We start from the raw sequence: 576,716 nt of genomic DNA, 5'->3' as shown, positions 1-576,716 counted from the left end.
GCATTAAAATTCAAAGAATGTGTAGTCATGTGTACCTTCAAACTTGAAATTGATCTAGCCTTGCAAGTTATTGCACTAGAAAAATAAAAATGTTTAGGATAGAGCAGTGTTGGCTACACAACGCATCACAACCTGTCAGGTTGCACAGGTGTCGCCAGCCTGTTGAGGGTTCCCTGTGGGCACAGCAATGTAGATCGGCATTCCTGTGCCAGGAGGATCAGTGCCAGAGTAGTGTCACAGCATGCATTTCCTTGACATAATGCTGAATGCGGCAGAAGAAGGCTATGATGCCCCTTTCTCCGATTGCATAAAGCCATTTTGACCATGATGGAACTATGACATTGACACAACACTACAACCCTAAAAATGTATAGTAGTAACATTTTACAGTGTCATTGCAACTGATGGGTAGCTGAACTGAACAGACAGCCCACTTCCCAAGCAGAGGCTAGTGCTGCCATTGTTATAGCAGAAGCCGTTCAGTTTGCCATTACAGATACAGATATTGAATGGACTTTGAGCTTCTTCAGATTGCCACATTTATGCTGGTAACAAAGGAAGCATCTTCAGCTACAGCTGAAGGTAAGAGGGCAGGAAGAATTTCACTGTTCTTGAGGATCAGGGTGCTGTAAGGTTACAATGAAGTTAAAGGTTGTTGTTTTTTTATCTTGAAGCATGTGCATTTGGAGAGAGCAGTGCAAAGTGGAGATGCTAGCATATTGCATGTAGCCCAAATGGTACCTGTGACTGATCCCTGTCATATGTATACAGATCTGTGAGATAACTGTTGGAATCCCCTAGTCATATTGATGTTGACAAGTGGTGGTGTTGGTGAAATTGGAGAAGAAGATGAATGTGAAGCCATGGTGGTTAAGCAAGCAGACGAGCCTGGTGGACAGCTAAGTCAGACTCCAGTGTTGTGAATACATGTATGTTTGCTTTAGACTACTTGTATTGCATGTAGGTAACTGTCATAACGGCCAAAACAGCAGCAATGTGTGTCCTCCGCCCCCACTCAGAAAAAACAAATTGTTTTGTGCTAGCCTAGGCCAGGGGATACATGGGGCAGCCAGCCTGGAACATCAGGCTGCTTGTATTCAGGGTTTTGTTTTGCCCTCTCAATTTATCCCTTATTTTCAGTGTTTTCCTCAGGATTTAAGCTTGATTGCCTTTGCAGTGAATTCCCTGAGGTTTGACTCTGGCTATTCCTGTAATTCTATCACTGTTTGAAGGAGTAATTTATTTTTCTGCTTATCCAAATCTTCTTTAGGCCAGTGCAAGGACTTAATTAATTTCCTTCCTCCAGTCTAAAAATGCACAGTACTCTGTTTCCTTTCCTTTTGTTCACATAGTCCATTGAGTTCTGCTTGCTGTTCTGTGTTCCACTAAATATCAGCTTTGGCCAGCTTGAAATTGACAAGGACAGCTTCTTCAAGGGAATATCTGCTTCCTTTCCTGTCTCCAAAAGCAGATAATGGAAGTTTTGTGAGCAACTGCAGCAATGTCTAGATATAACCTTCAGTTTTTGTTAAACATATATTATGCCTTTATCAGTTCAGTTGTGCACATCTTATATGTATAATTCAGCACATCTTAGAAATAGCCACCACTTGTCCAATAAGGCTGGATTTGAAAATTGCAATTGTTTTGCTTGGTTACACCTGTTTCTGCAAGCAAATCATCAAATTAAGGCTGAAATCTATACACACTTAACCAAGATTAAGTTCCACTGAACTCAGTAGTGCTTACTTTTGAGTATATGTACAAGCTTATACTTGCCTAATCACATTATCAAAATTTGCATCAGATAAAGCGTGTTCTCCCTAACAGAGAGCACGTGTTGAGGTTGGGGGAACAAGCCACCTTGCCATGACTAGGCAGATTTGGAGAAACCCAAGCCTCTTAAAGGGTTAAGATTGGGTTGCTGGGGAGTTTTGATTGTAGCCAATTTGGAGGAGGGGTCAGAGTATATAAATACAGAGGCCAGACGTTGGCCTTCCTCTTGGCCGTTTTGCATCGGATCACCCGCCCTCCCTCCCTTTAATAGGGTGGTTTTCTTGATCACTTGACCTTGCTATGCCTGTCATGGGGTCGTCTGCCTTGGTGCAGGGGCCTGGTAGGAATTTTGCCATTTGGCTGATTGGCTGGTGCCATTTGGTTTTTGCCTACTGCGTAGCAAATCGTCACAACTTGTAAGGTTGGCGGTTAGGCATTGGTTAAAGTGGTGCTTGGAGGGGTAAGTGCCTACCCCTCCAAATGATGCGGAGGGAATTCCGTTAAAGGAATCCAGGGGCTTGCCATTCTTTTCGTCCTTGTTCATGGCGTTGGACTTGGGCCGTGCAAGCCCCACAGGAACATGAGGGTGAGAAGTGTTAGACTGTTGCCCAGCTTCATTTTCTCACCCAATACTTGTTTCCCCACACTGGCTTCCGTTGGTGTCCGGTATGCCAGCTCTGTCCCTGAGGGCATGGACAGATAGTCATAACCAATGCCTAAGCAACCACTCACATTTTTGTACTTGAATAAAGTTGTGGCCAAAATTATGCCAAAAACCCAAACAAAAATTGATGTGTGAAGTGTGAATTTTTTGGGGGGTGGCAATTGTGGGACTCAACACGCAAATTCAGTGACTGCAAATCTGGCTGAATAATTCAGATTTTTCCAAAAACTGGGAGTATGATCCTCCAAATGTACTTTAAAAAACACATTTTTTTAAAAAAAGAGAGAGGAGAAATTGTCATCAACATATGTGAAGAGGGAGGAACTGAAACTTCTGAATATTTTATGTATATTTCTTCTTTGTATTTTAGTTATTTCATTGCTTTATTATTGTAGCCTGCCCATAATACCAAGGATAAGACAAAATAGGTGAACATTGTTATGGGCTGAGCATTCCTTCATTTAGCGAATTGAAATTTAATTTTCCAGGTAGATCAGCTGATGTTTCATTAACAGGAGCTAATGTGGCTGATAGTCAGTTGGAGTGGGTATCTCTCTTGGAGGAGGTGATATCCCTCCAGATGAGAAGAGTGGTGTAGGAGATGGGGAGAGACAGCGAGAGTGCAGTTCACAGTTTGGGGAGTCAGGTCCATTATAGCCTAGGGCCCATTTTATGACTGCAGGAGCTATACACTTCCACAATCTGCTATAAGCAGAATCAAACTGATTCCACATTCTACATGATTCTAAGTATGTTTGACCAAGTTGCTGAAAATACATACACTAATTGGATGGAGTTTTGTTTCACTTGGTAGCTCAGGTAGATCTCTCAACCAAAGCAACAACTCTTCTTCATAATATATAACAGTCTTTCTGGTCAAGCCAGCCTGTTGTGACAAGTGGTGGTTTTACGCTGATTTCAGTCCCAGTAGTAATGCTGGAGTAGCTAGACCCATGTGACTTCTACAATGTCAGGGTGTGCAGAAAGGTAAAGACCACACCAAGCTAGTCCCGGTCTACTTAACTCTGCTCTGGATCCATTTATTTTGTGACACAGTGTTTGGAGAGTGGGGAAGGTTGCTTTATAGACAGAGGGCTTGTCCACATTTGAGCATTATTTAGCTGTTCCCCTCTTTTGAATTAGACTTGAGTAGTTCACACCCACATGTATTTAGACTTGTATATGAGGAGCAACATTGGTCTTTTGTGTTCCTACAAGCAGGTGCTCCTTTTTGTATTTGTCCTTGCCTTCTAAATTGTTGATTCTATTATGTCAACTAAGTACCAATAGGGCATGTGCAAAAATAGTTGTGCGCACCTTCTTTTGTTTGTTTGCTTGTTCTTAAATTCCCCACCCAAAACGTGTGCAAAAACACACAGTCATACCATTCTAAATTTGCTTGTTAAATTTTCTCTGTTTTGTGCAAATCTGAGCAATAACCTGAAGTGCCCTTTTCTGGAAAAGAAATTAAAGCCATTGTAAATTCTCAACAAACACTTTTTAGATTACTGCCCAATATATCCAGTGCAGAAATTTTTTATGTGGCCCGCTTGTGTAGTTTTCTGGTTTAGTGCAAAGCTGCATTATCAAAAGAAATAAATATCCTCCATTATGGAGTGCACTAGAAATTATTACAAGGACTGCTGGGAATTAAATAAAAGCTCTGAAGGAGTAGTGGGCATGGAAAGGGGAGTAGAAGAAAATGACAATTGATCCACCTACCAAGAAACACCAAAACAAATTGTCTGCAACCCTATATGGAGCCCAATTTTCCCCATTTTTTTGGATTATATCAAACCAAGAAAACCCATATTTGTAGGAGGAAATCATTGAGGTTGATATTGGTTGAGGGTAATGCCATGCGGCCTATGCAAATTAAATGAGAATGCAAACAGATGACAAAACGCAGTAAATTCCAACGGACAAGCCCAGATATATGATACATCTTAATTGAGTGTAATAAAATTCTGTAACCTGTGTGATATATTTGCCAAAAAAGAAATTAGTTCATAGTGGAGTAAGCAAAAGTATTGCAGATTTTCCTGATTTATATAATTCTAAGTGACTATTATGATGCATTTTGAAAGCATTGTTCATATCACTTTTTAATATTTTACAGAAACTGTATAATTCTAGGTAATAATTCACTGGTGATACATTGTAAATGACTACTTACATGAAAAGGAAGATCTAGCATTATATTATTTTCACTGTAATTGCAACACATTTCATTGTCAAAGTCTTGTGGCACTGTCAATTCAGTATATGTTGACATATTTTAGTAATACCTATCCATAAAATAAATACCAATGGGATTCCAGTACATTATTCACTAAAATATTATGCGGCGGCTTTTAAGTTTTGATTGTGAGTAGCTCAAAACCAGAAGGTTAAGATGATACAGGGACAGGATATTAATGATGTGAAATACTCCAAGTTACATAGCAACCAGACCTTGATCAGGAGTAGTGTGAAGAAATCGGCAAAAGGTCTCCAACTGCAAATATGGAAATTGCAGCATTGAAGCTGAACTATGTGAGAAGACTAAAATGCCAAAAGAAATAGTTCTTCATTTCATCCTTAAAAGAGACCATTCTTCTAATTCAGTTTAATGTATTAAGCAGTATTAAACTCCAGGCAGGCTGCAGCTGTGTTGTCAAGAGATCTGCTAATTCACCTTTAGTGTGTGAAGTGTTATGATAGTCTTGTAATGACTATCAACAACATTTGCTGTTAATGTTTTACAAAGACCAGCTGTATACAAGTGAATATTATTGGTAAAAAGATGGATTTAGGTGAAGGTCCTCTGCACATGACCTCCCTCATGTTGAGATTTTTTGTGTATGTGAAGGAAGGACCAGAAGGTTTGATAACCATCTCTAAAAGTTATTTGCTTGGATGGGTGCCATAGAACTTAGGAGAAATACTTTCCTGTGTCATTTGAGGCAGCTAAGATAAGGATATCTTTGTGCTGGTCAACAGACAGAGTGCGGAAAGTGTGCAAAGCACTTACAGCTTATTACCTTTTGATCCTGACATTGCTACTGTTAACTTTGTATTCCCGCCAGTGTGGTACAGTGTTGGACTAAACTCTCACTTCAGTCCAAATCTCAGACAAATTCTGTTAGCCTGAGTTATCTCACTTGATAGTTTCATGTATAAAAGGAAGGAGAAGAAAAGAATCTTGTATTGCTTGAGCTGCTTGGAAGATGGGAACATAATGGTGTTTTAATATGTGTATTAAGGCAGCTTCAAATGAACTTTCTACATCTAAGTGCAGAGAAGCTGATGAAACTTGTACTTTCTTGGCTGATATGCAATTTTTTGTGGGGAGGGTGTTACAGTGCTTGCAGGGGCACCAACTTGAGCCCCAGGTTATGGGGGCCTAGTGGCACCCGTGAGGTAACTTGACTCATGACATCATGACGTCATGTTATATCAACCTGCCTGGCAACGCTTCTGAGGTCTGGCAGGGCCTCCAACGTGTTCTCTGAGGCCTTGTGGGGCCTTGGAGATCATGCCCAATGCCTCACTAGACCTCCAGTGCGATTTACAGTTTGTGCCAGAAGTTGCGTCGGAGGCCTGGCAGAAACTCCAGCGTTGCTTTGGAAGTCGTGTTGGGCCTCCAACGTGACTTTCAGTACAAACAGGAAGTTGCATCGGAGCCCGCACAGTGGGTGCCAACCACCCACAAAATTTTTTTGTGGGTGCCTGAGCCCCCAGGGCCCCCTATAGTTGGTGCTTGTTTAAAATATCAGGAACCCTGAATTCTTCATCTCAAGCCAAATAAGAAACCATGTCTAAGCCTGCTTGCAACTTTCTAGCCTCAAATCATGTATAATTATTATACTATTGCTCCCTCCATCCCTTAAAAAATAAAATAAAAAAGAGCCTATTGTGGCATGACTGGTGTAGGGGACACAATTTTCTCTTGCTGCCTGAGCCAAGGGATTATGTGATCTTTTGCACTGATGCCAGGAGGCCTGATCTTGTATTCTGCTGACAGTGAGCAGGATGGAAACCCACAAAAAGGATGCAAAGCTGCTTTGTCTTGTGATTCTTTTCCTCAGCATTGCTTTACCGTTTTCTTCAAGTAGGTGCATTGACATGGAACAAATATGCAATGAGGACCAAATATGAATCTTCCTCACAACTCAATGCTCTTAGAAATCTACTGATTTTTCAATGCAGCCTTTTGGCTACAGGAAGGCCTGGGTAAGATATTAGTTCGGCAACATGACCTGAAGGTCAATAAATGCAGGCTCTAGTGGATTAACTGAGAAAGTACATTCTATCCTTCAGTAAAAATGCCTTGCTTCGACCTGCTTCTGATTAAAACTGTAAGGCTGTGACTTCTAGCACTTCGGTTGATCCTCTTTGGTATTATGAGAAGACAAACTCCCTCTCTCACACATTCATTCAGGTATTAGTGATGTGCAAACACCTTGGCTCACCTCAATTTTACAGCTCACTTTTTGCAGTCTTTCTGTGGAAGTGCTGAAAAAAGCACCTAGAGTCCTTTTGGGTACTCACAAAAAGATTACATAAAACAAGTGGACAAATCTTTTCCCCACAGCCTTACTTCCTGTTGTTTATATGGTAATTAACTGTCATAGGCTGCTTCTGTTGAAAGATTATCTGCCACAGATTTGTGGTTCGGCCTTGGACACATTACCTCCCAATATGTGACAGAAGCATGTGTTGGAGGACCTACAGTGGAAACTGGTCCAGTAAGGCAAATGATCTCACTCTGCTCTCCACCAGCCACCACCTGCATGCTTACATACAACCAGTCCAGGGAAAGCACTCGTTAGATTTCTCCACCTTGGTCTCAGTATTGTGCTCTGAGCCTTTGCCTGCCTACCCACTCATTTGCTCCCAGGCCACTGCTCTGCTCCTCTGGGCAAGTCAGAGGACCCATGGTCCACTCTAGATAAACAAACACAGAACCTTAGAGCAGGGATGAGAAACCTGTGTCCTTCCAGCTATTGCTGGACTACAGCTCCCATGATCTTTTGACCACCTTTGGAAGCTGTACTACCCAGGACAGGATGGGGTTGTGCAGAGTTGTTAAGGCAGCAGAGAGCATTGTTGGCTGCCCACTCTCCACCTTAGAGCAGATTTATGCCATAAGGTGCCATAGGAAGGCACTGAACATAGTAAAAGATCCATCGCATCCTGGTCACTGTCTCTTCGAGCTCCTGCCGTCGGAACGGAGATACAGGACGATGAAGACAATAACGAGCCGTCTTAAGAACAGCTTCTTCTCCAGAGCGATCTCGGCCCTGAATGGGAAGCCTGGACTTTGAAAGTCATCTAATCTTCCTTGCTGTACTATACTGTATTGTTTTAATTAGTGTTTTTATAGTTGTTTTGATTTTGTGTGGAGTGCCCTACCTGGGTGGATGGAGCAGCCAAGTAATTTCATTGTCCCCGAGAGGGGGCAATGACAATAAAGATATTATTATTATTATTATTATTATTATTATTATTATTAGCCATGCTGGCTGGGGCTGATAGGAACTGGAGTCAAGCAACATGCAGAGGGTGACAGGTTGTATTCCAACTTCAAATAATGCGCTCTACGTGGGGCTACCTTTGAAGGTGACCCGGAAACTGCAATTAATCCAGAATGCGGCAGCTAGACTGGTGACTGGGAGTGGCTGCCGGGACCACATAACACCGGTTCTGAGAGATCTGCATTGGCTCCCAGTACGTTTCCGAGCACAATTCAAAGTGTTGGTGCTGACCTTTAAAGCCCTAAACGGCCTCGGTCCTGTATACCTGAAGGAGCATCTCCACCCCCATTGTTCAGCCCGGACACAGAGATCCAGCGCCTAGGGCCTTCTAGCGGTTCCCTCATTGCGAGAAGTAAGGTTACAGGGAACCAGGCAGAGGGCCTTCTTGGTAGTGGCGCCTGCCCTGTGGAACGCCCTCCCAGCAGATGTCAAAGCAATAAACAACTATTTTACTTTTAAAAGACAACTGAAGGCAGCCCTCTTTAGGGAAGTTTTTAATGTCTGATGCTGTAGTGTTTTTAATATTCAGTTGTAAGCCGCCCAGAGTGGCTGGGGAAACCCAGCCAGATGGGCGGGATAGAAATAATAAATTATCATATATTATTATTACCATTTTTCTGCCCATTAAGCAGGGTTGGGAGTGCCTATCTATTGTTGGATCGAGCCAATAACTTTAGTTTATAAATAAATTATTATTATTATTATTATTATTATTATTATTATTATTATTATTATTATTAAATAAAAATGGTAAGCAGGACACCAACTTTCTAACACACACACACACACAGACATTAAGCATATGGTTTGTGAAACCAAAAACAATACTTTTAAGAGTGAACTATTCGAGTGTGAAATAATAGAAAATCAACCCTAATTACTCCTGATACAAACAAGATTAATAATATATTAGATTTTTTAAAAAGAAAACAAAACATGCCAACATCATCTATGGCTACAGTTCCATGCAACTACTTCCTAAGGCCGCAATTCCATGTGCATTTGCTGGGCGTATCTCCTGTTAATAAAATCAATGGGGCTTAGTGCTGCATAAGCATGCATAGGCTAATGTAACAAAAGTCTTAAAGAGGCCCCATATATTTCAATGGTACATATTTGGGATTATTTGTTTTTTTTTTAATAAAATTTTTATTAGGGTTTTTTACAGAATAGAGTACAAAGACAATAAAGAACCTTACTTTTATCTCAACAGAGTTTCATAACTTCTTTGGACTTCCTCACATCTCCCACTGCCATTTTCATCATCATAAATTTTTTCCATGCAATTTATCATCTAGTTTGCATATTTTATAACCGCTTATTTAAATATAGTCCTCTAAAAATTTGTTTCTCTTAGTCTCGCTTTACATCCCATTCCAATCCGATTTTGTGGTGGCCAATTATTTATGATCAAACATCCTACTTAACTTTCCACCAAATCACAATATTTTTGTAAATAAGTCTTAAATTTCCTCCAATCTTCTTCAACCCTCTCTTCTCCCAGGTCTCGAATTCTGCCAGTCATCTCTGCCAGTTGCATATAGTCCATCAGCTGCATCTGCCATTCTTCCAGCGTGGGTAGATCTTGAGTTTTCCACTTCTTAGCGATAAGTATCCTTGCTGCTGCTGTTGCGTACAAAAAGAATGTTCGATCCTTCTTTGGCACCATCTGGCCGACAATGCCCAAGAGGAAGGCCTCTGGTTTCTTAAGGAAGGTATACTTAAATACCTTTTTCAGCTCATTATATATCATTTCCCAGAAGGCCTTCACCCTGGGACAAGTCCACCAGAGGTGAAAGAATGTTCCTTCATTTTCCTTACATTTCCAACATTTATTGTCTGGCACATGGCATATTTTGGCAAGTTTAACCAGGGTCATGTACCACCTATATATCATTTTCATTACATTTTCCTTCAGAGCATTACATGCCGTGAAGTTCATCCCCGTGGTCCACAACCTTTCCCAATCCTCAAACATAATATTATGCCCAATATCCTGTGCCCACTTTATCATGGCCGACTTAACCATTTCATCTTGTGTATTCCATTTCAACAGCAAGTTATACATTCTTGAGAGTACTTTAGTCTTAGGTTCTAACAGTTCTGTTTCCAACTTCGATTTCTCCACCTGGAATCCTAACTTTTTATCATTTTTAAAAATTTCTTGGATCTGAGCGTAGTGTAACCAGTCTCGCACTTTGTCTTTCATTTTTTCCAAACTCTGCAATTTCCAATTATTGCCCTCTTTCTCTATTATTTCCCAATATTTCGGCCATTTGGCCTCCATATTGGGTCTTTTTCGGGCCTTGGCCTCCAGAGGTGATAGCCATCTTGGAGTTTTATTTTCCAATAGGTCTTTGTATTTTGTCCAGACATTAAACACTGCTTTCCTGACGATATGATTCTTAAAGGCCTTATTGATCTTAACTTTATCATACCATAAGTATGCATGCCAACCAAATGCATTGTTAAAACCTTCCAGATCTAAGACATCAGTGTCCTCTAGAAGTAGCCAGTCTTTTAGCCAGCAGAAAGCTGCGGCTTCATAGTACAGCCTTAAGTCTGGCAGGGCAAAGCCCCCTCTTTCTTTCGCATCAGTTAGTATCTTGAACTTAATTCTGGGCTTTTTGCCCTGCCAGACAAATTTAGAGATATCTCTCTGCCACTTCCGGAAACACTCCGTTTTGTCTACAATCTGCAACGTTTGAAACAAAAACAACATCTTTGGCAATACATTCATCTTGATAGCAGCAATTCGGCCTAACAAAGAGAGCTTCAAATTTGTCCAGCTGTCCAAGTCTCTCTTAATTTCAGACCAGCATTTATCATAGTTATCCTTAAAGAGACATAAATTTTTTGCTGTTATATTTACCCCTAGGTACTTCACCCTTTTTACCAAATTTAATTCTGTTTCTCTCTGAAACCGTTCCAACTCTGTATCTGTCAAGTTTTTTCCCAACACCTTAGTTTTCTGTTTATTTAGTTTGAAACCCGCTACCCGACCAAAGTCCTGAATCAATTGTAACACTCTTTTTGTGCTAGATTCTGGCTCTTGCAATGTCAAAACAAGGTCATCTGCAAAAGCTTTAAGTTTATATTGTTTCGCTCCGATCTGAATCCCTTGCACCAACCGGTCCCCTCTAATCAAGTTCAAGAGCACCTCCAGGACAGAAATAAACAGCAAGGGGGAAATCGGGCAGCCTTGTCGTGTCCCTTTTTCAATCTTAAACTCTTCTGTAACCACATTGTTAACTATCAGTTTTGCCTTTTGTTCTGAGTAAATCGCATCAATCCCATTTTCAAAACCCCGCCCCACTCCCATTTCTTTTAAATTCCCCTTCATAAATTTCCAAGAGATGTTATCGAAGGCCTTCTCCGCGTCTATAAAAATTAAAACTGCTTTAGTGTTAATATTTGTTTGCAGAAGTTCCAAAATGTCAATAATGTTCCTTGTATTAGCAAACAAGTGTCTTCCTGGGAGAAAGCCTGCCTGGTCTTTATGAATTATCTCATTTAAAACTCTTTTGAGTCTTCCTGCCAAAACATCAGCAAATATTTTATAATCCACATTTAAAAGGGAAATGGGACGGTAGTTCTTAAGTTGTGTCTTTTCAGTTTCTGATTTTGGTATCAATGTGATGAAAGCTTCCTTCCACGATTCAGGCGCCTTCTTTCCCTCCATAATTTCATTGCTGACCTCCATCAGTGGTTGAATCAAATAGTCACTTAATGTCTTATAGTACTTGGAGGTCAAGCCATCTGGCCCTGGAGACTTGCCCAGCTTCATATTCTGAATGGCATGTTCTATCTCTAATCGTGTTATTTTACTATTCAGGAGTGATCTATTTTCTTGTGATAGTTTTTTAAGTCCATTTTTCTCCAAAAATTTTGCAATCTCTTCCTCATTTTGTGGCCCTTGAGTGTATAATTTCTTAAAATATTTCTGGAAACATTTTCTAATTTCCACCGGGTTCTGAATATATCTTCCTTCTATTTCCAAATTTGTTACTATGTTCAACTTTTGTCTCTTCTTCAACTGCCAAGCCAGCAGTTTCCCACATTTGTTAGCCGATTCAAATGTTTTTTGTTTCATTGATTTAATCTTCCATTCTATTTCCTGATTTATCAGTTTGGAATATTGTGCCTGATGAAGTTTAATTTCTCTCAAGATCGGCTGTGACTTCGGGTTTACTCTTAGTTTCTTCTCTAACTCTTTAATTTTCCCCAAAATCTTATCCTTTTTCTCATTTTGTAGTCTTTTCTTTATGGCGTTCTGTTGTATCAAGAACCCTCTCATCACAGCTTTGCTTGCGTCCCAGATTGTTCTTTTTTCCACTGCAGTGTTCAAATTTATCTCAAAATAGTCCTTTATTGTTTTTTTGGCCTTCTTAATAATCTCCTGATCTCTAAACAAGTTGTCATTCATCTTCCATCTAAAGGAGCCGGTTGGTAATAGTGTCATGTCCATTTTCAACGCGTTATGATCGGAGCAGGTCTTTGGGCAGATTTCTACTTTCCTAACCTTAGGAGCCAGACCTCTAGAAATCCATATTTGGTCAATTCTTGTCCAAGTCAGTTGGGCTTCAGAGAAAAATGTTCCTTCTTTCCCCAAGGGGTTCTTTGTCCTCCATATGTCAATCCAGTCCATGTTGTCTGTCATTTCGAAAAAGGTCTTTGGTAGTCTGCCATCTTTAGTAACCTTTTGGCTTTGTGACCTATCCATGTTCGTTGAGACGATCCCATTCATATCTCCCATCATGATGATGTTATCGTAGTCCAGATAGTCCAGCATAATCTCATGCAACTTCTTGTAGAATTCTGATTTCCCTTCATTTGGAGCGTAGATTCCTAATATCAAAATTTTCTCTCCTTGGTGCTGTATTTCAATTGCCAAAATTCTTCCATGTTCATCTTTAAATAGAAATTTTGGTGAGAGGCTCTCCTTTGCATATATCACCACTCCTCTCTTCTTAACTGAATCCGAAGATATAAATTCTTGGCCTAACCTTTTATTTACCAATATTTTTCTGTGGAGCCTAGTCACATGTGTTTCTTGTAGACAAGTAATGTCTAGTTGCTCCTTTTTTAATATGTGAAAGATTTTCTTCCTTTTTTCCGGGCTGTTACAGCCATTTATATTCCAGCTTAAAAGTTGCAGAGACATCCTGGATGAATCTGTTTAATTTCCTTGGGATGGTGTTTTGTTCTGTGAGTCTTCAGGGTTCTGTGGTGCAGGTACCTGTGGTGGTTCAGGCCCTGAGGGTAGTTCAAGTCCTTTATGAAGGTCCTCTCCGTAGGCAGTCAAAAACTTATCCCTATCTTCCAAAGTTCTGATTTTAATCTTCTTCCCTCTAAAGGTAAAGGATAATCCTTGGGGGAAGTCCCACCTAAAGATGATTGAGTTGCTTCTCAGCAGTTTTACTAAGTCCAGATATTCAGATCTGAGGTCCAACAGCTGTTTAGGAATGTCCTTAAAAATCTCAATTCTTTTGTCCGAAATGTTCAGGGATCTTCCGTAGTGCAGGCCCAAAATCTTGTCCCTTTCCTCCTTTGATCTCAACGTAATCAAACAGTCTCTGGGCTTCTCTCTCTTTATGAGTCTTCCAAGTCTGAAGGCTGACACAATTTTAAAGTCTTCCTCCTCTAGACCCCAGAACTTGGAGAATTCTTTGGTCAAAAACTCAGCTAGATTGCCTTCTTCCGCTTCTGGTATCGATCTTATCCTTAAGTTAGTCTCCCTGTTCCGAAGTTCCAACATAGAGAGGTAGGTCTGGTGTTCCCCAACCTGCTTGCTGAGCGGCCTTACTTCTTTTTCCAACTCTCCCACTCTTTGGCTGGTCTCTTCGGCCAGTTTCTGATTTTCACCTGCAGCCTCCTTCAGTTGTCCGATTGCTTGTGCATTTTGTGCAACTTGCCCAGATAATTTGTTTAAAGTTTCTGTATTAAGGTCAATTTTCGCAGTTTGTTGGTCAACTTTCCTGTCCAAAGACTCCAATTTCTCAAGAATTCTCTCTAATACAGAACCAGATCCTCCTGAGGCCATCTCTTCTAGTTGTAATTCCTCAGTTTCTCCCTCCCCTGCCTGTGACAGGGAGGTAGCTTTTTCCTCCGAGGGCAGAGTAGGCACAGATGATCTGCGTGTTTGTGAGGCTGCAGTTAAGGTTGTCAGAGTTGTTTGTCTAGTTCTTAATCCCTTTCTTTTTGCGCCACTCATTCCAGAGTTATCTAGCAGTCAAGGTCAAGCTGAGTTGTTCCCATGAGAAAGCAACGGCCCAGGTGGTAGCAGTCAAACAGAGGGCCGGGAAATAGAAAGTAAAACAATGTTTTTGTTATAAATCCTCAATCCTCTAGGGGGAGCATAAAATGTCCTAAGAAGAAGAGTCCATTCCAATCATACAAAATCTGAACCAATACTTAAGGATCTTCACAAAAGTAGTTTTAGCAGAGTTGGTTTTAAGTTTGCCACAATATTTCAAGTTGTGCTTACTGGAGTTCCGTAGTGCAAGAACGTAACCATTCTGAACTCCCTCAGATTGTCTCAAAGTTTAAATGCAATGTATCCAAATTTGCAGTCTGACAGTTCTACTGCTCAGGCAGTTCTGACACCTGGGCTTCTTAAGTAAAGTTGTAATCCACAAAGAAGAGAATATATAAGTCCTGATAAAAGTCCAAAAATCGGTTACTTACAGTCTTTAAGGGGATTGAAAGTAATTTCTGCGGGTGCTCAATCTGAGCTGTCAAAAGTTCTCTCTGTGCCTCCACTCCTCCTGCTCTTTGCTTTAAAAGTCAATGGCTGCGGAAGACGGACTTCCTTTTCCTCGTCACTCCGCTTTCAGCTTATTTTCAGTATTTTTAGTCCCAAAATTTAGTAAAATCCTCAGTTACTCACGGGTTGTTGCGTTTCAGAATCTTGTGTTGCAGGAAGAAAGGTCGGCGCTCACCGGCAACAGCAACGCGGCTTCGTTCCGCTGAATGCGCATAGACCCACAGCGCCGCTGCCCCCTCTGCGATCCGGAGCCCCTTACGGGGTTCCCTCAACGTTTCGGGGGTTGCTCCTGGCGCCCGCCGGGTCCCGAGACCGCAGGCTTCCGCTGCCTGCGGTTTTCCAAAATGGGTCTCCGCTTCGCCGTAGCGGACGACCCTTTTCCAGCGGAGCTTCCCTCTCCCGGTTAGGAAAGGGCAGCCATTACCGTTCGCGCCGCCTCCGGAAGTCATATTTGGGATTATTTGAATGTAAATTATTTTAGGTGTGTTGCTGAACTAAACTGCATCAGAGCACAGTGACTAATTTCAGAAAACCTGGTGTGATTCACCCAGTCTTTGCTGTGAAAATAATCTCTCTTAGTCGTGGCTGACAGAGGGAATTCCATCCTCTTCTGTGTCTTTCTTTTACTTTTAAAGCACGTTGGAAGTACATTCCCACTCAAAGAATTATGGGTACTGTAGTTTGTTAAGGGTTGCTGGGCATTTTAACTCTGTGAGAGGTAAACTACAGTGCCCAGAATTCCTTGAGGGGAAAAATGTCTTTTGAATGTGCTTTAAAGGGTTGGTGTGCATGCAGCTCTCTCTCTCTCTCTCTCTCTCTCTCTCTCTCTCTCTCTCACACACACACACACACACACCTATTCTCCATGATCTTTTCTGACTATGAAATGCCTTTCCAAGATGATAATCCTTTTTGATAATAATATATAGCCATCTGAATGGCTAGAGGAGTACTTATCTTTCCAACTAATACAAATCAGTAAAAGTCTTTTCTTTGTGCAGGGTCGTGGGGGTGGGGGATAAATTTCAAAATTGCCAAGTATGAATATTGACAAACACAGCATCTGACATTTAATATCTTATAACTATTTGTACTAGAACTCTAGAATAGAAAGTTGACATTTCTCCAGTGTGTTTGCCTTGACCCCCCACCACCACCATGGAAAGCTATTATTAACAACAGATTTGCTTTATCTGTGCAATATTTCCAGGATAGTGATCTACATCTAGCTTAAAGTACAGTTCAAATTAGTATTATTTGTGAGACACAAGTATTTCAGCAGTAAGAATTATTGAGAGCACAAGGGAGAAAATATTCCCAATCCTCCACCCTACCTGAGTACAATGGCTTGGATCCTAAATTGCTCTTCTGGGGCTGCAGAAAGCTACAATGGGAACAGAGCAGTAGGAAACCCTTGTTCCCAGTAATCCCATGAATTCTGATCTTTGAAGTAAAACTAAGATCCAAACATACATTTATATGTTTATTATTTGTTTGCCAATTAAAAAACCCCCACAAAATTCATTATACACAAACAATGCATATTGTAATTGTTAGATATATATACATTGCACCTTCATTTATCTTTTAAAAAATAATATTTTAATTAAAAGGCAACTTCATTTATATAACCATGCACCTAGGAATAGGTGCAAATGGGCCCCCTGTAATGGGCATCGTAAAACTGTCACCTTTAGCTAATTAAATAATATATGGCCTTTTAAACTGTGGGAGGGTGGGGTTATTGTTTTCGTTTGTTACAAAGTTATGTATTTTTGTGTTTTGATGCTGTAAACTGCCCTGTGGTCCTCTGATAAAGGGCAGTATGGAAATTTAATTAATAAATAAAACCATGATAATAACACTAAACTTTATCGTAATAAAAGAAGAATAGAGAGTTCATGCTTTCTTCTTTTTCTTCTCCTTTTTTGTTTTTTGAAGTCACCACTTGGAACAGGTCCATGCAGTTATTAAAGCAAGGACAGCAGCAGAATGCAAACACTCATGAATATGAACCTTAGCCACCTTTTAAAGATTCTGAGAATATTCTAGTGAGGTAATAATTTGCAAGGTGGTTGGCATCTGAAGCTATTTTAAGAAAGGAGAGGTTTATGTGTTTGCATTATAAGCTGGAACTTCAAAGTGCTCATTTGAAACCATCAAAATGATCTCTCTCTTTGCTGATATTTTGATAAAGAGTTTTAGACATGTTTTATACACTTTGAGAAAGCTGTAATATCACTCATTATAAAAGTATCATTGTGGGCAATATAAAAGTTACGATTAGAATTATGAAACAATCATCTTAAATTGTTCACTTTATTTGCTTTAAAAAGAAAAGTACAGTATCATTTGTGATCCTTTACAGTTATTGCAAAATGACATTTTGGATGTTCCCCTTTACTTCCTAAACTTCCCTAAACTAATTTTGTTGCAGATAGTTTTTGGTTTTGTAATGATTTGATTCTCCTGCGATTTGACATTTGAATTACTTTTTATTTCTTTGGGGTGTGTAATTTTTGTGCCCCTAGTTCCATTGGAACTGCTTGAGAGTAAATAGTTTGACACAGCTGGCATTGAAAGCTGTTGTGGCACTCACCCAACCTCCCAACAGCAGAGTCAGTGTTGCTTACTGGAAGGAAAAGGCAATGGGCAGAGGAATCAATGTGGGGCAAATACAATACTGGAGACAATCTGGTGCGCCGCCTCCTGTGCTTTCACCATGCCAATTCCCTTGCCACCTTGCCCCTCTCCTTCTTGGTAAGCAGCAGCATTTCAGTTTTCAGATGAGCACTGCTATCCCCACTGTTAAGTTGTAGGTGAACATATCAGACGACACAGCGATTCTTGAAACAGCTCTTGTTTATTCACAGGCCAGAACAGAACTGAACTGAAGGGTTCAGCCAGCCTGCTTATACAGAGCTCCACTACAACGCAACAGTAACCATTTTCTGTAACTATCCAATCACTGAATGTCACTTTCAATCCCTTATTTGCATATGTGGACCTGAGTGAAAACTATCTACAGTATCCCCCTGCTGGCCCAGGGTGAGAACTTCAGTACATAACACACACCATGCTGTCCACCACTGGAAACAAAATAATACACTGATTCCTATTTCCAGGTCAAGGTCAGATCATACACCAAACGAGTCAAGTGGAGAAGCTTTTCCTGTGTAGCTTTCGGTGGTGGTGTATAACTTGAATGCTTCATTAAAAAACCCTAATAAAAACCCTCTCTGCATATAGAAAACTACTACGTCAGGAAGAAGGCTTAGCATAGCCTTTTCTTCTACCACAAGGAGTTTCCCACACCTAGGTGGGAGCATTCAAAGGTTTCGTTCTTCATCACAGCCCAAAGAGATTCAATCTGGGGGGGGGGGGAGCTGATTCTGCTGATTATATAAACTGGCCCTTATTCTGCTTTGATTGTAATCAGGAAAAGGCCACTGTGCTAAGTACCATACTTGGTAAAAAGTCCTTCTGAAGTCAGAGTGGCATATATATCCAGCATATATCCTTCCTTCTAATTGTTTTCTGATAATGCTCCCAATGACAGAATTTAGAAGGATAGAGATTAAGGCAATTTTCTGTTGTATCACTGGAGGGACGCGGGTGGCGCTGTGAGTTAAACCACAGAGTCTAGGGCTTGCCGATCAGAAGGTCGGCAGTTCGAATCCCCATGCCAGGGTGAGCTCCCGTTGCTCAGTCCCAGCTCCTGCCAACCTAGCAGTTTGAAAGCACGTCAAAGTGCAAGTAGGTAAATAGATACTGCTCTGGCAGGAAGGTAAACAGCATTTCCGTTTGCTGCTCTGGTTCGCCAGAAGCGGCTTAGTCATGCTGGCCACATGACCCGGAAGCTGTACGCTGGCTCCCTCAGCCAATAAAGCGAGATGAGCGCCGCAACCCCAGAGTTGGTCACGACTGGACCTAATGGTCAGAGGTCCCTTTTCCTTACTTTATGTTGTATCACTAGTCTAGAGATAATTTTACAAGCCAGAACCTAGGCACACTTAAATTGTCTGGATTATGGAGGAATCTGGATCACTGATACCAGTGGGGCACTCATCAAAACCTATATATTGATGGCAGAGACCAAGCCTAATCATTATTAATCACATCCTGCTGGAAGAGAGTTTATGGGACAATGAAGGGAAAGCCGCAATATATGTTAAACATGTAGACACTCTTCTATACAGTATTTTCCTCTGCTATAGTAAAGTACCGGTAGTTGTTTAGAAACTGTGATGCTTTCTGTTACACTAAATAAATACCTTACCATCCTTCACGGCCAAAGATGTTGGACAGATACCCATGCCCCAAAACACTTTTCAGAGAAGACCCGGTGAAAAAGGTAGTCAAGTCGAGGTGACAAGAAATGAAGTTACAGAACTAATTGATGAATTAAAAATTAACAAGTCACTGGCTTTGGACAGCATGCACCAGAGAGTATTTAAGGAACTCAAGTGTGAAATTGGCAGTAGATTTAGGGGACAGGCAAAAGAAAGTACTTCTTCACAAAGCCTGTAATTAATCTATGGAAGTTTCTGCCACAAGTTGTAATGATGGCCACTTATTCAGATGGCTTTAAATTCATGGAGGACACATCTATCAGTGGTGATTAACCAGGACAGTTAAATTGACTGCTTCCAAATGCCAACCGGGGGTGGAGGGGGGACAATGGGGAAGGGATGTTGCCACCATTCTCTGGTTGTGGGCATTCTAGAAATACCTAGTTGGTTACTGTTGGAACCAGTATAGAATCATAGCATTATAGAGTTGGAAGACACCATGAAGATCATCTAGTCCAACCCACTGCAATGCAGGAATATTTCACTCAACGTGGGGTTCAAACCCACAAGCATGAAATTAAAAGTCTTGTGCTCTTGCTGACTGAGTTATCTCCAATTTCTGTTTGTTGGATAACATAGGCCCTTGAACTGATCCAGGAGGATTCTACTTAGATTTTCATATTCAAGGAAGAAGGTGGATATCTGAAAGTAGGGCTTAGCCAAAATATCTCAAAAAGGAGCTTTCTGACAAGTGGGGGGCGGGGATATTCAGTGAAATAGTCTTCCTGGTTTTGCCATCCATCAATTTTGGAAGTAACTCTCGATCCAGTTTTTAAACTACGCAATGTTATTTCAGTGTTGTTGAAGAAAACAAAGGGCTTGCCCCTTACTCCTTCCTGTTTCCAATTTTTTTGGTTCACTAGGACTTTCTTTCTGCCCGAAGTGAAATGCAAATTGGCACCAGCCCCTCATTCCATGAAGGAAAACTCAAACTGACCAGGCTGGTGGTTGAATCTTACTTCCTAGTGGCAATGGCACACCATTCTCCACTGCACCTAAAGGAAGCAGGCTAGATTAGGGGGGCAGGCTGTGTGCCACATGTAACTTTAACACTCTGTCACTCCTCCTCACCAGAGGCAGCTGCCTCTCTCTGCCTAATGATTGGGCCAGCCTTGTGGCTTACTGCTTCTTTCGTCCACCAGATGAATGAGCAACTGAATTTCATCCAACATCAAGAGAGCCAGTCTTTCTCACAAAATAATTTTCTGATGAATACATAATTTTTAAAAAAGGTTTTTCTGAACTTTTGGAGAATGGTAGTATTTTGCCCTGAAGAATATTTTAGCAATATTCACTCATGAACAGCATTTTGAGACACTTTTTTTTTTTTTTTTTTTTGGTCACCCCTATTTGAAAGTGTCCTTTATTTCCAACTATTTTCAGACTGGCTCTCCAGCTTGAGGCTTCAGCCTAGACTGAAATGCATGGGTTGCAGTCAACTAACCTGAAAGCCAATGCAAGACCTCCTGCTAGTGCAATGGGGCCTCCCACATTTATACTTCCAGCACCCTTGCAGCTTCTCAAAATTGCCCCTTCAGAGCAGTGCATGGGGGAGATCTTTCCACTGAGCAAGCAGAATTGCTTGTGGGTTTCCCACAGATATTTGGCTGGCCACTGTGAGAACAGGATGCTGGACTAGAAGAGTTATGATCCAGAATACCGTACTCTTCTTGTGTTCTTAATGATCCTATTAGCTCAATATAGAATTCCACTGTGTTTTCTTTGCTAAGTGCTTTAAAAATATTTAAGATTTGTTATGCCAACACCTGAAGGATTTTTTTTAATGCAGCCAATAAATAGTTTTCCTAACAGAATGTAGCAGCCGAAGTGCAAATCAATCTGTGTATATTTCTTTAAAGGTGGTGAGTATCCTGTATTATATAATAAAGCTGCTATTTAAGGCAAGCTTCTTCCGAAGTACAGCTGTAAAGTGTGTGTTCAATGAAGTTTTCCATGAAAACATCTAATCAAGACAGTTTAATTGGCTGCAATTATGTATATTCTAATGCGTTTGGTTATCTTCAAGATAAAATATGACATTAATGTTATTTCAGGAAAGTAGATCTAATTGCATTATTGTTTGTTTTGTTTACTGCCATCACCAGATGAAAAACAGCCATTTTGCCAAGTAATGTGGGCACTATCACATTAATTAAGTATATAAGGCTGTGATGTATGTGTTGAAGTTGAAAAACATAAAAATAGTGTTGCTTGAATTAAATTGATGAATCTTTACACTTGACTGTATACATTTCCTGCTGTTTCCATTCTCATTCTTGAGCAGAAATGAGAGGCGGGCCTTCATTTCAGATTTGCTTTGCTGACTTTGTAGTTTTTCACATCATTCACAGTTAAGCTAGCTGGGCCTATTGGAGCACATTGTGTGTTGTAGTGCCCATGGTGAAGATGTCCCAAACTTCAGTGTGGTGCTCCATGTAGGGACTGTAATATTGACATGTGTGGGGTAGTGGTTAGAGTGTTGGACTAGACCAAGGAACATGGGATCCTAGTCTCCATTCAGCTATGAAGCTCATTGGGTGACCTTGGGCCAGTCACTGTCTCTCAGCCAAACCTACCTTACAGGGTTGTTGTAAGGATAAAAGGGGGAGAGGGAGAACCACATATTTCACCTTGAGCTTCTTGCAGGAAAGATGGAATATAAATGTATTAAATAAATAAAAATGAAAAATATGGAATATCCTTACACTGGCAACATGAGTGGCTACTAGGCACATGTGACACTGGAGAAGCTTACAAACACAATCCCACATGTGCAATGCCCCTACATGGAAGCAGTTTTTGTTACCATCCATGGGGGTCAGGGCATAAAGCATGAAGAGGTTGTTTACTGCTTTAGACAGGGATATAATTTTTAATAATATTTGTTTACATATATAGCACTTTATTCTAATATTCAAAAGTGTTTCACATTATAGTGTCTTGGTAGACCTTAACGCGGGTGGTGCTGTAGTCTAAACTACTGAGCCTCTTGGACTTGCCGATTGGAAGGTCAGCAGTTCGAATCATGTGCTGGCCACATGAACCGGAAAGCTGCCTGTGGACAAACGCCAGCTCGCTCGGCCTGAAAGTGAGATGAGTGCTGTACTCCATAGTCGCCTTTGACTGGACTTAACCATCCAGGGGTCCTTTACCTTTACCTTTTACCTTTTAGACCTTAACAGCAATCCTGTAAGATATGTCAGTATTTATCCCCATGCTGCAGATAGAAAGGCTGGGGCTGAAAAATACTTTCTTAAGACTTCCTAATGAGGCTAAGGCAGCACTTTACATCTCATGTCACACCCTCTTCGCCAATGCGCTGTACCCAGGCATAGTATCAGCAATGTCTGCTAAGCATCACACTCCAACATCACTGAACTCTCAGAACCACACATAAGCTTCCTGGAAGCTTAGATTGGTCTAGCTTGCACCGCTTATATAGCACCATCTTGAGAGATTGATTCAACCTGACAATAGCTTGATAATTAGGAATGCTCTCAGGGCCAATTCACACAACCTTTGGGGCATGTAGCCAGCCACTTTCCCCCCCTCCGGGCTGACATTTTCATCAGCCAGGATTCCAGCAGGCTCTTGTTAAAGCGGTCATCCAAACACTGTCATAAGCACAAATTCTTATTCAACATCATTCTGAAAACAAAAACAATAAAATCTGTTTAGCAGCAGCATGCTGTATCGGGGGGATTGAGAGATCAGATGACTGCATCACCAGGGGCATACAAGAATTCAAGGTGACAGAAAAGGCAACAGCTAGAAAGTAGGTGGTCAACAATGCACTGAAAGGACATGTAAATCAATGCTCTCCAGCACAGTACAATGTTCTCATGCTCTCCACATAATAAGCACTAGAGTGGCATTGGAGGCCACCACATGGTATAGTGCTCAGGTGATGGCTGCTTGAAAACTTCCTCTGCGTTGCTGCTGCACAACATGGTAAAGTGCTGAATGCATAACTTGCCACATGGCTTGGGTGCTGGGTCTCTATGACATGCCCAGAAAGCCAACCAGTTCACATGAAAGGATGAAGAAGCCACCGTACAGATTCACTTTCAATTAGTTTCCACGCAACTGAATGGGGTCTTATATTCAGTAGATTGCATACAAGTGACTTTGCCACACAGTGGCTACTAACAGAGGTGCCGTGAGGCTGGTATGTGTCATGTGGTCATGCGTCAATAAAGTGAATTTTAACATGACACCACAACTGATCGGAATTGTGGACACTTACCGGGATATGTAAATAAATTGGCCTCACGAACCATCTTACAAGCTTGCTGTTGTAGCTCTAAAATGGCTTTAAATTGGGGGATCAGATGGTCATCATTAAATATTCCCAATTGTATCTGCTCCGAGCATCATGATGTTAGTATATTTGTTATTAATTAATTTTTTATGCCACTTCCATTTGACATTGCAAGCTGCTGCCGTTTTTTGTGTGTAAAACAAAACACTAAACTTTCAATACAAAATAAAATAAAATACTGGTATGAGCTTTCGTGTGCATGCACACTTCTTCAGACACACTGAAACAGAAGTCACCAGACCCTTATATACAAAATAAAACACTAATTGATAGGCTGGGGCTATATGCATCCTACCTTAAATTAATGCTGGATTGTAGTTTTTATTATTATACAGTCATTTTTTTGTTTTCTATTGACCCTTGGCTGTCATCTGTATTTCTTCCTTTCATCTTGATTGGCCTCCAACATACAGATTACTTTTCAGAAAGAGCTGCTGCATTTTTAATTTCACATCAGCCAAGACTCATGCCAAGAAGCTCCACCACCCACCTTTGGTCAATAAATATCATTACTGCAAACAAGCATGAATTGGAAGAGCAGAACAAATCAAGAAGTGCTTTTGACAGGCTTCCCTGGCAGTGTAGGAGGATATTCTACAATTCTAAAAATAGCTTCAGCAGATTTCATAGACAATTTGCGATATTTCCTTAAGTCCTCCCTACAAAAGATGGTCCCAGAGCCCACATCCTGAATCTGACACATGACTTATAATAATAACCTTCTTGAGCAATACATTATCTTCATTTTGTTTTCAGCTGAGGAACAAAACAGTAATCAAGAACCGTGATCAACATAGTTTTTCTTCCTTTCCTCAGCAGATGATCCTTAGACTTGCATAAGTGCCTTGGAGCTCCACAGCCAACTGAGTCACTGCAACTTCCCCAAATGAGTCCTCTTCACAATGCCAGTGTGTCTGCCCTTTTCTCCAATCCCCCAGTCCTGATTAGCAAATCTGCTTGAACTTCATTGTCAACATTACAATTTCACCTCCGTTTTGGATCCCTGCACAATCATTTTAGTTTAAACATTTCCATTGACACCTTGTCTAGAAATGGAAAATTGGATGGCCTGGGATCAGTTAAATGTGCAAAAGTGGGCCCTGGCATGTCCATATTAGATTTGTTTGCCACCAATGGCCACCAGCTGCCTCTGGTGATGTTTTAGGGCTGCACAGCCTCCAGACTTAGTGAGCATATTCGAAACTTCAATATGTTAGCTCTTGCTGGATATATTTAGTACCAATTAACAATTTTGTAATACTATGGCTAAGAACACATATTCCACAGAATCTTTACTGGTTTATCACACCTCTATTATTATGGAGCCTGACTGACCACTCATGGTGACCTAAGAAAATTTGCTTCTGGCCTTCAGCTAAGTCTTCTTCTCCTTTGACAATCACTCATAGCCAAATAAGCTAGTACATGGGTTGGCAAACTAAGGTTCGCGGGCTGGATCAGGCCCAATTGCCTTCTGGATCTAGCCCATGGATGGTCCAGGAATCGCCACGTGGATCGCTAGTGTGTGTGTTCTTTCCCTCTCCCTCACGTGGTGGCGATGGTGGTGCCTCCTCCCTCCCTCCTCTCCCCGCCCTGCCTAGAGGAGGAAGGGGGCTGGGCTTTGTTGGTGCCAGTAGCAGCAGCACTCAAGTGGCCACTATTTTAAGCAGCCCCTCTCCAGAGCCCTTTCGCGCACTGCTCATCGTCTCTCCACCGCCAGCCCCTGCCGCTCGCAAGACACAGGTAAGCAGCCACCGGGGCTTGTCCAGTGCTATGGAGAAAAGAGGGGAGAGACAGTGGGGGTGGCTTATAGTCCCCCACCCCCAAGGTCTGAGGGACAGTGGACTGGCCCCCTGCTCAAAAAGTTTGCTGACCCCTGATAGATTATCCCTAACAATATGAAAACTGGCCACACCTGTTATGTGGAAAGAACCATCCTAATTCAGCTAACATGATTCATGCATTTTGAAATTATGAACACAAATTAGCTGCACATCCAAAATGAGGATGCAGACTGCACTGCATTACTTTGACTGAGATGCACATTCTAGTCTGTATCCCCATTCCTATCCACATGCAGCTACTCATACAGTAGCACCATGCATTGGGACCAGTGCTTTTGGGGACTGGGGCCACTGAGTGGTGGGCCATTGAGTGCTTCTGGCCTAACTGGCACTTAAATTTAATTGTACTGACAGAATGTGTGAAACATATGAGGCCCCCAACTTTAGTAATGCAGCATTATGAGATTCTTCTTCTTTGTTGCAGATTATTATATTTGGTGACATTTTCAATGCCATTTGAAAAGGACTTTAAAAAACCCATTCTGTATTGTTACATGCTAATAGCTTAGTAAATAAAACTAGCAGTCTGTCCCCCCCCCCCCAGTATAATACATTTTACTGCCGCAAAAGCAGAGAAGCTACAGAACATCCATGTTTCTTTTAAAGCAGGCTTCTTCAAATGGTGATAGGAACGTCAACAGAAGGCGATGCAAAATGTATTACAGCTATTCATCATATTCGGCTGATGTCCCCACTCTGCCAATAATTTAATTAATCAGTTTGGATAGAAACAGCTTATTCATTCATGCACAGTGTTACCACGCCTGTGCCAGACTGTTGGTATTCTATTGTTTAGACTAAATTAGCTGTAGGAGTACCAATCACAGATATTCCATCAGCACCTCTGGGAAACAGCTTGACAGCATAATGGATGTCAGAGGCAATATAAATGTTCTATCAAGTCAGCAGTGCCATGTATGAAGACTAGGCTGTTCTGACCCACCTGCAATTGGACACCCATGAAGAAAGGCAGGCCAGTGATGCCAGCACCATGGAAAGCTCCCAGTGAGCAACTTACTCCAGCGAAGGCTGGAGGTGGACTGAGCTTTACAGCCATTTTATTTTTATGAGAATTTCCTCACCTATCTAATGAGTACACGTCAGTCAAGGTGGCTTGCAACAAATCAGATTATTTGCCCTTCTCCCAAGAAGCAGGCGTCTTTTAATTTCATGGCTGCTGTCACCATCTGCAGTGATCATGGAGCCTAAGAAAGTAAAATCTCTCACTGCCTCCATTTCTTCCCCTTATATTTGCCAGGAGGTGATGGGCCCAGTGGCCATGATCTTCGTTTTTTTGATGTTGAGCTTCAGACCATATTTTGTGCTCTCCTCTTTCACCCTCATTAAATGGTTCTTTAATTCCTCCTCACTTTCTGCCATCAAGGTTGTGTCATCTGCATATCTTAGGTTGTTGATATTTCTTCCAGCAATCTTAATTCCGGCTAGGGATTCATCCAGCCCAGCCTTTCGCATGATGAGTTCTGCATATAAGCTAAATAAGCAGGGCGACAAAATACAGCCTTGTCGTACTCCTTTCCCAATTTTGAACCAATCAATTGTTCCATATCAAGTTCTAACTGTAGCTTCTTGTCCCACATAGAGATTTCTCAGGAGACAGATGAGGTGATCAGGCATTCCCATTTCTTTAAGAACTTGCCATAGTTTGCCGTGGTTGACACAGTCAAAGGCTTTTGCATAGTCAATGAAGCAGAAGTAGATGTCTTTCTGGAACTCTCTAGCTTTCTCCATAATCCAGCGCATGTTTGCAATTTGGTCTCTGGTTCCTCTGCCTCTTCTAAATCCAGCTTGCACTTCTGGGAGTTCTAGGTCCACATACTGCTTGAGCCTTCCTTGTAGAATTTTAAGCATAACCTTGCTAGCGTGTGAAATGAGTGCAATTGTGCGGTAGTTGGAGCATTCTTTGGCACTGCCCTTCTTTGGGATTGGGATGTAGACTGATCTTCTCCAATCTTCTGGCCACTGCTGAGTTTTCCAAACTTGCTGGCATATTGAGTGTAGCACCTTAACAGCATCATCTTTTAAAATTTTAAATAGTTCAGCTGGAATACCATCACTTCCACTGGCCTTGTTATTTGCAGTGCTTTCAAAGCCCCTTTTGACTTCACTCTCCAGAATGTCTGGCTCAAGGTCAGCAACCACACTACCTGGGGTATACGAGACATCTATATCTTTCTGGTATAATTCCTCTGTGTATTCTTGCCACCTCTTCTTGATGTCTTCTGCTTCTGTTAGGTCCTTTCCACTTTTGTCCTTTATTATGGTAATCTTTGTACGAAATGTTCCTTTCATATCTCCAATTTTCTTGAACAGATCTCTGGTTCTTCCCATTCTATTGCTTTCCTCTATTTCTTTGCATTGCTCGTTTAAGAAGGCCTTCTTGTCTCTCCTTGCTATTTTTTGGAAATCTGCATTCAATTTCCTGTATCTTTCACTATCTCCCTCGCATTTTGCTTGCCTTCTCTCCCCTGCTATTTGTAAGGCCTCATTGGACAGCCACTTTGCTTTCTTGCATTTCCTTTTCATTGGGATGGTTTTCGTTGCTGCCTCCTGTATAATGTTGCGAGCCTCCATCCATAGTTCTTCAGGCACTCTGTCCACCATATCTAAATCCTTAAACCTGTTCTTCACTTCCACTGTGTATTCATAAGGGATTTGATTTAGATTGTATCTTACCGGCCCAGTGGTTTTTCCTACTTTCTTCAGTTTAAGCTTGAATTTTGCTATAAGAAGCTGATGATCTGAGCCACAGTCAGATCCAGCTCTTGTTTTTGCTGACTGTATAGAGCTTCTCCATCTTTGGCTGCAGAGAATATAATCAATCTGATTTCGATGCTGCCCATCTGGTGATGTCCATGTGTAGAGTCGTCTCTTGTGTTGTTGGAAAAGCGTGTTTGTGATGACCAGCTTGTTCTCTTGACAGAACTCTATTAGCCTTTGCCCTGCTTCATTTTGATCTCCAAGGCCAAACTTGCCAGTTGTTCCTTTTATCTCTTGACTCCCTACTTTAGCATTCCAATCCCCTATAATGAGAAAAACATCCTTCTTTGGTGTCACTTCTATAAGGTGTTGTAGGTCTTCATAGAATTGGTCAATTTCAGTTTCTTCAGCACCAGTAGTTGGTGCATAAACTTGGATTACTGTGATGTTAAAAGGTCTGCCTTGGATTCGTATCGAGATCATTCTATCATTTTTGAGATTGCATCCCAGTACAGCTTTCGCCACTCTTTTGTTGACTATGAGGGCCACTCCTTTTCTTTTACGGGTTTCTTGCCTACAGTAGTAGATATGATGGTCATCCGAACTGAATTCACTCATTCCCGTCCATTTTAGTTCACTGATGCCCAGGATGTCAATATTTATTCTTGCCATCTCATTTTTGACCACCTTCAACTTACCCAGGTTCATGGTTCTTACATTCCAGGTTCCTATGCAATATTTTTCTTTACAGCATTGGACTTTGCTTTCGCTTCTGTTATAAGCCTGCTCTAATGGAGAGCACTGAAGCTAAAGGCCTTTATTTCCACCAATTAGCCAAAATTACCCAAAATTCATTATCAGTAATGAATAGCACAAAGTAATTCTCCTTTCTTTGAGCTTTAATGACCAATAAGTGATTATAGAACCTTTGTTAAACATCACTCTTCTTTCAGTTTTCATTTATCCAAGCTATGAGTTCAGGACTTAGCTTTTTTGCAGTCTAAGTCTAAGAATGTTTATATAAGTCCAATTTGTTAAACATGTGTTTAGGGCTTCAGCTTTAATTGGTCATGGGAGAGTTGACTGCATAACATTTAACGTCATGGTACATTACTTGGGAGTGACAAAATTCCTCTGAGTCATTCCAACCCAGAAATGAGACTATCGGCCATTCTTTGGCTTACTTACCACAAATCTAGTTACAGATAGGTAGCCGTGTTGGTCTGCCATAGTCAAAACAAAAAAAATTCCTTCCTGTAGCACCTTAAAGACCAACTAAGTCAGTTCTTGGTATGAGCTTTCGTGTGCATGCACACTTCTTCAAGAACACACTGAAGAAGTGTGCATGCACACGAAAGCTCATACCAAGAACTGACTTAGTTGGTCTTTAAGGTGCTACTGGAAGGAATTTTTTTTGTTTTTACCACAAATCTGTGAAATTACCCACTTTGGGCAGCACATTCCAGAGGAGGCAACCATTCTGCCACTTCCATTTCCATTGTTATATGTTCTGTAGGATGGTGTTACATGTACACAGCCTACAGTCCACAGTAGGGTGGTGTTGGCAACTTTTACTTCATGTGCAAAAATATAGAAGCTGCAGAGTTACAGAAAGTGTAACCTACAATTTACTAAAACGAATTGTTTTTAAAGTAGTATGTGCTAACTACCTTGCATCAGACCTAAATCAGTTACACAAGCCCCATCTACCACCCCCATTTAGGGCTGCAATCTTATGAACACTTACCCAAGAACAACTCCAGCTAAACTCAGTGGGTCTTGCTTCCATGTGAACATGCTACACAGGATAGAACAACATGTCAGAATGCTACTGCCAATAAAACATCACTCCTGCTAACTCTAATATTGTGCCGAAGATCCTTGGAACTCTTTGGAACACTCACTTTATGAAGAAGAAGAAGAGTTTGGATTTGATATCCTTCTTTATCACTACCCTAAGGAGTCTCAAAGCGGCTAACATTCTCCTTTCCCTTCTTCCCCCAGAACAAACACTCTGTGAGGTGAGTGAGGCTGAGAGACTTCAGAGAAGTGTGACTAGCCCAAGGTCACCCAGCAGCTGCATGTGGAGGAGCGGGGAAGCAAACCCAGTTTGCCAGAAGTGACTCATTGGCACCATAGCTGTCAACTTTTCTTGCGAGGAATCCTATTCGGAATAAGGGAATTTCCCTTTAAAAAAGGGAAATGTTGACAGCTATGATGGGCACAAAGATTACAAACAGGGCAGGTGCTTGGTTTGCTCAGCTTACGTACCATGTCTGATAAATGCAAATAATATTGTAAATAATTTGCTTCTCTATTACAGAGAATCAAAGTAGACTACCCTCTTTTTCTGTTTGGGCTTATATGTGCATATGTGTAACAGAGATGGGGGCGGGTACAAAATCTTATCAAATTCATGACCGGAAAAAGATGTAGCAAACTAACAAAACAAGATCGATTCTTCTTTCATTGTATACGTTTGTTCCCATAGGGCTGACAGAGGGTTAAGTGCCTGTTTCTCCTGCAGGCTTCCTGTATGGTAAGTCATCAAACATGCTTGACAACAGCCAGAGAAATTGCTGCTCAGAGTTTGAGGCAGCTGCCAGTTATAAATACTAGGTTCCAACAGCTCCATCCCTTGTAAATGACCAGATTGGAAAAGTCACATGCAGCGTAGTAATTGTATGGATGTATTGTATACAAACTGACATTTTATTTCACAATTGGAATTAGGATTGGACATGTGACTTTGACTTTCAGATCTGGTTTGGTGCCTCATAAATGAATGCCACCACTGAGAGGATAGAAGCATTAAGAAATATGGTATACCATAATTCTTATCAGAATTAATATAAATGGTGATAGGATTTGATGTTGCTTTGGCTCTATCCAGGTTGTGCCCCCAGTGACAGCCTGGCCTACGAGAAGCAAATAGATGCTTTTCCTGAGGCAAGGAATAGTTCAGAAGAAACATCTCGCCCTCTGAAATAAATCCAAACAATTATGTTGTGCATAAGATGAAGAATCAGGAAGGAACGACTCAACCCAGGACCCTGCAGGCCACAGTTGCTTCCCTGCGTCACTCTGTTTATTGGGTTTTCTTTTAATCACACAAGCTTGGAGATGTTATACAATTGTGATTGGGGTTTGAAGGCTTGTGGAATTGGAAAATATTGTTCAGTTTATAAATAGAAGCCATACCTTTGTTTCAGCGACAGTGCCTTTTTCAAAGTAACCAGAACTGTCTGAAATTAACAGGCTTTTCATAACTCATTTTGGAGGCTGTCTCTTATCTGGCTCTTTGCCCCAATTTTAGGAACACTGCCTCCAATCACCAGGCCATGGAGCTGACAAGTACTGTGGCGACATGTGTTATTTCCCTCACTACTTCCTGATATGGAGCCATGGTCCTCATTTAGTGTCAAGCTGCACGTCCCCCCCCCCCCTCCTATGAGGCCTCAAACTAATTGGAGTATATACAGTTCAATCTGTGGAGCAGTCAGGCCCAAATACAATTAGATTGCTCAAAACAAAGCTGCAGATCTGAAGAGCACAGAGAGAGGAAGAGAGAGCATAGATTAATTCAAGCTTATTTCCAAATAAGGTTGGGTAAGGTTTTTCTGTGGCTGATTTCACAAGAGGCAGGGTGGTCATGTGTCCCGCTTCACAGAGGACAGTCCTTTATCTGAAAGGCTGTCAGAGGCAGAGGACAATCTTCTGTTTGAAGCAGTCCTCTATTTGAAGGCCTGCCCAGGTCCAATCTGGTTTTAAGATAAAGAACCAAAAGAAGGGGAAACAGCAGAGTTGCCAATTAATAGCCGGTACCTGGACAGCAGATGCTAACACCTTCATATACTTATAGCTACCATGGCTAAATTTCAATCCATATTCATTTTTATGCAAATCTGCCCCCCTTTGAGCTTTTTTTTGACCATGCACTTCTACCTTTATAGTGATGCGTAAGTGGTTATGGTATAAGGAAGTGGGTTTGGTCCAGGAAACATCCCTTACATCTGCCCATATTGTCAAACATTACTAAATAGAACTCAGCAGAAACAAGCTTCATAGAGGCATGAGAAACTGCCTAATGCTAAGTCAGATCACTGGTACAGCTAGCTCAGGATTGCCCACATTGACTGGCAGCTGTCCAGGGTTTTAGGTAGGAGCTTTTTCCAGCCCCAGCAGGAGACACCAGGGATTGAACCTGTGACCTTCTGCATGCAAAGCATTTGCTTTACCAACTGAGCTATGGCCCTTCCCTATAGCCCAACAGCGAAAGACGTAAGGCAAAGGGGCTTTTGAAAAGGGTTCCACTTAGAGGAGTACTAGGTGCAGAAAAATGTGGTTTTTTGGTTCTGAATGGATTTATACTGTCCACTTTCCCATAGTAGTAAAGTCCAAGGGACGCTTCTTGTACACAGGGCATTTCCACGTAACAAGAAAATACCAGAGGGGGTATGCCGGAGAAGGACTAGAGGAAGACATAAATCAAAAGAATAATTGATAGTTTCCCTATCCTCTGACCTCCCCAACCCCCCAAAAAAAACACCATGGAAAAAATTATGCCAGCCTAGGAGCTGAGTAATTCAATCCTGTTTATTTTGAAACTTTTTTTTTCTTTAAAGGATGGACGAGCACAAGAGTTGTGCTCTGCTCTAATTTCTGCCGTGCCAGTGGGAGCCCTGCAGAGTGTTGAATAAGGTAGAAGAACCACATTCTGTTCCACTACCTCACTCAAGCCTTAGGATTGCAGAACTGATGCCTTTAAAACATTGCACACTGTGTGCATCTCTCAGTTGTGATGAGCCTGTAATGCTGACAGTGCAGGGATCTCCATCTATAACAGCTACTGATATCACTTAGTCCATTTATTTAGTCCCCACAGTCTTCTTCCAACATAACTGAATTTGCTCCATAATTTTAAAATGAAAGGGCACAGTTTAACACTAAATCTTAAGGCCATTCTTATGGACTAGTTGGAAAGGCAGGGGGGCAAGGAAAGAGACTGCTGGTGTTCCTCTTTTTCCGCCAGTAAGGAAAGGGACAGCAGGACGCAAAACTGCAATTTTATTTCTGTTTTGACTTTTTGCCATCTCACATTTCAGTGCCCATTTATATTACATTTTAATTTTTGATAGAAGACTGTGCTGGAGGGCTGTTACAGATCAGTTTGTTCAGGTAGAAAGTATTTATATTAGCTACTTCAAAAGATATTGGCAAAGAAGTGACACCCCATTCCTCTGAACAGGAACTTGCATCAGCTAAGAACCACTTCACATGCTGCCTATTATTAGCAGGAGCTGCCACAAGTCCTGCTAGTGCAGCAGTGTTTTATCCCCCATGTGCCCCTGCACACACACACAAACTGACACGGGGTGGTGGTGGTTCAGGAGAACTCTCAGAACAGTGCGTGGGAGGCAGGGAGAGGGAAGATTGTTCCGTCTGGCAAGCAGAAATGCCTGCACTCACATAATAACAATAACAGTAACAACAACAACAATAGATAGGTAGCCGTGTTGGTCTGCCATAGTCAAAACAAAAAAATTCATTCCAGTAGCACCCTAAAGACCAACTAAGTTAGTTCTTGGTATGAGCTTTCGTGTGCATGCACACTTCTTCAGATATCTGAAGGTATCTGAAGAAGTGTGCATGCACACGAAAGCTCATACCAAGAACTAACTTAGTTGGTCTTTAAGGTGCTACTGAAACAACAACAATAATAATTAATAATTTCCCCAGCCACTCTGGGCGGCTTCCAACAAAATATTAAAATACAATAGTCTTTTAAATATTAAAAGCTTCCCTAAACAGGGTTGCCTTCAGATGTCTTCTAAAAGTCTGGTAGTTGTTTTTCTCTTTGACATCTGATGGGAGGGCGTTCCACAGGTCAGGTGCCACTACCGAGAAGGCCCTCTGTCTGGTTCCCTGTAACTTGGCTTCTTGCAGCGAGGGAACCGGCAGAAGGCCCTCAGCACTGGACCTCAGTGTCTGGGCAGAATGATGGGGGTGGAGATGCTCCTTCAGGTATACTGGACCGAGGCTGTTTAGAGCTTTAAAGGTCAGCACCAATACTTTGAATTGTGCTCAGAAACGTACTGGGAGCCAGTGTAGGTCTTTCAAGACCAGTGAACAATGAATTCCTCCCTATATATATATGAATCAACTTCCCTCAAGAATAAAACAACCTAAAACACAGAAGTAATACATAGAGATCCAACTGTACTAAAAGATAAGCATCCAAAATTAAGATCCAAAGAACATTTTTGCCAGGCATCTAAAACCAGATAGCAATGGTGCTAGGTGTGCCTCCCTGGGGAGAGCATTCCATAAAAGAGGAACCACCACTGAGAAGGCCTGTTCTTGTGTTATCTCCCTCTGCACCTCCCTCGGAGGGAGCACATGGAGACAGGCTTCAGATGAAGTCCAATTTCTCGCACCAGACTATTTCCCCCAAATCACAACCACCTACCTATCAGTTGGCATCACTCATGACATCAGCTGATGGGGCAGAATTAATAATAATGCAAGGCTGTCTGTGTTGACAGTTCTGTGAATCTTGTGTGTAATGTTCTGTAGGCAAAAGCTGCAATCTCAAACATATTCACCAAGCAGTAGCTCCAATTCAATGAGACAGGACTTACTTCTGATTAATAGTGGGCCTGGTCTGTTCAGAACTCAGATATGATTTCAGACTTTGGCTGTCTTTAGTGCACATGACACGATTTTCCACTGCACAACATATTTGTACAACATACAGTTCAGCTTTATGGCCTAGTCGTGGCAGCAGGTTCCAGTTTTCACAAGTATCCTTGAAAAAATATTACAGCAGCTGAAACCCATAGACCTGGTCAGTGCATGCATTGCACAACCCTTCGACAGTTCTGCAGAAACTGTTGTGGTGGGGGCACAGAGAAGTCATTGGAGATTGACACTGAGTGGTTTGGTGAAGGGAAGCAGGGACTGCATTCCATTAAGAAATCCATGGTTGTTAAGAAAACTCTGATATTCAAATACCCTTCTCAGATTTCTAACCTCAGTGTTAAAGGGCCAGATGAGCAGTAATTGGTTCCATTTAGGCACTTATTATTTTTAGATAATATATTGTTAGATGAGCATGGATGCATGTGTAATATCTGTTTCCAAGTCAAGTGTTTTGTTTGCACAGTCATATCCTTGAATTAGGAGTTCTCTGTTAGTTTAAACCAGGGGTCTTCTATGAAGACTTACAACACCTTCTAGAAATGACACCAAAGGATGTTCTTCTCATTATAGGGGATTGGAATGCTAAAGTAGGGAGTCAAGAGATAAAAGGAACAACTGGCAAGTTTGGCCTTGGAGTTCAAGACAAAGCAGGGCAAAGGCTAATAGAGTTCTGTCAAGAGAACAAGCTGGTCATCACAAACACTCTTTTCCAACAACACAAGAGATTACTCTACACATGGATATCACCAGATGGGCAGCATCGAAATCAGATTGATTATATTCTCTGCAGCCAAAGATGGAGAAGCTCTATACAGTCAGCAAAAACAAGACCTGGAGCTGACTGTGGCTCAGATCATCAGCTTCTTATAGCAAAATTCAAGCTTAAACTGAAGAAAGTAGGAAAAACCACTGGGCCAGTAAGATACAATCTAAAATCCTTTATGAATACACAGTGGAAGTGAGGAACAGGTTTAAGGATTTAGATTTGGTGGACAGAGTGCTTGAAGAACTATGGATGGAGGCTTGTAACATTATACAGGAGGCAGCAACGAAAATCATCCCACTGAAAAGGAAATGCAAGAAAGCAAAGTGGCTGTCCAACGAGGCCTTACAAATAGCGGGGGAGAGAAGGCAAGCAAAATGCGAGGGAGATAGTGAAAGATACATGAGTTTGACCAAGCTGCAGGAGGCAGTGGAAGGCAGGAGTGCCTGGCATGCTCTGGTCCATGGGGTTACAATGAGTCGGACACGACTAAACAACAGTCAGCCTTTTTATACCTACCGCCCACTAATGCATCTTTCTTTAGGGTAAAATTTCCTTACTGTCCACCAGTGTTCAATGGAAGGAGGATTCTGCGCCATAGAACCCCCTACCGCCCACCTAGAATCCTGAAATGCCCACTAGTGGGTGGTAGGAACCAGGTTGACAACCCCTGGTTTAGACTCTCCTCGTAATTTAAAATAGGCCAAGCCCTATTCATCAAATATAACGATTGCTTTAGATCCTGAGCTGAGAAATACACAGAGACACGGATTTTGAATTAATAACATGGCATCATGATATTAGCCAGATTTAATGAAATAGATTAGCAATGCTGTGGTTAGGTTTATTGAGACATTAAAACCTTTTATTAAAATCAAAGAAAATGGCAGAGCTGACTGTGGTTTGTACATTTAAATATTACTGAATTTTTCAACAGTGGACCCTTGATAAAAGATGGCTTGGTTTTCTTTTTTTTTTTTAAATTAAACAATTGTATGAATAAGAATCTACACCATACATTTTAAGCATACTCAGCACACATTTAAAGCATGTGACTTGATCCAAAGAATCCAGGGAGCTGTAGTTTGTCAAAGAAAGAGAAAGAGCAGGTGAACCATCCTAACACTTTAGAGATTGGGCAAGAAACAGCAGAAGAAGCAAGAAAGTTGTGTCACTTTACTTTATAATAACAAGATCATGTGATAGCTGTGGTATGTGAAAATGACTTCCTTTCTTGCAACACAGTGCTTAAAAGCTCTTCCTCTCCTTACCCATTCAATTCTGCTCCCTCCAACTCCTAGCTCTCTGTGTGTAGAAATAAAGGCAGTTTTTGGGCCAGCGGGCTGGTGACACAAATAAATTTTCCTTTAAAAAGGCAGGCAGAGGAGTTGTAAGTTAAAAAACAACAACTACAGAAGCAGGGGTGCTGATCTGGAGATATGTGGGAGCAGTTGCTTATAGGGATGGTAGGCGGTTAAGTTCCACCTATGTTCAGTCTCTCTCTCTCTCTGTGTGTGTGAATAAACTCAAACATTGCAGACACATCCCAGTGCCTCTCTCTTTCCAAAGGAAAGCAGTCTGAGGTACATACTACCCCTCTTGGAGATGTGCGGCACACATTGCAATGATATTGATTAGACTCCTGGTTTCTTGAAGGCTGAAGTCTGGAGAAAGTGGATTAATCCTTTTGGTATGGATAGGGCACTGATGTATGGATTGACCTGGACTTGCATAAAGGGTTAGGTTAGAGATGGTTAATTAGAAGCCTTGGGGCTGGTTCACACATCATTCACTACACAACCTCTTTGTTGAATTGTGCCCCTCATCTTTTACAGCATTTCACCCTTGGTTTGAGGTATTGGACACATATCAAACTTGCCCTTAAGACTGACACTATTAGGAAGATTGACACTATTATACTTCATGTTCTGTAGTTACTGATTCAAACTGGTAGCATTCTTTCCTGTTTGATACCCTAAAAGTAAAACTTCGGGGTTAAGATGTCAATGTTAATTGAGAAAAACCTGTGCCATGACTTCGGATACATTAAGATACCTCTGTCCTGCCTGATCTCTAGTCAGAAGGTGCAGAGGATGCCCAGCTAACTGTCACTGGTGATGAATCCACATAGTAAGAAACTTTCTATGTGGTCTTCTTTTTAAAGGGGAGAAAACTATAGCCCAAATGAAAAGTGAGTGTTTGTAAGAATCCTCCACTTGTGATCAAGCATGTAGATGATTGACTTTGGTTGATAATGGGCAAGAGAGTCACATGCTTGGGCAAGAGAGGTTTTCTTCCTTTGCCAACCACTGACCCACCCACAACTGGGACCTAGTTAACACAGCCCTGTCTCCTACAGGCTTTCGGTTGCTAACACTATCCATTTCAAAACTAGCTATTATTCATCTCCTGCCTAGTGAGTCTTTTGTTTCACTTCACTCTTGTGTGTTGCTTCTGGCTCCTCCAAGACTGTTAGCTGTTGTATTTTCACTGCCAGTGCCATTATAACTACCTCTTTGGCTTCACCACTTCTGTTTATTTCCAGTGCTACTAGATTTGTGGCACAGGTGAATGAATTCCTTCACCTGAAAGGAAAACAACCAAGGAAGAATGAATGGGTCCTTGTGTGGAGCTTAAAAAGCAAAGTGTCCATTTCATTCCGCATGTTGTCTAGTTTTCACTGACACCGCTACTTGATGTCCTTTAGCTGAAGATTTGCAAGTAACACGGATTCAAAAGTAATGTCAGAATTCCACACATCATTTCCGATAAAACTGATTGAGTTTCTGGGTAAAATCAGATGTTATACTAAACAAATGTCATGGTTACTTCCAAAAGTAGCAGCAGTGAATCAAGCTCCACCTTGCCCTTTCTAATGTCCAGTAGAACATGCCCATCTTTTGGTATCAAGGCCGCAGTCTCACCATATCTAACTTGTTTGGGAGTCAGCGCCTATGACATTGGTGGGACTTCTGAGTAAATACAGATAGGCACAGGCCATAGGTCAGATATCTATTGTATAGAAATATCATTGTTGTTAGCCACTTTGATATTTTCTATAATATAGTCATTTATAAATATTTTTATAATCTAATAAATGAGCTAACAATGTCTGGACAACCAATCAGTTCAATTGTTGTGTAACAGCAGAATAAAAACAACAGACATCTTTTAAAAAACAAATCTGGTTAAGTGTCAGGGAAAACACATGCATCTGGGAGAAAAATGGTTTAGGTTCCTTGTTTGTATTAGTATTCATGATTTTTAAAATTCCGATGAAGAGTATATACTTTTACAATTAAGAGCAACAAATAAAAGCACTCTATGCTGAATAGCTGTACCAAAGGCACTGAACACAAAATATAAAACAGCAATATATTTTATTTTGAAAATAATGTACCGACTGCCATCTGTTTTAGTTGGTGTTTCATTAATATTTTCCAATACTGAACATTTGTAAGCAATAAACCTGATTTTCTTTTTTTGTAAAGAAAAATCCAAATCCAAATATGTTATTCAATAGATATAGTGAGTTATTTTACTGGCTGCAGTCCAGCACATGTCCTCTCATTGAGCATTCCAGCCTGTGTTTCAAACACTGATAAATGTGCAGTGAACTGTGTCCATTACCATTTTCTGGGCCTATATAACATATGGCCTGCAAGTGAAATGCAACAGCCCTTGTCAATTTCTGGAGCCTGCCAGCAATTCATTGCCTCCATTATGCAGACCACCAGCTATGAGATGGCCAAGGGCAGCAGAATACTGAAGGTTGTGTTTTGTTGTGGAGAGGGGGTTGGAAGGAGTGCAAGATAGAAGGGAATGCTCAAGAAATGAGTCAGCCAAGAGACCCAAATCCCCATTGACTAGAGTTTCACCTAAAGTGAAGTTCTGAATTGTGAGGGAAACAGAAAATTTCCAAATAAGACTAATGACATTTCTCAGGGGGTTCTGATCATCCCTCTCAGTGACATTATTGGGCGTGCTACACATCCATTTGTTCTCATGCATTTCTAGGTGTGGTGAGAAGAGTGCCCTGCAGTCACAATTGATATGGGCTGAACTTGCGTACAACTTCAGCACTGCACTGCATCTTCCTTGCATTTTCATAGTTTTTTCCATTTATCCTCCACCTTTCTTCCATGGCAGAAGTCAAGGCAGCATTTATCAGATACCCAGCAGATTTTCATTCTGGACACTGATCAGACCAAATCCTGCTTAACATAAGCAATATTGATGCATCGTGTACTTTCAGAGACAATGACCTTTCCCAGTTTATGCCCAAATGCGGCCCTTAGGACTGCTAAGACGGGGCATCCAATGAACTCTTAAAGACAATCAGATAGGGGTTGGGGATTGAGCTGTACCCGCCATTGCTTCTCTCTAGTACATTGTTTTGTTTTGTTTTGATTTGATTTCTTATACGTGTATGTCACTTTACAACATATGCCTAATGGTATAAGACATAATAAAACTTACCAAACAATGCACAATATCAGTACAGTAACCAGTGATGCCTGGTGTTCATTGGGACTGGCAGGGCAGAAGGCAAGGAGACCAAAAGGAGCCAATGACAAGTAGAGCCAACTAGTTCTAGTTTTGCTCCCATCTTCCTCCCTGCTGAGTTCTACAAAAGCAACTCAGAGATTAGGGGGCAGGAAGCTGACAGGCAGTGCCACCCCCAGACTGGTTGTAAGTAGGAAGGCAAGCAGGTGGGGTGGTTGTGTGGCTGAGAGCAAGCTTAGGTTGATGGGGGCAGCAGCCCATTCACCCTAATGGATCAGCCTCCAATGACCGTAACAATTGTAAAAAATACACACTAAACTACAATGGAGTAAATGATGAAGAATGTTAACAAGCAGAGTCATCTGTACTGATGCTGTCCTGAAGTAAGAACAAAAACAAATATGATTGCAAGAGCAGTTCATCTTTTGAGTATTCTCAGTTTGTCTTGCATAAGCAGTAGGAAAGATGTGTATTGTCCAGTGGTTTTCCCAACGATGGTTTGGTCCAAGGGAGTTCACAATACAAACAAAATGAGACAATCATCTCATGCTATATAGCTATTGCTAATTTATATTTGGGGGCAACATTTGCACAATTGACAAGGCTCCACCTAGAAAGTAATGCATACTTTATCATATTTTGAAACTTGAATTGCTTTCCGAATTGTTTTGAGGCAACCAGATTTGAGAAAGCATTTCAAAATATTGAAATTTGTGTGATATGAAGATCTGAATGTCACTTGGACTATTGTTCATTCTAGGCTAGTGTTGCCTGCTGTGGCCAGCACTAATTCTCCAAAGAAGTCTTTCCCAGCCCTGCTGTGTGGTGATATCATTTCAACTGGAGGTGCTGGCCCAACCTCAGCCCTTTTAGATGCAAAACATGTGTGCTGCCACTGAGCTATGAGCTCTTTCCTATGTCCTATTCTACTGCACTTACTATTCTCTATATTTACTTGACTATTCCAGTACATCAATATTTTCAGCACCATCATTGTGCTTATCTTCCGAGACTGCCTGAACCTTGATAGCAGCTGGTAGAGGTGGCCATTATACAAAATTCATAGAGCACCTTAGTAAATTGGTTAGCGGTGCTGATGTAATAGATGGGCTAGAATAAAAATGCAGCTGCCTGCGAAGTGGAATGAACAAAATAATTCTCCTGAAGAGAGTATCAAACTGGGATGAGAACAGTAGCAAAGTGTCCCTAGGCCACCCTGAGCACAAAGCAATGGCATTACATATGTGTTGAACACCACTTGCAAATCACTTAATATTTTGTGATCTCTTTTTTGCTTTTAATGGGTGTGGTTGTTCTATACTTTTTCATCTATATTTTGCCTTCTGCAGGCAGCCTACTCAGAAAATGGTAAGTGAGGTTTAAGTGGCCAAAAACGAGCAACTTTCCCTTTTTTCTGGATATAGCTGACAGGCGTAAATTGTTCCTTCCAAACTGCACCACTTTGAAGAGGAGCAGATGGTCCCTTTAAAATGTAACAAGCTACAAAAATATGTAGATATGATCAGCTGAGCTGACCTCTTACCAGGCCATCATGAGGTGAATACTGATGAGCATGAATACATGCAAACTCTTGGTAAGCTAACTGCCTATATTGTTTTGCCAAGAGGTGAGGATAATTTTGCTACTTCCCTGTCTCCTCAGGTGTCTGATCAGATGTGGTGTGGCAAAATTCTCTTCTGTATTTATTTATTATTTAACATATGTTTAACCCACCCTTGGTTGCAAATTAAATTCAGGGTAGATTACAAGGTGCAAAGGTACTGGAGTCAATTCTACAACAGTAACCCTATTTTTAAGAATCTTTTATCAACCAACCCTGCATTGCAACCTTTATGCTGCTGGTCTGGGCCTTAAAACATCACTTAAGGCCCAGAATCCAACTTCTGATTCTCAATTGGTGTTAGATAATTCAGTGCATATCAGCACCCTCAGGTTCATCCTTTAGTATACCTTGTTAAGAATGTAACCAGTGAGCATTACTGGAATCTCTCTTCCCTGAATTCCCTTTTCCTATTAACCCCAAGCTCTTCCTCCTCTGAAAAGGAAGCCTGAAAGAACTTGTTTTTTTTTAGTCCTTTAGTTCTGATGTTTCTGATGATGACAACTACACAACCACCCTCCTCCTGAATCTCATTTCTTTCCAATGTGAACATCATTTTGTTGCTGTTTGTGAGAAGTTGAACTATTCACACAGCACTGTAGACAGTGATGGATTTATCAGTGTGCACAGAGTTAAGACCCCATTAAGCTGACACCCCACACCCAAGTTATAACTATTATTAACTGAGAGTATACGTTTGAAACTTTACTATAATGAATTCTCATAGCTGAATTTTATTTTTTATTTTGTAGCCATTTTACCCCTCTTTATTCTACTCTCTGACTAAAATCAGTGGAGGCAGGCCCATCAAGGCAACCAGGGCTTAGGCCTACCAAGTGAAACATCAATTTGCTTTTAAAAAACAAAGTTTTCATCAAGATCTCAAAGGTATACCCTTTCCTTTCCCACACATCCTTCAATAATCGGTTTGAACGTAGAAGGCTTGGGCAACCATTTCTGTCAATCTCCTGTTTACTACTTGATCTGTATGTGTAATGTGAGAGTGGTTTGCTTTGCGCAACCATCACAGGCTGATATAGAAGACCAGCCATTATTTTTATCTGATGGTGCACCATCTTCAGCTGTAGTCTTTTGCGCTCAATAGCAGCTGAAGATTAGATGATATGTTTATGGGCTATGCATGCTTCTTGTGTCCCATTTTTCCTTTTAAAAATAATAGCCAGGGTGGTGGGGGAGGTGCCAGATTATGTATGGCATATAGAAAGGGAAGATTTAGACCTTGCTGCAGTCCTTGTGAAAATCCACGCTGACTGGCTGCTATTACCTTGGAGACTCCCAAATCCAGAGAAGAATTTGGAATGGGAGATACCCATATTTACTCTGGACTCAGATTACCAATTGCCTTTGCTTTCCCAAGTCCTGCGTCTCTGTTGGAGCTTTCTCCAGCTCTTTTGCCTGGAACCTATGATTTACCTACTACTCCTGAGCAACTCTAGTTGCTCATCCTAGGTTTGGCTTATGACTTGACAAGTCCATAATAGTCTGGCCGGAACAGGGCAACAGCTGTAAATGATTTCCTTGGCACACTTGTTTTGGGATCGCTTGATGAATTTGCACAGATAATTTATGCTAACGTTGTAGCTTAGTGACAACTTAGTTAATATCTGGAGCATCTTGTACTCAATTGTTTGACAGCGTTGCTTCATCAGTCTTCTGAGCCATCAGACACAGTGAACCACTACTTGGAGTGCACACGCATGAATGGCTCAGTTGATTCATGTATGTGAATGCTTGGATGATAAAACATGGAAATATAGCTAGAGACACAGATAACCAAACCCAATTATGCCACATTGTTTCCACGTTCTTGGCTTCAGCATTTTTAATTGTTTTTCAGTCACAAATTATACAAGATAAAGGTCAACATGGACATGCATTATACGATGTCATGCTGCTCTTGCTTGCTCAGAAACTGGTTTGTCAGCATTTCTTATGAACAGCTGTATGGAGGTACTAAACGGAGGAAGCATTTTCTTCCCCTTCAAAAAAATGTGGAATAAAAAAAATAGTCTGTGCAGGATTTTGAAACAGATAGCTCTGAGCTAATAGTGAGTCTATTTCTTTAAACACTGGAATCACGCCAGTCTTATTTTAGCAACAGTAATATTTACATTAATCTTTTCTATGGTCAAAAGAAAAAGTAGATTATATAAAGTGAAATGAGGTCCCTTGGCACAAAGAAAATGTAGTGATTATGGATGGCTACTATGCTTGGGGCTTCTTAGATAAGTAATGGAATGAAAGAATTCACACACTAAGAATGCAATCCCATTGCATGTTTCCTTAGCCAAAGGTCCCAATCATATTCATATTTGGGAGAAAGTTCATTGAACTCAGTAAGCATTTGTAGGATTGTGTTGTAAGTTGTTTGTACTGTAAATTGATTATGATAACCAGAACATGACATTGCTTGAATAAGCTTTGCAGGATTAGACAATACAGACTACCTTTTGCAATAACAGAATGGATGGATGGCGGCTAATGGATTGAAGCTGAATCCTGACAAGACAGAAGTACTGTTTTAGGGGGACAGGGGGCGGGCTGGTGTGGAGGACTCCCTGGTCCTGAATAGGGTAACTGTGCCCCTGAAGGACCAGGTGCGTAGCCTGGGAGTCATTTTGGACTCACAGCTGTCCATGGAGGCGCAGGTCAATTCTGTATCCAGGGCAGCTGTCTACCAACTACACCTGGTACTCAGGCTGAGACCCTACCTGCCCGCGGACTGTCTCGCCAGAGTGGTGCAGGCTCTAGTTATCTCCCGCTTGGACTACTGCAATGCGCTCTATGTGGGGCTACCTTTGAAGGTGACTCGGAAACTACAGCTAATCCAGAATGCGGCAGCTAGACTGGTGACTGGGGGCGGCCGCCGAGACCACATAACACCGATCTTGAAAGACCTACATTGGGTCCCAGTACGTTTCCGAGCACAATTCAAAGTGTTGGTGTTGACCTTTAAAGCCCTGAACGGCCTCGGCCCAGTATACCTGAAGGAGCGTCTCCACCCCCATCGTTCTGCCCGGACGCTGAGGTCCAGCGCCGAGGGCCTTCTGGCAGTTCCCTCATTGCGAGAAGCAAAGCTACAGGGAACCAGGCAGAGGGCCTTTTCGGTAGTGGCGCCCGCCCTGTGGAACGCCCTCCCATCAGATGTCAAAATGATAAACAACTACCTGACATTCAGAAGACATCTTAAGGCAGCCCTGTTCAGGGAAGTTTTTAATGTATGATATTTTAGTGTTTTTTGGTTTCTATGGAAGCCGCCCAGAGTGGCTGGGGAAACCCAGCCAGATGGGCGGGGTACAAATAATAAATTATTATTATTATTATTATTATTATTATTATTATTATTATTGAGTGTTATAGGCCAGAATAACCAGTTGATCTTTCCTTAATGGCTCAAGACACTGCCATTGAAATTAATAGTTGAGGTATAAAGAGAAAGTCTAGAACGTGAAAGCCATTTTTGGACAAAGTGGCTCATTCCTTCTGCTGTCTTCCTTAACAAAAGATGGTGTGAAAAGAAAAATATAGACCTTGGGCCAGTGGCGGAGGATGACACATGGGGCAGCCCGCACCCCCCTTCCCACGCCCTTGCCTTGGGCAGAGAAAGCTGAACTGAAAACCTCAGGAGAAAAGGTACCTTTGAGAGTGCCTGGCTGCCTTTCTGGAGACCCAATGTGGGACAGTGAATCAGCTGCTTGACAGAATGCTATGCTCTCCATCTCCACATGCGCTAAACTTGAATATTTTTAAATAAACCCAGAAATTACAAAATACCAGAAGTCTCCTGTGAACTCGCCTTCTAAAGGAAGCTGAACCCTTGTATGTACTACCTTGGAAGTTCTCATTGTACAGGGAAGTGGGGAGCATGAAACAATCCGAAATAATTTTTCTTCCTAATGTCACACTAAAGTCTCAACAAATGAAACTGACTGTAGAAAATGTAACTTGAAAAAAGAGACATTGCACATACTTTTGTAAACTAAGAAATATTTAATTTTTTTAAATCCTCAAAAAAAAAAAAAAGGTAAGAAAATTGCTCCTAGCAGGTAGAGGGCCTTCTCGGTAGTGGCGCCTGCCCTGTGGAGTGCCCTCCCATCAGATGTGAAGCAAATAAACAACTATCAGACTTTTAGAAGACATCAGAAGGCAGCCCTGTTTAGGGAAGTTTTTAATGTTTGAAGTTTTATTCTGTTTTTAAGGTTCTGTTGAAAGCCGCCCAGAGTGGCTGGAGAAACCCAGCCAGATGGGCGGGATAGAAATAATAAATTATCATATATTATTATTACCATTTTTCTGCCCATTAAGCAGGGTTGGGAGTGCCTATCTATTGTTGGATCGAGCCAAGAACTTTAGTTTCTCAGCAAGTAAACTTCCCTTATATTTAGTAAAGTTTTTTGCTCCTTTCTCCCCGGACTTTATGTTTATATTCCAAAGATTGCCATCTGGTAAGGAATAAAGCTAAATATAAAGCCTAACCTAGTTTTTCTTCCCAAATCAACACTGCAGGTTTTTTTGGGTGTTTTTTAAAGGCTGATGCAGTCTTTAGGCTCTTGCTTTATTTTCCTTCTGAATAATAATGGGAAATATTTAGGGTTCCCTCCCCCAGGCTGATAAGGTTTTCAATAAGTCAGACACTGAAATTCGGAATGCAGATATAATGGTCATTGTAATACAAATTTATTAAGCTTCAAATTAAATAGGATTTCCACCCTCTTTGGACATTTTTGTGCCTGTCTCCTTGTCCATGACACCTGAACGATGCACAGCAATGCAACTGGAGCATAATCTATTCCTGACACTGTGCAAATCTAGCTTTCTCACCCTTTGTATTCTGTCCAGCTGATTTATAGATGTTGGCACTACAAATCGTAGAAGCATGACAATCGCCTCAAAGAACCTGGGTTCTCCCTGCACCTTACTATGTTATTTAAATTGCAAGCAATGATGGAATCTATGTTTTTTTTACCAGATTTGAATATAACTACAGTCTGTACTCTCAGATATCTACAGTCATACCATTGTGTTGATTCATAGGAAAAAACTCACCTGTTCACTCGTTCATTTATTTTCTATGCCTTGCTATGCAAAAATAAAACACATAAAGCTGTTCTCATATCAGGAAAGTTATACTGTACCAGTATCAGACTACAAGATTAGTAAATAAGGTGATCAGCTGTAAAGAAAGATAGGCTCCTTTAACTTCAATGTTCAAAGCCAAGTGGGAGTTCTCTGACAGATCTTCTTACTGCTGCATGTTGAGCTGCACTTGAAAAGATTGCTTCTTCCATAAAACTGGCGAAAGTACAGTAGCCCTATCATTGCGCATGCATATCTCGCTATCTAGCTAAAAATGTTTATATCCTGCCTTCCAGAATGAATTAAAAACACCATACAATAAGAATATAAAACCAACGAAATAAGAACAGAGTGTTCAGAGATGTAAATGACAAAAGCTGCTTGCATTGTGCAACGTGGAAAAAGGACAATCAATCATGCAATGGGCGACAGAATGCTGAAAGACTGAATGGTCATGGGAAAAGTAACAACAGGTAACTCTGGCAAGAAACCTTCTGAAACCAACCAATTTCTAAGGCAGTGGATTAAAAGAGTGACTGTTGCTCCTGTTCTTACTATCATCCTACTTCCATCTTTGGTAAACAAGCTCAGCAAGTTGTGGTTTTTCAGAAAAAGAAAAGAAAAAAAGTGATAAATGCCTCTGAGTGTCTGGCAGACTCTTTGGACCAGTGGGCACATTTTGAAAAGGTGCCAGTCCCAAAATGGGGACACTGCATAACACGGAATTAGAGAGTGTACAGCCATTGTCTCTTTTTCCCCCATCTCAGACAATAGGAAGTCACCTATATCCTGCTGGTTCTGATTGTGAAGATCACACAGTGTTGATCACATACCTAAATACACAATGCTGCTGCTGCTGTCTAATAATGACAGGGAACATTCCCCCAATACCAGGAAAGATAGCCAAGGCAGCCACATGCTCTATTGCACATACAGCACATACACCCACACTCAGAGCATGCAAATGAACCACAGGCACATATGCATCTCTTTCACACTCATACACTCCATGAATACACCCCCACCTCTCCCTCTCCGCCCAAGTGCATCTCTCTCACACCCACCACCCCTCTCTCAGACTGTACAGAAATACATACCTCAGCTCCTCTCTCTCAGGCACCTCTCTCTGCCCAACTGCATTTCTCTCAATCACACACACACAGCATATCGGAGCACACCTGCACCTACACATTTAGAAAAGCATCTCTATGGTCGAAGGAAGGGGCTGCTATTTTTTATTTATTTTTTAACCCAAAATAGATGAAAGCCACCCATCTGCCAGGTTGGTGATTCCTGCATATACACTTAAACTAAGTCCTATTGAATTATGACAATGCAGGCAATACTGAATTCACTAGGGTTACTTAGTTTAGAGCAGACATTCAGTGGATGATGCTGTGAGAGAGCGCAGGGAGCAGGGGATTTTATGTGTATTGTATTTAGTTCATTGCTGGTATATCTTGTTCTCAAAATTAATAAAAAACAAAAACAAAAAAGCAAGCTATTTCGAGTCTGGCAGCAAATGTTGTATTAGTTCTTTTAAGAGACTAATTTGTGTTTTCTGCTGATGTACAGCTTACCAGAGGGCAAAAGAAAATCTCAAAATGCATTGGCTGTAAACTTATGATAGTGCAAGTAATTTTAATATCCAAAGGTGGGGGTGCAGGATGGCTTGAAATTTGTCAGACTCACTGGGTTGGGGGCTGCAGGCAAAGCGAGAGGGGAAAGGAAGGGTCTATAATGGCTGCCAATAAGAGCTGAGAAAGTCTCGTTTAGCAGGGCTGCTCCTACCATTAGGCAGAGTGAGACAGCTGCCTCAAGTAGCTGATTGTCTGTATCACAAAGGGGCAACAAATGTTCATTATTCTGTTTATCACTGTTACATTTCTATTGCCAGGGAGGGGAGAAGAGCTTGTTTGGTCTGCTTCCTCAGATGGGCATTGGGTACTCTGCCCCTTGACTGAGGTACATAGGGAGGGCACTATTTGTCAGCAAAATGCCTCCGGTCAGCTTCTGCTCCCACCTCTTGCCTGGATTCCCAAAGGCACCCCCAGCTTTCCTTCAGCACATCTCCTTTAATTTTTCTCATTCAGGCCAGCAGTTAAAATGAGACACTGGGTAGTCAGTTAATAGGAGAGGCAAGAAGCGGCTGTGTTTCCTTGACAGAATAACTGCAGCAGTAGGCGAGGCAAATTCCGTGCATCTCCCCGTTCTGAACGCGCAGGAGAGACGCTGCCCTGCCCTTCACAACCTCCTCTCCACCCAGCCAGTGTTTGTGCTGACTGGCAAGCAGACAAGTGAAGTGATCAAACACCTCCCATTATGTGCTAAACAGTAGGCACAGCTGCATGCTTGTTGCTGCACGGCTTCCTTTGCAGAGGGGTGGGGGTGGAGGGGTGTGTGGAAATCAAATGTCATTTGTTTGACTCTGGCTGCGCTGATATTTCACTTCTTGGTTGTGACTCTTTTTTCCATTGTCAATCTATTGAGTGCATTTCCATCCGCAATAACAAGAGAGCCTGCTGAGGAACAGCAAGAGAGGGAACAGGGTGATACAAGTTTCATCATAATGGCAGCATAATGGGGTCCCCAGGGGCCTAGACCTGAGTGCATTGGGACTCGCTCACAAGGTAGACTTTCCTGTGGAAGTAGCAGCACAGCCTCTCGTGTGTAAACAGATGTAGGAAAAATCTCTGCTGTTGACATCAGGTTGCTAGTTAGAAATCTGCATAGTGCTCACCAAATCCCAGCATTAGCTAAGTAAATAGCAGCATCCACCCCATTGTCTTTAGAGGATTTGAGTCCATTTGCCAGTTATAAGGCACATATCCATAATGCATCATCACTTCCCTACAAGTTAATTTTTTTATTTGTAGCCTTTCAGAGCTGAATATCTTTCTATGTCCCTCTGTCTGTCTCTGTGTGTGTGCCTGTCCACATATGTGTACAGTATATGAACATCTAAAATGTGCACAACCATTTAGACAGTAGGGGGGTTTATTTTTCATTCACTGTTGAGATGGTTCACTTCAGACAACAGTACCCGATTCCTCCTGATTAGGTGGCAATGAGCCAGTGCAAATTCATTTCTGCAGTGGCTTTAAAGAGAGAGGGAGAGAGAAGAGAGAGAGAGTAGTAAATCCTGCTAAAAACAGCAGCATTGGTATTGTAGCATTTGGAAGCAGGATAACCTGCGGAGAAATCAGCACTGCCCTCTGGATGACATTCAATACTCAGGATGGAAATATGTCATGTTCAGGAGATAATTTACCGTTAAGGACTGGAGAAAGAGAGCAAAATGGCATTACAGTGCCAAGGTGGAGGTAAACTTTTGTTACTGTTTTTAGTGCATATTTTTGGAAAATAAATATGGCCTTTTAAACTTGGGTCCTATGAAATTAATGCCACTTGCAACCATTTTTCCGGGCTTTAAAATGAGGATGCCAATGAAATTCACATCATGGGAATAATTGTGAAAACCATAATTGTGAAAGCCTGGAGAAGAGTCACTGAGAGCTCAGCAAAGGAGGACATACATTGCAAGTAGGAGTAAGTCAATGGCACCTCCAGTTAAAAAAGGTAAGAAGATAGCTGGGAAGACTGTGGCTTTTAAATATTTGCTTAGGGTGAATGGACAAGACTCAGAATACCTGAACATGCAAAGAGGAATCAAACAAGGATGCTCCTTATCACCTCTATTATGTGCGCTATCAAGGGAACAATGCAATTCAAAACAACCTGAAAATAAAAGGAATAAGAAGATATAGGCAGATTACCATCGAACCTTTTTGCTGATCATATTTCCCTGACGATCTCCGACCCAGAGACATCCCTGCCAGAGGCCATCAGAGAAACTGAAGGTTTTTTTAAAAAAATAGCGAGATTGTCCATCAATAAAACAAAATTGGAACTATTAAGTCTGAATGTCCCGTCAAAGATGCAAGCAAACATAGAAACTAAAACAAATTCAATAGTCAACTCTCAAGCAATTAGGCCATTGGCATCATTTGAAAAACTAATTCTGAACATGACTGAACTTAAAAAAAAAATCTATCAATTGTATACAAAATACTCATTGATCTGGCCATTGGACAATGCTCAGCTATTGAACAAAACTGGGAAAAGGACTTGGACACAGAATTTGAAGAAGCAGATATTATCTATGGACAACAACACTACCCCTAAAATCAACATCAACATCAACCCACAAGGCAGTCAACCCACATCACAGAAAACTCTTTTAAGGTAATACACAGATGGCATCTAACACCTGCAAGACTCAGCTACATAGACAAAACATCCTCTTCAGCATGCTAGAGAGGGTGCAATGTAACTGGTATGACTTTCCATATGTGGTGGACATGTGCAACCACTTTAGGAAAGGGTATTTACAGAAAAAAAAAAGCAAAATTGCGAACCAGGACATACAATGCAATCCAGGTTTATTAACAATTTTCAAAGATACTCAACTTGTACTATTACACCAGGAACTTATCACCTTTCTCCTGGTAACAGCACAATTACTTATAGCAAAGAACTGTGAAGTGCTGTATTACCAGAGTAGGCACCGGCCTATGGGGGCCCTGCGACAATGGATCAAAAGAATATTGATTTGACCTTGAATGAAAATTACCACCTTATTTCAATATTATCCTGCTAAAGCGTGTGCACAAGGTGCCCCCCCATGAGATTTAGACTGCCTTGTGGCCTCCACAGGATTTAATGTGGCACTGGACTTGATCCCTTCCCCTTCACACAATGGAAACAGAACATACTGTATGAACGTTTGCTTTACCTGACAAACTAACTGAATACACACCCAGAATGACATACTGTATCTGATAGGGATGATTTGTTGAAATATAGTACCTCTTTATAAAATATTCAAATGAACACCCTGATGATTGGTATCCGCTTACTACACACATAAACCTATGGGAAAATTTGATGCATTACTCTTCTGTTCTGGGGGGAGGGGTGGAAAGAGGAAAAACCAATTATGCTCACGTTTATATATTTTTGCTCTTGAAAATAAATAAAAATATTTGGAACATGAAGATTTGTTTCCACTGAGGGCCAAGCTACTCAGGCGACTCATGTGATGTATGACTTTTATTTGCTGGGCGGGGGGGAGAGCTGCTCATTTATTACAGAAGTGTTGCTGAGGGAATGGGTCAGAGGTGCGGTTTCCCTCTGTGAAACTGGCTTCCAAAGCTGCTGTTAGCTTGCTGAGGAAAACAGATAGGTGCAGTACAGGTACCTGTCATTTTGCCTTGTGGTGATCAAAGGAAGCTGCCTTATACGGAGTCCTGTTGCTAGTCCATCTAGCTCAGTTAGTTTAACTGTCCTTTTGGAGACCTAACTAACAGCTGTGATGAAGGGTGGTGTTAGAATTCAGAGTATACAAAAAGCATGTATGCGTTTTGATTGGTTGGTGCAGGTTTAGAATTTTCAGTTAAGTAGTGTGATTGGCTGGGGCTGGACTAGAGGGGCTAAGAAGTGTATATATGGCTGGGCACTGGAGAGTTGAATTAGTAGGAGTTGTTGATGTTTGTGGGGAGAAGAAGAAGAAGAAGAAGGAGGAGGAGGAGGAGGTGGCGGCTTAGGTTGAAGAGCCAAGGGGAGAACCTACCTGCAGTGCTGACGGGAGAAGTGAGAAGCATCTTGGTATGTTCATCTCTTTTGATTGGTAGGAGTATCAGAGTGAATATTTCCATGACGGGACAGCAAAACAAACCTTTGCTTCAAAAGACCAGTAAAAAGTAGGGGAAAAAGAGACTTCCAGCAAAGTTCTCAGAGTGTCAGTGTGGCTTAACAAGGGTGGAGAAAATAAAAGGGCAATTTAGCTAAAGGGTTTTCATAGGGTAACTAACTGCTTCCTTAAAGCTGTCTGAATGCAATATTAATAGTTAAAGATTGGCATTAAAAGTGACAGCTAACAGGTTAACAAAGCACATACTCACTTAAAGACAGATTAAAGTAACTTGAAAAACTTGTGTACTTAATATTCTTGCAAGAAGTAAATGCAAATACCTTTATTAAATATAATATCTGTATCTGACTGTCTTTGTACCATGCCTGTACTAGGGCTGCCATATTTAAAAAAGTGAAAATCCGGACACAGATTTTTGCAAAACCTCAAAAAATATATATGAAATTTTAGAGCTATTTTTAAGGAAATTCACCAAAATCTACACTACCAACATGGGTTGCTATACGCCCGGATTTTCCAGGACATTTCAGCGATTTCTGCCTGGACTCTGTTTCTGACTGCTGAATCCAGGCTATGATCTGGACATATGGCAACCCATGGCTACCAAGTTACTGGTAAATTAAGCGTCCAGAGGGACTAAGTAAGACTGAATGGTGGTAGTGGCACAGATTTAGGAGTACTAGTACTATAGAAGTTGGGTTTTGTTATTATAGAGTAAGAAAATATTCCCCTTCTGTCTACAGCTATACAGGATTAAAGGGACCAAAGAGCCCCAGGAAAAATGGCACAGAAGGAGGACATTTAGAGAGGGTCACAGTGTACAGGCGCTCTCATAATGCTGGATCAGGCAATGAAGCTGAATGTTGGGAGATAAAGGACAGACAAAAGGCAATGTTTCACAGTGCACTGTTGATTTCTGGAATTTGTTATGACAAGATGCAGTAAGGCCTATCAACTTAGACAGCTTTAAAGGAGGATTAGACAAATTCATGAAGGATATAAAAAAAAATCAGAGGCTACTGCTAATGATAGCTGTGCACTACTTTCAACATATGAGACAGCATGCCTCTGAACACCAGTTGCTGGGTTTCACAAGTGGGGAAGGGTTGTTGCACTGGCAGGCTTACCATAGGTATCTGGCTGGCCATTGTAAGAACATGAATGCTGGGCTAGATAAACATTTGGTCTTAACCAAAGGTTTGTTGTTATGTTTATATGCTGAAGTCTGAATCCTCAAAACCTAGAAGGGGTAAAATTGGACACTTGGGCAAAAAAATGAGAGGCACAAATACAAGATGGGTGACACCTGGCTTGAGAGCAGTACATGTGAAAAGGATCTAGGAGTCTTGGTTGACCACAAACTTGACATGAGCCAACAGTGTGACGCGGCAGCTAAAAAAGCCAATGCAATTCTGGGCTGCATCAATAGGAGTATAGCATCTAGATCAAGGGAAGTAATAGTGCCACTGTATTCTGCTCTGGTCAGACCTCACCTGGAGTACTGTGTCCAGTTCTGGGCACCACAGTTCAAGAAGGACACTGACAAACTGGAACGTGTCCAGAGGAGGGCAACCAAAATGGTCAAAGGCCTGGAAGCGATGCCTTATGAGGAACGGCTAAGGGAGCTGGGCATGTTTAGCCTGGAGAAGAGGAGGTTAAGGGGTGATATGATAGCCATGTTCAAATATATAAAAGGATGTCACATAGAGGAGGGAGGAAGGTTGTTTTCTGCTGCTCCAGAGAAGCGGACACGGAGCAATGGATCCAAACTACAAGAAAGAAGATTCCACCTAAACATTAGGAAGAACTTCCTGACAGTAAGAGCTGTTCGACAGTGGAATTTGCTGCCAAGGAGTGTGGCGGACTCTCCTTCTTTGGAGGTCTTTAAGCAGAGGCTTGACAACCATATGTCAGGAGTGCTCTGATGGTGTTTCCTGCTTGGCAGGGGGTTGGACTCAATGGCCCTTGTGGTCTCTTCCAACTCTATGACTCTATGATTCTATGATTCTATGGACAGCAAGGGGGGAGGAAGGGGAGCATAGACTGCATACACATCATACATTTAAAAAACATGTTAAAGCACATACCCTCCCTCAAAGAATCATGGGGACAATCATTTACACCCTCACAGTGCTATAATTCCCAGAACCCTTAATAAACTACATTTCCCAATATTGTTTGGGGGAAGACATATGCTTTAAATGTGCATTGAATATGTTTTAAATATGTGGTGAGTATTCTTCATTGTGCCATTGTTTAATTTTAGAAACAAAAGAAAACTAAGCCATCTTTTATCAAGGATATGCTGATGGAAAAGTTAATATTTAAATGTACACAACACAGCTTGAGTTTTGCCACTTTATTTGATTTTTAATAAAATTCAAGGTTATAATGTCTCAATAATCCTGACCACAACACCGCTAATATATTTTCTTAGATCTGAGGTAGGCTAGTATCAAGGTGCCACATTATTTACTTAAAATCCATTATGTCTCTCTGTCTGTTTCTCATTTCAGCATCTAAGAAGATGGACAAGTTATGTGCTCAAAATATATGGAGTATACAAAGCCCTAAACTTTATGAGAACCTACTACAACAGTGATAGCCAATGGAATATGGTTATCTTTGGAATGAAAGTCTGTAAATAGCCAATATGGTGAGCTGATGGTGTTGCAATTGGATTGAGATACCTATTTCTACTTGACCAGGAAACTTATTGGGGGACTCTTGGCCAGTCACTACCCTCCAGTCTAACATCTCTCACAGCATTGTTGCAAGGGTAACGGGAAGGTGGCGTCATATTTGCCACCCTCAGTTCCTTGGAGAAAGGGTAGGATAAATTGTAATGCTTTTTTAAAAATCAAACAAACAAGTAAGGATAAGGATGGCTGGGTTCAGGGTGATGTAGCTCCAAGGAGAGTCCTAGAAAACCTTAAAAAAGAAATTGCTGTTGGTGAAAATACCAGGCCTCAAAAGTAACTTATTTTTATGCATATACTATTGCCCCCCGGCAAATATTCTGATGCGCTCTTGCAATGGAGAAAGAAATCAAGGGGCAGTCAAAATAGGATATTTCAGCAACTTCAGATACCCTTGCAGTGACAGATTAAATAAATGTAATCATGAGAAAGGTACAAATATTAATCATATTTCTAAATGTCTGCAGTTATTAGTGGAACTAAACAGACAGCAGCCATTCCTGAGGGGTCGCCAGGATCTATTTTTACAAACAAGTCAGAGGTCTCTAAAACTACAAATAGCATGGAGAAAGCAGACTAAGGATTTTTTTTTCTTCCTCTCATAATATTAGACCTTGAGGTTGTGAAGTGAAATTGATTAGCAGTAGATTCAGGAAAACAAAATAATTGTTTTTCATACAATATATAATTAACATTGAATTTACCTCCACAAGTTGATGGCCACTGGCTTACATTTCTTTAATAACAACAACAACAACAACAACAACAACAACAATAATAATAATTTTTATTAAATGCTTCCTCCTCTCTCCCAGCATAGGATATTGAGGAAAAGTCTCTTATGTATGTAGCTTTTGGAATTTTAGCCACTGCAATTATTATTAATTAATGGAGTGTCAACATTACTGTTCATTGTTATTCTTGATTAGGGTTTTCTGAAACCAGATAAATTCTTGAATTAGTGAATGAATTTCTAGCTTCCATTCTTTTGAACTAATCAGTTCTTATGTGCATAAATGTGACCACTGTGTATGTAACACACTGAATATAATTTATGTTGCAACATCTGATGGTAAGTGCATCAATACATTCCTAATGACTATTATTATTGCTGCTTTGCAGATCTCAATAAACATTTCAGCATTGGCTCAGAAGAGTCATTAACACAGAGCCTTTTGTGTCAGGTTCTGCAGCTGAATCTGTGAACTGACTACAATGAAGAGGGTTGTATATGGAGTTTGATCTGGAATGGCTCATTCACATAAACAAGGTACCCCTGCAAACTGCAGTCATTAAGAGATTAATGTGTAATGGATATTAGATAAAAATAGATTGATTTTTCTCCCATAAGCCTTTGCACTCTTGCTTAAGTATTCTTATTGTGGTGTCTGGCAGGGCTGTGGCGATCGGTGTGTGTGTGTGCAAAATCGGCTAAAATATGTCCATAAATATAAATATTGATTATTGCCTCACAAGAAATGGTTTTAAATAGAGGGTGAATTGAATGGGTGGAAGGTGGGGGTTGGAGGAGAGAGCAAATTTGTCCATGGCTAGGGGGCGCAATCTGGACGGTTCTGCCAGGGGCGCAAGATCACCTTGCTATGGCTCTGGTGTCTGGTGATTTCCTGGACCTTGTAAGACTCTTGCTATGTAAACAGTCTGTCTAATCTTAACACAGAAATCTAGCACAGCTCTTTTGTCCTGCTCCGTAGAAAGGGTAGTTGGGAAAGCTCAGTCGGTAGAGCATGAGACTCTTAATCTTAGGCTTTGGATACGAGCCCAACATTGGGCAAAAGATTCCTGCATTGAAAGGGGTTGGACTAGATGACCCCCATAGTCCCTTCCAACTCAACAATACTGTGATTCTATTGCAAATGCAACAGAATGAAAAGGAAAGGCCCATTTCAGTAGTGGCACTTTGGGTATGGAACAGCCTTCTCCAGGGAGCCTCTCCCGGTGCCTGATCAATTGTCTTTTGGGCACCATGTAAAAACCCTTCAAAAATCTGTTCCTTATGAATCTGTTGGGAGACCCTTATGAATGGTGTGGAATTTGCAATGGGGGTTGCAGGGGAGGCAAGGAGACTCTCAAGATCACCTTGATCCCTATTCTGCTGTCAGAAGGCAGCAGTGGAGTTCCTGTCCACTGGCTTCTGAGTAGGGGGTTAGGGGAAGGAGCTCTACTGTGGCAGTGGTCACAACTTCATCCTGCCAGGCAGAAAGCAACCATTAGCAGATCTCTTAGGATTCCTGGTTTTCACCCAGGCGGCCCGGGTTCGACTCCTGGTATGGGAAGGTGCCCTTGAGGGACGCGGGTGGCGCTGTGGGTTAAACCACAGAGCCCAAGGCTTGCCGATCAGAAGGTCGGCGGTTCGAATCTCCACGATGGGGTGAGCTCCCGTTGCTGGGTCCCTGCTCCTGCCAACCTAGCAGTTCGAAAGCACATCAAAGTGCAAGTAGATAAATAGGTACCGCTCTGGCGGGAAGGTAAACGGCGTTTCCATGTGCTGCTCTGGTTAGCCAGAAGTGGCTTAGTCATGCTGGCCACATAACCCGGAAGCTGTACGCCGGCTCCCTCGGCCAATAAAGCGAGATGAGCGCCGCGACCCCAGAGTCAGTCATGACTGGACCTAATGGTCAGGGGTCCCTTTACCTTAAGTATGACAGGAAAGGGTGGGAGAAAGACCGCCGGAATGACCTGCTCTGCTCATTAGGACTGACACTCAACCAAGTCTGTGAAGATCATGTTTTTGCAAATAAAGAATTAACTTCATCTTTGAACTGTGTGATTATTGATGTACACATCTGTGACAGATGATGTTTCTTCCTAAGTAAAATGAGAATGTAAATTTTCTCATATATATATATATATATATATATATATTTGCTTTCGTAGATTTTCACGGGTACAGGAATGCAGGTTTTGGTGTCCTCGGGTGTCTTCCCGTGTAAAAGTTGGGGTGTCTAGGCGACGTTTCGACGAGGTCTCACTCGTCATCTTCAGGCTGGTGCTTTCGGCTTCTTGTTACTGGAACAGAGCGGGATCTCAATGTTTGAGTTCCTATAAATACTGTAGAGGGGGTGTGGTGTCTAGCCTCCAATGTTCTGGGCAGAGAGGAAGTTCCCAGGCTAGTGTGCCTTTTCTTCTTTTGTTCCTTAATTACTTGAGAGATACCTTGAGTGATTTCTTGAGTGATATCCTGAGTACCACTTAGGTGGGTCATTAGGTGTGGATTAGTTGCTAAAGTCTTTGTGTCTTGACCTCTTGAACTTTGTGAAGAGTTTTCCTGAGAAGATGGCTGTATTGCACTTAGTTGTGCTTTGGCTTGGCTTCGTGTATAGGGGCGAGCTGTGGTTTTGTGGCTTGTGTCAGCCAGATCTGTGTAGGGATTGCAGGGGGGTGCAGCATCCGGAGGTGCCACCATGGATTGGCTACTGGATGGTGTCAGTAATTCATCTGTGGAGAGGGTCTGGGTTTGGGTCTGGTGTGGTTGATTGGTGTTGGCGTTCTGTGTGCCTCTGGATCTGGTGTCAGTTTTTGTGGGGAGGGCTAATTTCCAGATGTCTGGCAAGCGGGATGTGTCGTCACGCTTGTTCATGTTGTGAGGGTGTTTCTCTATCTCGATGGCTTCCATGATTATTCTCTTGTGGTGATGTTCCGTGTTAAAGAGCAATTTGGAATCTGCAAAATTAATTTCGTGTCCTGTTTCTTTCATGTGTTGGAAAAGAGAGGAAGTTTTTTCTTCTTTTTTGACGGCATTCTTGTGTTCTGCGATACGTGCATTTATTCGTCTGTTTGTTTGTCCAATGTACGTGGCTGGGCAGACTTTGCAGGGTATTTCATAGATCCCTTGGTTTTCCAACTGGATTTTATCCTTGGGGTTTCTGAGGATATTGGCTATTTTTTGGTTGGTGCAAAAGGCTGTTTTGATATTGTGTTTATGGAGGATTTTGCTAATTTTATCTGTAGTGCCCTTGATATAAGGAAGGAGGGCCATGCCATTGTTTTCTTCTGTGTCTTGGTTTTTGGGGGGTGTTTCCTTTTGGATTAGCTTCGTAATCCTGTTTTGCTGGTATCCATTGGCAATTAACCAGTAGCCAATCCATGGTGGCACCTCCGGATGCTGCACCCCCCTGCAATCCCTACACAGATCTGGCTGACACAAGCCACAAAACCACAGCTCGCCCCTATACACGAAGCCAAGCCAAAGCACAACTAAGTGCAATACAGCCATCTTCTCAGGAAAACTCTTCACAAAGTTCAAGAGGTCAAGACACAAAGACTTTAGCAACTAATCCACACCTAATGACCCACCTAAGTGGTACTCAGGATATCACTCAAGAAATCACTCAAGGTATCTCTCAAGTAATTAAGGAACAAAAGAAGAAAAGGCACACTAGCCTGGGAACTTCCTCTCTGCCCAGAACATTGGAGGCTAGACACCACACCCCCTCTACAGTATTTATAGGAACTCAAACATTGAGATCCCGCTCTGTTCCAGTAACAAGAAGCCGAAAGCACCAGCCTGAAGATGACGAGTGAGACCTCGTCGAAACGTCGCCTAGACACCCCAACTTTTACACGGGAAGACACCCGAGGACACCAAAACCTGCATATATATATATATATATATATATAATCAGTATATACTGCAGATATATACATATGTAGCAGAAAAAGCTAGCCAAAACTTATTGTTTCATAAAAGACTCCAAAACATTGAAAAACAGCCCAAGGCAGAGCATGCAACTAAGCAAACACCTAGAAGACCTTATAGATCTTTAAGCAACAAAGGCCACAGCATGCTACTGTACCTTTTCACAAGTTCCTTTTGTCATTGCTTCAATTTGTCTTTCTTGCCTTACTTTGTTTCTGCTCAGCCATCACGGTCCATGTGGTTGTGGGCTGCAGCTTAGTGACACATGCTCCGCATGTAAAAGGTCCTAAGTTCCCCAGGTAGGGCTGGGAAACTGACCTGCCCAAAACCCCAGAGAGCTACCAGTCAATATTGACAATACTGAGCTAGATGGATTGGCTGACTTGGGAAAGGCACATAGGAAGCTGCCTTATGTGTATAAAACTGTCTTATTTGTATAAAAAAGGAATGGATTGTATACCTGGCCGGCAATGACTCCACAAGATGACACCACCTACCAAGGTCTAAAAATAATTTTTAAAAAGTATTTCTAGCCATGTTTCAAGAAAATCAGTCATTGAATTCAAATGAATATTGACCCGAAAATCAGAAGGCAAATACTGCACCCCACTGCTTCTTTAGCTGCAAGTACTTGGGCTGAAAAACTGCTGAAGAAGGTTGTCAAGTGGTGAAAGAACCGTACCCCCCCCCCCATTCTGTTTAAATTCTGTGTTGATAACTATTTATTTGCCTTTACTGCAGAACTTCCCATGCTATGAACCAAGAGACTGATCAGTGTCAGATTTCTTTCTTTGGATACTTCTTTCATAAACCAGATCTCCTTTGTGGTCAAAGGACACAATCCACAGAAATGCAAGGCATGCTGAATTTAATGGGATTTAAGAGCTTAACTGCACTTTCCACTCTTTTGTTAACAGCAGCGGTACTTAGATACGCATACTTTTCTATGGATTGAGCTCAAAGAGTCCAGGAAATTATATATTATTATTATTATCACCAATGCTTCACTTTTTACTTGTATGTTGCAAAATGTTGCTTTAAGCCTTTATTGGAAGGTTGATTCGGGGTACTACATCATATTGGTGACAGTTTGTTTAAGTGACATCTCATTCAGTTGGATCTAGTAACACTCACTCTCATCTGTCATTTGTATTGACATGGACCAGTATTACCCCTGTGGCCTGGAGTTAGAAACCATGAAGCCCAAACTTTGCAATGAATGACTAACGGCATTGGGAACAGTACAGCAAAGGCCAAATATCCTACTATAGGACTTGCACCAGCAAGATTTTGATGTGAAGAGATGTAGTAGGAACAAAATGGCATTGTTGAGGGATTTAATGATGACATGACTGTAACAAGATGACACAGGACCTCCACTGACAACTTTGTTCTGATGTTTGTTCACGATGCCTGACTATTTACCATGCTGGCAGGGCTGATGAGAGCTTCGCTTCAATAAAATCTGGAGGGCAGCACATTGGCTACCGGAGTTCTGGAGGTTTGCAGTATCACATTTATAAATCTGTGTGATAAAGACAAATCTGCATAAGCAAAAACTATTCTCTGTCGAAAACATACTTCTAGTAAAACTGTTTCCCTGCCACAGTAATCTTTAGAATACAGTGTCTTTTTGCATACCACAGATCACAAGCGTAACTCTACAACCACTTTCGCAAGAGATCATGAAACCAGAGAATGGAGTCTTGCCAGCCTTACTACTTCTGTGCAATGCTATAGCATATTTTCAGGTAAGAGAATACTTCACAGCAGAGGTCGTTCTGTTAAAGTGAAATATCCCATTCCAAATGCGACTGTTTTAAAATGGGTGGCTGTGAAGTACCTATATGCACACATATTTAGATATTAAGGGTGTACTCCTATGCACACTTACCTGGAAGTAAGTCCCAGTGAATTTAGTGGGACTTACCTATGAGCAGACAGACATGTACTGCTGTAGTAGTACGATTGTAGTAGTAGCATTGACATTTGTATGGTGCCTCATAACATACAATTATTTGGTGGCTTTAAATACAAAAGATGGCATAAACACAGTTGTGCGGGGGACGGGACTTCTCCCCAACCCCAATGTTAAAACACAGGTTTAAAACAGAGGCCCATACTACATGGTTTATACTAAAAAGGCTAGTTGAACAGAACTGTATTTGCCTATCCCCAAAAGTTCCAAGTGAACCTTTCTGAGATGGCTGTTTCATAACTAGGTTGTCTGTCAAAAAAAGTCCTTAGTGGTTACCAACTCACTTCATTTATTTGGGACACACAGAACCAGGCATCCAAAGTAGATCTTAAGGTTGTGGTAGATACATATTGGGAAAGGCAATCTTTCAAATAACCTGGCCCCATATATTTGTAATATTCATAATTTGTCATATGATCAAATGAGACTCAGGCAGAGCATAGATAATTTTGGCCAAGATGGCTCCATTCAGGTGAGGTTACAGCTGATAAAAAGCACTTCAAGGCTGTGCAACCTCAAATGATAATGCTGAGTCAAAAAGCACCACCAGACTATGAACCTGGTCTTTTAGAGGGTGTGTGACCCCCATCTAGAAGAGGCTGAACACCACCCACCCAGATAGATAAGTCACCACCAACAGTACCTCTGCCGTGACTAGATTGAATCTGTTTGTTTGGCCTGATCCAGTCTATTACTGCACCCAAGCATTGGTTCCAGATAGCAGTCTCACCTGCATTTGATGGGGGGGGGGGGAAGCTGGGTATCATCCACATGTGATTGGACCTCTCAGTGGTTTTATGTATCTGTTCAACAGCACTGGAGAAAGAATGATGTCTGTAGAATCCCATAGTATGACTGTCTAGATGTCAAGCAGTAATCTCCTAGTACTGTCTTCTGGAAATGGCCATCTGTGTGGAACTGGACCTCTGACACTTAGCCAACCTGTCTAAAAGAATACTAGGAATAACCCATTCATCCCCAGATTAACTGTGACCCAGGCAAATAACTAAAAGAGGTGTAAACAGAACAGCACCTTCACAGTTCCCAAAGGGGTGTGCCTGTCAGCACTGTGCCTGCCATCCAAGGCAGCTTTCCTTTGAAGTCCCTGTCCCAGGAAGCTGATGCAGCCTGATGAAAATTGGCAGAAGGCTAATGCAAACTGCTGAGTCAGGCCTGGTTCCCTCTTGTATGCCAAATTCTGTAGGCATAAAGAGTCTCTGGAGAAGAACCTGTGACAGGCAGGCAGGCAGGCAGCAGATGGTAAGGCACACTGACTTTCTACCTGATTCGATGGTCTGTTCTTCTTCCTCTCCTGCTGCTTAGGGGTGTACATGTTGGCAGTCCTGTTTCTAAATACCAAAATTGCTGCTTAGGGTACTCCCAGATTGTCACTATTTTCAGATGGCATTCAATTACAATTTCAGATTGTGCAATTACCATTAATTTGGAGATCCCCCAAAGTTTTTTTTTTTTTAATTGCAATAAGGAAAGTGATAGGGAAATGTGCTGGAAGTGTGGGATGACACTTGCTTGATGCAGCACTGTCTAACCATCCCACAGACAAATTAGAATGAATCACCAATAGTCAAATCCTCTGGAAGCAATCTTAAATTCTTATTAGTTCAAAAGCATGAGTTGGGAACTCTTCAAAGGAAAATTTGTGGACAAATCAGTAGCAATTTCCATTTTAACTGCTCATACTAAATATCAGCCAAATACCAAATATTGGTGGTGTTTAGAACATCTACAGAGAGGACATTTCAGAAGAAACAAGGCATCCACATGTATCCTTTAGTGACCCTCCAGATGCTGTTGCACTCCAACTCTCAGCACCCCCAGTTTTAAAACTGCTACAAGTTCAGATGTACAGAAAACGAGATATTGTTATAAAACAACACAGCTGAAAAGCAAACAAGACACAATGAGAAATTCTGAGCATCCACTGGTTTAAGAGACAGTCCTATACAGCTCGTACCTCACAGCTTGTGAGTTATTCCACACAAAGTCTTTTCTATTTCCTCCTGTCTTGTCAAGGAAGTCTTTCCAAAAACTAACTTGAATATGCTGAGAAATGATCTAGAACAGTTGAGATACCTGAAAGAGAGAACCCTACTTCTGCCTTCTTTCCCCGCACAATGTGCTGAAATACGTTGAACTCCAAAGGCTAAAGCAGGGTGATAAACCTCAGGCTCAGAGGCTGGATTAAGCCTTCTGGCCCCCACAAAGGCCACTCTCTAAGCCACATCTTTCATCAGTCCTGCTCCATGCTCTGCTTGAGTACTTTGTCCTCACTGAAATTTGTGGGACTGTGAGGGACTGTGATGCTTCTTGCTTGTCTGGATGAAGAGGGGAGAGATATGAGCTTGTATGCAGAAACCTCTTGCTTTTGTGGCTGAAATGTAGCTTACTGTACAAAGTCAAGAGACACATCTTTTGCTCCATCCACTATTGCTTCTAGCCATACCCTTTGTTGCCTCTGACCCTGTGCACCATTTCCTACCCCTGCTCTAAACTAAGAGTTGGGCAAATACAGTTGTTGCTATGTGGCCTTCATGCCTGCTTGAGAGTCTAATGCCACAAATCTAGAAGAACACAGCAATGCTGGAATCATTTGGGAATAATGATTAAGGCACAAGGTACTTCCTGGTGGATCAATAACCCACTGGGAGGAGTTAATGGTCCAATCTATGCTCTGCTTTACTAAACCCTGCCATCCGTTAATCCCCAGGTAATGTTCTGTGCTGAGGCTGTGTCTGTTGGTTTAAATTGACAATAGTTTTCATTCTCTAATTCTGATTACGGTTGTGTTCTGTTAATAATGATGTTAGATATGAGTATGTTAGGATGTAATGTCCAGACAGAGAAGCTCTGTGGAGTTGTAACTTTGGAGACAATGAAGCTATTATTTACTCCAGCTGCAAGGATCAGGAAGACTGAAATAACACATGTAAAATGATTTGAGCATTCTAAAACGTTACATAAATGCTAAAAACCCAATCTAGCTGACCTTCTACATGCACTGTTTGGCGGGTTCAGCTCTCTTGACATAGGAGGTGGGAGAGGAGGGCATGGTGCCATTGGCAAGGGAAAGGGGTGTTGGTGGTAGAGCATTCTTGCTTCTGCAGGTTCCATCATTTGAGCAGGGATTCTAGGGCTTTGGTGTTAAATTTTACACCAGTACCTTAAAAAAAACCCACTTGTTTATCATGTATTTCAGTTATTTTCGGTTATTGTGACCAGAGAAAGAGCTGGGAAATATTTTTTTTACTTTCTTTTAAAGCCTAGCCAGGGATGGGGAACTGGTGGCCCTTCAGCAGATTTTGGTCTCTCATCCGCCTCAGCCAATATGGCCAATAGTCAGGGACATTGAAAGCTGGATCCATCTTCAGTATATTCATTTTATTGGCTATGTTGTTCATTTTGCAACTTTGTACATTATTTGCATGCATAATCTACCTGTTGTATATGATGACAGAACTGCATGCATGGATCGAATCACAATTGCTAGCAGTTGCTCACACATACTCTATTGGCTGAGTGCGCACTGCTATTGTAAAGTTTCTCATGACTAATAAAATAAAATACAGTGGTACCTCGGGTTAAGAACTTAATTCGTTCTGGAGGTCTGTTCTCAACCTGAAACTGTTCTTAACCTGAAGCACCACTTTAGCTAATGGGGCCTCCCACTGCCACTGCATGATTTCTGTTCTCATCCTGAAGCAAAGTTCTTAACCCGAGGTAATATTTCTGGGTTAGTGGAGTCTGTAACCTGAAGCGTATGTAACCCGAGGTACCACTGTACAAAACTTATGGACAATGTTGGTCATGTAGGTCAGTGTTGCAAGACTTCCAACTGAAGATTAGGTATGTGGAGTAGACAGTCCGTGACAGATACCATCTGAATTTGGTGAGTCTTCTCCTACATTGCAAGCCCTGCACCCCAGTTCATTGCCTGCCACTAAACGCGTTCATGAGTTCACAAAACTATTTTCAATTTTATTTGGATACCGGCTCTGATATTTGGTTATGTAAATATACTAAGGGTGAAACTCACTCTATAGTTATGTACTTGGATTAGTTTATACCTTATCACACCCTTCCTCCAAGGAAGTCAGAACGACATTTTTAGTATGTTTATGTTGACAGAAAGTAATTTGCCCAAGCCTATCCAGAGAGAATCATTGTTCAGTGAGGAACTAAACTTTTCTCCTCATATCCAACACTCTTTTAACCACTACATCACACAGTCAGCATGTTCTATTGGATATGCAATATACCGGTACTTTCGTCAGGTCTTAAGTGTGCATAGGGTTAAGTTCATATTGCAAGTCCAATTTCTTGCACAACTGCCACTTCTGTGAACAGAATGCTTACAGCTTACCCCTGTGATGAATATCTTGTAAGCAGCCTAGAGAACTTCTGTTATAAAGTGGACTATAAATGTGTATAAAATAGACAATTTCACTCCAAAAGAAGTCAGTACTCACTGGGATCATACACACGGTAAATAAATATGTGTGCTTTTATTATTCATGATGATATATCGGTACATGCAAAGTACCCAAAATAATTTACACAGAAGTGATATTTGTCATCTGTAAAGTTCCTTATCTGGGCAGTGGATCACAGACTATTGATATCCAACTTGTATAATGGCAATATTCCAGTTTATTTCAGAAATTTTAAACTATGCCTCCAAAAGTTATATACTCATGGTAAAGCATTTCAATTTTACGGAATACAATATTACAACTCCAAGGCTTACTGCTTGGAAGGTAGTCAGAACAAGTTCTGCACACCCTTTATTGTTGTTCCTGTGATGTTGTGTGAAGTCTCAAGAGCAGAGTTCCATTTGGAGAGACTTCTCTAAACATTCTAGAGCACCAGCTACAGCCAGTGACCTTTCATTACTTGGTTTTCACAGGCTATATATAGATGATTGCCTTGTAGACAAGGTATTTAATTGCTGCTACATTGATTCACGAAAATAAAAAGGGTAAACAGATTAAAGTCTAACATCTAAATATAATACTTGACAGGCGAAACAGAAGCATGACACTGAAATTTACCAATAGAAACCTTGTAAGGCAGAGTTCTTGAGATAGCCAGAAATGTGAAATTAATATGCCTTTTCTTTTCTTTTTCTGCAGAATTACATCCAGAATGACACTCCTCCTCACACTGCATACTACTGATACCAATGCAAAGTTTCTTTGTTTTCAGAAAAGCTCAGGAAAAACAAGACTCAGCAAGGGAAAGAAACTGGAATCACAAAAATACAATGTCAAATTATAAGGTAACTTTGATAAATGGATAACAGCCATGGTTCTTTCTGAGCTCTTGGATTCAAGTGGGAGGCACTTGAGGATGAGGGCTTGGAAGAGGAGGAGGGAATGAGACTATGCAGCAAAGTCCACTGGCGGAACCTACCCCCCTCCAAATGACCCCAGATGCACCAGTACCTCATGAGACCCAGATGTTGCCACTACCCAGTCTGTGGACAACGATGGAGGCTGAGAAGAGCAGCCTGCTGTGACAGAGCAGGAAAATTCAGATGAAAATGCATGTCCAGCAACGTCTCCCAGGTAAAAGTGGTTCCTCAAGGTAAGAGAGGGGATTTATCTTCCTTGGAGAAATGCTCACCTTCAGGCCAGGAATTCTCACAGAGATTCTTGTGAGTAGTTGAGCCTTTTGTCTCTGCTTACAAGCTTGGTGGGTAGGTGTGGAAATTTGTTGGAACTCTGTTGCAGCTGCTGTGCAGTCTCTTGGAGCTCTGGCTACTCATCTTGGCCTCTTCAGCCTTGGCCTTTGCTCTTGACTTGGATTTATTGTTATCATGCCTCAGCCTTGCAAGAGCACCTAGATAAGATTCTATTTCCTAGCTGTTGAGTTTGTACTCTTAGACTGCTGTAATAAAAGTTTGCTTCTTTACTTACAAATAAATGCTTTATTTCTGAAAAGTGCAGATAGTAGGTACCAGTCATAACTCAGCAAGAATGTTATTCCGCCAAAGAGGAACAGCCATGTTAAAAGCCCTGTTCTGTGTGGAGAAGGCTTCTGAGGTCTTTGGAACTTGCAGGATAAACTGTCCCACAGATTGCAGTGATCGACTGGGTACTTAAGGAATCAGATGGGTAGTTAAGGAATCAGATCTTATCCTGAGTTGTATAGGGCCTTATATATTAAAACCAACACCCTGAACTTGGTTTGATCACAGATTAGCAGCCCATGCAAATCCCACAAGCAAGGTGTTATCTTGGCACCAGGCAAAAATGTTTCTCTATAACCAGGCCTTGTATTTGTGGGAGGGAGGTTATTTGTTTGTTTTTGTTTTTATTATGCATTCTGAGTTCTCATTTTATATTTTTATGCTGTGACCTGCCTTTGATTTTTGGATTAAAGGCAATATACAAATTTAATAAATACATAATAAATAAATATCAGCACCATGTACTCATATAGAAGAATGTTCAGCGCACCCTGAACCCACCCAGTCATGCTCCTTTGGCTAGCTTTAATCAGCCATTACAGAGGCACCAGACTCAACTGGTGCAGCAGCACAGGCTGCCACACTGTAGAGGGCGCCACAACAATGTTGTAGAGCACAGCACAAGAGGCAGGGGTTTGTGCGTCGGATTTTAGCATTCTCCTCAAAGTGATCAGCAAGCAACTCACAGAAGGTCTCTGAGGAGTCCCAGCCCCATCCACCAATATAGATGCCAGCAGCCTATCAACCACTTTGAGGATGTGATGGAAGCAGTGAAGCAGCCACTGCTTTCACTGCCACACTGTAGGCATGATTATGTGTTCTAGCATGTGTTTAGACCTCCCCGGACGCTTGACTGTCTATTGATCCCTGTGCCACCACTGTGCTCACTTCCCTGCTGCCACCAACCCGTTACTCTTGGGTACACACTGAGTCCAGACAGTTGTTAAAATTAAATCAAATAGTAAGTTTATTTTGTAAGCATTAACAAGTATGGTTTCTCAGTTAACTTTTTTGTCGGTTTCTTATCCTTAGTTTCTTTACCGGCCTATACCTTCCTAATACCTTCTGACTGATTATCTCAACTTAACAGTTTCTCTCACTCTCTCACATCAGATTAGCCCAACCCACAGACTTATCCTCCCTCTCTCTTCTCTAACTCCAGATTGACTTCTTAATAACTCTAACTCTAACTCTAACTCCTCCCCTTGGGTTCCTATAGGTTAGTCATTTTACAATTAGTTAACCCTTTCCTTATGAACCTAGTATGATGTCACACACCTAGGAGGGCAACCGCCACAGGGGCCCTAATATGCTCTGTCATGTCAGAGAGGGCACTCAGAAACAATTATCTCTCTGGCCCCATCTACACAATGGGAGGGACTTCCAAATGGTAGGTTCTCAAGGATAGGGTCAGGTTGTAACTCTATCTAATGCACTGCTCTTCAGATATTGACATCGGCATTAGCCAACAGAGTAATCTGAAATACATTAGACATTTAAAAAGCAAAAGCTCCCCCCACCCAAATTTGATACTAGGAATACACAGGCAAAGCTGAGCATCTGTACAATGAAGCCCAAAAAACCTCTACTCATTCTAATGCTCATTGTTAAGGAGAAGGAACAGAGGCAGCTAGGAGCATTCATACAAGAAAGATATTGGATTATTTCTCAGAAAGTCACTGGAGAGGAAACATGTGCTCCCTTTCTATGATATATAGGCATGTCAATAACACCTCATGATCAGCATTACAAAAGGCAGCTGCTACATCTAATAATGTCAGCAGGGACACCCGATTTATCACTGCAAACTGTGCAGACTTTGTGCTGTATGCAAGATAGCACAGCCATGGAAATCAGAGATATGTACATGCTGCAGAAGTGACAGGGGCACTCGTAACAATAAATTGCAGGCTACCTCCGTGGTCACCACTGGTCAGATTTCACAAACAGCAGTGCATATATATATATATATATATATATATATAAAATTAAGGGACATAAAAATGGTTGTGCTGGAGTTAAGGGGCATCTGGGAATTTAATACACCCACGAATAAGAGTACCGGCCTAATCACAATTCCTTTAATTTGCATATTGTCTCTCTGTATGTGCTCATGCCCCCAATCACTTTCACAGTGGGGGCAGCTTCATGAAAGCAAGAATTGACTGCCTGGAGCAGACTAAAGTCCATTTAACCCAGCATACCAGTTCCAACAGGAGCCAGTTAGATCCACTTGGAGACAAACCACCAGGACGTGCAGGTCACAGCTATCCCTATTGCTTCTCCCTTCTATACTTCCCCTGAACATGCTGCTACCACAGCTATTTCAGTTGCTATAAATATCCTTCCCCTCTACTTCTTATGAATGATGGAGCTCTTCTGCTCACAGGAAATGACTGAACCAGGGTTGTTAGTCTGGTTTGGCTCTACAACTGTTGCAACCTGTCCCCAGAGAAGGGGATTAAGGATTGTGTCCAAATCAGTCAATCAAACCAAGGAATCCTTAAAGAGAGATGGCACTGAAAACCGCTTTTTACAGGTAGATGAGAAAAACTGCACAATATGTGCTCATACAAAAAGACCTTATCTTTGTTGGAAATGGGAAGTTAGACAACACACAGCAGTAGCCCAGACTTGCCGGACTCTAGCTATCATCATGATCCCTGACTGACCATTGTCCATATTGATGGTCTGATGCATGGGTAGGCAAACTAAGGCCCAGGGGTTGGATCCGGCGCAATCACCTTCTAAATCCGGCCCGCAGACAGTCCGGGAATCATTTGGAGGACTGCATGTGCCCCATGCCTGATCTATGCACTCCCCCCCCCCCATAGTGTATCTAGAAGGAGATTGCTTCTCCCTACTGTGTGGTAGGGCTGTCTGTTATTTCTTCCCATTACTAGTATCAGACACATCTATTCATTCATTAAGGATTTGGAATGCCTTATTTCAGTAACTCCTATTCATCACAAATTTAATTCACTGGCCAGTTCTGTGCTTCTTCTTGTCACTGCATTCTTGCTACCTTACCACTATTCTTCAGTGAGCACAATAACTTCTAAAATTCCTACCAACTTCATAGGTAACCCAGAAGACAAAATCCTAGACTAAAGCAAAATTTATACCAAAAAAAGTTGTCACACTGTCAATTTGCTGTTTTCTCTCTGCGCCCAAGGCCCTGTTGGCACAAGATTTCATACTGTCCAGATGGTCTCATTTCCACTTCCTATGCATGCAACCTTTTATTTTTGCCCAGTCGGTGAATGCCAAGTTTCTGGTAAAAACTTTAATTCATTTATCTAAAAGGCTTGTGAGATCTTTCTTTTAATTCCCCTCATCATGCTGTACTGATGACTGCTAGAAAAGCATTTTCCCCCTACAATATTCAACAATAGAATCACAGAAAAGCAGGAAACATAAACAAAGGGCCATTCTCCAACCAGAGATAATAAGTGTTTGGAAATTAGGAGAGTTAAGCAAATATTCTTCTAAGTATTCTTTTAGAAGTGTGGCTGAGGCTGCACACATTTCCTGGATGGGCGCTGGGGTGTGTGTTTTGCTGGAGAGCAGGCATTGCAGTGGCAATCTCTGCTTCCTACTTTGCATGCCTTCTCATCCGTGTATGCAGTGTTCCTATACACATGCCAATGGGTATACATAGGCATCTTTCTTGTGGTTGGGAACCCTACAAAGTCAAGCCCCTAGTAATGGGGAAGAAGTGAATATTCATGTAGGCACACTGTAGATGTTCACTGGACTACACCAAGAGCCTACGGCCACAACACCCTAACACCTTAGGTGAATTTATTGAGCACATGGAGGCCCAGCTGCGTGTTACTTTCAGTGTAATCACTGGGTAAAGGGGCCTTACTCCCAGTGTAATTGGTGCTTAATTTGGCAGGATCATGCCCCCACTATGTTGCTACATATAATTTTATGTACTTACTTGTTGGGGTGGGGTGAGGAAATACTCTTAACAGATTCGTTCCCTGGTCCTCTCCTTTCTAGTATACTACATCTAACTGTGTGTACCTATGAAACCACCAGTTCTATATATGAGAAACAATGATGCACCTTGTAAGATATAGTTATGTGTCAGTATTTTTAAAAATAAACCAAGGGATCATCTGTTCTGGATTACTTGCTATTTCTGAAGTACACTATTTCCTCCCATGTTGTAGGGAATTTGAAAGACTTCCTGCCTCTGTGCTGGACACAATAGCCTAGAAAGATATGTGTTCACATGAGCAAGAACCATACAGATGTTACAGAAGACCAGAGACATTTCCATTGTAGCTGATGGGAAATCAGCTTGCCTCTATTGCAGTAGAAACTTCAGAAGAAACCTCTGGAGTGTCAGCAGTTTCACACTAGGGTCCACTTACAGTTGAATGTCTTTTTCCTCTGGAGTATTAACTCCTTCAGCAGCATCCTTGCACAGAAGTTCATTCATTTCTCCAGAATCTGCCCTGTCCATTCATGCTTCCTACCTCTGCCTTGAGCATAAGTTCATTCAGTGCACTCAAGCTATACATGGTATATGGTGCTCATTCTGTGCCCACCCTGATCTCCCACCTTAACCCTTTGCAGTGCACAAAGGACTGAGGAGCATAGCACAGGTAGTGGAGTCTAAAGAGAGGAAAGGGCAGCATTGATAAGCTAAACTCTTGGGGTAAACACCGGGCTTCCTGGTGAGTGCAAATACCCTTTATGAAAATTTTCATTCAGATATGCCAGAAAACAGGGATGGCTAAACTTCTAAAACTGTGTGTGTGTTTATGTGTGTGTTGCATTTATATATTGCATAATATTATTATTTAAGAGCAGTATACCTTTTTTTAAAAAAAGATAACACACAGTGTTGGCTAACCCTCAGATGGCCATAAGCCTATGGCAAACACAGACATAACATATATGCATGCCACATCCATAGACACATACCCACACTAACCTCCATCATAATGCTGAGCCGAAAGGAGAGACTTAAAAGTCTCCTCTCAACCACGTCTCCAGTGGAGATTCAAAGCACCCTCAGCACTGGGCTGAAAAGAGATGTTTAACCCTCTCCTTCCAGTTCAGCACTGAGACAGCATCATTTATCCATTGCAATGCTGAGCTGACAGGATTGTTAAACCTCTCAGGTCAGTATCATAATGGTGTGATTTTTTCATCACAGAGCTAGGCTGCGTAGAGAGGTTTAAACCTCTCTAACCAAGTACAGAGCTGCAATGGGAAGAAAGCCCTATCGTCTTGCAGAAATGCTTCTCCTCCCTCTTGTGCAGTGCCATTGCTTAGGGTTTTTGAGTCTCCTGCAAGTCTCATTCATGCCTAAACACTTAACATAGCAATGTTAAGATAGACTCTGTTGGTGACTGACTTATTAGTAATGTAAAATTTCCAGACTGACTAGACCAGGCTTGTACAACTTATGACTTATCAAGCTAATGTAAACCACCAGCCATGTATTGTACCCTGCTTAGGTCTTGGCAACCTGCCTGTTTTTGCAGTCTCATATAGGCAGCAGAAAAGTGTAAAGTTGCACAAATCCTTAGTGGGCTGCATTAAATTGATGGGTCATAAGTTGTCAAGGCCTGAATTTTAGTTAGCACTTGAATGTAAATTTTAGTCATTTTAAGTCCCATTGATTTTAATGAAATATTTAACGATGTTTTTAACTTTCTCACTGAAATCAATAGGAATTAGATTCTGAACTGTATGATATACAGGTCCTGTCCCTTGGCTATTCTATTAAGGCAATTATTGTTGAAATAAATGGAAATTGCACTGGAAGCAGTCTTCATAGCCTTTGGGGCCTTAATCTTTTAATTCCTCACAGCTACGTTAATTAGTACATTATCTTGAAAAATCAAAATAATATTTTGATGCAATCTTGTGTGCCATATAATTATGTTTTCTTCAGCTGCCATGCAAACACTTTCTAGGTCACAAATAACCTTCACACGGGGAAAAAAGTGTTCAATATCCATAGTTTATATATATTGAGATACCTTTTAAAGTGCTAAACAAGAATAAGTTTTTTTTTAACTGTCGTAAGTGCTGTTGTTGCAAGAAATTTTGGACCAGCAACCCGTTATAAGGGAAAAGATCCATGAACAAAGAGAGAGACAATCAAATGAACCAGACAATCAAATGATATCTTCACATTGCAATATAATTTTAGTACAGTCCAGTTGAACGTCATTTGAATGTTAAGTAAGGGCACAACCCACTGGGAAGTTTTCTTGCAAACAATCCCCATTAAATTAAAAAAGAACAGTGGAAAAACACTCTTGTTCTGTGCCTGTTCAGCTGGGCTGGGATCATAAAACATCCCAGTGGATTTCCTAGACAATCACACATCACTATCTCCCCCATGCCTCAGCCACCATGTTAGTCCTTCCCTGTGACTTAGCCTCCTCTTAATCAACTTCTAGATGTGAGCAATTACTGTCTTGTAATTGCTCAGGCCTTTATAGCTGCAGGGATAAGGCACTTGTAATGTTGTATAGCTTCCCCAATAAAGTGATGCTGATGTGGTAGCATCTGATGGTGCAAAATGATGCAACTGGGAACCCTGAACTCCAAAATACCTTGTTCCTTCTGTGGCTGCAGTCATTCAGTAAGTCAGTCTGCATTGTGTACGACATGTTGCCCTCTTAGTCTCCCTTCAAGGCAGTGCTTCTGCTAAGTGGTGACAACAGACTAGGGAGACAATTGCCGGCCATCTTATAAAATGTTTTTGTAAATTCTAGTATCTTTTCAGGGTTGGGGTTTTGTGGAGGGAGGACACTTGGACCTAAAGTGTATTTGCTAGGCTGTACTTAATTCCTCCCCCTTTAAAATCTGTTTCCTTTTTATGTATTTAGAAAAAGATTTCCATATACTACTTTTCACGTAAGAACCAAAACAGTGCACAATAATAAAAACAACTGTCATTAAAATAGCATAAATGCACAATAAAACAATGAACATAAGATAACCGGGAAGAAAATTGGTACCCAGTAATTCCCTGGGTAAAGAAGAACATTTTTTCACTGCCTGTAGAGACCTTCCTCTAAAGGCACTCACTGTATCTCAGGGAAGGAGAGGTGAGAGAGACACTGTATGAAAATACAGGTGCCATTATAGATCAAGTGGTGCAGGTTGTGGTGCCATTAAAGGGGCTTCCTTGAAGATATTAGTGAACAGAGTGATTCATATGGGAAAAGATACTCTGTTGGATAGCCTGGTTCTGAGTCATTCAGGGCCTATTAAATCCAAAGTAAAACCTTAAACTGGGCTTGGTAGCTAAAAATGCAGCTCCATTTTTGTCACATAAATGCAGGTAGTAGGCATGGCAGTTAGCAGCCCAGCTTCAGCTTTCTACGCTTGTTGTGGCTTCCAAACCAAGCCTAAGGGTAGCTCCACATATTGTGTATGTCCCATCAAGTTGACCAAGGCCATTTCAGTCTCACAACGAGACCTGAACTCATATTGTAAAATATCTAGAGTGCCTGCAGCTGACCTGCCACCACTCTCTCAAGCACCTTATCTCAACAGGGTGCGGGTTAACGTCCAGGTGGGCATTGTTAACAACCTCTAGTTCCAGAGTGGCTTTCTTTCCAGGAGTGGAGATGCCACTAGCTCTTTAATTGTGGCAGGCACCACACCTTCAAGTAGCAAGGCATTAACCACATTCTGGACCTATCCTTTCAATCCCCCTCAGGAAACATAGCCAGGAAACATAGTCAGGTGGGCAGCTACAAGCACCTTGGTCACAAAACCGCAAAAGGCTGCAAAAGCTTAAACTCATAAAACCAGATCAGACAGTACACCTTATATGGACCTGTCATGACCATGGCATGCAAATCATTGTGATCAGGACAATGCAATTCTACTCTCAATGTGCCTGGCAAATCCGTCACCGCAGAAGGGTTCCAACATGCCATGTACTGGAACAGATGCTAACAACCTCTCACCACTCAGAAAAGCTCTTTTGGGTGGCTACTTGAAAATGCTGTAGCAGCAACACAGTAAAGCCCCCCAGGATAACCATTGTGGGGTTCTCAAACACCATGCTCAAGAGTAGGAATGTCAGAGAATTCCAATGGAAATGGGAGAGAAAATGACCAATGTTCACTTATTTGTCCCATATCTGGAATGGAAATCTATCCAGTGAATAAATTCCATAATGGTTGTGGTGGTTGCTTTCGGTCCATAAACAATATGTAAGCGATTACATTTATCCTCCTCATGTGCATCGTGTTTCCTTTGCACTGAAATGAGTGGTGTAGAAAAACATAATGGTTGCCATTAATCTGATTGGAATTAATTTTATAATGAAATGATTTTAGAATGTTTTATCATTTTACTGTTGTTAGCTGCTCTGAGCCCAGCTTCGGCTGGGGAGGGCGGGATATAAATAAAATTTATTATTATTATTATTATTATTATTATTATTATTATTATTATTAATTATATTGTAATGAATTGTGTGAATTATGCGAGTTACCGGTAAATAATTCCACTACAGCAGAAAGCAATACGAATAATATAATTTTTGGCAGAAGACGAAATGTATGGGGATGGAAACAGTGTTGCATGAGATGGATGCACGGTAGAATGAAAAACAATGGCTTCTAACATCCCTAATCAAGACCAGCTCAGTCTTGAAGCTGGCCCAAAACAAACTGCAGGTCCCCACAGCCTGCCCCAAGGCAAGGAGATCTCCTGGGGAGAAAGAAGAAATTTTCTTTGGATATTAATTTGGAGATGTATGAAGTTTTTCATACTGTGAGCTTTTATGTGTGTCTTTAAAAAAAAAAAGAACACACAGGGACATGGGCAAGCTAGAAAGATTTTTTTAAAATCTCACCAATTATAACAAGAGATGCAGTGATGCAGCTATGGTGCCTCTTTGTCCAACACACCAGTTAGGAAGACACTCTCGATTTGCTGGGAACTCTTCCTGTCTCCACAGTTGGCCTCTGTCTCTACTTTGAGAAACTGAATCACTGCAATGCAGTCAATGTGAAACAAACAAATGAGGTTGAAGAAAACACCATAACCTTCCTGAGCAGACATATTTTTCCTATCAAAATGCTCTCAGCCAGATATCAGGCAAAGCCTTTCCATCAAATGAGCTGGAAAAGTTAAGTATCAGGCAGGCTGGGGTGAAAAACCCATGGCAACTGATATAAGAGGCCATTATGCAACAGAATGCCTCTGCTTACAGGAAACACAGTGTCAAACAGATCATTTAACCAGCTGCAGCTAATTTCAGGTCATACATCTCTTCATTAATATCAAGCTCTCACCACACAATCTGTGCTCAGTGGGCAGCTTTCTTTTTGATCTACAGTACTTATTATCTGGGTGAAAAACAAACAATCTTGGCAGTCACTCTAGGAATGAGATCACGCAGGTGGTCATGCAGGTGTCAAAAGCACCCCTTGCATTTTTATGTAGCGACATTCTTTATACGTAGGGAAATAGACTCAGGTGGCTGGAAAGATGTATGCCTGTATCATTCTGAACTATGTGTTGCATTTTTACCCAAAAAAAGAGAGAGAAAGTCATAAGTATGTGAAAAGAGGCTGGGTGGAAATATGCAATGACATTTGCAGATTACTTAGATACAAGCCTCCTGGAGATTTCAGGTCTACTTCTTGCACGTGTTTCAGAAAATGACATAAGAAGTGGCTCTCCTTGGTTCTGGCTTCCTTACTTCAGATTTGGCCCTTGGCAAATCAGTCTCTCAAAATGTGCCTCCATATTATTTATTGTGGTATGACCAGTACAGATAACTATATGGCAAGCAGGAGTGCTGTGTCATTGTTTTCATTCCATGTTTTAACTTATTAAAGAAGTCAAAATTTGTGATTGCTTAGACAAAAAGGTCATGACCATCATCTTCCTGGTCATTGTCCTGTCCTTTATGCATCATGGTAAGATAACTTTAAGAGAAAACCTATTCATTCCATTTGCCATTTTCTTTTCAGAAGAAGAGCTCAACTGGATCAGTTAAGCATCCAATTTCCAATACTGGCAAGCCATATGCTATTTAATTTACCAAGTTGTTATGTACTGAAGTTCTCACCCTGGGCCAGGAGGGGGATACTGTAGATAGTTTTCACTCAGGTCCACATATGCAAATAAGGAATTGAAAGTGACGTTCAGTGATTGGATAGTTGCAGAAAGTTGTTACTGTTGCACTGTAGTGGAGCTCTATATAAGCAGGCTGGCTGAACCCTTCAGTTGAGTTCTGTTCTGGCCTGTGAATAAACAAGAGCTGTTTGAAGAATCACTGAGTCGTCTGAGATGCTCACCCACAACTTAACACAAGTGATTCTTAAATGATCAAAAGCCCCCTATCATATCACAAGGTGGAAAACTACTTACTGTAAAATCTTACTCAAAACCAAAATAAGATACAATGGAAAAATAATCTTTACAGTGAGAAACCATCAATAAAATTAGAAACTGAGAAGACTAGCCAAATTACAGAATGCAGATCACAAGCTGTCTCAATTACAATGCAGTGCAACAAAAATTAGTATTTAGGATTGTCACGGCAAACTAATGAGCAAATCAAGCTGCATTTACATGCTTCTTATATGAAACTGAAGTCCTGTCATAACTTTAAGAATACAAATAGGCTAGTCAAGTGTCACATTAATATCTTAACAAAATAAAATAAAAAATTTCCCCTTCCAGTAGCACTGTAGAGACCGAGCTTTCGTGTCCATGCACACTTCTTCAGATTAATATCTTATTCTAAGATAGTGGTCACCAACTACCACATATTAAAACACAAGTAGGATAGTGTAATTGGAAACACAAACAGTAGGGATATTTTAGAACTATATACTTAAATATAATATTTCTTTATTGTGAGATTACTCAGCAAAGCATTTTAGAAAGACTAACTTTGGATATGCAAACTTGTCGTGCTAAACTTTTCACAAAAAGCCTTCAAACACACAAGTTCATACATAAAACACTATTTTTTACAGTAACCTTTGGTAACTGTAATTGATTATTGAAAATAGCTATGGCTTAGTGAATATATGACCGAAGTTGTCCTAACGGATTGATCCATGTTTACACTGAAGAGCAGTTGATTCCAGTGGGACCTTTTAAAATTAAATGTCCACAATCCAATACAGAGTTTAGCACACTTAAATTAACTGAAATCAATGGTCTTAACTGTGCTCAGCCTTGTATTGGATTATGGATAGTACACTTATGGAATTTGTGTGGTAGCCAATATAGGCAATGAAGCTTGTATGTAAAATAATAATATTTATTTGATTTTTGTTTTTTTATTGTTTTTTTATAAAGATATTTATTAGGGTTTTTTATAAAAAATACAAAAATAATAAACAACGTTCCTTTTGTCTTAACAAATTTTCAAACCTTTTTGGACTTCCTCATGTTTCCCGTTCACACTTACATTGTCAATACATTTTTCCAAGCAAATTATCATATAATTTATAGTCGCTCTTTTAAATGATAAATAACAATTCTTCAGTAATTTTTGTTTTCTAAAATCTCACTTATCTTCCAATTCAAATCCAGATTAGTGATGGCCAATTTTTTGTAATCAAGCACCCTTCTTAACATTCCACCAAATTACAATATTTTTGTAAATAAATCTTAAATTTCCTCCAATCTTCTTCAATCCTTTCTTCTCCCAATATTTATTTCATTTTTGGACAGAATTCAATAATGCAGTGACTTTCCTCTTCCATATTTGGTAGTTTCAGGCAAAAATGTGCAGGCAACCCCCACCCCACCCAATGTCCTTGCATGCATCATGCTCCCCTGTGTCTCCAACCATGCATCTCTGTATTGGGTGTGGAAGGTCAAAATGCCTCATGTGATTGGGTACTCTGCTTCATCATAGTCCTCAGTCACACAGGTGGTCCTATTTGCATTCAAGTGCAACCCCCCTGCAGACCCCCCCCCCCCCGCTCAACATGGGGATGGTTGGTTGGTGTAAGGTGCCCCAGGAAAACTGGGGCTTGTATGCACATCCTGTACCCCCATTAATGGATACAGAGTACACATGTTCAGGCCTGAACATACAATTTGTCTTCTAACAAGCCTGATGGGTGATGGTTAAAAACCTTTTAACCACTGTTAGAAGATATTTCTCTCCACAAAATTTAGTCTGAATCAACACCAGCATATTTTTTAATCATAAAGTGATTGAACTCACGATTTTGGAATTAAGTTGGGACATGAATAATTCAGCACTTTTCTCTTCCTACACAGCATGGAAAATACTTGTAATTTTGATTCACGGTTTCAGCTAAATAAAAAGCTGACAATGCTATTTTCTGACCAGCCACCTGGCATGTTCTTTCAGAAGAGGTGCTTTTGACCATAACTCCCTTTAAAGTAACAAATAGAAAGAGAATGACCAGTAGGAAGAGAAGTTTCCTTTATGGGAGCTATTCCCTATCCAGACATGCAAAGAAGGACCTACATATACAAAATGCCAGAGGCACACTCTGCAATCAGGAAGGCAATGCAGCTCTTGCTAGCATCAAAATAATAATTTTACCCAAAAATAAAAAAAAATGTCTTGATGATTTAACAATTCCGTTTTCCACTGTGCTATATAATCACTTGAAAAATGGTGAAAGATTCACCCAGTGATCCTGCTGTTTAATTATTTTATTATGTACATTTCCAGAACATTCTTTAAAAGTTGGAAAGATTTGTTTTGTAAAATATTTTTTTCTGCCCAGCCCATGCTCCACAACTATCCTATGAGGCTTTCTTTAAATGGAATCTGTGCTGAAGATGCTCTGATACATGCCGAATGGATTGATTTTTCTTCAATAGAAGATATAACCACCATTAACTCTTGCTTGTCTGGTCACGAAATTTTATTTAAAAGGGATAGGGGTAATGAGGCCACTGAAATACTGAAGTTCAAGCTCTAGAGCAACCTTTCCTAACCTGATATATAATGCTTGGAAACCATTTAAAAAATCATTCTGTGTAAAACGTGTCAGAGTCCACAATAACTTTAGGTAGCTACACTTCCTTCATGGGAGATCTTATACCATTGAGTTAAGCTGGTAACCTAGTGACAGTTAAATACCAGGGATATGAAACTTTCAAAAGGGGTGAACACATAATAAACTGTCCTTCATCAAATTAATCCAGGGAGGTGTACAGAGGTGTGAATAAATTGAATCTATCATTTAACATATAAATACAATTTAAAACCAACAAATGAATATCATAGAACACAGGACAAAAATAAATTGAAACCTGAACATCTAAAGAGTAAACTAAAACAAACGACAGCAGAAAACACTAAAATGCCCATCCTCTTCCTAGCCTTGACTAAAATGTCTTTTTCTAGTGCTGGAAAGCATGTAAATGTCAGGGCTAGGATTGTCTCCTTGGGGATGGAATTCCAAAGCTGAGCGCCCTAACAAAAACATAATGACTCTTCACTAAAAGAGGATATACGGACTGTTATGGGGCAAGATAAGAAGAAATCATTCAGGTATTTGGGTCTGAAGCAATTTAAGGATTTAGGGGCAAGCACCTGCACCTTAAATTAGGATTGGGAGCCAATGTAAGACCTTCAAGTTATGTATAATATGAACAAGTCTGGCTGTACCTAACAGAGGCCTTACTGAGGCTTCTGGGTCACTTTTAAGGGCATTATGCACAACATACAACACATTATAGTAACAGGACTGAGAAGCTACCAGAGCATGAAGCTGGTAAAAGGCTCTCTGAGCCCCTGAGGCCACCTTGGTCTCAGTTGTTCATGCTGGATCCAAGAGTGTATCCACACTGTGAACCTGTTCTTCCAAAGCAAATGAAATCATGCATCGAACAGGATATTCACTGGTTTCCCATACCTGAGAATCACCCACCCACAGTGCCTCCATTGTGTCAGGATTCACCTTCAATTCATCAGACATTAGCTCTTGGAAGTTTCTTCTGCTAACCTAATTTACTTGGCAGTTAACAGCTATGCATGATTCTTTCTTCTATTATTAATTATGTCCTCCTTTTCTTTCTCTTTCTTTCTTTCTTTCTCTCTCTCTTTCTCTCTCTCTCTCTCTCTCTCTCTCTCTCTCTCTCTCTCTCTCTCTGGAATTCTGTACTGTAATAGGGAAGTTTCTTCAAAACAATTATTTTTATAGCATTAGTGTTTCCCAACAAGCCACCTCCCACAAGTGGCAGTGGAAGGGAACAAGTAGAACGGAATTCCACTCCCACTTCTAATTCTCCTACATCCACCCTTATATAAATGGGTACCAGAATGAACCTGGGTGTGCCCAACGGTAGGAATAGTTTTCCCATGTGCATCATAGGACTGTTGGTTCAAGTTAATAACCAAGAAGACTGGAATGAACTTTTATTCTTTAAACATTCTCTAAACTCTCTCCTAACTAAATTCCTCAAATGTTTGATGTTCAGTAATCATTTTTTTTTTCAAAACAAAAAAATTCCTTCCAGTAGCACCTTAAAGACCAACTAAGTCAGTTCTTGGTATGAGCTTTCGTGTGCATGCACACTTCTTCAGATACACATTTTTTTTTTTGTCATTCTAAACCACAAAATTAGATGCAAATTTCTGTAGATTTCCTCTTCCTTCCATAGATTTTAATCTGAACATTAATGTAGCCTTGAGGCCAGCTAACTTTCAAGTTCAAAAAGTTCTCAAATTTTGTACAGGAATAGCCTCACGTTGAGATTATGGTGAAACGTCTCTTTTTTGCTAGAGTGTGTCACCTTCCGACACTTTAGGAATTCATTATTTGATCAAATGCAAGCTGAGGCCAAGCAAGTCAAGCTGACACGTATTCCCAAAAGATTAACTGTATATCATTTACAGTATCAGAGCAAGACATTACTCTTAAAATTAAACACTAGTCAAAGCGGAAACCTGAATCCAGTTTGTTGGCATTTGAGCTGATATTACAGAGCACATAAATTCACAAAACAGGTAAGTCCATTAGGTTCTCTATCACAGTGGCAATATGCATAGTGGTACCTCAGGTTACATAGGCTTTAGGTTACATATGCTTCAGGTTACAGACTCCGCTAACCCAGAAATAGTGCTTCAGGTTAAGAACTTTGCTTCAGGATGAGAACAGAAATCGTGCTCTGGCGGCGCGGCGGCAGCAGGAGGCCCCATTAGCTAAAGTGGTGCTTCAGGTTAAGAACAGTTTCAGGTTAAGTACGGGCCTCCGGAACGAATTAAGTACTTAACCTGAGGTACCACTGTATTCCAAATGGGAGCAGTTATTCCTATCATGTGGAGGAATAAATATGGAGGCAGTATTATGTTTGCTATACTATATGTACAATACACAGATACATCCATAAGTCAGACTGTTGTAGTGCAATTTTGTAGTGTTTTTTAAATGTGGTTTTAACTGTGTTATACTACAGTACTGTGAAAATTTAAAATCTGGATATTCAAATACAGACAGGTAGCAGAAGCGTCAACTAGATACTGTAATGCCAGGGATTACATTGGAGGCCAGAAGAATCAATGCTTGGCTTCAGTATGAGATGAAAATAGCCAATAGCATTGTTTATGTACACTTGTGAATTGACACCTTACTAGCTTTTCATTTTAAACAATCGTAGTTTGGATTAAACACTCGTGTTTGCAAGTCCACAATTTCTCCTGCCTTAAAAAAAAGCTGAAAAATTAACTGCCGTGAATTTAGGTAGTGAAATGATTTTGAAAAATTAATTTGGGAAAAATGATGAATGAATGAATGAATGTTATCTCTGATGTATTTAATTATACTAAGGAATAGGGAAGCAGAATAACAGAAGGACAAGTTATGGAGATAGGCTTTTATGGTTGGTTACATATTAGTAAATATGTGGTATCACTCCCTTTAGTAGCTAACATATTAAAAATGTGAACAAGCTGGGACCTAACCCCTGTCAAATCATCTAGGGTTCATAATGTTAACACTGAATGTTGGAAATGGACAGGGCTGACTTTTTTCATTGCTGGTGGCCATGTTCTGTGGCAAGGGATTATTGGCAAGAAATCCAAAGGAAGCAGGAGCACGTCTGGATTCAAAACTTTTTAATTAGCCGATTTGAAAGATTCTGTCCCAAAAAAGAATAAGAAATTGTTGTTTTATATGATTATTTTCTATATGTCTGTGGGTGGGCAGAGGGCATTTCTTATATTTTCCTTTTTGTTTCTTATGCATATCTGGTTTTACTGAGATACCTTGGGAGCTCACTGTTGCAACACAGCAGAAGATGATTTTACAGATTACAGCATAAGAAGCCTGAAGCGATCAAACCTTTTTAAAAAAGCAACAAACATTTGCAACCACGTCATATGTGATCAGCAATGATGGGAAATTCATCAGGAAATGTGATCCTGTTTCTTTGGGGTTGGAAAATCTGTATAAAATCTACTACAGCAAAGCCTCTCTCTTTAGCCTTGCACTGCACATATTGTTTAGCACTCCTGTAAATCAGTCTATAGCCACTTCTACCAAATGCCCTCACCACTTCTGTAAAACTTAACAAACCTTTATAGGGAGAAATTTATAATCATATTAGTACACCCCTTGTTGCATTGTGTTCAGTTGAACGTGTCCTTGAAAACTATAAAGATGTGAGCCCCATCACATCACTGTCGACTGCCAGGTTGTTGTTGTTGTTATTGTTATTATTATTTTTTTAAAAAAACCCCACTCCTTTTCAACATTCATTGCAACTTTCTGCAATGGAAAGTGGTGAGGGTGGGGGTAGGGAGAAGAATCTCGCTGTCCAGGCTGATCAGGCAGGCAGGCAGGCAGGCAGAGCGTCCTCTCATATCTGCTGACAAAAAGGTCACTTTGCTAGCTTTTATTATTCAGCTTCCACTCCAGATCTTGATTTTTAACTTGACACAAATAAGTCACTTCATGCTCGCCAGATCCCCAAGGTTGCCAAGCTGTTTTTGGATTATTTGGGATAATTTATTTTGAAAGCAGCCTGCTGAGTCTCTTTCCATGTACTGAGAATGTTTTAATGCTGTTTTGACTGTCACCCGCAGGAATGAGGCTCTATACCTTCACTCTCTAATGTTTGATTGGAGAAATGTAGGAAGAGAAGGGATTAACTTCCCACACCCTCTGCCTATTACACTTTGAGCTTTGACAGGTACTAACCTATTATTTACCACACTCTTTGGGTACTTCCAGATGACCTGCTTATTGAGCATTTGTTTTGATTTGTTTGTGGGGAGGTTAGATGATGATGTGCCAAAGCAAGCATTATCCAACCCTTTCCATTCATCATTTTCCTTATCTCAAAAACTCATAAATGTATTGGGGAAGCAGGTCTGTTATGCAAGACCTCCCAATCTACTAAAATTCTGTAACCTGTATTTGCCACTACAGTGGTACCTCGGGTTACAGACGCTTCAGGTTACATACGCTTCAGGTTACAGACTCCGCTAACCCAGAAATAGTACCTCAGGTTAAGAACTTTGCTTCAGGATGAGAACAGAAATCGTGCTCCGACCGCACAGCGGCAGCAGGAGGCCCCATTAGCTAAAGTGGTGCTTCAGGTTAAGAACAGTTTCAGGTTAAGAACGGACCTCTGGAACGAATTAAGTACTTAATCCGAGGTACCACTGTATGTGATTTTGTTTTGTTTCATAATTGTATTCATCTTTTTCTCCATTTGCTCAAGGGGCTGCACATGGTTCTCTCCCTTCTCATTGAATCCCCACAACAACAATCCATACTGTGAAGTAGGTTAAGCTGAGAGGCAGTGGCTGGCCCAAGGTCCCATAGTGAGCTTCCTGGATGAATGAGGATTTGAACCCTGGTCTTCTGGATTCTAGACCAGCACCTTAACCAGAACCACACCACACTGGTTCTTGCATCCCATCCAAAAATAGTGCCCAAAGTCTCTTCCAGTTACTAAAATGATATGTTTGCTAACCAGTCTCATGAACCACTCAGACCAGTAGACTTAGCAAATGTACACAGAAGTAGCATACTATTATTATAGCTGTAGGTAAGAACATTTCCTACTAGAAGACAATATTCTTGGAGGAGGAAAGATGATTTCTGAAATGTTCAAAATACTTAGGTAAAGGCATCCTGTTTTCTAGAGATCCCTTTCTGCACTTTATGTATTCATATGCAAATTCAACCCAGTGCAGAGTCTTGGGCTGATGACTACTTGTTCTGTAAATCTCAGACAACATGGTCAAAAGGGGAAAATACAAAGTCGCAAAAGACTGAGTGCAATCTAAACCTTCCCAGCATCTAAAGTCTCCTCTCTTTGCTGAAAAATGACAGGCCTTATAAAAGTCCACATGCCCATGTGTGCTCATACTTTCCCCAAATTTACATGCTGTCAAAATTGCCTTTGCTGGGTTTCTGCATGCTTGGTGCAGGTATATTATACCATCCCAATTACTTCAGATAGGACATGCATTATTCAACCCCCTCCCAGGCACAATAAAATAGTCTTTTTGTGAAAGAATTTGCTTAGAATTTTGGAAGAAATGCCCACACATATATATGCCCACAAGATTACCTCATTTTTAAAAGTTTGAAAGATTTGTTTGCTTGTTTCAGGAGAAAGCATGATTTCAGTTTCTCCAAGTAATGATGTTAGCCTTTAGAGCAATGTGATTTTCTGAGATTATGAAATGTTATTGATTGGAGAAAAGGGGTAGCAAATGCATGTCACACACACAGCTGAACGATTTCAAAACAACACAAGCTATTTATGGTCCACAGACAGGAGGCAGTCAAAGAAAAACAATTATTCAGAAAATATACAGCTGCATAGGTGTCTAGGAAGTCTCCTCATTTTTGTAGGTAATGGCACCTGTACTATAGAGACTTGCTTTCTATCTGTAAGCATTGCATATTGCCAAGCAACCGCTGCTGTTCCATAAGGGACCACTTTCTCATTTATCAGAAGGTTGGGGAACCTGTGGCCTTCCAAATGCTCTTGGACTGCAACTCTCATCAATCCTGACCACTAACTATGCTGGCCAAGGCTGATGGAAGTTGAGAGCCCTCTCTTAGGGAATTAAGAGGGAAATTGAGTTGGGCTCCCCAGCCACTCCAAAGTGCACCAGGTCTCGATGCAGTCAAAAAAATAAAAAATAATGTTGAACAGGGGTAGCTGATGCAGTGCCCTCTAGATGTTGTTGGCCCCCCAACTCCCATTAGCCACAGCCAGTATGGCCAGTGATGAGGAATGATGGGAAATGTAGTTCATTAGCATCTGGAGAGCACCACGCTGGCCACTTCTGACACAGAAGCCTGGCAATACACATTGTTGGGAGCGCTTTCAGAGATAGCAGCAAAACTGGAACTGCACTGCAGCTCTGATGCTTTTCATGGGGAAAGCTACCCAGCGAGCTGGTTCCTGTTGCTGCCATGAACAGCTGAGAGCTGGAAACTGAGAGAACAGCCCTCTCACTCTTCCTCCCCTTGAGGAAGGAGGAGGAGGTTCACCTCCTGTCAGACCTCATAATGACTCAGATGATTACAGCTTTTCTACACACACACACACACACACACACACACACACACACACACACTTGGCAAAGTTGATAGACACATGAAAGGGGCTTGTGAGCCTACTATGGCTGACAGCCGTCTGAGCCGAATGTTCATTTTATGCTGAATACGTAGCACGTAGCCACATCTTCATGTTTTCTTTAAGTACAGTAATGACATGTTGGGAAAAGGGTTATTATTGGGAGAAAGGAGGCTTCTTTCCCTGCTTTCCAGCAGCAATTAAAATGACACACACACTCTGTCCACAGTTTTTCTTTCTTTCTTGGTCACCACAAACATTTGTTCATCTTCTGCATGGAGGAAACCTCTTTGTTGCACTTATATCCCACCTTTTCTCCGAGGGGCTCCTTGTTCTTTCCTTTGCTTCAGACATGGACAAACACGTCCTCCCTCCACCCCTTTGTTGTTTTCAACACTTCTCCGTCAAGCTCTGATATGGGAAGGTGGTCTGTGTTCTTCTCCTTCTTCCCAAGTAGCATCATGTGGAGCTAGCCAGGCCTTTCAGTGGTAGCCCTGGAGCTCTTCCCAGGCAATCTATATCCTCTGCTCCCGTATCTCTGGGGGGCTGAGCTCTGTTCAGGAGCCCAGGCAGCTGGTTGGGTGACCCAGATAGCTGGGGCAGGACACTACAAATCCTATGGCTCTTCTGAGTCACTGGCAGCAGGCAGATATGCTGGGGGGTTGGTGGTTCCTGCTCCCCCTATGAGATTTCAGGTTTCAGTTCTGGTCAGGCCTGAGTCCTGACTTGTCTTATCAGAAACCTAGCTTCTGCTTTGCATGCATTTACCTCATCCAAACCTGAAGCTTGCCTTGTTTGATGCTGTCTTAACACACATGCACTCCCCAACTCTGACTAGAACCCAGTCCAGCTGAATCTACTGCCCAGGAAAGAACGAGGAAGATGTCAGAAAAGGAAAAGGAAAAGGGGTGGGGGGTGGGAAGAAAAAGAAGCAACTGTCTGCTGGATGAAATAAAATAATTGTATGAAATGGCCACTAGTCTCCCACATACTTGTTTCCTCTGCGGCATTCAGTCGTCAGCATGACTTCTAATCTTGGCCTTTCAGACTAGTTTGCCTTTCCTGTGTTTGACCAGAGTGTCAAATATAAATACGTTTCACTGGCACTTCCTGGACACATTCTGAACACTTGTAGGTCTTGGATTGCTTCTCCCCTCCTCCCACCGAACTGTGGGAAGAAGTCAAAAAATGATTGATGGTATCAAAGGAATTGTCAACACCCTGTAAGTCCTAGGGCAACAATCCTTCTTCCCCTCCCCGCCCTCCTGCCCCTGCTTGGCACTCCTCTGGTTGTTTGCCCACTTCTGGCAATGGCCCATTAGTTAGACCAAAGAGTTTTGGATGAGTAGATTAAGACAATAAAGCTGAAACACACAGCATACCAGATAATCAAATATATGTATTCAACACTGCTTAATAACTGTTGCCAAATAAGACGGCAAATTCTTATTTGTCGTTTCAGTTGCAAGTCAGCTTCCCACGTCTCATATCTCAATTCTCAAATGTCTGGTTTTGAGCACAGCATGACATTTGCAAAGGAAGAAATGAGATGCAATCATACATCATAAAACCAGGGAATGATGTCCACTTAAAGAGAGCAGGCCTGCTGAGCTGGGGCGACCATTTCTAGACAGCGCTTTTCTGCATCTGCTGCTGATAAGGCCAACATAATATGCTGCAACTAATGAGGAGTCCTTATTTGTATCAATCACAACTGAAGTCAGTGGGTAACATTGATCCTAGCATCTGCCAAGGAGGAGATGAGGCATATTAATACAAATTCAGACAGAAAACCAGGCTCCCTGTGTTGATGACAATGAATCTTTCCTGAAATCTACTTGGTATTTAGAAAATAAAGTCAATTCTCAGGCCCACAGCCAGTAGGTAAGCCTTGTGGGTGGGTACAGTATTATCCTGTACAGTATTAATTTCATACTTCCTACACAGATATAAGACACATACTTTCTGTCAATTTCTGCCACTGAATTCTTCTCACTAGAAAATTCGTTCATTTGCATACGTATCTCAGTAAAAACAGATATGCTAAGTATGTTACATTGCATTTTTAAAGCGCTTCACCTACATTATCTCGCAACACACACACCACCTTGCCCCCATGATTGAAGGGGGCTGGTGCTCTGTGATGTCACTGCAGCATGTACGCATGAGTCAGTGTTCTCCATGGCTTGATGTTGCATGTGTGAGCCACGGGGGTGCTGACGTGTGCATGGATGCCCCATGGCATGCACCGCAGATAACAATGGCTCTCAAAGTGAACCATTCACAGTGGGATCAGGTGTTAAACAGGGTTGTGTTATTCCCCAACTCTGTTCAATATTTTCATTGCCATGATCCTACACTTTGTTGAAAGGAAACTCCCCACCGGAGTAGAAATCATATATCAAACAGATGGAAAGCTCTTCAATCTGAGCAGGCTGAAAGCAAAGAGTAAGGATGCCGTAACTTCCATCATAGAGCTTCAGTATGCTGATGACAACGTAGTGTGCGCACGCTAAGAGGATGACCTCCTAAATATCTTTGCAGGAGCTTACGAAAAGCTTGGCCTATCACTCAACATCCAAAAAACCAAGTGCTATACCAACAAGTACAAAATAGCCCCTCTGCAGTGCGACAAATCCAACTCAGTTGTCTAACGTTGGAAAGTGTTGATCACTTCTCCTACCTGGGCAGTTATCTTTCCACAAGGGCCAACATTGATGTCAAAATCCAGCATTGCCTGAGCTCTGCGAGTGCGGCTTTGTCCGAATTGAAGTGCAGAGTGTTTGAGGACCGGACATTCACAGGGAAACCAAAATGCTTGTTTACAAAACTATTGTACTACCAACCTTACTACAGTATATGCTTGTGAAACATGGACAACATAAACGCCATCTCCAACTCCTTGAAAGATTCCACCAACGGTCTCTCTGAAAATTTGTACACATCACTTGGGAAGACAGGCGAACTAATATCGTGTACTGGAAGAAGCAAAGATCACCAGTGTCGAAATAATGATTCTTCAACATCAACTTCGTTGGACTGGTCATGTTGTGCAGATGCCTGATGATCATCTTCCAAAGCAACTACTCTATTCCAAACTTAAAAATGGAAAGCGTAATGCTGTCTCAAGGCAAATCTTAAAAAATGTAGTATAAACACTGACAACTGGGAAACACTGGCCTGTGAGCGCTCCAGTTGGAGAACAGCCTTTACCAAAGGTGTCATGGGCTTTGAAGACACTTGAACTTAGGACGCAAGGGAGAAACGTGCTAAGAGGAAGGCACGCTTGGCAAATCCACACCATGACCAACTCCCACCCGGAAATCAATGCCCCCACTGTGGGAAGGATGTGTGGATCCAGAATTAGCCTCCACAGTCACTTACGGACTCATTGTTAAAACCGTGTTTATGGAAGACAATCTTACTCGGCTACGAGTGATCGCAAAATAATGAGGAGGAGGAGGAGGATGCCCCATGGCATGCTTTTGTGGCTGGCATAGAAATTGGGGGTGGCCGGCTCTTTTATTTGGAATTTTGTGGGGCCTTGGCAGCCTTGGTCTCACAACAGAATTAGGCTGCTGTGTTCATTAGGTTCATTGGGTTCATTAGGATTGTTTTTTTAAAATAAAATATACAATCCAGAATAGTAAAAAAAGTTGTCAAAATATTAGCCAGCTCTTGAGTTCTCCAGAACACCTAATCAGGCTGGATGCTAAAGAAACTGAAGGTGAAGTAATAAAAGCTGAACATGATGTCGCTTCATCCATGTCTGCCATTTTTAACAGTCTTAAAATGAAGCACAGGAAGGGTTATGCAGGTATAACTGGATTAGCCTCACAAGGTGCTAAACAGTTTGTAGAATGAACCCTGGAGCTAATGGGACAAAGGAGCAAAAAATCTCATAGCTACTGGTGTCTGCTCCAGCACTATCGGAGTAATCCTTTACAGTAATCCTGTAAAAAGTATATTAAGTATTACTCCCACGTTGCAGATCACTGGCTTGCCTTAGAAAAGCACAGTTAGATGCTTATAAGTTCTGCTAAAGCACTCCTGTCTTAAAGGTAAATAGAAATAAGGTTCTATCTAGAAGAGAACACACCATTTTAATATGCTCTTGGAATCCAGCGCAGCGTTTAGGGTTTCGCAATTAGGCTTCATAGATCTAGCAGATGGAAGCACTGTGCCGTTTCTACAAAGACCCTGCCGTCAAACAGTTTTGTAGCCCTATTATTTACTTGTATTAAAGCAGCTGGCATCCTATATCTATGAAAGTACTTAACAGCAGCTAAGGAACAGCAATATGCAGCAGACAGAATTTAAAATCGAAAGTAATATGGGAAAGCAAAGAGCAGGATCTTTTGTATCTTGTTGACACACGCTTCCAAAAAAGGAACATGCTGGAAGAGATTTTTTTTTTCAAGGAATTGGAAGGTCTCTGCTAATTGCTAAGGAAGGTTTCCACACAATCCCAAATTTATTTTAAAGTTATATACTGTGATTTCAAAAGTTTGGAGATTATATATATATATATATATATATATATATATATGCTTTCGTAGATTTTCACGGGTACAGGAATGCAGGTTTTGGTGTCCTCGGGTGTCTTCCCGTGTAAAAGTTGGGGTGTCTAGGCGACGTTTCGACGAGGTCTCACTCGTCATCTTCAGGCTGGTGCTTTCGGCTTCTTGTTACTGGAACAGAGCGGGATCTCAATGTTTGAGTTCCTATAAATACTGTAGAGGGGGTGTGGTGTCTAGCCTCCAATGTTCTGGGCAGAGAGGAAGTTCCCAGGCTAGTGTGCCTTTTCTTCTTTTGTTCCTTAATTACTTGAGAGATACCTTGAGTGATTTCTTGAGTGATATCCTGAGTACCACTTAGGTGGGTCATTAGGTGTGGATTAGTTGCTAAAGTCTTTGTGTCTTGACCTCTTGAACTTTGTGAAGAGTTTTCCTGAGAAGATGGCTGTATTGCACTTAGTTGTGCTTTGGCTTGGCTTCGTGTATAGGGGCGAGCTGTGGTTTTGTGGCTTGTGTCAGCCAGATCTGTGTAGGGATTGCAGGGGGGTGCAGCATCCGGAGGTGCCACCATGGATTGGCTACTGGATGGTGTCAGTAATTCATCTGTGGAGAGGGTCTGGGTTTGGGTCTGGTGTGGTTGATTGGTGTTGGCGTTCTGTGTGCCTCTGGATCTGGTGTCAGTTTTTGTGGGGAGGGCTAATTTCCAGATGTCTGGCAAGCGGGATGTGTCGTCACGCTTGTTCATGTTGTGAGGGTGTTTCTCTATCTCGATGGCTTCCATGATTATTCTCTTGTGGTGATGTTCCGTGTTAAAGAGCAATTTGGAATCTGCAAAATCCTCTCTTTTCCAACACATGAAAGAAACAGGACACGAAATTAATTTTGCAGATTCCAAATTGCTCTTTAACACGGAACATCACCACAAGAGAATAATCATGGAAGCCATCGAGATAGAGAAACACCCTCACAACATGAACAAGCGTGACGACACATCCCGCTTGCCAGACATCTGGAAATTAGCCCTCCCCACAAAAACTGACACCAGATCCAGAGGCACACAGAACGCCAACACCAATCAACCACACCAGACCCAAACCCAGACCCTCTCCACAGATGAATTACTGACACCATCCAGTAGCCAATCCATGGTGGCACCTCCGGATGCTGCACCCCCCTGCAATCCCTACACAGATCTGGCTGACACAAGCCACAAAACCACAGCTCGCCCCTATACACGAAGCCAAGCCAAAGCACAACTAAGTGCAATACAGCCATCTTCTCAGGAAAACTCTTCACAAAGTTCAAGAGGTCAAGACACAAAGACTTTAGCAACTAATCCACACCTAATGACCCACCTAAGTGGTACTCAGGATATCACTCAAGAAATCACTCAAGGTATCTCTCAAGTAATTAAGGAACAAAAGAAGAAAAGGCACACTAGCCTGGGAACTTCCTCTCTGCCCAGAACATTGGAGGCTAGACACCACACCCCCTCTACAGTATTTATAGGAACTCAAACATTGAGATCCCGCTCTGTTCCAGTAACAAGAAGCCGAAAGCACCAGCCTGAAGATGACGAGTGAGACCTCGTCGAAACGTCGCCTAGACACCCCAACTTTTACACGGGAAGACACCCGAGGACACCAAAACCTGCATATATATATATATATATATATATATATATATATATATATACACACACACACAAAAAGCATCTTGTCCAGATTTCTTTATTTATAGTAACTAATATACAGGGTTAAGCACAAAAACCTTTAACTGTTTTAAAAATATAATTTACAACTAACTCAGAATGCTCTTTTTAAGAATAACAAGTAGTGTTTTAAGAGCAAGTTAACCTGAAGGAAACAATGTCATTAGTGATTATATTAGCGATTATCATTATTCCTGTTGGATTTTTACATCTTTGTGTGTGCGTCCTTGCCCACCCACCTTTTTGCTGAACTTCTTCTTGGTGCCTAGCAACTGCTGCTTTTCAAGTGGCTAATGGTGACCATCTTCTGAATCCAATAGGAGTGTGTGTGTGTGTGTGTGAGAGAGAGAGAGAGAGAGAGAGAGTGTGTATTTGCGTGTAGTTTAGGCTATTCATAGGGAAACAGTAGAGTAAATTAATGCAGAAAAAGATCCAAACCTGCTAGCTTCATTCTGATGTAAGAAATAAGAACTAGTTTCAGAAGCTGTGGTTTTTCATCACACAGCAGAAACTAGGTGGCTTTGCAGTCAGCCCGCTCAAGTTGCTCATATTTAATCACAGACCTGAGTATGCACAATGCTTAAGTTCTTGAAGAAGGACCGCAGTTTACTGGTAGAGCATGGGGCTAAGGGTGGGGGGCATGAGGGCCATTTGGCATGGGGCCTCAGGTTCAAAGGGGGTCTCACATGTGGCCCCTTGTTAATTACTTAGCATAGAATAAGTTTCACAACTTGCTTTTTTGCGCAGCAGACTGGTAAGTTGTGGGTGAACATATTAGACGACACAGCGATTCTTCAGACAGCTCTTGTTTATTCACAGGCCAGAACAGAACTGAACTGAAGGGTTCAGCCAGCCTGCTTATATAGAGCTCAATTACAAAGCAACAGTAACAACTTTCTGTAACTATCCAATCACTGAACATTACTTTCAATTCCTTATTTGCATATGCGGACCTGAGTGAAAACTATCTACAGTATCCCCCTGCTGGCCCAGGGTGAGAACTTCAGTACATAACACCGACCAAACTGTGATGCACTCGAGCAACTTAAAGCTACAAATGGAAACAAGTAAGAGATATGATTTGGTACATGACATAATTTTTGTTAAATGATAATAGAGTTTGTCATAGGCTTAAAATCAACTGTGACATTGTGTGAAAGCAAGACTATCCCTCAATAAACAGTGCATTTGCGCAGAAAGAAGTCTAGAAAAGTATTTGTTATATTTTATTTTTTGTTCAATTTATATAAAGCCCGTCATCCAAGCATCCCAGGGTGGTTTACAGCATAAAAACACAAAATACAATGCATAATAACCAACAAAACAATGCTACCACCGCCACTCCCAGTTTAAAAGGCCATAGATTGTTTAATTAGCCAAAGCCTTGGGAGAAGAGAAACATTTTTTTCCTGGTGCCCAAAGATATGTAGCAAAGGTGCCAGGCGAGCCTCCTTGGGGAGAGAATTCCACAGATGAAGAACGACCACAGAAAAGGCCCATTCTCATGTTGCTACCCTCTGGACTTTTCATGGAGGAAGCACATGAAGTAGGGCCTCTGATGATTATCACAGGGTCTAGGCTGGTTCATATGGAGAGCGGTACTGCGGGTACTGAGCCATTTAAGTCTTTATAGGTCAAAACCAGCACTTCGAATTGGGCCAGAAGCTAATTGGCCCTCAGTGCAGTAGAGCCAGGATCAGTGTAATATGCTCAGTCAGTCTTGCCTCAGTGAGCAACATGGCCACTGAGTTCTGCAACAGCTGAAATGTCTGAACTCTCTTCAGAGACAGCCCCACATATAATGCATTGCAGTAATCTAACCCCCATTATGTTTCACTCTTTCTTTCTTTCTCTTTCTCTGTATTTTGCTGCTTCTTTTTTTATTCCTTTTTTTGCTTTCATGTGTTGTGATTTTATTTTTATTATGGCTGGAGACCTTAGCTTGTTCATTAGTGCAATTAGGGCTTAGCCCTACCAAGTAAAATGTCAAGCAATTTTTTTAAGGGGTGAAAAATCTTCATAAAACTTCAAGCCTTCTTTTCTCAGTGAGGAATAAAATGAAAGGATATTAAGTGGAATAGGACCTAGGAGATCACGATAAAAACCACACTCAATGCAACTCACTGTGGGACCTTAGGCCACACTATCCATCAGCCTATTTTCCCTCACAGGGTTGTTGTGAGGATAACATGGGGAAGAAGAGACTCATGAATGCCACCTTCAGTTCCTTGGAGGAAAAATGGAATGGCAATTAACATAATACTGAAAAAGAAAGGGGGAAAAAATCTCTTTCCAGTCTTCTTCTACCCAATTTAGAACTGGGGAATGCAGACAAAATCTTGTCAGCTGAATGTATTTTGAAATTATTGGTGCCTAGTACAGGCTTCCTCTACCTTGGCCCTCCAGATGTTTTGAGACTACAATTCCCATCATCCCTGACCACTGGTCCTGCCAGCTAGGGATCATGGGAGTTGTAGGCCAAAAAGATCTGGAGGGCCGAGGTTGAGGAAGCCTGGCCTAGTATATTGAAGATGCTGTCTCTTCTTGTGCTCATTTCTAATGCAAAACGTCTAAAACAAGCAATTCATGCTGCCACACCACATGTAGGCTTTGCATGCAGAGTTCTCTTCTGAGCCAACTCTGGTGCCATCCTACTTTTTTAAGCATTTTAAATTTGCCAGAGTGTTTTATATTCTTTTTATTCTCACAACAGCCCTGCACAATTTGAGCAAATCAACAACAAAGAACGGTTCTGGGACCATAAATACCAATATGTTTATTACAGCCTGAACTTTGGGGGGCTAAAGTCCATTTCAGCAGATGAATCATTCTTGGTAATCCATGAAAATTTATGGAATAATACATATGCTAGCCTCTAAAGTGCTACTTTACTGCTATTTCATTTTTGCTGAAAGCCAGGGCTGGTTGGCTACTCCTGTGATTGAAAGGACACCAGAGTAATGCATCCTACTTCACAGAATGAATCAGTGACAAAGAAGAGGATTTTTAAAGTTAAGTCTTCAAATTCTCTGGTATACTTGTTTTTTCAAAAATGTATAAAGGTATAAAGACGGGGAGGCTTTTGCCAATTGGCTTACCAGGAAAGAAAATGTGCAGGCAGTATTCTATCCAATTAAAGTATGATGCAGCCCAAGGGTTATAACTATTAGCACCACCAGAGTCTCCTCGCAAACCACAGCCTCCTCTAACAAACTTGAGCAGGGGAGACCTGATTAGGAACTATGAACCTCAGAAATAATTGGCATGATAATGCAGTGTACAGTACCTGCCTCAGCAATGAGAACCTCTGTTTGTATTTAAAAAGGTTCTGCAACTGATTATCTTTTCTATAAACAGTGCAATGCAGAACTGGCACAGTAGAAGGAGCCTGCTGGATCGGGCCAAAGGCCCATCTATTGCAGCATTCTGTTCTCACAACACCCAACTAAACACACAGCATTTTTTAAACCTAAAGAAAAACAGGAATGTATACTCTCTTTGTCCTTTTGTTTTTCATTTCCTGAGGTTGGAGTGGCAGTCCTTATTGATGTCTGGACACTGGACATCCTTCTGAATCCAGACGGCCGACTGAAACATCACCTCACTTACTTCAAGGTGCAAAGACTTGTAGCTCAGTGCCAAAGCACATGCTTTGCATGCAGAAGGTTCCAGGTTCGATCCTGGAATCTCAAAGTATGACTAGAGAAGACAGCTGTTTGAAATGAGCTGCTGCCAATCAGTATAGACCAGTAAGAGCCAATGTGGCGCCCTCCAGTGTTGCTGAACTGCAAATCCCATCAGGCTCAGTGAACACAAGCAATAATCAGGGATGCTGGGAGTTGTAGTCTGACATCTGGAGAGCGACACATTGGCTGCCCCTGGTTAGACAACGCGGCCCTAGATTGACTAGTGGTCTAAGACAGGCTTCCTGTGTTCCAGGTCCACATTGATCATTGTCCCAGTGTGTCTCTGTATCAGATGTTTGATTGCTATGATTCTTTGTATATATGAAACTGTGCTATTGGTTTTTTTATTGCTTTTACAGTGAAATCACTTTTAGATATTTTTATGGGAAGCAATTCAGAAGTTAAATACATACATACATACATACATACATACATACATACATATGGTTCTTTTTTCTAAAAAAAATGTTTAGGGGTACTCTCGTTTTCCTTCTCATATTGAAATACTGCCCCTCAATGAGGCCAATCGTAGATTCACAAAGTGTTTAGGGGTATGCATACCCCTGCATCCCCCCAGAAAAAAAAGCACTGCATACATACATACACACATGCATGTTTTCTAGTCAGATTTGTTTTCAAGAGGGCTCCTCTTCCTAATATATTATAGCTTTTATCTCTGCCTTTGAAAGAAAGTATTCTTCATCCATCTCTAAGGCAGAAAAAGCAAGTTCCCCTTTCATCCCCTCCTAAAGCCATTGAACTCTTAATAAGTTCCAGTGTTTTCATAATGCTGTGTGAGGGCACAAGTGCACTTTACAGAGGATGTTCCTATCTTCACCTATGTTTACATAACATAACAACATTCAGAAAGCAAATAAAAGAGAAGGAACATGAATATCCATTACGAACAGGCATCCACACAGAAATGCATGAGTGGGAAGAACTGCTTTTGGAGCTGGAATGTTTTTGAAGCTGTTTGTTTTACCAGCTCAACAGACAAGGTGCTTTTAAAAATAAACTACTTTCCTCTGTGGCAATGGTAGCTAATCCCAACTGCACAACGCTGCAAGACAAATTCCAAAATAAGTCCCATCTGCACAGGTAGCTCTTATCTACCAGTACTTTTATTTGCTGCTTTGGATTGTGTCCAGCATTGTTAACTACTGGGAATGTCAACCCCACCTAGGAAGCCTCAACCTTTGCAATAATACCCTAAAACTAGTATCCCAAGAACCAATGCATGCACTCTGCACTGGAGCAAACTCAAGGAAGGTCTGATCTGAGGAAGACATTTCAGCAAAGAATCCTTTGGAATGGGTTTAGATGGGATGAAGGGATAAGCTTTTTATTTGCATTCAACTTTCATTAGAGCTATATAATCCAGTAAAAGTGGGGAGGGAGTATTTCGGAGTTTGGTGAATATATTGCAGCAGAATGCAGAACTAAATAGCCTGGTAAGACTGCTGGTTGAAAGAATAACGCAAAATAAGTTTATTACTCTTGGCAAACAATGCCATTCTGACCGAGTACAGGCTTTGTATTTGGCCAAAATGAAGTCAAGTAGTTAACACCATCCTATGCCTACTCATGCTGTAACTAACTTGGAGAAGAAGCAAGAAGGAAGTAAAACCTGAGAACGCAATCTACCTGAAAACAAGACGTTACTAAAAGAGACAGAATACATCAGGATAGAGAACAGCTTGCCTTTTCAGGGAACTTATTTCAAGCGCTGCCGCTTTACTCTCAACAATTTATTTATTTTAAAATTATTGATCACCTTTTCTGTGTTATACTAAAGTGGTGTAGAGCATAATTAAAGGCATATTACATTAAAACAACTGAAAATATACCAAAAAGGATTCACATAGTAAACAAGGAAAAGGTAAATGAGCCAGTGACCAGCAATATACAAATGAATTGCTTCTTACATTAAAAAGCTACACTCCCCATAAATCGTCTTGCAAAACCTTATTTTGTGCTCCAACATTGGGAGTGCCTAAGAAATGTTCAGGTAGATTTAATGTTTGCAGATGCAGAACCTTTTAATATACTGCAAACACTCTGTGTTTCGGCTTTCCATTTGCAAACTATACTAATATAGAATTATTAAGGCATTATAACCCTACATGTAAATGACCTAGCAAACACTGAGTGTCTTCAAATACTGAATCTATGAAGCTCTAAATAAGCACCGATTAACATATATCTGGACAAATTAAATTGTTATTATGCTAACCATCCAACCCCATGAACTTGGCAATGCTTCCCATCAAATTCCCTAGGATCAGGTTTAAAATATACATTTTGAAAAGCTAATTATTCACATCCTGATCTGGTTTTACAGTAGGAAATTTTCCTTGACTTCCCATAATAAATACATTAGGCTCTATGTGCAACAAGACATTTGCTGGTTTTGCTGCAACAGACTAACACGGCTATTTTGCTGCAACAGACTAACAGGAATGTTTTTGAAAATGTTCATGTTCAAGTATGATTAGCTATTGTTATTCCCCAGCATCTAAGCACCTGATTATGGTAGAAAGGAAGATTGGTACAATGTTAGTACTGGATAAGTTTTCAAGTTACAGTATTTTCAGCCTTTGTTTTCTTGTGGGGAGGGCAGTTCAGAAAAGTGCAGTCTGTGGGCCATTTCTATTCAAGAGGTTGAGGTTCACACATAGCCCCTCAAATCTCCCCTGGAGGATTGGCAGGGGATCCAGACAGATTCCAGGAGGGCAGGGGAGGAGGGGATGTGCTATTCCAAAAGCAGAAGTCTCTGGAGCGAATTCCAAGGGGCCATGGGTGCTTTGACACTCACAATAATACATTTGTGGGGCTGGGCCCTCACAAAGTCAATAGGCAAAGTTGAAGCCCTTTGCTGCGCCCCCCCCCAATCTTTGGCATGAGATGGCATCTATGACAGAAGTCCTTGTGTGAACAGGACAACTTCCTTGAATACAACTTGTAGCATCTGTGTGACACATTACAAGTGACACAGAAAGGAAGGATTTAGGCCGATTCATTTCAGCCAGTCTACATTGCTGGCTGATCTTGAGTTCAACAGGCTGGTGGCAAACCACAGAGGTAAGGCAGGAATGACTACATTATCTCACAATGTATTGCTTGAGTGGTGCTGCCTAATACCTGGACTTGAACTTGCCCATGTGCCAGTAATTTTGCTCTTTAAGTGTCATAAATATTGATGGCACTATCTAAACAGTGATACACTGAAGTGTCCTATTATTCTTTGGGTTGACTCTTCCCTGTCTTCTGCTCCACCTTTGTTCCAATTTGACACAGATAATTTGCAAAACTAATTTTGAAACCGGCACGTGTGCAGTCTCCCCCCTTCTGTTGCTTCTATTCATTCATATCTGCTTTTTCTTTCACATTCAGGTGACTGACCTGCATAAGTGCCTATGCGCACTAACGGTGCAGGGAAGAATCTTAATGAGGCTGAGTGCTCCATCAATCACATCGAGAATCCTTTTTGTGCTGTTTTTCTGCCAGTGTCACACATGCTTGTGAGCATTCACAATCAACATTCTGGCAGAGGGGGAGGATATGAATTAATAGAAGGAATTGAGAGCTATAGCAATCTACCCATATGCTGCAGTCTGTATAAACTCCAGAAACGAAACCCGGAAGAATAGCAGATTGTCGACATATCCGTGCTACTCTCCAAAGAAGAACAGATAATTGGGTTCTGTGACAGGAGAAATTCAGGAAATAAATAATTCAAGACCCACCCCATTTGGAGCACGAAGATTTCATAAGCATCCTAATAACTACTAGCTTTTTCAAAAGCATTCACCACTGGAGTCAACATAGGTCTATGATGAACGCCCTAGAATATATCTCTTCTCCCACCACATTTCACTGTTGCAGGTTATATTAGATCTCATCATTTACTTAAATGCATTGTTCATTCATGTAGCAAGAGTGATGAACCTGAACTCAAAAGCAAGTCCAGATGTGGGATAATTTCTCTCAAAGCATGAAAGCAGTCATTGTGTTTGCAGATGATGATGATAATTTATCACTTATAAAGTGTCTAAAATTTCCCAAGCACTGTACAGAGATTAAAAGATAAGGACAGGCTCAGAAAATAATTATTACAGTGAAATCAGGTTTGTTGGATGCATTTGACTTGGCTTTCTTTCTTTCTTTCTTTTTGCTAGTATCTATAACAACCGCTATGTGAGAACAAGTCATAAAAGATTTCATCTACAAGATAAATTATTGCATTCACGAGCCCTTATACAGCTCAAGTTACCAGACTTTGCAAGCATATTTGACAAGCTCAAGTGAAAATGAATAGCAGAGAAAGCAATAAAGGACATGTGAAAGATTTATAGACAAAGCTATGGAACCTGAATCTACATAATACAATAGCAGATTATATAGTGGAACTGCAATAATCCTATGGAAGAGGATATACATTTTCCTTACTGTGAATATCAACAGCCATCTTCAGTGTAAGTAAGAATGTGTAAGTATTAAAAGTGTGTATAGAGACCATTGTGTGCACACATACACCAGCCTCACCCACAGTGTCCCCAGCACACAAGCTCCTCTTAGAAGCCTCTACGAGTTGAGGTGTCCTGTCTTTTCAGGATTCCCAATAACATGGAAGGTTCTAAGCACATTCATTCCAATGCTTGGAGAAGCCTCCTTGAGATATTTGCAGTCAATGTTGAAAGAGGAGCCCATAAACCAGGGGCCATTGGGCCAAAGCTTACAGGCACACACTCCACTCCTCTACATACTTTTAACCTCCATGTGTTCAATTGAAAGCCTAGAGAGGCCTAGAATTCCTGAATGCCATGCATCTATGTAATTCGAATACCTTTGTGACAAGAAAACTCCCCATGTTTACCTGACATTGACACAAAGCTGTTGCAACTATTTAGACAGTGAGACTGTTCCCTTCCACCACATTTTCCAATTCCTGGGATCTGATTAATTCAGCATCCATGTGATTAAACCTTGCATGCAGTTGTTGAATGTATAAATAGCTTAAGTACAAAATGTATCCAAAATGGGGTGGCTTCATCATACCACTCTTTTAAAAACCTTACAAGTTGTGATGATTTGCTACGCAGCAGGCGAAACCCAAATGGCACCAGCCAATCAGCCAAGTGGGGAAATTCCTGCTGTGCCCCTGTCCCAATGACAGACGACACACGACGGCATAGCAAGGTCAAGCGCAAAACCCTAAAAGTAGGGAGAGGTGGGCGGGTGTTCCAAATGCACATGCTGAAAGAGGAAGCTCTGGGTCACGTGCATGGTTATAAATAGGTCCCTCAAACCATTTGGACTGCGTCCCATTGGTCAGATTGCACCCAGCTACGAGGGACCTACCAATCGGGTGTTGGGGCTGACCAATTGTACCCACCCACAACACAGGGTGTCTGTTTCCAGGTCTCACCACAATATGTGCCCTCTTTAAGGGAGGACCAGATTAGGCATTACATACAGAGCAAAATGGATAGAACAACTCTGCATATGTTTCTAAAACAAAACAGCATCTGGCAATTCAACAGCCCCCATGTGATTTGATTAAGGCATGAGTACAAAAACTTGGAAAACATTTCAGTATTTCCTGGTCTCTGCTGAATATATCATGGTGATTATCAGTCCTGGAAAACAATGCTTCCCTCTTCAGTTTTTTCAGGATTCAGCTTTCCTTTCTTTTCATCCACCAGAGATCTTAAAAGCACACAGTGGGCTTCTCTAGACTTGCAGTCTATTGACAAGAGCCAATAATCCCTAACTAGCATTCATTTTGGTGGGGGTTTTTTTAGTTACACTTTGAGAAATGAGATGAGGAAAGGGAAAGTCAGATAGGTTTTGTTTTTTACTTAAAAGTTAGTTTGAAAATCTTAACAAAGGTGAAGATCATATTAATACAACAAAAATACAGCATTAAATGTAAAGAAGGAAGACACAGAGGAAAAGAAAGGCAATTTGAACTTAACACCAAAAACTCTACAGAGGATATTTGTCAGACTTATCAGTGTTAACCCAGAAGATAACTTTAAGCCAAGATTTTAATAAAGGGAGGTTTGGGGTCTTTTTAACAAATACTGATACCACTCCACCTCTAATAGGCCAGAACCTATTTAAGGGTTTATAGCAGTCAGTTGCAGTTTCTGCTCCCTATGAAAACTCAAGGAACAAAGCATCTTTTAATTTTTTACAGCGAACAAAATGCAAACACAGAGCATGGGGCGGGGATATTACCATTTGTGTGGCATGCGAAAGCTATAATTAAAACCAGAATTCTGCCAGGCAATTTTACAATTCCCCGTCTTTGTTACTAGCTGCCCAGGCAACCAATGGTGTAGTAGTCTCTTCTGTTCCTGCAGAAGAGATTGTTAGATCTTTGCCCTAAAAATCAATGACATTATTGTCTTGATTAGCCAGATGACATTAATAGAAGATGGCATGGCCTTTCAGAGGACACCTCCTTTCTTCTCAATAATTTTAAATAAAGTACTCAGAGAAGGAAGTGGCTAAATTCCAAAGGGAGAGTTCAGAAGCATGTTAAGTTGTGCCCTATCCTTTTAGTATTCTTGATTGAATGATTTCCATTGTTGCTGAACTATTTTAAATGTAGGCACCCAGAAGTTAAAGAGCCCAAGGGATAGATTAAGCAACCGAACCATCGTATTAGACCCACGGTATTTGTTTGTAATATTGATGGGAGAGTGGAAATTAACATAGAGGAACTATGTAATATATTTTCTAAGGCAGGACACATTTGTGACTGATTCAATAACACAATAACCTAAAATAAATAAATCCTATTTATAGAATTCCTTCTGTTTGTCCTAACTGGCTGCAAGCTAACCTAGTTATAAGCACTTTGCTGTGATCCAGATGAAAGCATGCATCCTTCAGATTTCCACAGGGCACAGAGTCTCTGCATTGTGTGTGATGTGGACTAGTTTTCAAAAAATAAAGAAACAAATATAGAGTTTTTCTTAAAACAAAGATGAAATCACTGAACTAATTTCATTACTAATATCAGGCGCTTATACTCAACTTGGAACAGTTTCCTTTGATTTAGTTGGAAAGGAGAAATAAAGTTGGGTATCATCATTATATTGGTGACACTGAACTCCCAACGACCTCCCTAGAATTTCCATGTAGATGTTAAATAGCTTGGGGGACAAGATGGAAGATGGACATCACAGACCAATGGCTAAGATGTCAAACAGGAATTCCCAACATCACCTTCCCAGAAGGACTAGAGCCACTAAGAAATGATGCTTCAAAGTACCAGCCATGAGGTCCATTGATTGCACAATTAAAGCCACAAAACCAACAGGGAACTCCTCCTACCTATCAAGTTCCTGGTATACATGCATGCATACATACATACATAACCTCTGGGGGAAGATGCTTGCTGGAGGAAGCCCATTGTCATTTTTAATTACTCTCTGAATGAAGGTGTAGAAATGTTTACTAGGTAAGGTAAAAGGTAAAGGACCCCTGGATGGTTAGGTCCAGTCAAAGGCAACTATGGGGTTGCGGTGCTCATCTCGCTTTCAGGCCAAGGGAGCCGGCATTTGTCCACAGACAGCTTTCTGGGTCATGACTAAACCGCTTCCGGTGCAACGGAACACTGTGACGGAAACCAGAGCGCAAGGAAACACCATTTATCTTCCCACCACAGTGGTATCTATTTATCTACTTGCATTGGCATGCTTTTGAACTGCTAGGTTGGCAGGAGCTGGGGCAGAGCAACGGGAGCTCACCCCATTGTGCACATTCGAACCGCCGACCTTCTGATCAGCAAGCCCAAGAGGCTCAGTAGTTTAAACTGCAGCGCCACCCACGTCCCTCTTGAAATATTTACTTATTAGGCATGCACTATTGGCCCCTGTGGAGAAATCCCTCTGCACAGCATCTACTACGAGGAGAATCTTTGGTAGGACCATTTCATACTTAGCTTGGGCTATACCACAGCATCCTCTGATTCCCTTGCACGAGTGCCACACACATTGCTCAAAGGAAAGCTAAAATGTACATATAATTTCAGGGCATGTTCTTCCACTCAGTGGCATAGTGTGGGGGGACGGACATGTTGCTCACTCTGCCCTCCTCAAGCCAATGATGGTGTCGCTTCGGTGCTGAGGACTGGCCAGGTGCAGTGGGCTCCTTTGCCTTCCATGCCCCACGTATCTGACCCGGGTGCAGTGTGAGCACGCCCCACTGCTGCTTCCACTCTGTAGCTACAGGGAAACACCCAATGCCACCATGACAGTTGTTTTGTTGCACAGATAACATTAGATGAATTTTTATTTTATGTACGTTTCCATTTTAAAAAATCTACTGTGCTTAAGTCCTTTGCAACAAAATCGGGGTGTTCATTCCAATAGTAGTGATCTATAGTGGCCCAATTTCTACTTGTCACTTGAGACGTTGGGGGATTTTAGGGAATTTTTTGGCATAAATCATGTCTTCACATACCACAAACTTTGCTTTGGAACGTTGCATCTGTAGCACTCTTCCACACAGCTTGTTCCTATGGTAGAAAGGCGGGGCCAGTTCTTAAAATGAAGAAGAAGGGTTTGTTTATGTGTAAAACCGAGTAAGTAATAAGGGGGGGGGGGCCCAGTTTTTTTTTCTGCAGAAATTCCAAATGTCATCACAAACAAGCTGTAGACAGTTCATTACATTAATTTGCATAGTCCTGAGGTTTCCTGTAATGTGCCCTCAGTTTTCATGTCAACACCCCCCCCCCCCCATTGCAAATTCCTTGAATGTACATGTCCCACTTGAGGGGGGGGGGGACTCATCTTATTCTATTTTGACATTCTATCAGTCTGTGCTGGTCTTGAACCAGCAACCTTAGGAATGAAAAGTTCATATCAGCACATGGGGAAGGAAGCAAAAAAAAAGACAAATAATATCTGCCAATATGCTGTAAGAGTACAGCATTCCCCCCCCCCCACACCCCACCAGCAATCCAGCAATGCTTTTTTGGCAACCACTATATGAACTGCTTATGCAACGTAGAAGGATTAAGCAAACTGGCATAAGGTTGCTTTAATTCCTGTGAGTGCGTTTAATCCCAGAGTGCTTATTTATAAGAACTGAACACAGTTTAATCATAAATGGGGGAGGGTCTCTTATAGGGATAGAAAATAAGAACTTTATAGGGTAATACATCAGTAGCTGGAACCATTTGAACTTGTAGTTTTTGTCAAACTCTGAAAGTACTCAAATTAACAACCTAGACCTCTTGTGTATTAATTTATTCACATATTTGAAACTTGTATTTTGGTTCAAAAATATCTAAAAGGTGGCTTATTAAAATTTTGAAATGCATAATACAAAAGAAAATAATCAAAACCCATAATTTTTCCTTTGAAAGCCCACAATAAAAAATAAAATAAAAAAGGAAACTGAAAACTACTTGAAATTAGCAGCAGGAGCTGATAGAAAACTCCGACAATCCCAAATGATTGCAGGGGGCAGGGACTGTCCATGCTCAGCACCTAATCATCTGTAGAGATGGGGTAGACTGTGGATCTTCCTCAGTGAAACCAACAACATTGGTGCCACTGCTGAGTGGGCTCTGTCTTATGTAGCCCTCCACCATAACACCAATGACAGTGGGACCTAGAGCATTGCCATGAAGAAAGATCTTAAAATGCAGGCAGATTCATGAGAGAGATTGAAGTCTTTATTGTATTCTTGATTCCAACCATTCAGGGCCTTATAGATCAAAGCCAGTACTTTGAACTGAGCCCAGGAACTAACTGGAAGCTGACAAAGTTACTTTTGACACAGGCAGTTTCATGTAGAGCATTCTGCAATAATCTAGTCTTGATGTCACTAACATATGAATTCATCACTTAGGAGTCCACCTCACAGCCAAGGCAGCAAACTTGATCAAAATACAGACCAAAAAGGGCCAAGATAATCAGCATCATTCAAATATCCCTGAAGCTAGGTCAACGCAACCTGCCAATGGTTGAAACTTGCTTTAATGGTCTCCTTGTTAAATAAAACCAAAATGTTCTTCCTGAACTTATGACAGCCATGGATTTGGGCGGCGGGGGAATAACACAATTTCCAGAGGATAATGCAAATGTTTGAAATAGTTGTACATCAACTATGAAAGTTGCAGCTGGATACAGGATAGGGGTGGTAAATATTTGACACTTTGTAAACGTCCAATTCAACAAATAAATTGCCACCAATTAACAGAGTGGTGTTCAAGTCAACACACAATAAAGGCTTTAAACATGTCACACACAATGTTGTTGTCTGCACCTTAAATCTGGTTGCCACATATAGAGCTTTGGAACAAAGTTTAATCAGGTCTATCTATCCCTTTACTTTTTGAAGAGTCTGCCCTAAATTGTTATAATAATAATAATAATTTATTATTATTTCCCCAGCCACTCTGGGCGGCTCCCAATCAGTGTTAAAAACAGTACAGCATTACATATTAAAAACTTCCCTGAACAGGGCTGCCTTAAGATGTCTTCTGAATGTCAGGTAATTCTTTATCTCTTTGACATCTGATGAGAGGGCGTTCCACAGGGCGGGCGCCACTACCGAGAAGGCCCTCTGTCTGGTTCCCTGTAGCCTCACTTCTCGCAATGAGGGAACCGCCAGAAGGCCCTCGGCGCTGGATCTCAGTGTCCGGGCTGAACGATGGGGGTGGAGACACTCCTTCAGGTATACAGGACCGAGGCCGTTTAGGGCTTTAAAGGTCAGCACCAACACTTTGAATCGTGCTCGGAAACGTACTGGGAGCCAATGCAGATCTCTCAAAACCGGTGTTATGTGGTCCCGGCTGCCACTCCCAGTCACCAGTCTAGCTGCCGCATTCTGGATTAATTGCAGTTTCCGGGTCACCTTCAAAGGTAGCCTCACGTAGAGCGCGTTGCAGTAGTCCAAGCGTGAGATAACTAGAGCATGCACCACTCTGGCGAGACAGTCCGCGGGGAGGTAGGGTCTTAGCCTGCGTACCAGGTGGAGCTGGTAGACAGCTGCCCTGCGCCTCCATGGACAGCTGTGAGTCCAAAATGACTCCCAGGCTGCGCACCTGGTCCTTCAGGGGCACAGTTACCCCCTTCAGGACCAGGGAATCCTCCACACCTGCCCGCCTCCTGTCCCCCAAAAACAGTACTTCCATCTTGTCAGGATTCAACCTCAATCTGTTAGCCACCATCCAACCTCCAACCACCTCCAGGCACTCACACAGGACCTTCACCGCCTTCACTGGTTCTGATTTAAAGGAGAGGTAGAGCTGGGTGTCATCTGCATACTGATGAACACCCAGTCCAAACCCCCTGATGATCTCTCCCAGCGGCTTCATATAGATATTAAAAAGCATGGGGGAGAGGACAGAACCCTGAGGCATCCCACAAGTGAGAGCCCAGGGGTCTGAACACTCACCCCCCCACCACTTTCTGGACACGGCCCAGGAGGAAGGAGCGGAACCACTGTATGACAGTGCCCCCAGCTCCCAGCCCCTCTAGACGGTCCAGAAGGATGTTATGGTCGATGGTGTCAAAGGCCGCTGAGAGATCCAGCAGAACTAGGAAACAGCTCTCACCTTTGTCCCTAGTCCGCCGGAGATCATCAACCAGCGCAACCAAGGCAGTTTCAGTCCCATGGTGAGGCCTGAATCCCGATTGGAAGGGATCCAAATGGTCCGTTTCCTCCAGGCGTGCTTGGAGTTGTTCAGCAACCACGCGCTCAATCACCTTGCCCAAGAATGGCAGATTTGAGACTGGGCGATAGTTGGCCAAATTGGCCGGGTCTAAAGATTTTTTTTTAAGAAGCAGTTTAATGACCGCCTCTTTCAGCGGGTCTGGGAAGGCTCCCTCACAGAGGGAAGCATTCACCACCCCGCAGAGCCCATCGCCCAGCCCTTCCCGGCTCGCTTTTATCAGCCAGGATGGGCAAGGATCAAGGAGACAGGTGGTCGGTTTCACTCGTCCAAGCAGCCTGTCCACATCCTCGGAGGTAACAGATTGGAATTGATCCCATGTAATAGGACCAGACAGAACTCTAGCACTCTCCCGCCCTGGCCCTGCTCCCACGGTGGAGTCTACCTCCTTCTGAATCTGAGCGATTTTATCTGCAAAAAACTTTGCAAAAGCATTGCAGGAGATCTTGGGGTCCCTACCAGGCCCCAGTGGTACAGGTGGTTCCGATAGATTGCGAACCCCCTGAAAAAGTCTCCAAAAATTGATTGCGAACCACCTGAAAAAGTCTCCAAAAATTGTTGTCTTGGGGTTTTTTGTTTTGCCATACCCTTACAATGAATTGAGTTGAAAGCTTGTTTTAGCAACAAGCACAAAGCTTACTAAGTAACAACGGCCTTATAAACTGCCACACCAGTCTCTGAAAAGGATGAGGACCACATATAGTTTGCACAGCATGGCTATTGCCTGAAAACAGAAGAAACAGTGCAGCTCTCTTATCTGTTTACATACTCAGATAAGGGGTTCACGAAGTAGAAAGGTTAGGCCACACCCAGCCACCACTGGCAGATAACTAATCTCTCAGCAAACAGCTTCGAAATCCTTTGAGTCTGAGGCAAGGGCACACTGCACTCTAGTTTTACCCAAGCCAAGTATAGGATGCTAATCCCACAAGCAGGCCCAAACTCAGCCCTTCTGCTACAAACTGCAATAATAAAAGTAGTGTGAGGTAAAATTACATAATAATGTATTCCGTTGAAAAGCAGAAGTAACAAATACCAAGGAATACTAATAATAATAACGATCAATAGCGTTTGTTACCCACATTAAATCAAACCACTTTGAAAGATCCCTTCAAAGTCATATCTGCCTTTCTGAAGGAAGATAAGAAGCATGCTGCCTTTTAGAAAAAATATTTAATTTTACTTCTTCAGCAAAACCCTAAAATAAATCCAACCCACAGGCTTGGCAATGTTTGTGAAACCCAAACTCCAGTCAGCTCCAGGCAGTTCACTGTGACGCACAAAGTCTATCGATGCTCACAGCATCGCTCAATGTGACCATGTGTCACATAGGCTGCGCAGAGTGCGTGCGGAAGTGGCCATTTTCATTGTGAGGGTCTCCCCCTTCCCAGTAGTTTCACTGCTCTTCCCCCACATAGTCCAGGCATGAAAAATCCCCCGGCAAGAAATAAAATTACAGCTGTGGTCCAGGCCACAGGTTCATTCATGGCAAAGACCCACACCTACTTGCACAGAATGCTTTAGCAGATCATATTCCAACTATGACTAAACACAGCTTGCATTTCCATGAGCTGTTTTCCCCGAGGAAACACAGTGTGCAAAGTGTGTGTGATTCATCTCAGCAAGAGACAGATAGAGGGTGACAGTGAGAGGCTCTGACTTCCCCAGCGCAGCCACAACACAAGAGGGAAGAAACCCAAATAGCTTTACTTGCCTGATCCCACCCTCATTCCTCAGAGCAATATGGGCTACTCATGGCTCGCCAAAGATTCCCTTGCCTTTCCAAGCCTCACTCTGGGCTATAATTAGGAAAGCTGATGTAGCATATTGGCCTAAGAGACAGAGGCTATGTGCACATTAGCGGCCTAATACCCAGCAAGGTCATTCTCCCTCCTACTGCATCTCAAGTCACATTTGCACATTGCTGTACACACCAGAGAGGGTGTGGGGATAACTTTGCCCAATGCACAATACTTGTGTGGCTTTCCTGTGCCCGAACCCCTCCCCCAATCCTATTCATGAAACTGTAATCTGCACCTGTGCAATAGCTGTCTCAAATGTACATACCTCAGCTAAACTGAGAAATAAATGTGACTTTTCAAATTGGATGGAAGCTGGTTTGAGGGGAGAAGTATCCTACAGCAATATTTCTCAAGAAACTACAGGATGGGTATGAATTGTGGTTAATGACATGTGAACATGGTTTCAGCAGGAGTGCACTGGAGCCACAGTAAGTGGTAATGTATACACAGTCTGCGCTATAAATCGGGAAGTCCCTGCTTTGAATCTTACCTTGGCCACTAGGTGGACTTAGCCAAGCCATTCTCACTTAGTCTCAGTCATTTCAGCTGCAAAATGAGGGATCACGCTATAGACTTACCTCACAGCAGGACTGGGGAACCTGATGTTGTTGGACTCCAGCTCGTATTCACTCCATTCAGCATGGCCAGTGCTCAGGCATGGTAGTAGTGACTGTTGCAGAGGAGTCATGAAGCCACCTTCCTGACACCAGTGTTGCTGTAGCTTACCTGGACAGTTGTGAGGTGGGGCAGGCTGGAAAGGAGGTGGGGGGGGGGGGTTGCATGGATACACTGCTGGAAGCGTGTATCCTCTGCTGCTCAGAGATAATGGAAGTTGTAATCCTACCAGACTTGGAAGGCCACAGGTTCCCCAGCCCTACATTACAGATTTGTTATAAGGATTGCAAATAGATAATGTGTAGGAAGTGCTCAATGTGTATTTTAATTACCAGATAAAATTTTTGCTCCAAAGGGGAGAACTGATAAAGGTTCAGCTGCTTCCTACTGAGCCAGACCATTGGGTTCATCTGCCCAGGTACGGCCTACTCCAAAGCCTTTCTCAGCCCTACTTCTTGGCAAGTATTTCAACTGAGCACTTTCAGCTCCCGTTGCCTGTGGCTCTTACTGTCTGAAGGCAAAGCGGGTTTGCCTAGAGATGCAAAATGTCTGCCAGTGTTTGATATAAGCAGTAAGGCAAAGCATGCTGGAGAGACCAGTGACTGAACCTATCCTGGAAAGACCTTATGTAACAAAAGCTTTTGCTTGGCCTCTGAGATATGGGCTTTCCTTGGCAGCTGGATATTATGAGGCAGCATAGAAGCCAAAAACAAGAAAGGCTGTCTCTGTTCTATGAGGCAGTCATGTTCTGCATTCTGCCCGCATAATCAATCACAAGACACAGTGCACAGTGGCAATGCCCATAAGCTTGGGAGTGGCTCCATCAAATATTTTATGGGGAGGCACAAAGGGACCTCAGCCCTTAGGAGCTGACTCCTATGGGTGGCTGACTCCTATACATTATATGGCACAGGTTTGGCAATTTTTGCAGGTGCCAGCTTCTGAAGAACTATTAAAGGAAGTGACAAGAAGTGGCAGTTCAGGTTTGGAGTGGGGAGGCAATATTCATAGCAAGGCTTGATTTGATCTGCCCATCTCCTTCCATGCCCATGTGTCCCCAGTCCACAAGAGGCCATTTCCTTACATCACCAAGAGGGATTCCCTGAAACCGAGAGCAGGACTGTGCCTGACGCTCATCCCTCTCAGCCAGTGAAGCAGGCAGACACTTGTGAAAGAAAAGGGAACTGGGCTTTAATAATTAATTTTTATAATAATAATGATAAATCAATAATAATAATAATAATAATAATAATAATAATAATAATAATAATATTGCCCCCGCCCATTCTGGGTGGGTTAAGACTGGTGTGCATTTTCAGAGCCCAAGCGGTCCTTTCAGCAAGGAAATTGTATTTGTTTATTTATTTAAAGAACTTTTTAGCCAGCTTTTCACACACTCAAGGCAGCATATGGAAAGTAGAAAAAAGACTGCAAAATAAGAACAAGGGAATAAACAGCACCAAACAAGCAAACTAGCCAGCTGAGCTAAAGGCTAAAGCTCCTCAGTGGAAAGAGAGGATGTGTTTTGAAAATTCACCAGAGGAAAGGGAACAGAGAAGGGGAGTTGTTTTCCTTGGGGTGAGTCTATTCAGCAGCCTCAGGGAATTTTGTGTAAAGGCTGTGTTTCTTGCTGCAGCATAGTATTGAGAAGCATATTGAAGTGAGGAAAAATGTAAGGAGAAGTGTGAGGCAGCCCTTCCTTGAAAGGAAAGGGGAGATTTTACTGTCCTGTGAATTTTTACAGATCTCCATAGTTGAAGACTATGTGAAAGGATGCTTAAAGCATCTCCAGCCTTTCCATGTTGGGTGTGAAATGTCTCCTATCTGAACCCCTGGAGAGACTCTGCCAATCACAATAGACGATACTGAACTAAATGGACCAATGGTCTGACTCAGTATTAGGCATGGATATAAATCAGGAAGTTTCCTAGAAATCACCAATAAACCGTAATTCCCAGACCTAGTTTCCTTTAAAAAATTTGAAAGTTTGTAGCATTTGTAGAACCTGAGACAGGAGACAAAATGTACATATGCTATTCTTCTTAACTTCTTGGCAGAAATCAGCCTGCTCCTCCTTTCAGTGTTTTAATTTACACACAGAGAGAGAAAATTGCTGCAGAAGCCCATGGTATCAGGCAGCTTCTTGTGTTTCTAGGTGTTCCTCAGGAAGAGCCACTGAACTTCCCTTCTTGTGCCCCATAAATCAGCCTTTGTCTATTGTTCTCATCAGCCCCAGCCAGCTGTGCTGCCCTAAATGGTGCTCCTGAGCTGCTGAATTGTGCTGGCACCAAAGTCCTGCCCTGCTATGGAGCAGGGAGCTGAAGGCCTTTGCTGTCTTTGGATATGACAGTACTACCTCAGATCAACTACAAGAAGAAATGTTTTCTTCCACAAGTAGCTTTTATTAGTTCTTTCTTTTGTAAAGAAATGAAGCAACCTGACCGATACTATAAAATGTACAGAGTGCCCCGAGTCATCACATCACATCAGAGGGAATTAATCTGACCTTTGTAATTTCGGGAGCACAGAACTATTATTTTCCAGGCAGTACATATGTGCCATTTAGATGGCGGGAGCTGCCTTTCTCACAGCATTTGTACTGGCATGAATTAACCAACACTGTAAACAGCAGAAGAAAGGCAAATATTTGACCTCCTTTATTTATTGTTATACTAAAACACCCTGTTGAAGCAAGGATGTTACAGCGGCTCAAGCCAAGAGAAGGGAAAGAAAGCTTCTCTGGGTAGCATGGATGTAACCAGTGCAAGTGATCGCAGTTTTGAACAGGGAGGGGTGATGGTTCTAATTATCTGTGCCTCAATGCCACAAGTGCAAAGTGGGAGCGATAATGCCAGGGTCTGGTGGGGCAAAATTCAGACAGCAAGTGAAAACCATCATCTGTAGGTTGGGATGGGTGAAACTGCCAATTGCGGCTTCTCTTGGTTTTCCATTTTCCAGTCTAAGGTTTGGTTCTCCACACTTGTACATCAATTTGCAAGGAAAAGCACCAACATCTTCATGAAAATGTATCAGTATTTTAGTGTGGATTTGTCCCAATATACACATTTTATATGCAATTTGGCCTAATATACACACATATGCAAGGGACGCGGGTGGCGCTGTGGGTTAAACCACAGAGCCTAGGACTTTCCAATCAGAAGTTCGGTGGTTCGAATCCCCGCCACGGGGTGAGCTCCCATTGCTCGGTCCCTGCTCCTGCCCACCTAGCAGTTCGAAAGCACACCAGTGCAAGTAGATAAATAGGTACCGCTCTGGTGGGAAGGTAAACGGCGTTTCTGTGCGCTGCTCTGGTTCGCCAGAAGCGGCTTAGTCATGCTGGCCACATGACCCGGAAGCTGTCTGCGGACAAACGCTGGCTCCCTTGGCCAATAAAGCGAGATGAGCGCCGCAACCCCAGAGTCGGTCTCGACTGGACCTAATGGTCAGGGGTCCCTTTACCTTTACCTTTTACACACATATGCAGCACAACCTGCCTAGTGCCCTAACGTAATATGTTTGTATGTTTTTCCCCACTCATATATGCAGTGGTGTGCACACTTCACCCTAGTATGTTGTTGTTGTTGTTTTCTCATTACTTGGCTAGAGAAACCAAATGCAAAATTCAGAAAAGGATGAATTTTGAAGGGTGGCTGTGTTTCAGTTTGTGCATTGTTTCAGAAAGTGTGAATTAGTGAGGTTTGCCTTTAAATGTGAAATGAATCCAATCCCCCCCATCCCTACAACTGGAGGTAAGCATGGTGGGGGGCAGACACTGAGGAAAGCGTTTGAGTGTACCTCTTTAAGAGCCTGGTTTTAGTTTAACTGGACTCAATTGAAATCCTGCTGAAGACTATTGAGTTGTGCAGAACCAATTCAAAATATACCATTTGGGGAGTTCAGGAGAGAGTAGACATTGTTTTGTTTTCCCCAAGCTCAGACTACCCATCATTTCTCAGGACTTCTCTGTTTCTGGGCAACTGGTCACACACAGATTAATATAAACAATGGACATTGCTATGCACACTGATAGGCATGCACAATAAAGGTATAAACCTATTTACTTGGGGGGGGGGGGTTAAGGGGGAGGGGGTAGCTGATATATATTGACTGATCATATTAAACCTCATGAAAACATTGCTATAGTTCTCCTAGCATTTGTTATCCTACGTTTTTCATGCTTCAAATATATGCTTAAAAATTAATTGTGAAAATATTAAAGGGCACGTCTTGAACCTTGATGAGAATGTTATCCCACCTATGAACTCTCAAACAGTGACCTTGTCCAGTACAAATTCAGGAGACATATTCAGAAATTCTGTCTCTCTGCAGTTATTGCATTATTAGTGTGCCAGTTTAATACCTCAACTATGGTGTGTTTAGCCTGGTCCAATCTGGGCAGGTGAGCCAAGGGGATAAGGAGGAACATTTGTGTTTTTTAGGAGGCCCATAAAATTAAATTGTGATTTACAGAACTGTGTTTCAAGGCCTTTTGTGTGTTTAATTTGAGTTTATACTGCAAACAACAGACTTTCTTTGACTGATAACACTTTTTTATTGTGTTTTGTTAGGGACTTTTCTTTTTTTAGACTGTGCTATTGCAGAATTCGGTATTGCTTCTCCTCTTATCTGTCCTGATCCCTTTGCCTTCATTAACTGTTAACCTTTCCTACGATAACAAGAGGAGACTCTTTAATTTTCTTCTGCCCGATGAGAGAGATTTGAGAGGCATACCAAGGCCATGCATTTCACTTCCATTGGAATCTTTTCCTTTTTCAGCTGCTAGTTTCTGGCACAGTTTATGCCTGTGACATTTTCAAGAAAAGATAAGGCCACTCAAAATGGTGACACATTTGAGCTCGGTTCACTCATAAGTTGTTCTGCTCTGAGCTAGAAGTGAATCAACTGAATCTGAATAAATGCCATCTCACTTATTTCTGTCCTGAGCAGAATTTCAAGGATGCTGCTATCCTGAGCATGTTTACTTGGAAGTAATTATTGTTTGTATGGATTAGGGTGCTAGAATTCTGAAGTATACCTGGACAGAACTAGAATCAGTCAAAACTGAAGATGTTTTCAGACGCGGGTGGCGCTGTGGCTTAAACCACAGAGCCTAGGGCTTGCCGATCAGAAGGTTGGCAGTTCGAATCCCCATGACGAGGTGAGCTCCTGTTGCTCGGTCCCTGCTCCTGCCAACCTAGCAGTTCGAAAGCACATCAAAGTAGATAAATAGGTACCGCTCCGGCGGGAAGGTAAATGGTGTTTCCGTGCACTGCTCTGGTTTGCCAGAAGCGACTTAGTCATGCTGGCCACATGACCCGGAAGCTGTATGCTGGCTACCTCGGCCAGTAAAGTGAGATGAGCGCCGCAACACCAGAGTTGTCCGTGAGTGGACCTATAGGTCAGGGGCCCCTTTACCTTTAATGTTGGATATTTTGAATGACCAGTTTTGAATGACACACATTTTTAATGAACTTACTATTGTAGAAGTCATTCAGAAAATGCCTGTCACTGCAGAAGGTCATTCATGGGACTCCACCCCCCTTAAGGTTCCTGGCTCTGTAGGGGACAATCTCCATTCCAATCATGGTGGGAAAGTGAAGAGGTAACCTCCCTTCCCATATGCTTCCTTCCCAACTAGAATCATAATCCCTTGGATCTTGTTTCTAAGGGAGAACAAAGTTTGTAACTGCATACAACATAGTAAGAGAATCTACCGTGGCCTTCAGTGACACTTCTGGTCGGAACAACAAAGAGTCTTGTAGCACTATATTAGGACCCTGAGACCTGCGGACAGAGAACAGTATGCAAATTTAATAAACAATAGTAAGGTGCAACTAGGCTCTGTGGTTTTTTGCTACAACAAACTAATATAGCCCCCTAACTAGAAATGGTAAGGCTCGCCATGACCATCGCCTTGTAATCTCATTCCTAACAAAGATCCGCTATCCTGGCTTTTACAGTTATTCTGTGCTGAAGGGAAAAATTCTGCCTCCTCAGGGCTGGTTCATCTATTTTCTGAGCTTTGGCATACCAAGCGTGAGCCCAAATTAAGTTCTGTTTTTGGCTCAATCTTGCGTAGTGAGTTTGGAGGAGAGGCCTCATGAGATGAGCACAAAAGTCACCTTGCAATGAAAAACAGCTAATGAGACTCCACCATTCCCATATGGTGGCTGGAAAAATCCAGCTGAGCCAAGAGAAGAAGAACCCACTCACAAAGGGCTTGTTATCATCTTATGGTGTGATTACCTATCTAAAAAATGTTTGCTGATTCAGCATTCACCATGAGCCTAGTAACCCATGTTCTGACATGCTAAGGGAGTTATAAACATTCCCAGATCTCTAGATAACACCACTAGATCCCATATTGGATGGGTTCCTTGCTCAGGAAAGGATGCTGGAGTGGAGGAAGAATGGATTGTGAGCAACATGTAGTATACAATGGATAGACGGACCTCACTAAAAGAAGGCAACAGCTGATTTGGTAGAAACACTTAACAGCACAGTCCTGTACATGCCCATTTGGAAATAGATCCTATCAAGTTCAGTGGAATCAACACCATCGGGCTCACTTCTAGAGAGGCATGTATAGGAATGTGCTGTGAGTCAATATTAAGCCCAGTGCTGAGTGAAGAGGGCCTAGTAATATTGAGTTTTAATAAAAATAGTCAAAGGTCCCAGAAAAAAATATATGCATGCATAATAATTCATATAAATTTTACACAGGTTTTCTTGTGGGCAAACAGAGATTCACTGGTTGAGGTTCATGAAGGATGCTTTCTGTCTTCCAGCTTCTAAGTCTTTATTCTGTTCTAAGTTCTGTGCCCCCCCCCTTGCCAGGGCACACAGACAAGTGGCAGGAACATGACTATTCCCCCCCCCCCCCATTGTTCAATAGCAGGCTTAAATTAAATAGTGCCAGGTGCCATATTGTCACCCACACATCTGTTTGTTTCATTCTATAAGAGCCTTCAAAAACAGATGGTATCTTGGATACCCCTTTCCTCCCAATGAATCAGCTGGCCTTGAGACACTAAGATCTTCCTCAGATTTCCATCATTAAGAGAAATGTCACTGTGGCATTACCTGTCTGTAGTGCTCATGCCTAATCACTAATTAAGGCTAATTCCAAGCACTAATGTTGTACCTTCATTAACTATCTCATTTTTCTCTACGGCAAATATTAGAGCAAAAAGCTTCTGTGGATCCAATATAACCGTTCAGTGTTTTTAACTACACTGGATTTTGACTTATTTAGCTTGGGAACAATCCTAATTATGCTGGCAGGAAGACTGACGTAATTAGTAACATGTTTTGGCATTGTTTGTATATCATTATCTGCAGTATATTATCTGTCTGCTTAATGAATCCAGATTTTTGATAAAAATGTATTATTTTAATCAGATCAGGTAGAATCAGATTAAGGGGGAAATATGTCCGATTGTTTCTTGTAGCAAAGAGTTGCCATCTACTGAACTGTACTTGCAGACCCTCCAAGTGTCCCTGTTTTCCAGGGAGACCCCTGATTTAGAGAATGTCCCGCTTTTCCTTAGGGTGTCCCTATTTTCATTGGAGAAATTTTGGAGGGTATGGAGATATGTGACCTCTGAGCAGTCTGTAGGCAGTCCTGTATAGGGAAGTTTTTAAAAAATGTTTAATGTTTTATTGTGTTTTTATGTATGTTGGAAGCTGCTCAGAGTGGCTGGGGCCACCTAGTAAGATGTGTGGGATATAAATAGTAAAATCATCATTATGGGATGGGATGTCCCTATTTCCATCAGAGAAATGTTGGAGGGTGTGTGCTTGGCCCTCTCTCTAGCTGGGGCGATTAGGAGTGTTGAAATTTGAGCAGAGGTACTCAAAGGCTCCTATTAAAATTCTTGCAAGCAGAATTGAAGCAGGCATGCCCTGCTACGAGCAGACTGTGCTAGCCTCAATTCTGCTTGCCCTCCTTGCCTTCCACCACCTGCTCCTCTATCCCTTGAATAACAAACATTTAGCAGAGCACATGATTTGCATGCAAAAGGTTTCAGGTCCAATCCCCACCATCTCCAGGAACGGCTTGGAACACCTTGGAAAGAGACACTGACTATCAGTCTGTCACAGCGCTTAGCTAGATGACTCTGGATAAGGAAATTGTCTATCTTCCTTCCTCCAACTCTTTGGAAAGTGAAGATGCTGTGGGCACAATGAAAACCCTTGAGGGTCTTTTCCAGCATTTGCCTGAAAGGCTCAAAGAGCCCAATGCATTTTGGGATGGCCACAAAGCTTCTCACTCATTTCTAATGGCAATGAGAGTGTTGATGCAGACTTCCACATACACCCCTGCTGGACAAACATACGCCATATAAGTGGTTACCACTCTCCTGCTCCCACCCTAAGAATTCTGGGAACTGTAGTATACCCCTCACCGAACTATAATTCCCAGCACCCTTAACAAGGGACAGTTACCAGGATTCTTTGGGGAAGGCCATGTGCTTTAATTGTATGGTGTGAATATGCTGTCAGCATAGTCCAATTTAGGCAGGTGAGATCGCTGGATCACTTGTTTGAAAGTAGGGGGAACTGAGCTTAGCTCATTTACTCTCCCCGCTAGGTGACTTGTGCTTCTTTTATGTACATGCCACACTTCATGATATTAGATTTCAGTGCCGCAAACAAGAAAAAAGTACAATATAATAAAACACAAAAGCTAAGACTGCAGAGTTAACAGTACTGAACTTTTTCAACAGCAGGGATGCTTATGAAGGCGTACATAGCTAGGTTGCAGTAAATACCTTTAATTTGGCTGGGTGCATTCCTTGATGCAAAACAAACGTATTAGCCTCTCTCTAGAAATAAATGATCAATTAAGCCCTGTTGGTTCAATGGCACTTAAGCATGACTAATGCGTTCTGGATTAGGACCATAAGCTTCTTGCTTATTGGTTAATTTTCATTCATCAGTCAAGGGTACAATCTTTTATTACAGAAATAAAAAGCTGTAGTTTGGGTCTATTAACAGGTCCCGCCCCCCCACTTCCTCATTCAGAAAGGGTAAAAAATAATGTATTTCTGAAATATAGTAGCTCAAAGTCAAAGAAGGTGAAGAAAACAAGAGAAATTCTAATAATTCATTTGCAGTATGTCTTACAGCAGTTCTACGAGGAAAAGGTGACAACACTCCACCCTTTTCTTTTTTGGAGGCTATGACTCAGTAACCCACTTACCTCAATAAATATATGATTGTCTGAAATAAGTTGGTATTTCTCATGGACTCTCCTAGGTGAAAAAATAATAGTTTCTTCCTACATCTTAAATGAGCTCATCATTCTACAAATCCTCCTGTGGATCTTAGATAATGATGCTTTACAAAGTTGGGCACAGAGAGAAGGTCGATACTCTGAAGGAACATACAGCTGCACTGCCTCATTGACGTCAATGGCATTACACTAGAGAAAGTGGTTTGAATACAGTATTGTAGTTTCTTGATGGTGGCTGAGGGGGACTTCTAAACTGGAGGTAAGCATCATACAGACAAAACACTGAGTCATTTGAAGAGCTCTCTCATCAGCCACACTGAGGAATAATGATGGGCTTTCCAGTAAAGAGATTCATTGTTTTCCTTAAGTAGGTTATTCCTGCAGCAGCCATTGTCAAAGACTCTATAGCAGGCGTGGGGAACCTCTGGCCCCTGGAACCTTCTGGAAGCCACATCCCAACCTATCACTTACTCTGCTTTGTCCCCTCAGAGCTTTTGCTTAGGTGAACCCTGAGAATGCCTGGATGGAGTTTAGAGGTAAAGGTAAAGGGGCCCCTGACTCGTGGCCGACTCTGGGGTTGCGGCACTCATCACGCTTTATTGGCTGAGGGAGCCAGCGTACAGCTTCTGGGTCATGTGGCCAGCATGACTAAGCCGCTTCTGGCGAACCAGAACAACGCACGGAAACACCGTTTACCTTCCCGCCGGAGTGGCACCTATTTATCTACTTGCACTGTTTGGCGTGCTTTCGAATTGCTAGGTTGGCAGGAGCAGGGACTGAGCAACGGGAGCTCACCCCGTAGCTGGGATTCGAACCACCAACCTTCTGATCGGCAAGTCCTAGGCTCTGTGGTTTAACCCATGTGTAAAAACTAGGCTGCCCTACAAAGGTGAAATGTTCATGAGGATTTTTCAAAATTGCAAATTGAAGCAGAAATATAGAGAGCTGAATTTCAGGCTGGACAAATGAAAAATGGACAGACAACAAAGCTGAGGTATTTGCCCATCCCTACTGTCTGTGTGTGTGATTTCTTTGCACACCAGCGCACTAGTCTCTGCCCTCTGCAGTGCTGTGTCTGCTTTAACTTTTACCTTGCCAAAACTGGTGGAGTCATAGGGAACCAGAAAAATATATGTTTTTTTTGGGGGGGTGCAGGTTAGCCATACTTGCTATGCAGCCAATGCTGGCTCAATGTTTTTGGCCCACCCTTGTTGAAGTACCATAGCACAGATCTGGGCCTGGGACATCTCTTAATGAATGGAAAGCACTCTAAAAAGCTCGGCTACCTGTGTCCTTCTCTCACTGGTGTGGGGGACTAGCCTTTGTGCCATTGTTGGAAATGTGAATTTGAAATGAGCCTTCAACTGGAGCTGCCACCTCTGCTAGGATGACTGTGCCAGCCTTGGTGACACAGTCCATCATTGCATAGAAGTGAGAAGATAATACTGGGTTCTGGTTCACTGTAGAATATGTTTCTCTTTAAAGCCTCTTCCCAACCACAGGACTGAGGTAAGCTCTGAAGCCCTGCCCCAAACATACGTGCTGATGAAGTATGTCAGCACTACAGATCAAGCAGCTGTGTGGTGCAATCCATGGTACAGGTAGCTGTCATGATAAATATTCATATAAATAGGAAAATAATCTGAGTAGTAGTGGCTGGATAATTTATGAGGTAGCAGGCAGGTTTATGTTTATGATTCTCCCCAGAGTGGATGAAATGCTTTCTGCAAAAATGAACAGTCCTTAAGACAATCTTTAGCTTGTCTGAGTCAGTCCTCCCCCCCCCCCTTTTCCAGGCTTATTAGCAACAAGAAATCAAAAACAAAACACAACCACCACCTCACTCTCTGTGCATAATAAAACAACAAAGGTTGATTTTTCTGCAGGAACATGGCATTAGTTTTTCATGAAGCCTTGGATCATCAGGCAGAAATGATCTGCAGAACAGCTGCCTGGGTGCTGTGCAAACAGTCTGAGGGCAATATTTGTCCAAGTATTCAACCTTTACAGCTCTTCCAGCACTTCTATATTTCACACTTTGCCCTGAGGAACAAAACCCATGTTGAAGTGGGAGCCCAAAGGGATGCTGATAACCCCAAATAACCTAGAACAAACTGATTTTGAGTGTTGCTTATTAGTTAATTTAAAACTTATCTATCCTGCCTGATCTTTTTAAATTTTAAATAACAACAATGCTCTAAAGTAAGTAGCTTGCCAAAAATTCAATGTGAGACAGCGAGCAAAGAGAATCATTTTTAAACAGAATATACAGTACACCGAAAGCTCTGAGAGTACTGAATTTCACTGTGTAATGCTCGTAATTTTTGTGCCGATCTTTCCTTTCCCAAAAGAGGTTTGTGGCTGTGACTATTACGTAGGGAAATGCGGAAGTGCAACCATTATGTGCAGGAAATGGTCCAAGGAGCTGGGCCGGAGGAATAGGGAGAGCAAACGTGGACCTTTTGCCGTAGGAGAAGTGAGAGAGGTGGGAGGATAAAAGGCTTTCTCAACATAGCTCCTCATATAACCATGTGGCCTTCACAGGAAGGGATTTTTATATCCTTCTAAATGACAGATAAGAACACATAGGCAATGCTAGCATAATCAGTCACTACCCATGTCTGTCTAGTCTTCTTAGCATAAGCAGCACCCACCAACTCTCCTCCCACCATCAATCTGCCACACACAGAAAAGGTGACCAGATCCCAGTCTATGGTTCAAGTCAAGTCAAGTACTTTATTACGGTCATAGACCAGCATAAGCAAAACATATACATAAATAGCATAACAGTATGAATCCAGGTGAATAATTATTAAATAAATAGGAGCTAGAACCAAACGTAGATTTAAACATATACATAGAATACTTAATTAAGGAGAGATAATGGGTGAATAAAAATTTATAAGAAAAATTAAAAGATCAGTTAACACAGCTATATGGGGTGGGCTTCAGAAGTGCGGATCTAATAATATGGGCCTTCAGTTTAGGATTGAATTGTAGCATAGATCATTCTATGTCAAATATCTATCATGGCAGCGCAATATCAGTCTATGGTTCCTACCTAAGCCTTTGAGGCTGAGTCCCTATGCATACTTAGTGGGAAATACTTCCAAGCAAACTGGCCTAGGTACTGTCTGCAAACATTTCAAGAGAGTGGGAAGAGAGTCTCACCTCACTTTTTGCCCATGGGTCCCTTTACCCATGCAGGACTACAGTGCCCATCATGTCCCACACAGACTGGGCCTGATGGGAATTGGAGTCCAACAACATCTGGAGGCTCCCCACCCCTGCTCTTTAGTAGAGAGGACTATAATGGATTCCACAGATGAGATAGACAAAGAAGTATGGTAGGAAACATAGCTGTGGTTTCCTTTCCCATTCCCTCTAAAGGTATAGGCAGGATGTCTGAGGCATTGCCTGTCCAGCAGTGTCAAGAGACCTCCTACAGCAATGCTTCTTGCTTCAGCGGAGTCTACAGGATATCCCAGGGCAATGATGGTGTGCATTGCTTCCTCTTATTCCATCCAGTATTTTTACAGTATGAAGCCCTGGATGAGAAAGAGCTGCTGATTTGAAAAAGAGGAAAATCAAGACTCTTTGGGTTCTGGTGTTCAGAGCTGCTGAGGTTTATAGACCAGAAAGCTGGGGCCTATAAACCCTGGTTTTATAATTTTGGCAAAATCCAGCAACTGTAATTCACCAGTGATTTCCCTTGCATCACTCTCAGTGGAAAGCAACTAAAGAAACTAGCATCAAGAAGAGCCAACTTTTCTATCTGTCAGCTTGCCTTTCATTCTCTCTTTTTAGAAGAGGGGAAAAAATTGACCCAGGGGCTTCTGCAGGGAGCTTGAGTCTGCCAGTCCTCCTGCATCAGCATTAATGAAAGGAACTCAGCTGCTGATCATCCCTGCTGATATAATCTCGGGAGAAATTAGAAAGGCAGAGGCCTGCTTGTGAGGGGAGAGAAGGGGCTGAAGGAAAGCAATCACAGGAGCAGCGAAGAGGGAAAATTGAGCGTGTAAAGAGGCAGAACAGGAAACTGACAGGCTCCAAAAGCATATTGTTTGGCGAGCTGAATGCAGTACCTACACAGCCAGTCCAAATATATGTGTACTCAAGGGAAAAGGCTTCGTACTGGTTTTGAATTCACCTTGTAATGACGAAAGAAAGGGGTTGCCACTTCTCAGGACACCAGCGTTTGAAAAACAACAACAACTCCACCATTGGGCACAGTCCAGGCATGTGGAAGAAGAAAGCTGGAGAGGAATGTGCAGGAAATCCCATCCTCCTTTCTCTCTGATGTTACAGCAGGGGCAGCCCAGGGCGTTTTGTTGCTTCCCCATCAGGGTGTCTATTACATCCAAGGGCAACCAAATTATTTTGCCACCTGATGCAAAATATCCCATGAACACCTACCTTCCCACTCTTGGAAAAGGATGTTCTAGCTAACCTGTTTCCCTGCCCCCACCCTCAATCAATGCTCTCTCCAGAAATAGTTGCATTTATGCCTGAATGATTTCCAGCTCAGGGGCTTGCAGTTTATTGTGAGATAGGCTTCATACAACGTATGAAGGACCCCTGAACACCATACTTTGCCGGGAGCAAGTTACCTCCATTCTATAATAAAGAAAAGGTGTAATTGGCTTAGCTTGTGTGCATATTAAGTTGGAGCAGAACAAAAGGTTGGAAAAGCAACACCATAATGGCCTAGCAGCGCACAGGAGTCCCTGCACCCCCTCCCCCTCCCCTAGCTTTGCAGCAGTCACACTGAAATAATTTTTTTAAAGTGCAATGGAAAAATATTTTTTTATCAAGTTGTACACAACCCAACATCTCTGCACCAAAAAGGAACTAAATAGGAACTTAAGGGCATTCGTTACATTTCTCTATTACCGTAATTTTCAAAGCAAGCATTAACGAGTTAAGGAAAGTGTCTTTTTTTCTCCAGCCACTAGATGTCAGACTAGTCATTAGAAATAATCCTCACATTGAAGGAAAACCTGTATTTTATGAGGCCTGCTAATGAGGCCTTCACATCTAAGGTGTGATGGGCATAAGCCATTCCTAGCCAAATTGGGATTATATAATGAAATTTTTTTATGAGAGGTGCACAGTCACAAATTGTTTTCACAAATTGTATCTGTTTCTGAACCAGTATTAAATAAGACCGTATTGGAAACAAACAATTTCACAACAATCAGCCCCTTCCCATGGCGGAACATTTGAGGGTACAGTTTCCAGGCAGGCTGAAAGCCCAACATTGATCTTTTAAGAAAGATTCACTACTGCAACACCTAGAGGCCAGGCACCTTCAATTAATGCATTAAGGCACGAGATTTCTGTTTTCATTGCGTTTGTATTCTGCCCTTCCTCCAATCTGCTCTGCATAAACAGGGTTTCACAAACACACACACACCCTAAACCTGTGAAGTAGGTTTGACTAAGATTTGGCTCAGGGTCAAGTAAGATTTATGGATAAGTGGGGATTTGAACCTTCGTATTTACAGTACTAGGCTGCTACTCTAACCATTATACATCACTCTATCTGCTAAGGATGTGGTGGGAGGGGGGTGCTTCAATTTGCATTTTAAAGCAAACCAGTCTAATTTGCAAGTCCCTGATTTACATGTGGATTGGAATGCAGTTATTTATTGGATTATGTACTTCTCCACATTTTTCAATGCAGTTTAGATTTTATTTTTTTTAGTAGTCAGAAACACCTATATTTTTACAAAAAAAGAAAGAAAAAGAAAAAAAGATACCAAATATATACTTTGGGGGAAATGCAATGATAAGGTTACAAAAGTGTATTTGGAGGGCAAGAATGCATACAGAATGCATGCAATTAAACTGTGATTTTTTTCCACAAAAAATGGGGCAGCATAGATCTATGATGGAGTGCCTATGAAATTGACATGGAATGGAAACAGAATGATATGCAGGCAAGTTATCATCAATTAAAAAGTGGTATGATAAAACATGGGACTATGTTTTCATGGATGAATTAATCCTCTATCAAACTCAGAAAATAAAATCAAAGACAGGATAAGGACAAATGGGACAAAACGTATTGTGGGATGTACGAGTGGTTACTCAGCACATGTTATGGCTTCTCAGTGTTTTTATAAAAGGAAGTTTATGTCACTCCAAAGTCATTTCTTGTACTACTGCATAATTTCCTTGAGACAATATGCACAATGTCTAAACTTGAGTAATTGTAAGATACTTTTTGTTATCTATTCATTTCAAGATACATCCATTGCAACATAAAGTGAATTCAAATAAGCAAGCAAAGAAACAAATAAGCAGATGCAATTGAATATGCTGTCTACCCCTACCTGTGGCTGCTCCCACCTTTCCTCTCCTCAGGCTTTCATTTTGCCCGCTTCTCTTGCTGGCAACAGAAGGGCAAGTCTCCATGCTCTCCCTGTTGCTGGCAGGTGGGAAGACTAAGAATATGGCCTGAGCAGCCACAGCTGTTTCATATCCTCTTTACTGGTGCATTTAAAGGAACGTGTTTCATTTTCTGGAATGCAGCTTGGTAATCCTAGTTAGAGTGATAGATAGATAGATAGATATAGATAGCAATTTACTTCTGTCAGGGTTGCTGAAAGTTTTCCTGACAAAGGTGTCTGTTTCTTTAAAAGTAACATGGCTGCAAATAAGTCAACAGCTAACTTTTTTTTTTCTCCAGTCACAGGTTTAAGCAACTGATCAAACACTCTCAGCTGAACTTCTTGTAACTGTGCAGGAACTTCTTTCAAAACAGGTGGCAGACCTGTTGTCGGTGCCTGGAGGAACCTGCTACAAACTTACCACAATGTAGAAATCCTGCATCATATTAATTCAAGGCTATAATCCTTATGTCTACACAGAAGCAAGTCCTTTTGAGTTATGTGGGGTTTACTCCCAGATATCTGGGGTTGGGATGGCATCCTTGGCTGGAAGATCAGCTCTTGACATTATGAAGTTTTGTCATAAGAACAAAAAAGAAATAAAACACCTGACGCATCTACCAAAAACTGGTATTTTACACTGCATCAACAGAAGTATAGTGTCCAGATCAAAGGAAGTCATAATTCCACTCTGTTCAAGGTGAGTACTTTGTTCAACGTGGAGTACCGTGTCCAGTTTCGGGCACCACAATTTAAGATGGACATTGGCAAGCTGGAACGTGTGCAGAGGAGGGTGACCAAGATGATCAAGGGTCTGGAAACCAAGCCTTACGATGAACTGTTGAGGGAGTTGGGGATGTGTAGCCTGGAAAAGATGAGACTGAGAGGAGATACGGTAGCCAGTTTCAAATATCTGAAGGGCTGTCACATGGAAGACAGAGGAAGATTGTTTATGCTGCTCTAGAGGGTTTGACCCAAGCCAATGGATTCAAGTTACAAGAAATAAGATTCTGATGAAACAGAATTTTCTGGCGGTAAGAGCAGTGTGACTGTGGATTCCCTCAGAAGGTGGTGGACTCTCCTTCATTTGAGGCTTTTAATAGAGGATGGATGGCCGTCAGGCATTCTTTAGCTGAGATTGCAGGGGGTTCTACTAGATGACCCTTGGGGTCAACTCTACAAATATATGCTTCTATGAACACCAATTAATATAAGGGTGCTCCTTTTGACCCTACAAGCCATCTTCCCATAGCGACTTACAAGAAAATAATATGCCAATCAAAATACAAATAAAACCAAATAGGATCACTAAAAATACAATCAACCAACAGAAGGAGAAAATAAACATTGTCCAAATCAAGAGATAGACATATTTCACAAAGTCTTCACAGTTTTTGGAGTCTGTACCTTTAGGCCTTCTTGGTAGTGGTACCCACCCTGTGGAACACCCTCCCATCAGATGTCAAGGAAATAAACAACTACAGTGGTACCTCGGGTTAAGTACTTAATTCGTTCCGGAGGTCCGTACTTAACCTGAAACTGTTCTTAACCTGAAGCACCACTTTATCAAATGGGGCCTCCTGCTGCCGCTGCGCCACCGGAGCACAATTTCTGTTCTCATCCTGAAGCAAAGTTCTTAACCTGAAGCACTATTTCTGGGTTAGCAGAGTCTGTAACTTAAAGCATATGTAACCTGTAGCATATGTAACCCGAGGTACCACTGTATGTGACTTTTAGAAGACTTTTAGAAGGCAGCCCTGTTTAGGGAAGTTTTTAATGTTTTATGTTTTATTGTGCTTTTAATTCTGTTGGGAGCTGTCCAGAATGGGTGGGGTATGTATAAATAAATAAATAATCATCATATCAGGAACATGACACCACAGTGCACTCAGGACTGAAAGATGCCAATCAAATAGCAAGGCTCAACAGGAATTAAAGACTGAAACCAAATAGATTCATAAAGAAAACTGAAAAGCTGAGCTTAAGTTAGATAAATAAGATTGCTGGTGAAGTTGAACAGAATCTGGCCAAAGTAAATGTTAAGCATCTTCAAAGCAATCACTCTTCCTTACATAGGAATAATCCACTTGGAATGCAAACTCAGAGCTCATTTACATGGTGCCTGAGGCTGCTGAAACAGTGTTTGATTCTGAATCAACCATTTTTCTTTATACAAGCAGGGAACCTGAGGGTGCTTTAGCCACACGCCCTTGCACATCACTGCATATTGAAGTGTGGTCGCAACTCTTCAGGGTTGCTGTTGATGATGTGCTTTAAGCTGCGTGACAGAGAGACATTCAGTAAATGGGTCTTTTCTCTCTCTCCCCCAGCATGGAAATGCTCCAAGCAGAAAACATTTCCTATCAAATTTATGGCTGTCATGCAGATATTTAAGGCAAAGAGTCTCTGTCAGAAAGCATCAAACCTGAGGGCAGTGCAAAAATGACTAATGTCCACATACCAAAGCCCCTATCAGTGATGACGACATGCCCCTTTTTATGCTGGTTGACCCTTAATTCTCCAGGTGTTTCCCCTTCTCCTCCACAGCTTCTGAATTATCAAAGAGAGTATTCTGGTGCTCTGGCGGCCAAAACAGATCAATAAAGAAAAGCTTTGGGCTGCTTCACATGATGTAACAGTTGATTGTTTTCTTCATTTGTAGAAGCAGTGAAAAGCATAGGGAGCTGTTTTATACCAAATCAAGTTACAAGAAAGGAGATTCTGACTAAGCATCAGGAAGAGCTTTCTGGTGGTTAAGAACTGTTAGAAGATGGAAAGCACTCCCTCAGAAAGTGGTGATCTCTCTTCTCGTGGAAGGTGTTTAAGCAGAAGTTGGATGGCTATCTGTTATGCATGCTTTAGTTCAAATTCCTGCATTGCAAGGGGTTGAACCAGATGATCCAACTCTACAATTCTGATTCTATGAAAGTGTCTATTTATTAAAATGGTCCTGCTGCCCTGCCAACAATCTTTAGACATTCACACTAATTTTAAAAACAAATTTGAAACCCTTTGTCCTAATAGAAGTGATAGAAAAACCTTCAGCATTGCTGTTTAAAACAGGAGCAGGAGCTCTTCCTGTCAGCAGCTGGACCCAGTTTTCTAACTTCTGGTTGTGTTGTGTCCTGAGGCCACATCAATAAAATCATATCACATTTGCGGCAGGCCAGTGTTCCGACAGACGCTGAGAAGAAGTAACAATTGATCTGCTCCCCACAAAAACTTGCATTTTCCAAGTTTACTGTTCTTGCACAAGGTAATTGGCTATCGATATTCCAGCATGAATCTTTACTGCAGTGTGATCAATACCATGTATCATTGCCTAACGGGTCAGGAGCAGGGAGGTCATCTAAGGCTTTACACTGCCTGAGGACAAAACAAAAAATAGCTTCTAATTACCTTCAGATCTCAAAAGTCCACAGCAATTAGATTTGAGGGCCATAATATTTCATACCAGGAAAGTTAATTACATTCTATATTTGATATAATAGATCTTGGCTATTGCATGTAGAAGAATAATTACACGCATGTTAGAGCGACTCTGCATGTTATATGGCAATCACATCGGCTGCAGGTTTCGCCTCGGCAAATACACAAAAAGTGTTGACTGCAGGATTCCAAGCCTTGGTTCCAAAGGAAAGAAAGGCATTCACTTCCTTATCCATTCTTCTATCAAGAAGAACTGCACAAGGTGAAAGGAAAAGAGCACAGTCATAGTACAGAGAAACTTGAGTGCTGATGCTTTCTGTCTAGGAGGTCAAGATTTTCTATTGGCCAAGATAAGAGTGCAGCTTTTTGTGGCTTGAATAGCATCAAGACTTTTTGCTGTTTTGCCAGCCAATGCTTTTCAGTGATGCTTTTGATTTGGGCTGTTTATTTATAGCAGCTACTCAGCACCGAGTACAGCTCTTGCTGTAGGGAAGAGATTCCAGCAGTATTTAGGATATCCGATATATTAAAAAAACAAACCAACTGTGCCTATCAACATTAACAATCACATCTGTGCTATTTCATCAATAGTTCAATAAAATGGAACTGTAGGGTGATTTGCTAGCTGACATAAAGGAGGGCTTGAACATTTTGTTGATTGGATTGGCAATAATCAGATAAATCAGATCAAGTGAGGGGAGGTTTGGGAGATATATAATTTATGCTATACAAATATTTTCAGGTTAGAGACTTTTAAAATTATTGGCTGCCAATATACAGAGGAGGAGTAAGGCAGCCAGATAATTTTGTCAAAACCCAGAAAAATGGTTGCCTCACATATGTCAATCTGTTATTCATATGGGAGACAGTACACAAGTTGACCATGTCACAAAAAATGGGAGGAAATGACTGGGACATCAATAAATATCTGGAAATATATATGGGAAAATATTGCCAAATATACCGATTGTTAGCATTGATAGATAATTCTATTAAACTTTGGATAATGTGGTATCTAACACCATCTGGGATATCTAGAAGATACAAGACAGGAAATGATAGATGTTGGAAACGTACAGCGGATAGAGCAGATTTTATCCACTGCTGGTGGAACTATCCTGAGGCTAAGAAATATTGGCATGAAACTGTGTCTAATATAAACAATACAAGCACTCAGTACACTTAGACCCCAAAGCGTACTTAATAACTTTCTTTAAGGATGCAGTCCCCCTAGGTCAGAGAGAGATTCTTATATCATATGGTTCTAGCAGCAAGGATTTTGTATGCAAAATATTGGGAGGGGAGAACACCCTTATTTAAGGGGATGGTTTAGGGGTACTCTCATTTTCATACTCATATGGAAATACTGTCCCTCAATGAGGCCAAACTTAGATTCACAAAATGTTTAGGGGAATGTGTCCCCCTGCGTCCCGCCACAAAAAAGCACTGATAACAATAGTAGTAAGAAAATAAAAATTTAAAACCCCTAACAAGCCTTTCTGTCAGCGATACATCAGCAATAACCCTATATTTGATACAAAATGATTATTGTTTTATTATTTGCTTATTTTTGTTAAGCAGGCTTGAGGAAAAGTGCACTTTCCACTCCCTCCCTCCCTCCCTCCCTCCCTCCCTCTCTCTCTCTCTCTGTAAACCTTGTTTTGAGCATTATCAACATTCAAGCCTAACAAAGTCAAAACCTCATTGTTACAAGTAGCTCCCTATGCAGGAGCTGTTCAGCTGCAAACAAACCCGTATTTGATGCAGTAAAAATGCCTTGAAAACAAAAATATTTGCAATATATTAGGCAGATATAGAAATACCGGTACCTCCCTCTAGTGACTAAAGACCAGTAGTGATGTATGGAAGTGAGAGCTGGACCATAAAGAAGGCTGATTGCCGAAGAATTGATGCTTTTGAATTAGGGTGTTGGAGGAGACTCTTGAGAGTCCCATGGACTGCAAGAAGATCAAACCTATCCATTCTTAAGGAAATCAGCCCTGGGTGCTCACTGGAAGGACAGATCGTGAAGCTGAGGCTCCAATACTTTGGCCACCTCATGAGAAGAGAAGACTCCCTGGAAAAGACCCTGATGTTGGGAAAGATTGAGGGCACAAGAAGAAGGGGAAGACAGAGGACGAGATGGTTGGACAGTATTCTGGAAGCTACCAGCATGAGTTTGAGGAAACTGCGGGAGGCAGTGGAAGACAGGAGTGCCTGGCATGCTCTGGTCCATGGGGTCACGAAGAGTTGGACACGACTAAACGACTAAACAACAGTGACTAAAGATGGTAATTTGTGACCTCTTTTGATAGGCAACCTTAAGCCTTTGCTGTAGATTTTACCTTCCAGGTGAAGAAAATTATGCATGAATGCTTAAATTTAAGCTACTGTATTAGGCCGCCTGTGAGAATAAAGAATTTTAGGCTGAAATACTTCAGCTTAACATGGTTAACTAAACTTGGTGCAAAACTTCACAAGAGCCCTCATGCCTCCTTCCCAAAGCTCAGCACCTTGTTTACCCAGCTCTGGGAAGGCAGCACGAGGGCTGGGGAGGCATCAAAAGTTGCCTTGGACTTTGTGTTGGACTACCCTGAGCTGGCAGTATTTTTGTCACCATATTGCAGATGGGCTGAGACCTCCAAGGGGTGCTATTTTTCTAGAAAAAGAGGTGCTGGAGCTCACCATGAACCCTTGTTCTCTTAGAATGGCAATGGCGCCCACCTGAGAGGTGCCAGAACTGAGTTCCAGCATGTTCTGACTGGAAAAAAAAGCCCTGCCCCAGAGGAGAGTGGTTTGTCAAACGCTTACTGGTGAGTTCATGGTTGAGGTGAGGTGTGGATTTCCCAGCTCCCTGCCTTTGCAATCATATTATATGAAATTTGGATCTTACCAGCATAGCATGAGGGTACACGAAAATGATGTCAGTCCTGCACACTGCAGTTGGGCCCAGTACCGGGTTCAGGAGCTGTGAAGTGGTGCCATCAACTTGTCTCTCCTCTGATAGCACTTGTGAGAGCCTTGTAGTACACTTAGGTGGATGATCAGTTTATTACTGAATTTCTGCTAGAAAGGATGCAAGACCTGAAGCAATTCTCAACTAGCATATTCTCTTCTACACAGCATCTTTCTCAGATGTAACAGGGATAAATTATACCTTTAGAGAGCATCAATTATAGCCAATTACTCACATCTAGAAGATAATGAAGATTACTGTATTTTAATCAAGATGTGATTTATTTTTTTTAAGTGACAAAGCCTTTATAATTCAGGAAGTGAAACTGTTACGTAATGTATGCTAGAGAGGTATACTGATAATGTACTCATTTCAGCCTACTAATTTGGATGCTTTATTATCATAGGTACACATATTTTGGGGGAGAAGGAGTTGCTGAGCAGCTGCTGTGGCATTTTCTGCATGAAACATGTTTATTACTATCATGGTGGATGAAGACTGAAAGCTAGTAAGGGGGAAAAAGTGAGGCTTATATACATTTACTTTGCAACTTTCGTGCCAGGTGGCATACCCATTTGGCTCCACTGAACTACCTTGTGAGGGTTGGGGCTGGGTTGGGGGGGTCTACAGTGGGGTCTCCAGAGCCCTAGTTTGACCGTCTTAATAAGCAGCCCATTCAGGTCTTAATAAGCAGCCCATTCAGGTTTTCAGAGTGGTGTTCACTACTCTGGGCTTCTTGAAAATGAGCAAAGAATGGGAATGATTTCAACTTTTTGCTTCCAGATTTGGTGTTCGTTAAGGAATATATAACTTGTTATTTTACACACACACACACACACACACACACACACACACACACACACACACCATGCTCTCTCCTATTTGTAGAAATGTGCTTTTCCCAAGGCCTTTTTTCAGACATACATAGTTCTCTTCCCTCCTCCTCCAAGCTCACAAAAAGCCTGTATTGTTGGGAGACTGCCTGGTCCAAAATCACACACTAAGTTTTCTCGCCAAGCAGGGATTTGATCCCAGGTATCTGTAGGTATAACCCAACACAATAACCACTGCAGCACCCTGGCTGTGATTTACATCTCTGGTTGCAGCAAAACTAAGCCACCAAAAATAGGGATTTGGAATTGGTGAGTTTTGTTGCAAAGCTGGAAGGCTGCCTGGATGGTATGTTGCACTTGTACAGAATCATGTTCCATGGGGGCACAATATCATTCATCACATCTTGTCAATACAAGATGCCTCAGCAAATATATGGTCTACATCTTCAGTGAAACCTACCCCACACAAATATTGACGCCTCTTGCATCTGTGGGCTGTAGCCCACAGTATCAGAGCTGACAAAGCCAATTAAGTAACTGGTGGAACAGGACATCCAGAATCCAGAATGGATTCTGGCATGAGTGGCAGAACATCAGAAGACTTCCAGATAGAAAAGTTGTGTCTGGCAAATCTTTTTCAAGCAGCACCAGGTGGGCCCTCCCTTCTGCAGCGGCATTGCCAGGGAAAAGTGCCATTTGACTGGGGGGAAATGAAATCCATTTGTAGAACCACCAAGAAGACATTGCCATTTTGGGTACCAAATCTTTAAATATTTGTAACAATGCTTTTGGAAAGGCTCAAGCTGTATACAGTGACTAACCTTGACAAATGTCAACATAGTATGATCAGTTCTCCAGCTTAAAAAATAAATAAATACAGAGACAGCCTCAGACATACAGATGAATGATATTATCTAAAATGTATTGAACTTTAAAAGGGTGGTAAATGAGCAAACATTGCTCTATGCTACCTCTCAATTATTGTATCATTCCGGTTTAACATTGCACTAGAGCATTTTAAATGTGGCATTAAAGTGAAAGGTAAAGACAAGTACAGTGGTACCTCGAGTTACAAACGCCTCAGGCTACAAACGCTTCATGTTACAAACTCTGCTAACCTGGAAGAGTTGCCTCGAGTTGAGAACTTTGCCCCAGGATGAGAACGGAAATCGTGTGCCGGCGGCACAACAGCAGCAAGAGACCCCATTAGTGAAAGCACGCCTCTAGTTAAGAACAGACCTCTGGAACGAAATAAGTTCGTAACTAAAGGTACCACATATTAATAGGCTAAGAGATTGTGAGTTCCTCTATTTCTCAAATCCTGCAAGAGAGAGCTGAACACGTCGGTCACGCAGATGGTCAGTCCAGATGGAGATGTGAACTGCTTTCCATTGAGTCTAATGGATGCTTCTGATATGGAGGGATGCAAGCACACACCCGGCCCATTAGTCACACAAAGCTTGACTATAGCTGGGTCTATGCCATAGCAGAGGCCTTCTGAAGTCAGTAGGTGCAGTGGTCTGTACATGCTTCAACTGTGGGTTTTGCTCTTCTTTTTCTTAGCTCAGCAGGGATAGTGGTCTGGTCTTCCTTAGTTTGATATTTTCTTTTTAGCTTCTTTTTTCTCTGAAAGGCACCTTTACCCTCCCTTGTTGATCTGTATTTCCTATTTTTCTTAAAAAGAATAAGCACATTTATTTAAATTGAGCCGGACACAATCTGGATTAATGTTGCATGGTACCTTGCTTATACTTACAGAGGGAATACACACAATCCCTTTCCACAATATGAGGGGACATGAGAATTGCATCATCCAGCCATGGCCCTTTGCATCGGCCAGATACGCCCTCCCTGCAGTGCATGGTCGTAAGCTCAGCCTTAGTGGGCATTATAAACTCAACATTCCTCCATGGACTCCTGGAAGTCCCGGGCCAATCAAGATTTCCCATCATTTGGAGGAGGCATACGTCTGTACATCCTTACACATGCAGGGCCCATTACCACTGAGCCTGAACTTGCAACCATCAGAGAGGCATGGCCCAGCCAGCACAACCCCACTTTCTCCTCAACAAGCAAGGGGTGTTTTTATGAACACCCTGTTGCCAACCTGTAACTACCGACTGTTCTGTTGTGTAATGATAGTGAAACTGGGTCTCTGTGAAGTTGTGCTTCTACAGCTTTGTACTTAAAAGTATGGTAAGATAGGAGCCAACTTCTAGGGGCCGAGGGGGTCTATGCCCCCTCCAATAAAATATTTGTGGGGGCCAGGGGCTCCCAAAGTTGATGGTGTGTGTGCACCATATCATGTGATTGCTTATGTGGGGTGAGGCTTACCTAGACACCTCAATATTTTATTCAAGTTGGCACACCTGTAAGACACTGAGCTTTGTGCATCTGTGAAGGGAAGCATTTTCCTGTGACCACAACTCTGACCATGTCAGCCTATAGTGACCACCCCTACTCCTCAGGTTTTTGTAAGACTCATATCTGTCATGAGTAATAAGAAAAAGCATTTTCTACATTTATTAAAAATAACTTTATTTCTCATGATCTTATTACTAGGGCTCCATTCAATAAAAAATGTAGTTGATTAATCCTGTAAGATTTAGTCAATACTTTTGTGCATAAATTTGCATATGATAATACAATTGTGCTTGTAAAAGTCTTGCTTTTAGGCAGCAGCAAAAAAGTTGCCGCATGGTAGAAAAGGAGTGTCTCCTTTCTAAACTGGCACACTGTGGTTTTTATAACTGTGTGCATTAAAAATACTTTTTTTATATAAAGAAACAACCTGTGGCCTGATTAATTAGAGGCACCTTTAGTCAAGCGAAATGTTCTAAATTGATTAATTTATTAGGCTAATTCAATGAATGTTGCAGCCTTTACATATCATACATTTAACACAAATAGATAACAAGGGAAGGAAGCAACAAAAAATAAGTAAACAAAATATACAAAGGTGAATGAAACATAATTACATAGCATACAACTGAAAGCAATTCAAAATACAAATAAAAACTAAGAAAAATGATCAATGGAGGCCCTGCAAGGCTTCGCCTTAGTTGGAAATGGTGAATGGAGCACCACCTCCTCCCAGACATTATGGAACATATAACTACAAAAGCTGCAAGCTCTACACAGGTGCTATTTCCCATTAAACAAGAGGCCTTGCAGCATCTCTCCAATATGAAAGTGAGACCTCTCTGATTCCCATTACTCCCCCCACCCCCACCATGCAAATGTTCAGGAATAATTGGATGGTGGTGGGCACAGGGTTCAAATCAGGGCCAGGTCAAAAGGAACTACACCTGATACAAATAAGGACAGACTTTCAAGTGTGTGCCTGTCAAAGAGAATCACATTTTTAGTTCTTCTCTTCCCATTCAGAGTCTCACAGCATCATTACTCAATGTGCCTGAAGTTGAATTACAGAGTTGGAAGGGACCACAAGGATCATTTAGTCTGGGGCTGTCATATCTCGAAGAGCAAAAAAGAGCACAGCCCGAGCCACTGCCAGCCCAAGCCAGGCAGATGTGTGGGTATGTGGGGCTGCCATGCATTTCTCTTCCCGTCTCGGGCTGGCAGTGGCTGCAGTGTGCAGAGCACCCATGCCCATCTTTCCCTGGATTGGACTGGCAGCAGCCACGGCATGCAAAGCAGCCTGAGCCACCCACACCTGAGCTGCCTGCACCCCCCAAAACTGAACCCCCAAACCCCAGACACTTGCTATAAATGTAAACATTCCCCCCCAGGTGGGTGTGTAGGCCCCCCAAAAGAGGACATGTCTGGGATTTCCTGGACATAAGGCAACCCTAATCTATTCCAACCCCTGCAGTACAGGACTCTTTCACCCAATGTGGCACTTGAAGGCATGACCCTGAGATTAAGAGTCTCATCCTCTTACTGACTGAGCTATCCCTATACAACCCTATACCTTGGTTGTCAAACTTTATCTGTTCCGGGAGTTCATTTGACTCCTTTAACCGTTCGAAAACCAAGGCGCGGCTTCCAGTTGACGGCAGGAGCTTCCTGCACTCAATTGGAAGCTGCAGAAGCCGCGTTGCATGTTCAGCTTCCAAAAAACGTTTGCAAACCGGAACACTTACTTCCGGGATTGCAGCATTCGGGACCCGATTTGTTCAGGAGCCAAGCCGTTCAAGAACCAAGATAGCACTGTAATGCTGCAGGAAGCAAGGCTTTCACAACACTCTTGCTACTGCTACTAGTTAATATTTATTAAGTACCAAGATTCCATAGTGTTGGTTCAGAATGCAAACGTGATGTCTTAGGAGGGGAGTGAGGGAGAAGCCATGTCAATCACCCCGACCTCCTTTGAAACACCACAAGCAAGCAAGCAATCAAAAGGAGAAAATGATAAGTACTATGGGGGGCCCAGCCTCCATCAGTACAACTTGAGTAAAAAACAGGGGCTTGGTGTAGTTACAGGACTGCTTCACACAACTATCAAAGACCAGGAGAGTACTAGAATTCTCAATTCACAGGCAGCTGCTTAAAATCAGATTATCTGTGCTGATAATGTTGTTGAACCTTAGAGCTGGGCCTTGGCCCTTAGGTTAAAACACAACAGTTTTTACTGCTGATTAGAGAAGAGAGATTACAAGAAAGCAATGCACCAGCCTCAATATTGTTGCCACAGGACTTCTCTAAAGTCTTGAAAAAGATGCTTGACAAATATGCAGTGATTGTGCAAATGGTATTGCTATTGTGTGCATGGGGGAAGACTTCCTTGGCTTTCGCATGCGGCCATTCACAGAGGACGGATGGAGAAAATAGGGATGGCAAATAAGGTACTAACTTTGAGAAATACACTGGTGACAGAGAGGATGTAGCAGAGGAGCTATAAGGTGAATTTCAGTAAAGACTTTTCAGGAAAGTGACTGCTGAGTAGTGATGGGCGATTTCCCATCAGCCAACATCAGACTGACTTGGAAAATAAGTCAAACTACTTTACAAAATTGAAATACCTTAGCTACTTTCCTGAGCCAACCCAATTTCAGAAGTTATTTACCACCCCAGCCTGCAAAACACTCACCACCTATGATTGCCAATCCCCCAGTATTTATTTCTAAGCAACAAATTTTCTTACTTGGAGTAATAGAATGGAGTGTTTTCTGGGACAAAAAGTATTTTGTTGCTTCCTTTTCTTTCTATTCATCATCCAGCTAGAGTGCTTATGGGAGAAACATCTTCCAGCTGGACAAAACAAAGGCCAGTGAAGATGCAATGCCACAGAATGAGATTAGTCAGAGCTCGCCTACGTGGGCTAGGACACACTGCCAATAAGCAATGCCTGGTAGTGTGAGAAAGGTTCTGGGATCTAATACCTGTGTCATTAAAAGAAATTGGATTCACGGATTATTCTGTTGCATTTCTACAAAGCAAAATTATTTATCTTGCCATCCTTCTAATTTAAATGACAGGATTTTGCAGAGCATTTGTTCAAGCTAATCTCAGAACATAGTAAAGGTAAAGGTACCCCTGCCCGTAAGGGCCAGTCTTGACAGACTCTGGGGTTGTGCGCCCATCTCACTTAAGAGGCCAGGGGCCAGCGCTGTCCGGAGACACTTCCGGGTCACGTGGCCAGCGTGACATCGCTGCTCTGGCGAGCCAGAGCCGCACACGGAAACGCCGTTTACCTTCCCGCTGGTAAGCGGTCCCTATTTATCTACTTGCACCCGGAGGTGCTTTCGAACTGCTAGGTTGGCAGGCGCTGGGACCGAGCAGCAGGAGCGCACCCCGCCGCAGGGATTCGAACCGCCGACCTTTCGATCAGCAAGTCCTAGGCGCTGAGGCTTTAACCCACAGCGCCACCTGTGTCCCTAATCTCAGAACATACCATACTCCTTTAAAGTACTAACTGTTGCAAAGGGAAACAATAATCTCAGTTGGTAGAGAACTAAACAACAATGAAAAAATGATAGGTCATGTATAGGATTTGGATGAAACTAGCTCCTTGAGAATTGAAAGTAAGCTGATAAAAATATATCATTGAACAATGTTCTGAGCATAATTTGTAAACATTCCTTTAGTTATCACACATGAGAACGAGGCATCCTTATCTTTTGTCAATTTTTTTGTAACGCTAGGCATAACCTTTCACAAACTCTCTCTCTTCACTAGAAAAGGTGAAGAACAAAGACAGCCCAAAATACCAATACTGAGATTCCTAAGAATATTTTAGTGTTCCTCTGCTGTGCATTGTACTTTGTAGGCTGTGTGTCTAGATTCATATAGCCTTCCCCCCTCCCCCAAAAGTTACTTCTACAACAAGGGATTCTAGAGCTGTTATAGCACTTCATAAAATCCATAAATATATAGCAAAATGACAACCAGAAGCAGGCACGTGGTCACGTTTTGCTCAGATTTTTCTTTTTCAGGATTTTTTTTACTTGTATCACCACCTCTTGGTCCAGCAGAAAGGTTGAGGGTGGTACCAAGGTAGCTCTCCTTTCCATTCCACTAGACTTCTTTGATTTAGATGTTCATTTATTCTAAAAACTGTCTGACAATACTGAAAGGCATATTGGTAATTTTGTTGCAAACATTTATTGCAATTAAAGCATAAAAATATAATGCCAAAGTAATGGCATACAATTACAATTTTAAAATCGATTTAAAAATCAACATCATTTAAAGATTATAAATGGATTTCAAAAATAACACTTGGAAAAAAGACAGAATTGCATTCCAAAATACTGCAAAAACTGGTGCTCTTTTCTAACCAGTAAGGAGCTTTACCCAGCTTCTATTTCAAGCAAATTTACTTTTTCTTCCCTCCTTTTCCTCCTTTTCCTCCTCCCTTTTTTTTCTTCTGCACATCTGGGGTTTTCTTTTCTTGCTCTGCTCGAAGAGCGGCTTCTTCAGCTGCTAGTGCTTCTAATCTTAAGCGCTCAGCTTCTAATAGCTTAGCTCTGTATGCTTCCCGGACGCTGAGCACCCTGCCTCGTGCTTCATCTAAGGATGCCTATCCAAAGACAAACACATCCACTCTATTCAAAATTAAACCTTTAGGTATATGATAAATCTAGTGCCTCTCTAGTAATATTTTAAGAACTTCATTTAGTCCATAAATATGTGGGTCCTTTCCTTTTCCCAATTACTTGGCTTAATTGTCAGTTTTGTTTAATTATATCAAATGGGAGAAACTATCATTTACCTTTTCAAGTGTATACTTATATATCTTGGGTGTATACCTAAAACAACAACCAAATATTTTGAGCAGATTTCAGTGTTCTAAAATTCTGTAACGCTTACTTCACAACCAAGAAAACTGCACAATGAATTCCTTACTTATTATCTGACACCAGGCCTTTTCTACCTATGGAAAAATTCTGCATCTTGATACAAGAATGTTTAGAACAAATGTTCTAAAGTATAAGACACACCAAATGTGTATGCAATTTGTTTGATTTCCAAATTATTACAATATGTTATTTCCCAGAAGTCTGTAGTAGCATAGAAGGTACTGTAATAAAAAATCCTAAGTATTATCTCTTCAATACTGTGGGTTGCATAACTTTTATAAAAGCATGAATATTTTAGTTACCTAGAGCTCATGTATATTTTTCACAAAGTTTTTCTTTTTCTAATGACCACACAGATGTATTATACTGAAGGTTTTTTAAAGATGTGTGTCTAGGGGCTGCTTGTTCATACATAACTCTAAGTAGCAATACTAAAAAAACTGCCCAGGGAGCAAGCCCCATTGAACCCAGCAGGACTTCTCTGAGTAAACAAGCACAGGATCATGTTGTTGCTATTTATGGTCACTATAACTGCATGTTGTACTTCCTCTCTGTCCTCAGCATGTCAAATTTGGATTGATGATAAAAAAAAGGAAGAAAAGGAAGTGAAAGGAAATCAGGAAAAATATGAACCGAGCAAAAACATAACAGGTAAGCATAAATAAATAAATAAGACATTTATTCAAATGATTAGCAGAATTATGCATACTTACCTGAAGATTGTCATACATATCAAGTACATTTTGCTTCAACCGATTCCTAGTTGTGTGTTCTTGCCCTCTGTGTTCTCCAACCATCTCTCGAAATTGTCTAAAATGATTTATTTCTTCTGCCTTACGCATCTCTTGCTCTTGAATAATAGCTTCATTTTTCAAGACAGGTTCAGGTAGTGTTTTTCTGTGGGTAAAGCAGAGATTAAATAGTTCCCTTTGATGTGCTGATAAGTTAGAATTGATTTCAGAGCGCTCAGATCCAGATCCACTCCATCTCCATAGCTTTGGGAGCAGGACATGCTTAGACAATGGGACTAGGCACAAATGAGACAACACGGTGTACTGCTAAATATAAAGGCATATAAAGGTCTGTATCCAAGGAAGCCATCCTTTTCGCAAAAGGACTTTTGATTGAGCGGAATGAACTTCTCAAGTGCATGTTGTGTTCTCAACCCTCTAGAGGGGAAGTGCCGTCACACAAGTGGGAGTTCTTGTGCTAATGGGATAACTTCATGGGATACAACTAACCATAGGAGCTAGATGAGTACTTTAAAATATTTCTTAGGGTTGCCATATGTCTGGAATTTCCTGGCCATATAGGGAATACTGCATTTGGCAACAGTGTCCAGGTGTCAATCAGTAAAACCTTCAAGATGTAATGACAACCCATGTTGGCGATGTCAATTTTGCCAAACTTCCATCAAGGTCATTTTTTTGCAAAACAAAACCAAAAAGCTCAACAACTTTTCCATCCCCGTTTGAAATATGGCAACCCTACATTTCTTAACTTTTACACATTAAAAAATATATATGTTGTAACCAAACTTTAAACACTTGCTGCAATTTACCTAATATAGGGAGAGAGGTCTAAAGGTTCCTTCCGCTGCGCTTCAGCAACTACTCCAGCAGGGGACACCACTAGCTCAGAAACAGGAGAAGCAGTCCCTGGCCAGAAAAGAGAAACGGGTCAAAACTTTAGTACCATATTATCCCAGACATGATTGTTATATGTTGACCTGATCCAAAGATATAAATATGCACCAGCATGTATATTTGCAAAGTGACATGATGATCAGATGGCCAGTGAAGTCACCTTTACCCAAACCAAACTGCTGCCTGGTAGAAGAGCTTGGGCTCTATCCCAGTCTATAGAAACAGATTGTCAGAACTGTCAAAGCTAACAATTTTTTACCCATCTGAATGAAACTGCACCTCCAGACCATGTCTATCTATGTATGAGATCTCTGGTTGCACAGCAAGGTGTAAGCCTTTCTCCTTGTGCCATATTTCCTATATCCTTCCAATCACTAGGCTACAGGCTTAATTAGCTGGCTTCCACTCCATTTCTGGGCATAGCTGTCAACTTATCCCTTTTCCTGCAAGGAATCCTATTCGGAATAAGGGAATTTCCCTTAAAAAAGGAAAACGTTGACAGCTATGTTTCTGGGACCAATACAAATTGCTGGGTTTAACCTCTAAAGCCCTAAAATGACTTAGGGCTGGGTTACCTGACAGTTCACCATCCCTCATACCTATCTGTCCAGACCCTGCAACTTCCTTGGAAGCCCTCCTCCAGGTTTCCTACCTAATTAAGTGAGAAAAAACAGCTACAAGGGAAAGGTGGTGGTATCTCCCCATTTATGGGATGTCTCCCCCGCCCCCCAAAAGCTTGCCTGGCACTTCACTATGGTCTTTATGACACCAGAAGAAGACGTCCTTGTTTTTCCAGGCCTTTTATAATTACAACCCATTGAATGTTTCAGCTTTTGTGCAAGGGATTTTAAGCTAGTGTTAACTATTTTAAATTCTAGGTTTCTGCTTGCTTTAGTTGCTTTTTTGCTCAGCTTTTTTTTTAGCTTATCTTATTTCAGTGTAAGTGTTTCAACTGTGAATTATATTTTGTAATTTATGTAAACTGCCCAGAGAACTTAGTTGTATGAGTAATATACAAATGATACAAATGCAATTGACAGAAAGACAGATACCTTAAGTGCATGATGTGTGTATATACAAGAGCCATTAGGCCTTCTGACTGGGAGTCACACAGTAGATGTTAATCCTTCCTTCCATGCTGTTCTCCCAACAAAAATGGCCAGTGAAACTCCCAGGGGGGGAGTTGACATGGACACAAAGAGCAGCCTCCCTCCTGGGCCAAATGTCAGACTGCCAGGAGGATTTTCACTAGGAAAACATAGTGAAGGAAACATCCTTCCTCCAAGCTGCTGCCCCTGACTTGGATCGGGAGCCTGTGCAGCAGGCTTGTTTATGTTGTGAACCACCCTGAGATCTACAGGTATAGGGAGGTATACAAATTTAATAAATAATAATAAAATAATAATAGTTTGGACTGCAGTATTTTTGCTAAAATGCATTCCAAAAGCAAGGTATATTCAGAAGTGATTTGACAAGCAGCATATGATAGAAGTAAAGAATATTTTGCCTATTACCAACACAGCCTGGTTGGTAATGACACACATTTTATTTCATCCCACAAATCCTACACCTGAAAACTGTTTCTTCAAGGTTTTCATAGGTAAGAAAGCTTGTATTATTTTAGAGTTGCCATGTGTCCTCTTTTTCCAGGACACCTTTCAGCGGTAAAATTTGAGATAAATTGCATTTATTTGCTTTGAGTGGCCGTTACAGCAGTCATAGCATCCTCTTTTTTGCTCTTCAAAATATGGCAACCCTATTTATGTAGGCATACACATACCTGTTTCTCCTGAACTCACTCTAGTGCTGACACTGTCGGCCTCAGATGCAACCAAACCTTTCCGCACACATTTGTTAATAAACTGCATGCGCTCCTGAACAGCCTGCAAAGAGAGTTTTATTGCAAATATTTGAAGTACTGCATGATATATTAATTACCAAGCCATTTTTATATAGGAACATTTTTATCACTGGCAAAAGATATATTCAATAATTCATGAATTTTATAGATGCAAAAGCCAGAATTTTAGGCTAAAAGCTTAATATGATCATAAAAATTCTATGCATCCATGCACTGGTAAGCACTGGCTATCAACATGGATTTAAAGCCTCTTGGTTTTATCAATACCAACATGTATCTAGCATGGATATCCAAAAGCAATTATAATAGTTTTCCCTCCCTCAAGTCTGTTTAGAAGATGCTTCCAAAGCCAACATCTTGTTTATGATTCCCAGTTCACATGTAAACAAACAAGATTGGCTTGGCCTGTTGGTTGTTGGGTTGGCATTGCAAACAGACTTGGGACATCGGGAAATAGGGTTCTTCTATACAGCGACAACTGGTAAAGCAATTTTTAAATCCTCCCTTCCTTTCCCACATAATATTGATGTTTATTGCAATAATGTGAGTCCAAATTAACACACTGTAGCCTTGGAATGCCTGTTTGCTCCAAATCAAATCCTGCCAACAGGAGGTCCTTTCATGGCTTTCAGTCTTCAGGAAAAGGTTGCCAGGCAGGAATGCTCTCCTATATTTTATAATTTTGAAATGAGTGACAAAACAGTCCTTGAGGCAGATCTACAAAAAGCCAGGCAATACATAGCAAGGTCTTCCACAACCTTGTTGTCTGTGATGGAGAATGAGTAGGTGGTCACTCCCTTTCTTCCACTCATGCCATTTTTCTTAAAGTAATCTGGAAAGCTATTATTCCCTTCCCCCTTCAAATAAGTTGAACTCGGGGAAAGGAGATTACCTTTTTCGGAGGCACAAATTTTCAACAACAAAGAATGTGTCACAATTAGGGAAATGATCTCAATGATTGTCATCCAGATGGGATGGGGGAGGATCCGGCTTCTCAGACAGGAGAGCAGTGGACCAGAATCCAAAACCAGAGGCAAGCTGGCGGGGAGTAGCTAAATACACAGTTCGAAATTAGGGGAGGCAGGTCCAATGAGTGGCCACGCAGGGTAGAAATAAATTATTATTATTATTATTATTATTATTATTATTATTATTATTATTATTGGTGGGTGCTTGTCTTCTTTCAACTCCAAAAGGCAGCTATTGTGTCTGACTTTGTATGGAGAAAGAAACTAAAAGGCATGCTACAGAAAGCCAGGATTTGACACTTCACTGTTTATGTTAGGAGACACATCTACTCAGGGCAGTCTTTAGCATATGTGCTACCCAGTGCCCCAAAAATTGGTTTAGCTGCCCCCAAATTAACTTTTATTGAGCTTTTTTTGGGAAGGGCAAAGTTATTGAGCTTTTTTTGGTAGGGGAAATCACTCACCTTAACAACAACACAGTGGAAAAAGCTGCTTTTGTTTCCTAACTCATCAAGAATGTTTGACGCTACGGGGTAGCAGAGCAACAGAGGAGGGGGGCGGGGACTTTCACTCCATTGCTTTTCACTGCCACCAATCGAGAGGGACTAGTATACAGCAGTAGGTATACATTTGGCACCCCCCAGAATTCGGCACCCGAGTGCACCACACCCTGAGTAATGACAGCCCTGCATCTACTACCACATCTACTTCATGTGAGGTACTTATATGAATACATTTCTAAGAAAGACAGGAAAGTCTAAATCATTGCATGCCTTCTACATGCCCACTTCTCCCCTGTCTGACCACTAGTTTGTGTTTGAGCTGAATACTATCTTAGAGAACAAAAACAAAGAAATAAGTTTGCATTTTCTCACCCAATCCTTTGCCCATTGCCCCATAATAGAGCCACTGCTGGTAAGATGGCCACAATATACCAGGCACAGTCAATGTTAGGGCAAGCAACAGATAGTCAAAACGCCTGACATGGCATAAGACAGCCTCCTGTATTGCCTATGATGTTACTATAGCAACATAGGCACATGCATGTAATTGCAGTGGCATACGAAACAACAATCTCTTCAGATTTGGTCTGGCTGTACAACAGTAGCATGTTATCATTGCACAGCAAGAGAACGTATCATTTAAATTTTGAGCCGAGCGGCTTAATTGTTTTAATAAGTGATGGAGGTCTGGCTGACAACTGAATGATGAGTCACTGAATTAAAGCACACACATGGGTAAATGACTCATGTCACAACATTCAGCTGCAGTGCTTGGAGTGACAGGAACAGAAATAAAATATCAATATTTTCTCCTTAAATTATGCAATTTTGAGCTGTTTGACTACTAGCTGTTAAATAACAAAAACAACTGGGTACATGGAAAATGCACTGAATAAAGCACAATATTTTTAAAAGCAACTGAAAAGGGGAGATTATTAATGCTTATAAAAGAAAAACACCTTGTTTTGTTTTGGCAGTCATGTTGATGCTCAGTTATTTACATAAAATATGCCCTGCTGGAATGGATCAAAGGCCCAATCTAATCCAGCATTCTGAGTCCAGCAGTGACTGGTATTGTCTTTTAAACATATTAGGCTGGATTAAACTAAGTTGTTGTGCTAGCAGAATCCAGTGCAATGAGTAATGAGTCCCACTGTAGGACTCCCTTGCTCCCCCCTCTTCCCAAATCAGCTTGGGAGGATCAGGAGAACCCCTAGAAAAGTCAGAGGGGTGGGAAATCCCTCTGTCTGGCAAGCACAGGGGTGCCATCTCCTAGGGGCTGAACACCACCCCCCCCAGTCCAAAGCATGGAGCCGAGCACAGTGTGGCCTCAATAGCCACGGCTCCTTCTCTTCCTCCTCCTGCTGTGGAGGGGAAAGAGGCTGGAAACAGACCCAGGCCAGTGGTGGCAGCAGCAGGAGAAGCCACAGCCATTTAAGCTTTGCTGCCACTGTGCTGAGCTCTGCCCCAGCTCCTCCAACATCCTGACATCGCATGCATTGTGCACCCCCCCCACCAAAAAAAAAAAAAGAAATCTTATTCAGAAGCTGGCATGTGTGGGCAAGCAGAAATGCTTCTGCTGAGAGGGCAATTGCTTTGGCACAAAATTTAATTGCACCCATTGTAAGCCACCTCATGTTGGCTACTGTGATGAAAACAGCAATGTTAAAAATTGCAGCCATAACCAAGTCAGAATGTTACCAGCCAGCACTGTAAAGCATAGATGAAAATTCAGGGCTTTCACTGCCTAGCTGCCTACCGTGATTTATTCAAATCAATCTCTCAGTTCAGCCTCAGCACTCACTCTTCAAACAGGAGTTTGATACTGAAAAATCTCTGCAGGGATTTGACTTTTTGGTTGGCATTTCCACACTACCCTGCTGAATCTCGGAACTCATTTTAAATGCATGTGTAAAATGATAAGCCCTGGTTACCTTAACAGCTCTCCCTGGCTCCGCAGCCTCCCATGCTTGCTTCATAGCTTTGATCTCATCTGCTCTCTCAGTGTCTTTCCTCAAATCCAGTGCTTCTATTTCATTTTGTTCAATGACTAGACGTAAGATCCAGGAGGGTTTGTTAGGATCAGATTGCTAGAAATGAAATGCACAAAGCAAAATCAGAAGAGCACATATTGCTTTGAAACTCTCAAATGAATGAAAGAGCCAATTCATTATCGAGAAGCACTGTCTGTGATAGACTGTTATTGTCAAAGAATGCCAAATGTCACCCTCTGGTTTCATTTGACATATGTGTGCTCAACTTTGCAAGGGAACCTGCAAGAGTTACCATCCCCAAAACTATTCTGTTTCCCCCAAACATGCAGCAAAGGCTGCTTTCAGTCAATATCTTCTTTAGCAGAGCAGTAATGGGTCAATGGAGGGTTGGATTTGAAGTGAACCCCAATGTGAGTTGTTTTAAAACCTGGTTTCTAAACTGCGGTTCAGGAGTGCCCTTATTCATGGCTAGCATATGACTGCCAAGAGAAATTTGTAAAAATGGGGTAATTGCTGGGGAGGAAAGAGAGCATGTGATTCTGCTACCCAAACTATGAGTAGTCTTGGAGTAGCACTATGTTTATCATGGGTGCTAATCATTTGCAGCACATCAATGGCATGAAAGGAGGGAGAAAAAACTCTTTTTCCATTTACAGATGCTTGCTTCCGTGTCCAGTCACCTGACGATGGTTGTTATTTGCCATAGCTAAGATACCAAGTTGCCTAGGGGGCTCTTGTGGATAATTAGTATCACTTGGCTTATCTAGGCCATCACGATGTAAAATGAAGAAATGTGGACAGAAACAAGTTAATGAAAATAAACAAGAGAGGCCACTTGAGTTGATCCAAGTAGATAGACAGAAGAGAACACCCTAAAAAGTGTGGCAATGTATTTCCACCCTCAAGTAGAGGTGTAGAGGAAGGGGAATCAAAAACTATTAAAGGTCATTAAATAAAGGGTCATTAAAATAAAGATGATGATAATTATGATAGTGGAAGATATGAATGAAATGTGTATGAGGGGCAGAACAAGTTGTGAAACCTCTCAGTTGTCACAACTGTGACATTAGTGATGCAAATTGCAACTGATATTAATATTTCGTTGCTCCAGCAAATTCAAATAGAATTTGAATTCAATTCAATTTGCATTCCATTCAGTTATACAGGATCTCAAGACAGCTGCCTAGCCAGGCAGAGCTGAAATATAGCACAATACAGTGTGTGTTTCAGCCATAGCACTAGAGAGTGAACATATTAAAAATATTTTACTACTTTCCCTTTCACTCCTGGAAAAATATAGAAGAAATTTACACTATACAACATCATTCAGAACATTTGAAAATGCACTTTATGAACTCGTTTATTTATTATTACCTGTGATTCGGGCCTAACAACAGTTACGGGTTTTTCTTTAGCAGCTTTTTCTGCCTTCTCAGTTGTTTTCTCCTTCACTTTTCGACCTCCTTTGGAAGAGCCTGCAGATTTTTGTCCTTCCATGTTGCTGTGAATGTCTGGACTTAGGACACTTACACTTTCTTCATGTTTTTCAGTAGGACGTGCTGTGTAAATTTCATTGTAGTGTTTATTTATGCTTTCCATTTATGCTTCTGGAGCTACATAATTGTTTGTTACCGAAGAGTTTACTTTTAGGAAACACGTCTTAAAAATTATGCACTCTCCCTTATTTATGACAAACTGTTGTAAATTTCACTTTAAAAGTAAAATGTTCTGTCCTAGCTACTTAATTTGGACACTAAAATCTACCCTAGATGGCACTGTTGTCTTACATTATGAAATATTAGGATGAGAGATGAAAGCTCATAGAAGTGGTTTTCTATTTTTCCATTTACACAATAGCGTTTTTTTGGAAATTATCAAGTGACATGTTCTTTTGATGCAGGACTGTATCAGCATCTTTGAATAAAAAATATTTTTAACTACATCCAGCATGTCTGCAACTCTTCTTGACAGCCTCTTTCTGAAAATGGATGCTTCACACTCAAAACACTACCACTACTTTTCCAAGTTAATATAATGATAGACTTTCAGGAAGTATTTTAAATAAACAAAAAGTAACTTAGATCTTCTTGGGAGAAAAGCAATGACAAACCTAGACAGCATCTTAAAAAGCAGAGACATCACCTTGCCAACAAAGGTCTGTATAGTAAAAGCTATGGTTTTCCCAGTAGTGATGTATGGAAGTGAAAGCTGGACCATAAAGAAGGCTGTCCGCCAAAGAATTGATGCTTTTGAATTATGGTGCTGGAGGAGACTCTTGAGAGTCCCATGGATTGCAAGAAGATCAAACCTATCCATTCTTAATCAGCCCTGAGTGCTCACTGGAAGGATAGGTCGTGAAGCTGAGGCTCCAATACTTTGGCCACCTCATGAGAAGAGAAGACTCCGTGGAAAAGACCCTGATGCTGGGAAAGATGGAGGGCACAAGGAGAAGGGGACGACAGAAGACGAGATGGTTGGACAGTGTTCTTGAAGGTACTAGCATGAGTTTGACCAAACTGCGGGAGGCAGTGGAAGACAGAAGTGCCTGGTGTGCTCTGGTCCATGGGGTCACGAAGAGTCGGACACGACTAAACGACTAAACAACAACAACAACTTATAACTTAAGAACAGTTAGTTGGATAACAATGAGTGGTCTTAAGAACAGTCAGTCACAAGGAAGGTGGGCTGGCCAGCTGATCCCACACAGACCCAGGTGGAACACGCAGTCCACTGTACACAGAAAATTAAAAAATAAATAAATAAAAAGCACAGGCAACAGCTTCTTCCAATAGCTTCAGCCACAAGGGAAATAGGGCTGGCTGCACTCAGCCCTGGATAGAACCATCACCATCTAAAAAAACCCAGTTTCATATCCTTTGACATGCATAACTATTTCAATCATTATAAAGGATGGTAAAAAAAGTTATCATTTGAGGGCATAATTCAAAACAAATGGCACTCCAAAGTAGAAGTTGGAAAAATAAGACCTAATAAATAAATTGTGACATCAGGCTCGTAGTATGAGAGCAACAGTTCATCTTCAATTGTATGTTCATATTTGTTCATTTCAGCACACTGTTTCTAATGTCTTGGTGTAAGAGAGGTAATAAGATACACTAGCATACTAAAGAAGAAAAAAGCTACTCCCAGAGAAATTTGCACTCCAGACTTATTGAATTCCTAAAACCACCTACTAGGAAGAATGTCCCATTGAAATTCATGGCACATATTTCAGAGTAAAAATGCGTAGGATTGCCCTGAGACTTAAGCACCATAGTTTTAATGGACTTGAATATAATTGATTTTTTCTGGTTTGACCTCTCTCTCTCTATTTAATAAAGTTTTGTGCTACCATTCAGTAAAAACTTTCTCAGGGTGGTATTAAAGGCATTTATCAGAAATAATTTGCTATTTGTAAGTTCTCATCACAATTCTGTTAAATGTAAGTTACATAATTAGCTAACTGAAATCAAAGAAATTGGTGTTTCAGTTATGACGCATTTCAATAAAAAAATAAGCATGTAGCAAAGTCACTCACTCACCTTTGATTTCATTTTTTTCCAGTTCTCTCAGTGCCTGAACAAATACCAATTGGTTCTCAGTAAGTGGCCAACTATTATGCAACACAGAGGCTTGTATAATATACTTGTGAGGCTGTAAGAGCGAAATGCAGTAAATTACTTTTTTCAGAAATAATCACAGCTTCTTATTTTAATATTTTAAAAAACCTTGCTTTTAGCCACCACCCCTTTGACTACTATATTGGATTTCTGTAGGGAAGGAAAGAAGCGTCAAATAAGGTGCTTGAAGAATCTGAATGTGTTGAATTCCTGTGCAAAACAACCTGATCTAAACCTCTCAGACTGAAATGCAGGTTGAAACTTAACTAGCCACCAGTTCTTTCACTTCTCTGAATGCTAAGATGCAGATCTAGGCTGTTTAGTATCAAAATATGCACTTAAATATGTATATTGAAAGGACTTTTGGAATAATTTTTAGAAATGCACAAATTAATGCAGAAATGGAATGGGATTATGGGTAAAAGAGGCAAGAAATACCATGATGGGGTTTGCCCAACTATATGCCCCAGACAAGGGGGCTTGGTTTGGAGGAGCAGAAGAGAAAAAGCAGGTCCGGTGCCCTCAAGGAAAGACAGAGCACACCCCAAGGCATTACTGGGCTGCCTCTTTGAGAACTTGAGCATGTCCCTTAACTCCTTGTTTCCTACAGGTTCGCTCTGCAGGTGACTGTGCCCAGCAAAGGCATGGGTCAGCACAGGAGAGGAAGCAAACATGACATACAAAAGCTGCCCTATCTGTTACAGGTAAACTTGCACATATTACTTATATATTTGAGGCATTAGGCACTTGTTACACAGAGGTCTCCAAACAACCTGCAGCTTATTACAAACATAAGCATCAATACATTATAATATGAACATGTACCTTGGATACCAAATATTGTATTACCATGCATTTATGTATATTGTATAGATTTAATATCAGCTGAGGAAGCCCTTCGGGGTGAAACAAGGGAGATATCCGGAAACCTTGTTCTGCCCAAGTTAGCAGTTTGCACCTACACCAGCCAGTTAGTGCCAGCAGTCTACATCAGCTGTGTTGTTCTTGTTACCTTGAGGGCTTTTCTATTTTCACCTAAGGATTGTGTTATACAGAAACTTACAGGAAGAAACAATAAGAAAGCCTGAGGATTGTGTTATACAGGAACTTACAAGGAGAAACAATAAGAAAAGATAAGTAAAGAAGAAATGTATTAATATTGTAATTAGTCTCATAGGTTATGTACCGTACATATGAACTGTATATGTTGCACATACTGGGCTAGACCTCTACATTAGGAAATAACCAATAAAATGTTCACAGTTATTAATATTCAGCTTGTTGCCACCACAAGTATGTCCCTCCATTTGGCCATTCAGTAGCCCTGGGAAGAACAAAAGCACGATTTTAACATGCTAGAGTGGCGACTTGGCAAGATAGCCCCACTGCTGGTGGTGCCTTGTTCCGTTTTGCACAAAGCGTTCTGTTCTTCCTTTTCATCTAATTCCAAAACCACATTTAGCAGGAATCTTGAATTACCTGAACCTTGTTTTCATCCTCTTGTTTTAGATAACACTCCCCTTAGGAAACACGATACCTAAGAGTTCACTCCTGGGGAACTGCTTTGTTCAACCTTCCACAGGAACTTTAGGATAAGATGTTTATTATTCTCAAAATTCCTCCACAAATATATTTAAGATCTCTCACCTGCTGAAATAAATTTTCATCAAGAACAGGGGTAACAATAGTTTCTTCTTCTGTTGAAGTTGGGCCTTCCTGTGACATCTTGGCTGCAGACTTGACATTCTTCTGAGCTGCCACAGTACCTTTTTTCTTAGAGACTGCAACTACTTCAGGTTCCTTTTTGGGAGTGCTTTGGGCAACTCCACCTTTACTTGATGTTGCTGGAAGAGAAAATAACACGTTAAAGAGTATTTTAGCATTTAGTCATTTGTCTTACTAATTTCAATTTTATATCTACTTCTGTAATTCTCTCCTTCTCCTGCTTTACCTACTTATCTACTGACTCTTTCTAAGGATGTATATCCCAACCTTCATAAACCTTCCCAGGGAATTTTAAAACATAGTAAAATAAATAATATAATACTGAAATACAGATAACCACAACTTCCAAAATGCTGATATCAAACAGTATAAAAATTAGATAAAATACCTATTTAAAATCCAATGAAAAAATAAGAAGTCTTCACCTGACACCTAATTGAGAGAGCCAAGTCTTTTCAAAGACAGCATGTAATAATTACGTACCACCACCAAAAAGGCCAAAACTGTTTTTCACCCACTAAATTTATAATGGCAGAACTTCCCAAATAATATTTCAGCCCATATGGAGATTGGTGGTCACACACACACACACACACACACACACACTCCTTTAAGTTGAATAATTCATGTTTTAAAATGGAATTGGTCTCTTTGCTCTTTATTCTTTTGAATAATACAAGTTTGAATAATAATTAATCCAGAAAAACAGCTCAGAACTGTTTATAAGGAGCTTATAAATGTAGATTAGTCTTGGCAAAAGAATTGCTTGATTGGAAGCTTGTTAGTTCTAAGTAAAGCTTAACCATCAGAATGAGGAAGTATCACATCAGACTTTGCTATTCCTGCTATTAGTTGCTGTGAGACGCCTAATAGCACCCTAGTGGAAATCTCTAGAGTCAGTGCCCAAATAGATGTGGTGTAGCAACATATGAGATATGGCTCTCCTGGAACACCTAACTTACCACTGTAGGGTAATTTGAGGGGAAGTTTGATTCACTTGACAAGGAATGGTATACCCATTCTGAATGGTCTGATGGTCCATATGCCGGAAACAGATTCTAAATATGCAAGCCTGATCACTCAGCAGCAAGCATGACAAAGCAAAGTCAGTAATCCTTAAATGAGGTCTTAGCGTATGCCACAAATTATTAATGCAGTTATTAAGGCAGATGCACATGCAAATGTATTGGCAGTCTCTTTGTCCACAATAATCATAGCAATTCAGTTTACCATACTTACACATGCTACTTAGAGGCCGCTCATTAGATATGAAATAAAATGCAGGAACAACAGCATGACCCTTCCCAACAGAGTGCACCATTTCTTCCTCAGAGTCCAGAACTTGCACTTTAATGATTACATCTGGCTTGGAGGTCTGTACTTGCACAGTAGCCATAAGTGGTGTTGTTACTTTTACTGCATACCTGAAGGAGAAAGGGGAGTAAATATATATAGTTAACTGAGGCAGATTTTATTATTTTAAGCAAGTCTAAGATCTCAATCCTTAAAATAATGTTATTAAAGAAGGCAGCCTAGCCCCAGCTCAGTAAGCTCTGAGATGGAAGTTAACACATATGTTTAGAACAGGCCATTTGTTGCTATGGAAACCAGTTATCAAAATGAAACTGCAGTTAAAATGCAAGGTTTGACTACAATAAACTTTCTGAACAAACATTAGACAAATGATAAAAAAGAGGCCTGTGCAAAGCCCTGAGTCCCCTAGGAACAATCACATACATGTTTGCACAGAAGTGAGTCACTACTGAGTTCAGTGTGGTTTACTCCTTCATGTTTTTAGAATATAAACCTTATTTCCTAGATCATGCAAATGTCTTGAGATGAATGCGAGATAGAAAAACAACTTTCATGTCTGACTTTCAGAAAGACCAGGACTTGACCCAGCATTTTAGAAATGCCCAACGATGTGCATTTGGGGAAAGGTATAAAAGCATTACTGGGACAGCTCAGTTAGCCAGAGCATAAGGCTTAATCTTGTGGGTTTAAGCTCCACATTTGACAAAAATAATCATGCGTTGCAGGGGTTGGACTAGAATGACACTCATGGTCCCTTCCAACTCTAAAATCCTATGATTCTATGATTACTACTCATTCATGCTTCAGTAAGTAATATCCTCAAAGTAACATATGAACACTCAAATAGGGTACATATGGAAATACCTTTGCTGTTTCCTCAATTTTACCTGAATATAATATTCTTAGCATTTGGTACATAATAGTCCTTAACTTCTTTAATGGAATATACATTGTTTATAGTCTCACGGGAAAGAACTGGAAGAGGACTGTAGGAACCTATGAGTCGAAGCCTCCATTTCCCAGCCAACACTGGTGACTCACCAGTTTGAACTTCAGCCATAAAAGTATATCCTCTCTGAAATTAAAGTTAATTTTGTTAGCTATTAACACAATATGATACAATAAGTACTGGTAAATAAAGAGCAAATATTATAGCTGCTGCTGATACAATACTGTAAACCCAAAAATGGCCCTACAATAGTCAAGACTTGTACATTATGAAGAATTACAGGTTGTTGCATTCACAGTACCTGGGGAAAATAATTGTTATTTATATCAGTGTGTAGTAACAGGTCCTTTGTATCATTTTGTTAATAAGGTAGTAGTACTGTAATTACTATGAAGATGTTTGTATTTATCACCTTATTCTTTGTATAAAGATGGGGTGCAACCCTGAGAAAGATCCGAGGCATTTCTTCCAATGTATCATTGTCTACAACATGTAATGCGCATGTAGGTATGGAAGAATAAAACTTTGCTGCTATGATCATATCTTCTGGAACATAAAACACCTCTCTATAATAAAAGGGAGAAAAGGGTAAAGTAAGGATAAGGGGATCTGTCTATCTCCAATTCATGCCTTTTTTCAGGTTTTACCCATACAGTGGTACCTCAGTTTACGAACTTAATCCGTTCCTAAACCGAAACTGTTCTTAAACCAAGGTGCGCTTTCCCTAATGAGGCCTCCTGCCGCTGGTGCCCTTCCACCGTTTGGATTCCGTTCTTAGACCGAGGTAAAGTTCGCAAACTAGGACATTGCTTCCGGTTTTGCGGAGTTCGTAAACCGAATCATTCGTAAACAGGTACCACTGTATTTCCATGTCACTTCCACCATGAATCTAATTTTTTTAAAAAAACACGTTTAAAATGCCTATTTACAGGCAGATTTTGACATGCTTAAACTGCCTAGAACTGCACAACATTCAAAGAAGGGTTGCAATCTAGTGAATATCAAAGTTCTGAGCCACATGTCAGTTCTAGAGATGGAGATCAGATAATTTCATATAAAAATTAATGAAGACTGAATTCCTCAAGCATGGCCTTCATGAACAAGTACAAGAATGTTTCAACATGTGGTCACTTGGCTTTCAGTCACACAAACAGAATTAGCAGTTAAACTATAATATGATATATGGTAGATGGTCTGTATGTGACTCATCAATAACAAACCTCACCTGAAGACCACAAACCAAAAATTTGCTGGCTGGTCCGCATATGTTACAGTATAATCAGCAAAAGATGTCTTAGTCCACTCATCTTCAGCACAACGGTATTTTTCAAGTGACTTACATTTACTTTTGAACATATCTCTATGAAACACAACAAGAAGAATATAAAATAATCAGTTGAGATCATAACCAACAGTACTGAGCTTCAAGCTGCCTCCACTCTATGTATACATAAGATATAATAGCATCCCAAAGATTAAGCAGTGGCAATTGTATTATGAAAAAAATGCTTTCCTCAACAAGCAACAAATTACTTGTGGCAGAGGCATATCAAACACTTTAAGTGTGGGTCTACTCAATCTCACAAACGAGGGATCAAGTTTTCCAGATGCTGCTAAACTACAACTCCCATCAGCCCCAGCAAGCAAGGCCAATGGCTTCCCCACACCAGAATAAACAGTAGGAGTCTGATTTAAAGGGCAAAAGGAATATGGGATGAAGGGTGCTGAACTATACCCCAATCTGAGGATTACCTCTGTTTAACTGGGATTTCACTTCTCTGTCAGCTTGGAGCAAAAACCACAATAAGCCTCACTACACACCTTTTTTGCTCTTAAAGCCAGACCTCCCTTGTTCCTTCTGCTTTATGCTTAATTAGCCAGACCTATATCTCATGCTGGCCACATGACCCGGAAAATCTGTCTGCGGACAAATGTCAGCTCCCTCGGCCAGTAAAGCAAGATGAGCGCCGCAACCCCAGAGTCGTTTGCAACTGGACTTAACTGTCAGGGGTGCTTTATCTTTTTATATTTTAAGAGCTGGCCAAACTAAAAGTAGCACGGGAGATGCTCAAATGCATCTTTCAACATCTGTTTTCCTGCTAAAACCAGCTGTGATGCCCCCCACTTTGGATCACGGCCAATCTAATTCACACATACACCAGCTGCTATTAGCTGTAAAAGGAAAGTGTGCTGTGGAGAGTGAAACTCATACTGTTTCAATATATTTTACTGTCTGAAACGAATAGCAGTTCCCAGAGGGAGGATTTAGATTAGCAGTGTGACCCAAATCTAGCCCTACCCACTCTCTGTGGCTGTTTTTGGAGAAGAATAAGATGTCGGGGGTTGTATTTCTGAATCTTTCACATCACATCTAATGTGGCCCTGAGAAGTAGCAGAAGTTCAAAGGGAAGTTAAGATATGATCATGCAGCTTTATCACTGGACACTAGAAATATATTCTATACATTCTTTTAAAAACTACTTTCTCTGTATCAATGTAATAACTATGCTACCTCCAGGCTGGCATAGTTTAGGGATCCAATTCTGGGGTCTATCAGGAAAACAAAGGAACTTTGGATCCAGCGGGTCCAGGGTTACCTTTTGTCTGCCTCTGCAGTACCCTCTTTCAGACCTTATTGCTGGCTGAAGCTGAGCTGTCAACACAGAACAGGTGTGTACATTGGAGAGGCAGTGTCTCAATCTGTGAGCAAGAAGAAACCTCTTGTGGATTCAAGTCACAAGTCTGTTCTTACTGAGCGGTGCAAAATCTATAAAGCCTTAAATGGCTCAGGACCACAATACGTTTCCTTTCCTCATATGAACCAACCCAGTCCTTGCAATCATCATCTGAGGCCCTTCTTTGTGTGCCGCCTCCATGAGAGGTCTGGAGGGTGGCAACACAGGAATGGGCCTTTTTCTTGGTAAACTCCGCACTTGTGGAATGCTCCCCCCAGGGAGGTGCCTGGCAAATCTATACCATTATAAACTGGGGGGGGTTGTTTTTGCTTGTTACTATGTTATGTATTTTTGTGCTTTTCTATTGTAATCCAGTCTGTGATCCTTGGGATGATGGGTAGAATAGAAATGTAATAAATAAAATTATAAATATATAATCCTTTTCTAATGATGAAAAAAAATTAAGAAACTTGGCTTCCACCTTATCAACTAACACAGTTTGAAGACAACCGTCTCTACTCAGTCAGACTATAGCCCATGTAAATCTATTCATGCAGGGCTCAGTCATTTATCTGGGACAGCAATCTGGTGTCCTTAATACAGATGTGAATGTGGATCAATAAACAGAAGAGATGTTGCCCCATTTGCCAATTTGCACATAAAGGTAACATTACATTTAATTCTTCAGTAACAAATTGATGTAAAATTCATAGTCTGTCTCTTGATTTTTTTATCCTGAATATAAAGCAGAATAAAAATTGATTCAATGGTTAAGCAGGGTGTTCTTTAAACTTCACTTTTACATCTGAAAAACTAAATATAGGGATGCCCAAAACTGGGCTTCAGTACTTTCCCTATAGCACTTCCACAGGGTCAGGTCAGCTTTTATGAGAGAAAATGAGGGGCGCGGGGGAGGTGTTGTGAGGCAAAACATGGGATTTATATACGTGACCCTGCAGAAACCATACTTTGTATTACCTCAAAAGTGTCAAAGAATATTGTTCAAAATTTGGCTCTATTAGAGCCCACAACTTTTGAAGTGTGTCTTTGACTTTAGCATTCTCCTTAGTACCTGAAAAATAAAAAGACAAATAAAAACAAATTTCGCTATTAGTAAATATTCACCATAGTTATCATTCCTAAACACTGGCATGAAGAAATAAGGTAAAATATAAAGCTCTGAGAGTAAGCAGAATGAAAGCATGTCTAACTGAAAAGACTATCTAACCAACACTTCTGCAAGACATCATCTGAGGACATTTGTAGCCAACAATGCCATGTTTTGCACAAAGAAATAGCTTTTATGATATAATGACCAACTGCATTATACAAGCACTGTGGTGATTCCTATGGCATTCTGTGAATAATTCAAGATTCTAGGTGTCGAGATTGGGCCCTGGCCCCCCAATCTGAAAGTCAGGAAAATGGCTGTTTGGCAGCCATTTGGAAGTTCTATGTCCTTTCCACTCCTCAACTGGGCTTCTGGACAGAATCTTCCATCCAGATCCCTTTACAGGAGTACCCTCATATATCACACCTGATAAAAAGGCAGGGTAATGAACCATCTCACCCCTCTGGGAGTAGACTAAAGAGTCAACCCTTATCTACCACATGAGCTGGCACCCAGTGCAGCCCACTTATATACTTCAGTGGTGGACTGGAGTGAAGCCTTGGTTCCTTCAGTCCATTTCTGCATGTAGGCCTCTATTAGCCAACTTAAATTTAGAGTTTTGGTGGGATATCCCATCATCCTCCGTGGCTGGTTGAAGCCAAAGCAAATGGCTGTCTTCAAAGGAGGAAGGTGCTGCCCTGCTCCGTCCCCTAGGGGCTGTGTCAGGACGCAACTGTCACTTCTCTCAGAAGAATCCTGACCTGGTTTTCTGCCATTCATTAGTAGCCGCACATAAGACCCTTTCCAGGCAGCCTGCAGTTTAAGTGCAACTTTCTCCTCTTCAGGTGTGGGTTCTTTGCTTTGCCAAGCAGAAACATCTGTCAGCTCTAAAAAGAAATTAATACAAAAGTTACCTGCCTGTGAGATTACAATACTTACGTCATGTCTACAAAAACCAACAATGGAGTGTTTTATTGTTTTATGATGAAATCCTCTATACTAATACACATCTACAAGTGTGGATTCTTATATAGTCACACATAAGAGGGATCATTGCAACATTTGATTGCAGTTCCCACTTGTTCATTACAATCTAGGAACCCAAAGAAAGCAGTCTAATGCAACATTTCTGATGAAAATATGTGGTTCTGTACTGTTTCCCTGCAAAATGTTTTCAGGTAACTGGATACTGCAGGACATTTACATGAATTTAGATCAGTTTGATAGATCTGAAACATTTTTCTCATCTAATGAATGTTTATTAGACCTTACGTCAGCAAGCTTAGTGCTGCATCTATCAGTAAAAACCCAGATAGGCCAGGCAGCAAATCAGGATGGTTGGCAGATTATGTGCCCCCTCCCCCGAGCCCACAACTGGCTGGCTGCCTTTCCCTTATGCTGCCTGCTGCCACCTCATTCTGCCCCTGCTCCCTCCTGCCCCCTATTTGCTGCCAAGAGTGGTGGCATATACTCCATGACTTGCTCTGGGGATGGGGTACAGAGTAAGGTAATGTCAGTGAAATCTCCTAGATAGTGTCTGTACTACAGCTGAAAATTACTGCTTAAGTTGCCTTTTAAAAAAAGAAGAAGATTTAAACAGTCATTTGCTGCCAATGGAGAAAAACGGCAGCCCAGAGCATCTCTGAGATGTCTTGGTTTAAGAAAGGAGTCCTTTGTTGGAAGAGTGGGAGTGGGAGGGAGTAGTTGGTGGAGGGGAGGAAGAGGAGGAGGAGGGGAGCAGCAGAAATGATGATGGCATCTGCTGCTCTCTCAGGTGCAATATCTACTGTTGGTCTTGGTTAATCCTGATAGCCAAAAATGGAACCTCAGTTTTCAGAGGCAATTGACTGCTAACTGTTAGATGCTAGGCAGCAACCACAGTAGTGGCTTGTAACTTCCCGGACCTTGGCCTGGCAACTATTGGAAATAAAGCACCTAGTTTTGGTCCAAGATGACCTCAAACAGACAGCACGAACAGTTTCATCCTCCACACTAGATGCAATGCATTTACACTTTAAGTCTGGGAACATAAAATGCAAATTGATTTTTGTATTGAGTGCTAGACTTATGTCTTGCAAGCTTAGGTAAGTGATGTGCTGTTCTCCTAGTGTCAAATGCTAATTAAAACTGAAATCCAATTAAAGTTTAAGAACATATATAAGACTGGTTTTTTTTTTGTAGGTGTTGCAGAGCATTTGAATGATTGCAGTGCTGTTGAAATGGGAAAAGGATGTAGCTCAGTGCTAGACCATATACTTTGTATGAAAAAGCTCCCAGGTTTGATCTCTGGCATCTCCACATACAGATGTAAAAGACACCTGCCTGAAATCTTGGAAAGCTGCTGTCAGTCAGTGTCAGCAATACTGAGCTAGATGGAACAATGGTCTGTCTAGAGAATCAACAATGTTCAAGTGTTGCAGGGCTGTTATTGCTAACATTGTCCTAGTCTTCCGTTGTATTCCTTTGCTTGTGTCTCCACATTGATGCCCCAAATGTTGGGATCAAAGATGGGTAAACCTCAAGAGTATCACACAAAAACCAAACAAGATCAATGGCATAAAGGTGTGCTGATACAGAATTAAAGTTAGCAGCATCATGTTAGCTCTGCTGTATGAAGTTCAAAAAATCTGTAGGCTCCATCAGTTATATGAGAGAATACCACCTAGGAATTTTGTGTCTGGTTTGTTGTGTTAAAAATGGCAGGACATCTCAACATTCAGCAGAATTTTTCTGTAATGATATCTTCTTAATAGATTATTTAAAAATAAATATTACTGGTACATTATTCATGTTTTACATATACCTGAGGAGTCTGTGTCTTCAACAGACACATCACTGTCTTTAAAATCCAAAGTGAAACATCTGTAAGCAAATTTATAGTTGAGAGGAACATTCCCCAATGTCTGTTTTATCAAATGCCAAAAAGCATTATTGAAAGCCTAAAATGTAAAAGAGAAATGGTCAGTAAATTATTATAAATAAATGTTCAAATATTTTCTACTAATGATTTTCAGAGGAAAATATTACCGAACACATACCCAACCTGTATATTTGACTACTAGATAGAGTGGATTTGTAGAATCTGTAAAATGGCTCACTCCAACTAAATGAGTTTTCCTTTTGATATTTCAAACCAGCCACATAATGTGATCACTATCTTAAGATATGATCAGATATCTGCCTAGTGACATTATTGTTTCCAAAATATTTAATTGCATAAGCAACCAGACAACCCAGCAGCAGCAGCAACAACAGCAGTTAGCTGAAAGCTACATCCAAAGTCAAAGTATTTTGTCTGAGAAAAGGGCAGTTCAACAACATGTTAGCTACTGCAACATGGGCAGCATGATCCAAAGGCTTGCACAGCCATAGCTAAAGGGACAGTCCTTTGAGATAAGAGGAACACAGCTGCTCAGTGGAGCATATTGTAATTGTCTCTAAAACTCATACTTCACTTTCTCATTATTTATATAATGTACTGAAAATTAGAGAGTGGAGATCTGTTCTGAAGACAAGGCTGTTGATCTCATCCATTCTTCACTGTGTCTGCATGATTTGAAAAATGGCCCTTGTGTGCCACACTGGCACAAGGCCATAATTTCATTTACATAGTGACCAAGGATCACCTCAGTCCAACAGCACAGCTGCTGATTCTATGCTCTTATGTCACTAAGCAGCCAGAGAACAGGCATCAGTGTGATTATTAGTTCATACCATCCAGAATATGGGGTTAGGTTTCTTGTCAACATTGAGGAAGATCTAGACTTTTCAAAGTATCTGATGTGAAATTCACAAGAGCATGTTTACAGGAATTCATGAGAGACAACCTAAATTTTCATTATCAGGAGTTTCAGCTAATGGGCTGCACTAGAAAACAATCATTTGGAAAGCACAATATATTCTGCATGTTAACAGAAGGATAAGATTCTTCTTGGTTTTTTTTTACCTTGAAGTGTTCTCTAGTTGTTCCTGGAGCACAGAGGCCAGGAGGACAATGTGTTGCTTCCAGTGTCTTTATGGCTGCGGGAAGGTTTTCTGCATTTCCAAAATTCAGTATCACATTTCCAATGGCTTTCATGATAGTGGTGGCTTGTTCTATGAACCGATAGCTTTCCTGAGGAGAAAATACATAAACTACCATTAGTCAGAACTATTAAAAATATATCACTATTTCAACAACATGCACATGGTCAATTCATTAGGAATTACTGAAGCACTAAACCTGTGTTAGTGACTATTACATTCGTATGTAATTTCTATGAGGGTTTTTTTTAATGTCCCCGGGGAGAGGAAGGAGGGTTCCACATAAAGAATCATTTGAAAAATCTATGAATTCAATATACTGTATTGGCCAGAATATAAGCCGCACTTGCAAATAAGCCACACCTTTAAAATCTGGCTGCTTGGGGGAGGCTTGGGAGCCACCGATGGGATGGGTGCCATTGCCCTGTGCTCCCAGGCTGCTCTGAGCGGGGGGTGGGGGGAGAGCCATGCTGCTTTGCCAGTGCCGTAAGGTTGCAAATATAAGCCGCACTTTAACTTTTCACGATCAGAAGTTGGAAAAAAAGTGTGGCTTATTTTGGGGCCAATACAGTAGATCAGATCAGAAACCACAGAAACCTAAACATAGTGAAGAAACAAAAGGGAGGAAACTACTGAATGAAGACTGAGCATGCTCAGTGGGTATGGAATGCTGTCTGTCTGCTAGAGGAAAGCTTAGAAAAACAGGAGATGATTGGAGAAAGAATAGAATGTCTGGAACCATGAACAGAAGGACTTTACCCTGTAATGCCACTTGTATAAATGTATTTGCTAGCTCTGTTAAACCTACAAAAAAAATCCTCTAGAAAGAAAATCCAGCAGAAATTGAACCACAACTACTTTTTTTAAGAGCTAGGTGAGATCCTCGTGGAGCTCAGTCTGTAGAAATTTTGCAGAATTTTCTCCCTGTATGATTTGGAGAAAAAATGCTGGGCACTTACCTTTGGCCATCAGTGGGGCCTGCAACCAAATTTCAAAATTGCATAAGCAGTTGTATGTTTTAGCATTATTTTGTGATGATGCAAGTGTCTTCCAGATTCTGCCCATTTTAAAATTAAATTGCAGGATAATTATGGATCTGTGATCTTTTCCATTCAGAAACAGACTAACTACTTCTCGAACAAAACTTTAACTTCAATAGGAATTAAAACTTGACAATGAACATTTGTTTCTCCCAGTGGGAATATAGCTCCAGTTGTTATGGTAACAAATACCTTTTCAAGATTTGGCAGGACAATATCCTCTTCACCAAACACACATGGGACCATGCTACAAAGATGGATATGGTGCCCTACAGGAGAGCTCGCAGTGAAGAGTAACACATGGCGCCTACATTTAAAATAAGCACACTAATGAACAAAGAAACTAAAACATAACAGAAATTCTAAACAGTCAGTGTAAGTAAAGCCCTCTTGTCTCTTTCATTATTTATTGCTTGGCTCTAAAAAAACATTTAATGTATAAAGGAAAGAGAAGTCTCTAAGACTATTTGGTGGACCACATGTATTTGTACACTTAGAAAAAAAGTTATATGTGAAAAAGTGCTAAGACTTGTTGGCATTTCATCCACCCACTAGCAAATAAATATGTAGCTTATTTTGCAAAGTAAGTAACCATAGCTATCTTCTTCTTTGTGCAAGAACAGATGCCTCAGGTGGGAGTTGAGCTCTCCCTTGTGGCTGAAACTGAGGTGGGAATCAGAGAGTTCCTGGTATAAAAGCTAAGCTGAAGAAGAGATGAGGGACTAGTGAGACACGTTAGCACTAAAAGTCCAAACCATACTGAGGTAAAAAACAACAACACTGACAGCCAGGGAGGGAAACTACCACAAAGGCACTCCGCCTTAGAAAAAACACACATACAAAACTGACAAAAATCACAAATGGATTAGAAAGAGGAGGCCAGAAAGGCAGCACAAGCTGTGTGAAACCGAGAAATCAGATTGTGGCTTTCCAAGGGAGAGGCACACAGCAACTTCTTTGAAAATGTCAACATTTCCTGTCTGCAAGCACAGGGAGGAACAAGATCCCAGTTGGAAGTGTCCTGTTGCCCACTTGAAAACAGAGAGTTCCTCTGCTGAGGCTTAGCCGTACCATGAATTAATTTATTTAAATATTTAAAACTGTATTTTTCATAAAAGATACAGCAAGGGGGTATACAACATACAAAGAGACAATAGCTTTGATAAAAGCATAAAGGTGTGTTTATTTACCGTATTTTTCGCCCCATAGGACGCACCGGTCCATAGGATGCACCTTGTTTTTTGGGAGGGAAATAAAGGGAAAAAAAAATTTCCCCCCCAGGTGCCCTGCGCTAAGCCCGAAGCTTAGGGAGCGCTGAGCTCAGCGCACCCCAAGCTTCTGGGTGCTGGCAAGGTCTCCGCTAGCTCTGGGAGAGCCGCGCAGCTCTCCCAAGGCTAGCGGAGCGCTGTGCTAATCCCGAAGCTTGGGGCGTGCGGAGCTCAGCGCGCCCCAAGCTTCTGGGTGCCGGCAAGGTCTCCGCTAGCCCTGGGAGAGCTGCGCGGCTCTCCCAAGGCTAGCAGAGCGCTGCGCTAATCCCGAAGCTTGGGGTGCGTGGAGCTCAGTGCGCCCCAAGCTTCTGGGTGCCGGCAAGGTCTCCGCTAGCCCTGGGAGAGCTGCGCGGCTCTCCCAAGGCTAGCAGAGTGCTGCGCTAATCCCAAAGCTTGGGGTGCGTGGAGCTCAGTGCGCCCGAAGCTTCTGGGTGCCGGCAAGGTCTCCGCTAGCCCTGGGAGAGCTGCGCGGCTCTCCCAAGGCTAACAGAGCGCTGCGCTAATCCCGAAGCTTGGGGCGAGCGGCGCTCAGCGCGCCCCAAGCTTCTGGGTGCTGGCAAGTCTCTGCTAGCCCTGGGAGAGCCGCGCGGCTCTCCCACGGCTAGCGGAGCGCTGCGCTAATCCCAAAGTTTGGGGCGCACGGAGCTCAGCGCGCCCCAAACTTCTGGGTGCTGGCAAGGTCTCCGCTAGCCCTGGGAGAGCTGCACGGCTCTCCCATGGCTAGCGGAGCGCTGTGCTAATCCCAAAGCTTGGGGCGCACGGAGCTCAGTGCGCCCCAAGCTTCTGGGTGCCAGAAGGTCTCTGCTAGCCGTGGGAGAGCTGCGCGGCTCTCCCAGGGCTAGCGGAGCGCTGCGCTAATCCCGAAGCTTGGGGCGAGCGGAGCTCAGCGCGCCCCAAGCTTCTGGGTGCCGGCAAGGTCTCCGCTAGCCTTGGGAGAGCTGGGTCTCCCACGGCTAGTGGATAGCTTCCTGAAGCCTGGAGAGCGAGAGCGGGCGGTGCGCACCGACCCCCCTCGCTCTCCAGGCTTCAGGGAAAGCCTGCATTCGGCCCATAGGACGCACACACATTTCCCCTTCATTTTTGGAGGGGGAAAAGTGTGTCTTATAGGGCGAAAAATACGGTATTTAAATATTGAGGTAGCGTAAAAATAAATGCTTATTTCTCAGCCTCAGTAACTCCATGGAAACAATGGCACTGACCTATTTTACAGGATTGCTGTGAGGATTAGAAAATCTGAGAAGGTGTGCAAAGAATTATTGAAAGCACTATTTTAAAGCACTATTGCTATGCTTCTAACTCCTGGATCAAAAGGGTGTAGCAGACTGGCACATACCCAGCAGGAAGGCTTATCACAGCAGCTTTAGTGGCATATGTATGGATCTTCAGGATTAATTGTCCTGGCGCCAAATTTTTCCATGAGAATTTTTCAACCATGAGTAATCCCTTGGGCAAAACATGGCCTTCTTTTTGTGCACTTGCTATAAAATAAAAGTGTACAGATAACTTGTTTTTTTTTTATCACCAAAATGTAACCATTTCCGATATCTTTACATATGCTGAGGATTTTATTTATACCCTGCTCATCTGGCTGGGTTGCCCTATCCACTCTGGGCGGCTTCCAACACATAAAACATAAAAGAGTCAAACATTAAAAACTTCCTGATACAGGGCTGCCTTCTGAAAGTTGTTCTTAGATGTAACCTGTAGTTGCTTGTAAACCTCAGGGAACATGATTTATATCTTACAAATATCAGCAGGCAGTCTTTCAAGAGAGTAGACAATAAAACAAAAGGAAAGGAGGAAGCTCATCAGCCTTATCCTTTCTGCCTATAACATGTTAAGTCGAGTTGCCAGGGACAGCAAATAATTAAAATTTGTAAGCAGTTCTACTAAGAAACAATGAAACACTCAAATCCTACTGTCGGATGCTGGTGTGGTTGCTCGAGAGTAAACAGGCAAGACTCTGACCTGTCTTTTCCAGGCTTTATTCTTGGTGCAAACTATTTACAGTGAAGAGCGTCGTACGTTCATGTCTGGCTCAATCACTAGCAGAATCTGAGAGTGGTCGGTTTTGTACCTCCCCCAGCATAAAAGTCGCACCACCCCCAGCCTTTTCTGCCCCTCCCTGCGCCAAAGCCTACTGCGCAGAATGGGCGCTGGCAAGGGCGTACTTCCCGCCTCTCCAGTTTGCTCAGGCTCGGTGTTGAGGCTCTCCCTAGCATCCCCTGGTCCCTGCACCTCTTCTCCACTGGAGGTGGGGCTTTCCTCCTCGCCGGAAGAAGAACTGTTTCACAAATTTTCAAAGGCTTCCTATAACACAATTGCCCTTCCATCTCTTGCCTCTGAGCTGATGGCAGTTCCCTGACACCTACATATGCCTACCACTAAGAGACTTACTTCAGGTACATGAACAAAGAATTGCAGTCTAACATGTTTCTCTTCTACACCTTCTTGAACAGGTAAAATCTTGACTATGCAAGGAGTGAGGAACATGCTAATGAGATGCCTCTTGTGGTGGACAACAAACCAAGCCCCAGGCAATGATAGGAGACACAGTAGACTTGTCTTTCATAGGTTTCCTTGAGCCTCGTGTGCACTGAACTAATGCTGAAGGGACTATGTGTACTATGTGCCTTCCTTAAAGCCTAAAGTAGAAAGCTTAGTAGTTGTGTGGACTGGGAAGCTCTAGGAGATTAATGTAGGGGGAATGGTAGGGACGGTGGTGAACAGAGCAAGCAGGGCTGCAGACCCTAGAGCTGCATGTAAGGCATTTTTATTCTGACATATACCTTGAGGCTGTTTTCAATTGCAAATTATGGCAAACCATAAAAGCAGCCTCAAATTATTATGAAGAGGATGGAAGTTGATTGAACTTTGATTTGTTTGTTAATAACATGTGCTGTTCTACTACAGACTCTGGCCATAAGAAGAATTAATTGCATCCAAGACTTTCGCCAAACACTCATGGTAAAATGAGAAAGTTGTGTGTCAACATAAAAGATCACAAATACTGCAGCTCTAACAGAGTTCTATCTTTGAGTACCTCTTTGTGAAGCAAATCACAAGAATCAATACTTGCATTACCTATCTATTTGATACTGATCTTACCTCCTGATTCCCCCCAGTGTACTAATGCAGAAAAGCTAACCAGGATATCAGTAGGCTTCAAACTATCTACAGATAAATAATAGACAATATGATCGTCCACCATCTGTAAGGAAAAAAAGAGTATGCATGTTTATTATTTATCTAGTGTTGGAGCAACTAGTATTTGGCAGCATTTGAGTTATATTTTAAACACAGTTTTTCAAATCAGTGTATGATATAAAGTGAACAATGAAAAGTCATCAAGGAAAACCTTAGGTTTTGCTTCCCCATAACATTTAGTTTCTATTTTAATCTACTGAAAAAAGTTAAGTTTATCCTAAGAATAATTTTGTGTATAGCTTCCTACAAGGGCTGCTCATTAAAGATTTTCCCTGACCCACTTCTGTTATCGTAGGAGGGTGAAATTGTACATGTATACATCTCTCCATAGGTAACGTGGTAATTTGTAGCTGCATAAAGTGATGGGAGAAGTGTGTGACTCTTGCTGGTAGCTATGTAGAGAAGGACTAATAACTGTGCCCAGTTTCATTTGCCTCAGTCCATGGGAAGTACATCAGGGGAAATCTTTAATGAGCGCCCTTCGTAAACTACTGGTCTAAATATTTTAAAAGAGAAGACACAAAAGCTAGTTAACATGATGAAGCAATGGGTTTAGGAATTCTGCAATTAGATTTTACTTAATTATCACAAAATACTTAAACATAAGGGACGCAGGTGGCGCTGTGGGTAAAACCTCAGTGCCTAGGACTTGCTGATCGTAAGGTTGGTGGTTCAAATCCCCGCGGTGGGGTGAGCTCGGCTCCCTCGGCCAATAGAGCGAGATGAGCGCCGCAACCCCAGAGTCGGTCATGACTGGACCTAATGGTCAGGGGTCCCTTTACCTTTACCTAAGAGTTCATTGCTTAGATAAAACCTCTGATACACTTTAAGGGGTCCCTTTACCTTTACCTTTAAAAGTCACTTATCAAGTACCTTTAAGACTCCGATGTAACTATTAGTATTCCTTTGTGCACAGTATCCTTTTTAAATAGCCAATGACCTTAGTTAAAAGTTCATCATATCTCTCGTGTTATTGTCCAGCTCATATGTCAGTCTACTATACTATACAAACTACAAAGAGGTTTCAAAGTATTCTGAGTGAATTGATGGCAGAGGAAAAATTTAAAAATACAATTATCTAAACTTGTGTTTATACAAAATGAGGCTAAGGGAACTAGTTTCCCTGTCAGATCCAAACTGAAATTCTGCAGTATCTCTGATCCCAAAGTATCATGATAACATTGTTTTTAATGTCTGTCATTTATATTTTAGGATTTGTATCAATTATTTCTGTGCAAGGTTTTTGTAGATAATAACATTTTACTGGCGAATGAAAATGTTTACAGAATAGATACAAAACTGGGATTCACAATGCCGTTATAGTTTACAAAGAGATGAATAAATCATGCAGTCAGTGCACTTACTCTAAAATCTGACTTCTGATAGGTGTAGCTATAGGTATTTGGCTTGTGGAAAACATACAAATTCCTAAGGAAAGCAAACATCATTATTTTAGCATTAATTATACAGAAACCTCCCCCTCATGCTGTGCATCACGTTTTACTGAATTATAAAACAACTGAAACAAACCATCAGGATTCTTTGAACAGTTACTCAGTATGTTATTACCATCTAGCAATAGAAGTTAACTTCCAAATTACATGAGTTTCTGAAATTGAAAATGTGAATAATCTGTCACCATTCTGAACTGCAAGTAGTAATTAAGTCTAAGTTTCCATTGTTCATTTAGGCTACAATCCTGTACTCCATTGCTGAGAGTAGGCCCCATGGAATTAAATGAGACTTGTTTTTTAATTGATGTGCATAGGATTGCACTGGTAGTTGTGGTTGCAGCCATGACAGAACTCTTCCATTACCCCTTTATCATGTTCAGGTTGAATTTAGGATGTTTATGAGCATCAAATCTGATGTAAAAAATATAACCATGTGCTTAAGATTTCCCTAAATGCTAAAAAGTTATGTGAAAGGACCTTTTTACTTGTACATTTTTTTTCATTTCACCGTAACTGTTTTTCATAAATAAAATAATATTTGGCATTTCAAGTCATTTATTTATGAGGGAAGAATGTGTCCAGTGAGTCATTCTTATGTCCAGGAGATGTAGAACCAAAAACCAATGTGAAAGCATATAGAGTAAGTTCAAAGAACCTGGTTTCAGGTATGGGGCAGCAAGAGGCAGAATGGCAAGAACTGCAAGGGACCAAGAGCTCTGTGTGGGGGAAGTAAAATGGAGCTTGCAAAAGTGCTTTTGTAACCAACCAGACAGGCCTACAGACCTATGGGCTGAGATGACATCTGTGACCTTATGGGTCTAGCCATTGCCATTGAGTATGTGCAGCTTGTTCTCTAAGTAACAATGGAGGGGGAATGCTAGGAGTTTGGCAACTGCTTTTGAAGACAATTATTCTTGAAAATTGATGTTACATTTATTAAAGAAGGTTATCAGACATCACAGAAATCTCTTACTGGGCAACATTCATTGTTGCATGAGTGGACTTTTGCTTGCACAATGGGACTTCCCCTTTTTCTCTGCCATCATGTCCTCCCCAAATCTACTCCAGGGGGTCCGTGAACCATCAAGAACAGCTTTTGAATGTATGCAGGGAACTGCAATGGGAAGGAAAGGAAGGGAAAGTTCTGTCACACCAGCAGAAGTCCATTCTCCTAGTGGTGGCCACCACTGGCCACCATCCATTGTCTTAAAGAAAATACAGCATAATTTGCTAGGAATCATCAGATGGCAGATTTATAAGAAAATCTGCTGAATTTCTAGTATGTACCACAGGGACTGAGGATGCCTTTTGTGTAGCAGCCATGAGACACCTACACAAATTTGAAGGATAATTTGCAAAAGTCCACAAAAGAAGATATAGCCTCTGTAACAACAATAAAAGCATGCCTTACTGAAAACTAACACAGAAATCTTCGTAGTCCATCCATATTTCCTTGGAGATGGGGCTCTTTTCTGATTCAATCTCTTCCTGAGATTTATTTCCTAACTGGTTATTAGCAGGTTCTGTTGATTCTGGCATTGGAGCTGCTTCACTACTTATTTTTTCAGTCGATTCCCCTGCACAGATAAGGGGGGGGGGGGGGAGATTTCCTTAAGTTTACACTCAGAAATGAAAGACTATATTGTCCTGGTAAAGTTGAGAAACATAAACAGGGCAAAATTACCCTAGTAATTTATCACAAAGCAACTTAGCAATACTGTATATGTATACCCGTAACAGCCTAAATCCTCACTGATTGCTGTGAAGCTGCATGCACTACAAAGGCAAATGCTTTGAAGATAAATGGACTGAACTATTCTTTCTTCTCTTAAAAAGGTAAAGAAAGGGGAGAGATTGAATTTCTAACTCCCAGAAAGCAGCACAGTAAGGCAGCCTTCTTTAACCTGGTGCCCTTCCGATATTTTGGAATACAACTCCAATCAGTCCCAGCCAGCAACACTGTACAAAACATCTGAAAGGTACCAGGTTGGGGAGGGGATGTTTGTCCAGCAACATAAGCACAGATGAAACATCAGAAGAAAATTCTCAAAAGCAGAGAAGCATTTTTTAGAATATACACCAAGACAGCTGCTAAATAATGACTGAATCCAGGAGGATTTGTCCATAACCACTTGAAACAGGACCCCCAAGCCAACATATTGCTTGCATATTAAAGATTTCATACATCTTCAAAAAGAAGAAATAAATTATTTGAAGACTGTGAATTGAAATGAAGGTTGTGAAGCTATGAACCCTTTAAACCCAATTCACAAAAATGAAAACATAACCATTATGCTTCACCTCTAGAGGGCTCTCTAGGTTAGCCCTGAAGCATGCTGGCAACAAATGCTTCTCTGTTTTACCTAATCTCTAGTAAAGAAGTTACAGGATACAGGGTTGTCAATGCACATCATTGAAACTATCTTATATACCATATTTTAAAATAATTTGTTTTTAAGAGACAAGCCCAACTGAAGTTCTGGAAGCATTGTGCTCCAGGAAGCCAATCTGTGCTAACTCTGATAAGAAGGGAGCTGAACAACATTTCCCGGATCAATATGACAACCTGAATTTAGTTAACTGGCTTTTGCAATTCCCTAGTGTTTGGTGCAGGTTTTGGCTCAAAAAGTATTAAAATACATTTTTAAATGTGTATTTTGAGAGAAAGCAAGTTAAGAAATACAGATTTTGACAGAAAAGGCCTATTTAATACACCCCCCAAAAAAATACAGGTTAATGTGGAGATGCAATAAATGTAATTAAAAGTGAACATAAGAAAAAGTGACACAGAACAGAAATAAACAACCATCCATCCCTAATGACGGTAGGTTACTGCTATGTGATGTTTCTGTAGTTATATGATAACACAATGTGAAATGTTAATACACATGCTCTTTTGAGAGAGAGAAGCACTCATGTACTATGTGCATGTTTTGTCAAAGGTCATGAAGCATTAAAAGAGATTAGGTATTATTAAGAGGGCTTCAGAGAACACAGAGCTTTAGCATTTGGGAGTGTGAGACAGGATTGGTTCACATGTAAACCAAACCATGGTTTAGCATATTTTTCCCCAAACTGAGGCTCTTTAAATGTATTGGACTACAATCCTATCAGCCCCCCCCCTCCCGTAAGCAAAGTCAATGGTCAGAGATTATGTCAGCTATAGTCCAAAATTATTGGAGGGAAATACTAGTTTAATGTGATGCCATATCAGAAATTCCTTTTTACCAACTGCTTATTTCTCTGGCAAGTTTTCATTGCTCTTCTCCCACTATAATTTTGCATTGTAAGACACCTTGGAACTAGCTATTTATAGAATTTTTACTTCATTTATAACTAAATAACTGAATGAATTAATAAATATTTTCCTATTGATTACAGCATTCATTATTCACAATCATCTTATTTACCTCTGGTGGATCCTTCCATAGTATGTGGTGCAGCTAAAGTAGATTCCTGCAGAGTGGGGAAAAGTTTGTTTAGAACAATACTGACAAAATAGCAAAAAGCAAAATAAATTAAATGTGTCATAAATTAGAAGTGTCATAGAAAGCTAGTTATCTGTAGCAAACGTCCACAGTCTGGCAAACCTCACTACACACTCATTTCCATGAGACTGTGTGTGCATGTGCACACATGTGTGCTAATGTTGGCTTTACTGCAGGATGTGAGGCAATAACTTAATGCTTAAAACAACTCTGTTCTCGTCCCTAGGGACAACTCTTAAATCAGAAGTATGCTCAGCCCTCTACTACCAAATTGCTTTTTGCATGGTGGCAGATTTAGGATCATGCCCACCAATTCCATTCTAGAACAACTGTTCTGCTCTCAGATCAATATAGTACTGGAAGTCCAATTTAAGGGAATATTTCTGTATTTTTACAAATTGTGTCTTCCACATTACAGTATGCTCAATAAAGGTTATAAAATGATAGAATTTGGAATCCAGGGTACAGTCGTACCTTGGAAGCCAAACGGAATCTGTTCTGGAAGTCTGTTTGACTTCCAAAACATTTGGCAACCGAGGTGCAGCTTCCGATTGGCTGTAGGAGCTTCTTGCAGCCAGTTGAAAGCCACACTGGATGTTTGGCTTCCAAAGAATGTTCACAAGCCGGAACACTCACTTCCGGGTTTGTGGTGTTTGGGAGCCAAAACGTATGAGTGCCAAGGCGTTCGGCTTCCAAGGTTTGACTTTACAGCCCCCAGAAGAGGGATAGTGGCAGCTGAATTTCCCAACTTATCCACACAGCCCCTTAAAGCCTCTCATAGGACTTGGGAGACAATGGTAAATGGGACAGAGGTATATACAACCTGCCACTAGTCACACTAGTCAGCCCAGTAGCATTTTGTGCTTGATAAGCATCCTGTTTTTGCTGCCCACCTGGGACTGCAAAAAAACAGGACCAATTTCAAACCACAATAGGTTATACATGAATGCCTGGTAGGCTGAGTTGTGCTTGCTTGGGAAGTTGTGCAGGACTGATCTAGAATGATTTGTGAACATCACTTTTTTACTACAAACTTCAGATGAATCACAGTCTTCAGATTTATTCAAATGCAAAGAGAAAGAGCTCAGCAACATTTTTCTTTTTTCAAAAAACTGATCATACAGGAAGTAGTGTACACAATTTTTAGCATGAACGGAGAACAACACATGCAGAGTAAAATCTTCACCTGAGAAATTTCTTCTGTACTCGTTAAATTTGAATCTCCAGAAGAGTCAATTATGCTTTCATCATTTTCAGTGACAGCAGGAAGACTGGATGCTGGAAGAGATCCTTTTTTGAATGTAGAAGGTGGGAAATGGCTAAATAAAACACAGATAAATTAACATTCATCTCTAAATAAAATGTATATATTAAAATGTCCAGCGGAGTAACTCTACTCCATTAGCAGTTACCATAAAAAGAAGTCCTACTGGAAAATAGGGAATATCCAAGGAAAATTAATTTAAGTTCAGAAATCAAAAACACTTCCTTTCACTTGGAGGAGGTGAGATTTACTAATGAAGCTTCTAATCCTGGTACCTGTTCTATAAAAGAAGGTAGACTTTTCTTAAGAGCAGAGGCTCTGTTCACCAGAGGCTGGGCTAGCTGTTCCAAGGAAGTGGGAGGCCTGTTTTAGGCTTAGTCTGGGTTCATTGTTTATTGGAGATACATTCAAGCTTTCCTTGTCTCACTGCCAACCTAGGTGCTACTAGGAGCTATCCAGGGTACTACTTATCTAACAACCTTGCCGGTTTGCCTCATCCAGATGTTTTGGGACAACTCCCATCATCCCTAGCTAACAGGACCAGTGGTCAGAGATGATGGGAACTGTAGTCCCAAAACATCTGGAGGGCCGAGTTTGGGGATGACTGATCGAGGCCTACATTTTCCTTTGTCTGGCTGTGCCTTACTGGGCCTGGCTTCCTGAATGGGAGCTAATAATATGTGACAATGAGTCCCTGGAATTTGGGTCTAGCACAGGCTTCCTCAAACTCGGCCCTCCAGATGTTTTTGGCCTACAACTCCCATGATCCCTAGCTAGCAGGACCAGTGGTCAGGGATGATGGGAATTGTAGTCTCAAAACATCCGGAGGGTCGAGTTTAAGGAAGCCTGGTCTAGCATATGCTACCACTTGGGCAAGAACCTTGTCTCCTGGCTGAAACCACTGCCTGGGAGAAAACAAGGGCATCGTGTTGATTACCATCCATTGCATTTTTGAAGCATAAATTGTAAGCCATCATTTCTGGTAGTTATTTTTTGTGATTGTCTTTTTTGTTTTTAAATCTGTTTTTAATGTTGTATTTAATTTTTTTGCAACCTGCCCTGGGACCTTCGGGGAAATACACATTAGAAATTAAATCATCATCATCTCCAATTCCTTATGTAGCCCACCCCCCTCGCACATGCATGCTGCCTCTCATGCTGCTCTAGGGAATCTCCAAATCCTCTGGTTCAGTTTTTTGGGGGGTGGAAAAGAATCTGAGAAAAGTGCCTCTCCTTCCCCTAACATGAATGCAAGTCTGATTCCAACACATTGTCTTTTGGACATATAGGAAGTTATATATGTCTAATGGGATTTTTGAAGTTCAGGTTTTTTTCAATTACAGCATTACCATGAACTTCTATGAATACAAATCACTTGTGGCACATTTCCCCTCCTTTCCTCCCTTTCTTCCTCTATTGATAAACACACCCCTTTAATACTTTGTAGTGTTAAATTGTTGTTGAATTCACCTTTATTGCACAAAATATCATTATTTATTAAATTTTATATAACACTTGATTGTAGGTTTCCAAATATAATTCACTGAAGCCCACTGGTTCATATACTTACGTGTCTCTTGGTATTGGTATTGGAGAAAGTCTATAGCTCAGAAACGGGCTAGCAAGTTCAATGAATTGTTCTGGCTTTTTAATGACAGGTTCTGGAAGGTAAAAAACAAAAACATAGTTTAAGAAACCCTCCACAAAAAAAGACTCTCATTGAAAAATAACAACCTGAATCCAGGGAATAGTATATTATCTGCAGGTTCTATACAATTAGACTGCCTTTCATTCGGGAAGGTGAAATGTGCACACAGACAAACATGGTTAGCAGGTTTATGTTAAAATGTTAACAGCACAGATTTAACAAGGAAAAAATATTCTTAATGTTGTAAAGGACATCAGCCTCACCTTCATGGCAGTACCAAAACAATGACCCAAACTGGGTGATCCCCTTTCATGTCACCCTTTTGGGGTCAGCCCACCAGTCTTGCCCTGTGGGCAGGAAAAGAGGATCAGATGCCTAGAGACCTCCAGCTGGTTCTGCCACAGCTGTAGAGCTTCAAAGACAGATGTTGACTATTAGGAGCTCGAGGGAGGGATAATATGAGGGTAATATTCTTATCTGCCACTCTCTTTTCTCACTAGTCTGGCCCAAACAAAGAAAAAGTCAACATTCCTCCCATCAATATGATAACACTTTCCACATTGCAAGTTTCTGTGCCAAACCAGAGAAGTGTCCTATACTATATTTTGTGTATGTATGTGTATTGCTGTGGGTCAGATTGCTTTCAGAAGACACAATATATCCCTATGTCTCAAACGTGGTCAAGACAAGGGAAACACAACAAAAACCACACAATAGTACTACTTTCAGTATTCATTTCAAGCACAGAATAATACTTATTAGGTAAAGTAAAAAGCATCTGAATTTTCATATATCAATCCTTTTGATCCTCTAAATAGCAGTGTGGGTGAAATCACAAGACAAGTATTACATTTTGGCTTATTGTTAGTTTAAAATATACCGCAAAGCCTGGAAAGACAAACCTTGGGGTTCATCAGTCACAATAGTTTCTTTTTTCTGGCGGATAAGTTTCCAACGAGGAATAGGTGGTGGTTTTGGAGGGGCTACCAGGGGACCGGACCTTGTTCTGGTTAGCAGTGCAGGGTGACTGTATATGTGGGAAAGACCATATTGCCGCAACTGCTCAGATGAATCAGCCTGCAAAAGAAAGAGGAATAAAATGCACAATGGAGGCTGTGTTACACATAAAAATATCAAGAGGAAACTAATTTTGGCACAATTATGTAATTTCTGACTATCATAATTGTTCTAGGACAGAGAGCACCGCACTGCCTCTGTATGTGGGGCCATCAACAGCCCTAAACTCCATCTGAGCGCTCCAATCCTACCATTGGCAAGACAGAGTATCAAGGAGGTAAAAGAGGAATATAGAGGAATATAGGAACAACTGCACAGTCCTGTAAAAACAATAAGACTCAGGTTTGGAGTGGAAATAAAATATTGTACTGTAATTGAGCTGTAATTTCTCTCAAAGACTGTTGGCAAACTTGGCCAGTCACTAGCATAATTACAGCCCTGTCTACTTCTAGATTATCCTTTGTTATGATGGGCAACTTATTCTTGGCTAGACCTACATGGAAAGTCTCCAGTAACATTGGGAAGATTTCCCTGTTAATGGTAAGAATACTACACATGCCAGGATTCCAATTAACTGCACATTGCTGTACCAAGTTTCAAAAAAGGAATGTTTATGAAACATACGTTTCTTTTTAACAAGTCAAAGCACTTAAGGTATAAAACCAACCAACCACAAACCTGAGCTGGACAGAGGCAGAAAATTGGTCTACAAACAACCCTTTTCACAAATATGTTTTGTGTTCTTTGTTGATACATTTGCTGTTTTTATTCGATTATTAGTTCATATTTTGAAGGCAAAATAAACAAAGCCTTACCATTTTCCCTAAGACAAATATCTTTCTTTCAGACACATAAAGAGGCATATAGCAAGCATATACCACCATCTGTGGTTGCAGTGGTGTTGCAGAACCTATTAAAAGAACCCATTACATATTATTATTAATTAGATTTATATACCACCCATCAAAAGATTTCAGGGCAGTTCACAAGATAAAAATACAAGATAAAAAAACTCCAAAACAGTAACAAAACACCCCTGAAATGCTGCCACAGATAATAGCTTAATATTATCATAACTATTATAGACCTTGCTAGGTTCTATGTTGCTATAAAGGCAAGAAATGAAACTTGATTTCACCAATTTTGTTCAAGTTAAGTAACCTTTCAGGTGAACGGAGCTACTTCAGAACAGTGGTTTCCTGATCAGTTAGGGCTTTACACTTAAACGGCATACATTGTATTCACTTTTTTTTCTAGGTACTGATCTGCCCCTACGTGACCTCTTGTGCTTAGAGCAGAAAGAGAGCTAGCCAAACCATGGAAGGAACTAGCGACCTCCAAGTGAATTGTTCCATGTACCTTCCCAGCCACCACCTGCTTTTCCCACAACAAATCCAAAGTTTTAGCAAAGTGTTCAGGATTGCAGTTTACCTGAAGAGGTTAACTTCTTCAGACCACCTAAAGGAAGAAGGGAATGTGGGGCAATATACACTTTATCTGAGGCTGAAACCAACTCTGAAGTACTTTCTGCCTGCCTTTGAGATTAATTTGTGTTTCATGCAAACTGGTGTGCACTTTTGCAGTCTCATTCAGCTGAGGAAAAGCCTACAATCCTTAATTATGAGCAGAAGTCAATAAAGTATTCAGGGTCGAGATCAGTTGTTACATACATCTAGGAACAGTTATAATTTACCATCAAGAAACAGCTGGAGAGAATTTTGAAAGTCAGAAGACACGCGTCCAGAATGAGGCCCTGGCCTAAATTTATCCCTTTCACCATCTTTGCTTCTCTTCTTTCCAACATCTTTTTGATCTTGCTTCTCTAGCAAAGAAAGACAATGCACGTGTGAATACTACCATACATGGTCACACAACACCCAGGGGTCCTTGTCTCAAGCAATGGGTAGTGCAGAAAACCGTGAACCAAAATTCATGCCTCTGTTTTAGATAAATGTTAAGTTCAAGATAAATCATGATTCTGTGTTCAAGGCTCGCCACTCATATCTTGTCTATAACCTTTCCACGTATTTTAATTAAATTAATTAATTAATTAATTAATTAAATTTATATAACACCTTTATCTTCCAAGGAGCTCAAGGTGGTGTGCATGGTTCTCCTCCTCCCCATTTCATCCTCTCAACAACCCTGTGAGGTAGGTTAGGCTAAGAGATGGTGACTGGCCTAAGATCACCCAGCGAACTTCATGGCTGAGTGGGGATTCAAACCCTGGTCTCTCAGGCCATAGTCCAGCACCACCCATTAGCAACTATGAGAATCAATAACCCACGCAGAGACTGTGATGCCCCCATGCAAAGCCCCAGCAAAGACTGGAATGCCAACGCAGGGGCTTCGTGAGCAGATAATAGGAGTCTCTCTGGAAAAGAACTAACACGATGCCTGTTTACTGGCCTGCCTAGCGGTTTTATAGCAGAACAAAGCACAAAGGATAACTAATAGTCACCTTTCTTTCTTATTTAAAGTGTTTTTACACTGTCCTTTCCATTCTGAAGAACCTTTAAGACACTTAACAACAATATTGATAAAGACTGTTCATATATGTCAGGACTGCCGCTAGGTCCCAGCTCACAGAGGACCAACGCCTGGTGGATGTTATATACAAAAGTCTTTATTAAAGTTCAGTTTCCATTTCCAAGCTCTGGGCGCGCAGACCCACGTCTTGACGCTAGACCGGCTAAGTCCCCTCTGACTCACTGCTCCACCCACACCAGTTTAAGATTCTAGCCCGGCTCCACCTCTTACGCTGTTCTTTCCTTCGCTGGGTCCTTCTGCCCTCTGGGGTTCCCTCCTTCCTGGACTCCTCTGACGCTGAGCCTCCTGAGTCTTGCCCCTCCCTCCGGCGGGCTTTAGGACCTGGCTCCCTTCCCGGGCTCCCTGCTGTGCCGCGCTCCTGTACATTTGAACTTGGCGCGCGCGCCCAGCCGGTGACTTTCCTTCTGACCGTTTCCCCGCTTCCTGATGTGGGCGTTGCCAAACCTGACTCCTCTCCTCCCTCTGGTGGTGAGGACACTGGTCCCGACTCCTGGGACTCCCCCTCCCCACTGCGCTCTGGTGGAGAAGCTGGTCCTGATTTCCAACTGCTGCTCAGGGACTCCCCGCTAGCCCCTTCCTCCTGGGGCTTCCCCCCTGGAGCCCCCCTCGCTCTGGCCACCGGCGCTCCCTTCTGTGAGTCCTCCGATTCGCTAGAGAGGCTTGTGGAATAACTCTGGCCACTGTCACTGCCTGCGCCCCCCTCGTACTCCTCCTCCTCACTCTCCATTTGCTCCCCCTCCTGTGTCTCTCCTTCTGAACCCCTGACAATATACAATAAAAATATAATGCTTATGCAAAACTATAAAATATTATAGAACATTATAGTAGTAAAATTACAGTGGGGATAATTTTTTTAAAAAATTACAAATCCCAGTAGCCTGGGCCCATGGAAAAATGTTTTCACCAAAAATAATAAGTTAATCTGGGCTTCTTGTGAGAAGGAATTCCAGAGGTAAGGCATGACAACAACAAAAGTCTTGACTACATACTGACCAACACACTTAGTCATGGAGCCGGACCTCTAAAGATCTAAGTGGCGTGGGCAGGATTACAACCATTTCAGGTCTTTGAAGGTGAGAGCCAGCACCTGCCTTGCGCTCAGGAACAAATTGGAAACCAATGAAGCAGCAGAGTCCAATGATTTGATTTGATTTTTTAAAGAATCAGGTTGAGTAAAACGCTTTCTGCCACCATTTGCAGTAGATGAAGTTTCTGGACACTTTTCAAAGGCAACCCTATATAAATTGCTGCAATAATCCAGTTTCAAGATAACTAAGGAATGTGTGAGGATGGCCAGCCTTCTCCAGGGAAGGGCACAGCTGGCTCACAGGACCTAAGAAAAAACACCACCACCACTCCTGGTTGAAGCTGCTATGTGCTAAAAGTAGAGCTCTCCACAGTTTCTAAGGGCCAAACCTGACATGACCCCATTCCATGCAATTAGAAAGTGCACTGTATATATACACAGTATATATATAGAGAGAAAAAGAGAATATGTGACGGGCCACAGAGATCCTTTACCTTCCTGTGATTCCTGCTATTTACTTTTTAAAAAATCATGCAATTGCTATTGGTGCAAATGTTTTTGCCTCTAAACTATGTCATTTAGAGAAGAAAACCCGAGATAATATTTAAGACTTGATTAAAAAATACTTACATGGAGAAAAATTTTTCTGTATCCTATTTGATCAGTACTTACAACCAAACTTACACATCACTATCCCATGTACAGTTAAGTCTACTGAAATCAATAAGGCTTAATGTATCTACTGTGGCAGTATACTGTATATTTACTCAGAAGTAAGTCTCACTAAGTTCAGTGGTGCTGAGTTATCTGAGGGCAGTCCTAAATTTTCAATCCAGCACACTGTTGCACTGATTTCAATGGGATTTAAAGGTACTTTGTTGTACACTGTATTGCAGACTTACTTCGAACCTCAGTTCTCTCTCTCACATACACATAACACCTTCAAGTCTGGTAACTCCTTGGAGTTTAATGTGATTATTTGACGCCTATACAGAAAAGTGCAAAGAAATAAAGATGTGGTTTCTCTGTCCAGAAGGTGTCCTTTGTTGCATATAATTTACAGTCTTTAAAATTTCATACCTTTGGCAGTTTTTTCAGGTTTCTCTACCTTCTCTGGTGGCTTAACAGTAGGTACGGCATCATTTTTAATGTCAGATGATTTCAGATCTTTTTTAGTGTCTTGAAGTGACATCTTAAGTTCAGGAACGGATTCTTCTGGTAACTTAAATTCTGGCAATGTCTCTCTTAAGAATTCCCAAACTTTATCCAAATATCCAGATCTTTAAAATATACATAAACATTGCTTTGAAATGTAGTTCTGTCTGCTCTTTATTTACTGCATATGCATTATGCTACTCAAGTTTTCAAGTAGAAGTCAAGTCAAGCAACCATGCTGAATTTTACTACCATTTAAATAGTCTGGTTATCACTGGAACCATTCTAGTCACTCTTGGAACCTAGTGTCATCTAGAATGTATCCACTCCTTGAAAAGAAATGCAGCCTATTTTTTTTTCTAGAGTACTGATAAAATAACCAACGAAGACAAGCACAACTGTTTGCCAAAAGGTTAGGGACAAAGCAAAAGCAACCCCAACCAGGGGAGTAAAGTGGTGGAACAATGGCCACATGCCCAAGTCTTGCCACTTGAGCCAGTCAATATGTTTTTTGCAATGCTGGCTATAGGCTGATACTGTTGAGGGGCTCTATGCTGGCACTCCCCTCAGGGGGTAGAGCAGCTTTACATCTAGTGGATCTATGGCTGGTTCTGCATTGTACCTGCTGCACGCTCTTAATGATTCTATAAGGCTATGTTTTGGAGCCCTATACTAGCTGCTGCAAACAGCCTTTCAACCCCCTGCACTTTTGGCAGCGATGGAGTCCTCCACTGGTGGAGGGACATCATCTTATCTTAACTCTCTCTAGCAGCACAGATCAGAAGGTTAAGATTACTCTGGAAAACCCATTCAGAAATAACATAAACAAAAAAAAAACTAAACTAAGCAGTTTCAAAATCAGATATTTAAAATGATTGTTTGATACAATGAACACAGTTTTCCCCCTACATCCTTGGACAGCACGATCCAATGTATGTTTGCTCAGATGAAAGCCCTACTGAGTTCAACAGGTCTAACTCCCAGGTAAGTGTGAATTTGAAATTCATTTAGGCTAGAATCCTATAGACACCATTAATTACCAGACAAACCCAACAAATAAAACATGTGTACAACCATTTTAAAAGGTAATATTTCACTAAAGGAGTCATAAAGTGATTAAATAGCGAGTGAGTATTGAGCAGGCAAAAAGGAAGACAAGAAAAAGATCCCAGCAACAATCAACTTATGATCTTTTAAGGTTTTTTTAAAAATTCACAGAGTTCAGTTGATTTTGACTGCTTTTAAGTTTTGAGTCATACTGTGTATCTGTTCACCCCATCCCACCCCAAACACCAGATCAACCAAGTACACAGGACGCAAAGCTGAAGGAACTGCATATAAAAGTGGAACTTACTGGAGAGGAATAATTTCAGGTATCCATCCAGTAAGTGCATGTAGAACTGTGAATTCCCCCAGCTCCCTTTTTCCTACATCATTTATGCTAAAACAAATACAAATATGCATATAAGCAGATCAATATTCTATTCAGATATTAATTCTTTCTCAACAGTCACTCATATCCTTCCAAATTCTTCATATTTCATATATAATTTCCACTGCAAACAAGAATATTCACAAATCAATTCACAGTACAGCTGCAGTCAGAAGGGTATAGGCCTCCTATCTTTTCTTCGCAGAAACAAAATATAGCATCAGATAGGAATGAAGCATTAAGCAATTCAAGCTTTCAAAGGTTTGAAGCAGGCTTCCTCAACCTTGGCCCTCCAGATGTTCTGAGACTACCCATGATCCCTGACCACTGGTCCTGCTAGCTAGGGATCATGGGAGTTGTAGGCCAAAAACATCTAGAGGGCCGAGGTTGAGGAAGCCTGGTTTGAAGAAATTAGAACAAAAACCATGGCCCTTTTTATTGGCAACACAATTTGCTGCAACTTAGTGAACAAATTCAGTTGACAGATTCCAAAGGAAAACTTATGTTAGCCAGCTAGTCTTAAGGTAACTGAAAAATGAAAATTTATCTTGAGCCATAAACTTTCATGACAATAAAGACATGCTTTCATATTAAATGTCCATCTATAAATCTATTTAAAATTGCCATTCTACATCTTCTCAATAAAATTTTAACGTATGAACACAAAGAGAGCCTGCTGGTTCAGGTCAATAGCACATCTAATCCATCATCTTGTTCTCAGTGGCCATTCAGAAGCACACTGGAATTCAGAGGAATACTGCTCTCTCACAATGGAGGTGGAATTTTGCCACTATAACATCTACGTTTCTTTAATTTTTTCATTATATTTGTTCCAAAGCTATGCAACTGAAACTGCTAGACACAAAGTTATAGAATTATTGGTCAAACAGACCAATATGTAGGGTGGCAATGCAAATGTACTTTGTTAGTTGTTGTGTTAGCTTTCCAACTGCCAACACAATTCATGATCTACAATGCAGTGAGCTCTATAACATATGCCCTCCTAAAACCCCGAATCTCCCCCCCCCCAACTTTCCTAGCATTTCCTTGTTTGGGTGGCCTTGGGTTTTGAGAAACCAGGTCTATAGCTCCCATACTGCCACAGACATTGGCTGAAGAGGGAAATAATTCCATCAAGCCCCCTCCCAAGAGGATTCTAACTGCCATCAAGTCAGTTACGGCAGCTTCCTTAGGGAAGAACGGTGGCAGAAGCTGCTCTGTCCTGCACATTGTTCAGCAGTTCTGCTCCTGGACCGGAGGAGAGGAGTGCTTCTGGTGAATAAAGCCCTGGCCATAACTGCCTCTGACACCTGTGAGTAGATGCTGTTCTTCTATACAAACAGAATCTTATAACAGTTATAAGAACTATAACGTTATAAATTGAGCTCCAGTTTGCTTCCCCACTTTACCTCGGTCCCCGACCACTCCTTTTCCCTCATGTGTCATCTTTTTAGATCATAAACCTAAGGGCAGGGACCATCTTAAAGCTGATTTTTTAAAAAGTCATTTTGGCAGCCTTTTTGGCTGAAGGCTGCAATATAAATCCTTCCTTAACAAAACAGAGCCTTAGAACCTACAACTGCAAAATGAGTTCCAAAAATGGAATAGGGCTTCCCCACTTCATTCTTCCTACTACAACTTCATGTCTACTTCAAAAAGCTTCATGTGAGAGTTGAAGGTGTTCAGTGGGGTACAGGAGATTGCAGCAGAGGGAAGGGAAAATCAAGGACACCCTGGGCCTCTGTGGGATTGAAATGAAAGTGTTTGTTCATTAATGTAAATATTGCATTTACATGTGACATTAAACCATGGCTTATTGCTATGTGAATGAGCCTGAACAAGTCTGAGTAAAAGGTCTAAGCTACTGCACTGCATTCTCTCCTTCTCCTGTACAGCTGGAAAGAGCCAATTTTAACTTTCAAAGAATCCCAGTTTAGCATTATGTTCAAACCAGAGTTCCTGTTTAAAACAAACTCTGGTTAAGTTTCAGAAGAAAACAATTTCAAATCATGGGTTATGAAGCTCAGTTCTTAAAACTAACCAGTTTGTTTTAAACCAATGTTCTTGGTTTAACAATAAGCTGGGATTCTTTAAAAGTAGGACTAAACTCTGCCAAAGTCCTCCTCCCAGATGTGCAAGCGGAGTAAAGCAGGGGGGATGTAAGCTAATGCTGCAGCCAGACATTTCAGGCTCATCCATGTAGCATTAAACTATGGCTTAGTATATTATGTGCTAACATACCCACTGACTTTGGCTGCAGCTGAGGATCTTCCTTTGTTTACTATATTTTATAGGGTTCAAAAACCACCCCTATCAATTCATTCATTCTTAACAAATAAGCATCCACCCTATGTATTAAATTCTAGCTTTGTTGCCCATCGCTCTATTTTGATCTCAAAACAGACACAAAGCTTAGAAAACATACTCATTGTTTGCTAGTTTAATTATGGCTTTGGATAATATCAGTGGCCAAAGTTCAATTTCACATGTTGTTACTGGAAGCAGCATATCATTGTCTTCACTGAAAGGTATGCTGTCATCCACAATGATCTTTCGCCAGCTCCCCTGCAAAAGAGAAAAGAAATTAAATGTGATTAGGTGGCAATGAAAAATTGTGTCAGCATGAAAATCTGTGTGACCTTCCAAGAACTTGACCCTCATTATAGATAATTTTAATAAATAGGGAGAGCAAATATGAAAGTCCAGTAGATTCTGTCTGCACAATGGAAAGCAGCACAGCTAGTACTTTCGAAATTGTTTGCAGGGTACTGATGAGCTATTCCTCAGTTGTCAGCTCTCGTGGTTTTCACCAATGCAAAACTATCCTCTCAGAACTAACAGGATTAGTTGGAACGTTCTCACCTTATAAAAGCATAATGATAAAAGCAGTTTGTCATCTATCATTATTACTCATATGAAGTGGAAATATGGGGTGGGACAAAGTGTGCTACTCAGATGCCACTGAACAACCATTGAGGGAGAATGTTATTGGAATGTTCTGGTACTTTGGGAATGGCTTCTTATGCTTCCATGGCAATATATTAGAATCCACTTTTCTGGAACTTTCCAAAGCATCTGGAACAAGGGAGAATTATTTCCTCCTTGTTTACCTATGCTATATACATAGGACATCTCATATATGGGATTGAACTCCTTTTCAATACAGGATTGTATCAACCTGAATCTACATTCACCTAAGTGTGGTTTCTCCTTAACAAATGTTACTATAATTTATATGCTTTAATGTTGGGTTTTGAATAGCTTGTGGGCACAGTTTAAATTTTAAAATGTATAATTTCTTGCTGAAGAGATAGAAATTTGTTTCAGCCTGTGCTATCTATATTCATGCAACATATAGTGGTCAGTATTTTGGTTCAAAATTTGTCATTCATTTATTAAAATCATTAGCCATACTGGCTGAGGCTGATGGGAGTTGCAATCCAATAACACCTGGAGAGTTGTAGCTTCCCCAACCCAAGGCTATAGGAAGCACTGGATTTTCCTTTCTGCAGACCATGTCAGATCTGAGAGAGACATGGAGAGATCCAACCCTATATGGCCCCTCCCTGTCATTGCAGAAGTGTCCACAGCCTCTGTGTGGAAAGGAATGAAAGGGGTGTGTGCTGGGGGAAGGCACTGATTCAAAGGATTCCAAGCCTGTCCAATTCTCTGGCACGCCCACCCCTACAAACCAAGAAGAAAACTATGCCAGTTTTGGAGCTGTTGCTACTAATGTAAGGAAAACTGTAAAATAAAATAATAAACTGGAGAAGGACATAAGAGTGCAATAACCTCACTTCCACCCTTCCAGCGAAAGATCATTAACCCTTTGGATGAGGCCGCTCAAAGGCTTTCAGCCTTCAACCCCCCCCCCCCCCACAACAGGACTGCAACCTATGTAAAATAAATGATGTGCATAATATATACCAAAAAGATTGATACATCCTTACCATCCAATAAAGCTTTACCACATATTTTCCATAGCTATTGTACAATGGCATATGTCCCTTGATAGCTTTGCATAATGAATATATATGTTCCCATGGCTTCCACAAAAGCTGAGGTGCTTCATTTGCATTAGCTTTAGGATCAGGACTTAAAGCAGGTGCATTATACAATTTCCAAACTGCATAGATTTCACTTATTATCCATCTTATCAGCTGAAGTCAGGGGTTTTTTTGGGTGGTGGAGGAAATAAAAGAAGTCAGTTTTGTTCACAATACATACATATATACATATATAGTCTAACTCTACTTTAAAATGAAATACATAACGATAACAACACCATTTAATTGTATAGAAGCTAATAAAGCAAGTGCTGCACAGAGAACATTAAAAAAAGAAGTCTGTGCTCAACAGAGCAGAATCTAAGCACCAATATGACATGAGAGAAAAGGATATGGGAGACAGAAAGACATATTAAAAGGTGCAGAGAGTACTTTATTTATAAATCACCAATCAATGGTGATTTATAAAAGTAGGCAATCAAAAAGCAGAAGAAAAATCAAAATAAAACAGGGAACACTTTTCCAGATGAATTTATTGAGGGATCTCTTCCTGGATCACACACAGCAGGTGGTGTGTCAGTATTAAATAATCTGAAACAAAGACACCCTAAAGTAGCAAGCATGATCTGGAACCAAATGTGGCCATACATTAGCAAAAGAATGTTGTTAGGGAGAAGGAGCAGAACCCTGTCATCTGGGAGAAAAGACAACTCCTTTCCTCTCCTGTCACCACACAGTTGTTCACCAGCAGCAGCTCTGACAGCATGGATCATATGTGCATGGGGACAAAGCGGAAGATCCTGTATGTTGTTGTGGGTGAACAGCATCCAGTCTCTAGACTGAGGCCAAGAACTTTAGTTAATTTTAACCAAAGCCTAAGGTATTCTAGTATGTAGCCCTCCCTTAATTAACAGTTCAAGTCTATTCTTACCTACTCAGAAGCAAGCCTTACTGGGTTTAGGGTAACATACTCCTTGTTGTTGTAAGGTGCAATCCAAATCCTTAAGGCCAATGACATCAATGAGACTCCAACACGCTTAAATTCACCTGGATCCCCCCACTTTCCCCTTTCAGTAGCTCCCCATAACACCAAACACCTTGTTAAAATGGATGGAAATTGTTCTCAATCCATGTGTTATCATATATTTTTTCATGTAATCTACCTCTTCAGCAGCTGGCACTCTCCCCCAAGCTGATTTTTTAAACTCAGTTTATTTTGAATTTTAAAGTCGCTCAAGGTAGCTTATACCATTTTGAAAATGTAAGGGTGCTCATTCTTCCCTTCATTTAACCCTCTTTCTGTGGCATCACCTGCAACAGGTCACTTCGCCTTGCAGCATGGTAGAGCCATCCCTGCCCTAGCAAAGGCATTTTACCTGTTTTATGACAACATCAGAAGTCTCCTCCATTCATCTACACAATTAATATGCTTTCTTTATTAAGAAGAGATCGTAAACATACCTCACTGCCCATTAAATGTTCATTGGCTGAAAAAAGGTCAAACCATGCTTCATTTTTCACTACCACAGGCACCTAAAAAGATATTTGTAATTCTTTTATTAAAATGTTTATGAACGCTTATACATGTTCAAAATCTTGAAATAACTTATAACTGCCTACAAAATGTTAATCAAAAGTTAAGAAAGGTAATTTAAAGTAATCAATGCTAAAATTCTGTAAAAGACTGATGAACTGTTGTTGAACTGAGTTTGGACATTAGTGAAATAATCAGTGGATGACAAACAATAGTGTGATAGTGGCACTGTTTTCCATTGTTTCCCATGGCATACATGCCCCCCCCCCACTGTTATACACTGGTCAGGCAAGTTTTGAAGGCAAACACCTGCAAAACCTTTGAATATAGGTAACAGTGGGATAGTTAAACAATACTGGCCCAGATTGGACAATGTTTGAGGAGGAAAGTCATCTACAAGCGTCTCAAATGTGTATGAGGATATGATTGTAATTATGTTTCTACCATTGCACTATGCTCTCCCCTACTCAAACAACTTGGGAACAGGCAGGAACAAATGGTGAGGATCATAATGATGACTCTGAAATGGGCACCCCCCCCAACCCCCACCACTACAACTTTGCAGGCAGCAAAATGACTGACAGGCAATTCCCACATTCTTTCTACTACCACAACAGAGGCATTTTTAAAGAGCCTTCCAAGGAGCTCCTGCTCCATGTGGCTGGCAGGCAGAAAAACAAAATAAACAGAGCAGCTAAAAAATAAAACACAAGCTGGAAAAGTGCACTAAAGGGGAGGGGGAAACAGAAACTCTGTAGGACTCAATGGATTCATGTTGTCTGGTGTCCAAACAACTCACTTATCACACCTCTGACTTCACTCATTGGCTAAAAATATTGACAGGCAAGAGAGCCAGGCTGGCTCTTTTCACAGAAATTGATTATATCTGCATATTTTGCTTCATAACTGTCTTTCTAGGAAGGGAGACACTTCTTTCTTTCTTTCTTTCTTTCTTTCTTTCTTTCTTTCTTTTTTCGTCTTAATCTGGTGGGGGTACTAATGGGTGTAGGGTTAGCAACTCTGCTGTATAAAATAAACATCAAATAAGAAACATCTTCTCACCTTAGTGACTAAGAATTCTTGTGGCCTTCTCCAGAAACTCACTTTTAAAGAAGGGGGCAATTCAATTTTTCCTTCCGGATCTTCAAAGACATGCTGTAAAAAGCATTCATTTACTGTGTGTGTGTGTGTGTGTGTGTGTGTGTGTGTGTATAAAATATGCTTATCCTGAAGAGATTCAATTACAATTATAAATAATTATTATTATTATTATTACACACAATTCAAAGAAAAGTCGCAAACTTTTCACTTGCAAGTCTTTTTTTTAAGTAGCATATCTAATATTCTAATAGTGATAAAAAATGAAAGCTTAAACAACTCAGAGAAATAAAACACTTGTATGAAATGGAAACTATCAATTATTTTTAATTCTGAATTTTTATAGATAGCATAGCAACAATCATATAAGGAAAGCAACAATGTGTGTTGTAGAGACTAGCATTAAAAGACTAGCATTAGAAGAACATAAATAGCTCCACAGTAACTCAGGACACCAACTATCTATACTTTCCAGAAATAACTGAAGACGTTTTTTGTTTTGACAAGCTTTTCCAGATGCCTTAGGGTTTTATGTTGCATTGTTTTAAAACCTATCTTCTATTCTTTGTGCAGTCCACAAAATTATTTTTGCTGTTTTATGATGTTTGTAAATTGCCTTGAGACGCATATAAAAGGCCATTCAGAAATATATCATCAACACCAGCATCATGATCATCATCATCATTAATCTGGGGCATGTACCAGTCAAAGTCTGATACTTTTCAGCAGGAGTAAACTATTTTGTTTGCTGCTCACATATTGATAAGTACACAGATAGCTCTGGGAAGTGTGATGGGTCTCAGGCTTCTTCTCAGTCCTGGAACTATTGCAGGTGGAGGGAGAAGAGAAGAGGAAGCACTGGAAAACAAGTCTCTGCCTCCACCCTACAGCTCAGAGATAGAGGAAGAAGGATGTTGGCTTGGCTTTGTGCTTGCCAGTCACTTGTAACACTTGGTGAGCACAGAGTTGCACAAGGCTCTTTACCCCTTCTGCATGGAGCTGTTGAGGGGTGGGAGCTCATTATTACTATGTGTAAAATCCCTCTCAATGCTTTCCAGCTCATAGCTTGGAGTGAGAGAGAACAGCAGATAGTAATCATTGAGAGCCTCACACTGGGTTTTCAAAGCACAGCAGTTACAAGACTTTGGCCCTTAGGGGAGGGTGTATGATCCCAGAGATCACAATATTTTGGTTGCCCATGAAGGTCAGCCAAAAATTGGGGAGCTCAACTTTTAAATCTTACTGATTTTAATATAGGTTATAACACAGTTTTTGGCAGTTCAGCCAAAAAGTGCTTAACTTCGGCTGGACCCTATCAGCATATCCAAAGTTACTGGTGATCCCTCTCAGAAATGCCTCATTTACAGACTTTCTCCTTCTACTGCTGGTGGGAAAACCTCCAGCAGTAGCTGTCTGTCCACCTAGGCAAAGTTGGGACCATCGCCATAGTGTAGCCTCCGCAACAGGCAGCATTCTTCTTAGAGAAAGATTCCAGCAGAGAGGTAACTTTGCACAATCCTGATCAGAACATGCGAACAAGGTCCTATCAGTGAAGTGCTCCACTTCCTCTACATCCTCTGAGAGTTCTCCTGGTGGTTTCAGGGGAGGCGTGAGGGCACACAGAGGGAGGAGAGGGTGTAAAGATATCCACTGTGGTAGTCCTTTTGCTGGCTTCCACCAGCAGCTGTGTTATGACTGGTGCCCACATCACTCTCTTAAAATGCAAAATGTGACCATTAGTTGGCAATGCTTGAGCTAAGGTATGATTCAGAAACAGCTAAGCACTTTTAATTTTAATATTAGTTTAATGAAAAGCCTCATTGCCTTACTAGAATGACGAGCACTCATTCAATGATGAATCTTTAAAAGGTGTGCTTAAGAAGACACAGTGTTATACATATTTTCAAATACTGATGAATCTGAAAGAACTTTTCTGATTACTACAGAAAACTTACTAAAATAGGACTTCTTCCAGCTTTATCTTTTTCCTTTGCACCTTTTCCTGCATCCCACTTCTCTACATTGATATCTGCTTCATTCCATTCTGGCCAGATAGGAAATCTTGGTTTCCTAGACTCACCCAAAGGACCTTGAGGGTTTACACTAGAGACTGATCCAGTAATACCCCAAAGGCTGAAATAAAACGTGAGCACGAGAAGAGAACTTGCTGTTAGTTGCATGGTAATCAACTTCCAAATTTTCTTATTCTAATTTCAGTTTCATACTGTTGGCAAGCACAATATCTTCATTTTGAACCCCATGCAGGTACTATCACTACAAATAAAATGAAGAGATAAGAAATACATCATTTGAGCAGCTGGTTATATGTGCCTTATGACTGACACAGCTCACAGTCCCTCAGAAAAAGTATAAACAATTATCATTTCTACAACCAAAACAAGAGTCTTGTAGTAATGGGAACAGCATTTCTTTAAAAATCTTTATTTTCCCTAGAATGACCCTGGGAAAGATGCTATGATGAAATGCAATTCCCATTGGTCATTCACAAGGAAGAACGCTGTTGGGTTGCTGCTTATTGTAGCTCTACCACTACTTGAAGTAGCAGCAAGTTGTTTTTTTGTTTTGTTTCAATAAGACAAATCACAATGCTCTACAATCAGGAAACCCACCTGAAACACACACTGCTCCCCCTCCAGTCTTAAAAAAAATGCCTGCAACTTTTGTGGAGACAAATGACCCCAAATAATGAGGGGGACATTATTGTCCAAGCCTACTAGCCAGTTGGCAGGGAAATAGTGAAAACTCTACTAGTAGTAGCACCTAATTGAAGAGCCATATACCTCTGAGCTGTTTGACATACAAAGTGAGATTGTTTGTTCAGCGTTGTGCCAGTCTGATAATCAAGGGTGCCTTATTGACAAACAGTGCACATCACCCCTTCAAATGAATCCTTTACATAATATAAATGTTCACTGGGGCTGCGACTAAATGTCTGCACCTGCACAGAGAAGTAAACTTTGCTCTTGCACTGCTGTTGCATTTCTACCACCTCACCCTTTGAGGAGCTGTCAATGGAACCTTAATATCCATTTCAGTTGTGGTTTCCCATCTGTGGAATACTTTTCCCAGTGAAGTCTGCATGACATATTTTTAATAATAATAATAATAATTTTTTATTTATACCCCGCCCTCCCCAGCCAAGGCCAGGCTCAGAGCGGCTTACAAGCAATAATAAAAACAAGATGAATGGTTACAACTTAAAAACAAAAATAAAACACAACATTAAAATAATGGAACATTAAAATATTAAAATGTAGCCTCATCACAGGAGGAGAAGAAAAAGAAAGGGGGGGGAAAAGAGAGAGAGGGAGGGAATCAAATTGGCTCCAAGCCAAAGGCCAGGTGGAACAACTCTGTCTTACAAGCCCTGCGGAAAGAAATCAGATCCTGCAGGGCCCTGGTCTCATGAGGCAGAGCGTTCCACCAGGCCGGAGCCAGAGTTGAAAAGGCCCTGGCTCTGGTTGAAGCCAATCTAACTTCTTTAGGGCCTGGGACCACTAGGGTGTTGTTATTTATGGACCTTGAGACTCTCCGTGGGGCATACCAGGAGAGGCGGTCCCGTAGGTACGAGGGTCCTAGGCCGTGAAGGGCTTTAAAGGTCAAAAGCAGCACCTTAAATCTGACCCTGTACTCCACCGGGAGCCAGTGCAGCTTGAAAAGCACTGGGTGAATATGCTCCCATGGCAGAGACCCCGTGAGGAACCTCGCTGCAGCATTCTGTACCCGCTGGAGTTTCTGGGACAGCTTCAAGGGCAGCCCCTTACAGTAGTTAAGCCTGGAGATGACCGTCGCATGGATCACTATTTTTGGTGCTAGGTGAAGACTTTTTCTAAAGCTGAGCTGATTTTGTTCTGCTGCTAGTGTGCTTCTAAAAGTTTCCTGCAGATGTTACCCAGGGGGTGGGTGGGTGCATTAATTGTAGGTGTCTGCATGAGAAGGTATGGAGAATGTATGAGAATGCTAATGTGTTATATGATTTTTTAGCAGTATAATGTATTTATGTTTATGTTCCTAAATGTAAGTCCCTTGGAGACCTTGGTAGCAAGTGACTAATAAAAACTAAAACTAAAAAATAACCCAAATGTACCAACAATTGATTTTTACTCGTTGAATTCAGACTAGTTTCTAAGTACCTACTATAAAAAAATATTTCCATAAAATGTCTATAAAGACCAACAAGCTAGGAGAAAGAAACTGACCTCTTTGAAAGTTTTATAGTTAAAAATATCACTTAATAGACGACAACAAGCTGCCATCAACCTCTTGATTTAAATACTATCTACAGTTCAGCAGTAACTAAACTTAAATATTTCCTGACAGCTGGGCCAGAAGGCTTAGCTGGTGGTTTGTCAAAGTAGAAGAGATATATGCTGCTCTGACCTGACACTATTTCGAGTACAGCTTCGTAAAAGACTTCTCATATATATCCTTTGGGATATATAAGCAGTGACTTGACTAAGGTCAATCTGCAGAACAATGTCAGGATTGGTTGTTGTTGTCATTAGGTTATTTGTTTAAGGGTTTCTTCCCCACTTTCATATTAGACAAGACAGCAAAACAATCCATCTATAACAAAGAAACCGAGCTTGGAAACTTCTGCCTGCTGAACTTGAAAGGGACCCAGGACATATATAGAGCCCAGCTGTGGGGTGTGCTCTACTTTTTAAAATAAAATTGGAAAGCAGACAATTATATCACATTTGGTACTACATTTTATTTCCTGTTCATTCCCAGGTTTCCCCCTTCTACCTTTTTCAAGAGGAATAGGCGAGGCCTCTTTATGCTATGAAGTCATACCTCGGGTTACAGACACTTCATGTTGCATGTTTTTGGGATACAGACGAGCTGAAACCCGGAAGTACCAGAATGGGTTACTTCTGGGTTTCAGCGCTCGCACATGCGCAGAAACACCGAATCGCAACCCACGCGTGCACAGATGTGGCGCTGAGGTTTGCGAATGTGCCTCCCGCACAGATCACGTTCACAACCTGAGCGTCCACTGTATTAGTAAATAAATCAATTGGATAAAAGTGGATAAATACCCCAAAGACTTGCTTATCAGTGGCCACTAACCATGATGGCTGTAAGTGTATTTGACACTTCTCAGCTGCTGAGAATAGCTGTCATTATCTTGTGTTGGGGCATGTGGCTAGCCACCATCAAATCCACAGTGCTAGAATTGATGGCTCTTTAGCATGACCCTGCACAACTATTATTACCAATCAGCTACTGGTTTAGCCAACTCCTGTTGAAATTCTGTTCCAGCCCTTCCAAAAAATAGTAAATATGGTTAGTTCTCAGGTAGGCATGACATGTCTTCTGGCCACACAAGCAGTCTTATACTCCTTTCTTTCTGCATCAGAAGACGTTAGTATTCAAGGCTCAAGAAAAGTATGAGAGCTTTCTGATATAGTAACTTATTTAATTCCTAGTTACCAGGAAACAGCTGAAACGGCTTGATATGCTCATTCAGAAGTTCCTGGAGACTGATGTGGCATCTCCTCTTTTAGTTGATTAGGGGGAGCGGTGGTGAGAGAGGCAAACAGACATCACTGAAGACAAAGAAAATCCAAGGCTTACTAAACCAAAGAGACAGTACAACACCCAGCAATTTGGTACTTTACCCAGAATCTCAATAGCACTCATTCAACACCACTAACTGATGACAGTTCTTCCATATTTTGTATGAATTCACTCTTAACCATGACAGGTATGCTTGCTGTGTACCAACAGGGTGCACATAACATGTGAAGAGGAAAGCCTGTTTGCAAACATGCAGCAGACACAGAGAGGTGCAGTTAACCTTATCTTCCCAAAACATATCCCCAAGTGTTCTGAAATCATAAAAAGCCCTGCTGCATTAAACAAAAGGTTCACCAACCAAATACTTCCTGGAATCCACAAGCAGAGGGTATAAGCAATAGCTCTTCCCTGTTGTTTATAATTCCTGTGTCCAATATTCAAAGATATACTTTCCTCAAACATGGAGGATGCCCTTAGCTATTAAAGCTAATAGCCACTGATAAACATATCCTCCATGAATTTTAGTAATAAAAAAGCTACCAATGCTAGCAATCATCACTGCATTCTGTGGTAATACATTCTGCAAGTTAATAATGTTTTGAGTGAAATAGTCCTTCCTTTCATCTGTCCTGAGCCTACTGCCAATCAATTTCATTGAAGTTCGGAGCCTCTCCTTCCTTATTTATATGCTGCCTTTAACATACATCTGTGCAAACAAGGAAACACAGCTACTGCTTTTAAGTGTAGCTGACTCTATTTGACTCCTACTGCTCTCGCTGCCTCTAACCTGCCTGTGTTGGATTCCACCCAGACTACATTTTCTGGGAGCAGAGCAACACTTCTGTAGCAAGTCTGCATATTCCAGACAAGGAAAATATCCGACACTTCTAAGATACAGTACCCATTTTTTTAATGGAAAAGTAGAAAGTGGAAGGATGGTTGCAGAGGAAAGGCCCAGCTTCAGTCTCTGCTCAGCCTTCACACTCACCAAGGCCAATTCCTGTACCTGTTGTTAAGAACTGGGAAAGGGGAGTGTGTATGTCACACGATGAGCTCCTTCCCAAGTTTCTTGAAGGAAGGGAGAGATAATAAATGAGCAATCTACGCAGAATCATTTAAGGTTTTGAGTCCCAGCCAATCCCAGGTGCTGCAGTTCCTCAAGCATCAAAACAAGGCCACTGACTGCCGCAAAGTACACGTGGCGGATACGGCATGTGGCCTAGAAACAAGAATCAAGGACATTTAGCACAGGCAAGACTTACTTGAGTAGCTGATGGCTAGATATAGCTAAACTGCAGCTGGAAAGAAAAAAAATTGATCATCATACGCTCAACCTTTCCCTAGACCCCAGACACTGCTTTGGCAAGGATAGTGCACTCTGCACGCGCCCAGAAACACTCTTTCCTACTATTATCGCTTAACATCTTTCAGATGCGAGTCCTTAACCCTAGAAACAGAAATGCATTGAAAGAAGCGGCGGGTTGTGCGCAACCCGCAAGGAACGGGGGCCGCCTGAGAAGCGGAGGGTATGGAGCCTTACTCTTTAGCGGGGAAGGGCGTCTGGAGAACGTTGTTGCTCTTCACCGGCTCCTTCTTTTTGCTTAACTTCGACATGCCAGGCTCCCTTAGACGAGCTTCAGCGCCGCCGCAATAGCTCGCCTCCCTCAGGCGTCGGCCGCGTCGGCGTCCATCCTGTTGCTAAGAGACGCCGACTCAGCCGCAGAGATAGAAACGGGTATAGAGTGATACGCGTCTCATACTTCCGGCACAATAAAAAGCACGGAAAGTTTGAGTCGCCCACACCAGCCTCGCAATCATCAGGGCCACTTCCGGTCCGGAACCTTCCCTCCAAAGCACTGTAGATAGGGAATGTTCTTTACCATAGAGCTGCCGCCGGGTAGACGGACGTCTCCCTGAGTCCATAGAGATAAAAACGCGCCTCTTTGCTTCCTGTTTTTATTTATCTTTTGTATTTTTACGATGTTGGGCGAAAAGCCCGACGAGTGAACAAAGCCGGACTTCCGCTGCCTGTTCATATCTTGATAACATGTTGAATATCTTCATAAATACAAAGAGTGAGAAGGGGACGGCTCTTCAAATCTGCATTAGTGTTTATTTAGGTAGCGGGACGGAGTTCAACTTAAACATATATAATACACGAGAAATAAAACAATTTGAAAAACCCAACGGTGTAAATATTTTCTGCTGGAGGCAAGACACATGCTGAAGTTATTTGTCCAGAGGAGTTACTGAAAGTATTTATCTGTTAACATTAGCCTAATCTGAGAAGTAGAAGATCTCAAGACGGAGTAGTTGTGATGTCTTTCTATTATTAATATGGCAATATTAGCCGACTACATGGGGACGCGATCGGAAGGTCGGCGGTTCATATCCCCGCAACGGAGTGAGCTCCCTTGCTTGGTCCCTGCTCCTGCCAACCTAACAGTTCCAAAGCACATTCAAGTGCAAGTATATAAGTAGGTACCGCTCCGGTGGGAAGGTAAACGGCATTTCCATGTGCTGCTCTGGCTTTGCAGGAAGCGGCTTAGTCATGCTGGCCACATGACCCAGAAAAACTGTCTATGGAAGCGGACAAACGCCGGCTCCCTCGGCCTGTAAAGCGAGATGAGCGCAGCAACCCCAGAGTCGTTTGCGACTGGACTTAACTGTCAGGGGTACCTTTACCTTTTACAAGGGTATCAGAAGCCACTCTTAAATTTATCCTGCCCCCATGTATGTATGATCTACAGTACTGAATAATGGTACTGGAGTACCCAGAGCTGGTCCACCCATGAGGCAAAGTGAGGTGACCACCTCAGGTAGCAGGATCTGCAGTGTCAGCAGATCCCTAGGTAGATTTTTATTCCCCACCCTTATTCTTGTTGTAGATCTTCACTCACCTCTTCTTTCCTGGCAGGGAAGGAGACCACTTTGCAGTTTGCATCAGGTGCCAAAATGTCTTGGGCCTGCCCTGGGAGTACCTTACCGTTGTGCTCAGTACAAGCAGTGAGGCACACGCTCAAGGAAACAGGAGTAAAAGCAAAATAGTTCTTGGAAACAAGATAAAGGAAAGAAAACATTACAGGGGAAGGAGTTTGGGATTCAAATGCAACAGATTTTCAAGTAACTCAGATTTGCAAGGATTGGGGATCCTGTGGCCCTCCAGCTGGACTATGTCTGAAGGACTGGTCTATACATACAGCAGAATGGAATGCACCACTTCAGACAAGAAGTGAGTGGTGTTACTTTTGAGTACTTGCTTTTTTAAAAAATCCTGCAAGCAGAAGACAATGCATTGGAGAGAAAGATTTTTTGTCCAACTACATTGGCTTTCTGTTTGCAGAGAGGTTTAACATAGCAGTGTTGGGGGGGGGGGAGTGAAACAAGTCTGAAATATGCAGTCCCATGTAGGACAGGTTTGGTCTGCTACATATGTGGACCAGCCTTGAATGTACACAGCAGAGAGCTGCAGCCTATCCAGTTCTCTTATGAAGACTGGTGAGATTTGGGTCTGACTCATTCCTATGAACTGTTTGACTTGCTTGGGGTTCTTTTTTACAGTATCAGTTGCAGTTACGGGGCAGGCTGGGAATGTACAGATCATTGCATCTTCTAAAACCTGTCCAACGAAAGCTCATGAAGCCTCCTAGAACTTAAGGGAATAATGGATCTTCTGGGGAAATGAATTACTCAGTTACTTCGGATGTTTGTTAATCCACACTCCGTTTCTACCAAAACATCATCTCCGAGTACTGTACTTAACCCGCATGGGATAATTCTTGACTCCCACTGAAGAGAAGAGAAACACAATGTATTGACTACAAATTTTATTTATACAAAATATAAAGAGCACTTTAAAGTTTTAGAAAACAAAAATAGTGTCAAAAAAGCAAGGATGAGAACAGAGAACAGATCCTGAGCACTGTATTGGAGCAAATCAAAGTAGACAATTGCTTTTGCTTTTACACACACAAACAATTGGATTTCGTATTAAAAACTTGGTGTACAAAGTAGAAAAACTATCAACATATATTTTCTTCCAAAAATATTTAGAAATATATAGTACATATTCCAGTGCCTAAATAGACACAGGCAACACGTTGGATTTCAAAAGGGTTCAGTGGAGACCTATCTTCCTAGTGAGTGTTGATGCAGAGGGTGGCACAGGCTGGATGTGGAAGGAATATGCAGGCTACACATTCCCCAAACTGCCTTGTCTCATTACCTGCTCATGCACCTATGAACTTATGCTAAGCAGGAAAACAGCTAAACTGAACAATGAGAATTGGAGTGCACTATATAACTCTTAGGCAGCAGATTATGCCCTTAATGTGGGAAATATTTTAGAACTTGTATGGTTTTAAAGAGCCACATCCAACAAGGAGCCAAAAATACAGAAGCAGTCAAGAGTCCCAAACAGGGTTAACAACTAGGATGATGCAAGGACACAAACTGCTAGTATGTCATGGGTTATATACTGTGAGCAAGCGGTTTGGTTATATAGCCTAAGCATTCATTTTACACCTGCTGGCTCAGTTTATTCATCTCATATATACAATACGTCTCAAGATTTATTGTGGCAAGGATCCTTTAGGTCAGCCTTCCCCAATTTTGGGTTACCAGATATTTTTGGACTACAATTTCCAATCATCCTTAGCCAGCAGGCCAATGGTCAGGAATGATGATGGCAGCTGTAGTCCAACAATATTTGGAGACTCAAGATTGGGGAAGGCCAAAGTTTCATAACTAACTTTTGATCATCCCCAAGTATGGTTAAAAACTTAAGGCAGATTGTTTATGTGGGAGCAAGTAAATTAGGAACAAAGAAAAGGACACAGAAGCAAGTTGAGACAACTAGTTCTCAGGAAGAAAAATTATTCCGAGAGAAGAAATTGTTCTTAATCCTGGAGAGCTAGTGGACAACACAGACGTATGAAAAACAACAGTGATTGTACATGTACACACATGTATGTATAGTGTTACAGAATCCTTCATCTCAACTAGAGGACACTCCACAGCAAAATGAAGGGGGGGGGACCAGAACATGGTTCTTGTCCATCATTCAGGAAATCCTCGAATTAGGCCAGCTTACTCCATCCTGGCCCTTCTGGTGTCATGGGACTGTAACTATCATTAGCCCTGGCAATCATGTCAAAATTAACCTCACGACAAGGCTGTTAAGGGAGAATATTAGCTTAGAAATACAAATATAAAGGCTTCACACACCAGAACCATCATTCCATTTTGCCTAGTACTGTTTACTCTGACTGGCAGCAGCTGTCCAAGCACATAGCAGAGATCTTTCCCAGCCCTTATAGTGTAGGGATTTTAACTAAATATTCTACAGTGGGAGTCATTAGCCCTTCAGTCGCTCATCAGGGAGCAGTAAGGTCACTGTGCAGTTTGAGAAAAACACGAAACTAAGCCAGGGAATAAACCACATTTCATTTACCCTTCAAATTTAAGAGTGACAATTATAAGAGAGGAGTTGAATGAACTTCAAAGGGAGAAAGGGGGTCACTGCTGTTGGACTTGTCTTCTCTGGACAATAGTGACTTCTCAAGAGCCATGCATGGAAGTCAAGTTATACAATTATGCTGCTAAGGTTAAAAGATATAGAAAGGAGGTGGAGCTATCAACAACTTACTTTACAACATTCTTTCTGCTACTCACAGAGAATAGAAGGCACTAATGCTTCCCTTCCCCTCCAAACTAGAGATTACATATAATACTGCCTCTGGCTTTTGAGCTCCACCAAGCATTGCCTACATGCTTTAAGCTAGTTTAAGAGGCACAAAAGGTTTGTTTGTTTTCTTAAATTAAGCTAAGTTCTACAGCTAATACCACATTCTGTACTATACAGATAGACTGAGGTGCAACACTGAGTACTCTATGGCCCCTATGCCAAAATGCACCACCATGCCCCTTTATGCAAGTGCTTTGCTCCCATTTAGGACAATACAATATCCATGGAAGACCCCCCTATCAACAGTAATGTGCTTTGAATAGTTAAATAGGCACACCAATAAATATTTGGTAAGCATGAATTAATGCCTTGCTACTATCACCAAGGGACGCAGGTGGGCTGTGGGTTAAAGCCTCAGCGCCTAGGACTTGAAGATCGAAAGGTCGGCGGTTCGAATCCCTGCGGCGGGGTGCGCTCCCGCTGCTCGGTCCCAGCGCCTGCCAACCTAGCAGTTCAAAAGCACCTCCGGGTGCAAGTAGATAAATAGGGACCGCTTACCAGCGGGAAGGTAAACGGCGTTTCCGTGTGCGGCTCTGGCTCGCCAGATGCAGCTTTGTCACGCTGGCCACGTGACCCGGAAGTGTCTCCGGACAGCGCTGGCCCCTGGCCTCTTGAGTGAGATGGGCGCACAACCCCAGAGTCTGTCAAGACTGGCCCGTACGGGCAGGGGTACCTTTACCTTTACCTTACTATCACCAAGCTAGCAGATGTCTCTTTCCCCCACCTGTGGTACATTTCTAGTGGCTACAGGATGCTTTACCATTACATAGGATAAATCATGTGATATGTATTCAGCCTATTTTATATGCTGCAATGAAGTTTCACTTTTGAATGTTCTAAGAATTCTGTAAGTGATCAGAGCAGCTTGCTGATATCAGAGCTCTAAACGCCCACTGTCAAAATGCAATGTAAACTTCTTAGATTTTGGGAAGAAATATTCAAAAACGTGTAACTGGAAAGATAAGATTTAACTAAACTGTTTAATTAAAAAGCTGCAGAAGTGAGAATTCCTTCTTAAGAAAAAGTGGTGCAATGCTTTCTCAAGGACAACATGAACTCACAGTAAGTATACAAAACCTTTTCTTCTTCTTCTTGTAAATTGATATCACATTGGACAAGTATCAACAAGTAGTGTGATGTTATCCAAATGCTGACCTGTGCATAAGATTGTTTCCTTACAAGCAGAGATTATTTCTGCTCAAAGGGCTGCCATGTTAAGCAGAACACTGAAAGCCTGGCAAAGACGAGCCCCCAAAGAATGTCTCTTGTCTATTGCCCTACTCGGAAGTGCTGGCGGCTAGCAGACCGCATCTTCAATGAGGTTTTATAAACATGTTCATTTGCACACATCTGTTAATGTAAACACAGTTATCCATCCCCTCCACATCCAATGCAGCAAGTTTGGGGTGCAGAAGGTGGCTATAGGATGCTTTACCATTACATTTACCATTAGGAAGTGTATTTTGATTTTTTAAAAACAGAATGAGTTACTCAAGCTCACATTTAGAGTTTGCACTTCATGTGTATTAAAATCTATTCCAAATGTTTTTATTTATTTTAGAAAACTAAATGAAAACCACAACGGTTAGGGGATTCGAGATTAAAAGGGCCTTTGACTTTTGTGGAATTCAACAAAATTAGTGCAAGCCTAGAACAGAAGTCTAGGAACATGAGATGCTCTCTTTGGATTCTTGACAAAGTGCCTGAACATACCTTCTAAAAACTCTAGGCTTGTGCATTTACATCATAAAAATATTTGCCTGATATTTAAATCATATCAAAACATCTTTGGTCACATAAATAGATTTGTGACCCAATTTAAGCCTTCAGAAATATTAGGTCAAAAGTACTTCAAGATGTCTAGTGGCTGGCATGCTATGTTATATAGGTGTAAGGTGCAGAAAACAGGATTAACAGGTTTTAAGATTGTAATATGCAATGCGCTAAATATTTTACAGAAGTCACCCCATTTCACACACACCGTAAGAAAAAGGCAGTTTTTGCAGATACTTCAGACTTCTTATTTTTGCACACACAGCTTTAGCAGATAGCAATAGTAATAAAAGCAATAATATATTCCACATTTGCAAATTGTTCTTGTGCAAGACTTGAATCAAGTGTGACTCCTTGTGTAGAATAGTAAAAGTGGAAAAATACAGGTACTAGAAATATAGCATGATTAAGAAGAGGTCTCTACCCGTACACCTATCAGTTAAAAGATCGAAGTTGACAGTTCTGTGTTGCAATCTGATTTCATTTTTAAAAAATTCTTGAGACAGTTTAATCAGGCACATTATTCATTTTCAACCCATCAGATACCATAAGAACATACAGAAAGAATTGTGCTTGTGCAAGAAGGGAGATTTTCCTTAAAAGTTTAATTGTGCACAGATGCAATGTATGCAAGTGTACTGGAATGTTTGTTTCCATTATCTGAATCAGAAATGGACTGTTACTCATTGGTCAGATGGGACAGCACTGACTTATCCTTATCACTCCCTTCCAAACAGCATAATCTTCCTATCCCGACTTTCCAAGCAATAGAGTTTAAGATTACCATTGCTTAATATCAGTCTTGTGCTATTCAGAAATGAAGTGTTCTTGGGTGCCAAATGTCCCTAAAGGCTTGGTGCCCTGGTGCTCAAGACGAATGGAGGAGACATTATGGGAAAAGCAAAAGGAGACAGCTACAGGATTTTGTATGCATTAAAGGGGATATAAGCAAACGATAATAGCACTTATCAAAATGAACAATTTCACTCATAGACAGATGTTCCTATTCTAGTTCTGAAATTGCACTGTGAAAGATAAATATTGGGATTGAGTCACTCATACTGACCCTTGCCTTGTAGGATAAATACTGCCTTTTCGTATTGGAGGCAGCTTTCAACTGTGCTAAATGGTTCACAACCAGACAATGCTATAGTGTAGAAGGCAATTTGAAGTCCTACCCAACAAGGAAAAAAGTGTGTAAACGCCTGGAGTGTAATCAACTCTACAAAACAATTCCTCATTAGGATGGTTGTGATGAAGCACCATAGCAGCAGTCCAACATGAGGAGCAGGAATCTCGCTGCTCTGACATAGTGTGTCACTGGAAGATTGGATGTAACTAACAGCACTGAGGTTTGCTTTCTGCTGTCAGAGGACCCGGTTCTAGTTTTAGTCTCCCGACATCATTCTCTTCACTAGGAAAGGCTTTGAGATTTGCAAGGATGTTTTCTACCAAGAACCGAGCAGCTTCATCTATGTTGATATTATCCTGTGGAGGAAACCATAGGAGATAAGTTAATGCTTTCGTGTGTAGAAGAATCTAAGAATGCCACCTCTTCAGCATGCAAGCCTTGTACAACAAGCCCACAACTTAATGCACGTTCAGCTTTACATGCTCGGCAAATCTTTTCTAAAAACAAAAATAAAAGGGGGCAAAAAGGGGGTGGGCAACCAGGAAAAAAAGACTTCAGCAATCCCATCCACCAATGCACTCAATGGGTTTTGACAATACACTATTTTGGCTTTAGGTACGATCCCTGAATGTAAACCCTGCGTAAGTTGAAGACTTGCTGTATATGTGTAAAAGGTGTTTTGATACAATGATTCAAACCATTTAGAAAAACTGCTCAGAACTAAAGTTTACAAGCAAAGCACTTCATGACTGTTACTTCAGCTTCCATGCAATTGGTTTAAGGTTAAAGTCTGCAACTTTACTTTTCTAAAGCCAGTGCAAAACCAGTGCCTTGTTCAATTTCATTTTCTACACAAAAAAAGTATCTTCAGGTGGATAGAAGAAGCTGCATTAAAAAGCTTTTAATTTAGTTTCCTGTCTTTTTTTTTATGCCTGCTTTGGCATCACAAATACACTCCTGCAGCAGCATCGCTACCACTTCCAGAGCTTGCTTCTCCCCCGCATGAGCCTAGCTAAGCAGGGATCAGGCAGTGAACATGTTGAGATTTGACATTAATCAAGATTACTTCCTAGTGCCTTATTCACATCTCTCTATCTTGCTATACAAGCAGTTCCATTGCCCACCATTGCTATGGGGCAAGATTTCTCCGCATCTACATATGTGTGATTCAATTAAGTAGTTGGGGCAGAATGTGGGTGCCTATTTTAGATCTGAATGCCCATTCCTTGCCAAAAGTAATATGCTACTGATGGACAACATCTGCACCTGAATGCGTGATTTTCAGAAGGATGAAATTATACTAGCTCCCATCTGCAATTTTGCCCCAATTAGTCAGCTATGTGGGCAGATACACATGAAACTTAGAACTTGGGCCCCCTTAAAACATCACCGGTACTTACAGTAGTTACTGAGCTACACGTCTTCCTTTCAAGAACCACCATTGAGTGAACACCCAGAACTGAATTGGAACTTATAGTCAAATGTTCTGCCAATGAGCTATGCTTCCTTACGCATTTATCATAAGAAATGGGTTGTGATTCTAGTTATTCAAATGTTTGCTCAAAGCGAGAAGCAGTGGGGTTGCATTTCTTTTAAGAGTCACATGTGTCTGAGCTTCCTAGAAGCCAGTACTGTTTCAGGCGATGTGCTCTTTAGATCAAAAGCACAGCCATTAACTATAAAGTTTGGTCTAAAGTTTCATTTCCTGGATTTTAATGCTTCACCGTCCATATGACTAAAATAAATAAGTATCATATACCACATAATTACATGGCAAGAAGATTTATTTACACTAAATTAAGAACCGCATCGAAATTAAGAAAGGATAGGCAATAAGCTTTGGGACATTTGGCTTCTTACATGATCAAACACAGATTGACTTCCGTGGTAAGAGCGATGGTGAATACACATTGTGCGACAATTTTTTCAAATTTATTATGTCATATTTTAGAGCTGTATTTGAATTTTCTCTTTTGTAACAGAATTTGTCACTAGAAAGTAATCGAATTAATAATAATTGAAATAGTAATAATAATAATAGCTGTTCCCCAAAACTGTATCTGAGACAAAATCAGACAGATATATGAAAGAAATCAGATAACAAACATTTATTTAGGCCAGAAACTTTTGTGATTCAATTTGTAAGTGTGCCTTTGCACATAAGCTTTAAAGCTTACCCTGGTTTAAGAATATTCTTACCTTTGCAGAGGTTTCAAACCACCCGGCAAAACCTCCTTCTTTGCAGAACTGGTCCATCTGAGAAGGATTTTGGCCACTGTCTTTCTTTTGGTCACATTTGTTGGCAATTAGAACTGCAGGGATTGGGCTGCCATTTGGGAGAAGCACTTTGCTGTCCAAGTCATGTTTCCACTTGGAAACTGCCTCAAATGTTGAGCCTCTTGTGACATCAAATACTACAAAAGCACCGACAGCTTCTTTATAGTACACTCTGGTCATGTTGCCAAAACGTTCTTGACCTGAAAGACAAGGGGGCAAATGTTATGAAGGGAAGCACTAGGAACTGTTTTCTTAAAGTAGGCAAAGCAAAAAGGGGTTGTTCAATACTGATAATCAGGTTACGTGGCAGCTGGCAGCTGATCATGTGAATATGGCAAAATGTAAGTCCAATTGAGCTAGCACTCAGAAGAGCTAGAGATGAGTGAAATAATGAAGTCTGCCTGCACAAGACTTTGAGGATCCCTGCTCCCTACAGAATTTAGGGAATCCAACAGTAAACAATTGATCTGGCCAAACACCATTGGCCTGCACAGCACAGATCAGGCACTCTGGAAGGGTCAACTGGAAGAGTGAAGAATACGATTTGTACAAGGTCCTGAACACAGTGTCCATCTATGGTGAACAGAGTCCTGCAGAATTCTGGGATATGTAGAGGACATCACAGACATTCACTAGAGCCTGGAGGAAGTGCCATAAGTTGGTGCTTTGCATGCAGAAAGTGTCGCGTTCAGTCATCAGCATCTCCATATAGATCTGGGAATTTCCACTGTCTGAAACCCTGGAGAGTGGCTGCCTATCAGTGTAGGCAATAATGAGCTAGACAGACCAGTGGTTTGACTCTGGGAATTGCAAGTGGGGAGTGCTGTTGCACTCAGGTTGTTTTCAGGCTTTAAATATAAATGTAGTTGGCCACTGTGAGAACAGGATGCTGGACTAGATGAGCCATTGGCCTGATGAGCAAGCTCTTCTGCTTGTATGCAAGTCATTTCCTATGTTCCTAGAGCCTAGGATGTCTGCACAGGGGTGTGTGCGTGTCCTGAGATGTTGGTGGACCCATTCTTGTTTCAGATAACCTGTGGCCCAACCCCTTGTTGTTGCAAAGTAGGCTTGAGACACAGACACACCCTGGCCACATCTACCTTCAAGCTAATCCCCCACAGCAATAGCTTTACTCAGCTTAACAGTGGATTAGTCGTTCAAGCAAAAGCCATCATTCATGGCTGAAGGTGTGCACGTTTTATTGCAAAATTCATGTACCCTATTTCCAAGGGATTAAACTAACATTTACACATTGATAATAACGTTAAAAGAATTCTAGTTGCTTAACGGTCAAGCATTGAGTAAGTACTAAGAATACTAGGATGTCTTTCAATGAACAGGAGATTGAGATCCCTTGTCATCTGCCTAATGACCCTGTGTACAAGCAAGGTAGAAAGGAGAAGTGAGTTTTTAAAGATCCCACTAGAGCACATGCCAAGGTGGCCAACCTGAAGTCCTTGACATCATTTTGTATGTCCTCTGCAACCTTCTGAAGCTACCCTGTTCTTCCATGCCAGAGTTCCTCCCTTCCTGTTTCTTCTTAAGTTTTTCCTGACTTCCTAACTGCATCCTCCCACATTTCACATAGAAAGGAAGAGAATAAAAGTTAACAGGGTTTTTTTATTTTTTAATCCTGGATGTATTGGTTAGGGAAAAGGCACGTTCCTCTGCCCCTGGCTGTCTGGGAACAATTGTTAGTCTTCTGCCACTTAACTGCTTACTATGATTATATATGTCGGTGTGTGTATATGTATATAGCACACTAAAGTCAGAAAGGAATGACTTTAACTTAACCTCCAGAACAGTAGCTGTATTGGAATGTTGTACAAAACCCCCTGTAGACTTTTTGAGGGGATCCCATTAAAACCAATAGGGTTTACTTCCAATGAGATCTGTATGGTACTGGGAATTGTAATGAGAGGTGGCCATGTGGCAAACTGAAGCAAATTCTGGATCAATCAATCAAAACCACATGCTGTTGGCTTCACCCACTGCAACACCCACCCACCTAGCAACAGAAAAAAGTCCATCCATCTCCATGCTCAAGGATTCCCTTCCATAGTTTAACCACTTTGCCACAAAATTATCAAATTTGTGCCAGGGACATAAGTTAAAACATTAATAGCTCACAGTTAGGCCAGAAAATGTTGACAGAAAGGTTGGGCAAGTTGTTGGTGGACAGAGTTGGCATCTGAATTAGCTGACATACCATGAACAGCTCAGACTCCTGATTATGCCACAAAATGAAATTCTATCATTTAAGAACATAAGAAGAGCCTGCTGGATCAGGGCAATGGTTCATCTAGTTCTGCTTCTTGTTTTCGGGCCAACATTGTCACATGATAGATTGGCCAGCCCAACATGAACCAACTTTTCATGGGTAGTACTGTGAACAATTACTGCATGTGTGTTTTACAGAACAATTCTGCTAACATGGCTACTATGTTTAGAATTTTTACAGCACCACTTAAGGTGTGTGTGGGAATTTAATTGGCTTTTGGCCTGTTGAGAGCAGGCTGCTTAATGAAGCCAATGGGCTAGGACTTAGAACACACCTTTCTTCCACTGTCAGAGAATTGCTTTGACTGAGTCGATTTAGGGAGGCAGTAGCCACAGCAATTTTGGGTTATGGGCTCCACAAGACTTCCTATTATGCAAGGCTTTTCTTCCCCTCCTCCCCACATCAACTGATTTTTGCAACAATGCAAGACGCTATATCCACCAGTCCTCCCTTTCGCCCTTTCTGACCACATATGCCAAGTTTGTAAAAACCTGTATAATTATAAACTATCCAAGTTATCTTGGATATCTTGCATGGAAGGCTTTTATCTTTTGTAGAGACAAATCACACAGTCAAAAAGAGGATTATGCATGCTGATCTTAAAAATTGCAATAGAATTAAACAGGGCATGGGGAGGCTGTTTCTATGGTACTGGGGTCAGCACAGTAATGAAAAATTGGATCATTATTCTACATTTTATCTTGTAATTTGTTCATGTAGGCACTGTTGTAATATTAACCAGCCAAGTTAATGACATAAAAGCCTCTCACTAAACTCATTATAAAACTATACTTCAGGTGCTAGGATAAAACATTTGAAGGTGATGGAACCGGCACCAGAAAATCAGTGCAATTTTCAGCTTCCCATGAAGTCACACATATCTGGCTACAACGCAGCATTCTGTAGTCTGCTGAAACTAGGTCCATCAGCTAAAGTGAAGCTGACACCAGTTCTAGAATATACCTTAATCCATCCCTAGATCAAGTCAAGGGCAAACACACAAAACACCTTGCCCCATGAATCCTTTGGTATTCTCTGCAACATCATGTTTGAGAAAAGTGGAATTCTCAATTCACAAAGTTAGTTATTGCACACAGTGCCTGTTAAAACACTACTCATGTGGGCATCAACTCCAGCAACAAGTACAGTGGTATCTTGGATTAAGTACTTAATTTGTTCCAGAGGTCCGTTCTTAAACTGAAACTGTTCTGAACCTGAAGCACCACTTTAGCTAATGGGGCCTGCTGCTGCTGCCACGCTGCCGGAGCACAATTTCTGTTCTCATCCTGAAGCAAAGTTCTTAACCCAAGGTACTATTTCTGGGTTAGTGGAGTCTGTAACCTGAAGCGTATGTAACCCGAGGTACCACTGTACTGTTACCGAGAAGCTTACTTTAACTGGAACTCTGCACATGCATCAGCATTGTGCAAGCCTAATTAGTCTTCACAATGTCTACCATATGTCTACCATATGACCATGTCTACCATGGTCATATCTGCTCTTACTTACCATGAATTAATCCTAGGATAATGGTAATAAAACTAGCATCTTCCACCAGTAATTGGATGAAGCCAGGGATATTTATACAAGTCAATGAGGTAATGGTGAGGGTGCAGGCAAATTCTGTCAAAACGTAAAGTAACAAGAGCTTCCTTGTTAGTTTGTAGGTGTTCAAAACTGGGCAAAAGTTTTGAAGTTTAACATGACAGAAACCCTTTAACATGGTCTTCTGCCAAGCACAACACAGAACTGAAAAGTCAGGATCTCAAAGTTTCTTTAGCTTGCGCACAATAGGATTAGTAGGGTTTGACTTGTAAGTAGAATGAGACCACCCATCTACTCCAGTGGTGGTGGACTTGTGGCCCTCCAGTTGTTGCTGGATTGCTATTTCCTATCAGGCCTGACCGTTCTCATGCTGGCTAGAGCTGGTGGGAGCAGAGTTCAACAACATCCAGGGCAACATGTTCCCCACCACTGGTCCACTATTTCTAGTTGCTGAATCAAATTACTGCTACTGCACCGGAAAAAGTAAAAAACCAAATCCACATCCAAGGCCAGACCCATTCAGTCTTGAATGCCTATTCCATGCATGTCAGCTCACTTCTCTTCTGTGACTGTTGCCTTCTGAACCTTCATTATTCTTTCCCCAAACCATTCATGCTTCTTTTACAAGTTCTGGTGAACCACATCCTGCTTACATCTTGGGCACTTCTCCAACATTTCCCATGCTGCAGGTACATGGTAAAGTTGAGCTTCTACCAAACAATGTTTGATGGGGCTATATGTATATGTATAGAAGTGTGTTAGGAAGTCACAAACCAGTTTCAGCCCCCTGAAATGTATCTTCCATTGTATGTTTTTTTAAAAAGGCTATAGTTGGTTTTAGATATATTTTTAATTGCCTTTCCTGTCATCCTAAGGGTAAAAGTTGACCTAAAATTAAAACAGCTCTGGATACTGAAAATTCACTTCCTTTAACAGAAGGAAGACATAATGCACTTGTCAGCTCTGAAGAGATGATTGCTCAAAACCAGTTTCAACAGTCACCTTGCCTTGTCTTAGGGGTTTCAACCTTTCATGCAATGTGTACACTTCAGCCCTGTTCAGTGGTTCTCCATGTACAGAATCCAAGTGTGGAGAAATGAATGGAGGTTTCTATATTTGCAAAAACAAATGGCAACAAGTTGCATACTGGAAACCCCAACTGATCACCACTGACTACAAGCAAAGTGTACAATTTCCTTTTGTTTTAAATGGCTCAGGACTGAAATACCTCAAGGACCGCCTCTTTCCATATGAACATACCTGGACCCCGAGATCATCTTCTGAGGCCTTCCTTTGTGTGCCTCCTCAAGAGGCCCAGAGGGTGGCAACACGAGAACAGGCCTTCTCTGAGGTGACTCCCCGTCTGTGGAATGGTCTCTCCAGGGAAGTTCACCTGGTGCCTTCATTATACACGTTTAGGCGCCAGGCAAAAACACTCCTTTTTAACCAGGCCTTTGGTTGATCCGATTTACATCCTATGCCATTTTAATTTTTGGCGGTTTTTTGGGGGGGGGCTATTGGGTTGTTTTTATTTTTATTAGGTATTTTGTGGTTTTATATCAGGTGGCGCTGTGGGTTAAAGCCTCAGTGCCTAGGACTTGCCGATCGAAAGGTCGGCGGTTCGAATCCCTGCGGCGGGGTGCGCTCCCGCTGCTCGGTCCCAGCGCCTGCCAACCTAGCAGTTCGAAAGCACCCCCGGGTGCAAGTAGATAAATAGGGACCGCTTACTAGCGGGAAGGTAAACGGCGTTTCCGTGAGCGGCTCTGGCTCACCAGAGCAGCGATGTCACGCTGGCCACGTGACCCGGAAGTGTCTCCGGACAGCGCTGGCCCCCGGCCTCTTAAGTGAGATGGGCGCACAACCCCAGAGTCTGTCAAGACTGCCCGTACGGGCAGGGGTACCTTTACCTTTACCTTTTATCTTGATTTTATTCTGTGAACTGCCCTGAGACCCTCAGGTATAGGGCGGCATATAAATTCAATTCAATTAATAATAATAATAATAATAATAATAATAATAATAATAATAATAATAACAACAACAACAACAACAATCCACCATGACTTAACCTGCTTGTTTGAGCCAGACCCTAACGGAAAGATAGTCTGCCCCAATGAGAAACAGTTACAACATAACAAGTGGTGTGACAGCACCTTCTTCTCTCATTTCTTCCCTCCTTTCCCATCTGCTTGCCACAAGTTTGTCTGGAAAGCAGCCAAGGCTACAAAGCCAGTCTAACATCTCTGCACAATACTGTGTGGCATTTTACAGCCCATGCTGAAGCAAGCTCTCACATTATTCTGCTCTGCCAACAACTAACAACTATCACAGGTTTTAAACACATTGAAACCTCTTGAACTGGCAGACCTGCCATACCACACTTCTATCATCTCTTCTGCCTTATGAAATTTTAAAGGCCATTCATCTTCTGAAGTAACACAAACAGTTAGAGGAATGACCCAATTTATACAGAGGGAGGTGTTGTAACCTCTGGTACGTGCTTCTTCCTGGTTCCTTTTAAGAGACTTGAACTAACTGCTAAAATGTTCTGTAAGTTATTTGACTTATTTGTATCTAGCAGAGAAATTTCAGAGCCAGAGTCATGTGCAGCTTGTTCTTCTCTCCATGCTACCATTTTCTTAGCCACACACACAAATCCAGGGAACTGAATTCAAGTCAGGAATTTGCATAAAATGTGATACAAGGGGCTGATTTCATACATACTAATGTTATCCCTGATGTGTTAGTGTGTTGGTGATGGGGGTGGGGTTGCACTATTTTGAACTTTAGTGCATTTTAACTGCTCTGCAATGCCGTGAGTCTTGTTTTGGAAATGACATGTAAGAACTTGCATAAACTAAACTTAAGAGCTCCACTTGACTCGGAGACATGCACACTATGCTGCTAATAATGTCTGAAAGGAAATCCCTTCTACCTCAGTATCCTTTCAACACCTTCTGCTACCTAATTTAAGCAGACTCGGGGAGCCATTTGACATAGCTTTAAAACTCATATCCCAGTCTAATTTTGCTAGTCTCTTCTGCTTCTCATTTTAGATTTACAGTTGGAGGCTTGTGATTCTTCTGCTCACAGTCAAGACTGTGCCCTTCTACAATTCTCCTGGCAAGCCTTGCACTGGAAGTAACTTACATATTTTGCACAGCAAGTGCTTGCCTCCCAGCTTCCTTGCAGAGAAGCAAGGGACCTCATGTTTGAGTTCTTTGCTACAGGTGCTTCTTCCTAGGGTGGTTGGGCATCATGGGACCACGGGCCATCTAGTCCAACCTCTTGCAATGCAGGAATCTTTTTGCCCAACATGGGGCTGAAATCCATGGCCCTGAGATTAAGACTTTTAGGCTCCACCATCTTCAGTCCACTTATCACCAGTTCACTACCAGGAATGACTTGTCAAGGGCACCCAGAAGCCTTAATGGCCAAGTGGAGATTTAGGCCTCCATGATATTATTATTGGATACGGAGACCCACTTGGCACCATTCCTCTCAACTGTCATGCCAAGACTATTTTATTTACCCAGCTGATTTCACGTCAGTGCCTAGAATTTATACCAAGTGATTCCATCCTGCTGCTTTTAAATCTGGATTTTATCCCGCTTCTGTGTTTTTCATTTTTAGCCATTTTAATTTGCAACTTTATAATTTGGGGGGGGGGTTGTTTGTTTGGTTTGTTACCTCCTACTCTGGTGATGTTGTTTATACGTTTTGAAAAGTGGACAAAGTTATCTTCAAGACATACTCTTTTAAAACAAATGGGGAAAGGTTAGTGGGTAGACACAAGCATTGCAGCTATTTTCTGTAACTTTTCCTGTTTTTCTAGTTAGCCATCAACTTCTGGCAGCCTGTGATTTGAACCCCCAATCCCTAGACTTGCACACTGGCACAAGCTTGAACATATTATTCTGCTTTAGAGGAAACAAATTTCTAATTCATAATCGAGTTGAAACCACACATTGACACCAAACAGCACTTCCTTATTATCTTGCTTAATCAGGAGTCTTGAAAATAAGCTTGAAACTCAGGCTAATGGATCTCCATTCACAAGACTTAGCTCATGTGATAAAAAGAATGAATAGTCACTTCTACATTTTACCATGTCTTTCCACAAGAGCAAAACTAAAGCCACAAGCCACAAGACCTCAGGGACTTTTGCTTAAGTCTTGCATTAGCACACACTACTCATTTTTGGAAGTCCTTCTGTGGCAGTTGTATCTGAACTGGGACAATGTGATCTGCTCTTGCAATCCACCACCTGTATTAAGCAAGTAACATACTTGGGCCGGGATCAAGAGGAGCCTGCCTTTCCAGAAAAGCTGATTCCTATGCCATACTGAAACACTCATAGTGCATACATAGGAGGAAGTCTACTGCAAAAGGGGAAATAAACATGCCTTATTTCGGCATTTGTCAACAGGTTACCCTCTAGCTGCTTTGAACTGCTACTCCTGCCAACCTGTCTTCCAAAGGCTATTTATTTATATGTTTAAGTCTTCTTTCCTGGATGAAGCATAGGGGAAAACAGTTGTGTATGCAAATGAGTGGCAAGTTTACCCACCTCCACCCAAGAGCAGTTTATTCCAACTTTTAAACAAAAAATTCTGCTTTAAAATTGAGAGGGAGACAAGCAAGCAAGCAGCAATTAACAGGCACAGTACAAGTCCCAATTCTCTCCCCTCTCCCACCATTTTTTTTTTAAATGTGTGATTTCTCATATGGGACTGCTGTTCAAGGCACAACTGCCTAAAGCCCCTTGTAAATCTATACCTAGTTTCACAGCGCCTTGAGTCGTGGTGAGGACTTCTCCTGCAACAGCTCCGGCATATGAAGCCCTTTCAGACTAGCTTGGCAGCTAATGCAATTTTTTTTAAAGGCAGGAGTCATATATATGTGTAATACTTGCAGGGGTCAGCAAACTTTTTCAGCAGGGGGCCGGCCCGCTGTCCCTCAGACCTTGTGGGGGGCCAGACTATATTTTGGAAAAAAAATATGAATGAATTCCTATGCCCCACAAATAACCCAGAGATGCATTTTAAATAAAATCGCATATTCTACTCCTGTAAAAACACGTTGGTTCCTGGACCATGCACGGGCTGGATTTAGAAGGCGATTGGGCTGGATCTGGCCCCCAGGCCTTAGTTTGCCTACCCATGCACAATAGGATGGCCCACTTAGCAACTCAACCACTGCATTGTGCACCAATTGCAGCTTCTGAGCTAATCTTAAGGGCGACCCCACACAAAACTCATTTGCAGTAGCCTAGTCTTGAGGTTGCTAATGTACTGTGGCCAGGCTTTAGTAGCCAATGGTTATTGCTGGTGCACTGGCTGAAACAGGCAAAAGGCACTCGTTAGAAACAGAGGTTGCTTGGGCTTCCAGTGATGAAAATGGATCAAGGAGTATCCTCAGACTGCATACCCATATCTTTGGAGGGAATACAATCCTATCCAGAATATGCACATTCCCTAACACCACTCGCTTCACAGAAATAGAGAATTAAATACATAAAAAGGTAAAGGTAAAGGTACCCCTGCCCGTACGGGCCAGTCTTGACAGACTCTGGGGTTGTGCGCCCATCTCACTCAAGAGGCCAGGGGCCAGCGCTGTCCGGAGACACTTCCGGGTCACGTGGCCAGCGTGACAAAGCTGCATCTTGCGAGCCAGAGCCGCACACGGAAACGCCGTTTACCTTCCCGCTGGTAAGCGGTCCCTATTTATCTACTTGCACCCGGAGGTGCTTTTGAACTGCTAGGTTGGCAGGCGCTGGGACCGAGCAACGGGAGCGCACCCCGCCGCAGGGATTCGAACCGCCGACCTTTCGATCGGCAAGTCCTAGGCGCTGAGGCTTTAACCCACAGCGCCACCTGCGTCCCAAATTAAATACATACAGAATGTTAAATTTTCAGTTTCAAAATATTAGTACTAGTTTAGTACTGTATTTCTATATTACTATAGTACTGTATTAGTTATTTTCAAATACTTAAATATTTTTAGGGTGTAAGACCCCATTAAAGCCCGTTATTTACATACAGTATTACAGTATTTACATACAGTATTACGCATACTGTATTAACTTTATTAACTGTATTAAAGCATTAACTTTGAGATATTATTTTTATTTAATGAGCCCTCAGCCTTATTCAAAGTAAGCTTAAATTAGCTATTTCACTTATTAATCATAGTGCTATTACTGTGCGACAGCAATATTTTATGTTTTATTCTTTTAATGATAGTTTAGGATTTATTTAAATATCATTTCAGTGGTGTAGTGGTTAAGAGCGGCAGTCACATAATCTGGGGAACCGGGTTCGCGTCTCCGCTCCTCCACCTGCAGCTGCTGGGTGACCTTGGGCCAGTCACACTTCTCTGAAGTCTCTCAGCCCCACTCACCTCACAGAGTGTTTGTTGTGGGGGAGGAAGGGAAAGGAGATTGTTAGCCACTTTGAGACTCCTGAAGGGGAGTGAAAGGCGGGATATCAAATCCAAACTCTTCTTCTTCTTCTTCTTTTCAGAGCTATATATTCACTGCTCTGTAATAGTCTATAAGCATAATTGTTACTGTAAATTAAATTAGCTTTTTATGAAAATACCGTGCGTGTTTATGTTTTGTTTCTTTTTTCAAAGCCAAAAAGTGTTTCAGGCTTGTCGAGTTTCCCGGAGTGTGGAGTTATAGAGAGTCGAGTTTTCGGGGTTCTAATGTTGATCATATGACTCTAAAATACTTTTAAAAAACTTTAAAACTCACTAATTTTCATCTAAAATTTAGAAAACTTCCCGGGGCAGGACCCCGGTATGGGCCCCCCCAATATTTTTTATAAGTCGGCGCCCCTGCTCTCATATAAAAACAAAAACACAAAACTTGACTGCTAAATTTATTATCACAGTCAAAAATAGTCATTCTTTCATTTCTCCATCTTCTTTCACACCCCTTATTATAAAGGACATTGTTACACCTTATCAGAACTTCACTAAGGTTTCCAGATAATGCACCATCAATATATTCTTCTGTATTTGCAAGCTGCATGCTCTTGTAACCATCAATGGAGATGAGGTAGCCTTTGTATTCCATTCCCCACTTCAGCTTCACCATCCCTGGATTCCCAGTCAGCCCATTCAGAAAGGGCTTTGGATTGAGAGGCAGACTCACAGCCAACCAAAGGGTGGCTGCAAAAAATTACTTGCGGGCAGCACTTGCGCCCACCAAAGCTCTAAAAAGAAAAGGCATGGAAGTATGTACCAAGTCTTATACATCAGCAGCAGCCATCATATGTATATTGAAACAGTCTCAACTCACTCTTGATTCCTGCAATTAAATTCTCTACCCCTAGTTAGCCACGCATTTCCACTTGAAAATACAATTTGTTTTTATACATGATATAAATACCAACTTTGATTGATTTTAAGCTTGATTTTATGTAGATGAGTCATTTCCCTATTTGCTTCAGATACCCACATTTCATTTTAAAAAACAAAACAAGAATTATTTTGCCTGTCGCCACACATCAATACTGCAAAGACAGGCAATATGAAAAATTAAAGAGAATCACATGCTCACTCTGGATCGTCACTCCCTTTTTCTAAAGGGCAAGCTTTACTAAGAACTTGCACGTTCAGATTATGAATGCATCTGACAACTGGAACTCATCTGTAGGAACATTATGACCCTTCCATTTACTATCTGCATGCACCCCAAACATATTTACTGCTGCGAAACATTCATCTGGTAGCTAACCAAGGACAATTTATTGTAATGCAGAATAGACACACATAGGACTGCAGCCTACAATTCTTTTAGGTGAGTTGTCAGAGGAATGGTTAAGAGATTATCAGTGTGATGCTTTGTTCCTTTTGAATTATTCAAGTGAAAAAGACCATTTTTAATTTGAGACTACTGTAAAATAAAATAGAGTCTCATTTATCTTCATCAAGAATGGTACTTCAGAGAAGTCTACTGCCATGCACTTTATATTTTAAAAAAACTCTGTTGCTCAAACACTCCTGTTAGCTGCTTAACCACTTCCCATTAGCCTAAGGTGGATACTCTCTTTGGAAAAGCAACTTGCATGTTCAGGCACCACATATTCAGCCTAGCAAACAGTTAAGCAGCAGCCTCATATCCCTACTATAACTTTCTCACAGCCTGCCTACTCTTTATTACTGCTCACCCTGCAGGGGATCTCTGCACCAGACGCTCTGTTGGTTGTATGCATCACCACACCATTTCCTTTACAAGTATGCATCCCCTGCAATGCAATTATGGCAGTGATGGCCAAACTTGGCCCTCCAGTTGTTTTGGGACTGCAGCTCCCATCATCTCTAGCTAACAGGACCAGTGGTCAGGGATGATGGGAATTGTAGTCCCCAAACAGCTGGAGGGCCAAGTTTGGCCATCACTGCCATAATCCTATAATTTGTTACCTGGAAGTAAACCCCACTGAGTTGATCTGAGCTTGCTTTTGAGTAGTCATGTTGAGGATTACGCTGAAAGTCACACTGAATTTAATGGAACTTACTTCTAAATGCTTTCCTCACCTTCCCACCCCAAACCCCTCATGATTTAACATTTAAAAGAGTTGGCTCCTGCTGACTATCATGAAAAACAAAAACAAAGTTGTTGAAATCAACAAACATTGAAATAAGAGCACATAGAAAACGTAGTTCCCAATTTTAAATGGATAGCAACGTAAATTATGCTGGAAAAGTAAACTAGGAAATCCTGGGAAACTTGTGCTAGCATGAGGTTTTGTAATGCACATACACAGAGACACTGACATTAGCATGTACCAAGATTAGAGCCTAGTTAAGGGCTTGCCCCATTACAGGGGACACTCAACATTCACACCTCCCCCCCAATATTCTTGGAACCTCTACTTCTAACCTTCATTATTTCTTCTTATAGCAAACTCAGCTGGGAAGCATCATCAGGAGTTCAAGTGCATTCAGTGAAGGGGGAAAAGAGGGAACATCAGTATGTTTATGCAACTCCAAGTTTTGCATTAGTGTGCTAATACGCGGGTGGCGCTGTGGGTTAAACCACAGAGCCTAGGACTTGCCGATCAGAAGGTCGGCGGTTCAAATCCCCGTGATGGGGTGAGCTCCCGTTGCTCGGTCCCTGCGCCTGCCAACCTAGCAGTTCGAAAGCATGTCAAAGTGCAAGTAGATAAATAGGTACCGCTCTGGCGGAAAGGTAAACGGCATTTCCGTGCGCTGCTCTGGTTTGCCAGAAGCAGCTTAGTCATGCTGGCCACATGACCCAGAAGCTGTACACCGGCTCCCTCGGCCTATAGAGCAAGATGAGTGCCACAATCCCAGAGTCGGTCACGACTGGACCTAATGGTCAGAGGTCTCTTTACTAATGGATTGGAGTATCCTGTAAGAAAGCACTGGCAGGAAAATAGAAGTAGAGCAGTCCACAATGACAATATTTTGTTGTAGATCCTACTTGTTTCTCTCAGAAGATAATCGGCTCTAGGGTCAGAGTGGCTCTTGTCAGACATGTGTGCTTTAGCTTCCCTGGTTGCAATCATCAACTCAGATGCCTCAGTAACCTAATTTGGGCACACATATTTCCTGGCCTTAAAATTCAGCATGTAACAATAAATCCACTTGAAATTAAGTTACATTAGTAATGGCTGTATGTCACAAGATTTTGAATGGCATCTTGCAAGTACAAATAGGTTGAACGGCTTGAAGCTTTCTATGGGCAGACAGGGAGACTTGCTTGCATGAAAGCAGAGTTTGAAGGTTGCCAGGCACATTTTGCACCTGGCTATTGACCACTTCTTGGCAACAGATGGCACCTGATGTCTCCACCATCTGAAGGTACATGCCTAGGGATCATTGCACTAACAACACATCCTGTAGAATTCTAGCCATTATATTTTATCTACACAATCAGAATGAATTTCAGGAACCAAAAAGTCGTATTGAAAAATGCTACTTCCAAGTCGTCTGGCCCAAAAATGGAACAAGACATTCCATTTGGGTGATTGTCTGAGGAGCCATTTGGCGCCTAGCTTATATATATATATGAGTTTCTAACATTGCATGAAAGTTTGTCTGCCCATAAAAGGAATAATCAGAACTTACACAGCCACCTTAGTAAAACTTCAGCTTTTTCCATTTTGGTAGTTTCTCCAAGAAGGTATGGTTTCAGTACTTCACGGGATCGCTGTGTTTTTATCTTGCAATGTTTATATTGTTCTATTATTGGGGTAACTACTTCTGTAGAAAGTGCAGAGCAAAATTGTTTTGGACACACTTCAAAACAGCTAGGGGACTGACAAAAGGAACACTGGTTCAGCGGGCTCCTTGCCAGGTAGGTTGCATTCCCTGCATTGTTATGTTTCGCTCTACTGACTTGCACTACATTAACTTATGAAGCGCAACCAATTACAAGTACATTTCATGGCACTGATTAGCTGAAAACTGAGAGGTGCCAGACCACAGAAAGATCAGACCATTAAGTAACACAAAGCTTTGGAGACCAGAATTTGGTTCTTCACACACTGTGCTTCAGAACTAACTAGACAAGAGACTTAAACTAGCCAATTCTCTCATCCTGATGTGATGAAAATACAACAGTCACAAAGGAATTCTAACCAGGAAGATATCTCTGGTGCAACATAAGCCACATTCTAACTGCTTCTGGCCAGGTTTGTGTTTTTTACCTGCGGTGGGTGGGGGGCCAGCACAAACCTTCACTAGCTTCCTTTCCACTGACTCCTATGTGGTGCATTTCAGTTACACCAGTGACACTGCTGGCATAAGTTATGCCGAGTGCTGAATGAAGGCAGTTATAGGATGCTGCATAACTTCATTTATCCCTGTCCCTGTCATGCCTATTCCCATATCTGACGCTGTCTGGGAAAGGTTAGGATGTGGAATATCTGAAACTTAGTCCTTTACCGTCAGTCTCATTAGTACTGCCAACAGGTTGTCATTTTCTGTTGTTCTATCAAGGAAAACAGTAAACACTATTTAGATTTATTGTTGTAGAACAGCCTTAAGAGAAATAAAAATAAAAGACTACATCAAAAACACCCAATATCTGCAGATCAGTACATCAATCTGCAACCTCATCTTGAAAAGATAATTTCAATAGAACTCGATGAAACCCAGCATCTGAAACAAACATTTGCAACAGTTTGGCTGTCAGTTGAGACTCCTATATATGTTACCGAACACTGGTGTTCTGTTTTTTCAACCATTACACCTGGGGTGGGCAGGCCTGTCAGATGTACTTTTGTTTGCTAGAAGAACACAAAGACCTGCCCATCAGAATCAGATGCAAAGGACATACTGTTAAAATTAATCAACAAGTTCCCTCAGAGCACATTCTGAGTCCAGGAATTCTTTTTCCATGCCAAACTGTACCAGGTTCATAATTCTTTCACGCAAAAATCCATTCCTGATTTGCTAATTTAGCTGGGAAAGTCATTTTACTGCTGCTCTTTAACAACTGGGTGTCAGGAACCTTTGCTGAGCTATTACAAATGAATCTGAGATCAATCATCAGACCCACTCCCCCATCCCGCCCCCAAATTAGGCAGTAACAGCAACAGAGAAATTACAGGTGGTGCTTGTTAGCACTGTTAAATTGTACTGGTTGTGTAAATGTAAGTATATGTAACAAGGACCATTTCTAGGCTACCAGCGGATTTGGAAAAATCACACCAATATAAATACTCCCCACATTAGTGACTGCTTTGGTAACACAAACGTTCAAAAGAGAAGTGACCAGCCTTCATTTTTAATCAACTATCAGAATGGAGTTTTTAACAGTACGTTTACATAAAGGCTGCTTTACAGTCCTAGCATCCTTATTAAGTTAGTCATTATGATTCACTTTTACAGGCTAGTATTTGAAGGTGAGCAACTTGCCTGATGCCACCCAGGTTAAAGTACACTTGCAAAGCTCAAACGCTGCTGCATGCAATCTGGCCTATCCAAATATGTCATTGCAAATCGGCCTATGCATCACCCCCAATTCGAAGCTGCTCTGCAATCACATAAATTCAACCAACTAAAAGGTCAGAAGAGCAAAAGGTTTGCAGTAATCACATTACTTTAAATTAAGAGGAGGGGGGAATTGCAGTTATAGTAGCTTTCCCCTTAACTGACCCACTCTATGATAAATAGTTGCTGGACTCAGCTGTGGAGAGGGAGCGGGTACTAGGAAGAGAATGCTGATCCCATAACTGGAAGGTTGTCAACTTGGCAGATGAAAAAGAAATCCTTCTTGCATCCCACTGCTATATAAAACAGTTTGTAGTCTTAAAAGGTACAGCAAAATGGGAGCTAGCAAAGGAAAAGAGGAACTGAAGAGACTATTACAATGAATTTTGCAAAACTGGGAAGACTTCTCTTTCAAGACTACATCCTTGTAGTGAAGCAACTGAAGAAAATGCCACATCAAAAGCTCCCTGCAACTTACAGTTACTAGAAGTTTGTCTAAAACAAGAAGTAACACCTTTTATTGAACAACACAGCAACTGCCATAAATCATAAAGAATAATGCTCTTTTCTAAAATCCAGAGTTTTTAACACACTTCACCAGAAGTCTGGAATAATGTAAAAAGTACACTTAGAAATATTTTAGTTAAGCTGATACTGATAACTTCTGGAAAATCCAGAATGCCACACAAGAGTAGCAACATCTTTGAAGCCCCACAACCTCCACAGCTGTCACACATGCAGACCTTTAACCTATGCCCATGTTTTAAAAATTTACACATATACATACTTTACACATTAAGACTTAGTACCTCTGCTTGCATGTGGGTATATACAAAAGACTACAACTTGTGCCCATGGAAAAGCATACGTAAGATACATACATGAAAAACTTTAAACTATCTCCACATAACACAAAAATGTGCATTTAGAAAATTGACAGGCAGAAAGTGGCTCTTCCCCCTCCCCAACAATAATGGCAGCCCCATTGGGGTAACCCTCCCCTCCAAGCAGCTCTGAGTGGCTTATATGAATTCTGCTTACCCTATTGATCATGCCCAACCTATAAGGCGAGTTAAGGCCGAAACAGAAACTGGCTGACCTAGATACACCCAGGGAGCAGGACTATGAACACGCATCTTCCCTGGACAAGCCCGGCCCTCTCTCCACTACATCACACTGACTTTCCATCCAAGTAAGCAAAACCAAAAGCAAGCTTCTACTCAAGACCGCATAAAGCCCGCATAACGAGGGATGGTCTCCGAGCACATGCAGAGCGCCTTTTCCATCGCCCGCCTGTCGTCGCCTCACCTGCGATGTCCCACAGCTGCAGCCTCACCAGGGTCCTGCTATCCCAGTTGAGCACTTTCAGGGCGAAGTCCACGCCGATGGTGGCCCGGTAGTGCTGCGAGAAGAGCTGGTGCACGTAGCGCTTGATGATGCTCGTCTTGCCCACGCCCAGCTCGCCGATAACCAGCACCTTGAACAGATGCTCCCGGCTCTCCGGCAGCCCCGCGCCGCCGCCTCTCTCGCCTCCCCCCGCCATTCTCGCGCCCCTCGCCCGCCTGCCTGCCCGCCTTGCTCCCCAGCCGCCAGCGACACTTAGGGGGAGCCGGGCGAGAAGGGGAAGGTTCCTAGACCTTTGCTGCGGCCGCTCGGCAAACTTTCTTTGTTCAACTCCTTCTTTTCTGGTGGGAAAGCGCGTCCTCCCGCAGGCGGCTGTGAAGAGCGAGGGAACCACCTGACCAGAGTCACAGGACGCGGAAACCCGGCAAGTTATAAAACTCCACGGAGGGGCGGAGGCAGCGCAGGCGGAGGAGCACCAACAGCCGCCGCCGCCGCCTCCTTGGCTCCAGCTCCTCCCCGCCTCTCAGCTCAACGCTGTAAGGCGCAAAGGAGGCTGGCGCTCTCTCGCTGCTGCCCTGTTTTGGTTAGGCCCCGCAGACATGGGACTAAGCCCTACCGAATTCAACAGGGCGTCTTCTTCCACAGAGGGGAGGGTCTCGCTAAAGATAGTAGGGAGCCTTCTCGGGCTTAGGGTGGCGAGACGAAAAAGAGCCCTTGCGCTTTTAATGGCTGCATGGAAGGGGGAGATTGTCGCGCTGTTTCAGGAGAAGCTGTACCGGATTCCCTCTTCTGCGCCACGCAACTCTTAAAGCTGTCTGCCCCCCGGCCACATTAATGTGTCGCGGCCACTTGGATGCGACAGGATGGCCACTATCCTGTGACACTTACTGCGGAATGAAGTCGGCGGGGTGTTCTTTTCAGGAAGCATGCTCAGTCCTCAAGTGTGCTCAGGAATGCGGGCCTTCAATAAGTCACAATAAGATCTGTCCTGTACAATTGTATAAAATATTGCATTCCTGGGAATAGGAGGTGACTGATTTCAGGGTGAATATAAAATGTGCCAGGGTATGGCCGGGGGGGAATATGATGCAACTATCTTGTTGAAGATAAGCAGGTCTGGTCTGGGCAGTGCTTGGATGAAAGACTACCTGAGAAGGCTATGCCATCTTGAGTTCCACGATGGAAGGAAACAGGAGCATTAATGTACTATGTAAATAAATACTAAGGCAACAAAGTGTAACCTGACGGATCAGGATAGCAGCTTGTCATTAGCAGGTAAGTAAAGGTAAGCACCCTTCCAACCTTAAGCATCTAAACTCACAGTCCCACTCCAACTCATACCTCTTCCTCTTAGTCGAGTATGGAGTTTACTTTGTTGCTCAGCAGAAATGAACCAGATGGAGGGCCCCAATGAGTCCTCTTCAGTAGTAGAGGTGATGGAGAATTCAAACTATACATCCCAGCAACCCCTTGGAAGCCACCACAGTTTTGGAATGGTTGAGAGGAGAGTGTTAGGAGATGGTTCTCAAAAGTACATAGCATGCTTTCATGATCCACCAGGTTTTCGGGGTAGTAGCTGTCAATGGACCTATTGTGAACAACTGTCACCTTTTAATAATAAAATGTTCATAACTACAGCTCTAATTAAATCACAGTGTGAATCACATTAAAAGGCATTACACAATGTAAACTAACAAGTCATTTTAAATTTACTTAGGCAAATTTATTTAGGCATGGGGAGAGGAGAGGGAGGGAAGTTCCTTTCCTCAGCCAGAAGTTCTTGCACTAATGGAACTACGTACTTTGGTCAATCACACCCATAGTTAAGCTATTTTCCAAGTGATGAATTTACTTTCAAATGTTAATTTGTGTTGTACCTGCATTTAGACAGCACTTTATTCCATTTTCCGGACGTTTCCTTACCTGATAATGTTTACATTTTATATGAGCTTTCACACAATCTAAAAGTCGCTTCTGGAAATCTAGCAGAAGTTTGATGCTCCTTTCTGTGTTAATTGCTTCCAGAAAAAAAGGATCTGTTTGCAACCCCATTAACACACAAAATTGTTGGGGTTTTGCACTGTAAGTCCCCCACCCCGCTTTAATTGAACATTTCATGTGACACAAATTGTAGCAGTATTCTGGTATACAGCTCTTTCCTGCAAGGGGAAACGTGGAGGACCAAAGCATGCATGCACGTTATAGTTATGACATGTATAATGGCACCTGCTGTTGTGTCACACTAAACCCACTGGTGTGAATGAAAGTAAATGTGACATGGCAGTATATCGATCAAAAAGCCACAGTTCCATAGTGCAATGGGTCATGCAGTATAAAATGAATGTTAGTCCTTGCCAACTCTAGCAAATAGTGTTCAGTGGCATATTGCCTCCAAATCTGGAGGCTTCATATAACCCTAATAAATAATAACCATGGTATTCCCTGGACTCAATGCATTGTAGAGTGGAGATCAGATCAAGCTGTCTTTCTTATCATTCTTCTCACCGCATAAGCCCTTACAGTTGTTCATGAAACAAAGTTAGAAAACTGCTCAGGAACACACACAAATGTTTCATACACCTCATAATATGTGAGGACCAGAAATGTCTTTTTTGCAAGGTCTGTCATATCTACAAACCACGTCTCAGCTTGTGTCATCTAACTTTCTCTTGAAACTTTCGGGTTCAGATACATGGAACGCTTAGGGAAATGTTGCCAGGCAACTAAGAGTGCCCCAAGTTAACTGAAACTTTCCTGTTTGCTTTCATAGGAACAGAATGTTTGGTCCAAACTTCATTTCTCTTTTCATTATTGTTTGGTGCAGTCCTTTCTAACCTCTAGCAGCAGAGTACAGTGGTACCTCGGGTTACATACGTTTCAGGTTACATATTCCGCTAACCCAGAAATAGTGCTTCAGGTTAAGAACTTTGCTTCAGGATAAGAACAGAAATTGGGCTCCGGCGGTGCTGCGGCAGCAGGAGGCCCCATTAGCTAAAGTGGTACCTCAGGTTAAGAACAGTTTCAGGTTAAGAACGGACCTCCAGAACGAATTAAGTACTTAACCTGAGGTACCACTGTACATGATTCTGTTTTCTAGTGAAAAAATTTGCACTTGTCATATTTAATAAACACATCCTGCTTATTGGAATTATAAACAATGTTGTTTATTTATTTATAACTTCTGTTTTGTTCAAACCTGCCACAAGAAGCAGCATTTGATTTTAACAATTACGTTCAGGAGAATCATAAAACTCAGAATTATAAGAGCTAGTTTTACAGTGGGAATGAAATTTACTTGAGGACAAATTGGAAGAACAAACTTGCCATTCTTAATTAGGGTCACTTGCTTGACAGTGGAAGGTGATATGAATTTTAGGATTCTGAAGATTAGCATGCTGCAGTCCTAATGCCAAAAGCCACTGGTGTTCTATCTTGTGGACTAAAGTACAGTGACCTTGGAATTCATTCAATCAATCTCGCTGGTTGTCCATTCAGTTTCTTGCCCAGGAGCATTAAAAACATTGCAAAATATGAAAATGGATTTTCTGAGCTGGAATGATATAAATGAGATGAGACACTCTACATTGAAATGGGAATCACATAAGATAAGCACTAAGCAAATCACCATCTGCACATCTTGTGTGGAATAATGAGAACATAAGAAGAGTCCTACTGGATCAGATCAAAACCCTATCTAGTTCTGCATCCTGTTATTACAGTGGCAAACCAGATGCCTATGGGAAGTTCACAAGCAGGACCAGAGTGCAACAGCACTACCCACTTGTGATTCCCAGTAATTGGTATTCAGAAGCATCCTGCCTCCAACATAGCAACTGAGCCTGGTAGCTACTGATTGCCTTATCCTCAATGAATTAGTCTAATATTCTTTTAAAGCCATTCAAGTTGGTGACCACCACTACATTCTGTGCAAGTGAATTGCATAGATTAACGATGCGCTGTATGGAAAACTACTTGTCCATCCTGATGGTCCCAAGTTCTAGTACAGTGGTACCTCAGGTTAAGAACTTAATCCGTTCTGGAGGTCCATTCTTAACCTGAAACTGTTCTTAACCTGAAGCACCACTTTAGCTAATGGGGCCTCCCGCTGCTGCTGCTTCACCGCTGCTGTGCAATTTCTGTTCTCATCCTGAAGCAAAGTTCTTAACCCAAGGTACTATTTCTGGGTTAGTGGAGTCTGTAACCTGAAGCGTCTGTAATCCGAGGTACCACTGTATTATGAGACAGGAAGAAAAAACTCCATATGTACCTGTGTATAGTGTTGTGTTAAAATGATATAAATGATACAGCTATACACCTGTATCTTGTCTCCCCTGACTTATTTTTCCTCCTGAACTAAAAAGCCCCATACAGAACCTTTCCTCATATAGAAGTTGCTCCAGTCCTTTGATAATTTGGCTTGCCTTTTTCTGTGTCTGTGTACTGAGAAATATGCACGGTGAACCATGAAGTGGTTGGCCACTGTGGGGAACTGAATGCTTGGCTGATCCAGCAGTTCTTATGCTCATATGTAAGGATTTGGTACATACATTTTCCACACAACTCTTAGTCTTTTTAGCTTTCCCTTAAAGTATATCAGAGGTTTTATCTAAGCAATGAACTCTTACTTCACCTTATATTTCCCATTAGGTGAAATCAGGGTTCTCTCTCTCTCTCTCTCTCTCTCTCTCTCTCTCTCTCTCACACACACACACACACACACACACACACACACTTCACTACTTTATTGCAAATATTTTCACTTTTCCCAAAATCCCTCAAAAGGGCCGAAGCATCTAAACTCAGCAACAATGTTACTGAATTGCATTGTGTTCTGGAAAGTTCTCTCATGAGACAGGGGAGGCTGTTTTAACATTAGGCAATCTTGCTGTCTGGTATATTCCTGACCAGCTGAAACTGATTGCAATCATACAGTATCACATGTACTAAAAGCACATCATGTTGTGCATTGCTGGGCCTTTGGGCAAGACTTCACTTTCCAGAAGCTTCCTTGATAAACATTGTGCTTAATTGCCCTGTCCTTTAGTGGCATATAATCTGCCTAATCGGATTGGTCAAGCTTCAGAAAATTTTAACAGATGCCTCAGAAACTTCTTTGGGGCCACTGATCTCATGCGATAAGAAGTAGGAGGGTGGGAAGGTACCATTGAAATCTTTTTTCCTAAGTTGTTATAGACATAAGAAGAATTTATCATGATCTGATGTAACATATATTACTGTTTTTACTTTTTGGATGAATTTATGTTCGTTTTTCTTTCTTTATTTCAATAAAGCATTAAAAAAAAAATCTTCCCCCCTAAACAATATAGGAACTTCTTACACTAACCCATGAAATGGAAAACAGGTGCAGGAAAACAGTTGCCAACCTTTTTGTGTGAGTGGGAACACATTTGGAACTTTTGGAAAGTGCCACAGAGTCCAGTCAAAAAATGGTTGTCATAGGGTATGGCATAACTCTAAATGACTGCCATGTCTGAAGGAGCAGAAAGAGAGACAGGATCACAAAATGGCGCAGACTTCCTTCCCATCAACCTACCAGTCAATGGTGGAATCCAACATCGGCTACCAACATGCTCACTCACAGGAAAAAAAAGCTCTTTGCACATATTCTCTGCTCAGAGTAGAAAGGAGAATGGTTGTCCAGACCAGTCCAGGCATCCAATGAAATTGGGGCATGTTCAAGATATGTGTTCAGTGTAGGAGAGGCTAAGCTAGTGTAAAAAGGCAGGAAGACTAAACAGTCTTTCATGTATTGATGGGATATTTATTGAGATCCTTTGCAGGCACCATGGGAGGTACTGGCAGCACACTAGTGCCCATGGACATCATGCTGGGGATCTCAATGCAGTTTCCACTCATCTCAGTCCACTAATGTATGTAAAACAACAAATAAGGGAGAATATGTCTATGAACTACTATCAATCTCATTCCAGATACTGAGGCTGTGTATGATCCATGGTAGTGCAGTATGTGCATTGCTCCATTTATGTTTGTGATTTCTCCTTTGCTTCTTCAGTCTTCTGAAATTTTCAAAACCCTATCAAGCTAATGTATCAGATGGAACGTGCAGTGGGTAGACCTCTACTGACTAAATTGCAAAGGACCACCTGAATGGGGGAAAGACCTATTCATGTCCAGCTTGGAATCATGTGTAAGTTTTCCTTAGCGCATATCCAAAGCTGAGTTCTGCTTAAAACCGGGATTCACAGCATCATATTCATCTTGACTGAGTGTTCCCACAAGGTACGTTCTGCATGAACAGGTCCTATGCCTGCAACATGCTCTATATATGTATTTAAAATGTGGTTTCTCCACAGTGGCATGCCATCACCAGCACCAGACACTGAAAATTGTTGCTCTGCTTCATAGACTGGCCATTTTGACAGTGCTGAAGGGTGCAGGGAAGCTTCTAGAGGGGCAAGTAGCATGAATGTTGAAAAAAAGGAAAGACACAGGGGTTGTGGAGCCGGCATTTTTATACTCTTCTATGCTCAAATAACAGCTTTCTCCTTGTGTAACCCACAGGAGGAAGCTGAGGAGTTGCCAACTTACAAGAAAGGGAATGTCTCATACAGCTCAAAGAAGGGAGGGCTGGTGTTCCAAACGTTCCTGAAGGACTCCTGAGAAAGCTCTCCAGAAATCATTGTGACTTGGCAGACAGAGATTGGCTTAAGCCCAAATGAATGTGGAACACAGAAACATAAAATGGAACAATGCAAACAAAGACTGCTTAACATGTCAACAAAGTCGGGGGTTGGTTGGAGGTTTTGGTGTGTTGTTTGCATTGTGCCATGCTTGCTGTATCTTTTCACTGTATGTAAGGTGCTGCTTTCTGTGATTTCCAAGGGGATTCAGAGGCATTTCATCTGCTCACCAGTTCTAGCTAATAAGGAATTTTTCAATGCCAAGAAAAATCACCGTGCTGAGACATGTCTCTAAAAATTACCGTATCTTGGTTCAGAGTCTCTTGTTTTGAAGCTGATTAATTGAATCCACACCCCCATTCCATTAGCACCATCCCATACATCATCTTTCTGATTACATAAGGGATAGTATAGTATCTGGCCAGATAAGCAAGTGTCAGGGAGAGGCACTCATTCCTGGAAGAGGCGCACTGAGCCAGGATTTTCCTCTATTGACAACAACTGTAGAGAGTGGAGTGGAGTACTGTGTAGTTCACTTCAATTATGCCATAATTGATAAATTACTGTGTCATCCTCAGCATCAATGGGCAGTTGTAGACTATAGTTAACAGCAACATGATTTCTTCTTCTTAACAACAAAATTATTATCCACCCTTCACCAATAGGTTCAGGATAGGTTACAACAATTTTAAGTTCAGAATTAAAAACAGTTAAACCATATTGCATTCACAAGAATAGAGTGGGTCCCGAAACACTTATCTCAGGTGTCAGTGGTACTTGTATTATTAAAGGTAAAGGTAAAGGTACCCCTGCCCGTACGGGCCAGTCTTGACAGACTCGGGGGTTGTGCGCCCATCTCACTTAAGAGGCCAGGGGCCAGCGCTGTCCGGAGACACTTCTGGGTCATGTGGCCAGTGTGACAAAGCTGCATCTGGCGAGCCAGAGCTGCACACGGAAACGCCGTTTACCTTCCCGCTGGTAAGCGGTCCCTATTTATCTACTTGCACCCGGAGGTGCTTTCGAACTGCTAGGTTGGCAGGCGCTGGGACCGAGCAGCGGGAGCGCACCCCGCCGCAGGGATTCGAACTGCCGACCTTTCAATCGGCAAGTCCTAGGCGCTGAGGCTTTAACCCACAGCGCCACCTGCGTCCCATACTTGTATTATTACAATATGGTTAATGAAAAATTGAGGCTATTACACCTACTTTCATGATTTCTATTCTATGCAAATATTCCAATGTTATTTAGCAACACACCAGGGTTATTCAAAGTGTGCTTTTGTCAATACTACTGACCAAGTAGCCTCTGGGGTTTAATGGAACTCATAATAGGAAAGAAGAGGATATTGGAATGCCAATCACTGAAGAAATCTCTTTAACGTTAATAGCTTCAGGAAGCGGTCTTTTAATTAACAATACACTTCTCGTGAAATTAATAGGCATTACTACCAGGCAATTTGCCAAAGAGGGAATTTAAGTGTTTGGGAAGTGCAGGGCATGTCTGAGAAGCTGCAGCAATAACAGTTGCACATGGAATTGGCCACGACTGTTTATGAGACAAAAACACTCATCCAATGTGGGGCCATAGATATCATTAGACCACACCATCCATGGCATTGGTGCTTTAGTAACTGGTGGAACAAAACTAAGCTCAGAAAGCACAGCTCCTTGCCTGACTCAAAACAACAACACTAAGAAGATAACATTGGGAGTGGAATGTGTTCCTCAATACTAACACAGTTTATGTGCTCATCTAACAATAACAACAGATAAAAGAGGGATGATCTTTTTCCAGCCAATGCTGGCTTGCTCTCCATATTCTAGCTGGGCAAGATGGAGGCTTGTCATGACATCTCTCTCTGCTTGTCAGTCTGTATAGAGTACTCTTACCCAAAAGTCCCATGAGAGATGGGCAGGAAGGTGTGCCTATTCTTCATGTCTAGAGTTTGGGGGCATGTCACATTTGTTGTGGGATACCTGAGTGCTCCTGACTGCATTTCTTTTTTAAAAACATATGGACAATTTACTACAGGTGAGCTATTCAAAAGTTTGGTGACATATCACATTATTTCCATGCTGTTCTATGTGACATTCAATTTGATGGTGGAGCAATGTTCCAGAACAGGGTATTTTGAGAATTTTTGAAAAAGCAATTTCTTGTCAAGAATGCACCTGGGAGATTTGGTGTGGCTCTCTATAATTCCTATATAGAGCTTTGAGGCATCTCAGTCTGATTGCTGGGATGTCTTAGAATCAAATAACCTACAACTTCTAACATTTATTGTCATTTATTGTTTATTATTCTAAACTTTTGTCACCAAGTAGAAGAAGCCCATCTTGAACTTCAGAGTATGGATAATACCATATCTTGGTTATTTAACTTCAAGATGAACAATGCTGGAATGTGTCAGACTCTCTTGCTTGTTGATTAATTGTAATGACAACAAGAACACAACATAGCATCATTTATACTGTCAAATCACCCACAGATGAATAACTTCCTTTTGTTAAATAACTTGGAGAGAAACAATAAGTGCTGAACTGACAATAGGAAAATACAAAACTTCTTCATTTTACATAACATATTCCATATTCAATTTCTCAGAGAGATCCACCTATTTCATACAGGGAACCTATATTTCTGAGAGAAAGAGTGGGGTTGGGGCCAGGAACAATATTTGGGGGCATAGGGAAGCAGCCCCAACACCCAAATTCTGGACCAGAATTGAAACCCAAATCCTACTAACCTCTCCCATTCAATTGCTCATGATCACCCTGTAGTCAAAACAGATATGGTGCATCTGAACTAGGCTAAAACCATTTGTTTCCAGGGCAGAAAATACACATGCTTCAAAACCACTTCTCCCACACTTGGAATGCCTGCCTACCTGTCTGTCTGCCTTCTTCCCAAGTCTCCTTAGGACCACAGCCAAAATTGGCTTGAATTCAGATATTGTGGCTTATCTTACTTCAATAAATGAAACCTCAGCAGTGAGGAATGAGCCTTTTCTTCTGAAAATATGCGGGCAACTGTGATAAAACGCCTTGAGGCAAAAATAAAACCAATGACTATGTTAGTAAAACTGCCTTAACTAGTTGCCTAATAAGAATAGAAGAACCTGCTAGGTCAAGCCAGTAGACCATCTAGTGTGGCATCCTATTCTCACAGGTGCAAAGCAGATGCCTAATGAAAGCCCAAAAACAGAACCTGAGCACAAACTCCCCACTTGCGATTCCCAGCAGCTGGCATTCAGAAGCCAGTATATATCGAGTGCTAATATACAAAGAAAAGCAAATTGTACCTTAGGCTTTCAGGAGATGTATGATGACCACGAAGTTCTTTAGGGGGTGGACCGGTGGAGATCATCCTGGTTATCCTTTAATATTTTGATGATCCTCCACCTCTGTGTTTATATTAATATGAGATTTAATTCAGTTTTATCAGCTGTGATCTGTTTTGCCGACTCTATTTTTTATAAATTATGTTTTAATATATTTTATATCTTTTTCTTTTTTAATACCTGCAAACACTTCATGTGTCTGAAGGAGCAAGCTTGAGTCCACAAAGCTTTAGGCAATAATGCATTTATTTGTCTTTAAGCTGCCACAAGACTGTTTCACTCTTTTGCTGCAAGATTCTAATATGGCTACTCTTCTGATATTTCATGCAATAGTTTATGTGCATATTTTATGTAACCAACTTTTATCCTGCTATTTTTGGTCAGTGGACCGTAAATGACTGACCAGCTGCAATAGCAATTGCTATGCTTTTGGACTGTATATTTCAAAAGGTGACGGGTTGGACTTGGAAAACTAGGTGTTCACATTTTTCAGTTGTGAATGGTTAACCACTCAAATACAGCACAGTATTACGAAAAGATGCACTGGTTTAGAGATGGAGAATATTCCCACATCCTAACAGAAATTGCTGCCTTGAAATCATTGAAGTTTTTTTTTTTTTTTTGCAACCATAAAAATTAGAAAGTCATTATTAATGATGCAGACTCAATTTATCTGATTGAATAGTATTTTTGAATTTTGCTTCAGTTGTACAGCCTTCTAAAAACTGGCTAAGGAATGAACTATTGGGGTCTTATTTAACAGATTAGATGGGTGGGAGGGAGAGGAAAAGTCTATCTAAAAAAAGCTATTCTGTTTTATTCAATCTTCCTCTCTCTTTTCTATTGTCAATTATTCATTTGATTCCTCTGGGGATTTGTGAGTCCTGCCAATCTTTCCTTGCTGAGCTGGGGAGGTGTTGGGGGGGGGGAGGCCTAATATATATGCAGTCTCAATATTGGGAGTGTCAATCTAGCTACCTTCTGTACCAGCAAACCTGCTTTTGACAGTAAATGCCCTAGCAACAAGCGCCCACCTCTTGGGAGATCACAAATGTCACCAGAGATATTTTGAATGCGTGAATTGCCAAGGATTTCACCCCCAAGGCAACAGGAAGCAAAACGCTGAGGAATCAGCCTGAGGTTTGTGTAAAGGTGAAAACTACAAGAAGTCTTACCCAGGGCACACACATTCCTGTCTCAGTCAGCAGCTCTCAGCAGGAATAACATGGGTTTTTTTTCCTGTGAGGATTTTGGAGGCAGAGATGTGAAGACAACCTTTTCATGACAAATAATACATTTTTGGACTCAGCATGGCAGTATGTGATTGAAGACAGAGGAGTCCCTTCAAAAGAGTGGGGGGTGCAGGGGGCCCCGGCCGCACCAGGCGCAACATCTGGGGGTTAGGGTTAGGGGGCGCAAATCGACGGGTTAGGGGGCGCAAATTACTTGCCTTGCCCCGGGTGCTGACAACCCACGCTACGCCACTGGGTATAAATAATAACATTATTATTTGTTATGAACTCAAGTTCTCACCCTGGGACAGCAGGGGGATACTGTAGATAGTTATGCAAATGAAGGATCGAAAAGTGACGTTCAGAGATTGGATAGTTTTGTATGCAAATGAAGGATCGAAAAGTGACGTTCAGTGATTGGATAGTTTTAGAAAATGGCAACAGTTGCATTGTTCTAGAGCTCTATATAAGCAGGCTGACTGAGCTCCTCAGCCTAGTTCTGTTCTGGCATCTGAATAAAGAAGAGCTGTTTAAAGAATCGCTGTGTCGTCTGACATGTTCGCCCACAACTTAACATTATTATAAATGTATTTTTTCTGGCAGGGCTCAAGTTAGGGTGGATACCCAGGCATTGTCAAAAAGAGTTCCAAAAAATCTGTGGGTGCTAATTCATATGTGTAAATACAAATGTAGAAATAATGATGTTGATTTAAATAGAAATATAATACATCTCAGCCCTTTCTCCCTAGTCTTATGGTTCTTTATCTTTAAGGAACCCCTCAAATAGAGTACTGTCTACATGCTACTTAGGGAGAAATGGGGAATGCTGGTGGTGATGATAGAGAGGTAATCTACTGATGATGATATTATTATTATTATTATTATTATTATTATTATTATTATTATTATTATTATTATACCACCCTTCATCCATAGATCTCAGGGTGGTTCACAGAATAAAAATGCAAACTAAAAACATGACAATTGAGCAAAGTGTTAGAGGACGCACAGGTGACTCTGCATAAATCAGTTTTGTACTAGATATTCTCCACGCAGGTGGACCACAATTTTCATGAAATGTGCAACCTGCCTAATATTGTTCTGAAATGCTCAGAAGCAACATTCAGTCAAAGCAAACAATAATTTTGTCCACTCGGTCTACTTGGGCTGGATCTAGACACATCAAAGAAATGATTCAGTTAAATGCATTGTAAACTTCCTACAGGGAAATCCCATTGGTGAAAGACGGGACTCCACAGTACCATCTGGTGTCACAGTGTTATAACGCATATAAAGCACTTAATCTTTATGAATGTAGTTGGTCTACAGACTTTGACAAAAACCAAAAATGGGTGGGGGAGAGACAAAATGCTTCTGAGCTAGATGTCATAAGGCCTATTTCTCAGGGGTCAGTCCAGCCCCTTCAGAATAATTGACAGTCATTCAAAAAGAAAAAAAATATTTTTAATTGCCCAGCTATTTTTGCACATATTTCTTGGGTGCCTCTTCCCCCACCTACCCTTTAGTTTCTCTATTCCTTCCCCCCCCAAAAATGAGTGTGCATTTCTTAAAGCAAATATAACTTATTTCTTCTTCTTTTTATGCTTCCTCCGCTAACAATATCCTACTCTCTGATAATGTCACAGTAAATGGTGCTGAAATACTTTCTGTAAATTGTCTTGATATTTTTCTGAGGCTTAGTACATTTTCCATGGCTTCATGATAACTGCAACTGCCTGTAGGCAAAGTTCAAAAGCTCAAGCTGTTGTGGGGAGGGGTTCCACACCAGTAATTTGGCCTGCTTAAATGTTTTTGCTCTGCAAACAAACTTAATCTGATTTTTGTATTTTATCTCTTTTATTGGGTTCTGTGGGCTCTTCTGAAGAAGGAAGAGATCACATTGCTACTGCTTGCTTGTAGGTTTGTGGGCTCTCCCTTGTTTATCATCTTTAGGGAGTCAGTTTAGAAACTCTTGAAAGGGGCCATTTATTATATAATAAATATATTCCATATTTTGATTGCTTGTATTATAGCAGCAATCACTGGTATTTAATTAGAGCTTACCCTGATTTTTCATGAATGCTGGTTGGAATTTGAGATATTGTTCAAACTAATATTTTGAGCCAGTCCCAATTTGTGTGAGAAACAAACTACTTTGACCTCATAGATACAATTTGGCACACATACAGCAAGTAACGGTACAGATGTTGGTTGTTTTGTTACTTCGGTTTGAAATGCCCCATCCTACTCACTTTTCTTTTATAATAAGATGGTACTATAAAGTAAACCATTCTTATATCTATTTCACAGATAATGCAAGCCAAACGTATGCATGTTTTCTCAGAAATAAGCCACGCTAAGCTTTAATGCATGACAAGCTATACCTGCTGAAATTGTGTGCTTAGTCTACACAACTATTAAAGGTTGCAGGAGTCCATGGTTGTTGTTGTTTTCAGCCTTGCCACTGTAAGCAGTAGGACTACACTGAACATTTGATCCTCAGTCCCTTTATTTACATCATACTTTGGACAATTCGTGCAGGTCAGAAGCAGATGCTATAGAACTGGATGGGCTAGTGGCTTTGCTGAGCATAAGGCAGCTTTATATATGCATAAGGGAATTATTCAGCTTCTTTTCTAATGCTGCAAATTGGACTGTACAATGTGCTACTACTCCTATTAGTCATCCCAGACAATGAGCAAGACATGCTCTGGTTAAGGGCATCTTTTTTTATTAGACCAACTGCTGTTAGTTAGTTTGCAAGCTTTCCAAAGAGATCTGCTCTTAACATCTCATTTGCGAAAGTAGCTGGACTCTCAAAGGCTCTGGGCTCTGTTCCAGAAGATGATGATGTAATAATCACATACATCACTTGCCAGCAGGATGTTTTTTTTGTTTTTTAAGAAGTGTCTGTTAAATACCTCATTAAGAAAGGCATGCTGTAGGCTGGCTGCTTCTTTCCCTTGATGAATTTGCAGGCTGGTACTTGCCAAGTATCATTTTACTGATCCAATTATTTAAAAATACCCTTCAAGAGGTTGTTAAGATATACTCCCAAAGACTTCAGCTCAAGTAGTTAGTATAAGGCAGCTTCCTATGTTCCTGAGTCACACCATCAATCCATCTAGCTCAGCATTGTCTTCATTGACTGGCAGAATCTCTCCAGAATTTCAGTCTGGGAGTCTTTCACAGTTCTACCTGAGAATTGAACAGGGACCTTCTTTATGTGAAGCAGATGTGACCCAGGGCCAGCCCACTTGTGAGACAGACTGAGGCAACCGCCTCGGGCAGCAGAATCCCAAGGGGTGGCACCAGTGAAGAAAGGAGGGAAAGCGGCAGCAGCTTCTGGCAAAATCCCTTGAGATCTCATGGAACTCTTCCGGGATCCCACAGAGCTCACAGAAGATCTTGCCACAGCCACCGATTCTCCTCACTTCTCCCATGGCTGAAAGGCACCCTCTCTCTCCACCCCCACTGCTGCCACTGGAGAAGCAAGGAGAAGTGGCTGTGGTTTCCAGGTTGTGGCAAGATCTTACAGACCTCTTATGAGATTCCACATGAATCTGGAAGCTGCAGCACATGCATGGTAAGTAAGGCTTCAGCAGGGGAGTGGTGGGATTGGCTGCTTCTGGTTCTACCACTCAGCAAAGATTAAGTTGTGGCCCATTGACCTTTGTTAAAACATTTCATTTTCCTCTAGCCAACAATTTTTTAAAAATGATGGGAATTACATTTCAAAGCTTGGTTCTCACTTCTGTTCTTTCCAGGATTCACACAGCATGCATATGCAGTGATTGATGGGACGGGAGATGAAGGTGGTTTAGAAATCACCATCCTCGGAAAAGCGCTGCTCTCCATAGTTCATAGGCAGATGTATTTTGGTGCTGAAGTAGGCACTTTTTAAGTCTTAGGGCTGGCAAGCACAACCAGAACCAAAATGTTATGCTTATCTTTTGCTTGTATCTCTTGATACTTCTGTCTCTGTGCTTAGCAGTAAACATGAGTTTTGTTGTTTTAAATGGTCTAAATTGGTACAGTTCAAGTTGATTCTTAGGTAATGTATTAGAGAGGAGTGAGGGCCATGAGGTTGAAAAGATATCTATACTGAAAGTGGATGCCATAGACTAAAGGCAATCCTTATACAGGTCTCGTAGCAGAGAAGCAACTTTGCAGTGGAGGAGATTTTAAGTAGACAAGATCCTGTGCAAAATGGTGTGGTGACATTCCTCTCAGGGGGAGCCAGTGTGGTGTAGTGGTTAAGAGTGGTAGTCTCGTAATCTGGGGAACTGGGTTCACTTGAAGATAACTCATCAAGTGATCAAGTAATATGTTGATCAGCTCACAAAAGACTATTTCTTGTTTAAACTTTTACATGGTTTTTGATCTATAGTTTTATCTATAATTGTTGAATAGAGGTATATAACTATTGTTATAAATTAAAGAATAACAATACTATGTGCAGATATTAAAACCTTTGGAGTGTTACTTTTTCAGATATGCAGTTTGTATCTTAAATCATGATAACTTCACAGAGTAAAAATGTAAGATCATTTTTTTTCAAAGTAAATATAAAATACTTATTAGACAGTGTTATAAAGGCAATTTTAATTAATCATATGACAGACCCAAAATATACCTTTTTACAGAAATCTTAGAAGTTTGTACAACCACACATGTGAAGGTCTTCACCTTTGGATAAACATTAGAGACATATATCACAGTTCCAGTTTCCAGTTACAAACAAAGAGCTAATATAAGGAGCCTCAATAAAATGGATATCCATTGATGTATGTAAAACGATTACTTATTATGTTGAGATTGGCTAGATCAGAGTACAGGTTGCCACCATCAAATGGGCACAAAAATAGGTGCAGGTAGATGATGTGCTTCCTCTTCACATTTTATTGTTGAATATGAAAGCTCTTCTCACTGCGGTACTGATTTTGTATCAGTCATAACAGTGAATTATCCCATTTTAAATGTTGCCTTCTTAGTAATTAGAGAGGGCTTACTGTAAGGTTTTGTTCAAACAGTGTTTCTTCAGTGGTAGAGTAGGACCGCCCCTGCCATTAGTCAAGGTGAGATGACCACCTCAAGCAGCAGAGGCTAGATGGCAGCAATAGCCCCCTGGCAGATTCTTCTAAGCCCCCAAGCCATTCCCTGTTTATGTTACAGAGACTGTCCTGCCCCACTACAGTATTCTGCTGTCTCAGGTGCAATGAAGAATGCTGTCTCGTCACCTGTGTTGAAGTAATATCCAACTGAGGAGTCAGGCCAGTTAAAAAAAAGTCATTCTATACTTGTAACCAGTGATATTTACATGACAGGAGAAAAATATTCTGAACATTTTAACTGCATGTGTAACATGCATGATTTCACTAAGGTAACTATTTGGGGATTACTAAATTTGCCAAATATTATAAAGACCTGATCTTTATATCTTTAGCTTTTGCTACATGTCTCTTTACCCTGGCCTTTGTCAATTAAGGTATTTAATTTTTTATGGACCCTGCTTTTTTGCTGGATTTATATTGTTCTGTTTCATTTGGACTCATTTTACATGTTTTATAATTGCAGTGTTTTTGCTGTTTTATATTCTGTTGTTGTAACCTGCCAGTGGACCTGATGCCGAAAGGCAGCTAAGAAATCTTATAAATAAACAAGCACACTTTTTGCTGCATGTTGTGAAATGAGAACTTTGCTTGTCTCCCTCACTTAGTGGGTCCTATGAATGTTTGGTTGTTCAGTTATCCCTTTTGTTTTGCTACTGTTTTTAGTAATTAACTATGTGATTTTATTGTGCTTTATATATTTTTTCATTGTACACTATCTGTGGAGCATTTGCCCTGGAAGAGTGGTCAATCTCTGCTTTGTAGGCTTATGGGAGCGTTGGACATCCAGATTGCAGCAGTAGCCAGGAATACTTTCTGTCAACTGACTGCCTCTAATAAGAAAGCTGCAGCCTTTTTAAAAATCAAATTATAGCCTCAAGAAGACAGGCTACTGTATTGCGAAGAGAGTTGGTGGGGGGTTTACAATGGGAGAAGGGATTTGGTAAAAATTGGGCAGAGGCACTTTGCATGTGCAGAAGCAAGGTGCCCCAGCCTGCTGAAACTTTGCTGAGTCTCATGATACTTCAGAGCAGCCTTTCCAACCTGATGCACTACAAATTAATTAAATTTAGTCTTACTTAAATTCCATTGATTTCAATAATTAAGTGTGGATCAAACCCTCTGATTACAATGGCTGAGTGCATTTGGGGCTGCCCTGAATATTCACCGTTTTCAGGCAAAAATAGTGATTTTGATGGTGTAAAGTATTTCCACAAATATCCCTTTAGACTATGTAAACATTTACCATCACCATCCAGTCATTTTCAGTGCCAACATGCTGGCTTGCTGCTATTATTTCCATGCAATTTCCTATTCTCCAGCTACTGCTTCTTCTTTCTGGATTACTTATGGCGGTGATTGAAGGTCTGCTCAACTTATTGGGTGGGTGGTGTTGCCTTGATCCGCCCCAGGGACAGAGACTGGCACCCTCCCTGTCGCTGCTTGTCCATGCTGTTGGCGCTGCATGGGGCCCTGCTCAAGGGGCGGGCCCTGGTGACCAATCAGCACCAATGGGGGTGGAGGTGGCAGTGGAGAAATTAAACCCTGGCACGGCAGGGAAATCAAAGCCAATCAGGGATTAAACAGTTGTTGGAATTGCATCACAATGCTAAGTATGGCCAATCAAATTTGGCTGCATGATGACATCACTGAAAGCATAAGAAGTTAACTGAAAACAAGAGAGGACAATATAAATGCACATGTGACGATGTCCCCTTTTACTGCTAGGGATGGGGAGAAGTTAAGTTCAGCAGACCTGCATAATCCACATTTTCTGATGCACAGGGCAAATGCTAATATATATATATATATATATATATATATATATGCTTTCGTAGAGAGAGAGAGCACCTTAGAGACCAACAAAGTTAGTTCTGTGTATAAGTTTTCGTGTGCATGCACACTTCTTCAGAACATGCACATGAAAACTTATACCCAGAACTAACTTATTTGGTCTCTAAGGTGCTACTGGACATTTTTTTTATTTAGTTTTTATTCATTTTGTCTACGTCAGACCAACACGGCTACCTACCTGAATCAAGGGCAAATGCTGCTATTCTCCTATTCTTTGAAATTTACACTCCTCCAAATTTTGTGACGCAGCTCTCCAACCAAACATACAAAAATGCATAAATTATGGGAAAGTGTGCATAAAATGCATATATTTGTGATGTATGATTGTTGGAAAAAAAATCCTTGCAATATTCACATTAGGCAAAATTGCATATAAAAATGTATATTCCAAACTTTCACGATGACTGAAAAACCCCCACAAACTGATGTGTAAATGTGAAGGATTGAATTTAAGATGAGGGAAAAAACCCATAGAAACTGAGATAAAATGAAGTTGACAGATTTGCCCATGCTTACCCACTGTAGGATCTGGCTCACATTCTATGCTGTTCTGGAGCTTTGCCTGATCTCGGGTCAGGAGCGGTTTTTAGGGGGCTCATGGGGCTGATGTGAGGAAGAGAGAGCAGTAAAGTCCCTTTGCACAAGCATCACTTGTGTATCTTTGGATACACTTGTGTATCTTTGGATACACTTGTGTATCTTTGGATACAACTCTGTGGGTATCTGTGTCTTAGTGGAGTGAACTCATACACCCTGGAGATATTTGCTTGTTTCCAGTCCCCGCTGCCCATTTAAGCCCAGCCTGAAATGCTGGTTTTAGGAGTAGGAGATCCAACAGCAACAGAATGGGATATGGTGCAGAAGGCTGCAACTGGCAGGATCATTTAAAAACTGGATGCTTTCACTTGTCCATGCCAAAGCATTTTTAGCTAAATCATAGCAGCCATTGCATACAACGTTTTTCAGTTACACATTCTCCAAATTCAATTCTGTTACACATTTCCTTCAATCCCTTATATGAAAAGAAATGTAATAGGAAAAGGTTGTTAAAACAGCATGATAATAATTGACAATGATTTTGATTATTAGAAAAGAAACCTACACAAAATCCGGAAACTGGGGGAAAGAAAAAAAAAAACCAGCATGAGAGGAATAACAACAATGGTAGACAGATTCAAGCACCATAGAAATTTCTTTGCCACAGGTATGGTCTTTCAGTTATCCATAACGAGAAATGGTCTGAATACTTTTTCCAAATTTGCCTTTACAGGTTTTTTTTTAATTCTGGTGTGTGCAAGATTTCTAAAAGAGATGCATCCTTTATTAAATACATTTGTTTAAAATACATGAAATAACAAATTATTGGAGCACTGGTTATTTTCAACAGCATAATTTCACATGGCAAAAATATCAGCAAAATCAAGCACCCTATTATAAGGGAAGGCTTAGCTTTTTAAAAATGTTTCAGCACAGCTTACAAACCTTCAAAGATCTATAGTATATTTTTAAACAATGCAATATAAAACATGATCGAAACATAAAAATATTGATAATATATTTGTAGGACAATCATCCAGTGGCAGTTATTAGATGTTATACAGCACATGTTCTATACAGTTACACGCACACACACAAAGACACAACATACACTCATTCTCTTGCCTCTACCATGAATCTAGTGAGCCACGGTTAAGAATTGCTTTTTGCTTTAAAGTAGTAACTTTTGCTCAAAATATATAATTATTTCATATGTAGTTGTTTCCATAGTAACACAAACAAACAATGTAACCACATGGCAGATGCATCAGATTATGAAAGTCGAGTTGGTAAATATTGTTTTGCTACAGGAAATGTAGTGTTAACAGTTTAGCCACCTGGCTTGCAATCATCTACAAAAGGGCAAAGGCTCAACACTACAGGAATTTCTGCCTTGGTTCTCATCAGCAGCCCTTTCGTGTCTTCACTGTGTTTATTCTGGCTCTTTTTAAAATCAGCACAAGGGGGCGGGATACTAAATCAGAGGTTCTAAACATTCCTTATAAACTATATGCTCACATGCTATTTTTGCTTCTCTGACACAAACTTCACATGGCAACTTGTTATTTCCAGGTCACTCGCTTAAGAAAGCATAAGAAAAGATATACCCAGGTGTGCTGTCTGCAGAGAAGTCTTTTATTCCTTCCTTTCCAAGGGAACGTTGCCGCATTCATTGAAGATGTCCAGCAGTGAGATGGATGCTAAGGTCTCCTCTGTGGTTTGTGTTATGCAGAGTCCTATTCAAGTGTTGCCAAGAGAATGTGTGACAGTGTGTGTGAAATGTTGTGTACGGTACTTATTACCCCTTTGAATTTTGTTTTTGCTATAGAAGTCGTAGATGGGATTTGTGCTTTGTCAAAACGCCTACTGTCTTCTCAGAATACAATACTTTGAAAACAATACAATACTTTCCCTTTAAAACACATGCACGCGCACACACACAACAAGTAAAGAATTGAAGCCCTCTAATAGATTTAGTGCAGGATACACATTTGTTCGTTGTTGCTGCTTCCCCCTCCTATACACAACATCATGTTGGTGTGCCTTCTCTGGCCCTCTCATGGCTTGTGCTGCTTTGCCCCATCAAACCAAAGCTGACCAAGGAGACGTGGCCCACTTGCTTTCATCACCACAGCCTCTGTTCTACAGGGTTGATGAAGTTTGCTTATAATCCCTCAGAACAACAGAGGCATAGGTTGCAATGGGAGGTGTGCAAAGCACTGATTCAGATACCGGGGAGCTGGGCACAGAACTGCCTGAGGCCACCGAATCTCGAAAGGGAGATGGAGGCGTCAGTGCTGGTGAGTCTTCTAGAGTCAGTTTGCTGGTTGCCTGCTCCTCTTCCTCATCTTCATCCTCCTCTAGGTTCCCTGGCCGCTCATACACATACCCTTGGATAAGCTTAAACTTTTCATTTTCTTCTTCTTCTTCCTCCTCCTCCTCCTGCCCCTCTTCTTCAGCTGGGGACGAAACTATCTCTTTGCTGAATGTACCCATTTGGAGTGGCAGCACCTGCTGCTGCAATAATGGAGGGTGATAGATAGGCCTTACTCCGTTCCCGGCACCAGGTGCGGGGATCACAGAGTTGAAGTCCGGGATGCCAGTGGCAAATTTGTTGACCACGCCTTGCAGCTGCTCCATAACAGATCTCTGTGGTGGTGGAGGTGGTAGGATTTGGGGACTCTGCTCGGACAAGAACAGGTGGGTTTCCCCTGCTGTTGCCTGCAGGGGAGGCGTCGCCATGATTCGTCGATGCACAACCACTGAAGGACTATTTAGTTGGCCAAAGCGCACTGGCTCACTCTCCTCTTCCTCCACCACATTGTACAGAGTCTTACTGCTGATGTCTGAAAAAGTCAGGCTCTTGCCTTGGCCTGGATAGCTTTTAGTCAAGGGCTTGATCACTGCGGTCTGATTGCATCCTGGCTCTTTGCTCTTCACATGCACTGAGAGTCTGTGCCACATATGTTGTCCCTTGGGAACGTCTCTCCCACCTGGTTCAGACCAGGACACAGACTTGCCGTTGGAACTATGAAGAAAGCAAAGATGGTTGGTTTGCGTTTGCTTCAGGAAAAGAGAGGCAGCAATAGCAAAACTGTCCTTAGTTCTGTTCTGTAATATTGCCTCCACTCTGAAGCAATTACAGGGAAATACTACATTGAGAAACAGCAAAGACTTTTAAATTTAACACTTTCTGCTTTTTATAAAAAGGAAATCAAATTATTCCTTGTTGTGGGGGCAGCATGTTGTAGAACAGAGGTCACAAATGAGGCGCCCATAGGTGCCAATGTGCCTGCCTGTGCCTTCTGGGTCACTCAGTAAATAGTCCCTCAAAGATCCACAATATACAAGAGACTATCTGCTCAAATTCTCCTACACTGAGCACACCTGCTTAAACATCCCCACAATTTATTGTATGCCAGGACTGGACACTTACTATCCCTTTCATTCTGAACATTGAAGAAGTGCAAAGGGCATCTCTCTTTGAGCAAGTATGGTGGCCACTGTAGGTGCTCCCCTCACTGTGAATAGAGGAGGGAGTATACCTGCACCATTTTGTGGCCCAGTATTTCAGCTGTTTTAGATGTGACAGCCATTTTGTGTTATGCCACACCCCTATGACAGCAATTTTGTGGCTTGCAACAAAGGCACTTTCTCAAAATTCCAAATGTGCCCCCTGGTCAGGCAACTTGGATGGCTTCAGTTATTTTGGTTTCAAAGTTCTCTGCAGTGATAGGGAACCGTTAATCAATGTTAGATTCACTTTACCTGAAAGTTTTGGAAGATGCAATCCATAACCATTTGAACTCATGTCTAAATCTATGGCAGTAGAATTAAAATATTTAATGTTATATTCCCACGTGCCATACACTTTGCATTTCTGGGTCCCATCTAAGCTTGTATTATGCTTTTTTCTCTGCCACATTTCTCAGGCAATTCTAGTATACAGAATCCCAACTTAATCGATCATGCTTTAAAAATAATGATCAGTGTTTGGTCCACTCATAATAAGTATATTGAGGTCCATGATCAAGCTTATTCCCTTGAAATGGTAAAAATCTTATATCCAAATTAAATTTGACTAATGTTCCTCATACAGGTTTATTATTATTATTATTATTATTATTATTATTAGAAAGCACCAATGGAAGAGATTTCAGCATTGCTCCAGACAAAGGATTCCATGTCCCGTGGAAGGAATTGCGTACTGATGTTTCGAGTAAATCTGTTTTGTCAGAAATGGAACCTGCAATAAAAAGTTGATTTCTCCTTTATTTAAATGATGCTTTTAGCTATTTTGGACAGTTACCATGTTCCATGATACAGTTTGTAATTACCGTTGGGAGCTTTAATTGTGTCTTTAAGACATTGAAATAGTTTCACGTCAATTGTGACTCATGATGGCAGTTTTTAAGGGAATACTAGAATGTTAACTCCATTCTGAAAAGTAGAAAAACTACTAGTTTATCCCCAATAACACCTTAACTGCCTGGTCACTTTGATCCTCAGGAGAGGCATTCTTAGAGGTGCTGTATGTTACTGATGTCCACTATGGCCTTTAGTGTGGTGTCACTAGCCTTTGGAATATACTCCCAAATCAATACCAGGCATGCATCTGGAATTTAGGTTCCATGCTTAAAATTCATGTTTCACCCAGACTTCCCATGAGGGGGTGAACCAGCTATGTTGATGTACTTATTTGTGATATTTTTGTACTTGTTTTATGCACATAATTTCAGTTTTTAATTTACAGCTGTTCACCAGCTTGGTCTCCCCACCCTTAACATTAGTGGTTATAGACATTTTTTGCAAACAAACAATATACTAAACTACTTTCTTCTTATCCTCACTAACAGCCTAGTGAGACTTAAGTCCCATTCATTTTATTTATTAAACCCAGCTCCCACCTTCCTCCCAAAGGAACCAGAGGCGGCAAACACACAAATGAAAAAAACCAACAAAAACATATTAGAAACCATTCCAATACAGACACAGACTGGGGGAGATCTCTACTTAAAAGGCTTTTGTTGGAATTTTCAGCAGACTTAATACCAGCCATCTTGGGGTGCTTCCAGACAGGGGCCTGCTATTGCAAGTAGGTTGTTCAAAGCACATTAACTTCCACACATTCCTGTTTTTTCAGTCATGGATATTCATTGTTATTCTGCTGCTAGCTGTCCACACAAGTGGGTGAAGATTGAGGAAATGTACCTGGAGGGCTTCCCATCTTATTCCCCTCAATCACTCATGTCCAGCCCTCCAATGCTGTTGGTGGGCAAGTGCAGTGGTATTCTGTGTGTGTGTGTGCGCGCGCGCGCGAGGACACACACATGCACACACAACTTTTTTTAAAACAACAACAACCCAGGAAGTGCTCATGAGTGCAAGAGGAAATATTACCAGCCACAACATGCAAAATGGGAACCTGTGATTTGAGGGATGGGTGTGAGCAATATCCATTTCCACTTTTTAAAAAAATACTGAGGACTTGCTTATGAGTGATGTTTCTCAAAGCCTAGTACAAGAGTGATATTGAGATCTTGCACAAGATCACTGTATTGGTTTTGTTGATAATAATTAAAAAGACAGATGTATGTACTGTGAATACAACCTCTGAGGTAATTGCCATGTGTATTTTTAGGAGATCTTTTGAGAAAAACTCATAGCAACTGGTTTGCTGAAATTCAGGTGTGCCCTCAGCATGTGGCAATCTCTGGAAATAGGCACACTTGCATCATTTGAGCCACTGAAAACAGAATGGGCTGGATGAGGGTGGCATTAGAATCCATCCACCCAGATGTCACAATGTGTGACAAACCATGGACCGAGACTAAATTAATGTGCTGATAAGTGACTGCAGATCACTAAGGTTTATTTTTATGAATCAGATTTTCCATGGAAATGGGAAATCTGGGCTAAATTTTTTAAAAGTATGGGCTGACATTCTGTTGACAAGGATATTGTGTGGGCACTACAAAAAAGAATTGTGTGCATGAGCAGCACCAACTACCCAGTATAAACTCCTGTCTGGAAGCATCCTTAGAGTGAACTCAGAAGAAGACTTAGCAGCCTATTCACATAGAGAAGAGCTTTTTCAATGGTGGCTATTGGGATGGAGGCTTCCAGTGACTTGGTTATCATGTGCTAGCACAAATAGCAAATTAAAAGCATTATTATTTAAATGTAGCCTTGGTACATCCATCCAGCACAAGTCTGCAAAATCTACAGTGTGCATTTGGCCCGCATCTGATTTGTGTCACTTGAATAGATATGGGAATTGATAAAAACAGCAAGGCAAAATTGGCTCAAACTATGTGACGACTGGAATTCTACCTATCAGACATGATGTCACTCATCTTGCCCATCTTGCCCATTTTCTCTATCGTTGTATATGTCCATGACCATAATGAATTGATTCATTCATTCATCTTGCCCATTAGAGACACAGAAGTTTGAAGGGGTCACTCTCCGCCAATTACGTTTAGAACAAACACACATGGTACAAATTCAGCCTCAGTAATCACTAAGACAAAAAAAATGTAATAAAATACAAATGCAGACATATTTGATACCTATGACTATACAATACGATTGTGTGTATGTAAGTAAGTAAGTACGTAAAGAGATTCAAGAAGTGTGGGGGAGGATGCAAGGTCAGCCGCGGGAACAACCAGTTGCCCTGGAAAAACCCAAATATTTTAGAAACAAGGGTGTGCTAATAATATGGCAACAGCCAGAAGACTGAGACCATTGGGTACAAAGGCACAGTAAACAGTGAGACTCAATACCACATCAATTTAAAAGCAAGGGACACACAAAACTTTAAGCCGGACTCAGGCATCATGACACAGGGAGTCCTAAAGGAGATTTGTGGCACAGGCAATCTGTTGTGTCTTAGCAAGGAGGTGAGGCAGGATTTTGCTCTCAGGTAATGAGTCTCTAAAATATGGAGAACTTCTCCATTTGGGAAGGGCTTGGGGAGAGTTAAGGAAGAACTAGGAAGGGGGATGATTGGAACTCAGTGATAAAATGCATTCTTTGCTGCATAAAGATAGTTCCTGGTTAATTTCCTCACACTCATTTCCTAGTTCTGCTGGATTTCTCAGCGGCCTTTGATACCTGTGACCATGACATTCTTCTGGACTGTCTAGAGGGGCTGGGACCTGGGGGCACTGTCATACAGTGGTTCCTCTCCTTCCTCCTGGGCTGTGTCCAGAAAGTGGTGTTGGGGGATGAGTGTTCAGACCCCTGGGCTCTCACTTGTGGGGTGCCTCAGGGTTCCGTCCTCTCCCCCATGCTTTTGAAAATCTATATGAAACTGCTGGGAAAGATCATCAGGGGGTTTGGGCTGGGTGTTCACCAGTAAGCGGATGATATCCAGCTCTACCTCTCTTTTAAATCAGAACCAGTGAAGGTGGTGAATGTCCTGTGGAGGCGATTGGAGGATGGATGGTGGCTGATGGATTGAGGTTGAATCCTGACAAGACAGAAGTACTGTTTTGGGGGGACAGGGGGCGGGTGGATGTGGGGGACTCCCTATTCCTGAATGGAGTTATTGTGCCCCTGAAGGACCAGGTGTGCAGCCTGGGAGTCATTTTGGACTCACAGCTGTCCATGGACTTGTGTGACTAAGTTCTGTAATTCTATATTTGTATAGAATGGAAGACAATACACACTACGCTACAAAACATTTTTGAATAGTTATACTGATTACCGTAATACATATAAACACAAACAGAAAACCTACCTGCATGATATATACAGAACTAACACACTTTTAATTTCCATTTTAACAAGGCTGCTTTGATGAATTTAATCTGCTTACAACAGAACCATGCTTTGAAATAGGAAATCCTAAAGGACTTTTGATATTATGGCAGGGATGATTTTCTGTTAAGGAAAATCCAATATAGCTGTCCTTACATATAATTCATCAGGACCTGTTTCCTAGCAAATCATGTTTTAATTCACCTTACTCAGAAGCAAGATCTGCTGGATTTGCACTCTACATAGTTAAAGGTTTGTGCTGCAGTTACTGTTAGATGGTTCTAAATAGTGTTTCAGTCACTATAAATGACATTTTATGATATGCTGAAAATCTGGGAGCTGCCAGTAAATATTGCAAATCCTTCTTCATTCATACCATGCCTTTGTTACATATCTTCAGGTGCCAGGAAAAAATATCCCTCTTTTCCCAGGCCTTTGGCTAATTAAACAATCTACAGTTTTTAAACTGCATGTGGAATGTGGGCTGGGGTGGTGATGGTGGTTGTTTCATTGGTTCCTTTTTAAATTTTTATATTGTAAACCCTCCTGTAATCCCCAGACGAAGGGTGGTATAGAAATTTAATAAAAATTAATAAAATATATCAGAAATAGTTGCATACCAAACATTTGTTTTTAAAAACTGCACACAAGAGTTTGTTAGACTTTCAGTCTGATTCAGAGATTAACAGTGCAATCCCAACCATGTCTACTCAGAAGTAAGTCCTATTGAATTCAAGGAGGCTGACTATCAGGTTAGGATTGCAGCCTAAATTTCACAGGCCTTGGGAATTTGGCTAGCCTTGTTGAAACTCTTTTTGCTTCCCTTTAAAACAGAGGTGGAGAACCTGTGGCCTTCCAGGTGTTGGTGGACTCCCAACTCCCATCACCATGGCTATTTGTGAGAGATGGAACTTGTAGTCTATTAATAGTTGGCAGGCCACAGGTTCCCTGCCACTGCTGGAAAGTGTTGAGTCTAAACTTAAGGATGTTTCTCTTAAGAAGTTACATCAGAATGTTGCTGTGGGTTAAATTTGGTGGTTAACTCCAGAGGTTTGATCTTTGTGAACAGCATGGAGAGGTTCCCCAGAAAACCTGGAACCCCAGCATGTATATGGTGCTGGTGAGATGCTGAATTTGCCAACAATACAGCTTGTCAGTCAATAGCATGCGTGTTTCCATAGCTTCTAGGTGGGGGTGCACATCCTCTATGCAAAGAGTATTTTATCATTTTGTTGGGTTTTTGTTTGTTTCCTTCCTTGAGTATTTTGTCTGAGTAGGAAAGTCAACATTTGCTTTGAAGATTCAATTTGGGTTTCAGTTAAACTCTGTTAAAACAATGAAATGTTTTAGCTCTGTTAAAACACTGAAATGACCACTATATCTGTGAAGTCTCTTTTTCTTGGCTAACAGCTGTTCCACGGCTTCTGTCACATTATTATTTCTACTTAGTTCATGTTCTCACTACTTTTGTCTGACACTACCTTCTCTGTGTTAAATTTCCCAACCATAATACTGCTGTTCTCATTATCAGCTTGATTTGAACTTCAATAAAACTAATTGTCTCCCACTTTCTACCACAAGCATCATGTTGGAAAACATACCTCTTCTATAATGACTATTTTCTTCTCCTTTTCCTAACATAATTCTGCTTATTAACCAGTTTTCATCAACCCCAAATCTGTGACTTAGCACCTACTAATCTGTAAACACATGTTAATGTGACAAGAAAGGGATGAATCAATTGGGTTTAATTATTACTTTCAAAAGCAATAATTAAAATCTTCTATCTCATTGCTTGAGTGTTTGCACTTCAAAATTCCTTTATGGCCATAAATGGTCGTCAGCATGAAACTCTGTTTTGCACACTCCACCAAACTGGTGTTCTGTGAAAACCTGCAGCTGAAGTTCACCAACCCGGGCTGTCAAGAAGAATCGGGCACAGCAAAGCGGCAGCAGCCACTAGAGAAAATATAAAGCCGTCATTGAAAGTAGGCAGGATTGTTTCAGCTCCATGCAAAACTCTGAACAGGGGAAAACAGTGTTGGCTAAAGGACGGGGGTTAAGATAAAACGAACAAGAAAAGTACGTATGTTTTGTTTTCGTTTTGCAATTTGATCAGCAGGTGCTGGAAGTGACAACCATGGGGAGAAAAAAAGAGTTTCTTTCAAAAATTATTCCACAGTGTCCTTTGAAGAATATATGGACAAGCAAGAGTCAAGGCAGTGTGAAAAATGGGACACATAAGCAACTGTTCCATCATTAATGGCATGCACCACATTTGTCCCATTATCCGGAATGAGAAAAGTCATGAGAAAGAGAAAGCAATGGGTAAAAAATAAAAATAAAAAGATATAACAACAAACACCACTGTTTGTCATGCAGCTTCTCTTACACATTCACTGCAGTTTGGGGGTTTTCAAAGCTGCACATGGGCCGACGGACACTGGCTGGTGGGCGAGAATTCTGGCTGCCTCTTCCTGAGGATTGAAAAGAAAAAGACACCCAGTGAGTGGTTATCCACATGCACATTCATGGCAGCTGTACCACTCAGTTGGGTGCTTGTCCCTGGCCTACTTCCAGCCTTCCTTGTGCTGCTTCAGGTGTCTTCTCCAGGTCTGCAGGACTTAAGTGGTTCTATCTACCCTATTCGCCATATGGTATTCCTTTCTTCTTTGCCTACCAAGTTGCTATGCATTTAAAAATGAGGGTGGTTATGCAGTAGATACAGTGCTGTGAGGTTGTTTGTTTTTTTGTTTTGGATAGGGGGCAGCCCCGTGGAAATCCCTGTGCTTCATGGAATGGCCAATGCACTAGCACCCTTAACATAACTTCCTGCCCTGCGTTGGAGCTAAAATAAGAGAAATGTATAATAGTTGTCTTCCAGAGCTTCCTACAGGAGAGCTGGAAAGAAATCTAAATAACATATAACCTCCAGATGATAATAATGGTGCTGTGCATGAGTAGAAACACCTATTAGTCATGCTTAAATAGCTTGTAATTAGCTATTTGTTGGTTGCCTGTGGTGAATTAGACCTGATTCTGAGCAATCACAGAGTCAGCTGGTTCTTTTCTCCCCTTGGACTACTGATTGTCAGAAGTAACTAGCACAATTAACATGTAGGGATAGCCAGGCTTAGGGGGGAATTTTATGGGGTACTAATTTATTTGCAAGGTGGGTCTATATGCCACATTCATATTGGAACTTGCACAATATATGAAGGTTTTCCTTTCCCAGTGATTGAGTGCTTAGAAAGAGGGCACATATATTCTACATCCCCTTTTTTGGATTGCTGATAGCTTTTCGCAATGCACAGGCCCTGCCTTTCCATAAAAGCCATTGTCACTATTTGCTTTTCTGATTTTTATTTTATTTTTTTTTAGAATTTGAGTCTCAGTACGGGTGATATTTTGGGCCATAGTAATGAGGCAGATGACAAATTAAAGCGCAGTACCTTTACTGATAAAATTGCAGTTATGTCACCATCAAAAGTGTCACAGGAACTTGAGGGAAAAAACAAAGTACCTGAAGTCAGCATAGGCTAGCACTTACCTGAGCTGGTGTGAGGATAAGAATATTCACAAACATTCTGTGGTTCATTTACTGAGCTGCTAGACAGGAACTACTAGCCTGTCCCATTCCCCATTTTTTTCTCTAGAATAGTAGGCTGGCCACGGCTTCAAATGTTATATTTGTGAAAATTACGTAGATAAATTTGTTACTTTAAAAATTATCCAGTTTCTTGTTTCAGTTTCTGGCACACCCCTGAGGCTTAGTGAGGCACTTGCCTCAGGACAGCAGATATGGGACAGTTGGGATGGATAGCATACCTGGGTCATGAGGCAAGCACCACCCCTCCTCCCTCCCCCTTTGCCTTTTCCCCTCTTCCTCCCCTCCACAGGTCTCAATTTGGTCTCCTTTTTCTTCCTTTTTCTCATGGTCATCACTGTGGGGGGAGTGGCAAAGGTGGTTTGGGGGCTGGGGAGGATTTGTCATCGGGGGTGGGGGAGGAGTCGGCAGGGTGGCATTTCTGTTTTGCCTCAGTGGCGTAGCGTGGGTTGTCAGCACCCGGGGCAAGGCAAGTAATTTGCACCCTCAACCCGTGGATTTGCGCCCCCTAACCTGTGGATTTGCGCCCCCCAACCCTAACCCCCAGATGTTGTGCCCGGTGCGGCCGGCCCCCCCTGCACCCCCACGCTACGCCACTGCTCAGTGGCAAAATGTCCTGGTTTCAGTTTGTGGACAAGAATGAACCAAACTGTAGGAACTGGAACAGACTGTCTGAACCAGGCATGGCCAAACTTGGCCCTACAGATGTTTTGGGACTACAGTTCCCATCATCATCCCTGACCACTGGTCCTGTTATCTAGGGATGATGGGAGTTGTAGTCCCAAAACATTTGGAGGGCCAAGTTTGGTCTAAACCTTGCTTCTCCCTCCCTCCTTTTTATGTTAATTTCTTATTATAGAAGTGTGTGTTATATTGTGCTAACATTTGTGTCATATTGCAAAGACTTCACAATAAATTGGTACTTCTGCTACAAATATTCTTACAACTCTGGGCTAAATTTTCAGTGTGAATGGGGTGAAGATGCAAGGATAAATGAATTTAGAAGAAACTTGTTGGAATATCTTACTGCAAAAAGTTTATTGGACTCCCGGGGAAATATTTGGTTCTCATGTATATGCAAAAGTTGCCCTGTAAAGTTAAATAGATATCTCCCTTTTAATGTATCTTGCTTGGAAGTTATGATTGGTTGGAATCTTATAACTATAGATATGTTAATTACATTACATTACATTACATTTCTATTTTCTTCTCTTTGATATACTGTGCAGTGGCAAGCTGCCAATGCAATGTTCCCAAAGTTAAATAGAAATGTTTTCTTTTAAAAAGTCACGAATGCTACCTTTCTGCTGGCTTGGACCAGCTATTAAGTCTTATCAGGATTTTAATGTCAGCTAGCAGGAGGTGATTTAGTGACCATGAAGTACTGCAACATAAGCCGACATAGCATTACGTGCTATTAGCCCATTCATACTTAGGATTTTTTTTGGGGGGGGGGTGTTGATGTGTCCGTTTAAGTGGGGCACTAAACTACATACTATGAAAAGCAGGGTGGCCACTTACATGTCACTTAAAAAGAGAAGACTGTGACCGGTTGATCTATGTGATTGCTCAGTCAGCTCTCTAGGTGATAACTGTTGAAGGGCAACTTCTAAGCCTTGTACTCTATCTTCACATGGTTCTTTGTCTTTAAACTTGACTTGGGCTGGACAGTCCTACAAACAGAGGCCTGCCCTCTAACTTCTCTTCAAAGAGAGGACTCTAAATCAGGCAACATAATGAGAAAGTTGCTCCAGGCCTAATTCTCTTGCATCTGCTGGCTAGGAAGAAGAGGCAGGTGTTGGTGCCTGGAAATATGTGACAGGAAGGCTGTTCAGCAGAGGCAGAGAACTTCAGATCTGGGAGCAAAATATGGCTCTTTGGAGATATTTATTCAGTCCTCAAAACTCTCCCCAGATCACACCTGCTCACTGATCTAGCTCCATGCTTTCCTATAGTGCTTTTGCCTGGATGAAGTGTGTCTTTGTACCAAGCAAATGAGCCTTGCTGTGTGTATGTACAAACCTTTAGACTTCGTGTGCAGCTGTAATGGAGCGTACTCTAAAATGGTAGGAGTCACATCTGTTGCTCTGCTGACTTTGCCTCTGGCCCTTTCCACAGCTAACATGTGGCCCCCGGAAGGCTGTCTACAAGGGAATATGGCCCTCAAGCCATATTCTGCCATCCCTGCTGTAGGCTTCACAACAGTGAGGTGCCTAACAATTTGCCCATGGGAGGCTTAGGGTTTTAGTGGATGGAACTGCTTAAGGCAGAATAATCCCTTGGGAGAGAGGATGTCTTATAATTGTTGAGAAACTGTAATTTAAGAACCATTTTTTTTCTACCCAGGACCAGGGACCCTGGGAGCAAGCTTCTTGCAGGGAGTGGATGAACATATGCGGATATGCGGGAATATTTTGTTTAGTGTAGTTGTGTTAGGATTGCTCTGTGTGTGTATGCAAGGATTTTGTTGCATACAGCTGATTGGTTGGTTTCACCAGAATAGAGGGAACTATAACCATGATGAGAAGGAGGGATATGGTGCCCTACACATGACATTCTGGCAGGTTGCGTATTTCACAGAAGATTTGATCCCGGATTTCAAAGAAAATTTATTCACCTAGTGTCAGCATTGCTATTTCCTGGCACAGATCTTCTACCAGACAGAATTCTGCAAAAAGACAAACAATGTAGTTTTGCTCTAAAAGCATGTAGAACAAAACTCTGCAATTTTTGCTTTCGACCAAATAATCAGTATGCATAGTATTAAGATTGCATTTGGCTCAGAAAATGAAGGATTCTTTGATTGAACGATTACTTGAATTTTTTGATGTAATTTAAAGGTGCAAGTCAGTCTCATTCCAGGGTCGTTTCCTTGCATTCATTCCATTCACCTTGGTGTCTCACTCAAAATTAAAACCTTTACCAGCAATGACAGGCTCTCCAAAACAAGAAATTATATATGCAATGACAGTCTGAAGCTTAGCAACTGTGGCCTTTTTTATTAGGCCTTTCAAATTCACAATGTTTCTGATTAACTAGTCCAAGTTTAAAGGCAGCCTGATATGTGAGCATTTGACTCCTGGTTGAAAAATGATGTGCATCATTATGTGTTAATTATCTACTTGTCTTGGTTCAAATTAGGGAGAACAGTATGTTCAGGTAAGGGATTTGATACAATAGGATTGAAACCACTGGAGCTGCTCCCCAACCCCGACCCTAATGCACGGTACTCAATTTCCTTTGTCAGATAGGGTTTAAGGGAAGCGACTGAGAATCCTTTCTGCCTATTTCCACTTCTTCATTTGCATAGGCCAAACTGAAGGGTCGTTCCCTGATTATCCCGGGATAGTTTGTCCATTAACACGGTGCAGTGATGAACAGCTTAATCACAGAAACTTGAACATATATAATTCCCCAAATTTCTCCCCAAGTGTAGGGTGCTAATCACAAAAATCTCCACCCACCAACAGCCCTAGCACTGGCACCTGGGCCCTAAAGTTGGCGTTCGTGCATGAGGTGGCTTCATAATATTGTTGAAATGTCAGCATTATGTAACAGAATGTCCCAACGAGTTTGATGAAATGTGATGATGGTTACCACTACTACTACTATAGTCCACTTTTCCTCTAAGGACCTTGCAGAGGCCTACATGCTTCCCCACCCTCTCCATTTTATCCTCACAGTAACCCTGTGAGGTAGGCTGAGAGAACATGACTGGCCCAAAGCCGCACAGTGAGCATCATGTCTGAATCTGGATTTGAACCCTGGCCTTCAGTGGCATGTAGTCAGACTATGCTAGTGCCCTAAATGTCACTGGTAAAATAGAATATTAAAGTATTAAAGCCTGGCACCTCTTTCCCAAAATCTGGGAAGCTTCTTCCTGGCTAAGGGAGGGAGGTCTGATGGGGTCCAAGAGCCCCCCCCATTGTTTTCACAAGCTGGCGCCTCTGGCCCTAACCTACGAAAAATTTCACTGCCCGGCACTCCGGGCCTTCTAGGTTTTGCATTACCACTACATTGGCTTAACTCTCAGGGCATCTTAAGTTCCAGGCTAGGTATCTTCATAGCCAGCAGCAGGTATATAAGGATCTCCCTTCTGAATAGACATGTAAGGGTTATTTTTAGGTGAAAAGTCTGTGACACTCTTGCATCTCAAGAACTCTACATCATAAATACAAGTTATATCCCATGTTTCTGTGAAAGGTGTAAAGAAACCTGAAGCAGTTCAGAGCTGTAGAATATGACTCTCCTTTGCATTTTATTTTATTAAAGCATGTCTCCGTATTGATGGACAGTGACACATATCTATCTTTGTTTTGAGGAGAGTACGTGCAGCGATCCCTCAAATGCACTGGTGAAACACCCCATCCCTGAGAACAAACATTTAGAAAACATAATTTTCATGACCCATTGAACTACTACTCTGCTTATTCAGTAAGAAAAACAGTTTTATCACAATGCAAACTTGCCCCCCCCCCCCGAATAGTTCTACCCTAAGTAAGATGCAAGTTCTGCCAGAAAGACTCCATAAAAAGGAAAGATTCTCATATCTCATTTGCGCACCAGATACTTATCTGCAAGGCTGAGCTTTTATCTGAGCCAGTAAGAAGAGAAATGGAACTTCTGATATGGATATAAGGACTTCAAAATGGGATGGCACCAAAATAAACACTTGATACAGGTGAGAACAGTTTTCACTGTTAAATAGAGACATTTCTCCGTGTCAGGCTAACTGAATTGTTGTGAGTTTCTTCCTATTGCTCAAATGAAATATACGTATATTTACAAAGGTACCAATACAAGAAAATGTAGTATGAGATCCAGTCAAGCAGGAAATTAAATTGTAACTGGTGTGTGGATTATTCCTGACATGTTATGCCATGACAAAAGCATTTCCTTATGTTTTCCACAGGGATACATTTGTGACCTCCAACATGGGAAGCATGGAACATTTTGTAAAATTGCAAAACCTCCTCAATATTGAGTTGCAATTTTGTTTTATATTATAATCAGAATCCAAAGAATTGCTGAAGTTCCTATCTGGGGGATGTTGTTAACTTGGGGGAATGTTTGGCTTTTAAAAGTTGAACAGTTTCCCCTCCATGACTAATTGCAGAAAGCATTTTTTTTATTTTGACCCACTCTGCATTTCTAAAACATTTGGACATGTGGCATGGAGCTGGAAAGTCTAAGACCCTCTTGGGCTATCCAAACTCATTTCAAACTATTTCACTTAATCTATATTGCAGACAATTGCTGACTGAGGTGATGGTAAAGCACTTAATTTAACATGCTGATTTTATACAAAGGCTGGATCTAGACACATCAAAGAAGCTTTTCAGTTAAACGTGTCGTATATTTAAACAGGGAAAACACGTAGAGAAAAACAGGACTCCATAGTGCCATCTGGTGGCAGAATCCTATATTGCATATACAACACATATAAATCGCTTTTTCTTTACCAATCATAATCTAGAATGTGGAACTTGTTTGTTTCCAAATATTTTCCCTTCCTTCTAGGACCTTGGCTGACAGCAAGACTTTCTTGGCTTAGTACAATCCATTTGGCAACTTCTTTATCATACCAAAACCGAGTAGAGGAAGATGTTTTGGCACTTATTGTGCTGTATAAATCATCTTATCTTATTTTGTTTGTTTAAATTGCGTCATGGATGGAGTAATTAAAATAGGAAGATGGATGAGAAAGTTGGAACTCTAGGTAAAATTTTCAATTTTATAATAGCTTTTTACAGAAAAACAACACCGCATAATTGAATCAATGATCTTGCTACTGACTATGTAAGAAGGCAGGGACAGAATGATAAATGCACAATTTGGAATGCCAGCTATGACGTATGCTGTGAGAAAGCTCTGTTAACTTTCTGTGGATCAGAGGTCAGGAACCTCAGGCCAGGGAGCCTTCAATACTCTCTCCAGATACACCCTCTCTGCCCAGACCGTGCCCGTCCCTGGTCCTTCTCCAGTGCTTATGCCTGGCTGGAATGTGTGCTTGAACTGTGACAATACCTCTGGCCAGCAAGGATGGAGAGATGCAGGAGGTTTAGAAACCCATACTCTCCAACATTCCTCTGATGGAGATGGGGGCATTTTCATCCAATCTATCTCCCTCTGTCATAGACAGGAAAAGTCAAATCCCTCCCATAAGTGTGTCTTTCCCAAATAGATTTTTAGGTTCTCATTTCTTACTCCACTATGCTGCCAGAACTCACTCACATCTCTGTTCACATGTTTATGATAACATGACAGGGTTCAGTAGGGCAGGGAATGTCTCCTGTCTGAAAACTTGAGGGCTACTGCCAGTCTGTTTCAATAGTAATGAGATAAATGGGGCGATGGTTTGACATGGTATAAGGCAGCTTCCAATGTTCTTAGGATGTTCCCATGCTCATTCCATCCCAATCTGACTCGGAAATCTATACCTGGCAACGTGGCTACATAGAGTAATATGGAATAACCTGAGTGTGTGTCCCTATTCATTTGCATTGGGCAGGGCCACAGCAGCCTACGCTATGAAATTAAATGCAAATGAGATGAGGCAAAGTATAAATAGAGAGACTGAATCGATTGAGCAGGCCTTCGGCTTTCATCCAATCAAGGTTTAAATGTTAATTCGGATCTCGTTGGCTGCATTAGTTTCCGTTGTATTTACCCCCCCCCCCAACCCATTTTAACTGTGACAGTTCCTTTAAAAAATTGTTGCCCTGCATCTCGTGGGTGCTTTAAATATTCTCTTAAATCTATAAGCTGACAATATAAAACACATCTAAGCTTGTTGAACTTCCTACTTGAAATTCATCTCACACAAAAGGAAGACCTGGAAAACAGCCATTATTTGTCACAGTCCTGTGTGCCCTACAAAAGGACTGAAGTTGAGCCAGCAATGTTGGCAAATGTATGACTGTCTGGGGTAGATGCTTGGCACTGAAATCTTTAATTATTGTTTTGTGTTAGCTGCACGCCTGCCTGCAGTATTTGGGAAAAGGTGCATTTACTGAAGTCAGAATAATTGGTAAAATCTGAATAACAAACAGTAAAGAATAAAACATGATTTTGTTCTAAAGTTTGGGGGTTTGGGAACAAATCCGTCCTCTGTCTGCCTAAGATGCAAATATAAGTGCCTCACAGAGCAATGCAACACCAATTTTTATCAAGAGATCTGGGAATCCAGGAAATCAGTTCTGTTCTTGGTAAATTTATGGAAAGTATTATTCAATACAGTGGTACCTCGAGTTACAGATGCTTCAGGTTACAGACTCCGCTAACCCAGAAATAGTACCTCAGATTAAAAACTTTGCTTCAGGATGAGAACAGAAATCGCATGGCGGCCGCGCAGCGGCAGCAGGAGACCGCATTAGCTAAAGTGGTACCTCAGGTTAAGAACAGTTTCAGGTTAAGAATGGACCTCCAGAATGAATTAAGTTCTTAACCCGAGGTACCACTGTATAGAATTACCAAGCATGTAGAAGAACAAGTCTTGCTGAAGAAGAATCAGCATGACTTTCCTTTTAGAGTTCTCTGGAAGTGTCGGCAAATATGTGGATGGGGCTGATCAGGTAGATAATGGTGATTTCTGCTTTGACTCTCAAAAATATTTTGACAAAGTCCCTCACCTATCAACTGTAACTCCCCCATGCTGTATCAGGAAATTCCATCACAATCCCTATTCTGTCAGGCAGAGTGACTGTTACACAGGAGCATAGTGTGGATTGCCAGCGCCCGGGGTGGGGCAAGTATTGCGCCCATCTGGTGGACTGGGCAGCGTTCAAGCCCTTCACTGGCCAGCGTCCAATCAAGGGAGTCTCTCCTTGCAAACTAGCCCTGACCTGGAAGCAGAGATAGGCAGAGAAACATGAAACTAGGAATGCCGTTGTGTTGCCTTGCCCTCCTGTCCTTGCAGTGTGGCGCTCTGGGCAACGCATGTGGCTCCATCAGTGCTTTCCCACCTTTCTCTTCCTCCCCTTGTCCTCAGTGGGTGGTGGTGCCCTCCCTCTTGGCTGGCTCAGGGGTGGGGTGCACACGGGACCCCTTTGTGGCCACAAGAAGAAGGAGGCACCGCTGCAGCCCCAGCCCCAAAGGCCCGACCCGGGAACAGCTTGCCTCCTCACAGCTCCGGCCTCAATGAGGGAATCTGTTGTAGAGGTGCCTGGTTGTTCCCCCTCAAAAATTTGTGCCTGGGGCCAAGGCCCCCCCGCCTCCCCCATGCTACACCACTGCTGTTACATAGTGCCTTATTTTCAAGTGGGTCAGAGAACACCGTTGGGAAGCACTGATATAAGCCGTTGTAAATTGGGTACCACATGGCTATGTGTATTATTCTCCTCTATCTTCTCCATCTTCTTTTTTACTGTGCTGTGTTTTAATGAACCCATGTATTTTCTGCCCTGAGGTCACCTGGTGGAGGGCATTATACATTTCACAAAGAAATAATAAATAACAAATAGCTGAAAAATGCACTGAGCATGAGCGATAGCAATTACAGAGATCAAAATTGGAGGCATGGCAGTCTTCTCTACTGAAAAGACAGAGGGACATTAGATATGGAGCTGATGTACATGTTTTCAGCTGCACCCCTGATCAAGTTTGCATTCTTCTAAGGGCTTGTCATAGTGCTCCAGTGGGAGACAGACTTCCTACGATGGAGACATTTCAATGAGAAAAGTTAAGAGGTATCTGCAAAGATGGTAAGAGCCAAGGCACATTTTCACCCACAAGACAGGGGTGATGTGCTGGCCCAGGGGTGACCACAGCGGCTATGTGTCTGTCTGTCTGTCTGTTTGCCTGCCTGCCTGCCTATTTGTCATCTATCTATCTATCTATCTATCTATCTATCTATCTATCTATCATCTATCTATCTATCTATCTATCTATCATCTATCTATCATCTATCTATTTGATTTATAGCCCACTCTTCATTAAAATCAATCCCAAAGCAAAGTACAACATCTGGTTATTGACATATGGGGCCCTCTGACCCATTCCAAAGTTCCTGAGGAGTAAATGTTTCCATCCCACAGGATTTCTGAGGACATTTATGGATTCTCAGTAAAGAGATCCCTTTGAATTTCCTTCCTTCATGGGCATCTTACAATGTAGAAGTGTTTATCCTACAGCAGTGAGTAATGAGGTATTTGATTACATTGTATTCACTCTAGATTCTTTGCTTTAGTCTGTGCCAAAATGGTACGATGAATGATTTGTGGTAAATCTATTTTCATGAACGGAGCTACAGAAAGAGGAAGGGTGAACTCTGGGTTTAATAGCTGAGTTGGGTAATTAAAGGGTGAGTTATCACCCTGGCTTTCCAGCATATGGTGTGGGGTGTTGGCCAAATCACTTAATAATAAATAGCCTATCTTTCAGAATACTAAACTAGAAATTCTTTATGGAATTATTTTTATTAAGTGCAGAATCTGGAGAGTTTTAAGTGAATTTATTAGGCAGAGTCACATGCTGAAAGATTAAGCTAGAAAAAGTGCTTTTTCATAGCTGAGGATAACCCATTTCACACCCTCTATGTAATGCATGAATGAATCTCTTCTCTTTTTGCCCCGCCGCATATCCTGCCTTCCTTCCTGTCCTTATTTTCCTTTCTTGATTAACATTGTTTCATATTATTTCTCAGTGTCCCAGGGTTGTTAACTTAGTTGTTTAAAAACAACAGTGCAGCCCCTTTCCCCAGGAATTCATAACATGTCCTTAGACATCATTGCTTGGAAATAAGCCCTATTTATTTCAGTGGAACTTAACTTCCAAGTAAGTGAGTTAAGAAAGACCTTCCAACAGCTTTTTCACTTACAATCAAAATCAGGCTTTGGACAGGTGAGCATTCAAGAAAAATGAAGATTAGCAACAATTTAAAGGAATTCAGCGTCTACAGAGCAAATAAGAACAGCTGTTTTCACTGAATTAATCCATTTTGAGTTCTGTTTAACACCAGCACTTGACCTTCATCTCAAGTTGTATTGTTTTATTTTCCGTTTTTGAATTGCTCCTTTTACTGAAGTCTGTCTCTCAGTGTTTCACCAATAAAAGTATCTCACTTGATCTAACATTTCTAGGACTACTGTTAAACTGTTGTTAACAGTTTAAAAAGTGTCTAGATGCTTTGCGACATGCCTTTAGCCTGGGAAAACAAAGCAGTCCATTGAAGGCTGATGGCAGCAACCCCACTCTGTGTCATGCTCCAAAGAAACTGTCTTTAGCCAGAACTTATGAGACCCTGAATAAAGGAGGTTAATGCCCTAGATCTATTGATAAGTATTCTTTGACACAGGAATTAGAAACCAGTTATCTATACACATTTCTGTATCTATAACAAAGGTTAGAAAGGTAAAACAAATCCTCTGAAATTGAATTTTAAAAAGTAGAGAATCAACTCATACTTCCAATATTATGGTCATATATTTGCAATGCATCCTCAGGACATTGAGTCTTCTCTTTCTGAATTTATCTTCCCAGATATCCTCCCAGTATAGCAACCGTTTCCCTTGTTTATTCCATTAGGAATCAGCAACTGGCTGAGTGCCTTTTCCTAACAAGAGGTAGCAGATTTACATGATGAAACGGTAAGATTGCATTTTATAGTCAGGCTAGTGGGGAGCTACCGGCCAGGGAAATAGATGGGGAAGCTGTGTGGGCTTTCTTGCCTACATCAAGCTGAGTAAACATCAATCAGAGATGGCTTAGTCATGGCAAATCCAGCCTCTCTGCCTTAGATGATCATTGAGTTCTCCCAACTCTATGATTATCTTCTCAAGGAGTGCAAATATAGCTTATCTTGGGCTGCTGACGCAGTGCTTTAAAGCCAAAGTTATCTTCTGGGATGCCCATCAGCATGTTTATGTTGGTGCATAATAATAGCATGGCTGTGTGCCCCCACTTGAAAGCAGATTTGCTGCTGCAGCAGCATATTCCTGCCTTGCAAGCAAGCCCTTGTGAATGCTAAGGCTGGCAGCAACAGCCTATTAGGAGACTTAGGTCACATTGCTGCTTTTATTTTGGGTGTGTTAATGATCCATGTGCCCTGAACAAACACAAAATACAGAAGACATATTAACAAACTAATTGGCTTTTAGTTCCAGGTCACAGTAAAGGTACAATGACCGTTTGTTTTTGTTTGTTTCAGTCATTACATACTTCCTGGGTGGGGAAGAGCCAGCGGGAGAGAGAGAAGGAAAATATCTCAAGAATGTGCTCAGTGCTTTTCAAAATGCATCAGATTGTTTAGTGGCCAAAGGAAGAGAAACGTTTTCTTGTAATATGTACTTAAGGCTGAGTGCAAAGTCTAAATTATGAATGAACAATATAGAAGGCGAATATTGCTCCTCCAGTTTAGTTCCATTCCCTGTCATTCAAAATTACATTTGAAGGGGTTAGTCCAGGTTCTGTTATTAGTTGATTTGAAATTGTTGCTAAGAGTGGAGAAAAAGAGTGGTTGAAGTTGCTCATGATTCAAGGCGCACAAAATCACTTTGGTGAGAATCCTTAGAACCCAGTCTGTTACTGACTGCGAAACATCAACAGCAATTACCCATTACCTTTACCCAACAAATAAAGTTATTTCAGAGAGAAAAGATACTGAGAGTTGTGAAATTTACGTTGAATTATATTCAAGGAAAATAGTACCTGTCTCTATATTGCAGTTTACAATGTTCTGTCTCTTTGGCATGCACTCTGTGAAAGAAACAGATGGCCAAAAAATTGGTTCAGAACCATCCAGAATTTGAAACCTTGGTGACATCAGACTAGGACATCCAGTAGAGTTGAAACTTCTGCAGAGTTAATCAAGATGATCCAGTTCATCTTTATCTATTACTCTGAGCTAGACAACTGTTGCCAACAGGTCCAAGACTGAAATAAGACTGGCTAAAATCCTATTAGTTTAATCAAATATGCATATAATACAAGAGCAATAGTCTGATGATGTTCATGAAACTCTCCAAAACCATCTACCTTGTACTATAAAAGTGAGTGTATACTTCTGTTTTTTTCAGTTGAGAAATCCCTTTAATCTTTCTAGATTTAGACGTTCCATTCCATCCCATACTCTCTATCTAGCTCAATAAATATCTAACTGTTAATTTCCTTTGGAAGGGTTGTATGTAATTATATCTCCAGACAGAAGAATTACTGGGATTCCTCATCTTGAAGTGTAAAAAAATAATAACGTTTAGGTTAACTTTTTGTAAGGCTCTGTCACTCTCATATAACAGAGCAAGAAGATGTAATTTCCTTCCCAAGCCTTGAAACCTGATCCATAAACAATTTGAGAATTACTATCTCTTAGGGAAATATTCAGTCAGCTGAAGTCTGCATTGGTTTAAATTGAATTTGACTGATTGCTAGAAACGTGCTGCATAGTTCAATAGCTTTCCCAGACTATTTGCAAGGTGGTTTGGGTGAGAGTAGCTACTCCATCATGGCTGTTCATATTATGCTAAGCAAGAGAGCTGAAAATCCTGGATTTGGAATAGCAGTTAAAAATCCTCCCAGTTTACTTACCTGCCATAGATGGGGCTACACTGAAAGTGCACTACTGCGGTTCTGTCCTGCCCAGACCTCAAATCTGAGGTCTCCTCAGAGGAGGAGCAGGGGTGTAAAACCATCCAGCAGAGCTCCACCAGGGAGCAAATGGACACAGATACCTCTGCCCCAGGACGGGAGATCCTCACACCACCTGCCTGGGTTCCTGGTTGGCTCTCAGATCTCCGTACCTCCCCCTGGGCCTCAGAAGCAGAAGGGTCAGCTAACCAAGCAGGAGCTTCATAGCCATTGATGAAATGCCTGGGTAGCTGCATGCAAAGCTACATGGGAGGAGTGGAGGTGCATGAAAGCACCTGCTCAGATCAGGGGTTGGCTGACAGCTCCTATTTAAACTTCCGGTCTGAACTGCTTCATTGCTTGAAGCAACAGCTGTCTCCTAAGCTCTAGGCTGGGGAAAATCAATGCACAGCTGTATTTCAGACTAAATATTTCTTCCAAGACAGGAGTGTTCAGGCTAACTGTTTCAACTCAGTCTTAACCAGTCAACAAGTATAATAGGGATTATTGCTCACCAGCCGGGGGCCGCCATCTCCATATGTGGCAGTACTGCGATAAGCATAAAATAACATTTTGAACAAATGTAGAAACATGGCTACCAAGATTTGTTGCTACTTTACAATGCTAAAAAGTGACCGCCATTTTGTATGCATGTCACTGTGTACCGAAGCAGAATAGGTTAAAGGCAGGATTGGGGGTCAATGGCAGAAAAGCATGTAGGCGTGTTGCACCTGACACGTAGCACAGGAGAAGCAGAGAAGAAGAACAGGTTATTCTTGTAGACTATGCCAGAGTTCAGATTTCATTTCCTCCATTGTTTCCTCATGTAAAGAAGTTGTAGCAGAATCACAAACCTTGTTGAAAAAGTAAGAAGGTTCCTGAAAACGGGAAAAGACTAAGAAAGGGAAAAACGAAGACTGACAGATGCACAAAGTCAAGTTACTTACTTTGGGTTTCCAGTACTTGGCTTCTTCCGCCGGAATATGCTGAGGAAAGTGTTGGACCTACAAGGTGTCTTCCCATCCCCAACATGCATACGCACCACATCTGAAGTGGTGAAGGCACTGCGGACGTTCCTCTCGGGCTTGGCAATGATGATATACATCTTGGGTGTGAACATGCACCCCAGAGCTACTGTCACACTCAGGCTCACCGCAAAGCAAGTAGTGATGATCTTGTAATTGCTCCCAAAGTATATAGGTACAAAGGCCAGCCAGATGATACATGTTGTGTACATAGTGAAGGCAATGTACTTGGCTTCGTTGAAGTTGGCGGGCACATTGCGAGTTTTGAAGGCATAGTAAGTGCAACTCATGATAAGGAGTCCGTTGTAGCCCACTGGGGCCACCACACCTAAGTTGCTGGTGTTGCAGATCAGGAAGACTTCCTTGATGCTGGGGTAGGAAAGGATGGGGAAAGGGGGCTCCATGATGATCAGGGTAATCACCAAGGTCAGCTGCACACTGATCAAGATGGAGGCAATGAGGACTTGGGCCCAAGCACTCATGAAGCGTGGTTTGCGGGTGCAAATTTTTTTCTTGCTCCCTGCTAGGATGCGTGCAATGCGATTGGTTTTGGTTACAAGGGCAGAGTAGCACATGGCAGAGGAAAGCCCCACGAGGAGGCGCTGGAGGTAGCATGAGGTGACAGTGGGCTTAGCAATCAGGGTAAAGGGGCAGATGTAGCCAAGGAAGATCCCGGCAAGTATAATGTAGCAAAGCTCCCGACTGGAGGATTTGACAACAGGGGTGTCCCTATAGAGGGCAAAGATAAGCGTGACAAACAGGGTTACCAGGATACCCAGGCAAGAGAAGGCCACAGCCACAATGGACTCAATGTCACTCCACTGCAGATATTTTACAGGGATGGGTTCACAGCCTAAAGGATACAGAAAAGAAAGGCAGATAAGTTTAAATGTGTAGCTAGAGAAAAAGCATTTTTTTTCCAAAGAGAAACTCTGAATTAACAGATATTTATTTATCAAGTGTAATTTATTATTAAAGTCTATGCCCAATAACTCTAACATTTCTGGGGTGGCTTACATACACAAGAATGATTTACAAATCATTATAGTTTATCTCTATATCTCCATCCCAATATTGGAAGGGTAAAATTCTTTCACTCTAAATTAGAGAGAAGGCAAGAAGGAAGAAAAGAAAGAAAGAACTTGGAATATTTTTGCTATTTATTAAGCAAAGCTAGATAATAAAAGGATTATGGTAATTATAGTCATTGTTTTTCTTTTAAATATAACCACACACTTTTAATAACTTGTATACCAGTTCTTATTCTGTCTGGCATAATCCAGCAGCATGATCATTTGAGAACATGGCTTGGTGGTATGACCTGTAGAGTCAGAAAACTCCATCGATTTGTATTTTACATCATTTTAAAAGTAGCTACATTTTTATTTTCTTAGCATGTTTATGCTAACTGACCAATGTCATGTGCTAACATATTTGGTTAGCTAAAAGTTATTGTAGGCATAGCTAAGTGTAGGCATGGGAATGTACAGTAATGTCTGTATATGCTTGCATTTTATGTGCTTGCTGTGCACAGGAAAAAGGCATAGACGTTTCCAAGAAATGTATGGGTTGGATGTTTTAAATAATTATTTGTCGCACACAATTTTACTCCCTCACAATGTTCCAGCAGACTCAGCGCTGCTATAGTCAAGCATAATAAGACATGTGGTGATAAACTATTGTAAATATACCTGCTGTTTTAGATTCTTTAAAATATGCAACATTTCCAAGCATTTGGAACAGGCTTGAGTTAATGACCTGGAGGCCATCTTTAAGGGGAAAAAATGCCTAAAGACCCTTGATTTATTTGCCACTTTTAATTCAACATTTTCAGAGTGGTTTACAATACCTGATACACACACACACACACACACACACACACACACACACACCAAACAGAAAAAGGCCATGCTGGAAACAATAATAGCAGGGGATAAATACATGGAAGTAAGATGTGGGGAAATAAAAAGTACTGTGCCTGGCAGATAAAAGGCAGTAGATGAGCTTCTAAGAAAAAAAGGTTACATGAATGAGGTGCCACAGCTCTCTTCTCCATTGATCCCCACCTTAAATAGATGGCATGGGCACCCAGAGAAGGGCCTCTGAGGAAGATCTCAGTATATAACAGAGGCGTGCACCAGCCACAAGATTTCAATTCCTGACATTTCCAGGAATGGAGCATCCCTCCCTGAAACCCTGGAGAGCAATTCCCAGTTAGTGTCAACAATACGTAGCTCAATGGACCAATGCCCCCCCCCACACGGCATTTCCCCTTTGTATTTAAGCACACTCTCCCTCTCAGTTGCAATACCTGTCAGTTCTGTGTTGGGCCACCATCCCAGATCACAAGCTTTGCATGTGAACTCATCCTGCACAAACTCATTTTCCTTGCAAGCTGTGCAGATCCAGCAGCAGCTCACTTCTCCCTTCCTTATAACCTGCAATAAAACCCCCCCAAAACAATGGAAAACGTTATTTAAAAATATATTAAATGGCATCTCGATTTCACTACAGTAATATAATGTGTGGTGCAGTGAAACACAGCCTTGGGAAATAGTGATAACCGAATCTTTCAACTTGTATTCATGTCTCAACTTGCTTGGTCTAAATTAATTTTTTACAAGTACAAATTCTCATTTGTACTTTCCAACACTCTTTCTCGTCTCCCACTCCACAAGCTAGCAAACAAATAAACCCGGAAACTACAATGGATACAGATTCAGCGCATAAGATCACATGGTTTGCATGCAGGTGTTCCCAAGGTCAGTCCTTGACATCTCTATATAAAATAATTCTTTGTTGCAGCAGGGAAGAAGTAGATACCTTTGTCTAAAAGCAACTCTTCATATAAATACTGAACTAAATTAGTGATGGAGAACCTGTGGCTCTTTAGATCTTTTTGGACTCCACTAACCTTTAAAACTGAAGGGTTTTTAAAAATTTATTCCCAGTCCCCTTTTAAAGGAACGTTTTGCTCCTTCAAGCTAACTTTATACATGCAATATATTCTCATTAATACCTCCTTTTATGCCACATGAGCATGGTGGATGGTGAATTGCATGAGATACAAACTGCATGAGATACAAACTGAGTTGGTAGGTAGGTATTTTGCATGCCGTTCAAAACTGCTTGTGAGGTAGGAGCACAGATCCCACCCAAGGAATCTGCTGTTACATTTTACAACTTGCTAATATGCTGGGTATTGATTTGGTTCAGTAACGTTTACATCACATATTGTACACATAATGCGGTCTGCCCCATTAAGGAAAGTCAATTGAGGAAGAAACCAAAGTTCTAATTATACAAACTAAAGCCAGGTTTCATGTGCAAGGTCAATAGGTTTTTCATGTATCCAAAGGGACAAGCATTTGTTAGAAGTATAAAGAGAGAATGCTAGTGAAAGGAATTAATGTCACAGTGGCAGGATGATACCTAGGAAACAAACGGAAACTTGGATCCAGCCTCTCTTTCCAAGAGTGGAAGTGGGAGATGACTTCTTATCACTCTCGCTTCAGACCCTCACACCCTCCAAAGATATGCTCAGGAGGGCTAGGTCACCATGGGAGGGTGGGGAGGGCATAGAATGGTAAGTAGGAAGGGACTCTGAGAGTCATCTAGTCCAACCTTCTGCAATGCAAGAATCTCAGCTAAAGCATCCATGACAGATCGCCATCCAAACTCTGCTTTAAAACCTCCAACAAAGGAGAGGCTAATAATAATAATAATAATAATAAGGCTGTTCACATGGTTCCTGGAAGCAGAGCAAATTTTTGCAAAGAGATGCAGATTTACTGAAATGTTATGTGAATCTTATTTATTTATAGCACTCTGTGCCAAGGGGGGCATGTCCCGCAGGTTGGTTTAATCTGGCCCCCGTGGCAGTTTATTTCCTGGGGTAAAATCCTAAAAAAAAGCTCAACAACTCCAACCCTAAAAAAAGCTCAAAAACCCTAAAAAAAGGTCAACAAATTTGGTTGGCCTTTTGGTCAGCCCCTATGGCCCTTCACTTCATCAAATCTGGCCCTCTTTGAAAAAAGTTTGGACACCACTGATCTTAACAGTAACTACCCCACCCGCCGCACGATATAGATCAGATGAGCAAGCACTGGCAACATACCTTAATTTGACCCTTCAAACAGGGGTCACTACACACCGACCGGACCATTCCACTTTTGTTCATCTGAATCCTATTGTCATCAATATTCAACACCCCTTCGTGCCAAGTCCCAATATAAACATAATCATAATGGTTAGCTTCTATGTGCTGTAGGTTCATGATGTCATACCTGGAGGACAAGAGCAGAGTGCGGAAGTCAAATTAAACATTTCTAGGCGGACCAGGGTCTCTTTTTCCTGTTCTGGTCAGCTTCTAAATGGAAGACTTCTTCCAATTAACTTCTTTCAGCTCATGCTCTTCATTTGAAACCAAATCTTTAGAAGTGAGTGTTTTGACAACGGCTTCCCTTCAGTTTGTCAGGATCAAGTCAGGGCAATGAAATAACTGGCTGGTCCCAGAGCCAGCACAACTCTAAAGATAAGCTAGGCAACTACTTGGGGTACCAAAATTCCAGGGCACCTGCCTGTTAATGTAAATTTATCGGAGAAAGAACCACCGTCTTGCCAAAGGCTTTAGCAGCATGGCGATCCCATCCTGTGTCAGTGATTGTGTTTCATTTAAATTAAGTAATATAAAGCACAGTCATGCAATGCTGAGTTATTGAAATAAAAATGGAAATAAGGAAATAATTGCGTGTATGATTTTAATTTTAAGACAGAAAAAAAGCTTGGTGGTTATCTATTTGTATTATTATTGTTACTTTTCCACATTAATGTGTTCAAATCAGCTCACAAGACTAGAACAGAAATGCAAATTAAAAGCACCATTACAAGAAACCAACTCTAGGATGGATTAACTGCAATCAAACAAACTGTAGTTCATTTTAATAACACTAGTATTATAAATTCACTACAAAATCTGCAGCGTCAGTTCTTAACACACAGTATCAGATGATGTTATTTATACAGGGAGAAGGTTTCTGACTGAATGTATTTTAACAGTGTCTGAAGAAATCTCTGTAGTCTTTTTATCAGTGTCTGAAAGGGAAGAGTAAGGAAGAACTGCTGCGGTGTGGTCACCAGGGGTTTGAACTATCAGTGGCTCTCCAACACTCATGGGGAATGGCATTAGTTTTATCAGTCTCCATTTGTAATCTTTGTATGCAACAGCCACTAAAATTCCATTGGCCCTTCAAACTGCACCTCCCCATTTTGCCTGTGAATGAGGCAAGTCCCAAGTTGAAAGAAGTGGTTCTGTCACTGATAAGATAAGCCTGATGGCTCAGGGATCATTCTTTTCTTTTCTTTTCTTTTCTTTTCTTTTCTTTTCTTTTCTTTTCTTTTCTTTTCTTTTCTTTTCCTGGCACCTTCTCTCAGGGAACAGATGGGTCCTTTTAAAGTGATTTGGCAGATGAGCCACCTGTCTTTGTTAAACCTGTGGAGGCCCAACCCGTGTTCTCATTAACTTACGGAGGCTTCTTATGATGTGCTCTGAGAATCCTTGACATAAATTAATCACAGGGTTGTGTTTAATAATGGATGGAAGGCGGCTCTGCAAGCATCTCATGAACATTTAGTTATCCAAGTGGAAAATCTGCTGTTCGCCTGCTCATGGGAGGTAGGCTATGTTTGCAGAAGACCAAAACAAAGTCAGCCTACATGCTTCCAAAGGCTTTTCATCCTCTGCCCACGCTCCTTGCCCACCGCATACCAGCACTACATTGTAAGGAGTCGTTTGCTGCCACCACGCTATGCTGTTTTTTCTTCTTACAGGGATAAGGGATTGTGCAGAAGGGAAGATTGACAGCAGTAATTTCAAGGTGGGGGAGAAAGAAGTAGGAGTAAAAGGAGCAGAGGAAGGAGGAGGCGGAATCACCACTGAGTCTAGACAGACAAGCCGGTTGTTGAGATAGAGAAGAAAAGATGGTTGTGGGTGGCAAGCAGAGGAGTGTTTTGATCAAGATTCAGGGACAGGAGAAAGAAGCAGCTAGAAACCCTTTACTTTGCTTAGAAATTGCAAGAGACGGGCTTCTTTCGAGGCAGCTGCTTGGTCTGTTTAGCTGGTGGCTTTAGACTCAGGCAAAGGCATTTTCTCCCTTGAGTGTCACAACCATACAGATGCAAAGAAAAACTGTACAGAAAAGCCAGACAGGTGCCTGTGTCCTGAATAGTAATGAGGGGCAGGCAAATCAAACGGATTCTGAAGAGCAGAAGGACAGTGCCCCAATCTTTTTCTCCCCTTGAGGTTGAAACAAGATAATGCCTGTCTCACATTTCTGCGAGTCAATTTTAAACTGTATTTTCAGAAGATTTCATGCCCCAAAGTTCCAAGGGCATCTTACTTCAATTTCCGTATGCTTAGATGTAAATATTTCAAGTAATTTTTCCTGAGCTTTCCCCCAGTTTGCTAGGGGCTCTTAAAACAACAGGGAATGTGGGAAACGATGGTTTGTGCAAACCATAGTTAGTTATCAAACCAAACTAGACCCTGGTTTGATACCATGGTTTGCTACCAGACCGCAGTTTGCATTATGAAACAAGGCACAGTTTGTTATAAAATGCAAACTCCTGTGGTCAAAAAAGAGGAAATGTATCATTAAAAGACGGTGAGCAAAACAGGGCACAGAGATGCACAAAATTTGCATAAGCTGATTTATAGTGTTGCATGCCATCCCAATCTCTGAATGGTGTGAGATTCCAGGAGTTCCAGGCACTTAGTCAGGGTTTGTGTTTCCTTGTGCTTTGAAACGTTCTGTTTCTCTCTCTAGCTTGCTGCTTTCCTTCTAGATCACTTCACTGCTACTTCTGCTCCAAACTCTGTCCTTTTCTGTTGAGGGAGTGGATCCCACACATTTGCTAACTTACACTGAGCCCCTTAAACCTCATCACCTCACCAGGAAACTAGCTTGGCTATTTCCCAGAATTAGAAGATTTTATTAGTTTTTAACACGTGCTAGATCCAGGGATTATGGGGTCTGGCGCCCCTGCCCCCCAAAACTCATAACACTATGTATAGATACAAATTTGGAAAGAATTGCTATAATTTAAATAGAAAAACAAAAATATCATCATGGCAAGGAAGACTTTAGACCAGTGCAGTTGTTCAGTCTGTTGCACAGTTGTCAACTGTTGTGTGGCATCTGCTCTCCCTTCTTACAGTTCTTGATCTTAGGCTAGACAGCTCTTAAACTAGAGGATGACTTCAAATAGAGGCATGCCTTCTTAAGTGCTGGTGCTGACCTTTAAAGCCCTAAACGGCCTCGGTCCAGTATACCTGAAGGAGTGTCTCCACCGCCATCGTTCTGCCCGGACACTGAGGTCCAGTGCCGAGGGCCTTCTGGCGGTTCCCTCACTGAGAGAAGCCAAGTACAGGGAACCAGGCTGAGAGCCTTCTTGGTAGTGGCACCCGCCCTGTGGAATGCCCTCCCACCAGATGTCAAAGACAAAAACAACTACCAGACTTTTAGAAGACATCTGAAGGCAGCCCTGTTTAGGGAAACTTTTAATGTTTAACAGACCATTGCATTTTAATATTTTTTTGGAAGCCGCCCAGAGTGACTGGGGAAACCTAGCCAGATGGGCGGGGTATTATTATTATTAATTATTAATTATTAATTATTAATAATAATAATTAGAAGGTTAATCTCATTAAAGCAGGATGCATTACCACCCTGGGCAGCACACAGACCTGATGCACATTGTCATGACAACATGGTTTCTTACATCTGTAATGTCACCTTGCAATCTTATGCTTGTCCTATTGAGTTCAGTAGGGCTTAGTCTGCAGCCTTAATGACACACCTGCTGTTGACTGAACCTAATTCTAATGTTCTGCTTTTGAGCATATAGCAGACACGAAAACCGGACTAGAATTAGCAATGTGTTTTGATGAAGTACAGATAGATGGCCAGTCAAACCTGTGGCCTCTAATCTGTCCATAAAATGCCAGCTATTTATCACACTTTGCCAGATGCTGAAAAAGCCTCCCAGTTTTGGAAACCCCAGGCTGCATAAACATCATTTATCTTTTTTCCAGAAGCCAGTTATCTTCTGTGAAGGAACATTAGATTAGCCTGTTTTGATGCGCTAGTGAAGGACTCAGGGCTATTTATGTCTCACCTGAAGAATTTCCCCCTTTAATATTTCTTATAGATCTTTACTATGGCTAACACCAGCCCACAAGATCTGCAGGAATATATTCACTTAATATTTCTTAAGTACATAGTTGGCAGTTAGTGCAGAATGCAGCTGCACAATTGCTAAAAGGAATGAGACTGTGTCAGCATAGAACACCTGTGCTCAGGTATCAACACTGGTTGCCAATTTGCTACTGGGCTAATTTCAAGGTGTTACTATTAGTATATAAAGTCCTTAACAATTTGGGACCAGTTTACCTGTGAGATCACCTTACCCCATAATATGTCTGCTCAACCACTTTGATGTGCAGAACTGCCACTATTACAGGTGCCACCTAATACCAGTTCCTAATTTGTGTGGCAGCATCTGTACTCTGGGAACCTGCCTAGTGACATCAGGTAAGTGCCTTCACTGCACTGTTTTCAGCACCTGCTAATCTGTTTTTAGTTTATTGCTGTTTTTACTTTAATTTTTTTGAATATTTTAAATAGTTGTTTTTACAGCATGCTAGTTGGGACAGATGGGATTTGTAGTCCAAAACATCTGAATTGGGGCTGGTTAGCAAATGCTGCGCTGGAGTACTGGATATTGTATATGAATCATGTTTTGGAACAGAACTTTGCTTTCTATCATTAATTTGATATACACAGTAAGCAAAAAATAAAAACATTTATACGATCTGACAGTCTACAGAATGTATTTAAGTTGTGGCTTGTAATTAGATCCATCAAAGAAGTCAATTGTGAAATAATCAGCAAAGCATAAAATGTTCTTGATATGTATTCTTTCATTTTATTTTGTTTCTGCTTTGATACTTACTGAATATATTTGTATAGAAACACGGTCAAATATAAAGGCCTCTGCTATTTCAATGAAGAAAATAAATGTAATTAAGAATTCTTAATATAAAAATGAGTGATTCTTTGTGAATAAACTTATATGGAGTGCATTCTTGCTCAGCTTTGCACACCATATATTAAGCCTTTGAGTCCACCAGAGGTTTCTTACACAAGTGGTGTTTGCTCATTTTTTTTTATAGGTGTTACCTTTTTGTTGTATTACGTTGCAATGCTGTAGTAAAATGTGTGAATTTGAAGCTTAATAGCATAACAGTATTTTCATATAACTGAGCTTTAAACCTCTACTGCAGGTAATTAACATAGAAACATTCTTATAAAAAAAAGTAAGAAAATGAATTATTTTCCCCTAACAACTCTTTACATGTTTTGTTTTTGCTTCATTGGAACCTGTGCCATACCTTCTTTATTGGTGCCTAACGCTATCATAACCTATCCATTCTTAAGGAAATCAGCCCTGAGTGCTCACTGGAAGGACAGATCATGAAGCTGAGACTACAATTTTGGCCACCTCATGAGAAGAGAAGACTCCCTGGAAAAGACCCTGATGTTGGGAAAGATGGAGGGCACAAGGAGAAGGGGATGACAGAGGACGAGATGGTTGGATAGTGTTTTCGAGGTTACCAGCATGAGTCTGACCAAACTGCGGGAGACAGTGGAAGACAGGAGTGCCTGGCGTGCTCTGGTCCATGGGGTCACAAAGAGTTGGACACGACTAAACGACTAAACAACAACAACTACAACTACAACAACAACTACTACAACAACAATGCTATCATATGAAGGAAGGAACTCAATGGCCTTTTGTTGATTAACATGGTGGTTGGGTAAGTTGCTCCCCCTTACTGGTACTATTCATCTGCTGTACTATATAGCAGAGATGGAGTACCTGCGGTCCTCCAGATGTTGCTGAACTACAACTCCCATTATCCCTGATGATTGGCCATGCTGCTTAGGGCTTATGGGAGTTGAAGTACAGTAGCAACTAGAGGAGCACAGGGCCCCCCTCCCCATCCCTGATTTACAGTGTTAAATGTATCAGCTTCTTGCTTCAATTGTACAAGCTAGGATTATTAACAAGGCAAGACGCCGTAGTTGCTTACCTTCCGGGAGCATCTCCATTCTCATCAATTCGAACTTCCTCTCCTGAAACGCCGATGAATGAAGAATTGAGCAGAAAATCCAAGAGTTTGTTTCCATCAATGGGCTTCATGGCATCACACAGTCCAATGTGTCCTGGGCAAAGGGCATGATGCATACTTTGGAGGCCATGAGCCATAGCATAGATGGCATTGATAACAAATCCCATTTTACTGTCCTGGACATAGTTTTCTTCCAAACTTTCATTGCCTATAAGTTAAATATATTGCATAGGATGAAATTTAAACATGTAAAAATACGAGACCTTATTTATATATAAACATTGATTTTTTTTAAGGGAACCTGTGAAGGAAGTTCAGTGCACACCCACATGCTGCTTCCCACTTCTAAATTACCCCCTCAAAAGGTGACTGCCCTTTTCTTCTTTTTAAAAGGGTCTGGGAGTCTGTTATTCCCATTTGTATATAATGCACTGTTAGCCTCTCCTGCATCTCCTTTTTTCACTATTCTCCTATGATAAAATGTCCCCATACATATCACTGAAAGGAAGACATGCGATCACAAAAAAGACTCGTATGTTCACTTTCAGTTCTTCTGTGCCATTCTCAAAGCCTCACTCATGTATTGGAGGGGGCCCTCAATTGTGCCGAATGCCAGAAGAGATAAATCCAAAACGTCAGCTTTCTTTCTTTAATCCTTCATGGGACAGCTCTTTATCTCTCTGTTTTCACGCAACAGAAAATATGACAATTCTATTATGATCCTTATGAGCCTATTATGCAAAGTTGTCTTCTCTGCTTGCACCTCTGGCTTAGTATCAAGTACACCATCATCCCCAATAGCATCAAAGTGTTGTTTTCATTATGTGTGGCATCTGCGTGCTCCTCCACCACATTCTGAGGAAAAATATGTATCAATGTCTAGTGGTGGCAATGTAAATATCTGAAAGTTTTGTGTTTTGTGCGAAAAGAAAGAAAGAAGGTATTTGAAATTTCTTAATATTTAGGCAAAAGGACCAAGTGATCAAACAGCACACTTAGGCTCTCCTTAGTCATATCTTGAGCAAGGTGGGTGATTACTGCCTTCCCCTAGGTTGCTCTCAAACACAGGTAAATTTGACAAAAACAATGTTCTCCATTCAACAGCCATGCTCACAGCCTAACATTTCTGATATCTCAGACTGGAGCACTGTTACTTGTATGTCAATCACAATGAATTTCAGTGCAATGGCATCACCTCCATAGCGTCTCAAATATTGCTCCAGGAAAAGTATGAAGCTTCTTTACAGAACTGTGCAAGCAAAGCATCTCCCAGCGGAATAGGTATCAGTTGCATGTTATGTTAACATGCTAACAAGCAATGGCAGATAACCCACAGCCCAGTGGTGTACATTGGCTGTGGATTATCTGCCATTGCTTTCCCAAGACCCATCCCCATATGTTATTTTTAAAAAGAAATAAATTTATTAGTATTATTATTATTTTAGTGTTGGTATGGGGTCTTCCACTGTGGTGTCATTGGCCAAAGGGTTTTTGGTTTTTTTTTCTCTGCAGGCTCCCCATTTTGATTTGTGTGTGTGTGACAACTCCCCTCTCAATTTATCAAAACATAAAAAACTTCAACTGTGCGCCACTATAACCCTTGTCTTGAGTAAGGTTAGGCCCCTCTGTTCTAAAGCAAAGCCATATGTGTAGAAGTTTTAAAGCATTTCTGAAGTAACATTGGAGGAATCACATGGAACTGATACTCAACTGTTTCAAATTGAGATGTCAGAACCTTTCCTTTTTACATTACAAAGGAGGTTAATTGAAAACATTAATTAATCAATGTGTTCTATTGCAACTGTAGAGATTAAACTGTCCCAGATCTATTCACACTGTGCTATTGATTGAGGTTGTGAAGATAGTGGTGGTTATTGATTGCAACACAACCTTCAATTTCCCCCCTAAAAAGTTGTTTTGGCTAGCTAATAACAGCTGCAACAACCAGAGAGGTGGTGGTGCAAAACATGGGCTGCTGACAGCAAGCAAGGCAACCTGTGTCTGAATTACTTGGATTTACAGAGTTGGAGGAGACCATGGGGATCATCTAGTCAAACCCTCCCTCACAATGCAGGATTTGCAATGCAAGTTGCATGTGTAGCGTCCCTGATGGATAGCCACCCAGTCTATGCATAAATACTGCAAACAAGGAAGAGTCCACCACCTCCTGAGTCAATCTGTTCCACCGTTGAACTGCTCTCACCACTGGGAAGTTTCTAGTGATACTTAGCTGAAAGGAATTTTCTGGACAGATCTGGAATACTTCATTTGGCAGCAGTGTCTGGGCAAATGTATGACAGCCCAATAGGCAGTGCTGTTTTGGCCAAAAAAAGCTCAGCAACTTTTCTGTCTGGATTTTCACTGTTTGAAATATGGCAACCCTATCAAAGGTCCACCTAGTCTAGCACTCGGTTCTCACAGTGGCCAACCAGATGCCCGTGGGAAGTCTGTGTAATCTCTACTCATTGGTTCTAGTCCTGTCCTTGGAGAAAACAGGGAACCAGCCCATCTTCTCCAGAGCGTATTTGAGTCTTTGTGAATGATAACAATCACTGTAGTTATGGACACAAAGATCTAGAGCAGGGCTGTGGGACTCCCACTCCCAACAGCCCAGCCACAATGGCCAGTGTTCAGGGATCATGGAAGTTGTAATTCAGCAATGTCTGGAGGTGTTCCAGCCTTGAGTTTAACTCTCAATCCAGCACTGCGATGCAAATGAACTGTTTAGCTTTACCTAAACACTGCAGCTAATGGGTAAGAACAGCACAGTCAAAGCATATCTGTACTAGGCTCAGTCTGTTATTTATATAAAGCATTAGAAAATTAATTTCTAATTAACTTCCCTTCTATGTTCATTTGCTACAGAACTACTACTTACTTTTTATGACCAGTAAACATGACTGCTGGTAGGGATTAATCGCTGGAACAAGTGACTTTCCCTTGAAAGAACATGCCATTTTTTTAAAAGAAACATGAGGGCTCAACTCATTAATATATGTAATAATAAAGTGTGAATTAGTTTCCCATTCTTTTGGGAGCATTGGATGACAAATTTCATTACATTAGAGCTGAAGAAATTATGTTAGCCATGCATGAGAGTCAGAATTATTCAGATGTGTTTAACCTGTACAATGAAGCCTTTCTGGAGTAGAACCACCATTCAAGGTTCCAGGTTCCATAACATTCGTGGCACTTTAAGCATGCCTATAAAAGGAGGAACGATCGGTTTCGCTTTTGCCTGACACCTGATGGCAGATGGCAGACGTCTGACAAGGAGAGCTGCAACAGGACTGCTAATGAGATGATGGACTGTTCCTGTAATTATGCCATGCTGAAAAGACCGAAAGACTTTAACTGAAAGAATGCTGTTAATAGCTGTTTGCTTTAACAAATGTAAATTGCTACCAGAATGCTTTTTATGACCGGTCAGGTAATAAATCTCTTGACTGTGATATCAAGGCATCGTTGAGTGATTTATCACAGAATAATTCCAGTCTACTGTTCACTGGTTCCGAGGAAACGACAACTCTGTTAAAAGTTGGAAAGCGGTTTACCGAAGTGCCATCATACAAGTATCTGTGCAGCAAAAGTGTGATGAGCAGTGACCTGTTATAATAGGTTGTTGTGATGGTAAAAATGGGGGGGGGGGCTATGTACACCCCCCCACTTGAGCTCCTTGAAATGGGCTATATAAAATAATACATTGTTATATTTTCTGAAGAGATAAAGAGACCTTGATTTTGAGTGTGAGGCCTTTAGGTCTTAAATCCTCATGCATATATACTATTATTTATTGTGATTTGTTATATAATACCCTGTACTTGATGTATTTTCAAGAAGTACCTTTAAAATCAAGCGCCTATATTGATTTAAAAGATTCAGTGGGTTTGGAATGTCACTTTAAACCTGAATAGCGGAGCTATTGACATTTAAATAGCTTTGTCTGTATTACCGTATTTTTCGCCCTATAAGATGCACTTTTCCCCCTCCAAAAATGAAGGGGAAATCTGGGTGCATCCTATGGGGCGAATGCAGGCTTTTGCTGAAGCGTGGAGAGCGAGAGGGGTCGGTGTGCACCGACCCCTCGCGCTCTCCAGGCTTCAGGAACACATCCGCAGCCTAGGCAGCCCTGCGGGAGTTCCCCGCAGGGCTCCCCATGCTGCGGATAGCAGCCTGCTGCCAGGTGCGCGGGGCACCCTGAAGCAGAGTGCCCCTCGCGCCGGGCAGACATCGGCCAGCCCCACAAGCTCGGGGGACAGTGGGGAGGCGCAGCGCTGCCATCCCGCTGTTCCTCGACCTGGTTCGGTTTCCCCGACCTCCTTTTGGGGGGGAAATAAAGGAAATTCCCCCCTGTATTTTCCCCCCCAAAAAACTAGGTGCGTCCTATGGGATGGAGCGTCCTATGGGACGAAAAATACGGTACATAGAATATAGAATTAGGAAGCTCAACAATATTTCTCGGAAGATATTATACATTTACTAGTAGGAACCCTCAACAGCATATCTCCAGCTGTCCCTAATAGGAATGCCCCTTTTTAGCACTACAGTAAGCCTGCAACAGCAGCCTTGTACTGCTGTTTGGGGCTTTCCATATTGGGGGATACCACACACACACATTTTTCTTTCTTTCTTACATACATTCCTGAAACCTTCCCCTGCTGTGCTGTGCTGCAGGTTCTGGCCAAGCTCTCAGCCCCAAAACTATGTACTTTATTTCTCTACAGCAGTGGAGGAAAGTCTCTGGAGACTGGAAAAGGGTAACTGGGGTATTTTTCCTTTCGTCCCTTCTGAAAACTCCCTATAACATCTGCCAACACTTTTGACATCCTCTAGGATATTAAGGAAGACTGACAGGCCAGTACGCCCCTCCCTACTTTCCTCCCCATGAACCCTAAACATGCCATGTATTTACCCACAACCAAAGTTGAGCCAGAAGTTGTTAGAAAAGGTTTTTCTGAGAAAAATTCAAAAATCTCTCTCGCTCCCTTTCCACTTCTCCACCTTCTTTTGTGGCTGCCACCTATTTCTACCTACAGTGCCCTGGAACAATGCTAGAGCCAACACAAATTAAGGGAGATGAGGGAGAAAGAGTCTGTGCCATGACTAACAGTTAGCCCCACTTCCAAGAAATTGGTGAATTTCTCCTTTACCCAGAGAATGAATTTGTCTAAAACAAATATTGTAAAATATTGAGAGGGGAAAATTTATACCCTCAGTGTTCCATGGAACACAGGAACCACTGAACTAAGGGTCATGTGTTCTTTTTTCTTTTAGTTTACAAACTTATGCATACCTTGAGTATTACCTGCCTATGTATTTTATGTATTTATTTTATCATATACATCCTGCTGTTCAGTGGATGAGGTTTCTAGAGTGGGAGAAGTTTCAAGAGAGGGGAAGGAAAAGGACACCTTTCCCTCTTTCCAGCTCTTTTGAAACCTCCTGCTTGGCCATAAAGAACTGAGATTTAGGGAAGTTTCTGAAAAGGGGATGTTCAGTCTTCTAGCCCTTCATGGAAAGCCCATGGAAACACAGTCACGTCCTTCTGAGGAGCCAATATATGGGAACCAGGAACATCATTCTTCCAGAAATGAGTATTAATTATCAATAAGAAGGGAATGTAAGTGGTAGGTGAGAGGACATAAGTGAATTTTCTCCAATGGTTTAGATACCAGAGTATTTTCTATAGTGATGGGATATTTTGAAACAAGATGTAGTTCCACCATTTGCTGGCACAAACACTTTTAGGATTCTGAGCCACCTAATATGGAGAAGAATGTGTTGATTTTGTAGTTTCGATGAATTATGGCATAGCCTAAAGTAAAAGCCTCAGCGCCTAGGGCTTGCCGATCGAAAGGTTGGCGGTTCGAATCCCCGCGGCGGGGTGCGCTCCCGTTGCTCGGTCCCAGTGCCTGCCAACCTAGCAGTTCGAAAGCACCCTTGGGTGCAAGTAGATAAATAGGGACCGCTTTCTAGCGGGAAGGTAAACGGCGTTTCCGTGTGCAGCTCTGGCTCACCAGAGCAGCGATGTCACACTGGCCACGTGACCCGGAAGTGTCTTCGGACAGCGCTGGCCCCTGGCCTCTTGAGTGAGATGGGCGCACAACCCCAGAGTCTGGCAAGACTGGCCCGTACGGGCAGGGGTACCTTTACCTTTACCTAAAGTTTCAATTCAAGCAACTATTCAAATCAGTTACTAATGCATTGTATTCAAATAATATGAACAGGAAACACTGCATGGACCTATAGTCCTTTTGAGTCCAGCCCACTTCAATTTACGTTTTCATGTCTCAAGATTGAAAGAGATCCAGATACACCCATTAATTACTGTATCTCAAATAGCATTCACAAAGGATAAAGAACTAGATTTTGCCCACAAGAGGGAGCACATCATTCTTCTCTGCCATGAACTTTTGTTTCTTGCTCAGATACACAGCTGGAAAATTAGGGAAAGTAAAACATTCAACAATTTGGAATCCTTCAGCTGACATGAACATTGGTGTCACCAGGCTCTATTCAATGTTAAAATTAGAATGTCTCACTCTCAGTGGAAAAAACAGGCATCTTAATATTTATTCCACTTAATTTCCAAGGGATAATATTAGAAAAGGTGAAATTAATGCCAAACCCTCAACCCAGTTAATGAAGCAAATTAGTTATCAAAAATTGAGGTAAGCAAAAATGAAGGTCAAGCTTGTATGGTAGCTATTGCAGAGGTTGACAGAAATGAGATTTCCTCATTCCTGAGGTAAAGGAGATGGAGGGAAACCGCTGCTGGGTTTCTTTCAGCAGTGTTGGACAGAAATGAGTCCACCTTCCTCACAGGTCTGTCACAAATCCTACATATTTATTTGGAGAGACAATCCCTCATATGTTTTCCCCCCACAGCATTAAAAAATGGAAAATAATAAAGGGGTGGCAGCCCTAAAATGCTGCCAGTAGTCCACTGGATGCCATTATCAAAAAATGGCACTACTCTCTTCATCAAATGCTGACATCAGCATCCATATACACATCTGAACACAGCAATGTGTGTTTTCCCTGCACATCTGCTTCATTAACACTTCCCACTTAATTACACAGTTATGCCATGGAATATGTAGAATACCGAGTTGAAGCAGGTATTACCAAATACTTGAAATTTAAACTCATCAACATTTCCAATGTTGAGTGCAACATTTTACCCTCCTGAATTTGAGCACATCATTATTATTTATGTATAAATATCTTAGGAGCCATCATCTGTTAAACGCATCGTGCTGTCTGCAAAATATTTCAGATATTCAATACTATTCTGTATATAGTTAAATATGAAATACTATTAAATATACTTTTGCAAGGTATCTGATAAAATGTATGGAGTCAGTAGTGTCATGCAAGAAACCTTTCATTCAACGTACTCATGATTTCCTTTTTCTTTGGAAGCACTGTGAGGGTTTCTAAATAAGAAACCTCTGGCTAACTGGGTGAACAACCGCCTCACAAAGGTTAGCTCAATTTGAACTATCAGCTAGTAACACATCATGATTAAGCTATCACACTAGCTCTCTGTTGTGAGCTACCAGACAGAGAATTAGCCTTACTAGAGGCGTAGTAATGGAACCAGTTACAAGATCAGCACATAATTCAAACTATGGAATTTGCTGCCATAGAATGTAGTAATATCCACCAGTTTGGATGGCGTTAAAAGGATTTAGACAAATTCATGGAGGATAAGGCTGTCAATGTCTAATAGTCATGATGAGTGTGTACTACTTCCAGTAACACCATTTGCTCTGAACACCATTTGCTGCTTTTCCCAAGTGGGGAATATGCTTTTGCAGTCATGTTTACTTGCAGGCTTCCCATAGGCATCTGATTGGCCACTGTGAGGACAGGATATTGGACTAAATGGGCATGTGACCTGATCCAGCAGGGCTCTTTTTCTGTTCAGCCTCAGGGTTAATTCAGTTCTTCCATCTCTCTAGTCTGCACATAAAATCCCATTATTTTCTGTTCCTGAGATCTCTGTTCCCTTGAGTGACTGTTCACATCATTCAACATGACGAGCTTGTTTAAGATCAAGACTGATGCTCTTAGACACAGGCAATGCAGACCTTAGCATGCAATCTGTTCCATGCTGTGTTTTGTCCTTAGCTTTGGTTAGCGCATTGGCGCTTTCCAGTGGCGCTCAAGGGACACAGTGCCAACACAAGACTAATGCTAATTTCAAAGACGTGACAGAAAGCTGCAGGGTGGATAATGCAATCTCCTCCTGTATGGACCCACTTAATGTTGTTGTTTTAATGTGCCAGTAAACCAACCAGTAGCCACAGTACAGATTGCATACCAAGACACATTCCATAAGTCCAAAGCTGCAACTCCATTTTGCAAACAGCCACAATTCCCAAGGAAGCTTAAAATGAAGATCACATCTGCAGCCTGTGGGGCTGATCTGAAAGGGAAATCGCATGGGGCACATCAGCCATGAGCGGTGTGTCATAAAGACATGGCCAGATATCTAGGCAGGTAAAGCTGGGCACATTAATTTGCTATCCCTGATCTTTAGTGTTGCATCTAGGCTTCTAACATAAAACCCCATATAGCACATATTAATTCCATCTCTTCTGATCAATAAGGGAAAAAATTCCTTCCAGTAGCACCTTAAAGACCAACTAAGTTAGTTCTTGGTATGAGCTTTCGTGTGCATGCACACTTCTTCAGATATGCATGCACACGAAAGCTCATACCAAGAACTAACTTAGTTGGTCTTTAAGGTGCTACTGGAAGGAATTTTTTTATTTTGTTTTGACTATGGCAGACCAACATGGCTACCTATCTGTAACTGGATCAATAAGGGGTTAAAATTAGTGCTTAGAACAAAAATCAGCTGTGCTGGGCCTTTTCAGAGGAGCAAAAAAAAATTAATAATGTACAAACACAGCATATTTCTGTGATTACTTTGAATAAAATAAGGGGGGGGGGAAATCCCACACATTTACATTGCATTTCCTGTCTCTCACCAAAATATATTCCACCCCCCTCAATATATAAACTAGCATGGAATGCTTTTCAGAAATGATAAGAACAAGTTTATGGGAAATAGATCTATGAATCCCTCTTATTTCTAATCTTGAAGGGGAAAATAGTTTTACTGGTGTAAAAAAGGGTGCCACCACACACAAGAGGGAGGTGTCACCTAGACTCAGGGGACACCATGAGACTTGCAGAGAGTACAAAAAGGGTTTTAGAAAAAGAAAAAAGGAAAAACCTAAGGGGAAAAAAATCCCAAACAACCTCAAATAGCCCAGTGAAGGCTAAGTATGCACAGTGGGCTCAGAACACTGACAACACAATGGGGAAATGAGAAATCAGAGAAGAGAAATGGAGCAGCTGGAACCCTGAACAGGGAGAACTCCACACTTGTTGCACATCAATGGCTACTACCCATGATAGTTATGTGATGGGACAGAGTCAAAGGGTTTCTGTAAAGGGACAAAAAACAGGAGAGGTCCTTAATTCCTTGCCAGGAGTCCCGAGAAATCACTTCTGGAAAGAAACAGCATATTAAAGTAAAGAAAAGTGCCACCGTGATAGGGATGGGTGAATCTGTCCATTTCAGTTTCACTCTGCTTTCCATTTTCCCTTTCCCTCAAAACTTTATTTCCATTTGCCACATTTCTCCACAAGTCTGTGAATTTTTAAAACTCCTCATGAAAACTCACCAACATTTTAGTTCTTGTTATTTATCGGTTTGTTGGCATTTTAGTACTAATGTACACATTTTAATATGTGATTTTGCTGAGTACACCTGCACATTGTCCAAGCAATTTTTCTTAATACAGGGCATACAATGCCCCCTGAAAACGCAAATTATATATTTTTGAACAAGCTTTTTTATGTGCTCCTTCTGTCATTTCCACCCCCTCAGTATGGGGGCACTTGCTGGTTGGGGGGGACACCTATCCCAGTGGGTGAGAAGAGCTTTGGCCATTTGTCACGCAGAACAATCCTACTGGTGGTAATGGGGAGGGGGGAGACCTGGGGTGCCAAGCCCACTCTCCTAGAGATCATAGGATTGTCTCTAAATAATAACAGGGAGAGACTGCACCTCATTGGTAGAGCACATTCTTTACATGCAAATGGTGCCAGTCAGGTTCAGTCTCCCTAATATCCAGGAAAGGCTAAAATAGATTCTCCTGTAAATTTCTGGAGTGCTGCAGCCAATCAGTATGGACAATATTAAGCTAGATAGATTATTGGTCTGCCTTGGCATAAAAAACAATTTATTCAGTTGGGAGCAGGGATAGCTCAACAGTTATATTATAACCTCACTGTCTTTTTGACATTTCACTGAAAGCAGGTTTTTGTTTGCTTTGCTTTCCCCATGTATGTAGCGGGCGTGTCCACTGGCTCTACTGCACAATTAATTTTAAAATGGCTCTTCCCTGCTTTCTGACTGCTTTAACAATGTGCACACAAACAGCAGGATAGATGCTCGAAGGCAGTTTCAGCACCATGTGCGAAAGTCTGAAAAAATGCCTCAGGCCTTGTCGGCAATCAAGCCAGGTTTTCACTCTATTCTCCTATTTTACCACCTGCAAATTCATTTTAGAATCAAACAAAAACTTCTGCTTTGCTGCGGCAGGAGAGAAAAACCAATTAAGAACCGGTTAAACAGAGCCAGAGGACATCTCAGGCAGCCTTCCCCCAACATGCGGTGCTCTTCAGATGCAGCTGGATTACGATTACGGCTCCCATCAGCCCTGACCCTTAGGCCATGCAGGCTGGAACTGATGGAGACTGGAGTCTAACAACATATGCAGAGCACCACGATGGGGAAAGTCCGACCTAACACACCAGTTAGATATCCCATCATTGAACAATCACCTCTGGAGTGCCAGGGGCAGAGTTCCTCGGTTCATCAAGGAACAGTAGTAGCAAAGTCGAGATTGCCCCATGTTGACACAGCGTCTTGCCTACCACCCCACCATGATTTGATGGGGTTTCCTCCATGATTTCATGTAGGCTTTTACTGCAATGCACAAGCAGGAAAAAGAGAAGACACATGGGCAGGGCAGGGCAAGCTCTTGTTTGGAAATTAATAATAATAATATATGTATATATTTACCAGTGCAGTTCTTCTGAAAGTTGGGGTTCTCTAGAGGATGTCCTGGAATGCGACACTGGAACCTGTGCTGCCAAAATTCTGGGAACCAGGGATTGCGCGTGTTGGTTTCCAGCCGTATTTTCAAAAAATAGTCATCGAATGACACGACGTCCGGAGACTGCAGCTTGATTGTGATGCCCCCATTTGCTTCAGCTTCGTACCCTTCAATGACTTCGTCTCTATCTGCCCATCCATCACTTAAAAAAGGAAGGAAAAGCTATTAAGAGGGAGCCAAAAGGAGGAAGGAGAGCATGTCAAAAAGCATCTTGATCTTGTTGAAGCAGATGCCCCTTAGCAAATCAAAAGGTCATTTCAATATGATGTATTAGAGGAAACTATGAGAATATATGCTTCGTCTCCCACATCACCTCTATGTAATATAACTTTCTGTTATTTATCTGGCTTGGTACAGCACTCAAAATCACTTGCAGAAAATTAGACTTTATAGAGACGGTGGCTGATATACTTTCTGTAGCAGCCCTTTTGTAGCCAACGACACTCAAGAAGGGAGTGTTAACTAGTCTGCGGAAACTTCAAGATGTGCAGAAGTATTAAAGATAATGGTGGGAGTCCTAACTTGCTGCTTAAGTGGGAGCAGGGATGGAAGACACAGGGGAAGGGGCATAGAGTGGAGTATCCTGGAACAGGGCATGACTGGCTGTCTGGAATCCTGAACAGGAGCACTAGACAATGCAACATTTTGTTGTCGTCCCCACTTGCAGTACTGCAAAATTCTATTCTCAAAGTTTCCAACGCCCAGGCCCAAAGAAGTGCTCAGCTACATCCTTGCTAAAGGACACCAGTCCTTGTTCACTTAAACTGGTGGCCAGGGCATGTTTAAGCCCCATTCAAGGTAAAGGTTTTCATCTATAAAGCTGAACATGGCTTCAGACAAGCATAAGAACATAAGAAGCGCCCTGCTGGATCAAATCAACAACCCATCTAGTCCAGCATCGTATTCCTCAAGTGGCCAACCAAACATCTATGGGAAGCCCACAAACAGGACATGAGCACAACAGTTCTCCCGCATTCATGTTCCCCAGAAACTAGTATTCAGAAGGATACTGCCTCTGATACTGGAGATAATATGCAAGCCATAACTGTATATATTAGATTCATACCCCACCTTTCCTCCAAGAAGCTCAAGGTGGCATATATGGTTCCCTCCCGCTTTTGATTTTATCATCACAGTATCACTGTTGGGGGTGTTAGGCTAAGAGACAATGACTGGCTATTGGTCACCCAATGTGTTTCATGGCTGTGTGTCTACTAATTTTCTGCTGGTTTAATCCTCCAAAAATTAGTCGAATCCCTATTTGAAGCCATCCAACTTGGCAGTCGTTACTACGTCTTGTGGTAGTGAATCCCATAGTTAACTATACCCTGTGTGAAGAAGGACTTCATGTGTCCTGAACCTTCCACCTTTCAGCTTCTTCACTTGTCTCTGAGTTCTAGAGTTGTGCGGGGGGGGGGGGCGTTCTCTGTCCACATCATGCATAATTTTACACACTTCTATAATGTCCCCTGTGATTTGCCTTTTCTCTAACTAAAGACTTTCCTCATAAGAGGAGCTGATCCATCCCCATGATGCTTTTGGTTGCTCTTGTCTGCACCTTTTTTCCAGCTCTATAATAACCTTTCTGAGGATTCAAGCGCAACTCATGAAGGCGATGATCTAATTTAAACCAAACACAGTGGTACCTCGGGTTACAAACTTAATTCATTCCAGAGGTCCGTTCTTAACCCGAAACCGTTCTTAACCTGAGGTGCACTTTCGCTAATGGGGCCTCCCGCTGCTACTGCGCCGCCGCCGCACGATTTCTGTTCTCACCCTGGGGCAAAGTTCACAACTTCGAGCAGCTACTTCTGGGCTAGAGGAGTTTGTAACCCGAAGCATTCGTAACCTGAGGTACCACTGTAAGGACCAAGAAAAATCATCCATCTGCTATTCATACACAAACTTGTTTTTCCAATAGGCAAATAATCCTTTGCCTCCTGTGATATTGTCAAGGCAAATTGGCTGTGCTAAAAACGAGAAAGAATTCTAAACCCTTCCAATACAGATGGACATATTTTTATTGGTGATATTTATCTGATAAGACCCACTTTAATGCTTTTCAAATGAATCACTTGGGTGAGGAGCTTTTGACTTTGTAAAGGTTAGCTCATAAACTCTTTGGATCATAGTTTAGTGGTTTTCTCCAAATCTTTCTGTTGTCCCCAGAGACTAATAGCTTGGAGTTTAATTTAAGTGCAAATGCAAGTCAGTCTGCATTTAATTTTTAATGTGTGTGGTCATGTCGCTAAAGAAACAGATTATGTTGGCATAATCCATGGCGGCATCCTTGTGGAATGGCGGCATCCTTGTGGAATGTTACCAACAACTCTTTCTGTCCCTTAAAGAGCTTAATCTGCTTGCTTCTCAAAGCAGCAGAGTGCTACAAAAATCAATGAGACTTACCATAAAGAATGTACAGCTGACCTAAGCTACAAGATAAGGAGTTAGTTGCAAGAATTGTTCCAGACACCCAGGAGACAAAATGTACATGGGTTCCATTGTTAGGGTCAATGTGCAACCTTAGAGTAAATCTGGTGTAAAAACAGATCAATGCAGGCAGAACTTCATGAAGATTTAACTAGTCTTTAAGCCCTAAGGGCATCTATGGTGATTCTCTCACTCTGCTTATAGTATGAACCTAATCAAAACTGCAGGCAAGGAATTGGTGATTTCAAACCAATATTTAAAGAGGAAGCTTTCCAGGGCAGATCTATGGTCAAACCCTGTCTAGGTTGTTATTTACAGTGCAAGCCCATGCAACCCTCTGCTCAGAGTAAGTCTGATTGCATTTGGTGGACCTTACTCTCTTTGCAAGTATACATAGAACTGCAGCCGCATTCACGTATAAAAGCATTTGCATGCTGCTTTTCAAGCACAATAAAACAATTTAATACAAATTAAACCATGTCATACATGAAAAACAGCAGCAGAATAAAAGACAGATTTCAAAAACTTAAGTGAACTACAGATGTTTTAACAGAGAGTGGGCTGCTAAATCTTTCTAGGAAGTGAGTTCCACAATCTGGGAACTTGAACAGAAAAAAACAAAGGAATTCAGGAGACCTTACTTGTTCTTTTAAAGCTATAGGGCTTTGCAGAGTGTCAATAGTTAAATGGTGGTTAAATTGCGGTCCTCATCAGCTAGCATGGCCAATGATCAGGGATGATGGGAGTTTTATTCATTTCAAAAAGATTCAGATACCACTTGATTGCTACTGACAGGTAATATAATTGATGCGTGTGACAAAATGGGCAGCCACACTCCACTCAGCTGCTGCCTATTTTTCTTTTGGGATGGCTCCTAATAGGGCACTTCACTGACCCCCCCCCTACCTCTTCACCACCACTCATAATTTCCTTTTAAGTTCTCCTCTGAGTAGGCAGTCCCAATTTCACTGTCTTTTCCTAAATTTTTATGCAAAAACTTCTTTTTATTTGCTTTCTGCTTACTTTTTGGTCTAGACATGAGAGGCTAGAAAGATGTGCTACCAAAGTATATTTTTGTGTTTTTGAAAATGGGAAAAATATAAAACATATAAAGCATCCCAAGGACTAAATAGTCCTAAAATTTATCTTAGAAACATGATCTTTGGGATTAGCCCTCCTCAACTATCGTTTCTCAGCATCCTTCCTTCCTCCCTGCAACCATTTTTTTAAAAAAGTATTTCCAGTCTTGAATGCAAAGCTGTTAGCTCTGCAAATCAGATGGAAGATGCTCACAAAAATACTACAGAGTCTACTCAGAAGTTAGCCATCCTGAGTTCACTGAGGCTTCATCCCAAGAAAGTGTGCATAGGATTTCTGCCTAAAATATTTCCCCAGGAAAAATGGCTGGGGGGGCTTCAAATGAAAAAAACCAAAACAAAGGCAGTGCTCAGTGATACAAGAACTGTTAAGCTATAATAATGAATTATACCATTGGAGACTGGAGTCCCTTACCGCCCCCTTCTGGTAAATCATTTCCCCACCAATAAAATATCAGTTGACAATCCTGAAATCTAAACAGTCAACCTAAAAATACCTATTAAGATTAGCTGACAAATTAATAAATAACTGCACACAAGCCACTAATCCACGTTTAAAACCTACCGAACTAGCTCGTTTTGTCATAGCGTAACCTTGTAGTTTTGCTCTGAATCTGGCAATTTGTGCAACAATTAAAAGCACTGATGCTCGGCGAGGGCGTTGAAAGTGTGAAGGCAGAGAGGTTGCTTGGAAGGGACGTGCGTGTGGGGGTGGAGAACCAGCAATCACACTCCTCACTGTCATGAAGAAAGAGACAACCAACTGTTTTCGTTGCTGTTTCACAGTGCGTTTGCCACAGTCAAAGTGGCTGCCAGTTTTCTACAAGCTGCACTTGTTTAGATGCCTCATGTTGTATAACAACAATAACAACAACAATGTATGCTTTTCACAGGCAATTTTTTTTTTTAAATCCAATACGAAAAGAAATGGTGCAAACCTAAGGATTACTCCCTGTTGTTTTGGATTAGGCATAGCTTCCCACTGGCACCATTTCATTTCATAAAAAGGAAGCCTGAAGGGGTTTTCCTTCTGTAGTGCGCTACTATGCACCAGCTGGTATTTCTGTTTGTTTCCACTGTTTGTACTGATATACCTGAAATTGAATACAATTATAGATACCTCCCAAGCCAGTACTTGGGCCTCCATGCTTATTTGCCAAGTGTTGCCTTGGGGGCAAATTGGCAAGGCCTAACTGCCCTTTTCATCGACCTGCCCTCTGATTTAAAGAATTGCCAGGGTCTGTGCGAGTTTCTCATGATGCTGAGTTGGATTGTTTGGCTTCCTACTGGCTTCCTGTAAGCCAATACTCAGTGTAGAGGCTTGTACACCTCCCAACAAAGCTTTTGCAGCATAAAGTTTAGGAAGGTTCGAGGTTGCAAGGAACTTAAACTTCCAGGCAACTCTAATACTTCAGATCTAGGGGCCAAATCTATATTATGTGCAGCAGGGACGTGGGTAAGGGACGCAGGTGGCGCTGTGGGTTAAAGCCTCAGCGCCTAGGACTTGCCGATCGAAAGGTCGGCGGTTCGAATCCCTGCGGCGGGGTGCGCTCCCGCTACTCGGTCCCAGCGCCTGCAAACCTAGCAGTTCGAAAGCACCTCCGGGTGCAAGTAGATAAATAGGGACCGCTTACCAGCGGGAAGGTAAACGGCGTTTCCGTGTGCGGCTCTGGCTCGCCAGAGCAGCGATGTCACGCTGGCCACGTGACCCGGAAGTGTCTCCGGACAGCGCTGGCCCCTGGCCTCTTAAGTGAGATGGGCGCACAACCCCAGAGTCTGGCAAGACTGGCCCGTACGGGCAGGGGTACCTTTACCTTTACCTTTAGGGACGTGGGTGACACTGTGGTCTAAATCACTGAGCCTCTTGAGCTTGCCAATTGGAAGGTCGGCGGTTCGAATCCTCATGACAGGGTGAGCTCCTGTTGCTCTGTCCCAGCTCCTGCCAACCTAGCAGTTTGAAAGCACACCGCTGCATGTAGATAAATAGGTACCACTGTGGCAGTAAGGTAAACAGTGTTTCTGTGCGCTCTGGTTTCTGTCATAGTGTTCCGTTGCACCAGAAGCGGTTTAGTCATGCTAGCCATGTGACTCGGAAGGCTGTCTGTGGACAAATGCCAGCTCCCTCAGCCTGAAAGCGATATGAGCACAGCAATCCCATAGTCACTTTTGACTGGACTTAACCGTCCAGGGGTCCTTTACCTTTACCTTATGTGGAGCTCTATGACAAAAAAACCCCTGGCAGCTGCAGAGTAAGGGCCACATGCTGAGGAAAAGGGGGCGGGGAGGTGGAATAATTTAACACTTCCCCTCCACATCAATTTACTAATTTAAAAAAACTTAATAGATGTGCATAGGTGACTGTTTTTGTATGTTTGCATGTGCTTTTATATGTTATTTATTCATTTGCTTTTAAAAGTGTGTTGTTTTGCTGTAAATACCCAGAAATCAACATTGGATCTCTCATTCTGTTAGTCCAAAAGCAAGCATATGTTCATCAAGACACCCATAAACACCCATTTGCTCTTAGACAAATAGAATGAGAGATTTAAGTGTTGACTTCTGGTATTTACACAGATGATAATAAGAGCAAATACAGTCATATTATTAGTCCTGTTGTAAAACTGCAGGCAGAATTTTGCTCCATGAGTTGCATAGTTCTGAGAAAAGTCAGTCATATTTTAGTAGGATTTATGTTCCTTCAGAAAACCAAACCTAATATATTACAGTGATAGTGAATATGGCTCACTTGGCCCAGATACAGCATATAAATGGATGGTGTGTCTGAATCTGCATTCTTAGTACTATTAAATAGAAGTAGGGCACTGCCCTGGAAAAGTCACACTGAAATTAGCAATCAGTCAATGTGGCTGAAGATGGCTGTGGTTTTAAATAATTCACCCATGAAGAAAATAGGCTCTCATGGGAAAATCAGCAACTTTCTATCCTAATTATTTTAAAAATGTAATAGATGTCCTTTTTTTTGTTTGGATTAGTGAGCTTCAGTTTAAACACTATCAGTATTTCAGGAACTAGTTAAGAATATTAATGTAATATTAACTTTTCCTTCTTTCTTTGTTTAAAAAACAATAGGGTCACTTAAACAAATGAAAATCCCTTTTCTTACAATTCTCATCTTTCCTATGCAAATATTGAGTTTGGGATCCAACCACAATCACTTGCAACTAGTTGAACATTAAAAAGGGGGAGGGGGACGACTGCTTCTTGATGAAGATACCTGTGCAATTCATCTAGATTCCATGACCTTGCACCGTGCATATTTTGTAATTTTTAAGCATGCATGTAGATACTTTGTGATGAATGGAACCAGCATTCCTCTCCAACTGCTGGATGACAGGATTCCCTCATAAACAGATATTTCAGGGTCTCACTTCTTATACTTCCAACAGATATTTCACAAACCATGAAAAATATAGATTATGACTTGTAAGACTATGACAGACTGTTTTGTAAATATATATTCAAGAATCAAAAGTACCATATGCACTGCATATATTTATTTTCATAATGCATTTGTATCGGCCTATCACACCAGTGTCATCTTGGAATTGTTACCATGAGGATCCCTGACACTGTTAGCATTTTCAGCATTTTGTAGGAGTGACTGCTATGCTTGTATAGCACGTCTTGGTAAACGTGGGCTCTGTAATCCATGCTCTCACAGTTAACTATATAGATGTTTTCTAATCAAGGTACATCTAGGTGATCCCAAGCCCTCTTTATTAGAGCAAGTCAGCATTGTGTGATTTGCTTACTGACAAATAGCCTATTGAAAATGGCCAGCACATTTTTATGGGAACATAAAGGAGACACTCAGTGTTCAGGTTTGGGCAAGGTGACTAGAGAGGTCATCTCCTAGCACATTTGGTAATGGGAAAGTCAGGGAAACAATAGTAATAATAACTCTGGGCAGCTTCCAACAAATATAAAAGCATAATAAAAAATCAAACATTTTAAACTTCCCTATACAGGGCTGCCTTCAGATGTCTTCTAAAAGTTGTATACCTTGGTTCTCAAGCTTAATCTGTTCTGGGAGTCCGTTTGACTCCTGAAACCATTCGAAAACCAAAGCACAGCTTCTGATTGGCTGCAGGAGCTTCCCGCACTCAAGAGGAAGCTGCGTCAGATGTTCGACTTCCAAAAACATTCACAAACTGGCACATTCACTTCTGAGTTTGCAGCGTTTGGGAGCCAATTTGTTCGGCAACTAAGATGTTCGGGAACCAAGGTTTGACTGCAGTTCTTTATCTCCTTGACATCTAATGGGAAGGCATTCCACAGGGCAGGCACCACTACCAAGAAGGCCCTCTGCCTGGTTCTCTGTAACCTCACTTCTTGCAGTGAGGGAATGCCAGAAAGCCCTCAGAGCTGGATCTCAGTGTCTGCCCTGAACAACGGGGATGGAAACACTCCCTCAGGTATGCCGGGTTGAGACCAAAGTGCTTTTCTTGAACAGTGGCAACCTGCCCTTTAGGAGAACTTAGTTGTACAGTGGTACCTCAGGTTACATACTGTCAGGACTGCCGCTAGGTCCCAGCTCACAGAGGACCAACGCCCAGTGGATGTTATATACAAAAGTCTTTATTAAAGTTTAGTTTCCATTTCCAAGCTCTGGGCGCGCAGACCCACGTCTTGACGCTAGACCGGCTAAGTCCCCTCTGACTCACTGCTCCACCCACACCAGTTTAAGATTCTAGCCCGGCTCCACCTCTTGCGCTGCTCTTTCCTGCGCTGGGTCCTTCTGCCCTCTGGGGTTCCCTCCTTCCTGGACTCCTCTGACGCTGAGCCTCCTGAGTCTTGCCCCTCCCTCCGGCGGGCTTTAGGACCTGGCTCCCTTCCCGGGCTCCCCGCTGTGCCGCGCTCCTGTACATTTGAACTTGGCGCGCGCGCCCAGCCGGTGACTTTCCTTCTGACCGTTTCCCCGCTTCCTGATGTGGGTGTTGCCAAACCTGACTCCTCTCCTCCCTCTGGTGGTGAGGACACTGGTCCCGACTCCTGGGACTCCCCCTCCCCACTGCGCTGTGGTGGAGACGCTGGTCCTGATCTCCAGCTGCTGCTCAGGGACTCCCCGCTGGCCCCTTCCTCCTGGGGCTTCCCCCCTGGACCCCCCTTCGCTCTGGCCACCGGCGCTCCCTTCTGTGAGTCCTCCGATTCGTTAGAGAGGCTTGTGGAATAACTCTGGCCACTGTCACTGCCTGTGCCCCCCTCGTACTCCTCCTCCTCACTCTCCATTTGCTCCCCCTCCTGTGTCTCTCCTTCTGAACCCCTGACATCCATCCCCCCCTCGAAGCCCCCCTTCCCCCTCCCCCTCTTCAGGTGCGGGTTCCGGGTGCTCTAGAGTTGTCGGGGTGAGTTCAGGATACAGTTCGTCCCCCGAGGCGTGCAGCCATCGTGAGAAGTCCGGAAAGTCCTCCATGGGCTCGTCGACTGCGATTCCCTCCGCTTCCATCTCCTGGGCGGTGTGTTCGAAATCTGAGGCCGCCCCCAAATCACTCACAACCCCTTCTCCCCCTGTCGCCTGAGGTGCCGCCACTTCGCAGGGTCCCTCCGGCACGTCTCTGTGCCATCCCACTTCGGGTTGGTCCTCCCACCAATAAGATCCCCCCGTGCCAAAACCTGAGAGCGATCCCTCTGGGGAGCTGCCTCCCGGAGCCGAGTCCTCCGCTGACGAGAAACCCCGGAAAGTGCTGGCCGAGAGTGTGGGTGTGAACAGACAATCATCGAAAAAGCCCGCCGGCATAGGCTTGTGCGGGAAAAGTGTATGGAATTCTTCCTTGAGCAACTGCTCCTCCAATGCGTAATCCGGCACCCACCTATTGGCGCTGGCCGGGGTGTCCTCTGTGGCGAGAAGATATTCAATCCCGTCCTCCCCCCACCTTGAGTCTAAAATCTCAGTGGCTTCGTTGAGTGGCCCCCTCCTCGGCGACCCCCCCTTTTTGGGCGCTTCCCTGAGCGGGTCTGGCGCTGTCCCTGGTGCCTGAAACCTGTGGGGCTCTTTGTAGGGTGTGAGCACTGATCTATGAAAGACCGGGTGCATTCTGGACCCCTCCGGGAGTGTTAAACGGAAGGCCACTGGGTTGATCTGCGCCTCTACTTGGTAAGGCCCTAACTGCTTGTGCCCGAGCTTCTTCTTGGCCAACGATCTGGCCGGAACTGCCTGGGCTGCTAACCAGACCCAGTCTCCTACCCGGATATCTTCCCCAACCCTCCTGTGTCGGTCTGCCTGCACTTTGTAAGCCTTTTTCGCCATCTCTAACTGCCTCCTGAGCTGCTCGTGGATCTCCTGCAACTCCGCTGCCACTGCCTCTGCTCCCTGCGGCTCCCCCACCCTCACTTTCTCCAAACCCAGGAAGGTTCTGGGATGCCGCCCATTGTTGGCGAAAAACGGTGTCACCCCCGTGGACACGTGTTTCGTGTTGTCGTAGGCAAACTCGGCTAGCGGTAGGTAGTCCACCCAGGTCGAGGGCTGCTGGTTCGCGTAGCATCTCAGGTACTGCTGCATGATGGCGTTGACTCTCTCCGCCTGTCCGTTAGTCTGCGGGTGTCGCGCCGATGCCAGGCTGACCTTGACATTCAGGAAACCCATCAGCTTTTGCCAGAAGTTGGATATGAACTGGCGCCCCCTGTTGGACAGGATGGACCGTGGTAGGCCGTGCACCTTGAACACGTGGTCTATAAACAGCTTGGCGGTCTGCTCGGCTGTGGCCACCTTCGCGCAAGGAATGAAGTGGGCCATCTTGGTGAACAAGTCTACTACCACGAGTACTGCCGTCTTGCCTCTCGAGCTGGGCAGATCCGTGACAAAGTCCAGGGCCACCCTCTCCCACGGTTCGAACGGTGTCTGTAGCGGTTCCAACAGGCCCGCCGGCGGCTGGTGTACTGGTTTGGCCCTTTGGCAGGTGTCGCACCTCTTGACGTATTCCGCGACATCCCCCCTCATCTTGGGCCACCAAAAGTCTCTGGCTACTAGGTCCACCGTCTTCTCCTTGCCGAAGTGTCCCGCGCTGGGCGCGTCGTGCAGCTGTTGCAGGACCCTCGCGCGGAGGTTGTCTCCCGGCACGTAGAGGGCTCCTTTGCAGATGAGCAGGCCGTCGCGTATTTGGAAGTCGTCGTCCCTCGCCGTGCCGCTACGCACCTCCTCCATCTTGGCTCGCGCGAAGGAGTCCGTCTGCAGCGCGCGACGCACCGCGTCCAGGTCCACCGTGGCTGACGCGCATGCCCACGCCTTTGGTGCGAAAATATGCTTGGCCGCCGCCGGCGCCTCTTCTTCGAGATACTGCGGTTTCCTGGACAGCGCGTCCGCCATGATGTTGTTGTTTCCAGGGATGTATTCTATTCTGAAGTCAAAATCTGCAAAGAACTCCGCCCAGCGGATGTGTCTCTGGTTCAGGAACCTCGCCGTGCGCCAGTACTCCAAGTTCTTATGGTCCGTACGGACCTGCACCGTGTGTTTGGCCCCGACGAGGAAATGCCGCCACGCCTTGAAGGCTGCATGTATGGCCAGTAACTCCCTGTCCCAGATGGTGTAGTTCTGCTCCGACTTGCTGAGTTTCCTGGAGTAGAAAGCGCACGGCCTCCAGTCCCCCTGGTGGTCTTGCTGCAACAGGACGGCCCCCACGGCCCTGTCTGACGCGTCCGTCTCCACTCTCATGGGCCTGCTGGGGTTCACGTGTAGCAGGTGTTCCTCGGACGTGAAGAGGTGCTTGAGCTTCCGAAAGGACTGCTCTGCCTGCTCCGTCCAGATGAACTTCTTCTTCTTGGAACTGAGGGTGTCAGTGATGGCCGCTGTCTGCATGGCGAAACCTTTGATGAACTTGCGATAAAAGTTGGCAAAGCCGACAAACCTCTGGACTTCCTTTCGATTACGTGGGCTCTTCCAGTCCAGCACTGCCCGTACCTTGGTACTGTCCATGGCGAGTCCCTTGTCGGACAGTTTGTAGCCCAGGAAGTCCACCTCCGTCTTGTCGAACTGGCACTTCTCCAGCTTGGCGTAAAGCCGGTGCTCCCGCAGCCGCTGCAGTACTTCCCTGACATCTCTCTCGTGAGCCTCCGGCGACTCCGAGAAGATGAGGATGTCGTCCAGGAAGCAGACGCACTTCTTGTAGAGAAGACCCGCCAAGACATGATGCATGAATGCTTGAAAACAGTGGGAGCCATTTTGTAATCCAAAAGGCATAACTCTATATTCATAGGTGCCCAGCGGCGTAAACATGGCCGTCTTCCACTCGTCACCCTCCCTCACTCGTATGAGATTGTACGCTCCGCGTAGATCCAACTTGGTAAAGATGCGCCCCTTCCGCACCGTCGCCAGCAGGTCATCGATCTTGGGCATGGGGAAGGCTGAGGGCTTGGTTTTCGCATTTAAGACGCGGTAATCAACTACAAGCCTCTTTTGGGGCGTGTCCCGCTTCTTTACAAAGAATACAGGGCTGCCCCCCACCGCCTTGGACTCTCGGATGAATCCCCGCTTCAAGTTGTGATCTATGAACTCCCTGAGCTCCTGCAATTCATCCTCAGACATGGAATACAGCTTCCCCGTCGGGAGCGTCGCCCCCGGCAGGAGGTCAATCTTGCAGTCGTAGGGTCTGTGGGGAGGCAGCTTGTCCGCTTCTTTCTCGCAGAAGACCTCCAAAAACTCTTTGTACTTGTTAGGTACCGCTTGCAACATGCCCAAGTTCAGCTGTGGTCCATCCTCGTGCCCCTCATCGTCCAAGTCAGCCAGGATGCAGTGTTCTGCGCAGTAGGAGGAGCCGAAGGTCAGTTGCCGCTGGTACCAAGCTAATGCCGGGCTGTGCCTATCCAGCCAACTCATGCCCAACACAATGGGCGTGTCTGACAGGCGGGTGACGTTGAAGCTGATGACTTCGCGGTGATTACCAATGCGCATCACCATTGGCGGCATCTGCTGCAGCACTTGCCCTCCCAGTAGCTCCCTGCCGTCCACCGTGACGACGTTCAGAGGTACCGTCGCTGGCATAAGGGCTATGCCATGTTGCTGGATGAAGTCCATGCCTATAAAATCTGCATTGCTCCCAGAGTCAATCGTAATGGGGATTTCCACAGTGAGCCCATTGGGAAGTTGAAGGGATGCGGTGAGCTGCACTACTAGTTTGGGTGGGAGGGGGTCTGTGGGCTGTAACATTACTGGGGATTGCTTCACTGACTTGTCTGGCTGGCCCCCAGTGACTCCATTTCCAGCCAGACAGTGGAGTTTTCCTGCTGTGATTCACTCTGCTGAACTGCTTCTGTTACTGTCGCTGCGGCTGCAGTGTGCTTGTGAAACCGCTGGGGACACTCTTTCGCCATGTGCTGAGCACTGTCGCAGATGTAGCACTTCCTGGTCCCTCTAGGAGGCTTCATTTTGACTGCTCCCGGCGTTAGGGCTCCGGCTGTGGACTGAGCCTTAGCACCACCTATCTCCATCGGCTCCTCTCCTCCTCCCAGCGGAGGCATGGATCGAGCGCGCGCCGCTTCCTTGGGAAAGGGGGGTGGTGCTTTCGTTGGCGTGCGGCCCCAATGTGTTGGAGATAAGCAGTGTCCAGTGCACAGCGGAATGATGAAAAGTACGTGCCAACATGCTCTATATTACTTTATTTACACTTCAAAACTGGTAAGTTACAGGAAAACATCTTCCCTCTGCCGGAGCAGAGAAAGGCATCCTCTCTCCTCTAAAGCACGGAGAGAATCACACTGAACTGCAAAGAACAGTGAAAAACAGGAAACCAGTGTACGTCACATCCAGTCTCCTTTCCCGTGAGAAAACCCAACAGCACTTGACTGTGGAATGTAAACATTGTCTTGTGACAAGCACTTCGCTGCTCAGTGAAGGAAGCAGAAACCAACATCCTCCCCCTTTCTGTGAACATCACTGGGCAGCGTGTTCGTACAATATTAGTACAAACCCAACTTCTGCACATAGGTACAGTGTTGATCCCTTGATACAATCTTGGACAATACATCAGCAGGAATTTCATTACCTGGCATATAGGACACCGTTACGAGTCCCTTTTGAATACGTTCCCTAGCATGTTGCAACTTTAATTGCAAGTGCTTCGTGCTTTGCTTACAACCTTCAGAATTCAGCAAAGCCAAACATGCTTTGTTGTCCTGGTAAACCTGGATTGGACATTTGACAGGAATTTTTATGTCTTTGCACAATTGTAACAACCATTCACAATCCTTAAGTGAATAAGACAGTGCATTCAGTTCAGCTTCACAAGTACTTAAGCTAACTGTTGTTTGCTTCTTGCATGACCAATCAAATAGACCCTGATTGTACTTATAGCAAACTCCAGACGTACTTTTCCTGTCTGTAATGTCACTTCCAAAACTTGCATCTGCAAATATCTCAAGACCACCAGACTTCTGATTGTTAAATCTCAGTCTGTAATGCATAGTGCCTTTCAAATACCGCGCTATGCGTTTCAGAGCTTTCCAATCCTTAACAGTAGGATTGTTGACTTGTCTGCTTAGCAAATTACAGCTAACAGCAATGTCAGGTCTTGAACATCTGGCAATGAAGTTTAGCTTGCCTAGCACATTTCTGTACAGTGTAGTATCAGAAAATGCTTCTCCAGTGTCATCTACCTGATAACCTGTTGTCATCGGTGTGTCTACAGGGTTAGCATCCATCAGGTTTAGTTTGCTTAACACATCAGCAATTTTACGTGACTGGTGTACTAGAATGTTACCATCTTGATCTCTCTCTATTTCCAGAGATAGGTAGTTGTTTACCTCACCAAGATCTTTCATGTCAAAGTGCTCTTTCAATTGAGCTAGGGCATTATTGTACATTGTGACATCCTTCCAAAAGAATAAAAGATCATCAACATAAAACAAACAATACAGTTTCTTTTGCCCCTCCTCTTTGACAAATACACATGGATCAGCTTTCCCTTGCTTAAAACCTAGAGAAAACAATACTTCAGTGAGTTTTGTGTGCCAACACCGTGCACTTTGTTTGAGACCATAAAGGGACTTCTTCAGAGCACAAACAAATCCCTGTTTTACCTGTACGCCATCAGGTGGAAGCATATAAAGTGATTCATCTAGAGATCCGTACAGAAAAGCTGTATTCACATCATGGTGACTAATGTGTAGATTCTCTTCTGCAGCTAGCTTGAGCATAAGCCTAATGCTCTCATACCTCACGGTGGGTGAGTAGGTCTCGTGATAGTCTTCACCTGGTACTTGTGCAAAACCTCTGGCTACCAATCTGGCTTTGTGTCTGACTATCTTGCCATTTTGATCTGTCTTCGCTTTGAAGACCCATTTGCTTCCAAGCAGTTTCATTCCTGGAACTACTGGAACAAGATCCCATGTTTTGTTCCTTTCCAAGGAATCAAGCTCAGCCTTCATGGCATTTAACCATGGCTCAGCTTCCTTTGAATCCAAATCCTGGATTTCTTGGAAACTTGAAGGTTCAAACACCTTCTTGGAGCTTTTAACAGCTGTTACTGCTATCTTAGCAAACTCATCAGCAAATCTCTTTGGAGGTCTGCCTTTTGTCGCTCTCTGTGACCTACGAATTAGCCTTAAGTCTTCAATACTCTCCTCTTCCTTCTTAGGAGAAAAGTGACCTATTGTGAACAATGGTTCCTCTAATTCTTGATCAGAGCTTTCAGAGGGTCGCATAGAGGCTTTCGCACTCTTGAAATCCTCTGAATCACCCGATTCAGTTTCAGACTCAGAATCAGAACCTTCATCAGTGGGTGTGGGTTGTTGCGGTTGCTTTTGATTATCCTCAGTCTCATCACTGTCATCAGGATAACATTGGAAAATTCCCACATTCTCCCCCCACTTGGCATTGTACTCAACACTTCTTGTGAGCTTAATTGCCTTAGAGTCAGTCATCATTATTCTGTAAGACCCTTTCTGATAACCTAGAAAGATACCATGCAATCCACGCTTGTCTAACTTGGAGCTTTGTGGTGAGTGAACCCACATGTCAGAACCAAAAATTTTCATGTGTTTGATGTATGGCTTCTTGCCAAACATCTTCTCATAGGGGGTACAACCAATCGCTGAAGATAACCTGCGATTATGACTGTAAGTGAAACATGAGAGAGCTTCGGCCCAATAACTCTCTGGAAGATTGGCATCATGCAGCAAGGTTTTTAACCCTTGAAGCAATGTCTGATTTGCTCGTTCCGCAAGTCCATTCTGCCATGGCGAGCGAGGACTAGACAAATCGTGTTGAATTCCTTTCTCAGTCAGAAAAGCTTCAAACTGCTGAGAAGTGAATTCTCCCCCGCGATCAGTGAAAAGAGTCTTTACCTTCTTACCATGCACATTTCCCAACCAAGCACAGAATTCCTTGAACCTTGGAAAAGCCTCTGATTTCTGCTTGAGATTGTACACATAAATATACCTGGAAAATGCATCAATGAGAACCATGAAGTACCTGTTTCCACCCAAAGAGGGCGCTAGTGGTCCAACCAAATCAGCATGAACAACCTGGTATGGTTCTGTAGCTTGCCTACTAGACACCTTACCTTTCGCAGCCATTTTCACTTTGTTTGCTGCGCATGCCTTGCACTTCATGTGGTACCTGCAGGGTTTAATAGTCATACCTTCAACCAAGGCAGGCATTTTAGATACTGCCTCAAAATGCAAATGACCAAATTTTCGATGAAAATCGTGAATACATTCTGCATGCAAACTTTTGTTAGAACCTGCAATGCAACAAGTGTCATCCTGCACAACATCATCAAAATACAAAACATACAAACGATCAACATATTCAGCATGCAATACATAATCATTTTTCTTTGTGATGATACACCTTTTGTTCTTAAAGGAAACGTCAATTTTCCGCTCATTCAGCTGTCCAACGCTGAGCAGATTATGCTTGGCATCTGGCACATAAAGCACATCCTGTATCGATAAGTCCAAACTGTGAAGAACAACAGTTCCGTAGCCTTTACTGGGAATTGTGTGGTCATCCGCCTGGTGAATCGCACCTTCCTGCGGTGTAAAAGACACGAACAGTCGCTTATCGTTGCACATGTGGTGCGTTGCAGCCGAATCAACAACGAAGAAAGATCTAGATGTCTTCTGGACCTCTGCAACCTTTGGAGTGAAGCGTGAGACCATTGCCTTGTGCTGCGTTGTCCTGGACACCGGACCTTTGCCTTTGCCTCGGCCTTTTCCACGCGATGAGCTTTCGCTGCGCTGCTCTGTCTTGGCCCTGGGATATCTGCATTCCCTCTTCATATGGCCTAGACGTCCACACGTGTAGCATTTCACTGCCTTCAAAGCTTTGGCGCCATCTGGTGGTTCCACTGCACTATGGGATGACGTCTGTGAAGTCTCCCCCTTGCCCATGCAGCTATCACCCTGGCGGTCTGCTTCATTCTGAATCATGGCAGTATCACAGGCTACTCTGAGCTGAGCATGTGGCTGATTGGCATCAGATTCCCCACTTGCATCAGCCAGCCTTCTGCAGCTAGCCATCATGACTATGGCATTAGCCTTCTGCGTCATCTCTGTTGCTTTAAATCAAGCTGCTTTATACAAGCTGCGTCTGTGTACAGCTGCTTCAATCCAAAAGCAAATTCAAAACAGCCTCTGCCTTGTGAACCTGTGCCTTTCTGCTTAACTGCTTTGCTTATCTGCAGCTGCTTCAAACCGCATTCCAAAGGCAAGTTCAAAAGTGAAAGTTCTCTCTGCTGTCTTAAATTCATGCTGCGACACTGCTGCAGCTGCTTTACTTTCGATTTCCCCCAGCATAGGAAAAATTTATCCTTCTAGCCTTTTGCCTGTGCCACGGCAAAACCGGCTATAAAAGTTCAAAGTCCAGCCACAAAGCCATTAATTAGAAGGCTGGCAGGCTGCCCGGAGCTGTAGCACATACCTCATCAAATCATCTTGACGCGCAGAGATATCGTCCGATCCGGCCCTCTGCATTCCGATCCTTTGCCGGCACTCCAGTTCTTTGCTCCTTTGTTCCTTTGCCAGGAGCCCGACTTCTGGAGTCCATTCTCAAAACACTGCGTTTTTCTGGGCCCATAACCAAATGTTGGAGATAAGCAGTGTCCAGTGCACAGCGGAATGATGAAAAGTACGTGCCAACATGCTCTATATTACTTTATTTACACTTCAAAACTGGTAAGTTACAGGAAAACATCTTCCCTCTGCCGGAGCAGAGAAAGGCATCCTCTCTCCTCTAAAGCACGGAGAGAATCACACTGAACTGCAAAGAACAGTGAAAAACAGGAAACCAGTGTACGTCACATCCAGTCTCCTTTCCCGTGAGAAAACCCAACAGCACTTGACTGTGGAATGTAAACATTGTCTTGTGACAAGCACTTCGCTGCTCAGTGAAGGAAGCAGAAACCAACACAATGCACTTCCTCTTTGTCCCAAGAGCGTCCTTCCAGCCTAACCCCAATGGTGAGTGCCCTCTCCACAATGTCCTTGGTGGTTTGGGGTCTCTCCCCCCTTGCAATTTCGTCTTTCACAGCTCCGTTCAGCCCCTCCCAGAACAGATCTCTGACGGCAGGCGATTCTCTCTCCCACCCCAATGCGTTCACCAATGCGAAAAAACGTGAATGATATTGCCTTACAGTGGCTCTACCTTGTCTTAGTCCGTGAATCTGTTTCCTAGCGATATCCACATCAATCTCAGACAAAAAACACGCATCCATCACTTTAAGAAAGGCACCCGCATCTTGGAGGGCTGGATCCTTATCTCTCCAGAGATTGCGCAGCCACGTTTTCGCCTCTCCCCGTAAATGCGAAACAATAAATCCCACTCTTTCTTCCTCATTTTTAAAGTCCTTGTCAAGCAGCTGCAGTGCATATAGTACATCTGCTCTGAAGTTAGGATACTCCTGCAGGTCCCCATTGAAGTGAGACACAAGGCTCCCTCCTCTGCTCCCCAGCCCAATCCCTTCTGGTCTGGTGGCCGGTAGCCTCTGTGTAGTTAGCACTTCTAACCTGGTTCGCAGATCCTGGCAGGCAGCAGCTGCTTCCTGTTCCTTCTTTCTGGACGCCAAAATTTCTGCGTTCAGCTGTGTCACTGCGTTTTGCAGACTCGCTATCTTCTCTTCGGTAGTCATTTCCCTGGTTTTCGTGAGCTCGCGAAGCACCAATCTTCACCCCTCGCTGCTTTCCCACACTCCACGAGGTTTTAAAATTGGTGGAAAATGACGAGAGGGGACTTACTGTCAGGACTGCCGCTAGGTCCCAGCTCACAGAGGACCAACGCCCAGTGGATGTTATATACAAAAGTCTTTATTAAAGTTTAGTTTCCATTTCCAAGCTCTGGGCGCGCAGACCCACGTCTTGACGCTAGACCGGCTAAGTCCCCTCTGACTCACTGCTCCACCCACACCAGTTTAAGATTCTAGCCCGGCTCCACCTCTTGCGCTGCTCTTTCCTGCGCTGGGTCCTTCTGCCCTCTGGGGTTCCCTCCTTCCTGGACTCCTCTGACGCTGAGCCTCCTGAGTCTTGCCCCTCCCTCCGGCGGGCTTTAGGACCTGGCTCCCTTCCCGGGCTCCCCGCTGTGCCGCGCTCCTGTACATTTGAACTTGGCGCACGCGCCCAGCCGGTGACTTTCCTTCTGACCGTTTCCCCGCTTCCTGATGTGGGTGTTGCCAAACCTGACTCCTCTCCTCCCTCTGGTGGTGAGGACACTGGTCCCGACTCCTGGGACTCCCCCTCCCCACTGCGCTGTGGTGGAGACGCTGGTCCTGATCTCCAGCTGCTGCTCAGGGACTCCCCGCTGGCCCCTTCCTCCTGGGGCTTCCCCCCTGGACCCCCTTTCGCTCTGGCCACCGGCGCTCCCTTCTGTGAGTCCTCCGATTCGCTAGAGAGGCTTGTGGAATAACTCTGGCCACTGTCACTGCCTGCGCCCCCCTCGTACTCCTCCTCCTCACTCTCCATTTGCTCCCCCTCCTGTGTCTCTCCTTCTGAACCCCTGACACATACGCTTCGGGTTACATAGGCTTCAGGTTGCAGACTCCGCTAACCCAGAAATAGTATCTCGGGTTAAGAACTTTGCTTCAGAATGGGAACAGAAATTGTGATCCGGTGGCATGGCGGCAGCAGGAGGCCCCATTAGCTAAAGTGGTGCTTCAGGTCAAGAACAGTTTCAGGTTAAGAACAGACCTCTGGAACGAATTAAGTACTTAACCTGAGGTACCACTGTATGGCTATGTAAGGGAAATTGTTCTCAAATTTCATGTTCAGAAAGCATTATTCCCTCCTCAGAATTAGTTTCATGTGCCCTTAGTGACTTCAGCATACAACCACAACTGACTGACTCAGCTTTGCGAGGTCCTAATGTTTATAATTGTTTGGAGCTAGACTTGTCATATTGCAAAAGGGTTCCTTCCATTTGTAGAGGGGACAAAGATCCAGAAGAGGATTCGGCTGGAGGAGGATGGGAGTGGGAGGCAGTTGTTACTGATTCTCCTTTTCGCTTGCAACCACCAGTTCTACTTCCCTTCCAGAGGATCCTTCAGAACAGCATTTTATTGGCCACAGGATGGTTGTAGAACTTGTTGGAGGAGCAGAAATCACTCCCCACTTCCTCCAGTGAGGCACCCTCACAGGCAGAGCTTCCCCACAGTTAGTCTGGATCAAATGGTATATAGCTTCTGATTGTCTAGTGTCATATAATGAAGGGAAATGAAGCCCTGCCTAAGGGGAAAAAAATAGGATGGCAAATCAGAAGCAGGTTGACCTTATCTGAAAAATATTTTCTCTAGTTTGATGCCCCAACAAAACATTGTCAGAAACAGGCAAACAATTGGCACAGCCCTAAACCTCCTCAGGTATCTACCACAATTCAGTTCAAGACTATGCATGGGAGTGCACACAAATTCTAGTAATTTGGATGGTTACATAAATCATTCAACCGATTTACAGAAGTAACGCCGTGAGACTTCTGAACCCCCTAACACCACATGAGTAGCACTCCAGCTGCAATGAACAGCTTGTGGAGACTTTTCAGATGAATAACTGAAGAAATGTGAAGGTAGTTCAGAATAATGAATTCATCTGAGAGTTTGGCAATCTGTTCATATGTAAATAGTTGTGGGAAAAAGAAGTCAAAAAGCATTTCTCTTATATTTATCTTAGCCTTTGCAGTCCTTCTGTCACCTGAACAACTGTTGCTTTGAACAACTATAGCACACACAGAGCTCAGGCTTGTTTGTTTCATTTCACGTACACATGGTTTCTTTTCTGAGTGCTTTCTGCAAAATCTAAGATGTTGGCTCAAGCAAAATTACACACACACACACACACACACACACACACACACATATATAATATTACACACACATATATGAAACATAGCTCAGCCGCAGGTTGTGTTTTATATTGTATATGATTAATGGCAACCTGTCTGTCTCTTATCCAACATACAGAAATGATGAATAGCTCACTCAGTAGAGCATGAGACTCTTAATCTCAGGGTCATGGATTTGAGCCCAATGTTGGGCATGAGATTCCTTCATTGCAGGGAGCTGGACTACATGACACTCGAGGTCCCTTTCAACTCTACAGTTCTATGTTTCTATGAATAAGTATTATTATTATCTATTATATGCCGCTTAGATGCCAAAATGCTCCCAAATGACTTCTAGAATGCACCCATATTAGAATGCAAAAAGCAACAAAAAACAAAAAAACACAAAACTTCTAATCTTGTACAGATGAGTAGACTCTAGTCCACAGAAGGTTATGCCAAAATAGAAGTTGTTGATTTTTAAGGTGCCACAACACTTTTTGTGAGAAAAGGGGTATTGTTTCAGCTTTATTGTTTTAAATTGGAAGAATTTCCTTCTTCTACGGCAATTTCAGGGCTCTACAAGGCGCAGCTTGGCAGGGAAGCTCTCTTCAAGGGCAGAGAAGCACACAGTTCATCCCAAAGGCATCCTCCAGGGACGCATTTGATAAAGGAGATCTATATCTGAAGATGACAGGGGAGAAATTGAGATCATACAGATAGAAGCTGGTAACAGCCACAAGTCTTTGCGGACTGGCTGGTTAATTACAATTTAGGATACATAGTAGTGAGCTGTTAAGCAAAAGAAGAAATGTTCTGTCATGTAATGTACAAATGCTGGAAGTCTAAAACAGAGAGGTAAAATCCCTCAGCACGTTTCCAGCTCAGCATCCATTTGTATGAATGAGGGGCAAGCAAGTACAGAGCATGGATAAGTTGCTCCCTTGAGGTAGATGAATGTCAATGTCTGCCACTGATTAATGCCTTCGAAACTGGCTGGAAGGAGAATAGTCGGTGGGCTTGGCCATTCCAGCACATAAATAACAGAGGAACGACAGAGCTAATTCTCTGAACACATCTAAGAAGGTAGATGTCTTTTAAGAGAACTAAAAGCTGTCCTACAGAAGTTTTATAAATATTGGACGTGCAAATAATTGACGGGCTGTTCAGTGCTTTGCTTTTTCCCATTGAAGTGAATGGTTGTCATTCATTTCTAAAGGATAAAGGCATGATATATGCTCAGGGAGCCATGGAACAGGAGCCAAACCTATCCTCATCCAGGATCCCTGTAGTTCACAAACCCACCTTCCCTTCCACAGCCCATCATAACATTCAGCATTTTATTAGTTTTATATATTGTGGATTAATTTATCAGGCAAGTTTACACATCTATCTACTAAGGAGCAGCGTGCGCTACTAATTTATGACAATAAGCAGATTATTAAGTGGAAGAAAGCCTGAGGGGTTTGAAATCTGTGAATTGTGATATCTTCACGCTGCATTTTGGGTCGCCTCATACAAGGTGTGAGCAATTTCTGAGATTAGAGGGAAGGAGACTATGTAAGTGCTGAAATATTTGTTTACACAGTCAATTATGCACGCGCTGTGCCTGTGAAGAGTTGTAGATAACACTCCAGCATTTGTTCAGAAATTATTTCTTATCTAGGACTGTGTATTTGTCTTTGGATAAACCCAACAGCACCATACAGGCATCAAGCACAAGTAGCATGACTCTTTTGGTGGCAAGCCCAGGTGCAAACTGATGCTATGTTGGTGCTTTCTTCTGCAAACCCTGTAAATGCTGAAGATGTCATCTATGTACCAGGAACTTTAAATGCATGTGCATTTAATGCATAGGAGGCAGGGCTCCCAGACATTTGTATATAAGCGTCAGGGACTGGTTGGACGCTGGAGAGTGGTGGCTGGATTCCCATGAGTGGGCACTGAGAGAAGGGGGCTTGGAGACTAAGGGATCAGTGAACTGGATGGGGGGCTGTAAGACCCAGGAGATGAGAGTCAGAAGGTGCAGGATTGGAGAGTGAAGGACAGGTGCAGAGGGAGGACGAGATAGGCCAGGCTGGTGTGGTGCCAAGGACTTCCCCACTTCCTCCTTATGCTCCTACTTCTTCTCCACCATCGCCCACAACCAGAAGAGGATTGAAGCAGGAGGAGCAGGAGGCTACACGCAAGGAGTCTTCACTTAGTTGTGTACTGTTCTGTTGTGGCAGCTGCCTCATTGGATGCACACCTAAGAGTAGCTGAGAAATGTAGGACTGGTGGACATGCCTTTTGCTAACTTTTAAGGGTACTTTTGAAAATAAAGAGTTAATGCCTCACTCTGGACATTCTTGCCTGACAGCGTTGTGGCAACGAGTGTATAAAGACACCTTTACAGAAGGTACATTTATTACACTTTGTTTGTGGCATTAAAACACACACACACCACCCACTTGTGTGCATGCAGCAACTGCATCTTTTTAATTATTTTGACAAAGTAATAAAAAAAAGAATAAAGTGTGCACCCCACCCCCAAGACCATTCCATTGTAACTATCCAACCTCCCAAAATTTCAACACGTCTTGCGATGGTGTCACCCCTTTCCATTCTAACAGTACAGATTCTACAAACACCTTCCATATCTCCTCAAAATTATTTCTCCTGCTTATTTGCCGTCTTACCTTAATGGCACATGCTAACTTATCATTAATAGCTATATCAGCAACTGCATCTTTTCTAAGCTTTGGGAGAGGAGAGAAAAATAACCTTTCTGAGATGAAGGCACAGAAACCTGCGCAGGAAAGTGTGAATTTTAAACACAATACAGTGGTACCTCTGGTTAAGAACTTAATTCGTTCCAGAGGTCCGTTCCTAACCTGAAACTGTTCTTAACCTGAGACACCACTTTAGCTAATGGGGCCTCCCGCCACTGCCCCGCTGCCGCATGATTTCTGTTCTCATCCTGAAGCAAAGTTCTTAACCCTAGGTACTATTTCTGGGTTAGCGGAGTCTGTAACCTGAAACGTCTGTAACCTGAGGTACCACTGTAATTGCACAGTACTGTACTGTACAGCCTTAACCAATATACAATAATGACAATGCCATAAAAATGGCACTGAGAGCCAGTTTGGTGCAATGGTTAGTGTGTTGGACTAGGTTCTAGGAGACCAGGTTTCAAATCCCCACTCAGTCACCCTACTGGGTGCCCTTGGGCCAGTCACTGCCTCTTAGTCTAACCTCCCTCACAGGGCTGTTGTGAGAATTAAATGGGGGCAGGGAGAATTCCATCTTAAGCACCTTGGAGAAAAAAGTGGCCTATCAAAGGAATAAATAAATAATAAAAATCCCACAAGTGTACCTCTCGTTCCCTTTCACTTGTAATTAGCATTGAGTGTGCCATATTCAGTGTTATAACTCTCCTGTTATTTCTTAACAATGTGACAACCCATTAGCAAACACCTCCACATATATATGATGTAGTTGGCGAGCCAGAATGGGCAAGCCCTGGTACCCTCTCTCCATCATCTCAGATCCCCTTCCCTTACCTCACAGTGATCCATCTGCCCCCATGAGAGGCATCAAAAGGCAGACATACCTGCAAGGCCCAATCACTGAGTGAGGCAGCTAAAACATTCTTTGGATGGTATTGATGGTAATTCCAGGGGCAATTTAAACTACCGGTACATTTCTTTCCTGGCACCCTACCTGTTCACCTTCCTTCTTGGCATTTTATGTGCTGGTTATTTCAAATAAAAGCCTCCATTGAGTAAAGCATTTATTCTGGTTTGTATTAAAGGAATTTCATGGACAGCTAACATGGATGCCTGCAGCTTCTGTCTTTCTCTGGTACTGAGTCTGTTTTGCCTTGTGGCTTTAATCAAGTGAAGCATCCTGGGGGGGGGGGGGAATACAGCCATAGAGTTTCACTTATTGTCTTCCAAATAATGTGAATGGTTGCAATAGGAAAGATTATTCTCTTTGTTTTGCAGCTGCCTAAATAATGTCCAGATTATTAAGTTGTTCAGTGAGATGAACAGAGCTGTCCAGCTATCCCTAGAGAAGTTCTCTCCCAAAGGCTGCATCTACAATGTGGAAATAAGAATAATTGTAGGCGCTGGAGTGTGGATAGATTAGTCTGAAGGTCTTTCCATTTTGTCTAGAATAATCCAGTCTAATTAACTAGCTCATTGTGATCTTATTGCCATGAAACAAAAAATACGGTACATTTATAGTAGTGAGCTCCTTCTAAAATAATGGGAAATTGCTTTGTTGTTGCCGCTTGTGCTGAGATATCTAGACTAGGCCCTCTACCCTGGTTTCATTCATGCACACCAAAATGAGGTAGCCCTAACTGTTGATGTCCACTTATTGTTCTGTGCAGAGGATGCTTTTGACTGTAGATACAGAGGTGCCGGATTTTGGTGCTGGTTGATTTTTGAGGCAAATGTTACCATTTTGAAGGAAAGGTGACTGCTGAGAGTGAAAGTAGTATCTCTAAGCTTGCCATAGCACCAGGGTGGAATGCTGTGGTGAGGCAGAGGGATTGGGCGTGGGGACAGGGGAGAGGAACCAAGAGCAGAGGAGAAGGGACACTGAATCATTTTATGAGACTATATTTAAAGGTCATTAACATTCCAGGCTACATTTCATTTCCATTTCCAGTGTTTTCTTTCTCAACAATTCACCCCACCCCCACCAAAAAGCTGCTTTTGCCTCTAAATACTGCATATATAGAAAGCTGTATGTTTTCCTTTCTATACAGAAACACAAAAGTTCATGAAGGTCTGGCCCTGTTATCTGCCTGAGTAGGAAACTGTCCCAGAGACCCTCTCTTTGTCATACACATTATCAGACACCATCACATTATAAATTATTTTGCCTCCACCAGTTGTAGCCAGTGATGTGGGACAGAAATGCATAGTCTAGTAAAACAGGAATCAGTGTGCCACTAGTAGCAGAGTACCTGAAAGGAGAAGAAGAATTTCCCCTTCTCCTGAATTTAAAAGGGGAAAGTATATAAATCTTTTGAACGCGAGTTGACTGGACAGGAATTACTTCTTTCTTCTGCATGCCACCTAATTACAGTTGGCGCTAAATATATATCTAGCTGTAGCGATCTGTAGTCTTAATTCTGCTGATTACAAAGTACTCTGGCCATAGCCTGGACTAAACCAAAATTCGGCTGAGGAGCAAAAGCCTTAAGGCACTGGGAGCCAATGTAGTCCCAACCATAAGTCATTCTAATTAAGCTATCATACTTCTCTCGGACTCCTCAGATGTGATATAACCAGTGAGGCTAAACTCAATTATTCCTTAATGATCAGCCTTGCAGGCAATATGAAGCTTACTCCAAGGAAGGACACTATAGTAAACTTCAAAATAAAATGAGATGAATATTGACAAAAGACTGAGTTCAAAAGACCAAAGTTGGGTTTTTTCTCCTCTGATTGAAATATTTCCAACCTAATTTATAAATCAAAAGTCTTTGTACTAATGATGAAAAAATACATCAATGAAGAAGAAAACATCAACACCAACAGAGAAATCAGTCTAGCATCATCAAATGGTACCATGACATGTAAACTGAGAAATCATATATACACACACACACACACACACACACACACACACACATATAATGGTACCATGAGAAAAGAGATCCAAGACTATTTTTAAAAAAGGCTTTCAGGGGGATACAACCTAAGCAGGGACTGTTCTAGGGACTGTAAATGTCAAATATGAACTAGACTTCAGAAAATATCAGCTGGATATAAATACCTTCTCCTTGTAGTATTGCTAAAAGTTTGAAATTAGCAGAATAAAAGTGACCTAATTTTTTTTGAAAGTGACCTGGAAGACAACTGTTTGAGCTCCTAAGACATGTAAATGAAGCACAAATAAAACACAGGCACAATGCAATAGAAACAATTCCACAAATACAGGACTGATGATTTCATTACTAACATTTGCAAACTGTTCTGCAACTCTCCGTATAGCTCCTATTATGTATTCCCACAGAGACCTGGCTCACACATAATGCTAAACTATGGCATGGTGTTATATGTAAACCCAGCCCAGGAGCCATGGTTTGTTGTTAGCTTACACATTTTGGTTTGTTTTAACTATGGTGTGACATTAGTTAACCATAGTTTGTTTGGACAACCCCTCCCAGATGCTCACCAAACTACAAAGGCATGAGGCAAGAGCAGCTGGAAATCAAACCAACATTTGGAGAAAAAAGCCATGCTTAGTTTGTTCATCTGTGGAACAATCCATGGTTAATCTGTGGTTCTTCAGATCAAAACTATGGCTTAACATTATGTGTGAACAAGGTCAGGCTATATAATAGGAATTTAGGGGAGAGTTAAAGAATGGATTGCAAATGTTAACATATTTGTGATTTTGAGAAATACCTCACATTTGAAATTCTCATGTATACTGAGCTCTTTCAAAGAAGTCACATTAGAGATGGGTTGTGGAACTAAGCTTTATACATCTGCTAATGCTAAACACATCATCATGGACTGAATGCCAGGACATACTCTTCATGATTTTAAAGGTGTTGGAGAAAATAACACTCTACAGTGGTACCTCGGGTTACAAACACTTTGGGTTACAAACGTTTCAGGTTACAGACTCCGCTAACCCAGATGTAGTACCTTGGGTTAAGAACTTTACCTCAGGATGAGAACAGAAATTGCGTAGGGGCGGTGCAGCAGCAGCAGGAGGCCCCATTAGCTAAAGTGGTACCTCAGGTTAAGAACAGTTTCAGGTTAAGAACGGACCTCCAGAACGAATTAAGTTCTTAACCAGAGGTACCACTGTATTCTAATTCCGTAAGCAGAACAGATGACTCTGAATACCAGTTGCTAGGACTCACAGGTAGACAGAGTGCTGCAGCACTCATGTCCAGCTTGCAGGCTTCATACAGGTATCTGGTTGGCGGCCATGGTGCAAACAGGATGCCATTGGCCTGATCCTGCAGGCTCATCTTATTCTCTTATCAGCCCAGTTCTTAGCTGCATAGGGAGAAAATAGAATCTCTTCTTCCACCCCTACTGGCCCTGCCTTCTAGGCTGCCAACCAGATGAGAGAGCATTTCTTTGGCATAGAGCATTTCTTTCCTTTCCAGAGTTGCATAGAATGTATAATTTTGCCAGCTGCAATATTTCTTTTCAATGCAACCCTTAGAAGTACAGAAGCCTTCCCCAAGTTAGGCTCTGGCATAGCTAGACAGCTAAAACTCCACACTGATTCTGTTTCCAAGCTTCATGAGTTAAGTGAAGATATATACGTCATCTGAAAAGGGCTTGTGGGGATAACATTGTTGGTCTCTGATATATAAGGACACATGATTATTCATACTCAGAAAAGAAGGGATGTGTTGTCTAGATTTTTGAGGACTTTGCATTTTGTCTGATGTGAATTTATTTACATAGCATTCTAATCTTCGCTTTGGGGCACCACCAGAAATGTCCATTTGCTTTGTTGTCTGAAGTATAGGTATTTTGTTTCCCCATGGAATAAAATTAACAATTCAGTCCACAAGAGCAACATAACAACTTCAGATTTTGGAAAGGGTAGTAGTAAAAACTAATGAACTGGAGACTGCTTGTCCACTTCTTTTCACTCTTTGTTCTAGACTTCCTGAAACCCCACTGAGTCCACTTAAATGTTCATTGTTTAAGTGGGAAGTCTGCTCCAAATCTGTATCCCTGGCAGAAACAAGAAAATAGCAGTAATAATGACCTGTTTTGCCCCAAGGCTCTTTCCCCTGCTGGGAGGCCTGTTAACTCACACACACTCCTTGCTTTCAGGGATAAGTATGACGATGTCTATCATTAATCCTACAAACAAAACACCATAAAGCACACACCACAATTGTCTCAAGAACATCCTTTGAAGGTTGATAGGTGGTTGCCAAGAAAGCCAGTAATCCCGATGATTGAGCTAAAACAACACCATTTTGAACTTTTCTGCATCACCACAGAAAAGAAATAAAGCACATCTGGAGTGGACAGCCTGCATTTGAATTCCTGACTCACTGGGAGAATTCACAGCAGGAATGTTGAAGACAACACACACACTGAGAGAAAATTATAAGGTATGAATATCGTTATTGACGCTTTCCCAGTTTTAAGAACCTCAGCCTTTGGCTATTCAGTCACGGACATAGAGAATTAGAAACCTGGTAGGAAGAGCATAGTCCTTACAGAAACGTTAAAGTAGCTTGGAGTAATGAATGTGCATGCTTCCAAACATGTAGGCATGGCTAAATGAAGTCAGGACTGCCGCTCTCTGTACAACGCACCCACTCAAAAGTCCTTGAGCACCATGTAATTACTGATCCATTCTAATGCACTCAAAAGGAACATAGTTCGTGTATTTCCATCCCCTACCCCACTATGGTGGTTTTTATGGGACTTCTGCCTAGAGGTTTTCCAGGTCTCGGATGCTAAATGTTTCACAACATTTACTTCAAGTTTTACTATAGCTTTTAGCTATTAGGCCATAAGTAACATGCAACAGTAGAACTTGCCAGCTACTGAATCATTTACTATTTAAAATCTTCCTGTTCCCCGCCATATTCTATCTCAAAAACCAGTTGTTGGAGCAAGCTGGATTTCAACAGTCATGAGAATTATAATGGAAAATGAGTGTGCTGTAGCAAATGCCTCCTGGGCTCTACAGTAATCTTCAGTCCATGTTCAATTTCTTGCATGAGTGAAATGCCTCCTGAGGTATGATGCTAACATATTGTGAACATTTGGGTATGTTATGCACAGCAGTTAATTCCAATCTTTTTAGCTAGCGTCTCCTTGCAGCCAAGCGGGCCTCACTTATGTACTATATACTTTAAAAAGTTCAAGAGAGTCATCATTGGCTTCCGATGGAATGATCAACAAAATATTTTCTTCCATAGGCAAGTGAATGTGACCCCTCTCTAAAATTATTATATTCTTTAACCAGGTGTTTTCCACAATTGGTTTTAAAGGGACTTCTGGTTTCAGGTGCTCTTTCAGATGCTCAGTGTATTATAATATTTAGTTCTGAGATGCTGCTGAAAAGGCAGCCCTGCTTCATCTCTCCCTTCCATAACATCCCATACAACTTATCCTGTGCTCTGATGACATTATGCTATGTTTGTCTCCAGCCTCCAGCCAATAGCATTCAGTGGGATCCCCGCTTTCACTGCACAGCACAATATGAGCAGAAGTAAAGGGAGAACATGGAATGACGTTACCATTTCCACCAGCAGCCCTGTGTTCCTTGTAATGTTTCATCTCAGCTGAGACTTGTGAGCCATGGGATGCTAGTCAACATCCAGCCTGTTTAGTAGACATGACAGCTAATGGTCCACCCATCTGAACTTGTCATCTCCCCTCTGTATACTTACAAAGTATTTAATATTTGAGCCGGATCCAGGAACTGGACAAGGAAAACATATTCTTCCAGTAAGGAAAACATACTCCTCTACGATTCTCACTCCCCTCCCAAAAAACCACTTGCATTAATTATAATCATGCAATCACATGGGTGAACTGAATGTGCAGAACTTTAAAATGGCAAAAGAAAGGTTCACCCACCAAAACGCCCCTACCATTTAATTAATGCTAGTTAAACAGTGGTAAGCTTTCTCTGTGAAGTACTTTAAATAATGTCAGCTTTAATCTTCTTTGGATTTTATTCCAAAGCATTTCGCTTTATAGCAAAAAGAAACAAAAAAGGCATATGCCTTTCCTTCCTCTATTTTTTTCTTCTGTCTTTGTATCCTTCCACTGGGAATATGTGTGTTTGTATGTGAGTTGGGGGGGAGGGGGAAAATAAAAATAATCACTCTATTTTGTTATGTATCATAAACTCCCATCAATCATACAATTAGTCTTAGTTCTGCTGTTTGCAGTTGAAAATGTGCTGTTGCATGTGTTTCCCTTTTCCTTCAAAGTCTTGGCCACTTGAAGGAAGTGAGAAAAGCTCCAATGCAGTACCTGTGCAACCTTACAGGGCCAGGCTTGGGAAGAGTCCCAAGCCTTGGGAATAGGAGGGCAAGGCAATTTCAGAGAAACTTCCTAATGGACTGAGCTAAAGCTTATGCAGAATACCTTTTAATAGTCTGTGTAAACCTTTCCCAAGGTAATATGATGGGTCATCAACTTCTTTGGGGATCACTTGTAGCCGAGTAAGACTGTCTTCCATAAACATGGTCTTAACACCGAGTCCGTAAGTGACTGTGGAGGCCAATTCTAGATCCACATGTCCTTCCACAGTGGGGACACAAGTTTCCATGTGGGAGTTGATCAAGGTGAGGGTTGACCAAACATGCCTTTCTCTTAACACATTTCTCCCTTTCATCCTGAGTTCAAGCTTCTTCAAAGTCCATGACACCTTTGGTAAAGGATGTTCTTCAATTGGGGCATTTGCAGGCCAGTGTTTCCCAGTTGTCAGTGTTTATACTACATTTTTTAAAGATTTGCCTTGAGAGAGTCTTTAAACCTCTTTTGTTGACCACCAGCATTGTGTTTTCCATTTTTAAGTTCAGAATAGAGTAGTTGCTTTGAAAAATGATAATCAGGCATTCAAACAACATGACTCTAACAAATTGATGATGAAGAATCATTGCTTTGACACAGGTGATCTTTGCTTCTTCTAGTACACTGACATTAGTTTGCTTGTGTTCCCAAGTGATATGTAAAAATTTTGGGAGACACCATTGATGGAATCTTTTGAGGAGTTGGAGATGGTGTTTATAAGTGGTCCATGTTTCACAGTAAGATTTGTAGTACAATAGCTTTGTAAACAAGTGTTTCGGTTTCCCTGTGAATGTCCCAGTCCTCAAACACTCTGCACTTCAATTGAGAGAAAGCTTACAGAGCTCAGGTGGTGCTGGATTTCCACATAAGTGTCAGCCCTTGTGGAAAGATACTTGCCTAGGTAGGAGACGTGGTTGACATTTTCCAATGTTACACTGTTAAGTTGGATTTGTGGTGCTGCAGAGGGGTTGTTTTGTGCTTGTTTGTGCAGCACTTTGGTTTTTTGGATGTTGAGCGATAGGCCAAGCCTTCATCTGGGACCTTCATGGGGTAGGTCCATAGCTCAGTGGTAGAATATCTGTTTTGCTTGCAGAAGGTCCTAAGTTGAGTCCCTGGCATCTCCAGAAGGGGCAGGGAGAGAACCCTGCCTGAAAGCCTAGAGAACCACTGCCAGTCAGTGTAGACAATATTAAGCTAGCTAGACCAATGGTGGAACTCAATATAAGTCAGCTTCTTATGTTGCTATATCCTGGCTTGTCCTCAGTAGGAACCCACAAGGTGAGGCCATAAGGCAGCTTGAGTCTCAGCACCTTGGATAGCTCCAAGTGCACAGTTTGCTGAGTTTTGCCTGGGTCAGCTATTTATTGACTGAGAAGTTAGCCTGCCCAGATTACCCCTTGCTTGTCAAACCAACAACCATTTCACCAGCATTCCAGTCTTTGTCCTAACATTTCTGCCTTCACTTTTCTTTTCTTCGAAGCATGTCCTTCTACGACTCCTCGTTATCAACAACTCTGTCCACCTCGTTCTATTCTTTGTGCACATTCAGAAACGCAAATATGTACATGTGATTTTTCAGGTATGGACATTTTCACATTTTGTTATCTGCCTTTCATCACTTATTTATATTTTAAGGACCGTTAAGTGTCAGAAGAGGAAATACCTAACCAACCTGACTTCTATGGGCCACAGTATTGAGGGTTTTTTTTGGAGGGTGGAACAGTCTCCCTCAGGAGGCTGTGGCCTCTCCTTCCTTGGAGGATTTTGAGCAGAGGTTCGATGGCCACCTGTCTTGGATGCTTTAGCTGACTGTCCTGCATTGCAGAGAGTTGGACTACATGACTCTCAGGATCCCTTCCAATTCTATGATTGGCTAAGTGAACCCTTACTATATTTTCTACTCAAAAACCTGAAACATACAATTCACCCTTAGCATTCCCCTTGCAGCATAAACAGGGTGAAGCTAAGATTATAGCAAGGCCATGAGTCATACTTTAAATATTCTGTATATTATAAAGGACACTGTCAGTTCAAGTTCAGGCCTTATTTTTTAAAAATCTGCTTAATCAAAGCTTGAGGCAATAAAAAAAAACTTAGTTTATTTCCTCCACTCACACCCAAAGTCTCATGGGGTATAAATGTTGATTTAAACATCTCTAGAAGATATTGTACATCATTATATAATATTGTATATTATCAAATTGCCCATAATCAAGCCATGGCTTATACATTTAGTGGGTGGCAGCACATAAATGGTGTGGTGAAAAAGCAGAACAAGCTCTTAATAGCACCATGCAGAAAGTCTTCCTTGTCAACTGGATTCCTCTACATCAAGCATGGCCAAACCTGGCTCTCCAGATGTTTTGGGACTACAATTCCCATCATCCCTGACCACCTGTCCTGTTAGCTAGGGATGATGGGAATTGTAGTCCCAAAACATCTGGAGGGCCAAGTTTGCCTATGCCTGCTCTACATAAATTCTACTTGGGATAAATTCAGGGGATTCTTCCCCTTCAAAGAAGTGGTCAAAGACCCCATGCACTGGGCCTCTGAACATAGGACAGGCCATTTGTGCAAAAAAACATAATTAAACCTACACACTTCTTTCTTTCCAACCACTCCTACCTATCTGTACCAACTACTTCCCTCTTCAAAATGTATCTGATAGTCCTTGATGTGGCTCCCAGTAGTTTCTCTTCTTTGTCTAATATTATTCATGGCCAGCAGAAATCATGGGAAATGTAATGCACAATTTCGCCTAGGATATGCATTTTTGGAAACATGGTTTGGTTGGAGAACTGCACTGCAAAATTCAAAAAAGAATGAATTCTGAAGAACAGCTGAGTTTCAGCTTGTGTGTTGTTTTGGAAAGTGCAAACTGGATAGATTTAGCTTTAAATGCATACTGAATCAAATTTCTCTCCCCCCCCCCCGGACCCCCCACCACAAGATGAACACCGAAAGAGGCAGTGACCGACAAGGAGAGGGGTCTTGGGATTGTGGTGGGATAGCCTGATGAAAACATTAGCTAATGATCTAAGAATCATTAGGAAAGGTATAGGAAACAAAACTACCAATATCATAATGCCTTTATTCCAATATCTGCTTTGACAGCATTGGAAGACATTTGATCTAGAGGCTAGAAAATTGCCCTATGAAGAAAGCCTACAATGTTTCGGACCTTTTAGTTTTATTAAAAAGGCAAGTAAGGAAAGACTTGATGGAATAGTATAAAACTAGGTGGTGTGGATGAAGAAAGATGTTCTTATCCCATAATATTGGAACTTGCTTAAAGGTTTTTCATCTTTTTGAGAACAGGTTGCTGGAGTAAACGGATGTGTGGTCTGATCCAGCAGGGCTCTTCTTATGTTATTCTCAGCTATTTTACATGTTGTACTATTGAAGATTATTATTATCATTAATAATAATTATATTTATTAGAGGCCTACTACATAAAATGTCTCAAAGCAACTTACAATTGTACAAAACATACACATATAAGGATTTAAAGCAAACATCAAGAAGAATAAAACGACATTAACTTACTAAAATTGCTTAGTCTGCGATTATAAAAAGAACAAAGTCTACCCCCACTATGCTACAAGATGAACACCATAACAGGCAGGGTCCTAATGCCACATGATCCAATTAACAACCAAATGTCTGGGTAAATAGCAAATTCTTGGGTAAAGTCTTGTTCCTGAAATTATACTGTTTAACACGAATGGGAAATGAAAGGCCTAGGGCTGAATGTGGCCCTCCAGACATCTCGAGCTGGCCCTTGGGACCCTCTCCAGATCACTGGCATGTGACCTCCAGAACATTCCCTTAAAGAGAATGTAGCCCATGGGTTGAAAAAGGATTCCCAACCCTGCTGTTTAACTTCCTGGTCCTTCCACATATTATTGGTGCTTCTTAATTGTGTGCCCTCTGCACGTTCCATCAACAAACATCTATTTTTCACCTCAAGGTCACTGCAATGTGAGCCCAGTGTAGCATCTGCATGTGCTATATAATGGTGCAGATGGAACAAAAATGACTTGCTGTCTGGATGACATATTGTCAGCAATATGAATTTAGTAGTGCGTATATATATCAAACTCTTTGAAACCGCATGAAAGCTCAGCAAATGCTCAGTAAAACACCCAAAAAGGACAATATAACTACTGACATGTCTATTTTAAGCAACAGGTCTTCTTCAGAAACATCAATTTTATATTGTCTTCAATCTTTTAATGCTCCAAGGCTGCTATGAAGGTTCTTAAAAGTTGCAACAATGTCCAGCCCAGAAAGAAACAGATTTACAATATACCAAGTTCACTGGCACTTACTCCTGTGTAAGAGTGCAGAGATTTGCAGCCTTAGTTACTTCAAATTACTGCTGTGGCTAACCTCTACTTTGAAAACACTATAAAAAGATATTTGCCACTTTCCTCCATCATCCCTTAGGGCAGGGAGCAGGGGTTTGTCTTTTTCTGGTATCAAAATAATTAAGAGGTGGCAAAGTGGCGGGTATTCTTGCTTGAATCCCTATAAAAACTTTGCCACTTCCTAGAGGTCCTTCTTTCTGCTGGCTGTGTTCGCAATGCCTCCTGTCAGGACTTACAAAGTGAGGTTGTCTAGAGCGCTACCTGCAGAGTTCTGAAAAGCTCTGTTTTTTTGTTTTTGTTGAAGCAGAGCAACATAGGCTTTTTAAAAGAAACTTAAATGAAACTCCTGACTTTTAAGAAAATACATCCACTGCTGTGCTTTCACAAACAGCAACAACAACGACACAGAGCTTTTCAGTCCTATGCAGGGAACATTTTTGACAGCTTTACTTCTTGCAAAGCCCATGGATCTAGAGAAACACAGAGATTTGATAGGGGAGCATAGTGCTGCATCCCCACAGAAACAGAGCACTCTGTAGCTTTGTGTCTCTGTAGCTCAGTCTGACTCAGGCATTGAGCAGAGTTGAGGAAGAAGGAGCTCCCAAATTACTCCAGTTTTTCTCATTATTTTGTTCCCCCACACAAAATCAATGTATACAGCTACTGAATATACCACAGGCCATGCTTTGTGTCCTAAAAGAAAGAGAAACCACCAACATGTTGCAATTCTAGGCAAATGTACATTCCCTGTACATAAGGTGAACATAAGGCAGCTGGGCAGACAACCGACTGTCCTGCTTTAATGCTGTTGTGTCACTACGGCTAGATAATGGAGCACAGATCTCAGGTCCTGCTGCTCAGGGACCTCTCAAATAACTGCAAACTCTTCAAGTGTCCCTATTTTCCAGGGACAATCAGGTTTTATGGACGCCGTCTCGGTTTCTGATTTATCCCAGAATGTCCCTATTTTCATCAGAAATGTTGAAAGGTATGGTATGATGTCCTTATTTTTATCGGAGAAATGTTGGTGGGTAGGGAGATAGGTGACCGCTGAGCCAAGTAATTACACAACCTTTAGAAAACAACTTAACCCAGGCCTGTAGAGGTTGTTTTTTAAATGTTTAATGTTTTCTTATTTTTTATATATGTTGGAAGTCTCCCAGCTTGGCTGTGGCAAATTATCATTATTATTATTATAATGGAACAGGACATCCCTATTTTCCTCAGATAAATGTCTGTAACTGCAGTTACCCACATCTTTCCCTCTTTTTTTTTTGAACATCAGATTGCTGCAGAGTAAAGCTCCAAGTAGTCACACTAAGTACTGTGCCTCTACACAAATGTGGAATTCTGGGAAATGAAGATGGAGGACATGACTGTCAGGAACTGAACTCTGGAGTGTGTCTGTTGGGGGGGCGCAGGCAGGGCTGGTCCACCCATGAGGCAAGGTGAGGCATTCACCTCAGACAGCAGAATCCACAGGGGCAGCAGATCCTTACGTATATATTTATTCCTCCCTCATTCCTAATGCACATCTTCACACACCCTTTATTCCCTGACAGGGAAGGAGGCACCATTTTGTGGTTTGCCTCAGGCACCAAAATGCCTGGATCTGGCCCTGGGGGCAAGAAAGTAATTGCTGTGATTGCCACCCCTGCCAGCTGGTAAGGGGGAGGAGGGGGAAGAGGATAGAGGATAGAGGATAGAGCAGGTCCACATTCCTTTCTTTAAAACTTTTTGCAGACATTGTTTGGTATATTCTGTAAAACATTTTGAAGAAAGCAACAGGTGCACACCCCTTCCTTCAATCATGCCACCTGGTAAGCTGGGAGAGATGACATTTTTCTTTACTTTTTCTTCCCTTCAGCAAAGAACCCATTTGTCCATTCCCTCCCCTAATGGCTAACCAGGTAGCAGGAAATTAAAAATAATTCCATTTATTTTCTTTTTTTGGGGAGGGGAAGGAATTTGTATCCTCTCCCCCCTTACCAGGTGTAAGGAACTGATGAGAAGATATGGGTGAAGGAACTGGGTGACAGCATCTTGCTGAGGAGCCCCCCAAGGCTGGCTGCACAGCTGCGTCTATATTCTTGAAATCCCTGTCCCTGGTGTTGATTACGACACAATATGGTGCTTGAGCAAATGGCGCATAGAATACACATCCATCTCCCTTCATCTCTAGGTTATGTCCATTTTAGTTGATATTATGGATCTCTTTATGTAACCAACAAGATCTTTTTGTCTCTGGCCAATCTTGCCTACATTTCCCCCCTGCAGTTTGATAAAGGAGAGTGCTATCAATCATTTTATATTGTCTTCATTTTCACATTTGGCACTTTTAGCAGTAAACAATCAGCTCAAAAGGCTGGCACTTAATACTTTTATAGGTAAAAAGGTCCCTATTTCAAGAGGTAGAATATATGAAAAGAAAGGGTTCGGAAAGTCCTTTTATGAGATGTTAATTGGTTGCCTCCTGGGCATCATCAACAGCAAACTATGAAAAATAACTACTAGATAAAACTACCTAATTTAGATTCTATTGATTTTTTTTTAAGCCTAGCACAGCACCTAGAATTAATCTCTGACTCTGTTAACATAAGAACTCTCTGATTCCTTTTTATTCTTGTTTTCTACCCATCAAAAAATCTGTGTTTTTTGGCCCAAGTAGGGAAATGGATCTGGATAACAAAAGGATTTTATACTTTCAAAAAGAGGAGATCATCCATTCTAGGTGCACCCTAAAACTAGGAGTGGCCAATGGGGAGGGATGTGGCACCAATCTCCCTGCTGTCTTGCCCTTCTCTGTAAGCCAACAGTGAACCTATCCTGATTCTTGAAGATCCAGACAGCCTGTTATCATTAGATAAGGTTTCCAATGAACAGTGGATGTCACATTTGAATGGCTTGGCATAGTCACCACAGTTCTCATTTGACACCCCATAAGTTCATAATTATTTTGCTTTTGTATGCCTATTTCACACCTAGGTTGAAAAGGTGCTATGTATGAGGATCATTTGATAAAATTTGGACAAAACACTCCCCCAGCCCAGTACAGTGCTTTCTAGATGTGCATTGCAATGGTGCTTCTCAGCTTTGTAGTTTGACACTATAGCAACACTGGAAAGAAATCTATGAATTATAAAAGGCTTCCATTTGTTAGGGAGAATAGATGGAGAGTACAGAAAATATTTCCTTTACATTCAGATTCTCAAGGAACTTCGTACAGGACTTCCTCATGCATCTTTGAGATACCACTCTTGCCATTCCTACTAGAGTGGGAATCAGTCCTGTTCCCTTAGGCCTGGTCTCTTTGAATGTGGGAGATCTTGGTCATTTGTCAGTTTATGAAGTCTGCCATGTGACGGCTTCCATCCCTGGTTGGGTGCTACAGCTGATTGGTGTTATAACTCAGACCAATGAACTGGTGCTTCTCAGACTCTCCAAGTGTCCCTATTTTCCAGGGTCAATTCCAGATTTAAAGAAGCCACCCCAGTTTCTGATTTGATCCCAGAATGTCCTGCTTTTTCTTAGGATGTCCCTATTTCATTGGAGAAATGTTGGTGGGTATGGAGTTATGCAACTCCCAAGTCAAGGAAATAAGTAACCAAACAACCTTTAGAAGATATTTGAAGACTGCCCTGTATAGGGAAGTTTTTTTAATTGTGTGTGTGTGCGTGCGTGCGTGCGTGCGTATTGGAAGCCATCCAGCCTTTTATATTTTATTAAGCCAGGAGGCTGCCTCATCTGCTATAAAAGAGCGTAGGGAACTTTTGAAGCATGTTCACATGCTGGGCAAGACTTTTTGTGGCTCTACAGCTATTGCATGTTAAAAGTGACAGCCGGCATTTCTTGTGCAGTGTTTTCCCAGCCGGTAAACTCGTATTTTGCTTCCTAATGTGATCCTACAGGGATAAACTCCTCCCATTGCCAGGTCATCCAAGGTGGTCACAGTTATTATCTTAAAAAAAAAATCTGGGTAAGACATTGTGAAGTGATCAGAGACCATGCAGAATCCTAGAATGTGTTGGAATTCTCAGCAGGTCTCAATATTCCACAGAGAATCTCATATTCACATTGATCTATGTAATTAGAGGCACTTACATGCAATACTCTATCATTTTCCATTTCCCCAGGTCAGGAAGGCTGGCACTTGGCTGACAGCTGTTGCTTCAGCAATGAGGCAGCTCAGACTGACAGCTGATATAGGAGCTGGAGGTTCCATTCCTTCCAAGCTCTCAGTCAGGCCTTGATCCAAAGAGGTGTTGCCATGCACTTCTCTCTTCATCTAAGTAGCCTCATGTGCAGCTAGCTGGGTTTGCTGAAGGCTCTGAAGTTTTCCTTGGCTTGATATCTCCTCTGCTCCTGCAGCCCTGGGGGAGATTGGGGTGGGATTGCCTGAGAGCCAGTCAGGAACTCAGGCAGCTGCTCTGGCAAACTTGGGGCATGAATGCTCAGATCTAAAGGTTTCTCAGTATTATTGGCAATGTGGAAGAGATATGCTGGTGAGGCCAACACACCTTGCCTGTCATTTGAGAGACTTGGGTTTGAATACTCAGTAGGGCTGAAACCTGACAATCATTAAATTATTAAATGTTAAAAGGCTGCCTTATGATGGTCCTCCATTCCACCCTCATTCCAGCTTGTTAGTTACAACTTACCATCCTTGCAACTGAAGCCTGCGAGCATTTATGCCATTGGTGCTACTGCAAGAGCGCTTCAGCTGTTCAATAATCCAACTGAACCAGCATGTTTCACTGCAGAGAACCTTATGCAATCATTCTACTTTAGGCACTCATTAGCTCCTTCCTCTTCTTCACCTTCAAACTTGTGATGAGAGAGAACAAATTAATTTTGAAAAGAGGTTGCTTTTTGAGGGGAAGGGGGGTAGTGATATGGTTTGCCTGCACCCATTTCTCTTGCTATATGCAAACCCATATTATTCTATACAGCACTGAAAATCTCATGTTCCTTATCGGGTTATGCCGTTAGATCTATAAAGCTCAGATATTAATTGGAGGTTTGGTTTTGCTCAGATATGAGTTCAAATGCAGTATCCCACCCAAGCTGAAAGGTTGCCTAGTAACAGCTTTTAAAAGAGTGCTATTTGCTCTCCAAGCGACAAGCTGTTATTTCTCCCTTCTTTAAAACAAAAACATAAAGAAAGAGTAGAACTAACAGAAGAGAGTCTAGTAATTACTGCACCAAATAATAGTGTAAATGGCCCCATGGTGACACATGATGCCTTCCTGGTTGCCACTATAAGGCTTCTGGAGAAAGAGTAACACGGCGTCATTGTAGCAGAGGCTTACTGAAATAACCCATCTAGCCTTAGGGAACACGAATTACATGGAAAACATCTAGCTGAATCACTAGAATTGTCATCCTCATACAAGTCAGTGGCAAATCCAGTTGGGTGATGAGTGTGTGTGTGTGTGTGTGTGTGTGTGTGTCCTAGCATCCTGAAACAAGTGCTTCGGGAAATATCCCTGATCTTTGTAATCTCAAGTAAAACATTTACTGAAATGCCACATTGCAGAACCATCACACAGTTAGGGTGGATTGATCTGACATTTTCCCCACTGAGAGGTGACTTTTCACCCCATGGTTGAGATTCACAAGGAACACTATCACCCAAAGGCGTCAACTGCCCCAATGGGATTGTAATGCAACACGTATGCTACAGACTTGCTTTTGGGACTTACTGAGCACTCTACCCATATCAAATTGCACTGGCCCCTTCCTATAACCAGTTACACATAAGCCTCTACTTTGGGGAAAAAATTATAATAAACTCTATTATTTTCATTGCTATGATCCCACACTTTGTCAAAGGGAAACTCCCCACTACAGTAGAAATCATATCGAACAGTTAGAAAGCTCTTTAATCTGAGCAGGATGAAAGCAAAGAGTAAGGTTACCATAACTTCTGTTATAGAGCTTCAGTATGCATACTCAGAGGATGACCTCGAAACCATCCAAAATATCTTTGCATAAGCTTACAAAAAGCTTGGCCTATTCAACAACCAAAAAACAAAAGTGCTGCACCAACAAGCACAAAACAACCCTCTGCAGCACCACAAATCCAATTTAACAGTGTAATGTTGGAAAATGTTGATCACTTCTCCTACCTGGGCAGTTATCTTTCCACAAGGGCCGACACTGATGCCAAAATCTAGCATCGCCTGAGTTTTGCGAGTGCAGCTTTCTCCCAATTGAAGTGCAGAGTGTTTGAGGACTGGGACATTCACAGGGAAACCAAAATGCTTGTTTACAAAGCTATTGTACTATACTACACACCTTACTGTATGCTTGTGAAACATGGACCACGCCATCTCCAACTCCTTGAAAAATTCCATCAACAGTGTCTCCGAAAATGTTTACACATCACTTGGGAAGACAGGCAAAGTAATGTCAGTGTACTGGAAGAAACAAAGATCACCAGTGTTGAAGTAATGATTCTTCAACATCAGCTTTGTTAGACTGGTCGTGTTGTTTGGATGCCTGGTTATTGTTTTTCAAAGCAACTACTATATTCTGAACTTTAAAATGGAAAGTGTAATGCTGGTTGTCAGCAAAAGACTCTCTGAAGGCAACTCTAAAAAAATGTAGTATAAACACCAATGATTGGGAAACACTGGCCTGTGAGTGCTCCAATATGAGAACAGCCTTTACCAAAGGTATCATAGACTCTGAAGAAGCTTGAACTCAGGACGAAAGGGAGAAATGTGTTAAGAGAAAGGCACATTTGGCCAACCCCCACCTTGATCAACTCCCACACAGAAACCTTTGTCCCCACTGTGGAAGGATGTGTGGATCCATAATTGGCCTCCACAGTCACTTATGGGCTCACTGTTAAGACTGTGTTCATGGAAGACAATCTTACTCGGCTACAAGTGATCACCGAAGGAAGAAAGAAGAAGAAGAAGAAGAAGAAGAAGAAGAAGAAGAAGAAGAAGAAGAAGAAGAAGAAGATTAGGAAAGAGCAAAAGAAGAATAGAGCATTGGCATTCAAGAGCAACACATTTTCTCCCTGATAAAACTATTGACAACGCTTACTTATATAACAGTGAAGCCTTGGGAGTGGTTTACCACTCTTTTTTCCACACAAAGTGGTGAAAAGAGTAGGAAATGGTAGTTTTTAGCCTACTATACTATAAAGACTAGTGATCTGAATTCACATTTGCTATTGTGAAGAGAAAACTGGATGGCTAAATTCATCAGGAATAACATATTGCGATCTTGCAGTCTATTCATTTCTGTTCCTTTCAAGCAAAGCACAAATGGTTAAGCTTTCTTTGAGAAAGAAAGTAATCATGATATGCGCATCTTCACAGGAGAACCACAACAAGCATTTCCCATGGTAGCATTATCACCACCAAAAGATGGAAAACAAAACACTGTGAAAACATTTCAGATCACTTCCTTACTCTCTTGTTATACAGGAGGCTGTTATTTCATAATAGATGGAAGCAGCCTATCTCAAAAAGAAAGGAACAAAGGTGGAGAAATGGTCACAAAAATAAGTGGGTGATTCTTTTTTTTAAAAGGTTATATTTCTCTATTTAATTTCAATATCATATTTGTATCCCATGGTTCTCCCTCTCTTATATTGTACTCAAAGCAGCCCTGTGTGGCAGGTTAGGTTTAGAGCCAGTGACTGGCTAACATTCATGCAGTGGAATTCATGACTGAGTGGGGATTGGAACACAGGTGACAATTTGACACCACTACAATACAAATACATATATTTTGATTTAGTTGAAATGTGTTTATTCTTTTCTCACTTGGACTTCGTATATGCATCAATTTCATCATTATCTCAAATGTAATATTATTGAAACTTTTTAAATTTTTGAAGAGGAACTTCATTTCTAGTGCACAACTATGCTACTCAAGCACCCTTTTTTAATTGTATCCAAGATAAAGCCAATGCGCAATTTAAAAACTAAGAAATAAGAAATCTTAAGAGGGATACACGGTCAAGATTAACTTCTTTTAAACAATGACATATTGCTGCTGTGCTTTAATTGCGGACTTAAACAACTCACCAAGCCAAATGCATGCTGCCAATCAATCATGATGGCCAGTCAGGGATCTTTTTCATCCTACCTTGGAACGCAAAACAGAAGAAAGGATGGCCAAGTATTTGGCAGGCTTTAATAGATGGCTGGCTGGGCAGGGCTTAGCTTCGTAGACCACCATTTCTGCTTTAATATACAGAAATCTCATGGGGTTAGTGGTGTTGAGTTCAGTGCAGGGCAAACTAATATCATCCTGTAGAATCATTTTGCCACTAGAAGGCTTTTTGTAAGGAACTCGTCATGCCATTCTGTACCTCATGGGCTCCACATACCTCAGAGCACCTCTTCCCGTACCAACCTTCCATACACTCAGATCATCAGAGGAAGCAATTCCCTATCTCTAGGAGAAGGACATCACACATGAGTTTTAAAAAGAGGGCCTTTTCTGTAATGGTGCCCCGCCAGTGGATTGGTCTCCTATGAGAGGAACGACAGGCTCAAACACTACATTATTTTCCATGCCAAACTAAAACATTTCTATTTGCCTAGACATTTTAAATTGTGATATTATTCATTTGTCAAGTAGTTTACTTCCTCTTAAATTTATTGTACTGTTAGTTTATATTGTAGTGGTCCCCCCCCTGTAATTTTAAACATACCATCCTGAAATCCATTTATGATTAAAATTATAGAATGAAATAAAATAATGAGAAGAAATTAGTGAGACAACATTGAAGTGCGTTATTTGGCTGGTTCTTCAACTCCTTGAATCAGGGCTTGTTTTTACTTGCCTCAGGGGCTTCTTTAAGCCCAAGGGACATACAACCTGACGGCTGTGCACAGCAACCACGCCAGCAGGCTCACTAGACAGCAGCTCCCATGGGATGCCAAGAGCAGTGGAGGATAAATAGGCCTAGATTCCTGCTTTAGCAAAGAATCAGCAAACCAGGCTGCCACTGACTCCATCACTTAATCCCCAAATGGTGTGCTAATAAAATACCATTTTCCTTCCTTTGTGCAGGCTGAATGGGAAAGCGAGAGGGGAGAGGCAGAAGGAAATACGTGGTACCCGAGGTTAAGAACTTAATTCATTCTGGAGGTCCGTTCTTAACCTGAAACTGTTCTTAACCTGAGGTACCACTTTAGCTAATGGGGCCTCCCGCTGCTGCTGTGCGGCCAACACGCGATTTCTGTTCTCATCCTGAAGCAAAGTTCTTAACCCGAGGTAATATTTCTGGGTTAGTGGAGTCTCTAACCTGAAGCGTTCGTAAGCTGGGGTACCACTGTAAGTCCATCGGCTTAACAGATTTCAGTATTCTAATAGTTTTGGCTGCCAGCCATGCATAGCCATCAGTTCTTCCAGGAAAATTTCTCTAGCAAAGGCCTCTAGTTCTAAGACTGAGCTCTCAGGTTGCATAGAGCAACCCTAACATACTCTTCTTCAAGAGCAGTGCTACCCCTTCATTAGTGCACAGCTTGTGATCCACTAAACCAAGCGCAGCCCACCAGTCACATAAGGAGGGGTCAGTAGAATTCCAGTTTTGCTGCTTGCCTGGGCATGCAAAATGTGTGTGGGTGTCAAGCACACGGCAAGCAACAATACATGCCTTTGTAGGCTGCATATAGCTTGGTGGGCCACCCACTGTGTATGCCTGATGAGGTGTAAAATATCAGTGAAAGCTTGGGTGGCATCCTTGTTCCTGTTTGACCATTCCTGCCACCTTGCAATCTAACAATTCTGTAGGCGAGGAACCCAAAAGGAACAGAGTAGTTAGACATTTTGGTTTTGAGGATTTTGCACATATATATGAATAAAAAAGCTGTCTGCAGCATGAATGGAACCAGTTGTTTTTTTTTTAAAAAAAGCACAGCTTAGTTATTGCTGTCACGTAGGGACACTGCTGAGGAAATTACTCTGGCAAAGACCAGGTTTTAAATCCTTGTGCAAATGCAGTTTGATGATGATTATTTCCCTTCCTAAACATTCCCCTTTGGTGCAGCAACACCAATGGCATATTTCCTTTTGCGTTTCAATGGAATTGTAGACTGTTGTGCCTAAATTATGTCACCATAGAGATGCCAACAAAATCCAATAACATGACTAGATGTTGTAAACACTCGCATCCTTTCAAAACAAATGCACCTGACAGGAAGCCAATGTATCCCATTCTTTACCCTTACAATGGAATCAACACCAGATTGCTTATGCTCTGAAATGTTGCCATTTTATAATTTGAACTTGAAAATCTGAAACAGAGCACAGAAGGGGGAGGGGATGTACTGGTGCTTGAGAGATTTACTGTGAAGTTGCAAAAATGTACTTAAATACGGCAGCTAACTCTTGTGGGTTTTGAGAATAATCCTTGTTGTTGTAATGTTAATAATCACAAATCTCTTAAAGAAGTAGACACTACAAAAATAAGGTTGGGGAACAGTCTGCCTGAATTTGCATCAAGACAATATGATTAGGGGAAGGAAAATGAGAGGCAGTGATCATTTATTAAAGGCTTGAGAGAAAATTCATTTTCAGACATGCTTTAAGGATTTGCTGGGAGGGAGAAACACATATTTCAGGAAGCTCCAAATAAGGGAGCAGCAATAGAGAAAGGGCAGACATGGAATGAATGGAAATGTGCACATAATCTGTGCAAGAGTAGAATGGCGCAAGTATTATTTATGACCTGTCATTCATTACACACATATGGAAGCTTTATTGTTAATGTGACTCCAAATGGCCTTTCAATCTTTACTACCATCATGCACATTCAATATCACTTTCCTTGTAAATGACTGGCTGGAAATGGTCCAAACTCAGGACTGACTTAAGATAGTAAGGTTAAAAAATAAAGCCTTATATAACATCTAGTTTAAAATCTTTTCAAGGTTGATATCTCTATAGCATTAACATCCTTCTACTGCAAAGCTGTGTCTTTTTGGTGAGAAATTGGGAAAGTCCTAAAGCAGAATGATCTATAGCACAAGTCTAAAAGCAGGAGTCCAAGTTACAAGTCAGGGTGTGCACTGACCAAATTTTTTGGTTTTCACTCCAGTTTGGCATTTGGAAAACAGCCCAGCTCAGTCTGAGGTACACCATACACTGCCTGGTTCTGCTCAGGGTCTGTCTGAGTCTGCTATTTGAGAAATGAAGAAATTGCTATAATTAAATAAAACCAAACTTCTGACACAAGTAAATGAAATTTGCAGCCATTGTAGCCTCTCCAAAGTAGGTAAAACCTGCCAAATTACAGGTAAAGAGGTCCAGGGGCTTTTGTGCTGAGCACTTTTAACATTTGATTGATTTATTATTATTATTTTAAAAAAACACAGGGAAGGGTAATCCCACTGGTGGTGTATGGTGCGGGAGTATGGGGTTGGGAAAATGTTGTCAAGCTAGAAACCATTTAAAATTTATTTGAACCACCCACAAGGAATAACCTTGCTGTTACAAGGTTAAAATTACAGAGTATGTGAGATGCAAAGTTGTCCAAAATGTGTTATTTGGAACAAATTTGCAACAGAGCTGTACAAAACTGGGCTAACAAATGCAAAACCTTATAACATGGGCAATCAACCCAGTGAATAAGAGGTATGGGAGGTGGCGGGGTCTATTGCAGCAAGCCCAGGCTGGAAAATTGTCTCATTCAGACTGTCTGACCCAATCTGACTATCTCACTTTTCATTGCTGAACCACAGCAGCTTGTAGAAAGGAAGGTATTGCTATCTCCTTCACCCCTCTGGCTGCTTGGTTGAGAGTTGTGTATGAAAGGGCTGTGTGCTGGGCTGAGTGACAACATTTGGGTGTTGGTGTAATGGGTAATGTGGCAAAATCATTGGCCAGCAAATTCATTATTGGTAAGAGCAGAGTTTCCAGGCACACCGTAGGCATATCTATGTATGCTGCAGCATTAGTACCTGTTTCTGCAGCTCTTGTTCGGTGTTTAACTCTGCTGCTGTTTGAGCATAGGATTGTGTAGCTATTTTAAATTGGTGTTAAGCTGGGAGAAGCGGCTGCCTGGTGTACCAGTGCTACAGGGTTTCTCTGTCCCTGTGAAATGTTTTTCTTGTCGCACAAGTGTTATTGCAGAATTCACATGAGCATTTTATTGAGAATATTAAATTAACTTTTATTATTTATCATGTGCTCCCCACCCCGGCGGAGAAATGTTCATTCACATTTACTGTCAGCAATTTCAGGGAAGACTATTCAGACTGGTGTCAATTAGAGATAATTATCAGCAATTATTTTCATTGTACACTACCTTTTTTTTTGTTTAAAGGGTGACTCCTGTTCCTCATTTCCATATAAATCAATGCACTTTGTGTTTTGACAATGTTTAAGGCTTTTGTCCCTCACCACAAAGTATAAAGCAGGATCAGAAGATGCTATTTTTATAACTAGCAGTTTAGATCAATGCTATGTTTATTTGTATATCCAGGGCATTGTGTGTGTATGCGCACACACACGTGTGTTGATGTGTGTGTTCGTGTTTTAGGGGAAACTATGCACTTTGTTTTCTGGCAGCTGATGACATCAGAAGTTCAACTGAGCCAATGTGCTGTAGTGATTAAGAGCGGTGGACTCGTAATCTGGGGAACCGGGTTCGTGTCTCCGCTCCTCCACATGCAGCTGTTGGGTGACCTTGGGCCAGTCACACTTCTCTGAAGTCTCTCAGCCTCACTCACCTCACAGAGTGTTTGTTGTGGGGGAGGAAGGGAAAGGAGATGGTTAGCCGCTTTGAGACTCCTTAAGGGGAGTGAAAGGTGGGATATCAAATCTGAACTCATTTTCTTCTTGTTGTTCCTATGGAAATGCCCCCAGGTCCCCCCCCCCCATGCAACCAAAATTTTTAAATACTAAAAAATTCTACTGCTGCTAATTCTGGAAAAACATATTGAAAAAACGGTTGTCATTTTTTTTTAAAATATAAGCAAGATGGTGGCAAGTTGCATTTCCGTCATTTATTATCTTCAGTTTTTATGTATATCTGATGTCTTTCACTCAATGAAAGACTATGGGCAGGATTTCAACAAGTCTCCGTAGAAGTCTCACATCAATGCTTGGATCCTAAGTTGCTCCTCCATTCACATTAAGAGGGAGGGAGAGAAAACCCACCAACTCCACACACACACCCCGGTCTGCAACTCCCACACAAAAGGAACATAAATTGAGAATGCTGGTTCAGACCAATTACCCATCTAGTCCAGCATCCTGTTCTTACAGTGACCAGTCAGATGCCTGTGGGAAACCTGCAAGCATCACCCAGGCACAAGAGCAACTGGTACTCAGAAGCATACTGCCTCTGACTGTGGAGGCAGAGCATATATTTGTCTATATAGCATAGATATCTCCAATACCTCCTTACCTCTACCTCTCTTTTAAATCAGGACCAGTGAGGGCAGTGAAGGTCCTGTGTGAGTGTCTGGAGGCAGTTGGAGGATGGATGGCGGCTAACAGATTGAGGTTGAATCCTGACAAGACAGAAGTACTGTTTTGGGGGGACAGGAGGCGGGCAGGTGTGGAGGATTCCCTGGTCCTCAATGGGGTAACTGTGCCCCTGAAGGACCAGGTGCGCAGCCTGGGAGTCATTTTGGACTCACAGCTGTCCATGGAGGCACAGGTCAAATCTGTGTCCAGGGCAGCTGTTTACCAGCTCCATCTGGTACGTAGGCTGAGACCCTATCTGCCTGCGGACTGTCTCGCCAGAGTGGTGCATGCTCTGGTTATCTCCCGCTTGGACTACTGCAATGCACTCTACGTGGGGCTACCTTTGAAGGTGACTCGGAAACTACAACTAATCCAGAATGCGGCAGCTAGACTGGTGACTGGGAGCGGCCGCCGAGACCATATAACGCCAGTCTTGAAAGACCTACATTGGCTCCCAGTACGTTTCCGAGCACAATTCAAAGTGTTGTTGCTGACCTTTAAAGCCCTAAACGGCCTCGGTCCAGTATACCTGAAGGAGCGTCTCCACCCCCATCATTCTACCCAGACGCAGAGGTCCAGCGCCGAGGGCCTTCTGGCGGTTCCCTCATTGCGAGAAGCAAAGCTACAGGGAACCAGGCAGAGGGCCTTCTCGGGAGTGGCACCTGCCCTGTGGAACACCCTTCCAGCAGATGTCAAAGCGATAAACAACTACCTGACATTCAGAAGACATCTTAAGGTAGCCCTGTTCAGGGAAGTTTTTAACGTGTGATATTTTACTGTATTTTTGGTTTCTATGGAAGCCGCCCAGAGTGGCTGGGGAGGCCCAGCCAGATGGGCGGGTTATAAATAATAAATTATTATTATAAATTATTATTACCATTGCCCAGGACTCCGCAACCTCCAAACAAAGGTTTTCAAAAGGGCTGCAGAGGAAGGAAGGCAGGAAAAGAATCTTTTGCATTCATGGACAGAAACTCAGGATCAAACCCAATGGGGCTTCCACCTTGCCCTTCCTGAGCATCAGGGAATTAGCTGGAATGTAGAGCAGGAGAGGGAATGAGCAAAAATGGGGAGGAGGGAAACAAACATGCTTTTAAATGCCTTCCACATGCTCAATAGACTGTGTGGATCCCAGTTCAAATATAATGTGCCGTAGCTGTTTTCTCTTGCCCTTGGTAAAGGGTTTACCTTGCTTTGAACCAAGCACAGCAAATTTAGCCCAATGGAAAATATTACAAAAAGTAATTAAGCACATGGGGAGATGAAATGGGAAGAGAAACAGGAAGCTTCCCATGGAAAATGCTGATTCTGGTGTAATTCAATTGCAGAAGAGAAGGACCCTCCAGATGTTGTTGGACTCCAGCTCCCATTAGCCACAGTCAACATGGCCAGTGGTCAGGGATGATGGGACATGGAGTCCAGCAGCATCTAGCCAGCCACAAATTCCCTATCCCTGCATTAGGCCACAGCTATCCCAGGTACAATACATGCATTCAACTACTACATTTTGTCATGCAATTGCCAAGATTATTATAAAAGTAATTTTCCACCACAGCATAATTTGACTACTGCTGCTGTACTCAAAACACATTTAATACACATTCTTTCGGTTCTCTTTTAATCCATTCACCAACCCATCAATTCTTTCCCTGAAATCTATTTACATGTTTTATTCATTGTGTGAATCTTTTATTTATACATGTCCCTTTGATGCTAGCATGCTTTGTCACAATACCACATCTGTATTACCAGTCTATCTATCATTTATTATTTCTCATAGTTAACCAAGTCTTTCATGTCATTCCTTCAAGAATGGCCAAAACATTACTGGGATATATTTGTTGATTCTTTGCAAGGCCTAGAAAATTATTACATAAGGGTGTTTTTTAAGCACTTTGCTTTCCAAGAAGTACATTTTCCCCCAAACAGTAGTAAGAAAGACTCTCAGAGTAGACCCACTGAAAGGAATAGATATGATTTAAGACTGTTGGTTTTAATGGGCCTCTACAGTGAGGAGAACTTAGCTGGATTCAACCAAATTCTAGAATTAGAACTGTTGCAGTCATAACACATTGCCTCCAAAAAAAATTTCAATAGTTCATAGATAATTCACATGATGTAAACGAAAAATAAATACTTTCACATTCTTAACTGATATTAAGTTGGTTTTTCCTCGAACTAAACTAGGTATGAATATATTTCTGCTGCTGTATAGGGGGAATCTACAACTGTAGCATTTGTTTTTAAAATAGGGGCCCAGTAGCACCATAAAGAGAAACAGATTTATTGCGGTATGAGCATGTCAGTCTTTCGTGGTGCCAAGGACTGGCACAAGACATTTTGCTGCCTAAGAAGGAGGACAATATGGCACACATATCCACTTTTTCCACAAAGAGAAGCCAGTTGAACTGGACATTAAATCTCACTCCAAAACTGATATCCAACACAATATTGATATTGTTCACTGTTTTATTTCATATTTTTGCAAGCTGCTTAGAAGGTTGTTGAATGAGAAGCGTGTACCTGATTTCTCTCCTCCCTTCCATCTGTTCAAGTGGAACAAGTGAAATGAGCTCTGAGGACTTTTCCATTGAAATAGGAATCCAGCATTTCTACTCATAAGCCCATGATTTCTATAGGCTCCAAGATGGCAGAGGTGAATGCGTGGGAATCTTTGACCCCCCCCCCAAAAGAAAGAAAATGTATTCAGACTTAAATAAAAGAAGTGCATTCTTTTTATTTCAGACTGGTACTATCTCTCCTGTTTCAGGATTGTGGGTAGCTTTCCCCTCTGCCCCGTTTCCCACCTCCCGTTGCTTTATTTTGCTCTTCCCAATTAGGTATTCTTATAAAACTTGAATAGAAAACCAACAGCATTTACAAGGGGAAGGCCTTCACATCCAAGACAATGAAGTGTAGCACATTTTGAACTTTCAAACAAACTGTTGGCATGGCAACAGAAAGCATTTACCGCTAGAAGGGAGAGATGGCAATGGGGGATATATGCTAAAATACAGCACTCTATATGTTAGGAATTCTACTGTTTGGTTGTTGTTTTTTTAAAAAAGAGGGATTTGTGTGTGTCTATAAATCCTCTTCAGTCAATGGCCTCAATTAAAACCCTTGTAAGGAAAAGGTGGTGAGGAGACATAATGGCTCGTTCTTTCCCTACAGAAAATTAAAAATAATTTTTTTAATGGCTTTGTGCCCTAATAACACTGCTGGTATGCATTCGTAAAAGCAGGCCTGACTCTTATCTTTCTCTGTTAGTCAACAAGACTCCCACAGGGCAGCCAGGGCAGCCAACTAACACTGGTACTAAAACAGCAAGGAGTCAGAAGCGGCATACTAACTATATAAAGTTCTTAGACATGAGGACAGAAAACCTAGACATTTATACACTATTAGTAAGGAGGATTAGCAACAATAATTCCCTGCTAATAAAAATGTGCTGCTGCTGCAACAGCAGTGTTAATTAGTGGACATAATTTCCATTTTGCAATTCACAGGAACCAGCACACCATGTCGCACAGGCTGCTAGGCTTGCATGTGCAAAGGAACCGAACGACGGCCCTTGTGCCTGGGAATCAGATTGGGAGCACATCTACAGAATAGGTCACTCCCCCTCCCAAAGCTGCAGGGCTGTGGCTTAGTGGTAGGGCACCTGCCTCGCATGTAGACGATCCCAGGTTCAAACCCTGGCATCTCCAGGTAGGACTGAGAGAAAACCCTGCCTGAATCCTTGGACACCTGCTGCCAATCTGTGTCCACTGAACTAGATGGAGCATTGGTCTGATAAGGGAGCTTCCTATATCCCTATTCCCATAGCTCAGGCTACTTGAATTCTCAAGGGACACTGTGGGACTAAAATAGTACAATTGTGATTTTGATTTCTGACTGCTCACCCGCATGAGCTACAAATGTGCCATAGGCCTCTGTCTTGTTTCTGACCAATTCAGCAAAAGGAATTATAATTCTCTACAGGTTAAAGGCCTGATCACATATACCTAGCAGGCTGAAAGTGAGAAACGAGCCTCAGGTTTTGCAGCTCCCCCAGCAGCATATAGGACTTTGACTATCAGCAAGGGACCACACATAGAAATTCCTAGGTCCTGCTTATGTTATTCATCTGCAGCGGGTGGGGGAAGGAAGTAGAAGGATGAGGACCTACTTAAATAGGAATTGACATGCCGTGGCCTTGGCTCACATTCAAGTATCTAGAGTATATGCCATGTCCTTGTCTCCAGATGCCATGGACAAGTGACTATTAGCAAGGACCTCTTCAGAGGCAGGTCAATAGGAGCCTTTTGCAGTGACCCGCAAGACTCCCATACTGGTTCAGTCTGAGGGAAAGCATTTGGGGATGTCATAAATAATTGCAAATGAGAGCGCATAAAAGTGTGCTCCACGGTTCAGTTTCCCACAAGGTTTCCTCCGTGACCTCAGAAGCTGTTATTTCCCTCTTCATCTGCCCCCCATAGAGCTTACCCATGTCAGCAGAAGGGGACAGTGGCTCTCTGGATCACTTGACTGCAGAAAGGACTGTCTTTCCTGGGAAGTTTCATTTGGAACAAAGATATTGTTAACTAGGGTGGCAAAGAGGAATCGTTTGAGAAGTGGGGGTGCACTCAAACTTGGAGAGAAATTGTTTGGCCAACAGAGAACAAAGAAAGTTCTGGATTTATTTGACTGCAGAAAGGACTGTCTTTCTTTGAAAGCTGGGAGGGAATGCAAGGCCATGCAGTACTAGCTAGTTACTGAACAAGAGAAAGCAAAATAGTGTTTTCTTAAACCAACCTTCGGCAACCTGGTGCCCTCCAGACTTACTGGACTCCAGTTCCCAACATCCCTGCCTGTTGACCATATTGGATGGGGCTAACTGGAGTTCAAATTCAAATATGGAAGGCAGACCCAAAGTGTGACCTCTTGTGAATAGAAATTTCCATTCGGTATTCTCTTCCAAACCCAAAATGTTCTACAAAGCATCTTGCTTTCTTATCAGGTGTCTCAGAGACCAGCATAATGCTAGAGCTTCCCAGAACTATTCCAGGTGAACTTTGATTCGTGTTAAGCCCTGTACGCAACAGTGAGGCTGTAGCAAAATCCCTACCATGCTGAATTTTGGAACACTGATTAAAATTAAATGCAGATTGGTTGTCCTGTTCTGCAAGTGTGCCCTATCTAACATGGTGGAATCCAACATTGTGTGAGCAGACTTCCACTCATGCAACGGGACTTTACCATCCTCTCCTTCCCCTGCAGCCCCACCCATCTCCAAACTCTGCATCCTCCATGATTTTGAGACACATGGATGACTGGAAGGGTGAGGAGTGAAAGGCGAAGTCCCAGCGCATGGGCAGACACCTATTCTGCTTGCACATCAACAGTGTTGGATGAAACCTACATAGTGCAGTTGGCCTAGAAAGTCCTCTTGCCCATGTTTCTTCTTCGTTCCTTGTTTATGCTACATTGTGGGAATCATTGTGATCGCAGCCTTAGTGGGATATATACAATGCAATGGACAATCTTAAAGGGATATATGGATGCATATTTTTAAGGAAGCTGCAAATTGAAAGAGAGCGACATGGGTCTCATCAATTATTCATGAGGGATTAATCACACACTCATCTTTTCCTGGTATATAATTGTGTGGAGAAAAAGCAGCTGTAGTTTAAATTTCAAAAAGTTGTGCAGGAGTGATGCAACCAGCAAGAACAAAGTGCAAACACTGACAAAACCTTTAAATGTCATTATCTTAGCTAATGATATGCCCCAGTTTATAAAAGGGAGTTCAAAGGCACTGGTGGGTGTTGGTTTTTTTAGGGCAAAGTAATCCCAGGTGGTACAGTTTTATATTCTTCTGTCTCTTCAATGTTCTCTAAAACTACAAGCTTTTTGCTTTGTCTTTTTCTCCACCAGGCATTTGCTGCTATGGGACCAAGGTGGTTTCTTCCATGGCAGTTCATTCTGTTTTCCTGACATTTCCCTAACTGTTAATTTCTGTATGATATCTGAGCTTTCACACAACATAAAAGCCACTTCCAGAAATGTAGTGGAATATGATGCAAGTTTACTACTCATTTCTGCATTATTTGCAAGCAGACCTTTCTCCTGGAAGCAAATAACAGTGGAAAGAGCTGTATTTCTGCAAATGGCTTTTATGTCATGTGAAAGCTAAAATGTAATGCAGGAAGAAACATAACTGCTGTGTGAATGGAGTCCATGACAAGGTTGGGGCATAACTTAGTCCTAGACTAATGAGTCTCCAACCTTTTGGAGCCCAAAGACCCAGCTAGAAATCTAAGAAATGGATGTAGACACCACAAATAGCCATTTCACAGGAGAAAAAATTGGCAATACTCAGAAACCACCACCACCTCAAAAAAACCCACACCAAAGCAAAAACACCCATACCTCCAAAAAACAAAAAGCAGGCATCACCCATAAGCAGTTAGCCCCCAACCAAGCAACTGAAACCCCTCATACACACACTTAAAAAGTGTAACTTAAAAAGAGGACAAAATGCAATCTGAGTGCAAAACAAAGTAACAAAACCAGCAGCAGTTAACAACAAACAAGCAGCACTTTTAAAAGGAGATTACACTGGAGAAAATTAGGAGCTAAAGATGTGTACCCTTCTCTCCTATCATGCCTCCACTTTCTTTTGGCAGCCTTAACCAGGGTACCCTCTAAAACCAATATTTGTGGCTGCTTCTGTGGTTAATAGGGAACCACATTTGTGGTTAACTGTTGTTAATGCCAGTATAACACAAAACCACAGTTAAAGCAAGGCAGAAGTATTCTAGTGAGAGACTGGGTGATTGTATGCATGATCTTGCTGTCCCCTTGTGATGTTGTAGCCATGGTTAAGATGTTGAGAATGCTATATCCACACTATGCCTTATCCCAGCTGTTGCTAACCTGATGACCTTTAGATACCATGGATCACTTTGTCAGTTTGGACCAATTCCAGTGGTACAGAAAGCCCGCAACTTACATGGGAGTTACATTCTGGGAATCATACCTAAAGCTAAGATTGTGTATGGTCACAATCCCATTAAACCATTGGGTTTAATGGCAGGTGGAATTTGGCAAAATCTTGTTTCCCAGATGCCCACCCCCTGTTTAATTTTTAAAATATTTTTGCCAAGCACATAAATATGAATGTCCATGAGTTTAATGTGCATAAGCTGTGGTCTTACTGTATAAAAACCCCTGGAATTAAGGGTATTGATGGAAGAGCCCAAATGTTTCCCATGCTATTACAGTGGTACCTTGGGTTACATACGCTTCAGGTTACATACACTTCAGGTTACAGACTCCGCTAACCCAGAAATAGTGCTTCAGATTAAGAACTTTGCTTCAGGATGAGAACAGAAATTGTGCTCTGGCGGCGCGGCGGCAGCAGGAGGCCCCATTAGCTAAAGTGGTGCTTCAGTTTAAGAACAGTTTCAGGTTAAGAACAGATCTCTGGAACGAATTAAATACTTGACCTGCGGTACCACTGTACAAAACTGTTTGGAAGAATCCTAGCCTAATCAGATATTTGGTTGGGTGCAGAGCAGACAGTCAAACTGAACTTGAACCAGGGGGTATTGCTGGGGTGACCCATACCCTAGATCTTTTGCATTAGACTATGGCTATCCTAGGGACGCGGGTGGGACTGTGGTCTAAACCACAGAGCCTAGGGCTTGCCAATTGGAAGGGCGGCAGTTTGAATCCCCGTGACTGGGTTAGCTCCCATTGTTCAGTCCCAGCTCCTGCCCACTTAGCAGTTCAAAAGCACGTCAAGTGCAAGTAGAAGATAAATAGGTACCGCTCCAGTGGGAAGGTAAATGACGTTTCCATGCGCTGCTCTGGTTCGCCAGAAGCCGCTTAGTCATCCTGGCCACAAGACTTGGAAGCTATCTGCGGACAATTGCTGGCTCCCTCAGCCTATAGAGTGAGATGAGCACGCAACCTCAGAGTCGTCCGTGACTGGACCTAACCATGACTGGACCTAATGGCATAGCTGTCAACTTACAGATTTGAAAATAAGGGGCCAGCAGCCTTGAAAATAAGGGACCAGCAGCCAAAATAAAGGACCTGCCGCCTCACCTGTTCCAGGCACTCCAGTCTTCCTGTTCTCCTGCAGTCTGGTCAAACTCATGCTGGTAGCTTCGAGAACACTGTCCAACCAACTTTGTAACCAGAGGTTCAACTGAATAGAATCTGAATCACATGCACCACAAGGCCTATGCAGCCTCAACTTAAGATGGCTCCCCAGCCTGGCTTTGCACTGCAAAGTTTGCAGCAGCACGTGCAACAAAATGGCGTCCAGCATTCAAAAACCTCCTCAGCTTGCATTAACTAGCCACACACAAGGCATGCAAGTTCCACCTCCCAGTCGTTCTTAGACTTCTTATTGGGTGAGCAACACAGCCAAGCAACACAGTTGGAGCCTCCCTCCTCCCTGGCTGGCAGGGAGGGAGGGAGAGGAGCTGCTTCCTTTGAAATTTAAGGGACATCATTTAAGGGACATTTAAGGGACATCCATCAATAAGGGACAGCAGCGGGACATGGCGCTGGAATAAGGGACTGTCCCTTCAAATAAGGGACACTTGACAGCTATGCCTAATGGTCAGGGGTACCTTTACCTTTACCTTTGGATATCCTACCCCTTATCAAATGTTTTGTTTGTTTTTCTTTATTTATAGGGTGGCTGGACACACTGCTGTTGAGACCCCAGTCACCCAACATATTAATTTCCTAGAGGCATGCATACGTATACATTAGCATATGCAAATTTGTGTCACAGGCCTGTGCCCTGAGTCCTTTAGAAGGATCCTTGACCTGAACAACAAAGACACAGCAAAGCAGAAGAACTTCCTTTTCTGGTGAACCTGAACTGAACTCAAACGCTAAATGTTTTGACTCCATGGTGATGAAGCTGTATCTTCCTGAGATCTATGCCAAGTGCAGGAGCACTTCTTTGGGTTGCTTTTTCTGGATTCAGCATTTGTTCTTCCCATGCGGCTGGCTTTTGTTTAAGGCTGGTCTATATCCTAAAGCATGTAAGAACACTACATTTTGGATGAAGGAAATAAAAGATTGCTTACCTGTGGTCTTGAAAGGATTTGAGGAGCACACAAATGATAAAAATGGCTTCAGCACAGGAGCACCTTTGTAAAGCTACATTATAACGTTCACAAAGCCATATTGGTCAGGCTTGAAACTATTGCAAGCATTCTCTCCTGTCTGTGGTGCTCTCTGACTCTCTTTGTCTCTCTGTGTGTTGTGTGTGTGTATACACTATCACAACTGGGTACATGTCAAGAGCAGATCCACAGAGAGTGGATAGATACATGTAACGATTTCAAATGGCCTTGATGAACACAGGCATCAGCTTTTATTGAATCTACAGTTTGTTTGACCAACCATAAAAATACATGATCCACTGACAAGTTAATCTGATGTCCAAAAATGGCCACTTACAGTATTCAGGCCATTATTAGAACTGCGACGAAGGGAGAAGCTTAAGTTAAAACGTGTGTTAATTAGCTGCTGTTATGAAACAATGACATTACAATCTAAATCTCTGCAATCAATTATTTATGGCTAAGTTATGCAAACATAAATGCATGATAATGAAATTCCAAAGACTGTATTTCTTGAGTTCTCTCCTGGAACCCCAGGGATAGCCCAAACAGTTTTGCATTCTAAAAGTGAAATTAAACAAATAAACCTCACAGAGCAACTAAAGACAAAACATGTTGTTTTGGTTCTAAAAAGGAACAATGCAGCTGCAAAAGTCTGGCGAGACTATCAGCAACAGGACTATGACATGCAATGAAACACACATTAAAACATACATCCCCAAAGTGATTAGTTTCCCACAGGAAAGATGATGCTATTGACACCAGTGGCAGCTTCTCCCCAAAGATGAACAACTTCGAGACAATGGGTGGACTGTCGTGTTGCTACAAATGTTCCACCTGCACCAGGCAAGCTGATAAGCTTGCCAGACCTCCCCTGTGTGCTGTTCTGTGGTTGCCCCTGACCCGCCTGAGCCAATTTTAGGGGGCATGGGTAGAGAATGGGGAAGCCATGTTGCCCTAGTGCTGGGCTTTTGCTGATGGGATTCATTAGGTGAATCCCATCCAAAGTGATTTACATTGCGAAAGCAGTACATGATCCTCATATGAATGATTGGTTCCTGGCACCAATATGTGAAATGCAACCATACATTTCCAAGCATTATCTAGTTTGGTCTTGTCATGTTTTCAGTACCCGATTCCCGCAGGCTTGGAAAGCAAAGGGACCTCACTGCTGCCCTTGCAGTGATGCCATTTTAAAAATAAGCTAACATCACAGAAGGATGTTCTTCAGGGAATATCTGGCAATATTTGACTAGCTAACCGGCCAGTGTCTTAATCCTAGTTCAAGCTATAAATGTGGGTGGCTCTTGGTCACACCACTGTTGCTAATGAGGTCCACACTAACTTGGCCTAAATATCTACAAAATGTATTTCTCACTGGGAGCCAAATTAGGAACAGCGTCCCATTTCTGTGCACCATTCCCTTTTTCCCTAGGCCAAAATTTCCTGTGAAATATTTCATAAGAGTAGCATTGCTTATAATCAACAATACAATTCTTACTGCAAAAAAAAAATGCTTTACACAACACTCTATCCTTTATGACACTGCAGTGCATTCAGCATAAAGTGGCTATGTAGAGCAATCTTGCACGTGTTAAGAAATAGCGATAGTCTGAAACTCTCTGCTCTAGGCACTGACACAGTCTTCATTTTTAGAACATTTTAATTGGTATCTGCATATCTGGGAATTTTTTTTTCTTGCTTGTATTCCCAAGCAAGAGAGGAAAATGGAAAAGAAGCGCTAATCCACTTTATAAATTAGCACATACACAATGCTGGAGAATTGCCTGCCTTTTATCATTTTGACATTGGCTTGGTAACACTTAAGAAAAACAAATCCTGTAACTGCATGCAATTAGCACCCAGTAAGAACCTTGTATACACAATCTCAATGTGTTGAAGAGCACCTTTTCATCCCCCACCCCACCCCATTCTGATGCAGCCAGCTAGTGGCTTATGTCAGCCAGTAATTATCCGAGTGCATCGCAAGTTGTTTCCTTCCCCAAAATACCCCAAAATTATAGACTAGACTTTGCAGTCTTCTGGCTGGAGACAAAGGAGAAGAAAAGAAAAGCCAGATAAACAGGATAAACATAATACTAAAAATGCTACTGGTTGGTTGGAGCTGATGTTATAAGTCCCCAGTTCTACTAACTAGTATTTCTGGATTTTACTTATTAGCTCCCTCGGAGCCACTTCACACATTATACAGAAGCAAGTCCAGGTTTGCCACTACAGGTAAATGGATCAACCTGTGATATGGATTCTTGCTCTCTCTCTCAGTTAAACCTGCAAGACACAAATGCATGAAAAAAGGCATTTGTTGCATGCACACACTGGATTCTTAGCACACACCTAACAATTGTGGTTTAAAAATGAAATGTGTTTTTCTGTAAATCATCATTATCATCATCATCATCATCATCATCACATTTCAGATCAAGTGTTTTCCTAAAGCTCCACTGCTAGAATCTTGAAAATCTCCCCATATTTTTCTCATTCTTTACACAGCCGCTAAACAATGTTTGAGACCCAGAACTCATTATGTGGTCTTTAAGATGACCATATGAATCATACCGCTGCCCAGCAGTTAAATAGCTGAAACAAAAGAATGGCCTAGGTGACTTGCCTATGTTCCTAGCTACTTCAGTTAGGTAGGCAACCTGGTGTCCTTCAGATGTTGTTGGACTCCAGCTCCCATTAACCCTTAGCCAGCATGGCTAAGAGCAGGGATGATAGGAGATGGAGTCCAGCAACATCTGTAGTCCAACAGATTTTCCATCCCTGAGTCAGAGCATGCGTGGAACTGTAACTCAAAAACAACTAGAACTGCTATAATAAGTTGAGAGTCCACAACATGGAGAAAGCAGATTACTCTTAGACTTAGGAAACTGGCTGTTTTTTAACTAGGATACCAAAAGCAATCAAAATAGCTTGGAATCCCCATCCCTTTAGAGCAATGAGCTCCTGACTAATAAAACCAGGAAATAGCACCCTCATGCTCTAAGGAACAAAGGCTGATGTTTACATCAGAGAAAGCCTATCATCAGAGTCACTGTCTCCCTCCATTCAAGAGTAAATCTTTCTGGTTATTCCACCCAGAGCCAGAGCTCATCCAAGCAAACCTGATAAGTGTTAAATGAGTTTTCTTTTTTGAGAGAGGGAAGAAAGAATGTGATGACTTTTTGAAATCACACCAACAACAAAATAGGCACACTAGTAATAAACAATACAAATATGAACACTGGAAAACCACCACCGCTCAGTGTAGACAATCCTGTACTTGATGCACAATGACCACACTCAGTATAAGGCAGCTTTCTGTGTTCCTAACCAGTACAGGCACATGGTGGGCAAGCACCCACTAACATCCTTGCAACCACATTCTGGACCAAATGAGGTTTTCTAACGACTCTACAAAGGTAGAACCACATAGAGCACCTTGCAATAACACACCCTGCTAAGAATTAATGCATTTGTATTTCAAAAAACAACTGAACAATTTTTAAAGTTGCATTGTAATACAATACAGAGCTACTGCTGAGAACATCCAAATCCCAAACCCCTGGAGCCAAGATCATTTCCTAAACAAGGTGTCTGCAGAATTTCAGCTGACTGCACTTATATAGAGTTGCCATACATCCAGGAAAACCCAGATATGTCCTCTTTTGGGGGGGCCAACATGCCTATCTGGGATGATTTTTGCATTTTAAAGGAAATGTCTGTTTTGGGGGGTGGGGCTTGGGCTGTTCTGCACACTGCAGCCACTGCCAGCCCAAGCTGAGGGAAAAGGCAAATGGGTGTGGCAGCAGCAGCCCCACACACCTCCTTCTCTGGCTCAGGCTGGCACTGACTCAGGCTGTCCTCTATTTTGCTGTTCAAGATATGGCAACCCTAATTCAATGTTCAATGTTCCAACCATAGCATGTTGTTGGGAAAAGAACAGAGAAAAATAACACAACCCCAACCCTGATGGTATCCTAAGGCACTGAAAATTTTGGACACCTCCCTATACTTGTTAATCCTCTGCCTTTTTGTACTTATGTATCTCGGGAGCTGCTGTGTTTTTCAGGCAGTATGGAAATGGAAAGGAGCCACCATAGAGTTTCTTTTGTAATGTTGCAAAATAGGTTGAGGTAGGACTCTTGAATTGTCCTCTAAGGCAGTGTTTCCCAACCTTGTGCCTCCAGATGTTTTTGGCCTACAACTCCCATCATCCCTGACCACTGGTCTTGCTAGCTAGGGATGATGGGAGTTGTAGGCCAAAAACATCTGGAGGCACAAGGTTGGGAAACACTGCTCTAAGGTATATTGGATCATGTGGTGCACCTTCTCGGATTGTGCAGTTTACCATTCAGGGAAAGGATAACTTGGACAGCCAGTTGCTAAGGATTAACAACAGGGGCTCACTCCTCTTGTCCCACTCCTTTCCCCTGGGGAAAACTGCTCTTTAGTGCTCAGTCGGAGCAAAGAACAATTCAGTTTCCCCCATGGATTGCAATTTGTTCTGATCTAGTGCTTTGAGAAGAATCTGTTGTTGTGATCTTCCATTGGGAAGAAGTGGGGCAAGTGAAAAACTGCTTGGACCTGTGCTTTCTAGGCATAGCACAAGTGGACGCATGGACAAGCTCAGGGTATTAGAACAGCATTAGAACCAGAAAACAAATAAAAGTACACACATGAAATATCTCTTTCTGACTCTTCAGAAGATACCACCTAGTTTTTCCCAAACCTTTCTCTACATGTAAGAGAGCTACAAAATGAAATACTAAGAACACTCAAATTCTACCCCAGAAACCAGATGTTGAATTTGCATTCTGAGCCCACATTTATGTATAACAAACACAAGCATTTGGCATAGCCTGCTAAATAGGTTCAGACGATTATTCAAGGATAATGGCAAGACTTAGACTTTAGAGGTTGAAACATAAAGATGGACAAAGGTAAAGGTGTTCTGTGAATGCTCATTTTATGGCAAATAACACTGTGTACTTTTGAAAAGCAGTGTTAAATGGATAGTGTACGCTAGCCCATCAGTTTATATTGAGAAGCATTTCTAAAGACAGCTGGTGCTACCCAAACAAGCTTGATTTCCAGTCCTTGAGACTGCACCCTCTCTTCCCTATAAATGTTGATTGTGGAATCACTGATGAGCAGCTGACAACTCTTGTCAATTTCTGAAATGAGTTCTCCCTTTCTTTAGGTAGCATATTGTCTTTCATTCAGGAAGCATGATAGACATTTCCATGATTTATTTGGGGGGATGGGAGAAAGTAAATGAAATAATAAATCAAGGTAGTCAGCATCCTCCGAGCTTTCATCACAGCTGAGATGGTAGTCTGTAGACATTGCCTGCTCCGAAGATGACACACTGATTGATAATCGTATAAAAGATTCCATGTGTGCTGTTGATAAGTGTTGGTGACAAAAATAACTGCAGAGGTGCCTCATCCTGTAAAATATTTACGCAGATGCTTGGCCTTGAATGACAGAACCCAACCCAAATGAAGTCTAAGCGGGTGTAGCTTAATATATTCACATTCTTCCCATGCCCCCCCTTATTCCTCCTCATCATCAATGGTTTGTTACCTCCCTACATAGGCACCAGAGGCTGGACACCCACAATTTTTTGTGCATGCCATGGGCATGCTGACATCAGACACAAGCATGCATGCAGCGTGCACAGCCCCGGGCACCCATGGTCCCTGGGCAAAGCTAGTGGGCCAGTCTCCCCATCCTTTCTGCCTCCACCACTGTCAAAATTCAAATGGCTATTAGTCACTGCTGCTTTATACTACCACCAGGATCAGAGGCAAAATGCCTCTGAGTAAAAGTCACTGGGAAACAACAGACTGAGAGGACTTTTGCCCTTAGGTCCTGCCTATGGACTTCCCTGAGGCATTTTTGGATTGCCGCTGGGGAAAAGGGGGTGCTAAACTACATAGGCCTTGAGTCTTATCTAGCAGAGCTTCTCTTATGCAAGATCTGTCAAACATCTTGATGCAGATATGGTCATTTCCATTCTTTTGGTGATTTGCATGTGGCTATCCTAAGTCAGCTCTAAATCAAATATGTATATGTGTGTCTAGGTGCTAAATAAGGATCCTCTCTCACTCTAGTCCTGCACATTCCCCATTTGTCCCAGAATTATCCTTTTTTATCCTTTAAAAACAAACCATTCCAACACTGGATTGCTGCCAAAGGTGTGCAACTAGGGACAACTTAATGTGGACACACTAAGGTAGTAGAGTGGTCTCCAAAAATCAAATATCTGTGTAGGGATTTTGGCTTTTTAACGAGGGGAAACCTTTCATGTGCAAATCTCTTATACAAAAGCAATTGAATCCCTTTGGATTCTAGGATTAATGAAACATTTGATTAACTGGACGTGGTTCTTTACTATGAATAACAGGTCTTCAACATCTGTGTGTCCCTTTGATTATAAAAAAAAGGTAAAGTCTCATTGCAGGGCCAGTAATTACACAGAGCTTTAACATTTTAAAAACAAAGCCAAAAACCTTTCACCTCCAGTTTTTATATACAGGCAGACAGAAGATCCTGTCATGGTTTTCAAAACAAGTAGGTCATTACCACCATGCTCAGAAATATTTTACAGAATATAACCACACTTTGGTGTAACCCCCCTTCAATGTTTTATAGATTAGTTTTGATACAAAAAGAACAACAACAATACCCTGAAGAATGATGAGCTTTCAGTGATATCCCCCACTTAGCACTCCTTTTCTTCCTTGTGGATCACTAATACCATGTGAGTGGCCCTATAAATATTGGGATTTTAAATTATCTGCTCGGTTAGGTTTGGTGAGGTAGACCGAGTGCTTTAGAATCCATGTGACCAGCAGCATAACTAGCTGCTTGGGCGCCTAGGGCAGCGCAAATGCCCTGCACCTGGGGGCGGGGCAAGCCCCTGGCCTGGGCAGAGCATGTTGGGCGGAACCTCCACAGAGTCCACAAGCCCCACATTGCTGTTTTGGGCAGCGCATAGCCTGCAGGTGCCAGAGTCACCACGTAACTCCCCAGGAGAGATGTGTGGCTCAGGCGCATTGCAGGCCATGCCCCACAGTCACTCCCCTCAGTGATGACACCCAGAGCAGCCAGCACACACCACACACCCCTTCCTACACCACCGTATGTGACTGAAACAGCACGTATGTGGCTGAAACAACAAGACCTTTCACCAAATTAGCTGCAGTACAATCCTGACATAGGTGCAGTACGTCTCTCCTGCTGCTCTCCCCAGCCTTTGTGATCATGGATAAGGGGAGACATGGCCATAGGGAGAGGAAAGTCACCATGGAAGATGATGACAAAGCTATTTACACCTTGCACCTTGCACCTTGCTCCCTCCCCTCCCCTAACCTGATTCCTAGTCACTTGTCTACTGTACAGGATAAGGGTGCTGATCTGGCATGCGTTACCAAGTCCTGAGTAGGTGAGGTGGGGGCAGTTGATCTGACCAACCTGTACCACACTTGGATACTCAGTGCAGCATCAGCACAGGCTTCAGAGACTTGGGGGGCGGGGGGCGGGGAGGAGTTGCTGAGGTCCATAAAATTTCCATCTCTATCTCCAGAAAACCCCTTGGTGACGGCTTGCACCTGGTCTTGTGCAGGAGTAACTAGGGTTACTCCTGATGCCCAGCAGCTTCTCTGGTCAAACTGGCAGAGTTGGTCTCTGTTGCAGTTGGAGGACCATAGGGGGAAAAAGTTCTGGGGGCTATTGACATCCATGCTGATGGTTAGCATTCCAGTTTAGGACTTTATGGCCTCCATGATAACCATGGAGTCTCATAATCTGTCCAGTAGGGCATTTCATCAACTTGGTCTTTTGTCCTGGTGGAGTAAATGGATTTGGGTGGACAGGCTGCCATTGTGCAATTTCACCCCCTATCCCACAGGGATGGTGGACAAATTTGGATGGTCTGCCCTGTGTTTTCCCCTCCAGTGAGAGGTTGCTTCAGTGTACACTGACTGGGTCCATAAACTGTTTCAATTACTTTTGACCACACAGGTATTATTCTGTGAGCTTAAAGGACCTGACTCAAATATTCCTACTCATAGCCTTTTTCTTACCAGAGATATTGCAATTGGAGGTGGCAAGTTTCTTGTGAATTCACTTTGAACCCTCCAAGCACATTTTGAGTTCATTTTATATTCACTGTAATTGTACTGATGAGTAGAATTCATTTGATATTCATTCAGCCCAACACGTTTATTTTTGTACTAAAGGTGTTCCGTTTTAAATTCACTGGATGCTAAACAGGAACACTTTTGGGAAGCTTATGGATCTTTGATGGGTTAGTGTCCTTAGAGGTATTTGCAGTCTAAAAAAAGTATATGTTGCGTGTATATTAAAGAGTACACATGCATATTATGGACCTCTCTGTGAAACGCATCACACATAGGGTACTTTAGTTTTAAAGGAACCATAAGACTCTTTGTTGTTTTATGACACAGAAGGTTAGTGAAAGAGTAGGAGATTACATCTTCAAAAAGATGATTCTTATCTGTTTGGTATATTTCTTTGTATTCTCAACAGGTAAAATATTTGTATCCATCAATGCAATGACACAACCTACCATAATTCAATTTGCTGTACTATACCTGTTTTGTTTTGACCAGCACTTTAATTTTAATTCAGATCTGTTATCATGTGTAAGATAAACACCTGCAGTCTGATCAGTAGTGTCTTGAAGGATAAATGTCTCCAGAACTCAATGCATATCCCAGCTTTCCTTTGCCTGGTGCTTTCTAGGTGTTCTGGACAACATTTCCCATAATCCCATGGTTGCTAGGGTTGATGGAAGTTATAGTCCTAAACATCTGTAGGGCTCTAGTTTAGTAAGGTTTGTACTCCACCTCATGCATCCCACAGAAGGCACCAAAGTTGAAATCTGTGCTTGTCACTGTGGCCTTGGAAAAAGCCTGAACTGTTCTTTCATTTTCATGGTTGACAACACATGGCCCCACTTAGGACACCTTGGGCCACAGATGAAGAAAACCATTGTTTAGCTTTTATTATGCAAAAGTTATGTGAAATACATGCATTAAGATTCAGAGTAGACATTCAGATATTAGACATTCAGGAACATAGTGTACCTTTGGCATCCTCTGCCAAAAAGTAAGTCTTATGGAGGAGATCCAGACCAACCTAGTAATATTTCTTCATAAGTTTTATTTTTCCTAGGATGCACTTTTATATGCATTCATGGGCGTGAAAGAGAGAGAAAGGAAGTGATGCTTTTAGTACATCTCTAATCTGCTTTCTTCCCTGTGTCCTCTACACCTCCAAGAAAGTCAGTGACAATATGATTATCTGCCTTCTTATTAATTATGTTTCCATGGTACATTCAAAACTAGAATTAAATGTTTTAAAAGCAAGCCTTGTTGTTGTTGTTTTTTTTACAAGTGGGGGGCATTTGCTTTAAGGGCAGACTCTTTCCCCACTTATTTTCTCAAGGTTTGTTTGTTTGCGATTGTTTTTTTTGGGGGGGGTTGCCAATGTGAGGCAGAATAATATCTTTATCCTTTAATATACTCCATTATGCTTTTTTGACAGTTCTTTGTGGGGTGGGTGGGCAGGTCTGACACAGAGATCAGACCACAAAGCTTATATGGAAGTTATTGAACCCTTTTGTACGTCAGCCTCTTAAGATGTCATAGTACTGAAACTATTCAGCTGGTTTGTAGTACTCAACTGATCAGGGAGGCTGGCAGTGGTTCATAAATGGGACTCTTCAATGCAAGAGAGCCAAGATGAATTGGATGTACTGAGCGAACTCTATTATATCCTGCATCTTCTTTGGAAACCGTTACCTTTGCAATCAAGACACAGAAGGAATTCAGCAATTGCAACCCCTTTCTCCCCATACACCCTTTAACCAAGTGGTCAAAGAGGATGGGAATTATATACCAGGACAGCCCCGATTTGGGAAAGGCTCATTTAAGCAAAAGATGGCTCAGTTACTGCATCTCAGATAATATGCTGCAACTATAATACCCATACACAAACCACAGCAAAATTACAGAAACACGTGAGATGCTGGATCTCCTTTCATGCTTACAGTACAAGGAGAAGGAAGATGCTGATGGGCAAATTGGGACTCCTTCCCATGTCCCATCTCCTTGAGAAAATGGTAAGGAAATAAATAAAGCCAGTATAGGCCATGCAACTCTGTGTTTTGCAGGAATTGTAGCAGGACATCTTAACCTGAAATCTATCAAGCCAAGTGCAGTCCATCAGCCATGTATTGTGGACTGCTAACTGTTCAATATTATGCTGCCGCCATTTTGAAGTCCCAGAGTGGCAGAGAGAAACATGAGGCTTGTGGGCTGCCAATCACATGTGGTAGGGAAGCTGCTTTTGGCTTGCCAAGCCACAGGTTGGGAAGCCTACTAAACTCTGCACTCTCCAGGCAGTGGATCCCGCTATCACAAAGAATATCTTTCTTTACTGTAAGCTTCAGAAAAATATAACCCCATATTTTATACAATTTTAAAAGTCTATATAGGAGAGGCACAAATATGATTTGTTTGGTTTTTTTACTGATCAGCAAAAGGAAAAAAGAAAAAACCTGATGGATGTTCCTCTTGGTTCTTTGACTTGGCAAAATCAGATGCAAATGTATTGAAGCCATAAAGAGCTCGTCTCTTTTTATATGACGCGGCTTTCATAGAGACATATTTTCTTGAGCTATATTCCCCAGCCTTGCAGCATTCATTTAACATATTAACTGTTGTATGCAGAGTCAGCCACCTACTAATATGGTAATTTTCTACACAAGCACACTTGTGCTAATATTTTCATGACTTAAAAAAAAGTATGGTGATAAACCGCTGCTGAAATCCCACATGAAACCATCGCCTCTTTGTTTCATTTTGTCAAAATACAGCAGAGTGATCCCACATTACACAGGGATATTACCGCCAAAAGTGTGCATGTCACATAAAGGAGATTAAGAGGAGGTTTAGAGCTAGGAAACCTCTCTCTTCATTAATGCATTACTAATTACCTTCTGCACCCAGAGCACAAAGGATAAGGGGGACCATTGCGGCAAAGCTCGCACTCCTTTCTGTAAAGTGCTGGCTAGGTGCGTGACCACAGCACAGCCCTTTGCTCCAAAGAAAATGTGACTAAATTGGTTGTACAATGTAGATGGATACTCTCAACACAGTCCAATATCCAGTGTCAGTAGAAATTATTCTACAATATCCTATTAGATTAGTTGTGTTAAAATCAATACTTCCATGTAACAACCATAATTCAGTGACTCCAAGTTATTGCATCTGCTGTCCTCTCTCCTTCTGTATGTTAGGAGAACAGGAATGAAGAGGCAATTAAAAAACAGAGCAATTCCTGGTCATGGAGCCTGTTCTATTGGAGAACTTCATAGAAGATCATTGCACAAACAAGACTTTGGATCAGGCCCAATGTAGTCAGGGAGTAAATTTTCACTGGATGTATCAGATAATGGATCTGCAAATTAGCATATTTAAATCAAATTTGCATCAGTAGATTTGTATCTGAATGTCTTTTGATGGGAAGATCCTAAATCCTTAGACCAGATCTTCAGCTGATCTCAATTAGAGCAGCACTATTGACATTATGCTATTCATTATATTCTCCATTGTTATAATGACTCTGCATAGATAGGATACTTATAGATGTAAAACCTGAAAAAAATGACTGTCTATATTTTTCAGTTCATGTTTCTTTGAAACACTAATAAATGGCATTTCACATGCAGCAATGAAAAATACATACAAAAACCATTAAAAAATGCAACCATCCCTTGGTTGAATGCAAGAGAGAGGCAATGACCCCCCAAAAAAATTACCTTTACCTTTTTTTACTAGATCTTTTTCAATAGCCACCCCTTTGTTTTCGTTGCAGCTCCTCAAAGTATTCAACAGTGAAACTTTATTCAGTGCAAAAATATTTCATTCATCCTACTTACTCTGAGCTTCTAGAGTTCATTTTACAGTGTGCAGAGTGCAACATAGCTTACCAGAAGGGTTTTTAAAGAAACAACCCCCACCCCAAACAACACAGCTCTTATATGGCACACGCCCCCCCATGTTATCTTATTATTTAAATCAAACATATCAAAAGGGTTATCTTACAGTGAAAATGAGCTTCCCCTGCCAGCAACAACAGTGTTTTGCATACTTTTATCAGCCTTATGAGACTCCAAGGGTTTTACTGCAATGAGGGTCTTATTCCTAATACCAACCTGGTTGGGGTTTTATTCCAATAAGCTTACATCCAAATCAGAAACAGATATACATTATCATGTTTCTTTTTTAATTACTCAGATATCAAGAGTATAATTCTTGCAGTCATATAAATGAAAGTGTTAAATACTTAACCTTTAAGGAGTGCTCAGTAGTACTGCCTATTCTTTGACCACAGAAAGCCTCAGATTCAACTCTTGACATTTCCAGTTAAAAGGAATCTCAAGCATCTAGAAAAGACCTCTGCTCCCAAGCTATGGAGAGCTGCTGCCACAGGTGGTACGGTGCTAGATCTGACTGAATATATGAGGCAGATTGTCACGCTCAACCTCTATACATAATGCAACGTGGTGAAGAATAGATAAGCTGCTCTGTTACATTTTTCATTGCCTGTTGTTCAGGAAAAACAAAACAAGGTAGACTAGCTTGAGCATGTGGCTTGGCCTAGGAATCTATAATACAAGTGACCTGGGCACACAGAGAGCCGCTTTAAAGGGAAATGTTATCCACAGCAGAAAGTCTGCTGGTCCAGAAGAAGGAAAATATTTAGAAGGATTCTTTTAGTTTCTCCCTTCCTAGCATCAGAGGGAATTTTAAATCAAGGGGAAAGAGAAAGCTGGAACTTAAAATCTTTGGCATCAGGTGAGCTACATCCAGGAGACACACCCAACTCATTTACTCTCATCTAGCCCAGTCTTGGGGTGTTTTCTGGAAAAGAGTTCAATTAAGGAAATTTTATAAGGTGTGAAATAGGTTTAATTTATGCTTGCTTTGCATAAAGTTAGGGCAAGATCCTAAATCTGTGTTAAGGGAGGAAACTGACATTATAACTCAGCACAGCACATCTAATATAAAAACAAATAATAAAGGTGTGGGGTCCCCTAGATCATACAGAGAACTGATATTATGGAATGAACTGATATTGTTAAAATAATCGTAACTGACAATCTGTGTAGCTATTATAACATCAGAAGAGACACTGGTTTAAGTAACTGAAGCAGCAAATGCCATGTGGACGAAGGGATGCACTGGAGCAAATATCCAGTTACTTTTATCTATTTAGCTCTATTTTGTGCACCTTTTAATTTCATGAGAATGTTTTGCTTTAATGAAATGAAGGCATAAGAGTTTGGGGGGGGGTGCAATTGCCCTCAAGGTATGTGACTTTCAAATACAAAATGGATGACTTATTAACAGACAAAGCTGTGGGAACAAGTTTGTCCAGAGATCAACCTTGTTTTGAGGTTGCTCTTCACCCATACGTCTTCATACATTTTGGTATCAAATAGTGTCTTTGCCAACTGAAACAAAATCCTCAGAGCTTCCAGTCATGATCAGTCTCTTTTTTTGACAGCTCAGTCCACAACACTTCACTACAATGAAACCTCATCTAGGGCCATAAGAGACAAATGACTGAGGCAGTGACAGGATTTAATCCCTCAGGCAACAGGAGGAGGAACAGCTACCTATCACAGCTATTTAAAATCTGATAGGAAGACATGAATGAAGGCAATTTAACAAGTTTTACTGTCTCCTGTTGGGGCAAGTTGCCAGAGTCACAACACTTTTTAATCATTATCAGTGTAACTGTGTCACCTGTGTCTATCACCATGAGGAATCATCCAAAAATACTACCAAAGCTGTCTCAATTTCATGTTGGGCCTGAAGCAAGACTAGTAGGAGCTTTGTATAATAATAATAATAATAATAATAATAATAATAATAATAATAATAAATTTTATTTACCGTATTTTTCGCCCTATAGGACGCACCGGCCCATAGGACGCACCTAGTTTTTTGGGGGGGAAATCAAGGGGGAAAAAATTTTCCCCGCCCAGGTTTGCGCAGCCATCCCCAAGCTAGAAGAGGGAGACGGAGCGCTCTGTCTCCCTCTTCTGCCTTCAGGGACAGCTTCTCTAGCCTCCGTGGGGCAGCGGCTTGCCCTGCTGTCCCCCGAGCTGGTGGGGCTGGTGATGGGGAGAAGCTTCTCCCCCCCCCCCCGCCAGCCTCCAGACCAGGTCCGGGAATAGTGGGGTGGCAGCGCTCCACCTCCCTGCTATCCCCCGAGCTTGTGGGGCTGGCGGGGGGGGGGGGAGAAGCAAGCTTGCTTCTCCCCATCGCCAGCCTCCAGATCAGGTTGGGGAATAGCGGGGTGGCGGCGCTCTGCCTCCCCGCTATCCCCCAAGCTTGTGGGGCTGGTGGGGGGGAGAAGCAAGCTTGCTTCTCCCCATCGCCAGCCCCCAGATCACGTCGGGGAATAGCGGGGTGGCGGCGCTCTGCCTCCCCGCTATCCCCCAAGCTTGTGGGGCTGGTGGGGGGGAGAAGCAAGCTTGCTTCTCCCCCTCCCCAGCCTCCAGACCAGGTCGGGGAATAGCGGGGTGGCGGCGCTGTGCCTCCCCGCTGTCCCCCGAGCTTGTGGGCTGCAGGCTGCTGCCCGCAAGCCTTGCGAGCCCGCGGGACCTCCCGCCAGGCTTGCAAGGCTTGCGGATAGCTTTCTGAAGCCTGGAGAGCGAGAGGGGTCGGTGCGCGCCCACCCCTCTCGCTCTCCAGGCTTCAGCGAAAGCCTGCATTCGCCCCATAGGACGCACACGCATTTCCCCTTCATTTTTGGAGGGGAAAAAGTGCGTCCTATAGGACGAAAAATACGGTATATCCCGCCCTCCCCAGCCAAAGCTGGGCTCAGCGCGGCTAACAACAATCAAAATAGTCCAACATTCTAAAAACATTCATTATAAAATTAATTAAAATCAAATTAATGGCAACCATCAAGCAAAATTCTGTGCAGATTGCCAGAGGAGGGGGTCAGGCTGCGCCCTGACCAAAGGCCTGGTGTAACAGCTCTGTCTTGCAGGCCCTGCGGAAAGATGTCAGATCCCGCAGGGCCCTAGTCTCTTGTGACAGAGCATTCCACCAGATTGGAGCCGCGGCCGAGAAAGCCCTGGCTCTAGTTGAGGCCAGCCTAACCTCTCTGTGGCCTGGGATCTTTAGGATGTTTTTATTTGCAGATGTTTTTATTTGTATGTATGCGACTGAAAGCCCTTCTTGGCATTAACTTACCCAGAAACGCAAAAACACAGAACTTCTCTTCCACAAAGAGATGTGATCTCACCTTATGTATTTGAAACTTTCTTGATTAAATGTAGGCTTGCCATATGTCAGAAGAATTCCTTACATGTCCTGGTTTTGGGGTGTAAAAATGGCTTCAGGGGGTATTTTTGCTGCATCAGTAAAAGTCAGGAAAAACCCAGATGTAAGCCAATTGAAAAAGCAGCAGAAACAGCTCAAAAAAGCTTAAAATCACTGCGGATGTCAGGAATTTTACTTATTGAAATATGGCAACCCTATGCTACTCAATACTTTCTACAGTTGTTGATTTGACTAACATGAAAATTGCCGCACATCAATTAAACTGCATGAGGAATAGAATCTGTAAAGTCTGAAGACCTGGTCACAATTATTGCATGCAGTGATATCTACAAGAGCACCTCTGACACCACACACATGACCTCTACTGAAGACCATGACAGCTCCTCTGTAAGTAACACTTAGAGCATATGTTGGGATGCAGCAACTGAATGCAGACACTGTGCTATCCGTAACAACCTGAAGATGTCAGGATTATTACCTGCATTCAAAGGACTGTGGGGGTTGGGGATACGAATGACTTTGTGACATGGCTGCAACTGTCACTTGGTTCTCCGAACAAGGACACATTTTTGCCCTGGTTTTTACTTTGTGAAATCTGGTAGCAAACACCAGGAGAAAATGTTAGCAACCCCTGGTGCTGTGTTGTTGTTGATGCTTAAAATACAACTTTGACATTTTTATACAACAATGTAAAGTATAACATGATCCTTGCACCGTGAACCAGTTGAAATGTTCCAAAACTCTTCAAAAGCAACCCTTACAGGAAGCTATAGGTCAGTGGCCCCAGGTCCCTGGTATCTCCAGGTGGGCCTTGAGGGAAGACTGTGGAGATTTAGTAAGCAGTTTCCATTTAAGCTTTTCTTGAAAGACAGCTGGGAGCAGTGCTTTTTTCTATGGGTATGCATACCCCAAAATATTTTGTGAATCTAAGTTTGGTCTTAATGAGGGGCAGTATTTCAATATGAGTAGGAAAATGAGAGTACCCTCAAACATTTTTAGGGGGAAAAGCACTGGCTGGGAGTATTGTCAGCTGAAGGGAGTTAGCCTATAAAGCGTGTTCTCCAATAAATGAGAGCACGTGTTGCGGTGTGGGCCACCAGGCCAGGCCTCTTGTTGCCAGGCAGGTTAATAGTTGTTGCCTGGCATCATGATTGGGTAACCGGGTTGCTGGGGCAAATTGTATGTTGCAAATTGGGTGGGTGGGGCCATAGTCTTTAAATATTGGTGCACTCTGGTTTCTCTTTCTTTTTGCAGAGTGCATCGGATCACCCGCCCGCCCGCCCTCTTTCCGGTTGACCTTGCTTTGCCTGTCATGGGGTCGTCTGCTTTGGAGCAGGGGCCTAGTAGGAATTTGCCATTTGGTGATTGGCTGTGCCATTTGGTTTTGCCTACTACTCAGCAATTCGTCACAACTTGTAAGGTTGCGGTTAGGCATTGGTTATAAGGGACGCAGGTGGCGCTGTGGTTAAAGCCTCAGCGCCTAGGACTTGCCGATCGAAAGGTCGGCGGTTCGAATCCCTGCGGCGGGGTGCGCTCCCGCTGCTCGGTCCCAGCGCCTGCCAACCTAGCAGTTCGAAAGCACCTCCGGGTGCAAGTAGATAAATAGGGACCGCTTACCAGCGGGAAGGTAAACGGCGTTTCCGTGTGCGGCTCTGGCTCGCCAGAGCAGCGATGTCACGCTGGCCACGTGACCCGGAAGTGTCTCCGGACAGCGCTGGCCCCTGGCCTCTTGAGTGAGATGGGCGCACAACCCCAGAGTCTGTCAAGACTGGCCCGTACGGGCAGGGGTACCTTTACCTTTACCTTTATAATATGCTGGTGGTGGAGGGGTAAGGCTGGGCCTGCCCCTCCTATTGCGCTGAAGGGAATTCCGTTAAAGGAATCCTGGGGCTCGCCACTATTTCGTCCAATCCCTGTTATGGGACTAGGGCCGCCCAATCCCTGTTATGGGAATCCTTGTTATAGGACCGGGCAGGCAAGCTTTCGGGGAGCTGCTGGGGTGAGCGGCGTGGGTCCGACGCTTAGCTCAAATGACCCCCCAGTTTGACTTTCTCTTCTACTGGCTACCGATCAGACCTCGGGATGTCAGTTCTGTCCCAGGCGGGGGGACAGATAGTCATAACCAATGTCTAAACAACCACTCACTGATTTTGTATTTTAATAAAGTTGTGGCCAAAATAGTGCCCAAAAACCAAAACGAAATTACGTGTTATGTGTGAAGTTATTTGAGGGGTGGCCTGGGGACCTACACACGCAAAAGGAAATGAGAAGTAACAATATTGTGAAGTGTTGATGATTTACTTCTGCCTTTGATTTATGGCTACAACAGAGCAACTTCTAGTTAATGTATGCCAATATTCCCTAACCTGGAACACCTCAGGGGTTTTGGACCACAATTCCCAGCAGCCCCCAACAAATGTTTGCAGCTTCTTTATTCCAGAAACACACTCAAAACTAAAACTGAACACTGCCCTTCTCCAAACACTCCAGTTTCTTTCCTATTCCCCTTAAAAGGTAAAGGTAAAGGTACCCCTGCCCGTACGGGCCAGTCTTGACAGACTCTGGGGTTGTGCGCCCATCTCACTCAAGAGGCCAGGGGCCAGCGCTGTCCGGAGACACTTCCGGGTCACGTGGCCAGCATGACATCGCTGCTCTGGCGAGCCAGAGCCGCACACGGAAACGCCGTTTACCTTCCCGCTGGTAAGCGGTCCCTATTTATCTACTTGCACCCGGAGGTGCTTTCGAACTGCTAGGTTGGCAGGTGCTGGGACCGAGCAGCGGGAGCGCACCCCGCCGCAGGGATTCGAACCGCCGACCTTTCAATCGGCAAGTCCTAGGCGCTGAGGCTTTAACCCACAGCGCCACCTGCGTCCCCCTATTCCCCTTAGGTCCTTTTTATACTTTTAATACAATCCCAGCATGCAATTTACCACCACAATGCCACAGTGCATTTTTCTCAAGTGGCCACTTCCGTAAAAATGCTTCTCATAGATTGCCGGTAATCCCCACAACAATCTTGCAGACTAGGCTGGTGTTATTATGTACATATTACTGGGAGAATAGGATTGTGAGTTTCCTAAATCTGCTCAGTTCATGGCCAAGTCTAGATCTGAATTGGGGGGGGGGGTTCTGAAAAGAGGAAATAACCTGGAGCAGGGATGGACGACTTCATAGGCTGGATCTCCCCCAAACTGACTCCAGAAATTGATCAGCAAGAGAAAGTCTCGGAAAGACATTCTGACCTTTTCAGGCCTTCTTTCAACACATGGAGAGGGTAGATCGTATCTGCTCTCCCTGCTCCCAATCTTCACACATTCATCTGAAGGTCAAAACAAGCCCTACACATAAACACTTGACATATGTTGGGTTATTACAGCACAGCTGGGAAGACTGGAAAGGCAACTGTATGTGCGCAGGTTTGCTTCCAACTTTATTTAAAACGGTCTGTAAGCAACACAGGATGACCGGAAGCCCACACATGCAACAGGACTTCCCCTATCTCTCTTCTTCTCTGTAGTCTCCTGTTTGCTCCCAAAATCTGCTCCTGAGGGTTGGGTATATTCACTCTGTGAAGAGGGTTTGATTGTTAAATCACTCAGGGGAATAGGGGCCTCCTAACAATTGTCAGCATCCTTAACAGATTACAACTCCCAGAATTCTTTAGGGGTAGCCATAGCTGTTTACAGTGACATCATAGTGCTTTAAACCTGTGGTGTAAATGTGGCCAATATCCTCCTCCCAGTGGGCATGCTAGCAGAGTGGAAGAAGGGAATTCAGATTAGGAATCATATCGGGGAAAGAGTTAAACACTCATCCTCCAGCATTGCCGCTCTGATCAAATTAAGTATCCTCTCAAAGAGTCTTGAAAACTTATCACAATCTCTGCTATGAAATATTTATTTTGGTCCTTAGTCAAAGTAATACTTTGCAAATATGTAATTAAAAAACTGTTCCTGTGGGCAAAATACTCAAACATATTAATTTGGGGCCAGGGTATGCTACTCTGCAGAGCCTTTGCTGTAAAACACCAGTTGAGAAGCCTTCATAAAAGTGATATATGAAATGTAACAAGGCATTTAAAATTAAGTAATTGGATACATCTGCTATGGGGCAGTGAGATGTGCAGAACAAGAGCAGAGTGGGAAACTAATATTCTGGATTGCCATAAGATTATTATTATGCCCCAGTGCAAGTTAAAGCTAAAGCCATGTTTGTTAGATTGGAGTGTTTCTCCTCCTTTTGGTCAGTTAACCACCCTACAACTCCGACCATCCCTGAACATTGGCCAAATTGGTTGGAGTCCAAAAACTTCTGGAATCCAACAACATCTGGAGGGCACCACATCCCTCAATTTATATTCCAGTGACTACTTGTGAATCTAAACTATGAGTTCTACTGTAGGGGAAAGGCAGAAGATAAGTTTCCTAAATGATAATTAAATAAACAATGCAAACCATTTTGAGACTTGTAAAGAGAAATACTTATGTCAATAGTTTGCTTTATTTTTTAACTAGCTTCACTGTCCCTTAAATCTGAAGCACCATCTTGCCCTGAGCGAAGCGGAGTAGAAAGAGGCTTGGGAAAGTGTCACCATCCAGTTTCCGCAGTAGCCCATTCCCACCACAGAGGCCTCTGAAGGCCCATCTTGCCCTGAGGGGAAGAGAGAGTAGGCAGGAGCAGCTTTTTCTAAACCAACAAGTTTTCCTATCCATTCTATTGTATTTTTAAATACATGGTGTTGTAATAGCCTTATGTAAATCACTTTGTGAGTTCTGGCTGAAAAGTAGTATATAAAGGCAATAAGTAAATAAATGCCCATGCTTAGAATAATCAGCTGCTGTGACCTGTCTCCAGGCAGATATGTCCTTATCCCAAAACACCGGTAAAACATGACTGAAACAACCTACCTCCCAATCAAGAGGAGCTCCCCAAGCACTCCCAGGCGTTTCATAGCCATAAGTATTCCCCTGACGGTCATGCCTTCACAGAAACAAACCACAACTCTGGCCTTTGGCAACCTGTCACGGAGCTTCTGAAGCAGCTTTTCGAAGCTCTTTTCACCTGCGTTGCTGTAGATCTTGTCCGAATGAGCAATGCAAAGACCTTCTTGAGCTGCCAGCTCTTTGAAGGCTTCCATGCCACTCTCCCCATAGTTTCCTAAACAAAAAAATAAATAAATGGGTTATTATTACTATTGTGGCATCTGAAAGCTTACTGAATTAACAGGCACAGTAAACTGAAATAGTACAGCTGCTTTCTCCCGTTGCAAATCTTGGCTACTTAAATCACATAAGCATCTTAAACCACTGCCTTTCTTTTATTGGTTATTTGGGGGGAAATTAACGGATGGAAACTTCACTCTCAAATTGGGTTGTTAAAATGCTATCAATATCCAAGCCAGGTGAATAAGTCTGTATAACCAAACCAATCCCTGTGGGGCAACAGGGTCCAAGCATAATAAAGATGATGTGTTCTTCATTTTGTCGTTCCTTTACTATCTAGCCAAAAAAGCAACAGTGATTTACATAATGAGTATTTCTAGCAAGAAAAACACACTTGACTTAGAGAGGCTGACTTTCCCTTGTCAACAGATACTGGAAAGCGGCAAGCATTTGGAAAAAAGGCAAAGGGAGGAAAGCGGTGCAGAGGTTAACCAAGAAAGCAAGGATTTCACCGTCTCTGGGGGCTTGTTACTGCCAAAGACAGAGGGGACAGAAATCAATGGTGCTGTCAGCTTGTTAGGGCACAAAGAATAAGCAGTGAACCAAGACCGCCAGTGTTCAGATGGGCAAGGTACCATTTTCTCTCTCTTTCCAACTGCAGCAATAAGAATATAATTCAGAGCAGCCCTCCATTGGTTCAGAGCTCACAGGTGGCTTAGCTATGCTTTTTGTGTTCTGCCCTTTAGGAGTCTTCATTTGTTGCACAGAGAGAAGATAGCCACCTTCACATATCTAAAGAGCTGTCACATGGAAGATGGAGAAAGCTTGTTTTCTCTGGCTCTGGAGAGTAGGACCCGAACCAATGGCTGCAAGTTACAAGAATTCTATTATTCTAATACCAACTGCTGGTGTTTTGAAAACCCTTCCTCCTGAGAAGTACTGTTACTCATAAGGAGTTATTATTACTACTGAGCCACATGGTGACTTTGGGCTCTCAGTTGGGCACTTTGTCATGGGTTTACAACTTGAATCTTTGGGGGTTCATGCCCTTGAAGATTGCTGGCAGTGATGGCTCCACCTTTTCCATGGACTCCACCAGGAGCTCATCCATTGACTCTCCAACTGGAAGCCACACAAATGGCACCTCTGGAAGAACCCTGCAAAGTTTCCCCTGAACGTTCAGGGCTGGCAATGGGGTGGAGATGCCTGCTCCCCCAAGTCTTCAGTCAGTCAGTGGGAGGTCCAATTCATCCTCTGAGGAGCTGGTGTCCAGGTTAAAGCTGGGCACAACCTAGACACATTTTTAGAATGTAGCAGACTAAAGATCCCCTGACTTTACAAGCCTCAGCCATATTATATGGATGATACTATTTCTATTTTAAGTGTCCGTGTGTCATGGAAAGGTGGAGGGGGGACTGGCAGGAGGTCTGGAGTTGGCCTTTTCCCTTAAATTTTATATAAAACTTCTATTGACTGTAATGGGAGCAAATTTAGGTCAGGACAGAGCACTTAAAAAAATATTCCCTGAAGAGATCTTTTTTTATTGAAAAACTCAAGCAGTGCTATTAATTGTGTGTGACAGCCAAGAACATTTGTTTGCTATGAGGAAGTTTCCTCTGATCTTTACCTATGCAACTGATAGCAACTGAAGTAGAGAACACACAAGACTATATATTAAGAGGATATTTGCAGGAGAAAGTCTAAGGACAAAAAGACGCAGACAAACAGACCTGATTTCTTGGATCAAGGAATGAATCAGAAACTGAAAAGAACCAAACCAAGGTAGCCCTGACTTTTTGTTCCATTTACAGGAACCCCTCTGACTCCGGCGTCCTGCTACTCTGGTTCCTGTGTACTGACTCCCAGCCCCACGACATCCTCCATAACCCTCTGAGTACTTCCTACACCAACCTCCCCTTCCCCATCCCCAGCTTGCCGCAGTGTGTCCCAGGCTAAGTGACACACCTTGCCAGGATCCTCTTCCTCCTCCCTGTTGTCCTGCCAGATCACGACACATAGATAAGGTTGGTTCGTGTGATATAGAAAGTAAACATAACCATTAGCCACTGTTGGCTGTGATATTTATTTTATGAGACAATTGTGTTGAAATTGCATGTTCAGTGTATGTAAAAATATACATTAAAAACCTTGAGTTTTTGCATATACAGAAAGCCACTGGGGTAGTGGTACCTTCCCTTGAACCCTCATTGGGGCTCAAAGAAGTGAGATCAATGATGTGAAGCAGCCATGATGGATGCTGTGGTGAAGAATGCAATGCCCCCTGCTCCAGTTTCTATGCTCAATCACAAAGACAGATGGCTCGAGTAAAAAGGCAGGCCTAACCTTCACAAAAACAGACACTGCTGAAACCATCACAGTCTTTATTGAACATCACTTCTGTGAGCAAAGCATAAAAGTACAGTTGCCAACCATTTTCTTCTTGCAGAGTCTGTCTCTGCTTCTGCAGCTATATGAAAGACAGTAGGATAAAGATACAGCTTTCCTTTTCACTGTAACTTTGTGCTGGGTACCACTGAATCTCTTACAATACTGCCAGTCCTGCTCTTTGGAAAGACAGAAGCAGACATTGGAGAACAAAGATGGCGGCCCTCACAGGAAAGGCGAGTTTCCTACTGGTTACTGCTGCTTCTGTTGTAGCCCTTCTGGTTGCCTACTTGACATTGGGTGAAGAATATCCTTATATCTGTACATGTTGGAAGGCTTCCCCATTGCCTGTTGGGAGACAAGAAAGGAGTGTGATGAATAAAAGTTAGCAGCTGCAACAGACAATACATGGGGCCGTGTGATTGTAAATGCCCCAGCCCAGCTCCCATCCTCCTCAGTGACATTCCCCATGAGGCCTATATTTAGAGATTGATCTGTTGGAAAGACAACGTAGTAATAAAGACAATACTCACACATCTCATATAGTGGAATGTACTGGCGTTGAATCTCCATTCATTGTTTGTTCTGCTCCATGTGTCTTGGCTCTGAACCTGAAAGTTAGAAGGAGTCTTGGGTGTTTCACTACCAGTTTCAATAGAGTTCTGGGTTTCTTTGGTGTTCATTATGGAAAATTACTTACAGTTTGGGATTTGCAACCAATAGGTAAAAATTTTCTCCAACATCAATACTTACTCCTTGTCCCCTATGGGGGAGACACTCTCCACTTCATACCTAAAGTTAAGCCATAGTTGGTTTCACCTAAGTTGTGCTTTGGTTGAATGTCTGAACCCATTTCAGGCAACTAACCATGGTTTATTTTACAGCAACAAACCACAGTGTGAAGCCATGGTTTGTTGCCAGCTTTAGAATATCGGCTTTCTTTAACCATGGTTTGTCACCACACCTGAACTCATGATCCTGGCTTAATTCTGGTTTGTTTTAGCAGCCACCCAGCTGCTTGCCAAGCTACAGGCAAGAACAGCTGGAAAATAAAACCAAGCAGCTCTCACTGGTATTTTCTAAGAATTAGCCCTCCCTCCTCATTCTGTTTAGTAACAGACTGATTTTCCTATCCAACTCCCCCCAACAAGTCCTCCCTCTCAAGTCAACCTGTCTAGCTTTGCTACTGCTTTGCAAGGAGAGGAAAATTGGCTAATTGACTAAGATCTATCCAGGAGTGTACTTTGAAAGCACAACTTAACTCTTAGGAGGTTTGAATGACCTTCTGAGGATAAAAACAAATAACTTTGAAAGAGAAACCAAAGCTTAGGGTCCCCACTCCACAGCACTATTGCTGGGATCTTCTTACATAGACACCTAATGGACCAATCAATGATCCTGACCCAGCACAGACTCCAACTACATAGCATGCATTTAGCATGGGATTCCTGTTAAAGAGTTGGATGATGGGTGGCAAAATAACAGCTTTTTGGAGGGGAAGGGGAATGATCCATCTTGCTGGGTGGTCTGTGGGGAATAATTTGGCCAATGCTTTGCTGAAAGCTTGAAGATACCAATCACTAACAGGAAGGTGTAGTAAAAATTTCCATTGGAGGGTCAGTGGGTGTTGTCGGAGTGTCAAGGAAAGCATTCACAATCCTTCAGCTATGTGAATTAATAATTTCAGTCAACAAATAACTTTAAGGACAATCCTTAAAGTTAATACCACCCAAATAAGTCACCACCCCTACATGTTGCATAAGGAAATTCCATAATTTCACAATGCACTGGTAAGAAAGGGATATTAATTTCTGGTCTCAAGATTACATTGTGTGGGGCCAGGGAGGAAGGGAGGTTGTGGAGCATGCTGAAAGCAGCCCAAAATGTCCAAGGAAATTTCCATGCCCCATTTGAACATAGTTAGGCATGCCATATTTCAAAAAGTAAAAACCAGCACCACCTATCAGAAATTCCCCTCAAGATGTCAATTCCACCTTTGAAATCCCAGTAATGTCCGGGGAAATCTATATGGCAGCCTTAAGCATTGTAAGCAAGCTGGTGATGTGTTGAGGCTATGCCAGCCACATCACTTGATCCAGCCGTGTTGATGCATTAATCTGAGCTGCTGATTTATGGTGTATTTTGTATTTGTTTTATGACTGCAATTGTTGCTTTCATGCTGTTCACTGCCATGCGACTTTTTTTCTTAATGTAGCCAGTATATAATTTTTTTTCAAATAAATGGCAGCACAGGAACTTCACAAGGGCATTTGTGGGAAAAGAACAAATCAGGATTGGGTAAAACAAGCCATAGTTTCATAGGTCATTTGCAAGACTGATCATGGTTAGGTCTATAAACCACGGGGAAAACAAATCCTGGTTTAGTGTTCCGTGCAAACACAGCCAGTGTTAACCTGTGGGGTATGTTGTTAAGCTAGTTAGTGGTTCATGTTTTATTGTGTTTTTAATATTTTGTTGGGAACCGCCCAGAGTGGCTGGGGCAACCCAGTCAGATGAACGGCATCTAAATAATAAAATTATTATTAAAATATAACTAATTAATACATAGCTTCATCATACTATACTGGGTGGGGAGACACTGTAGCCATGGCTGTTTCTCCCCCTCTCTGACTTACCTGTGTCATTACAGCCTCAGCTGCAGCAGTAGAGTTGAGATTCCTGGTGGGTATTTGTATCTGGAGTCCCGAGCAAGGGTTTCAGTAAGGCTTGTGAGAAAATGAGTGTTAGTACTTCACATTGTTTCTGTTTTGTAATGAGCCTCAGTTCCTGGTGCATTAGGCTTGTAGTTCCTGCATTTCACTAAATGTGTCCTCAGTTATCTAAGCACCTGTAGCATGGGACACCTTGATCTTTCTTGATCATTGTTACCGCAGCACATTATCTGGTCTGTTGGCTGTAATGACAAAGAACCTTGAAGCCCCTCTGAGCCATACAGTGTTCTATGGTTCTCCTTTCCTTTAACTCCTTAGCTATAAAATGAGCAGGCTTAGTAATATGCTGCCTTATATGGGAATTGTAAGGATAAATACATGAAAAAATGGTGAGGTGATCTGATACTATGGTAACAGAGTGCTTGATAAAGATCCGTATTGGACAGGCTTCCGAGGTAGCAGCTAATAAGCTAATACAGGGCACATTTGGCACTTTGAAGTTTGAGCAGCAGCATTCTCTAAATGCTTTCTGCTTTAAGAATAAAAGCTCCCATCAAAAACAAGCCCCTTTGAGGTTTTATATAAACAAGAGGGTAAAGCTACACGCTCAAAGCCCAGCAAAGAAGCTTATTACGTGGCAACCACATAATTTTGTACAGTCTGGGAATATGGATAAATGAGCCACCCAATAAATACACTTTCAACCACTTATCCAATTCCTGTTCCCTAAATAGATCAATTCACATTCATCATCCTTTAATACCTAGCACATTACTGAACACAGCCATCACACCCTATGGCCACAAAGCAGATTGTTAAAGGGAAGCTGGTAGCCATTTAATTCTCTTTAACCTCCCTCTGCTTCCAGCTAGGCCTGCTGGGCCAACTTTCTTTATATTTTCTCTGCTGCTAACTTTCATAGGAAGCACACATGCACGAGTCTCCCCTTCCCACTGTAGAGGATGTCCTTTCTAAAAAAATTGCTTTTCAATCCTTCTTGCTTTCTGGATCTGCCTCACCACGGTATCCAGAACCTTCTTCATTGTCCTGCTTTGGCATCCATCTCATCTGCATATGGGGCAGGCCATTCATGAAGAAGAGGGGATGGGATCATGCCTGGCACAACAAGGAGTTCAAAGCAGCATAAATGGGGCTCATCCCACTGCATGACTGGCTTAAAGCCATCTGGAAAGCTCCATGGCTAAGTGGAGTTTTGAACTCAAATCTCCTTGACCCAAGTCCCACTATACTGTGCTGTCCTTTACTACTTGGTGGTTAAGTGCTAAGATACCAGATGTAGTCTTTTAGGGCTCAGAGTTATTTTCCTGCTGTAGCCTTGTGTCTATATGATGACATTTGGTTGGTTCTGTTGCAACTGATTACATTGTTTTGTGGTGATTTCTGCAAGTCACCCTCAGCACATGTGCTTAGAGCCATCCTAACATAAATACATTCACAAAGAATGGAACAGAAAAATCTGTCCTATACTATGAGACCGTAGTTTGGGATCGGGAACATTTTTTGCCTGGTGATATTTATTTCTCCTATCCTAGCAGGCCTACTTTGGCAAGTGGGTGGGACCACCTACCTGTCAATCATCTGACATCATATTGACACCAGGTGACTGAAAAGTGGGTTGCCCCACCCACCTGCCAAAGTTGGCCCTCATAGGTGGTGGTAGTGGACCAATCAGGACTGACTGGTGTGGGCCTCATCTGAGCAGGATTAAACTCCCTGCATATCAGCTGACATATAGGGGAGTTGATTCTCCTTTCTGCAGCAGCATCTCTACTTGCCACACACCAGACATTTTGTATGATGTCAGATGTGGGATATGTGGATGTAGCTTCTGGAAAACAGCCTGATGGACCAACCGAGGGAGGCCTGGTGGAAGGAACACAGACAGCTGGGATCCATGATGAGACTCCTGTGGAATTCAGATAACAGAATAGATCATACATCCATATACCAGTTGGGACTGGCTTTGCTAGAATGATTGACATGGAGCTGGGAACTTTGAAAAACTGATCAAAATTTAGCTAAAAACACTACATGTCAGGGTAATACCACCACCAGACATCTAAACAGGAAGCAAATATATTGATGCAAGGTGTATACTACAAAAATCCCAGTACATTATGAGCAAATAGCTCTTAGGAAGATATTTTACTTGGAGATGTAAAATTTCCTGGTTAACTGCTAGTTCGGTTTTCAATTGAAACTACTGTATTTCAACAGTTTTCATGAGTGCTGCAGTGTGCATTTTATGAGGTTAGATTTTCCCTCTGAAATGTTGCCATTTGAGGTGGGTGAAAATGTTAACAACCCCCTCCCACTCACCTCATACATGTTTCTGTTTATTTTTCCTTTGATCTGCTGTTGCTTTGAGAGAGGATTACACCCCCATTCCCCATGCAATCAGCCTAGCCTTCTCTACTTTGTTATGCTGCTTTAGCAAGTTTATTGCTCACCAGCCCTGCACAGCAAGACTTGCATCCTGATACAGCTCTTGATGCAGAGTTACATATGACAAGTTCAGGGATGAGATGGGCGTAAGAATATGGATCCACAGTGCCACAGAAATGGCACAAATGCCATAATCCCATGCAGCATGACTTTCTTGTGTATCTGAGAGTGCATTCCCATCCATATTTCTTCCCAATTTTTTAAGAAAGCATGGCTGGATTGGGAGAAGAAACACCAGTCTCATCTATGGGGCATAGCCCCTCGTCCCCTGACATCCACTCCCTTGTGCAAAAATAATCACTGCAAAGGAAGAGGTGCATTTCTTGGGAGTCATGAAGCTTAGCACTCATAAAGAATGGGAACAGAGCCAGACTAGCACCCTGGACAGCACCTGAAGACAGAAGCAGTTAATTCATGGGTCAGCACGAAAATAACATAGTAGAGAAGGAGCACAGAACACTTCCACCCAACACACTGATAGTCGCTAATGTGTTCATGGAATTTAAAAAGGTAAAGGTACCCCTGCCCGTACGGGCCAGTCGTGTCCGACTCTAGGGTTGTGTGCCCATCTCACTTAAGAGGCCGGGGGCCAGCGCTGTCCGAAGACACTTCTGGGTCACGTGGCCAGCGTGACAAGCTGCATCTGGCGAGCCAGCACAGCACACAGAAACGCTGTTTACCTTCCCGCTAGTAAGCGGTCCCTATTTATCTACTTGCACCCGGGGGTGCTTTCGAACTGCTAGGTTGGCAGGCGCTGGGACCGAGCAACGGGAGCGCACCCCGCCACGGGGATTCGAACCGCCGACCTGACGATCGGCAAGTCCTAGGTGCTGAGGTTTTACCCACAGCGCCACCTGTGTCCCTCATGGAATTTATCCCCCTCTAAAAAGGAGGGGGAAATCATGCACTTGCAAGGAAGGATATAAATGTAACAATGCACAATGCAGAGGTTGCAGCAGATGCAGAGGTGTATCTGTCAGAAAGAGCTGTGCCTTTCCTCAGTCATATTACTTGACAGCTGGTTTCTCGCAAATGTATGGATGTAGACAGGCATTCCTTTGATCCAAGTGAGAGAATTAAAACAGATGCACAGATATCCATAAAATGTGAACAAATCAGCTGACAATAAAGTGACAGTAATAAAACAGGCCTAACACATTCGTTATAAAGATATTTGCCCATGTTCAGCAAAACACAATTGCTCTGATCTATGTGCACGTTTCTTCTTTCAGCTTTCATTGAAGTGTGGAGCATCTTGAGTGTACGAAATCCATGAGTTCACATTTGAGAGTACTCATGGCTCTGATTGGTTCAAATGTATCTATGTGGATCTTTATTTTTATTTTTTTAAGTCAGTTTGAGTTCCCTTTGGCAAGGTTATGATGGTAAAATTAGAAAACAATAGAACAGAAGGCTCTTCTGTATGTGTGTATGTGTGATAGGGGGCTAGGATATGCTGTTAGATTGTCATGTTTGACAACATGTGGGTGTTCTTGCCTCATGTATTCATGCTGGCAAGCTAAGATTGGGTGTTGTGTCCCATTGCTTGCACACCATGTGTACATAGAGTGGGAAACCCATGTGTGTCATTGTCACAAATAGTGAAATTCATATATGCCAATGTCACATGCAGGTTGCCTGTCATACAATGCATAATGTGCTTATGGTGTTTGCTGCCACAGAAAGTAGTGATAAATATTAGATCAAGACAGAAGCAGACTGCATTGGCCACAAGGGTGCAATAGATTGCATCCTATTGGGGGATCTGCACACACAAACCAACATACTTACTGCTATATATTTGGAAGTACTTGTCATGTAGAACTCAGCCACTAATACTCTGTTGAATGTCTCCACTCCCTTGCCCCATTCAACAGCTATGTTATGACTGAAAACCATAGCATAAGAGCCAATCTCTTCCTTGGGTTGCATGGGGAATAAATTCAGTTGCACACTTGAGGGAAAAAATCCTGATATTCATTTGTCTCTGTAATCTTTCTGTAGATCATATGAAACAACTTTATAGAAAATCTCCATCAATTAGATAGTTATAAAGCAAATGAACATTATGTCACCATCATCACCACCACCATCAGATTTATGTTGTTCATTGCTGTTGTTCTTCTTGCCTTTCCTGTGCAAGAAAATGAAACTTCCAAAGAATTTTTTGTGAAGTCCTTAAAGATAAATTTGCATTCTGTTTGTTCTGGCTATTGGTGCCATTTGGCTCACACACTTTTATTAGTATGACTATTAAATATTGAAGGGGATTGAAGGAAACCTTTGTCAAATATTTGGGTTACTTATTTCCCAATATGTAATATGATATTGTATTCTTCTGTCGTATTATTGTACATTTTCAAATGAAAAATCAGACTAAATAAATAAATAGGCTTCTGTTGTAGTAGTGAAGAAGAATTTAGTTAGATCAGAAGTCACCTCTTCATCTTCTGATTATGCCCCTCTGCAGGAAACTATAAATTTCAACAACACCAGCACCACCATAGTTAACTCTAGTGTTTCTGTAACTTCCTTTCAAACATGTATTAATTCAATAAGACAATGAATGGATACGCTATTTACACACACATACCCTGCCCCCCCATCTAATCATTTGCATGGTACTACGGACGCGGGTGTTGTGTGGTCTAAGTCACTGAGCCTCTTGGGCTTGCCGATCATGAGGAGAATTGCTCCATTACAAATTGAATGAACTGACATTTCAGAGATGTGAGCATTCATAAACAATTTGTTAAACCTCACCGCAGGTACCTCAGCGGTTGTGATTCATCGAAGTGGGTATCTTATTTCTCTCTCACAAACAAGCAAAATGGTGGAGAAGGCCCATAAATGCAATAAATGTTTAAACAGAAATTAACAGGCTGATCCTATTCCCAAATTATGTTGACTGGGAGGGACAGGATCACTCTTAAGGCCCATAGTACTGGCGAAAGTCAAGATAAACCAGCCTAGGTACTGCCAGAAAAAGCCTACCAGTGCAAGGCATAAAATTAGAGTGAGGAGGACTGCGTGTTGCTTGTGCAGGAGTTGCTAGTCTTGAAATGGAGTAACTAAAAGCCCCATCCCCCCCCTCACTGCCCTCTAGGCCACAACAGAGTATAAGGTTTCAACTACAGATGTAAGAAGGCATCTATCTCCATCCCGCCTCATATTCATCGCATGCAGCACTTGTTCCAGTTCTGCTGCAAAACAACATTATTCGTCTTACTTTCAGTTATGGTGAAATTTGATGTAATTAATTGTGCAATTCATCTGATCATCATTAAGGAGAAAAGGACAGCAGAGGACGAGATGGTTGGACAGTGTTCCATCTCTGTTGTCTTTTAGATACCTACTGAAGACCTTCCTCTTTCAACAAGCCTTTTAAGTAGAAATCTGTCCTAGTCTATAGCTGCACTGAATTTTAGATGATCTAATTGTTTTTTATTTTCAGAGGAAGTGCAGGATATAAATTTAATACATTGATGATGATGATGATGATGATGATATTAAGTAGTATCAACAGACTGAAAAAAAACAAGAATGAATGTCGATCATATTTGCTGGATTGATTTCTGTTCCAGATATAAGCAAACATTGGCAATTTAAGATCTCATTTCCTGCAAAATTCTCCAACATCCCTAGTCTCATCTAACTCGGCAATCATCACACTCTCCCAGGAGTTTGTAAGCAGCAACCAGGAAACACAGGAGATGGATGCAACACAGAAGACAGTATGCCATGAAATTGTGCTCCCTATTTCAAAAAACAACAACAACAACAACAACAAAACAGGAAGACCAGAGTAATGGGAATAACAATTACTAAAATGATTCCATTTTATTAAATGAATGTGTTGCTCTCTCAGCATACTTGTATTGAATGTGCCAGTCCGACGAAATTAGTATCTCCTGCATATGAAGTAGATTAAATTAATAGTAGTGTCTAGGACTGAATCTTCTGTTGCTAAATGCACTGCAATCACAGTAATCCCACAGTAATCCTAACCAATTAGTGATTATTTTAACATTAAATACCATACATGTTAATTCCTTTGCTGCCATCAGAGTACATGCTACCTGTCACTTTGCAGATGAACATAATCACAAAAGTCCATTGGTTTGATCATACAACCTAAATTAGATTAGAAAAAGAAATGAAACCGTAGTTTTAATATTAATTTGCATACAGAGAACAGGTAGTGGCCCCATACCCATTGCTCAACCATTATAATTTGGTATTAATGAGGATAATTCTAAAAATAAACACTCCAGACTAGCTTCTTATAGTAATAAAACTGTAGCAGGTTTTTTTTTTTTTTTTAAAAATGAAATGTTAATACAGATTTTAATCCTTCTTTGTAGCATAACCACTAAACTGTAACATATGAATGAAGTTTTAATTTCAGGAGCCCATTAGTGCTGTCAATCACATGAGTCATTAATGCAGTTACCTTAAAGAGCCTGCTACCTTGAATTTCTGAACAGGTATTATTACTCGAGAACAAGAGACATGTCCAGTATCGTTAGCTCAAGGCTCAGTAATTTGGCCATTATTTCTGAAAATTGGAAATGTTGCTTTAGGAGTAGGTGGTACTCTAATTGTCAGGTTGGAAGGGACCCAAAAATTCACCTACTTTCTCCCCCTACTGCAAGCAGAAGCTTAAACCTTCTACCCTAGTCCTTCAGATTAGCAGAGACAACCAAGACCGCAGTGCTTTGAGGCAGAATACAGGTAGAACATTCTACAAAGGGCCTGCAGAGCAAGCAACGGCAGGTAACCTTTGCAAATGAAGAAATCAATATTGACTTCATTTCAGTATTTACAAAGAAAGGAAGCAGGGATGAGACATCAATCAGCACTGACATAACCAAGGCAAGAAAAGGGACCAACGGTGACAAAGAAGAATTTCAGAAAACACTTGAACAATTTGAACAAATTTAAGTCAATGGAGCTCCAATAACATTTTCCTAAGGATTGGTAATGAGTTCACTTGGCAAATCTCAAAACTATTACACCGCCTTATGTGCAACCAGGTCCATCAGTCAACTTTGTGGGTTTTTTTGTAAAAAAGCTGTGTCTGGAGATCAGTCAACCAATCTGCACCCTCAATATATTGTCCAAAAGCTGCCACATGGAGAAGGATTAATTCCTCATGGGCTGCCCAGAGAAATCAAAATTCAGCTTCTAAGGCCTGAAATTGCACTCAGCTACCTGGTTCAAGGCAAACTACCTACCTGTCTCTTCTGCAAACATACACATCAGGGAGATGACACGCTAAGCCAGTGGCAGCTATTGGGCCCATGAAACCCTACTGATACAGCTTCATGCTGCAATGACATCAATGTAAAATATAAACATAAATAAACAGTGTGGTGTAGAGAGCTATTGTGGTGTAGTGCCAGTGTGGTGGTGAAAGTTTTTCACTAAGACCTGAAAGAACAGGGTTCTAGTCCCCTGCTCAGCCACAAAGCTCACTAGCTAACTTTGGGCTTGTCTCTCAGCCTAACCTACCTCACAGAATTGTGAGGATGCAGTGGGAAGAGGGAAAATCACATACATTTTAAAGATGTAATAAATATGAATACAAAATAATAACAGAGAAGAGAGAGGTATATATGGGGAGGGAACAAAATAAATATGAGGGGACCATTAAGGGGGTGGTTAGATAACAGGCTGTCATGCTGACAAGCCTATTCTTTTTGAAAATTAATGGAAAACTGATCAGGTTCCAGAAAACTGAATAAAAGCAAATATATAGTGCCTATTTTTTACACAAGGACCACAGGGAATTATTGGACAAGTTCATCTGATTACTTTACCTCAAAGATAGTGCAGCAAATGATAAAGCCACTTATTTGCCAGCATCTAGACAAAAAAGGCATGATTACTAGCAATCAACATGGCTTTGTTGAGAACAGCTTAGTTTTCTTTTTTTTGATTAAAAAAATGGTTTAGGAGGCAAAGAGAAGGCAGTTGGAGTGCTTCCGTTTCAGCAGGACTTTTCACCTACTCCCACATGGCTTCTCCTAAACTATACCAATGGCTAAAATTTAAACACTTTAGTCTTAATATACACACATCACTAGAAAATAACATAAGTTCAATTGGATCTGTGGGACCTATGTCCAAAAGGGGGTGGGATGAGATAGTCGGTGCAGATTGGAAAGAAGCAATCAGTGTTTGACATAATAATGAATCGGATGCTAGTTAAATACAAAAAATGATCATCATAGTTGTTATTTATCAAACTCATTGATTTCTAATGCAAGTTGTCCGTAAATGATTTGCAATATAAAGCATATCACATAATGCAGAAACATATAGAAATTAAACATTTTGAAGCACAAAAAAGATTCCATTCCCGTGACCACATCAGTAAAATATGTAACAAGTTACAACTACTCTAGTGATCCACGGGACGCAGGTGGCGCTGTGGGTTAAAGCCTCAGCGCCTAGGACTTGCCGATCGTCAGGTCGGCGGTTCGAATCCCTGTGGCGGGGTGCGCTCCTGCTGCTCGGTCCCAGCGCCTGCCAACCTAGCAGTTCGAAAGCACCTCCGGGTGCAAGTAGATAAATAGGGACCGCTTACCAGCGGGAAGGTAAACGGCGTTTCCGTGTGCGGCTCTGGCTCACCAGAGCAGCGATGTCACGCTGGCCACGTGACCCAGAAGTGTCTCCGGACAGTGCTGGCCCCTGGCCTCTTGAGTGAGATGGGCGCACAACCCCAGAGTCTGTCAAGACTGGCCCGTACGGGCAGGGGTACCTTTACCTTTACCTTTTTACTCTAGTGATCACCACATAATTCATGCATAAAAATGGAGCCCTCCCAAGAAGCAACCCTCCATCACTCAAATGCCTAGCAGTACAGAAACGTTTTCTCCTGGCTGTTCTTCAGCTGGAGTTGGCATTGGACCAAAATGAAGGTTAACATGGACAAAGATAAAGTGTTGACATATAAGAGTGAAACAACCTCTGCATCAGAACATTTGAACAAAGGAAGCTGCCTTGGACTGAGTCAGACCATTGTCTATCTAGCTAAGTACTATGGACACTGGCCGGCAGCAGGTCCCCAGGGTTTCAGGCAGAGGTCTTTTCCAGCCCTACCTCAAGATGTCAGGGACTGAACCTTGAGATCTCCTGCATACAAAGCAGATGCTCTACCACTGAGGTATGGCCTTTCCCCTTTCTCATTCAGATTGTCCACCCCATTACCCAAACACAATCCAATCAGAATGGCAGTCAAAACTCAGTCGATGGGACAATGTCGTCCACTAAAAGAAGCAAGTTTAAGGGGTACAAGAGAAGCCATGTTTCATCCACAGTTCCATTCTCCAACATTTCACCACCACTTGCTTGTTGCTCTGCCTGGCACCTATTCGCTCAAACAAATGCAGTACTATAGTAGTGATGGCACCAGCATGTGTCACATGAGCAGAGCAATGCAGGTGCACATGCAAAAACTGCTGGAGTGTGTGGCGAGTGTCTGCCTGCTCACTTCATCAAACGCTTTTTCCGAATGGCATTGTCAGTCATGTGTTGAGAGAAGACAACTATGCAAGACACCCAACCAGCCCGGGATAACTTAACTCTTAATTATATCCCAGTCAGCCAAGCAGGGGCAGGCAGAGTTTTAACCTTCACCCATTCCCTCTCTCAGAATTCTGATGAAAATTGCCCCCCTTCTGCTGTTAAGCTCAGGAAAAAATCATTAAAGAGACTTAGACAAACATTTTCTTAGCTGTGGAATATATGCAGTGCCTTTTAGCTAGACTAAATGTGCCCTCAGTTGATTGTAGCACTCTAAATTCTGTGAAAGATGAATATCTGTTTTTTCTTAGTTTTAAATTTATTGGTTAATTATGTTAGCAATGAAAAAAATTCTGTGCAAATTTCAGCTTAGGTCTAGGGCAAGCCATTAGTATGAGCTAATACTTTTTTTCTGTTCGCTAAAGACAAATATTTCAATTTAAGGGCATTTAATTTTAAAGACAACTAGCTCATCTGTTTAGCACGGTATTTTTAAACCTTTATTACTTGCATTAGCTGAAATAGCTGTAGTTTTAAACTACACCTTTGTTGCTGCTGAGCCAGAAAATGCCGGGGCTAAAGTCTGTTTGCAATTCTATACACACCTACTCAGAAGTAAGTACCACTAAGTTCAGTGGGGCCTACTCTCAGGTAAGTGGAGCTAGGACTGCAACCTGAAGCTCAGCCTGGAGCTCAACAAAAAATTCTGTGTCATTCAGTAACTCTTTTGTCAAACAGGACAGAAATCTAAAGTGTTTCTCTGGTTTTTGCCAAGACATGAACACTAATTGCATCTCAGCACAGTCAGAGCTGTGCAAAAGCTTCTAGATGCTGACTTTAAGGCTCTGTGTAATCACTGTGCCAATCTGCAGGGCACAGCGCTGGGAAGTTCCTCCGTTTTATTAAGGGAGAAGGAAGCATATAAAAAATTAAAGCCAAGCTGAAATGCCCCATTCTATTTCTGTATGTTTTCAGGGGAAATTTAGGGGCAATCTCATCCTGATGATATAAGAGTTCCTCTCAGTGGCTAGCAGCCTGCATCTTTCCCCTCAGAATAGGCCAAACATAGCATTCATTCCAGAGCATTCTGGAGGGAAATGACACCACCACCTTAACACACACCCAAAATAGTAGCGGCCAGTGAGGCCTTCCCTTTCCTCCCAGAATACTGTGGAATAATATTTTATCCAGGGCAGTCTGAAGAGAACCCCCCCCCCCTGAAAAAAAAACAGTTTTTGACACCCTACTCCCAAAATTCTTAAGGCTGCAGTGGTCATGTGAGATTCACTATAGCATTTCTCCTTGGTTGCACACCAAGGTAATGTGAGATGCTCCAGGCCACAGGGGAGAAGCCTGTACTGTAGTTGGTTTCTCACACCAGCATCTGTCCTCTGAAAAGCAGGTCAGGGCTGGCATGTGGAGGAGCTGAATTGCAGGCTCGGGACTTCCTACTATAGAGCAGGAAGAACTGGCCTTATAGGTTTTTGTACCACAATTTTTGTACCATAAGAACCCACTCATCCATTTCATCAGCACTTCAGCATCAATGTGGCTTGTTTATTTTTATTAATTTGAGGCAGGCTCAGGGTGTTTGGTCTCACTTAAAACTTGAATGTTGTTTACACAGGCCAACATATTCATTCCATCAAAAGCCCTATCAAAGTATTTGTCAGAAAACCTGCCAGAAGATCTACTGTGCCAAAGATATGAGTCCAAAAAGGAAAAATAAAGTTCCAAATTCCAACGTGGCACTGTAGAAGTTAGCATTCCTGTCAAGCCCCTGGCATGAAATAACATAATGCCTTGTGACAAGATGCAAGAAAACACACAGTGAATAGATAATGAATCTTTCAGACACAGAATATTCTCAGGCCAAATATCGTCTGCCTCTGTAACCAGTCCAAACACAAGACAATTAACCAAACTGAAATGAATATTAACACGCGTGCAGGATGAAAATACTGGCAGCTTTTCAAGTGGATAATTATGTTGCATTTAGCATAAGATGTAAACAAAGGAAGTAAGAGTAATTATGCAGAATATATGCATGTGCGTTGTGTATGATATGTGTTTGGCCTTTTTGTGACAGTATCCACTGTTGCTGCCCATGGCAGCCATTGACATTGGCATTTCTATCAATATACAAGTACCAGCATGTCTCATATATACTGTTTTTTTGAGAAGAAAATAATGTAGCATAAAAGGGACTTCAGTTTCCAGCTTCAATGTTGTGTCTCTTACATCCTCACAACAGACTGTAAAGGTGTAGAGAGAGCTGTCTCAATTTTACCAGAATTCAGCAAATCCACATTGCATTGTGTGCACACCGAGGGATTCATTCCCACAAAAGGCCAGTGTTATTTCTGTAAAGAAAACCTTTACTCATATAGCAAAGTATCTCTCAATACAAGTACTATTATAGTCATGTTTACCTTTTATAGGAAGTGTGTGGCCCTCCAGGTGTCGTTGGAATTCAACTCCCATCAGCCCCAGTCAACATGGCAAACAGTCAGGGATGATGAGAGTTGTAGTCCAGCAACATCTCAGTGGCCACAGGCTCCCCGTCCTTGAGGGAAGCTGAAAAAGACCACAAAGCCTACTCTTTTTACACTGTCCTCACCCAGAGCTATACTGCCAGCTATCCTGATGGAAGGATCCTGATGACTTTGGATATGTTGTTTTTGTTCTTAAAGTGTATTTTAATGTTACCTGTATGCTGCCTTGGAAGGATTTGGATCCTAAAAGATGGAGTAGAAATAATTGTGGTGGTAGCCACCACAGCAATAACAACAGCAACAAGAGCAACAACTTTCTATGTTAAAAATGTGCCCTTCCAAAGCATTTCTTATCTCAGTTTATCTGTTCTTAGTCACTGCCAGAACAACTCTTCTGTCCATTAGCCACCCCTCCAAAGGTTGCCTCAGCAATTCTCAACATATGCAGAATGAAATCTGTGATAAATATGCACAGATAAGTATTTGCAATGGTTATAGTGCAATCTCCAGCAATCCTTGCCTGGTGAGCAGTTTCTCAGAATAGTCCCAAGGCCCCGAAACTGCCACCACACAGAAGCAGCTTCTGCTTCCTGTGGTGCTGGCCTTCAAATGGCACGAAGAGTCACATGCAGATCATCAGATGGATCAGAGGGTTTGCAGTGACATCACACTGCAAACATCAATGGTTCACTGTGTACAGACTGGCACCAAGAGCAGCAATTTAAAGTAGTTTCTACAAAGTAGCTATTTTGTTGGCCTTTGACGCATAGGCCTTTCTACTAGAACTGACTCTCTGGGTGGAGGCAGGCCAGGTAAGCTGGTGGAGACTTGTGGACTTTACTGGGCTTTATATTATATAAGTCTAATTGGATTTAAATTACATTTTAATTAAAAATCATTGCTCATCTTCAAGCCTTCGGGAGAGAGCATAAATTCAAATACAAGAAGAAACGTAGAGCCTATTTTACAGACAGTTGGCATTTTAGTTTCACACAGCTTGGTTTAATGGAAAAGGTACTGAATTACACCAAAAACCTGGTTCTGGAGCTCACTTTACCATTCTGCCTTAGAACCATGTAAGAGACAATTAATGCCTTCCTTAAAGGTTGTAGAGTAACATTTATGGCAATAAAGGTGACTACTTGGTGTTCAATAATAAGTAATTACAAATGGCTTCCAAGTGGAACCCAAATTCCTTCTACTCTAGCATTCTACACGGCAGCCAGTCAAATCCCTCTAAAAGATCACAAGGAGTGGAGGGAACATTGAGGTTCGATTCAGTCTAATAGCTCTCTCATCACTAAATTTGACTGCATCTGTTTTTAAAGCCAAACAAGCAAGCCCAATGGTAATTTATTAGTTATGCATTGGGACACCAATCCACTAGGGCCGACAGTCAGTCAAGAGCAAGCACATCATGTCTTGCTTCTGATTAATTGTGAGGGGTGGAGAGGTGAACTGGCATCCTTCTGCCAGGTGAAATCAAGAAACATGAAGCAGAGAGTTCTAAGAGGAGTTTAAGACTTCCTTGGCAACAGTTCCTGACTCTCACATTCCCTGACCCTCATCCCCTGGCCCACATGATACCAAATGTCAGATTTCCGCAAGCTGGTGCCCTGCTGCTGATTTGGATTACAGCTCCCATCACCCCTGGCTGTTGGTCATGCTAGCTGGGGTTGATGGGAATTGTAGTCCAACACATCTGGAGGGCACCAAGGTGGTGGTGTTGCTGTTTAGTCATCTTAGTTGTGTTCGACTCTCCGTGACGCCATGGACCAGAGCATGCCTTGGAAACTCACACTTTTTTCTCAAAGCTTCTCCTTTTTTGTGTCCATGGAGTTTTCTTGGCAAAATACTGGAGTGGATTTCCAATTCCTGGTTCAATCAAAGTCAAATTTCCATACCCTCTTTTTCTTCCTCCCTTTCATCATACTGGCTAAGGCTCATCATAATCAAAACAAAAAAAAATTCCTTCCAGTAGCACCTTAAAGACCAACTAAGTTAGTTCTTGGTATGAGCTTTCGTGTGCATGCACACTTCTTCAGATACACTGAAACAGAAGTTACCAGACCCTTCTATATAGTGAGAAGGTGGGGAGGGGTATTACTCAGAAGGGTGGTGGGAATGGGTGATTGGCAGATAGCTGTGATGAGCCTGTTGACGACTCTTAACGACTGCAATAGGTCTTACAGGAAAAAGCAAGGGGTGAGAAGGTGAAAAATGGCTTTGTCATGTATAATGAGATAAGAATCCAATGTCTTTGTTCAGACCAGGTCTCTCCATGTAGCTGTTTTACTACAAAGGAATTTCAGAAATAGACTGGAAAGAGAAGCTGCTGAATTGCAACTTATTACCAAACTTAAAACCATGGAGAGACCTGGTCTGAACAAAGACATTGGATTCTTATCTCATTATACATGACAAAGCCATTTTTCACCTTCTCACCCCTTGCTTTTTCCTGTAAGACCTATTGCAGTCGTTAAGAGTCGTCAACAGGCTCATCACAGCTATCTGCCAATCACCCATTCCCACCACCCTTCTGAGTAATACCCCTCCCCACCTTCTCACTATATAGAAGGGTCTGGTAACTTCTGTTTCAGTGTATCTGAAGAAGTGTGCATGCACACGAAAGCTCATACCAAGAACTAACTTAGTTGGTCTTTAAGGTGCTACTGGAAGGAATTTTTTTTGTTTTGACTATGGCAGACCAACACGGCTACCTATCTGTAACTGCTCGTCATAATGTGTTCCCTGAAGCATAGTGAGCATACTCAGCCCTCATTGACTGATTTGGTTCCTCCCCTTACCTTAAAGAACTTAAAAGAACTATTTTTTTTGGCATACTTTTCTAAGTATTTGGAAACCACCGCCTTGTCTTGGAGTGGCTCTGTTTCACTGTCCATTTAACAGGCACATGACTACCAAGTGCTACATTAGAAAGAATGACAGAAGGACATCTCCATGCAATATATAACGCATTTCCAGAATTACTCACACCTTACCTGATTGCTCAGTAAACTGGCTGATCTGGCATGCTGTCATGTCTATGTTTAGTCTGATTTTCCATTCTGAACAACATTTGTTTCTCCTGGACAGGAAAATGTTCTGCATATACTAATAAATGCTGGAACAACTCTGTTTATGGGTTTCTCTGCAAGCTCTCTTGCATTCATAACATACAGTTCAGAAAGTGCAGGATAGCTCATGCTTCTTGGCTGAGTTCCCAGTCTGCTGTACAGATGGGATAGAATCAGGCACACTCTTCAGATAAAATTAAATGTCTTTGAAATTCAGGGTCTATGTAGAAGCTGGATTGGTTCTTTGAAAAATAGCCTCAAACAGCTGATAACAGTAGCCTATTAATCTTTAAAGGGCTGCAAACTTCTGTATATTTACTTGGGAGTACGTCCTGTTGAATTCAGTGGGAAGACTTCTGAGTAGACATGCATAGGATTGCATGGTAAATGTGAAAAAAATGCACCACCAGGGAATGTATTATGTCTGATATATTAGAAGCAAAGAACCCAACCTTACCAATATTAACATAAAGGCTAGAAAGGAACAAAATGGCTTGCATTAAATGAAATTCCACCTCAAGCTCAAACTGAAACAAGCTTGTAAAGCAGGGGTAGCTAACATTTTTGGGGTTGAGGGCCACGTTGACTCATGATTATCCCTCCAGAGATGATGTATAATTGTGGATGTGTCTGAAGTGTAAAAGTAGGCATGACCAAAGTAAGAAAGTGGGTGTCACCAAAGTATAAAAAAGTAGGGATAGCCAGATTGCAAGGGCCAATTTTTTTTGGGGGGGGGTAGCTTTGGGAGTGGCTGGGGGAACCCAGCCACATGGGTGGGGTATAAATAATAAATTATTATTATAAATTATTATTGGGAAAACAAAAAAATAGCATCACAGTAGGGTACCTATCGGAGCAGTCGGTAAAAATGTTCACTATTTTCAAATACTTGTTGAAAACTTTTTCTGATTTTCATGTGTAGTACTATTTTATATTATATTGTGTACCATGCTTAGAGGTGCTTTGACTAAATGGTTTAACATTTTTCTAAACCAATTTTATTTATTTTTAAATGGACAAATTTGGAGGCGCCTTTGTAATGTAAAGTGTGCGAGTCTTGAGACGACTCGCTTTTCTTGTCACAGTGCAGTGGCTTTATTAATATATCAAGGATACTCTCAAGCTGGGTGGGTAAGAGGAAGTCACATGTGTTTGCACCCAGGTGCTTGGGAGACGGTTCATCTGCATAGCCACAATGGAGAGTTGTTGTAGCACCATGGAGAGGGGTGCTAACAGGGGAAGGATTGCGGCTCAGTTGTAGAGTGTTTGTTTTGCACACAAAACATCCCAGGTCAACTCTTTGCATCTCCAGGAAGGGCTGGGAAAATCCCCTGTCTGAAATCATGGAGAGCTGCACCCAGTCAGGTAGGGCAGTACTGAGCTAGACCAACAATTAGCCTGACTGAATACAGTGGTACCTTGGGTTACAGACTCCATTAACCCAGAAATAGTACCTCGGGTTAAGAACTTTGCTTCAGGATGAGAACAGAAATCATGCAGCTGTGGCATGGCAGCAGCAGAAGCTCTATTAGCTAAAGTGGTGCTTCAGGTTAAGAACAGTTTCAGGTTAAGAACGGACCTCCAGAACGAATTAAGTACTTAACCCAAGGTACCACTGTATAAGGTAACTAGCTACCTACATTGTGATAAAATATTTCATCAGTGGCAATCTAAGTTGATTTTTGTTTTCCTCAGAGTGGTTTTTTTATTATTAAAAAGTCTCTCTGTCTCTCTCTGTCTTAAAATAGGAACTTAGCTGAGAAGCCAATAGTGGGATCTGATATTTTGTTCACTGGTTAGTTAGGGTTTTTTTGTGGGGGTTTTTAAAAACTTTTCTAGAAGGATCTCTCTCAAAAGCAGATCTTTTCCTCACTGTGTTCGTAAAAAAGGATCAAACTGCAATGAAAATATTAGTGGAACCACATTTGGGGTGTCTTTTTTTCTCTTTGGCAAAGATAAACCTTTATGTTTAGCACAAGAATGAGGCTTGGCTCCTTATTAGGGGTAGACTGAAGCTTCTCACCCTGGCTTAGGAAAGAAACAATTACTGCAGGAGGGCAGAGAGTGGTTTCCATGCCTCATTCCACTGGGGTAAAAAGAAAAATTAAAGACGTTTTTAAAATTTTTAGCCTGGTTTGCAGACTGGGGGTAAACATGACATGAACACAGACATGGTATGCAAGACCCTATACAGCTTTGGACCATGATATCTAATATACCCTACAAATCACCATACTTGGCATGAGACCCCCTCCTGAAGATAACATCTCATCAGGAAGTTTGTTCTCTACAATGCAGCAATCGAGCACTTAATGTGGTTGGCAACTATCCCTTGGAACTTGCTTTTGTTACGTAGCAAACAGACACAGTCTCTATTTTATCCCAGTGCTTATGATGGCAATTTTATGTTTTTACCTGTGTTTTTTATTATCTTAAACATCATAATACTTGACTGATGTTGTATTGTGTGTTTTGTAAATAGCTTTGTAATCATCAGTGGTGAAAAGTGTTTTATAAATATTGAAGGCATACCTTTTCCAATAAGTCTTTTAAGTGGAGATTTGTATCCCAGTCTGCAACTGCACTGGGTTTGAAATTGCTTTACCTATGAAATTGTTTCATATATGTTTGTATTGTTGGCGTTTTTATTGTTAAACTGTTTTCAGGTGTTTTGTAGGAAGAGATTCATAAATGGAATGAAACAGATAAATCTACAAGTAGAGCTAAGGAAATCGTTCCATCAGTACAAGCATTTCTGCTTGCCAGATGAAACATAATCCTCTCTCCTCCCCTTGTGCCCTGTGCTAAGAATTCTCCTGACCCTCCAGAGCAGATCTGGGCGGGGTGCAGAGGGTCATGGAAGGAGGAGAGGGTGGGGAAAGCTCCACTACACTAGAGGGAGTCCTTGCACTCGCTTCTACAAGCAGGCCAGGTAACTGAATCCAGCCCTATATTTTTCAGTGTTCAGTGTACTCTTTGTTTCATGTACATACAACCCTGATTTTCCAGGGTCCTTCATCACATGGAAAGAACCTCCCATACTGAGCTGCAGATAGCACACACAATCCCATTCCTTCGCACACTCAATGCAACGTGAGGAAAAGTGCATCCAAGGTTATAGTTATTAAAGCAGCCCTGGGATATCAGATATGTTTCATTTTTCAAGTGTGCTATTACCTCAGAGATTTGAATTTTGTTTTAGAAAGTAAACAGGCCAATGGAGAGGAGGCTCCCCCCCCCCCCCGTTGATTACACAAGAACTTCTTTGACAATGCCTGTCAGAGAGAAGCTGACTGAATCAGCTCTCAAGATGTATAACATTTGTTGGCAAAACATTATCTCTGGAAGAGCCAATAAATTGTCTGGTTAAGTTCTGCGGCATGAAAGTACCAGTAATTAGGGCTGTGATTCTAAACACATTGACTTGGAAGTAAGTACTATTCGAATTGAGGGACACGGGTGGTGCTGTGGGTTAAGAGCCTAGGACTTGCTGATCAGAAGGTTGGCGGTTCGAATCCCCGCAATGGGGTGAGCTCCCGTTGCTCAGTCCCTGCTCCTGCCAACCTAGCAGTTCGAAAGCACGTCAGAGTTCCCGCTCTGGTGGGAAGATAAACAGCATTTCCGTGCACTGCTCTGGTTTGCCAGAAGCGGCTTAGTTATGCTGGCCACATGACCCGGAAGCTGTACGCCGGCTCCCTCGGCCAATAAAGCGAGATGAGCACCGCAGCCAAAGAGTCGGTCACGACTGGACCTAATGGGGGTCAGGGGTCCCTTTACCTTTACTATTCGTATTAGTGCACCTTAACTGTTATTTCTGCATTGCAGTGGTTTGGACTAGATGACCCTTAGGATCCCTTACAACCCTACAACTCTGTGAGTCTTTGTCATGACCCCTCAGGGTCCAACCCTCCATCTTCAGGGGCTGAGGCTGAGATATCAGAATAGGAGAGGAAATTGCCCTCAGAGGTAGCCCAGTATGCCCCTCCAACCTCAGAAGCACTACCACAAGAAGAGACTACAATGGTACCTCGGGTTATAGACGCTTCAGGTTACAGACTCCACTAACCCAGAAATAGTACCTTGGGTTAAGAACTTTGCTTCAGGATGAGAACAGAAATCGCACGACGATGGCGCAGCAGCAGTGGGAGGCCCCATTACCTAAAATGGTACCTCAGGTTAATAACAGTTTCAGGTTAAGAACAGACCTCCGGCATGAATTAAGTTCTTAGCCGGAGGTACCACTGTACTGTGCCAGCACCACTCCAGTTTGAGGAAGTTGCATTTCCCTTGCTCTGACTCCAAGGACTTCAGCCTAGAAGCTCCAGAAGAACTACAATCTCCCCAGTACTACTGGATTTAACAGCTGATAAAGCAGCCTAGGCCCCTATAATTGAAGAGATTTCTCCCACTGAAGGCAGAGACAGCCACCCACATGGAAATGTCCATCCATTTGAGTTTCAGTCTGGGATTGCCAATTGCTGAAGCCACCTTTCAATCTTGATCTTCGTCTGCAGCCTGAGTGCAATGTGGAGCTGTCCATGGTGCTGTCTGAATCCCAAATTCTTGCTTCACATGGACCTCATCCTATTTTGCCTCACTGTGGTCTGCTCTACTGAAACTAAAATTTTTGCCTTAGCTTCAAGCTTGGGCCAAAACCTCAATATGGCAGTGGCCATTGCTTGGAACAGACAAAACATGACTACTTCCAGGTATTCATATAGATTCAAAAAGTTCTATGATTTATTTATGCATTTCTTTTTTCAAATTACGTCCCACCCTTCCTTCCTTTCAGCACACAGTTTATCATGCTTTTTTGTTTGCACCAGATGTATATGTCTGATTTGGGCTAATGCCCTGGGGTGGTATTGTGGCTTATTATTCTTTCCCTCCGTTTTCATGGGTGATTTATAGAGGAACAAAGGCACAGAAATACATAAAGGGTGGTGTGGTTACATGTCTGATGATCTGCTGTTGTGTCATCATGGTCAGTGGTATGAATGAAATTTAGCACAGCACAACACCCTATAGTGAACACACTATCCATAGTTTTAAAAATAAATTAATACAATACTGTACAAGGTTTGATAAAACTATGTAGTTATCTCAGTTTAGTTACAGAAGAAAGGGTGAAGAGTTTCTTAAAAGTTCACTTAAAATATTTTGGATAGATTAACAACTATCTGTTTATATTTGAGACATAGCCCCAGAGTCATCTGGAAAGTAGCAGGGGAAGCCTTTTTGCTTTTATAGTTTGAAATTAATGGAGAAGCCACAAGTATTTCCCACCAACCTTTAAATAAGGTTGAATATGATTTCTGGGAAATCAAGGGAAAAATACTGAATGGTGCTTAGTATATTTTGGTGATGGGTGTTCTGCCTTTTGCAGATTGATTTTATTTCTTCCTCTTTGGATGCACTTGAATTTTTTATTTTCTTGCTGGAATGATTTTCATGGCTTCTCCTGAAAAAACCAGAGCTCCAGAAGAACTTTTATCATTGAACTGCAGTGTATATACTGCTTGGCTTTAAACAATGTCTTTGAGAAATCTCACAAGATAAAACAAATCTAGGTTGCCTCATTTTACACCTTCTGCTGCTTAATCTGGTAAGCCATGTGGGAATATAAAACCAATATACTGTAGCTTCAAAATGAAAGAAGAGAGAGGGAAAGCTCTTTAAAGGCAGAGGAGGATAAATCAAGACTGGTTTGTGCAGTGCGAAAAAAGCAGGAAAAGGAGTATAAGCAATCCAGGCATCTTCTGCTCTAGCATAAAACTTGGCAGATCTTGTCACACTTCTTGGGGAATAATGGAGTGGGCTGCAATGAGGTATTAGTTAGGGAAAGACCAGGCTTGTACACTAAATGCAATTAAGAATAGAAAAGAAAAGAATAGGTGGCCAGGTGCTTGTTGAAGAGCCAGGGCCCATTGGTAGAGCATCTGCTTTGGATGTCAAGGTCCCAGGTTCAATCCCAGGTAACTGCAGGTAGGGCTAGGAGAGATGCCAGTCTGACTCAGTATTAGGCAGATTCCTATGATCTTAAAAGGGACAAGCATGTGCTACAGTCTATTGGATCTGGTGCACATGCTAGGATGACAATGACGTCCAAATGTCTGTGGTTGCAAAGGCTATTCTGGCTGACAAAAATAATACAGGGAGTGGCACAGCTAAGATAATTTTAGACTTAATGATCTTCCAGGTAGAAACATAGTTAATTTCTAATTTCCCATTACCACCTTCCATGCTCTACAGTTGCTTCTATAATCCTGATACGTTAAGAGCAAAAGATGAACAGTTTACCAACATTTTCCCCACCACAACCAAAAATCCCACAGGGATTTGCAGTTTCATATTTTGAACTCACATAATTCATTGCACCATTATGGTTACTGGAACAAAATGGAGTCTGCTTCTGCTGCCCTGATTCTAAACACACTCACTTGGGCATAAACACCATTTTGTTATAGAAAGCATAGTATATTTTAAAACTAAAAATAATAAAATAACCATCTGAAACCCATTCATCTTCTTCCTGGAATTCTCATCACCACCAATAATCTCAGTAATTTAGCCATCATCCCAGTTTGTGAGACTTAATTGTCTTTAATTGGGGGACACTGTTTCAGTGTCCTAAGTTACTGTAACAATGAGTTCTAGATGGGAGACAGTCCCCAAAACTCAGATTCACAATGAAGGGTGGAATTCAGCATCACACAAAGGTGATAATTCAATCAGTGCAAGCATTTCTGCTTGCCAGATATAACAATCTCCATTTTCCTCTCTTTACACACTGTTTGGGGGCTTCTCTTGACCCTCTAGATTTGGAGAGGGTGAAGGGAGTGTGTGGGGCAAGAGCGAGAGGAAGGCCTCCTCTAGCAGTACAATTTAGTTGAATCTGGCCCCAAATACTCCAGCAGTAGCTTCTGGCATTCTGGGACTTTTGACCACATAGACCAGCGCACATTTGACAAGGGCTTAGTCATAATTAGGCATGCATACACGTCAGACTTGAGCTATATATAACATCTGCCACAGGGATCAGCATCCTCATGGCAAATGGGAATTTTCCTTCACTCACTCTGTAGTTCATGGTCATCACTGAGTGATTTTCTTGGTTATGTCAGCAGCAGCACAGAGCAGATATGGAAAAACTTACAGCATGGTGTGGGAGACTTTGCACAGGTATGCTGATTCCCGCAGTGAATGTATAATGGCCATATCCCAGCTCCCTGGGTCCTGTGCCACCTGGGGAAAGGAGGATTGGCCACAACAATGGGTGCCCCTCTTTTGTATCCTTCCCATTAAATGCACTTGCAGAGACCAGATAAGAGATCAATTATTTACCAGCCTGCCTCTTATTTAACTTCCCTAGGGTTTCCCTCTGAAACCTCCTTGGATAGCATAAGGCTAAAGTTATATAGGCCTTGAGCTGAGGCCACACAGGGCTTATGAAAAAGAAATGAGTTTACAAAGGAAAAATAATATATGACAAGTGAATGTTACAGAGAAAGAAATCTGATGCCCTCACATTCCTGAAACCCAACATATTTCATTGAAGCAAAAGCAAATCAAAATTGGAAATATTCAATCCCCTATCCCTAGTCCAGAATATTCCCTAACTCGCCAGGCTCTTAGCAGGGTTTTTCATGCTTGTAAGCAAGCCTTTTGATCATTGGAGTCTTGCTCCCAGGCTTCCCAAAACTTATTAATATCACTTGGGATCTCCTACATCTGCCCACCTCGTGGTTGTCTATCTGTTTTAAAAGACTTTCCTCATCAATCTTGTGTTCTTCCCCTTTGGATACCAGCTCAAGTAAGTTTAGAACTTTAAAATTTCCTGTCATGAGAGACAGGTGTGCCATTCTGCACATATGCAATGGGGTTTTGCTGCCTCAGGGCATAGCTAGTTAACCCCATAATCCCCACATGGACAAAGCAGAAGCATTTACATCCCCTTGCCAGATGCAGCGAGACGTATTGACCAGCGGCACACAACTGCAGTTCAATTCCTTCACAGGATGGAATGTGCAGCCCATGCCTAATATTAGTGGCTATGTGTTCTGAGAAACCGTATCAGATCTTTAAAGGGGTTGATGTCATCTCAGCAAATTTCTCTACTACAGGTGATATGCCTATCTCCAGAAGCTCCCTGAGAAACAGGAAAAAATAAGCCGCCATAGCCAGTTCAGAACAGAGCTGAATTCTAAAGAACAAAGAAGCACACCTGCCAAATTCCCAAGAATTAAGTGATAGATTCAGAAGGAGTAGCAAAAACATTGCAACCACAGGAGAATGGCCTCTGGAGAATAGAGAAATCAGCGCAGGGAAGTTCTATTTTCCATGTTAGCCTGAAAGAGTAAGTAGATGACCTGTGCTTTTTGTCCATTTCTTCTTTTTTGCTTGTAGGATAAAAGCAATCTGTCAGTAGAAAACGACAAGCTTTCTTCTTAATGAATTACCTGCTTCATTGTCATCGTAATGTGGAGATGGTGGAGGAAATCTCTTAATATTCATTTCCCAAAGCACATCCACTTAATCACATTTTGTTATAGGTGTTGGCAGATCATCTGTCAAAATGAATTAGTTGGAAATGTCGTGCTTTAGTTTTGCAAATAATAAGTTTGCCGTGACATTTCAGTTTCCTTTCAAGCTCTGCTCAGCCCCTGATTTATGCCATCTTCTACTACTCTCTGCCAGTTTGATGCCTGCTTCCTATCAAACATCTACAACAGGTGGGGCAGAAATGTCTGTTTTTCATGTTTCGTAAAGGCATTGTGTAGGTATGTCACAGAGCGTGGCCTCACAGTTCACAATTTGTTCCTTTGTACTTATATATACTTCTGCCAAGGTCAACACTTCATTCATTTGATGCGGTGTGCTCTGGAACTCAGAACCATACACTAAGAAAATCATTAAGGAGTCCCAATACTCTTTCCTGATTTTGCTGTAAGACTAAGAATGTAAGAAGAGTTGGGCAGGCCAAATTGCCTATCTAGTCCACCATCCTGTTCTCACAGTGGCTAACCAAATGCCTGTAGAAAACCAGCAAGCAGGATCTGAGCACAGGCACACTTTTTGCCCCAACCATGGTTTCCAGAAAATGGTATTCAGAAGCATTACCAGTGCTTCTTTCTAGAAAAAGTACTCACCATGAAGTTGTCACAGTAAGTTAGGTTTTTAACAACAACAACAACAACAACAACAACAACAACAAAGTGCCGGTACTGCATACCCTTGAGTGCCCCCTGAAAAAAGCACTGAGCATTACTGCCTCTGACTAGCCTACCCCAGGGAACTGGGTTCGCGTCTCCGCTCCTCCACATGCAGCTGCTGGGTGACCTTGGGCCAGTCACACTTCTCTGAAGTCTCTCAGCCCCACTCACCTCACAGAGTGTTTGTTGTGGGGGAGGAAGGGAAAGGAGAATGTTAGCTGCTTTGAGACTTCTGAAGGGGAGTGAAAGGCAGGATATCAAATCCAAACTTTTCTTCTTCTTCTTATTTAAGTTTCCTTGCAATAGATTTAGCTAGTAACAAGTGTGTGAGTGATATTTATAGAGACAGGTGCAGTTAAAAGCAGAGGAGTGGAGTGGCTGAGGGGTTGTGTTTCATTGCAAGAAACCAAGGTTTAAATCATGATCTACTTATAAAACTCTGAGTGACCTTAGTCAAATGACTGTCTCTCAGCCTAACATGCCTTACAGGGTTGAGAGCAGCTTAATCCACCCAGAAGAAAGGGAATATCCAAACGAAACTGATAATTGTCCACTTTGATTAGTTCTGATAAGAAATTAAAACTTTTTTAAAAAAAAAACATATTGAGAGAAATTGTTTATGAGGATGGCTTGAATGTGTGTGCATATCAATTTCTTTTTGAAAAGAAATTATTTCTTTTTTAAAAATTGTCTTAGACATACAATCAAATATTTTTCTTCTTCTCTATACTTTGCCTTACTTTGTGTTTTTTTAAAAATTTTTGTTGAACAATGGCATATTTATGATGCAATATTTGAAGAATGGTTGTCTGGTGTGAAACAGCTATTTTGTCCACACTCAGAGCTGGCTTTATTGAGATTTAAATGCTTTTTAAAAGATGTATTTTGCTTTTAAGTATTAATTAATTTAAAGGTGCAGGATGCTTCAGACTGATGACAAATATGCAGGGGAATGAAAGCTGTGGAAGGAAAATAGTATAGATGGTCTATATTGGTTTGGAATTCAGAAGGCAAAGAAATAGTGTCTGTTAGTACAAGCTTGGGTCCTCTTATGCCCATTTTAGTGCAGGTGTGGAGGGACTGTAGCATTTAAGCCAGTGAAGCCTGGGGATCCATAATGTGGCTCCATACGTACATGGCCTTAGTCCGACTCTGGCTATAGAAACACTAGTTGTGCTGTGCATTGCTATATATCAATACTTCAAGCTAAGTGAAACAATCATAGGCGTAATAGAGCCAGCCCTCCTAGGAAATCAAGATGTTCTCTATGTTTCATTAAAAAGAAAAAGAAACTAGGGCACAGGTCAGCTGAACAAGCAAAAAATCTTCCCTCTGCTCTTTCATTTCCCAAATAGGAAGAACAAATATTCCAGAACAAATATGTCAGTTTCTCGGTTCTATAAGAATTAATCTCCCTCAAACCACAGAGTAACATTAATGAAACACTAAAAGTGAAAGGATAATATTATGCTGGTGGTTCTTAGGCTCTGAAATGCAGGTGAGGTGTGTAACAGTAAACTTGTCAAGTGCTTCAGAACAGCTTTTTAGCTCCTCCATAGCAACTCACTTCATTTCAAAACCCAGGGTTTCTCCAAATCCAATGCACTCCACTTGCATCAATTGACATTTTTCCATTTCCTTGGGTTCACATTGTCACAATCTGATTCAGTTTATTAATTGTGTTACCTAGTGGCCATAGCAAAACCAAATGCTGTAAATTGCCACACTCTACTATGACACTTTAGCAATGTAACTGAAGGTCAAACCATGCAGGAAGAAGAGCACTCAGTTCTCAGTGGTTCACATTAGGTTTGATGAGACAAGGTACCAAGTATTGCCTGCCAGAACAATTACAGACATGCATGTTTATTGTCTCTTCTTCTTCTTCTTCTTCTTCTTCTTCTTCTTCTTCTTCTTCTTCTTCTTCTTCTTCTGGCAAATGTATGAACTGTTGCTTCTTAATGAGAAGGAAACCTCACTCAAGTATAGAAAGGCTGGAAAATGGCCCATGGTGAATGTGCTGAACACAAGAATGGAGGAAACTATCAGACCTGAATGTGGATTGAAGCTTTCTGAATGATAGGAAATAACCTGTTATTTTCAAGACAAGTGGTACTCGCCATTTCAACAGCATAGCTTTCACTGTTCTCCAAAGGTGCTTTGAGAAAGATCATAGAGAGCTGCTTTAAGCTCTCAGTACTGACAAAACTGCCAAGCATGGGCTCTACCAATGAGCCATGACCCTCCCCAAAGTGTGTCTGACGTTACCTTGTGCTCCATTGTGATAGCTGAACACCAAAAGACATGTTTCTGCTAAAAGAGAAGTCATATGCATATTCTAGTTAGAAAACACTATACGTGGGACTCAATCAATGTGTTAATTAGCACTGTGCGAGAAGCGTGAAAATGTTCAAATATGCAATAAAATTTAGGAAAAAACACTTCAGGGCATGTGTAAGGTGTGGCTTTCATTAGGGAACTTTTTTAATTGCAAAAAAATGGTCTGTGCATCTGTCTACTAATAGATTGCAGACCTTTATGCAACCACGAGAAATACAGGCTATCTTTTTTTGATATGTGAATATCTTTATGAAAAGAGAGAAGAGTCCCTGATGTGGGCTATTCTATTCAGGAAGGGTAACTCAGCATGGCATGTGATGGGTCTGGGGTCTGTGTGTGGGGTGCTCAGTCTGCTATCCAGGAGAAGAGTCCTGCTCTGCTTTATCATCGTTCTTGATCTTTAAACTAAGCATGTACAATCCTTTAAATAAAGATCACCTTTAAAATCAGGCTGTCCTCTGTAGAGTACATGGCCACTTTAATGGGAAGGAAAGATCCAAACACAGCAGACAGCCACCATGAGCATTTTTAAGAAAAATTGGGTAGAAAAAATACAGTTTTTTATCATCAACACTTATTTATAGATGGTGTACAATTAAACAACTTTTAACACATTACACTGCAATCCTAAACAAGTCTGCTCAGAATGCTATTGAATTTACAGGGGTAAATCCTAGGGAAATGGAGTTAGGATTTCAACCTCAATCTATGTTTATGTTATTTTAATTGTTCTGAATTGATCTGAGAGAGAGAGGGAAAGTAAGCCGCCTTGCCATAAAATGTTTGTTTTTTCCATCAGCTTAGGAAAAGTTTTCTTCACATTTAAGGGGGGGAGATCACTGATTTCCTCCTGGTGTGCATACCAGTTCTGTCACCTGCAGGGGTAAGGCAGTTCCCCCTTTCAGTCTCCATGGGCAGTCAGTCAGGGAGCCTTTCTGCGGAGCCTCACAGTAGTGGTTTTAATTAATGCCATCTATGACAGTGGATTCCAAGATGTGAATGCCAGCTGCCTTAAAAACTCACACAGAGCTCTAGCTCTTTCCACATGGCCTGCCAGGCAGCAGTTGGTTAGCAACAATATTCATTCACTTAGCTTGCAGTTAGCTGGGAGTAAGCCACATGGAATGTAGTGGGGCTTACTTCTGAGTAGACCTGCTTAGGATCACACTTTCCAGAGTCTCAAAAATCCTGGAATGGTGACTTTGAGAGCCATGAAGGCTACATTATTTATAAATCCAGTTACAGATAGGTAGCCGTGTTGGTCTGCCACCAGTGTATCTGAAGAAGTGTGCATGCACACGAAAGCTCATACCAAGAACTAACTTAGTTGGTCTTTAAGGTGCTACTGGAAGCAATTTTTTTTGTTTTGACTATGGCAGACCAACACGGCTACCTATCTGTAACTGGAACTATGGAAGGCACCACATTGAGCCGCATGAAATGGAAGTCCATTAACCAGTGTATCTGAAGAAGTGTGCATGCACACGAAAGCTCATACCAAGAACTAACTTAGTTGGTCTTTAAGGTGCTACTGGAAGCATATATTTTTTTGTTTTATTTATAAATGTTCTCCTTCTGGCAACAGAAATCCATCATCCGGTGATTTCACAATTTAAACCAAAAAATATTAAGATCTGCCTTCTTAAGTGTAGACCAGAGCACCAGAAGCACAGTTGACCCATTTTGGAGGAGTTCGGACTGATTAATTCTTTATAAGTGGAAGGCAGTGAAACCAAATGCAAGCTTCTTGGATGTAAATTTCCATTTCAGTGATTTTTTCCCTTAGTCCTACTATTGCACATGCTCACTTTATGTCAACTCCCTTTGTTCCTTCCAGCTCCCATTTCTGTACAATTTAGCCTTTTCCCTCATAACTGACTTCTGACCTGAAACCCGACCTCTTCCCGCTTCCCTGTTTTCTCTGCCTCATGTGAATCTTTCATCATCTGGAGAAGGCCTGTCACTTCTGTGCTCCATACAGTGTCTGGCACACATCAGCTACTAAATACCATGGACCAGGGCAATCCCATGGTCTAGTTAAAGTAGGTTGTGCTATGCCAGATCCTAATTGTAGTATAATGCAATCCTGTGCTCAACCAGCAGGAAGCACAGCAATGAAATTAGAGCAATACTGACAGCCACTAGCACAGCATCCCTGGAAACATCATCGGCATGCATCAATCATGACCTCACTTGCCAACAATGTCACCTCATATCAATGGATATCTAGTGCTGCTACCCTACACAGCACACCCTCCCTTCTCTGTTACAGACACAAACCAAACCAGAGCTAGGCAATTAGGAAGAAGGAATGACCACACAAGCCCATGATGACCACCATGGCACAGTGGGGAAGAGAAAGCAACTGCTGCTATTAGGAGAAATTGAGGAATTACTTCTTTGTGAATTCAGATACAACTTGACCTGATCCACACTAACCTTCCAGGCTAATCTGCTCAACAGAACATCTCTGTTCTTTGGATTTCACATTTCTCTTGTGTGCGGCTCCTAATTCAAAAGGCACATCAGAGCAGTTTGAGATACTGTGCATTTAGCACTGTCTATTTTGTGAGAAAATACATTCAAGGCTACATATTGAAATGCCCTTTTTTGCTGATTTTACTTTTTTTAAAAAACAATAATTGTGGATCAGTGCACAAATGAGAGAGAATGGACTTATGACAAAAGTGACACAGACCAGAAAGAGGCAGAACCCCCAACCTCCCATTCTCTAGAGCAACCTTCTAAGAAAGCCAAAAGGCAGGCTCATGATGCAAGTCTTTGTAGTGTACTGAACTGGCAGTCAGAACAGGAATGCATTAGAACCAGACCTTGTTGCTCAGGTAAATGGACTTCATTGCCCAGTCCAGTCAGGAAGCCTTTTATAGCCATCACTTTCCAGGAGCATACATACATACATCATTTTATTTGCACGCCACCTTCCTATAGTTCAAGCCATGCTCAAGGAGGCTTTACAATATAAAAAAATCCATAATTATGAACATAACAAAAGTAGTTATAAACAATAGATAAACATCAAAAAGTACACAACCAAATTAAACAACTCCACACAACTCATAGTAAGTACTGAAATAAAGATGCAGCAAATTAGTATCAATAACAGCAACAAACCCTCCCCCCCAACAAAACCCCCTAAACAATGCCCCAATGCAGTCTAAGAGTCTGTTCATCAGTCTCAGCTTTTGTAGCTGGAGTCCTTCAGTGCCCCACCCTCCCAGGTCAGGTGGAAAAGGCAGGGAGCAGGTCTCCCAGGACTCGCAGCCAAGATGGCAGGCCTCAGGGAGGAGCTGGCAGGCCAGAGGCTGAGACTACTCCATGGCCAAGCTGCAGTTCTGATAGCTCATCACATGAGCTACTTTGCTGTCAGATGCTGCTGTTTGTAGCCTTTGACAGGTGCACCACACACCATGTTCCCACTTGTGCAATCTGCATGCTAGGGACAAGAAGACATGGTGCCACATGCCCATGTGAAATTATAGTTTCCTGGCTCAGTCTTAAATGCCCCTGGAGGTGTGTTGTGAATTCCAGCCTCCATTGCAGCAGGGAGGACAGGGAGGGAACAGGTGGAGAATAGTCAGCTGGGACTGTTCATTACAATCACAGTGTTTTAAATTTCATCAACTCTTTCATAGACATCATGGGGAATGAATGAGTCTTGAGTGAGCATAAGGTTCCTCCTGATATTTCCCTTATCACAACCACAGTCTGCCCACTTTTTACCCTCCTATGTTGGTCATGCATAAAGGTCCTGCAGACATAGCACAAGAACAAATGGTCCATTCATCCCAGGATGGTCTACAATGTTTGGCAACAGCTCTCCAGAGTTGCAGACTGGAGACATTCCCAGTCATAGAATCATAGAACTGTAGAGTTGGAAGGGATCCTGAGGATCATCTAATCCAATCCCTCATAATGCAGGAATATGCAGCTGTCCCATAGGGGAACTGAACCTGCAACCTTGGCATTATCAGCTCACACTCTAACCAACTGAGCTATCCATGCATTCCTACCTGGAGATGTGGGGGAATGGACCTGGGACTTTCTGCATGCAAAGCAAGTACTGTACCCAGCTCTTCTCCAATGATGCCACCAAAATGCATGGGACTTAAGAGGACCATTCCTGTCCCTTAAGCAGGGAATGAGATTGTTCTACTGCTCCTATGGAAAAAGTGTTTTATAACTAAACTGCAATTCCAGTAGAATATAATTCTGCCTTTTGTTCCTTAAGGCAGGCATGATCTTTTTTTTATGTCACGTAATGATTAAGAGGAGGTCTGCCCAACGTCTGACCTACCAATGCAGCCACCAGTTATGTATGTTAGCCCACTAGAGGATCTTCCACCTTTGGCTTTTACTGCCTGCCTGGAACTGGGATTTGTCAAGCATCTGGCAGGCCACAGCACACGACTGGTAAGCTACGTTTGGCTTGGTCAGCCACCAGTGTGCAAGCCTGATTTAAAGAGCATTTCTGTCCCACTGCACAAAGCAGGGCAATATAATTAAAAAACACATTTCTCAGCACTCAAAAATGTCAAGCTCACTTGGCAGTGCCAAAAGGATATATTTCCCTTGGAAATGAGATCATGCATACATTTAGCCATATTCCGTATTTTTCTCCTTATTGCATTAATTTGTGCATAGATATTATTTTCTTCAGAATCACCTTGTAGACTGATAGCCAGCCATGAACAACTATCGCACAGCAACACAGAAAGGTTCTTTGGTCTCAATGTTTAAATTAAAAATGATGCCAGGTATTATGCCAGAACTGCTTCAGAGACTTACATTTCTTGAAAACCAAAATGCATCACGTAAAAAACTGGGGAGGAAAACAGAGATTAGGGCAAATAATGAAGTGCTACAAAATCCATCAACAAGCAAAGGTAATAATTTAATCCTCCCCCCCTCCATTAAACTGCGTATGTATAGATTCAGCACAGCCTGTAACACTTCCACAATCTGTCACATGCAAATTGTCATATGCACAGCAATAGAAGTGCTTGATTAGAGGACTCCTTTGTGCTCCGGCACCAATCTGCATACACAAATAAATGCCTGACGGGCTAAAGGGAAGTGTGCATTGATATTTTAAGATTAATGGAATCTGCTATCTAGAATAAAATGAAACTCAATTTCCTTTCCCATATTAATGAGAACCATCCTAAGACTACTTTTCACACACACTCTGCATCTTGCAGCTAGAATAAATCAATAATGGCCAGCAAGAAGTAAGGGGTCGACATCAGATCTGGGCAATCAAGAATCAAAGTGAGCCACTTTGGAGAGCTTATCCACACTTACCTTTCCTCTGCTCTTTCCAGGACGATCCACGATTTAAAGCTCTATGTCTGTGGTCCAGAGTTTTCCCTGCAAAAACCCATTTTTAAAGCTCAATGGAGCCAAACATCAATCTATGGAAAACCTGAATTGACGTTTGCTCCGATTGCACTTTAAAGAGTGAATTTTTGAGGGAGAAATCTCAGGGCTACAACATGGAGTGTTAAAGCACAGGCCTCTGCTAGAAAGAGTGGAGCAAAAGGTGAGTGGGGATAAGCCCTGAGTTCATGTGGGATTTCTCGAAGGCGCCCTAAACTGAAACAGGGATCTCTGAAGTGGCTCAGAGATTCTGATATTTTTAATGGAAAAAAAAACTACATAGCGGATCTGTTAAAAGCAACATTTCTCTCTATGCTAACCATTGAAAACACACACCAAGGAGGGAGGCCTCTTTTCTGACTAACAGAAAATTATTTCAGCAGGACTTTCCAATCCCAGAGCTTGGAGAAGGGACATCAGCTTGTAGTTCTGCATCTTTGCTGGTTCTGCTACTAATGCTTGCATGGAAATGCTGGACATTCAAGTTCTTCTGCTCCTGTGCCACACACCCATGTACCCATTCCTGTGAAATCAGCTTTTTCACTTCGTTTCTTTAAGTCTTGCTGCTAGCTGAGCAGAACAGAAGCCTGAGGCTGTGAGTCCCCTCCCTTAAACAAAACTCAGTACCTTACACCTAACATTCTGAATTTTTGCAGATTACTTTCCTAGGGGAGCCTCTAGAAAATTGATGCCCACAAAATTGAAGGGAGGGAAATAATTCCCATTTAGCTCTTCCTCTGCCCTACAAAATCAACTTTAAAGGCACTAGCACAAAATCTTCCTAGACTGATTTGTCCATAAAGTGGAAGTTTCTTATCTAGGAGCACTTCTCTCACGCAAGCTATTTTCATATAAAATTGCCCAAAAAACAATAGAGGAGAGTAAGTAGATCCTTTTTAACCACCTGAAAACAGTAAAGGACACCCGTGCAGGAAAACCACTACAGCTTTCCTTTTAGAATTTGGCAGGATTCTCAAGAACACCCCAAAGGTGCTAATAAGTCTGAAATTTCATCCAGTTCTGCAGAAATATTTCTTTTTAAGTTATAGACAGTGCAGGGTGGAGGGGTTGAATAAAATTCAAATGTGAACTGCACATAACCCCCAGTAGAGAAGGCTGGAGTCATGCTTGCCCAAATTAGAATTCAAATCTAAACCTTAACTGAATCAGACAACTTCTGAAGCATTTTGGACTAAATTGGGCTGCTCACTGATGTGCTAAATCAGGGCTGAAACCAAACCTTGTGCTCAGTGTACACCCCTTGCAGAAGGAAAAGCTATTAAGTTTTTGAAGATCTCTCCAGGTCTCATTTTTAGCCTTTAGTGCCTATTGACCAGAGAAGGAAAGCCCTGCTGGCAGTGAGATGCTACAGAAGAATATGGCTGCATCATGTTCAAATAGCTGGTAGCATCTGGTAAAATGACAATCAGATGTGGTGGCTTTACCTCAACATGAACACCCCAAAGCAGGCAGTTGTTCAGGGAACTGGTCCTATAACTAGTGTATAACAAGGGCTGCAGATATTACAGCCACTCAATTGCTCTTCAGTAGAGCGATGGGAATAATGATGGATGAAACTGAGGGATTTTTATTTAACTATTTCCTTCTTAATTCTATAGTTCAGTGATCTTGATAATAGGTCTAATTTACAGTGCTATACAAGCCAACACAAATGGGAACTGACACTCTGTTCATTCATTCTTAGGGTAGCCCCATTATTGGAAGGCCCATAATTTAGTGGCAGAGCATCTGATTTGCATGCAGAAGGTCCCAAGTTCTATCCCAGGCCTCTCCTGGTAGGGCTGGGAAAGATTTCCTGCCTGGAATCCAGGAGAACCACAGCCATTCCTGAGCTAAATGGGCCTATGGTCTGAGACCCCAGGGTATAGGGCGGTATATAAATTCTAAGAAGGCAGCTTTCTATGTTCCTGTGCCCCATACAAAACAGGACATTTGCAAGTGCCTTCTGAATTTTTTCATATTCTATATAGTAGGGCTCCCCAGAAACCAGTTGGCTCAGAATGTGTGGGCTCGTTCTGCCATAGCAATTTGATCCATAGTCTAGAACTAAGCTCCTTGGCACATTCTCCTTCTTGCTTCATCCATCCATCTTGCTCCTTTTGCATTTATTCACAACACACATCCCCTCTTGGTGTCAGCCATTCTCTTTTCTGCTTGCTACAGATTACGGCTCCAGTACTCCCCCTCACACGCCCCTCTGAGACAGACTATCCATGTCATTTGCCAAGTTTCAGCCAACAGCAAAAGAGGAACCCACCACTGTGAATGCCTTCCTTGCTACAAGAGGCAAGAAAAGGTTTAAATGCCTTTTCATTCATTAAGCATATTTTCTTGAGCACCAAATGCAGGCAGTTCCTGAATCCAGCCAGAGGGTTCAGAGGAGGCACATGCAGCAGCAGGGTGTCTTCTTTTAAATGCAGCAACAGATTTCATTAAATGCCTTGAAGCAAGGATGCCCGGTGACAGGCATTTGCAAAGACAGGTGCAGAGATCCTCTCACTTTGTAACTTGACTGTTGCTTCCTTTCGAAATAATGCACTCCCTGATGTGCAGCTGCAGGACAAAGCTGCATGATAACCTGGCAAGATTAGCTGTTTGTGATTTCTCTTGACTGTATGGCTTTATTTGTCTTCTTCAGCGCAGGCTGACATTAATTCTCTCTCTCTCTCTTTTTTCTTTCTTTCTCTCATACACACACGCACACATATAATGTTGATGGGTAAAATATAGTCAGGCATGTGTTCTCTGATTCTTCTCTAGACCCTATGAATGTGAAGCAACAATGTCCATAACTATCAAATGACATCAAACTTGCCTTGATCTAAAATACTAAAAAGATTTTTAGAAATGTGTTTGTGATAAAAGGTAAAGGGGCACCTGACTGCTAGGCCCAGTCACGGACGACTCTGGGCTTGCGGCGCTCATCTCGCTTTACTGGCCGAGGGAGCTGGCGTTTGTCCGCAGACAGCTTCCGGGTCATGTGGCCAGCATGACTAAGCTGCTACTGGCAAACCAAAGCAGTACACGGAAATGCCATTTACCTTCCCACCAGAGTGGTACCTATTTATCTACTTGCACTTCGTGCTTTCAAACTGCTAGGTTGGCAGGAGCAGGGACCAAGCAATGGGAGCTCACTCCATTGCGGGGATTTGAACCACCAACCTTCTGATAGGCAAGCCCTAGGCTCAGTGGTTTAAACCACAGTGCCACCTGCGTTCCACTGTGTTTGTGGTACCTTACCCAAACTGGATCACTGTTATCACCTAAATGGCTACTGCATACTTGCACAAGCTAAAATAAACTGACTGAAACATTAATGTATAATCCCTACCCACTCCCAAGACCCAGAAAAAGCTGCATATTTACCAAGGTAAAAGATACAGTGGTGTCTTTAAAACATCTCTTTTGCTACAGAGTGTTTCTACCTGTGGCCATAGGACTATAGCCAGAGCTATGCCTACTCAGAGTAGACTCACTAAAATTAATTTACATGACTAACTTGTCTGTTGATTTCACCTGGTCTACTCTGAGTAGAACCTAGTTGGATACAACACATAATCAAAAATTAGTTGCAATATAGCATTATCCTATAATGCATCCATGGTGAAAACATTATTTGTTTATTTCACATCCCTTTCCATCTTTTTTGGGAATTCAAGGCAGGTCCCTTAGAATCCCTAGTGTCCTTAGGTGGTTTTGCATCCCAGCACTAACCAGATCCAGATCTCCTGAGCTACACAATGTGCCCTCAGACTACTCAAAAACACAGATTCCATTTGAAATCTCAAGAAAAACTTACTGGATTTTTCCTGAGATATCCATATGAATGCTGCACCCCAATCTAATATTTCCAATGGAAATTTTCTAATATTTCCAAAACCCTCAAAATTTGCCCCAGGAGGGGAGAAGGCCTGTGTGGAATACTGTAGGGGAAAGGATCTGATGAAACCAGGAAACCAAATAACTAACCTATTTAGAAGATTCATTAATGTATCCCTGTTTGGAACTGAGCAACAGCAACTGATCACCAGCTGAAACATATGTGAAGTGGGAAGGTGAGCTCAAAGCGAGTTTAGTATCAGACTATGAGTCAAGCCACACACTCACACACTCACACACCTTATATTGCTACATTAAGGGTATTACTACTAAACTATTAAAAAAATAAAATCTGGCGGGGTTTTTCCTGATCTGAAACAGGAATAATGCTCAGACTTTAACATGTCTCATCTCTTGGAAACAAGTAGTTTAAAAAGGAAGCATTCTCTGCCCCCAGTATAAGCACTAATCTCCTCCAAAAGTCCAAGGATATTTGGTTGCTTAACTGTCTTTCTGGAGATGACTAATCATGGAATGCTTTCAGACATGAGACTTAAATCACCACTGAAGCATCTCTCACGCTGTTTATGTCAAGTCTGATCATTGAGATTGAGAGGCACTTGACTTGCGAGGAAGCATTCTGGCCAATGTAGGCTTTGCATCCACACTGCAAAGCACTGAAACAAGAACTACTTAAGACACCTCATGTGTGAAAACGCCATTCCTATGTACAAAACACTAGTGCAGTTTAACAAAAGGAAACTCACATCAGCACCAGATATGGGCGACATCAAGTTTAAACTGAATATTTTTCTCTAAAGAATCACAGTACAGAATAATGGTACACTCTCTTATCAACAGTTATACAGTTCAGAGTGCCACTAGATGAGGTGTGAGAGATCTGTGATCAAAATCTCCCACTCTGTTTAAATTTAAAACCACCCGTGGTGCCATCACATCACATCAGAGCTGTGGCATTGTGGAAGTGGGTAGCTGATCCCTTTTTCAATCTGAATAATCTCTCCGAACTATTATTTGACCCCTGGGGAAACATCAGATACCAGTTTTGTTCTTGTATGTTTTCCCCTACAGGATAAGCCACATTTGGTGTTTGGGGAAAATAGCATGAGGGATTGGAATAACTTGCCTCTGCTAGTACTGTTGCACTGACCCAATTTTCACCCACTGCAACTTCTTTTAACTTCTTTCGGGTGATCTAATTGTGATCCAGTTGTGAATGTCATATCTAGTCCAACACAAAGTTGTTCTTAAATCAGCAGTGAGGGTCAAATCAATAGTCTTTCATTATCTCCTGTCCAATGGGCAACACCATAAAACAATTAAGTACAGTATATCTTTATTGTGAATTGTACAAAATGGAGAGGCATTTAAATTCTAATAGCTCTTTTACTGATGCTTATATAACATATAAACAAGAGAACCCCCAAGACGGCAAACTGAAGAGAGGTGCAGCCATTCTCACTATCTTTGGGGTATTTGCTTTCCTTGTTTCAAAACAGGATAGTGATTATGATGATGATCTCAACACCTTATGTAGTTTACAGAAAGAAGCGTCATAATCTTGTTGGAATTTTGGAGAGTAGAAAACCCCAAGAATATTGCAAATTCAGTATTATTTCTTCCTTAATTAGGTTTCATTGGGATCCTAGATGGAACTATGTAAGTCCCACCAAACTTTCAAGTGAATATGCATGGGATCAGGATACACATCTTACATTGCAAATATGTTGGGTGTAAACAAAAATGCCCACAGCAATTGTATCTGTGAAACATTTATGATGGCGCACAGTCAGAAGTCAGCATGTTGCAAAGCAGACTTGAGCCCCAAATCCCAAAAATATCATAGCAGAAGGGGAGGTTACTTTTGAATTACTTCCTGCTAAGGAATATTTTCACTTTAAGAGGGCAGCTTATTGAAAGATTTTTCAAGCAGTATATGCAATTACTTGTGAAAGTATCATACCCTTCGCCTAGGCTTTACAGCATGCACTGATTTTAAAACACATTTATTAGAATGATTTATTGACCCCATTTACTTTTGAGGAGGAAATAGCATATGTGATAAATAAAGAATAGTCTTCTCCTTCACCTGCCACAAGATCCAGCTATATCCACAAACAGTGTTGTAATTGAGTGCCAGGTGTATGCAACAACTGGGATGAGTTACAGTTATTTTATTCCTAGGCTGCCACAGAATGAACTCCATGAATACTTATTCCCTTTGCTTAACACATTTCAAAAAAACAGGCTGATTCCACATTTTTAATGGCTAACACCACTCTAAGTCAAATCACCTACGACTAACTGAAGGCTGCCTTATTTCATGAGTCAAGTCTATACTTGTAATTTGTTTCTTTCAGCTATTATTTGATCACAAAAAGTTCATGAAAAATCCTATTTGTTATGACAAAAAGACATTGAAAACCTCAGTATAACAGGAAATTCAAAAGGCAATGCTTAAGAAGTCAAAATTTTGCATGTAAAAAGTCAGTTATTATTTAAACAGATCATATCAAAGTAGAACATTTCCCCTAGTGGACAACTTTAATTATTTTTTATCTATTTGTCATGATCTAGCTATAAATTATTGCTTATATTTTCTAATAACATTTCTCCCCAATTCCTTCACTATAGTTTTAAAGTATAGTAAACTTCTTCCTTGTAGTCACTAAAAGATAATATTATCTGGCAATTCACAAAGCATCAACACATTATGACTATTAATTCTTTTGGATACTTTCACTCTAAGAGATCTTTGCCCACATCAGTTCATTTTATGAAATATGTAACAACAATATTTTTGGCTCTCATCCTTGCTGCCCGTCTAGTGTCTAGAGATAACAGATTTCCTAGGGGTCAAATGCCCATATTTTATTTTTAAAAACAACCTTGGTGCTCACTAGAGCAAAAATACAATTGACATGAAAGACATCTTTTTTTCTCTCCCTCTCTTCAAGGCAAGCCTGCAGAACTTGCCTCATCGAAAATCTATAAACTTCATTACTGAGCTGGCACTTTTTCTTTGAGAATGATTTGTACATGCCATTATTAACTTTGCCTGTAGAATTCCACATCTGCTACCTACTTAATTAGATATGAAAGACTGCTTGAAATTGGAATTACAGTATTCAGTCTCTGTGAGGAAGAGGTAAAAAGGTTGGTTTAAGTACAAAGTAACACTACACATATCAGGGATGTGTGAGTGTGGGTGTGCATGTTTCCTCTTCTAGTTGTTCAACTTCTATCTCAAGAGCATGGAATCAAAAAAGCTGTTAGCTAACAGTTTCACTCTGTCATGCTTAAATATTTAGTCTTTGGGGAGTTAGCTGTCCATTAATCAGGAGAAAAGTTGATTGCTAATAAAAGACCAATAGAGGCTTGTCCCACTGATGGGAAGATGAATATTCCCCAAAAAGCTTTACTACTACTACTACTGTACTACTACTACTACTACTACTAAAAATAATAATAATAATACACCCTAAGCAATGTATAGGTACAGTACAGCTCTCTTATCTTTTCTAAAATCATTGATAATTAATGGTCTGAGAGCTAAAATTAATGAGATGAGAGCCAAAATATATCTATTATATATGCTTATTTAGCAAAGCTCATTATACTACAGGAAAGTTCTGTGGGGAGCTGTCTATGGTTGTAAGAGAAAGACTAGTTCAAAGCAAAAGGAAGAGATCATAAGTAATGTACACATCTAGCCGAGTTAAATGGTTTCGACTTGAACCTTGAAGTTGGATCAAGACCCTCTTCTCTTCTGATATGAAGTCACTCCTTCATAGCAGCAGTTTCTCAGAATTGGAAGAATGTTGCCAATCCTTTAGGGTTAAAGTTGGATTGAAACAACAAAGTGATTTATACCTGAAATGCCCTACAGGAGCAATTAATAATATGAGCTTCTCTTTTTATACCCACCTTCTGTATGGACAGCAGACACATAGGTCCAGTTGTAACGTTTGACGATGTCGAGCATGGCTCTGGCTTGCAGAATGTCCGATGGAACTACCCTCAAGAAGTATTTGTACAAAGTTTTGTCACTCAGGTCAATACTGGTTGCAGAATATGCAATCTGGGGAATATCAAAGAGCTGAAGCAGATTTTGAACCTGGATGGCCACAGAACTGGATCCTGGGCCGATGACACCAGCAATGGGCTTTTTCTCCCTGACCTGGTGGTGATACGAAGGGTCAGGCAGGCAACGGCCGAGAGCATCTTTCTCATCTCGAATGGAGATCAAAGAGTCCCTTATGAATTCAATACTCTGCTCCAAGGCCACAGAGGAGTGCCAACAGGAATCTCGGATTTCACTGCCTAAAGTGATGTTGGGCAGCAAGACTGGGTCTGAATTAATTTTATCCAGAGTGTGAAACATGGCCTCAACTCTCTGGATGCCATATTGCTCTCGGATCTCGCCACATTTTCTTTCAGGCACCTTCTCAGCTGGAGGTTGGTGATGAACAGAAAAGAGGGCTCCTATGATGACATCACCATCCATTCTGGCTACTGATCTTTGGGAGGAAGCACCTGAGATCAAAACCTTCCTGCCAGCATTCTTGGGGAGAAAGTCCATCTCCAGGAAAATTGCAGGGAAGAACACCAGCAGCACCCCTATCATCTTGTTGCAAGAAGCCATCCAGATTCTGGCGACCAATTTCACGGGCTCGTCCTGCCTGCACATTGTTAAAGATATGAAAAAGGCGGCAGATTCGCTCCACTCTTTTACTTCTCAAGTGCCTCCAAAACCCATTACAGTGTGCCCTTAAAGCAAATCGCCTGGAGGGGCAACAGAAGTCATCATAGGAGTGAATTGTAGCCTGTTGACATAGGAAGAAAGAACAGAACACATTGATCAGCTGAAAATATGTCAAAGCAGAGCTCAGTAAAGGTCATTTTCTTCATGAACATCTCTCCCCACCTGCCTGGAATATTAGCAGACACCAGATCAAATGGATCCAAATAGCAGGTGCCTTTCGATTTCAGATCTCAAGGAGAGAAAGCAGGGAGAGAGTAACAAGGCACAGTTATACTACTGAGACCAACACTGCGTAGGTGTGAGTGTGGGTGTCTGCATACACACACAATAAAGTAGTGATGCCTTGTTGCATGCATGCATATGTAATATATGAAGAATCTTGCGTATATAAACAGAGTGCAGTGTGTGACTTCATATATTCGTTTATACCTAACCACCTCCATGTGCTGAAATTGGTATCCCTTATCTACTAAGGCAAAATGCTGTTACCTGCATTCTGACACTTAAAGCAAAGAAAAGCCTTTACAAGTTTGAGAACTTCCTTATGTCTTTAATTAGATTTTTTTTAAAAAAACCCTTCATTATTAAGTCAAGAACAAGAAAACTATGCTAGTTTCAACATCTTGAGAAAGATGTGCGCTTCTGTGTAGAATCTTCAGAAAAGAAAATGTCATTTAAAGGTCAAGACAGAATTCTTAAAAACCCTTACAAGATACAGCCTTTCCCAGCTAGATTAATCTTTGGGTTTTGAAAGGAGGAAAGCTGTAGTTCGACAAAAGAGACAACTATGCAAGCTGTGGGAAATACATATTAGTTACTAAGGCAACCGCAGGCAAAGTCCTGATGTGCTTTTCTGGCACCGCTTGCTTTTCATGCAGACTTTGGGCAGGAGAGGTGACAAGCCAGGCGGCTAGAGTTTAAGTAGTTTAATGCGATTTAAAAGGCGATCGGCCGCTCGTTGGAGATAATTGCTGATTGGAAAGTCGGGTATGCTTCGCTTCGCTCGGCTGCCTTGGCTCCCTGTTGCACGGGCAGGGATTGCTATGGATTTCAGCACCCTGGACAACGTCCACGGCAACCCGATCCCTAGCGATTTCCTCCGTTCGGTGCAACAGAATCTGCAGCCATGCTGCGCTCTTTGCCCCAATAACTTCTTGCACCCGTTGCTTTGGTCTTTTGCACCCACCCACCCACCGACTATTATCCAGTCCCCGAAAAGACATAGTAGAAATACATACAGAGAATTCCAGTTGCAGCAGCCTCTTCTCCCCACCCTCTCTCTGAAAGGCTTTTAATGGAATGAAGCGCTGCTGGTGGGTTTCTATGAAGCAAGCCAGATTTCTAGTTGCCACCTCCCCCCACCCACCTTCCTTCGGTCTCTCTCCCCATATCTCTGAAGGACAGGAGAGGGGAGAAAGGCGAGAGATGAAAGCGGGCAGAAGGACGGTACTGTGTGTAGCAAGTGCCGATGCTCCCTGCGCACGCACAAAAACACACACATCTACGGAATCCAGTGAAACTGATCACAGGAAGCCGAATCCGGTTGAAATCTAATGGATAAGGAAGGTCTTTTTGTCTGGCTTTCTTGCCTGCAATGTTATGGTTCGCGCCGGTCCCTTTTGGAGGATTAAACTCAAGACCTACCTGAATCCGAATCGGTGAGGCTGGTCGTTCCTTTCCGTGTCCGAGGCGTTCATTGCCAGTTCTCCTGTTCACATTTCCCTTTGCCACAGTCTGGTACAGGCGAATCGAAGGAGATGGGCTGTACGCGACTGCCCTCTTTCTTCAACGCTGTTTTACCGCATGAAGGAGGGAAAGGGGAGGGGTGTGTGGAAACAGGTCATTCCAGGCTCATCTATTATCTCATGCATAAAGATCAGTCATTCTTTCCCCTTCTTCAACCAGCTCTCAGCCCCCCCCCCCTCCATATATATGCATATATATGTTGGTTTGGACTGTATTTCAATGCCTTAAATTCCTTACTTCCCAGTCACACAAGCAAGTATAAGAAACAGGAGAGAGACTGGTTTCAGAGGTATAGACAGACATGCACATTTGCATCCTGCTGTGAAGATTTCTAACACTGCATTTGAAGATTTAATTTTCCAATTACTATTGCGTTAAAACCCTGCCAGAACAAAGCAAAATCCCATGAATTGTCTAGAATGGAATTTTTTTCCAGCTGAATCTAAAGCTTGCATGCTAAGAGGCATGTAAGATTAAAATAATACCAGGCTGAAAAAGGCAATTGACCCGCTTGCTACACAGACTGAATTAAAGGACTCTAGTGTTTTAGTTTATTATATGAAAGTTAAAGTTAGAATAAGACCCCACTGGGAATGCTAGACGCTTTCAGGGCTGATAGTTGCCCTACTTCTGAAAAGGCAAAGACACCTTGTGCAAAGAGACGACGGCAAGAATCCAAGGACCATTTTTTGTGGGCTTATTTGCCATGGTTTTCTACATGTATGATCTCTGTTACCTTTACACAGTTCATTTATGTGTTACATTGTGTTTACATTAGTTCCAGTATTATTTTTTAAAAAACAAAACCTGTGGACATGTGAGCTTTATGATATGTTTTCGGTAAAAAAGGATAATCTTCCTTCTGCCTGAAGGACACCCAAGGTAATGTGCATCCCATAGAAACCAACTCAACAATTAAAACAATGGGATTTAAAGTAACTGATGAAAGATCATGGCTAAAATAGCTGCATAACCATTTGCAATGCAAGGAAATGTGTTTTTAAAATCCATTCTAAGTCTAAATCTCATCACTGATGTGGCCTGACATCTCTTACTGAGAATCAGACTCCAAAGCTGTAATGCCACCTGTGGGAGCCTTCTTGCCTCAAGCCCCACAGTGTCATTTCAGGAAGGAAGCCTAGTGTAAGGTCTCACCAGCTTATTTCAAAGAACAGGGTTCGTATGTGAGAAGACATTCCCAGAGGTAAGATCAAATTCATTGATGAAATCAAGAGAGACCATGAAGCTACAACAGGGGACAGTGAATCAATCTTTTGCAGAACCAACACATGAATGGTGGCTTATGAGTTAATTGTTTCCCACATAATGGGATTAAGATGTATCTGGCTAGAGTTTCAGATTGGTTTGTGCTTTATCTTTGGAAACTTATTTTAAGAGAGGGAAATTCTCCCCTGAGGAAAAAGTGAGAGTTGCTTAATAAAAGTAATGAAGAAATCCAGGATTTTAGTACGCATGTGATTGGACAGCTATCTCAAACAAATGTTAGCAGCAAAGGTGAGAATTTCTGTTTTTGACTATGAAGTCAAACATCTCTAGCCAATGAGGTGGAAATAATCTAGTATTTTTAATCTCTTTTTGAAATTTGTTGTTGTTGTTGTCATACAGTACCTGTGTTGTTTTAAAATACATATATTGCAGGTAGGTCAATTACACACATACATCTTATGCTTTTGACCTCAGCATTCCATAGGTTCTGGAAGTTCTCAGCTCATAGAAGCTCACACCTACACATCTATAGACATATGGAGTCACCTGAGTAGGTAAAAGTCATACCATAGCAACATACTTCTGAGTGGCCTTATTTGACTTCTAAACTGACAGGCATGCAACAACCCAATTTTAATACCCAGTGAAGGATGCTTTCTAGAACATCCATGATTTGCAGAACAACAAAAGCACCTTTAATACCTGAGGGGATAAGCTTCTGCTCCTTAGGAGGATGGCTCAGGAGCCATAGGATGCTGCTGACATCCCCCATTTCACCAACTTGGACAGGATACCCATTTGATCTACACAGCTTCAATTCTGAGTCCTGTCTCATCCCTCCACTCCCTGCTAAAAGTGGGATCACCTCCCTCACACACAGCTTGATAACACTCCAAGACCACGATGTAGTTTTTACAGAGCCAAATATGGATAGTTGTTTCCCATCTTCACAATAGACTGAACCATTTTGCTGAGATTGAGAGGCAGAACTGCCAGATCAACTATTACTTAGAAACAATCTGGTGTTTCTGGGATATGGCCAATCTGCATTACTAACTCAATTCCAAAGGAATGCATCAGATATATCTGTGAACATATAAAAGTATTATAATAAACTGCAGTATGCATAGAGCATGTAGACTCCTGGAAGTCCAGCAAAACTCATGAGGATGAGCAGCAGCTTTAAGATTAATATGGGAACCTCTAGCATGGTTTGGAGAGATAGGAATATCCTTAAGGCAAAACAAGTAAGAGTTATTGTAGCTTCCTCCAGAAAGATTATTGATAAATAGAAATTTTAAAACACTTCTCCGCAGCAATACAGGAAGGCTGAATGACCTCACATATTATCTTCTATTGAAAAATATAAATTCCCTGATGTTATTTTATTAGCATGATGAATTCCATATACCCTTTTTAAAGTAAGCAAATCACACAGACTTCCCCAGAGATTCGGCCAATAGGGAGTTTTCATCTCATGGTGGTTTCAAGCATCTTCAAATGTGAAATATCTCTTAATGCATAATCCGGCACCTTGAGACACATTGTGTGTTTTCAATGCTCTTCAGGGGCTTTAGTCTCTCTCAAGCAATGCATAGTTTATGTTCATCCAGATGTACTACCTCGGGAATTGCCTGCATTTGTCACAGTATTTTATCCATACCTGTATCTATATGCCAGCCCCCGAGTGTGAAGGACTAGATGTGGTAGAGGTTCAATCCAGATTAAACGGAAATTGTTGATGATTCATGTTTGAGTTTGCAGTCTGTCTTGGATAGAGTTGAGATTCCTGTGAAAGATCAGGTACTTAGCTTGGGAGTATTCCTTGATGCATTGCTGTTGGATAGGCAGGTAGCATTGGTTGTGAAGAGTGCCTTGTCCCATCTTTGGCTAGTTTGCCAACTAAGAACTTTCCTTGCCACAGTCATTCATGCACTAGTGAAAGGGAAGCCAATGTGGTACCTTCTAGGTGTATGCAGAAGGGTCATAGCTCTGTAGTAGAGCATCTGCTTGGCACACAGTTCCCACCTTGACTTTCCAGAATGTTAAGGTAGGCCTGGAAAGACCTCACCCTGAAACCCCGGAGAGCTGCCACTAGTTAGTGTAAAGAAAAATACTGGGCCAGTTTGACTGTTAATCTGACTTGGTTTGAGGCAGATTATTATGTTCTGTTGTTGGACTCCAACTCCCATCAGCCCCTGGCAGCAGGGGTGGGATCATGGGAGTTGGAGTCCAATGACATCCAGAGGGCACTATATTGTTACTGATGTACTCTCATCCTCTACACTGGATTACTGTGTGGGACTACCCTTGAAAAGTGTTCAGAAACTGCATTTGGGACAAAATGCTGCAGCCAGGTTGCTGACAGGTTTGATTCCAATTTGCCCATTCTGAAATGTGTCTCCTGTGGTTCATTTAATGAAAGTGACAGAATCCTGAGCTTCTTTCAAAACCCAAGTTACTTTCATCATTAAGGGTAATTTCACTTTAAACCAAGAGCCTGGTGTGGATGATATTCTGCCCTGGGCATATGAGACTATCCAAAGGGCTGCCAATTTGAGAATCACAACTAATATATGCTGTATGCTACTAAGCTTTACTGCTAAGTGCAAAGGTAGCCCAACAAACCATGAAGATACGATGCTCTGAAATGAACACAGAACTCGATGAGTTATTGGAAGCCATGCGAGCATTTTAAAATAAGGCTGCAGTTCTAATAATGCCATTGAAATTGATTAAATTTTCCATGTGTAAGGAGGTGTGTAAGTTTGCCACAGGTTTCATTTAATATATTTGCATTAATGACAATAAGAGGGGTGGCTAAGCCACAGCCCTCTAGCTGTTGCTGAAGTACAACTCCCATCATCTCTGACCATTGGCCATGCTGACTAGGGCTGATATAAGTTGTAGTTCAGCAGCAGCTGAAGGATCACGGGTGGTGCACTCCACACAGCTTGCTATCTTTTTTTTACAAATATTGGCGCAGGCAGTCTGGAGAAGGTGCAATAAAGCTCATGGATAAAGCTGGCAGCCAAGCGAATTAGTGCATAGCTGGGCTGACAGGTGGGTGGATTGGGAGCTGAAAGCCAGCAAAGCCTGTAGGGAGAGTCTGAAGAAAGCTTGATTTTTACCCAAAGGATGGGTTGTCAAAGCGGAATCAGAGGCTTTTTAAAGTGCCATTTGGAATCAACATTGGCCCCTTATGTCACCTTACCTCTGCTGACTAAATATCTACAGAACTGCCTTCTGGCCATTAGCAATGATGACACTCAAGCGGCAACAGAGATGAGGCCAGCCACTCTCTCTTCTGGCAACCTGCCATGAAATATATCTGGGACTAGTTATCAAAGTCCCTCGTTCTATATTGTTGACATCGAACAACAAAACCCCATTTGCTGCAAAAGTTAGGACTTATTCCCCCTCCTATCCCCAACCAATGAGTAACTTTAGCACAGAAGAGTATGCCTGCATCAAATATTTAGCAGCTGCTCTTTGCACCCCTCAGTATCCTGCCATATCTAGTTTTTCATTTCTATATATTGCACAAACGTATCTTAGCAGAATCACAAAAGTCAGAAAGGGTCATCCAATTTCCCTACATTCCCTCCATTCCCCTATTGTCTCCTACAATTTAAAAAGGCTTGTGTTGTTGTTGTTTAAGTGCTGATTTAAAAGGCAAAACAAACAAAATAAAATATTGGGAATTTAGAAAGGGTTATGAGAAAAAAGCACGTTGACATGTTGGAATTGTGACTGATATGAACAGCATAACCCCATTAAAAGTCCTTCATTTTCACTTGTGGAATGTACCTCGACCCTCTAACATAACTCCACTCTGAGCTTAATATGGAAAAGTCTCAGATAGGTCTGTCTTGGGTCATATGTGAACTGAACACCAGCTACCTTGGGAGTTCTAGCTAATCATGGACCATGCAATCATGCGCCACCTCCTGAAGCACCTTGCTCTGCTCACAAATCATTGACTTAGATCCTAAGGTTGCAACCCTAATGATGTCTACTCAGAAAGAAGTGCTCTTTAAATTAAAGGGGCTTATTTGCAGGTAAGTGGGATTTGGAGTGCAGCCTAAGCAAGCTTCTGCAGGTGGGAATGACATGTGAGTGGAATTCTGATCACGAGACTCTCTCACTAATGGAAGTGGAGAAGTGACTTTCAGTAACCTCCCTTTTCCCCTTGCCAATCTGCCGCAGAGAGTTATGAATGGTGCTCCACAGCAGCATTGCCAGCTGCTGGGGAAAGGAGAGATGAGCAAAGAAAATGTCATACCACCCCATACTCTGCTAGATACCAGCTCCCTCCATGAATGTAAGCAGCCCTTTCATTAGCAGAGGACTAGTTAAGATCCAAGTTTGGTAGCTAAAGGGAGGGTTTTTCAATGCACACTTAAATCTTAGGGTCATAGTGTTCTTACAATATCCAACAGAGAGAAGCTTGGATAGATAAGGCTGGTTGGCTCACACTGGTAGAGCTTAGATCACAGCAATCTTGAAGGTGCACAAGATAACACTAGTTTTTTATGAGGTAGAAGAGAACCACATACTTGAATTAATGTGCCCATGCAAAAATGTCCCTTATTTGTAAAGCTAAGGCATTAGAGGGAAAGCTAGACTGGAAGCCTTCTGCCTGATATATATTAGTCTTACATATAATGGGAAGCTTGAGTGTGGAAATGCATTCAACCAAGCAACCCCCCTCCCTTGCATTTTCAGGGGGTATGTAAGGTTTGTACTGCATCCCCTTGGTAACATGTTTAATACATAAATAGATGCCTGTAGGCTGGAAAATGGGGAAAACAAACGAATATTTGAACTGGCTCAAATATCCCCTCGATTCACCCATATTGTTATTTGTACAATGGCAAAGAGGAGAGTAGCTAGATGGAGGAAAGAAATTACACAGGACATCCTTGATGGCAGAAGGGGAGAAGTCAGTCACAACTTGCTTTATTCTAGCTTAGCAGTAGCAAGGCAAGCAGGGCATGAAAACAATGGTTGGGTCTGCTAAAACCTTTTATCAAGTCATACTGTTGGTCTCCTTACTTCAGTATTGTCTACTCTGACTGGCAGTGGCTCTCCAGGCCAGGTACCAGGCAGGAGAATGTCTCAACCCTACTTGGAGATGCCAAGTCTCTCTAGGTCTGGAGAAGTTGTCTCTCTAGATCTGTCCAACTCCTCCCTTAAGAACTTAACCAGGTCTTGATTGTGGGATTCCCATAGGCATCTGGTTGGCCAAACTAAATGAGACACTGGTCTGATCCAGCAGGACTCTTTTTATACTCTTAACCTGACCAACTCAGCAAAGGAGGAGATCAGTCTCCCCAAGTCAAAGCCAAAACAGGCCACTAATGGCCTGCCACTACTAGTGCAGAGATACTTCTGTCCTCCCTGTAGCCTATCACACAGCACAAAGCAAGTCCACTAAAGAAAGCAAGGATCCAGCATTTCCTAAATGATATATCCCATCTGCTGAGAAATCAAAGTCATATTCCTTTCTTTAACTAATCTTGCTAAATAAATTCTTGGTAATCTGCAGTCATCACAGTCAAGACAGGCTCGTGGGTTTGTGTTGGTGGGTGACACATCTGTCCACATGTTGCCACCCAGGGGCTGCTCTGTTAAGATCCCCTTTCCAAGGCCGTGACAGTAAATTATATCAGACATTCAAGTGCAGACCATCCAGTACTCCCATTATTTTTGAAAAATGAGGTTGCGAAAGTCTAAGGCGCCTCATTCAATCTTGAGCAGCATAACAAATAAAGCAGAGCTGCTCTATTTGTAACCTGGTAGCCCAGTTTGGAAAATAAATTAAAGTTTTCATTAAATCAATGTGTTTTAGATATGCATTTAAAATATGAGCCTTCAGAAAGTTCACAGTATGAAAAAGCGGGAGAGAACCCTGTGCTTCCTTGGTTCATTTTGTTTAGTGGTCATTAATACGGTAATTGCCTCATGAATACAACTGAAATAGCTACACTTTTCAAATTGCAAAGCACTTATTATTGGAGAGAACTGTGTCTCATTTCCATGCACTGAGGAAAATGTACTGTACCTATGTTTGTTTGTTTTTGAGAATTCTCCAGTATTTTTGGAGAGGTTTTATTTTTTTTAAGCCAATATTTAAAGAAATAGTGGGGTTTTGTTTTTAGTAACTTCATCTTTCTCTTGGAATTTTGCAGGGCTGTTACCTCTCTTCATGACTATTTGAGAAATTGAACACTAGCTTTTAAAATTTACCTGTTAAGATTAAATCAGATATTATGGGAATACAAAGAAAGCTAGAAGAACTTAAAATAACAAACTATCTAACTGTACATGAAAAATTCATGTATAGTTTTATGATCACCCCCCACTTTTTTCCCTTGCGGCTGATCTGCTATAGGCAGTAGCCTGTTTTACTCACTGACATTGGCCCTCATGACACTTGACTACCTAAAAGGAATATTAATGTATTCTTTATACTGGGGCTTCATTAGACCATACATTTCTTGCATTAACTATAGCAGTTTAGGTCGTTTTCTTCCCAGCAGCAATTCAACAAAATAGTATCCTCTCATATCACATTTAATCTCTATTGTTTGACGTTCACTCATAGACTCGCTGATTCAGTGGCATTCAAAACAGTTTGCTTATTTATTTAACCATATTTTTACCCACCTCTTTTTCAGGCAATTATTCTCTCCCAAAGCAGCTTGCATCAATTTAAAAGAGTAGAGGAGCACTGCCATCAGGCAGACAAAGACCCACAAGGGAAAAGAAGTGGATGGAAAAGCAGAGAAATGGAACATCAACTCCTTAAGGCCAGACTGAAGCAGTAGGCCATAACCAGGCATTTATAGTCACCTGTTTATAGTCATCAATTTATAGTTGATCTACGCTGGCCAGTGTTCTTGCTTGAATAGCAGTTGATGGCTCTCAATGGATGGGGCCAGAACGTCCTCTCATTTTGCTTCTGCAATACTAAAGCAGACTGGAAGTTGGAGCGGAGTGTTCTTTCTGGCATGGAGGAGAAAGCAAGCTCCTTCTGTGGCCAGCGGATGGGGCCAGGCTGGCTACCCCCTTGCCACAAGGTTCTTCCTAGGAGCCTCCCAGTGGCCTTTGGTGCCTCTTACACTGAATATAATCTTCCATCTACAATTGTCTGAAGCACCAAACGGAAGCTTTAAAACATACCTAAATAAATCCTTTCAATCCCATCCAGGGAGTATGTACAGACTTGTGATGTTTTCATGTCATGCAGACATGATGTTTTCATGTCATGTTCCTGAAAGAGAATCACGGGGTGCTGCTGCGGAGGAAGTGTTTTGGACATTAACACAGAATGCACAGTGCTGTGTTGACAGCAGAAGAGAAACTCAGTCTGTTCACATTTTTATTGTACATGAAAAATATGTTAAGACACCTGTGTGGTGCCTGTACAGAGCCGAAGAGAATTTTTTTGAGAGAAAATGGATTTAGTACCACAGTGGAGATGGAATAATATGAGCTTAGCTAACTCACACAATGTTTTTATGCATTTAAGATTAATTATGGGCACAACCCATACATAGCATCAGTGTGGTGTGGTGTCATGCTAGGATGGGAGAAGCCGGTTCAAATATATACTATATTGTTGTTATTTTGCTATTGATGTTGATATTATTAGTATTGTTATACACACACACACACACACATCGCCCTTATTATGTGTATTTTATATACCACCCTTTGATGAAAGAGCACAAGGTAGTTTAAAACACAGAACACAAATGTCAATACATAACATAATATCTGTACAATATAAAAATCAAAATGGTTACAATTGTCGTAAAAAATACGTAATGGAATATAGCTTTTTTAAAAAAAGATAAAATACAGATACTCATAACAGCAACAGCACAAACGAAAAGGAAGGAGAACATCATCAGCCAGGTATCTAAAATACAAAAATAGTGCACAAATTCACAATTGTCTCTCTGTCCAAAGTCGCTCTTAATCCCAGCCCCACACAGAAAACAACAGACACTCTGAGCTTTCGCCTGGGAGCTTTCCTTTTCTCTCCCAGTTTCTCACCCTGGGAGATGTTCACACTGTTTCTCACTGAGGGTCCTTCACTGAGGTCAAGCAGAAATCTGCCAATTCAAAGTCAGACAAAGCAGAGGCAGTTAAGTACAGATAAGCAATATCAGGCAAAAGCAGATAAGGGGTCAAGGCAAAGGCAGTTAGCACCTTGGACAGCTCCACATCACCTAGACTGGAAGTTTGACAAGACGGTCTTGAATGCTGCTCCAACAACCAGCAAAGTCAGATTTAGCCTTAACTGGACTGCAGCTTCCACTGAGTAGCCAGCCCCGCCCCTGGTGGTTGGAATCTTGTTTGGGAGCCATTGACTCTGGCAGCTCAGAGCAGCCCATGATTCTTCCATGATCTCTGAGCTGTCACCCTCAGAGTCTGAGAAAGGCAGTGCGACCTCTTGGGACTGCAGAAGTGCAGGCATCACCTGCTCCTCTGGTGATGTAACACCTGAGGAGACAGGAACAACCAAGACTGGTTCTGAGGGAGAATCCTCCTCACAGTCGAAGGTATCCTTTGCATCCAGTCTCAGTCCCTGAGAAACCCTGAGTCACATGACACCATAACATTTTTGACACATTTAGCGAGTAAGTTTAGGAAGTTGAAGAATTTTGTTTTAGTGTTCAGGGATAGGTGGAGGTGAGGAGGAAATTGATCATTGTCCAGAGAAACCACCATTAAGGGACAATTATCTAGCCTGGTTTATGCAGCAGAATTCAGTGGTAAAACTCTGGGGTAATAGAATGGACTGTACCACTTCAAAATGCAGGTGAAGGTATCATTTTTTTAAAAATATAAAGGAACATTTAAAAATGGTATCTTCCTTCACAATCTGAAGCAGACCCTCTCTGTCTCTGGGGTATTCCCAACTGACAGCTAGCAGAGTAATATACTACACCCTCCTTAGGGTGTTCCAAATTGGCAGCTACTGGAATAATATATTGCTCCTTTCACAACAGTGACATGTATACTGAGCAGCCACAGACTCCAGAGAATTTAAATTGGCTTTGCAGCCATTTTCAGGGGTATAAAATGCTTTCCAGTGGCACTTTATGGACTGGCTTAGTATTTCAGTTATCTAAAGCCAAAATGCTCTTGAGCATAAAACACACACACTGCTTAAGAGATAGTTAACTCTTCACCTAATGAAATCATGATTGCTATTTCAGAAATGAAATAGGACCACTTAATTAGATATAAGGCCTTCCTTTAAAGTACTCTTTCTTTTTCACTTAGCTCAAAGTGAATTAATTTTTAAACCAAAACTTTCAGACTGAAGGATGGAATTTTTATCCTAATCGTAATAGCACCATTATGGGGTTCAAATATTCATAGGAATCACTTCCGGTGCTGCCGCCATGGTGAACAGCGGATCCCATGATTGCGGATGTCAGGCATGCAGTTAATTAAGGATAATCTGGGAGTAAAATCCTGGGCCCATTTGGATCGCCATGTGTGTAGCCTCTCTGCATGCATATACTGGTTACACAGAGAGCTTCTTCTCACACATGTAGGACATGCGGGTGGTGAGGATGGAGCCACTGGGTGTGTTGACATCAGGCCTATCTTGTCAACAAGGTCCTCACATGTTCTTTTAATGTTTATCTGAACTCCCCTATTGTCATAGCATATGGCATTTCACCAGCATTAAAAGACAAATTAGTAGCTAGGGACACGGCCAATAAAGCGAGATGAGTGCTGCAACCCCAGAGTCGGTCACGACTGGACCTAATGGTCAGGGGTCCCTTTACCTTTAAGACAGAGCTATTGCCTGCCAGAAGCTACCACAGGGAAATTCTGTATTAATAACAATATGCAAAGACATTTCAAATAAGGGATAGAAATTCAGTGTGGGCACATGTGTTGATTGTCTGTGTATCTGAAAGAATTTTGGCCTCTGTTCATCACAGAGTCAACTACCAGTGAAATCCTCTATACGAGGGATAGGAAATTTATGGTCTTCTAGATGTTGTTGTACTACAATTCACATCATCCTTGACCACTGGCCATATTGTCTGGGGCTGATGGGAGTTGGAGTCCAATAACATCTGGATGGTGACAGGTTCCTCACCCCTATATACTTTGAAATATTTATATATAATGAGATGGGTACTGAAAAGCCACAAAGCAGACATGCCCTACCACCCTACCAAGTTAAGCTCCATCAGTGTATATTACTCTGTGTTATCACAGCAATACACCCACCTTTAGGGTCATCTTGAAAAGCCTTAAGTGTCCCACTAAGTAACATTGCCCCAAATAATCTGGATCTTTCACTCTCAGACCAGCCATACAGGATCATTACTTAGTGTAAAAGAACATTATGAACATTGCCGGAAATCCTCTGTGATGTCTGGCGTGTTAGTATACAACATAAACAATTAAACTGGAGGAAGGAAATGAAGGTGTAAAATCCTCTGGAGGTAATTTCCCCACTGGGTTATATAAAGTTGATCTCTTCACTGATCTGAAACTTAAGTACAGCAACTTTATGCTTGAATAGTTTTATAGTCTGCTGTAGTAAAACATCTGATTTATGCTGGGCTATGTTCTTGTCGGCAAATCTTCACAAGCTTTTGCACACTTTAATTAAATAATTATCGCCATATCCCTGTGAGCCTTGAAAGGTGTCAAAGCTGTTCTACTGAAGCAGACAGGTAGATGTTATTAAACGCCTTCTTTGGGGGAGAACCGAGTGTGTTGGCTCACTGCAGTTATGTAGTGTCAACATTAACTAGCTGTATTTGTCTTCTAATCTTTCATTAAGGTGTTGTTGTTTTAAAAAAAGAAATTATTAAAAGTTGAATTCAACTTGTAAAATTAATGGTTCCTATTCAGTAACTGCAGAAAGGGTTGTAGCTTAGCAACAGAGCTTCTGGTTTGTATGCCAGAAACCCAAGATTCCCTACCATTTCCAAGTAAAACTGGGAATATTCCCTGTCTGAACCTTTGAACAGTTACTGCCAGTAAGTGCAGATCACAGGGGGTTAACATCTGGCCCTTCGGATATTGTTGGACTCCATCAGCCCCAGCCAGCATGGCCAATGGCCAGGGACGAGGCAGACAATACTGAGCGAGATGGACCAATGGTTTGACTCAGTATAAGGCTATGCTCCTAACTAGTGAAACTTACTGAATGCAGCAAGGTGGTCATAGTACTTGTGACATCATGTCCACCTGCAACCCCACCGTAATATTCCTGCAATGTTCCCTTGATGTTCTACCAAGGTCGCATTTGCACGGACACTTTACTATTGGAACTTCTCCTAGATCTGTTGCTGGATGTGCGTCTACTTGTGATAATCCATCATCTTCCATTTTGCTCTGTATCCAGTGCATGCAGCACTGCTTCCATTCCACTGCAGTTTCAGTTCTGCAAAAATATTATTCAGCTTGTTGTGATGATACCGCATGACTGACAGGTGGGCACCAGCAAGGGTGGGCAAGAGAGAAGAGGCAGGAGCCTGCCTGCATGCTTCCCTGCCGTCCTCAGTCTTCTACCCACCTCCTTTCTAGGTTCAGGGCAGCAGCAGCCATTGCCTCCTTAGGATCGCTCAGCCAGGGATGGTTTCTGCTGCTTCCCTTTGTTTGCTTGGCCTTTCTCTTTGGGTGGTGCAGCAGCAGGGATTTGGCTCAGCAGCAGGGAGCCAGAAACAGGCAAAAGGAAGAGCTATTTCTGCCAGCTGACCTGCTTTCTCTTCCTCTTATGAACCAAGGTGGGCAAACTTCTGGCTTGTTGGATCCATTTTGCTGTGGAACCCCAATTTTATTTATTTATTTATATGTTTCATAAAATTTCTATATAGATTCATTGCTGCTGCTGCTGCTGTTGTTGTTTTAAAAAAAATCCTAAACATTTCCCAAAACAAATAAAAACACACCACATTATTGGTAAGAACAATTAAGACAATTAAAAGCACTAATAATATAAAAGCACACAATGCATGGGTAGGCTCGCCTAAACAAAAATGTCTTTAGCAGCAGGTGCCGAAAAGAGTACAGTGAAGGCACCTGCCTGGTTTCAATAGGCAAGGAGTTCCAAAGTGCTCGCCGCACTACAAGATCTTTAAAAAGTTGCATCTAACTTAAGTCGAAAAGGCAGGGGTTGGGTTTTTGTAAAAATAATAATTTTAAAATAAGGCTCAAGACCTTCGCAGAACCTCAAGACCAACCCAAATAATCTTGGTTAAACCCATCACTGCAACCTAATCTGTGTGGACCGGGTCTTACAGCAGCTGTTCCGCAACCGTCTCCGTTTGTCCTCCCCGCAGAAACACGGCTTAGAGAAAAGAATGCACAGCGCACGCGCACATTCGCCAGCGCTTCCCTGCCGTTGTGGGGGGGGGGGGCAGGCGCGTGCTAGCGCGAGAGGGGCAGTGGGCGGGGCCTTCGCGTCACTCTCGGCTTCCGCCTCCTTCCTCCGTCCGGCGGGTGAACTTTGAGGGGAGAATCTTCTTCTTGTTGTTTGGCTTTCCCCTCCCCCAACCCTCCCTTCGCTTCGTCTTCCTCTTCCTGGTTCAAGGATGGTCGCTGCGCTCCTTGGAGCTGCTCAGGAGCTCGTTTCTTCTGCCAGCCTCGCCGCCGCCGGGCCCAGAAGGGGAAGCCGGGGAGGAGCCCCAAGGAGCTGATTCCAACCCTCTCAGGTGCGTCAGGCTGAGAAGAAGCAGCGGGTGGGAGGTTGCAGTTAGTGGCTTCGCCCCCACCTGTCGCTTACACACACGTGTGTGTTTATAGTTTTATATATAGAGGGAGAGACAGCTTCTTCGTTGGTCTATGACGTGCAATAGGCCTTAATTTGGGGGGCGTTGTTACCGGCGCCTTGGCCTTGTTGGTATCCCTATTATCTGCATATTCTTATAATATGCAAAATATAATGAATAATTCTCTTGCGGTTTTGTATCTCACTCTCCCCAACCCCCAACAGCCCCTCTTATAAGTTGTTGGGAGGAGCACGCTAATCTTCTCTCTCCTTCAAGAAACAAAAAATCCTTTTCTGGTATGTCATGTGCATGTACAGCCAGAGCTTATTATATTCGTGATTTATCTGATAATGTAGTTGGAAACAATCGTAGAATATTTGTAACTTCTTTGTTTATAAGCATACAGTGAGGTGGAAGGAGGGGAATACCCCACTGTCTTTGCCCAGTGTCTACTCCACTTTGAAATATGGTAGCAGTAGTTACTAAACTGTAGTTTAGTAAGGAATCCAGATTACATGGTTTTGAATGTGCACATAAGAATTCTTTGCCCACCTCACTTCCTGTCAGCTGATGTAGATTAAATGACCTGAGTAACAGATGGGTCCCAGAGTTCTTAATGCAAATAAATATGTATCAAGTTTAGTTTGTATCTGTGGCATAACTTCTTTGTTTGATGTACATGTATTAATCATGGCTTTCATTTGTTAAGTGCAAATATGGTTGATAGTATATGCAACAAAGAGTCTTGTGGCACCTTAAAGACCGTCAAATTTATTATGGTGGTCTATAAATGTTTATGCTGTAATTAATTTGTTAATCTTTTAAGATGCATAAGGCTTTTGGTGTGTTTTGCTCCAAGAGAGTAACACAACTACCCCTTTGGAATAAGTTTGATTGTGTGGCTGATTTCCTCCTTGAGACAAAATGTCATGTAGTGCTACCAACATTAATAGTCCTTTCACGAAGAGATAAAAATACTGCCTGCATCCCTCATCTCTGCCTCCATCCCTCATCTGTCCAAATATTTTAGCTTTAAGGCAATGAGGGTGTGTTGTCGTATAAGGTGGCATAAGGCAAATTCTGAATGAATGCCCAGATATAAGCTTTCTGAGGAACAGGGTTGTGGTTTTTTAAGTTGTTAATCAGCAGGTATTCATGTGTCCTTGTTGTCATATTAACTTGGTGATTAAAGCAAGTCTCTCATGTTCATAGAATCTTAGAGTTGGAAGGGATCCCAAGGGTCATCTAGTCCAACCCCTTGCAGTGCAGGAATCTCAGCTAAAGCATCCATGACAGATGGCCGTCCAACCTCTGTTTAAAAACCTCCAAGGAAGGAGAGTCCACCATCTCTCTACTGCTGAACAGCTCTTACTGTCAGAAAGCTTTTCCGAATGTTTATTTGGAATCTCCTTTCTTGTAACCTGAAGCCATTGGTTCAAGTCCTACCCTCCAGAGCAGGAGAAAACAAGCATGCTTCCTCCACCATGTGATACCCCTTTTTTACAGGCTAAATATACCTAGGTCCTTCAAGTGCTCCTCATAAGGTTTAGTTTCCAGACCCTTGATCATCTTGGGTGACCCCCTCTGCACACTCTGCACATGTTCCAGCTTGTCAACATCCATCTTAAATTGTAGTGCCCAGAATTGGACACAGTATGTCAAGTATGGTCTGAGTAAGATCCTTTTCTCATGCACTGCTAGTAAGCCAGGTGCCCCCCGTCCTATTGAAATTCATTTTGTTAGCTTGTGCCCAGTTCTCCAATCTGTTAAAGTCATTTTGAATTTTGATTCTGCGGCATTAGCTACCCCTCCCAGTTTGATGTCATCTGCAAATTTGATGAGCATCCCCTCAATTCCTTCATCCTATAAAGATGTTGAACAACAATGGGCCCAGAACAGAACCACTTGTCACTTTTTTCCAGGATGACGAGGAACCATAAATCTTGGGATTTAGACTATATCTTGGGTGCATGGTCTCCATCCATTTGTAATCACATGCCTATTTTTAAATAACACCATTTCATAATTAACTAGTCTTATATTTCGAGATGAAGGGTACAGATCCACTGGTGAATTCACCCTTTAGAGATGGTAATGTTTTGAATTATATTTAGAATTAGAAAACAAATTTGGAGGGAAGAATATTTAACTTGTGAAAATATTGTTGTTGTAAGCATAAACTGATTAAGATATATTTACTTTTTACTCAGGACTTACATTTTAGATATAATTTTGACAAGTGTTGTGGCTCCTTCACATGCTACTATTTATCATTCTTGCCTTAAAACCATTTGCAGTTAGAGATTAAACCACAGTTTCTGATCAAACCCCAGAATATTTTTTCGTGGGTGGGTGAGAGAGAGAGAGAGGAGATGGGACACAGCACTCATTCTCTGTTCAATAAACTATGGATTCTTACCTATACATTTGGATCAGGCCTTTATTGTTAATAAACCAAAGCATACTAATCCATGCAGAAATGTAAATGGATGTCAATCTGTATTACAGAGATCAAATACTGCTAGTGAAACATAAAAATGAGTGGCCGTCGAAAGCGTGCTCCTCCATCGAGGATGAATGATGAGAAAAAGAAGCAGCTCTGCTGGAATATGCATGATGACTGTAAAAATGAAGTGATAGATTTGGATGCAGTGGATGAAGACCAACCTCTTGCAGGTACAAGCTCATCTTTTACAACACATGTTGTTATAAATGATGATAGCACTGATGAAGTTTCGACGCTCAAAGTAAACAACCTAAAATCGTTGAGCATTTCAACCATTTTGGATGAAGCAGAAGATTCCTGCCATCTCTTGACTTCTATATCCATACAGCTAAATATTGTGATATTTCCTTATATTTCTGATTCTAACTGGAAAACCTTACTTGGAGAGTTCATTCTGCAACCTCTTCCTGGTCAACAACTAAGTGAGAATGTCCATAAAAAGAGTTTTACATTGATGAGAGCAGAACCTAGTGATCATTTGCGAATCTGTATTCATGCAAAGAACGATGAGAGGGAAGAGTCATTACAGAACACTTACCAAGAAGACGTGTTAGTTGAATCATCTTTAAATAATGAAATGTTAGAAGACTTGATGTGGCTGCAAAAGAAGAGAGTAATTGTACTTTGTCAAAGATCCGGAGATGGCCAGTGCTTAAAGGTACTTGATTTACGTAATTAATAAGACTTCCTAACTGCTAAGAATAAGCCATTTATTTCGTACTTGGAATTAACATATTACGTGAACATCTGGCAGCACCATAATATGATTCAAACAGTACCCTTTCTGTTTGATTTTCAGAGAATTGTCTCTATTTGCATTAACAATATTGTCATGCATATTTATTCAGAATTAAATTCCATTGAGTTCATTATGCACATAATCCTAAATATGTGTAGGATTGCAATGTAAGATTGGTCCAATGAATATTAAAAGTAAGCCAAATGCTTGCCTACAACATGAACATTATAGGTAGTTTTTTTGGTAAGATTTAGTTTAGCATATCCTAGTATCCAGGAAGCTGTAGTTTACATTATAATCAGGATTACATGTAGAATCCCCAATTTATGCTTGACTAAGGCTTACATCTGATGGACTTTGGGCTCCCACAGAGAGCATTGACATTTCACACCTGAAGGTTTATGTTATTAGGGAAGTAGGATTATTTTCAGAGTTGTAAATGTCACTTATTTGCACTGTCTGCTATCTAGATTTTGGGCATAATTCAAACAGCAGTTGGCTGAAGGATTTATTGGTTACAGTTTTTGACTAAGAGCTGAGAGACCAGGGTTCTAGCCATGAAGCTCACTAGGGGACCTTGGGCCAGTCAATGTCTCTTAGCCTAGCCTACTTCACAAGGTTGTTATAAGGATAAAATGGAGAGATGGAGAACCACTGAGCTTCTTGGAGGAAAGGTGGGACATAAAAGCAAGCAAGCAAAAAATAAAATAAGGCATCTAGGCATTGGGTAGACTGTTTTCCTTGCGTATTGTTGCTTTGATCCATGGCTGTGCTTATGGGAAAATAATTATAATGGAAAATCTAATAATGGATCTCCCACAAACATATCATTTGGTCCTTCAGCCACAAGTTGCCAAAGTGGTCACCTATGAACTCTGCAATTCTAGCCCTGTTTACGTGGAAGTAAGTCCTATTAAATTCAGTGGGGGGGGGGGTTTGCTCATGGGTAAGCAAGTTTAGAATTCCAGTTTAGTCACCAATAAGCTTATGATCTTTTTCTCACATTTTTTCTCCTTTTCTTGCACGTTCCAAAATTCATCTAAAAATTACATTCACAGGTTGGAATGTATCTTCTTGAAGTTGGCTTAAGCAAGCTAGAATTCCTTAGTGATGGTGGTGGCAGAATAAAAAAAGCTAATCAACTTATTCAAAAACTGATGGAAAAATTCTACCACTTCATAATTCCAGGTAATCTCATTTGATAATATTGACACATATTAGTTATACCATTAAAACATATATATGAGTTTTGGAGGAAATGTTCTTATCTTGGTGTTACATTTAGGTGACCTTAATTTATCTTCTAAATACTGTTTCTGGAGTAAAGAAGGTTTCAGCTTCTCTTAATGTGTGGGAAGCAGACCATAAATTATTTAAATCTGTCACATTTGTCGGTGACTTTTGATACTTTTAACTTGCGTAAACTGCATACATACACAGAACATTCTCTGGTACAGCAAAGTAACAGGGCATACTTCATTCAGCTCGGGTGAGGTTTCTGGAGATAATAAAGAAATGAAATGCCTGCCAAATGACATAAAGGTATATGGAAACATGGCCTAGAGTTGGGTGTGCCTTTATATAAAGAGCAGAATATGTATGATTCAGAATCATGTAGAAATATATCCCTATATGTCCTGCACTATCATTCAATTGTTGGTCCTGGACTCTAGGCAATACCTGTGCTATGTTGGTCAAATCTATGCTAATAATATTTATTCATATGAAAATAAGCAATAACTTTATTATAAAGATAATGTTTTGACCTCCAGACTCTGAAGAGAACATCAGTCCGAACTACTGTACCCAAATGGTCAATGGTTGCACAATATTGCTAGAGATGTGTCATGTAAATTGGCATGATTTCTTTTGAAATTGGTGAAATTGTGCTGAGTAAATGAAACCGACAACTCTGTTTTGTGCATTTTTAGATGTCTATCTTTAGTTAAATATATGTATTCTTGGCTCATAATGTGTAAAATAGTCACAATTCGCTTGTAAAGTTGAAAAAAAAATGATGATTGAGTATAGTGAATCAATGCATAAGTTGCACATTATTACCAGTGGAGACCCACACAAAATGGCAGAGGAGAGTGGAAGAAAAATAACTTGGCCTTGCATTTTTAAATGTCTTTTGATTCTTCATTCTCTCCCTTCATCATTTGCTCAAGCCCTTACATGTTCCTCTTCCTTCTGCTCAACCCTATCCCTGTTCATAGTCACTCCACTTATTTTTCTTACTTCATATGGTGAGGGTGGGAAGTGGTTGGCTATTAAAGGATAGCATCTGGTTTTCTGCATCACAGCTGCTGCAAGAGGATTTGTTCATCAGTAGCAAATTTAATCAACACATTAATTATAATATTATCACCTTCACTGTTCACCAAGTACAAGGAAAGTGTTGTGAATGAAATCAAGATTTTGTTTTTAAAAATTGCGAACTGATGTTGGTACTGTAAGCTTTTTAAATAATGGAAATAAATCATAATTTCTTAAAACAAACTCAGTACTTTAAAAATTGTATTCTAGCCAGTTCCTAGTATTATTTATTGGTCATGTTTTTGATCTTAAAAGAGACCCAAGTTCTCTTCTTCCCCTCCAAGAACTATTTGGTATTGTACCTAAGATTGGCAACAACATGGTACTGGATTAATATTTCTTAGTACAGGGATACAATTTTTACCCATTTGTTTTGTTACTTCATTGCAGTACGTTTAAGGTATTGCAAACATTACTGACTGTGAATCAGTGCCATACGGTTCTTTTAGATATTCTGGAGGAAGATGAGGAGGAATCCGATAGAGATATAGAGCGGCAAAATATTGAAGAGCTTTATGACTATGTGAGGCATACACACCAAAAAGAAATTCAGTTTTTGAAGGAGAACGTACAGCACACTGCACTGATTCCTGTATTGAGGCCATACCAAACTGAGGCTGTAAACTGGATGCTGCAACGTGAGAACTTCAAAAATGTACCAACCAATGGCAAGTATCTAGAAAAAGGCAACATAAATATATATCTTGATTACGTTGATACTGATAGAAATTCATGATGATATATTACTTATAAGAAAGTCGCACATAATTCCCCCACCTCTAGCAAAAATTTGATGCCCTGCTTGTGTGAATAGAACTGCTTTCTGCTAAGGCAAAGTTGCCAATGAATACAACCCATTGTGCATCCTGAATTGCTGATCTGAGACATGTTCATATTGCATATATCAGCACTTAGTTTATATACAACATAAGGGTTGTTTGTGTTTCTAACATAGCAGGTGTGGCATTAATATGCATCACTTGGTTCAGAAGTGGCTAATTATGAATAGAACCCTCTTTAGGGAAATTTCATTCCCCCTCTTCCATATTTATATTTTTGGAAATTTCCTTCCTAGTTATTGCTTATTTCCTTGATGCTGTAGGCAGGAAATGTATGTAACCTGAATCTTAGATTATTCTTTCTGGAATATAGTAGGTACTCCATGTAAATTTCCATTTAGGGCAACTGGGATCTGGGGATGGCTTAAACGCTGGAAACCTTATGAGCTCTGAGAATTAGTTTCTGTAGATTACCTTTGATTCATAGTTCCTATTTAATTTACACGATTATCTTGAGAAGGAATAAAATAGACCTACCATAGCACACTAGCTAAGAGAGTAAGCTGTGGGTCAGAAAGTCTCTGGTTCATATCTAATCATGATCATAAACCCACTAGTTGGTCTTAGGCATGTACTTGGACAAGTTGTCTTTCAAGCTTCTTGATCTGTAAAACTGGGCTTAATAATGCTGGTTTACTTTATGGGATTACATTAAGGATTTGTGTACATAAAACACTATAAAGTACTAAGAGGTGGTGTTATCCAGATTTGCAATCTGGTCATTTAAGGGTCTTGTAACTTATTTGTACTGGGTTCATTTAATCTTATAGAAGCTGAAGGGGCATTGGTCTGTAACCGAACATAGGGCTCGAGGGATTGTGGAATGATCAAATAAGATTCCTCGGAGCTTCAGTTTCTGTACTTTCAACTTTGAAGATAAGCGAAGAAGCAGTCAAAATAAATTTAAATCATATGAGTAGCATTTGTATGAATCTCATTGTTTTCTTCTTTCTCTCAGTAGAAAATGCACTCCACTTCTTATGGAGAGAGTTTATTACTTTAGATGGACTAAAACTGTACTATAATCCTTTTACTGGCTGGTAAGGATTATTGGTCTTATTATTACAGCCAAAGTGCATACAATTTAAGTAATTGTGTTTAATGCTATAAATATCACTCCAGCTCTTGTTTTATGAAAATGCCTTAATGTGACTATTTCCTAGATTTAAACAATAAGAAATTATATAAATATCTTTTGAATACTTCTGAAGATGAGAAAGGAAAATATGACAAAGATAGGGAAAGGAATTAAAACTGTTAGTGTGATTTCATAACCCATAGAATTGTAACTTGAAAGGGACCCTGAGGGTCATGTAGACCAACCCCCTGCAACACAGAAATCTCAACACATGATTCCCCATCCAATTTGAAAGCATATTGGATCCTGCTTCGTTTTGCAAATGAGCATTTTTATTTAATTCTGTGCTTGATTGATAATGAAATATATATCGTTTCCTTTCTGTTCTTAAAAAAATGTGTAGGATTAAAGCAACTCTTATGATGGATTTTGTTATGTGTATATCTTAAATATTAGAGATTGGGTTGTCCACGATCCTTCTCCAAATGCACGTACTTCTAGAATGTTACCTACTTCAGAAAATGCCAATGTAGTCATTTACTTCTGTTAAATTTGTGATCAGAAATTATACATACACATAACATGTTCTTAACTAGGATGAATCTTTGGTCTTCAGCATTATTCGTGAACGCCCAGTTGCTGGGCCTCAGTGGCCTGGAGGAATATTGGCAGATGAGATGGGCCTTGGAAAAACAGTAGAAGTATTGTCCCTTATCCTGACACACACTCGAAAGGATGTTAAACAGGATGCTCTGATGTTACCTGAGGTGAGAAATTTGTAGTAGGTGTGGGAATGAAGCAAATGGTTCCAATACTCGAGAAGTGATTTGGTCCTTGTCGGGGTAGGTGGTGAAGGGAGAAGAGACCATTCTTGGTAGCAGAACATTGAACTAGGGGTTTATTAGAACTGCTCTTTTATGTTTATGTTCGTAATAAATTATTCATTTTTTTCATTTCCGCAAGTCTTTAGTTTCATGTCCATCCATAATCAAATCCCATTTTATTAAAAATGGGGGGGGGGGGGAGTTTAAGCATATCTATACAAAAACAAACATGGGACTGGTTGCTTAACAGTGTATCTTCAGCATTAATAAATACAACTTTAAAATCTTTGCATAAATTGAGCAAGAATTTACCACTCAGTCTCGGATTTATGTTGTATGCTTCTCTTTCGACATGCCTGATTTTTTTCAACTGAAGTTCTTACTATTATACAATAGATTACAGGTTACCATCTAGCACCAAATGACAAATTGGTCCAGAATTGAAGCTCCTGAATTGAACAAATTGATATACAACCTACATAATCTGGTTGATCATAATAAATTTAGTATTAGACAATTTTAGAAGCACCAAGTTTCACAGAAGAGGGTTCATGAAAGTCAGGGAAATTGTTTTTGTTGACAAAATTTATGCACTTCTCCCAGGGCCAAGCAAAATATACAGCATTCACTAGGCTAAGCTTATTGAGAGATGATCTTTATTTGTAAATTACTAGAACAACAAATTCCAGGTCAATGTACAACCTTATGTGTTTTTTTCTATGTTTTGAAGACCTTGCCTCATACCTGTGCATTGCTGTAGCTCATATTCTATATACTAGGGCCAATCTGGTAATAGCAAATTAATATTTTCTCTGTGCCCAGTCAATTTATTATTAACTTTTTCTTTTACTATTTTATGTTGGTCATTATCAAACTCTCATTTTGTCCCATGATGTCGTTCCTTTTGTACAAAGACTTCTGCTTATCTGGTGGAATTTTCCCTCTTCTCTCCTCCTGCACACCACCAAAGTTTTAAATACCTTTAAATATTAGTTTTTCACTTCAGCTGGGATATCTGATGATATCACCAATCTTAACCATATTTTTAGTGAATTGTTACTGTTTGCCATTGCATTGTCACAGCAAGCATTACATCCCCAGCCTTAGTTTTTCTATGTGTTTTCAAAACCGGAGAGTCAGTAGTTAATATTCAAATATTCTTGGCATGTTTGTTTAAGATACATTAATTGTTCGTCAGACTCAGTGATGCAAATGTTAATTTTGTGAAGCAGGTCAGCATGGTAGCTGAACATAAATCTGATATTGTTAAAATTATCTCTTAGGGTTTTTTGGTAAACTTCTTTGTTCCGCCTCAACCTAGTGAAGGAAGCAAAAAGAAAAGCATAAAGAAAATGGAACTTAAATTGAAGGAAAAAGTGCACTATCCTAGTAAGTGTTCTTCAGTAGGTTTAATTTGCCAGAAGCAATAATAAGAAATATGTACCATTCACAGTAGAGTTGGTACTGGGTCTAAAGGCTCCTTCCTGCAGAAACATCTAACTAGACTACTTTGAATTTGTGGGCAAAGAGTGGTAGAACTTTGTTGAAAACAAAATATTTAAAAGCCTTACAGCACAGCCAGGCCAATATTTATTTGCCATTATACACTATGTGTATATACATTCTGCCTTTGTTTCCTACTATTCTTTGTACCAATTTGGTGCAAATATGTTGCAGCTACATTTATTGCTGCATAAAAATGATTGCAGAGATTGATAATATAATATAAAATAACTGACAGATCAGTACTGCAGGACATATTTCAGATTTCTGTATATTACAGAAGAGCCAAAGTCCATGTATTAGCATTGCACGTGTTACCTTTTACTTTGATACACAGATGCAGACATGGTTCCCATATCAGTAGGGGGACTCATTCAGATGTCTCAAGCATACATTAGGGAACACTGTTGAGTAGTTGTTGAGGCTTGCATGAGATCGAAGGAAAAATGGGTTGTGGTCTTTAAAAAAAAAAAAAATCTTTTAACATGAAAATCATTTGTAGCATATATGTAATGAATAAAGCATTTACTACCAAGCCCCCCAGATTTATCTTTATTTATTGAGTTTTTAGTATATGATAATGATGCTTTTCACATCAGGTCCTAAATTGATTTCCCCCCAAAAAATATTTTAAATACTGCAATAGGTTCCTTTGATTTTGTTAACTTTTCCTAATAACTAGTTTTGCAGAATTGATTATAGGTGAAAATTAATGTTACATCAATAAAAAAGAATAGTCAGTGCTGCATTAGTATTGTATTGGATTTGAAATTGTCCATCACTTTGAGATATTTTTATAGAAAGTGATTCCTAAATAAATACATAAATACTGTTAAACTCTTAACATTATTTTGTGACCTCTTTTTGCACAACTCCTTATCGTAGATATTTATGCCTTCACAATAGGTTTGCGAGTGATGCTCTTAACAGCTATAAAAGAAATGAATGTGAAGAAGGGAGCATCTATTGTGGCAATTTTTAAGTATGTCCATGCCATATACAAGTACGACACACACAGAAACCGTCGCATTCTTAAAAGGACTCTGGAAAAATTAATTGCAGAGAAGGTAGTGGAACAGGTCAAAGGTCATGGTCTTGCTGGTTCTTTCAAGCTGGGCAGAAACTACAAGGAACAGAAATTTTGTAATAAATTCAAAAAAGAGGTAACCTGGGAGGTTTTTTTTAATCCATGGAGGGAATAATTTCTGTTTAAGTGTTTTGATTTTCTCTTTTGATAAGTCCATTATAGTAGTTTTGGGAAAGGGAGCAAATGAGAACAGATCAGCTAAGTCAGTTTGAACAAGAGTTGATAGAATTCAGGGGGTAATCGTTGTGTAGGAAATCTTATCTGGATTTGCCATTGGATATTTTCCGCCATCTGCTTTAATGACAGTAGTCTCAAAAGTTGTTGTGAGATATCTTCATATCAATCCCTGAACATTTTAATGGGTTGAAATAATTGCATGTAATTTAGGCCAGGGAGAACTGGGTATGAACCCCAATGGCTGATAATGAGGATGAATGTACTTATAATGTGCAGTAGATCTCTTGGGTGTAATGCTATTACACTGTTTAATGAATTACAGATGTGTTGCATTGTAGTTTGGGGTGTAGTTTCTCAGTGTTAAACTGCAGTGCTGAATTAGAGGACAAAAAGAACTGAAAATGTATAACGCACACATATTTATATATATATTCCTATATGCATTAAAATGTAAGGTGTCAACACTCTGCAATTTGCATGGCCACTGATCGGCAACCTATCAGTGAGCTGTTTATTGGAAGGGGTGGGTTGCTGTAGCAGAGTTTAATGGGGAAAGCCCTTCACACAGTAGTTGGGCAGGTAAGGGTTGAGATATAAAAGGGCGGTGGGGTTGGTTAGGTGTGTGGGAAGGGCAAAGGGGTTGGTGAACAGAGCAGGGGTGGCAACCCCTAGTAAGTGTGTGTGTGTGTGTGTTCCTTTGTTTGGAACTCCCTTTAAAAAGTCTTGTAAAAGTCTACTCAGTATCCTGAAAGTGTATTTTGTTCCAAACATGCACAGAATGTAGCATGCACATTGGGACTTTTCCAGCTCCCCTTCCCTTGTGCCTCCTAATCAAGTGTTTGATTTAATCCAGAGTGTTTTTATGAAGCAAAATAAGTTTATTTTATTTTATTTGTTTGTTTGTTTTAGAAAATAAAAACTTCAGCTAGGGTTCAGAAGAAAAACTTACCAGAAAATAAGAATGAAACCAAAGAATTGGGAGATGAGGGCACGTGCTATCCAAATGGTCTTAAACTATCTCAGGCAGTAGACATCACAGCAGAAGAGCATGATTACTGTACAAGAAGCAAAGATAATACAAAATCAGAAATGGATCCTAAGGGCTGGATAATGCAAGAAGATTCTCTGCATAGAACTTCTGACTTGCAAGAAAATAGGCCTATTTCAAAAAACAAAACGTATTCTACTGACATTTCTAAAAAAGATGATGAAGCGGAAGAGCAGCAAGACAACTCAGAAGGGCAGCCTCCAGCCTCTCAAGAACACACTAGCATTTTTGTACCACATCCTGGTTCTATTTTTCCATTCAATACCTCTGATTATCGCTTTGAATGCATATGTGGTGAGCTTGGCTTGGTTGACTATAAGGCCCGTGTGCAGTGCCTGAACTGCCACCTGTGGCAGCATGCTGAGTGTGTGAACTACAAAGAAGAAAATCTAAAGATCAAGCCCTTTTACTGTCCCCATTGCCTTGTAGCAATGAAACCAGTTCCAACAGGAGCTACTCTGATAATCTCTCCAAGTTCTATCTGCCACCAGTGGGTTGATGAGATTAACAGGCACGTGAGATCATCTTCTCTTCGAGTGTTGGTAAGAAAAGGTGTTGTTTCACAGCAACCAATAGGGGAAGTATACTATGTTGAGGTAGAGTGTAGCAAATGCAGTTATTAAGTGAGTAGAATGAAAAAAAAATCACTCCTGGGTAGTTGTTAAAATAAATGTCCAGCATTTCAGTACATTTTTATATTGGTAGTAATCCTTAAGATATTTTTTTGCAGGATAGATTGATTTATATTAAGACAATTTAAATCAGTGATTTAAAATCAACAAGGAAAAAAATGGCAATGTAAATCAAGGGCTGTATCCAACAAAATTGTTCATGCAAATGCTCCTTTTGTCACAGAACTTCCTCTTACCTTCTGAAACAGATTATTTCTTGTAAATCTTTGTTTCTAAAGTAGTCAGTTCTTGATTTAGCAGTCATTTCTGTCATGAAACTTGAGAGCCAAGTTATAGAGAACCTACATTTTTTTAACTACAGCATGCTTAACTGTGAATAAAGCTGTCATCATAGTGTTAAAATCCTCTTGCAAGGCAGGAAATTTTCAGCTTCTCAGTGTTGTGTGTCTCTCCCCCTCCCTCAATTTAATTGTCAATGCTTTCTCTCATGTACATTGTGCCCAAATTTATGCAGGTTTATCAAGGAGTGAAGAAGCATGGTTTCTTGCAGCCTCACATCTTGGCAGAGCAGGAAGTAGTGATCACCACATATGATGTCCTTCGTAGTGAACTGAACTATGTGGACATTCCTCATAGTAATAGTGAAGATGGACGCCGTTTCAGGAACCAGAAGCGTTATATGGCTATCCCAAGTCCCTTGGTAGCTGTGGAGTGGTGGAGAATTTGCCTGGATGAAGCACAGATGGTTGAATGCACCACTGCAAAGGTGAGAATGAACATTGCTTGGGTATGACCCTCTTGAACATGTACAACATAAAAGCAAATGAAAAAGCCTACTTGTATACCCTTTTAACACGCGGGCATATAAATTTGACCTTGACATTTATTCTTCTGAAGTGACTAATATAGTTTCCCTTGGAGGTGTTACTAAATGTTTTATCTGCCAGAGGTTTGACTTGCTATGAAGCTTAGTACTTTTTTATTATTTAATCTCTTAACACAATGTATTCTGACAGTTTAAAGAACTAGGTCATCATGTATATTACACTGCTTGATAGTTGAAAGCAAGATGTTAGTCTGTTTCAGTGCCTATCTAAACAGGCAGAGGGTCTGCCCTTGGGTCTAGAAGCTGTAAAACGGTCTTTATTGACATTAAGAAATATTAAGCAGGACCATTTCAGCTATTTGCAAAGCGGTACTGCTGTGAGTACCTGCTCACCTCCAGTAAAGGAATTTCTTGGTGGATGACATTGCATATTTGTGTAAAAGTGTTACGGTTTGAAGAAACGAGAAGCTATGGAAAAGTATTCACACCGTGTCTGTGAATATAAGGGGCTTTGTTCTGATGGCAAGATGCAGTAATGATGGCAGGCCAGGAACTCACCTGAGTAGGAAAATAGAAATGGAATGCTGTCTCAATACTTCTGTTTACATTGCTCAAATGTTCAGCCTATTTCACCCCTTCCCTGTTCACAAAACTGAGCTATAGTAGTGTGGACTGTGCAGATTGTTGGGATATTCCAGCTGAGCATTTTTCACTAGGACTCTTTCTACTGGTTGGTCTCTATAGGGGGATGAAATAGAAAGGTGGGAAACTACCATCTCGTCAATTTCCTAAAGCAGTTAGTCTTCACTTACCATTCTGGTATTCATCCTTGCCCTTCAAGTCATGTAGGAAGTACATTTAGAAAGCGTGGTGGCAGGTGGACCCTTAGTATTGCTTATTATTTTTGGGCTAAGCATGAGGTTGTTCCTAGTAGTCATGGGCTTTAATTATATTTTCTATAATATTTTATTAGGCTGCAGAAATGGCTCTCCGTTTGAGTGGAATCAATCGCTGGTGTGTCAGTGGCACACCAGTGCAACGAGGATTGGAAGGTGAATAGTTTAGCTAATCTTCTTTCTGTATCAACAAGCATGCAGTAATGGCAAGGGTATTTTGGTCCAAACTCCCTTCTAGAAAGCAATTCTTTTTTTAAAATCCAGAATATTTGTGTCCTGGCTATCCAACAGCATATTGTTAAGACAGCTAATAATAAAAGAGAATCCATCAAGTGCAAACTAAAGCATATTTAAAATACACCTTAAAAATCACATACCAAAGAAAAAAGCAGCACAAAAAAACAAAAACAGTACTAATTGTACCTACAAGTAGGTCTTCTCTTATGTTCCCACCAAATGTACCTATGACATTGGTGAGATACGGACAGTGACCTCATTTGCAGATCTTAATGCCCAGGCAAGTTTGTATTGGAGCAGGCAGTCCTTCAGGTGCACTGATGACAAGACATTTAGGACTTTAATGGTCAAAAGCAGCCCTACTTTGATTTGTGCTTGGAAACTATTTTGAAATCAATTCATTTGTTGTGATCAGAGTCACACACTCTTTATCAGCTACTCCAGTTAGCAGTCTGGCTGCAGCATTTTGGACCAACTGCAGTAGTCCAAATGTACGTAGAGCCCAGCATCCTATTTTCACAGTAGCCAACCAGATGCCTATGGGATGCCCACAAACAGGACATGAGCACATCAGCAGTTTCTCCACTTGTGTTCCCTAGAAACTGTTATTCAGAGGCATGTTGCCTCCAGTACTAGAGGTACATGGCAGGTAGTCATTTATAACCTTATATTTCATGGGTATAACCCTGTTTTTAAGACTCCATCTTGTGGTAGTAAATTCCAGAGTTAAGTTGGGTGCGGTATGAAGAAATGCTACCTTTTGTTTCTCATGAATCTTCTGACATTCAGCTTCATTGCATGGCACCAGGTTCTACTAACTAGGGCATGTGTTGCCTTGGCCAAATCCGTATCTCAAGTAAAGGATGTAGTTGACATACTAGCCAAAGCTATGGAAATATAGTTCCAGCAACAACCTGTTCCCTGTGTATCCAGTTTCCAGGATTACTCCCAAAGTGTGAACTTCATTAATCAAGGGAAGTGGGACCTTCTCTAAAACAGGATGAACTCCAACTTTTTGATCTACAGTATTATAGATTATGACCGTGTTGGCCAAACTTGGGTCTCCAGCTGTTTGGGGACTACAGTTCCCATTATCCCTGACCACTGGTCCTGTTAGCTAGGGATGATGGGAGTTGTAGTCCAAAAACAGCTGGAGACCCAAGTTTGGCCAACACTGGATTATGAGCACCTAATAATTGCATTTACAATTGGCATCTATTCGTTTTTAGAAGTAAACTTAAGAAATGGCAACAACAAAAATATTTTTTTAAGCACTGGAAAATTTTCTACCCTCTATCATTGCCACCATGTAGTAATCCTTGTTCAGGAAAGCCTCCTAAGAATTAGGACGAAACTGGAAACTATCCTTCCATGAACTTCCATATAAAATTTACCGTACATTTGTGATTGAAGCCCAGATTTTGAAAAATGTCAGTGCTTTGAAATTGCTGATGGACTCTGTGTGATACTTATAAGGGGATGTGCTGCTTATTTTACGCTTTCACAAAGATTTGGTTGTATATGCAGCACCCAAGTTCCATCTCTCCTCCCCAAAGAAAGAAAGCGTGAAGCAATTTAACTTGTCAGGCTTAGCTAAGTTGAATTGTGTATAAGCTTTTTTTTTTTAAAAAAAGTATTTCTTGCATGCAGTAAAATGTGCTGTTCCTTTGTCATAGATTTATATGGATTAGTACTGTTCCTTGGAGCTGATCCTTACTGGGTCAAATATTGGTGGGATCAGCTTCTGTATCGACCATACTGCAGGAAAAACACACAGCCTCTTTACAACTTCATAGCCAAGATAATGTGGAGGTCAGCAAAGAAGGACGTGATTGACCAAGTAAACACACAAGTTCTAAGAATATGTTCATAGACGACATTTTTCACCCAATACTTGAGTTACTCATTTGTCGTTTCATTTTATTATTAGATTCAGATCCCTGCTCAGACAGAAGATACACACTGGCTCTATTTTTCTCCTGTGGAGAGACACTTTTATCATCGCCAACATGAGGTCTGCTGCCAGGATGCTCTGGCAAAACTCAGGAAGATTTCTGATTGGTCCCTCAAGCTTAGCAGCTTGGATCGGAGGACTGTTGCTTCCATTCTGTACCCTTTGTTGCGCTTGAGGCAGGCCTGCTGTCACCCGCAAGCTGTACGTGGAGAATTCCTCCCACTGCAGAAAAGGTTAATTACATTTATTCTTAAAGTGACTCGACCTCTCATACTGATGTACCTGGGTCAGCGGGGCTTACTTCTGGGTAGATTTACAATTTTGAAATGTAAAGGTTGGGCTTTTTCTGTAGTTACTCTAAAGTCAGTTGGTGAGTGAAATTCACCAGTTTGGTATATGAAAGAGAAAGCTATTTGTTATTCATTTGGACTTCATATTCCAGGCAGTGACTCTAGAAATAGCAGAGTACTTGTGAAGTTGAATTTATACTTACAAGACAGCGTTTGAAAATACCCTGTATATTCTGCATACAAAGCAAGACATACATACATCTGTGCAACCTGCTGTGGTCTTGTTACCTCACCTGATGGAACATTAAAGATAGTTGTTGAGGTTCAAATGTCAGATAACATGCAAAACTAAGATCCCACTCCATGTTTTTAATCATTGTGACTTGGATCAACAAAGTGCAAGTGAGGTTGTAGTAGGAAGGGAAAATTAGTGGAAAGTGAGGAAGGAAGAAGAGGTGCCCTTTGCTTGCAAAAGAGCAGCTTTTGATCCAAGGCTATGAATGAAAAGATATCAAATCTTTTAATTTTAATTATCTTTAACTTATAGTATTCTGAGACAACTAACTGAGCAAAGAAATAAATAGATCTAAACCATGCAGATAGGTTTAGCCTAACTGTAGTTGGGATCCATTGACCTGTTTGGTCTTTGCTCTTGACTCAAGACTGTTTGTTTACCATAAATCGAACAGTGCTGAAGAATCTTTTACTGCACACACCACCAATTGAAATTCACATTTTGATCTGCAACCAACAAGTAATAGTACTGATTGATTAATCCTTTTCAACTCTACAGATTATATGTTTCTATACTCTGCTGTGAGAAGAAATAGCATAACAGTATGGCAACTGATGTTGACTATTCATATTCATACTACCACAGCCTAGAAATATAATACTAGCTTGTATTGGGAGCAGAATATTGCCACTAACTCTTTGGTGTTTAAGTTGATCCAGCAAGTTCAGGAAATGTGTCGGTGAAATAAAGCAGCTTTAATTTTAACTGAAGGGTTTTATCTGTCCCAGCAACCTATATTCAGTGGAATGTTCATGCGTAGCAGCAACATAGCCACTTCAGTAAAGGAGGAGTACAGTAACAAAACAAGTAGTTCCCATAAAAAGGACTGCAGAAAAAGGATCTGTTTCTAAGCTCTTTTTGTCTGAGAGCAATAGTCCATTTTTACAACAAATGGTTGAAATTACATGTGGCTATCCTATTCTGTGTCCATGTCACAGTGCTAGAGCTTCTGAATAATAGAAACAATGAACCCATCGTCTCTATCAGGTTAGCAAGCTAGTTCACTGTTGCTTTTCTATCCTGCCCTCTGTGAAGCTGGGGTCCCCAGGTTGTCTTTTATCCACATAATAGCCTGGACCAGTCTCTTGGTTTAGATATAGAATGACATCAGGTTTCTTTGCTTGTTGTTCAATATATATCCTTTTCCTCACAGCATATCTTTTAGAAATCAGCATTTTTATTTTTATTTTTACAATTTGAACCTGACAGTGAACAATGACTACTTTCTCTGTTTCTCCCACTCTGGCCCTGTATTGTGCCTGGGGAATGTGAACATGAGAGTACTGTTGCTCTCATATCCTGCTTGTGGACTTCATAGATAATCTGGCTGGCTCGGTGAGAACAGAATGCGAGACTAGATAGCCTTTGCTCTGGTCCAGATGGGCTCCTCTTATATTCTTAGAACAGTCTGCTTCTCTGTTAGGGTGCTTCTACCTGGAAGCCTTCTGCAGGTTTCTGTTCCTTCTCATTCCACTTTTCATCAGATTATGAGATAGCAGTGTACTGTCCACACCATTTAATTTTTTTAAAAAAAGCAAGGAGCTGAGTTGAACGTTGTCACCATCAACAAGCCCAGACTGGAATGTTTTTTAAGTGTTTCTCCCTTCTCCATGGGCCGGCATAGCAGGTCCAGTGGAGAGTTTGGGGCTGTGTGTCAAATAATGAAGATTATTTGGCTTCGCCAATGGCATCATGAGACCTTGAGCAGCATGGACTGGGGGAAAAGGAGGAGACCCTTCTTCAGGGTAACAATCCCAACTGCAGTTACTTGTCCCCCTCTCCTGTAGGCTAGCAGTGCCATTCCACTATTTGTTGTGTCACTAAGGTCATGTTGCTTGGTCATGTCAAGTCAGTCATTATAGTCTCTCACCACACTTTTGCATATAGTGTGGATTACAAGGCATCTAGGCAAGGATTGTATCCTTATTTTGTTCTGTATATTAAATGGAATATATTTAGTAAAAATATTAAATAATAGCAGTAGAACAGCATCATTTTTGAATTATACCAGTTGCTAGCCCTTTCGGTTTATTATTGTTATAAAAAGTACATTCTTGAAAAGGTGGGCTTATAACCTCTGATGCATATTGAATGCCTGCTTTGGGTCTCTGTTCCAGCACAATGACAATGGAGGAGCTTCTAACATCACTGCAGAAAAAATGTCGAACAGAATGTGAGGAAGTCCATAGGCAACTGGTGTGTGCTTTGAATGGATTAGCTGGTATTCATATTATTAAAGGTAAAATTGGCTCATAATAGTTTGGTGTAGTTCTTATGAGTGCAGTAGCACTCATATATTTTATTTTTATTGAGAGAGAGAGAGAGAGAGAGAGATCTTTACTATTTGGTTAATTCAGACTAAATCCAAAGGGCTGATTTGTTTTGCCTCAGTTTCCTCTAATCAAAATATAAGCCTCTGTAATCTAGCCACTTACTAACTATGAATATCCCTTGGCTCTGAGCACCAAACTAAATTGGGCTAGCTGTGGAATCTGTTTGTTGTTTCTTAAATAGTTAAGTACCAGCCCAGGTGTTTAGGCATTTTTTTAGTAGAGTTACTGGTAAATCCTAAAGGAAAATGTGTATGTTCAGGATACTCAAGAAATGACATTTGTACTATAGCTGCAAGCAAAGCTGCAGAATTGTAAGTCTGTGGAAGGTTAGGAGGTGTAAGTCGCTGAAATATTACTTCAAGGTAGACTTGGTACACCAAGATGCAGGAAGAGAAATTTAATCAGAAATTAAGATAGCACTTGAGGAAATACTTGCATGCCTTTTTAAAGCAGTCAGCAAAGAGGAGGGCAGTTTTACAGGCCCACTCAAAAGTCTGGTGACCCAGCACACAACTCTGGATCAGCATAAGAAGTACTTGAATCTAACAGTGAATAGTGACTATATACAGTTTTATTTTATATTTCTTATCTCAAAAAATATTTTTTACAACATTTTAAAAATATGCTAACTTTATCAGTGGCTGCATACACAATTTTACTGTTTTGATCTTAATGCTACAATATGTTTGCCGTTCTGTCTCTGTCAAGCTTCCATATGTAAATAGCCAAACAATTTAATATAATACTTTACAGTGATGTTTCTAAGTGTTGGAAATAGGGAATTATTTCTGTTTGGGAACAGACATAGAAAGTGTCTGTATCTTCCATTTCCAGGGTGGGTAGAGGGTTCTCATTGCTTCTACTTTCCTGGAATGAAAAATCACGGTGGTAGTAGTAGAATTCTGTGTTTTAGCTTTGTTTTCACAGTTGGAAATTTATTTTCCAACTCCTTTTCAGTTATAATTTGTTTATTCAGCATAGATGTCTCTAATTAAAGTGCTTACTAAGAAATCCTGATGGCACTGCGTGTACAGTTGTAGGTAATTAGACATTTGAAAGACAGAAATCCCAATACTCCAGTCTGAAATATGCTAATTTTTCAGGTGAATATGCATTGGCAGCAGATATGTATCGAGAAGTGCTGCGTTCCTCTGAAGAGCACAAAGAGAAGCTCAAAACAGATTCATTGCAAGTATGTGCACAATCTCTGAAGGCACTCTTTAAACTAGTACAGAAATTTTGTGGAACTTTTTTTGCCTTTTTCTTGTCTGTTATGTCTGTTCATGAGCTAAAAGATTGATCACCTGATCAGCCATCAAGTACCAACCTCTTTTGCCAAGAGAGAACTGGGAATGTTGTCAACTTTCAAAAATCATCATTGTCACCAGGCATATATTCTGATATTTAGGAACCAGCTTATATTTTGCATCAGTTTAGTTCAATCTATCCATAAGAGGAAAACTAATTCCTCTTTGAAATAGTGTTACATCCAACTTCACATACGAATAGGCAGGTGCTAGGCAAGCATTGGGTTGCAACTAGTGTGTATACTGCCAGTAAAAACTATGATTTCTTCACAGGGATCTCATAATTATTTAGCACCCTGGAAGTATGGAAGACCAGGATATAAATATTGTGAACAGTAATACTCAATCTATGGTACCAGATGAACAATGTAAACAGTGAGCTAGGCCTTTCAGCTGGTGATGGTGTTGTTTTTTTAAAGCCTCACTATGGAATACCTGTGGGTACCTATAGTTCTATAAGGTACAGGAGTCAGTTTATTACACTATTACAGAAGTAGAGAACAGGATCTGGCCAGTGGACCAAGTTTAACAGTGGGACAGAGATGCCCACCAGCCAAACAAATAATTTCAGAATGGTTTTTGACCCTACTTGCCCACATAGATTTTGCAGAGAGCTTTTCAAAGACACTCAGCTGTTTTTTAAATCTTCGAAGGCTGCTTACACAATTTCACGTATGTGCACTGGGGTTCGGAATGTAACCCCCACATAAATGGGGAGTCACCTGTACTGTTCTTTTTTGTATAACATGAATAAGTGTATACTGCCATAACTTTGAGATATGGGTAGAAGATTATTTACCGTATATACACGGGTATAAGCCGACCCAAATATAAGCCGAGGCACCTTATTTTACCTCAAAAACTGGGGAATCTTATTGACTCGAGTATAAGTTGGTTCACCACACCACAAACTCTCCCCCCCCAGCCCCTCCCGTACCTCTGCCTACCTACGGTGCTCCTCCACTTTTGCCACTGTTGTAAATGCACTCGGGTGGGACCCTCACTTGAGTATAAGCCATGGGGGGCTTTTTCAGCATTAAAAAATGTGCTGAAAAAGTCAGCTTATACACGAGTATATACGGTAGTTCTGTGTGGTAGTGTATTCATGTTTCTGTGGGGATTCTACTGCCAGTTTAAACTGCTTTTTGTTCGTAATTGTCACCATACGTCAAACTTAATCACTGCTGCCTTGTGTATTGACAAACGCAGAGACTTCATTCTACGCACAACCTGATGGAGCTTCTGGCAGGAAAGCATCCTGGGATATCACCCACTTTGCGCGATAGCAGGCTTCAAGAAGAGGTGATTGTACACTGTGTGCACCTCAGTGTGTTTAGGAATACTTCCTGCAAAAGAATTTATAAAAGAATGTAATTTGTTACAGGATAGCTCCAAGGCCTCTTACAGAAATGCTTACAATCCTAAGGTCAAATGTAAGGAAATTCCATGTTTGCCATATCTTTCCAGATGCAGCTGTAGTGCACTTTCAAGGTCACAACTGTCAGTAACAAGTTGCAAGAACAAATGAATAGTTTCCTTATGGAGACTGCTGTGCTTAACGTCTTCATAACCTTATCCTGGCTATTGTTGTAGAGTTAATGCAGTTCTTCTCAAACCTGCACTAACCATACTGGGCTGTTAATAATAAGAGAAAGAGTTTATGGTTGTGAAATTGAAGCTAATTGAATTGATTGGTACATTTAAAGGACTGGCTTTAGGTAAGAGGGACAAGACAGGGCCAGTCACTGTACAATTAGGACCTGAGGTTTATCAGGGCCTGGATAAACGTTTGGCTGGGATAGCTGAAGCTGAAAAACTAGCAAGGCAAGAATGAATACCAATAGATCAGATGTTTTGAAGCTGACCAAGTAACCTTTCACAGATGATGAAAACAAGGATGTGACATTTAATGAAGAACAAACTGTAGAATTGGAACACAAAGTGGGAATTAGTGGCAATAGTTGCAGTGTTATAGTTGAATAAGAATTAATAGGGATAACAAGCAAGTCCATTTGGATAGGAACAATGATTTGAAGGCAAGATTGCATGAAAGTACACACTAAAAATGATGGCATCCACTCAGGAGGCTGGTAAGTTTTTGTCTTGCTTAGGTGAGGCTGTTCTACCTTCAGTTGATTGCTGATAGAGAAGAGCCAGCTAGGCACACCCTCAAACCCTGGCAAGGTCTTTCTTTTATCATCCTTTGCTAGCTACTACAATTGCCTGAGTAATGTTTCAGGTTGTACAAAGGAGCATTATTTATTAACTTTATTTGGAAAATTCATAAATGGCGTGATTATATATATATATATATATGCAATGTACAGATAAAATGTGGCAAAAAACCCCAATTAAAAATAAATATGTATAAGATAATGGTTTTTTTAAAAAAAAGATAAAATCAACAAAACTTTAAAACAGATGTTTCTTGATAGGCTTGCTAAAATGGGAGAGTTTTCAGCATGTGTTTTAAACAATGTAGTAATGGTGCCTTCTTAATGTCAGTAGCCAGGGAATTCCAAGGCACATGCCACACATGGAAAAACTCGATCACAAATACGCAACTGGCAGCTTATGGGACTGCAAAAGTTGTAGTTCTGCAGATCAAAGTGATTGAATAGGCACATGTTTATTTATTTCTTAAATAAACTAGTCCCAAGGAATTAAGAGTTTTATATACCTTAATATCAGTTTAAGGGATGCGGGTGGCGCTGTGGGTAAAACCTCAGCGCCTAGGACTTGCCGATCGTATGATTGGCGGTTCGAATCCCCGCGGCGGGGTGCGCTCCTGTTGTTCGGTCCCAGCGCCTGCCAAACTAGCAGTTCAAAAGCACCCATAAGTGCAAGTAGATAAATAGGGACCGCTTACCAGCGGGAAGGTAAACGGCGTTCCGTGTGCTGCGCTGGCTCGCCAGATGCAGATTGTCACGCTGGCCAGGTGACCCGGAAGTGTCTGCGGACAGCGCTGGCTCCCGGCCTATAGAGTGAGATGAGCGCACAACCCTAGAGTCTGGTAAGACTGGCCCGTACGGGCAGGGGTACCTTTACCTTTAATAACAGTTTATTTTGCTAATGCCATTAAAACATCTAATGCTTAATATATGCTAGCACTAACAAGGTGATAGACAGGATCTCTGCCCAGAGTTGAAATTCACAATGTTAAAGGTAATTATCCAGATAAGTGTTATGGACAAAGTAATATTTCATTGTTGTCCAGAACTGGTAAGTTACGTCTGTTGTTGATGATATTCAAATAAACTTGCGATATTCCAGATAAACATGAATATCCTTTCTATTTAGAAAAGCTGTGTAAGTTTCTATGTGTTCTAGGGATAAGGGCAGTCCTTACTGAAATATGGCTTTCAAAGAAAATATTCCCTATGGTTGGTTGGTCTTACTATGGGTTGCCCATCGAATCATAGAGTTGGAAGGTACCCCGAGGGTCATCTAGTCCAACCCGCCTGTGATGCAGGAACCTCAACACAAATGTCTCTTGAGTCCTTCTGTAGATTTTGTTGTAGGTAGCAGCTGTGTTCATATGTGATTCTAGCTTGGTATAGCAATTTATGTTGTGGCCTTTCTGGAGAGTGAAAGTAATTAAAAATGGCCTAACACACTTCTAAAAAACATAGTATTCTATTTCATCTACATTCACTGGTAATAATGTATCAACTATTGACTAACAATGTTGTAAGTATTTCAGTGTTTGGTGTCTTTCTCTCTCTATCATTTAAAAAACAGTGTGAGCAACTCCGTCAACATTATATGAGCAAATCAAATGCAGAAGTTTCTGAAGCCCACCAGGCTTTGCAACCAGTGCTACAGACAATCCATGAACTCCAGAAGAAAGTAAGATTTTAGTAATATTTTTAACCTGCCTTTTGATGATATGTGAGCTATGTGGGATTTGTATACAGTGGTACCTCAGGTTAAGTACTTAATTCGTTCCGGAGGTCCGTTCTTAACCTGAAGCACCACTTTAGCTAATGGGGCCTCCTGCTGCTGCCGCGCTGCCGGAGCACGATTTCTGTTCTCATCCTGAAGCAAAGTTCTTATCCCGAGGTAATATTTTTGGGTTAGCAGAGTCTGTAACCTGAAGTGTATGTAACCTGAGGTACCACTGTAAATCTCTAAAAATGTGCCCATGAAAAGATTCCCTACTGCAACAAGGTGGATCAGAAATGGAGCTCCAGAAAATTGACCTTCAGTGGGTTATATCCAATGCTGCAGTTCCATTAATGCAACAGACTTCCACAGTTCAGGTGAATTTCTGCCCATACAACAGGACTCTCTGTGGTTCTCCTGCTCCCTGCAGCCCCACTTGTGCCTTCAGAAGTCTGCTCCAGAGCAGATTTTTGTGGGTGCAGGGAGGGAGGAAGGAGAGGAAGGCAAAGTCCTGCTTTGTGAATTAAAATGTGCATGCCAGTTTTAGATACAACCAATGCATTGTTCTTCCACAGAGTTTCTACGGAATAATGTATGTTCACGTTTCTCTCTGCCTCACTGCTGTCCGTAAACATTTAAGATGCATGAATTGACCTGTGAATATACAAGTTAACAGCTTCAGTACATGCAAATGTTATAAAACCTGGAAACTACCCAAATAAAATAGTTAAAGCAAATTTTCTTTATCACGGATATTTTCTGTTCCTCCAAGGAGCTCATTCCATCTTAGGCTAATTTACTTCACACTTGACAATGGACAAAAGAGCATGATTGGCTGAAGCTCATGGCTGATCCTTCTGAGCCTAGTCTGACACTCTGTTTGCTGCTGCACTCTACAAGACACATTGTGCGCTGGGATGATAATGAACACTGATGGCTATGTTCAGGCATAACACTGTGATGTGAATGAGCCTGGGGCTTGCACACAATTCCCCTTCTGCCTTGGCATGGCCACAAGGAGTTCAAAAGGTTTCACTTCCCTTTTTGCTTATCCCTGGCATCTTGTTTAATTCAAACTGACAAGCTGCTAGTTTAAAAGAAGCCAGCTCTTTCCTCCTCTTTGCATTGGAGGGGGAGAGTACGAGTTTCTGAGGCTTACGTATGCTCATTCACAACACACTAAACCAAGGTTTATTTTAACATCCAAACGCATCCACTGTGACTTCCTCAATGAATCACATTTGCTTTTTTTTAAAAAAATTATTTATTAATGGTTTTTCAATTACAACAAACAGATAAACAAAAACATTGCATATGCTGACACATTTTCTTATCGCTTCTGGACTTCCTCACATCTCACGCTCCTATGTTCTAATTTAATAAAATTAAAACAACAATTTATTCCCTTATCTCCATCCTTACTATCTGATTTTCAATAATATGTTTCAAATTTTAGATATATTTATTCCAATCCTTAAAGAAAAAAGTTAAACTTAACCTAATAATTATCTAAAAAATTGTTTTTTTCCTTATGTTTATCTTATCTTCATAGTTTGCTTCGTCTGTTTTAGTGGTGCCAATTTGTCTAAAAACAAGCATCCTGCTTAACATTCATACAGTTTACAATATTTTTGCAAATAACTCTTGAATTTTTTCCAGTCCTCTTCTACGATTTCTTCTCCCAGGTCTCGAATTCTGCCAGTCATCTCGGCCAGTTCCATGTAGTTTATCAGTTGCATCTGCCATTCCTCCAGTGTGGGTAGATCTTGGGTTTTCCAGTGCTTTGCGACAAGTATCCTTGCTGCTGTTGTTGCATACATAAAAAAAGTTCGATCCTTCTTTAACACCCCTTGGCCGACAATACCCAAAAGGAAGGCCTCTGGTTTCTTAAGAAAGGTATACTTAAATACCTTTTTCAGCTCATTATATATCATTTCCCAGAAAGCCTTCACTCTAGGGCAGGTCCACCAAAGGTGAAAGAATGTTCCTTCATTTTCTTTACATTTCCAACATTTATTATCAGACAAGTGGTATATTTTTGCAAGTTTGACTGGGGTCATGTACCATCTGTATATCATTTTCATTACATTTTCTTTCAGAGCATTGTTGTTGTTGTTGTTGTTTAGTCGTTTAGTCGTGTCCGACTCTTCGTGACCCCATGGACCAGAGAACGCCAGGCACCTCTGTCCTCCACTGCCTCCCGCAGTTTGGTCAAACTCATGCTGGTAACCTCAAAAACACTATCCAACCATCTCGTCCTCTGCCGTCCCCTTCTCCTTGTGCCCTCCGTCTTTCCCAACATCAGGGTCTTCTCCAGGGAGTCTTCTCTTCTCATGAGGTGGCCAAAGTACTGGAGCCTCAGCTTCACAATCTGTCCTTCCAGTGAGAACTCAGGGTTGATTTCCTTCAGTATGGAGAGGTTTGATTTTCTTGCAGTCCATGGGACTTTCAAGAGTCTCCTCCAGCACCATAATTCAAAAGCATCAATTCTTCGGCGATCAGCCTTCTTTATGGTCCAGCTCTCACTTCCATACATCACTACTGGGAAAACCATAGCTTTAACTATACGAACCTTTGTTGGCAAGGTGATGTCTCTACTTCTCAAGATGCTGTCTAGGCCTGTCATTGCCCTTCTCCCAAGAAGCAGGAGTCTTTTAATTTCATGGCTGCTGTCACCATCTGCAGTGATCATTGAGCCCAAGAAAGTAAAATCTCTCACTACCTCCATTTCTTCCCCTTCTATTTGCCAGGAGGTGATGGGACCAGTGGCCATGATCTTCGTTTTTTTGATGTTGAGCTTCAGACCATATTTTGCGCTCTCCTCTTTCACCCTCATTAAAAGGTTCTTTAATTCCTCACTTTCTGCCATCAAGGTTGTGTCATCTGCATATCTGAGGTTGTTGATAGTTCTTCCGGCAATCTTAATTCCGGCTAGGGATTCATCCAGCCCAGCCTTTCGCATGATGAATTCTGCATATAAGTTAAATAAGCAGGGAGACAAAATACAGCCTTGTCGTACTCCTTTCCCAATTTTGAACCAATCAGTTGTTCCATATCCAGTTCTAACTGTAGCTTCTTGTCCCACATAGAGATTTCTCAGGAGACAGATGAGGTGATCTGGCACTCCCATTTCTTTAAGAACTTGCCATAGTTTGCCGTGGTCGACACAGTCAAAGGCTTTTGCATAGTCAATGAAGCAGAAGTAGATGTCTTTCTGGAACTCTCTAGCTTTCTCCATAATCCAGCGCATGTTTGCAATTTGGTCTCTGGTTCCTCTGCCTCTTCTAAATCTAGCTTGCACTTCTGGGAGTTCTCGGTCCACATACTGCTTGAGCCTTCCTTGTAGAATTTTAAGCATAACCTTGCTAGTGTGTGAAATGAGTGCAATTGTGCGGTAGTTGGAGCATTCTTTGGCACTGCCCTTCTTTGGGATTGGGATGTAGACTGATCTTCTCCAATCTTCTGGCCACTGCTGAGTTTTCCATACTTGCTGGCATATTGAGTGTAGCACCTTAACAGCATCATCTTTTAAAATTTTAAATAGTTCAGCTGGAATACCATCACTTCCACTGGCCTTGTTATTTGCAGTGCTTTCTAAGGCCCATTTGACTTCACTTTCCAGGATGTCTGGCTCAAGGTCAGCAACCACACTACCTGGGGTATACGAGACATCCATTTCTTTCTGGTATAATTCCTCTGTGTATTCTTGCCACCTCTTCTTGATGTCTTCTGCTTCTGTTAGGTCCTTTCCACTTTTGTCCTTTATTATGGAAATCTTTGTACGAAATGTTCCTTTCATATCTCCAATTTTCTTGAACAGATCTCTGGTTCTTCCCATTCTATTGCTTTCCTCTATTTCTTTGCATTGCTCGTTTAAGAAGGCCTTCTTGTCTCTCCTTGCTATTCTTTGGAAATCTGCATTCAATTTCCTGTATCTTTCTCCATCTCCCTCGCATTTTGCTTGCCTTCTCTCCCCCGCTATTTGTAAGGCCTCGTTGGACAGCCACTTTGCTTTCTTGCATTTCCTTTTCATTGGGATGGTTTTCGTTGCTGCCTCCTGTATAATGTTACGAGCCTCCATCCATAGTTCTTCAGGCATTCTGTCCACCAAATCTAAATCCTTAAACCTGTTCCTCACTTCCACTGTGTATTCATAAGGGATTTGACTTAGATTGTATCTTACCGGCCCAGTGGTTTTTCCTACTTTCTTCAGTTTAAGCTTGAATTTTGCTATAAGAAGCTGATGATCTGAGCCACAGTCAGCTCCAGGTCTTGTTTTTGCTGACTGTATAGAGCTTCTCCATCTTTGGCTGCAGAGAATATAATCAATCTGATTTCGATGCTGCCCATCTGGTGATGTCCATGTGTAGAGTCGTCTCTTGTGTTGTTGGAAAAGCGTGTTTGTGATGACCAGCTTGTTCTCTTGACAGAACTCTATTAGCCTTTGCCCTGCTTCGTTTTGATCTCCAAGGCCAAACTTGCCAGTTGTTCCTTTTATCTCTTGACTCCCTACTTTAGCATTCCAATCCCCTATAATGAGAAGAACATCCTTCTTTGGTGTCACTTCTATAAGGTCTTGTAAGTCTTCATAGAATTGGTCAATTTCAGTTTCTTCAGCACAAGTAGTTGGTGCATAAACTTGGATTACTGTGATGTTAAAAGGTCTACCTTGGATTCGTATCGAGATCATTCTATCATTTTTGAGATTGCATCCCAGTACAGCTTTCGCCACTCTTTTGTTGACTATGAGGGCCACTCCATTTCTTTTACGGGTTTCTTGCCCACAGTAGTAGATATGATGGTCATCCGAACTGAATTCACCCATTCCCGTCCATTTTAGTTCACTGATGCCCAGGATGTCAATATTTATTCTTGCCATCTCATTTTTGACCACCTCCAACTTACCCAGGTTCATGGTTCTTACATTCCAGGTTCCTATGCAATATTTTTCTTTACAGCATTGGACTTTCCTTTCGCTTCCAGGCATATCCGCAACTGAGCGTCCTTTCGGCTTTGGCCCAGCCGCTTCATCAGCTCTGGATCTACTTGTACTTGCCCTCCGCTCTTCCCCAGTAGCATGTTGGACGCCTTCCGACCTGAGGGGCTCATCTTCCAGCGTCATATCTTTTATATGCCTGTTGTCTTTGTCCATGGAGTTTTCTTGGCAGGGATACTGGAGTGGCTTGCCGGTTCCTCCTCCAGGTGGATCACGTTTGGTCAAAACTCTCCACTATGACCTGTTCAGAGCATTACATGCAGTAAAGTTCAGCCCAGTAGTCCACAACGTTTCCCAGTCCTCAAACATAATATTATACCCAATGTCCTGTGCCCACTTTATCATTGCCGATTTAACCGTTTCATCTTGTGTGTTCCGTTTCAACAGCAAGTTATACGTTCTTGAAAGTACTTTAGTCTTAGGCTCTAACAGTTCTGTTTCTAACTTCGATTTTTCCACCTGGAAACCTAACTTTTTGTCTAGTTTAAAAACTTCTTTAATCTGGGCATAATGTAACCAATCTCAGACTTTATCTTTCATTTTCTCCTGACTGCAATTCTCAATGAATCACATTTGCATTCGTTTCTTCAAATGTAAGTTGAGCAATCACTTATAGCAGGTGTGGAACAGCAAGATCAAGGGTAGTGTCATTTCTGTAATCCTTAAACAAATGGTGTTTCACTTGGAGATGCTTTGTTTCTCTAAAACTAATAAAAAGCAGTTCTCCAGATGAGACTTGCTTTTCTCTCTAAGAAGCAAAATAACTTTAAGGCAAGAATATGTCAATTTTTAACACGTAGCTCCTCAAGGAAGATCTTAGGAAATAATTCACTACAATAGGCCTTTCTCTTTTAAGCCTCATTTTGGGGTGTAACATATGAAGAAAGGGGGGAAGTACTCATGTCATTAAAGAGATATGCTCACCTAATTGCACTGTTTCCACAGTTTCAAATATTCCTCATTTATTTTTCATTGTTAAATCTAGCTACTGATTTGTCTCTCGCTGTCTTAAACGCTACAAAAAATAAGTAAACAGAGTAAGAGAAAATACTTAAACAATTGTTTATATTTAAAAATCAGTTTTGAAATTATCTAAGATGCCTGCAGTGTGTCAAAATTTACCTGGGGAAAAGCTGCTGGTCTTGTATTTAGTCACAAGAAAGTGTGTGTTTCTCAGGCATGTCTTTTTATCACACAAGATGTGGCACATGTATTTATGGACATATTTTCTGCACCTAGATGCGCTCCAATTCACCTTGGTGGTTGGATGTGATCCAGTCAGCAATACAATATGCTATTGATGAGGAGCTTGTTCAACGGGTGCAAAATGATCTTACTAGCAATTACAAACAACAAACTAATAAACTCTCTATGGCAGACAAGTAAGTCAGCAGCTACAAAGTAATGTTCCTTATCATAATTCTCAAGTTTTACTCAGTTTGTGACAGCTCATACACCAGCGCCAGGCACTGCTTGCTTGCAAACATCTGGGCTATCATTTAAAATTTGAAAATGCTTCAAGCAATGTATGTATCCAAATACAACTTTGGTTTTCAAAAATGTAAGTCTTCTGTTCCCTTTTATGTTGATTTAAATCTTAGTTGTGCATTAGGTGTATTTTTATGTTTGAGATAATAGTCTATGCATTCATTCATCTCTTTAGCAATTATTTTTGCTCTGGAGCGTAACATTATTTTTAAAAAAATTACATCATTTCGCTCTTAAAGCACCATTTTCTAGGAATAAGTAGAATTGTATGTATATTTTAAAATATCAGCTTGGTATATATTGCATTGGTGTATGCTCTACATTGACTTGCCTTTTCAGAAAACTGCAATTGTCTTGTATAGGCACATTACCTCACTTATAGGCTACTCACAGAGATCGCTCTGCATTCTGCCAAAAGTCAAAAGCAGAAATGGTTTGCAAGCTGTTAGCCACATAGCCAGTTCTGAATGTTCCCCTGATAAAAATTTGAAGTAAGGTTTGCATCCTCATGCCATTCAGCCAGAAGAAGTTGCATACAGTATATGGGCCGTGAGTCAATCCAGTGATTTCAAAATAAAGTTTTGACTTTTCCTGTTTTTGCTAGATTTCGTGACTGCAGAGGCCTTCAGTACCTGCTCACAACTCAAATGGAAGAAGTGAAGAAATTCCAGAAACGTGTGAGAGAGGCTGTGAAAAAACTGGAGGGCCCTCCTTCCAAAGAGGTTATCGAGGCTGCCACTATCTGCCATCTGCGCCCTGTGAGGTTGCCCCTAAACAAGTAGGTGTGAAAACACCTAGACCTCTATCACTGGGATTCCAGTTAGCATTTCTTCTAATAATGAGACACATGTCCCACAACTGAAGTGAAGCAATCAAGTGTGTGCATGGATCCTGTTGAGTTTTTAAAAACCTAAATATATTTTTCTGATTCTCATGTTATATTTCTTATTAGGCATCTCAGTGGGGTTAGTTTCCAAATCTTTTTATTAATTGAAAGAATACTGATACCAAACTTTGGAAAATTTAATTGTTTATTGATCTTCTAAATGTTTCTCTTTGTAATATCTTGTATTCCAGCTGTGTCTTCTGTAAGGCTGATGAATTGTTCACAGAATATGAGTCAAAGCTCTTCTCCCATACGTAAGTGATTTTCTCCCTTTTTGTGCACTTGTGATGAAAGCAAACTTCTTTCATAGATCAGTTTCTGCTGTGACCTTCTATATCCTTTCTGGATAGAAATGAGGTTCCTTCTCTTTGAGAGCTGCTCCACCTCTTGGGAGTGTGAAACTCAGGTGAATTATGTCCTCTTTCACTGTTCTTGTGAGGAGAATTGGTATAAGTTTTAAAATAAGGTCACTACATCAAGCACTGTAGCGTTTGCCTATTATCTTTGATTTTATTAAGATTCATATGGACTTCAGATATGATGACTTCTCTAATTCTTCTACGTTATTTAAGTGTAAAGGGACAGATGGCAATCTTTGAAGAAATGATAGAAGATGAAGACGGTCTGGTTGATGACCGCTTACCCACCACAAGCAGAGGTCTCTGGGCAGCAAGTGAAACTGAGCGGTCTTTGAAAGCTATACTGTCTTTTGCCAAAGCTCATCGAATAGATGCCAAGGCAATTGAAGAGGGCAGCATCTTCTTGGAACTTTTTGAAGCATGGAAAAAGGAATATAAGGTACAACAGCCAGAAGAAATCATGGTGAAAAGTTCAGAACATAAGGAGCATTTTTAGTTGTTTGGTTGATATGCATATAGACAACTCATGCATAACAGTCATAACGATTGATTTATTTGTAAACCTCCTTTCCACAAAAACATGCTTAAAGCTGCTTACAAGAATTCTAATGACAAGAGTCATAAAACAGCAATATATAATGGTTGCGCTGTGGTCTAAACCACTGAGCTTATTGGGCTGGCTAATCGGAAGGTTGGCGGTTCGAATCTGTGCGATGGGGTGAGCTCCCATTGCTCTGTCCCAGCTTCTCCCAACCTAGCAGTTCCAAAGCATACCATCCAGGGGTCCTTTACCTTTAACTTTTACCTAGCAGATAATCATTTCATACAATGATAATTTATTCAATAAAGAATAAGGATGGTAATAATACATAGCACATACAACCACAACATTTCATATGTGTGATCAGTATGTATATTCTTATTGCTGTGTTAGGCAATTGTCACAAGCCACCATGACCCCTTGCATTTCATAATCTTTTGACTTCACTGTTCACAGTTGTTTTCATTTGTGTGGAGATGCACATAATGTAAATGGTCTCAGTGGGCAAATATGTAACCAAATGTGTTGGGTAACATATACTCAAAAGGTTCTGCTCTGATTAAGGGTATGCCACAACAAAATGGTTAATGTGCCACAGAGCTCTTTGTTATAGATGTTCCCAAAGCAGTTTTCTCTAAACTAAAGGGCTCATTTTGAAATGTCATTCCCAGCTCTCCGTTGCTCATGTCTCAACCCTTAAGTGCAGGATGGAGGCTTTGTCATTCAGGCAGTCAAATTACTGGTGCTAATCAGCCATTTATGACATTAATGTCCTTCTAGTGTTGCTAGTGAGGAACAAATTGTCTCTTCACATATGGTTGCTTTGAGGACACATATGGAGACCAGTGACCAGTGACAAAAAAGGCTGTGCATTTGTTTTTTCCATCTGTCCAGTACTAGTAAACTTTCAATTGGCTATGTGGTCTTTGCAGTACTGTACCTGGTAACTCTACCAAGGCCTCGTATTCTGTGGCTGCAGCATTTAAAAACTGAAAATTGATTCCTGTGAAGGCATTTTTAAGTTGATATAGTTCTTTATTCCTCAAACTATAGCTGTTGGCTAAGAGAATGAATTGTAAACTAGGAAGCTGTAGGTTAAGTCTCATTTTAGGCAGAAATTAAGTAGTCTTTAGGCAAGAGGTAGTGTCACAGCATTGGATCCATAGCTGCAGTTTGGGGATGATAATAATACAGGCTTACTTCCATAGGTCATTGTAATGATATATACATGATATATGTGCTAAGAGTACTGTACCTTTAAAATATTGACTTATATTTTCTCTAGTTTGGCTATGTTTCAAGTTATTTTGTGAAAGCAGGCTTTTTATTCTGTCTTTGGACCCTTTAAAAGCAATAACAACCAGGAATTGTGCATACTGAAGTGTGCTTAGTTTTGCGAAAATAGCTGGTTTTCCCACTCATAGCTAACACAGAATTTCTAGTTTACTGTAACTTTCTTCTGTGTACCTGTGTGGGTGGGTATGCATATGTTTTGCACTACAAAGTACAGTAATTTTACAGTGCAAAGTTGTAATTTTCCATTAGATTTTTTTCTGTTGGTGTTATTTTGAAATCCTTAGTGCTGGGACACAGAATTATTTGTTAACCAAAGCCTACCGTGCTGCTGCTGATTATATTTTTATATTCCCTTCAGCTGCTTCATGAATATTGGATGGTCCTCCGAGATCACGTGTCTGCCATTGATGAGCTTGCCATGGCTACAGAACGGTTTAGAGTGCGTCATCCAGAAGAGCCAAAACCCAACCACCCTGTTCTTCACATAATTGAACCGCATGAGGTGACAAGATTGCATTGTATCCGAAATACAGTAGTGCTGATTAAGCCACCATTTGGGACTGCTGCTTGCCACTAAACAGGACTTTAAAACCTCACTCCTGCTGTTTGTTGAATGTTCTTTTTGTAGCATCTCTTCATTGCTTTGGGACTAGATATAACTTGCACACCAGGATTATATGTTTATTGTATTATATCTAGAGATTGCCTTAATGATCACTGAATGGTTACATTTCTTTTCTAGGTAGAACAAAATCGAGTGAAACTCCTGAACGACAAAGCAGTTGCCAAATCACAGCTTCAGAAGAAACTGGGCCAGCTCCTCTACCTCACTAATTTGGAAAAGGTAAAGTGATTACATTTACGTGGAACCCTCTATTACCTTGTAGATAGGATTTTCTCTTTAATCTTCCCTCGTATTGTTTGAATATCTAAAAGAAAGAAATGAGGGAACAGGGATTCCTACTTTGCATTGGCATTATCCTCAAAGAGATTCTTGAGCCGAGACAAGAAAAGCTGTGCTGAGGTTCTGCAGATTTTACCTCATTCTTTCAAGTATGTCCAGTATGGATTTAAAGGGTACAGGATAGACTCAAAACTATGACTCCTTAAATAGCTGTAGATACTTATTGCAGATGTTTGTATAGTTTTGTCAAGAAGCAGGATACCTTCCAGACTGTGCTTCAAAGCTCTAAATTACCGTATTTTTCGCACCATAGGACGCACTTTTCCCCCTTCAAAAATGAAGGGGGAATGTGTGTGCGTCCTATGGAGCGAAGACAGCATAGCCCCGCGATCCTCTGCCGGCTGGAGAGGTGACGCCTGGCTATGGCAGGAGCCTCTATACCCGCGCGCCACATCTCCAGCCGAGAGAGCGCGCTCGGGGCTAAAGAAGCCCCGCTTACCCTCTCCCAGCTGGAGAGGTGACACGCAGCTATTGCAGCAACCTCTTTAGCCGCGCGCCATCTCTCCAGCTGGGAGAGCGCGCACGGGGTTAAAGAAGCCCCCCGCAACTCTCTCCCAGCTGGAGAGGTGACATGCAGCTATTGCAGCAGCCTCTTTAGCCGCGCCATCTCTTCAGCCGGGAGAGCGCGCGCAGGGCTAACCCCCCCCCCCCCCAGCGACTCTCTCCCGGCTGGAGAGGTGACACGCAGCTATGGCAGGAGCCTCTATAGCCGAGCGCCTTTGCGCTGCTCCCCGACCTGCTCTTTGGGGCTGGTAGTGGGCTTCCCCCTGCCAGCCCCAAAGAGCAGGTCGAAAGGAGCCTGAAGCCTGGAGAGTGAAGGGGCGCTGGGCAGAGAGGGAGATAATTTTTTTTCTTGTTCTCCCCCCTCTAAAACAAGGTGCGTCCTATTGTCCGGTGCGTCCTATGGTGCGAAAAATACGGTATACAGTGGACCCTCCAGACATGAACTTAATTCATTCCAGGTGTCTGTTCGCACCCCGAAAATTACTTAAGTAGATGCACCATTTCTGTGCACATGTGTGGCGCAGTTGAGCGCTTCTGTGCATGCACAAGGTGCGTAGAGCACTTCTGCACATGTGTGCGCAGCAAAACCTGGAAGTATACACTTCCGGGTTTGTCGCATTCACAACCCGAAAGTTACGTTACCCAAAGGTAACATAACCCGAGCGTCCACTGTATACAAGTTGCTAACCTTCACATAATTGGGACTTTCTGCTGATTTGAATCACTGCAAACTGCTCTAATTAAACAAAAGGAAAAATCTCATTCTTCCTTAAATGTCAGCATTGTAATTTTTAGATCATAGTTATGAGAACTATGCAAGCCATTTTTTTGCACAAAATGAATTCATTCTCTCCCTCTCTTATATACATGAACTTACCATACTACATAGCTAGCTAATTCTCAGGGAAGTTTCAAAACCAGTTTGAAATACTGAAGCAGGCTGTTGCCTAAATGATAAAAAAGACAGAAGTCCCACTGGGCTTGTACAAGCTCTTGGACACACCTAAAATTGTCTGGATTGTATTTTAAAATCATGACTCAGAATTACCCCCGCCTCCCGTTTGCCTCTTGGAAGTTTTCCATGGAGTTGTTTGCATTCATCAACCATAGTGCTTTAAACAATTCTTTTTAAGCAATATGTCTCATAGAAATCCTAAAGCGGATCACTGAATCTCAGACAGCATTTTCTCTTTTAGTTTTATAACTCCTGAAAAATACCGGCTTGAATCCAAATATGCCCTTCTGGTTACAGAAGGGCTGTTGACAGAGAGAGAGAGAGAGAGAGAGAGAGAGAGAGAGAGAGAGAGCATAGCATGAGAAAGTAACCCCAATTCAGGAAAGATTTTTCTTTTTGCACAAGTTTATTAATGGAGTTTGTATGCTACAGCTTGTATTGTATGTTTCTTATACTGTAATAATGTAATCCCAAGTAAAGTGTGGTACTTCACTGCAAGATGTCTTCCACAAGTTGCACAAGAACACCTGGATAGTGCTAACACACACATGAGTCTTTGAATCCAAGCTATTGCTTTTATTTTTCCAGGTATTGATTTATTTTTAACATACTTACAAATAGGTCCTATATAATGAATTGCCAAACTTACCAGGCTTTAAAGTTGTTCCAGCTTCAAATCATTTGTAAGATTACTTTAAGTATTAATTTACTTTTACTCGCTCACCCAAAATGTTTTCTTTAATACTTCCATAGTCTCAGGATAAAACAACTGGAGGAGTGAATCCAGAGCCATGTCCAATTTGTGCACGGCAACTGGGAAAACAGGTAAGAAGTTCACCTATGGATTTTTCTGTAGAGGATCTTAAGAAAGTTAGTGCCAGCCAAACTTCCCTGGGGAGAGCATTCCACAAACAGAGAACCACTACAGAAAAGGCCCGTTCTTGTGTTGCCACCCTCTGGACCTCTTTCGGAAGAGACACCTGAAGGGCCCTTGATGTTGATGACAGGGTCCAGATTGGTTTAAATTGTGTTTTTATGCTCTGTTTGTAATTATATCCATTTCACTAACTCCTTGTTTTTTTACCTTTCTTTTGACTTTATAATCAAAAGCTCCTTGTGTGTAGATAGATAGATAGATAGATAGATAGATAGATAGATAGATAGATGTAGATACAGTGGTACCTTGGTTGTCAAACTTAATGTTTGCCTCTCAGAATGGTTCAGAAACCAAGGCGTGGCTTCTGATTGGCTGCAGGAGCTTCCTGCACTCAATCAGAAGCCGCGGAATCTGCATTGGATGCTTGGCTTCCAAAAAACGTTTGCAAACCGGAACACTCACTTCCGGGTTTGCGGCATTCGGGAGCTGATTTGTTCGATAGCCAAGCCGTTCGACAACCAAAGTACAACTGTATATAGATTTATAGAGATAGATAGATGGATGGATGGATGGATGGATGGATGGATAGATAGATAATGAGAGATTTTTCTGATTACTCCAGAGATCAGTGTACAGTATGGGGTAGCAACATCACTACTGGCTGCTTCCCTGATTCCTGCCTTTAGTATCCTTAAGTAATGTGTACATATTAATTGCAACCAGCATTGTAGATGGATTTCTTCATAGAACTTAAATTCAAATGTTTAAAAATTACAATTTTCTACTTAGTTCTAATGCATTGTCATGTTTGCATGTGAACTCCAACATCACATATGTCTTTGCACTTACTTGCTGTTATTTCTCCCTCTAGTGGGCAGTGTTGACATGTGGACATTGCTTCTGCAATGAGTGTATAGCTATTATTATAGAACAGTACAGTGTTGGCACCCGCAGAAGTTCAATCAAGTGTGCCATCTGCAGACAAACAACATCACATAAAGAAATCTCCTATGTCTTCACTGCAGAGGCAGCAAATCAAGAAGATGATATACCTGTGAAGGTAAACTGTCATACAGATGGGAACTTTTTATATTGATACAAGTTTCTAATCATCCTGTAAGAGTATTTACATTTTTCTTACTTGGAAGAAAGTTTAGATGCCATGCTGACTGGCAACAAACCTAGATTTTTAGGAGGGAAACCAAATGACTGATTTTTAATGTTTTCGTATGTTTATGTTTGAACTGAGTTTTCTGTAAACCACCCAAGGACTTCAAACATTCAACAAATGCTCTGAATAAATAAATGGCAGCAGTCCGTTTAAACACAAAAAAACCTTTTAATCACTGAGATTTTATTTATGGGCAATTGGAACTTGCCGGTAATTGAATTTGATTTTGTGAAGTTTATAGTTCTTTAGAGAGCAAAACATACTGATTAATCTGTTGATATTTATAGTGCCAAGCCCCAAATACTCTCCAACCATCAACCAGCCATTGGGCTGATTGGATTTCAATATACACACCCAATGCCGACACCAAAACCTTCTTACATCTGTAGTCATTAAAAGTTGTGGCCTCATTTAATCCCAATACTGCTGTCCCATGTCTTATTTTGTGTTACTTTACATGTGCCCGCTCCACTGCACCTCAGTCCACAACTAATTACTTTTAATTTAAAAAAAAATCACATGGAGGTACTTCTATTTGAATAACATTTTTGTTAAATGCTTACAATGTTTATACGTAACTCTTAAAAATAGGATAGATTTCTTTATGGAAATCATTTATGGCAAATTTCTCTGTATATATTTATATAAACAAACATATAAACACACAGTGATACTGAATGACTTTAATCAGATGTGAACTATATAAAGGAAAAATAATCTTCAATTTCTTTTTCAAAGGGAAGTCACTCCACCAAAGTGGAAGCTGTGGTCAGGACTCTAAAGAAAATCCAGTTCAAAGATCCAGGAGCCAAATCCCTAGTTTTCTCAACGGTATATCTAAAAGTTTTAAAAATTAAAACGTACATTAATCAAAAGGTGGTATATAGCTAGATTGTTTATTTCATACATTTCGTTTACTGCTTGATTGTAAATGCACACACACACCTCAAAGCTGTTTGGATTGGGTGATGGTATAGCTAATGAAGATAATTTTAAGTTAAGATGAAATTAGGATACATGGGAAAGTGTATCTTGTTTTCTTCCCACCTATTTTAGATGCTGGGTGCTCTGATAAGTACCATCTTGTTTGTAATATGGAAATATCTTCTTTTTATATTTTATAGTGGCAAGATGTGCTCGATATCATTGCAAAAGCGCTATATGATAATAGCATGGAGTTTGCTCAAATCAATGGAATTAACAAATTTCAGGTATGTTTCTTCAACTGCTCACTGATGGTAATTTAATCCTTTGCTTTGTCTTGAGAGTAACATTATGAGGATTTCAGAGGACAGACGTCTGCCGGAACATATTGGAACAGGATTCACCTAACAAGTCCCATTAGCAGAAGCCCTGCTCAAGGGTTTCTACTTGCACAATGGAGCTTTCTCCTGTGCATTCCTGTGCCCCAAAAACTGGGGGTGAGGCAAATTCCCAGGACTAGGAGGTAGGGAGAACAGGGGAGATTGTTCCATCTGGCAAGCTGAAATGCTTGTCCTGAAGGAATGATCAGAAGACTGTGACATTGTATTTGAGCTGATAGCACCTAGCACTTGCTTGGCACGGAAATAAAAAGAATTAAACTGTCAGAGAGCTAGGCTAATTTTAGAGCTACTAGAAAGATAATGCCTACTCCCTGTTAATTGCAGCTAAGCAAGTCAAATAACTCAGGAGTGTGGATGTAACCCCACCCCCATTGTGTCTGGACCAAGCTCCATCTGAAAAGCCCCCCTCATGCCCACCTAGCCCATTTAATCTCTGAGGTCATCACAAAGAAAGGAGGCAGCAGCCAGGCAACCCTCTATCATGCCTGAATACATCTGCAGCTGTACTTCATGCCCAGGCACCCTTCCCGCATACCTGTGCTAAGGTATAGTGCACACCTGCTCTCTCTGTCTCAACACTCTCACATCACATCTAGCCTAAGACTGTTTATTGTGTTTTAATTATTTACAGTGATTTTAATTAGTCTTGTGTCTGCTTAGGGAGCCAATTTTGGTTTATAACTTGGGATTAAAATTTAATCACCCATTGTTCATGTTCATTGCTGCTGTGAAGTTAACAGTGGCTAAGGTTTCCATTTCATGCAAGCTTTGAAACCCCTTCTGACTAGCTTCAGGTCCTTTGCTGCAGTGGTGATGAGCTGCTTAATCGCAGGGAAGTGAGGAAGGAAAAATATTCATCCAGAGCTGCAAGGGAAGGAATAGTTATAGTCATTGTTAACAGGAGAGAGTTATTGATATATGGGCACCAGCCCTAAGTATTCTCGGGTTGTGTATGCTCCATTACCTCTCAGATACACTCTGTCTTTGTAAAGAATTTAGGATTCAAGGGTCACTAGTCTGTCACACTTTATAGCAACTGAATTTGTTCTTAAATATACAGGGATCTGGTGAGGTTTTGAATATTATTCTTTATCTTGCCTTTCAGGAAAATCTATCTGCATTTAAGTATGATCCCAAGATCAACATATTGTTATTGCCTCTCCATACTGGCTCGAATGGATTGAATATTATTGAGGCAACACATGTCCTCCTAGTAGAACCTATCTTGAATCCAGCACATGAGCTACAGGCCATTGGCAGAGTGCATCGCATTGGGCAAACTAAGTAAGGATCAAAACTGTTTCGGGCTCACCTAAATGCCACTTAATGCAGTGTATGTATAACCACTCTGAGGTTTTCTACAATTAAGCGGTATATAAATTCTAGGAAATAAATTAACTAAATGCAGCATTAGGATGTCACATAGCGTACGACTATAAATTGCAAGTAAGTGGCAGGTCAGTAGAAACAGGAAGTACCAGCAGAACCAACCACTTGCCAATAACCTGATCTCATTATGACATTGGCTGGTCAACACCTGTCAAAATTTCTGTAGCCAATATTGTCCTAAAGCTACATTATAATTCTAGCATTTTCTGAAACATAAGTGGTTTATAATACACATCACATGCTTGTTGTTGGAGCTATTTATAGAGTAAGCAATAAAGACTATAAAGGCTGTAATCCTAACCTCCCTTTCTAGGGAGTAAGCCCATTGAACACAGTGATCTACTGCGTAAACTTGTAAGGGATATCCCTGTAAGTGTAACAACGTGTTCTGAATAGTCTTTTCTTTCCCGGAAAAAAAATCCAGGCCCACAATTGTTCATAGATTCTTAATCAAAGCAACAATTGAAGAAAGAATGCAGACAATGCTGAAAACTGTAGAAAGGAGGTAAGTAAAGCCTGTCTATACAATATTTCATTTTTCAAATTTGTATTCAAATTTGCAAGGGCAGCTACCCCAGACATAGAAACTGAAATCCTAGACACTTACTGCTATGTAAGTAAGTCCTAGTGAACTCAATAGGACTTACTTCTGAGTAGATATGCATGGTGTTAGAAGCCAGAAAAAAATGTTAACAAAAATGTATTGTGGTGCAAGAAGGGGAGGCATTATGCAAGTGATATTTCTGCAGTCACAAATGATTATGAATTTCTACACAGTACTCACAAAGTGAGCTTGTTGCCCAAAGAATATTGCTTTCCCCAAGCAAAATAAAGCCCTTTGAAGTATTGTGGAAATCAAACCCCTACAGCAGAAGAGTTTCCCTAAGGATCAAACATTTGAATCCTAGGCAGTAAGGAACGGCATGCACACTTAGATATAAACTGATCCTATGGTAATGGTTCTCTGGTTTGTCCTTCTGATTTGTATGTATTTCCAGATCTTTCATGTATATAGAAAGCCCTAGAATCAAAACTACATACATTCAAACTTTACTCCTCATTGGCATTATTTTCAGGCTACTGGAACTGAAGGGCTTGGGGGCATTTTTCCAAACAAAATTAAGACAGAGTGAATTTACTTCGAATTTTTGTATTGTCTGATATTCATAGCGAGCCCACATTGTCAGGTAACATGCAAAGCAGTGTGCACAAAAATTAGTGCGGGTTGTTACAGGTGGAGAACTATATACCTGTTTACCATTCACAAGCACAAATCGGCCTTTTCTGTAAGTCTGCTTTTACGATAATAGAGCAATCTAAGTTGGTTTTTGACCATCTTTTGCAGGTAACATAGCATGTTGATAACAACTCTCATAAGGTTCTTTAAATACACAAAGGTTGTTTCAATAAAAGAATATAAAATTCTTTTGCATATAAAATTCAGCAACTTTCACAACTTAATTTTGTGAACCTTGATAATACAAAAATGACTAAAGCAAAACACTGGCTTAGAAAGAACACAGTTCACAAAGCAGCTTGTCCTTGCAAACCTACTTTTGACTATTTTCTTCAGGTAAATAGACAGCTTGGTCCACCTTTAAAACCTGGTACTGTGCTTTTGAGACTCTCCTTTTCAACCAGGATCATTGCAACATAAACCTCTTTAGTAGAGCTGCCTCTTGTATTTAATGAATGTAGGTGTGAGCTACATTTCTCATATTTTAAAATGTATTTTTCCCTTCTCCCCTCCCTCATCCCCCAAAGCCACTCTAGTTCTTCCATGAAGCAGTCAGAGGCCTCTGTGTTAACAGTAGCTGATCTCGCAGACCTTTTCTCAGCAGAAACTGAAGAACTTGAATGAAGCAATGGATTTCATGCTCTTTTGAGACCAGAAGAGGGCCATAACCTACTTGTTTTCTAAGCAACACAATACAAATAGCTGACTGTTCAGAGGTTCCTGTAGGTGTCACTAAACACCCACCCTTATTAGGCTTCCATGAACTGATAAGTCTTTTTAACAGTTTCCTCTAAGTTATGTGGTTGTGGATTTCTCCAGCACATTTCTGTTAAGAAGAAAACTTGCACTTTACACAAGCACTACATTAAGTATAGCTTTGCACTTCCAAAGAACATGAGCACCCCAGTCCAGCTTTTGTTTTGTGATTAAAAAAAATAAAATGTATGACTAGTTGTGCCAGAAAATGGATGGGGATTCACATACCATTGTAAGCAAGGAGTATGGGTAGATAGTATCCATACTCAGATGTACATCTGAGTAATCCCTGACATTCCTAAACCGACTAGACATTGAGGAAAGAAAGCTTTGCATGGCAGAAAAGAGTGTGAAAATCATGAAGCAATTCTTTTGCCTTCATTTTATTCCTAGAATTAATTACTAAAATAAGTTAGTGAGTAAGCAAATCTTTTTTCAGAAAGGGCTTCTAGCGGTGCTGACATATTATCATGCAAGTTTTACCAGTTAATCCTAGCTACTTATTTTTAGATACCACTTTGGCATTTGTAATCATTTTCTAGTTATTTATGCTGTGATATTATGTTATAGAAATCTGAAAATAATTTGCTTGTTTATATTTAAACGTTTGCTGTTAATGTCTGTTCTTCTCTTGATAAATTATGTCTTTTGTATGATCTTTTGTCTAGAAATAATAGCTGAAAACATCTGTTTGATAGATTTTTAAACATTCTTACATTCTTGTTTAAATTTTGGATTCTTGTATCCTATTAAACTGGTAAAGCTTCCTCTTGTGTAGCTCACTTGATATCTATTAATCAGTTTAGCAGCTTATCAGAATTACATCACATTGCAAATGTTAATGCTAACAGATGTGTTTTCAACACTGAAAAATTAAATTGTTGAAACACTGAGATTCAATAAGAGCTTCGTGGAGAAGACAAATACTCCTGTTAAGAGGGAATTTTTCATAGTATGTCTTCACATGGGAATGCATATTAGAAGTAACATCCTCCTGGCTTGCTTGGGCCATCACTTTCAAGTACACCTCTCAAATGGGTATTTTGCATACTCATCTTCCTGCAGCATCTGAGCTAGCATCAATCACAACTGTCATTTGGAGTGTGTGGAAGGTGTTTGTGTGTCCTTAATCTTTACTCATCATTTGCTACCTTGGAGGTCTCTTATTAAGCAGAAAGATGGTTGAAGTGGAACCCACATGTGGAAGGAATAATATTTTTACACAGGGCTCAATTCCAACTTCATTTCCATGCAAATAGTGCTTAACTTCAGTCCTGGGGACCAAATACAACTCTCCAAGTCTCATTGGCTGGCTCTTCAAGGTCTCTCCACACCACACAAGTACATTCTGGCCACACCCCTTGAGTGTTTTTACTTGCTGGTATGCATATCTTTGAGCTGCCTTTTGCTTCCCGCGGATGGAGGATAAAAAGAGGTGTGTGAGTGTGTGTACTGCACAAAGTTAAAATTTGCATGCATTGCTACACCTACTTTTGCATTTGGCCCCATTCATCACTCTCATGTCCTTCCCCCCACCCCAAAGTGATTGTGGTCCTTGAACTAAAAAAGGTTCTCCACCCCTGACCTAACCAAAACCATCGCAGAATACTGTGATAGCATATGAACCTATCCTGAAAATTCTTAACATTGGTTCCATGGAACTGGGGTTTGTTAGGAAAGTGGAGATGAATCATCATTTAGCCATGCCCTTTCTCTAGAAACCGTGTTAGCAGGGATTATTGGGAATGCCCAAAGATTGAGAGCAGGGTCCCAGAACAGACATAATTGAGGTGTGTGCTGTGTTTATCAGCCATAGGAGTTTGTTTGTATGGAGCTGTTAGGCTTAAGAATCTTGGTTACTCTTATGTTAGCCACCCCTGTAGAATAGATTCTGGTGACTGGTCTGCTCTTTTAAATATACAGATGTTATTTTACTATCTGTATTTAGTATCTTAATATTTTACTAAATATTGCAGATTGTGATTCTTCCCTTGTAAAATGGGGATAAGTTCCTTAAGGATGTAATCATATACCTATCTAAGAGAAAGCCCCATTGAACTCGATGGCTTCTGAGTACACAAGTAAAGGATTGTGCTGTAACGCATGGGTTTTCTGTGTAGAAAACGCTGGATTATAAATCCATTTGGCAGATCCCATGCCACCCCATGCCACTTAATCTTTCCAAAGCAGACTTTGGGGTCGTATTCTGAGTTGTTTTATGATTGTTGCCCTTGATTTAGTGTTAGTCCGCCCTGAGGCTCAGAGGCTTGGCAGTTTCCCTTTGGTTGCTAGAGCTAAAGCTTGTGCATGGATGGCATGTAAACATGGATGCCTCACTTTATTGGGGTGATGGATGTAGCTATCTTTAAGCTGCTTTAGACTTCGTTACAGATTTTTAAGATCATGTTTATTTCTGTTTAAGCATCTTTTTCTAACATCGTTATGCATAAGGCAAAGAATATCTGAGCGAAAACATAGTACAAATAAGCAATATATGTGTTTGTTTGTCTAAGCTCTAAGCTGCTGGTTCAGTCACAACAAGAGTTTCGACCGTTTCAAGGAGCTGGACTTGGCCTGCAACGCATCCGTTGGTACAGCCAGCCTTTTTCTTCCTTTTTTGGTTGCCTGGAACATAAAAGTTGTTTACGAGAATGGTCATGTACTATAAACGTAGGCTTGAAAAAAAGATCCCACGCTGGGAGAAAAAGGAAGCCAAGGAAATTACTTGCTTGCTCCCAACCCCCCTCGTTTGCTCAGTTTGACAAAGATTGTGTCTGGTCAATGACATTAGGGCAGATGAGTCACAATCTATAAATTGGCTGCAATGAAAAGCGTGTTTTAGAACTAACATTGTAGGAAAGCCAAGCCACTTTTGAGAAGTTATTCACTCAGCAACACTATTCTGGGAATTTCTGTCCTTTTAAAAGCTGACTGAGCTTCAGTATGGTGAAAAATGCCAACTGGCTACTCTCGCTGGGTTAGGCGCATGGAAAATGTTCCTGTTTATGACACCTATAATACCCATCCGCACTGCTTCACAAGTTCTTCAGCCCCATGAAACAGGAACCCGCAGTTTGAATGAGAATTGGAGTTTTAAATATAATAATTTACTTGCCTGCGGATTCCCAGATTAAACCATGGGTAATTAACCATGGTAATTGCATTTGCTTCTCATTAAAACAAGAAATCCCATTGTTGAAGTGGTGACTTGAATAAAACCTGCCTCTCAAAATGAAGGTACCATGTTTGACAGCACCACAGCATCACAGCTGGGATTGCATACATCACAAGAAATTGAGTCATATGCTTATAAGGGAAAAAGGGATCTGGATATATAAATTTGGTGGTCCTCTAATAAGAGGTTATTGATTCAGTGGAGCAAGTATGCAGGCAATGATTGGTGATTTCCCACTCTCTCCTGCAGCTCCTCACGCTGTTCTGAAGGGGCAGGCAGGGGAAGAAGAAATCCCTGTGATCCCTGTTCTGCTAAAAAGCTTCACTGGGTCTAAGAGCCTTTCAGCTGAATACTGTATCCATCTTTTAAAAATACTTGTGTGATACAGCAGATGATACCCACAGTGCATTAAGGAGCAAACACAACCATTGCAGAAAATAATTCCATACCCCCCTTTTGTGCTTTAATAAGAGTGTCGTTTCTAAAATAATAATAATACTGCTTATCAAGCAGGAAGATTAGTAACAAAACTGCTTGTTTTAGAAATTCACAATCTGAGTATGTACTGTAGAAATTATACTCTAACAGAACTTGTGCTTTTAACGGTCAGTAGAGGTTTCCCTAATAATAATGATAATAATTTTGTACCGTACCCATTTGACTGAGTTGCCCCAGCCACTCTGGGCAGCTTCCAACAGATATAAAAATAGATCTATCAAACATTAAAAGCTTCCCTATACAGGGCTGCCTTCAGATGTCTTCTAAAAGTTGTATAGTTAATTATCTCAACGTGATGAGAAGGTGTTCCACAGTGTGAGCCCTACTACCAGGGGCCCTCTGTCTGGTTCCCTGTAACCTCACTTCTTGGAATGAGGAAACTGCCAGAAGGCCCTTGGAGCTGGACCTCAGTGTCCGGGCTGAATGATGGGGGTGAGGGCGCTCATTTGGGTATACATGACCAAGGTCATTTGGGGCTTTAAAGGTCAGCACCAACACTTTGAATTGTGTTCGGAAATGTACCGGAAGCCAGCGTAGATCCTTTAGGACTGGTGTTATATGGTCCTAGTGGCTGCTCCCAGTCACCAGTTTAGCTGCCGTATTCTAGATTAGTTGTAGTTTCCGAGTCACCTTCAAAGATAGCCCCACGTAGAGCGCATTGTAATAGTCCAAGTGGGAGATAACCTGAGCATGCACCACTCTGGCATGACAGTGCACAGGAAGGTAGGGTCTCAGCCTGTGTAACAGGTAGAGCTGGTAGACAGCTGCCCTGGACACGGAATTAACCTGTGCCTCCATGGGCAGCTGTGAATCCAAAATGACCCCCAGGTTGCACACCTGGTCCTCATGAACCTGAAATGGCTTCTTCATGCATGATTTGTTGAGGATTTGGAATAAAATAAATTGGGTCACAATTTTGTCCACTGCTGTAAGATGGAAACACCACTGATTTCTGTTCAGTCTTTCATTGGGACCTGCCTACCTTTGTAGGCAAGGTCATACTTCAGACGAGTGACAATCTAAGTAAGTTATTTTTATCCTCCTTGAGCCATAACATAAGCCAGTTTTAAAATGTTTTAGGCTGCAATCCAGAACCCTGACTGGATTATTCCTGGGAATTTCTCACTTGGGGATGGGGAGATAGTGTGGTTTTCGTACATTATGACTGTTGTACTGTTCTTGTTTTTACTTTCATGTATTTTATTTACTGTAACATGCCTTGCATCTTTCCCCCTTTTTTCAAAAAAGGGTGCCTAAGAAATCTAATAAACCTAAACATATCTTCCAGTAGCACCTTAAAGACCAACTAAGTTAGTTCTTGGTACGAGCTTTCGTGTGCATGCACACTTCTTCAGATACAGATGTGTATCTGATGAAGCGTGCATGCACACTTCAGATGTGTATCTGAAGAAGTGTGCATGCACACAAAAGCTCATACCAAGAACTAACTTAGTTGGTCTTTAAGGTGCTACTGGAAGGAATTTTTTTTGTTTTGACTATGGCAGACCAACACGGCTACCTATCTGTAACTAAACATATCTGTTCACATTAAAGTGTCAGGCAGACTGTTGACTGTGAAGATGCCTCATCTTTCCCATCAGTCAATATATTCAAGAAAGAGGTGGCTTATCTTATAAACCACTAATGGACACAGGTTGAATACTAGCTCTTTTGTCTGGAGCATCCAAAACATCATATTTAATTTGGTCCATTGCTGAGTTTAAATTATATAGTAGACTGAAGAAAGGAGAGGGTTTGAAAGTTTGAAGATTTACATTCCTTAGAGTTCTATAATAAACGTGGTTCCAGAGTTCAGTTTGGAACCATTGCTCCTGGGAATAGCCTTTCTGTTACTAACTTTGTAACCTGGTTACTGTGATCGTAATGTCTGGAGTTGCCATTGCTGGCTAGGTTAACTGAGGGATTCCTCCTGCTGACAAAAGGAGGAAGTTTGCCTAGATTAAAACACAAACAAGGCTTTTAATTCTTCCTTTTCCCAGTTGAATTAAGAGTATGTTGTGCCTGCAAGTAAAGGCTACGGTCAGAGAAAGCTAATAATTTGCTGTATTTGAGTACCAATGAGATGCGGGGAGTGCAAGAAATTGTTAACTGCATATGTTTAGTCTTGAACCCAAGACTAGCAGTAAAAGGGCCAAACTATCAATGTGACATTAAATACAAATACATTAATTACATACTCTCACACGCACCCTGCCACCATGATCTCACCATGATTCTCCTCCTGCCAACGCTGCTTTTTGTATTGGGAGGAATGTTCCCACTGAATTAATCCAAAATTTGATCAACTAATGGTAGTGGATTTTCTTGCTAAATCTTCTTTATTTGCTTTAAACCCTAATCTTCATGTTTACTCAGAAGTAAGCACCATTGAGGTCAAGGGAGCTTAGTCCAAAATAAGTGTTTATGGGGTTGCAACCTTTATTGCTATTCCTACAGCATTCAGCGCTAAAGCATTACACATAACTATGTACTCAATAAAATTATTAGTGTATTACTTGCCCTTGAGTGGTCCATCTGACATTGATTTTTTTTTTTAACATTCTGAGTTGCACTAACTGTGGATTCCCTCCCCCCTCTCTTTTGAACAACTGGTCACCTCCTTTCCAAACACTAGATTGCAAGCATCTTCTGAAAACTCAGATTCAAAAGCAGATTTGCAGAATTGATTTGCAGAATTGGGTGTGAGAATCTAGGGTCTCTCGGAACTTGTTTCACCATCATTTGGATCCTGAATGATATTTTGGCATCATTCTCTACTGATAATCTTCCAAAATCCTTTTACCTCATACTACTGCTGTGGGTGAACACCTGCCCTCTAAAACTCATTAACATAAAACGCCAACAGTTGTTAGGTCCAATACAATTCCATGGGCTGCAACAGACAATTCAAAAAGCAGCTTGGCAACTCTTGACAATCCAACATTATATTGGGCCCGTTAAAACTTTAGGTTTGTCTCCCTCATATTCTACAGGCAGTTATAGCTGCTGTATTTCCTGCTGAAATTCTTCCCATAGAAATGGTTGGGGTCATTGCCTGAAAATAACGGAAAACAGTGACTTGAGAGAAGTACACATTCGTTCAGGTTAATAGCATCATTTTGAAAGTGATGCTGCTTTTTTCCTCTGAGAAAAGTCTTGCCTCTTTTAGAAAAGCATTTATTTATTTACATTGCCCATCGAGAAAATTAGGACATTATTTCCAATTCATGCTTTGTCTTCTGTGGGGATGGCGTTAGTGTCTTCTGTTATTTTGTGCCTTTATTCCCAAGAAACAACAACAACCTAAATGAATGCATAAATAAACAAGGAGCTGTAAATCATTTACTGCCCTTCTGCAGAGCAGAATGGAAGCATATAAAACACCCAGAGGGAGAATCCCAAAGGGAGTTGAGGGAGGTCCTCCTCCTCCCAGATAAAGGATGTGCTAAGCGGCTGCTATAGTAAAGACAAAAATGTGAGGTGGGGGGAAGGGTTTTCTTCTTGGGGAGAATTCAGCTCTAAAATAGGTGTGACTTTGGCGTGAGTAATCATGGTCTCCAGTGGCTATCTCTGTGGAATCCTATTGTTGGACCCAGAACGCCCTTGTGTCTTCGGGCAGGAGGCATTCAAGTTTAGAAAGGGAGGGGGGAAACACCACAGGGTAAAAGCTGTGAGGAACCATTTACACCACACCCTCATCCAAACCCTCATCCAAGAGACAAAGTTGAAAGGGCGGGAAGTCTCTGTTCAAGTTCCTGGCTGGTGCTCTTTGAGGAAACTTCGGTTGTGATGGCATCTTGCAACATGCCCTTCTCTGCCCTCTTGGCGGCTTCTCTGCTGATGTCTTCAAGCGGGACCAACACTGGAGATGGTGAGTTCTCTCAGGAGGAATCTACTTTGAAACAATGTCTAGATCTTCTGTGGTATTATTGGTCCAATTCTAAATTTATCTTTGTCATATCTACAGTTTAAATGTGTTTGTCATAATGTAGCTTTGAGATCATAGCTTGTGGCACACTTTGATGTTTCTGTGCGTTGTGGCAAAGGTTCAGTATAGATACCTTTATAGGTTTTTAAAAAAAATTATAGTCACCTTTTCTATTGAATCAATGTTAGTAATAAGAATTGGCCTGGACTTGCACACCACCTTTGTGACAGTAAATAGATTTTAGAATAAATAATACACTGTTAAAGTACCTGGTTGGAAATTCCTGAAACTGCTTGCCTCGATGGGTAAGTATCACTTGTTGCAATACTGTACTTTCTTTAAACGGTTAATACAAATTTGCTGGTTATAATAAACCATGTAAGGCTTGTGATTTTAGGCTACTACTGATGTCCCCAGTTTTAATAATACTCTAAACTGAGAGAGAAAGTATCTGGGTGACTTTTTATTTTCCTGGTCTAAGGAATGCAAGCTTTCTTGAGAAGCAAGGATGAACCCTAAGAAACACAAACGCCAGCCCTCCTTCATGTAGGCTGGGGGAGCCCACAGTGGGGAAAGAGCGAGGGAGCAAAAGTGGGAGGAGGGGCACAAATAAAAATGGAGGGAGGAAAGGAGGAGGGAAAATCCTCTGCAAGTAATCAGCTCAGACTTGTGGCAAGGGAGAAAATGAGATGGAGGGATTAGGGCAAAAACAAACACACAACACTCTATAAGGAATGTGACCGTGACAGACAAAAAATGATTCTCTAGTATTGCATTCAAGGAGAGAACTCCTATGCCATTAACATTTGTGAACGTTCAGAAGTGGGAACACAAGCTAGTCTGGGTTGTCTTTTTTTTTGGGGGGGGAAGGTACAATTGATCCCTGCTGGAAAGTTATGGAGCAAATTCTGCAGGCACCCTTCTAAGTAATTTATGTGATATGAGCCAACCTGGCTGCTCCCATCTTTCAGTGTTTTAGACAATAAGTGAAGTCAGAGAGGTCATTAAGGAGTTTGAATGCCAGGTGATAGAAATCCCTGGGTCCTTAGGATCCACTCTTTTCACTTTGTCCTTAATGCACTTTTCCTGCTTCTGTCTCATTTTGTACTCCTTGAAATTTCTATAGTTTGCGCTTCCTTTTTTGCCTAGAAACTAGAGATGCATGTTTCCTGGTGATGGGTTAATTTTAGTACAGTACTCTAGAAGTTGTTTTCTGCAAATCCTGCCACACAACAAGTGCAGGTGGATGCTGTAGAATCCCACCCACTGCAAAATAACAAATGGGAAAACTTTGCAAAGCACATTTAAAGCTAAAGACCAGACATGCATCAAGAATTCATTATTGCAGCTGAATTTTATACATGTCTACTGATGAGTCTTTGCTGTTTAATAGGGTTTATTCCCAGGTAAGAGAGTACAGGGTCGCAGTGTAGGTTTAGGGTTGGCATTGGGGAAAAGCAGGGTTCTTGTGTCTTTAAGAGCTGAATGGCAGCTAAAAATTCAATAGGTTAAGCATCTTCTAGTATGGACATACAATTGAGGAAAGCTTCACCTGCTGACATTCTGTCTGTCAGACATTTTGTGTTGTGTGTGGCAGAAGATTTATTTTTGGACCCTCCAATCCACCTGCAAAAGAGGTTACAAATTTGTATATTACATAAAGCATCTGTAAATGTTATGCAAATCCCTCTCCTCTTTTGCAAGTGGGACAGAGGGCCTAAACCACACACAGTGGACTGGGTACAGAAAATTCTATTGGAACCCCTGTGCTCCATTGCTTCAATGGTGAAAGAGGCTACATCTATTGACATCCATGCTATCACAACTGTTAAAGGTACATGAATCCTAAGATGAATTGTGCCTAGTCACTTTCCATCAGTACAGCACTGTCATGCTCCGAATAATTCTGCACGTGCTGTTGTTCAGGATTTTTGCTGGCACTCTCCTCCCTTCCCGTAAATTAACTGCTGCTTCTTGGCAGCTTTACAGACAGATTGGCAGCTGCAAGGCTCTAGCTTCTTTCAGCAAAACTCTGGGAACATGAAAACAGGAGTAATTCTGATCCCATCATTTTACATGTGGACAAGTAGGGTAAATTCTTGAAAGCTGGCCCACCAGCCTTTGGGCATAAGTTCTCCAGATAAAGTTTGATAGTGAATAAAGAGACACAACAATATTTCCCCATATCCTTGGATAAACAACAACATATTTTTCTTAAAATTCATAGGACTTCTTTATTACTGATTTTAGAAGAACACAGGTGGCACTCCATTTTAAAAATCTACAGTTTCTGCTGAATTCATAAAATAGCCCACTCTGTTCTACATTTTACATTAAAAAGCACTATAAATGTTTTAGAAATATTTTTATTAGAATATTTTTGTAGAATAGTTATCATTTAATCAGAGTTTCCATATGTTTGTTCCATGTGTTCAACTTTTTATTTTGCATTATATATCTAAGACTGAAACCCTTTCTATGTCCAGGGCAGCCGTCTACCATGCAGGCTAAACCCTACCTGCCCGCAGAATGTCTCGCCAGAGTGGTGCATGCTCTAGTTATCTCCCACTTGAACTACTGCAATGCGCTCTACGTGGGGCTGCCTTTGAAGGTGACTCAGAAACTACAACTAATCCAGAAATGCAGCAGCTAGACCGGTGACTGGGAGTGGCCACCGACACTATATAACACCAGTCCTAAAGGATCTTCAGTGGCTCCCACTATGTTTCCGAGCACAATTCAAAGTGTTGGTGCTGACCTTTAAAGCCCTAAATGGTCTTGGCCCAGACACTGAGGTCCTCCTCTGAGGGTCTTCTGCTGGTTCCATCACTGCGAAAAGTGAAGTTACAGGGAACCATTAGACAGAGGGCCTTCTCAGTAGTGGTCCCCCCCCCGAAACATCCTCCCTTCAGATGTCAAGAAGATAAAGAATTACACAACTTTTAGAAGACATCTAAAGGCAGCCCTGTATCAGGAGGTTTTTTATGCTTGATGTTTTTATTATGTTTTTAGATATGCTATAAGCTGCCCAGAGTGGCTGGGGGAACCCAGCCAGATTGGCAAGGTATAAATAATAAAATTAGTAGTAGTAGTAGCAGCAGCAGCAGCAGCAGTATATTGTAAACCACTCTGTAAACTGCATTGTAGACCACTTACTAATTCAGGGATAGATCGGTTCAGTGTTCTTCCATTGTAACATCAGTTCTAGACTACAGCTCAAATTTATTTTCAGGACTCCAAAAACAAACAAACAAACAAACAAAACATGAGACAGTAATAATAGTTTAGGGGTTTGGGCAGGGGCTATTTTCCATCCCTTCCCCTCCCTTTGAGGCCTCATTTGCTAACCTCATCTGCCAGTTGATAGAAATATGACAATCTAGATTAGTCATTCATCTCTGAAAACAATTCTGTGCTAAGATTAGGCTTTCAATACATACTGATCAACCACTGAGAGCAATGTGCTAATTCACCTTCCATTTTAGCCACCCAAAGGCTAACAATTCTTTCCTGAATGTAAATTATATTTCTTTCAAGCCAATAACCTCTGTGACATTTCAGCAGACCATTAGTAAGTAAGGACCTTCAATGGAACCTGCTCTGTGATGCTTCAAGAAGCGCAAGAATCAATCAGCCAAAAGCTCTGTTAACATTATTTGGGTCTGATAAATATACAATTTCTGAAAGGCCAAAGCTAATTGGTGTTCTGAAGATACTTCCATTGCATCCAAAAACAAATGTGTTTTATGAAAAGCCCTGCGGCTGATTTGACCTGGAATACAGAAACAACAGAATGGGACTCAACAAAACCAGCTATCTTCAAAAAGCTCAATAAAACTAGAAAATAGCTTACTCCCCCTCACATTTGTAAACTCTGTAATGATCCACATAATCAGGAATGCAACAGGTCAAAACACCTCCTTTCAAACCACTCTCTTCAGATCCCCCCAAATCTACCTGTGAAAAGAGTTTGGGAGGCCATATTTCCCAGCAGCTCTTGCACCTTAGTGGCTGCTGTTGAGTTCTAGGCATCAGGGGAGCTGTGAAATGTAATTATCCCAAGTGTCTTGAGTCCACACCCTGAAGGGCTCTGGTTTACAAGCTCTCTCGTGTTTTTTATTCAGCTGTTGGAACACAGGGAGAGAGGCAAGCCTTACACAGATCCATCTAGAGCTCTTGCTGGGGTCAAACTACTGCCAAGTGAGTTTGGGGGAAGGAAAGGGATGGTAAGAAGGGAGGGAAGACTGACTGACAGCTCTGGCAGGCTGTCCTACAATCTAAGTTAGGCTCAAATGCAGAAGGATCCAAGTCTGGGGAAACTCCACTTTGCCTCCATCACAAGCAGGAATATGATTTCCCGTCATAGACATCAAAACCTATTGAACTGCTCCTGCAAATGGAATAGCTTTCACCCACAATATTCCTGTATCTTATAGCAAGGCAAGAATTCTGACACTACACCTGCCAAAAAAAACCCAAGCTTGGATAAGCAGCAACAACTGGTATCCTCAGTGAGGAAACAGGCACTGTAGCTGTTCCGTGGCTGAGAAAATCTGGTCTAATCCTAGATACCATTAAACTAGCTTAGCATTTCAGCTACACTGAAGAATACACAATAAAACTGAAGACACTAGGAGATATCTTTGTTGCAGTGGGTCATAAGACTGGGTTATACAGAAATGTTCGCTTTCCCAGAATAGTAGTAATTATTGTAAGAATTGGACATGAGTGACTGGCAATGTTTGCAACTGGGTCACAAGGCCCCACATTACAAGTAGGGCTATGCCATTTTTGGAGATTGCTAAGAAACCGGTGGGACGCAGGTGGCGCTGTGGGTTAAAGCCTCAGCGCCTAGGACTTGCCGATCGAAAGGTCGGCGGTTCGAATCCCTGCGGCGGGGTGCGCTCCCGCTGCTCGGTCCCAGCGCCTGCCAACCTAGCAGTTCGAAAGCACCTCCGGGTGCAAGTAGATAAATAGGGACCGCTTACCAGCGGGAAGGTAAACGGCGTTTCCGTGTGCGGCTCTGGCTCGCCAGAGCAGCGATGTCACGCTGGCCACGTGACCTGGAAGTGTCTCCGGACAGCGCTGGCCCCTGGCCTCTTGAGTGAGATGGGCACACAACCCCAGAGTCTGTCAAGACTGGCCCGTACGGGCAGGGGTACCTTTACCTTTACCTTTTAAGAAACCGGTACTCTGCTAGGGAAAAACTGGTCATGCACACGTGAGTTCTGAGCTGCAGCCAGTGCATCTGATTTGGGCTTTAACTTTGGTAAGAAAGCCAGTGTGGTGTAGTGGTTAAGAGCGGTGGACTCATAATCTGGGGAACCGGGTTCGCGTCCCCGCTCCTCCACATGCAGCTGCTGGGTGACCTTGGGCCAGTCACACTTCTTTGAAGTCTCTCAGCCTCACTCACCTCACAGAGTGTTTGTTGTGGGGGAGGAAGGGAAAGGAGAATGTTAGCTGCTTGGATCCAGATTCAAACTCTGTACATACACACATGCAGATCACACACACACACACACACCAGAAAGCCGGGAGTGTTCTTCCCATTCCTTCCCCTTTAAAAAGCAGTGTTTTTATATACAGACACAGAAATCAACGAGACCATCATATGTACTAAGGACCTGATTGAAGTAGAAATTCCGAGTGCATTCTTCCTGTCAAAGAACCCTCCAATATTAGTAAGTACTATGATTTTATAATTTTAATTAAAAAAACCAATCCATTCAGTCACTTTAACATGAGGTAATCCCCTTTATTTTGGATGTGTGAGCGCCAATGCATATTTAGCAACCACTGCATGCACATGCACACACACACACACACACACACACACGGGAGGGACCCTGAAGTTTGTAGAATTGCAAACAAAAAAATGGCGGGGGCGGACCCAACAAGAAGGGTGGGACCCAAAGTCGGCCCAAGGAGGACTGAGTTCCCATGAATGCTGACTGTTGTGTGTGGTGGTGAGGAGGTGAGAATGGAAGGATATGCTGGCCCCCTGAACAGGAATACCCCACAGTGCAACATTTTGTTGTAGATCTCATTTGGGGGGTTTTTTCTGGATGCTTTCCTTTTTCCTATTACAATTCAATAACCCAGAGGAGCTCATAAAGAGTTGTGGCTAATTGCCTATTTCATTGCCTCTAGTTTCTAGAACTGTAGCATAAGGGACCAGTATTTATTCAGATCTTATCTGTAGAGATCTTCTGCTATCTTCATGGTCATATGCTTTATATTCTACTTTTCTGGGAGCTGCCAGCCATACGATGATAAAATGTGAGCTGGTACATTGCAGACTACGCCACATCAAAATATTAGGAAAATGCCAGGTCTTTCTTAGTGCCTTCAACCATGAAATATTTTAGCTGTACTCAGAAAATTCAGGGGAAGTGCCTTTTGAAAGGAGGGGTAGATTTTTCTCATGCTGCTGCTTTCTCTGTGTCCAACTCCTAATGGGATGATAGGCTACATCACATGAATGAATTTTCACTCCCCCAAAAATTGTTACTATCACATGATAGAATGTACCTGTCGATAGAAGGCAGGTTGGCACTTGGTAAGATTGTATCTTGATGACTGTGAGTCCAAGGAAGGCAAAGGAGGCATTTTTCATGCAATAATGCCATGCTTCCAAGTGAAATGACAGGTGTCAGTACTAAGGATATGCTGATTAGCTAGTGCAACTGTAAACATAATCTAAAATTGTGTTGAGAATTATATTGTAAAATTAAAATGAGAAAGAAAGGTTTTTCCTTTGCAGGTCTCTGATTTACACCTTAATGACCCAGCATGTCAAGGTACTCAAGTAGGAAACCTCTACATATTCAGCATTAAGACCAACTTCACAGACTGCGGAACACAAATGGTAATATGCAAAAGATGTTGCTGTAGTCTTATGACTTTTTACATACCTTCTATGCACACCGCATTTATCCTCTTGTATCCTGCTTATTTAGTATACGAAAGAACAGCTTTTGAAGAATGACAGAATCTCACAAACATTAAATTCTATATGGAACTAAATAATCATCTGCTTTGTCTCTATTCATAATGTAAACCACAAAACATCATTCCCGCCTTTTAGAAACTGATTGAGAATAGCCAAAATACCAAGAACCATACATCATACATCATACAGAGGTGACATAGATTTATATGCAGCTTTCAGCGGTTCTCAACCTGTGGGTCCCCAGATGTTGTTGGACTACAACTCCCATCATCCCTGAGCTCTGGCCTTGCTAGCTAGGGGTGATGGGAGTTGTAGTTCAACAATATCTGGGGACCCACAGGTTGAGAAAGGCTGTGACTTGTTGTGTTTGTGGAAGTGTGTATGTGTGTGGTGTTGCTTTTTATGTATTCCATTTCTTACATGTCCTTCATGATAAGGTCCCAGGGCAGGTTACAGCAATTTAAAAATACAATATTAAAAACAGTTCAAAACAAGTTCCAGGATACTATTGGATTCTATTATTTTAAGCAAAAACCATTGGTTAAACATTGGTTACCTTCACACCATACATTAAAAGACATTACTTCCCTCAAATAACTCCGGGAACTGTAGTTTGCTAAGGGTGCTGGAAAGTGTAGCTGTGTAAGGGCTAAACTAGAGGTCCCAAGATTCTTTGGGTGAAGCCATGTGTTTTAAATGTGCCTTAAACATGTTATGTGGGTGTGGCCATTCTAGGGCGGCAGAAACTATACCAATACTCAAAATCCCCCAAGTGCATTTGTGACTTATCACAGTATTTCACTACACATCTGGATTCAAGGAGAGAAGCAGTCTGTTGAGGTCTCTAGTGCCTCTCCCTGCCCAGAAAGAATATACTATTACTTGTGTGATCCTTAATCTCTTTCTTTGAACTGGGAGAGCAGAATGGCTAAGAACTGACCTGGGTCTGGGGCTCTACTCAATGGACCTTTGATAAGACATCAGTGAGGATCTTCCTTTCTTTACTGGGTGCTCTAGTTCAGGCGTAGGCAAAGTCGGCTCTCCAGATGTTTTGGGACTACAATTCCCATCATCCCTGACCAATGGTCCTGTTAGCTAGGGATGGTGGGAGTTGCAGTCCCAAAACATCTGGAGGGCCGAGTTTGCCTACGCCTGCTCTAGTTGGTTAAGGTGCAAAGCTTCCAAGTCAAGAAGAACAGCTTCAGAGCATCCTTCAGTTCCCACTGCCACTACATTATTATTTTCCTATCAACTTAAGTTTTGGGACTTACTGGGATATTTTTGTGTTTTACTAACTTGCAGGATTCTGATGGTGCACATATTATTTTCATCAACACCATACAGAACCACCTCTCTGATATAATCACAAGAACTTTTATCAATATCACATTTGCCTGCCGATATCCTATTAATTATATGGTACAGCAACCTAATGGAGAAAATAAAATCAGTGTTGATATCAGGTAAGCCTGTTGCCCTTGTTGTTTGCTGTATACCAGTATTGTGCCTGGATTAGAAATAGACAAATCTGTAAATTATGGTTTCTCATTTTTCCAATTCAGTTATCACCATTTCCAAATTAGTTTGTGATTTGTTTATTTTTAAATCTACATGCACACATTTTGGAACACCATTTCCGATATCTGCATTTTTGCAAGCAATGTTCCCTAACATGATACATATTTGTATTCCCCTCCCCCCCAATACAAACATCTTTTGTGTACACTTTTCCATATCATGCAGTATTTGGGCATGCTTTTTTGATTGCATAACTGCACTGTAATGTTTGGAGAAGTGTGAATTTTGAACAGGAGCTGCATTTTGGTTCACATATTGGTTTGGGAAGTGCAAATTACATATGTTCACATTTAAATACAAACTGAACTCATTTCGTCCTCCAACCCAAATCTGGATTAAAGTCACTTGAGAAGTATGCAGACAATATTGAGTTAATCACTGCACTAAGTCAGCTGCATAAATAGTGTGCTCTGTTGAAGTTCCTTGAGACGAGTGGGACTCTCTTGCTTAGAGCTCTTACCGTGTTTTCCATAGCATAGCTTCTGTGCAAGAAAGGCAGGCATGCATCTAGTTAGGACAAGCTTATTGTTGTATCACCATACTTGGGAAACTTTCACTGGCTGAAAGTTTCTGCCTGTGATGTAGCTGGTCCAAGTCACAGGAGCTTGCCAGAAAAAAGTTGCAAATTTACTTAAAAGGGTATCATCACCACTGGCTACTAGAGTTGCTCCATTCCTTGCAACCTGATCCTAGGCATTTGTGTATAATACTGAAGTACCAGTATAAGAGCTCTTCAGTGCCAGTGTTGTAATTTCCATAGCTGCCCAGGCCTCACCATTAGGCTTCCCTAGTAAATCATGCACACGTGTGTGTGTGTGTGTAATGACGACAATTATCATGGAAATTGTGTCATTTCAACATCTCCATCATATCTATTTGTCTTTGTTTGTGGCAGGACCATCACACTAAATACAGAAGATGGAAATTTCTCTGTATCTATGATGCTGTACAAAGACCGGCATTTTGAAGACATGTGGACTACCATTCCCTTTCTGACTCTAGAGGACAACGTATTTGTCAAAGTGAAAATGGTACCTGGGGTTATTGAGTCCCTGATGAATCTGAGAATTGAGGTGTTGGATAGATAGCAAAGGCAACACACCTTCATCCCACCAGGCACAAGCCAAGATACATTGGGGAGGAGGGAGCAAAAGCAGCACGAATCTGAGAATGTTTTTGAATGTGACTGTTTACTTGTGACTTACTTTATTATCATCCATTTGCAGGAATAGGGTTGGGAGAGGATAATAAAATACATAATTTTTTAAAACAGAGAATGAATTTCCTATCAAACATAAACATAAGGTTTCAGACAGATAGGCCAGTGGGAATAGGGATATCAGCATCATTAGGGCTGAGAGCTAACAATATCCAAATCAGAGAATCTACATTCACCCATAGGCCTCAGCCTTACCTGTTCATGGATAAATCCTAACCAGGGGCCTGTGGAGAAATGAAGCAGCAGATCTACCCTACTGCTCCAGCACCAGCTAAGGGTGAAGGTAGAAGATGCCCCCCTCCCCATTTTTTGCCATGCCAGGAAATGGTATAGCTCAGGGGCCCAAAATAAGGCCCCTAAGGGGACATGTAAGGAACTGGATCCAGGAAAACTAAAATTGTTGGCACCCACCCCCTACTCCAAAATGTCCTGATTTGGAGCTTACCATTTTCCACTGCTGGTGGGAGAAGCCAGCAGACACAAACCTATACCCCATCCTAGCACCGCTCATCCACCAACCTTGTGGGTGGGGGAGGTACTCTTTTTCTGTGCATGTATTGGGGGTGGGGAATGCAGAAGAGAAAATTGCTTGCAATAATCTGTATCTCTAGGAGAAGGTGCACTAAAATACTGGTAGATTTTTGCAAGGACTAAAAAAAAAAATTGCAAACTGATGCAGAACTGATATGCCAAGATGAACTGAAGTCTGGAAAAATACAAAACAGAGAGAACCCAAAATTGACAGCTTTTTCTAGCCCTAGCTGCCTTGTATTTGTACCCAGCATCTAGTTGTCACAGTTTCTTGTTAGCTGTCATGGCTGACAGTCATTGTTAGGCTCATCCTCCATGTACCTATCTAGTCCTTTTGAAAGTTACTGACTTAAGAAACAAGAACCCTGTTTATGTTCTGTCTCTGCGTTTGGCAGGTCCCAGGCAACTTAATCATTAGGCTTGAAAACTGCTGGTCTACCCCAACGAAGGATCCTGTTCATGCTGTCCAGTATTCTTTTATCAGAGACAGGTTCGTATCCCGCTTTGGTAAAATGGACAACTCATTCTGAAAACATATTGGGCTGAGCTTTCCATTTCATTTAAAAAACAAAGCAAAATGACTGCTGTGAAGGGGAGGCTGACCAGATGAAGTCAAAGCTGTGCTTCAAGAGTTGAGTGTAGGTATTATCAGCATCAAACTCATTGATCTCATTGTTGTTGAGAATACTAGAACACACTCTGAGGGAGACTGTAATGAGAATGTTAGTAATAGCAAAAGGTTGCTTTGGTGAATGGTGCTGAATTTGACCTCTCCTCCTTACTGTTTCCTCTTCTCTTAAGCAAATGAGCCAGAGGCTTATTTTTCACAAATAGCAGGTGCCTTTGCATCCTTGTGCAGGCCCATCTCTCTTTATGTAACAAGTAAATACATGTTTGTCCATATGTGCCTGTACCTCTAAAGCTGTACATGTAAACAGTATACTGTATTTTTCGCCCTATAGAACACACTTTTCCCCCTCCAAAAATGAAGGGGAAATGTGTGTGCGTCCTATAGGGTGAATGCAGGGTTTCGCTGAAGGCTGGAGAGCGAGAGGGGTTGATGCGCACTGACCCCTCTCACTCTCCAGGCTTCAGGAAACTATCCACAAGCCTTGGGAGCCCACGGGAGTTCCCGCCAGGCTCCCAAGGCTTGTGGACAGCAGCCTGCAGCCCGAAACCTGGGGAGCGCAGCGGAGCACAGTGGAGCGCACCCCGGGCTTCGGGCAGATATCCGCAAGCCTGGGGAGCCTGGCAGGAGTTCCCACCGGGCTCCCTAGGCTTGCGGATAGCAGCCTGTTCTGGGGGCTGGGGTCGGGGGAAGCTTGGGCTTCCCCTGCCCCAGCCCCGCGCCTGGGGGGAAAATAATATTTTTTATTATCCCCCCCCCAAAAAAAAACTAGGTGCGCCCTATGGGCTGGTGCGCCCTATAGGGCGAAAAATACAGTAATTTGGGTAAATGAGCCTTGAACAATGGCAGAATCCAAGGCTTCAATGGTAACCCCAAGTACCTTGGCATAGATGGTTTTTCTGACTTGCGAGGAGCAGAGAATAATTGGTCACACTGAAAGGGCTGGTAAAATGGAAAAACATGCCCAGTACAGACCTCTTTGATGCAAGAAATGCTCACAGTAGTAGTACTGTAGTAGTATACTTTTGAGTCAAGTACTTTGCACTAAGACTGGGTTTTTTCTAGGTAGTCTATCCATAATGTGTGTATTCATTTTTTGCAGAGATCCCAGCTTTTGATGTAATCATATATTTTTGGTTTTGTTCCTGCATAGCTGCCCACAATTTGTAAAAGATGAAACCCTATCAGTAATAACAAATGGAGAAGGTGAAGAAGCACTCTTCAGGATCCAAATGTTCAAATTTGTTGGCATCGCATACAACCATGTTTTCTTACACTGCACAGTTCAGATTTGTCATGGCACAACAGCTGCTTGCAAACCAGTAAGTTGATTTTTTTTTTACAGGAAAATTTCACATTCAAAATTTGAATTAAAACTTTGCATTTTGCACTCAAAGTTGAGGCTATTTTTGTTCTGGTGTGTTACTGTAAAAGGGAATGAAAAGAAAATGCTAAAGATGGCATTTCCTTCTAGCAGCTGGTCTCTGAATGGAAGGGAGCCTGGCTGGGGGGAAATGATTGGGGAGACTAGCTGTGAGGCAAAAAGAAGCACACAAGATGTTTCAATAGGAGCCCTTGTCTGCACATCACTATTGAAGCCCCCCCTCATTGGTCCTTCAGAGTCAAGTATTTTCTGTTGTGCTGTTCCACTTCAACCCATGTGTTTCTGGAGTGTGTCACACATGAATATTCATCACATATCACTTCATCATTTTGTGGAAACTTTAAGAAATGAACGAGCTATCAGAGTACAGTCCTCCGAATGGGAAAGTCATCTTGAGATTAGAGTTAACTGTAGGAATGCTTCAAGAAAAATATGTTAATGTGTGCATTTAACAGATCCTGATTTGTCAAAGCTAAGAAACTGAAAGGTTTTTGCAGCCGCCAATGAAGAAGAATCCTTAAAAAAAAAAAAGCTGACTGAACAATTGATTATCAGAAGCACTGGAGCTCTTTTTTTTTATTTGTTTATCTTCGTCTGTGCTTTTTCCCGCTTGGTACCAGAGCTATCGCTGCAGATAAAACTATCATTTCATAGCTTTAATTGCAGCCAGCTCATACAGCTACAGGTTATCAAATAATGAGCATGGGTGTATGACTCATCCAGTCTCTTTCCATCAGAGCTGGAATGATCCAATCAATATCCAGCATCACCATTTATTAAGGCAGAACTGGAAGCTGCCTGGGTTTGTCTTCCTGACCCAGAGTCTGTGACATGGGAAGATCAGAACGGTTTCTGGAGTTGAGACAGAGAAGAGGTGGTGGAGGAATTCCTGTAATCTGGCATACAATGATTGTTGTGGCTTCCTCCCCTTCCTAATTTGGAAGGTTACTACAGAGCATGCAATTGTCAGCGGGGCGTTTGGGGTTGGGTGGAGAAGGGCTAAGGATGATAGTGTATGTATTGCTTTTAAAAGGTAAAGGTAAAGGTACCCCTGCCCGTACGGGCCAGTCTTGACAGACTCTAGGGTTGGGCGCCCTTCTCACTTAAGAGGCCGGGGGCCAGCGCTGTTCGAAGACACTTCCGGGTCACGTGGCCAGCGTGACAAAGCTGCATCTGGCAAGCCAGCGCAGCACACGGAAACGCCGTTTACCTTCCCGCCAGTAAGCGGTCCCTATTTATCTACTTGCACCCGGGAGTGCTTTCGAACTGCTAGGTTGGCAGGCGCTGGGACCGAGCAACGGGAGCGCACCCCGCCGCGGGAATTCGAACCGCCGACCTTTCGACTGGCAAGCCCTAGGCGCTGAGGCTTTTACCCACAGCACCACCCGTGTCCCTATGTACTGCTTTCACAGATTCCTTAATCACAGCCTTTGAAACACACAATGCAGTGTACTCAGTCCCAATGGCAATATAACTAGGTGACCTTTACTGGCAGTCAACTAGCAAATTATTTCTGCAATTAAAGCAGGGCTTTTTAACAGATGCAGTATAATATCCTGTTTCAGAATGACACTGTTCCTTAAAACTATTTGTATCTGAATCATCAGCTGGTAGGTAACTGAATAGTATCCTTGTAAATTATTTTATAAAATAGATGCTTCTACCTTAGTAGCAATTGCCATTGTTCTGAAAAAACTCCAGAGAAGGATTTATTTCTAGTGCTATAATGAAAATGTCACTATACTTATATGGAGCAAGGACAAAATGAAATCTGAAGTCAGTGTGACGCTTTGGATGGAGAGCATTATAATATCAGAGGCTAGCACTAGATGGCTTATAAAACAGTTCAGGCCAATAACAACAGTGACTCTTATGCAAGCAAGCCCCATTCAGTTAAATTTAAGTCTACAGTGTATGTAGAATGAGAACTTTCTACAGAGTAGTAGTGTAGAGTTCCAAAATAGTGAGTAGTGTAGAGTTCCAAAATAGTGAGTCATGTGGATCAAAGGGAGTTTTCTGGTTAGTTCACTATGGGACTTATTACTTCCTTGCTCAGAAAAGAGATGCGTAAAAAAAATAGGAGACATTACATCTCAAATTCCTACATAACATAAAATAAAGAAATGCTGTTCTGCTATTCCTTCTGGTTTCCACGTTGAGCAGTATCTTCTGCAGTAAACCTTCAGGTCATCCACACACACCTCTTTCTTTCTCTCTCTCACACACGTGCACACACAATGCTTAACTTAACTAACCCTAACCCTAACCCTAACCCTCTAGTCATACCCATTGCCATCTTCTTCCTACTGCCCTTTGGGGATGGGCTATAGCTCATAGTTAGAACGTATGTTCTGCATGCAAAAGGTCCCAGGTTCAATCTCTGGTACCTCAAGTTAGGACTGGGAAAGACTTCTGCCTAATACCCTGGAAAGCCACTGTCACTCAGTGTAGGGAGTACAGAGATAGATGGGCCAATGGTCTGATTTGGTATATATACGTAAGGTTGCTGCCTATGTTCCTATGATGGATAGATTGCAAGAGATTGGTGGGTTACGCATCTTTATGATTCTAATAGCCTGACATGATGTGTTAAGCAACTTTATGACTGAACATTCATACACGTCCCTGCATATCACCCTTCAGTACTTGAGTTGGAAAACTTTGGCAATTTTTCGCCCCATAGGACACACTTTTCCCCCTCCAAAAATGAAGGGGAAATGTGTGTGCGTCCTATGGGGCGAATGCAGGCAATGAAGCCGACCCCTCTCACTCTCCAGACTTCGTGCGGCTCTCCGCAAGGTACGGGAGCCCAGCGGTGGGCTCCCGCAGCTTGCGGAGAGTTGCCTGCATGCCGAAGGCTGGGCGCGCTGCGGTCAGCGCACCCAGGCTTCGCGCAGCTATCCGCAAGGCACGGGAGCCCGGCGCCAGGCTCCCACGGCTTGCAGACAGTTGCCTGTTCTGGGGGCTGGGGTTGGGGGAAGCCCAAGCTTCCCCCGCCCCAGCCCCGCGCCTGGGGAGGAAATAAACTTTTTTTCCTTTATTTCCCCCCCAAAAAAACTCGGTGCGCCTTATGGAACGGTGCGTCCTATAGGGCAAAAAATACGACTCCAGTAGGTGTTATCAAGCTGCCTGAACCCCTGGATCCAGAAAGGGTTAAAATCTAAGCCAGGCCAGTCTCCTGATGTGGCAACTGGCTGGGAGATTACGAAAGCAAAAGGAAGGTTGTTGTTGTTTAGTCATTTAGTCGTGTCCGACTCTTCGTGACCCCATGGACCAGAGCATGTCAGACATTCCTGTCTTCCACTGCCTCCCACAGTTTGGTCAAACTCATGTTCGTAGCTTTGAGAACACTGTCCAACCATCTCGTCCTCTGTCGTCCCCTTCTCTTTGTGCCCTCAATCTTTCCCAACATCAGGGTGTTTTCCAGGGAGTCTTCTCTTCTCATAAGGTGGCCAAAGTATTGGAGCCTCAACTTCACAATCTGTCCTTCCAGTGAGCACTCAGGGCTGATTTCCTTCAGAATGGATAGGTTTGATCTTCTTGCAGTCCATGGGACTCTCAAGAGTCTCCTCCAGCACCATAATTCAAAAGCATCAATTCTTCGGCGATCAGCCTTCTTTATGGTCCAACTCTCACTTCCATACATCACTACTGGGAAAACCATGGCTTTAACTATACGGACCTTTGTTGGCAAGGTGATATCTCTGCTTTTTAAGATGCTATGTAGGTTTGTCATTGCTTTCCCCAAAAAAACCAAAGGAAGGTAATAGCCCAATGAGAAAGCTATGGAGAAGGGGTCTGTGCCAGAAGGCAAGTGGGCAGGGCCCCTCCTCCAACTCCTAAATAGATAGTGAGAAGACAAAGGCAGAGTTGGAAGTAGAGTCTTTAGAGTTGGCTGTGACATGACCAAGGGAGAAAAGTTAGAGAGCTATGGCTGATATTGATGACATCCAAGGCTGTCACTATGGGAGAAACAAGACCATTTTGGGGTGTTAATGTTGTGGCCCCCTCCGTTGCAGGCTCAGGTTCTATATATGTGTAAAGGACCCATATAAAGACACTAGTTTCCACGTTGTCTCATATCCAAAAGGACACATAGACCCTTGAACCTAGTACCCCTGGAATCTTGTAGGTAAGAAAAGGTAAAGGGCCCCTGGATGGTTAAGTCCAGTCCAAAGACAATATGGGGTGCGGCGCTCATCTCGCTTCAGGCCAAGGTAGCCGCCGTTTGTTCAGACAGCTTTCCAGGTCATGTGGCCAGCATGACTAAACTGCTTCGGGTGCAACGGAACACCATAACAGAAGCCAAAGCGCACATAAACGCTGTATAGCTTCCCATCACGACAGTACTTATTTAACGACTTGCACTGGTGTGCTTTCGAACTGCTAGGCTGGCAGAAGCTGGGACAGAGCAACGGGAGCTCACACCGTCATGTGGATTCAAACCCAGCAAGCCCAAGAGCCTCAATGGTTTAGACCAGAGCGCCACCCACTCCCAGAGATTGGGGTGGCATGTAACAATACCTTTCATTCTGATTGGCAAATTATATTTTAAGTAGCCTTTTACCTAACTGAATGGGAATTTACTTGTAATCCTAGGGTTTCTTATTGTGCACTACGGTACTTTGATAATCACTTTAAGCTCACACATATTTACTAGTTTGCGTTTTTTCTAGAACTGCACAGATGACAGTCTGACTAGAACTAAAAGAGAAGTCCCACCCTTTTCTAGTCACATGGTATCTTATGGCCCTATAAAGCGAAAGGTGGCAGATAATGAAGAGACTAATGTTGGTAAGTGGCTAAAAAAGTGCATGCCTTAAAATATAAATCTTCAATAGAGTTACAGAGAACAATAGTAGTTCTCTTTTGCAGCATACAAGTGTCCAATCTAGTAGAATAAAGATAATGGATGGAATTCAACATCATGCTTGATGAACATCCTCCCTAAACAAGCATTTCAGCTTACCAGACAGAACCACCCACATTGCCACCCCCGTGCACTGTTTTGGGGGGATATGGGGAGGAGATGGGGGGAAACCTTATTGAGTAAGCAGAAATCTTTGTGCAAAAATTGAAAAACATCAATTAAGCAACATCAATTAAAAATCCTAATCTTAATAATATAAGAAGTGGTTCATCCTCCATTCCCAGAATGACTTTAAACACATTGAGAACTCACCTAAGTGACTGGCCAGTAAATGTGTATGTCTGCAAGTTCCATATTTAGTATCTCCAGGGAAGGAGAGTCGGCAAAGACCCTGGCCTGTGATCCTGAAGAGCCATTTCTAGTCAGAGTAGACAATACACTGGGCTAGATGGACCAATGATGAGCACAATGCAACTTCATGCATTTGTAGCAAACATCTCAGATCAGGATATTCCCCTCTTGCTGCCATCTGGTGCAGGTGAAATCCATGTTGCTGCTCTGTTTAAAGCAGCATGCAAATGCAATTCAAAGTTTTATAATGGTTAACATTATTTCACACATTAGATTTGGTGCGAAAGTATTCACTTTTCTGGAAATCGTTCTGCTTTTTTTCAGACAGAGGAAAACTTCTACCAGTAGACATTTTGATCCTTAGTGGAATTCTGATGGCTGTACTGGTGACAACTGTAATTTTTGGAAACCTTTTTCTTCAGTCACGGAGGACCTACCCTACTATGCAAGCACAACTAACAATGTCCCGTTTTCTAAACTCTGAAGTACCATCATGATTAACTGTTCCCATATATTTACATATTCTACAGAAATCTACTGATATTTTTATCTAGCTACAAGTAAAGGTTACCCAAAGTAGGTAAATAATAAATGTAAGTGAACCTACAATTTGAGGACCACTTCAGATGTGAACTGTGTTCCCAACTTCTCATGCACAAAAAATGCCCTGAAGATTGTATATATGTGTACATTTTGCCGTGTTCACGCAGGTCCTGATGCAATGCTTCTCAGTATAATCGCTGGGTGAGTGTGCATGACCATGGATGAGTGTGTGCTCATTATTCTTGATGAGCTGGGTGCTGATTGCATATAGTTTTTCCTTCAGAAAAGTGTTATCCACATAAGAAATTTTTCATGCTTGAATAGCCATTCCTCCATTACATACATTAGATACATGTCTCTGAGGAAAAACATTTATTTTCTGAGATTTCACCCCCCCCCCCCATGGAAGCAGTCAACAAGTCAGCTGTCATTTCATTTTTAATGAATGTTATAGGTATGATCTATTGCTCAGACACTCCGATGAAAACTACGGCTTTCCTACTGTTTGCTATGAAATGGCTTATGTTGTTATTAATTGCTATCAATTGTCCTCAATAAGCAAAGCATTGTTTAATAGCAGAAACTGGTGAAATTGTGTGACTCATCTTCCCTTTACTCCTTTCCCCCCTCTGTGCTGCATCAAAGAGTTATGGCACAATTCTGCAAGTGCAGTACTTGCTAATTTTATGAACTGTTAAGATTTGTCTGAGCTACTTATAATAGAATTGTTTCTGAATAAACACTGATCTACTGCTAAAAAGTTTGTAATGCTGAATGAAACAATCACTCAGACCTTATTTCCCTGACTACAATATTTATCACAACCTCCAGAAAGGTAGCCATGCCCCCTCTATAGCAGCAAAAACAACAAAAAAGAGGTGAAGATTAACTGTTAACATCTTACTGTGACAACTACAGCAGCATGCTTAGTACACTCAATCATATAAACCCACTATTTTCTGAAGTCGAAGTTGATGCTACAAAGAATACCTTTATCAAGTATTTAGCTAAGCAGGATGTAAGCACAACACAGACGAAATTGTTCTGGATTCTCCTGTCCACAGGTTCCAGGAGAAATGGATCCCTTCAGTAGTAAAAGGGGTATGCCCCTTTGTCCTGAAAAGATGCCTGGGGGGTGGGGAATGCATGCTTTGATCCCTGTCTCCACAGCCCTTCTGGTGGCAGTGAGCTCCAACCATCTTTACCACCCATCTTCAGGAGACTGGGCTTTATCAGCACAATACATTTCTTTATAGCTCAAGAAGTCACCATGCAACTATAATTCACAGCAGCCATTCCATCAGACTCCAGGGGTCTGCTGAAAGACCAGCAACGTTTGGCTCTTCTTGAAATTCTTCTATTCCAGCTGGTCATTACAAGAACTCTGCATTTAAGAAACAGAGCTTGAGTTTTCTTTTTTTTAACTCCCTCTCAAATTCTTTTCTTTTTGGGATAAAAAATGATTTAAATAAATAAATAACCTGTGGACCTTCAGACGTTGTTGGACTCCAACTACCATCAGCCCCAGCCAGCATGACCAATTGTCAGATATGATATCCAGAGGACCACCCTTGTTTTATAGGTTCCCTAATGTAACATATATTCTCACAAGGTGCTGGTGAATGGGTGAAACAGATTATTATCCAATAATAACCGGTATTTAATATAATAAATATCATAATCCTAACAGGATACTTTACTCAGTCATATAAAAACCCAGCTGCACATATTTGCAAATGAAATTTGGCATCTTCTGGGAATAAAGAAAAATCTCATTTATTTGAGGAACATTTGCTCAACTGCAAATAGTAACTAGAACAAGTAGTAGTAGCAATTCTACAGAAGGAATACAAATGCAGATAGTAGAATAGCAACAGAAAATATGGAGGAACATACCTTCAGACCATAATAGCTAAATTAGCTAATGCTTCAGACATTTCGACAATCGGTACACAAAAAATATGCACAAATTAGTTTTGCTTCCAAGTAACATGAAGGAATTTGTACATCTTTTTGTGTGTGACTGTGATCCACATCCAAACCCAGCAAGGCCAAAAGCCTCTCATGTCCAGGGGCATATCTTTGCCAGTTTTGGATATGATTACTGTACTGTATTTCAAAGTAAGGAAATGACACCATCAACAAACAAGGTGTAATGATAGTAAGCAGAAATCCAAGTGCCCTGTAAGTGGAGATAAGAGGTTCAGAAAAATACCAGCAAAGAATTGAACCCTATGACAGCAGCCTTCACCCCAGAATCTTTCAGTAGCAGAATAGTGGAAAATACAATAATGCAGAAAAGTGCCTCCATCAGAGTGCCTACAGAGTGCAAAACAGCCATCGAAGAGAGTGAGGCAGTCTCATTTTAGGAGGACAATGAAGAGGTACCATGGAAATGGTCTTTTATTCTTATATTTTTACTATGTGGCAAGATAGGTAGATCTGTCAAACTCTTGAAATAATAATAAAGAAACTTGAAGCAGGGCAGACCCTCCCCCTTGCCTGTAGGTACCACCAAAACACGACCTTATCTGGCAGAGGAAATGACTTTTCCTTCCGCACAGCATCGCTATATATCCCACTGCATCTGCATGCAATGGAAATGATGCCTTTCAGAACAAATAGTCCGGTTCCCCGGTCCCTTCCCTCATCATATATGAAGCAGAGCATCTGGAACCGAAGAGCAGCAGTCGCTTCTTCAGAAGCAAATTCCAGAGTACGGCTGCAACAGCCTTAATTCCGTAAGTAATAAGGAAGATGATGAAGATGATAACAAAATAAAACTATTCCCGCAATAGTTGCTTGCACTCCTCCGGGACCATTATCCTCCGGAATAATAACTTATACTAGTATTGTAGATTAGCATAATTCCCAGAGATAATGGCCGCGAATAAAATGCAAGGCGCCCTTGTATTTTACAATAAGGGAGAGCGACGCGGAGGTGTCGCCGGACTCCGGGACAGCCTCGCTCACAATCCCCCGGTGAGAAGCTCTCTTCCCTTTCGCTGCGTCACCGGCGCTGCCGGCCGCAAGGACTCCCGTTGCTCCTCCTCCTCCTCCCTCCTTTACGACACCCGCTCCCCCCGCCGCCGTGCAGTCGGGGAAGAGAGCGCGCGCGAGCAAGCGGCGTAGCCGGAAAGCGCCGCTGCGAGCCTGCTCTGGCAAGTCCTCCGCCCCACCCCTCACCGGAACCGGATCGAATCTTCAGGGCGTCCGGGGGAGCGGCTGCCTCTCTCGACTGCTCCTCTCTCGTCCTCCCTCCACGTTCGAGCTGCTTTACGCGCAGGAGGCGGGAGAGCGACCGAGCGGTGAGTCGTGCGTGTGTGTGTGTGTGTGTGTGAGAGAGAGAGAGGGAACGAGAACACGGACGCGGGACGGGACGCGTCTTGAGGGCTTTTCTCTGTCTGTCTCTTCTCCCCTCGGTGGGCTCGAACTACGGCTGCTGCTGCTGCTGCTCCCTGCCGGCCGACAAGTAAACAAATGGCGGCTGGCAGGGAGGTGGTGCGGTGCGTGGTGTGGAGCTGCGGGGTCCCCTTCTGGCTCCTGCCCGAGCAGGACGGGCCCGGCCTGGTCTGGGGCGGTCAGCCCACCTTCTCGCAGGGCTGTGAAGCGGGACGGGAGTGATGGTGGTCGTCGGGGGCCGGGGGGGGGGCCATGACTGGCTGACAGCTGGCGCGGTCCTTTCTGAGGAGGCCCCGGGAAGTGCTTTCCTTGGGGCAGTGGCGCTGCTGCTTTTGGCCTCCCCCCCCCCCCGTTGTGTTTAAAGACGGGTCTCAAAGGAGGGTAGGGGTGGGTGCCAGGGAGGGAGGGGGAAGATACGCCTGTGGCGCTGGCTCCTTCCCTTCTCTTTGCTGGCCGCCCCTCCTCTTCTCTCTTTCCCCTTCGGTGTAGATGGAAACAATGGACAGAGGGGAATGGACCGCCTCCTCCTTGAGCCGATTACTTAGCATGGCTACGGCAGTAATATGCGGAGCTGCTCAACCACACACACACAACACACAGACGTCCAGCTCCCAGTGGTCAGAAAAGCCCTATTGTGAGTTGGGGTGTGTTGGTGCGGCTGCTGCAGGCATCGTCCCCGCCTCAAATTAGTACAGAGAAGCGTGCTCGATTCAACGGCGGGGATTTCCCTGGGTTCCTATATGGGTGTGTGTTAAAAATAAATGGTTAAATGCAAGGGCAGTTCTGCCCTAGATGACTTGGCTCCATTGACGGTTGTCCTGTGGTTAAGCCTGAGCCTTAAAAGGAGACAGCATCGTTCCCTATGTTAAACTTGTGGGAGGGAAGGAGTATGGCTCTGCCTGTCACTTGTTATAAGGAGGAATAGAACACAATGGAAAGCGGTATTGATTCTTGGAATAGCTTCTTCTTGAAACATTTTCCCCTACATATCTAATATGGAAGAGTCTGTAATAATCAATTGCCTATTGAAAATGAATGGATGGGTATAATGTTTTGTAAACGTTTGTAAGCTGAAAGCAGAATGCAGTAAAAGCTACAGTTTGGGAAAGGAGACATTGTAGTAGTTTTGAAATAAGAGAACCTTGTCAGATTTTTGAAAAGACATCAAACAGTGACCATAGGGACTATTGTTCAGAGAGGAATATGAACACTGCTTTAGTTCTCTGAAAAAAAATTCCCTATCACATTTTGTTGGCATCTACTGTAACAGTATAGTTTTTAGTTTTTGTGCTACATAGTAAAAAAATAATTGATACTGAAAGAATATAGCTGGGACTTGAGTTATGCCAAAGTACTGTATATGGCTTAAGCCTGAATTTAAAAAGAGGGGTGGGGGATAATCATGTTCAATAAAACATTATCAAATATGAAACTATTTAATCAACATGGTTTGTATATGTATCTGATAATGCTTATTTTTTTCTGAAATAAGTTGTTACAATTGTGAGCAGCTCTTTGAAAATAAGCCTTAGAGTCATTAAGTATTTGAGGTTAGGCACTGAACTTCTGTATTCACAAACTTTAACCCTTTCCTTCACCTCCCTACATTCTTTATTTTAGGCGCAATCAAGGGGTGCAGATGTGGTGACTGGGTGGATAACGTAATATGTATGTGCTTAAGCAAGCTTTGAGGCAGCTTCCTATTTTTACATACTACTTTAATGTCTCTTAAAGATATCCTGCAGTACTTCCAGAGTTTTCAGAAATTACATAGCTTTGAAAACCATATGGAGAAACTATTGCCCAGCTTTAGTACATTAAGCCATTAGATCTGTGAAGTTGTTTCTGAAAACACTTCAATCCCAACCACATTTTTCAAGATTAAGCCCATTTGATTTTAAAGGAGTTTACTATATTAAATAGCAACTCATGGGCAGTAACACCTTGGGGTGGGGGTTCTCTCCACATTATGTCATACATCAGATTATATTCCCAATCTAGAAACTATGACACACAGATACAGGCTATAGACATGCTGCTCTATGCAACAAGCTTTGTGTTGAGCAGAGTTTGGGTGCTGACAGCTCTTGCTGAGATGGCTATTGGTGTCTGGAATCTGTTTCCATCAGACCTAACCACATTGACCATCTGTTCAAAGCTGCATGTGTTTCTCCAATCCAGCAAGTAGCAGCAAACTTTACAGCTATTGAAGCTGGATGCAGATTTTTCTCTGTGTATCATCTTTTCTCTGTGTGTCGTCTGTGCCCTAGGCCCCAATATAGAACGCTTTCTGTAGGTGCAGATGTTAGGTAAAGGTAAAGGTACCCCTGCCCGTACGGGCCAGTCTTGACAGACTCTGGGGTTGTGCGCCCATCTCACTCAAGAGGCCAGGGGCCAGCGCTGTCCGGAGACACTTCCGGGTCACGTGGCCAGCATGACATCGCTGCTCTGGCGAGCCAGAGCCGCACACGGAAACGCCGTTTACCTTCCCGCTAGAAAGCGGTCCCTATTTATCTACTTGCACCCGAGGGTGCTTTCGAACTGCTAGGTTGGCAGGCGCTGGGACCGAGCAACGGGAGCGCACCCCGCTGCGGGGATTCGAACTGCTGATCTTTCGATCGGCAAGTCCTAGGCGCTGAGGCTTTAACCCACAGCGCCACCTGCGTCCCTTACGCGCCACCTGCAGATGTTAGAACAGGGCATATCAGCAAAAACAAGCCAGCATATTTAGTAAACCAGTATCTTGTTTTTAAATTAAATCCAAAGTCTGAAAGTATCCATTGGGCTACAGATATTTAAAATAAAAACAAATAGGTACAAAACACACTCGGTGTCCAGAACCATAATGAAGGAATGTAGGCAGTATCTGCATAATTGTGAAATATTGAAAACACATTGCCAGGTGTTTTAGCTACTAGCATTTTGAGAGAACTGACCACTTTTATAATATTTTAATCTAAATTTCATAAGCACCCTTAATTTCTATCAAGTGAAAACTGACAATACTATTAGCATAAGCTGTAAATGTGTGGTACAGTGTAGAATATATAGATATACCTGAAGGAGCGTCTCCATCCCCATCGTTCTGCCCAGACACTCAGGTCCAGCACTGAGGGCCTTCTGCAGTTCCTTCACTGTGAGAAGCAAAGTTACAGCGAACCAGACAGAGGGCCTTCTCGGTAGTGGCGCCTGATCTGTGGAACGCCCTCTCATCAGATGTCAAAGAAATAAACAACTATCTGACTTTTAGAAAACATCTGAAGGCAGCCCTGTTTAGGGAAGCTTTTAATATTTGATGAATTATTGTATTTTAATATTTTGTTGGAAGCTGCCCAGAGTGGCTGGGGAAACAGCCAGATGGGCAGGATATAAATAAATTATTATTATTATTATTATTATTATTATTATTATTATTATTAAGCTTAAAAATAAGGCATTAGTAAATGGGTAGCTATGCACCACAAGATACATGAAATAGCCTTTACTACAGAGTTGGGGAACATTTTGGGGGGTTGAGAGCTTCAGTGGGTGTTTAGAGACGTGTTGGAGTTGCATTTGGGCAGGAGCACAGGAAAAACCAAAAGGAGGTGGGATCTGAACATCCAGTTAAATAAATTGTTTCAGAAACCCCTACCCTTGAATATTAAAACTAAGATTAGAGAATTAATGTTAACACAGGCATAAGTCTAATAGTGCTCCCTGACATTCTTATTTTGATATTTGCTTTCTTTTGTTTGTAACTATATCCACACCTTCCTTAATGGTTTTATTACTGCCATTTGCCACTTCCCTTTGTTTGTATTTTTATTCCTTTTATTTGGCATGTCACACTTCCATGTTTGTGTCCATTCATTCCCTCCCCACATTTTTAAATTACTTTTGTTTTCTTGAGTTGTTTCCTTTCATTAATTGTGAGGTGGGAAGGGGTTTATTTCCCCCCTCTCCTTTGCAAAACAGACATGTCACTGATGCTCTTAATTCAAGAGCAGCAGCAGGCCACCATAAAGAACACAAGACAGACTGCACAGTAGACTTTCAACCAGATGTGCTTATGGTCAGAAGGAAAGACAATAGCAAGGGGCTATAGGACCAGCACTGAGTTTGGTGCTGCAGTGCAGAAGATGAAAATAAAGTTATGGGTAACAGAAAAGGCAAAAATAAGGTTATAATGCACTGGTGGGATAAATTTAGCAGTGGAGGTAGAGGGCAACCAATTGTATGCAGATTTCTTTCCTATGTATAGTTACAACTATCCTGGGTTTTATTTTGTACATTTATTTGGTGGTCCAGGCTCAATCTTGCAAACTCTGGATCTTTCTGAAAATGTTATTTTGAGAAAAACAAACCTCTTTTCTAAATTTATGTTAATTTCTAGATGTAATGTTTGACAAATTGTGTATAAAATACTATGTCCTCAGTGTTGTGTATAAAATAATATGTGCTCAGTGTCTCAGATTCCAAGCTATATAAGTGGCTTCTTTAGGGCAAGTGCAACTACAGAAATTAACAATTGACAGACTGTATTGTAATGTGTGTGGTAGATTTCTCACCCCAATCCTAAAGCTGAATGCTTCTTTTAAAGATTACCTTTGTATAAACACAGTACTGTGCAAAGCTATAATCCTTAAATGCAAATAGAGATGAAACGTCAGTTTAGTTGTAGCATTTAACAGAGAAGGTAAAGTTTCATCTATAGGTCAGGTATTTTCAGTGTTGATGTATTAGAATAATGGCATGGATCATTGACAATTTGTACTAATTACAGAAGTGACTATTCTTAAGTGTCCAGAGTTCCACAGAAACCTGGCCAGATCCTAAGGAAGACCTCTTTCCCAATACAGTGAACTGGATGATAGTCTTGGACACTTGCAGTCTGTGCTGCTCTGATGTTTGCCTCATCTTGCTTCATGCTTCATCGTGACTCCTGTGTTCCAGTTCCTGTTCAGAGATGCTTATAATTATGGCACATGACTAGTAAGAAAATCTAGGCCATGTGGTGTAATTGGGAGAGGAGAAGGCAGAAAATTTCTGGAGCAAACTGCAAAGCCTATGGTGCCTGAAACCAAATGAGGGATTGGGTATTTGGCTGGAGAGCAAAGGGCCCTCAGGCTACAATCATAACATTCTATGGATGCAGTTTAAAAACCTTGAACTTACACACAGCTATTCTTGACTTCATGGGCTTTTTTACATTTAAGTGATCAATTGTTTCCCCCCAACTCTAGAATAGTTATTGGACTCTTAAAGAGAACCCTCTCCCTTAAATGTTTCATATGCTACTTCTGCACAGCCTGCTGCATGTGAGGAGAAATGTGCAGAAATGTGTTACACATTAAATTTGACTCTTTGCTTTGGTTCCTATGCTAATTTAACCAGGTAGTGCTTTTGTGTCTGATCTATCTAAGTTCTTTTTTTCTGCTATGTTTGTGTAACAGCCTACTATACCAAGTACTTAGGAAAATAAAGCATGTGATAATGAAAGCGGATCTGTCAGAAAGATACTTCTTATCTTTTTAAAAAAAGATATTTTAAAAACATATTTTTAAAACAATTATGTTTACTGAGACATTAAGAAAAACAGTTATTCTGAACTGCCATCTCAAAGCTAAACATTTGTAATGAAATGATTGTAATCTAGTAATAAACTTAAAATTCTAATTGAAAATAGTGAAATAAACAGAATCCTATGTCACCTAAAAAGCAAAGACAGAAAAATTAAATTAGATATTTTATCCCATGCTTTGCTTGACGTGTGTAGTATATGTATGTGCAATAATAAGGAATTTATTGCCTACATTTATTGAATGTGCTAAATATTGTAAAATAATTGAAAGTCTATTGCAGAAATATTTCCATTGTACATGAATTTATAGACTAAGGTAACAGTAACAAACAATATGCTATGATTTTCTTCCTGCCACTTTATTGGCCAGATACTGAAATTAATTACAGTTTCTGGAGGCAAGATAGAGGGTTTGTAGTATCAGCTGTACCAATAGTCTTAAGGTATGTAAATTTAGAAGGCCAGCCATTCTAAAAAGATATTTGAAATGGGAAAGCAGAGCTCACATTGGGATAGGGGATTGAGATGTTCACAGCAGTGATCCCAGTTCAGACTTTAAAACTGAACATTAGGAAGAGGAAAGGAAGAGGATGATGAAAGGTGCTCATGTGGAGCTCTCAGTGTGATGTAATTTTGATCTAAATTCTGAAAATGGGCAGAAATAATTTAGAACTTGTAAGCAATATTTTTGAGCAATTGATTTTACAAACTAATCTAAAATACTGCTTACTGTTAAGAGGCTTCAGCACATTACCGTAGTTTTGCAATCCTGAATTTACACCTGTTTATGAACTATGATTTGTGAGGGGCTGCTAAACTCATATCAGACCATACTTTGAACTGATGCAGGTTTCCACAGTACAGCTTGGGCTCACTGTGATTTGCTGTTACATCTGAATTCAGAACCACACTTCCATGGTTCTGTCTCAAGAGGATTACCAGTACTTCCTCATGGAGGTGGGAGTAAATTTATGAACTTGTGAAGTTGAGTTCTAAGCAGATGAAAAACACAAGAAGAGAAGCAGCTCTAAAGCACAGCTTACTTGTTCTGAAAGTGCAAACCATGGTGTAGAGTAGGTTCTGAGTTGCACCTAACACAAACCAGAATGTTTGATGTCTCAGTTAACCAATTAGTAAGAGATTACCATATCACTGACTTTTAAACATTTATCTTAGTGTACTTTATTAAATGTATGAAACGGTTGAAAAATACACACTGACATGTTGTTAAAGGTCCGGTGTTCAAAGTTTAAAGTGTAGCTATAGTAACTGGATACACAAGAAGCAGAGAAGGAGTTGAATTACACTTTGAATACCAAGAGCTTTCTATTTCAAGTCATTATTATGCTCTTAGTTGTTCATACAAACATTGGTCATCGGGTTGTTTGCTACAGCTGGAATTTTAGTTTTGGCAGCAGACGTTCCAAACACACTTTGAGAGCTCTAGTCAGCTGATTGTAGTATGTACAATAACATCAGGTGATCTGTACCTTCTGAGAGCAGTGTACATCTCACCAGAACTGTGTGTATTTTTAGGTTTCTTGGTTGGTAACAGGCAAGCACGCATACTTCAACATCTCAGATGAACTGAACCCAGTTGCTGACATTGCCTAATCAGAAATGAGCAGCTGTTCTGCCTAGGTTTGTTCATTAGTAAGAGACCAGTATATCAGAAGCTGTTATCTTACCATACTGATTGGTCAATAAGACTGGGTTTCATAATGGTCAATAAGACTGCGTTTTGGTGAGAAAGTGTATAGGTGCAGGTTGAAATATGTTTCCCATGTTTGTTTCACCAGAATTGCAGTTCAACTACCTTGCTCTTCCAAGTGAATGTAGTGTAGTCAGTTCGATGAAAAAGAATACTTTGAATTGTCAGAATTTTAAAAGGTATGGTGTTGGCACTTGCAGGTTTTGCAGGCTCTTTCTCTAAGATACCAGTGCTGGCAACCAGCAAAAAGGGATTGGGAGGGGAATTCTTGGAAAATAATGCACAGGCATTGTGTGCATGCTTGCTTTAAAAAGAACTGAAAACCTTGTAACACTTCGACCACAGCATCAAATAAAACAATCCAAAATAAAACATCACTGGAATATACAAATATAAAGTATACATTCAAAGGAACATAATTAACAGGAAACTAAAATATTCTATTAAACATTGAAAAAGAAAACATTACTAAAGGAAGTCAAATATAAAATGCACATTTAAAACAGCACAATTAGCAAAAGAATAAAATATTATCATAAGCCTAGAAGATATCTGCTGCTGTTGCTACCAATCCTGGTTCATGGTGAGCAGCGACTGGAAGCTGAGGCTTGATGACCTAGGTCTGCACTAAGAGGTAGCCAAGATGGTCTCTGGCCTCTTAAGCAGCCTCAGCTTTCGCAGCTAGAGTCCATCAGGGCCCCACCCTCTCAAGCCAGGTGGAAAAAGGCACGGAAGATGTCTTGCAGGACTCTCACCCAAAAGTCCTGCAATTCTCTGCTCCTGAACCAGCATACAAAATCATTTTTATTGGTAGAACTGAGCTAAGGGCATTGGTTAACTCTTTCCCTGTCCATCACCAAATAAATTTCTCTATCAGTATGTTGTTTCCTTTCCTTCTGTTCCAGTGTGCTTTCTTTGTTTTCTTACTTCTTGATCACTTCTGTTTCTCTCTCCATACAACCCTTCCTGTCTCACTATTAATGCAGTGACCTGTAACAGCTTCTTCTCGATATTCTTTGAAAGTACTTTCTGACTTCTAGGAATTGGAATAATATTTGTCCAACCCTGTAAATTATTTTAAATGCACGATTTTCAGAGGTGGAGCTTTAAAAACAAATTGTTAATTATGCATATAATTCATTTTGAGATGCCTGTTGATAAATAATAAAATATTGGTATAAAAAAGAAAATTCTACAGGTCACAGTTTATGGACAGAGTTCAAATATGATGTTTGAGTAGCATTTATGGGATTTACTGTCACATGCACTGAACTGAAACACAAGATCATCACATCTGACTGTGGAAACTGGTTTAGTACCTAGATTACCAGGAATTAAAATATTACAACCATGAAAAGAACGGCATGGTACTGCATTGTGAAATACCAACAAAGCACCGCATTCTATTATCAGTTGTCTGGTGTTCTATAAATTTAACTTACCTGGATGCTAAGTATATTTACTTTCACACATATTTCTTTATTTGAATAGAGCTTACTTCCATGGAAATGTGCTTTGAATTGCAATATTGAAAATCATAACAACAGTTTATATGCCCACAGTGACTTATTTGTTAAGGGAGTAGTGGAGTTTAGAACAGAAAAGTGTGTGTGTGTGTGTGTACATGCTTATTCCATTCCGTGCTTACTGCTTCTGAAGCAGCTTCACAAAACACAGCTAAGGTGCATTGGTATATAGCAGGCTGTTTCCACAGTTGATTGCAATGTCCACACATGGACAACATCTACTTCTCTGCTAGTCTATCAAAAAACTTGCCTTGTGAAAGAATGTTAATAAGTTTACATTGGTGTTAAGAACATTTTGTGTGTGTGTGTGTGTGTGTGTGTGTGTGTATGTATATTTTCTAATCAAGTCAGTATACTATAATTCAAAGGTTGATATTATTTTAAAAAAATTAACTTACTGAAAATGATTTGTTACAGGGAAAAATCAACCTGAACGCTATTCCAGCAATAACAAACTGGTAAGTAAGCTCTTATAACAAGGGGGCTGGAGGGCGGGGGGTGAGGAGAAAACACAAGGAAATACATTGAATGGGAAAACTAATGGTGGGGAAACTTCATCAGATATGCTGCTATCATAATTGGATGCTTTCAACCATAAGAGTTTATCAATTTTTGTAGTTCTTGCAATAGATGTAATTAGCAGTGTAAGTCACTGAATTTTCTCACCTCATAAAGGGGGAAAAGGATATGATAACTCATAGTTTCTGATATCTGATTCTGTTTCTTCCTAGTTTTCTTAGCTGTGGGATTATCCTCATCTGCATATTATAGGAATGGAGTCTACACAGAAAAGTCTCATTGCTCTGTTGCCCCTTGGAAGGTTTTGATTTGGTGAGTCAGTTTTCCTGATCGTAGGGATGTTTCAAAACCAGTACTGAACCACTTCTTGAGCAAGAGAGGATAGAGCTGAAGCTTGAAAAATGACGTCTTGCTATTTTAGTTGCATTTATAAGTAGCAGAATTTGCTCTAAGGCCTGGTGTATTTGAATGGCTTGTGAGCTGAGGAGTTCTTGCATTTGTTGCAAGTTCACTAGGTGGCTTTAGCCAAGTTGATTTTTATTTATTTAAAGCATTTTTATCCCACTCTTCTGCCAAAAGGGCTCTCAGAGTGGCTTAGAACTAGAAAACAACCTTACCCACAGACCTACAATCCAAAACAGGGATGAGGAGCTTTTCAGCCCAAGGACTACATTCTCCTCTGTGTGAACCTCATGCCAGTGGTGGGCAGGGCCAGAGACAAATACAAGCAGGGCAATGAATGTAAATTTTACCTTTGTACCAGTAGGTTAGTTTCTACACACTTGCACACCCCTCCCTTTCTTATCTAGGACCAGGTAGAGAGGCCTGAGGTTCCCTGTCCTTGATCTAAAAATACATGGCACAGAAGGCAAAGAGATTGAGAGGGAAGAGGAATAAAAAAAGAAGGAAAATTCCACTAATTCTTAAGTTCCTGAATCCCTTTGGGGTGGAGCTGCGTTGAATAATTGGTACCCACCTTGGATTATCTGAAATACAGCTTTTTAAAAGTTAAGCTGAATTTTGTGCATATATTGTCACAATTTTCATCTTTGGGCCTGAATCTTTTTAAGTATTGATGAAAAGAAAGCAGTTACCTTATATGGCTCTCGTCTTCGTGTGTGGTGTCTTCATGGTTTTGGAGTAACACCAAGTGTGATTCTTTACTGCATCTGTTAATTTCATCCTTGAATGACACATGAGTAAAGCAACAACAACAACAACAACAATAATAATTAATAATAATTCTAGCAAGAGACTAGAATACTGTTAATGGCATATAGGACTCCTCAATGACACCCCCTTTCTTTGGTATGATGGTATTGTCAAAGTGATGGATATCAACCTTTTTCTATTTCAGAGACTCTCCAAATCTTAGAGGAGCAAGTTCAAGTACGTATTGACAAGATTTGGTTTATTTGAAGAATCCAGTTCTTAAATTTGGTGGTGAAACATTTGGGCTTAAAATACATTTTTGCTTTCTTATGCTTTTAGTTTTTTATTGGCTTATTCAGGGGCCAGTTTTTAATTCAGAGTCAGTGTAGTAAGGCACATGTTGGATTTGAATGGGAGGTGCATTGAAAACTTTTTCACAGCCATAGCCACATTTCTTGTAAAGTGCTTGTAAAGTGCTTGCAATGTACGTGTGAAGATAAAATTCAATAGTCCTATGTATGAATCTGAACTTAGTTGGGAAAGGATTGATACAATGTGATTAGGCTGTTACCATTTATAACACTCTACTGAAACATATTCAGTAGGCCTTGACCTGGGGTCGTATTGCAGAAGCATCTTCCTTCAAGTTAGTTTTTATGCATTTAAGAGGCGAGTATGGTCTCTAAATTATAGGTTATTTCCCATTATTAGTATTTTCTAGCACACCAAATTCTCCTGCAAAAAAGAGGAAAAAAAGAAAAAAGAGAGAGATCAAGAATTTGGGTTGCATATAGCTCCTGATTACATTGTTTAGCATGTAAAGCACCTTTCCATCAGAGGATCTTAGCAGGTATATATATTCGTGTGTGGTATTAGACAAACATTGGTCACTTTATGTTTGTTGGGAAGATACATTCTTAAGCCTAGATCAAACAGTTTTTCTGTAGTGCCTTTGTATAGGTCTTGTGCAGATACACAGGTGTGTTTTGGTGAAGAGCTTTACAGGGTTCCTTCCTCTTTAACAAGGTATTAAAGTCCTTGAAAATTCATATTAGCTGATTATTCACTATTTGATCACTAGAGGGAGCTAAAATACCATTTTGAAATTTAACATAATAAAGGGCTTCCTTGTGTAACTATCAAATAACTTTCGTCTTAGCTTGAAAGCCTTGCTTGCTGCATTTGTATACGCCCAGACAATATCCATTTGTATATGCCCAGACAATATCCTATTTTTGCAAATTTGTTTTGATGTTACCTAGGGTTTGATCAAAATCTATCTTGAAAACAGGTGCCACAGGACTTTGCAGCGGTGAAGTGATTTTGTCACCATGTTTACACTGTCAGCGGGGGGAGGACTTCCTACTGTGCCTGCTTTGAGTGTGCCTGAACACAAGTAAGTTTCAATGATCCAGTGCTTTTTAAAAACACTAAAAAGGACTAGAAATGTCAATGTGGGATGGTAGTAAAATCCCAAACTTATAAATTTTGTGGAACACTGAGTAGAGCTCCTAGGAAATAGTTTCTCTTTTGGAATGAATGAAATGCTTTTGAATATAAAGATTGACTGGCAAAACATGTGAAATTATGATTTTTTTATACGCAGTAGCCAAATCTCCTACATACAACGACATACAATGTGCATAACAATGGCACTTGCAGATATTTTATATAACCAGGAGAGTACTTTGCTACAAGTCTGATGCTTGCTTAAAAACAAATATGGACATTTGGTCTGCTTTATCTTCCTCTTTTCCTAGAGCTGAACTTGCCACCGTGGAAGAACACCAACATCTACATTGCGTCAACTGTGTTAGTCGGCGTTGTATGACCAGACCAGAGGCTGGCATTTCCTGTGATTTGATTGGTTGTCCTTTGGTTTGTGGAGCAGTATTTCATTCATGCAAAGCTGCAGAGCATCGCCTTTTATGCCCACTTGAAAGAGTGCCTTGTCTCAACAGTGGCTTTGGCTGTCCATTTACTGTAGCCCGAAACAAAATTGCTGAACATCTAGAAATTTGCCCTGCAAGTGTGGTATGCTGCACTATGGAGTGGAACAGATGGCCTGTCAGTTATGCAGATAGAAAATCTTATGAGAATCTTAGTAAAGATGTTGATGAAGTTGAGCAGTTAGACATGGCTCTTGCCCTTCAAGATCAACGAATGCTCCTTGAATCTCTCAAAGTAGCAACTATGACATCGAAAACAGGTGATGAGGTGGTAAAATCCAGAGAACAGACTTCTGTTGCAGGTGCCCCAGATGCTGCACTTTCAAATGGCTTGATGCCTGTAGATGAAGAGTCTTATGGTGCACTTTATCAAGCTACTGTGGAAACGACAAAGAGTTTAGCTACAGCTCTAGATATCCTGAACACTGCTACTAGAGACATAAGCATGTTAAGCTCAAAGCTTGGCATTTCACCACCTAAAACAAGGGAAGATTTTCAGCCAAAAGAGCAAAACTGTAGTAGAATGCATAAAGTAGAACTTGACTGTCTAGATGAAGATAACATGGGAGCAGTTGGTGGTATTCACCTGGATATCTTGAATCAAAATGCGCAGTTGGAACAAAATGGCTCAAGTGACATTTGTTACGACACCATGCAACAGTACAATTTGAATATGGGTCTTGATACCTCTTTATGCAATGGCTTTCATGCAGACAATACAAGCGCAGATACACTGCAAGAGAGTAAAGAACTTGGTATGTGTAATTCTGACCAATCTAATGTAGCAAATGGTGTATGTAATGCTTCTCATGTTGAAGCATTGGGTTATTGCAGCCCTATTCCTGTAGCAGCACAACTTAAGGAAGAATTACCTCTCCACAGTTTGTCTAACGGTACTGTTAATCATGTATATCTGCCACAGTACTGTAATGAAGAACTGATACAGAAACAAATTGAACAAGACAGACTGAGAAGCATAGATGTATTTTCTTTAATTCCTCATCGTACCTATAATTTCCTTGCAAATCACTACATATCTGCACCAAAGGAAGACAAAGCAGTGGATACATCAGATTTGGAAATAACAGAAGATCCTATGGGTCTTCATGGAATAGATTTAATCACAGCAGCATTACTGTTTTGTCTTGGAGATTCTCCCGGTGGTAGGGGAATATCTGATAGTCGTGTTATTGACGGATACCGTGTTGATTTTGGGACGCAGACGTTTTCTCTCCCTTCTGCAATTCTGGCCACAAATACAATGGTAGGGGAAATTGCTTCAGCCTCTGCATGCGATCATGCAAATCCACAGCTCTCAAATCCAAGCCCTTTCCAGACTCTTGGGCTAGACTTGGTGCTAGAATGTGTGGCTAGATACCAAACAAAGCGTTCAATGTTTACATTTGTTTGTGGACAGTTGTTTAGACGAAATGAATTTCCTTCGCATTTTAAGAATGTACATGGCGACATTCATGCTGGCCTCAACGGCTGGATGGAGCAGAGGTGTCCTCTGGCGTATTATGGATGTACATATTCTCAACGCAGATTCTGTCCTTCAACGCAAGGGGCAAAGATTATTCATGATCGGCACCTTCGGTCATTTGGGGTTCAGCCATGTATATCTACTGTGCTGACGGAGCCTGATAAGAGATGCTGTTTAGGACTGCGCAGTGACCACCTGAGTAATCTTCCTTTTGAAGTTCTACAACACATTGCAGGTTTTCTAGATGGTTTTAGTTTATGTCAGCTTTCACGAGTGTCGCGATTAATGAGGGATGTGTGCGGAAGTTTATTACAGGCACGAGGAATGGTCATACTGCTGTGGGAAAAGAGGACATATCCAGATGGAAGTTCTTCGTGGCAAATAAAAGAAAAGGTTTGTATGCATAACTATACATGGAATTGCCTTTACCTCCGTTTTAGAATTAGTATGTTCTTTTGTCTACGGGTGGGTCCTCGTCACTGCTAATAAAGATAAAAGAGGAACTAAAAGTAAGAATTGTGCTTTTTGAACAGGAAGCCTCTAGTGCCCCATAAACCCCTGGGCTATGATCTGCCTAGTTCCCCAGCACTAGACAAACCAGTTGTGACCAGGTTAATAATTCAGGAGTATGAAAGCAAAGCAACAAAAACGTTTGCTGCGAGAAAGGCAAAAGACCCTGGAAGCAAATGGCCCCTTGGGAACACAGGTCAGATTCCTCCCTAGCCTTGTCAACCAGTGGCTAGTGAACACCTATAGCAAATAGAGTGGGCAGCAAAGTAATGAGAGCAAGCAAAGAAAATATTAGCCTGTGTGGTGTGCTAATTGATCAGAGGTAAGACCAAAGCTGATGTGTGGCCAAGGCATTGAGACTTATGCTGGATGAGCCAAGTGGCACTGGACAGTGTGGGACCCTGGCTGAAGCAGGAGTTGAGGCAGCTAATCATTAGGATCCAGTGTGGTTAAAATTGCCATAGAAGTTCATGTGTTTGTGGCAGGAGGGAGGATGCCTACTGATAACTATTATTTGAGTCTTTCATTTTGACTTACTCTTGCCATAGCTTCTTATTGCTAAGAAAGAAGGATGCAAATGAAAGGTTTTCTGGTTGCCAAACAATTAGACTTTAGTTGATAACAACTCACAGGCTTAATTGCCAGTAAGAACATTTCCCTCCTCCCCACACTCTTCACTTTTGGCGATAAGTGGCTAGTGTTACATCTACAGGTGAAACTCGAAAAATTAGAATATTGTGGAAAAGTTCATTTATTTCAGTAATTCAACTTAAAAGGTGAAACTAATATATGAGATAGACTCATGGCATGCAGAGCGAGATATGGCAAGCCTTTGTTTGTTATAATTGTGATGATTATGGCGTACAGCTGATGAAAACCCCAAATTAACAATCTCAGAAAATTAGACTATTGTGAAAAGGTGCAGTAGCTTTTCAATCCATAGCACCTGCAATGGGTTCCTGAGCCTTTAAATGGTCTCTCAAGTCTGGTTCAGTAGGAAGCACAATCATGGGGAAGGCTGCTGACCTGACAGTTGTGCAGAAAGCCATCATTGAGGCCCTTCATAAGGAGGGAAAGCCTCAATAGGTAATTGCAGAAGAAGTTGGGTGTTCCCAAAGTGCTGTATCGAAGCACATTAATGGAAAGTTATGCAAAAGGGAAAAGTGTGGAAGAAAAAGGTGCACAAGCAGCAGGGATGACTGCAGCCTGGAGATGATTGTCAGGAAAAGACCATTCAAACATGTTAGGGACTTTCACAAGGAGTGGACTGAGGCTGGAGTTAGTGCATCAAGAGCCACCACACACAGACGGATCCTGGAGATGGACTTCAAATGTTGTATTCCTCTTGTCAAGCCGCTCCTGAACAAGAAATAACGTCAGAAGCGTCTTACCTGGGCTAAAGAAAAAAAGAACTGGTCTGTTGCTCAGTGGTTCCAAGTCCTCTTTTCTGATGAGAGCAACTTTTGCATCTCATTTGGAAACTAAGGACCCAGGGTCTGGAGGAAGAATGGGGAGGCACACCATGCCAGATGCTTGAAGTCCAGTGTGAAGTTTCCAGTCTGTGTTGATTTGGGGAGCCATGTCATCAGAAGGTGTTGGTCCACTGTGCTTCATTAAGTCCAGGGTCAATGCAGCCGTCTACCAGATTTTGGAGCACTTCATGCTTCCTTCCTCAGACGAGCTTTATGGGGATGCTGACTTCATTTTCCAGCAAGACTTGGCACCTGCCCACACTGCCAAAAGTACCTGGTTCAATGCCCATGGGATTACTGTACTTGATTGTCCAGCAAACTTGCCTGACCTGAACCTCATAGAGAATCTATGGGGCATTGCCAAGAGAAAGATGAGAGACATGAGACCAAGCAATGCAGAAGAGCTGAACGCTGCTATTGAAGCATCCTGGTCTTCCGTAACACCTCAGCAGTGCCACAGGCTGATAGCATCCATGCCATGCCACATTGAGGCAGTAATTGATGCAAAAGGGGCCCAAACCAAGAATTGTGTACATATGCATGCTTCTACTTCTCAGAGGTCCAATATTGTTCTGATTTCATATAATATTCTAATTTTCTGAGATGGTTAATTTGGGGTTTTTATCAGCTGTACGCCATAATCATCACAATTATAACAAATAAAGGCTTGACATATCTCGCTCTGCATGTCATGAGTCTATCTCGTATATTAGGTAAAGGGTAAAGGGACCCCTGACCATTAGGTCCAGTCATGACCGACTGGGATTGCGGCGCTCATCTTGCTTAATTGGCCGAGGGAGCCGGCGTACAGCTTCCGGGTCATGTGGCCAGCATGACTAAGCCGCTTCTGGCGAACCAAAGCAGCGCACGAAAACGCTGTTTACCTTCCCGCCAGAGCGGTACCTATTTATCTACTTGCACTTTGACATGCTTTCAAACTGCTAGGTTGGCAGGAGCAGGGACCGAGCAATGGGAGCTCATCCTGTTGCGGGGATTCGAACTGCCGACCTTCTCATCAGCAAGTCCTAGACTCTGTGGTTTAACCCATAGCGCCACCCGCGTCCCTATCTCATATATTAGTTTCACCTTTTAAGTTGAATTACTGAAATAAATGTTTTCCATGATATTCTAATTTTTCGATTTTCACCTGTACACCAACACCTGATAATCAAACCCTCATCTGAATATATTTTCAAACCATGGTTTGGCAGTAACTGGTTAGCAAAAAAATCAATTGCAGTTGCAATGTTGGCCAGTTACTGTATTTTTCGCCCTATAGGATGCACCGTCCCATAAGGCGCACCTAGTTTTTAGGGGGGGAAATAAAGGGGGGGAAATTATTTTCCCCCAAGGCGCGGGGCTGGGGCAGGGGAAGCCCGAGCTTCCCCCGACCCCAAACAGGCAGCTCTCTGCAAGCTGTGGGAGCCCAGCGCCAGCTCCCGCTGCTTGCTGAGAGGTGCGCGAAGCCTGGACGTGCTGAGCTCAGTGCCACAGGCTTCAGCACGCAGGCAACTCTCTGCAAGCAGCGGGAGCCCAGCGACGGGCTCCTGCTGCTTGCGGAGAAGTCCGCGAAGCCTGGAGAGGGAGAGGGGTCGGTGCGCACCGACCCCTCTCCCTCTCCAGGCTTCAGCGAAAGCCTGCATTCGCCCCATAGGACGCACACACATTTCCCCTTCATTTTTGGAGGGGAAAAAGTGCGTCCTATAGGGTGAAAAATACAGTACCTCCCATACCAAAAAGGAGGATGAGGAGCTGGGGGAACAATCTTGATAATCAAACTGTAGCTTCTTGATCAGACCATTGTATTGTCTTATGAACTTAGGGTTTTGTGTTTACTGCTGTACTGCCATGCAAGTAGTTGGGAAACACTGCTTCCAAACACTGTTATAAATGCAGTCTTTGAACCCTGAAAAAGCAGAACTAAATGCACTTTGATAAGAAAAATTTATTTTCTAGGTGTGGCGATTCAGCACAGCTTTTTGTACTGTAAACGAATGGAAATTTGCTGACATTGTAAGCATGGCTGACCACTTGAAGAAATGCAGTTATAATGCTGTAGAGAGACGGGAGGAAGCTGTACCACTACCATGTATGTGTGTCACACGAGAACTTACAAAAGAAGGACGGTCATTGCGCTCTGTCTTGAAACCTGTACTTTAAACATGAAGAATTTACTCCAATTGCACATACACTCAAGCACCTGATGTAACCTCTATGTAATACTTTGTGACACTTTATTAATTTACTAAATACAATTTCTAGGTAAATCTACTCTGTCATTATGTACATATATTTTTGAAGTGGCATTTATTTTTTATAATACTGTCTGCTTAGAATTAATGAAAGTTGCCTTAATGTTTGAAACAATGGAAACAAAGGGTAGTTTATATAAAACTCCTATCTGTAAACTTTTCATTAAGGATTTCTCTGTCTTACGGTTCTGTTTCTTTTTATTCACTTCTAGAGGTATGCACATTCAGACCGGAACAATTGTATAAACAGGAATCTGACCAAACAGCATATATTTGGTCTCTTTGCAAATAAGGATACAAGTGAGAAGCTGAATGCTACTTAGCATTTAGCTGTGCATATTTTGAACAATCTTTTCCATTTTTGAAAGATTGCTGTGATCATTTAAGCTGACTCAGTGGTATGTGACACTGTTTCTAGTTAAGTTTCTAGTTAAGGAAGAGACTTACATAGGTTGGGTGCTTTTTGTGTTGATGCAAGTAAGTAAGGGGCGCAATCAAAGCTCTTTGAAGTCCGTTAACAAACTCCAGATTTTAATGAAGCAGAATTCCTTTTAATGACACTTTTTCTTGATGGTCAACAAAGGCTGCTGCAACTAAGAGTCTGATGTAGGGCTGGGGAACCTTTAGCCCTCCAGATGTTTCTGCCTTCCAGTTCCCATCAGAACTAGCCAGCATGGCCAGAAATCAGGGATGATGGAAATTGCAGTTCAGCCAAAGGTTCCCCAGCTCTGGTGTAATGGAACAAAAGTTAATTTTATTTCAGACTTAAATGCATACCTAGACTAGCATTTTGGATTAATAAATTTTCTCCCATCTTCTGTTGGCAAAGATTGATAAAAGGTGAACTTGAACAAAATTCATGTTGCTTGTTGTAAATTAGCTACAAAGGATCCACAATTTTTAATTCATTGATCTAATGAAGGGCTTGTTTTGTGGTATCAGTGTAATACATTTTATTAACATGTCTACAAATGTACTAGTTGCTTCCAGGCTATTTTAATTTGCATAGGACTCTTGATTCTGAGCACACTTTGAAGTTGGTTCCACTGAAATTTGGAATTTGCTTCTAAGCAAATGCTTTTAGGCTAGAGGTGTCATGCCATCTTTATAAGATGAAAACCTGTTCATTGCAAACAGCATATCTTAAATGCATGTTCATCTTTATCATGACTCCATGGTTTTCCAGTCTTCCATAATGAGGACATTGTGTTGAATGTTTACTGTAATTATAAGAATGCCTTTAACTATACTACCATAACTCTCTTTATACCATACTGCTAGTTTGAGCTTGTGCCATAGACTAAAACCAAGATTGTATTAAAAGGGTGTTCCATTTTGAAAAAAGATGGTTATAAAAATGGCTACATTTGAAAAGTTTATAATGAAATCATTTAAGTACTTGATCCAAGAGTTCATATGTTCAGCATATATGACTCCAATCTGGGAAATAATTGCCTTTTTCATAACAAGTTGCCCCATTTTTTGAAAAACAAACCTCAGCCTCATTCTCTAGTGCCATATATTGATACCATTAAGGAACACGAATGCTTGCTCTACATGGCTTTTGGTAATGCATGCATCTTAGGATCAGTTAACTTTTCTCACAAAGCTGCCTTTCTCTTTGAAGGGTCTAGAGAATTTTCCTTTAATCCTGCATAATTTTTCTTCAATCAATAGAATACTTCTAATTTTAGTTGTTTTAAAACTTGAGAAGGGGACATTATTATGAACATTCTTTGTAAATTCAAGTATACTGCTCTTACAACCAATAAATCTCTAATACCCAGGTATAGACATTTTCTTCAAGAATCTGTGGGAACTTGGCATTCTCCAAAACAGAGATGTAAGCCCAGGAACAACCAAGAATGTCCATTCCACAGCTTTTACAAGATGCTTCTGTATACACTAATCTTTAACTATCAAATATCTCACCAGTGTGTACTTAAGTATTAACTGTGGGGGTTTTTTTTGGGGGGGGGGCGTTAAATATAGAGATAGGCAAAAATATGCCCCAGCCTCTTTGAGACAAATATTGTAACATGAGGCCTTTTACACTAGAAGGCTCCCTAGCTCTAAAAGTAATTGTACCTGTGAGGAAAATTGATTCATTTTTCCACATTTAGCTTTTTGAACACTTCATTCTCAATACTGTGCACTTTTACTTTGAAATTTAGATACTGTGGGTTTTTTTAAACTTTAATCCAGAGCTATTAAAACATTAATGCTAAATAATTCTGTTTGGTATACTGTTGTGTGTGCAGAAATTCAATGCAAATCTAGGATATCAGTATTTCATACTGCTATGCAGTTTTTAAACAAAACAGTGGCATGTAGTTTTTCAATACTTGACTTTTTCTCCTGTACTGTACCTTGTTATTTTAAATACACAAGTCTGCCCCAGTACTTTGTTCCAGTTGGTTGCCTTTATTTACATTTTCTAGCTATTCCTTTCTCTCACCAACCCCACACTCCTTTGAATGTTTTCAGTTAATGCCATTTTTTTTTGCAATGTCTGTCATAATCTTAATAAAATGTATTTGCCATTTCTCTCTTTAGTGCATGCTTTCCCTTGATCTAGGATGTTGTGTTTTGTGCTAATGATCCTCATGCTATTTGTGCTAGGCCATGGTATGGAGGTGGGGGTAGAGCATTTGCTTTGCAAGCGGAAGGTCCTAGGCTCAATCTCAACAATGGGCTGAGAGTATCCCCTCTGAAATCCTGGAGGGTTGCTGACAGTATAGATAGCGTAGCTGAGACAATACTCAGCTAAATGGACTGATGGCATGACTATATAAGACAACTCCCTAGGTTCCTATTGAACCAAATTGGGTCTGAAACTGAGAGTATAGCTGTGATTTATTGTTAGTTTTCCAAAGATGCTAAGTACAATTAATGATTTTCTCAGGAAGCAAACCATGAATTTTCTGGAATTCTTCAAAAGATGTACTGAGTAATGAACAATTCACTTTCCACTGTTGTTCAGTCCCAAGTAGCAATCCAATGGATTTTGGTCTCTTCTCCCCACCCTCCAGGTTATTTTGTAGTGTTTGTCATATCCCAAGTATGAATGTTCAGTATTTCCTAATGAATATCATGCTCACTAATGTGTTCAAACAAACTACTTTGGCTACAAGGAGCTGGTAGATATACAGGTGTACAACTTTTTTAAAAGTTTAGTGTTTGCTCCTCTCTCCTCAACCACCTAAAAAACACATTTGGGGCCAGAAAGTTAAATGAATGCTGCACACTGAGACCTCAATGTAGTCTTTTGAGTTGTTATACACTGTATGTGGGCTCAGCAACTTGGCCTGGCAGGCAGCTATATGCAGTAGGGGACATGCTATGTCGCCTCTATCCCCATCTAACCCTCTCACCCACTTCCCTCTTAAGCTGCAGCTGTGGAAAACCAAGCACACCGGACTCAACCCTAATGGGTACAACCCAGGGACCCCTGATCACCACCATGTGTGAACAAGATGGCAGGAATGAGTTGCAACTCCTGGAACTGTGCAGGGAAGGACACATTTCAGCACTAGAATATTTGCTTAGCACATACTGGCTGGATCCTGGGCATCTCCAGGACCGGCTACTGTCTGCAACCGTGGGGAGATGCTACCAGTAACACTGAGCTTCAATGGACCAGTTGCCTGACACTCAAAAGTGACCAGGCCTTCCTTCCTCTCCCTGCGCACAAGCCTTGCAGGAGAGCCGACAAAGCTGCCCCTCCACTTGCTCGCCGCCTCTTCCTGAGCCCTATAGGAGAGTCAGTGTGATGCAGCATCGGATCTGGGAGACCAGAGTTCAAATCCCTGCTGGCCCAGGAAGCTCCCTGGATGACGTTGCGGCGAGCGCTGCCAGTCAGGGTAAACTACCTGGCAGGGTGGTTGTGGGGAGAGGGAGAACCAATGTCTGCCGCTTTGAGGCTCTTGGAGGGAAAGGTGGGGTGGAAGTGAAACGTGGAACAAATACAATGCAAGCCGAGCCTCGCTCCCTTCGAGAAGCGCTGGTCCTTTGCGAGCTTGCAGGGGACCTTAAAATAAAATTAACAGGCGGCGCGAGAGGCCTTTATAACGGGTTCCCGAAGTGTCACGTGTCCTGCTCCGTCCGCTCTTTCGCCGCCGGCTCGCATTCCCTTTTCGGTAGCGGAGCGCGGACGGGCAGCGCCTCGCGGAGGCCGAAGTGACGTAGCGGTCGCTCGGCGGCGTGAGGGAGCCCAACAACCGCTCTCTCTGCCTGCTCCGCCGCCGGCGGCTCCTGCCATGCTGTTCCGCTTCGGGGTCGTCGTGCCCGCCCGGCTAGCCGAAGGCGGCACGGCGCTGTGCGTCTCGGGTTCCCGGCCCGAGCTGGGCCAGTGGGACCCCAAGCAGGCGCTGGCCATGAAGCCCGCGCGGCCGCTGGCTCCCTTGCCCGCTCAGGAGCCGGTGCTGTGGCTCGCGGAAGCGGCGCTGCGCGAGGACGAGGCCGCGTGCACCTTCTGGTACAAATTCCTCAGGCGGCACGAGACTGGGGAAGCTGTCTGGGAAGGTAACGGCCGCTCAGCAAGCCGAGCTCCCTGCCCCCCGCCTTCTTCCTCTCCGTGTTTGTGCGCCCGCACGCATGCGTGTGCCACGGGGGCGTGGCCATGACGGCCAGTTCTCGCGTCGAGGACGGTGGGCGGTTGTTTTTGCCTTCGTCGTGGGCAGCGCGAGGGACGCGCGCTTATTGCATCAGCACAGCTGTGTCACCGTTATGTAATAAAGAAAAAAACCAGTCTGCCTTGAGCGGATCTTTTAGGTGTAGGTAGCTCACAAATGTAGAAAGTCTTACCCTCAGTCTGCTGAGATATATTTCTTCGCGTGGATGGTGCTGTGTTGGCTGCAAAAGGGGAGACAGATTATTATTATTATTATTATTAGGGGTGGAGATAGTTATTAGGTTTACAAACCCCCTCCCTTCTGTTGAGACTGGGAATGCATTGTGAGGTGACTCCGAAGTAAAGTTGTACCTTGGAAGTCAAACGCCTTGTGATTTGGAACGTTTTGCCTCCCAAACACTGCAAACCCGGAAGTGAGTGTTCCAGTTTGTGAATGTTCTTTGGAACCCAAATGTCCGACGCGGGTTCCGATTGGCTGCAGGAGTTTCCTGCAGCCAATCAGAAGCTGCGCCTTGGTTTTTGAAATTTTGGAAGTCAAACAGACTTACAGAATGGGTTCCGTTCAACTTCTGAGGTACAACTGTAGTTGCGTTTAGCTTGTGATGACCACGGGGAATTAACAAGGGTCATGAATGAATACAGGGGCACACAGGTCTGTGGTTGGCCTCTGGCTGTCTAGAGAGACAGTGAAGTCAAACTGCTGCGTTAACAGCACTAAAGTGACTTCTCTGTGAGGCGTTGGTGTGTATGGAGGTCCTGGGCTGCCCAGACAACAAGACCCCCCTCTCGGCCTTGCTGATGTGGTCCCAAAGGAAAGCAGAGCAAAACGTTTGGCACCAGCTTGTCTGCAGTCCAGCCGTCTTAGGGACTCTGCTCCAGATTTGTGTAGGGTTTAATCCTTAGCCTTTTCTTCTCCTGAAGATACAAGGTTTAGGATCAGAGTCTTTCTTCTCCTAGATGAGCTACCTTCCCAGGTTGATGAGCCCACCTGCCCCTCACCTCCCTCTATAGCACATGCAGAAACTGCCTTCTTGACCATTGAACCCACTATTGGTTTCTTTTGCTGAATTTGCCAGGGTTTGACTTGAGACCCATCAGGTACCTTCACCTGGGTTAGCCAGCCAGTAGAAGCTGTTTTCCAGAGTGTGGTCGCTGTCCACATGTTGACAGCTTCTAGGAGCCACAGGTGAGAACTGAGTGCAAGGTGTACAAACTCTTCCAGAAGGAGCATAAAGTGCCCCCAGACCAAAGGTACCCCTCCCTTAACACCCATACACCCCACTGTTGCAAATATATGCCATAAATCTCTTCAAAATGAAATGTAGGCTATTGCAAAGGAGGTGTGGTTGGATACCTTTAGACAGAATTTAGGGGGGAAAGGCATTTGCATCCAAAACAATCACTGAAATATCCTGTGAGCATGTATATTTTGGTGAAGACCAACAGTTCCAGTAGGTCATACTTCTTTGGTAACTTTGAAACACTGCTAGAAAGGTGTAGAAGTCCTTTTCAAGGGGTGAATGACTCACAGAGTAATGCTATGCAGGCGCATAGGGATGGTGGGAAAGAAACTACTACACCCACAGAGGTTACATTAGATTTATATTGCCCCATTCACAGTGTTCAAGATGGTTTCACATCCAAATGCAGGGCTTAATAATAATGAAAGTTGAGAGTATAGTTTACATAGTGCAGCTTCCAGACAAAAATGTTCATGAGCTGCTGCAGCTAAAGAAGTAACCATGGTTTATGGCACTGGAGAGGAAAATAAAGAAAGCCACGTTGTTTCAAGGTTGCAGTAGGCTGGTGAAAATAAAAGACATTCTTTTGCAGTTCAGTGTTTTTATTTGCACCTTGAGAGTAGTAAGGTGTGTGATTGAAAGTTGCACCATGTACAGTTAATATTTAGCTAAGACATGTGGTATATAATTACACTATCTTGGTATTTTTATTTTTTTGTAATTGTGCTTTATTGCTTTAAAATTTCAAAACCAGGTGTTATTTTAAAACACTTGAGTACATTTCTTATGGATAGTGTGTGTGTGTAATGGTGGTAATAATCTATTCTGTTCTACTTATAATTGCATAGAAAAGCCAGACAGTATTGGAAAGAGGGAGAAGACCTGGAGAAGCTAAAGTAGATAGTTGGAAGGGAAGAATGGACTGGGTACTGAAGGTAGCTATATATTGTTGTAGCTCGGTTTCATAAGGAAATCTTCCTGTTCCATTGCAAAATGACAGTAGGTTTCAGAAACAATGCATCTTTAACTTGCTACTACAGTTGGTAGCCTCCTCGTGGTATTAGTAAAATCTAATTATGACAACTAGGAATTCTATAACACACTCTCCAAATCTGTGACCTCCAGAGAAGATTTTACTGAAATAATTATATTTCTAGAGAAGGGCAGTTGTAATTTCTTGTTCCCTTTCATGTCTTTTTTATTCCCTTCCTCAATCTTTTGCTCTCTTGCTCTCTCTCTCTTTTTGTTCCTCAAGCTAGAATGGTCTATAAATCAATACTTTCTGCTCCCACTAGATGTCCCTCTTGGACCTGAGAATGGAAAATCCTCATTTCTCCTACAAGACAGCACTATGAGAGCTTAATCGACTTTTAACTCAACAAATTTAAATTTTATTCCCTTTATGCATTTCAATCTTGTCTAAAAAATAATAGAAGGGAAGGAACATTAAGTACAGCTAGGTATTGACTGCCTAATTTTTTAAAAAGCACAGCTTATTTCAATCCTTTTGCTGAGCAAACAGTATTAGATCTTTTAATGTTTTCAGGTATAAGGATACTTTGTGAGTGACTAGAAGTAAACACGAGCATGTTGTAAAATCAAAACATTGAAAATAGTGCAATCTTCTATGGGTTAGTTTTCTGGTATGGTCTAAAATTGGGTTGGCACCTTTGGTTGGGCAAAATATGAGACAGGTCACACAAAATAAAGGACTGGTCGGGGTGGGAGGGTCACACATACTCTCATGGCACCAAATCCTCCCCCACATTGTGGAGGGGGATTCCCCATATTTGGTCTCCCGCTTCCCTCACCATTTTGGCCCTGCTCTTTCCCTCAACTCGCATAGGTAGGCAGGGGCCAAGAATAGATGGCCAGCTCCCACAGGCAACTTGAGATGAAGCTCCAGCCTCTTGCCCATGCTGGTATCAGAAGAGACTAGAGTGAGGAGGAGGAGGGAGGAGGAAAGGTTAGGTCAGGGTGGCAGAGGGGGCTGAGCAGTGGCAGCCCCACACCATGATAGACTTGGGGGTGGCAGCAGAGGAGGAGCACCAGCAAGAGGGAGGGAGGGAGAAGAGGTTGCTCCTTTCACCTTTTGTCCCTTGTGCGGGGCTGGGCTCCTCGTCAGCCACACCAACAGCGATGCAACTGCCATTTGGGGCTGTCTGAGCTCAAATGTGGAGGAAAAGGCATCCTGTTTGAAGTCCAAATGGGAAAGGGGATATTATGTACAGTGGTACCTCGGGTTAAGAACTTAATTCGTTCTGGAGGTCCATTCTTAACCTGAAACTGTTCTTAACCTGAGGTACCACTTTAGCTAATGGAGCCTCCTGCTGCTGCTGCGCCGCTGGAGCATGATTTCTGTTCTCATCCTGAAGCAAAGTTCTTAACCCAAGGTATTATTTCTGGGTTAGCGGAGTCTGTAACCTGAAGCATCTGTAACCCGAGGTACCACTGTAGTCAGTGGTCTGTGTTGCCTGAGCTTGAGTCTGGACTAAGGATTCTGAGCCCCTGTGTTCTGATTTGATACCTGATATCCAGTCACAGAACATTTCAGGATTTGGGCCTCTGCCATTGGCCCTTAAACTCTGACTTATAATTCGCAGCTTGGAAGTTTAGGCAGCCAGTCACGTTGGGAGTGGGAGTGGCCCAGGCCTTCAGAAAAGTATATAAGCAGTTGCTTTGCTCCTGTTGTCCAGTTCTGTAGTTCAATAAAGGTTCTTGCTGTTATCACTATGTCTTGCCTTCTGGGAACCCACCTACACTTCAGGGGATACACTTTTGTCGAAAACCAGGATGATCCCATTTTTTATAGGGACAGGTGGCAACTCTAGCCTGAGATTTTCTCCTTCCAGTTTTGTGCCCCCATGCATGGGCTGTAAAGGCAGTGGAGGCATATTGGATATTTTCTGGGGTGAGGGCAAAAATTTACCATCACAGTCTATCTTCTCAGACCAACTCTGAGTTGTTATGCCAGGGACTGAAGTCAGACCATTGGTCTATCTAGCTCAGCATTGTCTGCACTGTCTGGCAGGGTCTTAGACAAGGGTTTTTCACAGCACTGCTTAGAGATGCTGGAGATTGAACCTGGGTCTATTTCATGCAAAGCATGTGCTCTGCTCCTTAGCTGCAGCTTATCAAGCCTTTAGTTTTAGCTTTGCAATTGTCCATTTGATGGTTGTAAATAAGAGCAGTGAAAGAGACTTATAGCATAATTCTAGGCATGTATACTCAGAAGTAAGTTCCATTGTGTTTCTAGGTAAGTATATAAAGGATTGCAGCCTTATCTCTGCCTCTGTGCCACCTATAAGTACTTGAAAACAGAAAGGTTTTGTTCTCTTCCTGACTTGCAAGATTCGTGTGTGTGTGAATAAAGCTTATACTTAACACAGCAATGCCTCAGTTCCCTGAACAAAGGGACAGGTTTTTTTAACTGAGCCAATGAGCAAAAATTAACACATTCAGAATAGCAAGTGAGTATTGTTTTTTTTCTATTGTTTACTGCTGAAACAATAGGGGGGCACTATATCTTTACTTAAGTTATTATCCACCATAATTTGCTGAAAAACAGAGACTAGGTATACAGTTTTTGTAATGTACATTTTTTAATGTACCTTTGCATTTTTGATATGCTAAGCCAGGCTTTAGAAATGTACAGGGGAAATGCTATTTGGAAACCAAGCAGGCCCATTGCCAAGTGGTCTGAGCCATCTCTATTTAGATGAAGGAAGCTCAACATGTCCATAGCTCTATACAGTAACAATCAATACCAATTCAGTCTTGCATTCCATGCCATCTAATGCTGAATTTAAGTCAAAATGTGAAATAGCAGGGATGCTTTCCATAACAGACTCCAATCTCAAGTGTTTAGAAACGTGGGACTTGTTTTGTTCAATGGTGAAGCCTAATAATGTTAACAGGTAAATATCATTCCTTGAAGTACAGTAAGTGAAAATTGGACCTCAATGAATTTTCTTTTTCATTGTAATGCAAGACTACAGAAAGTTGGAAGTGATTTATCTGAATCTCTTTATGAAACTTTTTTTTAAAAGCATCTGGTCAGAGAGCTAAGCTGAATTTTCAGCTCCCCATTTAATGTTGCACATCCACAAGTTCTGTGTCAATCTGCCTGTCTGTGTTTCTAATCATTAATCCAGTTTTACATATTGTAAAATCTTATTCTCCCCCCCCAATAGTTTATTCAGATAAATTCAACTGCTGAGCTGCAACCCAGTTGTCTGGATTTGAACAGCAGTCTCTTTCAATTATATAGGACAGACTAGCTTTCAACCTTTGAGCTATTCTGGGGAAATATAACAACAACAACAATGTTCTTTGCTGTTATTAATAACATTTTTATTTTTTCCACACAATTCTGTCATCTTTCTCTCAAATAATTTGTTCAAAAAATGATCTGGAATGAGCAGTAAGGTAGCCAAGTTATGACACCAAACCACTGCGGGAGGTAGAAAAAAAAGGATTGTGAAATGCTCCAAAAGATGTGTCCAGAATGTGTGAAAATGGCATTAAAATGGCAAATGTAATTCAGTGTAAGCAAGGGGAAAGTAAAACACATGGGGGGGGTCATAAGTTCACATAAACACTGATCTTGACTGACCTCAAGATCACGATGGGGAGTTTAATGAAATGTCCTGTTCTGTGGTGATGTTCAGCACCAAGGGAAGGTGGTGATGACCACCCAAGTAAGGTAGAGATCTGTAGAGCCAGGGTTCTGAAACATGTTAGGTAAAGCAAAGCAAGGCTAAGACCTTGGATAAGATTAGGGTTACAGTTGTGGCAGTGTAGCAGAGGCAGAAAATAAAGTTGTTTCAGTGGTGCCTTGGAGCAGCCGGCAGAGTTTTGTAGCCTGGGCTAGTTACACAAGGTCATAGAGTCATAGAATGAAGGTAATCTAATCCAGCCTCTTGCAATGCAGGAATCTTTTGCCCAGTGTAGGGTTCAAACCTTCAACCTTGAGATTAAGAGTCTCATGCTCTACTAACTGAGCTATCCCAGAAGAAAGCCCTGCTCCTTGAATGCTGCATCTGGCACTTAAAGGGCCAGTACCCTTTTCTGCAGCTGTTGAATTTTTCTAGGAAATGGGGTGTCAAGTTTGGGGAAAGCTTCTCAGAGGTCTCCTGATACTGAGGAGTCTGTATAGTACAGTCATTGATGTCATGTAGCAGAGATGTCTCCTCAGTGTTTGAGAGATGCAATGTGAGCTCCAGTGTCAGTAGATTCACTTGGGAAGGACACACCCTGAAATTATTGGTCCTGTATCTGACAGTGCTGATGAATTCACAAATGGCATGGCTGGTGCAGTCACAATCCAGAAAACAGAACTTACAAACAGGCATGCCAGGCCCAGTGTGGTGATCAAGTCTCTGGAACAGTAACAAGGACACCAATTTCAGATCTAGTGAACATATCACACCATGAGAAAATCTGTTTTCTGTACTCAGATTCCCCTGGGAGAGCACATGAAATATGATGCATTCGATATGGTTTTTCCTTAGTTGGCTAGCTGGATGTTTCTTTCAGAAACATTGCTCTCTATGCCTATTTTACTTTGCAACCATTAAGAAAGTGGATAGTGGACGCCTTACAAGAACGCTGGGACCACTTGGAACTGCCCTAGGACTCTTAGCCTGCTTGTGTTACAGGTTTCCATGCATAAGATGCTACCCAGCATGTTGTGTGCTTGAGTTCAGCTCTTTTGATGTTTGCACCTCCTCCCTCTTCCCACACCCTTTTGGAGCTTATGTTTTCCCTCCCATCACTGATCTTGGGCTACTCTGGATTACTTCTTTCTTTTGATCATGTCTTACTTGCTTTTCATATTCTTGTTTGTTCTTCTCTCCCATATGAGCTGCTCATTGCTTAGAGATCTTTGTTTTAATCTCCTTTGCAATAAAGCCAGTGGCTTTTTGATATGCCAGTTTGATCATCTTTCTTACGCATCATGCCAGGAGCCATATGGGCAGTCCTGCAGGCTTTGAAAGAAAGACTGTTCACAAAGATTGATTTGTAAGGCAGAGTTTGCTGATTGCTTTGTTCTTGGACATGTTGATGTGCAAGCAAATTGCATGGGAGAGTTTTTGAACAACAGTGGAATAAAAAAGGACTTAGTTCAGAATCCTTGATACAGAAATATATCCTTTCAAGAATAACCATTATTTGGCTTCCTAATGTTTGTCAGTGATGGGCTCCATTGTTTTTAATCTTAGCCTTTAGACATGAAAATCTCCTTCCACATAGGATATCCAGGCCACACCAGTAACGGACATAATGCAGGCACACAGCTCCAGCTTTTAGGCTTTGCGCACCACGTCGAGCAAAGTGTCCTTGCACAGAAACCATCTTCCCCATGCCAATTGTGTTTGCATAAGAGCAAAAGAGCCTGAGAGCAGCCTACAGGCTTCCACAGGCCCTTTCTCAACTGCTCCTTTTCTAGTGTGGTAGAAGTGTTTGTGTGTGTACTGGAAAGCCAGTATGACGCAATGGTTAAAGTGTTGGACTATGACCTGGGAGAACAGGGTTCAAATCCCCACTGAGCCATGAAGCTCACTGGGTACCCTTGGGCCAGTCACTGTCTAACAACCTACAACCTAACAACCTACGTTACAGAGTTGCTGTGAAGGTAAAATGGGGGAGGGGAGAACCATGTATACCTCCCTGAGCTTCTTGGAGGAAAAGGTGATATATCAATACAATCAATCAATCAATCAATCAATATTAGGAAGGACATAGGAAGCTGCTTTATTTGTCCATCTAGCTTAGTACTGTTCACTCTGACTGGCAGTAGTTTTCCAGGGTCTCAAGCATAGGGTTTTCCCATTCTCTGCTATCTAATTCTTGTAAGTGGAAATGTGAGCAGTTGCTGTTCTGTCCCCTGGAAAACTGCTCCTGGACATTGTAGGACGGGGGCAAAAACCAGGCAAGGATGGTTACAGTGGGAAGGAAGGACCAGGAGCTTCCCGTGCATGCACTTCCTTGAGCTAACTTATAGCATCTGAGCTTTTGTGTGATTTGTAAATGAAAGGGATTAAATATTGCAATGGTGCTGTACAAGGTTGTGTTTTATTTCATGTTAAGAAAACACTTTTTTAAAAAAGAAATTCTTAAAACTACATTTATCCAAATAGGAAAGCTAAAGCTATAGCAATGAGAGAAAAATGTATTTGTCAATCGATCTGGACTTTACTAATGTGCTCTTTGTTTGGCCACATCCCTATTCCAAAGTGATTTTTGTGTTTCTTTCATTTCTTATTCAGCAAGTAAAAGAGGAGGTGGGTGGAAACTGATTAATTTTGTCCTTTAAACTCTGTATGGGAGAAGGGGATATGTGGAAATTGAAAAAAGGTTGATGATTTAAACAGCCATTATTTCTAAAGTGGTATATTGCAGACATTTATTTTTCAATGTATAACTGCTTAAAGTTACAAACTGAGTAGCCAATCACAGTCCTTCTCTCAAAACACCAAAAAGCTTCCTCATGAAGGGTGTGACACTATGTTAACTCCTTTTTGAGCAAAAATAGGTAAATCTGGTAATATTTCTTGTCTCTGCGTATGAGGATATATTATACATTTGTTGCCCTACTGTGGTTTTGCCAGATGTGAGCTGCATATTCTACCATGTACAAGAGCATTTTATGTCCAGATATTTCTACATGAAATTCAGCCTTCAAGATTGGCCCCAAAGCCTGTTTCCATTGTATGTGTGGATTGGGGACTGATCAACTAAATCTGCTAATTCAGAGGAACACCAAGGAAGTACATCCAAATTTGGGCTTGAAGTAATTTCAGAATGAATAGAAAGCTGAACTTAAAAGAGCCTGTTAGGTTTATTTTTCATTTGTTCTGAAACAAAGGAACAGATTGTGAATGAGTATATCTTTTTGTATTCATTAAAGGCCTGGAGAGATGATCTGTGTCTCTCACAGGAGGAGAGGCATGAGCTGAATTCAGTAGCTGCTCCTGCTCTTAGCATTTCCAATTCCCCTATTGCCAGAATGGTCTGGTCTGGACAAGAGAAAAGATCTATCAAGGGATACCATTCCTTCCCTCCCCATAACCTGCCCCCAATCTCATGTGGATTTCCCTCCTCTTAGATTAACTCCATCTGGACCTGATGGTTTGTCCTTTTTCAATTTCTCAATAAGGTCTAGAACTTCATCTCTCATCACCACAGTGGGGTGTTAATGCATATGTAGGTAGCTGTTTCCATATGGTCATTTGTGCATCTTCATCCACACATGAGGGCTTCCAGTTTTATGCCTCTGAAATCTACCCTTATGTTTCCCATCTACATCATTGGGCAGTGCTTGATGGGATGTATTCACACTTTGTGCTGTTGTCCGTTTGTGTCAATTAGTACTTCCCTGCCCACCATAAGTTCTAGAAACCTAAGATTGATTGTGGGCAAGTGTGTATGTCTGTGTTTTTCTGTGCACTTGTACTTTAAAAAAGAAAAAGGAAGACCTTTTTCAATCTACCAGATTTGCACAACACTTTCTCCTTTAGATGCCTCTCTGATTTTATTCTCTGGCTCAAGACCAAACTGATCTTGCAATTGGGGGGGGGGCATTGAAAAAGAAGAAGAAGAAGAAGAAGAAGAAGAAGAAGAAGAAGAAGAAGAAGAAGAAGAAGTCCCCAGTACTGATTTACTTTGGGGGCCTGGTGGTGATTCTGTGGAGGAGTCTCTGTTCTCAGGAACAAGTCCATTTGGACTAATGGTGACTTATACAGGATTTGATCCATATTTGATATTACTTCCTGTCTCTTTGATCTACTTTTCTGGTAGTTCTATTCTCTTTCACTAAAGTACACCTTACTTTTAAAACAAGAATTAACCAGATGTTTCATAAACAGTCTGTAAAAGCTAGAAAAAACTTTGTTTGACTTTCCAAATATGGAGTTAGGGTTTACAAATCCAGGCAAGAGATTTCATGGTGGCACATGCCATGTTTTACACAGCAGATGGCACTCTTAATGCCTGAAATAGGGAAGGAATCCACAGATAAACAATGTGTGTTGAAATCTCTGGTGCAGAATTAGCACAAAGTGGTTGCTGGTGTCTAGGTCACTTCATTTAGAAACATAATGTGGCAGTCATCTGCTCAGGAGTTCTCACTACATCTGCTTCTTTGAGTGATGGATTTATAATAAGAAAGGTGAAAATTTTAGAAAACCTTGTAGATGAAACAGCATTTTGAAGACATTGCTGAATAGTAACATTTTACACATGTGGTCATTAGCTTGTGAGAAAAGGAATTCTAGTGACAGTTAATGAAAGGAGTTATTTTCCCCTTTAAATTTAGGTTTAACTACACAACACCTTGTGTTTCTATTTCCTGAAGGAAAATGATTTTTACTCCAATGGATGGCTGCGTTGCTTTCCCCACAACAGGATACAGATAGGGTTGAATCCAGAATTGGTCATGCTTATGGCAGAGCAACTGGAATCAATTGGACTTTAGTTTTTGATTTCAATAGGTCTACTCTAAGTATGATTAAGTCCGGATCAACCTATAATATGTTTGTTTGTTTGTGTGTGTTTATAATGTGTACCCTCCCTGCTGACTGAATGAAAATCCCATGAATTCAGAGCTCTTTGTTTTTACACCATTGAGCTATATTGACTGACAAATTGTGTGTGTTCTCATTTCAGGCAACGGGCCCCACCATGATCGATGTAGTGTCTATAACCCAAGCAATTTGGTCGATGGAGTTTACTGCCTCCCAATAGGCCATTGGATTGAGGTTTCTGGCCATACTGATGAGATGAAACATACAACTGACTTCTATTTTAATATTGCTGGACATCAAGCTATTCACTACTCCAGGTAACAAAACAAAAAAAAACAAAAAGAGAGAGAGAGAGAGAGAGATTAGGTGTTATGAAAAACAGCATGGGAAGATGGTGATTTACTTCATGATCCTAAGCATGTCTACTCAGAAGCAAGTCATGCTGCGTTCAGTATGATTTATGTCCTGATAAGTATGATTAAGATTGAAGACTTTGCTGGGAAAACAAAATATTTCATATTATTTGCTGATGGGTGATCATATGCAAACATGTGGGTGCTCAGATACCCCAGTCACTTTTTCAAAAGTTTTGCTTGCAGTTGTGCTGACTAGAAACTCACATTTACACATTTGTTCCCCCACCCTCAAGGTGAATTTCTAGCTGCCCTGGATGATCAGAAGACTGCTTTTGCATGCTTTTATGGGGCACTTGATAAGTGGTGGTCTCCTTTACTGATACCACTTGGAAGATCAATTATTGGAATCAGCTAATGCGAAAAACTGCCAGTCAACTTAACTTACATAATTTTAGAAACATCTGACATTGTGTCAACTGACAATCTGATTATGACACGGGATGCTTATTTTTAACACCAGCTGCTATCGTCTTTATTTGAAGTAGCAAAGCATTGTCCTGTCTGCCCTCTAGAACTAAAATAGTTATTGTCCAGTAAACAAGATTCTCAATAGCATTCTACAACATCTGCAGATAGGTAGCTAATCTCCAATTTCAACATCTTGACTAATAGCGGTAATAACAGATGCCAGGTGTTGAATGGTGAAGAGAATAAACATGGAAAACAAAGAGATGAGATAAGGAATTCACAGTCAAACTGCGATGAGCAGAGCCAGAAGCTGGCAGCTGAGAATGAAGCCAGATGACTGGGCAGCAGTAGGTGTAAGACTGGTAGGCAGCTACAGTGCCAGGAGTGTGACACTTGGAGATAAGCAAGTTTGGTTCTTTTAAACAAAGCCACAGAACTGCCATACTGTACGTGCAGCTGGCTTTCCTTGTAAGGCTGAGGCTGGCCAACGTGAAGCAAATGGGATAGAGCTATGTGAGAGCACCAGATGCCAAGGTTGGCTCTTTAAGCATGCTTCCCCTATTCTTGAACTCCTTGGACGAAAGGTGGGGTATAAATGTAATTATAAATAAGTAATCTTAAAAAGAAACCTCATGTGTGAAAGGAAAACCACTGGGTGTATGCGCATTTGAAGATGTGATATATAAGGGGAAAGTTGTGATTTGCCCCAAAGGAGCCAGCCTTGGAAAGGCAGAACATTCAAACTGAGATGTATTACAATGTGACTTTTTGAAGTGATCTAGATTTTTCCAAATATGCTCTTTAAAAGTTGGGGTTTATACAGCAGTGGAGCAAGCTGATTGGGCGCCGTGTGTGCCCTGCGCCCAGGGGTGGGGCAACCTGCCTGGGGGGCGGGGCGAGCTGGGGCAGGATGCTCCGTGGGGCCTCCAAGGAGTCTGCCTGCCTCCTCCCACTCAGCTGCCCTACAGCTGGGGGGGGGGACCGTTTGGGGCAGCACGGTGCCTGTGGGCGCCCAAGCCACCTTGTCACTCGCAGGAGAGACGTGTGAAGCGGGTGCGCTGCAGGCCCCGAGGTGAGTGCCGCCCGGCATTTTGTCACCCCCCCAGTGGTAACACCCAGGCAAGCCCACCCCCACCACACCCCCTTCCTCCGCCCATCTCCTCTTATTCCTTACCCAATCCTACAGCCTTGATCCAGCTCTAAGGTAAAGGGACCCCTGACCATTAGGTCCAGTTGTGACCGACTCTGGGGTTGCAGCACTCATCTCGCTTTATTGGCCGGCGTACAGCTTCCGGGTCATGTGGCCAGCATGACTAAGCCGCTTCTGGCGAACCAGAGCAGCGCACGGAAACGCCGTTTACCTTCCCACCGGAGTGGTACCTATTTATCTACTTGCACTTTGACGTGCTTTCAAACTGCTAGGTTGGCAGGAGCAGGGACCCAGCAACAGGAGCTCACCCCGTCACAGGGAATTGAACCGCCGACCTACTGATTGGTAAGTCCTAGACTCTGTGGTTTAACCCACAGCGCTACCCGCGTCCAGCTCTATACATTAAAAAAATAATAGTGTTGAAAGTGACCGGCTGAGTATAACCGTGCAGATACATATCCATGCTGGCTATGTGCATGTAACATTTCTTCAGCACATAGTTTTCCCTTGCTGGATCAAGTGCAGTGTAATTGTAATATTGCTGTAATAATTGAAAATAAACTGGTCAGTATGATAGTTTGTAGTTTGCAACTCAGATTCAAGCTTTGGATAATGTCTGATCTTCCAGATCCCCACCACACTACAAATGTAGTCAGGTCCCAAGAACTGATGGCAACATCCCTCTAATGCTTGTTGCCTTGTCAGCACATAGACCCGCATTCAGGCCTAGCTGTCAACCATTTAGGCATGAATATGTGCAGTGTGGTACTGCAGTGCCTCAAATATAACATTTGGGAATGGATAATGAGCTTAACTCAAAATGCCACCTTGAAGTCAGGTATAAGTAGTTTTCAAGATTGCTTTATTACTTACCCTAAATGGAAGAGTCTTATACTCAAAATGCATTGGTTTTTTTTTTTATCTTTTCGCTAAGTATTTTATAAGAACAATTGCAGCAAGTATTGTGGTAGTGGCTATGTTAGCTTTGACTCTTTGCCTTGCTGTAACAAAATTAATTGTTTCATAAAGGCCATTAAAACTTCTAATCATCGTTAATAAAGGTAAAGTCAACAGTGAATTATTAAAATACCTCTGAAAAGAAAAATGCTTTGTCTGGAATATATATATATATATATATATATATATATATATATATGTATGTATATGAGAACTAAGTATGAAAGGGAAGCAAGAAATCCACTCAGCTGTTTAAAGAAAAATAACCTGTGTGCTAAGTGTCACCCTGGAGTGATTTTTTATTGCTAAATTATAGCATGAACTATGGTGGAGAAAGTGACGACTTTTAACTGGAATTCAGTGAGCTGTGCCATTTGAGTAGAAAGCTGAAAAGATGCCCTGTAGTTAAATAATTAATTAAGAACAGAGCTATGGCATCTATTGGGATTTCTACCTTTGGAACTAAATTCTGAGGCCCAATTCCCCTTCTCTTTCCCTAGAAGTTCAATAGCAACTGCATCAGTAACAAGGCTAAAAAATAATGAGCTACAGAGCCAAAGTCATTGATTGTATTGTAAGTTTTAAAGAGAATCTAGGTACAGGCTCTCATTTAAAACAGGGAAACAAGACTTGAGTTGCTTTTAATGCATGCTAATGGGTTTAACCTGTCCCTTTTGAAGTCAGTGGGAATTCTGCCATTGATTTCAGACCAAATAGCATTGGGCCTCAAATAGCTCAGGAAAGTTAAATATATTTAGTGCATCATTTATCATTTAAATATCCCACGTAAGTAACTGAGCAGCAAAAAAAGAAAAAAAGAGCAAAGCAATGTCAAGTAATGTCACCCTAAGTTTTCTGTTGTTATTACTGTGTAAGCTGTTGTCTTAAAAATACTCCAATTGGCAGCCTGATCCTATGGAAACTGAGCTAAGCACTATACTCACAAACAAGTGTATACAGGAGTGCAACTTTAATGCATATATATATATATATATATATATATATATATATATATATATGCCTCCCCCCCCCTCTCTCTCTCTCTATATATATATGTCTGTATCTAAAATACTGTATGAAATACAAATTGTCCTCCATCTCTCTGAACCCATCTGCCTTTCATGGTTCCAAGGCCTGAAAGCTTGGCTTGTTACAGTATTTTTGTTTCATCTAGATGTCTCGTTATGGGTAACAAATGTTCCCCTTCATCATCCCTATTGCTTCTACTGCACAGGATCTCAGATAAAGTCAGACATGCTTCCCAATCTTCACTGATTCCACTCATTAAATATTGTCTGGAGTTTGTTTAGGGCAAACAGACCTATAATAGTTTATTTTCCCTCACCCATGAATCCAGTCTGCAGACACTTCTCCAAGCCAGGGTAGGCAGCCAATCATGCTTCTCACGTTACACTTTCTCTTCCCAACAGTCTTCCAGTTACAGTGACTGTTCCTCCAACTTTACTCATTTGTTTCTGTTTATAGATAAAGCCTTTTAATCTTGGTTACTGGCTACAAAACTTCATAGGCCAAGCTCATCATCACTTATCCACACTTTGGACTTCTTTTGGCACCCCAGTGGGGTGCTTTGCAGCTGAGATTCTAGGTTAGCTGTGTCCCCTAATATACACATTTTTGTATGTTGTTTTCTCAGACATGCAAATTTTAATGCACACTCACCCCAATATATGTGTTTTTGTACACATCGCTTAGCTGGACAATTGTGTTGCAAAAGTCATTGAATTTTCGAAGGATGGCTATGTTTCAGAACATGTGAATTAGGTGGGTTCACCTTTAAGTGCAATCTGAATTTCTTCCCCCTCCCTAGCTGGCCCTGAGATTGCTGCAGTTACATGTGAATCCAGAGGCATATGCGTGTAGTGCCTGTACACCACTTGAGTATTCCTTGAGTGTATTTATTCTGAAACAAGTAAATAAATGTACTTTCTCCTTCCTCTCTGCTCTGGACAATACTTTAGCACCCCACAGGCCCAGTGAGAGCACAGGGACTCTTTCCCCCTGCCTCCTCATATATCATAAGAGAACATAAGTTCAAATCCTCATGGATTCCAGAATCCTACCGATGCAACCTTATTGTGTCTTTGGACTGTATATTGTTTCAGGCTTATCTACAACTTTCATATTTTAGCTCAGAAGCCTATATATGGTTTATCAGAAGAAAACTTGCACATTCCTCGCCTATAGCTTAGTTTTTATAACATTTCTTATTTTTAAAAGTAAACAAACATTACTGAATCATTTCAGTTTTTCCCCCCAAGAGACCTTTTGTTTCTGCAGAAAACAAAATTCCAAACAGTTGAATTGTGGCTGTGCTTGTAGAGAGAGTACTTAAGAGGCTCATTTGAAAAATCTCCCATTTCCCCACTTTAATGCTATGCAGCGGGAGATTTTATTGTGATACTCTGGGGGCTAGATGTACAGCTCCTATAACAGTTAAAAATGTTGTTCAAATCTCTGTGAACCACGATAAAAAAAAATGAGCTCTGTCAGTTTGCCAACCTGTTTGAAATATGGATTTCATTTCCTCTTTACTGGCTAAGCAACATTGAAGACTTGAAAATCAGAACGATGTGTCTCATTCCATATTCTCCCTCCCGCTCCCCACAACTTTTTACCAAGATTATAAATACCTGATAGATACAAAAGAGTAAAGGAATTGGACAGAACATGCATTTTTTCCATTAAAATTAATCCAAGGGAAGAGGTCATGTTGATAAAATGTGTTTCATCATTTTGAGAATGAAATTAACCCCTACCTATAAAAAGAGAAAGCAATTACACTTTGTTCAGACAACTGAGGTGGAAAGATAGGAATAAAGGTATTGTGGGGGAGACTATTAGCACCCCAAGTTTTCAAGATGCTAGGAAAATATTGCTTATTTTTACTGGTAACTTGCTACATAATGTTTAAAAAGGTAAAGGCAAAGGACCCCTGACAGTTATGTCCAGTTGCAGATGACTCTGGGGTTGTGGCGCTCATCTCACTTTACAGGCCAAGGGAGCTGGCGTTTGTCTGCGGACAGTTTTTCAAGGTCATGTGGCCATCATGACTAAGCTGCTTCTGGTTCAACGGAACACCGAAACCAGAGCAGTGCACGGAAACACCGTGATACCTATTTATCTACTTGCACTTTTGGGGGGGCGTGCTTTCGAACTGCTAGGTTGGCAGGAGCTGGGAACGAGCAACAGGAGCTCACCCCGTCACAGGGATTTGAACCGCTGACCTTCCAATCTGCAAACCCAAGAGGCTCAGTGGTTTAAACTACTCTGCAAATCAGTTCTTGATGTTGGGGATTTCCCCCCCTTTCTGTAACTGAAGCAAGCTGACTTATGCCGCACAATCTTCTACATATCAGAAGTAAGTCTCATTGAGCTCAGCGAGGCTTACTTCTAGGTAAGTGGGTATAGGATTGCACTTTAGTCTATATAAGGAATAAGGAACCTGTGGCCCTCCAGGTGTTTATAGACCACATCTCCCATCATTCCTGACAATTCGCCATGCTGGCTGTGGCTGAAGAAATTGGAGTCCAACAACATCTGGAGGACTACAAGTTCCCCATCCCTGAATGAACAATGACAGGATTCCATCAGTGAATTATCCTTTTATTATAATGAATGGACCAATTAACTACCCATTATCACTCATGCTGCTCCTTCTGGGATTTTCTAAACTCCCTTCCACGGGCTACCTGGCAATTGCTAAGGGTCTTGGCGGACAGCTTAATAATTTTTCTGCCTGTTGTAGCAAATATAATGCACTATTCACCTTGTAGGGCAGAAAACCAGACTCTTAAATTCAGCATGAATAGTTTCATAAGCAGGTGACATAACACTTATTATTCCATGGTTTCAAATATGTTGTATATCACTATATAATGTGGTGTTAAACAGTGATAAAAAGGTGCTGCCTCCTTTTAGTTGCCAAGTCTGTTCCCTTGTGAGGATCTCAGATAAGTAGACTAAATAACATCTAAGAAGAAAATTTGCCAGTGCTTAATTACTTTTCACCAGTGTGCCACAAATAATGGAAAAAGAGGGAAATGAGCATAGAAAATGTATTGTAGTCTATTTCATTTCTGCCATATAAAAGCCCTGGAGTAGAATTGTCTTAAAACGTACAGCTTCGGTAGCAAATAAGAAAGAAATTATAAATACAAAATTCTGCTCCTCCTAATTATACAATTTAGATGAAAAATGAGCTTCCCAAGTTGTTTCAGCAAAGTGAGCTCTCCAGGGTGCGAGCCTGGGGGTTTGTATGGCTGCTCAGATGACAGCACTCTCCCCTCGGCCCTGCTGGTGTGGTCCAAAGGAAAGCAGAGCAATACAATTGGCATCAGTTTGGCTGGAGGAGTTGCCAGAAGAAGACATGCGAGGCACCATCCAACTGTCTTAGGGACTCCATTCTGGATTTGTATAGGGTTTACTCCTTAGCATTTTCTTCTCCTGAAGATATCCCACAAGGCAGTGGGTAATTCCAAAGAGTAACAGAAAAAACAAAATAGGTATCTTAGTCTTAGCTGTCTTTATAGCTAATGAGTTACTACAGTTGTGTACAAAACGCTTGTGATGTAGTGGCACAGAAATATGAAGCTAAATGGCACCATACACAAAGGTAAAAGCTAGATTTTCTTTTCAATAAAAAGCTTGTATACAAATAAATAAAGAACAGGTGATAAGCAAATTGAGACTTTCCATTTTGAATAACATGCTGATTAGTATCTGAAGAAGTGTGCATGCACACGAAAGCTCATACCAAGAACTAACTTAGTTGGTCTTTAAGGTGCTACTGGAAGGAATTTTTTTTGTTTTGATGCTGATTAGTGAATAGTGAATCATGTGCCTTCCAGCCACCAGAATGGTTGCATCTCTTGTTGAAATCCATAAGTTTGCTGGGATCTAAGGCCTGGCCTTACCATTTCTTTATCTTGGTTTACTCCTCTTCTCTATGATTAGTCACTATCTTTTCCTATCCCATACCATATAAAATGAAGTACAGTGGCATAGCGTGGGTTGTCAGCACCCGGGGCAAGGCAAGTAATTTGAGCCCTCTAACCCGTGGATTTGCGCCCCTAACCCATGGATTTGCGCACCCTAACCCTAACCCCCAGATGTTGTGCCCGGTGCGGCCAGCCCCCCCTGCACCCTCCACGCTATGCCACTGATGAAGTATGCTTTTATCAAATGCAGACTTGATCACTTTGACCTTGCGTTTTCCTGCTTGCTCCCAAATCCTGCAAGTTTCTCTTTGCTCCTTGCCCCACTGCTGCCTACTTCTCCCTCTGACCTGCCTGGACTGCCCTTTGGAATTTGGACCTGATTTTATCTCACCTCTTTCAATTTCGCCTTTGAACAAATGTGCCAGACCACTCTTCTTTCCCTTCAGAGAGCTCAACATCAAGGGGCAGAGCACTATGTACCAGTGAGCAGCAGAAGCTCAGAAAGGAAAATGAGAATCTAAAAAAGAGTGCATGGATCAGGAATCCAAAATTAGTCACTGCTCCCTGATGCGCCCATTGTGCATAAGCTATGTTCAAATGTAACATAGCCAAATCCTATGCAGTGTTAGTGTGCCCATTCAAATCAATGGACTCAGGCATACCTGATGCTGCATATGATCAGACTGGTAAAGTTCACCCTTTGGACATGTGCCAGACCCTCTGGAAGAACATCTGCCATGTAGAGTGTGAAGCGGCTTTCAAGAGATTGAGTCAGCACATGACTGGTCAAGTAGAGTGAACTGTTTCTTTTGACAACTTAGCAGAGTTTAAGTAGGACTTCATTGCTGTGCTTTTGAAAAGAATGCATTGGCTTTCATCTAATCAAAATCAGCAGTATAAACAACTTTAATGGCTGGTGAGTGACTTTATTACCAATTCCTTCTGCAAAGTAGCTTAATTCTGGCAAGCGTTTAGCTTTTAACCATAGGTGATGGCCACATAGTGCCTCATTATAGATGCAAGCAAGTTAAATGCATCACTTAAAGTCTGCTTACATGGGGCTGCTTTTTACAAGACTTCTGGTCAGGGATGGGTTGCTCATGAGACTAGAAGCAAGTTTTATGAGGCTGCTGACTTTTTAGTGCTTCAGAGTGGCAGTGTGCAGTGCAGAATAGTGTCAAAACAGCAAAGATCTTTTATAGCTCTAGGCTCACAACATCTCTGTGGGTGAGAAGATGATTCACGTGTGTATTGATTAAATGAAAAGAATGTGTGGCTTCAGCTATATCTAGAGTGAATTGTCAAATTTAATTAAGAATCTACAAAGGTGGGAAGGGAGTCATCCAAGCATTTGGTGCTTTGGCATCTTTAAACTAATTAAAATCTTCTGACAGAAGAAACACTCTGTAAAAGTGACTTCCCCGGATCCTATGTTTCCTCTGCTCTTTTTGGCTCAATCTTCAAATTGCCACAGACTTCCAAAACCTGGCCTATTCCTTAGTCTTGAGGGGAAGAGATATCCTCCTCCATACTGGGTTTTCATCAACCTCCCCACACAAAATACACAAAAACCCAAGATTAGCGAAAAATCTAGAAAAAATGAGTCTAGATTCATGCTGAAGAATTTGCTGTCAAGTCCTTACATGAGAATGCCAGGTCAGTGGAAATCCTTGTAAGATAGTTGTTGGTTTTTTGTATATAATTTTATTAAGTTTTCTGTTATACAATTTAAAATACTCATGTTACATTCTTAAGATATCAGTGATTTCCCTTCTCTCTCCATGGTTCATTTTACATATCATAAATCCCTGCATATTTTACAAAAACTATACCATTCAGTATTCCATTGTTACATCCATCAAAATTCGTTTACACTGTTGAATTTATCAATGCTGCTAGAGTTTTCAGCTGTACACAATTATTTCCCATGTATTCAGTAAACGTTTTCCAATCTTCTTTAAATGTATGTTCTTCTTGTTCTCTTATTCTATATGTTAAGTCTGCAAGTTGTGCATATAGTGGTACCTTGGGTTACAGACGCTTCAGATTACAGACACTTCAGGTTACAGACTCCACTAACCTGGAAGTAGTACCTCGGGTTAAGAACTTTGCTTCAGGATGAGAACAGAAAACGCACAGCGGCAGCGGGAGGCCCCATTAGCTAAAGTAGTACCTCAGGTTATGAACAGTTTCAGGTTAAGAACGGACCTCCAGAACGAATTAAGTACTTAACCCGAGGTACCACTGTATTCTGTCAACTTAAGTTGCCATTCTTCTTTTGTTGGGACCTCGCTCGTTTTCAGTTTTTGGGCTAACAAAACACGGCCCGCAGTAATAGCATACATAAATAACCTTTTTTTGACACCTGGGAATTTCAGTCTGAATTATCCCCAACAGAAAGGATTCTGGTTTTGTGGGGGAAGTACTTTCAAGTACTTTTTTTCAATTCATTATGGATCATTTCCCAATACTCTTTTACCCTTTTACAAGTCCACCACATATGAAAGAATGTTCCCTCCACCTCTTTGTGTCACCTTGTAAAATAGTCTTCATGGGCATTCAGGATCAAATGGCTACTTACCCTTCTATCTCCTAGGGGTATCACTGGCTTTGGGGCAGGCTTCTTTGACCATTTTCAATCAATATAAGAGGAGGCATGAGTCACAGTGGGTAGATAATATTCTCAGCTGCACTTCAGGTCCAGACAGTTTTACCATCCTTTACCCTCTGTTAGCCTGACTTGCTCTGATATGCATGATTCGTTTTTGTAGGCCTCTTGTCCTGTCCACATTTGACAGAACTGACTTCTGTATTATACAGAGGTGGAAAAGAACACCAACTATTTGTGCTTCTTTGCCCCACACACTTTCTCACGTCCCCTATTATATGGAAAGTGGGACTTGAAGATCTCATTCACTGTGAGAGCTCTAAGCTCCAGTAGTTATTTGGGGCTTGTGAATCTTATCAGAGGATAAATCCCTAAGTCCCACTGCTCATGTTATACTGCAAGGAGGGAAATTAGAAGTGTGAGTCATTCACAGTTTGTTTTTCTTTTCCTCGTCTCTATAATGGATATACTGCTCCTTAGTGTTCTGATTCTAACTCAAGGATAAGCTTTGCATTGCCCTGTTACTTTGTGGACTATAGAAAATGATAGTTGCTACTCAAACAGCTTCTCAAGAACACATAAGAGAAAGCCAAGTTGTCGGGAGTCATTGTGACACTGTAGACTTGAGATGACCAAATGGACTATAGCTAGGATCTGAGCTTAATTTTAAATGTCTGGTGCATGGAACTTGTTCCCACATCAGTTTTTGGATTTCACATGAGGCTCAGGGACCAGGAACAGATGCCATGAGGGTGAAAATGCCTTTATTTCTTCTGCTTGATTTGGGATCTACACTTCTAGAAACAAGAAAATAATGAACAAGGATTATACATTATATGAATGTTGGTTTTCCATGGCCCTCTGGTTTAAATATACAATTAATCCTCCATCAACAGGTGTGGTCAAATACACCCCAACAGCACTGAAAAAATAAAACTTTGTGTCACTCTTTCACAACTCCATGTTCCAGGTAGGTCTCAGCCATGCTGAGGTGAAAATTGCCATGAGGCACACATACACCAATGTTTTTACTATTATGGCATTTGAGGTCAACTCTACCACATTCCTCACCAGTACTGAGGGGGGAAATGAACATATGGCACCCCATAGGTTTATAAAATGCCTTTACAAACCTGAATTGTTTAAACATTTTTTTCCAAAATTAGAACGTTCCTTGTGAACCTCCCCATCCATTAATTTGCACAAAACCTACTAATTCAGCTTTTGGTGGGGGAGGTCACTGAGACCCCAGTCAAATCTACAAATGTTTGTAAGTAGCCTGCACCCTCACTTCACCAGGTTGCCAGACTTAATGCCAACTTTCAATCAAAGAAGTTTTGAAAACACTTTTTGTGATTAAAAAACCCTGAGGTCAGTTAGACCCCCCCACACACATACCATTTGTGTAGCGTTTTGTACATTATAGAGATCATACTGTAGTGGTTAGAGTGTTGGACTAGGATCTGGGAGATCAGGGATCAAATCCCCACTCAGCCATGAAGCTCTCTAGATGACCATGGGGCAGTCATTGTCTCTCAGCCTAACCTACTTCACAGGGTTGCTGAGACAATAAGAAGAAGAAGAAGAGTTTGGATTTGATACCCCGCCTTTCACTCTCCTTCAGGAGTCTCAAAGCGGCTAACAAATTCCTTTCCCTTCCTCCCGCACAACAAACACTCTGTGAGGTGAGTGAGGCTGAGAGACTTCAGAGAAGCGTGACTAGTCCAAGATCACCCAGCAGCTGCATGTGGAGGAGCAGGGAAGCAAACCCGGTTCACCAGATTAGGAGTCCACCACTCTTAACCACTACACCACACTGGGAGGGGGAGCCAGAACAGCCTGATTTTGGAGGAATCTAGCCAGAACAGATATTTCTTCTTGGTACACAAATGTAGGGAATCAGCCCTTTAAAAATGACCATATAAACTAAGAACCATGAGACAAACTGGTTAGGTCAATTTTCTTTCTATCTGATAAGATTTTATTGTTTACGTTAATAATGCAGAACATAACCAATTTCACCCTACCCCCGTCTATAAATGGCTGTGGATAATACAGTAAAACAGGGAGATGTGCACAGTTTTACAAACTAAAGTTAACTGAAAATGAAGCTCATCTCCTTGGAATATAAGGGTTAACCATATCAATGGTGTTTATATATATATATATATATATATATGTTTTGGTGTCCTCGGGTGTCTTCCCGTGTAAAAGTTGGGGTGTCTAGGCGACGTTTCGACGAGGTCTCACTCGTCATCTTCAGGCTGGTGCTTTCGGCTTCTTGTTACTGGAACAGAGCGGGATCTCAATGTTTGAGTTCCTATAAATACTGTAGAGGGGGTGTGGTGTCTAGCCTCCAATGTTCTGGGCAGAGAGGAAGTTCCCAGGCTAGTGTGCCTTTTCTTCTTTTGTTCCTTAATTACTTGAGAGATACCTTGAGTGATTTCTTGAGTGATATCCTGAGTACCACTTAGGTGGGTCATTAGGTGTGGATTAGTTGCTAAAGTCTTTGTGTCTTGACCTCTTGAACTTTGTGAAGAGTTTTCCTGAGAAGATGGCTGTATTGCACTTAGTTGTGCTTTGGCTTGGCTTCGTGTATAGGGGCGAGCTGTGGTTTTGTGGCTTGTGTCAGCCAGATCTGTGTAGGGATTGCAGGGGGGTGTAGCATCCGGAGGTGCCACCATGGATTGGCTACTGGATGGTGTCAGTAATTCATCTGTGGAGAGGGTCTGGGTTTGGGTCTGGTGTGGTTGATTGGTGTTGGCGTTCTGTGTGCCTCTGGATCTGGTGTCAGTTTTTGTGGGGAGGGCTAATTTCCAGATGTCTGGCAAGCGGGATGTGTCGTCACGCTTGTTCATGTTGTGAGGGTGTTTCTCTATCTCGATGGCTTCCATGATTATTCTCTTGTGGTGATGTTCCGTGTTAAAGAGCAATTTGGAATCTGCAAAATTAATTTCGTGTCCTGTTTCTTTCATGTGTTGGAAAAGAGAGGAAGTTTTTTCTTCTTTTTTGACGGCATTCTTGTGTTCTGCGATACGTGCATTTATTCGTCTGTTTGTTTGTCCAATGTACGTGGCTGGGCAGACTTTGCAGGGTATTTCATAGATCCCTTGGTTTTCCAACTGGATTTTATCCTTGGGAAACCAGTTGGAAAACCAAGGGATCTATGAAATACCCTGCAAAGTCTGCCCAGCCACGTACATTGGACAAACAAACAGACGAATAAATGCACGTATCGCAGAACACAAGAATGCCGTCAAAAAAGAAGAAAAAACTTCCTCTCTTTTCCAACACATGAAAGAAACAGGACACGAAATTAATTTTGCAGATTCCAAATTGCTCTTTAACACGGAACATCACCACAAGAGAATAATCATGGAAGCCATCGAGATAGAGAAACACCCTCACAACATGAACAAGCGTGACGACACATCCCGCTTGCCAGACATCTGGAAATTAGCCCTCCCCACAAAAACTGACACCAGATCCAGAGGCACACAGAACGCCAACACCAATCAACCACACCAGACCCAAACCCAGACCCTCTCCACAGATGAATTACTGACACCATCCAGTAGCCAATCCATGGTGGCACCTCCGGATGCTACACCCCCCTGCAATCCCTACACAGATCTGGCTGACACAAGCCACAAAACCACAGCTCGCCCCTATACACGAAGCCAAGCCAAAGCACAACTAAGTGCAATACAGCCATCTTCTCAGGAAAACTCTTCACAAAGTTCAAGAGGTCAAGACACAAAGACTTTAGCAACTAATCCACACCTAATGACCCACCTAAGTGGTACTCAGGATATCACTCAAGAAATCACTCAAGGTATCTCTCAAGTAATTAAGGAACAAAAGAAGAAAAGGCACACTAGCCTGGGAACTTCCTCTCTGCCCAGAACATTGGAGGCTAGACACCACACCCCCTCTACAGTATTTATAGGAACTCAAACATTGAGATCCCGCTCTGTTCCAGTAACAAGAAGCCGAAAGCACCAGCCTGAAGATGACGAGTGAGACCTCGTCGAAACGTCGCCTAGACACCCCAACTTTTACACGGGAAGACACCCGAGGACACCAAAACCTGCATTCCTGTACCCGTGAAAATCTACGAAAGCATATATATATATATATATATATATATATATATATATATATATATATTATATATATATAATATATATTATATAATATAATATATATTATATATATATTATATTATATTATATTATATTTGTTATAATTTCTATTGTATCAAAAGTCTGGAATGTATTACTGAAATCTATGGTCCCTCTTTGTCTCTACTTCAATATTTGCCATCTGTTTTATGTGATGGTTTTCTTCTATGCTTGATTTTACATTTCAATATAAAACAAACAAACAAATAGGGGGAGAATTGTTTATGCCACTTTGAGCTCTTTGGGAGGAAAAGTGTGATGCAATGTAAAAATAAGTAAATAATTTAGTGAGGTATTGTTGACCCCAATGATTTATATGTAAAAGGAAGGTCTTACTGAAGGCCTTCCACCTATGTGATTGATTTATTACTTGAGCTACACTTGTCCTGATACTGGGTTGGTACAATCAGTATTTCAACTGAGCACAGTCTGTTTTGCTATTAATAGAGGCTTTACCTTATAGAGGGAGGATATTCAGTATTTAATACGTTTGTTACTACTATGCGGAAGCAGAGCCCACACATTCTAGAGAGATAAATTTAATGGAGGAATTAAACTTCTCTCATTAAAGCACAGTCAAATGAACCAACTCTTTAAGGCAGATTTTGTAAAAACAGAATGGTAAAAATTGCTATTATAACTTATGCTGGCAGTCCTCATGACAGCTTCCTTGTTTAACAAGTATGTCATATTGTAGTGCTCACATCAATTATCCATATAAAAGGCTTTTCTGCTGCAAATGTAGAAAGACTTTCTTTGAGAGTTTCTAAAGCTGTTAGCTCTTGATGTCAAGAACACTGTTTTCCTTCTGAATGAATGGCTGCTAGAATACTGTTAGTGTTAATGGAGCACAAATGATAATCAACAGGACACTGTATCCTGCTTTATAATATCCAAACTAATTCTATTGCAGACTCACAAGCCAATCCTAACTGTAAAAAGCTGGGGTCAATTCCACTGTCATAAGGCATGCTGGTGTAAGTTACCCCATTCCAAACTCTGTGCAGGCAGAATGTGACTTACCACACCGGTGAGATGTCTGTGGAGAGCAACGGCTTCCTTTTCCCCACCAGCACTGTCTCGATTTGCGTGTCTACCTGCCTGAATGTGTGTATGAGTCTGCCAGCCTGAGTGAATGTCTGAGCATGTAATGAGCATGTAGTGTGGAAGTGTCAGGCAGCAGAGAAACAACTCGCACACGGCAGGTTGCCGAGAATGGATAAGACAAAGAAAAGTTCTTACCACCTGCTTTTTTATTCAATATTTACAGAGAGAGGCTTGGGATGCAGCCTCTTAGAATAATGGTGTTGTCCCGAGTGACTCTCTGCCCCCTTTTTCTCCCACTTCCTCATTCGTCATCATCTCCCCTACAGGTGGCACTGAGGGCCTTTTGCTGCTGAGCCCTTTGCTCTCCTACTTTCAAGGCTTGCCAGGTTCTGGGAGAGGGGTGGGGGTCTGGAATGCTTTCTAAAGACACTGTGTCTGTCAGCTGTTGCCCTCCTGGTGCTTCCTCCTCTCCCTCCTCCTCTCCCATTATTTCCCAGCTTTTCTGCTCATCTGCCTCTGAGCTGTGACCTCCCTCAAACCCCTGTTGTAATTCTGAACTGTCTTCTTCTCTGGGAGGGTCAGGCTGAGGAGGCAGTCTCTGCCATTCCTTCTCTGCCCAGCAAGTGACTGTGTGGGCCATGTACACTTCATCTATTCATACTTTGGCTGGCTGTCAGTGCAGATCTTGAGCCAAAAGTGGTTAGCTACCCCAGCTGTACAGGCGGCATAGGTGTCCTGCTATTGCAGCCATAAACCCATCATGTCCTTCCTATGTATTTTTATCATGTTACCGGTTTATAGAAAGTCTTTTTCTTTTTTTTTACAGAATTTTGCCAAATATATGGTTAGGAAGTTGCCCTCGTCAAGTGGAGCATGTGACCGTAAAGCTAAAACGAGAGTTGGGCATTACAGCTGTAATGAATTTCCAGACTGAATGGGACGTTGTTCAGAATTCCTGGGGATGTAATCGCTATCCTGAACCTATGAGTCCAGAAGTTCTCATGAAGCTGTATAAAGAAGAAGGCCTTGCTTACGTCTGGATGCCAACACCAGACATGAGTACTGAAGGTAATATTCACATTCTGCCATGAGTTAGAATAATTTGAAGAAGAAGAAAGACATTTGGGAAAAGATATGCATTGTGTGAAAGGTTAGCATCAACTTTCACATGACTTCACAAATTACTTGCTGTTATCTTCCAGGCAATTTGCTGCCATGGCACACCATATGCCCAGAGATAGAGATCAGAGTGTTCTATGGATTTAGCAAGCAGCTCTCATATATAAAAACTTGTTTAAATTGTGCTTTCTCTTAACTGCATTGAGCAATCTTGAAATACGCTTAATACGCTTGATGTTCAACAGTACCTGAAAGAAAGCTCTGTCCTTATTACTGAGATTAATAATATGATGATGATAATGAAGATAAGCAATCATATATACTCAATAAATTAAAAGTTGCTTTTATCAGTAGTACTCAAAATATACAGGGATTTATTTCATAATCTGAAGTTTTCCCACATATATAAACAAGTACACCATCACAATTGATCTCAAAGGTAGCACATACTTTCCCCCATCTAGGGATGTGGAAGGGGAAAGTATTCATTTCACATTTAATGCAAATCTATCTAATATGAAGCAAAACAGAGCCACCCTTCAAAATTTATACTTCTCTGAATTTTGCAATAAGGTTTTCCAGCCAAGTAATGTGTACAAGAATGTATATATTAGAGTAATATATCAGTGGAAAATAATATTCCAAAAATGCATTATATTAGGCGAAATTGCTTTGCAAAAATGCATGCAAAAATGTGTATATTAGGAGAAAGTCACACTACAATGCTGGTGAGTTTTCAGGATGATTACTTTTTTTAAAAAAAGGTTTGCAAGTTGATGCAGGAATGTGGAAACCTGAACTTAAAATTAGAAAAATAAGTACCAAAGAAACTGAAACGGAAATATTCACCCATCCCTCCACACATCAAATATTACCCTTTGCCCCAGGAACTAGATGTGCCAAAAAAGTCAAAGAATCACATTTGATACTGGTCACTCATAGTGACTTTAATGCATCGGAAGTATCTGCTCCCCACAAAAGTTCATGTCACAAAAATATTTTGCTTCTGATGCAACACACTAGATCGCTACCCCTCATGAATTTCAAATTACTTTGTGATGAAGACAATTACACTTTTGTTTTTAATGTTCCAGGAATAGCTTCTAGGCAAAATCAATATACTTCCATAATGGTCTTCATGTTTGTGTTGTTCCAAGTCACAGTGCTTGAACATTTTTCAATTTATTTACTACCTATTACAATATTTGTGCCCTGCCTTTTTGAACCAAAAGGACTTGCAAAGGCCATAGCGACGAAAGATGAAAAAATACACAATGAAAACAGTAACTACAACTACAACTTAATAGCAAGAATTAATAAAATTAAATTAGCCAGCAGTAAGCAAAAGAACAAGAGCCAACAAAAGAAAGAAACCTTGCAGGAGGATCACTTCAAATTCAATGTGCCCCAAACTTGCCCTGAAAAAGGCCAGCTCTTACCTGGAGATTAAAACTGCATGAAAACCATCTAAAGCCAATTTAAAGCACCCCCCTCCAAAAAAAAAGAATCATGGGAACTGTAGAGTACCTCTCAGATCTACAGTTTCCAACACCCTTAACAAAATACCATGTTGGAGATCATAGTTGGGATGTAAGGTAATTTTTTATATTTATTGTTAACCTGAGTGCTTGGGGTAGTTGAAGTGCACAGGGTAGTAGTCACTCTTGTAAGAGAAGCAAGAAGGCAAAAGCGAATGAAGAGTCATCAACTCTAATCCCAACCACCCACCCTTATCCCTCCACTTCAGGTAAAAGCCACCTAGAGTGGGTGGTGGCCTTTATGAAATGACTTCAAAGTCTGGTTATTGTCTTTTTTTTTTTTAGTATGTGCAGTTTTCATATGTTCTTGAGTTACAGTCACAACAAAAAGTAGTCCATTATTACCTCTTGTGAACACATTATTTTCCCAATTCAAAAGGAACAGTTTGGTCTTCTCCACATCATTAGAACCAACCTCCAGGCAGTTGCCAAAGGGCAGTGTCAAGTTACGCTGGCCATTTCAAGGAGTGGGTGCTATAAAGGTTTTCTGCCCTCTTCCTTACTTTACATTTTTCTTCCCATTTTCTCGTTGGCAGAGGGAATTAGATTTCTCCATCCTTATTAGTTGGGCTGAATCTTTTATTAAAGGATCACCCTGGAAAACAGGACAAAGGGAATGAGAAAATCTCTCTACTTATAGCCTTCTTAGAAGACCGTTGCATTATATGTTAAGTGGAAGTATGGAAAACAAGGAAGTATTTGATTATGGAGCAGCATTGGCAAAATATGGGGGCAAAATACAGAAGGGCAGTTGCTGGATGCTTGTTCCTGCACACAGTGACCTATCATATCCCACAGCAGTACAGCTGCATACCAAAACCTGTTTGTGTAGGCAAAACATTGCCTCTGCATTGGGGTGAACACACTCATTATATATAATCAGTTTTTGAGGTCTCTGTTTCTCTTTCTTTACCTGTGTCTTTTGTCCAACTTAGACTTTACTTCATGCCCTGTGTTTTCTTATACCTAGAATTGTACTCAGGAAGGCTATACTGTACCTCAGAATAATGTTGGCTACAACTCATGGCTAGCAAAGACAAAGCTTACCCGCAAACTCAGGTTTAGACGACACACTCAACTAAACCTTTAAGGGTCACTAGTGTCAGTAGCATTAAGCAACTTATGTGAACTGTGGTCAGAGTCCTAGATAGGGATCAGACTGAGGACACACAGGCTGAAGAACTCCTGATCAATTGCTGTTTCTGCTAGTCTCTGACCTCTCACTGTAAAGCAGTTATTTTATTACAGTTCACAAAGGTAAAAGAGCAATCATGTTTCACCAGTGAAAATCCTCACAAGCTAAATATGACCATACCTAGAACTAAGGCCCAACACAAACCGCTACCAGTGTTTCTAACTTGTGAGTGTGTCATGCATTTGACAGTTGTCCTGTTTCTAATTCTAGGTAGAGTCCAAATGTTGCCTCAGGCTGTCTGTCTTCTCCACGGGCTACTGGAGAACGGGCACAATGTCTATGTTCATTGCAATGCAGGCGTTGGCAGGTCTACAGCTGCAGTCTGCGGCTGGTTAAAATATGTGCTAGGATGGAACTTGAGGAAAGTGCAGTATTTTGTGGCCTCCAGGAGAGCAGCTGTCTACATCGATGAAGAAGCTCTGGTGCGTGCCGAGGAGGATTTCTTTCAGAAATTTGGACCTCTTCGCTCCTCATGCAAGCCTTAGCAAGAAAAAGAGAACGTCGCTAGAAGTGTTGCCAAACCCAAGCATTTGAGGAATTGTGAAACTGGCTCCAAAAACAGGATCACTGCCTGAGGAAACGGTGGGATGATGGTGATAACGGTGAAGAAGTCTTCTGAGTCTTATCTTTCATATGTTGCTTTTTCTTTCTCTCTGAAACAATTAAGCAAAATGGCTTTGATTCAGCTGAATGTGTGTGCAGCAGTCAGGGCTATGATTGTGCAGCTTTGTTGGAAAAGGTGTAATCACATTGATTAGCTGCTTGGCACATTGATTAGCTGTTTGGGGAGGGGAAGCCGCTGGAATTAAATCCATCTTTCCTCCTTTCCTCCACAAACACCACTGTAGATTTTGTAACAGGACTCCACATACAGAGCCCTGGTAGCTGGACCAATAGAGGAGCTGCAAGTTTAGAACTTGATTGTGCATTTAGTTACATCATCCAGCTAAAGATAAGCATGTATGTCCCCTAGCTGGATCAGGGCAAAATTCCTCTAAACTTCCTAGACAATTGGATACCCATACATAAGATTCTTATAAAAAATCAGGCATGGGTGAATGATACAAAGAATTAAAAGAGAAACACTTGGGATAGGAAGAAGTCAGAATGGATTGGAACACAAGCTATTACAAACTAAAAAATCATTTCCCCCACACCTGGGCAATTTGGATTATTTGGTCATATCAAAGGGAGCCTTTAGCACAGTCTTTGGCAAATAGAAGTTGTAGTGAAATAAAATTTTAAAGAAAAATAAAAAGCGGGGGTATTACTCTTGCCTGCATTGGCATATTTGTTTCTAATGTACGGGCAAACCTTTATCTTATGATGTGTATAATGTTTTTAGATTTTAACTGATTTTTAACAGCAATATATTTATATGATCTGAAGAAAAACCAGAGGATAGAGAAGCCAGGTATATTGTTTGAAATGATTTCTTAAGGTCCTCAGGAATGTCTCCTTTATATCTTTATTTGATCATTTGCATTTATGTTTGGATCATTATCTTGTGTTTTTGTGTATTAAGCATGTATAATGTGGTTTATCAATAATTAAGTAAAAAGTAAAATAAATAAAAAATAAACTTTTAAAGCTTAAGTTCTAATCCACTTAGTATATTTCAAATCCTGCATATGCAGGATCCCACCCCTCACACTCACTATTCTCTTATAGGGCTAGTCTGCATGGCAAAACAGTTTTCTGATGATGATATTTGCTGGTTTGGAACAACAGTGGCTATGGCTCTTCGTGTGTGAGGTCAGGAATGGGTGTGGAGAGCTTAATCAGAGAAAGGAAAGGGATGAGATTGAAAGAAAGAAAAATACACGGAAATTATAGGGAAAGACAGAAAAGTAAAAGAGAAAAGAAAGTGGATCACTGCAGGCTCCTAAAATTGACAGTTGCATCTGGCAGTATTGAGCCACACTTACGCCTCCACCAAAAGCCATATAAAATGATATGTGGCACAGTGGCAAGCTTATCTATAGCACCCTACTTTGCTTTTCTTTGTTTCTAAACATATCTTCCAGTGCACCCTATGCATCCAATAAAAATGTAAGTTATGTAACTTTTGTATATTTATTTTTGTTTTACGACTGCTTGGGAAAGCTAACACCTAATTCTCTTGACTCAAGTTCCATCTGAATCTAATGCCAACATTGCTTTCACTAGGAGTTGGTGAATTTCCTATGTTCCATTGTGAAATTATTTTATGGCTTGACTCTCCCCTGTGTTCTGTTCTGCCATTCCGTTCTTCTACATTTCCATCTAGATTTTCTGTCTTTCACTTCAAAAACTGGTTTGTTGCAACATTCTGTTCCTTTCTTGTGTGTGTGTGCCCTTTTCAGTTCGTCTTGTACGCAAGTAACAGAATACATTAAAATACCAGGATTTTCCGCCAGCATCCATCGCTAACATGCACACTGGTTAACGGAAAAGTCCCATCCCAGCATTCTTTGTTCCCCATTTATTTAAAGGCAGAGACCTTGTTGTTGATAAGCCATGCTCTCAGTCTCAGCACACCTATCACCAACATGGTTATAACCACACTGGGCTGTTATTACCTTTGCTTTCATTACTGAACAATACTGAGCCTTCATTACAAGACTGTTGTAAGTTGCTCTATCTCAGCTTTTTCTTCCAGTGTTGATAGAATTTAAGCATTGCAGTCACCTTCAAAAGCAAACTATTGCATTGCTCTGCCAGTATTTACTTTTCATTCCCATTCTCTTGCATGTAAGGAAAGGAGTGAAATTTGTTTTAATTATTTTATTTTGTGTGCTGCTCTGATGTTTTATTTCTATTTTTAGTTTTGTGCCAACATGTCATTAAATAATTGAAACTGCACTATTACTGCTGGTAAATAAAAATTGTGCTTTTTGCATGCTATGCAGCCTAGATTGATGCATTTGTTCTCCTCATCACCCTGTTGGATTTTAATGATTTATCCTACCATTGTTTTCAGTATATTTAAAGTTCCTTCTGTATGGTCATTTGCCTTCTGTATACTATTTCAGCCCAGTTTAGAGCTAATTCATAACATGTGTATTTTCCAGACAGGTAACACACTCACAATGATAGACAAATATACTTCATTATTTTTGTGGAGTTGGCATCAGCCCATATTCCCTATCTATTCACAGTTTGGCTCATGTTTGCTGTTTGTTAGGCCAGCACGCACACAAAAAACTCATCTTGGAGAGACCACAGAACAGAATTTCATTTTGTGACAGTGCCCTTTCATGCAGCAGATTCCCCCGTCATTTGCTTAGTACAAAGATGATTCGCTTACACGGAGTAAATCCGATAATATACGAACAGCCACACTGGTAAACATAAATATAATTCAACTAGACAAATATATGGTCCCGGATAGAAGCCATTATTGGTTGTTGATGGAAAGTATGAAAAAACTTAAGCAAAATAATCTGTCTTTTATAGTTCACGCTTAGTTTCTGAGTAAATTGGAAATTGTGTGTTTGTGCATATGTATCTATGTGGGTGGGTGTAGGTGTTGTTGTGAGTGTTGCGAATGCTTTTATCTTTTAAAACACAATTTTATTATAAACCATCTTCACCTCCCAGAAGTCTATAGAGCTGCTCTTCAGTTCCAAATTAGATCTGATGTTAAATCCATGAATGCAATTAATGCAATTAGTTTTTTGAAGTTAAATAGCAGCCTCATAGGGCAGAGCCAGTTGGGATCAGGACCATAGTATGCAGAGATGATTCAACTCAGTGTGCTCATGCTGTACTCTTGATGAAAGTACCCTCCCTGCTGCATACACAGGGTAAACCCTTGTTTATTATGTGACCATAAGAAAACAAGAGTAAGTGTATTTCTGATTATTCTTGTACAGTATAATACTCTCCATATATGGTCAAATTTATTACAGTAGCTTGTATCATTTGCAACAGATGGTGGTTGCTACTTCTATTTCCTCCACCTCTTGCATTGCAAAAAAACGAGTTTGCCCCAGTGTATTAATGTAAATTGTGGGGATGAGCCAGCCAAATTGAAACAGTCTTCAATGCCATTTATTGCAGTGAAGAGTTAAGCATATTCTTACAACTCTCTACCACTGATATCAGTTAAAAGTGCCTAACCATAGTTGGTTATCAATCCACATTCTGGCACATCTAGAGAAACGCAAATATTTTTCTTAGGTATGACGGATAGTTCAGTCACTAAAGCATTAAATCTCAGGGTTGTGCGTTCGAACCCCACCTTGGGCAAAAAGATTCCTGCATTGCAGGGGTTTGGACTAAATAACCTTTGTGAACCCTGCCAACTCTACAAATCTGTGGCAAAAATAAATTTAGCTAGCACTACAAATGCAAATGACAGAGCCCACGGACAATACAAAGTGATTGTCTCAAAGTACTGATGCCTCCCCAGTAGCATAATTACATAATAAGTCTAGATCTAGTACTTATCCATTAAAAAAACTAATTTGAAATATGCTCTACTGATTGGCTCATTAACCATTACCACACAAAAACCTGTTTATGCTATGTCCGAAAAGATGAGCAAATTTTTGAAACTAATGTCTTTGTATGGCTCCTTTTGGAAGTCTGGCACAAAGGTGCTAATATATTTTTGAGAGACAAAAGGGTGGGAGGTAGAAAACTCCTAAAATGAGAATTAATCCATTACTCTAATTTCAAAGGGAGTTTTTTTTTCTAGTGACAATGAGGAAGGCAGAGCTGAAACAGGTCATCCATTCAAAAGCATCATCAAAAGAATTAATTGCAGGCAAAAAATTTACACACAGAGAAGAGATTCAGACATAAAAGCATACCCCAACTAAAAGAACAAATTTGCTGACTGGAATAGCACGGCTCAAACCTCAAGATGGAACTGATTAACAGATTGGAACTTACTGCACTCAGTATGGGCATATTACATAAAGACTCATGTATGTACCCCACCAAAACAGCATGAGGTGGACACAGCATGGGGACTATGCATGTTAGCACTCGCAATCTCCCTATTATAAGAATATCTGAAGCTGCTGAGTACAACTCCTGGCTCTTCTACCTCAATATGTCTACACCGACTGGCAGCAGCTCTCTTGCGTTTTAGGACCAACCTTTTCCAGACCTACAAATGAAACACAGGCTTTCTTCTTGCAAGACCTCTCCTCCTCCCAGAGGGGAGGAGTTGTGTGAGGGAACCGGCATCAGCAGGGGGACGTATTCAGCCCCCTGTGTCAGCCTTCCCTTAGCTGCCGCGCCAAGCCCAGCAGACAGCCAATAGGGCTCGCTGTGGGCGGGATTTAGCCACGCTTATGTGGCCGCGGTGGCGCTGGGGCACCATTCAGCTTCCTGCTTCCTTTGGATCTCCCACCCTCCCTCCCTTTAGGTCAATTCTGTGTTTTTGACCTTGCTATGGACTTCGGTTGGTTGCCTTGGTTGCCCAGGGAGCCTGGTAGGAATTTTATCCATTTGGCAAATTGGCACCAGCCTCTTGGTTTTCACCTACCTCATAGCAAATCGTCACAACTTTTTGGGTATTGGCGGTTAGGCATTGGAATTTGTGCAGCGCGTTGGAGGGCAGGTTGTGGCCATCGCTTCTTGGGAAGCTTTCAGTTCTATTTGCATCAACAAGCTCCTCCCATTAGCTGTTAACCCTCGATTGACCCCCCGCTGAATGGGATGCTATCATATATAGTTGTCTGATCCAATGCCTAAGCCAATACCTCTCACATGCTGTAACCAATAAAGTTGTGGCCTTATTTAGCCCATTAACCCAAATACATGTGTTCTTGTGTCTTTCTTATCTCCATGCGGGTGGCGGGTCCTCAACACACAAAGCAAATGATCTACCATTGAAAAGCTACAGCCCTTTCCCTAATATGTTCTGCACATTAGAGCCTGGGAATGATGTTCAAGAAAACTCCTGGTGTTCAAAAACACAACATGAGAAGAAGCAACCCAAGGTGTTTCATTCATTAAGACCGAAGAGCAGATTTAAGTAAAGAAGGATTATATGATAAAGCTTCTGATTTGTGAAGCATTATTAGGGATTAGGACTGTAAATGTAGAAAGGAAGGGAAACATTAAAAACCAGCAATACTGATTTAGGTGACCTGCCGAAAAGCTATAAACACAGCCAAGGATATTTTCTAAGGGCTGGCACCAGCTTATTTGCATTAAGTCTAGTACTGTGAAGTAGCGTCATTGTGATTTCTCTCTCCCCCCATCCCATGTCATGTTTATCTGTTGCTGAATAATAATGAAACTCACAGCAAGATTCCACCAAATTACTCACTGACTGAGAACAATGGGATTGTGTGTGTGTGGGTACATATAGATATATATCTGATATTGCACAAATAAATGCACAGCAGTCTGACCTAGATCATTTTTTGTGAAGGCGTAGTGTACAAAAGCAGCTGCTGAAAGGGAAATGAGTTTGGCCATTGTTCAGCTGCTGAACAACTAGGGCTTGCTTTGTAGGAACACCCACCCACATATTGTCCTGATATTACCGGGACATCTCTGATTGACAGAAGTCGCCCTGGCTCCTTATGTCAGTACATGATGTTCTGCTTCTTCCGCCATCAAAACAGGTATGTGCTTCCTCCTGCCCTATTTTCCACTGTGCTCCACTCATCCCACCACTTCTGCCACTGCCAGAATGACTCCCTCTCACCAGACCTGGGTGTTTCACAAGGCCCAGCTGTGCCGCTTTCTGAACAGGGATAGCCTAACTTACATTGTCTTATGATCTGGTAACCTCCAGGTTAGATTACTGCAACTTGTTATACATGGCGTTGCCATATGTTCAGATTTTCCCAGATATTTTCCCAATTTCTGCCCGGACGCTGCTGCCGACTGCAGTATTCCTGATATGTCTGGGGAAATCTGGACATATGGCAACAGGCCTTTTCTGTGGTGGCACCCATTTGTGGAATGCTCTCCCCAGGGAGGCTCACCTGGCACCTTCATTATGTATCTTTAGGCACCAGGCAAAAATGTTTCTCTATAACCAGGCCTTTGGCTGATTAACATTATATGGCCTTTTAAACGTGTTTGTGGGAGGGGAGTTATTGGTTTGTGTTTGTTTTATTATGTATTTTGTGTTCTCATTTTGTATTTTTGTGTTGTGATCTTCGGATGAAGGTTGGTATACAAGTTTAATAAATAATAAAATAGTAATAATAATTGAGATCCCTCAAACGTTGCCTGTCTTTCTTCCCACCATTGCAATGGAACATGGCATTCTGACTCTGCAGTTTCTTTCATATGTCTTTGATATGCTCTATGATAGGCTCATTGGCGTTGTTGCCATGGTTGCTGGAGGAGGAGCTGTCTTGGTTGTTACATTATGCACCATTTTCTTTTCAGTTTTTCTGTCAGAAGTTCAAAGAATCCCAATGCTGGTTTATACCAGTGTCAGCTGCCTGCTTGCGAAGCTGAGCCATTGGATTTCTCTGTGGCAGAGGTGGAGGGGGTGGGAAGCAATATTATAAGGGAGAAATGACTGGCAGAAGAGAGTTATTCCAGCTAATTGAGGCAGAACAAATGAATTAATCACCTTCAAACAATGGAAGGTCACATGGACAGAGGAAAAGAGGAATAACTGGTGAGGGGAGGTGAACTGAAAGAGCAGAATGAGGTCAGATAGCTTCAAGGATCCATGCAGAGTTGTGAGCTGCAGGAGAGCAATTCAGACATGAGTTAAGAAATGGAAAATGATGTTTGGTTTTGCTTCCTGGGTGTACTGGCCTGCAGAATTCAGGCTAACTCAGTTATTTATATGTGTTCGGAAGAATAAATCCCATAAACTGAAAGTTTAGAGAGCAGACATGCACTGAGAATGAAAATAGTTCAGAAAACCTCAAACAGATTTTAAGAATGAAAATAGAACAGAAACTTTCAAACAGGTTACAGGGGGAGAAATAAAAATTATATAACAGAATCTGCCAAGGCAATAACCCAAGAGAGGAAAAACAGAAAAGCCTCTTGATCATCCAACAAAATTAATGTGAGCAGGGTTAGAATACCGTATACTTTATTTACTTAAAAGAACAACTGCATGGCACTGCTGGAATTGTTGTGACTTATAAATCTGAAACGGGTATTTTAATTTGCATTTTTATTGGTCATTTTATTATAGCAGACTCATAGGTTGCTCCGTGGGGGTGCAGAGAGGTAAGTACCCCCACAAACAAGGAACTTGCCCCCTCTAGCCCCTGATTTCTGAACTCCTGTGTTTAGCATATGCTCTTATTTTTCTTCCCCACCCACTTAGAAATATACTCTGGCGTTTCTGTGCTCCCATTTTTTTCTAGTACTACCACTGGGCAGAATCCTGCTTCTCTTTGTAGTAGTTTCTGGTCAAGGGAGTTGCTAGGGTTGGACCTAGCAGAGGTAGATAGAGGGCAGTGCAACTGGTTCTACTGGACTGGGTGCAGAGCCAAGGGGGCGCCACAGGGTGTCACAACTATAATGTAGTGAATTAAGCAGAATGGAAGGTGAGAGGCAGTAGGGTGCCGAATTATGACATTGCACAGGGCAGCACTGAAACCTGAAAAACCAAAGTCCACCCCTGGACCTGGAGTCTATTTATGTGCCCTGAGTACTTCCAGATGGGTAATGAATTTGGAGGGGGGTGATCTAGGTTACTGGGTATTGTATTAATTTGGGGAAATAGGTTAATTTCAGACAATAGAATAATAGAGTTGTAGAGTTGTAGATGACCACAAGGGCCATTTAGTCCAACCCTCTGCAATACAGGAAATTCAGCTAGATCATACATGACAGATGGCTATCCAAACTCTGCTTAAAAACCTCCAATGAAGGAGAATCCACAACCTCCCAAGGGAGTCTGTTCCACTGTCAAACTGCTCAACTGTCGGAAAGTTCTTCCTAATGTTTAGTCGGAAACTCCTTTCTTTTAACTTGAATCCTTGGTTCAAGTCCTAGTCCATCTTCCTATTTGCGCCGGCGACACCAGGGTTCCCCGTTAAAGGGGTTTTCTGAAGGGAGGCTTTGACCGTATGCCGAAAGGTCATCATTGCTCTCCCCTGCGGCGGCGGCGTAACGGGGGCGGCTATCTCTGCTTGAACATATGTTCTCCAGAGCCAGCCTATCCCCCCCCCCCACTGGATAACCTTGATGCTCCCTAGGTCTCCGGCTGGGGACTGGGGAGGGAGAACGCCCAATGCCTGAGCCAAGGTCTACCCACATTAGAAATTTAATAAAGTTGTGGCCAATTTAATCCCATAGCACGTTGTCTTGAGTCGTTATTCCACATGATGGGGGGGGGACCACTTGGGATCTGGGGACTCCCCCTGTCCACGCAAAGTTCTTTCTAATGTTTAGTCGGAAACTCCTTTGTTTTAACTTGAATCCTTGGTTCAAGTCCTACCCTCCAGAGCAGGGGGAAACAAGCTTGCTCCCTCTTTCATGTGGCACCCCTTGAGATATTTGAAGATGGCTATCATATCTCCTCTCCGTCTCCTCTTTTCCAGGCTAAACATACCCAACTCCTTCAACCACTCCTCTTGAAGCTTGGTTTCAAGACCCTTGATCATCTTGGTTGCCCTCCTTTGCACATATTCCAGCTTGTCAATAGCCTTCTTGAATTGTGGCTCCCAGAACTGGACACAATATTTCAAGTGTTGTTTGACCAAAGCAGAATAGAGTGGTGCTGTTATTTCCCTTGATCTGGACACTACTTTTGTTGATGCAGCCTAGAATAGTGTTAGCTTTTTCCTGCTGCAACACACAGTTGACTCATGTTTAGCTTCTGGCCCACCAAGATCCCTAGATTCTTCTCACATGTACTATTAGTAAGCCAGGTGTTCCCCATCCTATATTTGTGCATCTAGTTCTTCCTAACTAAGTGCAGAACCTTACATCTGTGCCTATTGAAATTCATCTGGGCTCAGTTAAGGTCATTTTGAATCCTGATTCTGTTTTCTGTGGCATTAGCTACCACTCCCAGTTTGGTGTCATCTGCAAATTTGATTAGCATCCCCTCAATTCCTTCACCCCAGTCATTTATAAAGACGTTGAATAACAACAGGTCCAGGACAGAATCCTGTGGCACCCCACTTGTCATTTTTTTCTAGGATGATGAGGGGACTATTAATGAATACTCTTTGGGTTTGGTCAATCAACCAGCTACAAATCCACCTAACAAGTTACCTCATCCAGCCCACATTTTACTACCTTCCTCGCAAAAGCATTACTGAAATCAAGATAGACTATGTCCACAGCATTCCCTGATCCGCCAAGCTTGTAACTACATCAAAAAAAGAAATGAGATTCATCTGAGATGACTTGCTTCTGAGAAACCAATGCTGGGTCTTAGTAATCACAGCATCCTTTTCTAAGTGCTTACAGACTAACTGCTAAATTATCTGTTCTAAGACATTTTCTGGTATCAATGTCATACTCACTAGTCGGTAGTTACCTGGGTCTCTCTCCCCCCCCCCTTTGAAGATGGGGACAACATTTGCCCACCTTCTGTCTGCAGAGACCCCACCTGTTCTCCAAGAATTCTCAAAGATTACAGACTCTGAGCTGACATCCAAGATCCTTTAATACCCTTGGGTGCAGCTCATCAGGCCCTGGAGATTTGAATTCTTTTAAAGTAGCTTGGTGTTCCCTTGCCACCTCTTTTCCTGTCTGGGGCTGCAGCTCCCTCCTTACATCATTGGGGGCTGCTTTCCTTTTGGGCGAAGACAGAGGCAAAGTAGGTGTTCAGCAGTTCCTCCTTCTTTCTGCCACCTAATAGAGGATGGTGTCTTCTAGATGTATTTGTGGTTAATGAATGGGGTAACTAAGGAAGAATTGAATTGACTTGGAGCAGATTTTGTAGGGAAATTAACTGGGAGTAGATGAATTGAAGATGAGCTGATTGGGGTGAACTGGTGTGGCTGCAAATTAACTGAAAATTTTAACTGAGGTAATTTGAATGGGAAACTAGGTGGCTTGCTGTCTGTGACATTTAAATTCCAAATTTGCATATACCCAGATATATAAGCATGTGCAATTTTTATGCAAATTTGTGCCCATGTCTCAAATCTTTTATGTATGTTGGAATGGCCCTGTTTATAGCTCCCATGACTGTAGTAAATAATTGCATTGCTATAAACTCGGGTGTTTCTCTCTCTGTGACCTTAACCTTATTGGTGTAGTCAATGATTCCCCATTTTCCAGACTGCTTGAAAAAGAAGAAGAAGAAAAGGCATCATTTATTAACAAATTCAACATCTGTGGATTTTTAAAAACAAAAACAAAAAAACACTTCTAAGTATGCCTTCCTCTATGACTGACTTGTTGAGAAAGAAAATTGAGGAATCATAACAGAATTGCTTCATCAAATATTCAGAAGTTTACTTGCAAGAGAAAGAACACTAATGTGCCAGATTAAATCATAAAATAGCCTTCATAAATTTATCCATTCCAATTTCTTATTACCTTCTATTTGCGATTCATGATCAGCAGCATAAGATGAGTAAATAAAAAACTAATTAGATATGCTTAGGTGTGACAGTCAAGAGCAGGAAGCATAAAATATTCCCATACAATAGCCCTCTTATAATTACAACACAAAACCTGCTTAGAGCTAAGTGGTTTAGCTGATGCCAGATTTGACAGGCCAAGGCCTACTTCATTAGCTATGTGAATGGACTGGCAATGTGATTTCAATCGTTCTAGGGCTGGTTGAGGTGACACCAGGGGCAGGCTGGGAATATAGCCAAGCTCAGCTTGCAAAGAGTTATTGTATACTAGAAATGTTCCTCCATGTGAGTGGTCCATATCTGGATGCCTACATTTCTGTAACAGTGGCAGCATTTTTATTTTTTGAGTTATCACCATCATAGAAACGGAGAAATTCAGGTACCATGGAAATATATGGAAGTACATAAATAACACTCAAACAGATGCTCCATGGAGACACAGCCTGGCAGCAGAGTGACCTGATCCTTATAAAGAGATGCATGCACACATTTATTCAGAAGTATATTGATGGGCAAGCCCAGTGGCGTAGCATGGGTTGTCAGCACCCGGGGCAAGGCAAGTAATTTGCACCCCCTAACCCGTGGATTTGCGCCCCCTAACCCGTGGATTTGCACCCCCTAACCCATGGATTTGTGCCCCCTAACCCTAACCCCCAGATGTTGTGCCCGGTGCGGCCGGCCCCCCCTGCACCCCCCATGCTACGCCACTGGGCAAGCCAAGTCAATGAGAAGGAACTAAAGACAGATGGGAGGCCAGCATATACTCTGATTGCTGAAGTATAGCCTTGTAATTTCACAGCAATAACATGTTAGCTAGGATTAGCATTGCTGCAGACAGCAACAGGACCTGGAATTCCAAGAAAGCTGCAATGGTCATTGGGCAATCGGAACTGCACAATACGTAACTGAAAAAGCGCTTAAATCTTGAGGTATAAATAGCACAGAGATTACAAAAATGGAATGCACCTTAAAACTTCAGAATGGGTGCAAATTAACAACCTGAAAACTGAGAAAAACATACACAATCTATGCATACATGTTACAGTGGAACCTCATGTTACATACCGTCCTCCTTGCGAACGCTGCGGGTTACGAGCTCTGCTTACTCAGAAGTAGATGCCCTTGTTGCAAACTTTGCCCTGGGATGCAAGAGGAAGTCGCACACTGGCAGTGTGGCAGCAGCGGGAGGCGCCATTAGTGGAAGGGCACCTCATGTTACGAGCGGTTTCGGCTTAAGAACAGACCTCCGGAACGAATTAAGTTCGTAACTGGAGGTACCACTGTACAAGGTTCAAAGGCACATCAACAGAGTCTACGATACATGACTTAAGCAACAGCAAAAACATTCTTCCAACTTGACATACCCCTCCTTCTCTACTTTCAAAGGAGTGGGACAGCGCCTGTCATCTGTGCAATTCTCAAAGTGAGAAGACTGAGCTTGCAAGTTTGTGCTCCTGCTGGGGGCAGAGGGTGCTGTGTCTGTTCACATCTGTTGGTGGTGCATCCTTGGCGATGGAACTTGAGTCCAGCCTTCTGACTCTCCCTTCATCTCCAATCCGGCTGGCTCTGCAATTGACTGGCTGGCTCATCGGCTATCATGGGAACCTCATTCTCAGGAGATGGGGTGGGACCAGAGGTGGATCTACTATGAAACAATAGAAACTTAAGCTTCAGGACCCCTAATCCCAGAGAAGCCCCAGAAGCAACTTTTGTTCACATTGCTTAAACATTTTGCTTTAAAAAGTGAACCCTGCATGTATATAACATTTCCTAATTTTCCCTATTTTTTATAAACACCCCATAACTAAAAAACTGTAAGGCATAGGGTTGTTTTTTTTATTCACACCAGTGACTTTGACACGTGGAATAATCCAGTTCAGCGATTTTAATCAAAATCTGAGATGTAGTAGTTATTTTTTTTTTAAAATGATTGACCCCATTGAAGAAGATAATAGTAGTTACCCAGACTTTGTTGCTGATTGCTAAGAGACCCCCCCCCCATATCAGTTCAAGCTTCAGGGTCCCCAAAATGTAGGTCCACCACTGGGTGGGACTGCTTTGGTCAGCTCCCCCTCCCCTTCTGGGCTGTCCAACAGCCCCCCGAGTGGAGTCCTCCTCCACGTCACTGCTTGAAATATCTCCACCCTCCTCATACAGATCCTGCCATTCCTGCCCCACCCTGCTTGGTGTCACAGGGCCCATAACACTAGAGTACATTTTTTTTTTGTTTAAAGTAACTTATGAAGGAGTGTGGGAGTATGAATGGTCCGCCCCCCGACTCCAGTGCCATTGCTTATTCTTCTATTCTTCTGTTCTATTCTCCTGTTGTTAGTTATTACAGACATCAAGTGTTCTACACATAGAATATTTGCTGTAGCATTTCACAGCCTCAGCGGCTTTCTTTGGGCTTTTGCCACTTGTACTACATGTCATCTGAAATGAGGTAAATGGTCCCAGCTGTTGTCAGCAGATCGATGCGTACCTCATTTCATACTGGGAAGAACTTCACTTGACTGCTGACAATTGTGTGGAATGGTTGATGAGGCACATAGGCTGGACTTGAAATCAGTTCTGCTGCTCATTTCACATCTAATGCAGAGTTAACACTTAAGCAAATCAAATCAATTAACCCAGCATAATTGCTTAACAAGATAAAGCAGCCTTTGGTATTAGAGATGTGTCAGGATTTAACAAGCCACAGATTACCTAGACATTTCCAAACAGGATATATCTGACATGTCATAACTGCTTTCTGCTGTTTTCATATTAATGTTGGAGCAATTTCAGGATCACATGCAATCTCATTTGGTTTCAGTGGGTGTGATCATTTGGGTGTTCCTTACCAAGGAGTTGGGTAGAGATTCAAATGGGATCCTAGGTCTATCACTTCGTGAATCTGTTAATAAATGTTATAAGTAAGGGGAGGTTTAAGGAGGAAAGAAAGACAAGATATGGAGTTTTTAGTTATGTGTACATTTCATTGGAATAAAAGGCCTGGTCAGGAGCAAATTTGTGGACTTTGTTTATCTTATGTACCACTTAATACAAACATTTTGAGTGGTTTACGAAAGAAAAGTAGGGACTCTCTAAACTTTCCATCAGTGCAAGGATCTGAACAAGATTATTACATTCCACCAAATTATTGTTTCCTCTTGTGATGGTATTCCAAAGAGTTAAACTAGTTTATTTTGGCCGAGAAGATGGCGTCCAATCAAGGTACCCATACACCTACCCAGAGAGAACAATCAAACAAGAGAGCTGCTTTTAGAATGATGTCCTGAATGAAAATAGTAGAGCCCAGCCTTCACATCTTTTGGGACCATGTTTCTCTACTCCTTCAGCATCTGTCTGTTGTGTTGTTCCACCATGAAGACTCAGAGCAAACATGAGCACGGTTCCTTCCCAGAGGAAAAAAAACTGTTGAGTTTATAGGCTAACATTGGATTAAACAAGCCCCCTTCCACCTTCTCCCTAATGTCTGCTCTATTTCCCCCCTCTGTCTTGGTAGCCCTGAAAATGGTGTACAGGAAGAGAAGAAAAAATGCAGTCCAGGAAGCTGAAACAGAGATGAAGGAAGAGGTGGATTTAGGGGTATGTGACTGCTTCACCTGCACTGAGTGCCGAGCTGAACAATGGAAGGTGAGAGGAGGGAGGAGCCAAATTTTGACATTATGCCACTGACGAAGGCCATTACTAATTAGCTTCCTTTTTAGGAGACTTGTTCCTGTTTTCCCAGTTCTGTCATTTTAACTGGAATTTGAGGAGAGGTGCAGACACATTCATACAACTTACTACAAGACGTTCAAGAGTTCAAGTAAAGTTGAGCAGACACGGTTGGTCAGGCTTGAGTTGCTTGCAGTTTTTTATTTGTATTCCCTTCCAATGAGTTATGTGCGACTGACTTTTTGATGTTTATTTTGCAGGCTTCCATTTGACTCCTGCACTTCAAGGAGAGCCAAGATGGATTATGAGGAGGCACATGCTGTATAAATAACACTGTAACTGAAAGTATGCTGAGAATAATGAATGTCTCCAGCTTTAATACCATGAAATTGCAATGAGCAAGCGGATCTACCAATTTAGGGTGAAAGAAAGGGAGAGAGAAGCAGAATAGGTTTCTTCACACTTTAGATTAAAGTAGTGTCCACACAGCAGTTTCTAGTACCCTCACTTAAGAGATTTGTTGTCAGCCAGAAGAGCCAGCAGTGAGATAACACATGCACCTTGACAAAGTTGGTATGTTCCTTACAGCTGGAAATGTCATTTTTGTTTTGTGGATCAGAGATCTCTGAGATCCCTCCTAGAGATCTCTGAGATATGGATGTGCAAGGCTGGGGAAAGCCCAGAATTGGCCAATAAATAGTCAAAATGAAAACAAAACAGTAACTACCCTCTCCCACAAACCTATTTAAAAGGTTGTAGAATATTAATCAGCCAAAGGCCTGGTTGAAGAGAAACATTATTGCCTGGAGCCCCAAAATATATATTGAAGGCACCAGATGAGCCTCCCTGGGCAGAGCATTCCACAAACAGGGAGCTGCTACAGAAAAGGCCCTTTCTCGTGTTGCCACCTTCTGGACCTCTTGTGGAGGAGGCACACAAAGTAGGACCTCAGATGATGAACACATTTTATACAGGAGAAGCAGTGGAGGAAGGAGAGGGATGTGGAGACTAGGATAGACAGGAAGAGCATATGCAATAGTTTCAGTTACACATGCTCTGACTTATTGGTGGGTTTACTTAATGCAGGGCATCAGAACCAAGTGGCTTACAGAAAAGGCAGGCCATGAGAAGAAATTTGAAGCAAGTCAGAGGTAGCTTCTCACGGGTTCTGGGAGGTATTTCAAACATATGCATGCAGGGGAAAAGGGTGGAGTGAAAAATATGTACTTTGGCATCTCATAATAAAAGGTAGGTGAGGCAACAAATAGTACAGCAAAACCTCCTAAGATTCTTCAATGATTTAAATGTTGATCTATACATCCATACTTTCTTTCATTACTAATATACAAAATGTGGCATCTCAAAAGAGCTATAACAGGAAAATATTCATATTCTTTCAATAATTTACTCTCAAACTGTCTTCCAAATGTACTCAATTTCACATCTTTCTCCTGCCAAGTGTTCCCTTACTAGGCATTTATTGAATTCTTGGCTCACTAAAGTTCTTTTTTATTAGTCTTTGAATGAGAAAACCAAAAGTTTGGTTTTTCAGTTTCCCCTTTCTAAGATTACAAATGACAGTTTGAAACAATTTTCTCCCTGTTCAGTTTCTCAATGTCTTGTTCTGCCTCAGAAGAGTCTTTCAAAAACCAAACAACCATATTTCAAAAGGCTTCCCCTGTTCATCGTTATCACAGGTATCTTCTTAGAAGGAGACATACCTTATTCAGATCAGGCTGATTTAGTTTCTCCATCTGTGTTCCTGTGTCCCCAAATTCAGACAAGGTAGAGAAGCCCTTGTCAGGTGTCCAGTATGAATGGATCACTGGGTTTCCATGCAGAAGCAAGCTAGCCTGACACCCTTGATACAGACGTGTGCATCAGCCACACCCCCAGCCAACATATCATCCCTATTGGGCTGAAGAGCTCTTTCTATGACACACAACTATTAAAGGTGCTGGAACCCTTATCATATGTGGTGGACCTGTAATGCTATTAAAAAATTCTGGGAAATGATATATAATGAAATAAAAAAATGTTTAAAATAACCTTTGTTTAAAAACCAGAAGCTTTTTTTATTAGGAATTATAGGTATCGAGATTCCAAAGGACCGGAGGAAATTGTTCATGTATGCTACAATGGCTGCCCAGATATTACTAGCCCAGAAATGGAAGGAAGAAACAGTCCCGACCAGAGAAGAATGGCAAATCAAGTTGATGGACTATGCCAAAATGGCTGGGTACATTTAGCCTGAAAAAGTGGAGACTGAAGGAGATATATGATAGGCACCCTCTAATGTCTAAAGGACTTTCACATGGAAGATGGAGAAAACTTGTTTTCTCCTGTTCTGGAGGGTATGACCAGAGCAAATGGATTCAAGTTACAAGAAAACAGATTGTGACTAAATATCAGGAAGAACTTTTAGAGCTGTTTAGCAGTGGAACAGACTCCCCTGGGAGGTTGTAGACTCTCCTTCATTGGAGGTTTCTAAGCAGAAGTTGGATGGCCATCTGTCATGGATTCTTTAGTTTAGATTCCTGCATTGCAGGGGGTTGGACGAGACGACGATCTAGGTACCTTCCAACTCCATAGAATTCTATGATCCTGACCATGGATCACCCACGTTATGTTTGACCCTCAGCAGCTGTTTGGAACCTGGACATAGGTTAGTGGTGGTGGTGAGTGTATTGGTGCCACAATATGTTACCTTTTCTTCTGATCTACGTGTGTCTATACTAGAGTGACAAAATGGTCAAGGGAAAGGGGATTAACATGTTTTTTAAGTGGACATACTCTGTGGACAGTTCCAAGAAACTGGTAGGGAAGGCACCCCTTGGCAAGCCACTAGGCCCCAGTATGTGGGTCATCCTTGCTGCAGGGTTTGTGTATAAGGGTTATATTGCATATGCCCATACATGAAGTAAAACAGGGGTGTTCTTACTATGGTGAAAGGAGAGCAACTTTTAATGAGACACAACATAAAACAATGTGAAGGAATGCATAGTGAATAATGCTGGAAACATATGATCATCAGTAATCAACCTCTTTGGATAACTGGTATTTGCAATTTGTACTAAAACTCATCATAATGATGAGCCGATTTGGTATTAATTATTATCCCTATCAGGCACAATTACATAAGGGTTTAATTAATTCCTATCATTTGTTAATAGCTTCTGAATTAATTGGATCTGGAAGACTGTACACTGAGTAAATAACCTTAAAATTATGAAGTTCTATTTGTCAGGCAAATATGGTGCATCCTGGCCAATTACACAGGTGGGATTTTAAAGTAAGAATTCATGCTATGCATCTGTATCATCTGCATTTTTTTTTTTTTTACAGAAAAGCACTGGTTGCTGTGCACTTGATGCTTGGTTCCTATTCAGCCATAAATACATGCAAATATACTACTGAACAATGACATTTGTCCATGTTGCCATAGTTATGAGAGTTTTCATCCTTTTGGGAAAACGCCTAGCATTTTAGGGAAAAAGTAATGACTTAAATTATTCAAAACATCACATTAAAGCTGTAGTGGGCAATTTAATAAGCATCAATAGTAGGGCTATTTTGCATATTCAGAGTCATATTACTGACATTATTTGCATACAATTTGCATGGACACAGGGGATATGAAACTACAGCTGGTGTATACACAGCATTCCTACTTAAAACATTTTTCCAGAGTTGCTATTTTCAAATATGCAAAATTGCAAAATTCAATTGAAAGTTATGAGATTAAAAAGAAAAGCTTGATTTTGCTTGAATTTTGCTTTTCAAAAGCCCAAAATAAGTTAAACACAATTAACTATGCAAACCTATACGTATCTACTCAGAAGTAAGTCCCATCGAGTTCAATGGGGGCTTACAACCAGGAAGAAGAAAGAGAATTGCAATCTCCACCTGCTGATGACTCTGTAACTTACAAAATAGCCCTCTATGTCATGGCAACTAAGAAGATTAGGGCAAAAGGTTTAGATAATCTAGTGATTAACTGTAAAGGGGACTTGGAGATTTAATTTGTATATTTTATATGAGATTTACCTCTCATCCTATGTAACAAAGAACTTTAGCAGATTTGACGGTGGTTTTACTGTATATGTAGTGATTGTCAGTGATGATGATGACTTCAGTAAGAAGCTTAGGATCCTGAGGTGCATTGTTACACTGAGGCAGGTACCAAACCATGCCAAAAGCAGAGCTATAACACCTGTCAAAATGCCCCTTTATGAATGAACTTGTTGGTGCCAGTAAGAACCATTTCAAAATTGGACTCCATTGCTATGTTGATGACACCCAATTTTATCTCTCCTTTGTGCAGGTTTTAAAAAAATGCAGATTGAATCAGTTAGTGTGTGTGACAATGGGATCAGAGGTTTCTCCCTTGGGAGATTTCTTTCCAATGCAAATACTACCTTTGGGGGAGGGACCAGTACTTAGAAGGACGCTATTGTTAATGGTGATGAAAGCTATTGAAAGGTCCAGCACAAATAGAAGTAATACATTCTTCTTGGCTGCCATAATCAGTTTCATGCAAGAAAGGCTCACTGCTAAAATATTGTCAGCCCCAACTGCTTTTTCATTGCTGCGTCCTGGTCATTTTGTGCTTTCTGTCCCAGTTTAAAAACAACTTGGGGGGAAAGTGGGGAAGCAGAAACTAATACGTTGAAATGTTGATTTTTGTTCAGAGAGATCACATGGGCATGCAGAAGGCTTATGACCAATAATATACATAATTATGTATGCTTTATCTCAGACACCTCAAAGAACAGATTAGCATGGTGGTTTGAGTTCTGCACATCATGCTGATGGTACTAATATCAGGGTGGTAGAAACCATGGGGACAGGGGGATGAAATACCAAGTGTGCACAAAAACAAAAGTATTTATCGTCCCAATGCATTTCAAAACACATTTCTTCAGGGACACTTAAAAACACACAACTGTGTTCTTGAGTGTGCCATATCCATGTGTGTTGGTGTGGGGCATTTCAAAATACATTGTGACAATGAAACCCATAATTGTATGCACTAAGTTTACTTCAAAATGTGTTAGGCCAAGAAAATCATTATTTTTGTGCAACCTTGAAATTTCATCTCCCCTCTTTTTCTCCACTGTGCTGAATCCAAACTGCCTCATCTTATCCATGAACTTTTCAGTAGAGGAAAAGCGAAGGGTTTGCTATATAGTTTGCCAAGAAGATGAATGAACTCTTGAAGATCACACTCACAAAACCACTTATTTGTATTTGTATGCTGAAGTGCCCTCAACCTCACCAAATGGCTGAGTCATTGCCTGTGACTCTGTCTCCATATCACCCATATCAGATCATTATGATAAGATCAAAAATCACATAATAAATCACTAAAGTCTGTTTTTGCATGTAGTTAAGGGGAAATGGTTTTACTCCCCAGGATTGCTGTTGGCTTAGATCCCGTTGTTGTTGTTAATTTATTTATACCCCACTATTATTTCCTGACATATATCTGTCTTTTGATCCATTGCTTCATGCCATGATCCTGGTGAAAATCCCCTCCCTGAAAAGCTATGTTTGCCAATAAACATTTCCCAGTTGGAGAGAATAACAGCTTTGGGGAGGGGGGGCATATTTTTGGCAGGACCAATCCCAATCTGTATCAACTCCCCTGTCAGTCCATGACTCCTGCTAGGGGACTAGAAAATACAAGTGCAAAGGTAAAAGGTAAAGGTACCCCTGCCCGTACGGGCCAGTCTTGACAGACTCTGGGGTTGTGCGCCCATCTCACTTAAGAGGCCAGGGGCCAGCGCTGTCCGGAGACACTTCCGGGTCACGTGGCCAGCGTGACATCGCTGCTCTGGCGAGTCAGAGCCGCACACGGAAACGCCGTTTACCTTCCCGCTGGTAAGCGGTCCCTATTTATCTACTTGCACCCGGAGGTGCTTTCGA

General features: G+C 41.7%; 7 protein-coding genes, 5 long non-coding RNA genes and 1 pseudogene across 23 annotated transcripts; 8 read left to right on the top strand and 5 right to left on the bottom strand.

Annotated features, from left to right (window-relative positions):
• Positions 1 to 61,378: 61,378 nt before the first annotated feature.
• LOC310841279 lies at positions 61,379 to 67,639 on the top strand. The gene is made up of 2 exons (XR_014562461.1): positions 61,379 to 61,469; positions 66,847 to 67,639. It is a non-coding gene; the product is annotated as an uncharacterized lncRNA (long non-coding RNA).
• A 67,400-nt stretch (positions 67,640 to 135,039) lies between these two features.
• On the bottom strand, positions 135,040 to 198,450 carry ADGB (androglobin). 3 transcript variants are annotated; one of them, XM_083731600.1, is made up of 35 exons: positions 198,062 to 198,450; positions 192,933 to 193,110; positions 190,942 to 191,034; positions 189,807 to 189,878; positions 188,289 to 188,498; positions 186,764 to 186,903; positions 184,261 to 184,347; positions 182,832 to 183,031; positions 179,868 to 179,996; positions 178,990 to 179,084; positions 178,060 to 178,234; positions 177,080 to 177,170; positions 175,432 to 175,564; positions 174,168 to 174,213; positions 172,169 to 172,334; positions 170,668 to 170,731; positions 169,205 to 169,307; positions 167,430 to 167,574; positions 165,021 to 165,135; positions 163,712 to 163,879; positions 162,569 to 162,704; positions 160,527 to 160,652; positions 159,633 to 159,726; positions 157,205 to 157,339; positions 156,392 to 156,545; positions 155,918 to 156,105; positions 154,956 to 155,140; positions 153,639 to 153,835; positions 151,914 to 152,025; positions 149,746 to 149,930; positions 148,312 to 148,467; positions 144,826 to 144,928; positions 142,961 to 143,057; positions 142,113 to 142,296; positions 135,040 to 135,808 (listed from the first exon to the last, which is right to left on the bottom strand). In XM_083731600.1, the coding sequence occupies exons 1-35, from the start codon at positions 198,133 to 198,135 to the stop codon at positions 135,638 to 135,640; spliced, it is 4,707 nt and encodes a 1,568-aa protein (XP_083587726.1). In that variant the 5' UTR covers positions 198,136 to 198,450; the 3' UTR covers positions 135,040 to 135,637. The 3 variants fall into 3 exon arrangements, with proteins under 3 accessions (XP_083587726.1, XP_083587725.1, XP_083587727.1); XM_083731599.1 differs by lacking the exon at positions 135,040 to 135,808 and adding an exon at positions 140,683 to 141,119; XM_083731601.1 differs by lacking the exons at positions 135,040 to 135,808; positions 188,289 to 188,498; positions 189,807 to 189,878; ... (1 more) ...; positions 192,933 to 193,110; positions 198,062 to 198,450 and adding an exon at positions 140,683 to 141,119 and having other exon boundaries at positions 184,261 to 184,628; positions 184,763 to 186,903.
• Positions 185,520 to 195,692, top strand: LOC310841141. Its single transcript, XR_014562375.1, has 4 exons — positions 185,520 to 185,650; positions 191,810 to 191,931; positions 192,403 to 192,479; positions 195,543 to 195,692. It is a non-coding gene; the product is annotated as an uncharacterized lncRNA (long non-coding RNA).
• Positions 198,451 to 200,333: 1,883 nt separating the features above from the next.
• On the bottom strand, positions 200,334 to 225,008 carry RAB32 (RAB32, member RAS oncogene family). The gene is made up of 4 exons (XM_083731738.1): positions 224,554 to 225,008; positions 207,372 to 207,649; positions 202,953 to 205,528; positions 200,334 to 202,579 (listed from the first exon to the last, which is right to left on the bottom strand). Exons 1-3 carry the CDS (start codon positions 224,786 to 224,788, stop codon positions 205,379 to 205,381), a joined length of 663 nt encoding a protein of 220 aa, XP_083587864.1. The 5' UTR covers positions 224,789 to 225,008; the 3' UTR covers positions 200,334 to 202,579; positions 202,953 to 205,378.
• Positions 218,182 to 219,755, bottom strand: LOC310841162 (small nuclear ribonucleoprotein F pseudogene; annotated as a pseudogene). The gene is made up of 2 exons: positions 219,706 to 219,755; positions 218,182 to 218,429 (listed from the first exon to the last, which is right to left on the bottom strand). The product of its transcript is annotated as a small nuclear ribonucleoprotein F pseudogene (transcript).
• A 769-nt stretch (positions 225,009 to 225,777) lies between the features above and the next one.
• LOC310841153 lies at positions 225,778 to 231,730 on the top strand. Its single transcript, XR_014562390.1, has 3 exons — positions 225,778 to 225,864; positions 230,624 to 230,758; positions 231,133 to 231,730. It is a non-coding gene; the product is annotated as an uncharacterized lncRNA (long non-coding RNA).
• An 11,046-nt stretch (positions 231,731 to 242,776) lies between these two features.
• On the bottom strand, positions 242,777 to 429,089 carry GRM1 (glutamate metabotropic receptor 1). 2 transcript variants are annotated; one of them, XM_083731611.1, is made up of 12 exons: positions 428,383 to 429,089; positions 425,250 to 425,308; positions 423,855 to 425,112; positions 415,854 to 416,000; positions 413,372 to 414,270; positions 367,755 to 368,004; positions 289,588 to 289,823; positions 278,439 to 278,685; positions 272,403 to 272,571; positions 270,597 to 270,723; positions 268,208 to 269,138; positions 242,777 to 246,353 (listed from the first exon to the last, which is right to left on the bottom strand). In XM_083731611.1, the coding sequence occupies exons 5-12, from the start codon at positions 414,132 to 414,134 to the stop codon at positions 245,468 to 245,470; spliced, it is 3,609 nt and encodes a 1,202-aa protein (XP_083587737.1). In that variant the 5' UTR covers positions 414,135 to 414,270; positions 415,854 to 416,000; positions 423,855 to 425,112; positions 425,250 to 425,308; positions 428,383 to 429,089; the 3' UTR covers positions 242,777 to 245,467. The 2 variants fall into 2 exon arrangements, with proteins under 2 accessions (XP_083587737.1, XP_083587738.1); XM_083731612.1 differs by lacking the exons at positions 415,854 to 416,000; positions 423,855 to 425,112; positions 425,250 to 425,308; positions 428,383 to 429,089 and adding an exon at positions 415,448 to 415,808.
• On the top strand, positions 258,230 to 266,268 carry LOC310841143. 2 transcript variants are annotated; one of them, XR_014562377.1, is made up of 4 exons: positions 258,230 to 259,380; positions 263,735 to 263,844; positions 265,179 to 265,285; positions 265,846 to 266,268. It is a non-coding gene; the product is annotated as an uncharacterized lncRNA (long non-coding RNA). The 2 variants fall into 2 exon arrangements; XR_014562378.1 differs by lacking the exon at positions 258,230 to 259,380 and adding an exon at positions 262,310 to 262,446 and having other exon boundaries at positions 265,846 to 266,265.
• A 537-nt stretch (positions 429,090 to 429,626) lies between the features above and the next one.
• SHPRH (SNF2 histone linker PHD RING helicase) lies at positions 429,627 to 474,235 on the top strand. Of its 2 annotated transcripts, none has more exons than XM_083731598.1 (30): positions 429,627 to 429,892; positions 432,458 to 433,113; positions 434,253 to 434,382; positions 435,963 to 436,181; positions 437,314 to 437,392; positions 438,047 to 438,197; positions 439,538 to 439,643; positions 440,664 to 440,920; positions 441,931 to 442,611; positions 443,216 to 443,467; positions 444,501 to 444,579; positions 446,337 to 446,500; positions 446,591 to 446,847; positions 449,317 to 449,438; positions 450,636 to 450,724; positions 452,049 to 452,141; positions 454,581 to 454,688; positions 460,960 to 461,102; positions 461,813 to 461,986; positions 462,286 to 462,348; positions 462,667 to 462,892; positions 464,649 to 464,792; positions 465,033 to 465,134; positions 467,467 to 467,538; positions 468,462 to 468,650; positions 469,500 to 469,592; positions 469,886 to 469,972; positions 471,192 to 471,370; positions 471,900 to 471,980; positions 473,240 to 474,235. In XM_083731598.1, the coding sequence occupies exons 2-30, from the start codon at positions 432,487 to 432,489 to the stop codon at positions 473,334 to 473,336; spliced, it is 5,064 nt and encodes a 1,687-aa protein (XP_083587724.1). In that variant the 5' UTR covers positions 429,627 to 429,892; positions 432,458 to 432,486; the 3' UTR covers positions 473,337 to 474,235. The 2 variants fall into 2 exon arrangements, with proteins under 2 accessions (XP_083587724.1, XP_083587723.1); XM_083731597.1 differs by having other exon boundaries at positions 437,311 to 437,392.
• Positions 473,652 to 498,782, bottom strand: LOC310841155. Its single transcript, XR_014562392.1, has 2 exons — positions 498,544 to 498,782; positions 473,652 to 476,093 (listed from the first exon to the last, which is right to left on the bottom strand). It is a non-coding gene; the product is annotated as an uncharacterized lncRNA (long non-coding RNA).
• On the top strand, positions 480,801 to 500,238 carry LOC310841121 (pancreatic secretory granule membrane major glycoprotein GP2-like). The gene is made up of 9 exons (XM_083731699.1): positions 480,801 to 481,012; positions 486,656 to 486,750; positions 487,833 to 487,937; positions 489,324 to 489,484; positions 490,495 to 490,630; positions 491,745 to 491,839; positions 493,131 to 493,299; positions 498,038 to 498,155; positions 498,907 to 500,238. Exons 1-9 carry the CDS (start codon positions 480,931 to 480,933, stop codon positions 499,077 to 499,079), a joined length of 1,134 nt encoding a protein of 377 aa, XP_083587825.1. The 5' UTR covers positions 480,801 to 480,930; the 3' UTR covers positions 499,080 to 500,238.
• Positions 500,239 to 501,665: 1,427 nt separating this feature from the next.
• On the top strand, positions 501,666 to 523,211 carry FBXO30 (F-box protein 30). 5 transcript variants are annotated; one of them, XM_083731655.1, is made up of 8 exons: positions 502,230 to 502,433; positions 511,745 to 511,785; positions 512,059 to 512,158; positions 513,204 to 513,235; positions 513,710 to 513,848; positions 514,290 to 514,394; positions 514,759 to 516,823; positions 520,369 to 523,211. In XM_083731655.1, exons 6-8 carry the CDS (start codon positions 514,330 to 514,332, stop codon positions 520,570 to 520,572), a joined length of 2,334 nt encoding a protein of 777 aa, XP_083587781.1. In that variant the 5' UTR covers positions 502,230 to 502,433; positions 511,745 to 511,785; positions 512,059 to 512,158; positions 513,204 to 513,235; positions 513,710 to 513,848; positions 514,290 to 514,329; the 3' UTR covers positions 520,573 to 523,211. The 5 variants fall into 5 exon arrangements, with proteins under 5 accessions (XP_083587779.1, XP_083587781.1, XP_083587782.1 ...); XM_083731653.1 differs by lacking the exon at positions 513,710 to 513,848 and having other exon boundaries at positions 501,666 to 502,433; XM_083731656.1 differs by lacking the exon at positions 513,710 to 513,848 and having other exon boundaries at positions 512,059 to 512,186; positions 513,206 to 513,235.
• A 1,554-nt stretch (positions 523,212 to 524,765) lies between these two features.
• Positions 524,766 to 558,531, top strand: EPM2A (EPM2A glucan phosphatase, laforin). 2 transcript variants are annotated; one of them, XM_083731702.1, is made up of 4 exons: positions 524,766 to 525,188; positions 536,208 to 536,382; positions 552,620 to 552,861; positions 555,856 to 558,531. In XM_083731702.1, the coding sequence occupies exons 1-4, from the start codon at positions 524,924 to 524,926 to the stop codon at positions 556,128 to 556,130; spliced, it is 957 nt and encodes a 318-aa protein (XP_083587828.1). In that variant the 5' UTR covers positions 524,766 to 524,923; the 3' UTR covers positions 556,131 to 558,531. The 2 variants fall into 2 exon arrangements, with proteins under 2 accessions (XP_083587828.1, XP_083587829.1); XM_083731703.1 differs by lacking the exon at positions 524,766 to 525,188 and adding an exon at positions 525,416 to 525,439.
• Positions 558,532 to 576,716: the final 18,185 nt, after the last annotated feature.

The sequence above is a fragment of the Podarcis gaigeae genome (assembly GCF_964106915.1).
Source record: "Podarcis gaigeae genome assembly, chromosome: 3".
NCBI classification, from domain to species: domain Eukaryota; kingdom Metazoa; phylum Chordata; class Lepidosauria; order Squamata; family Lacertidae; genus Podarcis; species Podarcis gaigeae.
Note: the sequence above shows the minus strand (reverse complement) of the source record. Positions and strands in the feature narration are given on the sequence as shown.

What these genes read in the sequence shown, in the direction of transcription:
- ADGB (XM_083731599.1), bottom strand. Translation starts at nt 198,135, where the DNA reads ATGTCGAAGTTAAGCAAAAAGAAGGAGCCGGTGAAGAGCAACAACGTT. An exon ending in CTGGAAGAAGTCCTATTTTA is followed by an intron (nt 191,035 to 192,932) that starts GTAAGTTTTCTG and finishes TGCTTTTTACAG; the next exon opens with CATGTCTTTGAAGATCCGGA. An exon ending in TGAAGACACAGACTCCTCAG is followed by an intron (nt 160,653 to 162,568) that starts GTATATGTAAAA and finishes ATTTCTTTTTAG; the next exon opens with AGCTGACAGATGTTTCTGCT.
- RAB32 (XM_083731738.1), bottom strand. Translation starts at nt 224,788, where the DNA reads ATGGCGGGGGGAGGCGAGAGAGGCGGCGGCGCGGGGCTGCCGGAGAGC. An exon ending in GCAGCTGTGGGACATCGCAG is followed by an intron (nt 207,650 to 224,553) that starts GTGAGGCGACGA and finishes CTTGTCTTTCAG; the next exon opens with GTCAAGAACGTTTTGGCAAC. An exon ending in GGTTTGAAACCTCTGCAAAG is followed by an intron (nt 205,529 to 207,371) that starts GTAAGAATATTC and finishes TTTCCTCCACAG; the next exon opens with GATAATATCAACATAGATGA.
- GRM1 (XM_083731611.1), bottom strand. Translation starts at nt 414,134, where the DNA reads ATGTGCAGGCAGGACGAGCCCGTGAAATTGGTCGCCAGAATCTGGATG. An exon ending in GTCTGCTGTCCATACAGAAG is followed by an intron (nt 368,005 to 413,371) that starts GTGGGTATAAAA and finishes TTTTTTGTTTAG; the next exon opens with GAAACTATGGGGAGAGTGGC. An exon ending in GAGCTCCTCTTGATTGGGAG is followed by an intron (nt 289,824 to 367,754) that starts GTAGGTTGTTTC and finishes TCCTTTTTTAAG; the next exon opens with TGATGGATGGGCAGATAGAG.
- SHPRH (XM_083731597.1), top strand. Translation starts at nt 432,487, where the DNA reads ATGAGTGGCCGTCGAAAGCGTGCTCCTCCATCGAGGATGAATGATGAG. An exon ending in CAAAAATGTACCAACCAATG is followed by an intron (nt 436,182 to 437,310) that starts GCAAGTATCTAG and finishes TCTTTCTCTCAG; the next exon opens with TAGAAAATGCACTCCACTTC. An exon ending in CTGAAAACTGTAGAAAGGAG is followed by an intron (nt 471,981 to 473,239) that starts GTAAGTAAAGCC and finishes CATCCCCCAAAG; the next exon opens with CCACTCTAGTTCTTCCATGA.
- LOC310841121 (XM_083731699.1), top strand. Translation starts at nt 480,931, where the DNA reads ATGGCATCTTGCAACATGCCCTTCTCTGCCCTCTTGGCGGCTTCTCTG. An exon ending in CAAAGAACCCTCCAATATTA is followed by an intron (nt 486,751 to 487,832) that starts GTAAGTACTATG and finishes TTTCCTTTGCAG; the next exon opens with GTCTCTGATTTACACCTTAA. An exon ending in CAGACTGCGGAACACAAATG is followed by an intron (nt 487,938 to 489,323) that starts GTAATATGCAAA and finishes ACTAACTTGCAG; the next exon opens with GATTCTGATGGTGCACATAT.
- FBXO30 (XM_083731653.1), top strand. Translation starts at nt 514,330, where the DNA reads ATGTTTACACTGTCAGCGGGGGGAGGACTTCCTACTGTGCCTGCTTTG. An exon ending in TTGAGTGTGCCTGAACACAA is followed by an intron (nt 514,395 to 514,758) that starts GTAAGTTTCAAT and finishes CTCTTTTCCTAG; the next exon opens with AGCTGAACTTGCCACCGTGG. An exon ending in CGTGGCAAATAAAAGAAAAG is followed by an intron (nt 516,824 to 520,368) that starts GTTTGTATGCAT and finishes TTTATTTTCTAG; the next exon opens with GTGTGGCGATTCAGCACAGC.
- EPM2A (XM_083731702.1), top strand. Translation starts at nt 524,924, where the DNA reads ATGCTGTTCCGCTTCGGGGTCGTCGTGCCCGCCCGGCTAGCCGAAGGC. An exon ending in CAAGCTATTCACTACTCCAG is followed by an intron (nt 536,383 to 552,619) that starts GTAACAAAACAA and finishes TTTTTTTTACAG; the next exon opens with AATTTTGCCAAATATATGGT. An exon ending in ACCAGACATGAGTACTGAAG is followed by an intron (nt 552,862 to 555,855) that starts GTAATATTCACA and finishes TTCTAATTCTAG; the next exon opens with GTAGAGTCCAAATGTTGCCT.